Below are 414750 nucleotides of genomic sequence, written 5' to 3'. Positions count from 1 at the left end.
ATTCCTCAGCCTGAGGTAAAATAATACAAAATATAAATATTTTCCAGCTTTTATGTATCCAGTCTATGCCTGTCAGATGTATAAATGGACTGGACCACTAAATGACACTGAGTTCCTGAACAATACGTATTGTTTGTAAACAACTTTGGAAATTCATAAGAACTGTGGTAGTCCTATTAAAAATATGAGACCACAAATTAAATGTTTATTTAACACTATAAACAACTACAATTGAGTTCATTTTCAGAAATGTACAAAGTCTTATGCATTTAGCCTTCATCTTCTCTCTATTATAATAAGTCATCCTCTCCCTCATACCCTCTCTTTCTACTTCTCTCTCCCTCAATCAGGTTTTAGCACTGATCCCTATTTGATGGGCTTAATCCACTTACTGAGGATGCAGTGTTTATATTGAGGCTGATCAGATGTCAGATCACTGTGGAAACATCCACTCTTAGAAAGCCAGTTATCCTTCAGCTTCACACAGAGTAGAAATATAAATGCTGCTGTAAAAAACGTGTTACAGTTTTTCTCCATTTGTTTGGCTCATTTCTTGAAACAGAAATTACATTCTCAAAACAACATGGACAAACCTCCAAACCACTTGGCAATTGTTCACAACAGAATTTAATTTCTCATTCATTTCATCAAATTGCAAATGTCTAAGTACATGTCTCAATGTCTCAGAACATCTTTGCAAATGATTAAGTACAGGTAGCCTACATTTAGCACAATTTCCAAGTGAATAGATCTTGTTGATCTAAACTGATTGTTGATTCTCAGTCTCATGGTTGTTCGCTCCAAAATGTGTCAGCGTCATTTCATTGTATAAGTCATCACATGCACAACAGTCTGTTCAATTGTCAAAATTAGTCAAGAACATAATACCATGAATACCATATATGAATTCCTTGGAACATTTGATACATTTATTACAGCAATTGACAGTCAGGTGAAACTAGAACTTGACTAACAAAGGCAGAGTTTTTATTTATTTCCGTAATTCCATTCTAAAAGTGAAACTTGTATAATGTATACATTAATTCCACACAGACTGATATATTTCAAGTGTTTATTTCTTTTAATTTTGATGATTATTACTGACAACTAATGAAAAACCCAAATTCAGTATCTTAAAATTTGAATATTGTGAAAAGGTTCAATATTGAAGACACCTGGTGCCACACGCTAATCCGCTAATTAACCCAAAACACCTGCAAAGGCCTTTAAATGGTCTCTCAGTCTAGTTCTGTAGGCAACAATATCATGGGGAAGACTGCTGATTTGACAGCTGTCCAAAAGACAACCATTGACACCTTGCACAAGGAGGGCAAGACACAAAAGGTCATAGCTAAAGAGGCTGGCTGTTCACAGAGCTCTGTGTCCAAGCACATTAATAGAGAGGCGAAGGGAAGGAAAAGATGTGGTAGAAAAAGTGTACAAGCAACAGGGATAACTACGGAAGAGGATTAGTGCCAAGCAATAATAAAAAAATATCTTTCCTCAACCCTATTGAGCTGTATTTCTCCGCTTGGAGGTGGAGAGTGTATGAGCATCGGGCCCAAGATCAGAGGTCCCTGCTCCATGCAATGGACGCTGCGTGTGAGGATATTACAGGAGATCAGTGTAGGGGATGGTTGCGTCATGCACGCCGTTTCTTACCTTGTTACATCGCAAGGGAGAATATACGCTGTGATGTGGACGAGAATCTGTGGCCAGACAGACAGCAGCGTGTGGATGGCCAGGAGGGTGAGGACGGTGGCCAGGAGGGTGAGGACGGTGGCCAGGAGAGAGAGGGTGAGGACAGCTTAACTCCATATTTAGCATGCATGTATTTGATTGTAAGTTAATTTACTAACTCACCCTCCCTCACTCCTTAACTCAGACACTTCCTTTTTCCCTTACTCAGCAGGGGTGGAAAAAGTACTAAAATATCAATCTCAAGTATTGATGCTGTAATTACATTTACAGTACATTTAAGTACTGACATACAAGTACTTAGAAATATCACTCAATTACAGTAACAATATTTTTCAATTTTTTAACAATATAAGAATATTATTTGAATCCAGGTTTAACAAATGTAACGGGTCCAGAATTCACATTCAGCAGAGTCATCCGGAGATTCTCAATATGATTTCTCAATGTCCTCTTTCCTCAGGATAAGAGTAGAGAGAGCATGAAGAACTGTCAGGAGGACTTACAGACAGAGCACGAGAAAACTCCTCAGGAGACGAGTAGATAGGACATGAGAAAACCCTCAGGGGAAAAGCAGAGAGAGCATGAGAAAACTCCTCAGGAGACAAGTAAAAAGAGCATGAGGAATCAAAATTAGGATGGTGGTGCTCAGAGAGCAATTTATGACTGTGTGCACAAACTAAATGGACGGCCCATCAACATACATTTGACCATACAGACTGCTAATGACTGCATTCAAAGCAAATTATTGATCGCTTTTGTAAGGAACAAGATGTGTCAGACAGCCACTAATGCATATAGAGGTTTTAGTGCAAGGCCGCAGGGCCCCGACTCACTGCAGTTTGTTTTTAATGAGATAGGAGACTGTGTAACCCAAGTGGTTGCTGGATTTAAAAGGAGAGTGTTTTATAGAAACATTTTAACAACACAATGATGTGACATTGTAACAATGTTTTTTAGTTTTTACTAAAATAGGCTACTTTCATATTTGACATTTGCAACAGAAAGCATTTTGGGGTGGGTTATCGACAGGTTATTATTTAATGAAACAAAACAAATAAAATTGTATCTATTAGGGTTAATTTAAATATGACTAGGTGTCAAGAATAGATAAGAACAGAGAGTGAGGTGTTGATACTCACATTACCCCAATTAGGCTCTAACCCTGATCTCAGATAGCTGAGAATCCTCTATATTACACACACACAAAAAAGAAATCACCTAGTGGACGAAAACAATAATCTTGCAATGGAGAATCAGAATACACAGTACAATTGTTTCATAGAATCACGACTGCACTCTAGTGGAAATGTTATGTTACTACATCAACAAAGTAGTGCTGTTGGGAATTGACTCGTGTGCTATCTGTAAAATTGGAACATTTTGATTGATTGACCTCTTGGATAATTTCAGATATTTCACTATATTCAATTAACACACAGGACTTTTAGATAAGGGTTTTTAAATTACCAATGTGAATGATTTACATGTGCGATCTCCGTGTTAAAATCAACAGACAGAAACAGACAGCTTCCGCTAGCATGGCAGTGTTAGCGTCTCCATAAAAGCTAGGTAAATATTTGTCAGTTTACTCTTTTTACGACCAGTTTAGCTAATGTTACATAGCAGTAAAACAAATTAATATATTTTGCTAACAACTTTAACGTCCTGAGATCCCGGTGTCCACATATGTGGACATTTTAGGCTTCCTGCACCCAAGCTCAGGTCTTAGGAGGTTAAAAAGTATTTCCATAATTTTCCATAATCTTACGTTTTTGCTTCTTGAATTCATATCCATATAAAATGGGTACTTTGGGAAATACTGACAGATCTACACATAATAACTAGCTGACTAGTTAGCAAATTAAACGGGAGTGAAGTTAGCGCCTCTTCTGACTAGCCATTTAATCTGCGTCGGCGCACATGGCAACAAGGTGATGTGTGGATCAGTGGCCAGTCGAAGTCATTTTAATGCCCGCCAGAACTTTAGCCAACTCAAAGAAGGTTTAAGGTTTTGGTACTGTAGTCACGTTTTACGTCTGGTTGACGATACAGTGGCCCCCGGGTCTGGTCTGTTAAATTTGCTTCGCCAGGGTTCGTCAAATTATCGCGTTCGCGTTGTTGCTCCCCTGATTTTTTAAAAAGCTAATCCGCTGATGCCAACACGTGCAAATACTCAAGCTTCGACCAAGGTAACATTAAACAATTTTCAACGATGTAAATTAGGCACATTTTCAAAATGATGTCATGGGAATCTTATGTCCTATTTATATAGTTATATTTATTGACCTAAACGTGGATATAATTTAGCTAAATGATTAAAGGGGAATAACGAGGAACATTTAAGATTTGCCTAAGTTCGCTTGAAGTAATGGTAGGACTCTGCACGCTACTGCACTCAGGCCAGGGAGAACGAGGTAAAGTTGGTTTTATTCAGAGATCAAGTTTCAAATGTATCAGATTAACACAGCATCATCTTGCACAATTAAATTATTGTAAAATGGCACACTACAGTAGTACGTAGTAAGAATGAAGATGTAAATCAAAATGTAGAGGTAATATACATAAGAATGTAAACTAGCAGCAATTTTAAAAGATTAGGATCGGGAATATGAACAGTATGGGTAGTATTGAATATAATAGTTGTAGCAAGTATAGCTATAATATACATAATGTAAGCTAGCAGCAATTTTAAAAAGAGTATTTTGGGCAATATGAACACTATGGGTAGAGGTATTGGAATGTTATAGGTACAATATGAGCAGGATCCGAAATCAACACACGCCAAGGCCCGAATGTTATTGAGATATAATTGAGTTTTTCAAAGTTTGCAGGATTTTGAAGACTCAATCCTTTTTGCATTAAATCAAATTTAGGTCAAATGTTTGCATTAAATCAAAGTTTGTAAAAATTGTCCAGCCTAGTATAAAATATTTTGAATAAAATTTCAATTATATTTTTTTGAAAATGTTACTGTGATTTATTTCCGTTTTTCAGTGTTAGACAATTTGTATAAAATCTAGGTGATTATAATTTTTTTATCAAATCAAAGGTTGTGAACGTTGTCCAGCTTAATGTTGAATATTTTGAAATGTCTGTCATCGTTATCAGTGAAGAATGCAAGTAAAATGTTTTATATTTGAATATGTTTACAGTGAATGTTATTTGAATCTCTGAATATAAAACCAATTTTACCTCAGGGAGAGCAGGGTCAAAGGGATACATTCATACACTGAACAAAATTATAAACGCAACACTGGTTTTTGCCCCCATTTATCATGAGCTGAACTCAAAGATGTGAGACTTTCTCTATGTACACAAAAGGACTATTTCTCTCAAATATTGTTCACAAATCTGTCTAAATCTGTGTTAGTGAGCACTTCTTTGTTGAGATAATCCATCCACCTTACAGGTGTGGCATATCAAGATGCTGATTAGACATGATTATTGTACAGGTGTGCCTTAGGCTGGCCACAATAAAAGGCCACTCTATAGAACTTTGTGAAATAACAATTCATGTTAAACGAATGTTCTGACACAGCAAAAACACAAAATTGGGGTACCCTGATTGATTGTAGTATATACCATATTGTATGTGATGAATATCAGTCGGGTGTTTTCAGTTGACCCTTATTACCATTTCTTCCAAAGACTACTTATTGGGCTCTATAGTAAAGTTATGAGCCATCAATGGAGATGTAAGATGTGTTAACTTGGACAAATCTTAGATTTGTCGTTATTTCCCTTTAAGGCGTATCCACATTCAACCCATATGGTGCGTTGGAGTGCAGTATGCTCAGACTGACAAATCAGTTGAATGTTTTTACAGAACATGTGGTATCCTTTCCCTATGGTCCTTCCGTTGGCTCTGTTGCCAAATCGGGACTCGGATAATTTACAGATGTCCTGTGCATCAGGGATAATTCAGATGAACATGTTGCCTTATCGGTATGACCAACGTTTCTTTCCAAATGCAATGAACCAGTTAGCTGGTAAGTCAACAAGAGGTTCTTACTAAGGGACTGTTCGAAATATACTGGTGGGGTTGGGTAAATAAAAAATGGGGAGGGGCTGGTCAGCTTCTTTTCTTTTTGCTGTGGATCATGGGGACACAGTCACATGATGTTCCCATGTTAAAAGAAATTAATAATGATAATAAATAGTTCCAGATTAATCTCACATTTTTTATTTTGAAAATAAAGTTAAAATGGTATTTACTGCTTGATATAGCAATATTCCTTCACGATCAGCTTGTGAGAAGCTTCATGAATACAGACGTATGTATCTTAAATACATGTAAGTGGTTTGTTGGTAGAATATGCATGGTGACAGAACTATTCTTGAAACCATCAATTGCACCGTTGATACAAATACCATATGGCATTAGTTAGGGCTAAACGATTTGGATAAAATATTGAATCGCAATTTCTTTGAGAAATACTGCAATTATGGTTATGATTTGCAATTTTCAAACATGGGTGTAAACAGCTTAGATTATCTCACTTAAAAATAGAGATCATAGTCTACATAATGTGCTATTAAACTGAGTCAAACTATTTGTTTAACTGTTAATTTAATTCAATGGCGTTTACAGCATTTATGTTTGTGTCGTTGCCAAAGCTGGTTAGGCAAACATTTTCAACCCTTGAGGTATACAGTGAAGTGCCAGAATAGACTGGTGCACTTGTCTAATTCTTGGTAGGCCTCCCACGGGAGCGCAGAACTGCAGAAATACGACGGGGCATGTACTCCACAGGCTTGTTGAAGTATTCTGTAGGCAATGAACAATGGTTACTTTCGTAACTCCAGTTCTATGAGTGGAGCGTCGCCCATAGGGGCTTCTTTCCTATTGGTTTACCCCTCTGCCAATAGGCAGGCACTGAAAATTGAAATATGCAAATTGCACCTCTCATGGCCATCTGCTCCATGGCTATAAAAGAGGTCGTCATACTCTGTTCTGTCTCCCTTCTTTCTTCACAAGAAAGTTTTTAGTATGCAATCTGTGATTTCTACAAAGCCAAGGATGTCTTCAGATACTTCAGTTGCTGGAGCGACTTCTTCTAGCACGGCACCCCGGCTGCCGACTTCACTGTCGGCCTGCCGGTGTAGCGAGCTGGACCCGACGGTGGACGCACACACACTATGCTGTGACACTATGCGTGTCTGGGACCGCTGCATGCTCGCGACGGTGCCATCGAGGAGCCTGTTTGCACTGCCTGCGCCGTCCTCCCTTTGCAGGTGAGGATGGACAGGCTGGCAAAACTTCACGATATAGAACATCATACTTTCTGCAGAGCGGTCCACAATTCTGTGGTATTCCGAGGTGTAGGATTTATGTGTTCCACAGCGTGTTGCATGACATTCCAGATGCGTTCAATAACGTTGCGATCTGGTGACTTAGGTGGCAATGGCAAGACCCCAAACTCAGATGCGTGTTCCTCCAACCATAATTTTGCGTGTCTAGACTTGTGTGGGGGCCCATTGTCCTGTTGGAAGAGCCCAAACCCATCAGAATGAATGCAGGACATGGAACGGGTGTAACTCGTCAGAAAGGATGCACACATAGCTTACTAGGGGTCCCACTGAATTCTCGAGCCCAGGCGAGGCACATAACTGTGTGTCGAGTATACATCAGTACTCGAGTTGGGCGGCGGCTCCTAAAGCCCTTATCTCAGAGGGAAGGTTGCACAGTCCTCACGCTGATGTTTGTCGAGGGTGTAAATACGATGATGTAAATACGATGGGTGTTTGTTGACTCGCGTGAAGCGCCTCCCATTCACCTTTTTTGAAGCTGAAAATCGCTTAAATTGGCAATTTGAATATTGCACATATCAATATTGCAATTTAGATTATAATTTGACTAATCGTGTAGCCCTGGAACTAGTTTATCATATGAGTCAACATGTCACTATAAATTTGACTTTGGTTTCTGTAAACCGCTGTAAAATTATTGACGATACCATTTGTCTCACAAACACTAATATCTCCCAATGCCTCTAACCGAGAAGAAAAGTTAATTTACTCAAGCAAACTGGCCGTAATGACAACCCAAGCATGAAAACGAGCGTAAAAGCCAAAATGGATGGTATGGTAGTAAAAAGTAATACAAAAAATATGAAATATTTGGACTTTATTCTCGAAATACAGTTTTAACTTAATTGTCAAAATGACATTTTGAGTATAATCTGAATATAATGTAGACTTTTTGAAGATCTATCTGTTGAAAAAATGAGTAAAGTAGGGCCTACAAAATCAAGTGGCCTCGTTTTTCATGGCAGCAGTATGTGACTGTCAGGGGATGGGGAACATTGAATGGGATTATTTTTGTTTCCATTTGCCATTTTGCAGGGTTTACTAGATCATTTACTGTCCTTGGTTCAGCTTAAAATAGCAATACAACTCTTTATTTTCAAAATATGTCAAGTTGTGCAGTTGTTTTTTGTTGTTTTTAAATGCAGCTTGTGGCAGAACAATGTTTTTGTTAGTGCACTGTATGCTGGTGGTTAAATGTGAGGAAAATATGTTAACCAGTACTGTGCTTATAGAAAAGGTCACTTGGCACCATCACACACTATAAACTTTAATTTGTTTTTGCTTGAACATCCCTAATTTAATACTCCCTTTCATTGCCTTCATAATGACATGTAATAATGTAACTTTTTTACCTCAAACCAGACCCTTTTACAATAGAAGAAGGCAGAAAATTCATTCTAAACAGGTATTCTTGTAGATCTTGTCAATAAATCACATCTTAAATAATTTATTACGCATTCCACCCATCCTCCCTGTCATGGATTTAATAATGGTGCAAACTCTATCCAGTCAACGCTTTTTTTATCCTAGATCGGGATTGTGCTAGTGCACACATTGGGAGAAGTTTGGAGAATCGGGAAGCAGTTTAGGCCTAACTCTGCATGTTACAGGTCTGTGTTTGACCTGGTGAATGTCACACATTTCCTGGAGCTGACAGACCCCAAGCTGCTGGGTTGGTACCTATCTCTGCCTGTGGGGGACCGGAGGTTAATTCAAGGTACAGTACAAACAGACCATGGTTGTATAATGGAGAAATACTACCACAAGCTCCCAACTGTGTCATTATAGTTTTCATATCCAGGGCCACCAATACTCTATCAAATATTCATACTGGTAAAGCCGGGCATGTAGAGCTATTGTTCCAGGAGGACAAAATATACAGGTGCATCTAAAAAAAAATTGATTATCGTGAAAAAGTTCATTTCTTTCCATAATTCAAATAGTGAGACTTCATAAAAAGTCATACGTTCATATATTCAAGATTAATTACACAAAGTGAAACATTTCAAGTCTTTTTTTTGTTTCAATATTGAAAACGTGCTTATAGCACATGGAAATAAAACATCCAATATCTCAAAATATTAGAATCAAATTTACAGTACAGAAGTGTTGACCTGAGAAGAGCTCTATTCAATTGACACCCTCTACGAGGAGGGTAAGCCACAGAAGGTAATTGCTGAAAGGGCTGGCTGTTTGCAGAGTGCTGTATCAAAGCATATTCATGGAAAGTTGACTGGAAGGGAAAAGTGTGATAGGAAAAAGTGCACAAGATGACCGCAGCCTTGAGAGGATTGTCAAGCAAAGCCGATTCAAGAACTTGGGGGAGCTTCACAAGGCGTGGACTGAGGCTGAAGTCAGTGCATCAAGAGCCTCCACGCACAGACTTGTCCAGGAAATGGTCTACAAAGTGTCACATTTCTATTGTCAAGTCACTCCTGAACCAGAGAGAATGTCAGAAGCATTGTACCTGGAGAAAAGAGAAAAAGAACTGGACTGTTGCTCTGGTCCCAAGTCCTCTCTTCAGATGAAAGTACATTTTACATTTCATTTGGAAATCAAGGTCCCAGAGTCTGGAGGAGTGGAGAGGCACTGAATCCAAGTTGCTTGTGCGTCCAGTGTGAAGTTTCCAAAGTCTGATGATTTGGGGTGCCATGTCATATGCTGGTGTTGGTCCACTGTGTTTTATCAAGTCCAGAGTCAATGCAGCCGTCTAACAGGAGATTTTAGAGCACTTCATGCTTCCATCTGCTGACAAGCTTTATGGAGATGCTGATTTCCTTTTCAAGCAGGACTTGGCACCTGCCCACAGTGCCAAAACAACTGGTAACTGGTTTGCTGCCCATGGTATTACTGTGCTTGATTGGCCAGCCAACTCGCCTGACCTGAACCCCATAGAGAATCTATGTATTGTCAAGAGGACAATGAGATACACCAGACCCAACAACACAAGCTGAAGGCTGCTATCAAAGCAACCTGGGCTTCCATAACACCTCAGCAGTGTCATTTCTGTATTATACATTTTTTATTCTACTATTTTGAGATACAGAATTTTTTATTTCCACGAGCTGTAAGCTGTAATCATCAAGATTGAAACATAAAAGGCTTGAAATGTTTCACTTCATGTGTAATGAATCTAGGATATATAAACTTTTCCACAATATTCACATTTTTTGAGATGCACATGTGTATGTATTTTAATTACATGAAAATCTCTCACAGGTTCAGAGTACTGTACAGACAGATGTAAACTATTGAATAGGCCTATTCCAAGTGCAACGTCTGCCTACACCCTCACATAGCCTGTTTCAAGAACATGAACTAGTTTTAATAACCTCAAACAATAAGTTAGACATCCAAAATAGGCCATTATTGTTTTTATTACTGACAAAACAAATGAATTGCTAGGACATTTATTATTCTTCACATTGAGCAAAATATTCAGTCTACTAAACAAGGACCTTTGTGGGAAGTGATGCTATTCTCTTTAAATTACACCAGTGTATCGAGCACGGTGATGAGAGTAGACTTAAGGGGAGGCAAGAGGTCTTGATCCAGTACTGTGTATTTTAAAATGTGAAAAAAGTAAAAAAGGACAACTAGACTTTAGCTTACGGAGCAACAGATTAATGGTCTTTCGCTTGAATGTTCCACAGAGGAAGGAGGACTCCACCAGTTTCTACGGAGGCATCCTGCTCTGGAAGTTGTCGGACAACTGGTATATGTGAAAAGTGAGTTCTGGCTCTGCTTGAGTTTAAAAAAATATTTTTGGTCCTTACTGAATTATCGTAGTGAAAGAATAGCCTATCATAGTGGCTTTACTCTCTATTTTCCTGTTAAATTCTTAATTTATAGTTTTAACATTTCTAAATTGGTTACAGAACTGGTTGACAGTTGCGTGGAACCTCCTGATATTAGGCAAACAATGTCATCGTCAAACCTAAACAAGTACGTTGTCCAGTCTATTCTGACTGATACGTTTGTTGGTCCCAAGGTGGTATTCTACAACTAGTTGTTAACCACATAAAAAATAACAATGGACAGCATTTCTAGCTGGGTAGCTACCGTTGTCTGCTGTTCTTAACCAACATTTTCTCAGATCCAGAAGGCCTTCATTCTATGGTGTGAGTCAGTGTCCCAATTGTGGAACCAGTTGTTCTTCAGGAGGTAAGAGATGCCCACGCTGTAACACTCCCATCCAGAAGATGATCCCTGCATGCCGCACAGGTCTTGTTTACCATTCCATAACATCTAAATTAAAATAAACATATTTGTGTTTTGTAGGCAGACTGAATTGGTCATTTGGTAATATTAAATGGCTAACAGGTTTTCCTGGCTCAAATATTAGGCAAAGGTGGCACACCAACCCACGCTCTACCGGACACCCCTCTGATATACTTCATATAATATCCAGCTTCACGCTTGGAAAAAGACATATATTAAAGTGTTAAATCTGCCCTGATGTCCATGTCCATTTGAGCATCTAATGCACACTACAATGTCCTCCCTAATACAATAGTAACCAAAATAGAAGCAATATATTCTTAACATATTAACATGTTACTTTTTTTAAAATGAAATCACTCGTCAGTTTTATAATTAATCACAGTCAATATTATTGTTTATTTTTGTTGAAATGCAATGTTCCTTAAAAAACAACAGAACTGTCCATTTTATGTATGAGCGCAAAATCATGTTTTACCATGCCGACACACAGGTTGGGTGAGATTTGGGGAAGGCGGTCACCTTTCTGTTTTGAATGCAGGAAAAACCCTGAGTAATAGTAATACTTAATTGATCCCACAATGGGATATCGATTGTATCGCCACATCATTGTTTTGTTTTTACTCAGTTTTTATCTTTAATTTGACTCAAAGGTATTTCTAAATGTTTTTATTTTCGTAGACAAGTGGAACGAGTTAAGTCTTCTTCCCAACAATGTAAAGCAGGAGCTAAATCTGTTCCACTGTTCACGACATGAAGGAGTCCAGTCAGTCCAGGTCCACCACCATGTTGCGCCTGGAGCATTGCAGCAGTTCAGGGATTGTCAGCTTCAGCCCTTAACCACCACCACCACCACCACCACTACTTCCAGGTCCAATGCGCTTGGCGGTCTGGTGAACCTACAGGAAAGCTTCCACTCAGCCTGCAGTATTACCAGTGAGAGACATTTCGGGGCTGCAGAGGATCTTCTACCTCAAAAGGAGGCACACGTCTCCAAGGTCCAGCTGCTCTCTCAGCTGTGGGAGGAAGGGGGACGGCAGGATGACTGCAACAACAGTAGTGTGGATGGGTGTAGAGATGCTGACACCCAGGCTAGCCACTCTCTGGACATGGAGCTGGAGATGCAAATTCAGAGTGCAGTCAAAAAGGGCCAGTCTGCTATATGCGACCAAGGTGATTCTGTGACCGTGCCCAGCCAGATGACAGATTCCCCCATTTTGGACCAGGTGTCTCCACCAGAGTACTACAGCTTTAACAGCACACAGGACTATTCTGACTGGAATGACACCACCAACACTAGTAATAATATCATCCAAGTAGCAGAGCTGGAATGTGACAAATCGTTATCACTCATGGACACCAGCAGGAGCACTGAGCAGCCCAGCAGAGCAAAGGAGGCAAACCCAGATGATGGCGATATGCTGTCCTACAGTGTCGAAGTCTCTAGTGAGTTCTGTGATTGCACCCTTGATAACTGTCCCGCCCAGCTGGCTGATGCAGAGAAGGTCTTAAAATGCACGCTGCAGAATCAGAACATTATGAATGAGGATGTGAGCAATCTCACGGAGAAAGGAAATAAAAAGGGGACAGCAGATTCAAACTTGACACCTTCACAAACCAACAGCCATCACTCAGGTTGGCCTAGAGAGAGTCTCACTGCACCTCAGAGCCCCCCACAAAATGAGCAATCCATCTACGACGAGTCCTTCACGTCCATAAGCCCAGGTGCGGAAGTTGGGACTCCTACCCATGGTGGTAATGGTGTAGATGTTGCCTCTGCAGTCAACCTGAACCAGACGTTTGTTCTTACGCCCCCTAACGTCTCAAAGCCTGAAGAGATCACAGCCGCCCGGTCAATGAATACATCGCCATTACCCACTAAATACAACATGTCAGTTGGTACTGATCTAAGTCTGTCATGCTGCCACCTGCAGAGTCAGTTGCAGGGCACTGCCTCTGCTGACAAGAATGTCATCACCGAGGTCCACATGGCTGACATGGATTATCTCACTGAGGTAGAGTTACTCTGCTTTTCTCTCAAAACCCAGTTAGAGCTGTCATTCTGAATAAGTTATGGGGGCTCCTGAGTCACTTCCTCACAGTACTGATGTCTTGTCGGGCCCAGTAGTTCAGTGGCTGGTCTTGAAGTGGGTGGTGCACATTGGCTCAGCACCCTTCGATGGTGGACGGGTTGGGTGTAGGATAGGCCCGCCTTGTCATGTCGTGCTCTAGTGACTCCCTGTGGTAGGTTGAGTGCCTGCAAGCTCAATCATGGTTGTTGGCCGGAGAATGCATTCTCCTCCAAAAACCAAGATGTGCTTTGGCGGACACATTTCGAACATTGACTGACCCAAAACTGCTGAGGCAAAGTCATCAACTTGACAGGAAAATGGGGTAAACAATTGGGAGAGAAAGTTTGTCATCAATAGGTAATAATAATGTATTACAATTTGCTAAGCAATTTTCATTATAAAGTATAATCTCAACTTAAATAATAAAAAAATAAATGTTTGTAGGAATTAATCAAGCTGCAGTCTACCAAAGAGGAACTGAACAAGCTGAAAGAGAAAATGGCAAGGTTAGAAAAAAATTATTCAGGCTTTTGAGATCTTTAACTCTCCATTGCCTTTTAAAATTCATCATTGCCTGGTTGGTTATTTCCATAATTTTGCTGTGTTGGCAGTTCGGCAGGTGTGAGAGATGGAGGAGTTGGTGGTGGCGGTGATGGAGGCTGCGGTGGATGTGACTGTGCCAAGCGTGCCATGAAGGCAGAGCTGAGCCTGCTGACTCTGCAGTATGGGATGTGTCAACAGCACTGCTGGAGGCGCTACTACACCTCACCTGAGGGAGACCTCCTGGTCCAGGGGTAAAACAAGAGGAGCAGCCCAATACCCTACAACGGCAGAAAAACAAGTCACACTAAAGTCTATTTCTGCATGTGGAAATTGTTTCTGTTCATCGCAATTGCATAAACAATTTGCAAAGTAACAATGTTTTTGTGTGAATTGTTAAATTGTGTTACCTTCATCAATGAATGAGGTTTGAATTAGCACAAATATCCATGAGTCCAAATGTTAAAAAAAATAACTTTCCAGGGGGTGTTCCAATTTACGTGACTACGTCATTACGGTCCATAAGTGTCTGTTAATGTTGTCTATTTGACAATGCACCTCACCTGCCGATCTCTCAGCCAGTCACCCAGACATAATAACAACCCTTTAAGTTAATGAAGAAGTATAAACAAGTGTTATATTATTCCTGTGTTGACAGTCCATTATTGCCATTCCCTGTTCTTCAGGCCAGAGGCTATTCCTGAGAGCCTGATGAAGGTCCTGCAGGTACTGGAGGTGGACTACAGGGATATGAGAAGATTGGTCCTTTCAGGTGTACCCCTGGACCAGCTCAGACCCCTTTCTGTCAACTCTGAGACCATCTCATCAGAGACCACTTACATCCCTGCACTGGTAGACTTCTGGTACCTGTTTGTTTGAATGCATTTAGGTTTATTCTATCCAGGTTTCACCTCATGTCTTCTCCCCATTTCAGATTATTTACAAGTCTTTGGGAAATGCTATGGCTGGGTATGTATTGTATTCAATGGATGAATAAATTAACTGAATAATTGATGAATGAATAAATGAATGGCGTGGGCTATAGTTTTAATGTTACTATTTTAATTCAGTGCCTCAGATGGGAGCGCTCAGCAGTTTCAGGTAGAGAATGCTCACAGACTTGGTGGTGAAGGTAGTATGGGGATTGTTAATGAAGAGAGCCCTAAGGGAAAAGGGCCAGTGGTCCAACCCAATGCAGAGGATACAGTTGTCCACTGGAAGACTGAGGACTGTTCTTCTGAGAAGGCAGTCAGCCTCGTCCCCCAGAAGCCTGTGGTCGGTCGCTGTTCCAGGCCAGGTAATTTGACTGTTCATCTAGGCCTGTCTCAATAAAAAAAAAAAAGATTTTAGTGTGTTTTTTTTCTCCATATAATATACAATTTATTCTAATAAAATATAGTTAACTGAATGATGGAATATTACAAATGATGCATATTATCATAATAATTACTGTGCAGTTCGTAAGTAGTTGGACTGTGACTCAAGTTTTATTTTGGCTCTGTATTGCAGCACTGGCCTTGAAATGAACCAATGACTAAGTGGTTAAAGTGTGGACTTTCATTATTAATTTGGGGGTATTTGCATGCATTATACGTGAACCAAATACGAATTGCATCCATTTTATACCACTTTCTTAAAACATTCCTTCATTCTGTCGGTGCTTATGGACCTTTTCAATTTAAACCGCAGGTTCTGAATGGGTGCTTGCAGTCATTGTCTCATGTGAAGGTCTACTTGTGACTAAGTTTCAGCCTCCTATCGGTGTTCTGTTCGGTAACTGATGTGCTCTTGCACCAGTGGTCTTGGGACTAGATGTTTGTTCTAGGCTCAGGTTCGCACCCCCCATAGTGTGACCAATGAAATATGGATCTTGTGACGCTCTCCTACAAACCACCCTGTTTCTGGCACCCCCTCGACTTTATTGCAGATTTTCACACGCTGTTGGTTTAGATTTAGTTTTTTTATCGTGTTGCTTTACCTCTTCTCTGCCTCTCTGTGGTCCTCCCATAACACTGGGTAGTCGCGGTCCACCTCCAGTACTGAATATTCCGGTGGTGACTCCAAAAAAGCAGCACCTCTTGTTGACTCTTAAGATCTGTTCGGTGTCCTATGGGACGTTAGCCATCAAGCTGTTTCCCTACTTGGCAAAGATTCTCTTATTCTCAACACTTAAAAGGTGACCACAACCACGCCACTGAGGCTTGGTACGACGCGGAGGAGGACCTTGTGCCAAGCGCTGTAGAAGGCAAAAGTCTGGATGTGGGGGTGGAGGAGGAAGAACATGGCAAGTATTGGGCATATAAAAAAATGTGCAACAGATGTAATTTCTATTAACAGATGTTTTGAGTTTAGTTTCAATGTGCATTGTTTGGGATTGGACTTAATACTTGACTTTAACTAAATGATGCTGTATTTTAATAAAGACTTATGTACACAGAGGGGGCATTTTACCTAAGTATTACCTAAGTATAACCTGTTCATATGCACTGTTTAAAAAAACCTTTTAGGAGATTAACAACAAATATGAAAAGATTGTCATTGTTGGATTGTCTCTGCATGCAACTCACTCGGAACCCAGGGGGACATTCTATATACAAGGGCTTTTCTAACATCTCCATACTCAGCTTGTGGACTTGCTGCATAAGCCAACAACAGTTCTTTGGAGGAGATGTTTGTAAAGGTTAACTTTAAAACCCATGACTATGATTTATCAGCTGAAATTGATAATGTATGTGCCAAAATCAATTAGGGTTCCCCAATTTTGTGTTGCTTGCTTGAAGAGGCAGTCTAACAGTTACTTTAAGCGAGTTATGAACTTAGGTAGATTTTAGATATTTGTCCTGATTTTCCTTTAACTAATATCTCCTTTTAGAAGTTATTGGGTTGAAGGAGGAGGATCAGAGCTCGTTCCTCATGGTCACCGGCCTGCCCACCGAGGTTACCGAGGTAAGCTTCAGCCTGCCACAGTGTCTCTAATGCTTCGTAACCATCACACTGCTGCATGAAGCAGAGACATAACTGGCACGTTGTGGCAGATGTCAATCCTTTCAAAGGGTCCGCCCACAACAGAGTTGAGTCTCCGTTACATTAACATTTTAGCAGCTTAGCAGAAGCTCTTATTCAGTGACTTCTAGGCAGCTTATTCATCTTAAGATGGCATTGTGGGACAACCACACAACTCCATAGGAGTGGCCAAGAGACCAGAGGTAGCAGAACAAAGTGCTTGTTCGGGGATTTAGCTTTTGTCTCAAACCAAGGTGTGACAGTTCCAGTCACTGCTATGTAGGCAAGCACCACAGTCTTCTAGTGGATGCCATCTTCCTTGCTTCCGTGCTCTTAAGTGGATTAAATACAGGCGACTGAACTTGACATTGCAAGTAGGCTCAACCTTTGCAGTTATCCTGCCTCTGTTCTGAACACGGACAAAACAGCAGAGGTGGTGGTCGACTTGAAGACCCCCCCCCACACCCTTGAGATTCAGGGCTCATCTGAGTATAAATTCCTAGGTTCCATCTTTCAGGTCAGGTAAAAAAATGTCCCCCAGTTAACCCAGAACTGGCTCTACAAATCAACGGTATCCCCAACTCCACCACCACTCTCTGGTTCTGGTGACTCTTCCCCCGAAAGGCATTAGAGGGAGGACATCCCTGTGGCGATGAGCAAGACGGCAAGGGTGGACAGTATCTAGCCTACTGGTCACCTTCACGCCCCCAGGCCAGGCTACACTTAATTATAAATGGACAAATCACTGTGTGTTGTCTGTCACTAGCAACAGCTTTGCACCAAGTTAAATGTAGACTGGAAATGTATTTGGTGCAAAAAAGCCAACTGAGGTTCTGAATTGCCTACCCAAGAACCAGCTAACGTTCCCGTGAAGTTAGGACAACAGAGTCCCTGACAGAATGTGCTTTTAGCAGCAGGTCGAAAGTAAAAGGTTGCATGGAGGAAGTGAAAGGATAAAAAGTTACCCAGAAGTTTTGTTTTACTCCATTTTGACTTGGCTCACCTCAAGTCTCGTTGTGTGAGTCCCTTGGATCACGAGGGGAAGGCGACACTGGTCGAGGGGCAAGGGGAAAGTATGTGGAGGGACCCGTAAACATTTAAACCACAGAAGACAGTTTTTTTGGCGATTGCATTATTGTCCATTTCATATCAAAAATGTTTAGCTAGCTCACCATGTACAAGAAAGATGTGTTCATTGACTACTGTATCTTTTTTAGAGCTATGGCAGTAGGTCAAATGGATTTTGACTCATTTGTAATAATTTTTCTTGTGTGGAAAATGTTGATTTATACCCTGGTCTACTTTATTACCTGGTCCTTTCAACCACATTTGCACTACCGATGGTCATATGTCTATCTCTGACTCTCTACCAAATGGGGGAACATTTTGATATCTAGACAGCCACTACAACTTAGCCTACTGTAGCTGCTTTGTGGACCAGCTAGACTTATAAAGTAATAACAACAAGACATTTTATTAGCACCTTTAATATATTCCCCTTGTGTTAAGGAAAAGGTCATCTTTTGTAATCTTCCAAAATCAATGGAATCTCCGACAAGATGTGCCCTTAAAACATGATTTTTCCAAAAGTGATGGAATGTCTTCTTTTAGTGTGAGGAGTGGTTTGGCCACCAGAGTGCAGCAGATCCTAAAAGTTCCCTCTCTGTCTTTACAGGCAGAAATGATGCTTTGGTTTGAGAAATATCAGCCATGTGAAGTGAACATATCCACCTTTAGCAACAACATAAGGTAATTTAAATCCACAGTGTGCCTGCGAATTGAAACTGGAACATTTAAGCGAGACTATAAATAACTGCCATTTCAACATAACTCTGACAGCAGAATGCTTTGTATGATACATGTTTTCATCCCCTCAAATGAAGCAGTAAAGTACATGTCGATGTTTGTACTATAGGGTTGCCATAGTGACTGTGAGCGGTTCAGAAAGGGCTGACAGTGCTGTAAGCGAGATGGACGGGTGCCGTATGAAGGGACACACTGTACATGTACAGCACATCCTCAGACCCAGTATTGGGAGCCAGAGACTGGGTCAGAACCAGCCAGGTCCCTCAACCAGCATAGAGCCGGAGTCCTCTGGAATCATCCCAGGCTCCCAAAACTCCAAGAAAAGCAACATCCATACCACCATCCAACCAATGGTAAAGTGTTTCTCAACAGTTATTGTTCTTGGTTTGTTGTCAAGGACTGAATGGACACTTTGTTTTCCAGCTGTTCATGGATTGCCCCTATGTCGATGTGTCTTATCCATGTCTCTCTACTGTGTCCTTGGTCTCGTTGTCTGTAGGCCCTGCCTCTCCGCCTCCAGAAGCGCACCACTATCTGTGACTCCCCCACGGCCTCAGGGACCTGTGTGCCCCAGCACTACGCCACCATGGGTAGCTTCGATACAGTAATGGCGCGGCTGTCCGAGCGTCACCCGGACGTGGGGAGGCAGAGGATTGTGAACGCCCTGTTAGAGCTAAGGGCCGAACTCCAGGGGTCCCTCTGTGGCCTGCCCCTTAGCACTATTGTAGACATGACTTCTGACCTACTGAAACCATAAGGACTTGCACGTTTTCTCCATTCTGTGTTGTCTGTTAAATTCAAATATTGGTTGACTTTAGTTGTCAATGGTCTGTACCCAGAGCACTGTTTTGATTTAGTTCAGTGGAGTTGAACAACTACTATTACTCCACTCTATCCACTGTTTTGTGTCTCAGAGAGGACGTTTTCATTTATTTGCAATGGTTAATTTTACATTGTTCCTTAGAATTTAAAAAGGTTTAGTTGAAAAGCTCTGAAGGTTCTGTATTACATTAATAACAGTATTCTCACTAAGTGGAATGATAAAAATGTAATATGTTTGTGCCAATGTACGTAGAATTGTTTTAGTTAAATGTCAAATTTGTTAAGGAATATATGAAGCAGTTTTTTTTAAGAAATACAAAAAGGTTTTCTTTACATGCTGCAATGTATTGCCATCTGGGCTATTCGGTTCATTACAAAATCCCTATGTTTTGTAAATAATTTCCCTTTGTTTATTTGTTACCATAAATAAGACTTTCATTTGGTAATTGTGTGGGTTGTTTTGTGAATTTTGAGTAGTTTAATCCACACCATCATCCCAAACTGTCCCTGGTGTTCTCTGTATGAGCGCACCTCATAGTCTTTTACGTTACCACGCGTTTGCTTCTGGCCAACAGTGGTGCATGCGCCCGGATTTTTGTTGACGTGTGTTGCTGAGCTACATTCACTTACCAGCCCTGTAGAGTTAAAAACCATGGTTTTACTGCGCATGCAAAAGCGGCGGTGATTGTACGAACATTCGATCATAAATATTTGCTGTATACACACGATTGTATATTACAAGAGCTAACCGAATGAATGAATGAATGATCACGTGTCTGTTTACTTTGCTCAGTCGGGTTATATTGGCTAAGCTTAGACAATGGTGAAAGGCAGGACTATATTTGATGTCTTACTGATATAATACAAAAGATTGGCTACTTACGGGAATAACACATATTTAGACTTGGCCAAAAGCTTAATAAAATATCCAAAATCTTGACATGACTACAGCTCACATTTTTGGTAATAATTACAATTAGCTGCAAATACTTTATTAACTATTGCTCGTCAATATTATAAATTACAGTGTCTACTGTGTAAGTAGTTTTGAGGCGGTAAACAAACCAAAGGCTTCAAACATAATCCTCAACCCCCATCTCTAGCGAATGGGCGGGACTTCACTTCGGGAATGACGAACACTAACTTAGTCTGGTGAAGCTATTCAAGGGAGTTACAATTCTACATTTGGGACAGGCAACGAACCGCAGCTTCTATATTTATATTATCCAAGGGAATTATGCAAACTGGATAAAGTTTATGGGACAACAAAAGCAACAGTGTCAGCGATGGGGGTGAACTACGGACAGTATGGTAGGCTGGCTCTGCATAAATGTGCAAAAATCACAGTCCTTGACTTTTGAACAGAGTATTTCTAAATATGTTCTTACTGTCTGGCGGAGATGATTCAGTGCAATAGTGAATTCTAAATTTTGTTTGAAGGCGTTTTTATTACGAGTCTGATTCGCTTCGCCGGAGTTCAAATGGACAAAGAGACTGATTTGCTATTCTGCACCTACGGAGCAGACGGAACGTGGATCTAATGAGAGGTTTGATTTCAGTGTCACAAAACGACTTTTAAATAAAGGCACCACTACGACAAAATGATGTGGAGCCCATGGCAGTTGGTTTACCGTACAGCTATTGGCTGCATGGTTCTGGAAATACTTATTCACAATGTTGCTCAAGGTAAGAAAGCGTTTTTGTTCCCACGTTGTTTTTCTTACGAAAGTTCCCCTGCATTGGCATATAATGGCTGACTATTCCATGGATAAGTGTTCTAAGATGATTTTCGGGAGGCAATTCCTCTATAGTGTATTAACAATGGGAAAGTTAAACTGGCCGCGGAATTCTTGCATCAATTGCAGTGTTGCGGTGTAGCCTACTCGATTGCTTCCTTTAAAAAGTATCTGGTGTGGCTTAAGTGTTTTTTGAATTGATGTAATTGAACAATATAATTGAAGTGCAAACTATATTTGAAGACATTTCTGAACAAAGGTTACCAGTCCTTTAATCGATTTAAAAATCGGTTGTTTCACTAACGTCGAAGAAATCGGAATTGCCATATCCCAGTACCGCTTGAGCAAGAATCAGACTGAATACACCGTATCGAAGTTTAAGTCCATAGCCCATATAAACATTGATATATGTTGTAGCCCTGTATATTTGTCAAACAGTTGCTATTTATTATTTATTATACTATTTATTATTGGTACTTTCTCATCAGGCCTGAATGTTTGTATGAGTGGCAGCGCTACATCCTGTGAGGAATGCCTGCTCATTCACCCAAGCTGCGCCTGGTGCGCTCAAGAGGTAGGGCACGTGCCACCTTCATTCTACATGTATTTACTTCCACCACAGTGACATTGTGAGTGATCCTCACACTGCATTTCTAAATGTGACATGGTGAACCCAACTGCTGACTGACTGTGAAAAGGGTTGTGCAATATTCAGAGTTCACAAGCTAAAGAAAAGATGGCAGATGAAGGCATGTTGTCATGAACCAAAAGATGTAGAAGTGCACCTGTGCGTTGGTGTTCTTTGTTGGTATTGAACTGTATACATCGGTTTTCATTTGGGTAGACCTACAATAGCATTATAGAAATGAAAAAGATGGAGAGTTCCCCTGTCTTTAATTTTTTCTTGCCATACTCATCTGAAGCCTAGGGGGAGGATTTTCATCTCCTCCTCCATGTTTAATAATGGGTGCCTTTATCTTTGTTCTTCCTTTAGGAGTTTGGCAGGGTACGCACCCTGATGTCACGGTGCGACCTGAGTCAGAACCTGCAGAAGAGAGGGTGTGAGGCCTATAACATAGAGAATCCCAGAAGCACCACCAGGGTAGTGAAGAGCGAACCACTCAGCTCCAAAGGCTCTGGTCCCACCCAGTATGATGTGATTCAGATCATGCCCCAGAAGATCTCCCTGAGTCTCCGGCCAAGTAAGCCCCCTCTTCTGGCCTAATGGTCAACGTAGGCCTTTTGCATGACATTAAAACTGTCAGTGTTTTGCAAAGTCAACAGCCTTTCAACCATAGCTTGTAGGGAGACATAAGCTGTATCATCCCTGTTGTCATATCTTGTTGAAATCAGAAAACGACGACGTCTTAGAATATATTGAATGTGGTGCAACAGTGTAGGGTAAACGTAGAATACATCGCTAATTAATAAATGTATGTGCCACTAGGTGATCAGACGTCATTCAAGGTGCAGGTGCGTCAGGTGGAGGACTACCCCGTGGACCTCTACTACCTGATGGACCTGTCTTTGTCCATGAAGGACGACCTGGACAGCATCAGGAACCTGGGGACCAAGCTGGCCGATGAGATGAGGAAACTCACCTCAAACTTCAGACTGGGCTTCGGCTCATTCGTAGACAAGAACATGTCCCCGTTCTCCTACACAGCCCCAAAGTACCAGGACAACCCCTGCAATGGGTGAGAACTTAGGAATGGCTGCCAAGAGCAAGCTCATCAGTTAGGGGATCGATTCATGAATCAAATAGGCAGTGTGGCTGAACCGTTTGTGTTCATGTTTGGATTTTGAGTCAGTGTTATGAGAATATTTCATTATAGATTATGTATTTCCATTAAGGTGTGGCCAATGCTCAGAGTGGTTGTGCAAGAAAGAGGGAAATACCTTTATCACTGTGATCACTAGCCAGTTCTATTTTGCACCTTTTATATAATTTATTCAAGAATCATTTTTATCTTTCTAAGTGATCTGTTTCATTAAGACTTCAAGAGATACTGTCCTCCCCATATGCAGAGTCAGTAATGTTAAGGCTTGTTATGAAGATGATGACAGGCTAAAAGGGAACAGAATAGGACATAGAGGCAGAAAAGGGGCTACCCACACATCAAACGCACCACATTTGCCCCAGAGGTGAGATTACACAGCATTAACTCACGCATCACTTCCCAACTAGGTTATGCCCTGCATGTGGTGTGTCACAGTCAAAACAGCCAGTACTGCAGGAGAACACTGAGTTTGAAATAACACTAATTTAACAATGATTATAATGTCCCTTTTTAGAATTAGCTTTTTAGAAAAATCTAAATTTCATCCTGTTTATGGGGAATCATTTTGTATTGTTTTTAAATCTATTTAATCTATTAATCCGGGTAGATCAGTCTGTTCATTGGTGTTAAGGTGTCAATGTGTATATTCTTTCTAGTGAAAGGAATTTCAGGAAAAATAAATCGCTACATTTGTTCCTGTTATTTTTGGTAAATTAACACATTTATTGCATTGAAAAATATTTACTTGAAGAACACTGCAACTTCTTAGTTTGTCAAGGCATGACAGCACAAATGTGACAAATGGTACTTCTGCTGCCAAACTTTTTCAAGAGTTTTTATGGAATTGTCACTGGAAATAATTAAAACGAGTCATTGTGTATAGAGTTGACTGGTCTGTTTTGTTTTTTATATACACAAAAGGGAACAATCTGACTTCACCTGGATGAGATACTCCATCCATGTGCCAGATGGGCAGGGTTTCCACTTTTGGGATGAGTTAATTGGCCAGATTGTTCTAAACACAAAAAGCATTATTATGCAGTATGTGTTTTAATACAAAGTGTCCTCTGGAGTTCACAACATTTATTGGAAACATTCTCTTTCCACAGATACAAGCTGTTCCCCAACTGTGTCCCCTCCTTCGGGTTTCGCCACCTCCTTTCCTTGACTGACAAAGTGGATCGCTTCAACGAGGAGGTGCAGAAACAGATGGTGTCTCGCAACAGGGACGCTCCAGAGGGAGGCTTTGATGCCATCCTGCAGGCTGCTGTCTGTAAGGTGGGTTGAGACCAGGGTGCACCAACTTGATTGGGTGGCATGTCCACCTATAACCCTGATGATCATTTTAAGGCCTAACCAATTAGTACCAGGTTTTCAGTGAGTGGTTAGTGGTCAGTCAGGTATACTGATATAACGGGTGAAGCCCTCCAGCTCAGGACTCAAGCTCAGGCTTCCTCCATAATAATCGAGGATATTGATCACCTGTCTGCCGCCAGCTCTAGTTGGCTTGTATCTTTGGTATTCTAACTAGGTATTGGAGCCAAAGAGTTAAGTGTGGCAACGGGGTGTATCTACTCAGAATGTGGAGCTGCTGTCCAGAGCCGTTGGTAAGATGAGCAATAAAAGCTATACAAAAAAAGCTGTCGGATTCGTCAGAAATGTTTCCTTTAATTGGAGTAAAATCTTAATCAAGAAAACATGGCTTTCTTTAAAATGTCAAGATTTTGGCACTGCTAAAAAGGAGGATTATTTGAGCCAAAGAAATCTCCAAAGTTCAAAGTTGGAGTATTAAAGAAATTATTTTTCCAAGGCTCCAGAACTACAATTGGATGCCACCTCCATGAAATCAAGCTAATGTAATCAAGCTATTTGGATGTCTTGACAGAAGATAAACTACGCTCATCAAAATTTGTGCCTGAAGTTTGCCAAACGTCATTGGAAGTTAGTTTGGAACCGTCTTCTATGGTCATATGGTACTTCTACTAGATTTGATTTCTTAAAATATTCTAGAGGTGCCAATAATTGTGAACATGTTTTTGATGTTGAAAATTCGTCTTGATTTCCATAGTTAATGGTTTGATTTTATAGAAATGTTTTAGTGTATGATCAATCTGATTAATGATAATGACATTTTGTATTGGTGTTTTTTGCTAATCTTAACCTAGGTGTCCAATAATTCAGGAGGGCACTGTATGTCTTAGTCCAGTCACAATGGTTCACACTGTACACTCTGAGTGCATTCTGCCCACTGTTCCACATTGCAAGCACTTGGCTGTAGTACCTGAACCCAGGGTCCTTAACACATTTTGTCTACAGGGCTTATCATGTCACGTAGTGTTCCCCCGTCCAAAAAACATCCTGCGTGCAATACAATGGTTTTCAATAACCTATTTACCTATTAGCTCACTGTATTCAGTAGGTGCTGTTTTGCTAGAATAGCCTCACTGAACAAGTTTGCTATGTTCCACTAATACAGGTTTTCCCTGATACAGGCTACAGCATGACCTAAAACCCTTGTTTTGTCCAACACAACTGCCTCCATATTAGCTTGTAGGTGGAGCTCACAGAGCTGACTAAAGACTTATTACCATCTCTCTACCATGCATACCATCTCTCTACCATGCTGTTAATGTCAGAGTTCACCATTTTCATTGTACTTAACACAACACTTATTGTAGGATACTTTATGTAAATTATTTGAAGCAAAAATTAAAGCTTAGTTACCACTTACACTAAGTATGTTAGAGTTACCTTGGTTAACTTTGATATTTGACATATTTTGACATTGAAAGTTAAATAGCTCACTAGCTGTCAACCTCTGTTTAGGCTCTTTATACAGGATTGAAGTCTAGATTATTGCACAGGTCTTGTTCTCACATCACGTGGCACATGTCTTTACCCACACAGGCTGCATTCTGCATGGTCCATGAGACTGTCAACACTGAATGAACACAATACATTTTTTATTTTAACTGTGTGACCATGTCACCTGGATACCAAGCATTAGCTGTTCAGGATAGGACACCTTCTGCATATGTTCTCCTCAAAAGGATTTTAATGAAAGATCTGGATTCCTCAAATCAGTGTTGATTTTCTATCGGACAGGTGTCAATAACGTTTCTATATAAAACAAAACAAAAGAGCAGTTTATTTAGGTAGCATATAACATAAACAAGCCAGACACAGACTGTGGCAAACACTGTCGCAATCCGCTACGAAAGTTACGGCGTGGCTGCCCATAGATTGGCGTATTTCAATCGCGCTGCCTATGAATGGGTTTGGTAGCCTGTTTGCTTAACAACTGGCGGACAAACGGTCCAATTTGTGTTCTTTCCAGCCACTCCGGCTACAGTATGTCTTCATAATTATAACAACGTGTCACGGATATAGCTAGATAGGTGGTTGACATGCAACTTATTTTGCACAAATCCATTTTGTGTGTGCACCTTATTTTTGCTGATACAATTACCGGAGCTAAAACGTAGACGGAGGTAGCATCAATGCCCACAGGGTTTTTATTTCTGCTGTTCAGCAGTGAGATGACACTATCCTGATCTAACAGTGAGTAAAAAAGAAAGATAAATGTTCAGAAGCAGAAGGGAGGGTGGGGACCGTCAGCAGTTGAATATGTAGCCTGGAGAGAATAAATACATGCCCAGAAACCTCTGGGTCTTAAGCAAGTCAAATAAATATTTTCTAAAGGCCCACGGAAAGTTTATTCCTCGTCCACTGCCTATTTTCTTCCCGGTTTGTGTACCTAATGAACACAAGTCACTAACCTTATTATTAATTAGATGCACAGAGAGGTGGAAGCAGCAGGAGTTTGAGCAGCTGAACAGGAAGTTTGGTCTGGTGCAGCTGGTTAAACAGAGACTACTGACTAACAAAGAACAGGTCCAGTCTTATCCCAGTGTCGGACTGTTAATTGTATTTTACTGGAAGAGATTTCTCTCCCTTCCCAACCATGTAATTTGGTGTAACAGCTTGAAGAGGCCAGAAGTTGTGTGGTTCTTCCAGTACATTTCTTACACTTTTGTTTTACTTTGTTACTTAGCATATTCTAGTACTACTGATTTGTTTGTTTGCATTTCAACCATTTAGAAAACTTAGCCATAACTGTACCTGTGTTCCCATAACAATAGTTTTCCTTAAAGAAAATGTCAACGTGAAATGGGTCAGCTTGCAAGAGTTTAACACGTAGTAAATAACTACAATTTCCGTTAAAACACTGATTTGAGTCATGTCATAGCTGAACACGACAAGAAATATACCTAGAATGCTACAATGTTATTCAACAATGCTTCTGTATACCAATCGCCAACCTACATCTTTCCATTGTGTACTAAAGCACAGTGTTTACAGGCTGAGCATCACAAACAGTTGCCTTTGTATGCCCATGCACTGGTCCGGTTTGTTTAGTGTCATGTCATTACTCCGCCCTGTGTTGACACCTATGCTTAATCTGCTGCTACGCTGGCCTATCCCTTCTCTGTTACTCCCTTTGTTTATTAGAGGTTGTCAAAACACAAAAAAACAGGATTTAATGTCCTGGTTTATTGAAGTGATCGTGTTTTACAGGGGTGGGAACTGTTATGGTTGTACCCTGATCCTCTATCCATTTCTCAAGAGTAATCAGTTACTGTTACAGTTATTCTGTTTTCGATGTCAGCATTCCAACATGTTCTTGTCTTTCGTGCTTATCTCCTGGGCCAACATAGGTAAAGGTGTTGTGGGAGATGTTTGGTTGGGAGACAGAAACTAATTAAGACAATGACTGTTGCACTGGTAATTTCTCACAGCTTTCTTATATGCACATTTTTTTTGCATTTGTGCTCGAGTGTCTGCATATGAAATTAGGTCTCACTTAAAAAGGAGAATGTGGCTAAAAGGGCTAAAAGAAAAGCTGTTATATTATATTTCTATGCTTTTAATCCTATCCAATTGCTGAAATCCAGTTAAATTACTTTTAAAGAAATGGGCCTACAGGGTTTACCAACTTACAGAAATGCACAAGCTACAGCAAAATGGAAGAGTCTAATAAAATTTTGACTCCAACTAGGTATCACATACGGTCAGTTAATTGACCAGTTATCTTCCCTTGTGCAGGAGAGAATAGGTTGGAGAAAGGAGGCTTTCCACCTGCTGGTGTTTGCCACAGACGATGTGCCTCACCTGGCCTTGGATGGCAAGCTGGGAGGCCTGGTCCAGCCACACGATGGAAAGTGCCATATGAATGAAAAGAATGAGTACAGCGGCTCCACCGAGATGGTAAGACAAGGCTTTGTTACAGTTTAGCCATTACAACATTCCTACTAGCATTGTGCTGCTAGGCTAATTATCAGTACATTAAAACTAAGTCCCCATTTAGCAACCTCGAAACTTTGTGCCTCTTTACACTACAGTACTTTCATTGAGATTAACAAGACTTTTCAAGTTTTGATGTAGCTTCCTGACAAATTTTACTGGTTGACTCAAGTAATGTTTATTGTTGCACTATAAACTTCTGAACATTGTGTGCCGCCCCAGTTAGTAGCATCCCTATTCCCTTTAACGTCCTATGAAGTTTGGGTGGCTAATCTACAATAGCTAGCAATGCTAAAATAAACATAACATCATTCATGGTATGGTTTATGTGACTGTAAGACTTCAGAAATGCTGACCTTAGGTCAAGCTTAGATGTAAAATGGTATGATGTAATGTCCTTTTCAAAGAGACATTGAATGTGTGGATGTGTTGCACTTACTGATATGCTCCTGTCGAGTTGTGAGTAGAAGAGTGTATTTAGATATTACTTAAATGTAATATAAATTGAAATGGTGTCCCCTTATCTGTGGTTTATGTGAGTAGGGCTTTTGGGACAGATGATTTGCTTTTGAGGTTAACATCAAAGGCTAATGATAACCCTTGAGACAGCTTTTTTAAACACTGGTCTGATTTTTGATGATGACCAGAACAGGGCAGGTTGTGATAAGGTGGAATTCAACATCAGCTGACTTTTGCCAGTTCTCTCAGTCTGTCTGGTACTGCTTCCAGTAAAGCTGAAACTGACTTTATTGGGAACCCACTTAATGTCTTATTGCTACTGCTTATCTCCTGACGGCCTTAGGATGCTGAAAGGTAAAGCTGTAATTACCTTTGGAAGATTACGGAGACAGCAGTTAAGGGGTGTGTGTTGCAGTCTTGAGCAGAAATACAAATAGTAGTAGGAAGTGGTAAAAGCAGATTTCTGTTCTAAAACATCTGAGGAGGCTGATTCATCCCTGTTTAGTGAACACACAATCCATTCCAATTAATGTTAAAGAGTAATTTAATAGAAAAGAATCGTGACTCAGGTTACCATCATAATAACTCAATGATTGCTCCACAGTCATCCGAAAGTAATCAATTTAGATTTGATTAAATAAACAGTACCAGTCCAAAGTTTGCACACACTTACCCCTTCACTTGATGAAACCTGGACATTTATGTGTATGTATTAGCAGTGCCTTGAGAAAGCGTTCAGACCTGTCCTTAGGTCATGGATGGAATATGCCTCCCAGAGCAGAGCTCAGTGAAAACCACAGAGGGTTCGAAGTTGCATGAAAGTACTTGAGAGAAAAAAATAACAGGACTTACTGGAGCAATTTGAATTGCGTTCCTTGCTTAATTATTTGGGTGGGGAGGCCATTCTTTGCTTCGTTGGACAGGAATGTAAAAAAATAGAGGAGTGTTTGCTGAAAGAGCAGTAGGTCATATTCCAAGCCATGCCAGGACATTGACATTTGAGTGGAGGTAGCGGTGAACACCAATGGACCACTATGGCCCACTATTTCCGATTTCTCAATTACTGACCTTATACTCTGTCCACTATCACCATTCAGTACTCTGCTGAGCTTTACTGTAGAGTTCTAAATGAATGGACCAAAACTACTTCTGGCTCCTTTGTCCTCCTTTCTGCTGGTGAGAATGAAAATATCAAGGGACTAATGTAAACAGGCCACAGGAATCAGAGAAGCATTAACTTCCTGTCACTATCTTCTGGGCGGAGTGATAACGTGGAAGCTAGTCTTGTGAGGACTTGACAAAATCCCTTTAATATTCTCCCATGTGTTTTGTCTGCAGGACTATCCCTCCTTGGCTTTGTTGGGGGAGAAGTTGGCGGAAAACAACATATATCTTATCTTTGCTGTGACAAAAAGGCACTATGTCATTTACAAGGTATTTGTACTTGTGTATTTGCTTTGTTGTGGCCTTCGATTGTGTTAATTACTGCAAGTATTTTTAATTTTTTTCCCTGATGCTTATAAAGAATTTCACAACACTCATCCCTGGAACCACAGTGGAGATTCTCGACGCGGACTCCAAGAACATCATCCAACTCATTGTAAACGCTTACAATGTAAGTAAAAGACCGTCCTCCCATTTAGAGCAGAACAGATTGTGTGTTCTAGAGGAGGGAGAATGAAGCGGCAGGGCCAGTTACCAGACCAGGGATGCAACTCCCACCCCAGAATGTGACGAATAGCTGGAAATGAGCTTTGAAAATGCAAACAGTTTGTTGGAGGCAATGTTTTGAAACATCAAAATGTTTTTGATGTCGTTTGCAAAGATTTGTGCCCTGAAGAACCCTGGTGCGTAACCGATAAGAGGGTGTTTTTAATGATTTGGCATTGTGAAGGGAAACACTCACTCATGTCCTCTGTGCACAGGATAGCCATGGTTCTGCAACTTCATGGTCACTATACAAAGCTGGTTTATGGCACACCCTGTCTGAGACACCTAGTCACCAACGCAAAGAAAATCCATTCCCTAATATCAGTCGTTTGAAGGGAGAGTTGTTGAAAGGCTTGAAAGTCGTTTTTGAAGGGTGGGAAAAGGGATCTGTGTTCTTCTATTTTAAAATGGTAATGCAATTTTCCCTTGGTTATATGAAACTAGAAATGACACATTTATGGGAAAGCGCAGAGATTTAAATCACCACCAGTTTTCAATTTGTGTGTCATGTAAAAGAGTTAAGAACATACTGTACTTACTGTAAGCTCACTCCATAAATGCTTTGAAATATTGCCAGTGGGGCTATCCAATTGATACCTTTTGCCCAGCTGAAACGGTTAGGAGTACAGTCGCATACTTTGGAAAGCTGAGGACCTCCAGTTTGTGGACATTGTGGGGGAAGCAAACTGTCAGTGGAGAAAGAAATACTGTTGTGGCAGGGTTGATATCAATTTTTCTAAGTCTATAATCTTTTCTTCTACCAAAGTTAAGTCATGGCCTCACATGATCTTTAATTATAATGTGAAGGTGGTTTTTATAACCGTCAGAGCAGACACTCTCATAATCCATTCTCAGAGCATCGATCTTCATCTTTTGGACATTTCTGCTGTCAGCTGACCAAAACCTGACCCTAGATCACAGAGAAGCAACTATTCCACTGTGTGTCAGCTTTTAAGTGAAGAAATAAATTATTTCTCGGTCTGTTTAGAATACTAGTTTTACGTATTTGCCTGTTTTGGTCAACCTCCCCCAAAACATTCGTCAGTCAAGCTGCGTGGTTTTTGTCAGTCAGTCAAGCATTTTCTCTTTCTGTGGTTGAGAAACAACAAATTGTTTTTGCATAGTGAAGGACAAGGACACGAGAGTTAAGTCTGGAACTGATAATTATGTCAGGCACAAATTCTGTGATCTAGTCTACTTTCCGTTGACTTCACAAGATTGCATCACATTTGGTTTGTATCATGATACTATCTTTGTTGATGGTTGAGAAATTTGAACGCGTAAGCAGTTTAGCTTTTTAACACATTGCTAACCGAGAAGGAAGATGGTCATTCTCAGTTCACTGTGTTCTTTCTCCAACAGGCCAAATGGGGCAGAGATCAATCTTGGCATCATCTGTCCATCAGTCATGGTTCTGATTAGTCCCTTTACAGTGTTTTACATTTGTAGCTTTGATGCGCTGGCGAGAATACACACTGCTGCATGAAGCAGAGACATAACTGGCACGTTGCAAACAAAGCCAGGCTGCAGTGCGCACGCTCCAAACCCATTGATGTCTACTGAACCGATGTGGGTTTGCGGGGGCATTAGAAAAGACCTAATTAACAGCTATAAATCTTGCTTAACCAATACATTGTATTTCTTCTCCAATTCTGTTTCTATCCTGACTGCTAACATATTGGAAAACAGGATTTTCTAATTAGTTTTATTATAAAAATGCTGAGTGGTGGTAGATTCTGTGCCAGGGTTACTGGAAACATTTAACATTGAAATAGTATGGAAACCTCCAGGGGACCTCTATACCTACTCTGATACACACAGAGGAATTAATAGTTGGTCTATAATTCAGTCTTTCATCCCTGTTGACTAGTGGACAGTCTTGTGTGTTTTGTAAGTTAAGTTGACTACTTTTGTGTCGTTTACACCCCCTGACCCCCCCATGTCCTCTCTCCAGAACATCCGGTCCAAAGTGGAGCTGACTGTTTGGGACCAACCCGAGGACCTCAGTCTGACCTTCACTGCTACCTGTCAGGATGGACAACCTCTGCCAGGCCTCAGGAAATGTGCTGACCTCAAGATCGGAGACACGGTGAGTGTCTCGTCTTCACAGCCTGTTTAAAGCGATTGTCAGTCTGTCAGTATGTCCTGCTGTTCAGTAGTCATTCCAGTAAATCTCGGAATAGTAATATGGGGGCGGACCTTATTGGTTGTTGGAGAATATTTCAGAAGAATTCCTTATCTCCTCACTGCTTTGCTATCTTGGCTTAACATACCGGATGTCTACAGGAAATAACCTAGTTGTAATGTTATGGTCATGGAGTGCATAGTGCAGCCCATTGTAACAGGATGAAATTACAGCCTGTTGAAAGTACCTTCATGGGATATAGTATTCATCTGACCTAGTGGCCGTTCTCTACAAAGCAAGTTGTGATTTGGATGTTCTGGCTATTTCTGTCCTCCTGCTGTGATAGTTCCCATTTTGCTCAATCAAACTGTAGTTGTCCAGAGACAGTCTGTGGCTATTTTAATAAAATCAGGTGATATTAACCTTGTGTTAAACTCTACCGGGCCTATCCTTCTCGTTTCTTCTTACCACAGGTGACATGAGTAGACTGCTAACTGAAAGCATTTGTAACATTGTCCCCAAAAACCAAACAGGTGCCAAAAATACTGAGTTAATTCACTCTCTGGAACTCCATTACCTCTGGACTCCTACCAACACACACACACAATATTGTCTTGGCAGATATTGTCCAGACAAAGGTCATCCTCTTCCTGGGATAGATTAGATTGGATGAGATTCAACTTTGTCACTGAACAAGTACAGTGCAACGAAATGCAGTTAGCATCTAACCAGAAGTGCAAATAGAAGATTGCAGAAAATTTACAAGTATTAAGTGTATGTATATTACAAGTGGAATGTATATATGTGCAATGAAGGCAAATGCAATACTAAATGTAAAATTAAAGCAGATGAGGGCAGAAAATGTACAAATGTATTAAGTATAGTGAATGTTACAAGTGGGATAATAGTTGTGCGGGTACAAATGGCAATTCTGGATGTGCGATGGAGGCAATTTGAAGGAGTAAAGTAGCGTGTGCCACCGGGATTCAGAGATGGCAGCAATGAGGTCCCAGAGGTAGACCTGTATATGTAACAACTGTAAAAATGTGTGCAATGAGGCAAATTGAATGTGCAACTGAAAGGCAGGGATAGCAGAAGTGAGGTTCCTGAGGTAGAACTGTACCTGTAACCACTGAAAACGTCCATTATCAGACTATACGAGGTAGTGTCAGAGCAGTAAAAAGGGAGTAGTGCAACAAGGCCCCTGTGAGGGGAGGTGGGTATGGTTAGTGTTGGGTCACAGAGTTCAGCAGGGTTACAGTAGATGGAAAGTAGCTGTTCCTGAGCCTGCTGGTGTGGGACCGAAGAGACCTGTATCGCCTGCCTGATGGTAGGAGGGCAGTTTGTGGCTTGGATGTGAAGTGTCTCTGATAAAGCCGCTTGCCCTGTGCAGACACAGCTTGCGCTGGAGGTCTATAATGGCTGGGGGCTGGGCACCGTTGATGTGCTGTGTGGTTTTCACCACCCGTTGTAGGACCTTCCGGTCGGCTACGGAGCCACCGCTAAACCACACTGTGGCGCGGTTAGTCAGGATGCTGTCGATTGTGCAGTGGGTGTCGTGACCAACTGAACTCTCATTTGTTATGATTTGTTGTCTGCTTCTGAATGCAGCAATTGGAAATCAGTTCCAATTGTAAGGGTTGTCACTGGGAGATGGGGGTAGCGGGATAACAGGAGGAGACTGTTGTTGCTGGTGGTTTGAGTCGCATTGTGTTGGTGCCATTTAGGTGGAATTCATTTTCCATTTTCCTTTGTTTTCGCGTAACCGAACTCTTCAGAATGTTCAGGTGACCTGGGCTCGACATACGTTGTGATCGCTTGGAATTCCACACGGGTCAGATCCTCAAGCCCCTTTACATTGATCTCGCGTCTGTTGAAACTCTTAGGACGGGGCTCATATGAACACGCCACCAGACAGAGATCCGACCCTGTGGAATTCTCCTCCCAGTACCCCAGTGTCTCCCCCGCCGATTCCTTCATTGTCTTAACTGAATGCGGTGTTGTGGTGCGGGCGACTGGGAACTATTGAATGGGGAAACCCATCTCACCACGGCCAGGGCAAAGGCCCTAGCTCTGTCTTTAGTCTGAAGATTGCGGGGTTTGACGCACAGGCCTCCGAGTGCCAATCGGGGTCCTCCTAAACAGCTCCAGTGCTCTTTCTAAACGCCAATCTCTCCTCGATTCATTGAATCCTTTCGCCTTGACGAGCCGCGTCAGTCCGTTCCCTTCGCTGGTGCCGTTTTAAAGGGAGTTCCAGGACAGGCACTTCAAGGGATTGATTGGAAGGCGCATTGGGAAAAGAGCCCATGTGTCAGTCACAGAAATAAAGGACCCTGTTCCAAAGTAGTGGACTGTGTAGGCGAGCAGCAGGCCATTTGGGATGCAGACTTTGGGGATCTGGCTGCGGGCTCCCTGAGAGGCCTGATGCTGCATGTCAATTATCAAAACGTCCTTAACAAAAAGGTTTGCTGTAACCAGAGACAATGGAAGAACAAAGAGCAAAAGAGTAGAAAAACAAGCCCAGATCCTTTTCACTGCAACTCTCGCTCTCTCTCAACACTAAATATATCTCATGCATACAGATTGGGCTGTTAAGCCTAAAACAACACACTCCCTGTCTTTTCGTTTCTGTCTCAGGCTGTATGTTTTTGAATGCCGCAATCCTACAGGCATTTTAATCAAATACTTGCTCTCTGTTACTGTGCTTTGCAGAGAAAAATGGGTTGTCACAAGAATGCTATTAGACTTTTTTTCTCCATGGTAACAGTGATCAACTGTAAAGACAAGCTTATTCAGGATCATGAGAATCAAATTGAATTCTTTGGCTGGAAATTCACAAAGAAGACAGGCCCTAAACATTCACCCCAGAAAATTTCCATTTGGGGAATACCTATTTAGACCGGATGCAGCTATGATTGCCTAAATTACACAATTAAACTGTTCATATAAAAACATTATTTCCCTTTTGGTAAAAAATAAATAAAAATAGCTATATTATTTCATTAAAAAAATAAAAATTCCCCCCAATATTCTGTGCTTTTTTCTCTCTTGAACAGAAATGTAGGATTTTGCTTGCTGTCATCTGCCATGGGTTTGTTTGAGGGGAGATATTCTCAAGTCTTCTAAGTGAAGCCAGTTGAATAAAGGGTGGGTGCCATTTTTCAATTTGCACTCAGAAGCTTTCTGTTGACCAGTATAAATTCTGCATTTTACAATATGTTTCCGTTTTCACCCACTTAATTTTTGATGAGTAAATGTTGCGAAACTCGATCATTCCAGTTTTAAATAAGATAAATTGACTTTTTTAATGTTAAAATGCAATACATTTACATATAGGCCTTTTAAATGATCGTCCAGTTTACAGAAGCTGATTGCTTGGCCCTTGATTTATTTTGAGGGGACAAGTGACAACTTTGCTTACTTGCTGGGTTAATATCACCCACAATTAAATGCAAACTGCCTAAAAGTGGTGGTCACAAATTGTAAAATGTAGATGTAATTTTAACTTTCAAATCCAAAGTACCACAGATAATCAAATGTTAACAACAACATATTAAGAAAATGCATGCACCTGCATCTCCTCTTACACTCAAACGCCTCAGTTACTACCCAACTACCAATCCAGTCGGTTGCTCCAACCTCCCAGTCGTTTTCAACCTGTGGGCTAATAGGCACAATGCGTTACGATTGAACGTCTTTGCATTCGGCACTGATTGAGGTAAACTGAGGTGAATGGAATTCAATACCGTCTGATCCTCTTCTCTCTCCCAATCACAGCATTCAGGTCCTGTGGTTTGGATCTACTACTTACTGCTAGTTTCCCTAACGAGCCACATGATTTAAGGAGCTGGGTTCCTCGTGATTCACATGTCCCCTAAATCTCATTACCTCGTTAGGAAGAGAACTTCGTAGTAGATGAGGTAGAGACGAGCCAGCCATTGACCCAGAAGAAAGCAAGAAAGCCAGCTGAGAGAGATCCATATACACTAGCGTTCAAAAGTATGGGGTCACTTGGAATTCTTCCTTGCTTTTGAAAGAAAAGCTAATTTTTGGTCCAATAAAATAACATCAAATTAATCAGAAATACAGTGTAGACATTGTTAATGTTGTAAATGACTATTGTAGCGGGAAAGTTCGGACTTCTTATCGAATGTCTACATAGGCATATAGAGGCCCATTATCAACAACCATCATTCCGTTGTTCCAATGGCACAATGTGTTTGCTTATTTAAAAGGCTAATTGACCATTAGAAAACCCTTTTGCAATTCTGTTAGCACATAAAACTGTCCTTCAGAATAGTTGCCTCTTCACTGTTGACATTGAGACTGGTGTTATGCAGGTATTATTTAATGAAGCTGCCAGTCACTCTAATGTATTTGTCCTCTTGCTCAGTTGAGCACCGGGGCCTCCCACTCCTCTTTCTATTCTGAGCCAGTTTGTGCTGTTCTGTAAAGGGAGTATTAGAGCTTCAGTTGTTTGGCAATTTCTCGCATGAATAGCCTTCATTTCTCAGAACAAGAATAGGCTGCTGTTTCTGGACATTTTGAGCCTGTAATCGAAACCCACAAATGCTGATGGCGAAGATACAAAACTAGTCTAAAGAAGGCCAGATTCATTGCTTCTTTAATTTGCACAAAAGTTTTCAGCGGTGCTAAAATCATTGCAAAAGGGATTTCTGATAATCAATTAACCTATTAAAATGATTGACTTTGTGACGGTTCTCCGTTCAGGTCCATCGTGGCCGTCAGCTCCACTGGTTGTAGCAACTCCACCTCCCTCCAGGAACTGGCGTTCCACGTCCCGGAATATTTAACACACGAATCAAACGTGCCGTTCACTTATGTCTCGTTATCCCTCACACCTGTCACTAATCGGGGTTTAATCACGGGCGTATATAGGCTTCCCTTTTCTGTTTGCCTCTTGTTGATTGTGCAACCTGCTACCGTTTGTGTGCGTGAGTGTTACATGTATTGGTTGCCTCATTGAATTATGACTGCCATCGGTACTGTGCACAGACCTGCCGAGGGGCATGTGCTCAATTTGTGGGGAGAGTTGTCGGCTCACACGGACGGACGATGTATTGGAGTGAGTGACGTATGCCCATCGGATTGAGTGACTCCCGTAAAGAAGACGGATGACGCATGCCCGTCAGTGTGCGCGACGCACGTCACCAAGGCGGACCGGCACATGTCAACCGGAAAGGCCACTAGATAGTAAAGGGACGTGCTCAGCACAGGCCTACCTGTGCACGTGCCTGCCTCTAAAAGCCTGTTTACCTTATTTCATTTGAGTTACGTCCTCAACATTCTTTATTAATATCCTATTGCCCGATTTCCATTTGTTTGTTTTTACAAGTGCCAAGATTGCAACCCTTTGTTTTCTAGTCCGGGTTTTACCCGAGTACCGAAGTTCCTTTTTCCGTGTCTGAATAAATTCAATTGATTTCAACTCTTGCAACTGGTTCTGCGCCCAAATCCTGCCACCATTACAGGATTAGCAAACACAATGCACCATTGGAACACAGGACTGGTGGTTGCTGATAACGGGCTCCTGAATGTCTATGTAGATATTACATAAAAAATCTGCCATTTCCAGCTACAATTCTCATTTACAACAACAATGTCTACACTTCATGTCTTTCTGATTAATGACAAAAAAAGGCATTTCTAAGTGACCCCAAACTTTTGAATGGTAGTGTGAATATATATATATTTACTTTCCCCTGGAGGGGCCGTACTGTCTGCATATTTGGGTGAGCAGAAGGGGACTGGTCAGTGTCTTGGGGTTTCTCTGTCAGATGTGTCCTTAAGGTGCTCAATCTGGTCTGAAATGTCTTCATGGATTAGGGTGTAATCACAGTGGCAGCCAGCCCAGGATGACACGTTCCATGAATATTTGAACTCCTGAACGCAGCAACTCCCACAATCATTGTTTATTGTCAGACAGCAGTTTTGCATTAGTCTGGCCTGCAACATGCTGTTCGGTCCTTCAGGACACAGAGGCCCTCCCAGCATGCTCTCTGACCTTTTCAACACTAAGCCTGTCAGTGCTCACTTTCCATTCAATAGTGAACCTTAAAACTGAGCTGTGGCTGCAGGATCTAGTAGCGTCTACTAACTACTGCCAGGTCTCAGGGTTATTGGAGATGGGCTAGGAAACCCCCAGAGAGAGAGGTATTCTAAATGACAGGGCGCCGCTCTCTCCTTTTATTCACGGAAGCTTCAGGTCTGTTGAGTTCAATGTGGAACTTATGCCAACATCAACACTGCCTCTGCGTTGTGTGTTCGGAGAAAGAGACTGTGCGCCCCAGAGTGTCAGAGCTTCCGCTGGGAACTGACCAGTAATGCAACCGGTATCCCACCTCCCTTGACACTCTCACATTCCTTCTCCCATCACACCTCCAGGCTCGGTAATGCCAGAGGCACAGGCCCCCTGCAGCCAGGGGGCGGGGCTTTGGGATGTGGAGGAGGGATTCTTTTCCGGCCCACCCGTCCCACAGCGCTGCCTGTTTTACACCCCAATGTATCTGTAGTCTCCCTGGCTAAACTTGTGTGGTTGAGGGAACCATATATATTGAGAGCTATGTGTGGTTTAACATATTCAAACATCTATTAAGACATTAATTTGACGTACCCTTTATTTGAGGGGGGGGCAGAATGATTTAAATATATAGAATTAGAGACTGATAGATATTGAGACTACTGATTATATACAAACTCTTTAGTGTATGTTATGTTTTAATGATGGAGAACAGAAAGATGGAGGAGTGAGTGTGCTGAAATGGCAGTGAAGAAGAGGCAGCAGCTTGGACCCCTGAACCACTACATCTCTGTTTTTACAGTTGTCTTGCCTCCGGCACATAAGAATACACTCAAAAGTTTCATGGAAGCTGGTGGTATGAAACGCAAATGTACAGTACATTGTACAATGTGGTATTAGAGATTGATGGCGATATCAGTTTTACTGGGTAAAGTAATGCCTGTTGCAGTGTAGTGATGGGTGCTGTGCGGTTTGGCTGTACGTGAACAAATACACACTCACTGGAGTTGTTGTGGCAGATGAACTACAGAGAGTAACATCACCAACAGTGCATAGTTATGGTTCGTGTTGAGGCAGGCTAAATTAAAGAGTAGGTGGAGTTTCTATCTTCTTTTAACTTCCTTCCTCAGAGCAATCAAATGGGTGGAGGTCCCGTCCTGACTCTGTCATCTGCTTCTCTTGGCAGTGATTAATCAACTTTCTGACTCAAAGCAAAAGTAACACTTCTCTGATGTCTGTCTGCCTGTGTATGTCTCTATCGCTCTCTCTCAAATCCCTTTTAATCCCCCCTGTTTCTCTTGAAAGTTTTCTTCCTTTCTCTATCTGAGAGATAAGTCCTCGTGTAGATACACCCTGAAGGTCAGACGCAGTTCACTGCCAAACCTTGACGACAGCAGAACACAATTGAACTAAATCACGGTTGCACTTTCAAAATCACTGTCATTGGTTTGACAGTGATTTTTGGCGGGTACGTCCCATTAGTCCGCTTGACACGCTGACCCAGTCCCGCTGTCTCGCTCTTCTTCATCCCTTCAGGTGTCCTTCAACGTGAGCGTGGAGGCGAGAGGCTGCCCTCCTCCGGGGACCAGGCAGAGTTTCACCGTCAAGCCGGTGGGCTTCAAGGATCGCCTGGAGGTTTCCGTGGACTATCGCTGCGACTGTGGCTGCACGCACCGCGCCCGGGCCAACAGCAGCCGCTGCAGCTCCAGGGGCCAGTACGTCTGCGGCACGTGTCGATGTGACACGGGCCACCTGGGCGCGCGCTGCGAGTGCCACGAGGGCGAGGCCGGAGCCGTGTACCAGGGCGCCTGCAGGGAGGCAGAGGGGAAGCAGATCTGTAGCGGGAGAGGCGAGTGCAGCTGTAACCAGTGCCTCTGTTATGAGTCCGAGTTCGGGAAGATCTACGGCACCTTCTGCGAGTGCGACGACTTCTCCTGTGCCCGACATAAGGGCGTCCTCTGTTCCGGTACGTGGGTGCGTGCGTGCGTGCGCGTGCGTGCGTGTGTGTGTGTACGTGTGTGTGTGTGTGTGTGCGCGTGTGTGTCGTGAAGCTTCAGAGGTCTTCTCAGGTCCTGAGATTTATATCTGACTACTCATTGTAACTTTGAAATTCCCATCAGAGAAACCTGTGTTTCTTTGGGGGGAAATCAGTAACCCCAACTGTGGATTGAAATATGCGATCTGAGGATGTGAATTAGATATGAATTGGATTGGATCAGATCCAAATTGGTCTGAAAAATATAAAGTCTGTGCTTTATTGGCCCGCAGGCCTGCCAAATGGTTTTGACTGGTCTGGTAGGGAAAGTTAACATTTTACATTCATATTCTGTTGTACCTTGATAAAAATGGTATATTAGTCTAAAGCTTAGCATTGTTGTACATCACCTTAAGATATTGAGACAAGAAGGGAATGGCCTTGAGGTGAAGATGTGCTTTGCATCTCTCCGGAATGCACAGTGTCCTCTGCTAATTTGTGCACATTCGCTTCTTAATTTTTATTTAGCCAATTGTTTAAGCATGCGTAGGTAATCTATCTGCAGTTTGAGGGTCTGATAGTTGGCTAGTGATTATATCCAGAGCTGCAGAGCTGTTGGAAGTATTTTTCTTTGACCTCACTCCTGAACGTCAAGTGTTTTTTTATTTATTACACGAGTATAGTGTAATAAATATTTAGTTTGGGATAATTTTTTGACAGTTGAAGACAGGTGAAGTGCTCATCTCTGGTTTAGTGTGCTGTTCATATTTTGTTATTCTGAACTAAAGTGCTCTCCTGCAACTGCCAACGTCACCGCCCTCTACGTGCATTGCTTGTCCTTTATTGATTAATGATGCATGTGCTGATGTCATTCACATATTATGTAAAATGTTCTATATCCAGAGTCTTCCTTAAAGCCTATGTCATAGATTTGTCGCACCAGACTGGAGGCAGGCTGGGTTGCTAGCTGAGAGTAGTATTCGTGACATGCTAAACATGCTGGCCTATTGGATTCCCAGAACAACGGGTCCAGTCCAAGAAGCCTCTATGCATTTTGGGTCAAGACCTGCTGGATGTTGGCCCAGGCTCCCTGGCTTATCCCCAAGCTAACGGCTGTTTCACTGAACCACAGAGAGAGCTTTGTAACAGAGAACCGGCTCAACTCTTTGTGTATTCTGAAATACAATGCATGGGTGTATGGGGCCCTGTTTCGTTTAGTCAGCAGGACCGAACAGCAGACCAATACAAATGGACCATTTGTTTGTCTGTTGGTTGAAACATAAGACGGCCCTTAGGGTAGAGTAATAACCGGAAGGGAAGGGGTTGCAATTAAAACGTAACAGTTCAGTACGTCATACACACACACACACACACACACACAAGCATACTAGTGTATCTGCACGGTTGGCTCGGTAAGTTCCTAATGAATCTCAGTAACATTCCCCTCTCACTCTTTCCCAGCACTTTTACTAGGTTGTGTAATAGCCATTTGGTTCCCTAAACCCACAGATTATCGGAATGCTCTGACAGCTCTGTACCCGATCCATTTGTTAGATACCTTGTATACAGCACTGTGTGCAGTTTGGATTTTGATCATAGCAGCTTATTTACTCTTTGTTGGGTTGAAGGGGATCTGCTTTGGATTGAACCTGAGCAGATTCAGAACAAATCAATTGCTGGAAGGAATTGGGTTTTATTGAAGAGGAAATAAATTGGCATGGTCTCAAGAAATGGTTTCTCTGATCTAGCTAAACGCTGTATAAATCATCCAGCCTTTTAATCAAATTGAGTCTGGAAGTATTTTATTATTTTGTAGGCAGAAGTGTCCCACCATATGAGTAGAAGATGGCTGCATCAGCTTGTAGCTCTGACAAGCTATTAGGCAGAACACTACTGTTGTTTGCTCCTTGGGGTTTTAGGCTGGGTGTTTTATAAAAGCACTTTGTGACAACTGCTGATGTAAAAAGGGCTTTATAAATACATTTGATTGATTGGTTGTGTTGATATGCTTAGATAGGGGCTTGAAATATTATTAATGAATGATTGTGGTTCTTTGGCTCTTTTTCATGTCAGCCCCCTCCAGATGCGTTCTATAAAGGATAGAAGGCTAAGACCTCTGAGGCAGGAAGAATGACCCTGGCACAATTGACCTCCCTCATGGGATATAGGAAACTAGCCTAGGACTAGAAAATAAACTGTAGGACTAGCCTAGAGTCTATTGTAGCAGCCAAGTCTAGTCATGAGGCTAGGAAGCAACTCCTCTTCTGCTGATCCTCTGCTGATCCTCTTCTGATTTGATAACCATGTCACTCGGCCAAAAGCCATGCCAGCACCAGCGGGACTCCATGCTGCAAGTTGATTGGTTCCCACTCACTCAACATAAAACACTGTTGAGTGGCCCCACATGCCCTCTGAGGTTGTTCTATGGTAGTGATATTTCAATGAACCAGGAGACTTTCAATGCAGTTTTACAGACTCAGACAGACACTTGTCTGTGCCAACGTGTAGAAATCTTTATCTTGCTTATTGAAAATAGCCACGTTGAGCTCCGACCTTTGCCGTCCAACTGTCATGCCGTTACTATACCGTGACCGTTCCAGTCTTCCTGGATAGCCTCTTCCTGAATTATTTTCCTCCTACAACTTCGGCAGCTGCGCTATTGTTTGCCATGGCCCCCTCAGAGTTCGAGGTGGTCGGGTGGACGGACGGAGGCCAAGCCAGGCACACTCCACACCCAGCTGTTATCATGTCTGTGGTGCCCGGAGCTGCCACTGTGGTTATGTGAGGAAGCGCCAAGCCAAACCTTTACAGCACCCGGCCGCCTGCACAGTTGCGCTTTCTGGCCAGTGACTGTCAGTGTGGCATTGTCTTCAGCACACAATGCCGAACCAACCGCACCCACATTAAACCCGCGATTCAATCAACCAATGGATATGATGTAGTTGGGAAGGACTCCGTGTGGGACGTCCCTAATGGGGCACCAATCTGAATCCACTGTAAAAGAACAGCACTCCAGCAACTCCTTGCGGTGGTCTGGTGTCTGCAAGCTTAACAGTGGTTGTTAGCATTCTCTTTTAAGTGTGTATGTTGTGATAAGAAGCAGGGTGGCCTGGGGGGCTGTGCTTTCAGGTGGGGAATTACTGCGAAAGACAAGGCCGTAATGATGAATTGGGTTTAGGGAATTGGTAACATTGAAAGGTGAATGTTTAGCCCTCTAACATCTTAAAGGGGAATAACAGCAACATTGTATTATGCTTCAGTAACTAGCTACATTCACTTTTTCTTTTTCAGGACCCAAATTTGACAATGACAATTAAGTTACAGTCCTATATTGCCTTTCTTGTGGTATAGCAATTTACAAGCAAACATTTTGTTTTCATACCCACGTTTGGCCCCACTATCAGGTATCCAGATCAGGCAGCTAGATAGCTACTTAGATGTATAACTAACCAGTCAAGGACAAATATTGCCAAAAGCTAACTTTTCACAACCATATAAGCCTGTGTATTCCTCCATCACTCAATAGTGATACCTACAGTGGGGAGAATAAGTATTTGATACACCGCCAATTTTGCAGGTTTTCCCACTTACAAAGCATGTAGATGTCTATCATTTTTAGCATAGGTACTCTTCAACTGTGAGTGGCTGAAACAAAAATCCAGTAAATCACATTGTATGATTTTTAAGTAATTAATTTGCATTTTACTTGCTTCTTACGGAACCACTCCGTAGTTGCCCTGGCTGTGTGTTTCGGGTCGTTGTCATGCTAGAAGACCCAGCCATGACCCATCTTCAATGCTCTTACTGAGGGAAGGAGGTTGTTGGCCAAGATCTATCGATACATGGCCCCATCCATCCTCCCCTCAATACGGTGCAGTCGTCCTGTCCCCTTTGCAGAAAAGCATCTCCAAAGAAAGATGTTTCCACCTCCATGCTTCATGGTTGGGATGGTGTTCTTGGGGTTGTACTCATCCTTCTTCTTCCTCCAAACACGGCGAGTGGAGTTTAGACCAAAAAGCTCTATTTATGTCTCATCAGACCACATGACCTTCTCCCATTCCTCCTCTGGATCATCCAGATGGTCATTGGCAAACTTCAGACGGGCCTGGACATGCGCTAGCTTGAGCAGGGGGACCTTGCGTGCGCTGCAGGATTTTAATCCATGACGGCGTAGTGTGTTACTAATGGTTTTCTTTGAGACTGTGGTCCCAGCTCTCCAGGTCATTGACCAGGTCCTGCCGTGTAGTTCTGGGCTGATACCTCACCTTCCTCAAGATCATTGATGCCCTACGAGGTGAGCTCTTGCATGGAGCCCCAGACAGATGGAGATTGACCGTCATCTTGAACTTCTTCCATTTTCTAATTATTGCGCCAACAGTTGTTGCCTTCTCACCAAGCTGCTTGCCTATTGTCCTGTAGCCCATCTCAGCCCTGTGCAGGTCTACAATTTTATCCCTGATGATTTTTTTTTAGGTTCCGTCTCTCACAGTTGAAGTGTACCTATAAAAACCTGCAAAATCGGCAGTGTATCAAATTCTTGTTCTCCACACTGTATATATATTCGAGTTGTCCTCAGAGCTTTATCACAATTTATTTGGGACTGGCAACAACACTACACAACAACTGGAAATGATGATGACAATCATCAGGAAATCATTGAATCAACTGAGCATGAGTACACCGACAACAACATACTTTGGGAAGAACTCCATTTTAAATAACACCTTTCATCAGTGGCCTTTTAAATATAATTATCCTTTATCTGCTTTTGTATAGCGGTCTCCTTAAAATTACTCCTCCTAAAGAAAAGAATAAAAGAGGAATGGTGCCGGACAGTATCTGAAGCATCTTGTCTAACACAAATTTTGTCCACAAAATGGTCATCCTGCTTATAATAATACCCCTAATATACAAAGCGTAGTTAGTTTGTCCATTAGTTTGATCGGAAGGTAATCGTGTGATGTATACACACGTAAGGTCTCTGTGCCCAATTAGTTAAGGAATGGAACAGTGGTCTTACCTTGTGCTCTTTCTATTGTCTCTAAATGCCTGGATTCTTTTAGAGTTTAATTGGCAAAGGGTGGTTTGGTTTGCATGTGTTTGTGAGGTGAAATGTTTACAGACAAAGTTCCACTTAACCCTCTGAGGTTATTTCCATGTAATTACTAAGCATAAGTATCTAGGGGTTGCCTCAAGGTAATGGAGCTGTGGTTGGAATAGTTTGACTGTGTCATACTGAGAACACAGTGAAAGAACCTCTTATGACTGCAAGGGCAGCGCTCTTCTTTGATTCTGTATGGCCTGTGGAACGGAGGTCATTAAGTGTGCTCTAAATTTAGCAGGTTTGGACCGGAGCAACGATATTGGAAGGAGTGGTGTCAGCAGCCTGTCTTGGTGTATGCTGGGTGTGCACAGAGATTCAGTGTTTTCTCATGAAATGCTGTGCGTGGAAGCTATATGCTTTCTTTGAGGCCTCAGTAAACTCTGTCTTTGTAGTTCTCTGTTCTGTCACGCATCTACAGCTGGTTCTTAGTAGTAACCTAACCACCTAATAGCGCCAAGCGCCAGTAATAGCTTGACTTTGTTTTCCAGACTTTCCTGCAAACCCCCTACATTTGACAGCTTCAGAGCAAGAGCTGATGGAGGATAGAAAAATTAAAGGGGTGACATGTTTTGTTTATAAATGCGTGTGTGCGTGTATGTGTTTCTGCCTTTCACAAACAAGACTGTGCCATATGGAAAATAGAGCATTTGGAAGACTTCCTCCTACTGACATGATTGGCCTGTTTTAAAAATAGACATGGCTACCCTGTAACTAGTCCAGTGTTTGTGAAACACCCTCAAGCACTTTGGTTCAAGTGTCAAAGTGTTGTAGAGACACCCTTTACAATAGTACAAAACGTATCTTATTCTTCTCCACAGGACTAAGTTATAGTTGTTGGCCATAAACATAGACTGTAAATACCCCAGAGAAAGCAAAGACACTCTGTGGCATGGTGCCGGAACAAGATGACTGAGCCAGTCGACCAAAGGCTTAGGCTGTCATCTACCGACTACATTCACAAAAAATATGAATATTCACATTTCTAGGTTGCGATCTGGCCTACTCTACTCTATGAAAGAATCCTGTGTCGATGGGCAGTGGGGTCTTTGTGCTAATTAACAGGCCTACCGTGGCTGGAACACTGCCTACCTTCGCTGCTTTTTAACACAATGCTTGCTTAACTAAGAATACCTGTGGGTTCAGGAGAGTTGATGATCACCGCAAACCATTCATGGACACTGTTGTTTCAACCAGAAAGTCACATGGATCAAACCATTCATGGACACTGTTGTTTCAACCAGAAAGTCACATGGATCAAACCATTCATGGACACTGTTGTTTCAACCAGAAAGTCACATGGATCAGCACTTGGGAGGGAACGTTCATTTACCTGACAATCACCTACGGCTTTACAGACATCCAAGCTGCCTAAATGAGTCGCTAGAATGCAAGGAGACCAAGAAATCCCTGCTGTTGATGTCTCCTTATCTAGTGGTGCAGTTAAGGTCTCAAATTTAACCTGCGGTGGTCAGCTTGGTGCTACAGAAGAGTGCTGTGGAACATAGGGGAACCCATAGTTCCTACTTCTAGATTACCTATTGTAAAATCTACTACTCACTGTCCTGTTTTTCCATTGGAATACAGTTTCATAAGGATCTCAGGTTATACAAGGCTGAAGAAACAGTTCATTAAACATTTGGAATGGAATGGAGTCGATTAGCGTTTTATTTGTTGTGAGTTTAACACACGGTAATTAGTTGTCAAGCTGTTTTTGGTAAAGTGTTGGCAGACAGCCCAGCGTGTAAATAAACTCTAAAGCTCAGCAGTGGATCACCGAGCAGAATCGTGCCTAACATTGTCGTGCGTGCGTGCTTATTTTTCTGCAGTCCATCGCAAAAAAACTTGGGCTCATAGATAGAGTCCAAAGTTGATAAAGGTCCATACTCATGATTTTTTAATGCATAATTAGTGAAAGAAAATTGGTATTAAAATGTAAATACTTTTTGTATGATAGAATTTGCATTAGCTGAGGTTAGATTCATCATCAGAATCAACATTTCTATTTAATGTACGCCAGGATACACAGGAACTGACATGACAGTACATAGGTATCGGTATCAGTTTTAATATTGGCTGTTGTCGTTGGTTAAGAATGTTCTTATTGGTGCGTCCCTAGTAAATAATACAAGACTCACTCTCCCATTCCAAACCTGCTGTATATGTTCCTGCTTTTGCACTTTTTAAGAAATAATTCACAAGGAATTTCCTCCACTTCCTGGAGGAACGTGTCCCAAACGACGCCCTGTTCAGCACGGCCCATGTCACTCTGCTCTAAAGTGTGGGACGCACTCCAAGACTTCAGTGTAGCTGGGCTTCCAGAGGAGGGACACTGAAATATTTAATGAAATATACAGTGTGCAGTATGAAATATGCAGGGAAACTTGACCCAGGAAGGGGCTCAGAGCTCATCTCAGAGCTTCTCTTTAGTTCCGTTGTACTGATGTGATGGTGAAGGGGATAACCCCTGCAGGTCCTCTGTACTTGACAAACTCTGGGACATACAGTACATTATTTGTTTGACAGAGGTCTGTACAAATTTCCAAGAAACTTAATCAACACTTTGCCCAACTGTTACATTACCTGCCTTAATAAATGTTGTGGTTATGTATAGATAGACAATATACAAAGCAGATATTTGAGAACACAATGAAAAAGACTATACAATCATTTATTGTTTATTGTTGTTAATATTATTGTTTTCACCTGGGGGAAGTGAGTACCTTTGTTCTCCCTGAACATGAGCTGGGAAGAGTTTACAGGATTTGCTTTTCATTTTTCGGGTTCAACGCTTGTTTTGAAGACATTATAAACTCTGCTCACTACGGCACAGCTGCCTCCTGGGAGGTGGAATGGGGCTCCGTGAGTCGCCGCAGATCACCGGTTTAACCCCCAGATTTGGCTTGCGAAGCAGAAAACATTTTTTGGAGGAATTAAAAAAGCCAATGGGGTTCAGGTCTGCACTACTTTACATTGTAGCAAATGAAAAGATATACTCGAATGTTTACAAAAATGTGAGAGGTGGACTCACTTGTGAGAGTGTGTGTGTGTGTGTGTGTGTGTGTGTGTGTGTACTGTGCTAATTTATTTAATTTCTGTGCTTATAATACTGTGGGGAGGTTGAGATTAGGGCAAAAGGAATGAATACTTAGTTCTCAATTTAACACAACCCCAATTTGCGGAGTACTGAGTTCTAACACTGTCTGGTGTGTTTTCTATGATAACCATCATGTTATATCTGATTTCATGCTTTACTTGCATTCTCTTTGTTGCAATTTCATTAGCTTTTGTTCCCAGTGTTGTCTGTCATCTGACCAGCACACAGGACTATTATTTTTATACCATGTAATTGCTATAGTCTGGTGAGATGTTTTAGACATTCAATTGCTTACTCAAGACAAAACAGTCGATACCAGTATTTAAAAATAATGATATCCCACTTTGTTTGTTTACATTTGGTAAGAGGTCTTTGTCATCATACTGGTTGTCTGAATGTTTTGAGAGGTTGTCTGCAGTCTGGTCTGACATTACTGGATCAGATATTGCTTTATTGGCTGTGGATCGCTGACATGTGATCATTCAAAGTAATGTCATGCTAATACAATCTTAATTCCTCTGCACACAATACATTTAGAGTTATCATAGTTTAGAGTTCATTAGTGTTATGTAGCTTTCATGTTTGATTCTACTTATTCTAATATGTCTCCTCCCAACAAATAACAGTAATATTACCTAAAGAATTATTTGTTTCTGGAGAACATAATTTGGCTCAGCATACAGCATTATTTTGGCCCTGAGAGAGTAGAAGAACACCGACAGGCCTGCTGTGATATTGCCTGTAAGGAGAAGAAACGTAACAGCTTTTATACTGTACTGAACAAGCATCACTGGGGATAGTACAATACAAACACATATTACTGCACACACATACAAATATAAATAGAATGCTGCAGCATATGGGAACAGTTTGGGAGGTTGGAGCTAGCAATCCAAACTGTGTGTTAGCTATGCTCACAGCCAGATACTGTTTAATCGTGTCACTCTGTATTCTCCTCTGGTTTGGGGCAGTGAGAGGTTGATGGGGCGCTCTGTATTCTCCTCTGGTTTGGGGCAGTGAGAGGTTGATGGGGCGCTCTGTATTCTCCTCTGGTTTGGGGCAGTGAGAGGTTGATGGGTCGCTCTGTATTCTCCTCTGGTTTGGGACAGTGGGAGGTTGACGTGTTGCTCTGTGTTCTCTGGTTTGGGACAGTGGGAGGTTGACGTGTTGCTCTATGTTCTCTGGTTTGTGACAGTGGGAGGTTGACGTGTTGCTCTGTTCTCTGGTTTGGGGCAGTGGGAGGTTGATGGGTCGCTCTATGTTCTCTGGTTTGGGCCAGTAAGAGGTTGATGGGTCACTCTATGTTCTCTGGTTTGGGCCAGTGGGAGGTTCACGTGTTGCTCTGTTCTCTTCTGATTTGGGACAGTGGGAGGTTGACGTGTTGCTCTATGTTCTCTGGTTTGGGGCAGTGGGAGGTTGATGGGTCGCTCTATGTTCTCTGGTTTGGGGCAGTGGGAGGTTGACGTGTTGCTCTATGTTCTCCTCTGGTTTGGGACAGTGGGAGGTTGACATCTGTTACACTACTGTCTCTGTCTATTCTACTGCTGTCTATCTGGTTGATCTACTGATGTTTATCTGTCTCTTTCTGTTCTACTGCTGCTTGTCTTTCTGTTCTACCGTTGTCTGTTCTACTACTGCTGTCTGATCTACTGCTGCCTGTCTGTCTGTTCTACTGCTGTCTGTTCTACTGCTGTTCTACTGCTGTCTCTTCTTCTTCTGCTGCCTGTCTGTCTGTTCCACTGCTGGCTGTTCTACTGCTGCCTGTCTGTCTCTTCTACTGCTACCTGTCTGTCTTGTCTGTTCCACTGCTGCCTGTCTGTCTGTTCCACTGCTGTCTGTTCCACTGCTGCCTGTCTGTCTGTTCCACTGCTGTCTGTTCCACTGCTGCCTGTCAATGCTGTTGCTGTCTGCCTGTCTGTTCTACCAAGGACATAAGAATTAAGTGCTACTCCTTTTGATTGAAGGCCTGGGGTTGGAGGATAGACTCCATTCTAGGAGACCCACCCCCATGTGGTGTTGTCATGATGTGATGGCGAATTGAGAATGTCTCTCCATCTGATTCTGTTGGCAGCTCTGATTGGACTCAAGTGTGGTGCATTTGTACAGAAGCCAGAAACCTAAAGTCACACAAATATTTTCCTATCTCTTCCAAGACCATTTGCGATTCCCCAAGAGAAAGTAATCATGAAATAGCAGAACCACAAGCCGTAACAACCCTGGACTGAGGTCAGACAGACGCAATGCATGCTGGGATTGTAATTTTTTTTTTTACCTTTGTTTTACTTAGCTATTGGACAACAAAACGAGTCACTTGCATGTTCGCCAGCTCTTTGTAATATAGAGACTAACTGTCTCTGTGAACTGAAACACATATAATCTCATTTGAAGTCATATAATTACATTGTGTGGTTAAGGCGATATTGTTCTGCTGTCAAAGCCTTCATTAGAGGCAGTATTTTGAATATACTAGGAGTGGCCCCATGTAATAATAGACGCATCAAGCCCTTTCAAATAGATTTTTAAAGCATGCTACAACACTAGTTATCATTTTGTATTTTAATGAGTAAGTACACGATTGACTCCAAATCCATTTCAGGTAAAAATGTAAGCTATCACTACTTGGCTTTCTCCCAGCAACAGCCATGACAAAGTATTTCCCATATCTAATAAACCAATCATAAACAACCTTAAAGGCTTGTTTCAAACCGGTGCTCCGGTCTCCAGGATATAGTGTGCCTGTGTTAATAGTATCCTGGGACCAGGAAGTGCAGCAAAGCCCCATTTTAACCTCTCCTCTATCTCAGCTATGTCAGCCCTACCGATGGAGTGCATCTGGTCCCTGCGCCCTCCCTACCAACTAATTTACTCCGATTTAAGAGAGGAGTTATGATATTACTATCTCACACTTGTCAAATCAGCCTGGGCCAGCATTCTGCATCATCCAAAGGTGTTTTCATACCTAGTGTCTACAGGTCCTCATTCCTCACAACCATACTCAACAGAGACCAGGAATTTCACGAAGCGTATTTCCTGCAGTCTTCACATGGGATGGGGGTCACTGTCCCTCGTCTATCAGCATGGGAGGGCTTCTACTATCTAATGTCTCTGTGTGACCATGGTGGTCAGACAGTGCAGTCTTGATTATAATTGGGATTATTGAGTTCAGAGTGTGGGGGGCAGTTGTGAGGCACACGCGTTGTTGGGAAAACTGCCTGCAGCATTAGTAATCTGTGCGGAATGTAAAATATGTGCGGTCATGTTCTGTGTATGCATGCTGTTTGGTCGTTGTCCCCCAGAAATGTACATCATGTGTGACTTCTATTGACCTAGCGCTAGTGCTTTTTACTATCATGTAAGTAAGACCTGGGTGATGTTTTCCATGTACCGCTCTTTTTTGTTTTTTAACAGATGTTTCAGATTAACACTTCAGTGGCCCATTTTGTTGTAAAGCTGTAGTGTTTTCATTACAATACAGTTGTCCAGAAATGAGGATCAGAAATAAAAGCAGCAGAGCAGGCTGAAGTTGACACTTTCTGGGCCTTACGACAGAAAAGACAGCTGAGTGTAATCAATTCATATTGCTTTCCCTTTGTCTGCTCTTGCTCTCATGCTTTCTCTCTCTCTCTCTCTTTCGTGAGAAGAAAAACAGAGAGCAATGAGTCAAGCAGGACTTAGGTCATTCAGGCACTCAAGCAGCAGACAGGAAATATTTGGAAAAAGTCAGTCCAGACATTTTGTTTGTTTTGCAGCTTTTTATGATACATGCTGCATAATATTGACTCTTCTCCCATTTGCTTTAGATTCCCTTTACCTAGGTTACATGTTTATTGGCTTATCATGAATCAACCATTCTCTAACCAACACAGGGGAGTCCAGATCCACCAAGTCACACACAGGGGAGTCCAGATCCACCAAGTCACACACAGGGGAGTCCAGATCCACCAAGTCACACACAGGGGAGTCCAGATCCACCAAGTCACGCACAGGGGAGTCCAGATCCACCAAGTCACACACAGGGGAGTCCAGATCCACCAAGTCAAACACAGGGGAGTCCAGATCCACCAAGTCACACACAGGGGAGTCCAGATCCACCAAGTCACACACAGGGGAGTCCAGATCCGCCAAGTCACACACAGGGGAGTCCAGATCCGCCAAGTCACACACAGGGGAGTCCAGATCCGCCAAGTCACACACAGGGGAGTCCAGATCCGCCAAGTCACACACAGGGGAGTCCAGATCCGCCAAGTCACACACAGGGGAGTCCAGATCCGCCAAGTCAAACACAGGGGAGTCCAGATCCGCCAAGTCAAACACAGGGGAGTCCAGATCCGCCAAGTCAAAACACAGGGGAGTCCAGATCCGCCAAGTCAAAACACAGGGGAGTCCAGATCCGCCAAGTCAAAACACAGGGGAGTCCAGATCCGCCAAGTCAAAACACAGGGGAGTCCAGATCCGCCAAGTCAAAACACAGGGGAGTCCAGATCCGCCAAGTCAAAACACAGGGGAGTCCAGATCCGCCAAGTCAAAACACAGGGGAGTCCAGATCCGCCAAGTCAAAACACAGGGGAGTCCAGATCCGCCAAGTTAAAACACAGGGGAGTCCAGATCCGCCAAGTTAAAACACAGGGGAGTCCAGATCCGCCAAGTTAAAACACAGGGGAGTCCAGATCCGCCAAGTTAAAACACAGGGGAGTCCAGATCCGCCAAGTTAAAACACAGGGGAGTCCAGATCCGCCAAGTTAAAACACAGGGGAGTCCAGATCCGCCAAGTTAAAACACAGGGGAGTCCAGATCCGCCAAGTTAAAACACAGGGGAGTCCAGATCCGCCAAGTTAAAACACAGGGGAGTCCAGATCCGCCAAGTTAAAACACAGGGGAGTCCAGATCCGCCAAGTTAAAACACAGGGGAGTCCAGATCCGCCAAGTTAAAACACAGGGGAGTCCAGATCCGCCAAGTTAAAACACAGGGGAGTCCAGATCCGCCATGTCAAAACACAGGGGAGTCCAGATTCGCCATGTCAAAACACAGGGGAGTCCAGATTCACCATGTCAAACACAGGGGATTCCAGTCTAGGACAGGCATAGGTTTATGTTGTATATTGGGATGGTCAAGGTAAATAGTTCCTGGGGTTTTCCGTATTTTGACCTGTTTGAATATTGGGGGGGTCATGACACCCTCACCCCCATCAAAATCTACACCCGAATCTAAGGTTGGATGTGTTTGCATTCAGATGCGAGAGCAGTTAGGACCTTGTCCCAATTTGTGATTGTCCAATAAACACCAACTACTTCTCAGTAGGGAATGATCATCCACAAGGGAAGAAGGCAAATGGCCTTTTCTCACTCTTGTTGACTTTAACTAGCAATCCCTTCTCATGTTTTCTCATTGGTTCAGAGCTGGCATCTAGTTAGTAGCGATATAACAAGACAAAACATTAGGCGCTAGACACTACCTGTGGGGGGTCATCAAAACACAAGAGGAGATTAGATGAGAGCCATGTGGTCACAAAGTCTACACTCGCTGCAGTGTGCCATGCCCTGGAATAGGGTGTGATTTGGATCATGGTTTTGACTTGCCTTGGGATCGGCTGAGCTGGGCAGGAATGGGCTGGGTTGAGCTGGGCCCAGATGCATTAGATTGAGCTGAGCTGGATTTAACTGAGTTGGTCACAGGTTAATGGGTTATTTCCTGCCTGTCTCTAAACTCTGCTCTACCCTCTGTCAAAGCTGTTTAGCCAACGTGACCGTGATGTGTGATGTGCACTACATTAACTCCCTGACCTGAATCCTGACTGTCAGTGAGACAGAGTGTGTGAAGGGGAGAGAGAGGTAATGGGGGTGTATGAGAGAGAAAGGAGGGAGGGGGGATGAGAGAGCGGACAAAGGGAGGGCAGAGGAGAGTTGGTGTGTAGGGAGAAAGAAAGGGGGAGAGAAAGCACTGTGCCGAGCTTGCCTGACTGAGTTGTAGTGGGTCGGATCTTCTGGTTTGTCTGTGCCCATGTCTGTGTCTGTGCCCGTGTCTGTGCCCGTGCCTGTGCCCGTGTCTGTGCCCGTGCCTGTGCCCATGTCTGTGCCCGTGTCTGTGTCCATGTCTGTGTCTGTGCCCAGCACCTTGTCCTTATTTGAAGGACCACACATCAGTATGGTTTGGTTTCATTCCTCTGCCTGGCATGCTGCACTACATGTCAGAATGAAGTCATAAGTGAGAGAAACATTTGAGCAAAACAACAGCTGAATAACCAACGTAACACATGGCTGTGTTGATAAAGAGCACCAGAACAGTACCTTCATTCAATATCCCAGTGTTTATTTCAAGGTGCGTTTAAACGTCGGATTGATTTGTACTAGTTCTTATGTGCAGTTAGGTATGATTCATTGTGTGTACCCCACATTACCCTTGAATGCTTTCTGTAGCTATATAAAGAGCACGATTATTTGATATACAGTCGATATAAAAAGTCTACACACCCTTCTTAAAATGCCAGGTTCTTGTGATCTAAAAGAATGAGACAAAGATAAATAATGTCAGAACTGTTTCCACCTTTAATGTGACCTATAACGTGAACAATTCAATTGAAAAACAAACTGAAATCTTTGAGGGGGAAAATAATAAACTCACAATAACCTGGTTGCATAAGTGTGCACACCCTTAAACTAATACTTTGTTGAAGCAACTTTAGATTTTATTACAGCACTCAGTCTTTTTGGGTAGCAGTCTATTACCATGGCTCATCTTGACGTGGCAATATTTGCCCACTCTTCTTTGCAAAAGCGCTCCAAATCTGTCAGATTGCGAGGGCATCTCCTGTGCACAGCCCTCTTCAGATCACCCCACAGATGTTCAAATGGATTCAGGTCTGGGCTCTGGCTGGGCCATTCCAAAATGTTAATCTTCTTCTGGTGAAGCCATGTTTTTGTGGATTTGGATGTGAACGTTGGGTTGTTGTCGTGCTGAAAGGTGAACTTCATTTTCAGCTTTCTAACGGACGCTTTCTATCCCCCGCTATTGGGGGACTTGATGTTTGTTTTTTTCAAACTTCAGCCAGACTTGGATGTTTTTTCTTTGTAAGAAAAGGCTTCTGTCTTGCCACCCTACCCCATAGCCCATTCATATGAAGAATAAGGGAGATCTAGCACACAGCCAGTATTGCCAAAAATTCCTGCAGTTCCTTTAATGTTGCTGTAGGCCTCTTGGAAGCATCCCTGACCAGTTTTCTTCTTGTCTTTTCATCAATTTTGGAGGGATGTCCAGTTCTTGGTAATGTCTCTGTTGTGCCATATTTTCTCCATTTGATGATGACTCTCTTCACTGTATTCCATGGTATTTACCCTTCTCCTGGCTGATATCTTTCAACAGTGAGATCCCTCTGTTGCTTTGGAAGCTCTCTGCGGACCATGGCGTTTGCTCTGAGATGCAACCAAGTAAATGTCAGGGAAATCCTACTAGAACATCTTTATTTGTGATTAATCAGAGTCACTTTAAATGATGGCAGGTGTGTAATGACTTCTATTTAACGTGAGTTTGAATGTGATTGGTTAATTCTGAATACAGCCACATCCCCAGTTATAAGAGGGTACACACTTCTGCAACCAGGTTATTGTAAGGTTTTTATTTTTCATTTTCCCCCCTTGAAGATTTCATTTTGTTTTTCAATTGAATTGTTCACATTATAGGTCACATTAAAAGTGGAAAAGGTTCTGACATGATTTATCTTTGTCTCCTTCTTTCACATCACAAAAACCTGCCATTTTACCTGGGGTGTGTAGACTTTTTATATCCACTGTAGGCCTAAGCCCTTCAGATGTTATCCTGTTGGTACCCAAACAAATCCTAAGGGATTAGGGTTGTTAGTTGGGCTTCGTGACCAGTCAACACCAGTGTAGAAATGGTCCCAATGCTATCAGTGGAAATACTGCTCTGAGTAAGTATCCTGAGGGCATTTTACCCAGGATTTAACTTAGTCTGGCCGCCCTCTTTCTCAAACACTCACAACGCTCCTCACAAAATACTGAGAAGTATTTGTTCTGTGGTGGTACCAACATTGAGATTCATTTATTTTGTGCGTGTTTGTCCTTTTACAAGACTGCTGGGTGTAACATAGTGTTTTGTAGCATACCAGAACAAATACATATGCAGAAAATGGACTTATTTTGCTGTGAAACAGGTGTGAGGCAACTCGTCAGGCCTTGCCTCATAGTCCTCTGGCTGGGTCAATTTGTTACTGGTGCTTTCCGAGTTGTTTATATAATCTAGAATTGCAACGGTAATTTCATGACACATGGTTTCCTTTTTAAAGCTATTTATACAACCCGTCTCTGCCCAGCTCAGCTCAACACGGTTGACATGATCATTCTAAAAATGTCTGATGGATGGCTGTGGATCTAAGCTTCCGTTTTTAAAGGGGTTTTATAATGGTGCTGTTAATGGTTATTTAAGCCTTTGTAAATCTGTTATAACATTAGTTACCATTAGTTACATTTTACCTAATCAAAGCGTGTACATTAGCAATATCCTGTATACTGGCATTGTTTATCACAGGTTAAGATCCTCCCTGTGTGATAAACACCCAGACCGCTACCGTAGCTGCCCTGCTGTCCCTCATTTCCCCCACTGTCAAATTCCTTACGAGACATCGTCATCTCAAGTAAACCCGAAGGTCCAAATGTGTCGGTCTGGCTCAAGGGCCATCAATCTAAAAAGAAAAAAATGTAGGAGTCGCGAGATAGTAGTCTGTGTTCCAGGTAGATGGGGACGCGCTGTCAAACACAGCTCCCAGATCAGCCACCAGTCACCTCGCTTTTCACCGAGAACGTTCTGGTAGTGGCCCGTTTCCTGTGGACCCGTTCCCAGGCCTCTCCCACAGTGACTCAGCACCCGTCATTGTTGTGCACACAGTCAGAACGTGGTTGTGCTGTTTGTCATCACCAGTCCGACGGTCGTAGGGTGTGCCGACAGTGTGACCATATTCCACAGGGACAATTAATCTGGCCAGACTCAGCTTTTCCACCTCCTACAAATATGGTCCTTTAAACCAGCCAGAAGCCTTTAAGAGTGGGGTATATGCTGGGGTATTGTCATTCATCCTGAGGTAAATATGAATCAAGAAAACTGGTCAAAAAGTGGTTTAATAACTGTCCTCTTGAATTTTGCCAGGCATATTTTTAGGCTTTATCTTTTTATTACTTCAAGGCCCTTTCCTGTAAGAGGCACAACCTTCAACATATTACCCATGAGTGACATTTAATATGATCGTCCTACGCAGTAGGAGAAATTACATTTGTTAGCTGGCCTTTTCTTCCTGTGTTTCAGGTTGCATACATATCTACTGTCCAACAACACAACGATAACCCGTTGGAGATTCTAGGACAGCTTTAACACACTTGAAAGTTCTTTGTAGAGGAATTCGGACCATTTCATGTTAGCGGCTAAGCGCGGTCATTAGTTTGTAACTTTCAGACTGGTTATTTATCTTCCTGTTGTACCGGCCTCTGAAGTCTACATTTATTACAAATCTAACAAGGTAAGGCTCGACTCATACCTAATCCCAGTGGAACTGCCATTAGTAGAGAAAGACCAGACAGACACCTAGATTATAGTGGGCAATAGCTCTGTCGGAAGATCAGAACAGACGTTGCCTTTTCTCTTTCAGAAAAGCCTGAGAAAGCTCTGTCGTACATGACTTAATTACTAGTATCCAGTTACTTCCCAAAGGCTTGATAGATGAACATTACAGGACTCACTGTTCTATATGTGTCTAGGCCTCCTACTCCATTTCAGTCAAACACAACCGTATTGAAGGCTGCTGGTAGCAGATCCGTTTGTCCTTCTCTCCAGCCGTCACATTGTCACCTCCAGCTGTGTAGTGGTGGGGTTCAGGTCAACAGCTGGGCTCTAGTCTTCAGGCTCAGCCCTGCCCTACAAAATACGAATTAAAAACCATTATTTTATATTATTTTATATTTACAGAGCCTTTTGTAGTTTGAGTTGTGTTCAATCGGCGTCAAAAGTGCAGTAGCCTAATAGTTTTACATCTGTATGTCTTTGCTACTGGCGCCTGTCTTCTCTTTTGCTTTGGGAAGGTTGTGAATGTGTTCATTGTGGGTTCCCATGGGAACAACTGGCGTAAAATCAGGAGAGCGGTTAGGGCTTAATTACAGCTGGTCGCTGTCCCCATTAAGAGCTCTAACAGTATCTCACACACACATTCGGCATATATACATATTATTTGCTTAACGTGTTCTTGTAAAAATAAACAGCCCCATATTGACTACAGGCAACAGCGTCTGTGAACATACTAAAATCATGACTATGTCTGCATTTCAAAATGTAACTTATATTCTGTATTGTTCTGTGTTCCACTAGCTAGCTGCTTTGGTAAAGTAAATGGCATGACGAAATATCCAGTGTCAGCAATAAAATAATGAACTTTTAGTTCCCCATGGCTACTGTTTTGTGTCCTCTGCCATGACGAAAATGAAAATGCTGGTATAAGAATACAGGCAACAAGTTATTGGGATTTTAGTCTGTGTATGAAAGGGCTAATACTCAAGACTGCTACTGAGACAAATCAGTGTTTGAACAGTGATCATCTCTGCTGTGAAATTATAACCCTGAGGCGTGGCATGATCTTGGGCCTGCTTCCGTTGTTCCAATGTCAATAAGCATTGTTCCGTGAAATACTGTTGAGCTTGCGCCATCATGTTGCGTTCAATGCCTAACCTCTCCCCTGACTAAGAATGCCACTGACAGAAAAAAGGTGTTTTCTGGTGACAATTTGAGTTAAGCTGAGTTTGGGTTACATTGTCGGTGGTTTATCACTATATGGATATTCCTTCGTGCTAAATGACCTGAGTATGGTGTTCTTTTCTTTTTCCATCACTGAGCTCCTTGGGCTCGATGACGGAAGGCTGCTGGAGGAGCAGGTCAAAACACTGCGTATACTGTGTCAGGTCCTGACCTTTGCATCCCGCCCTCCCCTAGGTCACGGGGAGTGCCACTGTGGAGAGTGCAAGTGCCACGCCGGCTACATCGGGGACAACTGCAACTGTTCCACGGAAACCCTGTCCTGCGTGTCCGACGACGGCCAGATCTGCAGCGGCCGAGGGAACTGTGCGTGCGGGCGATGCCAGTGCACGGAACCAGGGGCCTTCGGGGACACGTGCGAGAAATGCCCCACCTGCCCAGACGCATGCGGCACCAAGAGGTGAGGTGGGGGGGGGGGAATAAAGGGAAGAGGGGTGAGGTAGGATTAGAGGCGGAGGTGGGGTTGGAAGGGCGAGAGGTGAAGCGGGATTAGGGGGCGAGAGGTGAAGCGGGATTAGGGGGCGAGAGGTGAAGCGGGATTATGGGGCGAGAGGTGAAGCGGGATTAGGGGGCGAGAGGTGAAGCGGGATTAGGGGGCGAGAGGTGAAGCGGGATTAGGGGGCGAGAGGTGAAGCGGGATTATGGGGCGAGAGGTGAAGCGGGATTAGGGGGCGAGAGGTGAAGCGGGATTAGGGGGCGAGAGGTGAAGCGGGATTAGAGATAAAGGGAAGTGAGGTGAGGTGGGGGAAGAGGTCAGGCCGGAGCAGAGACTTTGGTTGTGGGGAGAAGAATAAAGAGAAAGGGGAAGCAAGGAAGAGTGGAAAGAAGTATTGAGTGAGACGTTTCCTGTTCTATGTGGCCAGGTTTTCGTCTAATGTGCGCCGGATGGTCACAGATGACTGGTCATGACAACCAGACCATCCATGACCATGCATGAAGGGATATAGGTTTACTAATCTAAATCACTTCTGTAAAACAAGACCCATACAATAGGAGGACAGCACCCTTGGATAATCCTGAAGAAACAAATGGTTACGACCCACACTCTATGCCAGCTGACTATCCCAGGAGTCAGGACATGTTCTACATTGCCAAATCAAATGGAAATTAATAATAAACTATAATAAATAACAAAAGTCCAAACAAAATACAATAAAATGTCCATTTTTGATAGACATTATACACAGGGCTTGAAAGAATAAAGGCATTTTTTGCGTTATATTAAAGATTCTGTACAGCAATGTAAAAATATGCAAATAGATATGATTGAGAATGACATGGATATGGGTTATATTCAGTGTTGTTTTACGCTCCACTGGTTGTCCTTTCCTTATAGCAATGGGTCACAGACCATGCTGCTGGGATTCTACATAGTATTTCACCTAATAAATTAGAGAGTTTCTCAATCTATCTCAAACTCTTTGTGGGTTTGTACAATCAGAAGGAAAATATGTGGCTCTAACATGGTCCTATAATTGGCAGGAGGTCAGGAAGTGCAGCTTGGTTTCCACCTCATTTTGTGGGCCATGCTGAGTCTGCATGTAGTCAAGGCCATGCTGAGTCTGTACGTAGTCAAGGCCATGCTGAGTCTGTACGTAGTCAAGGCCATGCTGAGTCTGCACGTAGTCAAGGCCATGCTGAGTCTGCACGTAGTCAAGGCCATGCTGAGTGAGTCTGTACGTAGTCAAGGCCATGCTGAGTGAGTCTGTACGTAGTCAAGGCCATGCTGAGTGAGTCTGTACGTAGTCAAGGCCATGCTGAGTGAGTCTGTACGTAGTCAAGGCCATGCTGAGTGAGTCTGTACGTAGTCAAGGCCATGCTGAGTGAGTCTGTACGTAGTCAAGGCCATGCTGAGTGAGTCTGTACGTAGTCAAGGCCATGCTGAGTGAGTCTGTACGTAGTCAAGGCCATGCTGAGTGAGTCTGTACGTAGTCAAGGCCATGCTGAGTGAGTCTGTACGTAGTCAAGGCCATGCTGAGTGAGTCTGTACGTAGTCAAGGCCATGCTGAGTGAGTCTGTACGTAGTCAAGGCCATGCTGAGTGAGTCTGTACGTAGTCAAGGCCATGCTGAGTGAGTCTGTACGTAGTCAAGGCCATGCTGAGTGAGTCTGTACGTAGTCAAGGCCATGCTGAGTGAGTCTGTACGTAGTCAAGGCCATGCTGAGTGAGTCTGTACGTAGTCAAGGCCATGCTGAGTGAGTCTGTACGTAGTCAAGGCCATGCTGAGTGAGTCTGTACGTAGTCAAGGCCATGCTGAGTCTGTGTCGTAGTCAAGGTTTTTCTTAATTTTGGGTCTGTTACAGTAGTCAGGTATTTTGATGTTGTGATCTCTCTGTTTACGGCAAGGTAAATTAGTATTTTGGTCGATTCCTTCCAGTATGTGAAGTAGTTTTTCTTTTTGTCTTTTCATCTCTCTTTATGTCTGTCTCTGTCTTTATGTCTGTCTCTGTCTTTATGTCTGTCTCTGTCTTTATGTCTGTCTCTGTCTTTATGTCTGTCTCTGTCCATCTTGCCATGTCTTTCCTCTGCAGGGAATGCATCGAGTGCCGACTATTCAACTCTGGAAGACTGGCCGACAATCAGACCTGCCAGCGGCTGTGCAAGGACGAGATCATAACCGTGGAAACGCTTAGTGAGTAAACGACTGCTGCGTCTGTGGTTGCCCTTTCTTACATCAGTACACACACACACTCACACACTTTGAAGAATCAGAATTGCCTTTATCCACCACATGTCCTGTTGTGGACTGAGTTGTTCAAATGATGCTGCCCCAGTGGGGACTTCAAAACAAATGTGGCCAACTGTCACCATAATTCCTAATAAATAATGATACCTTCTCCGGTTCAGGTAAAACGTTTATGATCTTGTCTGGCTAGTGACTAAAGTGACAGAGCGGACACATTCTGTATTGTCCTTCGGGGAGCTTAGAATAATGTGCGGTGCCAAGCAGCCAAACCCATCACCTGGTCCACAGACACACAGCCCTATTTAAGTCTGTCGCCTTCAGATGTCCCTACCTGCCCGCTGTCTAATCCAGCCGCACCCACAGAGCCACACTGTCTCAACATGCTGGGTTGGAAGTGGGGCAAGGGTCTGTCCCAGGGTTTAGCTGGCCTGGTTTCCCTGAAAGTGTCATGCACAGGGGGTAGTTCACTAGGACGGTCCTGGAACGCAGTATGGGATTGTTGCTTATGGGGGAATTGTGAAATGCCTGGAGACATGGATCAAGTTAAAGCCACCATAATCCCTGTATAGCTTACGATGAGGACCTTTGGACAAGTGCACTTCTAAAGAATAGGCTGAAGCCCTGTCTGGGTTATATATGTTTCAAATACCTCGGGCTCTTAATTAAAAGTAGCTGAAGTACTGTATTTTGAGAGCTTGCTTTAAAATTACTACAGTATTTTATGGGCTTGAAATAAAGTACTAGAGCATTGTTTGTTCTTGATTAAAAGTAGTACGGTATTTTAAGGGCTTGAGTTAATGTACTGAAGTATTTTAAAGGCCTTGCCTTCATGTTGTCCACCCAGCTCTGCTCGCCCTGTCCCTCACTCTCTGCTATTCCAACCATCTGAGTTACTTTAATTGACTCCACATGTACATTCTGGAAACCTTTTCCGTTTCTAGAGGGGAGAGGAGGCTTGAGGGAAGCACGGGGAGGGGTCTGGAGGTAGTACCATTCTTCAACCTGTAAGATGTTTGCAGTATTTAGAAGATAAAGTGTTTGTAAAGACAAGGACCAGAAAGCCAGCAAATCTGCATGTCCTTGCTGTGGAATACATCCCCTCATGCTACAAATCTCTGAACAAAGCAACGTTGTTTGAGATCTCGTCAATGTTTTCCTCCTCTCTCCTCCTGTTCTCCCTCTCACCCTGACGCAGTATGTTTAGCCAGCTGTTTTTTCACTTACGGCCTTGCTCTTGCTTCTCTCACAGAAACGGAAGACCCCAACGCTGTCCTCTGCCTGTACAAGACGGAAAATGAGTGCGTAATGAAATTCACATACTCTGAACATGCCAGTGGAATGTCAGTCCTCACCGCGCTAAAAGAGCCAGGTCAGTGGTGAAGTGCTGTCCTCTGCTATGTTAAACATGCACATTAGCCGTTAGCAAACTGCTTCTTGTCACGTTTGCAAAGTAGGTGTGGAGAGCAGAATGTGTGGCACATGTATTGAGCTTGTCTGTTTATATTATTATCTGATAAGTGTTAGTCCGGGATCTATTGGACATTCATTCTACCAGACAGGGTTATTATATTAGACTTATATCATCGCCTAAAGGCCTGTTTTTAGGAACCATTGTTTTGCAAACATTTTTTCTTGACGGTCTTATTTATAGCCCAAACTGAATTCCTTTTCGCTTTACATGCAAGAAGGCTTACGTTTTGAGACTAACAGGCCACTGGAGGCAGATTATATGTTACATCAATAAACGATCAGATCTCCACCGAAACAGAGTGCTCGTTTTATTTATTTAAAGCAGTGTTTCCCAATCCTGGTCCGGGGGACCCAAAACAGTGCACGTTTTTGTTTTTGCCCTAGTACTCATACACTTGATTCAAATGTTGCCCTACCGGTTACAGACAAGACTGATTTAATCAAGCTATCATCAAGTCTTTCATTTCAATCAGGAGGGCAAAAACGAAAACATGAACTCATTTGGGTCCTGAGGACCAGGATTGGGAAACACTGATTTAAAGGAACTGCCCCTCGGATTACCCCCATATTTCCTTTGTGTTCACAACGGTGTGAAGCAACTTTCGGTGCGCTTACTCTCTTAAATCCTCTGTTCATTTCCTGAGTTGTGTGTATATCTGCTGTTCAATAACGTCTATTTGTATTGGGGCCTCCCGTCTTGTCTCCAGAGTGCGGTGCAGCGCCTGACGCCATGACCGTCCTCCTGGCCGTGGTGGGCAGTATCCTGCTGGTGGGAATCGTGCTGCTCGCCATCTGGAAGCTGGTCATCACCGTGCACGACCGGCGAGAGTTTGCCCGCTTCCAGAGTGCACGGTCACGTGCGCGTTACGAGATGGTGAGAAGGACAAACTTGACTCCCGCACCTCCAAAAACAATCATAATTATATGTTAAAATTGGGTCGTGAAATGTGATTCATCTCATTTTGGTCCACATCTGATGTCCTTTTGGAGCCATTTCCCCATATGATAACACTGCAGCTAACCCAAGCCATATGTAGGCTCAGGAATGGCAGCGTACGACACCGTCCCTATGATCCCGGTCAGCACGTGATCAGTGTGATCAGCCAAACCTCTAGAGCAAAAAGGGGGAAACGTGTGGATTGAAACCATCAGTTGTCTTCTTGGAACACTGAGTCTGTTCCAAAGTTCTTAAATATCCACCCTGCCTCAACATGTGCATTTTAATAACCACACATTTTTCCTCCTTTCACTCTCTCTCCCATCCCTCCTGCTCCCTCTCTCTCCCCTTTTCTCCTTCTTTCCCGTTCTTTATGATCTCTCTCTCTCCCTCTGCTGCTTTATCTGTGTCCTAGGCCTGCAACCCACTCTACAAGCAGCCCATTACCAGCCACCCAGTAGAGACAGACTTCAGTATGTACAGCAAGTCCTACAACGGAGCAACCCACTGACCTCCCTCCCTCTCCTCCAGGGTGTTTGTGGGGCTGGGGCACGGCAGGACCGGTCCTCAACCATCCATCTGATCCGACAAAAACTTATGAGGGACTGAAGTGAAACTAGTAATCCGGATTGTTTCTGGGAACGTGTGGCCTATCTCTTTTTTTTTCTCTCTCCCTGACTGCGATGGAAAGTGATCAAGTTTCATGATTTGATGTAGCTTGAGGCTTTGGTCTGTGATTGGCCGATATCAGTAGAATGCAGCCCGGTGGACGGTCAACAACCGTCATGGACTCCTGGTTTGGCAGTTGTTGAAAGAGGACAGAGACTGTTATTTGTGCTCCTTCGCGTCTCATCTCCAGCTGTGGAATGAACTATGTAGACAGAACAGAGAAACCCTATTTGAAACTGCCAATTTATCAATAACTCCTTCACATAAGCAGCCATATATGTTGTACAGACAAACCAAGGCGAAACAAGGCATTGACTTATATTTCTATGTGTATATATTTTTTTTTAACTCTGAAAAAGGCCTTTCTGGACAGTCAACTATGCATCGTCTCATAACAAGTGGAAATATTAATCTACACCAGCGGGAGTCTCAGGTTAATGAGATGACAAGAGCACATTATTTGCTGATGATGATTTTGACGTCATGATACTAACATTAATAGAGTGATAGTTTTCTTACCCTTGTTTTGCACAACTGGTGATAGTATTAGCGAAAGTCTCATAAAGTGACTAAGTATCTCTTGCTATTGTATTTGAATTGTGATCGTTGTTAATCACCATTTGCACTTCTCTCTCTAGTCTCGCCCTATTCAGTTAACCTGGACCCAGATTTATTCGGGCTCTATCTGACTTGTGTGTTCTTTGCCAGACGTATATCCACTGCTGGAAGCGGCACAGGCCTGGGGACCGGAATGACTGCAGCTCTCCTGTTCTCTGGCCCTCATGGCTTCATTACAAGCTGAGGGTGGAGGGACTGGGAAGGTCTCTACGCTGACATGGGGCACAGCGCTCCCTCAGGCGTTCCCACAGGAAGAGGCTGGCTAGAATGTCGTGGCACTGGAGTTATGAATAGGCGCATTATAAGACGGGAGGGGATACGCGTTTTCCGTTACCTTCCTTCCTTGTGATAGCAAGCAAGAGCTACGCGCGCGTGGAAAGGGTGAATTGAAAGTGTGTGTGCGTGAAAGTGTGCATGCTAGCGTAGATGGGTGCGTTTCATACAAAGGGAGGTGCGCGCGCGCGCGCGCGCGCGTGTGTGTTCGCGTGCCAATGTGATAAGAATCTGATGACCATGTCATTGTTGGCTTGTGCTACCCTGTGTAGCCCATAACATTGAGTTTGATAGTAATGATATTCTCCAGCATCTTTCCTGTATGGCATCGTTCATCACAGATCAGTAGAGGCCAATAGATTTGCAACACTACTACATATGTGTGTTTATGTCAATGCAAACAGAGCGGGTATTAAAAAACACAATAAATGGGTGATATCAAGCTATCTCCAGCCTACTTCACCTTTTGTTATCAATATTTTGCATTTAAATCCTGATTTACCACAGTGTGTGCATCCATTTCCATCTTTGGTTTTTCTCTGGCTCGGTTCCTAGCCATACTCTACCCACTGAGCTACACAATGCTAGCGAGTTGTACTAATGCATAGATTTTCCTGTGTAGCAATCACGAAAATATCCTCCATAGCAGCAGCACATTTCCAAATGACATAAATAAACAGTGTTGTATGGAAACAAATTAACTGTGAGTTGGGGGGGTGAACTAAATGCTAACATAGGAATGTACCAATAAGCAACATACACCCCCCCCCCCCAACTCACTTGTAGAAATCAATGTCAATCAACAACTGACATGAACATTTTGGAATTCAGTTGTTGGAGAGCTTGACCGTGAGCCTAAAAATGCGTGCTAGTTTCCTACAGCAAACAATGCTTTTTGGTGGCACCAGGTATAAGGGAAACCTACCCTGGGTTATGCAACATCTGTATGGGGCTGGATAGGTTGTTATTTCAGCCTAAGGTGAGTCATAAATCTTTCCCCCTTTGGTGTTTTGGTGGGGCATATTCCCCCGGGCCATTAAATAGGCCTGGAGAGGCTGCCTGCCAGCAGTCAAACACATTAAAACACACATCCAGCCTGCACACTCCGAAATATGTGAAGTAATTCTCCAAAAGCAAGCAGGGCCCATCCTAGTCCAGGTTTCAAGTGGGAGGGAAAGGTAGGTTAGTGGGTTAAGTTTTTGCTTAATGAACAGAGGCATACAGAGCAATGTTAAAACAGATGCGTTACATACTTCCAGAAAGGTCTGTGTTATGCTGAGCAGTAAAGGAAAATGAGCCTTGAGGCCTGTGCAATGTGGCCAGTAGTAAGGAAATAATCCCTAAGGCTTTTTAATGATCACGCCCAATTAGCACAGTAGCCTTGTTAACACAATCGATACTTACAGTCCAATAGACCGGCCTGGAGTGCGACGTAAACTCAAAGGGCCAGTTTCACAGATACAGTATACGCCTAGTCTAAGACAAATAAAAAACAAGCACAATGGAGTTTCTTATTTTTTATTGCTGAACTTGTCCTAGACTAGGCTTTATCCTTGTCTGTGAAACTGGCCCAAACTGTCTGAGAGGCTAGAGGTGAAATGAAAATGTCACTGAAAAGAGGCCTCATTGATAAAAAGCCTAATACATTATAGACTGACAGATGTCATAAAGGTAGGGGAGCTGAATTTGACGTTTTACAGTGTTCATGTAATCAGTACATTATAATAGAGAGGGGTTGTTGGGTTTAACATGGAATTACATCATTAAAGATGCATTTCTTGGGCACCGGTTGTAAAAGTGGCGCTGTCGAACCAAAAAGATCCTGACAAATTGTGTGATATACCGTGTTGATTTGTGCCCTGTATCATTAAACCCACTCTGTTTCAAACACAGGATGGTTATGGCTAACTGAGGTATGATAGTCATTCTACATATACAACATGCGCAAATAACAAATTACACATCCTGCCTAAAATGTGAGGTTTAAAGAAAAGTAAAACCTTACAAATTGGTCACTATTAAGGTTTTTCACAAGTTCTTTGAGGAAAAAAAGATTAGGGAAAAACATACAGTTGGGCATAGTGTTAGAATTGGAGTTACTTTTAAGTTAAGCATTTAGGCTCAAATGTTCAGGCATAAACGTTAGTGTTAAGATTAGGGTTAGGATAGAGAACATGGATTTTGGGGGTTTCCAGTCCCCACAGGGGAAGAAGAACAAATGTGTGTGTTGGAGAAGATATGTGGCGTTCAAGTGTGTCCTCCAGCATACAGGTCATCTTATACATCTGCTCCTGTTGGTCAGCTGACCTAACCTCTTTCTGTTCCTCATTCATGCGTACTTCACCTTTCACTTGACTTTAAGCTCCCTTTCCTCCCTGTAGGCCACAGGGTCCTCTTTCCATCCCTACTCTTCCTCTTCTTCACTTCCTCCCTCTCACCTCAGATGTCAGAGGTCATCCCTGTCCAGTCTAAAGGAGAGCACAGAATGCAAGAAATGCTAGATGCACAAAGAAAAAAAAAAACTCACAGCTTAACCAATCTACCATCTGGACTAATTTACCGTCATTGCTGTTTCTTTGTTTCAAATATTTATATTGAACACAGATGAACTTTACAAGAATTTAGACCAATAATATAGTCATTGCTGTTTCTAACGGCCCTTTCAGCCTGGGACCCAGACCACCTAAAAACATACGTGTTTGGTTGCGGCCTGGCAAACTACACTTACTACTCCAAGAAGAAATGAAATGACGGACACTACTGACTGGTATTGGAGGAAAGTTAGCTGAGCTACTCAAAACAAAACTATTATTTACATTAACTTAGAAGGGAACTTCCACAAAACAGACCTCACTGTTTGCCTGTCCTAGTTTTACCCTCTCCAATAAAACGGATCTCCACATAAAAGGGGAAGGCACCCAGAGTCCACTCCAATTTCAACATGCTCCAGTTTACTCAGTCTGTGCTTCTATTGTTGTTTCAATATCTTAATGCAAACATCCTGACCGTGTTGTAGAGGGTAATGATGACACAGAGTGAAGTGCAGGTCCTTGGGACTCGAAAACTATAGAAACAAAAAAAGATGTCAGCGTTTCACTGCACAGTGTTCTTTCTCTGGACCAGTCACAATGAACAGGGATGTGACCTGTAGATGTATGAAGTCAGAACTCGCAGGAAGTCAAAGTGAGCTTCCCATGCCAGCGGACAACACATGTAGCGGTCACACTAAATCCAGCGTTTCTTTTTCAATGCTTCTAGTGTTCTCTGGGGATTAGCATCTCTTTGTGATGTAAATACTACGTATAAACTATGGCCTGGCTCTCATGTCCGATTCCAAAGACAATAAGAGAATGGGCCATTTTAACACAAACAACAGCCGGTGCCTCGTGTGGGCATTAATGAATCCCTTCGCCTCACCACTGGTATCTACACGCATCCATGCGTGTTGTGCTCTTCCCCCTTGCCCACATTTATCATGGCAACTGTGTCAGTACTCAACAAAGCATGTGTTTCCTAACAAGCCCAACAGTCTAACAGAACGTCGTAATTTAGTACATTTGAAAGGTCCCATGTTTTTAAATGCTTGCGTCATCTACCTGGTTAATTCCATCAATCGCATGAGTTTGCAGTTGTCGACGGGCCTGCAACCGAACCACACATTAATGAATGAACACAGAAACAGCGTCACATCTGAACAGGGTTAGGTAGCATTATCCTGACCATGTGGGTCTTTGTTTATATTACATCAAGAATATAGCTAGAGCTCCAAAACCGATGAGATGGCAAACTGCATTAGCAAAAAAAACGACATGACGTTCTCTCCTTCTAAGCAGGCCAGATTGTCGTGTGGCTCCACATGCTGGATGGACATTACAGTCAGGAAATGAGATCTCCATGCAAATGCCGATGACTGCCGTTAACCATTCTCTCATACCATGCATGGTTTATTATCGCCATCTACTGGATTGAGAGAGTATGAGTATTATGCAATCAGCGCTTGATACTTTGGATTTACATCAAGAACAAGACAAAGCCCCACAACCAGCGGCCCAGCAGTTCAAGCCACTGTCTCCAGTGTACATACATTGATGCAGCATCGGTTAGAATCTGGCCAACTGCTCTCTCAGCAAAACTGTCCACATTGGTGGGGGGGCGTCTTACACCAGGAGGCGACTTGCCCCAAATTACCCTACAGCCTTTGAGGATATTTTTTTTATATTTGTTTTAAAGAACTGCTTTTAATTTTTCTGTTTGTGAGTCTGTGTGTCCAGCTGAGGTGGTCCGACAGGTTAGCTGTCACCATCCAGCCATTGGGAGGGGAACGAGCAGGGTGCGACTGAGGGATGAAGGGTACCGCAGGCTTTCATCAGATATTATTTGGAATAGTTGTCCTGGATGTGTGGGAGCCCAGCCACAGTGAGGCATTAGGCTGTCGTGAGTACCTACTGAGGGGCAGTGTGGGCATGTGCAGAGCAGATCCCTTAAAACACTGTGATGCAGCCGGTCAGGATGCTGTCCCTTCATTGTTATAGACCTCTTGTTGCACCAACGGCCAGAACAAATTCCTTCTTTGTTGTGAAACTTGGCAATAAAACTCTTTCTGATTCTGATCACATCCCAAATCCCTTTCTGGGCTTTCCCAGAAATTTCTGATTTTAGATTTAACACTAAACGGTCACACAATATTTTTTTTACCTTCATTCTTGGAGGGAAATCAACAGAACCAAGCTCTCTTTTACCACTAAACCCTGTATTAGAAAATTAAAACACATACAAAATGGAAATAAGACATACATTAGGGAAAACAATCACAATTAAAATAAAATCTTGTAGGGACTAAAATTAAGTTAATTTTACTCAAATGTAGTTAACTAAATTAAATAAGATTAGTCAAAGCCTTGAGGATTAGTTAGCTTATTAAATCTGCTGGTCCAGTTTAGGGTTAAAACTAAAATGTTAAACGTCTGTGGAAGCTGGAGGGGCAGTTTTCAAAACCCTGATTTGGCCTTCCTTCCCTTGGCTCACTGGAAACGGTGTTTGTAGCGTTGAGATCCAACAGCTTGACAGAGAGAAAGACAGAAAGCAAGAGAGAAAAAGAAAGTGGGAGTAATAGAGAGCGGCCCCTCCAGTTTGCCCTCGCCAATGGAACAATGTAAAGTCATGAAGTGGCAACACCGTAAACCACTCTGGAAACAAAGACTCCATTATTCATCTGTCCTCTGCACCACACCTCCTGGGTTTCATGTTGTTGTACTTCAACTAGGTTACAGAAAACAATGACTTCATTGCCAATGCAACGAAAATGTGGACATTTAAAAGAACCCAAGCTTAGAATGTGTTTGTAGGCAGATGTAATTAGTGTCCATTACTATTAATTTAAACATAGTTGTGGAACTATCACACACAGACAAAGTGTGGGAGAATTTAAGTATAATAAAGTTGTTTTCAATAGACTGCCTCAACTGTCAAACACACCGATGTTTCTTTGATGTAGTCAGGGAATCCCCTACTGATACACCACAATTTGTTGGCTGACATTCTTTTCATTAGGCTTCCCATTGGGCCCGACATTAGCCATATGGTGTATCCTGTGTTTTCTGATTTTGTTGAGTTTAGCTCTATCTGGATGCACCCATACCCTGCTTAAAGTGTGTGGAGGGATGACTGGAACATGGTTACCTTGCTTCTTCCTTGTCGCAGCTTGGGCGATAGTGAGCTCGATCAGCATCCCGAACCAGAACAGGACCAGGTGGACACACATCTCAACGTTGACTGAACTGAGTTGCAGGGAGGTGTTGTGATAGAGTAGAACAATGAAAATGTACTACATCAGATACAAATGTTATGTACAATGATATATGTGATTTGCTTCTGAATAGTCATATCTGATTTATTTGACCCAAAATGTGACGAGTTGTTGTTCGACGTCATCACTTTTCAGTGAACAAGTCAGTTTGTGGAGTCTCGTAACTTCGACAACTACCATGGAACAAAAACTGTGGGAAAATGAAAACTTTGACACACATTGCACAAAATTGACAGGAGTTTTGTTTTGGCAGAGTTTTTCGAGGAAGGTAAGAAAAGAAGATACCCAATCAGTTTTATTGTTCTGTTGTTCTGTGGAAAATAAAACTCAATTTTCCAAATTGGAAAATTTTTCCATTTTGTGCAATGTGTGTCCCCCATTACTGTCCACCTGTCCCCTCATAATTTCTACAGTCACACCAATCCCGTGGCCACAACCTTTCTAATCTTGTATTCCCAGCCCAGACAAGCCATGTGGAATACCTGTTATCTGGCTCTTGACTTACTTACAGAAAAATGGATTTCCCATGAAAATACACTTACTCCAGATGCTCTCTCTTCATCTGATTATGTGTTTTCCCCTAGTCCAAGAGCATCTGGTCGCCGTGGTAACGGCACAGGGTTACTTGTTTCTTAAAATTTGAGATTCTCTCTTTTGTTCTCCTTCCCATGTCCTGTTATGAATTCCATGCTGTCAGTGTGACATTTCCATTCAAGCTTAACATTGTCATCTATCAGGTGATCTTGGTGAGTTCCTCAATGAGCTTGAAATGCTGATTATTTCATTCCCAGATTATTGGGTGACTTCAAACTTCCAACATCTGCCTTTGAGTCAAGTCTATTTTTCCTCTTTTGACCTCACCATTTCCTTGTCAACTCCTACTCACAAAGCAGACAATGTAAGTCAACGTGCTTCACAAATACAGTGCTTCAGTTGTACTTCTTTCTCTTGCTCTCTTTCTCTCTTCCAACACTACACCTTCAGCCACCAACAATGTCTTACGATGCCGCAACTCCCCAAAACTGCTCTCCTCCTCAATCCTATCATCTCTCCCATCTCCTGAATCGATCTCCCTTCTATCTCCAGAATTTGCCTCTTCCACCCTGCCCGGCCAGCACTTGGCTATATGATTCTATATGAGAGTTCCCAGGAGAGAGCTTTGGGCAGCTGAGTGAAAATGGAGGAAAACAAAACTTTGGTATGACATAGCATCCTTCAAATCCCTGCTTGCTACCTTGTCTCCCTATTTGCGATACACAGGAGATACAGGATGTGTCCCAGTGGATTTGAGAGGATGGCTCTTCACACTGCCCAAGATAACTCTCTCTCCTGTGTTCTCATCCTCCTTGATCTATCTGCTGCCTTCAATACTGTGAACCATCCTACTTTGTAACCTCTCTGATTTGGGCATCTCAGGCTCTGCTCACTCTTGGATTGCTTCCTATCGGACAAGCCACTCCTACCAGGTGACATGGAGAAGACTGGCATCTGTCACACAGCTTCCTACTACTGGTGTTCCCCAAGGTTCTGTTCTTGGCCCTGTCCTCTTCGCTCTATACACTAAGTCTCTTGGCTCAGTCATATCCTCACATGGTCTTTGCTTATTACTGTTATGTAGACGTCACTTAGCTCTTTTCTACTTTTCGCTTTTGACACCCAAGAGACAACACGCATCTCTGGGTGCCTGGCTGACATCTCTGAGTGCCTGGCTGACACCTCTGCATATATGTTCGCACACACTTTTCACAGACTACTTAAAATAGTTCCACAGACACCAACTGTCTGTTTTCTTGAAACATTTTTATGTCTTGTGTTTATTCTTAGAGGCTTCTTTCCAGCACTGACCTTTTCCGATGACTAATTAATTGAGTAGATGCAGTTACTACTAAACTGTGCGGTTGTTTCACCTAGCTCTTTTTAAAATGTATGCACTTACTGTATGTCGCTCTGGAGAAGAGCTACTACTAAATGACAAACATTTCATTTTTGGCACAGTCAAAAGCTCTGATCTAATTACATGAATAGGTTGACAATTGATGGCTAATGGCTACCCGTAAGTCACCTAAGCTGCATACCCCTTAGCGAACCTCACGTTTCTGAGGGTTTATTGCTTCGATGTCATTGTGTGTGCTGTCTGCTCCGGTAGGAGTAGGGGAGAGTAGATAGACTGCGTATTTTGCGTTGGTCTAGTGGATTGCTGGTGTATCCAAAACGTCCTTTGGGATGGCTTCCTTATGGCACCAGGTTCCGTTTTTTGCGTGGTCGGATTTGGTGATTACATTTATTAAATCAACAGGAAGGCAAGTTGTCTTAAACTCTTATTGGCGTTGAAAGGAGTAATTTAATTGCATTCAGGTTGTGCACACTATGCGAGGGCGCTCCTAATAGTGTGGTACGGTATCCTCTACCTCAATGAACCGGAGTTATATGGACATCAGCTGTTTCATTCACGCAATGTAGAGCCTTATTGTTGTTAATTTCTATCGTAAACTGCTTTCCATGTTTGTGGTAAGCTATATGGTCTGACAAACCACAACTTTCTGCTAATCCGCATTCAGGGCTTGAATTTTCACTATAAACTGTGCGAATAGCCTAATGACTGATGATTGATTCTTATAAAATTGTTATAGTAATAATTATAGGATTCTTTATTAGCTTTTCTTACAGGACTTTTTTTTCTATAGGAATCAGTCCTTTAAGATTTCCAACAGACATGTCTATTACGAATATCACACACACGTCTTGGAACCCCAGTGGTAAATTCTCAGATTCTCTTGTACGTTGTCATGATTGCGCAACGCATGACCGCGCACTCGGCTGCCGCACTCTTCAATTTAAAAGACCAGTGCCCAATAAGCTGTGAGCACTGCACGGGCGATTGCAGCTTGATAGGGTCCAACGTTGAGAGAGCAGTTCTGTTCAGGAGTAGGATGCGCGTCTTCTTTGTCATTTTGGCCATTGGCTTCTTCTTTAAAGAAGCGCAGGCTTGGGGCTTCAAAAATGGGATATTTCATAACTCCATATGGCTGGGTAAATCACGCTTTCTTTGTTACTTAAATACTATTACTGTTTGAAGTAACTTTTACGCATGCCAACAACTGCGGTTAGAAACAAATGCTGTGGTTCAGGAGGACATTCTGTGTGTTTTACAAGGTGGTTGTGGAATGTTCAGCTGCAATGCTATTCCACTTTGAACCTTAAAAAGTGTAGCTTAGATATAAGCCTACAATATCCCCCTTTGATGTGTCGACAAAAATAAGGAATCCAACACAACATAGACCAATTATCATTCCTATTTGTTCGAAAAATTGACTTCTCTAAAGTTAAACTTCTCTAACAACTCTTTATAGTCTTCAAAATAATCTTAAAAAAAAAACTTAAGCTATTGATATTTGTACTATTTATCCCCGGAAAAAAAAGGTTGTAATTGATGTAGAAGTTATACTTCATACGTTATCGTTTTCATGTATGTAGCATGTTAAATGCCACATCAAATTTAGGTCGTGTGCACAGCCGGAGACAGATAATTATTACGTTACACTGCATGAGGCTGTCTTGCAAACACATTACTTCATTTATGGATAAGAAACACAAACATTAAAAATAAATCTTTCCAAAGTAAATATTTCTTTCAGTGATACCTTAAAGCCTAGGCAGAGAAATTAATTGGGAAGTATGTTTTATCAGTTCAAATAATTGACATTTCTAGTATAAAGGCGAGACAGACCTGGCCTATATGTTTAACATATGGAGACCTACAATTATTTTTCTAATAATATAAGAGTGAAGTACATTTTTAATGGAAGGTTTCTTCTGAGTTAATGAGCACTACTTGTCCACCACACACATCTGGAATACATAAACTAAACTGCTGTTTACAGTAATATGTCCTGTTACCCAAACCCCCTATGTCATTTGGTTCAACTAGAGAAACCAGGAAGTGGGGATTATAATGAGATTGTGGTACCACCTCAGTAGACACCTTGGAGGGAGAGATTGACTAGTAGGTGAAAACATTGCCTGGTAGCTAATCTGTAGAGCACTACTAGTCCTACAAGATCATGCATGCGTGATATCAAAACAGGCTCAAAGGAGGACCCCTGTATGGAGGACTACTGCCAAGAGATTATAAACACTTAGCTTTTGCCCTGGCGCATTCTGTCCAACCGCAACACGATACAGAGTTTCAACATCTTTACCTATCCATCGTGTGTGTGTGTTTGATGTTTTCTTTTAGTCCATTATGGGCCTCTTAGTCTGAATGCCATGTTGCTTTTTCTCTCCCATGAGAAGTATTTGCCCAATATTCTACAACAGAATATTTCCCCCTTTACTTCTGGATACGCATTGCTGTAGTTGTTGCAGTGGGAAACTAGAAAGGCTTTGGCAGAATATCTGTATCGGTACTGCCTTGATGGTGGTAGTAGCGCTGACTGAGACTAACAGTTTTTTTCTTTTCCTGGACAGAGCAAGCTGCCGGTGTCTACCACAGGGAATCGCGTAATGGCCGATACCAGCTGACATACAAGGACGCCAAGGCAGTGTGCAAATATGAAGGAGGAAAGCTGGCCACTTACGATCAGTTGGAGGCTGCTCGCCAAATAGGTTTGGAACCCAACACCCCCATCCTGCCATCTCCTCCCGGCCAGTTCAGACAAACCTCCACGTTTTAGGGAGGACAATGACAGGGGTAATAGGGAGGGATCTGCTTTAAAAGGCCTCCCCAAAGTAGTAAGAATGGGAAAACCCTGCCTTGCTGGGTAATAATGTTACCGTTATTTTCAATACTTGGTAGACTGATTGAAGCCAGACCTGGCACAGGATCTATGAGTCCGGCACTGTGAACCGTCATTTGTCTGTCTATGGTTAGCTAAGAGCTGCCCCTTGGCCAAACATACTCCGATGGCTGATTTTTATCTACACTACCTTTCCTGTGTGACTGTGGCTTACTGATTAGGGGGTGGGAGTTAGTTTATTATGCTTTACCTCACCACCCGTTCCTACTGCTACATAAATGGTCTGCTTGTAACTGCAGATGCAGAGTTACTGGAAGGCAATTTTCTTACAGGAACCATAACATTTCCATAGACAGGGTTTTGTGTAAAGTATATGACAAAGACAAATGCCTGGTGATAATCAGGAATGGCAGTTGGTGTCCTGTGTGACTGCGGTATGAAAAGGGGAAGGCTACCTTCAATAACTAAGCACTGTTTTGATTTTAGCCGATGTGACAATATTTTAGCCTGGAAAATGTGTGAAAGTAAATTTTGGTATTCAGACTGTACCTCTTTCATAGGTTTTCACGTGTGTGCGGCTGGGTGGTTTGATAAAGGACGTGTGGGCTACCCTATTGTCAAAGCTGGTGCCAACTGCGGTTATGGTAAGGTTGGTATCATCGACTATGGGTACAGGCTGAACAAGAGTGAGAAATGGGACGTCTACTGTTACAACCCAAACTGTGAGTAGTGAACCTTCTGTGAGATATCATTTCAAACAATGTACTGTAATGTGTGCCTAGAAACATGGATCAAATCACCTTTTATTATGGCATGTTTGGTTGAAATACCATTTTTAAAAAGCAATTGCTCTTCATGGCTTTCATCAATACTTTATTGAACTTGACTGACCCAAGTTTCAGGTAAAGGAAAGGGAATATATGTCCAACTGAGATTTTAACGAACGCCTCCGCATTGGGCAGGTGCACGCAACTGCCACGATGAGCGCCCAAGGAAAAGTCTTAAAGTGCAAACCCCACTCGTCCGGCACTTAAAGTTGGCTAAAAAAAACATTCAACAAATATATTTCCCGTGGTATTTGAGCAAAGGTTTAGGAAAGTCATGATGAGTCGAGGTTTATGCAGTCTTGGGTGTGTTCATTTAGTGGTTTAATCGACCATGAGTCTGACCATATGAGATGAGTGTTTGGTTAACTAGAGTCAGGCAGACATTGGGTAATGGGCAAGGTTAGGGCACACAGTGTCAGAGTTAGGAAGTTGTGGTCCATGACATGTATGCCGGCGTAGACCCAAGACTAACATCATGAGTAAACCAGGACACTGATGACTACTAAGAGTCAACTGAATTGAGGCTACAGTCTAACCTATGAATTGTAGTGGGTGAACTTCAACACTCCAGATGTTTCCAAATCCCTGCAAATGGAGTGAAACCTGAATGCCTTTGAGCTGCCATTATCCAGGGCAAGAAGGAAAATAATACAAAATACTCTATCACTCTTAGCATATTCAGAATAAATCATGAAACCACTATTTATCTGAACTCCTGGTGTATATTTAGAGGCTTGAAAATGTTACAGGATTGTCTCTAAATTATCAAATCCTTCATAATATGCTACTTAAGTGAGCCACGGTTGTTAATTGGGGTTTAATTCTAATAGAACAGAAAAGCGGATAACTGTAGAGGTCTGTGGGTGAGGAAAAGCAACAGCTCAAGTTATAAAGCCTATTGGGGAAAAACAGCAACTCTAATGGCCATTATTGCTCTTGATTATATAACAATCCAATATATTATTGCAAATAACTTTACATTTAATGTTTTCTCTAGTTTGTAAAGAGTCAATTAAACGAGTCCGCTACACACTGAACTGACTGTGTCTAAAAAGACTGTGTTAAAATGTCCTCATTCTCTCTCTGGGTCAACAGCAAAGGAATGTGGAGGTACTCTGACAGACCAGCAGAAGATCATTCAGTCACCTGGTTACCCAGAGGAGTACCAGGATGAGCAGATCTGCTACTGGCATATCCGTGTACGCTACGGACAGAGGATACGCCTGCACTTCCTGGAGTTTGATGTGGAGGAGGACATGTCTTGTCTAGCAGACTACCTGGAGATCTATGACAGCTATGATGATGTATCTGGCTTTGTTGGGAGGTAATAATCCAACTTTGGATTGAATGAGCCTTTGCATCTAGTATTTCTTTATATATTTCACAGAACAAACAACACATAAGGTCCAAAACAATGGATTTTCTACAATTTAGAATGTGAAAATAACAAAACACTACTTATCTGGCATGAATGACCAATCTGCACAAAACATGATGTACCGTATCTCCAGAGATAGGTTGCTTAATGAAATATGGCCAAAATGTAAGAATAACCGTTCTTTAGTGTGATCTGACACATAAATACATATGTTTGAGGATATTTGTGTTCTAACAAATGTGGTAAATGTTGCAAACTTAGTAACATAGGGAAAAACATTGTAGCGACCCCACTGAGACTTTATAATAGCACCTGTTTATTGTTTTTGATCTGTTTATCTCAATGATGAAATTTGTTTTACCTGCTCAGAGACATGAGTCTCCCTAACTCAGCGGTGTCTCAATCACCACTATGATTCTAACCCATGTATTTTCACTCAATATACTGTGATGGGCTACTGTCTTCTTGGTTTTGTCTGGACATTTTGTTTACATATTGCTCTTCATTAAAATGAATTCTTATTTTCAGATACTGTGGAGATTACTTACCAGATGAAATAATAAGCACAGGTATGAAACATTCTTCTTTCATTAATACACTGCTCAAAACATGTTTGCACTGAAATCACACCAGGTCTCAATGAACAAAATATATGAAAGATCTAAATCTTTACTGTACATTGAGTAATTTGTTGAAAACAAAATGATGTAACAATGGTCACTTGGAACCAAAATCACCAACCGATTGAGGGCTGGATTCAAACTCACACCGAAAATCAAAGTAAACAAAAAAAATTGAAATCACAGGCTGTTTCAATTTGAGTGAATTTCATCACGGCAACTCATGATGTGACTCCGTAGTGTGTACGTCCCCCACGTGCCTGTATGGACTCCCGACAACGTCTGGGCATGCTCCTGATGAGATGACAGATGGTGTCCTGGGGGATCAGTAAGCTACTCGACAGTCTGTGGCGCTACTTGGCAGCGTCGGATGCACCGATGCATCGCTGCCTTTGTCATCCAGGAAGTGCCCACACACAGGCCACATGGGGCCAAGCATTGTCTTACATCAGGAGGAACCCAGGGCCCTCTGCACCAGCGTATGGTCTGACGGTGGGTATGAGGGTTTCATCCCAGTACCTAACAGCATGAGAAGGTCTGTGCGACTCTCCAAGGATATGCCTCCCCAGACCATCACTGACCCACCGCCAAACCGGTCATGCTGGATAATGTTGCAGGCGGCATAATGTTCAACACGGCATCTCCAGTCTCTTTCACTTCTGTCCCTTGTACTCAGTATGAACCTGCTCTCATCTGTGAAGAGAACGGGGCTCCAGTGGCGTACCTGCCTAGTATAGTGATCTCTGGTGAATGCCAGTCGAGCTGCACAGTGCTGGGTTGTGAGCACAGGTCTGACTGGAGGACGTCAGACTCTGATGCCACCCTCATGGAGTCTGTTTCTGACAGTTTGGTAAGAAACATGCGTTCCAGTAGCCCGCTGGAGGTCATTTTGTAGGACTCTGGCAGTGCTCCTCCTGTTCCCCCTTGCACAAAGGAGCAGATACTGGTCCTGCTGCTGGGATGATGCCCTTCTATGGCCCTGTCCAGCTCTCCTTGTGTAACAGCCTGTCTCCTGGTATCTCCTCCATGCTCTTGAGGCTGTACTGGGAGACACAGCAAAGCTTCTTGCAACGCTGGACTACCTGTGTCACCTGAATGGGCTGCAGGTACCAACTCATGATACCAGTAGTGACAAGGACACTAGCAAAACACAAAACTTGAGAAGAATCAGTCAGGAAGGATAAGGAGAGAGCAATTGTCTGAGGCCATCACCTGCAAAACCATTCCCTGTTTGGGAGTTGTCTTGCTGTTGCCTCTCCAGTGCACCTTTTGTCACTTTCATTTGCACCAAAACAGGTGATACTGATTCCCAATCACTTATGCTTCCTAACTGGACAGATTTATATCCATGATGTTTAATTGACTTGTTGTTATGCTGTACTGTGATGATTACATTTTCCCTTCATTCTTTTGAGCAGAGTAAATTATATGGTAGTGGAACAAAACACAAAGTTCATATCTAGCCTTGATCACCCTTTTTAATTCAGTTGTTTATACATTTTTCATTTGAATGATTCAATGATAACGCTTTCCCCTTTTCCTATCCAACAGGAAATGTGATGACACTAAAGTTCCTGTCCGATGCCTCTGTAGTTTCAGGGGGCTTCCAGCTCGAGTACATAGCTGTCAATGCTTCTCTCCTCCACCACGAGGATAAAAAAGCTATATATTGACCAATTATTTTATATATGCCTTTTTAATTTGAATGTATTTTTTATTGTATTTATAATGCTCTAGTTTTACTAATGTAAAGGATTTGTGTATCCACATTGTCATCTACAAAAAGACACAAATCAATAAAATATGTCCTAGTTTTAATGTGTTTGTTGTTGAGTCCTACTAAGGAGTCACATCATTAAGTCAAGTGAAGGATGTTATACAGAAAGTAATGCTGAAGTAAAAATGTGGGGTGTTAAGTAGAAATGTGTTTCATCACCAATTTTTGATATTCCGTTGAACCCATCATTGAATCATATTGCCTTGAAAAGATAATATACAATTCCACAGTCACTTGATTAGGCTAATATAGTAAAGATGCATAAAGAGTATAGTGTTTTGGGATATAAGCTGTATTAGCGTTTTGTTCACAGGCTGTCATTCATTTAAATATGTGTATACAGTATATCACATTTGAAAGGTAGTTGTCTATAGTCATGGCCAAACGAGGCTTCATTAGGGTTATTTTAGAAGCAGGATACTATGCTGGGAGCACTCCGAATTTCTTCATCATTGAACTTAACACGGGAATATAGTTAACTAATAAAGATCAGACAAGAATAACATTGGAACGGACATTAAACATCAAATGTACCGACTAGATAACATATTGCCTTATATAGTTCAATTATGGCTTTTATTTTGAAAAGAAAATCTGAGTTAGCGCTGCTAGCATAATATCCTGCTGCTAGAAGAACGGCAATGAAGCTTCGAATGTCCATCACTGGTTGCCATGTTTCTTAAATTGAAATGTAGAAAACGTCTGAGATTGTAATAAATATTTTTTTTAAACTAGAGAGACAGAAAAATGCATTTTTGTGTTCAGAGAAATTAGATTCCTAACAATATGATTTGCCTTTGTCAATTAGGCCAGACAGTTTTCGACCAATCCGGTTCATGTTTTTATCCTGCGTCACGCGGTTGCCGAATCGTCAAGAATTCAAACGCAGAAAGCAGGGGAGTCGAGAATTATTCTTTATAGAGATTGTTCATCACCACTTAAAATTATTGGAAGATGCCATAAAGAACGAATTAAATGTTCCTAATTACACACGGAACCAATAATTCAAACTAGTGTTCATAATAAAGTACTGTTTCCTATCTGCCACAAATTATCTCTGATTTGGTTTCGCTCAGATCCGGCGTTCCGTGCGTCAGGTCAGAGGTGATTTTCATGCGGCGTGCTATTTTCGCGCCAGCGTTTTCGCGGGGAGACGGCTAGTTAGCGATACTTGGAGTCGGACAGAAATAAAAAAGAATTATTGCTGAAACCACTTAATGTGGGGTATCCTTGCAATATAATATAGACGTTCATTGTACAATTATATTTGGTTATTTGTCGTCGATCCGGAATAGCGATCAAGGTGAGTAAGTGAGTCTTGCTACGTTTTGTTTTTATTTTCGCGCGAGGTGGAGGGAGTGAATACTGTACGGAGAAACTGCAGACTAGGGACTGTAGTTGTCGACAATCCTACTAAATAGTTATGACATGGTTGTCTTTCAGGGTGAATGGGCTACCAGTACCTGGATTACTCAGTATTGTGCGTTTATTTTGTGCTATTGTCATTAAATGTCTGATTACCAACATAGCTGATGTTGTGGCTAGCTAACATGAATAGGCTGCATTTTGCTTGTTAGCCAGCTAACGTTAGCTGGCTTTGAAAGATTAGTTGGTTTACTATCCATGTAACGGGCTAGTTAACGGTAGCTGGTAGTAGAAACTGTTCCCTTAGTTGACCATTGTAATATTAAATAAATATAATTTATTTGATGTTAGAATTGTTTGGAACTCTAGTTAACTAAATTGCTGATGATGAAAAGGCAACTTAAACTAGCTTTATTTTGCTGCGTTGCTTCATGGAATGTTAGTTATTCGCGTAGCAGTAGTTTACCCCTACCTAACGTTATTGTTTGTAAAGATACGGCAAGTTTGAGTACAATTGGTAGTCCTTGTTTGTATGTCAACCAGTTAGGAATATCCTGTACTGCAGTTAGTGATTTCTAAGAAGATTTAAACTAAAGTCGTTTAATTCTAGCTGCAGACACCAATGATTTGAATGGGTGCACACCTCATTCAAATCATCCAGTGCAGTGGCAGCAACCAGCACTCAGTAAAATAGACTATTCAGCCAAGAGTTTGATAGTGATACCTCTTATTTCCAAGGTCCAGATAGAAGGTATAGTTAACATTTAACCCTCTAAAAACAATTTCTACGTTCACTTTCATCTCTTTTTACTGTTGGTATTTTTGAATGTAGTTAGCTACTCTTACAGGCTGGTAGGTGGTTGGCTGATGGTATTGTTTTTCTTTCTTTCTATGGTGCATTCCACTCTTGCTGAAACGGTGCAACGAATCCATTTGGTTTCTCTCTAGGTTTCTTCCTAATTTTGGACCCTACTAGGGAGTTTTTCTTAACCACTTTCAGGCTGTTTAAGAAAAACTCGGTTTTCAGACTGGATGTCTGTAAAAGCACTTTGTGACAATTGCTAATGTAAAAAGGCCTTTTTAAAAATATATTCGAATCATGATCGTTGACTTACTCGTGTTAATAATCCTTTCTGCCTGACTGGTAGATTGAACGAATCGAGAAGAATGATGGCGACGGTGCCACTCAGTAGCTCCAGTCTTCTCCCACTGCTTGACTCTCTGGAAGACAACACCGCTGGACTTCCTGAGCAGACAGATGCCTACCTCACCATTGCCAAGTACGTGGTTGGGCCAGTTGCTGTATATAGGTCAAGTATAATGGTGATTAGGGGTCGGTCCAGGTGTGTGATTCATGGTTCTGTTACGATGGTGATGAGGGGTCGGTCCAGGTGTGATTCATGGTTCTGTTACGATGGTGATGAGGGGTCGGCCCAGGTGTGTGATTCATGGTTCTGTTATGATGGTGATGAGGGGTCGGTCCAGGTGTATGATTCATGGTTCTGTTATGTCCCTTTCAGTCGTCTCAATGGAGAAGGGCGACAGTTCCTCCCTGCAGTTGTAAAGCACTTTTCCCGCCTTGGTAAAACATTCAAAGTAAGTATGTATTTCATAGTGCGGGTGGGAGGGTCATTTCTAAGGGCGCACTGTATTCTTCTTGTTCAGCTCTTTCAATTCTCAGAGGTGATCGGGTGAACATTTAATGTTCTTCCCGTCTTTCTCGTGTTAGACTCATATCTCCAGCCAGAATGCCGAACTGAGCCAGGCTGCTCTACAAGCGCTGGGGTTCTGTGTGTTCCACGCCCATGTAGTTTCTGCTATCCCAGGTACGGACATTTTTTAAATCAAAGTAACTTCTGCAAATCGAAGTTCCTGGTTGCACTGCCAATTATTCAAATGCAGCATGTAACGCTGCTTGCTTTTCTTTTCCCTAGCAAATTTTTCAGATGAGCTTCTTTCATCACTTTGCTCTCTGGTGATAAAATCTAAAGACAAGAACACGTGCACCAGAGCATTATGGGTGATCTCCAAACAGAACTTTTCTACAGAGGTGGTGGCTAAGAATGTTCCAGAGATCCTGAGGACCCTGGAGTGCTTGCAGATAAGGGAAGACATCCAGTCTGTAGTTATAGAGCACGAGTCTCTAAATGTTATTATAAGGTAAACAAACTCACTTAGCAATGCAATCTCTGTCAGTGGCCTTGTTTGGCCATATGAACCTGATTATGAAATGTGCAATACAATGGTTCACTGTAATAGCATTGAAGCCAGTTCCATTCCCATTTTTCCATTGCCACCCCTTAATCAGGGATTTAGCCTTCATTTCTACCTCATCATTAATAGCTCCCACCTGGTGTCCCAGGTCGAAATAAGTCCCTGATTAAAGGGTTGCAATGGGGGGGGGACTGGCTTCTTCTAGGGCCAGGTTTGAATACCACTGGTCTGTCTTGTTCAAAATGTTGTCCTTTAATCATCTATACCCCCCCGGCCCGAAAATACTGTTCTGACCTCTTCTCTGTGATCATCTCCTCTGCCTGTTGTCAGGTTGCTGGAGCAGGCCCCTGTCCAGATGGGCGTGGCCGCGGTGCAGTGGGCCAAGCTGATCACCCCCCTGGTGGTCCACTCGGCCTCTAAAGTGCGCCTGCGGGCCGCTGCGGCCCTGGAGATGGGCCTGCCTCTACTGCTGGAGAAACAGAAGGAGGTGGCTGCCCTTGTAGAACCCATGATGTCTTCGGTGAGTTTGTTCCTCCCGCCTGGTTACTTTAAAAAGACTCTGATCACTCCTCAAAAGTTGCAGATAAACTGGTTCCTACGTTCGATTGAAGTCTTTGTGAATGCGGCGCTTCAACATTTCATCGCATTTGGATGATGTTTCTCTTATTTTCTACAGAAACTGATCCCAGAGCTTCAGAAAATGTTCTCCACAAAGAACGAGACGAATGTGCTGAAACTGTGGCCGTTATTTGTTAGGCTCCTGGGAAAGGTAAGGCGTGGTCATGTTATGGTCTGGTGGCTCCCAATTTATTACTTATTGGCCACTTTATCTACCGCTTAATGGATAGGGAGTGACTTGGTCTTTACCTGTCATTTAGGAGATTAGGCTTATTCATCATTTTAGATCATACAGACCCAGCTTGTTCTCTCAATCATTCTTACTCACTCTGAACTCCCCACAGGGGGATGCATTTTATATGCACCGAGACACAGCATTGTTTAGATAAAGGGCTGACCTTCACCATGAGTGCGACACATCTTCCTTTCAGTCCTCAGGTTTTATGCCCTTTCCATACAATCTAGTTGGAATCCAATATTACGTAGTTGTATTAACTACTGAATTGTTCCTTCTCACAGGTGCTGCATAAAGGTGGTCCGTTCATCAACTCCCTGCTTGGCCTGGAGGAACTGGGCTTCCGCAGCTCCTCCCCAAACATCAAGAAGATTGCCTTCATAGCCTGGAAGAGCCTCATAGACAACTTTGCTCTCAACCCCGGTTTGTGCCACACTTGACACATGGCTTAGTCAAATAAGAAATCTATTCTTGTTAAAATCCACCAAAGACTCCCCGTTCTTTTCCATGGGGGGCTGGTTTCTCCACATGCACTGGCTGTTGACTAAACATATTGTAACAGTCATTTCCTGCCAGTAACAATTCACATTTTTTTTACCTTCTCCTTTTTATTCTGAAAGTTAGAAGCTGTTAATCACATTGAACTGACTGATGTTCTATTGACACAGACCCCTCACCCAGAGGCTTGCAGTAACTAAGCTTTTGTCTTCACCTTGCTGTACACAAGGACATACATAACGTTTACATTAGTAGATCTTTACTAATATAAGCAAGAGGAATGTGCAGTTTAACTTGGTGCCAGCACTTTTATAAACCAAGAAGTGACCTACGCTATATAGACCGTGTCATCTTTTAAACATTATCTGCGGCATGTTACGCTGGTGAGGTGCTGAACTCGCTCCAATGCCGGGCAGGTGTCAAGGATGCCCTGGTACTTCTGTTCCCTTCAGCTGAGTGGTGGAAACTTCCATCAAGCCTGTGGATCCACTTAACTCTCATGTAAAGTAAAAGGATGAAGATATTCTAGTGACAATTTGGGGGGCAGATGAAGTTTCCATAAAAAATCTTGGCCATTTCTATTGGGATCTCCTGAGCACACTTGCTTCATGGGGCTCTTCAGTCAATATTGCCTCTACTGGTGGTAATGCTACAAACTGGCTGAATAATCTTGATCTTTATCCCGTTGCCATTTATAAATCTCTCTGGATCGAAAGGTTTATGTGTCAAGAGATGAGACTGAGGACAAACGTATTACAACTTGTTCCACTGTATTGGAAAGGTCAGTTATTTCTTTATTGAATGTCTGCCTATCTACTCTTTTTACTGTAGAGATCCTGTGTAGTGCGAAGCGTCTGAAACTTCTGATGCAGCCCCTCAGCTCCATCCATGTGAGGACGGAGGCTCTGCTTCTCACCAAGCTGGAGGTCTGGTGGTACCTAGTGGTCAAACTGGGGCCCAACCTGCCCGCGCACTTTGAACAGGTACCACCCATGTTGTAACTGGGTGTTTTTCGGTATGTTCTTGGCAGGAGGTTTCTATTTAATGTCTGTGTCCAGAAACTGCTGTTCAACCAGGAACGCTTTTGTTGCGTTTTTACTACCCAGCCAATCATGCCTAGGTCTGATGACTGTCCGGGTTGACGTGATTCTGCGATTGCAGAGTTCTTTGTCCATTCAGCAGTTGTTTTTTATGGGCGGGCGTGCGTAATTCAACAATCACGCTTTCTGTCTAAAACGTATGAATCAGTGTGAATAACTGACCCATCGCTCCAGTATAAAAAGGGGCTTGCAATTTCAGCAGATCATGCGCTTTTACTGGAAAGTCTGGCTCCAAGCCCTACGCTGACAAACATTTCCAAAATCAGGCCGAATGATTGTGTATGAAGTGTCAAGCTTTTTTGCCTGCAGGAATTCCAAACCATGTCTGGGCTATTCTGAAAGTATTCGGAACAAGCCTGTTAACCTATTTAACACAAAAACATATATATTAGGAGATACATTTTGAGCTTTGCACCTGTGAAAACGTTTGTGGTGTTGTGTGACTAGTGCATGCAGTGTTGTCGGCACCAAATGGGTTGTGAATTTGTTTGGATGTAGCCTTGTGATGTTGACCAGTAGTCTGTCTTGCCAGGTGGGTGTACCTCTCCTCCAGTGCACTCTGGGTCCTGACCTATCCTCCCCAGGTACTCCTGCCAGGAACTCCAGTCAGAACAGTGTTGCGGGAAATAGTACTCCCAAATCTGGTACGGTCCTACTACATCCTTGTTTGTTCTTTTTTTATGCTTGTGCTAATGGTTGCCTACTTAGTGACATAACCCCTTACCAGGAATGTCACCAGAGGTTTCTGACGTCTTTGTCACTCTGTCCCAATCAAGGTGTCCCAGCGTTCTCCAGCTCTACCGCGACCCCCCGTCTAAACCTGAACAGCAGTGTGGTGACGGGCCAGGCCTACCCCTCTATCCAGCTGCTGGGACTGGAGATGCTGCTGCACTACTTCCTGGGGCCAGAGATTACCAGTGCTGCTGCCAAGAACAAACTGACCCTCAGCCTGGGTGAGAGTTGGAGACGGGGGCTGTTATACCCACCTTAGTGGGGGTCACTCTGCTGCATAATCCATATGAAATGCAAAGTGGGAATCCTTGTCTAATATGTGAAGTTCTGTTTTATTGATTTATTTGAGCTTGTATTTGGTAGAGGAAAATACTTGCTCCTGTATTAACTTTTTTTTCTGAAAGTTCATGTTGGCGCTTTGCCCTGGAAATACCCTTATCCTGGATCTTAGTTTTAAAAACGAAACGTATAATCCAAAAAAGATGCTATTTCTTAAAGTGCTGTTTTACTTGATAAAGTATTTATGTGCCAACGTTATTGCTCAGTGTCGGGTGATTTTATGTACTCTGATTCACTTGAGATGAGCAGCTTTAGCAGCCGTTACATATAGTTTCAGAAAACACTCATGGTTTTGAGTAAATCCTCTGCTTTAATTATTTTGAACAAAAACACATTGCCCATGTCCATCTCCCTGGTAGATTAGTGCAATGTTAATTTAAAGATAATGTGTAATTGTATTGGGTTTTATAGTCCTGACTCAACAACAAAAACATTTAAAGGTGTAATCCTTACCCAGACACACATGTAAAATTAGATGTTTCATTAGTGGAAATATTAAAAGGTTTCCCTGGAATTTAAGTCAGTGAAATGAGAAACCCATTTCCCAATATGTTTTGCGTGCCAAACCGTTTGTGGAGCCATACAGTATGATGACATACTCCTGGTGGAGATGAGCTAGCCAACCAGCTGTTTAGGTGGGGTGGTACTAGCCAATCGGTGTACGTGCGTTATAAAAAAATAAAAAAATAAAATAGTATTACTGTTACACATGCACAACACTTCACAAGAATATATTAAGCACGTACATACAGGCTTCTTGTATGCATGTGCACCTGGAACTTTTAAAATTAAAATGTCGTTAACGAGAACTTTTAATAGACCTAGATATTCTTTAGTTACTTTAAGGTGCATTTTCCCACTCCTCTTATACAGCTCCAGAATAAATTAAGAGACCACTGCATGAAAATGAAGTTTTTTTTTGTTGTTGTGAGGAACAGGATGGTTAAAATTAAGAGACCACTGCAAATTGAAAACCTCCTTTTCAACTTTTTTGAAAGGAAAGTAAAAGGTTGCGGTGGTCCCAATGTTTTCCAGAGCTGTGTGTGATTGCAGGATTACGTGCATGTCTTTCACATATGCCAGTACAGTACTTAAGAGAACATTGCTCTAAGTGGAATATGCTTTCCTGTTTTCTTTTTAAATAACTGGTTCCTCGTGTTCTCTTCTCAGAACCACTGGTTCACCCCTTCCTGTCTAGCCCGTCCTCCTTCAACAAGCACGCTGTTCTTCTCATATCTGCCATCCGTGACAGCTTAATATGCATCGGCAAGGACGCACCAGGTAACAACCTAGCCTGAACTGACATCAGCATAGGCCCTGACAGACATAGCAGCTCTTTCTGCCGATATGTCTCCTTTACAATAGAACCGGGCCATGTTGTCCCAATGTGTGAGACAGCCTCTGTATGGCAGCTTGTGTTTCGGCCAGTCAGCTCCCCTGGGAGAGGGTGTAAATTACCATTAAGGAAAGACAACGGACTTCCACCATGCAGGCTATTCTGCTGGTCTCTACAAGTGAAGGGAGAGAGGCTGTTCCATGCTTCTGTCACGTCGAGTACTGTAGTCCTGTCTTTCCTTAGTGCCAGAGGCTGCTTTCACACTGAAGGCCCAGTCAGATCCTCCCCGAAAGTATCTAATGTGACGGGTTTGTTAATGGTTAACATACTAATTAATGGGGGATTCTGAATGGTGTGGCAGTACTGCTGGTTAGTTCAGTTGCCGTTGTCGCAAAGAGGTAAAATTTAGGTCACATCGTATCGCCAATCCTAGACCACTAGATCAGCGAAATGTGTTTCAGAGGACCCCATGTCCTTTTTGCTTAACCCAAGCCTGAAAGAGAAATAATAAAAAAAAAAAAAACAGATTTGGGGTCCCGGTGAAAATGCAGCCTTCCAGTTGGTCACATGGACTGTAGAGATCTGGAACGGCTTCATTCATTTGCTGCTTTGGGGTTGAGGGAGTTAGAAGGAATGATTCTCTTTGGAAGTGCCTGATGGGGGGTGGAATTACTGCCATGTTATATGGGGTGATTCACATGTTCTCTCTCTTCCTGTTCTCTGCAGATTCATTGCTTGCCCTTATATGGAAGAATCTGGTCAGTTTCGTAAGCACAACAATTGATGCTGGTGAGTGCCTGGGTGCCAACGAATCACCCCACTTACAGGACAGATTGCATGCAGAAAGTAGAAGGCCTGTTAGTCATTTCAGTTGTGGGGAGTATATCCTGGAAACTGTACGTACTCCCACATGAGCTAGTTTGATCATTGGCCAGCTCCTCTGTAGCTTTGTGACCTCTCCTACAGTACCCCCAGCTGTTCCACTTAGTGTTGCTACACTACTATTGATGATTCAGCTAACGTAGATTAGTTGACCTGTACCATCAGAAGGTGGACATGTGTGGAACAGCTGGCGCCGTTTGGGAAACTCTGTAGGAGCCTCACTCCACTTAAGTCAGTTGGTCCTGGTAGATGTGCAATCCTGTGGCTGCTGCTCAGTTGGGCTGGCCCTTCCAACCATGGGGCCAGCCCTGCCGCCCCACACAGACTACCACTGCTGGGCGTGACTTCTGTCGTCTGGGGGTGGTGCAGAGACCCGAGCCCCTCCCGAACCCACGCCCAACCCCATGATCATCAGTTTAAGTCTGAGAGGGTTTTGGGCCTTTCGGTCTGGAACCTCTTTGTTGAGAATTTCAATCTGAGGGGCCAGTCCCCGGTGATGACTATTCACAGAAATTAAGATTGTGTTTCAGTTTCTATTCGTTTTCTTATTCGTTTTCTCCTCTTTTCTCTCTCAACTACTGAATCTCTTCCCCTGCCATTTTTCCTCGATTTATGTGATGGGAATTGTGAAAGATAATACTAGGAATATAGAAAAGACTAATGGAGAAATCCCCTTGTCTTTTCCCCACACTCTCTTCTGTATGTGGGATCGTTTCCCAGCTGGCCATAAGAAGGAGAGGCAGGGCTCGGAGGTCCTCACCTTGCTGCTGCAGGCTTTACAGAGCATCATCTCCTCAGAGGCCCTCCCTGCTCATAGGGCCCTGGTAAGACCTGCCTCTCTACCACCACACAACCACCTATGGCCTCTTTATGCTACTGTTGAGTGACACCATATGCCTTATTTTACTTATTATTAATTCATACGTACCGCTAGATAAGCTTAAATAGGGGTTCTGAGCTGGTCTTGAGGATTGTGCTTGCAGCAATTTTACCAGCACCTTAATGGTTTCTACTGTCCAGGTGTCTTTTCAGTCTGCATTAGGTGGCCAATATAAAATATTTGGCTACACAAACCTGAATTTTAACCGTCGGGTGATTGCCATGGTTTTTGTCCATCTCAATCACACTTGATCATGAGCCAAGGTAAAACAGTTCAATGTAATGTTCAATGTTCAGTTGTTAGACAAATACAACTCTTCCCATGGGCAGAACGCGTTGGATTGCATAGCATTAGAGTAGCATTGGCCCAAACCTCAGATCAGTCTGAAATTAGGCATGAACTATGTTATTCATATTAATTAAAAATGGGGGTGTGAGAGGGAACTAAGAAGAACCTGGATTGTTTCTGCTTTCTACGGATGTGGTTATAATGTTGACATTTTGTGCTTCAAAATATCATGTACCATTTCCAGATAAGGCACTCAGGAACTTGTGGTGTATTCTGTTTCCTTTAGAACCAAGTGGACAGGGCCGGGCCAGGCCATAAAACAAACCGGGAGAAATAATTCTATCAATTATGTTTTCTGTACAGAATGTTTTAATTTAAGAGACTCAATTGTTATGGGGTGATGTTTATTTTAAAATGGGCTCAGGGGTCATGAAACGGTCAGGAACCCCAGTCCTGCTCTAAACCTCCAAACTGGACTTGCGTTCTGGTAGTTTGTCCGTGGAAACTAAAACAAAGCTTAGCTACATCTGTAAACGTGACTTTGGGTGCTGTAGCCCAGGAGATTGTCAAATGTCAGTGAGACATCTTGTATTTAGATATGCTGGATTTCCCTCAGAGCCTTTAACTCCCACTTTTGCTTTTAAAATGTGCTTTTATGATGCTGTGACTGTGGCTTATTCTGTCCACACAGAGTCTCCTGGAGATGACTGTCAAGGGCATACCTCAGAGGGTCTTGGGATCTGCCTCTTACCAAGTGGGCAAAATGGATGTACTGAATGTGAGTTTCTGCCTCTTTATGCAGTGTGTCTCATTCTGCTCATGATACATCTCATCTAAGGACCATCAGTGTTTCCATACACTAGTTACAGTTGTTAACTCTGAACATGTTATGTCAGATTAAAAGGCAGGTTTTGATTAAATAAAGATTTCATGGTGAACACCAGAAAACAACTAAAAGGGGTTCACATACTTTCTTGTATGTTCACCCAGTTGCTTCCAACTCTGGCTTATTTGTCCACATGCTACATTAGATCCATAAAAGTTGAAATCTTGAAGGTTCCCTCACCTCCCCTGTGACATCTGTAGACCGATGATCTGCGGGCTTGTCTCCGGACTAACCTCTGACCTGCTCCGGCCAACTTACATTACAGAAAATGAACATCCTTCAGTGTCTTCGATATGGGAGCTAAAGGCCTCTTGGATCTGTTAGTTGGTGTGGTCACATTGGTTTGTTTTCCCTTCTCTTTCCCTGCCCCAGGGAACCCCAGCTCTGTTCCTGATTATCCTTTTCTACAACAGCAGTCTGGTTTCTGGCTTTGTAGAAGATGAGAGGTGGGTTTCCTTCTAACTGTAGTCTCTTATTCCCTTCATCCATAAAATACGTGTCTACCTCCAACTTAAAACTGAAATTGTTTGTCAGGTTGTACAACCAGTGTAAGAGCTCTAGCATTTCCGTGTCACACGTTCCCTACTGGCACATATTTGGCTTAAACATATTTGGGTTTAATTGCATCCATAATGACCCCCCTATAGGTGTAAGCAGAAGGATTGGTGGGGACATTCTTATTGCTGTCTTGTTGAGTCGCCTCCCTGCTCCCACACAGGTTCTTCCTGTGTTTGGAGACCCTGGTGAGGTGCGGTCTGTCGGGTCCCACGTCACCCCTGGCGTTCGGGGAGGCGGTCCTGGGAGCAATGGGAAGCACTGCCGGGGCTCTGGGGAACAAGGAACAGCTTTGGAGGATGTGGAGCGTGGTGGTCAACCCCCTGATTGACACCATCACACATGTAAGACCACTGCCCCATTTTTAATGGACAGCTCTGCAATGGGATGCTTGTATTCATTTGAGATCCATTTAACATTCACCATTCGATGCAATGAAGGACTGTTGGGTAGTAATCAGGTCTCCTCTCCCGTTCTCAGACCAATGAGGTGAACCAAGGGGATGCTCTGGAGCACAACTTCAGTGCTGTTCACACTGCCCTGATGTTCCCCATTACACACCTGTTTCCCGGAATGGTCCTGCCACCGGTCAGTTCCTTACAGATGACACGCGTTCAGATTGATCACGTGAACAGCCATGAATCCACTTAGTCCTATGCCTGGCACATTTGCGACTCTTGACCACTTAATGAAAAGTGACCTGTAGATCACGGATTCTTCAGTGTAATCCATCTCGTGCCTCTTGCCTGCAGATGACTCAGAAGTCCATGTTGACGTCGTGGTCCCGGCTGTATAAGGTGTTCGCCAGGTGCTCTGCGCTGGTGGCTACTGCAGAGGAGAACGTCTGCTGTGAGGAGCTCTGTGGCAAGATGGCCGTCGTAATAGATAAGAACGCCTTGAAGGTGCGTGGAAGAGATTGCTGCACCTCAAAGCCCAACTGTTATTTAACTTACAGGATTTTTATTATCCTCTTAAGATGGTTATACTATGGTAGTGTTGTTGTGATAGAGGAATTCTGACTTTAATTTCTGTACCTATTTTAGTCTCACAATGGTCAACACCAGGACACACAAATTGAATACCAGGACAGAAATCCATAGTGATCTATTCAGTCTGTGGAGTTTATTAGTAGCACATCCAAACATTTATTACATTTCAGACAGCCATGTATGCACTAATGAATGAATTTCACAATCATTCAATCCGCTGGGCATTTTTTAAATTAATTTACCATTCTTTTTGCAATAGGATTTTTTCAGGACAGACAAGTACTTTGCTGGCCACACCTTTCAGAAGCTGCTTTATAGTAAACCTAAAAGTAAATGTTTAGTTATATTCCGACTATTTCTGGTGGATTTTCAAAGTATGCATTCGTTCATGCTTTTGAGGTAATATACAGTAGATCACAACCCCTTGCGCAGTAAGAGAGGGGTTTCAATGATTCTCGTCTTTTCACTTGATGATTAAGTGTGTCATTGTTACCAATATTGATAGTTATTGTATTCATGATTGAAAGAGAAACAAGCTTTGTTGTGCCATGAAGTGAAATGGCTTTGGAAGTTCATATTCAGTCTTGCTAGCAATTACTTAATTCTTATGTCTATTCCAAGTAGTAAGTTAATAGGTACTAGTAAGCCTATTACTGGCTCAGTTGAACACAATGCTTAATGGTGTCTAGCAAAATCTTCAAACTTGGCGTAATGTTAATGTGTGACAAAATTATCTTGGTGTAGCGTTGAGATGCTATACCAACACTCTGCATTCATGTAGCTTAGTGGTTAAAGACAGCCTCTGACAAGGGTGACCCTGGTTATATTCCAGTGAGGGCAACAACATTCATCCATTTTAATCACGGGCCGGCCAAACTAGGCTTGCCTGGTATATATTTTTTTAAACACTTTATCAATCTAACTATACAGTAACTTGAAACTTTCCATAGGATTAAGAAATTATTTAGCAAATTGCGTATCTTGGAAACTGCCTAAATAAGTCGACCAACATAATAGCCGTCAAAACAAATATCAGTAAAATGCCACAAATAGAGGTTTACCATGTGAAGTACAGTAGTTATTCATTTGTCAATTTCATTTTTTTCAGATTCCATCAACATTGGATTTGGTTGCTAATATACTCCTTGTCATCATTGAGAGTGCTGACTTCTCTCCCTATACACCACAATTTCAGCAGAAGATGAAATGTAAGATGCTGTTACCACATTTTATTCACTTTTTTAATTCCTTGGTTGCTTTGTTTGCTTACTCCATGGTCTCTCTAGCTTCAATGTTTTGCTCCTCTCCATGGCCTTTCTAGCTCCACACACCCCTCTGACCTGGGTCCGTAAGAAGAGCAAGGCGCTGGGGAACCTGTCTACCTTCCAGACACTACTGGTCCTGTCTCTGGAGGCCTTCGATGCCTACGAGGCCCCGGATATGGTTCCAGATGGTACTGGTCCAGCACTGGTGTCCATCCTGTCTACTCTGTTCTCTAACCTGGCCGTGGCTACAGCCATCCAGGAGGCCCTGGCCTCTCTCACACTGCCCCTTACAGCACTCTATAAAAAGGCTGGGAGGACGTCGAGTGACCAGCCAAAATTCATCTTGTGTCTTGGAACAAAGGTGCCTTTATTGTTATTTTCAGTTGATTAAGAGCATAATTGTTCTATTAAATGTATTGGTTTAACATTACTTGTCATTAAGTGATACTAAATATGAAATGACTTGACTCTGCTAAATAATAGGCTAGGATACACATGATCCTGTATGCTGTTCAACGATAGTATTTATTAATTTATTTGCTCTGTTTAGCTGGTTTACATAGCTACCTTTCTTATGCATTGAGGGGTCTCTTTGTATCGTTACATTGCCAACGTTTCGCTTACCTGGCCGCACTTCTGAAACTATCAGGCGGCTCTGGATGGTGGTGTCTCACCATGTGCCTGTTCTGTCCCTGTAGTTGGAGAAGCTCCTGGGTGATTTGTTGGGCTGCCTGCAGACCCGTTCAGCCTTGGCCTATGACGACGAGCTGCTGTCCCTGTTGTCCCCCCTGCTCTGTGTCCTGTTCCTCCACCGGCTCAAGCATGTCCGCTCCCTCGTTGCACAGTTTTGGAATGCGACTTTTGCCAACTCCATGGTCCTGGCCTACCCTGAGGAACTGCGGTAAGAATATGTTTGGCCGTTGAAGGGATGTCCCACAGCTGTCTCTGCATGCAAGTTGCTCTCTTAATCCTAATGGATGGGATTTTGTTTAAACATCAGTGGTTCATTGTATTTTATTAGAACCAGGACGTAACTTGTTTGAATGAGAACAATACTACAGCTTTCATAATGCACCCCCCCCCCCATAGATGCAAAGTATTTCTGAACTATTGTTGTGTGAACGCCATCTCCAATTTAAATGATAAGCAGTTAACAGGACCCAGATATTAAAAGAAATGCCATACACATGAACACCGAAATGCCTTGTTTCCACTGTTGCCAAACTGGTGTTTTACCCCTAAAGTCCAGGAATGTTTCTGTTTCCATTGACACGGGCCAGTGGCAGTCGACATCTAGGCTGTGGCCAAGTAGCCCGGTTCTCACTTGATGCCAAACCCCGGACTTTAGGACTTAGGGCGGGATTTGCAGGTTGACGCAGTACGTGCTGTGAAAACGCTGCATGTTGTGCTATTCAAATAGTGATTTGTATCATTTGCTTGGTCTTTAGGTTTCTCGTAATGGGTTTCATCCGATTTAACAAACAGGTCCCTGATAAAATAAAGCAATAGTACAGGGAACCAAAGACACAACGGAAAGAGTTGGGACGACCGAAGGTTGACTCAATAGAAAAATCGAATTCTCCCAAATCCTTCTAATTAAAGGTTTCTATTAAAGGTTTTGACAAAATACTTCACCCAAATAAGGAATACATTGGCATACAGTTGCAGTGGCACTAGTGTAGGTGGAAAAGGAGCCGGTCTCAGGAGTTTGAGGAAGAAATTCGTTTTATTACTCAATTTCTAACACTATTCTAAACAAACCAAGCATGGCATTACTGATTATTTTAATGCTAGAAAAATATTGCCTTGTATTTTTCGTGACAGGAAACCCAAATCGCATGGATAGTTTACTCCTTCACTGTCTGAGCCCCTCCTTGGTACCAAATGTTTAGTGGAAACTGGAAAGTCTAGAGCAGTGTTTCCTAATCCTGGTTCTGGGGACCCAAAGGGGTGCACGTTTTTGTTTTTGCCCAAGCACACACACACACCTGATTCAAATGTTGCCCTACCACTTACGCACGTGATTGGCATAATCTGTCATCAAGTCTTTCATTTGAATCAGGTGTGTGAGCGATAGGGCATTAACAAAAACGTGCAACGCTTTGGGTCCCGAGGACCAGGATTGGGAAACACTGGTCTACAGTCAACATGAGCATAAATCACCAGTGTAGCCCTGGTACTGGGTTAATGCACCAGTGGAAATGTGCCATGAATCTACCACTAGGGGGTAAAATGTACTTGTTGAAACAAATTGCCAGCCAAAAGTCTGGCATGGATCACAGAAACTGCATGACTGTGTGTACGCAAGGAAAATGTTTTTAGGGTAGTTTTGTCATGATAAAGGGTTTACTAATGAACTTGCCAGGTTTCATTATATCTAGTTCTGTTCATCTCGCCATCCTGGATGCCTGTTGAGAGGTTTGATACGTTCTGTGTGCTGCACAAAAACACTCCCGGATACTCCTTCTGCCCCTGTAGCTACTCATTATATAGGGCCCTGTAATTTCCGTGTTGCAGAGATCGCTTATGGAATTCTGACATTAACAAGTAATTCAACAAAAACCGTAATAAAACAGCATTTTGCCTACTCTGAAAGTGTAGTGAATTTGTAAGAACATTTAGCTCTGCGTTTGTCAGTGTTGTTCCTTATTTCGCAGTGTTTTTTTGGTAATGTGGTGATGCCCTGTGACTCAGGTGGGTTATTTAAGTTGTGGGCGTGTCTGTTGTAGGTGTGTTGATTGACGTCTATGACTAACTATTGAACTAGGCAATCCTATGCCTCTCAGTAAATTTCCACTGCTAGCCCACACCTGTCTGTTTTTCAAGCAGCTCGATTTAATCCACACTACGCAAACTGTATCTTACGGTGGCATTTTGTATATTTCCAGGATTTGAGGTCAGGTGTAGACTGGAATTTCCCTAAATCCATATAATCTGGCAGTTGTGGATTACCTATTTAAGTGAGCTGCGCACCATTACAGCACAGGGTGTTTATATGGAGGTGTCATTAAAAACAGAAGGGCAAAATAAAACGGATATCATGGAATTTGGTGAGAAAACAATCTAATGGACTTGAAACTTGAATTAAAGGGCCCTAATTATATTTCATTTAATTTAACTTTGCACACTGTTATACAGAGTAAGCTACCGAAGACATTATTCTTTGCTCGTATCTGAAGCTCATATGCTCATCCTTTGATGTTGTGGTGTATCTTAATGGATTTAATAGGATTGCTTTTTGCAATAAAACCATTTTTCCATACACTCTGGCTACCCTCCAAAATGGCTGGTAAAATTTTATTTTCCCCGATTGCTATATAAAAAACACCAGCGTTAAAACCTCAACCAGCTCTAGCAACTCATGCTTGGTCTGTGACGACTGTCATTTGTTAGTCGATTAAATCCAGTCCCAGTCTAGTTTCTGCAGCCATACTGGTAGTCAGTCAGTGTTGGGGCTAGCCTCTTTACATGTCCCACAGCAAAGAGTTTATATACATAAGCCTCATACAGTATCTCTCAAAAGTGAGTACACCCCTCACTTTTTTGAATATTTGAGTAGATCTGTTCATGTGACAACACTGAAGAAATGACACTTTGTTATACAGGCTGTACACTCACACCTTTGCATTTTAGCAGTGTACATTTGCTGTCCACTCAAAATAACACAACACGCAGCCAATAATGTCTAAACCGCTGGCAACAAAAGTGAGTACACCCTTAAGTGGAAATGTCCAAAGTGTCAATATTTTGTGTGGCCACCATCATTTTCCAGCACTGCCTTAACCCTCTTGGGCATGGAATTCACCAGAGCGTCACATATTACCACTGGAGTCCTCTTCCACTTTTCCATGACGACATCACAGAGCTGGTGGATGTTAGAGACCTTGCGCTCCTCCACCTTCCGTTTGAGGATGCGCCACAGATGCTCAATAGGGTTTAGGTCTTGCTTGGCCAGTCCATCACCTTTACCCTCCGCTTCTTTAGCAAGGCAGTGGTCGTCTTGGAGGTGTGTTTGGGGTCGGTATCATGTTGGAATACTGCCTTGCTGCTCAGTCTCTGACGGGAGGGGATCATGGTCTGCTGTGTGTCACAGTACATGTTGGTATTCATGGTTCCATCAATGAACTGTAGCTCCCCAGTTCAGGCAGGACTCGTGTCATGGTCTGGGGCTGCACTCCCACCACCATGCTTGACTGTAGGTAAGACACACTTGTCTTTGTACTCACCTGGTTGCCGCCACACGCTTGACACCATCTGAACCAAATAAGTTTTCTTGGTCTCATCAGACCACAGGACATGGTTCCAGGAATCCATGTCCTTAGTCTGCTTGTCTTCAGCAAACTGTGGGCTTTCTTGTGCATCATCTTTAGAAGAGGCTTCTTTCTGGGACGATAGCTATGCAGACCAATTTGATGCAGTATGGTCTGAGCACTGACAGGCTGACCCCCCACCCCCTCAACCTTTGCAGCAATGCTGGCAGCACTCATATGTCTATTTTCTTCTAATTTTTATAGGTACATAGGTACTCTTCAACTATGAGTGATGGAATCTAAAACAAAAATCCAGAAGATCACACTGTATGAGTTTTAAGTAATGAATTTGCATTTTATTGCATGACATAAGTATTTGATACATCAGAAAAGCAGAACTTAATATTTGGTACATGAACCTTTGTTTGCAATTACAGAGATCATACGTCTCCTGTAGTTCTTGACCAGGTTTCGCACACTGCAGCAAGAATTTTTGGCCACTCCCCCATACGGACTATATCCATATCCTTAAGTTTTCTGAGCTGTCGCTGGGCAATACGGACTTTCAGCTCCCTCCAAAGATTTTCTATTGGCTAGGCCACTCCAGGACTTTGATGCTTCTTACGGAGCCACTCCTTGCCCTAGCTGTGTGTTTCGGGTCGTTGTCATGCTGGAAGACCCAGCCATTACCCATCGTCAATGCTCTTACTGAGGGAAGGAGGTTGTTGGCTAAGATCTCGTGATACATGGCCCCATCCATCCTCCCCTCAATACGGTGCAGTCGTCCTGTCCCCTTTGCAGAAAAGCATCCCCAATGAATGATCTTTCCACCTCCATGCTTCACGGTTGGGATGGTCTTCTTGGGTTTGTACTCATCCCTTTTCTTCCTCCAAACACGGCGAGTGGCGTTTAGACCAAAAAGCTCTATTTTTGCCTCATTAGACCACATGACCTTCTCCCATTCCTCCTCTGGATGATCCAGATGGTCATTGGCAAACTTCATACGGGCCTGGACAAGCGCTGGCTGGAGCAGGGGGACCTTGCGTGTGCTGCAGGATTTTAATCCATGACTGTGTAGTGTGTTACTAATGGTTTTCTTTGAGACTGTGGTCCCAGCTCTCTTCAGGTCATTGACCAGGTCCTGCTGTGTAGTTCTGGGCTGATCCCTCACCTTCCTTATGATCATTGATGCCCCACGAGGTGAGATCTTGCATGGAGCCCCAGACCGAGGGAGATTGACCGTCATCTTGAACTTCTTCCATTTTCTAATAATTGCGCCAACAGTTGTTGCCTTCTCACCAAGCTGCTTGCCTATTGTCCTGTAGCCCATCCCAGCCTTGTGCAAGTCTACAATTTTATCCCTGATGTCCTTACACAGCTCTTTGGTCTTGGCCATTGTGGAGAGGTTGAAGTCTGTTGTATTGAGTGTGTGGACAGTTGTCTTTTATATAGGTAACAAGTTCAAACCGGTGCAGTTAATACAGGTAATGAATGGAGAACAGGAGGGCTTCTTAAAGAAAAACTAACAGGTCTGTGAGAGCCGGAATTCTTACAGGTTGGTAGGTGATCAAATACTTATGTCATGCAATAAAATGCAAATGAATTACTTAAAAATCCAGAAAATCACATTGTATAAATTTTGTTTTAGATTCCGTCTCTCACAGTTGAAGTGTCCCCATGATAAAAATGTACAGACCTCTACATGCTTTGTAAGTAGGAAAACCAAAGGAGGTATCATTTTTGCATTAATTCTTTCAACTAATATGAATAAAAAAATGAGGAATGGATATAAAATGAATGAGTAACTTTCTGTGGTATGCCAATACTGAGAATACCAGGGTATAAGGCAATTCAGATGCATGTACACACAATTAGCAGTGTTTTGGATAGTTGGATGCATAGTAACCGCAGCAATATGTGTTTTTGTGGTGTGGGTAAATTTGTCATGTATGAACATAGGTAGTGTGCATATTATCATATTATTCTTTGCCAATGGTAACATTTGGTAATTCTTTGGCACTGTCATTTGACATCCTTATAGCTGGGGGGTCTAAAAGTACAAGGTTCGGGTACAGACTTAAATATACTCTGAGATGTCTGGGGTCATTGATGCTTTTATCTGGCTTCCCTCTGACACCATCGGTCAGTCTTGGATGATAGAGTGATTGGCCCCGGTGATGAACTCTGCCTTGAGCATCACCCTATGTAGCACCTTGCTAACAATGGCTGCATCCCAACGGTGCTGCCCATCAAGACAATCATTGAATCAGCTGTCAGGCTTATGGAGGATCTGAGGATCTATGCAAGCTATTGTCAGCTTCTCATTATGAAGTTAAGAGGGCACTGGGACTGACATAGAACTTTTGTTTTGTCAATGCTCAATTCCCAACTTGGTGGGTGATGCATGCTATGGTCAGTGAAGCAATCTCTCTCCAGCTGAAAGAGCTGCTGTAGTTAAAACTTGTAATCATTTCTCATGTCTATGGGAGTCAATTTCGTAATTTAAAAAGATTCTACAGAATGTCCTTGGAAGCTGTCCACAGTCCTATGTGTTCAGAATACCATTTTGACAATGATAGCGAGAGAGATTTCCAGGAATTATTATTTTCGTGGGCTAATTGTGTTTATTAGTCAGTTTCCCAATCCTATTTCAAGTTCTTCAAGAAACTGCTTTGCAGTCCCGCAGTATGTCTGTGGGTCTTAAACATACCCTTTACCCACCCTTGAATGTTTTTATGTTGGCTAATGTTTGTTCTGTTCCAGGCCCGTGTTAAGCCAGGTGAAGCAGAACACCCCTATCCTCCTACCTGGCTTCCAGTCTGTTGAGGTTCCGGATGAGTTCAGTGGACAGTACTCTGTAAGGGCTTTGCCTCTTATCTTCTGTCACTAAAATATGATTAGGTTTCAAGTACTTTCTTAAACGTTAGTTATTTAACGGCTAATGTCAAACGCGAGTAGCCGCTGTGTTTTAACAATGACCCCAGTGATCTCTATTGGCCTGTTACTGTGTAGAAAGTTAGTGGTATACCTGCTCACAATTGGTTAATAATGACAGTAAACATTGATATATATAACTTTACCAGTGCCATTCTAATGTTGTCTCTCTGAAACGGGTGTATGGTTTATTAATCCCTGCATTATGGTGTGTGCGTGTGCAGAGTGAAGGGTCTCAGCTGGACACTGCGCTGAGTGGAGTGCAAGTGACCCCTGGGGTGAAGAGGGACTCTCTACTGGCCAGGGCTGGTGAGATGAAGGACCGTAACTCAAAGACCTCAAACAAGCCCGTCTCTGTAAATAACCCTTTTATTTACGTCTGTTTTCATAACCCATCTCCCTGATCACGTCTATTCAACCCCTTTTTAATACTGCTTATTACATATTAATATGATATCCACATGGCTTATTAACAATCTGTTTTCTCTCATTTTACCTGCTGTTTTCTCTCCAAAAGACGAAGCTTGACTTTGGCTCACCCAAGCCACCTTGTAGAGAGGTACTGGAAGAGCAGGCCTCTATAGACTTTGTGTTTATTCCCCCTGAAACCAAAGAAAGAGTTCTCACCGAGCACCAGAAAGAGGTCAAGAGAACAAAAAGGTAATTTTCCGAAAATTTCAGAATTTGTTCAATTCTTTAAAGCTGATGTACGGTGGTTTTCTAATACACATCGCTATTCTATTAATCTGGACTGTGGATGAATTCCTACCATATCAGTGTCCCTGGCCCGCATCTGAAAAACTTCTGTATACTGCTCCTATGGAACAAAATGGTTGGCTTGCGCAGTGGCGGGAAACATTATCCTGCACCCTGGAAGTGATGCGTTTGACGTATCAAACAAAGAGCTGAGGCTGCACAAAATAAGGAAGTGGCTACGCTTATTTAGTGTATGAAGAGGCAGGAGACGCTAGCCAATTTTATTTAAAAAATGGAAGAAGTTCAGAATGTACCAGTAATGCAAAATGCATTAAACTTTGATGTTAATGTTGCAATTTTTCTGTTAAATAAGTGAAGTTCGCTAAAACGCTAGCTACCTGTCTAACCTCAAACTGATGTTAGTAATTGCCCTATATATTGATGTTAATGTGGCTAGCTATACAGACAGAGCAGACATGGCTATAGTTACTGACTGTACATAAAATAAATAAGGAGAGCTGCCATCGGTGCATGCTGTTTGCTTTAGTACTGTAATCGGAGAATAGCCAGCAAGTAGCCAGCAAGTAGTACTGTAATCGGAAAACATTACCAGGGCGAGTTTAGACTAGTAGCTGGCTATTCTCACATTTCCCATGTACAGTATGCTACACAGATACATTTCGGCAGCTTGCCGTCTTTTCATGCTGTTTGCTTTGTTTACTAGGCAGCTCGCCACCTGTAGCCCAGATATTTTTTTTAAATGAGCTGAATAATGTGCACAAATAATGTGTGGGGCTTTAAGAGTGAACTGATGTCACACCAGCGACAGCCAAGATTTCTGGGAAAATAAGGCAAATATTTCCTGTTTTGAAAGTTACGTCCTTCAGCTTTAATATTTATGGAAACAAATGTAATTTTTATATGGACCCTTTTATAACAAAAACAGTTATAGAAATAAAATGTTTTCTTCATGAATATTGTACTGTATGTTTTATTGAAGGGTTGACATCCCTGCCATGTACAACAACTTGGATGCTTCCCTTGATACCACTGCCTTTACCCAGTACACTCAGAGTCAGGAGGAATCACTGTAAGTAGTTTGTCTGTAATTAGACTGAATTAAAATTAACTTCAAAGACTGTGGGGTGCTAATACTGCCATTTTCTGCTTTTAAGGGAAAATTTGCCAGCAGATGACCAAGCAGAAGATGCTGAAAATGTTGAGGTTACGTCAGAGGTAAAGAGAGAACATAAACGGACAACAGAAGCTATTTATTGATACATTAATCTATACCCCACCCCAGACTCAAATTGAAAATGCAATTGTGTAAAATGTTCTCTACAGATTCTTGAGGTTGAAAACATGGAAGTGGGTGAAGATGCCTGTGACGTTTTGGTAACAAACACCCAGGAATACCATAATCCAGCCACCTTGACATGTAATACTGCAGCGAATAAAAAGGAGGAACCTGCTGAAGTAGTTCCTGACTCAACAGATGTTTCGTTGGAGGATGCTAACGAAGATGGTCAGTTGGAGAACCAAGATGTTGCCATGGAGTCTAGGGAAGACTGCCCTAGCCCAAATGTTTCTGGAGCCTCTGACTTGTTGTCAGGGATTCCTCAAAAACCTGTCGTCAACAACAGTCGTCGCCAGTCCTTCATCACTCTGGAGAAGTATACAGAGGGGAAACCTGCAAGTCCTGCCTTTGTGAAGTTTACAGGCCCCCTCTCTGAGACCTCCCACAGCCAGGTGCTTGAGCCTTCCTCTCATGAACCACCATTAGAGAAAGAGGCTGATACAGACCGACTGGCCCCTCAGAAGACTGAACAAATAAGACCTAATAGCTCAAGGAATGAGTCTTCCCAAAAGGAGGGAGAGGAACCTTCAGAAAACAAGAAGGAATCAGATGTTCAGAAACCAGCTGAGAAAAGACCAAGTGAAACCACTGAGGATGAGGATGATGTCATCCCAGACACCCAGACTGAGGTGGAAGTGCTGAAGGCAGATCCTGCGGAAGTTATGGGAAACAGCAGTCAGGAAGAGGAATCTGAAAGTAATTTAGAAGATTCTCCCAGCTCCCATTCTCAGGCTACACTGAGCCAAGGGGAACCAAGGCGATCCGGACGACGCAGGAGTAGGCCACTGAGACCAGGAGAGGACACGGATGTACAAGATGGTAAAGACACATGTAAGAAAAAGTCTCAACCCGGAAAAGCAACTAGTCCTACTGATTCACCAAAGACTACGTCCTCCCCTACCAGTCAAAATAATAGTCAGTCACAAGGTAGAGCCAGCAGGAGAAATAAGCTGCCTGTTGAAGTGGAGGACAGTGGAAAAGACAAGCTGAGAAAAAGTCACAAGCTGGTTAGTGATTCAAGGCAGTCAAGTTCACAGGTCGCCACGCATTCACCTTCTAGTAATAGTAATAGCCCATCACAGGGTACCAGAGTATCGAGTAGAAGGAGCAACAAATTGGGCAGGGATTCAGAGGAACTGGTGAAAGACATACAGAAGAGGAAAGGCATTGCAGAAGAACTTAGTCAAATTGCCTCAAAAAGATACACCCCCTCTCCCTCTGATAGTGATAGCCAATCACAGGGTAGATATCCTCAGAAAACTAAGCTGGCTGTGAACGTCGATGATGATGGAAGTCTGAAACTAAGGAGTAGGGCGCGTAAGGAGAAGCCAAGCCTACCCGATTCACCTGTAGCCACACCATCTCAACCAGAAAGTCAATCACAGGGCAGAGCAAGTAGAAGGAGTAAGGTCTTCAGTGATTCGGAGGAGTTTGATCTCGTTGGCAATGTTGAAAAACCGTGTAATCCTGTAGAGCAAACCCAAACTGTTTTTTCAATTGAAACTCAGTCTACGGCTTCTCAAAAAATAGATGACCAGTCACTGCGTACATCTATCAGGGATATTGAATCACCTCACTCAAACAATAAAACCAATGACAAAATAGAAGTCAACATGGTAGACCAATTCAGTCAAATGGACTCTGAAACCACCACACCTTCAGCTGCTCCGGCAGACGGCCAGTCACATAGTAGGTCAAGCAGGAAAAGCAAGGTTTCTGTTGAAGTTGGACATTCAGTAGTCCAAAGTCCACATGTGGTGACTGAATCAGCTGCAGCACTGGAGATGAGCCAGACTGATTCTCAGCTCACACCCACTTCTACCAGTCAAGACGACCGCCAGACAAGGTTTCAGGGTAGACTCCGTAAAAGAGGCAAGATGTTAGAGAAGGAGGTGAAGGCCAGCAGCTGTAGCCCGACTCCAGTTATGGAGGTGGCACACCAGTCTGGAACACCGGGAACCTCCCATGGATGCGGAAGGACTACAAGACTGAGAGCTTCTCTGGGCCTTCTGTCTTCCAAAGTGGAGAACTCTGAGTCTGAGGTTTCAGAAATCCCTGACAATGTCCAGAAACCCAAGAGGAAAGAGAGGAAGACAAAATCCCATGAAACCGTTCAAATCTCACATGCTACTGTTTTATCAGGAGAGCCCCGGGCTGACGAAGAGAGAGTAACTGAATCTTCTCTGTCTGACTCACAAAACCGATCAAGTAAGGCATTAGAAGTTGAGATTCCAATGGATATAGAAGATGCCCAAGTCTTAGTTCCAAGTCTTCCTCTTATAGCAAATGCTGAATTGGGGCAGAGGAAGGCTGATGCTCAGATAGTGGATATGGTGGGTGGGATGGTTGAGGCTGCTGACCCTGTTCCCGAAGTGGCTACAAGTGAGAATAGTAAAACCTCTTCTCCACAGATTCACTCGTCAGTAGAACCTGATCTAGAACAACAGAAGAGCCAGCATGGGCACATCTCCCCAGAGAAGAAGGAAAGTGGACATAATTCAAAAAGCATTTCAAACCTCCAAACAATTTCTTCGCAAGAGACTGACAGTGAGTGTGATGGGTTAACACTGCAAAAAAATAACCTGCTGACTGACTGTAAGCAAGCCCTCTCTCTTTCTTCCACTAAAGAAAATGCCGTCTTGGATGAGCAAAGTATTTTCCTTGAATCAAACAAACTATGTACGCCTCCCATCGCCATTGGCGCCCCAACAGGTAGTCAACCCAGCGAAGTAACAGAGAGGCTAAGTCAGAGTCTTCAGGTTTCTGAGTCTTCAGAGGAGAAGGATGTAAAAGCTGTGCCTATGTCCATTGCGGATTTGACCGTAGATCAAGACAAGGAGATGACAGAGGACAAGGAGAACAGGCCTCCAGAGGCTACCAATGTTCTAGAACAGGACCAACCGGAGGTGGTGGTGGATGATCTCAACAATTCTTTTCAGCAAGCCCAACCAGAATGTTCCATTGCTTTTAAGCTAGAGCAGCCACTGGAATTTGTGGTGGACAATGGTGGTCAGTCTCTTTGGAATTCCCAATCGGAGTGTTCAAATACCATAGAGGAGGAGAAGCAGACTGTGGTGGTGGATGATGTTGACAAGCCTCTTGGGCATGCCCAACCAGAGTGTTCCAATGTCTTAGTGGAAGATCAGCAGCAGTTGCTGGTGGATGATGTTGACAAGTCTCTTGGGCCTGCCCAACCAGAGTGTTCCAGTGTCTTAGTGGAAGATGAGCAGCAGTTGCTGGTGGATGATATTGACAAGTCTCTTGGGCATGCCCAACAAGAGTGTTCCAATGTCTTAGTGGAAGATGAGCAGCAGTTGGTGGATGATGTTGACAAGTCTCTTGGGCATGCCCAACCAGAGTGTTCCAATGTCTTAGTGGAAGATGAGCAGCAGTTGGTGGTGGATGATGTTGACAAGTCTCTTGGGCATGCCCAACCAGAGTGTTCCAATGTCTTAGTGGAAGATGAGCAGCAGTTGGTGGTGGATGATATTGACAAGCCTCTTGGGCATGCCCAACCAGAGTGTTCCAATGTCTTAGTGGAAGATGAGCAGCAGTTGGTGGATGATGTTGACAAGTCTCTTGGGCCTGCCCAACCAGAGTGTTCCAATGTCTTAATGGAAGATGAGCAGCAGCAGTTGGTGGTGGATGATGTTGACAAGCCTCTTGGGCAGGCCCAACCAGAGTGTTCCAGTGTCTTAGTGGAAAATGAGCAGCAGTTGATGGTGGATGATGTTACCATGTCTAATGGGCAGGCCCAACCAGAGTGTGCCAAAGCCGTAGAGGAGGAACAGTACACTTTTATTAAAGAAGTCCTCCCGGAACCTAAAATCGTCCCTACTAGTGTCGGACCAGACAACACTCAGCCTCCAGATTATGAGGTTCAAGATAATGCTCCTCTCCAAGAGGGGACAAAAGCTACCAATGACTCTGACCTTGAGTGTGTAGAGCTAGAAGAAACGCAGATCGAGAGTAGCAATTTAGGTCTTTGTCCTGTAGTCTCAATTGTCCCTCTGACTGACTCACACAGAGAACCAGTGTCTGTACATAATCCAAGTACCTCTAAAGACATGTTGTGCCAAGACTCGCCACCCAAGCAGAAGGGTTTGGATGGTGGTGTTGGGTTGGAGGTGGGCCAGAGCCCCAGCAGTGGCAGGACCAGGGGTGTGTGGTCCCCCTCTGCTTCCCCCTCATCCTCTATACTGAAGAAGGGACAGAAAAGACCAATAGAAGAAGAGAGTCCATCACCTTTCACCAAGGTAACGTGATCAAAACTTTCTGTGGCATTCTTAATGATACATGATAATGCCATTTTTAATAAGGTGTATCGGAAAGTCTTGCAGTATATCTATGTCTTGTTTGGCAGTGTCGACGAGTATCATTTGCTGACCCAATCCAACACCAGGAGCTGGCAGATGACATCGATCGTCGCAGCCCTGTCATCCGATCCAACTCCCCAAGAACAAAAACCACCGGCAGTATCCCTCAGCCTAAGGTACATGGTCCACTAGTAATGGGGAATGAATGTCATTTTGAATACTCAAATACTCTAAATCCCTAAATACTCTAAATGCACTAAATCATCCAGGGATGTTCTTGGACTAGAGGAGATTGATCATTACTAGAAGACAAATGCTTTCTTCTTTCCTGCTCATGTGTGAAATGGCAGTTCAGACACATGCTCGAATATTTATATGGTATCATTACATCTAAATAAATGTGACTGTGTTCCTTCCACTACAGTTTGACATAATTATGTTGATATCAAGTGAGAATATTATTCTAGGTGGCAACAAATGAACCTTTACTGTTTAGAAATGATTTGACCTTTTTATTATAATGGCCCAACCTCTGCTTTTTATTGCAGTTCATCACAACCCCGACTAAAGCCTTACTCATCCTCAGTCCACGCAATCTCCGCAGCCCTGGATACAAGAGCTCCAAGAAATGCTTGGTATGTATCCCCAGATAAACAGGAATTATCAAAGTTTTCAGACTCAATCATTCATACAACACTATTTAAATGGTCCGATAATGTTTTCGTCCCTTGATAATCAGTTGGATCACCTTTGAAGAAAGAGGGCTTGTTGAAGATTGTGTGGTGGAAAGATAATCACTTGCATTTTAATTCCACTTTGTAATGCAACAAGTCAAGTCCCAGGGGAGAGAATACTTCTGCAATCTACTTGTAATTCCTCTGAATTTTTAAGTTTCTTTCCAACATAATGATTGATGTTTCAGATCTCTGAAATGGGCCAGGAGCCAAGGCCCATCCCAAAAGACTGTGTCTATCCAGCCCTGGTCAGCTGTTCTACCCCAGTGGAGGCAGTCCTGCCTCAGATCACCTCCAACATGTGGTGAGCACAAAACAAATTAACCAGGTTTCCATCCAACTCTTTTATGCGTGTATAGCAAGGGATTCACAAAATTGCAAATGTCTTTAAAATCTTCTGAATTCCCACCACACACAACACTAGATGTTGTTTTTGTATACTAATGCTCAGGTGCTGTTTTCTCAAATAAAGGTAATTTATGTGGTACATAATCTCTATGTATAGGCTGGCCTGTATCTACGATGGCTAGAGAAGGTGCGCCAAGTGGACTCATACAACACTATTCATAAAGTTGGAAATGCAAAACAATTTATCATGTATATTTGGTTCAGTCTATGAGGATTTATACTACATGGCCAAAAGTATGTGTACCACCCCTCAAATAAGTGTATCAGCATTTTCAATGCCAAGCATCGGGTGATGTTGTCTATCTTGCCGACATTGGGCTCTGGAGCTGTAGAAACGCGTCTTCTGGAGTAATGAATTGCGTGTTACAATCGTCGGGTTATCAACCCCTTTTGGGAGTGGTGGATGCCTATAGAAACGGTGTCTGTCCGAATGGTCTGGGGCTGTTTATCATGGCTTGGTTCTTTTGTTCCAGTGAAGAGATCTCAATGCTATGGCATACAATGACATTTGAGACCAGGGGTCTCAAACCGGTTCTACAGAGGGCTGTGTCTCTGCTGGTTTTTGGTTTTTCCTATAAATTGGTTCCCAGTTCTGACCTAAACAACCAGGTGAGGGTAGAAATGAACCAATTAGTGACCAAATTAGTAATTCAATTACCAGGTGAAAGCGAAAACCTGCAGACATGCAGCCCTCCATGGAAACAGTTTGACATCTGTTTTAGATGATTCTTTGCTCCCATCTTTGTGGCAACAGTTTGTGACCCTCTCAATCAATCAAATTTATAAAGCCCTTTTTACATCAGCAGTTTTACAAAACCTCCTCTGTCAGTCAGCATGAGAATGCCCCCATGCACGAAGCACGGTCCATACAGAAATGGTTTATTAAGATCGGTGTGGAAGAACTTATCTGCCCTACACAGAGCTCCAACAGAAACTCAGTTGAACACCTTTTGAGATGAATTGGAACGCCGACTGTGAGCCTGGCCTAATCACCCAACATTCATGCCCAGCCTAACTAATGCTCTTGTGGCTGAGTAGGAGGAAATCCCATTAGCAATGGGCTGTTCTAGCAGAAAAGACTGCACCAACTCCCTAGTAATGCACATGGTTTTGGAAGATGTTTGAGCACATTTCCATATACTTTCGGCGGTTTAGTGTGAGTTACAACAGTAACCATGCACTGACTTCATTCATTGATTACATTTCTTTTTTCCTGTTTGCTTAAGTCCCTTACCAATAGGTTGTTCATCTGCTATTGTACTGTCAGATAAACCTAATGTAACAGGTTTTAGAAGATTGCTATTTCACCATGTTCTTTCGTGTTTTATTCTGTTCATGTGTTCTTGTAGGCCTCGTGGTTTTGGTCAGCTTGTACGAGCCCGTAATATCAGAACTGTTGGAGACCTCAGTGCTCTCACACCCAGCGAAATCAAGAACCTTCCTATTCGCTCCCCAAAGATCTCCAATGTTAAGAAAGCCCTTCAAACATATCATGAACAACAGGTAATGACTAACTTCTAAACCTCACATTGCCCCCACCTTAAATAGTTGACAAAGATTATAGCTGCAGATAATGGCTGTCTGAACTGTTCACGACTGGTCCGTTTCTGTTCACCTCATCGGTTCAGAGGAAAGGCCGTAGTGATGAGTTGAAGAGTTTCGACGAGATGGAGAAGATGACATCCGAGTTGGAGGAGCCAAACCTTCCTCAGAAGCCACAGCAGGAGGAAGAGGAGGATAAGACTCCGGGGGAGGCGCTCGGTGAGTTCCCACCAAAACCGACCACACTTCAGAACCGTTTAATTGAAGAAACCGTTTCGGTGTACATGCGGCGCTTCTTCATTTGAATGCGGATCAATTCCGTGAATGTGTTTAGCATCTCCTACATGGGCTTTCTTGTCCCTTGTTTAGCCACAGAGTTGTCAGATGAGCCAGTGTCAATGGAGCAGGCACCAGAGGGGGGACCGGACAAGAGTGACCCTGACGACCAGCGTCCAGGCGGGGGTCTGCTGTCAGAGGTGGAGGCCCTGGGGAATCGTCTGACTGGGGAGGAGCTAACCCTCTGCTCTCCAGACCAGCTACTGCAGCTCCACGATCAGCTGGCAGGGATGATGAGAACTGTGATGGTGCAGCTTCAGAGCAGACTGCTGTGTCAGAACCAGGACACTGGACCCTGATCCACACCGTCCCGGGGGTTTGGAGTACATCTTGGGAATGCCCGGCGGGACATCCGTAGAGGGTGCCAATTGGGAGTGCCTTTATTCTGTTGTGGAGGGGGGGGGGGGGGGGGGGGGGGGTGCTGCTATCTGGCTTCTCAGGCCCTGTGGAATTCAAACCTGAACACTAGTCATGGACTGTTCTCACATTCTGATGCTTACAAAGAAAAAAGAAATATTTTTAACGGCTAATCAAGGACTGTGTTAAAAGCTGTTAAGGATTCCGATTCGTTTTAAGCAGTTTTCATTTTTCCTTTTCCTCTCCAATGGGTGAGGGAGGTATTTCATAAAGAATTATTTTTAGCCTGAAATGTTGGATAATGACATTCTGACCAGCGTGAAAGGGATGCGGGCAGGGTGTCTATGTTGGTGCCAAGACTTTGCCAGCATGTTGCTGTAAGCTGCTAGCCAGGAGGAAGGCAGTTTTTAGATTTCTCAAACTTAAATAAAGGATTACAAGACTTAATGCAGCGTCACCATGGTTGCTATTTTAAATGTATAACAGGGATGGAAAGTGTTTTGTAGTGGTCTGTTTTGTACTGTAGGTGGGCATTTGTACTGTTTTGGAACCAGCAGCGGCGGCTGGTGGCCGGTGGCCGGTGTTGTGCTCTTAATCTAGCAAGCTGGCTAACATTTTAGCGTCATCTAACAAGGATAGTGTTGTTTTCTAATGTATTTTAAAGGTTTCTTTTCTGTCTGTATATAAAGTCTTATTCATGCTATTGGTAGTACATTGATTTCCTTTTTGCTTGTCATATGTTTGGGAACCACGCTTGTCTGTCAGGAAATGCCAGTGTTACTATTTCAAGCAGTCATATCAACTGCATTATGTATATTTTGTGTATTACATTTCTTACGATCTATAAATCTTCTGCCAAAGAATGATTCTGGCTCTTCACTTGATTGAATCTTCAGTCATTTTTTTTTTCTAGTCTACTGTTGCCTACTGTGTTGTACTAGTGAATTGTATCCTTGATGCTGTGGTATGGACAGTTTCCCCAGCCAATCAGAATCTGCACTGTGTTCTGCAGTTTGAAGTGTGAGACAAACACTGATTGCCTTCATCTACAGACCTCTGTTCCTACAGCAAAGTGAAGGTAGGGAAATAAGAACACAAGGTTGCAGGAGTGCAGAAGCTTGGTGTGCTTTATTAGCTACTGATAAGGTAACACTTCCTTTTCCCCCAGACTGAGGTAATCAGAAGAAACAAAACACACATGCAACTAGTGGCCTGCCTTCAGCCACTTCAGGAGGGAAGAGGCTCGTCTCTTAAAACTTCACAACTCAACTCGTCAGAAACTCATGAAACAATCGGCGATGTAGAATGGTGAATAAAACAGACATGATTCTATTTTCTGCCATTATCCATTTGAACCAATACATTTCTATCTGAATGTTTGTTTCTTGAACAGACCCCTGATTTAAGGTCCGGTCTGAGGCAATTTATGATGCCTCATTACGGTTTGCAAGGTTACACCTCTTAGTCTTTCTTTGTCTTTTATCAACCCCTTGTGGTCTTAGGTGAAAATCCTACTTTGATTCTCCCATACATTCCTTTCCTATCATCCACACTTCACTTTCTGTTACGGGAAAGTTTGAATTGCATATAAGCCCATCTCATCTTGTGTGAAAGTTAACATTCAGTAAAGCTTTCCAAAAACACATTCAACTGAATTTATTAAATAAGATTCTGTCTGCAAATTACAAAATGACGGGCTTTTATCACATTGTTCCTGCGAGACAACACGGCCTCGGAAAAGGTTTTACGTTCTACAATCCTCTGTTGTACGTATATAATTGTGCATATTTATGTCATTCCAGCTTGTCATGTCATATCCACAGGGGATAGGTTAAATGGACAACACACTACAATAATAATAAAACAAGACAAATACACCGCTACTAAAACCTAATCAGTAGTCTACACATGAAACAGGTTTACAAAGCAACAGGTCCAGCCGCAGGTGGTGGTCAAACAGGCTGCGTGGTGGACGTGTCTCACCCACTGGGGAGGTGGGCGGGCTGGGTCTCTAGATCGCCTCAACGTAATTGGCCGGCAGCATGCCAGTCTTGCCTGAGCGCTGCACGGTGCCGTACATCCACCCCTCGTCGATGGACTGCACGTTCACGATGACATCGCCGTCCTTAAAGGACACTTCGTCGCTATCGGCAGCGGAGTAGTCGTACAGGGCACGCACCGTTTTCTGAACGGGACAAAAAAAAAAAAACAGCCGTTATTTAAAAAACAATTATGTAAAAAATGCACGACATCCCCTAAAAAGGAAATGATCAAAACCACCCCAGCAAAATAACGGCCTCCCCGTTCCTCCGGCTTTGCCCTCCCAATGCCAAGGCAACAACCAGACGACTGGTTGCCACTGTAATGACCTTTGCCCTTTCAGCGCAGGACGCAGTGAAAGTGGGGGGACTCACCCCGGTGGTGGAGGGGTGAGAGGGAACGGAGGACACGGTGGTCTGCTGGGTGGCTACGGAGGAAGACCTCTGCTGCACCTCCACGGTCTTGGCATGTGTGAAGCCTGCCGAAGAAAACGCCTCAGTTAAGTCAGAAGTTAGGATGAGGGTCGTCTACATTCTGATTGTGCCCACACGTGCAGGCGTTTAAAATACTCATTGTAATCTGACCTTGATCAGATATAAAGGGTGCACAGACTGAACTGGGTTGTGAGAGCAGAGCAGTCCCCATGCGTAGGAACCATCTACGTACCCATAGAGGGGGTAGCGAAGCCATTGCTGTACAGGGACATGTGGTGTCCTGGGTCCTCAGACACCTCTGACTTCTCATCACCAACACCGCTCATGGCACTGGTGGAGCGGGAGTGCTCCTTGCTGCGACGCTGGGCTTGGACTGTCGGAAAAGGAAGGTTAGGTAGGTCATGGGTCAGCAAATCAAATGACATCTCATAACGCTGCTGAACTGGCGTCTGGGAAACGGATTAGGCGGCGACAGGTCCGTGAATCGGTTGGACCTGTGAACGTGTGAGTTCCCTGTAATGTAGGTCGTGTAACGCCCCGCTGTTTCTCTGACCTGACATCATGTGCAGACTCCTGGACTGGATGTTGTCCTCAGCTGGGTCGTAGTCGAACACGGATCCAGGGTTGGTGCGCCACACACGCAGATCTGAGGAGAGATGATGCCGTTTTACTGCCCTGCTGAGTCTTCCTGACACCCTTCATGTCTCGTTAAACACTCTGCTTTAAAAGGATTCAATCGAATCCCACTTTAATACAACGTTAGATTTATTTTAAATGCTGCAAGGGCGAAGTAGGTTGGGTATGAGTTTTAAATCATGCTTGTGCGTGTGTGGGTTTTCAAGCAGACCAGTGACAGTTTCTTGTTCGTGCTCCACAACGCGTCTCTTCTCCATCTCGACCACGCGTCTCTGGATGCCGCGGTAGTTGATGTCACTGATCTCCTGCGTGCTCTTCTTCACGCGCTCCATAACAGGGTCAGTGGTCGTGGGAGTGAAACTGCCCTTACTCTTCTCAAAGTCCTGGTGGTATTTCACCTGGCGGACAGAGAGTGGCGGGAATAGTTTTACAGCAGTATGGAACGACACATCAACGCGGTATCCGGTTCATTCGTTACATCACGGTTCTGCGAGCCCAGGAGAAAACGTTCTAACCGACGGGAAGGAGGAACTCACTCCAGAAATGTTGCGCTGAGTCTCTTTGACACGTCTCATCTCAGGTGTGTCCAACACGAAGGCAGCCTTGCCCTGGACCTGCTTCCGGAAGCTGTCAGAGTACAGCACCTGTGGGATGGCAGAGAAGACCCCAGAGGAGAAGGATGAGCCAGAGTAAACACCCCTACCGCCGCCGTAACCCATCAGACATATAGCATCAAAAACAAGACAAGATGGTGGCCAAACAACAACACAGGGCAACAAGGGTTTATTAGGACCTCAGATTATATTAGCAGGGTGGTTCAAACACTCAGAGTAGGGCTGATTAAGAGGGTGGGTCCTAATTCATAAGTTAGGAGGGAGTTTTTCAATCTTTAACAGAGTTGATGGGAGTGGAGGAAGTCAGGGGGCGAAGTCAACTAGTTTCAACATCAATGGGGAGGGTAAGCGAGGATGTACACAACACGTCAGAGCTGGTGGCCGGCGTTAAGACGGATGAGAAGAGCAGAGGGTGACTACTGTAGATTTGATTAATATGATTTACCAAAGCCACAAGAAGAACAGGGAGTTAGAGAGGGTTAACGTGGGTTCTAAAGGGTTCTAGAGAGGCACTTGTCCTGGAGGACGGCTGGTGTACCGAGCTAATGTGTTCTTGGTTCCGTTTCACTCTCTCCATCTCTGGAGTGAACACCTGGGGCGTTCCTTTTGCAGAAATGTCCTTATACAACACCTACAGGACGGAAGCACAGCACCCCCCAGGGGACAGTAAGACACATTGCAACACCACAAAACAACCCAACACACGCTTAACACAGAATGCTCAGGATGTCAGGTGCCTCACTAAAAAGCAAAATACAATTGTAAGACCATGTAAAAGGCAGAAGAACACTGCTGTGGGAGAGGGAAAATGAAAATGTTTTAAGGGTTACACAGACATTTTTAAAAAGCAACAAATAAAGCAAATGCACTCAAATATAAGGAAGACCCATAAACAATGTTTTGCTGATACAGCAGTGAGAAGAGTCATAGAGGATTGACTGATGAGGATGGTAAGATGGAAGAAACGAGGACAGACAAATGTGTTGGATTAGGATTGTTGACAGTTGATGACAAGGAGCTCCAGCTTGAACCAGGGTGCATCACTGATGCAGGAAGACAGAAGATTAGAAAAAGTAAGAGAAAGCAAGACATCCGACTCGTTTTTTTTAATAATTGGGGTGTGGCCGTGCTGGTCTAATATTTTTTTTAAGGCAATTTTTCTGGTCAAGTTGCTGGGAATGGATGGGAGAGGACAGTAAATAGACCAGAGCATGTTGTTCCCTCTCTCGGTTGAGCACGTCAGAGATTCTGAAAAAAAAGTTTGTGTAAGAAAGCACGCTCATGCGAGAGAGGGAACGCTGGCACACAATAGGAACCTTGCAAATATTTTTAATGGCTTGAGTCATTCGTCTTAAATCTGTTCACCATCTTTGAGTGGTTGATGAGGTGTCAGGCGTCAGCAGATAGAGAACAAGGATTAAGGAGATGAGGGGCGGTTAGATGAGAGACCATGCTGTAACTAAACCCAGTGAAAAACATAGAGACACATGTTGGCGGCTTCACGGTTTCCTCTAGTACCGAGCTGATGTTCTTCTGCATCTGACGAACCCTCTTCACCTCCGGTAGGTCTGGGATGGCTGTGCCCTGACCCAACGAGTCCTTGTACTTTATCTAGACATCAGATCAGTAGGATGGGTCCCAGCCAAACAAACAGAGCAGAGACATCAGACAGCGAGTACACACGACATGAGGCACTGTGGCTAAGAATGACACTGAACAAGGACAGCTGCAGAGGAACACACACAAGACAGGGACAGCTGCAGCTAAATCTGTTTGGATCTTACAGTACATCTGTTAAGTCCTTACAGAGATGGACTCCTCTTCCATTAGAATGTTCATACATAGTTACATGTTAGAGAGAACGTGACACGTTTTAATGTACTATTGTACAATCATCATCTACATCATACTTACGTATGCCTTATTTAAATGTTAGGACATTGGGAATGTTTAAATTAACTAGAACAAGTTCCATTAGTATTATTACTAGATGAAAGGGTTGATGTGATGGTAATCGAGAATCATTTTACAGGAGTAAAAAGGGGAATTGTTATTATTTGTAATATTTTTTATTTATTTTTGGGGGTGGATTTGGTCCTGGGGTGATAAGGACAGAGGAATTAAAGATGGGTTTGGGTTGGTACTTCAGGAACAGGCCAGGAGGATATGGATGGTAGATGGTAGGGAAAGGGACACAATCACACTATAAACATAGTGTACCGTGCTAATGTTTAGCTGATTGCGTTTAACTCTGTCCATCTCTGGGGTCTCTGACAGAGCTGTTCCTCCTCCCAAATCCTCTTTGTACTGAATCTTTAAACATTAACACAGGGACAACAAGAGGGTTTAATTCCCACGCAAATACCAGGAGATCGTCAACGCATGAGGGACACCATGAAATACAAGCACAGTTTAGCATTATAGTTAAGCTACAGTTTCAAAAATCTTTAAAAAGACCCCAAAAACTAAGAGGACACATTTACGATGAAGACTGACAGAAAAAAATAAATAATAATATCTATAAATTTCTCATCATCGGGGCAACATTATATATCAAGGGATTCGGGGCCTTATTTAAGCTACGTGAGGGGTCAGAGGGGGATGTTTTTGGGATAACGAAGTGTGGCCTCCATTAGGGGACTACACAGAAACTCCTGTACCGAGCTGATGTTCTTCTGCGTCTGACGAACCCTCTCCACCTCCGGTAGGTCTGGGATGGATGTGCCCTGACCCAACGAGTCCTTGTACTTTATCTACCATAGGGGTTCCATGGTGAACAGAGACAGAGACAAAACAAGACAGACAGCAGATATGAAGGATGCCCAGACACACACTGTACATGCACACATCAGCGTGGACGACGGACTCACGGGAACTGGGAACGCAGCTGGCTTACAGCACAACAAGGCTCACATGTAGATAACGCAGTCATGATATATGCATTCCTTGTCAACTGGGGCTAAGACCTTTTTCATTAAAGGTTTAACAAAAAAATATATACATACAGATTTGAGCCAATGAACTGTAGATATTTGGTTTAGTTCATTACAGATCTTGAATGTAATTAATTATTTTAATTTCTTTTTGATGACTTGGGATGAGTGGTGCTATGGTGAACTCTTGTGATTAGTATAAACTCTGCAGAAGGGGATTGCGAAGGTGTGAATTGAAAATGGTTTCGATTATTATTGTAGGGATGAAATCATTAAATGGTGTAGTTTAACAGGACTCTGGGAACAGGGGTGGGGGTGTCGGCATGGAGTATATAGTCCCGTATCTTAATTAGAACCAGTTTCACACAGCAGGAAAAGAATCCAGCAGGAACAGGAAATGTAGATTTTTATGCGGATTATAATGAATTGGGGTTCTGGTAGGGGTTTATACATTTTGTTGTTACAACAAATTAGGTCTGACATTTTGTACTAATGCTGTGCAGGAACATTCCAGAAACATAAGAATGATCAAATTAAGATACGGCGTCTGTTTGGCGTGTTGACTGAGTGAAGATGGGTTGAGAGGAGAATCGGGGTCACAACATAGTGTACCGTGCTAATGTTTGTCTGATTGCGTTTAACTCTGTCCATCTCTGGGGTGTCTGATATAGCTGTTCCTCCTCCCAAATCCTCTTTGTAGTAAATCTTTAGACGGTAAAAAAGGCAAAAAGTAGGAGCCATTGATTAGTTTCTGTTGAGAGGTTTGGGTATTTGCTTGGCAAGATCTTTTGGAACACAGTAGGAGACCTACAACAGGCAGAAATCATTTCTAGATGGCACAAGGCAACCCAAGTATCTAAGCATTATACAGTAGATTATACAGTAGCAGTTGGTTAAAAGTAAAGGTGTTACCATGTAACATAATGGGCCTTTAGAACTGTAAAATGCAGGAGGTTAACATCTAAAATGTTATTATTCTTTAGATTAAAGCAGTCACTCATAAAAGTAAAACTGCAACACAAACGTATCTAGGATTAATCTGTCACTATCACAGTTAATAGCTAAATTAACATCTACAAAAAAGGGCTGCATATCAAGGTAGGTAAAAAAAATACTAAAAATTCAAGAAAGAAAAAAAAGAAAAGTGAGATGTAAGAAAAGTTGTTATAAGAAAATATTATGTTATTAGAAAAGGTAAAATATACTTGAAAAAGGTACTCATGGAGTAGCAGTTATACCGAGCTGAAATTCTTTGTATTCTCTTTAACACGTAGCATTTCAGGGGTGTCCTTTATTGACGACACTTTGCCCTTTACGTTTTTAAGGTGGTCTGTCTGGTACTGAAGCTACAAGGAAAAGAGCACAAGTGCAGTTAAAATGTCTCACAACAACAAAAATTTCTCAAAAAAATATATAAAAATACACAAAAAAAAAAAAGCGAAAAACATTATAAAACAAATGGTTTCAAAATAAATATGTCAAAACATAAATCTATACCTATGCATAAATGCATTAACAGTGTGGTCTAAACCGCTAAAATAGCCCTTTTACTATTGGCCATCTAATAATTCTGTAATTATATGGAATACATCAGCTCATTAGCTACAAATCAGCTCATTTCTTGCCAGCAACAATAAAAAACCTCATACCTCTCTTCACTGAATCTGTAATTACATAATAGACAATGCGTTAAAACCATATGTTGCTGATTTCTATGAGCTAGGAGAGCGCAACACGACATACATCCATTATGAAACAATGATGTACCGTATTTAAATTATCTGAAAGGAATACTAAGTACAAGACACTGAAAACACGAACAGAGCCACCTTGACCGGACTGGGACATGAAGAACCTGTGACCTGGCTCTTGGTTCCAAACCAAGGCTTCTGAAACAAAAGATTTTAAAACTGGGGGTTTTATGAAAGGGTTCTACTAAGTCCTTACAGTGCTGAAGTTCCTCTGGTTCTCGCGGACCCTCAGCATCTCAGGGGTGTCCAGGATGGGCACGTAATGAGACATTGTCTTCTCAGCTTCCTCCTTGTACTTTTTCTGTGAAAGAGACCCAAGAGTCATTCAACCAGGATGGCAAATCATAAAAAGGAAAGATCCGATAATATCACCAAAATGATTATGAAGCGGTTGTTGGTAGTTGGTAGATCTATAATACAGTTTGTGGAGAATGGCAGTAGTTTGGCGCATTCGTCTTACCTGGCTGACTAGGTTCCTGATGTTCTGCGCGTGGAGGATGTCGGGCGTGTCGATCACAGATGTATAGCTCGCTCTGTCCGCTTCAGCTGTCTGTTTGTACTTTTGCTGAGGAAGGAAAAAAACGTTGATAAGTAAAAGTGTAATGCGTGGATGGGAAAGAGGTTGTCTTGGTACACAGTTACATTATTGAAAAGAATTATTACATATATAAAGAAAAATCATATCAGCACTAGCTGGAGCCCCATAACAGTTGTTTTAGCGTTGATAAATACACTTAATACTCAAAGCCTTTGGAAATGACTGGATAAGTCAGCAAAAAGGAGAGCCAGAGAAGGCGGTCCTACTCACCTGGCTGAGGATGTCAGTAGCATTCCTAGCCCTCATGAAGTCTGGGGTGTCTGTAGCCAAAGCCAACATGCCTTTGCCCTTGATTTCTGTCTCCAATGTCTTCTTGTACTCTCTCTGCAAACAGCCACATTACACACAGTCAAGGGCAACACCAATACTATTTACAGTATTTCAAGAGAACTACTAAAGGTTAGGTTATGAAAGAGTTGTCTACACATAGGTGCTGCAGAATCAGAGACGTCAGAGGTTAAAAAACCCTCAGCGATGGGCGCGATTAAGTAGAGTCCTGGGGAAGCGTGAACAGAAAGGTTAGCATCACCAAACCAACGGACACATCAAGTTACAAGGGAGGGAGACTTTGTGAGAATGGCTCCACTCAGAGCTGAAAGACAGAAGGTTTAGTGTGAAACACACTGACATGATGATATTATCTGGTTAACTTGTGGAACTTCTAGTCTGGTCTCTGATCTGTTTATGCTGTCTCACCAACTCCTGTAGTTACCACTGAAGTTGGCAAGAGAGTACAAACAGTTCTGTCACCAGTCTGGAGGAAAAACACTCCACAACCGGGTAAACACATAAGTGATGTCATTAGCCAGCTCAAATAAGTTGCCTGGTTAGTTAGGTGAATCTGGAAGAGGAAGAAGCAGAGGATGTGAAGTGTTAGCTAGGGACGCGAGAAGAAGACTGGTCCACCTTTGACAGTCCTACCTGACTCAGGATAGCAGTAGCATTCTTTGCTCTCAAAAGCTCCGGAGTTTCCTCAAAAACAGTAAGCCCTTTACCCTTCACCCCCTCCTCAAGATCCCTCCTGTAATCTTTCTACAGGGTGGAAGGAAGAACAGAGAGACTGCAGAGACAGGCAGGGCAACCATTCACAGTACATACTCGCCTGAAGAGCAGTACCGTTCACCCAAACAGCTCAAAGTCACCAAGTCTCCCCTTATTTATCGACAAATGTCTCACATAACCTTATGTTTTATACATGTTCTTTTTTTATTTCAGTTTGTTGGTCAAAATACTTAAAGTAATAGAAAAACATTGGTGAGTTTGATAAGCACATAGTAGACAATAAATGCTTGCAGAGCATTTGACACAAGGCAGTTTGTTCGTAAAGGCTTTTCATCAACAGCACTCATACCTGGATTTCACTATGGCTTCATGCAGAACAAACACTGAAAACATCTTTATCTCAGTTAAATAAGTATTTAACAAGTGGTAGCAGAAAGGGTTATATAAAAAGCCAAACTACAAATGTCAAGACTATGTCAGCATAAACAACTGTAGTGCATACATGACAATGGAACGAAGCCAACAACTAAAACAGTCAATACTATTGTCCAATGAAAACCGAAGGGCGTAGTTCATGCATTAGTAATAGAGTATATTATCTTTGGGGGTTGAACATTGCACGCTAACTATCCTCGGATTGTAAAACAATGAAACTTGTCATCTAGAACCTAAACGTTAGTGTTTATAAATCAAATATAAGGCATATGCATGAGGAAATGCAAAATACTGTATGTAAATACTGTATATTTTTTCATCTTAATCAAAGGTGTTTATTATTCATGATCATTTCCAGTAAATTTATAACTGGGACAACACCCAACCAAACATAAATAAAGGATATAAGATGCGGAAACAGATGAGTCCCAACCAGTGTTTAGAACCGGAACCTGGTGCCAAAGAAATGAGTCTAGTTGTTTGAAATGTTAAAGTTAATAAACCTGTTCTGGTGTTTTCAAACTAAAAACGGTGACACATTTGTGTTAAGTTATGTGTTCAGATCCTTTCTTAAGCAGTTTTAGTTGCACAGTGTAGAAAAACTCACATACTTGTGGATTAAAAGAAGTTTTTTTTTATGCTGGTCTTAGTATGATTAACAGGGATGGGTGAATAGGAGCAGTGGCACAAAAGGGGGTAAAATGTGTTTGTTACCTCACTGACTATTTTGGTGGCATGTCTGACATGCAACATGGCAGGGGTGACCTCCAAGCCTGAGAGGTTCTTTCCCTTTATGGTCTCCTCATATTCCTTCTTATAGTCTTTCTATTGGCCGCAAAGATAAGACAAGTGACAAACACAGCTGAGATACGTACAACATTAAGCCATTCAAGTGCAGCTTCATAATGCAAGCCTAACTCTCAGACCTACTGAGAACATGCCTCTGCTATAGTTGTGGTTTGTACACAGGGCCTGCTCTAGGCTTTTGGGAGCCCTATGCAAAATCTGATTTGGGGCCCCCTCCACTAGTGATCAGGGCCATAAGCGAGTGCTTATTTTGATTTTGCCTAGAACTGGCCCTGTTGGTGCAGATACTGAAAGATTTGAAACTACTGTGGCCATGCATGGAAACAATGGAACGTTTAAGTTCAAGGTTAGGTTTAGCTTTAGCCAATAAAAAATTGTTGACAGAGTGTGAAGTAATATAATGCTACATTGTAGCTGGTTCCATCACATAACCTGGCACACAATAACCATACGTTAACCGCTCCAGATGGCAGTGATTATTTACTGGAATAAACTCCTCGTCAAAGAGAAATGTCTCCACAACCCGTCCAACTGAAGGCTATATGTTAACCTTCAGATTAAAGATTTAAATATATCCATCTGCTGGCTGAGTTTGACAGAATTCAACAAATGCCTTTGGTTTGGGGAGAATGGGCTGTTGAGTAATATGCAACCAAAAATAATCACTGCCATCTGGAGAGGTAGAAAGAATGATACTATATGCAAGGTATTGTGACAGGAACATCTTCATGTCTCATGACATTGGCAATTTTAATAGGATGAAGCTTAAACTAAATCTTGAACTTAAACTTTTTCTAATGTTCACAACCTTTTTATTTACGCATGTACAATATAATACTGCTCTTTTCTGTGTGGATCCAAATAGTCTTTGGAAGTTCACAGCTGAAAATGTTCCCTACATTAAATCAACACATTGTACGATTCCTGTTTCTGTGTACTAATACAGTTCCTCAGCCCAGGATGATCAGAGCAACAGTTAACTTTCTGTACTTACAGACCATCATGAGTCAACCTTTCCATCAAATGACCCTTGGGATAAGTACAGTACATTTCATAGAGTACAATTATTCAAATACAATGACAGACAAATGACTCCATGTCATCTCATGTCTCTTTTAGGAGAATCGTTCGAACTCCAAAACTGCAGAGTAGACCTGTTAGTGCATGAAACCATAAGATATTGGGTTGAAAGTATAAAATCTGTATTTACCGCGCTCTGCATGTGCTGGGCTTCCTTAGCTGTCATATAGACTGGTGTCTCGAAGTCCAGCATGGCCTTTCCTTTACCCTTCTCATACTTCTCCTTGTACTTTACCTGTGGAGAATCACACAAGTAAGACAATTATATTCACAATATGATAGGCTTTAACTTCTGTTTCTTTACTTTTTACCACAAGGGGCTGGAACAATATGTATTAATATAACATCATATTAGTGTAACCATTTAATTTCAACGCATTCAAATCATTTAGATATGTTTTCTGTTGAGCCAGGGGTGTTTTTCTCAACGTAAATTAGAAAAATCCCTCTAACATAACAGGAGTATGAGAAACAGTTTATAATAAATGCAGTATAAACCTCTCAGTTTTGGCACTAGAGTGACATTGTAAGATATTTGTAAGATATTAAGATATTTAAAAAGTATTTACATAGTAAAACAGTTCAATCAGTAAAACACACAAGTTAAATGTGCAAGTTAACCTCGTCGCCAAGCATTCACAACAACATAGAAGAACAAATTCCATTTCATTGTGTTGAATTAGCATAACTATTTCACAGGTTGGGGAAATAAGTCCGGGAGGAGGATTTTCAAACACCAAGTTGTCATGTCAAACAAGGGAAAACCGAGTGATGTCAATGGGACGTGTTGGAAGGGAGTCCCAGGCATCGGCCCACTTACGTGACTCTGTAGTTCTGAAGCCTCCTTGTGATGGAGCTGTTCTGGTGTGTCAGCAATCATGAGGTAGTGACCCTTACTGTTCTCATGCTTCTTCTTGTACTGGTACTAAGGGGGAACCGACGCCCAGCAAAGATGCTCAGTATAACAACGTGCGGGGAAATAAGCCACTGTTGTTAACTCACTGAACGCCGCCCATTTAAAATAATAATCATAATTGATAAACAAGAATGTTTTATAAAACAAAAAGTAAGGAATTTAAAGGTGAGGCGGATGTTTGAGCGGTCACGGTGGTTATAAAAAACGAAGTTATGACACGCTAAGTTAAGTAAAAAAGAAGAATCCATCACATGCTAACATGTTAAAACTACATGTGAAGAAACAAATGATAGGATGTTATAGCGGATGCTAGTACTACAAGGGTCACGGTCACGGTCACTACCAGATGATGTCATTGAGGATTATGGGTAAAAGAGTTTGACCGAAAATAGTGACACAAGCAATCTGTGTTTTATATATACGCAGTAGGATAAAAAAGATTGCAATGACATCATAAAAACCATATTACAACTAATTTTGGTTACAAACAGCTTGTACAAACAGCTTGTAATTATATTATTTTTACCAGAATGGCTGCTGACAGGGGGCTGGAGAGAGGCAGTTATTCCTAATGATTTGGGATGATTTGGTTGGGGGGGGGGGGGGGGGGGGGAGCGGTGTCGAGAAGGCGGTTGTTATACGGGATGGGATGATGGAGATGATACTACTGGGAAGGTGGTAGATAAGGGCTGATTTATGAGGCTCTTACATCACTGGATAGCTTGCTGGTGCTCAGGTTGTGCTGCATGGACAGAGATTCTGCCATGTCGGTCACAGGCTTGTGGAGCTTCTTCAGGTCACCCTTGTACTTCACCTGCCAGATAAGAGACGGACAGAGGAACACATTACTATTTTAGTGGCTTAGATACAGTATGTCTGATAAAACGCCTTTGTGGATTTGTATATTTTTGCCAAAGACCTATGTGTGAAGACCTCCTAGCCCTGATTTGTGTCGATCGTGTTAGGCGTTATTTCTATTTGAGGAAGTGGGACACACCTCACTAGCCAGCCTGTTGGCGTCCTTTTGGGTCTTGTAAATCACACTCTCCTTCATGTCATACTTCGGCCTTAGTCCCTTCTCTTTGTCAAACTTCTCCTTGTACTTCAGCTGGGGGGATTGAATAGGTAAGAGTCTGTGTTAGTATTAGTCTGGATTGTGTCTGAGGTAGGAAAGTCACAAAAAGCAGATGCAGAGAGAGAAGGATTAACAACAAGAAAAACAGTACAACAACAAACAGTATTCTCTGACATAATATAAAAAGGGCTCACCGCTAGTTCCACTACAGTACTGCATCCAAATTCAGAATGTCTAAACCTATTCTTTATTTTGTTAGCAGCCCTTGTTATACATAAACATAAAAATAAATAGGTTGCCTTCTTGGACTAATTTGAAATGATGGGTGGGTATTATGAATGAATACCTAAACATTCATTGTTTCTTTCAATAAGACAACTAACCCCAGAAGGCAATTAAGACATAAAAGGAATAAGACACCTTAACAGAACATTGACTTCATGTATATATCTACAGAGTATATACAATTGGAACAGTAAATATGGTTGTCAGTCAGGAGTAGATAATTAGTGATGCTGGGATCGCACTGCAGAGAGACTGAGGTAGACCGCTAATCTGTAGAGAGACCAGCTGAAGAAACATCAGGCGCAGTGTGAGGAACACAGAGGGGGGAAACGTCAGGCAGACAGAACAAAAGAAAATAATGTGAAACATCAGGCAGAGAGAAAGAAAAAAAGGACCATGAAACATCAGGCAGAGGGAAAGAAAAAAAGGAACGTGAAACATCAGGCAGAGAGAAAGAAAGAAATAGAGGAGAGAAGAGTGTGTAAATCCAAAACAGAAATGAGCAAAGACGATTCTTTCTGATGATAATTATAGTTCAAAAGACACTGTCACTGAAACCACTTTCAAGTATCCCTCTTAGTGTCACAGTGCTGTCTATAGAATGAGTTGCGAATTAGATGCTTAAATAGGAGCTTTGATCCAGGATTTACACAGTCCTCTTAGCACAGTACAGAGATGATTCTGTAGAACAATGCAGCTACAATAACCCAGTGACACAGGTTCACCACAGAGGTCATTCCAGATGACAGAGACATGGACTCAGTACATGGTATCCTGCTATTCTGCCTTTTTAAGGAAACTGTCCTACGAGAATCTCACTTTTAAAAGATGTTCTGTCAACAAATACTCTCATACTTTGTGGCCAAAAAAATTAAACATGAAATCCCCTCCAACTAGTATTTCAAACAGACCATAAGTAGGAGGAGCTGGCCAATCTGACTACATGCATTAAAGTTTATTGACCAGTATATGCCTAAATAAAAAAATGCAATCATATTGTATGTGTTCATTTCAAAGAAACACTGGAAATGTACTTTAAGAAAAAAATTATCTAAAACAAAATCAAAAGAGACAATGCAATAAAGATTTCTAGTGACATTTACATCAGTAGTTATTGCATCACTAAGCTTGTCTATGTTTGGTACCAAGGCAGGAAAGCTTGTCTTGTTTTCCTCAGGAAACTAGGTAGCTACCGTTACAAGGAAACAAAACTCAAGTCATGAAAGACTGGAGGTACAATTTAAACAATGGAGGAAAAACGATTAGAGAAATAATATAGGTAAAATGTAATTCAATATTAAATTCAATATTAATTGAATGAAACCAAACATCTAAAATAAAAACTCTTGAGTTGTGGAAGAAGATGAGCCCTGACAGACACTAACAGAAGTCAAACAATCAATGAGTCATTCCATAGAAGGACAAAGGAAGTTGGCTAGTAAGACAGACAGAAACTTGCAGCCTATTGGTCCCCATTCCGGAGGGTTCAGGTTTAACCGTCTTACATTACTAGTCAGGGCACTCATTTTCTTAAGATGGCGACTCTGGGGAGTGTCAATGGAAGCAGCTCCGTGGAGGGAGGGCCTGGCCTCCGCCTCCGCCTACAAAGCAGCAACAAGATGGCAGCGTGAAAACTCAAAGACACAACAGGGATGGAGGGAACCAGCAAGCAAAATGTGGTTGAAATGAGCTCATTTCAACACTGTAAGAACACTACAACTCAGTTCCAGTATACAGAGTTGCTCCAAGTTCTGGAGGCAGAATATATTTCAATGTCATTTTTTTCTGTAATTCAAATCAAAAGTTACACTTTCATATATACTAGATTCAATACACACTAAGTGAAACATTTCAAGAATTTCTTATTTCAATCTTCATGATTATGGAAATAAAAATTCCAGTATCTCTAAATATTACAATAAAAAAATGTACAATACAGAAATGTCAACCTGAGAAGAGCTCTAACCAGCTAATTAACTCAAAACATCTGCAAAGGTTTCCAAAGTATGTTAATTTATGCACTCAGTACTTCGGTCGGGGCTCCATTTGCATGAATTACTGCATCAGTGCGGCGTGGCATGGAGGCAATCAGCCTGTGGCGCTGCTGAGGTGTTATGGAAGCCCAGGTTGCTTTGATAGCGGCCTTCAGCTTGTTTGTGTTGTTGGGTCTGGTGTATCTCATTATCCTCTTGACAATACATAGATTCTCTATGGGGTTCTGGTCAGGCAAGTTGGCTGGCCAATCAAGCACAGTAATACCATGGGCTGCAAACCAGTTACCAGTCGTTTTGGCTCTGTGGGCAGGTGGAAAAGGAAATCAGCATCTCCATAAAGCTTGTCAGCAGATGGAAGCAGGAAGTGCTCTATAACCTCCTGGTAGACGGCTGCATTGACTCTGGACTTGATAAAACCGTGGACCAACACCAGCAGATGACATGGCACCCCAAATCATCACTGACTGTGGAAACTTCACACTGGATTCTGTTCCTCTCCACTCTTCCTCCAGACGCTGGGACAAAATTTGCTTTCGTCTGAAGAGAGGACTTTGGACCACTGAGCATCAGTCCAGTTCTTTTTCTCCTTCGCCCAGGTAAAATGCTTCTGACGTTGACTCTTGTTCAGGAGTCGCTTGACACTAGGAATGTGACACTTGAAGCCCATTTCCTGGACATTTTTCCTGGTCTGTGTGTGGTGGCACTTGATGCACTAACTCCAGCCTCAATCCACTCCTTGTGAAGCTCATCTCAAGGCTGCGGTCATCTTGTGCACGTTTTCCTACTACACTTTTCCCTTCCAGTCAACATTTCATGAATATGCTTTGATACAGCACTCTGCAAACAGCCAGCCCTTTCAGCAATGACCTTCTGTGTCTTACCCTCCTCGTGGAGGGTGTCAATGAGTGTCTTCTGGACAACTGTCAACTCAGCAGTCTTCCCCATGATTGTTGTTGTGTGTACTGAAGGCTCAGGAAGTTAATTAGCTGATTAGAGCTCTTCTCAGGTCTACATATCTGCATTGTAAATATTTTATTCTAATATTTTGAGATATTTGATTTTCATGAGCTGTAAGCCATAATCGTCAAAATTTAAACAAAAAAGGATTGACATATTTCAGTATAGTATGTATAATGAATCTAGAATATATGAAGGTGTCACATTATTATTTGAATTATGGAAAAATATGAATTCTTCCAAGATTTATTTTAGATGCACCTGTATATAAAGAATGGGAGAGTTAGGGACATGGCTAACTAAGGTAGTTATGCAGGGATGAAGCACACAGGGAAGCAAATACTACAGCAATAACAGATCTGTTGAAAGCAATCCTGGTCTGTAGGAGCCTGAACCAATGCATTTCATCTGGGCTCGTTCAATCACTAAACCGTCACTGCCAGACAAGTTCACAGAAACATTTGTTTAAGATAATCAATGACATGAGAGAAAACTGAACTGAGGGAGGTTCAACGGTAATCAAATAAAGGGGAATGAAAAACAACACTGAAAGCCTGCCCGAGGGCAGGGATAACCAGCGCGTTTAGACTTGGTGTTTGGCGTACCTGGCTGGTCAGCTTGGACACCTCAGTGGCCAACGTGATGTCTGGACGGTAAGTCAGGGAGCCTCCATGGGCGGCCTCCTGGCGGGCTTTGTCACGGTAGCCAATCTAACAGACACAATACACAAACCATGAGCGGACCGGACATTAAACCAACCGCGTGCGACCGATGTACACACTATACAGGTTATGACTGGATGTGCTGCACCGCAGACGCCAAGTGTGTTAACAACCTATATAGGGGCTGAAATGTATTTATGTCTGCTAAGCCATTCAGCATAATAGGCTGACAGGCTTTCCGGCTGTTTAGGATGTTCAGCGGGCGCTTATCTAAAACGCTCACATTGCTGGCAAGCCTGGAGGCCTGGGTGGCCTTCATGATGTCTGGACGCATCGCCACAGAGGTGTAGTTCAGCTTGGCCTTAGCCTCCTTCTTGTAGGCGATCTAGAGGTGGAAAGAAAGCGGATGAGTGAATCCATTCGGAAAAACAGAAAAAAGCACCACCGAAAGACTGAGAAACAGGGGTTTACGTTGCTCTGGTTCTTGGCCACTTCCATGGCATGCTGGACATCTGGAGGCACCGTCATGTTGTTATACTTGGACTGGCCCTTCTCCTTCTCAAACTTCTGCTTGTACTGTTTCTGTGGACAGATTGGAGGACGCAAACGTGTCAAAGGTAACGAATGGCCTCAGTGCTGTATTGTCTAGGGAGGATCTCACCCAATCCGCTTTGACGGGAGAAATCCGGGCGCAGAGAATTTTGAAAGAAGCTGATAGGGACTGACCTGGCTGACCAGTTTGCCCATGTCCTTAGCGTGGTTCGTGTCACGGGTCTGGGACAGGGTGGTGAATTTGCTGTTCTGCTGATCCTTCTTGCTTTCCAGCTTGTATTTACTCTGAGGAAAGGAAGAAAGCACATATCTAGGGGTCAGAGAGGAGGGTCAGAGGGGAGGCTGATCGTCAGAGAGGAGGGTCAGTGAGGAGGCTGAGGGTCAGAGAGGAGGATGATGGTCAGAGAGGAGGGTCAGTGAGGAGGCTGATCGTTAGAGAGGAGGATGATGGTCAGAGAGACAGGGTCAGAGAGGAGGGTCAGAGAGGAGGCTCAAAGAAGAGGCTCAAAGAGGAGGGTCAGAGAGGAGGCTGATGGTCAGAGAGGAGGCTCAAAGAGGAGGGTCAGAGAGGAGGCTCAAAGAGGAGGGTCAGAGAGGAGGCTCAAAGAGGAGGGTCAGAGAGGAGGCTGATGGTCAGTCAGGAGGGTGCACAGCCAGGTAAGGGGGTTCAATTCCTGCGATCACCAATTTGTGAAATAAATGCATGCATTACTGTATGTTGCTTCGTATAAAAGTGTCTGATAAATGCCATATATCACTATTAAAATCATGTGTTTGGGGTTTTCTGCTTCTTACCTCAGATGCAAGAAGACGCACTGCCTTGGCATGAAGGTTAGCAGGAGTGTCCAGAACAGTCAGATACTGACCCTTTTCCTTCTCAAACTTCTCCCTATATTTCACCTGGTATACACAACATAGCGCGACAATTAACATAGGCTTGTATTTTGTAGGATATAACCAAATAAACAGATTTAATGTGGATTGACAGGTGACAGGTATAGGAACGCTCACATTGCTTAATTCAGAATTCTGCTTAGCCAGGACGGCTAACTTGTCATCAACGATGGGCGTCACACAACCTTTCATCAGCTCCTTGTCATATTTGTACTCAACCTGTGGACAGCAACATCCAGAATACAGTAAAACAGGCGTTAGGCCAGAGATGCCATTACAAAGCAACAAGGTAGGGAGAGTGGGGGTAAACAACAGCCATGTCCCAGACATCTGGTGAAGAGGGTATGCGATGCTGAACGATATCTGAAGTTAGGTATGCAACTTGTAACGTCTAAAACAGAACCCAACCCCATTCCATTAATTCAAGTTGGACCCTCTTACCTCAAGGTGGATCAAGTTAACTTGTCCCTTTCACGACTTATTGTACGTTCTAACAAGAGATCTCTTGAGACAAGCCATGTTTAGTCGTAGGATAAATAGAAGAAAATACTCTTTAAGGGATTTATACGGCAGAACCTTAGTTGATATCAATGAACATGTTTTCCAGAAACGTCCTGGAATATATGACGGTAGGTATCTTTGTTACAAGGCATACTATATTTCTACTGATGCAGTGATGCTGGGAAAAAAGGGTTTACCCCACTTTCCCTTGTCAGTATAGAAACCTAGAAATATCTCAAGTGAGCTGCTCTTGTTTTCTATCCCCTCTATACTGATATATACTATTTAAAATTGACTCTAATAGGATTAGCTCTGTTGTGGGCTAATATAAATCCTGACAAACCAACAATAAAATGTCTGTAGTTCACGACTCACATCACTCTGCTGCAAGTTGGCCTTGGAAGCCTGGATGAAGTCTGGTCTGTCTACAGTCCAGATCCACTTGTTCTTTGTGGCCTCGTACTTCTTCCTGTAGTCCAGCTATAAGGAGAACAATCAAACGGTACAGAATGGTGAATCAGGAGCCAGTCTGGATCAAACACTCCGGCCATAACACACATCCATTCATTCCCAAAGGGGCTTTCTAAACAGACATAAAGTAGGCAAGAGCACTAGAAGAGAGACTCACATTGCTGATGTTCCGGTAAGCTTCCTTGGCAGCACGGATTTCAAAGGATTCAGGGTCCATGTTGATCTGGGCCTTGCTTTTCTCATACACCTCCTTGTACCTCAGCTGAGAGGGGGATAAGACAGGAAAAACGCGGTCATGTACAGTACCAGGGCCGGGACGGTACTTGCCTCCGTCTTAGAGGTCCAGTTTTTACTGGGGGTCAGGAGAGTAGATTGTAGAGTACATACCACACTGGTGATCTCTTTGACCTTCTTCATGTGTGTGCTGTGTGGAGTGTCGTGGCCAAGGGTATAGCCTGTGGCCTTGGTCTTGTTATACTCCATCTTATAGAGATTCTGGAGAAAGAAAAGGTAACGGCATACAGTGAAAGTGTCACATTACCATGTTATGCCAATAAATACCCATCAGTCATAAATGCATATTGACGCTTTGGTAAAACTTTGGTAAAAGTGTTTAAGGGGACTCACGTCCGCCAGGGCTTTGACGCGTTTATGGCTCTCGTGCCATGGTGTTTCCAGGATGGAGGTGAACTTGTCCTTAGCACGCTCATACTGCTCCCTGTACTTCCACTGTGTTGACGGGAAGACCAGAGACCAACATTAGAAACATTCACAAGGAAGACAGCAGTGTCAAATCTGTATCAATGTACACACTAAATGGTCCACCTATTTTCTATGTGCCCATTGATTTGTGCAGATTGTTTTTTTTTATCCATTCATTATAAAATGAAATACAATAACAATACAATTACTTAAACAATTATAAATAATAATTTCAATTATTTTGAAATATGGGTAGCATGGAAAGGCGATTGTGTGAAGCTCGACAGCGGCAGTACATCAATGAATGCATTGGGAAAACACCATGCAGAGCTTGCTTTATGGAAACATGCAACAAACGGACGTTTGATCGTCTGTATCAGGAGAACGATCCATCTACACTGACTCCTGGTGATTATTCAATCTGGCATTTAAACATGAGTGATTACGTTATCTACAAAACGTATTACTGGAATGTGGACTTACTAAAATGCATTTCAACAAAATGACAAATCTACTGACTGCGCCAAAGTTGACTGTGTGACTAACCCATCATGTTAAACTTCTTCCTCGACTGCCAAAAGTGTGATCAGTGCTAATCATGCGATGGGTTACAGGCCGAGGGGTTACGATGTGTGACAACACGGGCAGCTTGTTTTCAGAGATGAGCTCACGAAGCAATAAAAAAGTCTAGAATTAGACAAATGATGTGACCGGGAGACTGGGAGTGAAGAGCAGACAGAAGTGAGCTAGTCACTGGCATCCAGGAGTTCAGCGTGGGTTACCACAGCGATAGTTAGCTTAGTGCTGAGGGCGTGAAGATGACTGGAGCAAGAGGGAGTGGCTGAACTGGGTCTGATGGAGGATTACCTTACACTGGACGCTGGACTGATAAATGGCACTGAGGATGTCAGGGCGGAGCAGCTCATTGCAGCCATTCTTTAAGAGCTCCTTTGCCCTGGACCTATACCTTTTCTGTCCATGAGGACACACAAGCACACACACACCAACAGACACACACACACACACACACACACACACACACACAAACACAAACAGACAAGCATGCTGAGGATGAGGACAGATACAGAGGACAACATAACAGAGCGGAGCGGACCGGAGAGGAGCTCCCATGATCCCAGACTTCAGAAGAGCCCTGGTGATCTGTGCAACTCTGAACCAATCTCCCAGCTCAGACCAATGACTTCAATGGGGTCAGACTTACGGGCCAAATTGGCCTCAGTGAGGCTCCTGGAGCCATTATGAATTGCCTTTCCTATGCCTGCAGCGTATTTGTCATAATGATCAATGGATTCAGTCCTGAGCTCACAGATCACCCACAGCCGCACACTCAAACCACCCCACAGGGCGATTTGAGCGGCAGGGCATGACAGCCGCTGCATGATGGGGGGAGAGAAGAAGACGTGAACATGGAACGGGGAAGTCACGTCATAGCCATGCGACCATGACATGTTCCCCCGACACCCCGACACTTTGACGCAGGCTATCCGGAGCCGGAGGCAGGCGGGGCTGGAGACCGGGGCAGGCCGTCGTAGCTTTACCTGGCTATTCTTGGCGTTCTCCTTAGCCAGGAGGTTCCTGGGGTCATCCAGCACACTGGTGTACTTATCCTTGCCCTTCTCATAGGCGGCAGTATATTGCCTCTGCTCAGAAACGTCAGAAAGGAGTTAAGGACAAGAGACAAACGAAACAAGGAGCTGTGAGAGACACCATAAAAGAAGTCTCTGACAGGGAAGAAGGTCTAGGTTACCAACATCTGGGTTGAACATTCACAGAGGGTCGGAACTGCTGAGAAATAAGAGACGGTAATTTGGCAAGGATCAGCTGCATTCATCACAGTATGAAGCAGATCTACTAACATGTATTCATTGTGAACACCATTGTCATCTTTCACCTTCAAAGCTGAGAGTCCAATTGGGACAGCGTAGAAGGAAAACATGTTACACTCGTTACTGAGTTTAGTATCCAATAGATAATAAAAAAAATTAATTAAATACATCAAGTAAATATAAACTGAAAACCGACATGAAATCCTTACGGCTGTGGCTTACATTGTTGATGAGAATGGAGGCGTTCTTAGCAGCCTCGAAGAATGGACTGTCGCACGTGTACTTGAAGTGGTGCTTGTTTTTCTCGTAGTTTGCTTTGTAGAGTCTCTGTTAAGGAAGGAAAAAAGGGACAGAAGGGGAAAGATAAGAGAAAATCACCAGTGGTTATGAGAAGGGAATAATCTAACAAAGGTATTTCATTGTGATCCTGACGGTAGATTGTTTGGTTCACCTCGCTGTACAGGGTCTTGTTCCTCTCAGCCTGTAACATCTCAGGTCTGTCCCATACGTAGCAGCCAACACCCCTCAACCAATCCAGGTCCTCCTTGTACTTGACCTAATGGATAAGGGAATGCATGTTCATGAAACACATGTTAAAATAATCCAATAGGCTGAAATGGGCCAACAAACATTTTCTGGAAACTATGCGTTTGCAGTTTTCACTTTTCAGAGATGAAGTCACTCACGTCGCTGGAGTTATTGCTGATGATTCGGCTGTGGGCTAATTCCGGGCGGTCTGGGATAGACCTCCATGTACCCAGAGAGTTGATGTACTTCTCCCTGTACTTGACCTGGGAGAAGAAAAAGACAATGTATTATACCTGTATTCAACATTTTGTCTAATTTCACATACATAAGAACATAAACCTTCTATGGATCCGAGCTCGCAGGCAAAGCACTGACCTCGCTAATGTCGTCGGTGACCCTGCGATGACACACGATGTCCAGGGCATCCTTGATGGAGTGGTAGTGTCCCTTGGCCAGCTCGAAGCTCTCCTTGTAGCGCAACTGGAGAGAAAGAAAGAAAGAAAGAGAGAGTGGCGGGTTAGTGAGAAGAACGACATCTTTTAGAACCAACAGAGTTTGCAAGGAGGGATCACGGGAGAGCGTACTCACGTCACTGGACTGGAGGTAGGACTTCTTGGCCCGGATCAGGAAGGGCGTGTCGGCGATGCTGGTGTATCTGTGCTTCATCTTTTCGTACTGATCCCTGTATTTGATCTGGGGACCAATCAAAGGAGAAACCGTGATGGACAAATGCTTCTGTGTCATGTCCGGGACAGTGCATGGGCAATATGGTGGCGATAATCTTCGCAGCGGCGAAGGAAAAGTGTACCTCGCTGTAGATGGTCTTCATAGACCTGGTGTGGCTCATGGCAGGGGTGTTCATCTCCTGTGTGAAGTGGGCTCTCTCCTTGGAGGCCAGGTCGGTGTACATATACTGCAATTATCAATGTGGGACATGAACACCAAGATCAGAAATCACTTTCTTTGCAACATTCCGTCATTCAGGCGAGTAACAAAGATAGGTTAACAACAAACTCTCAGAAGAATGAGCCAGATTTTATTGTATGCGTTGAAGGTAAGAGGAAACGGTAAAAACAGACTCCATGTTGTTCAAACTCACCTTGTTGGTGAGCTGTTGGGCCCATTTGACTCTCTTGAGGTCGACAGAGTCCAGGGTGGTGGTGCACTTGGTCTTCTCCTCCCTGCCGTGGGCTCTGTACATCAGCTGAGGATGAGAGGTTAAAGGTCAATGCTGGCAGTTAACCTGGAACGATCAGATCTGTGAGGTTATACCGCAGTATATTACAATACCTCCAAGGTATCATCAAAGTACCTCAAAGATTGCAGACAGTAGAGATTTTACTGTATTCTAGTTTTTTGATGTATCGTACTGTATATGCTAATGTGGTGTTGTCGTCAGTTATTATATATGTGGGAAACAGTGGCTGATGCTGTGTAAGGACAATCACTCACGTCGCTCAGGTGTGTCTTAAGCTCTGTGACACGCTGGTACTCCGGTGTGTCCAGGACCACAGTATAGTTGTTCCGGGCCTTCTTTGCATCAGTCTCATAGTTGGCCTGTTGTAGGGAGAAACTGTGCTCAGATATTCCATAGATGTAGTCACAGTATTTACAATATACATCTGCAGTACAAATACAGATTGAGACCAACTGGCCGTCAAACGACTGACGAGTGCGTCAAACTACTGACGATGGAAGGGCACCTACCCTGAACTTGGTGATGTTGCGGACGTGAACCATCTCAGGCGTGTTATACAGGCAGCAGCCAATGCCTCTCAGCCAATGAAGATCCTCCTTGTATTTCAGCTGTGGATGACAATGTATAACAATTCAGCGTTAAGCTATGGGGCGATTGTGAAAGGAAGCCCCCTTTGCGAAAGTCATCTCAAACCGTCACTGAGGTTTATTCCATGAATGATTAGCGGTAGTATAGCCTAAATAACGCGCTGTTCAGAAGCGTTTTTCACTGAGCGAACGTTAGTGGTTGAGGTACCTCGCTGGTGATCTCGCTGACATGGTGGCAGTGCATCTGCTGTGGAGTGATGCCCATGGCGATCATCATGCCTCTTTCGTTGAAGAACTTCTCCTTGTAGGACAACTGCACAGGACAGAGAGGAAACACACAGGCCTTACTACATCTGGTTCACTTCACAGCTGACAGAAGGGCCATAAAAACATTTGTTAATCCTGCAAACGTCTATGAATACAATGACTGTCGAAAGACATACTCACGTCCACGCCTGTAGCCTGCAACAACGCTAAGCAACGAAATATGAAAATAGTACAGGAGGGACGGTGAAGGAATTAGAAAAAAGGTGACGTACGTCGCTGACCGCCTCCTGGGTCATCTTGACCTGTCTGATTTCTGGTGTGTCATAGGTGCTGTGGTACTTGTCCTTCTGCTTCTCGTAGAGCTCACGGTAGAGACGCTGGGAAAGACAAAAAGAGTATCACTGCCAACCCTACTGCCCGAAAAACAAAATGATTTTAATAACACCACCCATTAGGCCTTTGAAATGGCTAAAGGTATTCATAACAAAAAGACACAGTGGACGGATCATTAATCCAGCAAGAAAATGAATCAGTCGTGTTTGGTATATTACCTGGTTGGTGACCTTGTTGGCATGCCTGATGTTCAGGAAGGTGACACCTTCTGGGTCCAGGGTGTAGTTCGTGGCCTTTGACTTCTCATAATCATTCTTATACTTCACCTACGTGCAAAGAAAACAACAACACCACTCCACGTGACTTAGAGTGCCACAAAAGAGCCGGAATACATGACAACCCACTGTGACTTAGACATGAGTCAACTGATCACACTCCTAGGGTCCAACAGCAAAACACTGGCTTTTCATTAACAGAATAATTTCTTTTAAATGGAACGTGAGGACGGCGTGTCCTAAAAAAAAGGTGTAAGAAAACCAAAATGTGTTGTGTGTCTTTCTTACGTCGCTGACAGAGACACTGTTCAGTTTAGCTTGCTTCATCAGAGGATTGTCGTGGGGCAGAGAGTAGCCGGTGGGCATGGAGTTCTTGTTGGCCACTTTGTAGAGGTGCTGAGAAGAATGGGGAGAAGTAATGCCAGAGAAGATTTTAGACATGAGAATCATACTAAAACTACAAAAAAACAGTACATATTTAGTCAGAACTTATTTTCATAAACAGTTTTTGGGAGTAGTCATCCCTACAAGAAAGGCATTTTTAGAAATGATCAAAGAACTTGAGGGTGAATGGTATCTTACATCGCTCTGGATTGCGTTGACCTGGCGTACCCTCTCCGTATCCACAGTGACGGCAGGGGAAGTGTTCGTTCCCTTGACATTAGTGTTGTAGTCACTACGGTAATGGAGCTGGAGAAGACCACAGAGAGGAAATTATCAGAATATGTTCGTTATTAACTGACTGTCAGGTTAAATAAGAGTTCAATAAACAAGAAACCAGGCAAGCCTGGTTCAGCCGGCCCGCAATAGAAAGTGTTGCCATCTCGAGATTTAAACCTGGGAAACCATGTGAAAGGCTGTGTCATTAACCACTACACCACAGAGCTGTACATTTGCTGGGTGTCAGTATAGCATCCTGTCTCTATTCTGAACAAATCCTCTTTTGGCACTGGCCATTTTAAAAGTTAATTGGCCATTTGTGAATGACATTGATACAGTTAAACTGACTAACGTTTCTTACTAAGTTTACCTCCACCACAAATAGCGTCTATTTATGACGTTTGCCACTGGCCATTTTAACAGCGTATTAGCCAGTAATAAGCTTTACCGGTATCTACTAACTTACTGGAATAGTCATAAGAGTTGAGCAATTGCAAGCGAGTCTGCCAAAGCTATTTCATTTCATGGCATAAGAACTTGTTTTTTTCTTTCATGGCAAAACAACATACTTTTTTTTTCATTCGTGAATTATATTTACACAATAACTATCAATAAAGGCGACAATAACTAACTTTTTCATCAGGTGAAAAGACGAGATAATCGTAGAATCTACCAGAAATAATTAATAAATGTTGTTGCTCTCAATAGATTCAAACTTAGGTCTTCCACATGAGAGGCACTGCTTTGTGGCCGTTTTAACAGCTTATTAGCCAGTAATGGGCTTACTAGTATCTACAAACTTCCTAGGAATAATCATAAGAATTGACCAATTGCTAGCGAGATTGAAGATGAACTTTTCCATGCCAGAAACAGTCGCAATATAACCGTCTTCAGTTTCATTTAAGGCTTACTATAATGTAACTACTGTATTTTAAGCCAAATGTGTTTGTCTTTGCTGACCCAAAAAGCATGCACGGATGTGTACTTCGAAAATCCACCAGAAACAGTCGCAATATAACTGTAAACTGTTTTATTTCAGGCTTACTAGAATGTAGATCCTAACGGTTTTAGCCAGCAAAGTTTTCATCTATACGGAATAATTCATAATGCGTACTTCGCTTCGCCTTCGATAAGATATGAACTCGGGACCTACAGTTCACAAGTCCACTTCTCTAACCACTACGCTATTTAACAAGGGGTAGTCAGTCAGTCACTCACTCAATCAGTAAGAGACATTTGCTCTTCTTGGCCGGCTCCACTTACATGGTCTGGCAAAAAGATAACAATAAAACACTTTGATGACATTACTCACATCGCTCAGGTTCATGGAGCTCCGTATGGCTGTCTCATAAGTTGGAGTGTCGACAACCACAGAGTATTCTTTGAAGGACTCAATGCCCTTGGCTCTGTACTTGTTCTGTAAGACAAGAACGAACGCAGAAATAAGTCCAAAATAATCTAACCATAAGAAAAGGAGAAGTAAAGAGTGGAGAAGGAATGACTATAAGAGGGATCGGGAGATACTATACCTCGCTCAGCTGGTTTCCAGCAGCCTTGACGCGCAAGATCTCAGGTGTGTCCCAGGCATAACAGCCAATTCCCTTCAGGTAGTTTAAGTCATCTTTGTAGAAGATCTGGGAAACCAGACAAAATGACCAATGAATTATGGAAGTCAAAAGGATAAGCAAAAAGATGGAAAGCATTAATATATCTAAACGCTACATAATGAACTACATACAGTAAATGTCTACACTTAATCATCATTAGTAGTTCTTAGTCTTACACATCCTACGAAACTCTGAATGAATGACAGTTAATCAAAATAGAAAAGGACTGGGGTGACTCACGTCGCTGAGCTGCTCGTTGACCTTGCGTGCCTGGACGTACACCTGCATGTCGGGCAGACAGATCCACTGGTGCAGGTACTTCCTGTAACCTATCTCACTGACAGCGTTCTGAGTGGAACGGGCCGACAGGACATCCAGCATGTCCGGGGGGATGTGGTTCTTGGCTTTGGTCTTCTCATAGTTTGCCCTGTACAAGCGCTGGACGTTGGGGAGGTTACATTCGTTAATTGTGTGTGGTTGTATGTTACCATTCATTTAAAACTTCCAAATGAAAGCAAGTTAAATAACACGGTGATAACAAAAAGGCGACTAGGCTTACATCCAGACCCATTTTTCCGGCTTTGATGCAGCGGAGAGTTTGCGGGTCGTCCTCCAGGGATTTGGGCAGGCTATATAGGGACTTGAACTTCTCGTAATCCTCCTTGTATTTCACCTACGAGTAGGAAACATATTAGATAGTCATTGAGCTTTGACAATGTATGTATGTATGTGATGTCTGAAGGACATTGACTCTTGGGGATCAAACGCAACAAGAAAGTGGATTAAGTGGTTTGATGAATGAAACTCACACTGCTGAGGATGACCTTCTGTTGTTTGGCGTGCTTCAAGGCGTGTGTGTCGACCGGCAGTGAGTAAGACTTAGCCTTGATCTTGTCCCAGAGAGATGTATACATTTTCTAGAGAAAACAAAATGAAGCACAAAAAATTGGAAACGCAACATTTAGTATACTGATATGGACACTTAGGTATTTGGAGACACTGTGTACATGTCTGTGTAGCCACACTTACATTGCTGTAGACATTCTTGAGGTTGGAACGGTGCTCATAGCCATACGTGTCCAAAATGGTGGTATACAAATGCTTTTCCTTATGATAAGCCTCCCTATAGTTCAACTGTGGAGACAAATAGCACACGTTTTGGTACAAAGCAGGTTTTGTACTATTATTGTATAGTAAAAATGTAAGATTTAGTTCAGCTTATTTCAGTTGACACTCACATCACTGGCCCAGGTATGACCCAGGAGAGCAGTCACATAGACAGGGGTGTCTGTCACGATGGAGTAGTTGTTGAATTCCTTTTTACCCTCTGCTTTGTATTTTAGCTATAAGAAAACACATGTACATGGTTAATCAACCAATAGGGCTCTGCTGGTGTTAAGCCAGCTAAATGTTCAAACACACAATCATTTGTAGTATAAAGCCAAACGCTATACTATTTTCTACCAGCTGGATGTGGATTGGTAATAAACATGTCTATGAGCTCTCTTGACAAGATGAGTGGCAAAAACAATGTCAGTTTGAGGTGGTGGTCTTATCTTTAATGTGATTTTGACAGCGTATCGAGACACACAACATCCATATGACAGGCAGATGTGCCCTTTTACCCCAGAAACCTAGATTTAAAATCTTCAATTGTATTGAAATGAATAAGAAATCAACCTGTCCCATATCCACACAATCAAGGCCTTTTTTGTATTTTATCAATACAGTGTGGCCTTTACTCCTTTGAAATAAATTGTAATCACCAAAGTTGTATCTACTTTTAAATTAATTATAATCACCAATGTTCTATCAAATTTGAAATGAATGTTAATCACCAAAGTTGCATATATTTTAAAATCAGCCACGTTTTATGTACTTTAGGGATGTCACGATTAATGGAGTAACTCGATTACAAAAAACGATTAGAATTTACTGCCTTGAGGCTTCTATTAATAAAGAGTGGCGAACGTGTAGAGCGGGCTTGCACTATCCCAAAAACAACAAATCAAATCTGGAAAAATGTAATTCTAAAAGAGTAAAGATAACCTAGTTGCATATCGCTACTGCAAGACTGAAGTTGCGTTTCACAACAGAACTTCATCCATACTGCAAAATTTGAAGAGGAATTATTCATTCACGGAGGAATCGGACATCCCGAGGTGAGGTTTAGCTATGATAGCGATTTGTGTTGGCTAGGTAGCTGCAACCTACATGTGCGCCGCCTTGAGTATGCGTTTTCACTCGAGGGGGTTAGAGAATGTACAGGCCAGCTTGTGGAGATGATTCATTTCAGAACTGGTAGAAGTTTTATTTTTACCATTATTATTACCATTATCATTGTTTTAATTGGAAGCGATGGTCGCATCTGCTATGAAACAAGATGCGATTTTATAAAGATTTATAAAAAGGTTTATAAAGTTTTACAACGACGCGCTTCTTCAAGATCGGTGCCTAATCACTTGCTTGAGCAATTAATGTCCATTTTACATGAGTAACTTTGGGGAAAACGCCGCGCTTAAAGGAAATCTGTATTTTCTGACTGAAAAAAAGCTACGTTTGGTCAGATATTTATATGAACATATTGACTATAGTCAGACAAATAGATTTAAAAAAAAGAATATTGGTCAGAATGATTCCATTTTATTGCAACTTAATAAAATGCCAAACTATGTAAATGAGGCGTTTTACTCCACAATCAGGGTAAAACACCCTCCCTGTCGGGTACAATGCCCCCAAAATTAAGATTTATTCCTTATTTATGTGTCAAAATAATTGTATATAAATAAATAATAAAAAAACTTTGTAATCTATGCCACTGAAAATAATTCAATCTTGATAGCAGCATTTAAGTGAGTTAACAAAAACAATTTTAACCGTGATATTGCACATTCCAATATCCTAAGGCAAAAAGCTATGTTTTACATTTATTACAATTTCAAAATCTTTTGAATACTATTTTTAAATATGTTCTGTCAACCGTGGGAAAGTATTAGGTTAAAAACATTAAATAATAATAATATAATATTGAGCAATATCAGTGCCAGTTGATTGGCCTATTATATTAGATGTAAATATATGCAATAAACTAGCTGTTAAACTATAAACTACTTTTATTAGGCTATATCTTGAGCTTTTGTCATATTTCAGCATTTTTTGCTATCATTTTGTTCTATTTTACCAATATATTGTCAGGGAAAAATACCCCCCAGGGCATTTTGCCCCAAAGGTGAGGGGGCGTTTAATCCCAAACATGATCACCACAAATACAGGATTGATATGAAAAGTATTATAATTTTCTTCTCTGAGGAAGTGGATTACTTAGCCTAAGACCTTCCTATTGACATATAAAAAATCTGTTTAGTAGTCTAACTTCATCACATCACATTTTATAAATGACAAAAAATAAGATCAACTTATGTCAAAAGCATTTTTGTGGATTTACTTGCTCAGTTGAGATGATGTAAAAAAAAAAAACCAGGAAGCGCCAAGCCACCATATTTGCTATATGATTGGTTTTAATTAGGAAAATAAAAGAAAATTGTAATTCAGTCATTAAGCATAAAAATAATTAGTTTACACTTAGGTTAAAGGTATTGCAATACCAGGATTTGGAATAATGTCACAACAATCGTGCATAGTTGTATTTTTATCCAACATAATGAACATAGTAATTTTTATCTGAATAACTTGATGAATCTTCAGGATAATCAACTCCATTTCCAAAATATTTATTTATATTTTGAATTGTAATCAGCAGAGTTGCATCGACTTTGAAATGACTTGTGAACACCAATTTGGGGGATGACATCTACTTTGGGAGCTATTTTTTATCTAGCTTGTAAGTCAATGGTAGTCAATAACAATCTAGGGAAAGCATTGGTAGAAATTATAATAATTTATATGAGATATCAGTACTCACGTCGCTCTGCAACTCATAGGATTTCTTGGCACGGACAATCTCAGGAGTGTCCCAGACATAGCAGCCAATACCCTTTATCCAGTTCAGGTCTTCTTTGTAAAAGATCTAGCAAACAGAAAGATAACAGGGATCAGACAGCTAGATTTGATGAGATATTTTAAATTCTGGTGTATTGTTTGATTGTGATAGCATAACTAATACAAAGAACAGATGAACCTCCATCACTATATCTAAAACCAGATAAAAAAAAGTATATTATCCTATATAAGTATGTTGTGACAATGTGCAGAATGCAAAAACAGCACATTCAAATCATGAAATTGAAACCGTACATCACTCAGGATCTCGTTGTTCTTGCGGGCTCTGGTAATGTCCTCCTGCTCAGGGTGGCAGGTCCAGTTGTGCAGGTAGGTGCGGTACAGAACGTCACTGAGCATGTCCTGGCACCTCTTAGCCACCACGTTGGGAATTATGTCTGCAGGGATGTTGTACTTGGTCTTTGTGCTGTTGTACTCCTTCTGGTAAATCCTCTAAAAAAGAGTAGTGCATTGTGTGGATTATTTTCTTGAACAGAAATGTATATATTATCATACGATCTCAAATTTTTTTGTATGCCCAGGATACATGTGGTGTCTATGATGGAAAGACACCACATGTTTTACCTCCCTGCAATCAACCACATCATCTTATAATAAGTATGAGACAAACTCTCCTAGCAGAAGCTGACCAGCTCCATATGTCTCTAACTAAAGGTGGGAAAACAAGGTGGGAAAACACATTTCCCTCAGCACTGGCGCACCGCAAGGGAACATGCTCTCATCCCTCCTACTTCCTGTACACCGCAGACTTTACCTCCAAACAACGCATCTGTCAGACTAATTAAGCATACAGGGGACACCGCTGTGGTCGCATCACTGACGGCGATGAGTCCAAGTACTGAGGAGTGGTTGCCGGGCTGGGTGGTGGGGTGGTTGATTCTATTAACGCCCCCCACCGACTGTTCGTTTGGCTGAATAATTCAAATAAGGACAATCTAGGGATCTTCCACAATCTCAGGTGGCAGAACAACATTACAATCCCCAAGATGGAAAAACTAGCAGATGCACTACCTGTGGCGGCTAAAAACAAACATCTCCCAGTCAAGACTTATTTGGCTTTAAGCATTATTTGTTGAATCCAACACCTCCCAACCCAGTCACATTATCCTCTGGACAGCTCAGGTCAAGCAACCCGAGAACAAAAAATCGTGTCATCTGAACAGTTTATTTTCCCTTGCTGAGGTCCTCCGCAACAGTCCATCTGTTCCACTAAGACAATAGTACTGTGCTTACCACATCAAGACATCTCTAAACTGTCAGCTGAATGCAGACACTGACACTGTAAAATTAAAGATATACGTCATATCCCATTCTTATTCCATCTTATTTGCGTATCACGTATTTGTCTGTAAACTTTGTTTAGAATGTGTATTTTCTCTACTAGTAAATGTTGTTTACTACTACATCATCGTTACAATTTTGTACAAAAGATGTGAAATTCTGAAAATATTTAGATAATAGCAATCCTACATTACTTCAAAAAAATAAGTAAAAACTAAACCAAATAAATACATTAAATGGAATACATTTAAATATTTCAATAACAGTGGAATATTTCAAGTTCAGAGTATTTCAAGTTCAAAGTAGCTAGCTAGGTTAATATTTAAAAAAAAATCTAAATTACCATCTTGTTGTTTCTTTTACAGCATGTAGCAACTGGTCTAACCATTGATGTTTACCAGCATATACTGGGTAAACGATGAGTATTATATCTTAGATTCTGTAGATATAGTCTTACCAGATATACTGTGTTATTGTGCAGTAGTGGCATATCTTACCATGGGCTTTTGTTTCTCCTGTGCTCCACAGCGCACCACCTCTGGGAAGTCCACCAGGGTGTCGGCCATGTAGTGGCCCTTAGCCTTCTCGTGGGCATCATGGTACTTTACCTGAAAGGTAACACTGTAATATAACTCATCATGTGTCAACACATGTTGCTCTTTAATTATTCTTTACATTTAATAACCGCTGTATAACTTAAAGGAAATCAGGATATTTGTATTGAGGTACTCCAAAGACTCACGTCACTGACGATCTCCCTGTTCTTCTTGGCTACGGTCAGAGGGATGTACTGGGCGTCGAGCTGGTAACTAGTGGCTTTGCTGTCATCCCAGGCACTTTTGTAGTATTTCTGCCCAGGATAAAATTCACTTTTGAAAATAATAATAATACAATTTCTAATTTCCAAAATATGTATAAAAAATTTATTATCATGATTACAGTTCAATTATTTTTATATAAAATCTGACATTCACGCAGATAAGGGTTCCTACAAAGGACAAGTCATATGGATTTAGAATACTTTACCTCACTGTTGATCTTGGCGCACTCTCTGCTATGGGCCAGCTGGGGTGTGTCTTCTGAACCTATGTATCTGCCCTTTTCTGCATTGAATGTCTCCTTGTACTTCAGCTACTCACAACAGAAGGAACAGGTTATAATCCAGTGGAAATATCCCCCACAGCCTGACAGGTTTTTATGTGTCTAAGGCCATCAAAATGCTACCAATACTATTATACCACTTTGAACAGCAGAAACGTGCATCTAATACAAGAGACATTCAGATGCTTTTTTCCTTTTTTGTTTAAGAAATAATACACTGATTCACTCACATCACTGAGGTTGAAAGCATTAACAGTGGCCAGTAGAATCTCTGGACGATCCACAACGTGTGTGTATTTGGCAAAGTTGTCTTTGGCATCCTTCTTGTAAAGCCTCTGCAAAAAGACAGAGAGGGACAGAGAGACATGGTAAGAATTCACTGAACGCTAGCTCTCATGACTGAGATTTAAGGAACGGTATGTACCACTTAAACCCATAACCATATCAAAATCAGCTGGGTTACAAATAAAAGAAATGTACCTCGTTCATGATCTTCTGGGCATTCCTAACTTTGACGTGATCGACACAATCGGCTGCCACCCATCCACAGCCACGCATCCATTCCATGTCAGCCTTGTAGACGAACTACAGGGAGACAGGGAGAGTCAGACAAACCTGCATTTTATACTCACAAATTCATTTAGTGTATGTATGAGAGAGAAATAGTGATTTCTGTTCTTTTAAAACGTTTGTGATGGTAATGTTTACAGTTCACTATTTTACTTGCTTTGCCGAGTAGTGGAAGAGACAGAGAGAGTCTGTGTGTGTGTAAGAGAGAGATATTCTGGGAGCCCCTAATGTATATTAAACATACTTGTTGTTTGTTGTTTATGTACTTACGTCACTCTGGAGGTCGTAGGCTTTCCGGGCCTGTGTGACGTCGGTGGAGTCTGGCAGGCAGGTCCAGTTGTGTAGACGGGTCCTGTAGTTGTTGTCATTGACCTGGATCTGGCATTTCTTGGCCAGCTCAAAGGACAACATGTCTACGGGAAGACGGAACTTGGTCTTGGACTTGTTGAAGTCTTTCTTGTAAAGAGCATCGCTGGCAATCTTGGCTGAGTTCAGGGCCAGCATGAGCAGAGGATCGTCCTGGACACTGAGGGCTCCAATGTGGTGACCGACTTGTTTTCGGTAGCTTGCCTTGTATTTGTGCTATAAAAGAGTGTCAGTGTGTGCCAAACAGTGTGCTATTATACTGACTGACAATTTATACATACAGAGATTGTAATATACAATATATAGTATCTAAGCATCAAATATGAATGGATATTTTGAGTTAAGATTTGCATTAAGAGTGTAGTTTGACCTCAGTGACAATCTGTTTAAGTAAAGATTAAACGGTGACACTCACGTCGCTTTGGACTTTATTGTTATGGATGCACTGCTTAATGGGAACAGCATCTCCAGGCATGAAGTAGCCAGTGGCTTTGACTTTGTCCCAGTCCTTGGTGTACAGTTTCTGTGGACAGGGAGATAGACAGAGAATGTCATAGAAATATTTTGTAATTTGCCACATGCATTATGATAATTTCGTTTCTTACTAGATTCACCTTTCTAGGGATTATTTTTCTACCCACTGTACATCTTATTGCTTGCTCTTGGATTGACAACTGTTAGTTTAAAAAGGGATTGATAGAATACTGTCCATTTATTTGGAATGATTTGCGTGATCTTACCGGATGGACATTCTTGGCCACCTCTCTTGCTGTTACTAGTCCTGGGGTGTCCAGGAGACTGTAGTTAGTCTTCTCTGCATGCCAGGCGGCACGGTACTTAGCCTGCATAAAAAATTTAAAAAAAGAGCAATGGACTCCTTCTGGAAATAATAATAATCATGCTCTCTTTTGAAATGTTAAGAATTTGAGACCTCATAAAAACAGATCTGTTCATGTGTTGTAACATCAGTAAGTATTGTTTCTTTTCCCACCCACCTCATTGAGGACATCTGCAGCGTTCTTAGCACAAACCAAGTCCACTCTGTCTACAGGGGCTGTGAACTTCTGCTGATCCAACTTGACGCGGTAACCCCTCTGTAAGACAACATCAACAACAACTGCATCAACCAAAACAGAGAAAACAAAATCAGCTCTACATAAATTATAGCATATTAACACTTTTCAGCAAACTAATACAATAATGAAGGTAAATGAAAGACAGTAATTGGCATATATTACGGTATAACTACATTTATACATATGATAATACAATAAATGATTAAATTAATAATCTAATAACTAATTTAAAAATATTATTCATTAAGTTAGCAGTTCTTATCTAAGTGGACACAGCCACAAGGACAGTTAAGTGTCTTGTTCAAAGAAAAAATACCAAACATATAAATGTTTATTTTCTTGTTTTGGAATTAGACCCATCAAACTTTCATGGCCTAACTCTCTAAACACTATGCTATTTGCTGCCCCATTTTCATGTGTTTGTGTAATATATACATACACACACACACACATATATATAGATACACATATTATTTTTTACATTACATTTATAGAAAAAGTACTTACATCAGCAAGGACTTTCTGGGCGTGTTTCACTTTAAGGACATCTACAGACTCATGGGGATTCCATCCACATCCCCTCAGCCACTCCATATCAGCCTTGTAAACCGCCTAGCAAAAGACGACAGCATGTTTTCAATGCCCCACTGATTTAATGTCCCAGTGTTAAAACAAACAGAAACATGAGGGATAAGGAAACACAGCTAAATATAGCATGTCGAAGTGATAATCATCATCAACCAAGTACAATATCATAGAGGGATGATAAGAGGTGAGATGTGAAGGTGAAACTCACGTCGCTCTGCAGCTCATAGGTTTTCCGGGCCTGGACCACATCAGTTGAGTCTGGCAAACAGGTCCAGTTGTGCAGTTTAGTCCTGTAGTTGAAGTCATTGACCTGGACCTGGCATTTCTTGGCCAGTTCAATGCTCAGCATGTCCGCTGGGAGGTGGAACTTGGTCTTTGATTTGTTGAAGTCCTTCTTGTAAAGAGCGTCACTGGCAATTCTTGCTGAGTTCATTGCCAGCACGATCAGAGGGTCATCATTGACACTGAGGGCTCCAATGTGGTGGCCAACCTGCTTGCGGTAGCCATCGTGGTATTTATACTGTGAAAAAAGGAGAACAGCTAGTTATATCCACTGAATCCATTGTACAAAGCGATCTAAATGGAATGGACGCAGACTTTTCCTCTTACATCGCTGATGATGTCTCTGGATTTTTTGGCTTTCAGCACAGCAATAGCATCCTCCTTGATTTGGTATGCTTTAGCCTTTACGTTATCCCAATTCTTAGTATATAGTTTCTGTGAAATGGAAAGATGATTGATTCAGTGAGTCAAATACAAATATCTGTTCATACTGTTATATGCTTATAATTCAAACTTGTCAACAGGTGTTTTATTTATGTATCTGAATAAATGACATTATATTTATGTTGACCTAATCTGTCCATTAAACTATGAAATACTCTGAATACAACAAAACAACAAATCAATACAGTTTGTGACTTAGCAGTAACCAAAGAGTTCAGTAAACCTAACTTACATTACTAATGGCGATGGCATTCGCCTTGGATAGCAGAATTGAAGGTATGTCATTTGGCAGGTGGATCTGGAGTTTGTCCGCATTCCACTGTTCTTTATATTTACTCTGTGAAAAGCAACAAATAAACACAATCAAAAAGGGAATCATAAAATCAACCATCAATAGCACGAAGAACATCTATATTTCATAAAATCTCTATGCTGTAACAGGAAATGCATTTTATACAAAGATCAAGGTTTGGAAGGACACTTCAAAATTACTCACATCACTGAGGTTTGCAGCATTTTGCTTTGACAGGACAACCTCTGGAGTGTCCACAATATTGGTGAACTTGATAGTGCTGGGAGGCTGGCGATATAGCCTTTCGTTGAGGATGGTTTGTGCATTCTTAGCCTTAATGACATCCACTGAACCCTCAGGCAACCACCCACACCCTCTGAGCCATTCCAAATCAGACCTGTACACCGCCTGGAAGGATGGAACAAAGCATAGAGTAAAGTTAGTCAATAGTCCTTGTAGGACAGTAGTGTAACAGCCGATTATACTTCAATGGTCAATAAGTACCGAGAGTCAATTTGCATTGGACCATGATTCTCTGTGAACTCACGTCGCTATGCAGAGCGTAGACCTTCCTGGCCTGAACGACATCACTGGAGTCTGGCAGGCAGGTCCAGTTGTGCAGTTTAGTTCTGTAGTTGAAGTCGTTGACCTGGACCTGGCATTTCTTGGCCAGTTCAATGCTCAGCATGTCCGCTGGGAGGTGGAACTTGGTCTTTGATTTGTTGAAGTCCTTTTTGTAAATGTTTTCACTGGTAATCCTGGCTGTATTGGCAGCCAGCATCATTAGAGGGTCATCCTCAATGCACAGGGCTCCAATATGGTGGCCACACTGATTGCGGAAACCGGCCTTGTACTTGTACTGGAATGAGAAAAGACCAGCTAAGTATTGTTTTTTCATGGTTGTTGACAATGCTTATTTCAAGCAGATGCAAGGATACTTACGTCACTGATGATCTCTCTGCCCTTCTTGGCGTGTAGAATAGCAATGGCATCCTTATCCAGGTGATAGCCCTGTCTGCTCATCTCTTCAAATCCTTCACGGTAGAGTTTCTAAAATAACACAAAGATGTTGCTCTAATTTATTTCTTAAAATATTATATAAAAACATTACAGTTTGAAGGATGTATAAAACGGAAAACAATAAAAGATCCACCTTAGTGAATATAAACAGCTTGAAGTTAAAAACAGCATACCTTATTCATGGTGATGGCGTTAGCCTTGGCTAGCACAAGCTCTGGAAGCTCATTGCCGACATGGATCTTGACCTTATCAGCCTCCCATTGTTGAACATATGCACGCTGAAATATGAGGAATAGCAAAAGCACATTTTATAAGAAAATTGTGTTTTTGCCATTTTTCTTTTATTAATATTAATAACTGCGTCATGTGGATCTGAACATGCGGTGCATATACATAAGATCTACCTCCACACTAAAAACAAACATTTCCGTTACCTTGTCCATTGTCTGGGCATTGGCAGAAGCTAAGACGTAAGGCATATCATCAGTTTTGGCGGTAAATTTAAAGTTGCTTGGATGCTGTCGATATTTCCTCTCGCTCAGGATTTCGGCAGCCTTCTTGGCTTTCTCAACATCAATCGAGCCAATAGGGACCCAACCAGTGCCTCTGAGCCACTCCAAATCGGCTTTATACACAGCCTGGGTTTATATAGGAACAACAGAAGGAAAACTATTGGTTACGAAAGAGACTTTGTCAGGTAAAATATTTGTCTTGAACTGGTATGATACGTGTAACGTACCTAATTTTAAGTGGTCATACTGTACTCACATCACTATGCAGAGCGTAGACCTTCCTGGCCTGGACGACATCACTGGAGTCTGGCAGGCAGGTCCAGTTATGCAGGCGAGTCCTGTAGTTGAAGTCGTTGACCTGAGTCTGGCATTTCTTGGCCAGTTCAATGGTCAGCATGTCGACTGGCAAGTTGAACTTAGTCTTGGACTTATTGAAGTCTTTCTTGTAAAGAGCATCACTGGCAATTCTTGCTGAGTTCAGAGCCAGCACAAGCAGAGGATCATCCTGGACACTGAGGGCTCCAATGTGATGACCAACCTGCTTGCGGTAGCCTGCCTTGTACTTGTACTATGTGGAGGCAAAAAAGTAGAAAGTAGATACTTGTACTTAAATCAACATCACATACAAAAATACTATGTATCAACCCTTGACCGTTTTCAATTAATTTAGAAAAGGACTTAAGTATACAGTACTCACATCACTGATTATCTCTCTACCATGCTTGGCAGCCTTGATGGCGACACAGTCGCTTTTGAGGTTATAGCCTTTATTGAAGATTTCCAGCACGTTAGCTTTGTAGAGTTTCTGAAAATGTACACAAGACACAGGTTACAACAAAGCTGATGGGCACTTACCCTAGCCTACAACAACGGTACTGGAGCTTGGATTAATGAGTAGATCTTCAGATGAAGTTGCTGAAAGTATATTATAGTAATGTACGTATCAATGTAAAAAAAACACAGAAGACCTACATTGCTCATGGTGAGGGCATTAGCCTTGGCCAGCACGAGCTCTGGAAGCTCATTGCCGACATGGATTTTGATCTTATCAGCATTCCACTGTTCAACATAATGGCGCTGAAATCCAAGAAAAAAATATTAGTATTATACTACAAAATACGGATAATGGTTTTAATACTAAATATCATACCCAAAGATGCTTCAAAAGCTACAGAAATGTAAGATTGACCATACAAACCACTGACCTGTGTACCAGTCAAAGGATAAAGATTTCACCTACCTGGTTATTGATTTCGGCATTGGACTTGGCCAGTACCATGGGCATAGATTGCATGTCAGTGGTATATTTAAAGGACTCTGGTTTCTGCCTGTAGAGGCGTTCGCTCAGAATTTCTGCTGCTTTCTTGGCTTTCAACACATCCAAAGAGCCGATGGGGACCCAGCCAATACCTCTAATGAACTCCAAGTCTTCCTTATAGACAGCCTGAGCAGTGTGGATGCATATTCAATCAATTAAACAATAAAAAAAATCTATAATTAAACTTTTTTTATATAGTATAAATTGAACAGAAACAAATCATTTGATACAGTATATGGAGAGGGAGCTTACGTCACTTTGCAGATCATAGACCTTTCTGGCATGAACGACATCAGTGGAGTCTGGCAGGCAGGTCCAGTTGTGCAGTTTAGTCCTGTAGTTGAAGTCATTGACCTGGACCTGGCATTTCTTGGCCAGTTCAATGCTCAGCATATCCACTGGGAGATGGAACTTGGTCTTTGATTTGTTGAAGTCCTTCTTGTAAAGAGCGTCACTGGCAATCTTAGCTGAGTTCAGAGCCAGCACAATTAATGGGTCATCATGAACACTGAGGGCTCCAATGTGATGACCAACCTGTTTCCGATAGCCTGCCTTGTATTTGTACTATTCAAAACCCCCCAAAAAGAAAGAAAAAGAAACATCAGAAAATTATTCAAGAGCTTGCCTTTGCTTATACATTTTTCAGTGATTTTAAAGGAGACATTCCAATAAAAATGTTGGGATGCTGCATAAATTGCAAATAAAAACAGAATGCAATGATGTGCAAATCATTTATCCATGTATTTAATTGAAAATGTACAAAGACAACATATCAAATGTTGAAACTGAGAAATTTTATTGTTTTTGGAAAATGAATTTGATGCCAGCAACACGTTTGCAAATTGTTGGGACAGGGGCATGTTTTCCATTGTGTTGCATCACCTCTTCTTTTAGTAGTACTCTGTAAGCGAACTGAGGAGCCATTGCTGTAGTTTTGAAAGTGAACTGTATCCCCATACTTGCGTGATATAGGATTTCAGATGCTCTACAGTTCAGGGTCCCCTTTGTCGTATTTTTCATTTCATAATGTTCCACATTTTTGCAATGGGTGACAGGTCTGGGCTGCAGGCAGGCAAGTTTAGACTCTTTTATTACTGAGCCATGCTTTTGTGGTAGGTGCAGAATGTGGTTTGGCACTGTCTTGCTGTAAAAAGCAAGGCCGTCCCTGAAAAAGATGTTGTCTGGATGGCAGCAAGTCATCCATGCCATATGCACTAATGCACCCCCATACCATCACAGATGCTGGCTTTATAACTGTGCGCTGATAAGAAGCTGGATGGCACCTCTCCTCTTTAGTTTGAAGGATGCGGTTACATGATTCTCATGTTTTGATTTGTCAGATCACAGGACAGTTTTCCACTTCCAGTTTGCCTCAGTCCATCTTAAATGGGCTCGGGCCCAGAGAAGGCATCAGCATTTCTGGATCTTGTTTATATACGGTTCCTTTGCATGATAGAGTTTTAACTTGCATTTGTTCACAGACAATGGTTTTTCGGAAGTGTTCCTGAGCCTATGCAGTGATGTCCCTGCTTTTTTGAAAAGTGTTGCTGGCATGAACTTCAAAGTGGGCAGATATTATTCTAGAAACAATAACATTTCTCAGTTTCAACATTTGATATGTTGTCTTTGTACAATTTTCTATTGAATATAGGGTTTATATGATTTACACATCATTGCATTCTGTTTTTATTTACATTTTACACAGCATCCCAACTTTTTTGGAAACGGGGTTGTATAATAATAAATGATTACATTGTTGCTTGACACTATGACAACTGTAAAAATGTAAGAAAAGGGGACAAAAATATACAGTACTCACATCGCTAATAATTTCTCTACCATGTTTGGCAGCCTTGTTGGTGATTGCATCAACAGGAAGGAAATAACCCTTCCTGATGGTCTCCTCCATGCCTTGTTTGTATAGTTTCTGTCGAAAAGAACAAGAGTTTACTTATTTAGTTATTTGGCAGATACCCTCACCCAGAATAACTTAGATTGTATGTAGATATTTCAAAGTAGCTAGGTGGTACAACCACACAACTCAGTAGTAGTAAGTACATCTTCATTAATTTGGTATCAGCAGAGTCAGTGCTTGAAGGAAGAGAAAACTAATAATAATAGATATTGGAAGGGAAAATAGCTAAATATTAGGAAACTATAGCTGGAACACTGTTATAGATTAGATCAAACTAAATCAACTTGAGGTGAAGAGGACAGACCTTGTTCATTGTGATTGCATTGGCTTTGGCTAGCACAAGCTCTGGAAGCTCATTGCCAACATGGATTTTGATCTTTTCAGCATTCCACTGTTCAACGTACTGGCGCTGAAATATAAAAGAAATATCTTTGTTAGAGGAAAATTATTATCATAATAAGAATAACAATAATGCATGGTATTTTATACAGAACTTCTTTCAGACTCACAAACACTTAAAAATAGCAAACAGAAATGCAAGATTGACCATCTAAATCACTGTTCTGAGAGATAGTATTAAAAGAGGGTCAAATATATATAACATTCTATTGCATTGAATTTTGGTGTAACATGAAACTCTCTAAGATGGTTAAAGGAGGTTAGTAGAAGTTTACCTTATTCATGATCTGGGCATTACTTTTGGCCAGAACAATATCCATGCCATCAAGGGGGCTTTTGAAGGCTAGAGTACTAGGGTGCTGGCGGTATTTCCTCTCACTCAAGATCTCTGAGGCCTTCTTGGCTTTTTCCACATCAAGTGAGCCAATGGGGACCCACCCGATTCCTTGGAGCCATTTCAAATCAGCCTTGTACACAGCCTGAGAAATATTATACTCCCATTACATATTGTCATCTCAAACATTGTATCACAGGGATGGACCAGTCCATGACGTTTCATTAACAATGTGAGCAACAATGGAAACAACACGAAACCTTTTATACTTACATCACTCTGTATGTCATAGACATGTCTGGCATGAACAACATCAGTGGAGTCTGGCAGACAGGTCCAGTTGTGCAGTTTAGTTCTGTAGTTGAAGTCGTTTACTTGGATCTGGTTCTTTTTGCATAGCTCAAAGGCCAACATGTCCACTGGGAGGTGGAACCTGGTCTTGGACTTGTGGAAGTCTTTCTTGTAAAGAGCATCACTGGCAATTCTGGCTGAGTTCAGAGCCAGCACAAGCAGAGGATCATCCTGGACACTAAGGGCTCCAATGTGGTGACCAACCTGCTTGCGGTAGCCTGTCTTGTACTTGTACTATACCAAAACAAAATGGTAGAAAGTATGTAATTGGGTAGAAAGGATCTACTGTAATTAGATTTATTTTCTGAAAATGTAAAAACAAAATGATAACTTACATCACTAATAATGTCCCTGCCATGCTTGGCTGCAATGATAGGAATGGCGTCTTGGCGCATATCATAGCCCTTCTTCTTTTGTTCTACATGAGCTTTTCTATATTGGTTCTGTATGGAAAAAATATAAAATAACATCCATTTCTAGGTATCTTCACAAAAAGTATAAATTTTTTAATGTGAACATTCATTAGAAGAGTAGCCGTCCTGCTATCTTTTACTAACCAAACTGTAGTTAGACTTATTTGCATTGGCCAAAACTACATCCATCGCATCTGGCATAATGTGGGTCTTGGTCTTGTCCTTGTCCCACGCCGCAGTGTATGCTTGCTGCAATAAAAAAAAAAATTGTTCAACCTAACAATGTTGAAGTGTCTACGATTCATATTATTGGCTCAAATTGAAATACAGGAAATAGTAAAATCATTAAGCAAAGGAAATAATTTTTCTAATATAATCTAAATAAGGAATTAATTAAGGATGAATTATTGTTAGAGTTATACCAGCTAGTCAAATACCTTGTTGGCAATTTCATTATTTTGTTTAGCCAAAACTAATCCCATGTCTTGAACTGAGCAGGTGAACTTGAAGTTGCTTGGGTGCTGGCGGTACAGCCGCTCACTCAGGACTTCGCCAGCTTTCTTTGCCTTCTCAACATCAAGTGAACCAATGGGAACCCATCCGATACCTTGCAAATCCTTAAGGTCAGCCTTGTACATAGCCTGGACACAAAATGACACAATGGTCAATATGAATGGAATACAGACAAGTACTCTGGAAAAACATGATGTACTTGAAGTTTATTCATACTTACATCACTGGCTATGTCATAGACATGTCTGGCATGGACGACATCAGTGGAGTCTGGCAGACAGGTCCAGTTGTGCAGTTTAGTTCTGTAGTTAAAGTCGTTGACCTGGATCTGGTTCTTCTTGCACAACTCAAAAGCCAACATGTCCACTGGGAGGTGGAACCTGGTCTTGGACTTGTGGAAGTCTTTCTTGTAAAGAGCATCACTGGCAATTCTGGCTGAGTTCAGAGCCAGCACGAGCAGAGGATCATCCTGGACACTAAGGGCTCCAATGTGGTGACCAACCTGCTTGCGGTAGCCTGTCTTGTACTTGTACTGAAAAAATTAATTATATGAATTACAGGATATGAATGTTTCCTTTACATTAATATACTCATTCACTTTGTAAAATTATGTAAATGAATAACTTACATCACTTATAATGTCCCTGCCATGCTTGGCTGCAATGATAGGAATGGCGTCTTGGCGCATATCATAACCCTTCTTCTTATTTTCTTCATGAGATTTTCTGTATTGGTTCTGTATGAAGGAGAAAATAACATCCATATATATTTTGAATGAATACAATCATCAGGACAGTTACCTTCCTGCTGCCTTTTACTTACCAAACTGTAGTTGGACTTATTTGCTTTGGCCAAAACCACATCCATTGCATCTGGCATAATGTGGATCTTGGTCTTGTCCTTCTCCCACGCCGCAGTGTACGCTTGCTGCAATAACGAGTTTCATGTTAAAACCAACAATGGTGAAGTCCTTTTTATTTATATCATTGACTCAAATAGAAGAGACAGAAAATAGCAATGTCTTATAGCAAAGGAAATTATCATTCAAATATAATCTACCTAAGGAATTAATCACGGGTAAATTATTGTTATACCACTTAATGAAATACCTTGTTGGCAATTTCATTATTTTGTTTAGCCAAAACTAATCCCATGTCTTGAACTGAGCAGGTGAACTTGAAGTTGCTTGGGTGCTGGCGGTACAGCTGCTCACTCAGGACTTCGCCAGCTTTCTTTGCTTTCTCAACGTCAAGTGAACCAATGGGAACCCATCCGATACCTTGCAGATCCTTAAGGTCAGCCTTGTACATAGCCTGGACACAAAATGACACAATGGTCATTATGAATGGAATACAGACAATGACTGAAAAACATGATGTACTTGAAGTTTATTCATACTTACATCACTGGCTATGTCATAGACATGTCTGGCATGGACGACATCAGTGGAGTCTGGCAGACAAGTCCAGTTGTGCAGTTTAGTTCTGTAGTTGAAGTCGTTGACCTGGATCTGGTTCTTCTTGCATAGCTCAAAAGCCAACATGTCCACTGGGAGGTGGAACCTGGTCTTGGACTTGTGGAAGTCTTTCTTGTAAAGAGCATCACTGGCAATTCTGGCTGAGTTCAGAGCTAGCATGAGCAGAGGATCATCCTGGACACTAAGGGCTCCAATGTGGTGACCAACCTGCTTGCGGTAGCCTGTCTTGTACTTGTACTGAACATACAAATGATAAGGATTTACAAGGATATTAAAAGCTTTCTTTGCATTCATGTACTTATTCATGTTGTTAAATAATACCAAATAAATAAAAAAACTTACATCACTGATAATGTCCCTGCCATGCTTGGCTGCAATGATAGGAATGGCATCTTGGCGCATATCATAGCCCTTCTTCTTGTTTTGTTCATGAGCTTTTCTGTATTGGTTCTGTATGAAGGAGAAAATAACATCCATATAGATATATATATATATAGGTATCTCAAAAAATAAAATAATTCAAAGGATATTTTCCTCAGAACAGTAATCTTCCTGCTGCCTTTTACTTACCAAACTGTAGTTGGACTTATTTGCATTGGCCAAAACCACATCCATTGCATCTGGCATAATGTGGATCTTGGTCTTGTCCTTCTCCCATGCCGCAGTGTATGCTTGCTGCAATAACAAGTTTCATGTTCAAAGGTACATTTCATATCGTTTCATTGGCTCAAATAGAAAGGGGAGGAATATGAACATCTATAGAGAGAGGTAAAAACTATAACTACAATTTCAATGTATTCTACTTAGGGAGAAAAATCAAGCTTAAATTATTATAAAAGTTATAACAGTAAGTCAAATACCTTGTTGGCAATTTCATTGTTTTGTTTAGCCAAAACTAATCCCATGTCTTGAACTGAGCAGGTGAACTTGAAGTTGCTTGGGTGCTGGCGGTACAGCCGCTCACTCAGGACTTCGCCAGCTTTCTTTGCCTTCTCAACATCAAGTGAACCAATGGGAACCCATCCGATACCTTGCAAATCCTTAAGGTCAGCCTTGTACATAGCCTGGACACAAAATGACACAATGGTCAATATGAATGGAATACAGACAAGTACTCTGGAAAAACATGATGTACTTGAAGTTTATTCATACTTACATCACTGGCTATGTCATAGACATGTCTGGCATGGACGACATCAGTGGAGTCTGGCAGACAAGTCCAGTTGTGCAGTTTAGTTCTGTAGTTAAAGTCGTTGACCTGGATCTGGTTCTTCTTGCACAGCTCAAAAGCCAACATGTCCACTGGGAGGTGGAACCTGGTCTTGGACTTGTGGAAGTCTTTCTTGTAAAGAGCATCACTGGCAATTCTTGCTGAGTTCAGAGCCAGCATGAGCAGGGGATCATCCTGGACACTAAGGGCTCCAATGTGGTGACCAACCTGCTTGCGGTAGCCTGTCTTGTACTTGTACTAAATAAATTACATTTTATTAGGTTTTATTTAAATATCAAAGTTCCCACACCATTTATTCAATAAACAGTGTTGCACTTACATCACTTGCAATGGTTGTGCCCAGTTTGGCTGCCTTGATTGAAATAGCATCGTTGCGCAAGTCATAACCCTTCTTCTTGTCTTGTTCATTGGCAAGCTTATACAATGTCTGTACAGGGGAATATAAAATAAATACATGTCAAAACTATGACAATGTAGCCTAACTGTACAATGCAGTACAATAAGGTGTAAAAGGCATTACTTACATTACTGGTAATTATCTTGTTGGCTCTGGCTAAAACCACCTCCATTGAGTCTGGCATGATGTGAATAGAGGTCTTATCCTTGTTCCAGGCATCAACATATGTTTTCTATGAGACAAATATTTTTTGTTATTGTTTTGATCACCAAGCATTTACATTATACACAATTTACTGTACATTTTATGCATAGACCGAGATACTGTGAATTACCTTGTTCATGATGGCATTGTTGGCACTGGCCAGGACAAGGTCCATGGAGTTCATGTCTTTGGTGAACTTAAAACCACTGGGGTGTTGGCGGTACAGTTTCTCACTTCCAATCCGGCTTGCTGTTTTGGCTTTCTCTACATCCAAAGAACCAATGGGAACCCATCCTGTGCCTTTGATGTAAGTGTCATACTCACTTTTATACAAATTCTGCAGGAAAAGTGGATAATATGACCAAACTTTCCTCACACTTTCGAACGGTCTTAACAATTCAGTATAGCGAAAATGATAAATATTTGTTTTGGAATAAATCTTTTTATTACGAGTAAAGTAATACTCACATCACTGACTATCTCCTGCATCTTCTTGGCCAACTCGACGTTCATGGCATCTGGAAGAACAGTGTAATGGTGTTGGATCTTCCTGTAGCCGGCATAGGTTTGGACTGTGGAGGCGTGTTTGGCCTGAGCAACACTCAGCATGTCTACTGGAGAGTGGTACTTCAGCTTGGACTTGTGGTAGTCCTTCTTGTAGTTCTTGTCACTCTGCAATCTGGCCACCTCCATGTAGTGCACCAGCAAGGGGTCGTCCTGAAGATTGCGACAGCCGACTTGTTTGCCCCTATTCTTCTGGTGATCTAGCTTGTACTTGTACTGGGTAAACAAATGGCACATGTTTATTATTCTGAGGATGAAAGGAAATATTTAGGTTTCATTGAAGAAGATCATTTCTGAATTGTACACATAGCAACAGAAATGTGACTGCACACAAATACACACAGGTTGAAAAGATTGGAGCACACATGCTCAAACAAGGTTTTAGTTTTGCTCTGAGTCACTTACGTCACTGGCAATCCTGGTACCCAGCTTGGCTGCCTGGATGGCAATGGCATCAACCTTCAGGTCGTAACCCTTCTTAAACATTGCCTCGACACCTGCTTTGTAGAGTTTCTGGAATGGAGAAACATTTATTTTTTGAACACATATAACAATAAATAAAATGTGCTTGAAGTAATAGACAGCTTTCAACATATACTAGTGTATTGGTCAGCGTTACTTTCTGATGGTTGGTGGTTGATTGTGTGCGACTTCCTAATCAGCAGGTTTGCATACATTTTCATGGTAACAATGTACTAAAATTACTAAAAGTAATTTAGCAAAAACATGAAACATTACAAAAGACACCTTCACATTGATTTTAGATGGTAAATTAGATGTTCAAAATGGGAAGTCTTACCTGGCTCATGTTGATAGCATTAGCCTTGGCCAGGATAATCTCAGGGGCATCCGGCATCACATGAACTGAAAGCTTGTCCTTGTTCCATTTCTTTGTGTATTCTTGCTGCAATGTAAAGAAAACAAGCATAGATCAATAACACAAGTAGTACAAATGCGAAAACACAGCATTATGGTCTTATGGTTCTAACAATACCTTGTTCATGATCTTGTTGTTGTCAGTTGCTAGGACCATGTCCATGGAGTCCATCAGCTTCTTAAACTGGAATTTGGAAGGGTGTGAACGGTACTTCTTCTCACTTTGGATATCCCCGCCAACCTTTGCAAGCTCCACTGGTAATGAACCAATGGGAACCCATCCAATCCCCCTCACACAGGTGTTCCAGTCAGCTTTGTATTCATACTATGGAAATATATTAGGGTGATTAGCAAAGACATTCACATGAGTGGCAAATACTAGCAATTTATAATTGTGTTGACAGTATTCAGTCTGCAAACTTTATAACTTACGTCACTGGCAATGGTGTTCATGTTGCGAGCCAACCGAATGTTCATAGCATCAGGGAGAAGACTGTAATGGTGTTGGATCTTCCTGTAGCCGGCATAGGTTTGGACTGTGGAGGCGTGTTTGGCCTGAGCAACACTCAGCATGTCAACCGGAGAGTGGTACTTCAGCTTGGACTTGTGGTAGTCCTTCTTGTAGTTTCGTTCACTCTGCAATTTGGCCACCTGCATGTAGTTCACCAGCAAGGGGTCGTCCTGAATACTGCGGCAGCCGATATGTTTGCCTCTTCCCTTCTCGTATGCCAGCTTATACTTGTACTGTAAAAGCACCCAGATGTTTAGTAAATTATAAAGTCAGTATGTGATCAACTTATTAATTCTGCACCACAGTTGAAAGAGGATCAAATGTAAAGAAAATAGGATTGATGCAGCAAGCAAATACATCAATGCCATTATTTTCCACGTACGTCACTGGCAATAGTAGTGCCTTGCTTGGCAGCCAGAATGGAGACGGCATCAGATTTGAGGTTATATCCCTTCTTACACATTTCCACTAGGCCAGCTTTGTAGAGTTTCTGAAAAGTCACACAGATAGCTTAGAAGCAGAACATACAAATGACAATTTAATGCAGTGTCTCAACTTTAAATAACAGAAACAATTTCTGTGACTTTGATACACATATGAAACAGTTTTGATACTACAGACTATCATTAAAATTTCAATAAAGAATAAAAAGTTAGAAAGGGGCAACAAAAATGTGGTCAACTTCAGTGTGTTTGTAGTGATTTGGGAGATGTAACTCAAAAATGCATTCCGGGGTTTTGGCCACAAGTTGTAAAAGTGGTTCTGTCGAGCCAAAATGGGTCCTCAAAAATTGGGTACTATGTCAAGTATGTGCCGATATGTGCCCCATTTCATCAAAAACATTTACTTTCAAACTTGGAATTTCATGGCAAAATTAGGTATGATAGTTATTCTACTTATCGACTATGCATATATAACAAACATAATTCACATCCAGACCAAAAGGGGAGGTTTCTTTTTTCACAACCCCCAGACTGTATCTTTAAGCACCATACCTGGCTCATGTTGATAGCATTAGCCTTGGCCAGGATAATCTCAGGGGCATCCGGCATCACATGGACTGAAAGCTTGTCCTTGTTCCATTTCTTTGTGTATTCTTGCTGCAATGTAAAGAAAACAAGCATAGATCAATAACACAAGTAGTACAAATGCGAAAACACAGCATTATGGTCTTATGGTTCTAACAATACCTTGTTCATGATCTTGTTGTTGTCAGTTGCCAGGACCATGTCCATGGAGTCCATCAGCTTCTTAAACTGGAATTTGGAAGGGTGTGAACGGTACTTCTTCTCACTTTGGATATCCCCGCCAACCTTTGCAAGCTCCACTGGTAATGAACCAATGGGAACCCATCCAATTCCCCTCACACAGGTGTTCCAGTCAGCTTTGTATTCATACTATGGAAATATATTAGGGTGATTAGCAAAGACATTCACATGAGTGGCAAATACTAGCAATTTATAATTGTGTTGACAGTATTCAGTCTGCAAACTGTATAACTTACGTCACTGGCAATGGTGTTCATGTTGCGAGCCAACCGAATGTTCATAGCATCAGGGAGAAGACTGTAATGGTGTTGGATCTTCCTGTAGCCGGCATAGGTTTGGACTGTGGAGGCGTGTTTGGCCTGAGCAACACTCAGCATGTCAACTGGAGAGTGGTACTTCAGCTTGGACTTGTGGTAGTCCTTCTTGTAGTTTCGTTCACTCTGCATTTTGGCCACCTGCATGTAGTTCACCAGCAAGGGGTCATCCTGAATACTGCGGCAGCCGATATGTTTGCCTTTTCCCTTCACATATTCTTTCTTGTATTGGATCTGAAAGAAAGAAGTAAAATAATCAGATACTGTGATAGTATTTAACTTAAGGACATCTTTGTTAACCACATACTGTATTGCTTTTATGTTGTGCTGGTGACATTTTGCAAACTTACATCACTGGCAATATGTCTGCCGTGCTTAGCATGGATGACAGAGATGGCATCAGGCTTCATGTCATATCCTTTGGCAATATCTTTCAGCCACTTGTGTTTGTAGTGAGACTAGGAGAAATAAAAGAAACATACTCAAACTGAGTGCAACAGTGTCTATTGATAGTCAATACATGTACTTATGCATCTAGAAAATAGCCTAAACAAATATTTATGTGTGTGCGCGTGTGTGTGTGTACTGACCTCACTCATGGTCTGGGCATTGTACTTGGCCTGAAGGAACCCAGGGGTGTCCACTGGCAGGTGGTAGGTGTGCATGAATTTCTCTCCTGACGCCCTGTATGCAGTCTACACAGGAACAACATCCATGGCAGGGAATCCATAGAAAATTTAAAAAATGTGGATATCTTGCATGAAAAAGTATTAAATGTGTGACTCTTAAAAGGCTAAGTTACTTTTGCTTACATCGTTAAGCATCTTGGTGTTGGCCTGGGCCAGGGCCATGTTCATCTGGTCCGTCAGACTGGTGAACCTCAGGGTGCTGGGGTGCACACGGTAGCCCTTCTCAGCCATGGCCGCACCAGCTTGCTTAGCCAACTCCACGCCCACAGAGCCAATAGGAACCCAGCCAGAACCCCTGTACACGTTGATGAAGTCAGACTTGTAGGCATTCTGTATAGTCACACAAGGAAAAAGGAAAGGTATCAGGACATGACCAATTTAGGAAAGGTATCAAGAAAGGGGCAGTTATCGGGAAAGGAACATTTTCTAGAGCATTACCAAAACAGGACAGTTATTTACAGAGTTATCAATGCAGGACAGTTATCAGGACAGTTATCCAGCGAGTAATAATGACAGGACAGTTATTAAGGCAGGACAGTTATCTTGAGAGTTATCAGGACAGGACAGTTATCAGAACAGTTATCAGGAAAGTTATCTAGAGTGTTAAAATGATAGGATAGGTATCTGGACAGTTATCTAGAGAATTATCAAGATAGGACAGTTATCAGGAAGTTGTCAGAACAGTTATCAAGACAGGATGGTTATCTGGAGCGTTATCAGCAGAGTTATTTACTGAGGTATTAAGACAGGACAGTTATCTGGAGAGTTATGAAGACAGAACAGTTATCAGTTCAGTTATCTACAGAGTTATCAATACAGGATACGTATCTAGAAAGTTATAAATACAGGACAGGTGTCGGGACAGGAATCTACAGAGTTATTAAGACAGGGCAGATATCTAGAGAGTTATCAAGACAGGAGAGCTATCAGGAAAGTTATCTAGAGAGTTATAAAGACAGGACAGTTATCTAGAGAGTTATCAGGACAGTTATCTAGAGAGTTATAAAGACAAGATAGATATCTAAAGATGTATCAAGACAGGACAGTTATCTATACATTTATCAGGACAGTTATCTATACAGTTATCGGAACAGTTATCTAGAGAGTTATAAAGACAGGACAGTTATCTAGAGAGTTGTAAAGACAGGACAGTTATCTAGAGAGTTATCAGGACAGTTATCTAGAGAGTTATAAAGACAAGATAGATATCTAAAGATTTATCAAGACAGGACAGTTATCTATACATTTATCAGGACAGTTATTGGAACAGTTATCTAGAGAGTTATAAAGACAGGACAGTTATCTAGAGAGTTGTAAAGATAGGACAGTTATCAGGACAGTTATAAAGACAGGACAATTATCCAGAAAGTTATCAGGACAGTTATCTAGAGAGTTATAAAGACAGGACAGTTATCAGGACATGTATTAGGACATGACCTTTTGCTCACAATTTTTTAAATATATTTGTTACAGAATATATTATGACCATTCTTAGGAATAGACTTTGTTGATACTTAGTTGCATAACTAGACAATACACATTGACATTGCAGCCTGGTTTCATACATTAATAATGGTAATGAGTGGAAAATATATTAAAATGAACTCACATCGCTCTGGATATCCATCCTGGTGCGAGCCAGCTGAAGGGGTATAGCATCAGGAAGGAGAGTGTAATGGTGTTGGATCTTCCTGTAGCCGGCATAGGTTTGGACTGTGGAGGCGTGTTTGGCCTGAGCAACACTCAGCATGTCAACTGGAGAGTGATACTTCAGCTTGGACTTGTGGTAGTCCTTCTTGTAGTTCTGATCACTCTGCATCTTGGCCACCTGCATGTAGTTCACCAGCAAGGGGTCGTCCTGAATACTGCGGAAGCCAACATGTTTGCCTCTTCCCTTCTCGTAAGCCAGCTTGTACTTGTACTGTAAAAGCACACAGGTGTTTAATAAATTACAGATTAATCATGGAAGCCAAGATGTTTGCACCTTCCCTTCAACAACCTTGAATGGAAATAACAGGAATAGCATGTAATGAATCTATTATGATAAATAAAACCCGAATAGGTATTTCCAATTCATACATACATTGCTGGCAATGTTAGTGCCGGCCTTGGCAGCGACGATGGGTATGGCGTCAGCCTTCATGTGGTGTCCTTTAAGAATATCTTGACGGTGAGCGTACGTGTAAAAGTTCTGTGGTGACGACAAAGAGAAATAAACACATGAATTAGATAAACAGCTACATTTCAATTAATGCACCATGGTCAGTGACTCCACAACAGCACCGAGCTCTGACCACCATTGTCTCAATTCGAGGCTTTAGTCTGCCACTAGATGACTGGGAAGCCCCAGGGTTGATGCAGATCGGGCCAGCATCATCCACAGTGGCTTCCTGTTCTCATCACGCTCTAGCAACTCGCCGGGTTTACTCAGAAAGCCTGCAGAGGTCGACAGGTGGGTGAGTGTGACCTTGGGGACATCGACCCGCGGGACTTTGCGGTCAAAAGAGCAGCGTGGGTAAAATGTGTGGCTGTGATGTAGGCTCGTCACAATCATCAACTGTCCCAACTTTTTTGGGAGTTGGAAGGATACAACTGTATATGTCTAAAAAGGGGAAGGTAGAAATTTTGGTGAAAAAGGGCAAATACTATAAACAACATGCAACCAACCTGGCTGAGGTTAACAGCATTGTATCTGGCTTGTATAAACCCGGGTGCATCTGCAGGGAGATGGTAAGTGTGCACAAACTTCTCTCCACTGGCCTTATATTCTTTCTGCAAAAAACCCCAAACAAAACACTATTTAACAACAATATGTTCAAATCAGTTGTCATGTCCAGTTAACATGAATTTAAAAAAACTACAGAGGAATTGTATTCCGCCTTTCTAGTAGGTAACTACCACTCACAGTGTCCATAATTTTGTTGTTCTGCTTGCACAGCTCCATATTCATGGCATCCATCTTGCTGGTGAATTTAAATTTGTCAGGGTGTTGTCTGTACTTGCGCTCATCCAGAGCGGCCCCGGCCGTCTTGGCTAGCTCCACAGGGAGGGAGCCGATGGGGATCCAGCCAGTTCCCTTCACAGAGTTCTCCCAGTCCTCTTTGTAGTTCACCTGCATCCAGCAACAACAGTCCATGTAAAAAAAATCACTACTGTAGAAACCAAAGAAGCGCCCTTACGACTTACAAAATGAAGCTGACATTTCTAAATGCCTGAGACTAGGAGAAAATGAGCCAAACTAGCCCAGGTGTCTTTCGAAATATCACACTTGGCTAGTGAAATTTTCCCTGGGCTAGAAGCACTTCTGTTCTACTAGCCCTTTTGGCCATTGTTGATTATACTTTTGTACTATCCCAGGTTAGAACACTTACATCACTGACAATGGTGTTCATGTTGCGAGCCAACCGAATGTTCATAGCATCAGGGAGAAGACTGTAATGGTGTTGGATCTTCCTGTAGCCGGCATAGGTTTGGACTGTGGAGGCGTGTTTGGCCTGAGCAACACTCAGCATGTCAACTGGAGAGTGGTACTTCAGCTTGGACTTGTGGTAGTCCTTCTTGTAGTTTCGTTCACTCTGCATTTTGGCCACCTGCATGTAGTTCACCAGCAAGGGGTCGTCCTGAATACTGCGGCAGCCGATATGTTTGCCTTTTCCCTTCACATATTCTTTCTTGTATTGTATCTGAAAGGAAGAAGTAAAAGTGTGAAATTTTCAACACAGGAACAGTGTTGTTGGCTAGATATGTTTTTTTAATGTTCTGGCCATATGATGCATACTTACATCACTGGCAATATGTCTGCCATGCTTAGCATGAATGACCGAGATGGCATCTGGCCTCAAGTCATATCCCTTTGCAATTATTTCCTCCCAGCTTTTCTTGTAGCAGTTCTGGAATAAACCATTAAATTAATAGACTTTTTCATATGAGGCAAAGTATTCAAAATATTGACACTCAAGAAGGCTCAGTTGTATTTATGCAGTTGGTGTCTAAACAGCACATAGTACTGTGTTCTTTAAATAAAGGGCAAATAATGACAGATGAAGATACAGAATATTTTTTATAAATGACATAAAAAATGAATATGATGGGGACAAAATTTACATTTTGGTCTTGGTCAAGTTCAACAGTACCTTGCTGATGTTGTAGGCATTGCATCTGGCCTGGAGGAACTGGGGATCGTTATGGGGCAGAGAGTATTTCTGGTGGATTTCCTCAAGACCCTTTTTGTAGTGAAGCTAAAGGGGAAGAATACAAATGAAAATGAGTACACAAACACATGTTTCTAAATGTGAAGTAAATGTTCCAATTAAATCAATTGCACTGACAGTTTATTCATTTACATACAAAATAATGTTTGTACACAATTGAACGCGTAACCGCTGTGATGTGACCAGTTATTTTTAAACAATCATAATTAAGAAAGTGTTTTAGTTGTGGACTAAAAGTAATATGTACATGGGAAACCTTCTCTTAGTTTCAGTGTCCTTCAACAGTACTCACATCACTCCTCATAAGCTGGTTGACCTTGGCCTGCATCATGACAGGGTGGTCAGCAATGGAGGTGAAGTGGATGGTGTCCGGGTGCTGACGGTACTTTTTCTGAAGGGGAACAAATGTTATGTCAAAGAAGATTAAACAAATGTATTATCTCTATGGTGAGAGCTCTGGTGAATATTCAGTGTATTATCTCTATGGTGAGAGCTCTGGTGAATATCCAGTGTATTATCTCTATGGTGAGAGCTCTGGTGAATATCCAGTGTATTATCTCTATGGTGAGAGCTCTAGTCAATATCCAGTGTATTATCTCTATGGTGAGAGCTCTGGTGAATATCCAGTGTATTATCTCTATGGTGAGAGCTCTGGTGAATATCCAGTGTATTATCTCTATGGTGAGAGCTCTAGTCAATATCCAGTGTTTAATCTCTATGGTGAGAGCTCCAGTGAATATCCAATGTTTTATCTCTGTGGTGAGAGCTCTGGTAAATATCCAATGTTTTATCTCTTTGGTGAGAGCTCTGTTGAATATCCAATGTTTTATCTCTGTGGTGAGAGCTCTGTTAAATATCCAATGCATTACCTCAATGGTGAGAGCTCTAGTCAATATCCAGTGTATTACCTCAATGGTGAGAGCTCTAGTCAATATCCAGTGTATTATCTCTATGGTGAGAGCTCTGGTGAATATCCAGTGTATTCACTACATGATGGCAAGTAAACTTGAAACTTAAACTAGATCATGTTGTGTTATGGTAGCTACCTCATTGAGGATGTCACCAGCTTTCTTGGCCTTTTCCACATCTATGGAGCCAAATGGGATCCAACCACATCCCTTTGTGAAGCTGTTGTATTCTGAACGGTAGTCATTCTGTAGCAGAAAGAAGTCCAAATGGGATAATTATTAATGTTGATACTGTCCAAACCAATTAAAAACCATTTCTCTAACAAATTGATAAATCAATCAAATGGAATGTAATCAAAGCAAACCATTAGAACCTCAGAATAAACATTTTGGAGTGGATAGTGTTCTCACTTCACTCTGAATGATGTTGGCCTTCTTGGCCAGGTCAATAGGAATGGCGTCATAAGGCATGAAGTAGCGGTTCTGGATGGTTCTGTAGCCAACCATGCTGGCGATTCCCTGGGATTTCTTGGCCAGGGTGTTGGAGATCATGTCCAGGGTGGTAATGTACTTGGTTTTTGTCTTCTCATAGTTCTTCTTGTACTCACGCTATGGAAAGAGTTGAAAAGAATGACAATATGAGCCAGAGCCACGAAAAATCTTTTCTATACAGTATATTGTAAATACATTGACACTACTCACAGTCAATAGTGACAGCTCTTTCACCTACACTTTCCTCATGTTTCTGTTTCATACCAAATCCGAGCGTAACTGACCATATTAGGTTTACTTTACGAACACAATTCAATTACATGTCATGTGAATATGCTGGATTAGGCCAGCCAGTTACTGTAATTGGTAGTATAATCTGTAGTCTGAGTTTAGTTAAATGGCTTACATCGCTCTGCATTTTGGCCACATGGATTGAGTGCAGTAGCTTGGGGTCGTCGTTGATGCTGAGAGCTCCCACCATCTTTCCCTTGTTCTTCTCGAATTCCTTCTTGTACTTGACCTAACGGCCAAAAACAAAGGTCACGTCAAGGTCAACACCACAGAGTACGCAGATGGTAATGGACGGCATTTGCCAAAACGAATGAACATATTACTTTTATGCATATATGTTTATGTTAGTGGGTGGACACTCACGTCACTAGCTATGTTTGTGTGGGCACGGGCTGCGAGGATCGAGATAGCATCACCCTTGACTTCGAACTGCTTCGCTTTTTTCTTCTCCCAATCGTACTTGTAACAATTCTGCCCATGAAGAAAAAAAATCTCTCTTTATCAGTATCACAGTAATTGTCAAATGAGAGCTAATTCAATTCCGTTTTCAAATCTACTGCAGGATTATCAACAGAATATTACTTACGTCACTGAGGTTATATGCGTTAACTCTGGACTGGATAAAGAAGGGGTAGTCTGGGGGCAGGGCACACTTATACTTATCCAACTCATACGCTGCGTGGTAGTTGAGCTGGAACAAAGAGGCAGAACCACATGAATACACAGTGTATGGACATACATGAGAATGGATATATTATGTAGGGATAGCAGGGGTCTTCAACCAGGGGTCCGGGGAAGATCTCTTGGTATAGAGGGAGGGAAAGAAAAGGGGTGTGTTTGTGATACATTTCTATAATAAAGAGCAAAAATATTATAGTACTGGAATGATTGGAGTTATGGAACAAATGTTTGTTTACCAATGTAAATTAATTTAACTGAGTTTGGGTAGGGGGGAAAAGTTTAAAGTTGAAGATACTTGCTTTAATGCTCCATATAGCTATAGTGCCTTCTAGTTGAGTAGACGAGTACTACAGCTGTTATTCAAAACCACTCGAGGGCAGTGCTGCTTCTCTGTGAGTTGTGTGAGGCTTTGGTTTTGGAGCTGTCTCTTCTAACGGTGTAACCCCCCCCCCTATCTGAGACCAGGGGTTATTTTCAGCAGACTGAACGCATGTTGCTATTAATACTACAGTGAGAGAGAGAAAGCTCTCTCTGGTTTCCATGGTGTCTGCAGGAAGACAGCTGGGCTATGCGCTATGTAGTTGAATGAGCACATTTTTAGGCAAGACCCATTAAGAACCTTTAGAGTCATGGCAACAGCTCATCCAAATATATTTTTCTGGAATGTATTTATTAATTGAATTATACTGTGTATATATATTCTTTTCATAAGGTTGTCTAACAGTTTTTAATAAGGTTGTCTTTTCAAGGGACACAGACATGTCACTGTAATTGCATAGTGTATCTAGTTAATAGGGAACATGACACTTATCTTAGGTACACTGTAAAAGTTGAATACATACATCACTCAGCTGTTTGGCGTTAATGGCGGCTTGTACTTGTACAGGTGAGTCCGTTACTTGCGTGAATTTAACCGTGCCCGGGTGTTGCCGGTAAACTTTCTGCAAAATAAAACAAAACATTTTTCAATTCATGTCACATAAAAAAGGAAATAAAGAAAATGCTATTTTCAATTACATTTGTTTAATGCAAACCTTATCAATGCTAATCAAGGTGCTAAATTTTACCACATTTTTCAAAAAAAAAATCAAGAAGCACACATACATCTTTACACTGTGCAAGTTTCTTTGTTGCTTCGTATTCTGGCGTCATGGTTTGAGGGAAGAAACATTTTGTCTTGATGTCCTCATAATCTGCTTTGTAATTTTGCTGAAAAGACAAAAGAAGAGATGATTTCTTGTTAATCATTGAGGGTGAACTGGCCTGGCCTATGGCCTGGTCATACAATAAAAATACAATGTTTACATCCCAAATGGAACTATTTTCCTTATATACTGTATCTTTCAAGGCTTGTGACTAGAGTCCTAGACAAAAATTGTGCGTTGTATAGTTTTTTACTATTAAGCATAAAAGACAAACCTCGTTCTTAATCTCCTCCATTTTCTTGCAGTGAAGCATGTAGATGTCTTCGTAGCTTCCAATATAGTGGCCCTTGACCTCTCGCTCATACTTGTCTTTATAATGTGCCTTTGAGTGGAGACCAAGGGGAAATGGATAAATACTAAGATCTATTTTTAACTACAAACAATAAAGAAGATCCACTTTGATTTATCAATCCAAGCTTGTACTGTACCATTAAAAAGTACAAAATAAAAGCAATCAATCACATCAGTAAAGACTATTAAACGAATACTCACATCACTGAACCGCTTTATAACAGAATCCATCTGGAATTTGGGCGTGTCACAGTAGTTGATACTGGACCCCCTTGATTTCTCATAGCTGGCCTTATACACTTTCTGCAAAGGGAGAGATCAAAGGAGAAATGTTCTACAAACAATTATCATAAAATATGGTTATGTCTCTCCCAGATCAAAGGTATAGATTTGTTTTAAGTATACTGTAGATCAAAGGTATTGTCACACCTCATATACGGATTACTTTTGGCTTTGAATTCATGAAAGTCTTTTAAATCCTCCACCATTTGCATCTTACAGTCATGTGAAATAGTAAGAGCACCCTGTGGAAATTTGTCTACTTTTTCAATTTGGGACACATGATATTTCAGCTAAATTCTGCATTCATTGATAAAGGTAACCTAATTTAACAAATCACACAGGGATACATAAACTTTGAAACCACTTATGCATTAACAGATTTGCAAGTTCCTTCATACAGAAAAATTTTTGGACACCCCATTTTTACCATCACATAAAATAACAGCTATACTAAAACAGGGGCAAATGACTGTAAAATCTTTTGAGATTTAGACATCCAGACTTTCATAAAAATTTGGAACTTAGTCTGGTTTGGTCTTGACCCTCAGAAACATAATTATTAATGCCCATGAGTCTGTGAGTCTCAAAGCAATTTGATGGACATCATTCCTTTGTTTGATGCATCATCAACAAATGAATAAAATTCCAGACCATTGGCAATCTACCAAATTCAGCTCAAGAGCGGACAGAAAATCATAGAAGTAGCTCCAATAAGAGGCGCCATGTTTGGTGAAAACAAAACACTGCCTTTGAACCTAATCCCACCCATAAAGCATGGAGCTGGTGGCATTAGGGTTTGGGTCTGCTTTGCTGCCTCAGTTCATGGCCAACTTGCTATCATTGGGTCAACCAAGGATTCAATATTGTGTTCGAAAAATGATTGCGGAAAATGTGAGGCCTTATAATCTGAAACAAAAATGGATCTTACAACAGGACAATGATCCAAAACATACAAGCAAAGCTACAACAGAGCAGCTAAAAAATAAGAGTGTTTTGGCATCGCCAAGTCAAAGCCCAGATCTTAGTTTTATCAAAATGCTGTGGGGGGCCTAAAACGGGCTGTGCATGAAAGGAGCCCCTTGGACGTGAGACAACTGAAGAAGTACTGTAAAGAAGAGTGGGCAAAAATTCCTGGTCGATGTAAGGGACTGGTACTGTAGGCAGTTACAAGAATCTGTTAAATGAAGTTATTTCAGACAAAGGGGGCAAAACCACCTATTGAAGCTAAGCGGTGCACAGATTGTTTGTGCTGTATTAAATTGTGTTGATTTATGAATTACTGATTGCAAAGTATAATATTTCAATATTTTGTTTTTTATTATTCATCTTTATTAGAACACAATATTGTTGAATGTCAAAAATAAAAGGTCAAATTTCCAGGTGATTTATTTACTTCTTCATATGACTGTATATCCAAAAGTAAGACTGTATGGCTACACTAATTATTTACAAATCGACAGCAAGTCACCAGAAACTAACTACATTCATCCAGCTATGTTGTAATATACATGGTCCCTCATTGTCTTCATTATCCATTATCCATCCATTATCCAATGATTAAGTTAGAGTGGCCCGTTACTCGCTGTCCCTCGTTGTCTTCATTATCACCACTTATCCAATGATTAAGTTAGAGTGGCCCGTTACTCGCTGTCCCTCGTTGTCTTCATTATCACCACTTATCCAATGATTAAGTTAGAGTGGCCTGTTACTCACTGTCCCTCGTTGTATTCATTATCACCACTTATCCAATGATTAAGTTAGAGTGGCTCGTTACTCACTGTCACAACTTAATTATTAACAATCCGCTGTGAAAATGTCTATCCTGTCAGCATCCAAATAGCAAACTGTCAAACTGTCTTTCTAAAAGTGGACTAATAAACACAGCAGAAGCTCAGTAGGAACACAAGCTGCTCAATGGGAAACACTTTAGAGAACCAACATATAACTTGTCCTATCTGCCAAAACATGGGATATTGGGCAACAGATAGCCTGGGCAACAGATTGGAGCATCTGACAGGTATATGAAAGGTTGCTTGATTAAATTCCCCTTCCTTCATTGTGAGAAATCTGTTTTTCTGCAAGACAGCGAATGCCAATATTTTCGAGTAGGTCAACCAAATAAGAACATCTGCTAAATGTAAATGTAATGTGTGCCGCTCTCAGACGACATGCGATGACATTCCTGTAACTTCTGTCTATTTGAGTAGGCTGACACCTGTTTGCACCACTAGTTCAGTGTTCCAGACTTAGACACCTACGTCACTTAAGATGGTGCCAGCGTATCTCATCTGCCTGAGAAGAGGGTTTTCAGTAGCTGGAAGAACATTGTAGTCGGCCACCGCTTTGTTCTTCTCATAGTCTTTCTTGTATCTTAACTGTGGAGAGAAGAATGCACGACAGATTGATGTGATGGAGTTATTCATAATGTGGCTAAATCAATTACTTGTCATTATCATGGCCGATTCTAAACAGAAATGTCAGCCGGCGTCGGTAGGCGGTTAAAGCCACAGATCTGGCGAGTGTTAAATTTCAGTTGAAATGAGAGTGAGGTACAGTTTCATTGCCACTAGCATGAATAAGGCATTCAACTAGTGTAGGATATGAGTGATTCGTGCTTTAAATGGCGTTCTGATTCTGGGTACAGAACACGCGTGGGCTTGTCCTGATGTCGGCGTGACAAAGGAGTCACTGTGTTGACTCACTCTCTGTTTAGAGCCAGAGGTCAACTCTCTGTCATGTGTCTCTCTGCCTGCTGCCTAATAAGATGGGTCTTTAAAAATACACTCAGTCAGATCTCACTGTTCCGGCTTCTTTTCTAGAAAACCAGCGGCAGATGGCTGATCGGTTGATTAGCTGGTTGGTTTTGCGTGTGTGTGTGTGTTTTAGTCCGTGTAACGTTCTTTGAGGGCTCTCAGACTCACCGAGCTACTGGCATGACCAGCCTTCTTGTGCTGTTTATATTCTGGCGTCTCAGTTTGCATATAATAGATTTGGTCTTTGATGTCCTCGTATGCAGCCGTGTACTTTTTCTGAAACGAGAAAAGACCCAAGGATTAAATATACTGGCATGTGTGAGGTGCGTTGTGATATAATGAACACATAATGTCAATGAATGCCGATGCCAATCAACGCGCTTGGCGGTCTTACGTCGCTGAGGTTGTCCATGGCCATCCTGCCAACAGCCACATCAAAGTAGGGTGTCTCGCACCACTTGCCCTTGACATTCTTGTTGTAATGTTCCCGGTACTTGAGCTGTTAAAGGGAAACAAGCAAAAGTCAGACAATGGCAACACTTAAAATGATAAACCCGTGAACTAAAGCCCTAAGATAGCAAATCGAGACGTTCTCCTGACATCATCAGTAGAAACGGGCTTCAATATAGACAACATCGGGGGGGGGGAGATTTCCATAACCTCAGGCTATTGTCATTGCTCCAGTCCTGTTTGCCAGAGCAGTGCTATTTGCTTTCCAGTGATACCATGGAGCAGCTGGCATGATATCCGCCTCTGTCTCCCAGTGACAGGACAACATGGCTAGGGACGGCAGAGCTCGGAGGAGTGTCAGGCGGTGAGGGCCAGCGCTCACTCGTCCCCACTGTCAGGACTCAGTAGCTGAGGGCTATGACAATGGTTCTCTCAAATGTCTCAATTATAACATGGTCAAGGATGATGAGGGACAGCTGGACGGAGTGGCGGAGAAGTAATGATTAATGAATAACTGCGTGTGTCACAGCACTCACGTCACTAAGCTGTTCAAAATTCTTCTTGGCCAGCTCCATATCGGGAGGGACAGCCAGAGAGGTGTACTTCGCCGTACGCTCAACGTGACCCTTCTTATACAGGATCTACACGGTAGGACAGAAAAAGAAGGGTGAGAACAGCTGATTTTAATGGAGACTGGGTTAAGTGAACCACTACGCTCATATACTGCATTCTGTTTTAACCACACTTCTCTTGTGTTTTCATGTTCAGAATAGATTGGATGTTTCAACGATAGGGGCAGGACTCACATCACTCAGCGCCTCCTGTGCCTTGGCCACCCGACGCAGCTCCGGAGAGTCACTGTAGGGGTAGAAAGTGGTCTTGTCCTCATCCCAGTCCTCCGTGTAGTGTTTCTGACCACACGGAAAAAGGAAGGTTAGGTCGGAGAAGGAATGTCTGCTTGAATATAAAGAAGGGCAAACAACCTTTTCCAAGTGAATGCCTTGAAAGAACTGCTTGTGAGATGTTCTTCTAATCTCATACGATGCAATTCATCAGCCTGGGACAACAAGTGTGGTAAGAGCACCGAAGACTGAGTAGTGTTTGGGATTCATTTACCTTGCTGTAGTTGGCAGCATTCTTCACAGCCAGGACAAGCTCAGGGGCGTCAGGGGGGAGCAGGTACCTGTCCTTGGTCTCATCCCACTTGGCCCTGTAGAGAACCTTGCTGATCAGCTCCGAGACGTGCTTGACATGAGCGATCTCTCTGGCCTCCCCGTCGTACAGACTGGTACACCTGACTTTATTACCCTCCATGCGATACTTCACCTAGCAGGGTCAAAGAGTTGTGTCGGTTTCCAAGTAGTTATATATATTTTACGTCCATCAGAAAACGACAGAATAGACTAAAGGCCCCCGTACCTCAGAGAGCTGCTCCTGAGCCTTTTTGATCCTAATCATCTCCGGGGTGTCAGCTGAGATGGCATAGGGTTGACCCTTACTCTCGTCATAGGCTTGTCGGTACTTGTTCTGTTATCGACACACGGGAAAGGAATAGCATTCTAATGAAACTGTGGTGAGCAGGAACACTTCAGGACTAAAAAGGCATTGGTCAGCACTGTCTTTATTTAGCAATCAACTGGAACAAACTAAAAGGAACATAACAAGGATGACCTGGATCAGAAAGACACGTTTTCCATTTCAAAATGGTTCTCTACAATGTGCCCTAATGAACACGACTTAAGGTCCTGTTGAAGTTGTGACAGTATTAAGGTCCTGCTTACGTGGGAGAACAAGTCCATCATCTTCTGGCTGTGGGCCAGGTAAGGAGTCATGAACTTGGAAGTGTCCACCTTAGCCCTCTTCCTGATGACTCTCCTGACAGGCACACCCTGCGTAGCAACAGAACTCTGGTAAATGTCTGGCATACACTATGGCTGCTGTTCCTTTGTGACAGGAGAACAGGCCATGGGTTGGGTTCAACTGATCATTTACAATACATTAGCATCAAGGGGCTCGTGAGACAGTAGTCAAATTATATTAGCTACAGTATAGGCGGAAGAGCCCAAAACTAGGTTGAAGCAGGACTACAGAAATTCTGCTCAAGTAAAATGTAAATGAATGGATACACAAATGAAGCAAAAACAGAAATTACATTTGCACTAGAAAAAGAGACACGTAAAAGCAACACTGGCTTATTTGTGCTACTCTGCGACCAAGTTACTTACCTGTAGGAATGCAACATAACGGCAAGTAAGAAAGGATTACTATAAGCTACTAATAGCATGTTTTAGTACTTTATCAAAGCATTACAGGTAATGATTAGATGATTCTACATTGCGGTAACACAATGGGATGTTACAGAGGAAGGTTTTGGTTAATACAAGATGGGTCAGAATATCGGTCAGATTGCTAGAGCTGCTTAAAATAACAAAGACACTAAACAAAGAACACTGGACATTAAAAAAGACTTAAGCAAAGGGAAGGTCAAACAGGAAAATGATAAGCCAATTGGAAAGAAGCACAGTTAGAGCCAAAAGAGACACACAATTGACCTCATGCATCAATGCATCATTTAGCAACATCTGCCTATATGAGGGCTATAGCATATATTTTGTAGTATCCACTAGCCTTGGGGCCAACGTAGAACAATTTACATGAAGTCGTGATTTGTGAATTACCCAAACAAACATCTTTTTGTTTTGGAACTCACTTTTAGAATGATCAAGAATGTCCTTCTCGACTTGAGTAAATTGTGAATTGTTAAACAAGGGCGTTTGTTTAATAACCCACTGGGTGAACACACACTTATATAGTATCCTTGTCTTTGTTCATTGGAATAACCCCCATACCGTAGCATGCAAGCACAGGCGAAGCTTGGTCAGCTGCTTGTGCGATTTATTTCAGTGCTGTTCTCTGACTGTTGCTTTACCTCTTGTGCCACTTGACTTGAGGCCTGGTGAGAGGTGGTCGAAGACACTGTCTCCTCAAAATACTACGAATATAGGAGCAACTTGCTTATTTCAAGATTGCCATGAAAGGAAGACATCACACATTTATTGGATTGAGTTCCCCCCCAGCTCCGGTGCCATCAGTTTACAGGACAAATATTATATATTTAGATTGGATCTTTTTTGTTATTTTGCAGTCAAATTTTATTATCAGGCCCACTTAGGGCAGATATTTTTCATATTTTATTTTAGTTGTAATAATTATACTCACTTAATACTGATCTTTGCCATCATTACAATAATGCTTATAGTAACAATGCCCAATATTATGTTTTCAGCAAATAATTTCAGATTTCCCCTAAAGTCTTTGGCAATCTCAATAATGATCTCATAATTACATTCACTGTAGCTAATGTAATAAAAGGTTCCAACTATTTCAGATCTCTCCAGTGACTATGAATGTGTCCTTGTGGAGCTGGGAAAATTACTGATGATTACTGAAGAATTTAATGGAGCCTACATTCCAGGGGAAAAGAGGAGCAAGAGCTTATTATAGCCCTGAAGGTCTGACTGACAGAACCCCTTGACTTGCAATAACTAGGAATAATGACTATACACCCTCACATGACCTCCCTGAAATCATTGTTATTTCATATATTAGTCCATTATCCTTGTTGTGAATCGAAATATCTAAGATGGATAAAACTGCTTTGATCCCTAGTGGTTCTACTAATACACTACAGTATCTTACTACAGTATCTTACTGCAGTATCTTACTACAGTATGTACTTCAATCAGAGCGACATGCTGTAAAAAGGCAATACAAACTTGATTAACCTTTCAAAGGATAAATCTCAGATGTTTTAGTTTTTAAATTACTTAGAGGAAGGGCATCCAATAAATTACATTTATATGGCCTAAACTAAAAACCTTCTCTTGTTCCTGAATAGCCTGTGTCTAACTTCAACTATGGTAATGTAGCCGATGACCTCTGTGAATTGAAAATAAGACCACATTCTTCGTACATAGGAAGACAGTTATTGCCATAACATTAATACAAAACTTAAAGCCCTGTGAGTAATTTTTAAAACTGTACCGCTAGACCAGTCTAGAAAACATTTGAATGAACTTTCAGAATGGTTATGTGTCCTGTACTGAGAGACCAGAGCTAGGGAAAACACCTCAAACATCTGAAACACGAGAAAGAGGCTGTTTTCTGACTCTACAAAACCGCAGGAGAATCCTACAGGGATAACCCCCCCACCCACCTTCCAAATGTGTTTCACTAACTGAAGTAAGAATGGAGGACTGAGAAGGGTTTCAATCTGCTAGCCTGATTCCTGATCTGTAAGAGTAAACATGAAATCTGACAGGTTAAGATTCTGCTACAACAGAGTCCAGATCTGCCTCTCACATATATTTAACTGAAAGGTGGATGTTGGTCTCTACATATGTATCCAGATCTTAAGCACATTCTGTGAGAGTGACATTAGCAGACCCTATGCCAGCTGACCCGGGGTTACAGGAGCTACTGCAGCGGTATTTGCAGCATGCAGAACAGCCCTTCTCACTATACTCCTCAGAGGGATCTCTGCCTGCCAGTCTACCTTGGATGCCTGCAGCCAGATGTATATCTCCTGTACTGTCCTGTCATGAGAGTTTTTAACAGCCACAGATCAGTGTTTCCTTTACTGTGGTAAATATAGACCGCAAAGCTTTAGATCAATCTCAGAATTGGTTACCGTTAAATGGAAAAGGTAAAAAAAAAAGATTCTTAAACAATAAATTGTTATGAATCAAATTGTTATGAATCAAATCTTCCTGTTAATATATGTACCATATCTTTTTTTAAGCTCATCTCATGTCATTTGGAACTCTTAAATGGTCATCTCAACTTTCTGTGTCACAAGGGTATAAATATGAGGTGACACTTTACAGGCTAAAACAGCACTGCGTCCCACAGTCTGTCAGCTCATTTCTTTGCACATTGCTCATTGATCACAGCACGAGCGCACATAAACATTTATCCACCAATCACAATCCTGAACATCCTTTCCCGGCCAAGCCACCCGTGAAGTAGCCTAAAGCGGCTGTCAATCTCAAAATGCATAGCAGTGAAATAATCTCCAGAACATCCCCAAGGTTTGCTCTATTATGGTGGTGGTCGTGTTTTAAGAGATCAGTGTTGACCAAACCACTGTCTTGTGCTTAACTATCATGTGACAGCTGATGTGAAAGGAAGTAACGCAACAAACTCCCTGTACAAACACCCTGTACGACCGAAGCAGGAGCTTGGTCCGCATTGCCGGCAGTAAGTCAGACTTGTTCCCATTGCATGTTGGACTCCGGCAGGGCTGCCATTTGTCGCCGGTTCTGTTTGTAATTTTTATGGACAGAATTTCTAGGCGCAGCTAGGGGCCGGAGGGTGTCAGGTTTGGGGACCACACGATTTTGTCACTGCTCTTTGCGGATGATGTTGTCTTCAAACCAGGACCTTCCACATGCACTGGGACGGTTTGCAGCCGGGTGTGAAGCGGTGGGGATGAGAAACAGTACCTCCAAATCCGAGGCCATGGTCCTCAGTCGGAAAAGGGTGGCTTGCCCACTTCAGGTTGGTGGAGAGTGCCTGCCTCAAGTGGAGGAGTTTAAATATCTAGGGGTCTTGTTCACGAGTGAGGGAAGGATGGAACGGGAGATTGACAGACGGATCGGTGCAGCTTCTGCAGTAATGCGGTCGATGTATCGGTCTGTCGTGGTGAAGAAAGAACTGAGCAGCAAGGCAAAGCTCTCGATTTACCGGTCAGTCTACGTTCCCACTCTCACCTATGGTCATGAGCTTTGGGTCATGACCGAAAGGACAAGATCCCGGATACAGGCGGCCGAAATGAGGGTGGCTGGGCGATCCCTTAGAGATAGGGTGAGAAGCTCGGTCACCCGGGAGGAGTAAGAGTAGAGCCACTGCTCCTCCACATCGAGAGGGGTCAGCTGAGGTGGCTTGGGCATCTGTTTCGGATGCCTCCGGAACGCCTTCCCGGGAAGGCCCCCGCGACCCAGCCCCGGATAAGTGGAAGATGATGGATGGATGGATCTTACTTTTGGGTGGTATTGCCTGGCCCTTGTTGGTCCAATTAAAGTTTCTGAGACTTGGTGCAATACTCCAAATGTGATCCTTTGATAATCTTTGTATTTTTCAAACCATCCTCCTCACAGTGCATGTGGGCAACATTTTCCAGGCAGGGTTATTACAACTTCCTAATTATAGACCTAATAGCAAAGATGTGTATTTTCAGGCGTGTGGACAATTTTTTTGTCCATTACCTAATTAATGAAGGTCAACAACCTTTTTGTCTCATTTCATTTGCGTGTTCTCTGACCTTCCCCATGTTGACAGATGACTAAGGGACATTTGCATGTGTCACCTAATACTCCAGTGAAATAGGGAGTAATAGATGAAGATATAAGAGTTCCCTAATTTCTCAGAAAAATTTATGAATGGGAAGATGCATCTTTAAGATTTAGTTCATAGGGAATTTGTAGTGGTAAGATGGATCTGATAAAAAAAATCAATAAAACATTTTCCGAGCCTGTACTTCTCATCTTTACCAATGGAGACGATAATTCTGTACTATTCTGAGAAAGCGCCCTTTGTTCTAATTGTTAATTGCTGAAAATGAAATTATCCACATAAATAAGCCCTTAATAAATAACAATCCTGAGATACAGCGGGGAGAACAAGTATTTGATACACTGCCAATTTTGCAGGGTTTCCTACTTACAAAGCATGTAGAGGTCTGTAATTTTTATCATAGGTACACTTCAACTGTGAGAGATGGGATCTAAAAAGAAAATCCAGAAAATCACATTGTATGTATTAAATAATTATTTTGCATTTTATTGCATGACATAAGTATTTGATCACCTACCAACCAGTAAGAATTCTGGCTCTCACAGACCTGTTAGTTTTCTTTAAGAAGCCCTCCTGTTCTCCACTCATTACCTGTATTAACTGCACCTGTTTGAACTTGTTACCTGTATAAAAGACACCTGTCCACACACTCAATCAAACAGACTCCAACCTCTCCACAATGGCCAAGACCAGATACCTGCACAAGGCTGGGATGGGCTACAGGGCAATAGGCAAGCAGCTTGGTGAGAAGGCAACAACTGTTGGGGCAATTATTAGAAAATGGAAGAAGTTCAAGATGATGGTCAATCTCCCTCGGTCTGGGGCTCCATGCAAGATCTCACCTCGTGGGGTATCAATGATCATGAAAAGGTGAGGGATCAGCCCAGAACTACACGGCAGTACCTGGTCAATGACCTGAAGAGAGCTGGGACCACAGTCTCAAAGAAAACCATTAGAAACACACTATGCCATCATGGATTAAAATCCTGCAATGCACGCAAGGTCCCCCTGCTCAAGCCAGCGCATGTCCAGGCCTGTCTGAAGTTGGCCAATGACCATCTGGATGATCCAGAGGAGGAATGGGAGAAGGTCATCTGGTCTGATGAGACAAAAATAGAGCTTTTTGGTCTAAACTCCACTCACTGTGTTTGGAGGAAGAAGAAGGATGAGTACAACCCCAAGAACACCATCCCAACCATGAAGCGTGGAGGTGGAAACATCATTCTTTGGGGACTCTTTTCTACAAAGGGGACAGGATGACTGCACCGTATTGAGGGGAGGATGGATGGGGCCATGTATCGTGAGATCTTGGCCAACAACCTTCTTCCCTCAGTAAGAGCATTGAAGATGGGTCGTGGCTGGGTCTTCCAGCATGACAACGACCCGAAACACACAGCCAGGGCAACTAAGGAGTAAGACCTCTACATGCTTTGTAAGTCGGAAAACCTGCAAAATCAGCAGTGTATCAAATACTTGTTCTCCCCACTGTATCTGTTCTCCAGAATAACTCAAAAAGCTACCATTTGATGACCCGAAAGGTAACTACCTATAAAAACTGTATGTTTCTCCCCAGTCTGTAGATCAGATGAAAGAAGCCTTCTTACTATGAACATGAAGTAATCCCGTTAAAAATGGCCTCTAATATTTATATGAAAGGGGTAGTGAAATCAGAGTGTATTGTTATTTTTCTTTTTTTCCTTACAAAGGATTTACATCTTTGCATATTAAAGATAGGTAAATCTCTTTGAAACGTTAATATGTTATATGGGAACCAAACAATACATTTCTAAATTCTGTTGTTAGAGGTTTTGCCTTTTATTTTAATTTTTTTAGAAGTTTTGAATATATTTCCAAATGTAACATTCTTTCACATTCTCAATTATTTGGATTCCCCTATAAGTTATCAACAACATGATGTATAGATTAATACAAGGCTAACTTTAATCCTATTTCACCATGAAATAAGAGATTAATTTATTAGCCTTCTGCTTTCACTCTTCCATTGGACATTAACACAGAGAGGACCATCACAAAGAAACACATTGACATAATAGGTAAGACATCCTTACAGCTTGGGGAGCTGTCAGAACTAGGATATTTTGTTTGGGTTATTCTGGTACTAAACCACATCCGGAAAAACCAGTCTGAAGCCAAACACCTCAAAATTTTTATTGTGGTTTTGCAATATTGCATATCGTTGATGAAAGGCAAAATATTAACCTGCTGATACAGTACTATATACCTAAAATTCAACATCGGTCACAAGAAAATGGCAGCTCCCCAAGTTTACAGGTTGTCTATCAATCCATCATTGTTCTGAATCAAACATCATTCCAACTTTACTACACATTTCACACGTAGAGTGTAAGAAATGTAATAGATAACGAATGATGATGGAAGTTTTGATTTAGGCATATTGTAATACAGTGTAACCTAATATGAAGGAATGTCTGCAGTATCTTCAAACTGGCTGCAGTGTACTAATAACTAGATGTATCCCACCAGTGCACTCCTGCCATTAGAACCTATAATGTTCAGCAGCTGATCTGTCTGGTAGGTGTGTGGATATAGGGCTCTGGTCAGGTAATGTGTAATTATAACAAATTAAAAGACTTGCCATGTTGAACTATGCTCTGCTAAAGGATGAAACAACTGGATTTTTAAATTAGTTTTCATTGAAATTACTGGTCCCCAGTCTGACCAGAGCCATGTCTCTAGCTAGCATTTAGGGAGATGGCTGTTCTCCTGAAACAGGATCTAACCCTGGTCACAGCTCAGAGATGCCTGAGCTCCGTAACTGCTGACTGGGGTGGTATCAAAAGTAAGCTGACTATTCATAGGGACTGAATGAAGCTAGGCCACTGAACCTGCAGACCCACCAGTACAGGGGACAGGGAAGTTGCCTGTGGACTGCTGAGCTGAGATCACAGAGGGCTTGGAAAAGGGATGGGGTTCGAAACCACCATTGGTATATGTGTACGGTTCAACTACCCAAGCCAGAAATAGTCGGGAGGCCTAAGACAGCAATGGTGTGTTCTGTTGGTCTTGCAAGAAAGTGTTTACTTACCTCTTCCTCAAAAATCTCCTCTTCCTCATACTCGTCAATTTCTTCATTCTCATCCATGATTATGGTGTTTTTGTCCTAAAACACATCAGGCATTTAACTTCTCATTTTGTACCCCCAAGTAAGCTATGGTTTAAGCTGTACAATCACAACTGACAACCATCTATTCTCTATAATGGGGACAATACTAGTGCCCCCCATAGAGCGAGGAGTCTCTACCAGACGCTTAAGGACCTCATTATATACTTATATAATAATGAATCCACCTTGCTGTGTAGTGAACCCCAAACATCAAAACCAGAGACAAAATATGAACAAAACTCTCCAACAAAATAATTCACACTTAATGATATAATATGCACAATGATGGCAAAATGCTGAACAGTGAAACACACCATACCCGAGAAAGATTCCTGTAGTATTTCCGACAACCTTAGAAAAGAAAGCTCATCACTTGCCGTCCACTAGGGTCCAAAACTGATATTCCACTTTGAGTTTTACGTTTTGCGTTCAAGCCTGGACAAATAAACAGATATGACTCAAAATTCACTCTCACTGTGATTAACTCCACATCAGATCAGATGAAGCTCAGGTACAGTTAGGGTTATGTGAGACTAAGCTGCACTGGAATGCTTTTTTCAGGCCTATAGGCTTTGGTGAGTTTGACACCCAAACCCTCCCTAAAGCGGCACTGCGCCTCCTGGCTGAAGGGCTGGGACAGCTGCCCTCATAGCACTCCAGCTATTTGTCGTGTAAGCTAATGCCACAACCTGATTGGCTGGCTTTGTTTAGCTAACGGAACGCCAATGCCTTCTGAGGCTGCAGGTTAAATATAGGATCGCTGTACTAACTACCTTTTTTTAGTTGTCGGCTACCAAGTTTTTATATATATATTTGGTTTTCCATCAAAAGTGACGTTGGGAAGCAGAAGTTGGGGAAAAATACAACAAACTTCTGGTGCATTCAAAGATGTCCCATTGGCAGCCTCTGGAGATCCACTGCTCCTTTAACAAGCACAACGCCTGTTAAATGGTCTTCCTTGTGTCTTCATTATCTCTAAGCCATCCAATTGTAGAACAAGACAAAATGTAACAAAAAAAAAGTCCCAAACAAAGGCCAAGCTGGAGGAAGAAAGTAAGGAATATATTCAGTTTAATTTTTTCTATTTGCTTACCAGTTAACTTTTGAGTTTAATCGTTTTCCAAGCCGCCAAAGAGCCTCCCCAACTTCCCTCCACAGAAACGATGGGTGACAGCTCACAGTTGCAGAAGCACCCCGATTATCATGTGGTCCAAATAGCCAATCAGAGACTGGCTTTCTCGGGTTTCAAAATCTAAATATACATAAGTGATCCCTTCAGAGAAGAGCACCTGTTGAGTAATGTATGAGGGAGCGATGCATCTGCAAGGAACCGGTAGGAAAGTGGAAATGAGTGAAAAGAAAACAAGAGAAAAGTCCCAATGTCTTCCCACCCAGGGGAGTGATGTGATCACAAATGTCCACCGGTATTGGAGAGGTAGCAGAGGGCTCTGCGGCATCTCAGATTAGGAGTGCTAATATAGGATCAGTTTTACACTTCAAATCATAATTAAAATGGTAAGATGCTTGATACGTGAGGCCTGTGGAGAGACTGGTACTGCAGTTCAGGTGGGGGTTACTGGAGACTAGAGACTGTGGCCAGGGTCGGTCACATTAACCCACCCTGGCCAATAGGCCAGCAGGGCTGTGTGGTGTCTGGAAACAGGTCAAAGCCATAATGGACCACTGAATTTGACTGGAATCATCCTGCTGTTCCACCAGCAATCCTAAATAAAGACACACCATAAATTACTGAATGTCTTGTGACTATGATACCGAGCTCCCGATGTCCCGGAATTACTAATAACTAGCCATATTGAACTTCTAGATTGAGATTTGCCTGTGAATGAAAGGTTTTATCAGACATCACCAGTAACACTGCACTGTAAAAAATAAAAATGATGTGCCCGTTTTGAATGTTTACCTTTCCTGACTGTTTTTATATCAGTTTATCACTCGTCATGGCACAACAAGCTGCGTAAAATCAAAATATATACAATACCAGCCAAAAGTTTGGACACATTTATTGATTCAAGAGTATTGTTTTAGTTTTACCAACTTGTAGAACAATAGTGAAGACATCAAAACTATGAAATAAAACATGGAATCATAATGCAACCAAAGTAGTCACATAGTAGCTTCTACAAAGTAGCCACCCTTTGCCTTAATGGCAGCTTTTCACACTTTGTATTCTCTCAACCAGCTTCATGAGGTAGGCACCTGGAATGCATTTCAATGTGAAAATGTAATTTGTGGAATTGTTTCTATTGTCAGTTGTGTTGTGACAAGGTTGGGTTGCTATACAGAAGACATCATGTCTGTACTGTAGTAGTTCATATTAAGGCAAGAACCATTCAAATAAGGCATTCAAAGATATAAGTAACTCCAGAAACTTGATTCATCAATTTTTGCAGGTAACATTTACAAACCCTGTGAATATTTTCTGGGCTGTGGGGTGATATTATTTTGTTATGGTTAGTAGCATCATTATCATCAGTAATCTACTTTTTCCAGATTTCCTGTTTTTCTACCTTTTAGTTGCATCTCTGAAGTCTTACATGTCAGACCCTCCCATAGACTCCCCTACTTTCCTTCATCTGCACTGGTCTGAAAATACAGTGTAGGTGAAAGCAATATGGTGGATTCTTCTTACGTATCAGTTTTTATGTCCGCTAAGTCGATCATTTACTAGTTCAATGCAGAGTAAGCAGAGGTGAAATGGAAGGCCTTCTATCCAGAGCAACCAGAGCACCAGAGCAAGGGGGTAAAACAGACAGCCTCTGTCTCACTGATCCCCTTGACAGACAGATATAAAAAGTACTCAGGGTTACAAATAAAAAATACAGCAGGGGACTATTTCGAGCTACAGTGTAAGTGCATGTACAGTGGAGGGGGGAAGGGTTGTCGATACAGCATTCCCTAAAACTAGCGATAGCTGAGTAAAAAGGTGTGGTACACATACACTAAGCTCAAACAACACCCAACAAAAAGGAGGTGTAGGGGAGTGTGTCTGCTGATCCTCCTTACAGCCTCTGGTTGAAGTATTGAACATCTCCCAAAAGGGGAAGGGAGCCGCTGGAGCCTGAGTGACAGGCACAGCTGAGTCTTTTTCGCCTCCCACTGCGTCTCCCTCTTTACCCCACCCCCCTCCCTCCCTCCCTCCCAGGGTCACAAAGGTATATATCAGCACTCTGGATGCTGCATATCTAGCCATCGTTAGTAGAAAGGCAAATTGAGGATTAATATGAAATTGGGCTAATGTGGACATGTGGCATGTGGCACACAATCTTTGTTGAAATGGCTTGTTAACTCAATATGATACTTTTGTACACACAGTCTACAGTGTCATTATTTATCTGTTTGGTAGATTGCTGTTGTCGCTGTAAGTACAGTGACTCTCAAAAGCATTCATCCATTTTGGAGTTTTCCCCAAAAAAATTGTGTTACATTACAAATTACAATGGATGAAATTTTAAGGCCAGAACTGAAGATTTTCTGCCTCGTCGTGAAGCGTTATGTTTGACACAAGCCAACACCGCACATCATTATCCAATGGAAGATTATGGGGGTGAATGCTTACGAAGCCGGTTATTTTCAGTGTTGTATTCGTAATTCATTTACAACAATTCTAAATAAGAACACAATTCAAATTTTTGACCTTTTTTGTTATTATTTGATATTGAAACAGTAAAAATGGTTGCGCTCTCCCAAAAAACTGTTGGATTTTTCTAAGCTTACTAGCCATGCTCCACGGTAAAAAAAATTAAGTAGTTAATTTAGCAGTCATCAAATGCTTTTCGAGTGGCTTACAACCGTCAACCAACACAATATACAAAATAATAACAAAACAAAATATTATGGGTAAAAATACTGAATAAACAATGTTTATTTTACCTAATAATTGTATAGTATATGTCATAGTCTCACTGTAGCCTACACTTAGATCAAGAGTGATTGGAGCTGGAGGGTATGTAACACAGTCATGACAAATTCCTTATCATTAGTTTATCAAGGTTAGGAGAACATCATAGCCTGTAAAACATTTTTAACAAATAAACATGCAGTTTTTAACAGAATCTAATGTAGTCACCACAGTATATTTTACTGTAAGATAATAGTGGTAATGAACAGAATAGGGAAGGTATTTTATGCTATCAAATTACTGTTTGACTGTCATTTTTTTAGTTTTGGTTAATGTAGTAAAAATGCTATTACAGTATTGTGAAAAAGTAAGTACACCCCTTGGAATGTTGCCTTTTTGTTTTTCGGTTTGGCCATTACTTTCAACACTATTGACAAAGTAACCTAATGGAAGATTATACTTTGCAATCATTTATTCATAAAAAATCTACAGAAGTGTAAAAGAATAAGGAAACCCCTAGCTTCAGTTGCTGGTGTTGCCCCCTTTGGCTGAAGTAACTTAATGTATCCATTTCTTGGAACTGTCTATCAGTCTCTAATATTGGCTGGGAGAATAGTTTTTCCAATCTTCTTTACAGTACGGTTTCAACTTTGTCGTGTTCGAAGGCCTCCTTGCATGTATGACCTGCTTCATGTCCCACCCCACAGTATTTTGATTAGAATAAAATTTGGGCTTTGACTTTGCCATTCCATAACACTATATATTTTCATTGTGAACCGTTCTGTTGTAGCTTTGCTTGTGTGTTTTGGATCATTGTCCTGTTCCAAGATCCATGTTCAGTTCAGCTTCTAGCCTTCCACACATTCTTCTGGTATGAAATTCATGGTTGACCATAATCTTTTGCCAAACATGATGTCTGGCATTGCAACCAAACAACTCCACTCATCTGTCAAGAGCACATTGTTCCAGTAGTTTAGACATTTACTCAGGTGATGTCCAGCAAAACTCAGTTGTGTCCTGATATTCTTTTTAGGGAACAGAGGATTCATCCTTCTCCCGACCTCCCATGTAGTCTTTGTGCGGTCTCTTTTTAACAGTTGACTCAAACATTATGACATTTATTGAAGTACTGTATGTCCCTTGATTTAACCCTGGGGTTATAGAGACTTATCAGTAACTGTTGAGCTGAATTTGGTTGGACGAACTGCCCTGTGAAGACTGCCAGTAATCTGGAATTTTCTCCATTGGTAAAAGATCAGTCAGAGAGTAAAATTATGTACTTCAAATAGTTTGGACGTGGCTTTGTAACCCCTCCCAGCCCCATGGTCTTCTGAGGGCCTCAGGTGGATCTTTTGATCTTGGCATTAAGTGTTACCACACACCCATGTGGTTAAGACCAAACCAGACCAAACCAGACCAATCAGACGCTTGATTCCAAATAAAGCCCATCTGCACAATTCTGAGATGTTTGACCAAATTTATTTTTATATTGCAACACATGCATATAGTCCCCCTTCCCTAAAGGTCAACACTTAGTTGACCATGAAAATATATCTGGCCTAAATCATTGTCAGCAGACTCATAAGGGACGCATTGAGCTGCTGCTATTCTTGGAAAAGCTGTATTTTACAAAGGAACACTTTCACACAATTTCGAGAGTTAGGTTCATTATACTCATATACTCATTCAACTGGTAATATTGTCATTCATCAGATAATTTTATCTGGTACTCAGTAAACATCTATGATTATATGCAAAATTGTTTTATCTGTTTAGGTGCAGAATAGTAATAGTACCTAATAATTAACATTTAAATGTATCATGCCAGTTATGTTCCAGCCTATTTGGACATAATACAAGTATTGATTCAAATAATACTTACTCAAGATATTTCCAGTCAGAATGAAAAACATAACAATTCTAAGCAGTCCAAAATGTTTTGTGATTCTATAGTTTGTCTGCTTAATTTGAACTATACACCTGAAGGCCACACCATGCTCTCACATTTGCCTTTTTAGCAATTTCTTCCACAGATATATTTTAGAACACATCATGATTTGATAAGTCTTAAAAACCTGATTCGCTACAATACAACCTCCTTCTAATACAACAATATGTATAGCAACATTCATATATTCCTCACCAATCATTAAGCCTAAAATATTGTGTGCCTCAACATTTTCGGCCTCATCCAACTGTCCCATGTCATTAAAAATGTTGGGAATCACAGCGCCAAATGACCGACTGCATAATAACGGTTGGGCTCATTTTGGTTCGGGAGGCGATGGCCATGCTCCCGTCAGTCACTAGAGGGGTTACAGCCATCCGGGAGGGACATCAGGGGAGAAGCCACATGATGCTGCTGCTTAGTCACTGGAAAGAATGACATGGCGGAGGACACAGAGAGGTTAGGAGCAGCTGCGGCCTGGACAACCTCAGTCGTGTACTCAACAACCAGGACAACAATACTTCTCAACACTGAGGTCAGAGGACAGATATGGCCATCACAGTGTCATCGTTCATCATGGCAAGGCTGCGCGAATGATCCAAGTTTGTTTACCTGTTCTGCACAACTGTAATAACTAATAATGAGGGTATGGTTATTTGACGTTTGCATTTTTTATTTGTTATATACGGCGTGTTGAGTATTGCAAGTTTAATGTCAAGGTTTAATTTTGTTTTTAACATTGTAAAAAAGTTTAAGTGAAGAAGTTTGCATTTTTGATAGAGTTTACTTAAGCAATAAAACACAATGGAGTGTGAAACTTTATTAACTGAAAACATGTTTGGCCACTAGATTTCATGAGGATTATGACACACCAACTATTTCAGTCAATACTGACAAACGACAGTTGTTCTCAAAAAAGCATTTAGTTGTGTTGGTCTCATATACCAGTTCTTTTAGCCAATCATGATTCAAACTACCCGATTTATATCATTACAACCTATTTTATAGCACAGGACATCAGTTACGTAAGTGGTACTCACCTTTCAGATGACAGGCCTCATGTACATGTTGTTTTGACACAATCACAACCAGTGAGACTTATCAAGTTAGGTCATCTGCCCTATTCTGGACCAGTGACCGACAGGAAGGTGTTTCACTACTGAGTCATCGAAGGCAATACACTCCCAACTTAATACTCATCAGTCGTTACTATTCTCTTATCTGCTTACTATTAGTCATCTTGTTTGATGACGAAGGAGATTTACAGTGCATCTAGCAGTTCTGAAATAAATCCCTCTCCAACTATATAACAACTGAACCTGTTGTTATATTGTCAAAACTGTGAAAATAAAGTAGTTAACCATACAACATACTACAATATTCAAAGCCACCCCTCACATTAACGTTCTGTAATGGGACGTACTGTTGTTTATACAAATCTTGAAATCGAAATGATAACGAAAAGACGTGAACCTTGATCTGTACTTGGGGCCAACTCACAATGTACAACGTAACTATGGGAGTGCTGGAAGTTTCCTCCTCAACCCTGCCTGCTGCTCACCTAGTCTCTGTGAAGCCAGGTGAGAAAGGATACTTGACTAAGGCCTTTAATCTACCCTCTACTCTTGCTGTCTATGGCTTTCCAACAGACTTTGACATGGGTAGTCCACAGTCACTCCTCACTGTTCCAGTCTGTCCATGAGTGGGTATTCTCTGAAAGAATGTTGAAGTTTACTTTAATGGTCCACATCTGAACATCCCCCCCAGAGGCTTGGTGACAAAGAATAATGCATAAAAAAAAAAGTTTTGTTTGTGTAGAAACAAAAATATTGAGGATTATTTACAAGTTAAATGAACACACATTTATGACAAATGCAATGCACCCAAAACAGATAAAAACCCTTTATTTTTCCCACTGTATTTCATATGAGCTGAGAGAGTTGAGTTCCCCCTCGTGGGGTCTTTGACTCAGTGTCTTCATCAGTCATCGCATGAGGACTCGGACGCAGCAGGCACAGGGTAATGTAAAGAGCATTCCAAATGGCACCAACCTTCCTATAGGGAGTAGCCATTTGGGACACGTGGGTAATGTAAATACTGGACTGTACACACAGGGCAACAGCGCCACCTCAGGCAGTCTGGCGATACTGCAACAAGGCCACTCCGGGCAGGCGGGCTCACGAGACGATTCCTCCTAAGTCTTACCTCCAGTCCTAAGAAGTCCACATTTCCTATTAGTATGAACCGTGCTGATTCAGAAATTAAACACACCAGATATCAGAACAGTCTTGTGGTTGTTCAAAGTTCTCAGTCAGTGCGGAGCAGTGTTCTGTAATAATAAATAAACTTGCAGCAGGTAAACTACATCCTGGAAGGTAGGTTAAGCAGTTAGGTAGGTAGTCTGGCTTGCCGAGTCATGTCAGAGGCTTCACGGAGAAGAGAAGGGCTGCCTGTTAACCACCCACCAACCAACACCACTCAGGACTGAAGGTGTAGAGAAGAGAGAAACAACACACTTATGGTCATCTGACCCGCAGTCGGGACATCATCCACTCCAAACCCTGGCACAGCCTGCAGGAAGGAAGAAAGGATGGAGAAGGGATGTCATTTTCATTTCAGTGGGAAGGTATACTAGTTTTAATATAAGCAACTCTCTGAGCATCCCTTTTTAAAGACCAGCTAACCAAAATGCCCTTTGTTTCTTTCTCATTTGTAAGACACCCAGGCACCAGAAAGTGCTGAGCAGCAGTGCCCTACAGTGTGAATAATATTAAAACAACTATAGCAAAACACCTAGCTTTCACACCAGTAAAAACATTAGGGCAGGCTGGTCATAGTGTTCTACAATAAAACAACTAAAATTGTGTGGGACAGTCTCGTCCTCCTACCCCTCCCCAGTGAGCGCGCAGCAGGCCTGGATGTGCCACTGATGGTCTTTGACTGCAGTGAGCTGCAGGCTCTGGGAGATCTCAGCCACAGACATACAGCCCTTCACATCTTGCTTGTTGGCAAAGATCAGCAGGCCTGCTTTCTTCAGGTCCTGGAGAGGGAGAGAGAGAGAGAGAGAGAGAGGGAGAAGGCGTTTTAATTCAGCAGTACTAAAATGGAGAAGTGAGAAGACCTTGGTGTTTTAAACTAAGGAGTAAATAAACGGAGGGCAAAGGAGGGGAATGAGGAGAAAGATCGTGACAAGCGCCCGATGGGCTGCGGTCCTGTCGTCTAGGATCCCGATTCTATGGAAGTAATTCCATGTTGACATCCTTATGGCAATACAATACAAGGGTGAGACGAACAGAACTCACTTCGTGCGCAAGCATTCTGTAGAGCTCCTCCCTGGTCACAGAGATCCTCTCTCTGTCTGTGCTGTCCACCACGACGATCACAAACTGAAGAAAGGGAGGGACAAGCAAGGATAATTAACAAGACAGGCCGTAACGCTGCTCTTACAACCAAGTAGTTGGGCTCATTCGAATTAGCAACGGTTTAGCCAGCATTTTATTGTTATTAGAACATTATGGTCGCCAAGTGGTTTGTTGGACAGCTAACCTCTGTGTTAGTGTAGTAGGTGTTCCAGGAGGACCGCAGGGACTCCTGCCCTCCAATGTCCCACATCAGGAAGTGAGTGTTGTTCACCACGATCTCCTCCACATTGCTGCCTATTGTAGGAGAGGTGTGCACCACCTCGTTCATAGAACTGCAAACACAAGCACAGAAGGTTTTCAACGTCAAAGCAAAACAACGGCCAGTCTGTATGGATATTGGTCGGCAGGAGAACGATGGGGTTCTCAAGATGTCTACTGTTATTGTACTGCTGTTATCCCTTCAATTGACATTCCTTTTATAGACTTTATTTACTTAAAAATGTACAATACTTACAACTGGTAAAGTATGGTAGTCTTCCCCGCATTGTCCAGGCCCACAATAATAACTTTGTGCTCTGAAAAGAAACAAGAAAGAAATATGCTTTAAAAAACGCAATCATAAGACAACATACGGGGAACAAATAAACCTATGGCTGACCTACTCAGCCACTGTAAGTTATATCCTCCTGCAACACCGCTTTTGTTCAAACCAATCTCTGACCTTCATAGCACGGCCACAAAACACACAATCAATTATTCATGGGAGCGACAAACTGCCCCGTTTCCTGGATATTGACAATGCTCTCTGGCTGCATTCTGAGACGGCAGCGCGCCGGCTAGAAAGGCCGTGTGCACAGGTCCCACCCGTGCCGGCGCCGTAGCGAGTGGCTCTTTTCCCAGGGCAGAAAGCAGCAGCTGTTGGGAATGTATGGCACGCACACTGAACGGATCCTAGGCCACCTGCTCATTGAAGCAAAGCCATCTGCGTTAAGATATACAGCTCCCTGTAAACAGTGTCACTGACAGGAAGACAAAGGCCAACAACACAAAGGGCCCGAAAAGGTAAGACACCTCTCCAGGCACACGCTTTACCGCGGTTGGCAACTGATGTTAGTTTAGTAATGTTCATTGTGAGCATGAATGAAGGAGGTATGTATGCTTATACAAAAAAAGGAATTTGAGAAATGTGAAGTACGGTCATAGAAGATCCAACTAGATAAAAGCCTAGAGACCCAACGAGATATGGGTCTTAATTAGGCAGATTAAATACAAATATGACGAACAGTCTGAAAATCTACTCCCATTTTTGAAAGATACAAGCAGGGTTTTTTCTGCTGGGATTGGACCTAGGGCTTAGACCTACAAAATGATGCCATAACATATCAATAAATGTAGGCTACTCATGTGACTGACAAAACAGCCTTCTGAGCAGCAAAGCAATTGCAGAAGTGAATCTCCCTCCTTCTGAAAAACACCCTAACACAAAATGCAGAAATGAGAAGGATGCTTAAGAAAAACAAGAGAAGTGTTTCAGTTTTTGGGCCAAAGTCCACAAGCCTGTCAGAACCCCCCCCCCAAAAAAAACACTTCTCCTTAAATATACTTCGGTGTCTTTCAAACTTGGGCAATCCTCACCAGGGACAACACTAAATAGTCTCTAGACTGTTCAAGTTAAACTTACTTAAATAACAGAAAACTACTTTTCTGAATATTATTTTAAGGGAAACAGATTTTCTATTTGTAGTTGTAGGAGCAAAGTTTTCACATAAAGATCCTTATCAATAACATTATGTAGACACTTGCCGAATGCTATCTACGACATATCAGGTAACAGCAAAGCCTCTAGTTTTGAAACTGAAACCAACATTTGCTGTGTGAGCTTTTGCTGCTTTTTTGCAGGCACTGCACAATGCTGATTGCATAGACAACACATCTGTCACCTGAATGAGATCAACACCAGTTAGAGCATAACGAAATGCTAAATATCATGCAGGTGCTTCAGGCTGCGTACAGGGCAATTTCAGAATTATGGGTTTTACATGTGTATGCAAAAATCCAGCCTTCATTTTTCATAGAAAGGACAACAACAAAAAATATTCTAAGGCATTGCTATTTAAATAAACAAGCAATTCAGATAGATTAGCAATTTCTCTTCACTTAAGAGAAGTTGACATGACATGTTTTCATTGCAGCCTTTAAGTCACCAACAGTTGCATTTTCTAGAAGGGTCTGCAGACTAGATGTCCACTGTAGATGTAGTTGTTTTTTTATGCACTATTGAAAACCCATCTTTGCTGAATTAAATCACATTGCTGTAAGTTTTGTTCATTATTATTTCTACAGACTGTAGTATTTTATTAAAACAAACATAACACATATCAACAAAAACTCCTGTGACCTAAAACTCCTGCAACCCACCAGACTGCTGGTCTTAAGTATCTCAGAATAAGTGCACAAAACCTGTTGAATTCACAAGCTTCAGAAACAAAGATATCTATTACATCCATACTGGTTATGGACGTTACAGGCAACCAAACGATACGGACAAATAAAAGATAGATTGACTTTACACAAAATGTTTCTGGATAATGTTAAGTCCTGTACAAAAACATTTACATCCACACTACTGCCCCTATTTACTGTAAAGAACTATTTTAACTGGTGACATTATTGTATTATTAGTGTATTAGCCATTTACATCTAAATAAACTGCTTTTGTTTCACTAAAATCCCCACAGCAAAGAGAGAGAAGGGTCTTTGAAATTCCTGTTTGACATACAACTGACAAAATGGCAGAAGCGGAACACCTCTCACTCATAAGGATTATGACATCTGTATGGAACACTTACTGGTAGATAACTAATAATCAATGCTTTCATTAGACAATGGATCAAGTCAAATGCAATAGACACAATCCCAACTGTTGTATAGACATATGCATTGGGAACAGACATGGTCTATAAATGACAATAAAGACCTTCTGAGAGGGGAGACCAATGAACAAAGGTTTCATTCAACAATTTAGAAAGATACAAATGCCGAATCCAAACGTATTCTAATATAGAGCCGCAGATACAAGTGGTGCTGCATAAAGAGGTCGTCTGACTGAAGAAACTAGGTCAAAAGACCTCTTGATAACACTGAGTGCAATTGCAGCAACCATCAAAATCTCGGCATGACTGGACATGCTTCGGATGGGCGGCGTTCCTGCATTTTATCATACATTCATCCATGCAGCCTTAGTTAGTTGACGAGGAACCACCACGGGCTGTACTAAGCATGTGATTACCATCATAAGCTTTCTATGATGTCTTTAGAGTCACCTGCAACCGTTTCGGCCCACAGCATCCATATACACTGGCTGCACGGTAACACAATGGGACAGGGGTCTCTAACATGTCAACAGTTACTACCCGCAGATCATTAGTGAGTAGCTCACAAAATAATTCTCAAGGTACTAACAGTTCATGCGTTCCACCCCCGGATCTTAAGAACAAATCGCACAAGTATCAGACGGTAAACAGGCTCCCGGCAGCTATCTGAACCTGTGGCTAAAACTTTATGAGGCGACCCACTTTTTCAAACTGACAAACCACCGAGACCTAAATAGCTCCAATCAAATGTGATGTTGTAAAAATGTACAGCAGGAGCAGAACAAATTCATATTCTCACCCTGTATTATTTAAAAATATTAAAAGGAAGATACATTTATTATTTAAATAGTATGTTCAATGCACATCCCTAATCCAAAACACACCATATCTGGGCATACATTTCATATATTGCTGTCAAATAACTATTTGAGAAAGCCTAAGCAGTAGATTTAAAACAAAAGCATGTCTTGGGCCAAATGTGAGACAGCCAGTCAGACACTGGGAGACTATGTAGGCAGAGGATTTGGATGTCCATCCCCAGCAAAAAATATTATTAAAAACAAACTTCCCTTCAAGTCTATATATTCTGACATTTCTGTGGTCAAATTATCTAAAAGGTAAGAGAGTGTGATAAATGCCTTAGAAATTCATATGCCATTATGGTCTTCTTGGGAGTTAGTGCCAATGTGCACTATGCGCCGCAAGGTAATGTTAAAAAGCTACAAATAGTGATAGTTGAGGGGAAATTATATTTATTGACTGTGGAGTTGATAGGGGACTTCAGGAGAGCCCCACCCACACCCCCCCCCCCCCCCCCACACACACACACACACACACACACACACACACCGGACAAAATCCTGCACCTTACAAAAGTTGGGACACTGTACAATTGTGAATAAAAACAGAATGCAATGATGTGGACGTTTCAAATTTCAATATTTTATTCAGAATACAACATAGATGACATATCAAATGTTTAAACTGAGAAAATTTATCACTTTAAGGGAAAAATAAGTTGATTTTACATTTCATGGCATCAACACATCTCAAAAAAGTTGGGACAAGGCCATGTTTACCCGTGTGGCATCCCCTCTTTTTTTTTATAACAGACTGCAAACGTCTGGGGACTGGGGAGACAAGTTGCTCAAGTTTATGAATAGGAATGTTGTTCCATTCTTGTCTAATACAGGCTTCAAGTTGCTCAACTGTCTTAGGTCTTCTTTGTCGCACCTTCCTCTTTATGATGCGCCAAATGTTTTCTATGGGTGAAAGATCTGGACTGCAGGCTGGCCATTTCAGTACCCGGATCCTTCGTCTATGCAGCCATGACATTGTAATTGATGCAGTATGTGGTCTGGCATTGTCATGTTGGAAAATGCAAGGTCTTCCCTGAAAGAGACGACGTCTGGTTGGGAGCATATGTTGTTCTAGAACTTGGATATAACGGTCAGCATTGATGGTGCCTTTCCAGATGTGTAGGCTGCCCATGCCACACGCACTCATGCAACCCCATACCATCAGAGATGCAGGCTTCTGAACTGAGCTCTTATAACAACTTGGGTTGTCCTTGTCCTCTTTAGTCCGGATGACATGGCGTCCCAGTTTTCCAAAATGAACTTCACATTTTGATTCGTCTGACCACAGAACACTTTTCCACTTTGCCACAGTCCATTTTAAATGATCCTTGGCCCACAGATAACGCCTGCGCTTCTGGATCCTGTTTAGATACGGCTTCTTTTTTGTCCTATAGAGTTTTAGCCGGCAACGGCGAATGGCACGGTGGATTGTGTTCACCGACCATGTTTTCTGGAAGTATTCCTGAGCCCATGTTGTGATTTCCATTACAGTATCATTCCTGTATGTGATGCATTGCCGTCTGAGGGCCCGAAGATCACGGGCATCCAGTATGGTTTTCCGGCCTTGACCCTTACGCACAGAGATTGTTCCAGATTCTCTGAATCTTTGGATGATATTATGCGCTGTAGATAATGATAACTTCAAACTCTTTGCACTTTTTCTCTGAGAAACTCCTTTCTGATATTGCTCCACTATTTTTCGCCGCAGCATTGGGTGCACAATGTGCTGGGGGAGACAATAAAAGGCAACTCTATAATACAGTAAAATAAATAGTTTGGCAGATGTCTCCAGGTATCTAGGACTGTTTAATTGGCTTGCTTGTTGCAGGAATGTCCACCAGAGAATTCAATGTTTATTTCTCTCCCATAAGCCACATTCAACAGGATTTTAGAGCATTTGGCAGTAGGTCCAAGCTGTCCAGCTGATGAAACAGTGGGTTTGCACAACCAATGAATTGACACAAACATAAACCGTCTCAGTGAAGCTTATCTGTCTGCATGTCTTCCTCACCAAGGTCATCCTGACCTTACTGTGGTTCGCCGTTGTTAAATTAAACCAGTACTCCAGTAGAACAATTGAGAAGTTGACGCTTCAAGGACAAATCCTGGTTTCAAGTGGACCAGGTAGAAGGCAGAGTGCATGGTCTGCTGATGTCAATGTTGTGAACAGCGGGCCTCAAGCTGGTGGTTGGAGTCATCGTTTAAGCAGCAATAAGCTACGGACATATTGATGCCAATTTATATGAGAGTTACTGTTACATACTCCTGAACGCCCACTGTTGTGCCATTCATCTGCTGCCACCATCTTTTGTTTCAGTATTACAATGTCGCAGGGGTCAGTACACATTCCCTGTAAGGGGTCAGTACACATTCCCTGTAAGGGGTCAGTACACAGTTCCAGGAAGCTGGAAATGTTCCAGTTCCTATGTGGCATTTAGCATGTTCGGGGTGTTCAGTAGGTCAACGCATATGGCAGCGCTTCAGATCCCGTCAATAGACAGCAACTGTGCACAGCCAATAAAGTGTGACAACATTCCACAATCAACAGGCTGACCAACATAAATGTGTCATGCTACATTAAGCAACTGGTGGCAATAACAGATTCTAGTTGGTTTTCTGGCCCAAACCCCTGCATTTTTCCCCCTTCAAAAAGCCTATAACCAGCAGATAATTATCAGTATTCCCAGTCATGTCAAATCCATAGATCCATTCCTTATATTAATTGATGCCAGTTTGATTAGTGAGTAATATAGATTAACAGATGCTAGTTGGATTAGTAATACAATAAAAAAAGTATTGAAATTTCAGAAATTGTTAGGCACTGGCAGCAGCAGATTTTTTTGTTTTTACTAAACAGCCTAAATGATATCAAAACAAGCTTCTTTCATATCAGTATAAATCATAGCAATATGCAATTCTCTCTATTGTGGCTCACCACTTGCCATTGATGGCATCTGCCAATTCCATGTCTCCATCACTTTGAAGAGAAGGCCTGGGTCATGAGAAAGGATGTCAGAAGTTAGACCCCTTTAGCTACAATAAAATGGTGGACCCCTTCAAGATCGATGTCGTCACAGACTCACAGAAATATATTGGAATCTTTCTTACCCCCAATATCAGGCTAGTTGAAGAAAGGGTGGTGGCTTTTTCCTCATTAGGGAAGCAGCAACACGGTTTTTAACAGTAGCTAGGACCAGGCGAGTATAATAGAGCAGCAAGAATAATAGGGTAGAATCAGTCATTCTTTAATTTTCATCCCAATGAAAGAAGGTGGCTCGGTCTGATGAAAGAAGGTGACACGGTCTGAAACATTTCCTTTTACATCATGTGGATGGCTAGGTGCATGTGCGTCGCTTACCTGGAAAACACTTGGTACCAGGATGCACTATGGGAAGGAGGCTTTGGGCATTTATTACCATTTAGCCATAAATGTACAGTTCAACACAGAGTTTCACATACCGAGTAGTCATCAATTAAACCCAACATGATAAAAAATAGCACATATAGGCACTTGGTTTACTGTCAGATGCAAGAGCAATTAGCACCTCTCTCAGCAGAGTTCCAATTAGCTATCATCGTGTTCACACTGGGCAGTTTTCTGTAGGGAACACAGTTTTGATGATAAGTTTCTCTGAATCATAAGAAATACAAAGTCCCTTGGAAGAGAAGATGGCATATGTCATTCTTTGTTACTCCCAAGGATGGAAAATTACAAAACCAACTGAAAATTATCCTGGTAACTGATTTTAAGAACTAACTTGGACAAATTGCAATTTAGCATCTTTAACTTGTACCAGGGAAGCATGTTGTTAGCTGTGGTTTATAACGTTAGCTAGCTAGTTATAGTGAGCCTCTTTGCAAGCTATTTAGTTATCTAATAAGCTAGCTAATGTTGATGCCAAATCATCTGTTTTTGTAAAGCAGTTTTATCAGGTTGGCTACAGAAGTAATTTCAACAAATTACTCCATATGTGATGGAGAGCTAGCTACATTATATAACTTTGTAACTTATATGTTGAAAACAGTACAAACATAAGCAAAGAAACCCCCTTTAGTTGCTATGTCCTGTAGTGTACTGTGCAGCAAGCCAGCCTATAAACTGACTGATACCTAACTCATGAGGCTTGCCACCTACCTTCTGACATTATTTAGTATTTTACCTTTGTCTTTATGTTACGTTACTGTGCTTGTGCCGGAGGGAAAGCTACACCAACTCTACAACTGCCTTACGCAACAGCATCAGTGATTTGAAGATTTCTTCACCAGAGCCCCTGTGCAGATCATACCCACAGGTTGCCAATACCTTGTACGTCAACACAGGACTGTAGTGGTTAAATGGTCAACAATCATTACCTATACTCTTGGAATTAAAATAATTAGATTCACGTTTTTGTCCCTGTGTGTGTTCAGGCGATGCAGATCAGTAAGGCACGTATGGACAGTGGAAGCAGACACAAAATCCAAGCTCACAATCTCCACTTAAAAGAAACAAACACACCTGGAGAGACAAACAACTTTTCCAACTCATCTGGCTTATTCTTCATTCTTAAAACATCTCAAATCAACCCTCACATATTCATCTAAATTAATGTGATTAACCAATTTTACATGCGCAATGTAGAACCACAAAGAGCAAACAATGATCCCTAAGATACTGACATCCTCTGGAGGGACGAAAGGTGTTGCCTTCACTATCAAATGCTTGCAAATCTTCACAAGTGCTTGGGACATAGGGGTTGACTTGAAATTGTCCTTTGAATAACACTAAGTGTTTTTCCAGATTCTTTATTTAAAGGTCGGTACCAGTATTCTGTTTATCCCCCATGTCCCAATTCAAATTTGGACCACATGGTCAGCAGAGAAGGATAGAGGACACATGCCTATATGTATCATAATTGCATCTCTGAGTGCAGTGCTACTGCCACTACCATTTTAAAGTAGTCACCTTGGTGCCTGGACTTGCAGCTTCCAGTCAGGCCATCAGTTATGTGATCATTGGTCCAAACCAAATCATCAGCAGGAATCGGTCAATGAACGGCAATGAGGGTGAAAGTTCAACCCAGCTGACCATTTTAAATTAGTGGAAGACTTCAATGGCAATGTCCATGCTAATATTATACCACAGCAATGTGGTATGGTAATACATATTCTTGTTTTGACACTAAAAAACATGTATAATCTAAGCAAGTCTTCAAATAAAAAACCAATACAATAAATTAAAATTAAACATGTAATATCACTTTTTATTGTAAGCACATCATGGGCCAAATGAAAGACACCAGCTGCCCACAGGCCTCGTAATGAAGAACGCTAATTCACTGAGTAATAAACATGGAGAACTATTATATGCAGATTGAGCTATGAGTTTTTCATTGCCACAACGGCCATTTATAATTAGCACAAAATGTTTCTGTCCTTTTCAGTCATGAGTAATTTTGGTAATTATAATAAGCTTAATACATAATATGTAGTGGGTGTGTTGTGCTGGTAAATTTAAGTATTTACTGGGACCTCTCCTTAGACCTACTGTATAGATTGTTTGACTTTTTTTCTGACTTTGAAAACTGTTTCTGTAATGTTTCAGTAAATCGCATAAAATCTGCAGAATAATAACTCTTTATTATGATGTAGATATGTAATCAATCTATTCCCTGCAATCTAATATGGAAAGTCATGAGATCTGAATATTTTCGTTCAAATGTTTGTTTCATGAGAACAACCCAGGCAAACAAGTCTACACCACAGTCAATGGCCCGGAGAGAATAGGCCTACAACATAAAACAGAGTGGCCCAGCAAGGGAACTTTCCACAAGAACACCACAGCATCAGGTTTCATGTTACAGAGGTTTATACAGATCTCTTTACAGATTGAGTTAACTCGGGATTCAGCAGGTGAGGTATTGATTAGATTTTCAGCAGATTCTGTCAAATACACAGTGCACTGAATAGGACAACAGCACAGCTAATAGTCTACCACATGTGGGGAAAATGATGCATGAACATAATGCATAATCAAATAGGCCAGTACAGTCGTTGGACTTATGGTCAATGTTTTAATGTTACATTTTACTATTCAGTGATACTAAACGAACCTTGGTATCTATTAATCTGAATGATAGATGATAAAATGCCAACACACACACACGCCTAAAGTATTTCATGAGATCTACTGCGCTAGTACAGTAGTGTAGCTGTTAACATTTTAGTAAAGCGCTTATCTGTCATAGACAAATTGATCAAGCCATACTTCAAGGAACCATGCACACACTGGTCATTACAGTACGGAGTAGGATACAAATCTATATTGATTGTATTCCTTAGCTCTCTACCTAACGTAAGCGAATACTGTCAGTCTACTCCAACAATGCTGCTTAAAGTATCATGTTAGCTAATTACAATCAGAAAGGGCCGGAGAACAGTACAACTGTCTAAATTATTAATAAATATGCTAACTAGTTAACGTTAACTAGATTAAAAGGCAATTCCTTTAATGGACATAGATAACTAGCAAGTAGATCCACTAAAGCTTTGATGATGGATTAGCAATAGCGCTAACGTTACCTAGATTACTACTAGCTAGCATTTGTAACCACTGCAATGTAATGTCAATGACCCGAACACAGCACAGCCCTGCTGCATCAGGCAAAATACCCGGCACTGTCTGAATATTTGCAATAGTCGTCGTCGATAAACTTGGCAACGGCCGTCAAAAGTGCAACCCAGCGTTTTAGATAACTAACGTTATATAATATAGTACACAATCGAGGTGAACAACGAAGGCACAACTTACCTTGATGGTTGAAAAGCCTCCATAGCTTGGTGAAAAGTATTCCCATGGCTGTTGTTAAGCCAACACTAGCTAATAGCTAGACTAGCTGACTGATCTCGCTAGCTAGCGAATTCCTGTAGATACTGCAATCTGTCTCACACCAGAGAATGTTTGACGGTGAAAATGAGACCAGTAATGTCAACCCCTCTTGATAACGTTGTCATCTTTGCACGAAGGCCTTCCCTTTTGGTAGAAATAGATTCACAGGACAAAGCAAATGTTATTTCATTTCACGGTAGCTGGCTGGGTAACGTTAGCTAGGTAGCTTGGTTAGCTTGCTCGGTCTGCTACAGTGCAATCGTGTCGTCTACACTGACGCATGCGTAACACAAGATGCGCTCTCCAACCTGGATTCTTGCCACCTCTTGCCATAGCCATTTTTTTGATGATGATGAGATATGGGTTGAAGCCATGGTCCTAGATCTAGGCACCATAGGTCATCAGTTGGAGAGAGGGAATTTCCATTAACAAAATGCCCCATATCTGATATATAATAATATAGTAATATTCAATTCATACAGGCTCTGGGATTCCAAAATGTTCTACAGACTACCACAAATTGACAATGGAGAAGGAAGATCACACCACTATATTTGTTGTATTTTAGCTTCTGCAGACTCTCTCAACACATAACATACAAATCTATTGTAATAGTTTAAAAAACCATAGTTGACATTCAAAGAATGTTAAAACCACTGGTATAACCTTAATAAAGGAACAACAGTCCAAAAGACCACAGTAAAGAAATCACAGTTCAGTGTACCACCCACTGCTTTGTGTTGTTTTTGGAAGAATAAAATATTTCTTTCAGACACTTTCACATTCTCCACATTTTGTTGTGTTAATTATTATTTTGCAATTCATCTACACATAATACCACATAATCACAAAGACACAAAACAGATTATTCAAACCCTTTGCCATTACACTTCAATGCATCCTGTTTTTGCTTGGATCATCCTTAAGAACATGGTTGGAGTATACCTGTGGCACATTCAATTGACTGGACAATTTAAGGTGCCACAATTCACAATTTTTCTATTTTTCTGATGAGGCATAGATCTGGCAAAGTTTATATAAAATTTCAGAATAGTAGAGTGAGCTACATTATTGTGAAATGGAAAATGTTTGTAAACACAAAGACTCTTTCTAGAGCTGGTCTGGGAGAAGGGCCTTGGTCAGGGAAGTCACCGAGAACAGAACAACCACCCAATGGCCAATCAGAGTTGGGAGAATGTGCCAGAAGGACAGTGTTGTAAGTGGCTTCGGGACAAGTCTGTTAATGAATTTGAGCGGCCCAGCCAAAGGTTGGACTTGAACCCAAATGAACATCTGTGCAGAGTCCTGTAGATCGCAGTTCAACCATGCCCTCCATCCACTCTGAAAGAGCTTGAGAGGATCAATACGGAAAAATGGAAGAAATTGCCAGAATCCAGGTGTGCAGCTGGGAAAGGTATCCTCAATGAGACTTGATTCTGAGATCAATGCCAAAAGTGCTCCCATAAAGAACTGAATAAACAGACTTAATTCTTATTTACATGAGATTTTTCATTTCGTGTATTCTTTTAAAAGTTTGCTCACTTTGTCATTATGTGATATTAAGTGTAGACTGACAGCAACAAAATAAATGTAAACATGTATTAATAAAGTCTATAACACAACAAAATGTGAAGAAAGTGAAGGGGCCTGAATAGTATCTGGAGGCACTGTATATTAAAGCCCACATCTTCAGAAACATAAATATGTGAAAAGAATAGAGGCAATGGAGAAAACAGGAATCTGGACCATTATTATAACAGAGTTCTGAATTTATTTTACAAAATAAGTTCATATTAATGCAGCTTGTTGGTTCTAATTATACATCCATTTCCCATAAAACCTATTTCTCTTTCTTTTGGTGAACTGAAATGTGGTTTTACTCATGCAGTTCTGCATTTCCCTTTTGAATGTATTCTTTCACAAAAATAACAATAACACAATTTAAAACTCAAATGAAGCCACTAAGTAGCTGAGGAAGGAAAAGAATCTGCATGCAGCAATGTACACATTTGCATAGTAAATGATTCTCTTTTTTTCTAGATTACTTTTTTCTTCACCACATGCCTTCATATAATACAGCATAAACAGAAATCAAGCTTTCAACAAAAAGAATATAAAGGGAAAAATAAATATATGTCTTGATTTGTTGTGTTGGTGGAACTCATATTTCTGCTCCAAACTGCAGAGAATATCCATCCAGTCAGTACTCTTCACACTCTCTACACAAACAAACAACTAAGATGCTACATTTTGAAGATATGTATATGATTAAGAGAGATACCTTTCCATTGCTACAATACTAAATAAAAAGTATGAAAGGAGATGGAAGGCCATGGGTTAAGAATTAAGGCTGTGAATAAGTCATTTGTGATGGTGATATGCAATGCTTTGGAAAGTTTTGTTTTAACGGCAAGTGCATGGAAGACGTGGAATTGACAGAGGTTGGCAGATGGTTGGAAAATAGAGATGACCGAATGTTTGATATCTGACTCACAATTACTTTTGTTTTATAAAATCAAACAGACGTTATATCTTCACAGCAGACTGAAGCCTTCTTAGCCTATGTTATGACTAATTTCACTGTTTAAATATGAGTGCCCTAAACAACAGTCACTACAATGTCCTTAGTCTGGTCTAACAAATAGGCCTACATAACCCTGGAAAAATTTTCCATGACATACTGTATATGGACATAAAGACATGCTGGCATTGATCATTCCAAATAAATTAAACTTTCCTTCAATGACTGACTGAATTTTAGGACTTTCATTTACTATATTATACTTGAATTAACAAGACTGTTCAAAAAGAGAATAAAATATGATGCAAATGATATCCCTATAAGAGGCTGCATGTACAGTCGATGAGATGTGGCACACCTTAATCAGATTATCAATATTTCTCTGATTAGAAGTATACCCGTCTTCACTAAAGCCCATCCTCAGATCATTAGTAAATGATGAAACCATTCAAACAATTAAAACTAAGCAAAATGGGCATACTTTCCCTCTACTGTATGTGTGATCTAGTCTTCTGTTCTAATACAAAAACCTAAATTAGGCTATTTCCTCTTGGATGCAGCATACTAAACTGATAGGCAAAGTCCTCACAAAACTAGAAAGTTAAGGTACTTACTGTACTGCCTATAAAGAAGGGATGCACCTTTTCCTGATAGAGTACAAGATATGAAACTTGCAAGTCTTGCATTTTTAGAAAAGTGATATTTTGTCCTGTATCATTGAGAAGAAAAGGGGGATAGAAGCTTGGTAAACTAGAAGATTCCAAATCAGTACCCCCTATTAAGTCACTCAATATTTTGCCAAAAAGGAACTTTGCCTGCTCTAAGAAAGGGCAGTAGGCTACAGGACTGGAAACACTCACATCCAAGATGACTTTAAACAACTTAGTGACATTAATTTAAGATACAGTGCACTGACTCTGCTGCTATTGGCTCCTAGAAACGTGCAAAGAGGTTATGTGCTGATCAGGGAATGCTTGGTGCTGTCTGGCACTGGTTCACCATCACCAGCACGACAGCTAGCCCAGCTAACACCGAGGCAACAGGGAGTAGAGGGCTGGCAGACCATGTCAAGTCTCTGCCATGATGAAGTGAAGAAGACAAGCCTAGTGTTGGTCTCTCCTTGACCAAAAAAAACATGGAGAAAATCTGTTCCTTATTACATTTTTTGTTTTTTTCCACACGAGGAAAAAACGGAGGCATTGTGATTTCTTTTTTTTTTTTTTTTTGCCAGTCATATTCACGTTTCCAGCGTGAACCAGTGCCAGAGGGAAAGCGAGGTACAAACACTATAAAAAAAGTAGTTATAGTACATTTACACAAGAGAGCTGTCATGTGGTTCGGTTGTACTCGGTGTGAGGAAGAGAGGCTTAAGTGGTATTCGTGGGGTCTTCCGCTCAAAGCCTGTGCCTTGAGTCATGGCTGTAGCCTCCGGGTGATCCGTTGCGGTTGCGGTGGGGCTTGTATGTGTCCTGGTAGGGGTCGTGATAGTCTTCTTCCACTAGGGGGTAGTGGACCTGGTCCCGGCTGTGCTGAGAGCCGGAGGACAGGCGGTTATGGCTCTTCCTCTGCCGCTCGTTATGGTAGTTCTCATCTGATGGCATCAGGCTACGTCGCTCAACGGGGGAGTGGTCTCCCACTGTGTGATTGCTGTTCCTGTTTGAATTTCTCTGGCCCTGTCCAGAAAGAAGAAGACATGTAGTATATATCTGGTGTTTCAGCTTTGGACTTGAGCATTTTTGTATGTATCGCAATATTTGTAGTAGTATTATGAGAAAACCCCCAGTGGCTGAAATAATAGGCATACATTTTATTACTAACTAAGAACATTTTCTATGACTACTTTTAACCATGATAATTCAGCTAAAAACACTGCCATTATAGTCCTTGCCAGCACAGAATCACCTGTGGGTTGACCAGTCCAGTTATGGCTGTGGGATAAGGAGAGAGAGCAGTGGATCCCAGGTTACGGCCTAGCAAAGGGTTGAGAGGGGTGCTGAGAGAGGTGTGTGTGGCCCTCCAGTAGGCCTCCAGGTACTCTGCCAGGTGCTCACACGCATCCTCCAGCTGGTTTTCATCCAGAATGATGTCAAACATTTCCTGAGAGAGAGAAAATGGGAGCGAGGGAGTGGCTGATTCCAGTGCTAATAGGTTCAGTTGACAGTGTGTGTTGTGGGGTTTATAGTTTTTTCCGGAGGGCCAGAAAGTGTAGCGGTTGACAGGTTGGGTTGTGGTTGGGTTGAAAACCTACCGGGGGACATTGTGCTAGTTTGTCTGCTGCCACGAGCTGCACATTCAAGTGTTTGCTCTGGGATTTTCCTCTTGACTTGATCAGCCGCTGTAGAACCTGTGGATAGTGTATATACAAATCAAGCCAGAAGAGGGCAGCATTGGAAATCAGCCCTGGCTATTGCCCTGAGGCCTGAGGTTAAAACGGGAAAACAAGACTCTGTCTGGACTAATGCAGGAACAAGAGTGACAATCTGGAGTTGGGCTCAGAAGAGAATGGAATCAACACCACTGGGTCAGTTATCACAATTCATATTTTTGTGTTAGTAGGTTCTGGTGAACATATAGTTTTGAATGCTCTTTTGTCTCTCCCTCTTAACTGTATAGATTTTTTGAAGTGAGTAAATTTGAGGGCATCCCAAAAAGGGCCATTGCTATAGAAACGTGCACACGCATCAAAGACACAGATAACAGAAATAATTCAAATTTCTGTATGCTAAAATGAGCACAGAGCAGGACACAAGCAATTTCTATCAGGACAGGAAAGTTGACGTTTATAGACGTTTAACTGTAGCAGGATCAGGACAGTACAGAACAGTGATGTTCACGCACGTGCCAAACCTCTATTTCAGTGGTGGAACTGGAAAGAAAGTCAGATGGGAACCAGCCAATGGCATAAAATATTCCAAAGAAACGAATTGCAGTTAAAAGTATTTACCTTCCAGGACTGGGTTTTCTCTCATTTCCAAACCTTGCAGGTAGTAAAACTATAACCTCATTTTGGAATAAATTCTCCCTATTGAATAATGGACCCTGAGTCAGTGTAAAAAAGTAACGGCTGGATCTGTAAAACACGATGCATCATCCACCCATGTGTAGTCCAAAGCATGCCAGCAGCGTCTGAGATATCACAAGTGTAAGGGCAAGACTCATCTCCCTCAGTTTCCCCTTTTTGTCTACTCCATAGAAACATGTCCTTGTTATATCCAATTGTGTTATTATACAATTACATACAAATGACTGAAGACATCTGCGAATATTCATCATCTTTGATGCTTCTATTTTGGGGTGGATGTTGTAATGTGTGAGCAATCTAGAAGTACAATGATCATATGTCAGCTAGAAATAAAATTTCAGGTTTCAAGTAAAAGCAGAAATTCATCATAGCAGACCTTTCAGGCAAATAGGTTCCTTCTGAGCGTTGGGGCCCATGTAGTAGAATTCATGAGTTTGGGTCAAACAGGACCTTGTATTCTCAATTGCTTGTTGTAGTTCCACCATCCATTATGTGACACAGCTGACCTGATGTCGAGATGCCTTACTCCCCAAAGCAGAGTGAGATATCACACAAGATGCGCCAACATACCGTATGTTCCCCTAGTGCCCTCGAGTTCATTTTAGGGGGAAATTACCTTAGGAGAGGACACTTTAACATGGACGATGATGGGGGCTAAGGATGTCTTCATGAGTTGGGCCGGATGATTGATGGTGTCAGCATCCAGAACCACCAGCTGTAAGGATCTGGCCAGCTCAAAGATCCTCTCAATCTCACTCTGGACCTCCGCTGCAAGGTTGAAAACACCACTGATCACAGATGGTGGAGAAACAGCAACAAAACTCCACATTTGATGAAAACATAAAATACGGTAGGTGCTGATACAACATCTGCATTTAGGACGGAATAAGAGCATTCAGTGGCACCCAGACAATACCTAAGTTAGACCTGGTGTTGGATCTTTCAATGATGGCCCTCTTGCTGGGGTTGTTGAGCACTGACCTTTTGGCCAGAGCTATGTCTGCTGTAACCCTTGTAATAGATATCCTAAATGAAACAGATTAAAGGGACACGGAATATTAGAATCCACAGCAAACACACACTGGCCTCATACAGTAATCACCAGGTTTTTAATCCTAGACAAAACGTCCAGTCAAAATAAGTGGTCAAATGCGCTACATCTATTAGTATTTCTAACTCCTTCGCATATTTTCTGCACTAGCTGCAGTAGTTTGCATAGGGGCCGACAGCCGCCGACAGCCTGGGGCTACAGTAAGCATGCAGAGGGTGAGTAAGGTGTTCGGGGATAGGGCCGGCCACACGACTCCTCACCTGCCGTCAAACCTGTGCTTCAGGAAGTCAAAGAGCGCTTTCTGCATCATGTCTGTCACCTGGACACATGGCACACAGAGCCAGAGCAGCGACATGGGAGGGTGGCGAAAAAAGGTAGAAACAGGAGGGAAAAGAGCGGGAGTTAAAGAGAGGGAAAGTGAGGAAGGTTATGATAGACTGAAAGGAAAAAGAAGTAGGAATGTAATCTACCTCACAGCAAGCTAGACCTTGGTGACAAGACCCATTCCTTATGAAGCTTAATACATTGTTGGGGCAATGTTCAAATATAGATTTTTTTTATGGGCAAAGGTGCCCAAGGACATTAAAAGAACAGTCGTCATCCTTTTTGATTTCAGAATTAGTGCTAAATCTGTCTCATCTTTCTCCATTCACCACCATTAGCCATCCAATAAATATTTCTCCAGATTCTTCATTATGACATCCATCCACAAGGTCCAGTCAGGCTCCTCTTGCGGTGCCTATGAATTATCGGACTGGGCCAAGACATCCATCAAAAGACAAGCAGGATCTCTGGTTTCTTTCCACCTCATTTTCTACAGAATGAATCCGAGTTACATTAAATAAGGTAATTAAGGCCTACAATGAAGTGTCACAAAGACCAATGCCCATGTGATGAATTGGGCTCTAGTAGGCCAGACCAGTCTCAATTAATGATATTTTTGTATGGTATTTGAATTACACTCTGGAGATGAGAAAAACTGTAATTGTAAAGACAAGGCTAGCAAGGAACAGTGGGAAGCAATTGTTATATACTATAAATAAAACATATTATAAAGTGTGGTTGGGTCTTGGATGCTGATTTACTGAAATTGCTTCTGTTCTGATTACATTAGTGACCAGTTTATGACAACAAAAAGGCACATCAGGGTTTTGTGGCTTTGCTGTGGTATATTAAAGATGTTCCAAACCACCTTGTGACTTATTGGTAATTGGAGAGTTTGTTTTGGCCTGGTGCCCAGGGAGGGTAGTGATTTCTCTTTAGGGCCATACAAAAATAAATGTGCCTTCAGTTCAGTGTAGTATCATGAATTTCAGCCAAACAGTATCCAGAACCATGGCAGTTAATCATGGCCAATATATAATAGCCAATATGATACATTTCCTCTGGCCATATTTAATAAATATAGCTACCAGTTGGGAATCCATTTTGTGTCCACAATTTTCTTTCCATATATTTTATATATTTCAGCAAATGCTAACTTTTTTATATTTATTATTCAATACTTTTACTAATTCACTAGGAATATATTTTTATGAAAAAGGGTGTAAGCTCCCTTAACAATGAACATGAATGACAACCGCATCATGTTGTTCACAGCCACCAGTAAAAAATTCCAGATTTTGGACCATTATACGTTTGTAAGTTAGCCCAAAAAAATCACCTAAGGAGAAGAACAAATTGGGTCCCCATTCTAGACATCTTGTTTTTGACAAAACCTTTCTTCTTTTACACTGCACAAAGATCGTAACGCAGATGATTCCTTTCTTGTACACAGAGCTTCTTCCCGTGCTGTTTAGCTTTATGTTTCTCATTTCAAGCCATGATCTATTTTTTTAGGCTGACGTGTTTTACCCAGAAGGTTGTTACCACGGCAACACAGTGGAGCAGAGATGAGGACTGTGATTCTGCGTGACGATGATCTTGGCTCCCCACTTCCCCCGTACACGCTGAGAGAAAGATGTTGCCCTCCTTTTTTAGCAAGCTGCCATGGTGGTTATTGGCAATGAATGGGTGAGCCAGATATGTCTGTTATTGTATTTGGACACATAAAGCTGGGATACTTAGTTTTAACATACATGTTTTAAACACATATAAATTCATTATATTTGGTATACCCGTTGATGCTTGTAGAATATAACTTAAAATGCCTTATGACCCTAGCCCAAACGTTGTAGCCTTATTTTACTCCGATGTTCAGAAAACATGTAAATGTTAACAAAATGTATAGTCTCAAAAGATGGATAAAACAAACATTTATTGACATCTACAATATTATATTGGAATGTCAGGCCTTGAGGGTAGTTAATAAGACCTATCCCACAGCTTTTTCCTAAAACACCAGAAGGGTGATTGCTTTTCTCATTGGTAAATGGAAGGATCTCATCTTCAAATATCTAATGCGTCAGTGAATAGGGAGTTACTCCATGCCAGTGTGGGTCAAGGCTTCAAACCATCGGTACCGTCTCTACCGCTACACGCTCACAACCGTCTTCCATGACGGTCACAGAAACACCGGATGGCATTGTGTCACCGTTGCGTACTGTATGGCACCAGGTACAGCAGATTGGAATGACATCATAGACACATGACCATGGCCACGCCTACCTCATATCCCTTCAGGGACGGCCCTACCAGGACCACTGGTCTCATGGAGGGGACCACGTCATAGGCAGGGATGTGTTCAGTCTGCAGGTTAGTGAAGGACATTACTGCACTCAGTAACTAGCAACATGACAATGCCACAATGTTTAACATCATTCAGAGGAGCATCGGTTTGACCTATAATTAACTAATTATAAGTAAAAGGCAGATATAAAGTATATGTTATGGTGAAGTACACTGTATTATAAAGCTTCAGTACAGTTACTAACAATAATGTCAAACGTTAGAACAAAATGTTGTTGCTGGTCTAAATACAGTGTTCCTACACAGGTATGACTCCATGGAAAAAAGGTGGCTACTATGAGGTTTAGGGGATGAACTGTGCTTCCAACAACAGTGTGACTATAGGAGGATGAACTAAAGCAATCCAATACAAGCTTAAGTTCTTGTTAATGTAGTGACAAAGTGATATAATTAAAAATACAGTAAGAGGTACCACACAGTGTTTAAACTTTGACATGGACAGACATGCCAACCAAACGAGTGAGGTACTGCGACATACAGTACGTTATCAGTCCACATTCAAGTGGATCCTGGAGGTTACCTGTTAAGTCTGTATGTGGATTCAGGAACACAAAAGTGTGTACTTACCACCTTCTGCTTCTGCTTGCCTGTAAAAATAGAAAAGACCTGCTAAGTGCCATTGAATGCTAAGCAGAAACCTAATACAAAATATTTCCTTACAGAGGGATACGTTCAGTATTAGCCTAACAAAATGCCAGTCATGGATTTAAATATTTGATGGAAACATTAAATAGTACAATAATGGATGCAGATTACCTATCACACAAATAAATGAAGCATTAGATATACAGTATGTTTACAGTATATTTATGGTCAAAACACTTGATTTATTTGTTGCGTCTATCCCAAACCTTCCTTTGCAGATGACAGCCATTGGTAACTATTAAGTACCTCTGTGATGAAGCCTTTGGTAAGTTCTATTAGAATATAAGTGTTTGTTGAGTTATGAAGAAATTAAGAGAGCGTTATTTAAACGTATGTTTAGGGGCTTTCGTAAAAAGATGGGGCGTGATCCTTATATTCGTATAAAGCATCTCCGATCTTGACTTGTCATCAAACCATAATATATTGCCCAGCCGAGTTTGGGCTATGCGGTTCTGTTTGACATAAAAATTCATGGACTTAATACTGGTCCATAATCCTCTTGGAAGAAGAGGAGGAGGAGCGGCCCCAGAGTGCATGGCTCACCTCATCCCAGTCCAAATGAACATGCATGGCACATTCTGGAAGACACAAAGATCTCAGAATTCCACATTCCATCCACCAATCATCAGCTACTGTTCTCTATTTTTACATAAAAATGTACTCTTGAGATTGAGAGGCTGTAGCATTTCTGATGTAATTCTTAGAAATCGTAGCTACGCTTTTTTTGCAAGAGCAGAACAGAATGAGATTTTGCATCGTATTACTCCGATAGTGAGAACCATTTATTTGGTAGTACACAAATAGGAAGGGACTGATAGCTCTGAATTGGATATGTTAATAAACAACACATTGAGGAACAATGGCATGGTATGTTAGAGACAAGGACAACAGTTCTGTTTGGTTAATGAATAATTCAGAAAAACGACTAACGAGGTGCACCTCCTCGACAGACGCCCCTTCCCCTAATAGGCTTCTGTCCAGGCGCTCACCTGCGGAGGGAGGGTTGGGTTTGAACCCCCCCGAAACCATGTCACCTAGACTGGACGAGGAATTCCCACTGGACTTACTGCAAAGCAAAAGGGATAATAGAGAGAGAGAAAAGAGGAATTAATGTGGAACCCAGACAGTCTCATCAATCACTTGAGTCCCCCAGATCGGCATCCTCCAGAGAAACAGGGTCACTAACCCCTCTCTGCCTTTAATAAGTGTTTTTAATGTCAGACATCCTCCGTGATTCAATGTGTTTTAAATTTTTTTATTATTCTCTGTAATTACCCTGTGCCTGTTTTTATCTTTAGCATTAAAAAAAAAAAAATGTTACTGTAATGTGTGACATTATTTAAAAAGAAATGCTGTTTTGCATTTTAAATGTCTAAAATACATGTTGATTTCTGTCCATGTTGACTATGTAACAGTAGATTATATATACAGTGGGGAGAACAAGTATTTGATACACTGCCGTTTTTGCAGGTTTTCCCACTTATTGTTAAGTAAATAATTTGCATTTTATTGCATGACATAAATATTTGATACATCAGAAAAGCAGAACTTAATATTTGGTACATAAACCTTTGTTTGCAATTACAGAGATCATACGTTTCCTGTAGTTCTTGACCAGATTTGCACTTCTCCATACAGACCTTCTCCAGATCCTTCAGGTTTCGGGGCTGTCGTTGTGCAATACGGACTTCAACTCCCTCCAAAGATATTCTATTGGGTAATGGTCTGGAGACTTGCTAGGCCAATCCAGGACCTTGAGATGCTTCTTACAGAGCCACTCCTTAGTTGCCCTGGCTGTGTGTTTCTTCAATGTTCTTAATGAGGGAAGGAGGTTGTTGGCCAAGATCTCGCGATACATGGCCCCATCCATCCTCCCCTCAATACGGTGCAGTCGTCCTGTCCCGTTTGTAGAAAAGCATCCCCAAAGAATGATGTTTCCACCTCCATGCTTCATGGTTGGGATGGTGTTCTTGGGGTTGTACTCATCCTTTTTCTTCCTCCAAACACGGCGAGTGGAGTTTAGACCAAAAAGCTCTATTTTTGCCACATTAGACCACCAGCTCTCTTCAGGTCATTGACCAGGTCCTGCTGTGTAGTTCTGGGCTGATCCCTCACCTTCCTCATGATCATTGATGCCCCACGAGGTGAGATCTTGCATGGAGCCCCAGACCGAGGGAGATTGACCGTCATCTTGAACTTCTTCCATTTTCTAATAATTGCGCCAACAGTTGTTGCCTTCTCACCAAGCTGCTTGCCTGTTGTCCTGTAGCCCATCCCAGCCTTGTGCAGGTCTACAATTTTATCCCTGAAGTCCTTACACAGCTCTCTGGTCTTGGCCATTGTGGAGAGGTTGGAGTCTGTTTGATTGTGTGGACAGGTGTCTTTTATACAGGTAACGAGTTCAAACAGGTGCAGTTAATACAGGTAATGAGTGGAGAACAGGAGGGCTTCTTAAAGAAAAACTAACAGGTCTGTGAGAGCCGGAATTCTTACTGGTTGGTAGGTGATCAAATACTTTTGTCATGCAATAAAATGCAATTAATTATTTAAAAATCATACAATATGATTTTCGGGATTTTTGTTTTAGATTCCGTCTCTCACAGCTGAAGTGTACCTATGATAACAGACCTCTACATGCTTTGTAAGTAGGAAAACCTGCAAAATTGGCAGTGTATCAAATACTTGTTCTCCCCACTGTATCTAATCATTATATTTGAATGAGCACTGTACCAGTATCAATACAGTATTTAGTCATTTATTGAAGTATTGTTTGTCCATTGTTAGGAACAATTTAATCCACAAATTATTAAAACAAAGAGCTAGAAATGAAGTGGCTAATGAAAAGGATCATTTATAAATTGTGACTGTCTTGGAGATTTTGTGAGACAACATACCCACTGTTTTACCACAACTGTTACATAATGTAACCCTCAGCAACATGAGGCCAACGCTGAAGACAAAATGTCCTTTAAAATAGACAACAAAGAGTTAAAGCAGAGCTGAACGACTTGAAGGTTACAAATCAATCGTGAGAGTGACTGTTTCTCTCTGTCGTAATCGTCAGTGAGGAAAATAATATACAGCGACACGGTGAGTAGTCGCTTATCATGTTAGTCTCAATGTGTTTCAACATCTGTTATTGACATCACTGATCTGTTGTTATAAGTAGAACCCCTTAATCACAGCAGAGGCAGACCAGGAGTTGAGTAGGTGGTCTCCGATCCCACCCTGGATCCCACCCGGGCCTCGTCTTACCCGTATGAACGAGTACCCCTCTTCTGCTCCTGTTGTAGACGAATGTTCTCCAGTTTCAGTGGACTGGGGATGAATCCGATCTCACCATTCTCCTTCACCAGACGGCCGATCCACCATTCGTTACTGTACTTCTGTAGCGGAGGATGACAACATGTAACATTGCCGTGATGTGTGCGTGCGTTGCGAACCCTGATTATAGAGGAGTGTGTAAACTATAGGCATTGTTCGCACACCGACACAAACTGAAGAGAGTGCATAAACTCCACAGACACGCCAGGCTGTATAATGCACCCACTCCATGTGGTCCATTGTTATCGGTTGCAAAGCGGTGACATGCGTTATTGACATGGCTTCATCAAGAAAACACAGGCTGTGGCTAAAATGACACCCTATTCTCTGTACAGCGGCGACTCACCAACCCATCAACACCTGACAACAGGATAAGGGGAATATGCACCAAACCCCCTTTTACCGGCCCGAGTGCCCAGGCGGGAATAAGGCTGCCCAAGCGGGAGCCAGTCACACGTCCCATCTACTTCAAAGTGTCTCCAATGAAATAAGACTCTAAGGTGCATAGGATTCTCCCTAATACAGAGCTAAGGCAGCCAATAACAATACATGGAAGACAATGGACTACTACAAGTGCTTCATACTCTTGTTTCAAGGACATATAACGTAAACAGACTGAAAATAAGATGGTTAGGAGTGTTGAGATGCGTGTGCGATAAGACTTTTTATTCAGGATATACTGTACATGGTACATTTTCCTGAAAAGTAACAGGTATTATACTCATTAAACTCCAAGGAAGAACCATGCAGTGTGGTACCTGGACATCCACAGTCTCCACGCCGTTTAGAAAACACTCTCCTTTCTGTTCAGTCAATTTATCAATTCATAGACTGGGAATGTCACTAATTGCAAGCAATGAATGAGAACCCTTTTCACCTTTTCCTATCCTAAGATAGAACTGCTCGTCTGACCTTATCCAGCCGCTGGACTATAAACCAAATGCACATAAATGACCCCATGCTGTCTTTCATTGAAAAACATGTAGAAGCGTCTAGTATTTTATTGCAGAAATTAGGCTGGGTGTATCAGAATTTCCCATACATCCAACAGGAGTCTTTTACCTTGTTTGATATGAACATGTGACCTGACTCTTATTTTTGTTTATTTTTCCCCTAGAAAGCTTTCTCTCTAATTAATTTGTGTTCTAAGAACCCAGTTCTCTTAATTTATAGGTTATTGATGTTATAGGTTATTGCTGGCTAACAAGCAAGTGATGCCCCGTTAAAAAGTGCACACACAGATATCTGAATAATGTACTGTGCTTGTTTTGGCAACGTCAGAGGAGCACAACATAATCAACACATTTATTTATTCTTGGGGTTATTAACGGATGTGCCAGACTTGTTCTTGGAGCTGCTTCTGTCCTGTCTCGTCACGGCCTAGAGACCGCAATGACAACGGTTGACAAGTGGTGTCCCCCTATATAACCCAGCGTCTTGGGCTCCTGACAATATTTTTCTTCACTACACAGGGAATAGGACGCCATTTCAGAAACAGCTTAATGTCTAGAACAACATGAAGTAAAATGGTCTCAACTTTTGTTTTGTTTTACTTCCTTGGAGGAATGACGTGATTTCCATTGTGTAAGGGAGGCAAGTTTCCTTTGTGGCACTAGGAAACATTCTTCCCAACCCTCCACTAATTATACCTGTATTATATAATGTGTGTTCGGTGTGATTTGATTTGTTACATCTGTTTTGCTTAATAAATGTATCTGGTTGGAATTTAGCTTACAAATCCATGTGTCCAAATACATAAAACAAATACAAATATCCAGGGGGTGTACTTACATTTTCACGTGACTGTTATCAGTATGAAATAAAAACAGGAATTACTGGTTCTTATGATATCACCATTCTAAGCGAGCCGTGACAGATTCTTACCGTTTACACAAATAATCTGGTCACAAGAGCGTTTACATACTGTACCTCTTTAATGTGCAAGAAGTCCTTGGCATCAAAGGAAATGGCCGTTCCTGCCACAGGGACATCTTCATCCAGGGCTCCACAGTAACTGACATTTGTCTTTACAGCAAAAGCCACTGCCTTGGCCTAAAAATATACAGGAAATACCATTAGCTAGATACACTTGTGGGCAAAACCTGCTGTTTGTAATAATTTGTGAGCGTAAATCGTAAGGCTGGATGACATAGGTACCCAGCGGACGTCCTCAGCCAGACCAGTGAGTAAGAGCAGACAGCATATGATTACACCTGCTGCTGTTTGCTGTTGTTTTTCTGCTTATAAAACCATGGCAGGCTGAGAAGCTGAACAAGAAATGATCCCCGAAAGCAAGAGAGTACGAAGACATTTAGGAACGAGGACCAACTGCGCAGCTCTCGTCAGTATTCTAGTGATGGATATTACTCAGCTTGCTCTCTAAATAAAGTGTACAGTTGTTGAGTGCTGTCCTCTTGTCAGTAACGTGAGGACGTATTGTTGTCATTTCCATGCCAGACCAGTCTCAGTCTCTATTGTTGAGATGAAGGAAAAATCGCTTTTTGGAATACATGGGTTTTCTTTTTGATCAGTTACCATTGAGCTACTTTAGACAACCCTATGTTGGTGATTTTTCTTTGTATGAGTTAAGTTCTGTGGTCACAATCTAACAGAAAAGAACAAAAAACCCTCTGCATTCCGACTTGTTCATGTCCACCATTCCGCAATGCAAGAGACTGGCTGAACACTGGCCCTCCTACAGTACAGCATTTCCCTCATCCCCGCCAGGTGGGACCTACTGTACTCCGGTGATGGAACCTACCATGTGTCTGTGATGGTACAGTAGTGAGACAGTAAGGCTTCACATTTGGACACACTGCATGTGGTCTGTCTCACCTTGGCCTTCTCCAGCTGTACAGCAGCCTGCTGCTCCTTTTCCAGCTTGCCTCCTGCCGGTTCCTCCTCCAGAGAGACATCGGAGTCAGATGGTCGGCTAGTGTAGGAATCAGCTGAACCCTGCAGGAGGACAGGATTATAAAGGTGAAACATTCTGGCCGTCGGACCCCCTTGGCAGGCGTCATCGCTGTTACTGGCACATTTCCCCTGGGCTTCCACAGGTCAGTTATTGTATTGAAGCGATACAAATTGCTACAAATTAAGGGAAAAACCAACATAAATAGATATGCGCTAATATTGCCAGAATATGTTGGGCCTAAAAGGCAGGTGTTAGCTGGATGGCATTCGTGAGTTACATGGCTGGGAATATGCCTCTCCGAGCAGGATCAAAGGAACCCTGATTAAACACAGTTTCCAAATACAGGAAGGTTTTGGAAGCCCACAGCTGGAGAGTAGAGAGCCGCCTGGCCACTCAGTTGAAGTGATCAAACTGAAAACCACATTAAGCAGAGAGAGTGGGAATAAAGAGAGAAAGGCGGGGTCAAGACTGGACGAGAAGGAACAGCTTCAGTCCGCCTTGGCAAATATTCTACATGTTGCAGCAGCTCTATTGGAGGGATGTGAAACCATCCTTCCACACTAAATTCCACAATGGATTCTAACTGATTAATACAATACAATACAATCTTCAGAAGCGACTTTGACAAAGCAACAGAAATCACTAAGGCATGGAAAAAGAATGAGGTCCCAACAACAAAAGCATGGCGCAGTGGGAGGAAGGGGAGTCATGTCTGAGTTACTTAAACTCCTGCCAAACGTGCCCCACCAATAACCGCTCTCTCAAAGTCACTGAGATCTCTTCTTCTAGCAACGGCTAACAAAATGAAGTGCAACGGTGCCTGCTTCGGCATGTATTTTCGTATGATGAAGTATGATTGGATGCTGATCTACTTAAAGTATATCTAGTATTCTTCCTATCCTCAAGCGTTTCCGGTTAGGTCATTACGGCTCAGGCTGAATGAAGCGGAGCGGACGAGTGTTACAACTTTGACGCAGTGCCAGTGCAGATTACCAACATGGTGTGGAGTTCAGTGTGGTTCGTCATTAAAACTTACACCAGATTCACTGGAAGACGCAGTGTGATGAATTCATCGAAAAGGTTCAAAGGCCGCTTGCTCCGGGTCTGCTGTCTCGTTTGGCCTTGTGCAACAAGGTTAATTAACCTTCAAGCGGCGTGCTACTTTAGTGCGGGATTGTTTGATTCCTAGATCAAAGAAGCCTATTGCTTATGCATTCAATAGTCCTTTCTCAGAAGAGCACAGGTCTGAATGGAATAAGACAATGAGAGACAGGGAGAAAAGGGGGAGACACGCAGATGAAGAGAGAAACAGGAAGAGAGACAGACAGAGAGGAGAAAAATAGAGAGAGAGACAGAGAGAGGGGGAGGAAAAGATAGTGTGTCCCTTCTGTTTGTGTTACTTCCCAGAGTGGGGGTGGGTTCTGTGGCTCACCCCTCACCCAGCCTCAGGCAGAGCCAGTCTCATGTCATTACGATCAGGAAAGCTGCCCCCCCCCCCCCCCCCCCCCCCCGATACCACACACTCAAACACACACACTCACACACACACACACACACACACTACTATCTCCCTTATTAGCAATGAGTCAGGGGTTGCTGGGAGAGAGCCCTTGTACAACACCCACCCACCCAGTCAAAACAGACAGAGGGAATGAGAGAGTGAGGAAGAGATAGAGGAAGATAGGGGGACAGCTGGTAATGAAAGAGAAGAGTAGGGGATCAGAATAAGGTGGGAGGAACAGAAAGTGAAGGCAGAGGGAGTGAGAAAAGCAGAGACAAAAAAGATATAAGCTGTCAGAGAATCAAATGTAACTGCATTTGTCACATGCTTAGTAAACAATAGGTATAAGTAATTTGAAATGAATACACTTAGGTATGTGCCAATTCAAACAACACCAAGTTCATAAGTAAGAGACAGGAATAGATAAGTACTAGAAGTTGGGGTTTGTGTACATACAGTTATGTCCAGAAATAATGGGACACTGACACATGTTTTGTTATTTTGGCTGTTTACCAAAATATATAAGTTACAGTTAAATAATGAATATGGGCTTTTTTAATCTCATAGGTCAGATTAAAAAAAAAAAATATCTAAAGATTTTTTTTTACGTAAAAAACTGTTTCAGTGCAATTAGCGGTATCATGGGGATTGTGTTGGGTGAAGTCATTTGTGTGACATAAGCATGAAAACCTGTCACGTAGTGATGTCACGTGAATGGCAGCTCCATGGCTGCTTCATCTTGGTGATTACATCGCAGCTACTGCCTCCTCACTGAAACCCAGCCAAACGGTCATCCGTATGAAAAGGAAGACCCTATCTTAGCTTTAATTTGAGGGTATTCACATCCAAATTGCAGGAAGGGTTAAGGAATTACAGCTCTATAATATGTAGCCCCCTCTTTTTGAAGGGACCAAAAGTAATTGGACAATTGACCCAAAAGCTGTTTCATGGACAGGTGTGGGCTATTCCTTCATTATTTCAAAATCCATCAGTGAAATAGCAGGACCATTTGGAAAGGCCAAATCAACAGTTTGGTACATTCTGATAAAAAGAAAACACACTGGTGAGCTCTGCAACACAAAAAGGCCTGGACGTCCACGAAAGACAACAGTGGTGGATGATCATAGGATCCTTTCCAATCCCCTACACAACATCCAGCCAAGTGTAGAACAATCCCTTGAATTAGAGCTAAAAGTCTGCACTTCAATTGCATCTCGGTTTTTTCATTTCAAATCCATTTTGGTAGCGTACAGAGGCAAAATTATGAAAATTGTGTCAGTGTCCAATTGTGTCAGTGTCCAAATAGTATAAACTACCATTCAAATGTTTGGGGTCACTTAGAAATGTCCTTGTTTCTAAAAGACATGCACATTGTTTGACCATTAAAATAACATCAAACTTATCAGAAATACAGTGTAGAAATTGTTACTGTTGTAAATGACTATTGTAGCTGGAAATTGCTTATTTTTAATGGAATATCTACATAGGCATACAGAGGTCCATTATCAACAACCACCAGTTCTGTGTTCCAATGGCACGTTGTGTTTGCTAACCCAAGTTGATCGTTTTTAAAGACTAATTAATCATTAGAAAACCCTTTGGTGATTATGTTAGCAGAGCTGAAAACTGTTATAAAATAAAAACTGGCTTTCTTTAGACTTGTTCAGTTTCTTCAGCATCAGAGTCTGTCGATTGCAAGCTCAAAATGTCCAGAAACAAACAACTTTTTTTTCAGTCTATTCTTTTTCTGAGAAATGAAAACTATTCCATGCCAGAATTTGCCAAGAGACTGAAGATTTTGTTTACAATGTGTACTACTGCCTTCACAGCACAACACAAACTGTCTCTAACCAAAAGAGAAAGAGGAGTGGGAGGCCCCGGTGCACAACTGAGCAAGAGGACAAATACATTAGTGTCTAGTTAGAGAAACAGATAAATCACAGGTCCTCAACCGGCAGCTTCATTAAATAGTACCCACAAAACACCAGTCTCAACCTCAACAGTGAAGACGCAACTCCAGGATGTTGGCCTTCTAGGCAGGGTTCTTCCTCTGTCCAGTGTCTGTGTTCATTTGCCCATCGGGCCAGTCTGAGATATGGCTTTTTCTTTGCAACTCTGCCAAAAACTCTGCCAAAAAGTGCTTTTCTGTAAACAAAATTTAAAAGAGCAGTCGCCATTTTTAAGTGACCCCAAACACCTGAATGGTACTGTATGTGGGTGTAAGGTGACTGGATGGATAACACACAGAAACAGCAGCATGTTTCTAAAAGGGTGTGTGTATTCCTGTCCCGCATCAGTATGCACGCGCGTACAGGTTATGTGTGAATGACTGAGCGTGCGTGCTAGCGTGCGAGCGTGCAAGCGGCTAGTGTCAAGCGTGCACACGCATGAAGAAGGACAAAGAAAGAGACAGAGAGAGAGACACAGCTTCACAAGCCACTCAGACACACCAAGAGCATGCAGCGAAGCCTTAAAATGCCTGCACACACCGCCTGGTGTGAGGGGGCGGAGGACTCAGAAGGGGGGCCGAGGGGACTCTATTTCGGGCCTCCTGACGAAGGTGCTGCGAGACGTTAGCAGCGCCGGTGACGACGATCCCATTAACAGCGCGGCGCACAACTGGCATCAGTCGGCCCTGGGTCTCAAAGCGGGATTTTGCTAAAGAGAGGATGACAAGGCACATTCCCATTCGATTAGAACGAACTCTCCCTGGGAGAGTTCCTTCCAATCCCCGGCCTTGAAACCCGGTCGACACACCGCGTGTGTCCTGGGCTTTATAACGACCGCAACTTCTGCTGTCCGTCCGCTTCCCCCGTCGCACTGTAAACAGGCTCCCCAGCTCCGGCCCTTGACCTCTTTCAAAATGAGTCCGTGTCTTTATCGTTTTCCCATGCCGCGTGAAGAACTCCTGCTACGGCTCTGCACAGTGAGGTGTATGGAGCTTCGCAGGCTTGAGGACCCACAGTAAATACAGTGGATATAAAAAGTCTACACACCCCTGTTAAAATGCCAGGTACTTGTGATGTGAAAGAATGAGACAAAGATAAATCATGTCAGAACTTTTTCCACCTTTAACGTGAACAATTCAATTGAAAAACAAACTGAAATCTTCGACGGGGAAAAATGAAAAATAAAAACCTTGCAATAACCTGGTTGCATAAGTGTGGCTGCTCTTGAAAAAGACAGTGTGGTTGTTGCAAGGAGCCCAACACAACAATACTTGAACAAAAATTAGCTGCATGGTCAAGTTGCCAGAAAGAAGCCTTTAGTGTTCCAGTGCCACAAAAAAACATGGTTACCATATGCTCGACAACAACTGGACACGCCTCACAGCTTCTGGCACACTGTAATTTGAAGTGACAAGACCAAAATAGAGCTTTATGGTCACAACCTTAAGCGCTATGTTTGGAGAGGGGTCAACAAGGCCTACAGTGAACCGAATACCATCCCCACTGTGAAGCATGGTGGTGACTCACTGATGTTTTGATGAATGCAGCATGTTATCAGAAAATACTGGCAGACAATTTGCATTCTTCTGCACGAAAGCTGCACATGGGACGCTCTTGGACTTTCCAGCATGACAATGACCCTAAGCACAAGGGCAAGTTGCCCCTCCAATGGTTACATCAGAAAAAGGTGAAGGTTCTGGAGTGGCCATCACAGTCTCCTGACCTTAATACCATCAAGCCACTCTGGGGAGATCTCAAACATGCGGTTCATGCAAGACAACCAAAGACTCTGCATGACTTGGAGGCATTTTGCCAAGACGATATGGCAGGTATACCACATGCAAGAATTTAGGGCCTCATAGACAACTAATACAAAAGATTGCATGCTGTCATTGATGCTAAAGGAGGCAATACACATTATTAAGAAATAAGGGTATGCAGACTTTTGAACAGGGATCAGTTAATTTTTTTCCATTCTGTTATAACCTGCAGTTGAATATGAATCCCATAAGAAATAAAAGACAGGTATTTTGCCTGCTCATTCATGTTTTCTTTACAAATTGCACATACAGCTCTGGAAAAAATTAAGAGACCACTGCACTTTTTCTTTCCTTTCCAAAAAAGTTGAAAAGGAATGTTTTGAATGAGGAACGAAAGCGTTCAATTTGCAGTGGTCTCTTAATTTTAACCCTTCTGTTCCTCACTCAAAACCTTCATTTCCAACTTTTTGGGAAGAAAAGAAAAAGGTGCAGTGGTCTCTCAGTTTTTCCAGAGCTGTATTTTACCAATTCTCCAAGGGTACCCAAACCTTCTAGCACAACTGTAGTGTTATGTAGATACCATATGAGGTCATGCCTCTGGCCTATTTTCCATAGGGGCTGGTGGCGCAGGGCCTTTCTTCACAGTACTGAGTAAAGCAAGCAGAGGATGTTGTAACGTGGCACAGTATCATGTTTCTCTGTGTATCAGCGGTGAGCATAATACCCAGGAAAAACACTGAAAGCTATTCTTTCATGGAAAAGGGGTTTCTACGATTCTCTCGTCTTTTCACTTGACAAAAAAGTCAGTTATCATCACCTATATTGATAGTCACCTGTATCAATGTCATTCACGAATAAAAGGAAAACAAATGTTGTTGTGCCATGAAATGAAATAGGTTTGGCAGTGTAAAGTTCATCTTCAGTCTCGCTAGCAATTGCTCAATTCTTATGACTATTCCAAGTAGTAAGTTAATAGATACTAGTAAAGCTATTGGCTAATAAGCAGTTACAACGGCCAGTGGAAAAAGCCATACAATTCATAGATGCTATTTTAGGTTGAAGTAAACTTAATAAGAAACGTTAGTCGGTTTAACACAATGCTTAATGGTGAGTAGCGAAATATTCAAACTGTTGAGTAGCGAAATATTCAAATATTCAAAACTATTCAAACTAAGCTAGTTTGAATATATTCAAATATATACTAGCTTATGGGTGTAGTGTTAATTAAAGACACAGCCTGTCACATGGCAGACCCCAGCGAAGGCAACACCAATCCAGCCAGGGCAACAACATCCATTCATTCTAATCGCATGCCACATGAGTGAGAAATGCTGTGGCAGACAATAAACGTATTACTATTAATACTATAACTATTTGGTTCTGTTATAAACCGAAATTATCATCATTGTGATCTTACAGAAACGAACTCAGTTTGAATCTAACTTATAAAACAAGCCACATTCGCCAGAGTAGTCTGTTCTCTATAAGCAGAACATACACAGTAAACATGTGTGCAAAAGCTTCAGGATCTTTAGTGCGATGATCCTGTAAAATATAGATCCACAGTCACTCCTGAAAATAAACAACCCATCAATCTATCCTGTGCTGTGTCCCAATGGGTGTTCTGGTTTTCAGGGGAAATGGAAAGCAAGTCTGTGACGTGGCTTCTGCTTTTGGAAGTGAACAAGGAGACAGTGTCTGAACTTTTCCTTCTCATACAGGACTGGCTGAACAGTGCAGAAGAGGAACACCCGCTATGATTCATTCTGGATGGATAAAATATATTCTAAAATAATTATGAACGGTGGTGTAGATTCTGGGGGAATAGGTAGTTGGGGGCTATTTCTGTTTTGGGTTAGATTAGATTTTCTTTGTTTTTCTGTTTGCATTCTATTTAGTTTTAATTAAGCTGAATAAACAATCTTTTGATATTTCTATTCAACTGATAATATAATTATAATAATACACGCTCAAAATGATTTTCCCTCAGATTCTGTACTGTTGTTTCTTTTGTTGTTCTTGATAACATTATTTGAAATGTTCAAAGCTCCCACTACTCAGTTTCTTCCAATAAAGACCAATAGGTGGGTAAACCAGTTTCAGTGTGTTACTTCAGCCCAACCTCTCCCATCCTCTGCTACAAACCAAATGGACCCAGATTCCTCTCCTCTCCATGGCTGCTGAGGCAAAATATAACAAGCATTTCTGCCCTTCTTCCACACTATCAATAAATTACATTTATTCACTTGTTTCCCTGAGAGAGGTGAAAGAGATAAAAAATCAGCAGCCTTTCCCATGCAGTCATGTTTCATCAAAATGGAACCAGTGGTGAGATATCACAAGTTCTTAACTTACATACATGAGTGCATGTTAACTAATGGGTGGAAACAGATCCATAGTCCATCCTCACTTGCAATGTGGGGAAAAATAATTTGTACACCTTTCACAAAGGACTGTCTCTAAAACTAGACTTTAAAATGAATAGCCTTCCCTTATACATTTAAGCAACAGTGTGTCACTTTACTGGTAGACAACCTGCCCTGTGGTTCAGCAGAAAGTGAAGTTATTTTACAAAGCAACATTCACTGAATTCAGTCAGCCAATCAGTCCACTTTGGAACATTATACAAGCCAGCCAGCCGGTCTGTCTTTCCATTACTTCAGACTCAGCAATACCGGAGAGTATGAGGGAGGCATCACTACTGAGGGAGGATGAGGTAGACTTAGCCCTATTGGGGAAGGATGAGGGAGACAGCCCTACTGAATCGGAAAACTAAGTCCTACTGAGAGCAGATGGGGAGACGTATTCCTACTGAGAGAGGATGGAGTGACTTATTCCAACTGGGAGAAGATTGGGAGACTTATTCCTACTAGGAGAGGATGGGGAGACTTAACCCTATTGAGGAAGGATGACAGAGACTTAACCCTACCGAAGGAAGATGGGGGAGACTTGACCCTACTAAGGGAGGATCGGCAGGCTTAGCCCTACTGAAGGATAATGAGGGGTGCTTATCCCTACTGATAGTGACTAGGGGAAGATTGGTAAGTAACTGGGATGTCACGGTCTTGGAAAGAACCAAAGAATGTAAAGAACTTGTAAACCCACAGGAAGACTATATTTAAATGGCATACTGACCACATGTCTAATATCAGTTAACACTAATATTAAAACTATATTACCAGTCTGTCATAAACTACTTAGAAATATTAAACAAACTGTTTATAAATGGTTTATATATGGTTTATTACAGACTCATTGTCCAATAATATAATTCCACTAAATTAAAAGGTACACAATAACTTGATCACCATTTTTTAGTAAGGATAAAACATTTCAGAACAAATAGTGGCCTGCCATTTGTTTGCCGTTCAGTTGCCTCCTTAATGGAATTAGGCATTACCCACCAGTTAACATCAAACCACATGTTCCCTGTTTTTACATTTATGCTCTCAGTTTGCGAACCACAGCGAGCACTGTGTTCAGAGTGAACTAAGCTAGTTACTCTCAGCAGTAAAACGGTACCGCTTTAGAAAAAGTTACAAAAAATATGCAGATAATAATGACAAATCAAGTCTAGTTACTTTTTTAAACCCACCAAAATCCAATGAGGCAGTTATGTTATCGCCAGGCACCAGCAGTAAAGATCAAATGTATTGCTGTGGGAATCTTTCCATTATTACAAATAACTATTATTTACTACCTTATTGTTGAGACACTAAGAAGTAAGGGACAAGACAGCCAAACGACACCCCACATCATATACAGCACACCACACTGTCCAATGCGCATCAAGTCAGCACAAAAAGATGAACAGTATTTCTGCATGAGAACAATGCAGGCACCAGAACAGCACACTGCGTGCAGCCGCGGCCAACGTCTGAATAAACCCTTTCTGCATGTTGATGCATTTTCAGAAAAGAAAAAACAAACACCAACTCCTACAAGGTAGGCGACATTTTCGGAAAAGCCAATCTCAAATCAGCTGTATGAATACAGGGAAGAAGTGAAGATTAGAACCGAAATGTGATATCTGTCGGTGCCTCTTGACACAGGGCAGGAAGAAGTGCTCGTCTGACGCACGCCAGAGTGACATGCTGGAAAATGTTTTGGTCACAGGCCGCCTTGCGTTGACCCCCATCACCAGGCGAGCCAACACCGAAAAAATACATAGCAGCTAAAAACTATGCACACGCGTCATGTGAATCATCTTTACATTTCAAAACGCATGGCCACTTTCTTATGTTCCACATGGGTCCTAAATGCATCTAAATATACATTTTAAATATATTGCATCAAGATTCACACACTTCTAGGTCACTAGGCTGTTATCTATGAGCGTCAAGGAGGCTTGGCTTGAGTTTATCAGGCAACACTCATGACTTGCTCAGTGCTCCAAGCCCTTGCTGATCCCAGTCAGCCTGAAACTCTCAGAACACCTCCTGTGTCCTCTGACTCTACCAATACAAAGACTTCATTCTGGATCACTTCATATCCCCGATCACCTTAATAGTAAATATGATGTTTGATGTTCTGATACTAGATAAACTACAAACCCGATTCCAAAAAAGTTGGGACACTGTACAAATTGTGAGTAAAAAAGGAATGGAATAATTTACAAATCTCATAAACGTATATTTAATTCACAACAGAATATAGATAACATACCGAATGTTGAAAGTGAGACATTTTGTACTGTCATGCCAAATATTGGCTCATTTTGGATTTCATGAGAGCTACACATTCCAAAAAAGTTGGGACAGGTAGCAATAAGAGGCTGGAAAAGTTAAATGTACAGATAAGGAACAGCTGGAAGACCAATTTGCAATGTATTATGTCAACTGGCAACATGATTGGGTATAAAAAGAGCCTATCAGAGTGGCAGTGTCTCTCAGAAGTCAAGATGGGCAGAGGATCACCAATTCCCCCAATGCTGCGGTGAAAAATAGTGGAGCAATATCAGAAATGAGTTTCTCAGAGAAAAATTGCTAAGAGTTTGAAGTTATCATCATCTACAGTGCATAATATCATCCAAAGATTCAGAGAATCTGGAACAATCTCTGTGCGTAAGGGTCAAGGCCGGAAACCATACTGGATGCCCGTGATCTTCGGGCCCTCAGATGGCACTGCATCACATACAGGAATGATACTGTAATGGAAATCACAACATGGGCTCAGGAATACTTTCAGAAAACATTGTTGGTGAACACAATCCACCGTGCCATTCGCTGTTGCCGGCTAAAACTCTATAGGTAAAAAAATAAGCCGTATCTAAACAAGATCCAGAAGTGCAGGTGTTTTCTCTGGGCCAAGGATCATTTAAAATGGATTGTGGCAAAGTGGAAAAGTGTTCTGTGGTCAGACGAATCAAAATGTGAAGTTCATTTTGGAAAACTGGGACACCATGTCACCCGGACTAAAGAGGACAAGGACAACCCAAGTTGTTATCAGCGCTCAGTTCAGGATCCTGCATCTCTGATGGTATGGGGTTGCATGAGTGCGTGTGGCATGGGCAGCCTACACATCTGGAAAGGCACCATCAATGCTGACAGTTATATCCAAGTTCTAGAACAACATATGCTCTCATCCAGATGTCGTCTCTTTCTGGGAAGACCTTGCATTTTCCAACATGACAATGCTAGACCACATACTGCATCAATTACAATGTCATGGCTGCATAGAAGAAGGATCCGGGTACTGAAATGGCCAGCCTGCAGTCCGGATCTTTCACCCATAGAAAACATTGGGCTCATCATAAAGAGGAAGGTGCGACAAAGAAGACCTAAGACAGTTGAGCAACTAGAAGCCTGTTATAGACAAGAATGGGACAACATTCCTATTCATAAACTTGAGCAACTTGTCTCCTCAGTCCCCAGACGTTTGCAGTCTGTTATAAAACGAAGAGGGGATGCCACACAGTGGTAAACATGGCCTTGTCCCAACTTTTTTGAGATGTGTTGATGCCATGAAATTTAAAATCAACTTATTTTTCCCTTAAAGTGATAAATGTTCTCAGTTTATGTTGTATTCTGAATAAAATATTTAAATTTGAAACTTCCACATCATTGCAATCTGTTTTTATTCACAATTGTACAGTGTCCCAACTTTTTTGGAATCGGGTTTGTATACTAGAATGAGGATCAAAGCCAGACAGACAATTACATTTCTTGCTCTACAAGACACTGTGGCTGATCCCAAAAAAAAGGTCATTTATTTTAATAAAACTGACATTTTGGGAAATGTGTTTTCCCTGTATGATGATCCCTGGTCTTACAGCCTTATTGCTGAGTGGGGGAAAAGTCGAATTCATGTTTCAGCCAGAATGATAGTATGTGTGCTGCATTTCAGAAGAGAGCTATGGCTTATACACACTTATACACACAAAATCCAGAAACCATTTCCTCGCCAAATGAATAATAGTATTGACTGTTGAACTATTGCCGATGCTCACATTACTATATCAATATACTATATTATGTTTCACAAAGGGGTCAGATCCTGACCACCTTGCTCTGGGGAGAAAAAGCAAGCTTGCAGATACTTCAGTGCAATCCACTCTGTATTGTGTATCATCTCACTAATGAAGATGGCAGCCATCCCTAAACCCTCACCCTGCCCTTCCCTAAACCCCCACCCAGCCCCTCCCTAAATCCTCACCCTGCCCTTCCCTAAACCCCCAACCAGCCCCTCCCTAAACCCTCACCCTGCCCTTCCCTAAACCCCCACCCAGCCCCTCCCTAAACCCTCACCCTGCCCTTCCCTAAACCCCCACCCAGCCCCTCCCTAAACCCTCACCCTCACCCTGCCCCTCCCTAAACCCTCACCCTGCCCCTCCCTAAACCCTCACCCTCATCCTGCCCCTCCCTAAACCCTCACCCTGCCCCTCCCTAAACCTACCACCCTGCCCCTCCCTAAATCCACTGCCCTGCCCCTCCCTAAACCCCCACCCTGCCCCTCCCTATACCCCCACCCTGCCCCTCCCTAAACCCCCACCCTGCCCCTCCCTAAATCCACTGCCCAGCCCCTCCCTAAACCCACTACACTGCCCTTCCCTAAACCCTCACCCTGCCCTTCCTAAACCCTCACCCAGCCCCTCCCTAAACCCTCACCCTGCCCTTCCCTAAACCCACTACACTGCCCCTCCCTAAACCCTCACCCTGCCCTTCCCTAAACCCCCACCCAGCCCCTCCCTAAACCCTCACCCTCACCCTGCCCCTCCCTAAACCCTCACCCTGCCCCTCCCTAAACCCCCACCCTGCCCCTCCCTATACCCACCACCCTGCCCTTCCCTAAACCCCACACTACCCCTCCCTAAATCCACTGCCCAGCCCCTCCCTAAACCCCCATCCTGCCCCTCCCTAAATCCACTGCCCAACCCCCAATATTCAAGGCATATTTTTTAAAACAAGAGGTATATTCTAGCTTGTTAAGAAAAACATACTTTATTTTAAGGATGGTAGAGTTTCTAACTGTAAAATAAGATAAATATATTTTTTGCAGTGCACCTATACCCCCAACCCTGCCCCGCCCTGAACCCCTCACCCTGAGCCTCCCTGAACCCCTCACCCTGAGCCTCCCTGAACCCCTCACCCTGAGCCTCCCTGAACCCCTCACCCTGCCCCGCCCTGAACCCCTCACCCTGAGCCTCCCTGAACCCCTCACCCTGCCCCTCCCTGAACCCCTCACCCTGCCCCTCCCTGAACCCCTCACCCTGCCCCTCCCTATACCCCTCACCCTGCCCCTCCCTAAACCCCCCCTCCTGCCCCTGTTACACCTTCACCCAGCCCTCTCCAACCTGATCCAGCCCCTATCAAAACCCCCCACCCTCCCTTACCTCCAGCCACATCCATCCAGCTACTACCTACAACCACCCTGTCCCACCCTAAAGCTCAACCAGACCCTCCCAATTCCCCCCACCCAGCCCCACCCTCCACCAATCCCTTCTGAGCCCCTCCCTACAACCCACCAACCGTGCAGGCTAGGGCTCTGCTGGTGTCAACACACACCTCCAGACGCGTTCACACAAACACACACATAAAACACACTGAGTTACACAAGACCTTGTCCAGGCGTGTTAGACAGTATACAGAGAGCCCGGTAAGTACTGATCTGAGGATGCTCAATGATATGGAATGAAGGGTTCCTCTAGCCTGTTCTCAGTGGCGACCATAACCATATCAACCTTGGATAACCACACAGAGAGCCAGAATCATGCCGGGAACTGACCGTAGTGCAGAGAACCAAGAGGTTAGTGCAGTTTGTAGGTGACGGTGAAACGGAGACACATGAATCCCTCCCCTCCATTTCCTTTCCTTCCCCCATGATCCACCCACCTCCCTCTCCCCACTCCCCGGAGGAACACAGTCCACACTGAGTCTCCAGCCTCCTCTGACCCTGCGTGGTCTGTCTATCAGAACACTATGTTTGTGTGTTTGCATGCTCAGCCAGTGCCAACTGCTTGGTTATTTCTCTCACCTCTCACACACACACTACACACACGCACACACACACACACAATGAGAAAATAACAGCGCAGGCAGTTAATACTGCTTACACCGTCTCCTCCTCCACAACCCCGTACTCACCGCCTCCGAGTCTTCGAATCCATGTAGGTACAAATTATCGTACATGGACGTTAGATATTCCAACAAGCACCTCTTGACGAATTGACGAAAACAGTAGGAATGGATTGAAGCACCAGCACCACAGACTGACTAATGGGGGTTACATTCCTTCTAGGTAGAGAACAACCACATGAAAACAGAAATTAGAAAAGGGTGGAGACCCTGATTCACTGGTGAATGGTGAATGTGATGCTTTTGCCTCAAGCTTCAAATGTTCCTTATTCCGTTATAAGGCTACGCAGAGCTTCGGTTATCCCCAAAGGCTGCTGTCCAGATTCAGACCTGGCATTTTATCTGCCTTCCTAAACAGAGAGCAGGAGACCAGAGTCAACTGTTCCTCAATCACAGGCTGATGACAAAGCAGGGAGGCAGGCTGCTGATTGGCTGCTTCATGCTCCAGTCAGCTTGGTCGGGCATTCTCTCTGATGGTGGAGAAGCAAGAGCAGAGGAGGACAGGAGAGAAGAGTGTGTAGCTTAACAGGAGCAGCCTTTCCTCTACTCTTTTGACATTGGTCTCTTGTATGTCTCTACCAGTGTCTTATACTGTCTGGTGTATCCTATCCATCTCTCTCTCCTACTCTTACCAAATTCAAGGGTGCTTTGTTTTCAAGGGAAATGCATTTAAATCACAAAGCAAGTAAGAAAAACCAAACAAATAATGTTCCTAGGTTGATGTGTTTTTCCCTCTAAATGTGGACAAATACTAAATAATTTCGTAAAATTGAAGAAAGAACTTGGTCTTAGTCAAGGAGATTAACCTTTATAAACAAGCTGAAAATATATGAACTTCTCGCTTATGTAAATGTTGTCGGTGCGTTGCTCACAGCATCATTAGCAGGAAAGATCAATGAAATGTGTCCAATTTTATATTGTTACTAAGTATGTATGTATTTATCTTACAGCAGAAAGGTGACAAAGGAGGTTGTATCATGAAATCCATAGTACAAATAGGCTCCCAGCCGTTTATGATGCATTAACAGGTGTTTGCTGCATTCACTTTGGGGTTGGAGATAGGAGCTATGAACGTTTTATAATGGCTAATGCCATGCCTGCTCTCTGTGGCTTCCCATTTCCCACATGTGACATAATTCCCCCTCCAAGCTCTATTGACTGCTCCTTGCTTATGGACTCTCCTCTTCAGCTCACCCCACAGGTTTTCAATTGTGTTTAGGTCAGGGGACTGTGACAGACATCGCAAAAGCTTGATTCTGTGGTCAATGAGATTTGGATGAGATTTGGATCACTGTCCTGCTGTGATGAGCTTTGGATCACTGTCCTGCTGGAAGATTCCAACAATTACCCCGATTTTGGTATATAATCTCCTGATACTGTACATCCATGATGCCATGCAATATAAACAGGTTTCCGGGTACTTTGAATGCCAAACAGCTCACAAAATCATATATCTACCACGGTTCTTCAGAGTGGGGAGTCGTCTTTGTTCTGCATGAACATCCCTCTTTTTACAGCAAACCCACCACAGGTGTTTCTGGCTAAAAAGCTATTTTTTTGTCTCATCTGACCATATTATCCTTTTCCAATTCAATTCAAAATGAAATGTTGATATATATGTCTTAATGACAGTAGGCTTTCTTCTTGCAATACCTCCATTTAGCTTGTTGGCATCGATATTTTTTTATATTGCCGTGAACTAGCTCAGCAACATTTTGTTACATTTCATTTGAACATTCTCCGAGCTTTCCCGTGTTTATAAATAAATAAGGGAACCATATTCCAAGTGAAACAAGAAGTCTGAGGTGACCACAGTTCTTAAACGGTTCTTAACTAAAATGATGGTATATTTGTTTATAACAAGAGTGGCTAGGAATCGTGACACCAATGTTTATGAGAAAAATGTTTATTTCTTTATTTAGAATTCCTTTTTAAACAATTTTAGCACATTCAAAGGTTTGATTTTGCTTCTATTTTAATTGTAAGTTGATGAAAAACAATGACAACAATACTGAAGGCCACTGTAACTATGGGCATTCTATTGACCTATTGACCTTGCTTGCCATCACTGTCTCTCCAGAGTACTAAGACACCACATGGATGGAGTTCGAACAGACCCATGCCCGTATGGCTATCGAAAAGAAAAGACAGAATAACACATCCACTGGGGGATGATAGGCAGCACAAATATCAGGTTAATTACCTTTTTTCCCCCAATCAGACGCCCCAGAATGGCTGTGGTGAACCTCCAGGCGATTCTTTTTAGACCACCTGAGGCGCATAGTACGTGGATAAATAACGCTATGCAAGACTCCCTAACAACCACAAACAAGAAAATGTAAGTATTTACAATTGTGACTCTGGATAAAAGAGTCTAAATGACTTAAACCAACAAAAGCTGTAACAAAAGCTGTAACAAAAGCTGTAACAAAAGCTGTAACAAAAGCAGTAACAAAAGCTGCAACAAAAGCTGCATTGCAAGTAGAAACAAGCGATGGACAAAGTCTTTGAAAACTTTTTATATGCATCCCCTGACTTGAGCCTTTCCACAAATCTATCTCATAGATCTTCGGAAAGTACCTTTCAGCCCTTAGTGTATTCTTTGCTTTGAGTTTCACTACTAAGCAGTGGAGTCTTCTATGAATAACAGCTTTTATTCTGAACTAATCAAAGTCACCATAATTGATCACAGAGGGAAGACAATTAGCTTGATTTGTGATCTGGAAGTTGGTTGGATATACCTCAGCAAAATTTGAATTGTTATTCTAAACAGGGGGTGTTCACTAATCCAAATAGGGTATTTTACTGTTTTCATTTTAATTAATGTTCTGGGTTAAAAAAAATCCACATGGATATTATTTGGTACTAAGTGGAAATAAAGCCAGAAATAGTTTGAAAGGTTGCATTCCCAAAGAGAACAAAACTGGGAGGTACCTATCCATATAAAAATGTGAGGTTTGGTATTGGTTAACCTATTTATTGGTTAGACAGACATAAAGATCATTGTCATTTCTTACTATAATTACAATTTTCTTTTTGTCACAAATAATGGGTACATTCGGGTGGTAAGCCAAATGTAGCCAACTCTAAACAGATGTTGTGGTTTTCTTCTAGCAAGGTTCAGGTCAACGTGGCAGTGTTGCCATTGTTTGCAAAGGTTTTTCTTTACAATGTTGAAAATAAATATATCATGATTTGACTGCGGGTCAAAACTTCATGTCCTTTGATCATCCTGTATTTCTGAAGTTCATCCAGTCAACATGTTGATGCAGTTTGGATTTGCATTTGAATTTCGGTGCAGATAACGCACTCATACTGTATACAGTACACTGGAAAATGAATTACAATGTCTACAAAAAGCTGCTGAACATCAAAGCCAAATCATACAAGCCTTGACCTCTCTCTCCTAACAAATGGAGGCCTGCTGAAAAGACTACTGAAGAGGCATACGCACACAAAAACACAAACACACACAGAATCATGCCATACGTGAATAATAAAAAATCTATCGTGACCTGTGATAATTGAATGGACTTGACCTGTGGTAATTGAATGGAGTTGATCTGTGGTAATTGAATGGGGTAGATCTGTGGTAATTGAATGGAGTTGATCTGTGGTAATTGAATGGAGTTGATCTGTGGGAATTGAATGGACTTGATCTGTGGGAATTGAATGGACTTGACCTGTGGTAATTGAATGGAGTTGATCTTGTTGTGTTCAGTGTGTTACAAGGTTCTATACAGTTTTGTGGACACTGTGGAACCATAAAACATATACCCCTTAGTCTACATGTTCACTACGTCAAAGGAATTGTAGTGAAGGAAAGGGTCAATAATATATATATATATATATATAAACAAAAGCCAAATTAAATGGAATTAGTGACTAACACATGAGTATTTTATTTATTATATTTATTTTTTATTTATTTTCTATATAGAGACATGTTCATATTACATGTATATTTTGAATAATTTCTGTTTCCATTTCAATAAATGTATAGATTTGCTAACTTTTCCCTTTCTTTTCCCTTTCTATTCAAATGAATACACAACACATTTGTAGGGATTAATAGAGCTCCTTTCTAAAGACATTGCAGAAGACTGAAACAACATCGCCCTCTACTGTTGAAGAGACTAATACCAGGTTAATTTGCTACAAACTGGTAATCTTGTAGTCTGAAAAAAGGATAGATTAAACCCCCAGGCAAAAAACTATGTATTTCTTCATACTGGATATCTTATAAAATGTTTATAGGAACCTATCCTATAGAATAATTTTTAGGCTTTTGTTAAATCATTTTATATAAGATACAATCCTATAAAATATTTACTAGACTTTCCTTACAGGATATTTATCCTACAGAATTTTTATCCTATAGCATGGTTCCAAGTCATGATGGAAAATCCTAGAGGATTTTTTTTTTACTAGGGCACGTCCTACCAAACTGCCTTTTAGGATATTTGGGAAGAAGAGGAGGATCTATCATTTCCACATCCACAAGCCTCTGAGGAAAACCCATGAGACTTCTCTTCAGTGATCCCTTCAGTTATGGTTGCCCATCTGTTTCACTAGCCTCATCTAATACGATGGACATGCAAAGCTTCATGTGTTTATATATGTATACAAACATATAATCCATATAGAATACACAAACAGTATTCTAAGGCGTGAGGTTATACCTACAGTCCTTTGCTGCAGCAAGTAAGCTCTGAAAGTGTTCTGAATGAAAATAGCACTGAGAGTGTTCTGAATGAAGTAGCACTGAGAGTGTTCTGAATGAAAGTAGCACTGAGAGTGTTCTGAATGAAGTAGCACTGAGAGTGTTCTGAATGAAAGTAGCACTGAGAGTGTTCTGAGTGAAAGTAGCACTGAGAGTGTTCTGAATGAAAGTAGAACTGGGAGTGTTCTGTAGCTGTCCTAAATAGACGTCTCATCCATCCCATTGTGTTTGAGCTGCAGACTGTCAGGTGTCAGTCAGGATAGGACCCTTTCGTTCAGGCTCTGAGATTAGGAGTCTTTTATTAGAAGGTGAGCAACAAAGTCATAATTTTTCAGGGTTTTCTGCTGATGCGCTGGTACAGGGAGAGTGAGGACGGGACTTAAAGGTGGGTGAGAAAGGATGAGAAATGGACTGCTCTGTCCAGAGATTCAAGAAGAAATATCTGCTCCACAGTCAGATAGGTGACCTACATAAGAGAAATCCACTGTAGGAATCAGCGCCTTGTAATGGCCTAGCTACAGATGCTGCTGCCAAAGATTTTTTCAAAAGTACCTATTGGGAATAAGCTGCCATTTGGGTCATACCCACTGAGAACTAGAAAGGCAATTAAATCTCAGACAGTATTAAGTGGATTACACAAAAGCGGCACTGCTTCACTTCAACACAAAATTAGATTTCCTTTTTGTTCCTGTGGTGAATGAATTTAAAATCCATTCAATTAAAATGTTTAAACATGAATGCTCCCCTTCCTACTCAGTCAAGGCTTTAACCTTGGAGGATTCTGTGATAAATGATCGAATCCTTGTCTAAAAGAGTTTTAAAAGTGTCAGAGGTGGCTGGCGTCTATGTCAGGTCACTACTGATTTAGGTAAAGGAGCTGCAGAAAACACAGCACAGTATACTGATCCCAACTTGAGAAAGGGTTTAAATTAGTGATTTACAGCATGTGAGTCGGCACTGAACTTAACCAAAGATCTGCTGCTGAACAGGGCTTTCTTAAACACTTTAATACAGTCATATATCTGGCTGGTTGTCAAAAAGGCTCAGCCAGTGATGCGAATTGTGCAAATCCTTTTCATTCAGACTATAAAACAACTTCTCAAATCCACGAAAGCAGCTCTCTGCCAGTCTACCACCCTGGTTTCACTTGGAATAAAATTCTCATACAATACTGGTGCATGGCTTCTTGCAAGGTCACTTTGCAGCTTGTTTTGGACTGTACACAGCGTGCTCAGCTTTCCCCTTTCCTGTATTTCAGTAAAGAGGGACATTTGAGGTAAACATTGAGAAATGGCTAAAGGACAGAACCCAGAGGTCCCGCCAGAGTTAAGGGAAAGACTGGAACACAGAGATATTCCCATAGAACTGGAATTACTAAATCAAATTCTTTAACTATCCGATCCCGAACAGTGAACATCCGTCTACAGAAGACGCACATGCAAACTTCTACCATGTGGAGATTGGGGGAAAACACATAACTATTGCCTTGACAGTCTGAATCATTCCCGTTATTAAATATTTTAATCAAAATGCCCACTACCTCTTCCTCTGCCTTTTGGCTCTGTCTTCACTTTGTCCTTTTCCTCTCTAAACCCTCCATGAAACACATTTCACTTTGATTAGACTGAACCCTATCTTTTTGCGTAGCCCTAACCACCTATCTCTTCTATCAAAAAACACCCAGTACAGTGACAGGAATGACAGAGGAGGCAATCCCTGGCCTGAACAGGTTGGCTGCCAAAGGACTAGTACAGAAACCTTATTGGGGAAATGCGCAAGAGGGTCCAAGATACAGATCTGCATCTCTTGGCTCAGTGCGATGCTCATCCCTTGCTAACCTTAATGCCTTGATCCCTGGTTGTGAGCCCACTCTCACAGAGTGTCTTAGGAGGAGATTGGATGTGGACAAAAAACAGTGTACAGGGATGTCACTTCTAAAGCTGACCCATTTGTACAGGTGCAAAACAGGACAAATGCAAGCAAAATTCATTCAACCTTTTTGAAGGCAATAAAGATTCAAAAAGGGGATTTTCCCCCCATCAGAACAGTAGCATTGAAATGACCACCGAAGAGATCCCAGATCATACCGTAAGTAGATCCCCACTATATCCCTCCACTCTGGAAAGATTCACTAGACACTCAGCACAAATGTTGCCTCTAACATCCATCTACATACTCTCATGAGGGCCAACAGAGGTAGGTCAGACAGGTGCTGGTGTGTGTGGGTGTGTGGGCATCATGGTGTGTATTTTGAATGAATACTGCATGTCTTGTACATGACATTGCTGACTTGTTAGAAAAAGTACATTCCCTCTAATGTTATTAATCTTAAGCTTGTGGTACAAATGTATTCTACCAATTCCTCATACAGATTCCTTCTTGTAATTGGCAAAAAGCCTGAAATGCCCATTTGCCAGAAATAACTGGATAAGATTGACTGTTTGAGATTGAACAAAACTGCAAACTGAATCGACTGTGCTCCACTTTCAAACCAAACATTTAAATTATTAATAATGTTGAATAAGTATGGTAACAACATTAAATGAAGCAAATTGAGACTCTCTGCCTATCCAGACAGCATCAAAAACCTGAAGAACTACAGTATGGGAAGTAACCCGTCAACCATGTGGCACTACGTAGCGCAACCTGTACAACTTTACAACAGCCCTTACCCTTATGTAGGCATTAAGAAGCCTTAATAAAAACTGCATATGATATAATATCCATCACTTTCATTGCTGTCAGCTAATCCCACTGGTCCTGAAAAGCTATCATGTATTTTGTTCATTTAAATGAAACATAAAAACGTCTGACCTGATTTGTTAGGCTTGAGTATGAACACGGACACACCCACACGCAGGCACTCTTTCAGTGACAGGCCAGCCTACTGACAGAGAAAAGCATAACAAAGGTAGCCAATAACATTCAGGCGTCCTTGTGTTGCTGAATGGCCCTGATGAAAAGCAGTTCCCTAGGAAACCCACTAGTTTAGAGTCAAGCAGCAAATTGGTTTCCTCAGGATTATGAAATAATGATTTAAATTAAAATAACTATTTTGCATTTGTCATACAGTTGAATGCAGGCTTTAAGGAACCTATGTCCAGAACAATATGTCACAGTCCTTCATAATAAATAATGCATTTAGTGAATACAGAGAGTGAGTACAGGTACAATGAGAGGCTGTCAGTTCCCAATCACACTTGAATCCAAACCATAGGCTGTCTGTGCAGAGGTGACAGGCCCAGCCTGAAGTTGTCTATTCTCAGAATAATGCAACCATTCTGAACCATTCAGATGATACATTTTGCACAGGATGACCTACATTTGTTAGGGTTGCAGTACAGACACAATATACATACATTATTCATTGAATTTACGTGTACGTAATTTAGCTCAAACTTCGAGAGCGACTTACAAAATGTATCAAAATGTGCATTCGTCTTCAGATAGCAAAGTGGGACAACCACAAAAAACAATAATAGTGACTGCAATTTACACAATGAGGTAGCTATCAGGAAAGGCTTTGCTAGAAGATACAGACATATCTGTACATATATACATATCTACATATATAAATATATATATATATATATATATATATATATATATATACACATAGTACCATTCACTTGAATGGGTAAGTGTGTCCAAACACTGGTACTATATATTATATTATATTATAAACCAAGTGGTTTGAATCCTGAATGCTGATTGGGTGATAGCTGTGGTAAGCCATAAGGAACGAGAGGATGTGGCCAATATACCACAATCCCCTGTGATGCCATATTGCTCTTATAAACCAATTTCAAATGCAATTAGATCAGCAAAAAGTGATGTGATGTCATACCCATGCTATGGTCTCACACCATCCAGCTGTCAATCAATCAGCATTTGGGATTCAAACCAGCCAGTTTATAAGAGACCATATACCACGGGTATGACATCACATCGCTTTTTACTGCTGTAATTGCATTGGTAACCGGTTTATATGAGCAATAACTTATCTCTGGGGTATGTGAGATATTTCCAATATACCATGGCTAAGTGCAGTGTCCATGCACTCCGCAATGCGTTGTCCCTAAGACCAGCTCTTAGCTGTAGTACATTGGCCATATATTAACCCCCATGAGCCTTATTGCTTACATATATTATTATTATAAAATAATAATGAAAACCATTACCAAAGTAGCAGAAAACAGTATCTTATGAGCAATGGGATTGAAATGGGATACTATGATTAAGGGGAACTGTGTAGTAAGTAATGCTATAATATATTTTACAGCAACATAATAATGACCGTTCGTAATGGCTTTGTATTTGTGTACTAATGTCTTTTTCTAGGTTCCCATTGTGTTGTTCTCACCTGTCTGAGAATGAAACTGGTAGAGGTGGTGCTTCCGTCTGACCTCTTTAGCCGGCTACGTCTGGAATATGTCCCTCTGTTCACCTGAGGAAGTACGGTACATTTACACACAGCATTCGCACTGTAAGCAAACGACTACAAGAGACTCTGTCTTCAAATTCACATTTACATTGACACATTTCTGCCTAGCCAAAAAAAACGATGTAGTTCTTGGAATATTTATGTCACAGGTTGACTATGTGCTGAACATAGATGCTTTGATATAGGTCTACATGAGTGAGTCATGTGTTTAGTCAGCCTGTCCTCTGTATGAATGAATTATTAAATACTCTATTTCGAACCACATTAATCCCATTCATTTACATTCTAAAACTTCACAATGCACATTTATTATGATCAATACAGTAGGATGACTATGTTGACCTATGAAGGCAAAATGCAATAACAATGTAAAAGAAATGTAATGCAAAATCTTTCTTAAAAATGCAATTCTTGGTATTTGTATAAAATCTATCTTTATTACATCAAAGCAAGCGGACAGTAGAGGATATTTCACAAAACATTTAACGATTCATGATAGTTAATGATAGTCTGGCTTATATATATTGTGTCGGGAGACAAACTACACCACATTGATGAAACAATATAACAGGCCATTAAAGCAGTTCAGAGATATTTTACCAAATTCACAGTACTGCGTTTAGCCCTTGCATGGCAGAATGAGTGTGCTTTTTTGTTATCAACTTTCTATGGGTAGCTCCAAATAGCATATTTCCCTCATTTTGGTGCAGTGGAGCACTTGTCCCAGCCTAGAACAATTTTAATTTAATATCATTAAAATATGAATTGAATTAAAACTCAGTTTATTTTATTTTTTTCTTATGTTTTTATAGCAGCAGTGAAAGGACAGTGCATAATGCGGTACTTCACCTTCTGAAGTGCGTCGCCAGCACCATGACGAGTATAGATGTGCCGGGACATCTCCGCCAGTTCGTCGGTCCATGGCGGGGGCTGTCTCTCTGTCCCGGTCCATGGCAACTGCTGTTGCGGTTGTTGAATTGGTTCCTCCATGTTTGCACCGTTGTTTACAAACTGCCAACAGAGAAGTGGGAAAGTGCTTCCAGTGCTAAAGCGCTTTCTTGGTAGAGCGTGAATGAAACTGCCTGCCCGTGTGCAGTGTTTTACTGTATATGCTGCTGTTGTAGGATGGAAACTAGCGAAGGGTCGTTTGCGAGCGAACGGCTCTAGTTGAACGGCTCCTTTCAGTGAATGTTGGGAACCGAATCGCATTGGTGAAAGGAGACGTTAATTTTGCTCTTTAATTCCCTATTTTTTATGTTCAAACAACGATTATTTGCCAATTACGTAAAAACGTATTCAATAAAAATTGTAGCCTATAACTGCACTGCACAAATCGTATGAAAATCGCGTCTTTTTTTCCACGCGCATTTTTCATGTAGGACAATGTAAAGTCAGAGAAAAACAGCAGCCGATCTATAGGGACATGTAAGATATAACCTATTTGAAAATGCATTTCACGGTCTGACAAAATTTTAGCCTAACATTCTCGCCATTATATTGGACATTTGTAATTTTTTTGTTGTTTTGTGGATTTTTAAGCATTTGAAACGAAGAGCCGTTCATTAGCCAAAAGAGCCAGCTCTTTCAGGTGAACAGATCCAGAAGAGCCGTCTCACCATGAAGAATCGGAATGCCCATTACTAATGGATAAGCTACAGATGTGCACGCGCAGCGGACACGCTGTTGGATTCTGGTCTATGCCTCTCACCTCATCAATCGTGCGGATCCAACCCGATGGTTATCTATGTCATTCTCATCTTCGTAAGATACAATGCAAAAACAATCGTTAGCTTATGTTAACATTTTTGGTGTTAAATAATTATATTATTTTTAATAGTTCTATCAAATACAGAACATACTCTCTCTTATACACATTTTGACCATGAAATAACCTCTGTGGGTTATTGTATGGTTTATAACCAGGTTATTGTAAGGTTTTTATTTTTCATTTTTCCCCCTTTGTTTTATTTTTCAATTGTTTTGTTCACATTAAGAGTCACATTAAAAGTGGAAAATTTTCTGACATGATTTATCTTTATCTCATTCTTTTACATCACAAAAACCTGGCACTTTAACAGGGGTGTGTATACTTTTTATATCCACTGAAGATATGTTCATGAGGAAATAATAAACAATCAAATATTAATTGAACAAATGGTAAACAGATCATTGGACCATATCTATGGATTAGGAGTAAAACGTGATTAGAAAAAGTACCCAACAATTCCAATCAAGATCCAGTTGAAATGTATTCTGGGAATAGACTCGGGAGAGAATCACATGGGAACCAATATGTAATACATTCATCTTTGACATTGCCTTGCTTGGTAAAAAGATAAAGGAGATAACAAATACATGTAACTTTAAACAAATTTAATGTTCACATTTCAACAGAGCCAGATTAAGATAGACATCTGTGATTCCCCTTTATTAAAGTATATCAAATCCACCGCAAGTCAGGAGGGTGGGATTAGTTGATCAAAGCACTTGTTCTCCTGCTTACGCTCCTTTTCCATTCAGGCTTAGAATGGAGGACTAAACATATTATTCTCTAAGGAGCACTTGAAGTGTGAAAAGAGTACAGAAATTGACCTTAGACATTGAAAAGGCACACAAACCAGACCGCTAAAACCAAGTGGGGATGAGTACAAAGGACACCAAGCCTGTTAAAGCTTCAGCCTGAGCCATCATCTTTTTAGGCCAACTCTCCACAGCTCTTTAGTGGTCAGATGAAGTCACAAATAAAGGCTCACTGAATGAAACATTGACTAGTGGGTAATAATTATGGGTGTCTGCTCATATACTCATCAAGGCTGTCAGAACATAATGGACATAGCCACTTGATGACTCAGAAGTATAGAACACACCATGACTAAGTTAACATGACATCTACCAATAGGAACGTAGCTCCAGGACCTCTAGTTCCAATGCTACAAGATGAAGTGTTGTTTCTCCTTTCCAAATACAGTCATGTCCCCCTGGAAAGTAATCTTTTCTTTTTAATGCAGTGTTTGTTTACCAATATGCTGACAGAGGAGAAAGAAGAGAGGCAAAGGTGCCGGTAACCTATGTAGATCTCGGATGAGATTCTGCAATCCACCATTACTGAGCATTTTACTCACAAATGAACATTTGGAAAGGGGTGAGGTGACTTCCAATAGCCACTGTATATGTACGAATATGTAAAACACAACCACTTTACAGTGTACAGTCATGTAACATGGACACTGTAAAGCCTCAAATATTTAACAAAACATTTAAAATACGGCCATTCTACCTTCCGTGGGAATTCATCTCCGCTACGATCACAGCATTCTACATACCCCCGAAGGAGGATAAAACACGCGCACTGGAGGACCTATACGGAGTAATAAATGGACTGGAGAACATTCACCCTAAGCAGCATTTATTGTTGTTGGCCACTTCAGTAGGGTAAACATGAGGAAGGTTTTGCCGAAATATCACCAGCACATTATCTTTCCTATCCATGGGGATCAGACCCTTGACCATTGCTATTCACAAATTGCAAAGAGCTACATACCACCCCCTCCCCCGAGTTTTTGGCAAGGTGGATCATACATCGATTCTTCTCCCATCCTACAGACAACGCCTAAAACAGGTTAAACTGGTAGTTTTACCTGGTTTTCAGGTAGTTCAACGCTGAAATGAGGGATCCATTACTGCCTTACAGGACTGCTTTGAAACGACAGATTTTCAGATGTTATGTGATACAGCCGATGGGAACATTGATGAATACACAGACTCTGTCTTAGCATATCTCCAAGTGCATTGATGATGTCGTACCGAGGGTAAATGTTCAGACTTTCCCCAAACAAAAGCCCTGGGTTAATGGTAATGTTCGTGCTATGCTCAGAGCACGGTCCTCAGCCTACAGTTCCCGGATCTGGAGGCTCTGAGGATGTCCAGATATGACCTACGGAAGGCCATCAGAGATGCCAAAAGAGAGTACAGGGATAAGGTGGAGTCTAACTATCACAGCTCTGACCCGAGATGCATGTGGTGTGGACTGTGACAAATCACAGACTATAAAGGAAGAAATAGCAATGAAGCCCAGCCTGCCGACCAGCCCAACTCCTTCTATGCACGGTTTGAGGCGACCAACACCATTCCTTCTGGAAGGCTTGCTGAGGACTGGGAAGACTGCACTCTGTCCCTGACCATGGCTGACATGAGGAGAGCTTTTAAAAAAAAGTGAACCCTCAGAGGTTACCAGGGCCAGATAGCATTCCAGGCCATGTCCTCAGGGGGTGCGCCAAACAGCTCACTGAGGTTTTCACCTTCATATTCAACCTCTTCCTGTCTCTGTCTGCAAACAGACCACCATCGTCCTTGTACCAAAGAAACCTTCAGTCAGCAGCCGTAACGACTACCTCCCGGTAGCACAGACATCCATCATCAAGTGATTCGAGTGGCTGGTCAGAACCCACATCTGCTCCACCCTCCCTGACACCTTGGACCCCTTTCAATTTGCACACCAACCCAATGGATCCGCGGACGATTCCATCACACCTCCCTTTGCAATTGGATCCTGGACTCGGGTGGCGAGAATGGGCAAACTCACCTAAATCAGCACTGATTCTGAGCACTGGATGCGTATTCAGTCCCCTACAGTACTCCCTGTTCACACACAACTGCGTGGCCACACACAGCTCCAACACCATCCTTCAATTCGTGGACGACATAACCATCCTGGGTCTCATCTCGAACAATGAGGCCCGCTTACAGAGAGGAGGTAAAGAACCCGGCTACTTGGTGCCAGGACAACAACCTCTTACTCAACACGTGCTAGAGACTAAGGAGATGAACGTAGACTTCAGGAAGTAGCATGAGGGTGTTATGGCCCCATATACATCGATGTAGCTGAAGTGTAGAGTCCCCGACTTCAGGTTTCACGGTGTGTTCATCACAGATTACCTCACTTGGTCAAGACAAGTGAAGTCGGCAGAGAGGAGCCTCAGTAAGTGTGGCATGTCTGTAAAAACTCTCACCAACTTCTACCGGTGCACCATTGACAGCATCCTCTCAGCGTGCATCACTGCCTGGTACGGCAGCAGCTTCGCTGCGGATCACAAGTCCCGCCAGAGGGTGGTGAAGTCTGCAGAGCGCATCGTCGGCTGCCATCTCCCCTCCGTGCAAGGCATCTACTATACACGATGCCTTAGGAAAACATCAACGAAGTCTGTTCACACTGCTGCCGTCTGGTAGACGCTACCGGAGCATTGGTGCACACACTTCCAGACTCACTTTTTCCCCCTCAGGCTATAAGGGTCCTCAAAAAGCAAAACCGATCTACGATCACACTGATCCCACATGAACATTCCAGATGTTGTGACGTGTTTCAATGTACATAGAATATTATTTTGTATGTACCATTCACAGGCATATGACACTCATATTGTATCTATAATATTCAATACTTCTACCCATATTGTTCACATTCCCCACCATACTCTTTTAAAAATAGCTGCTAGTTTACATTGTTATGTATATAATTGCTATATTTATGCTTTACACATTTCTTCATTCTTACTATGTAGGTGTATTGTTGTCAAAATAATTTCATTGTGCAGGATGAAGCTGTGTTATTTAATGCATTTGATAAACTTTGAACTTGGGACACATGAAGATCTGTGCTAAATAACAGCCAGATTCACTGATAAAGGAAAACTCAATTTAACAAATCACTCAGACACTTACAATAATAATAGCCTTCAGTGGAAAAAGTGAGTACACAGCCCTACCCTTAGAATATTATAATATGGCTCAAATAAGAATCAGGTACACCAAAAAAATCATTAGGGGGTAACTTGGGAGGGTCCAGCCTTCCAAAAACATCACACACATGGTCTGGTTTGGTCTTTACCATGTGTCTGTGGTAACATATCATGCCGACATCAATAGTGTTATTCTAGGACCTCAGAAAAAAGATTGCAGTGTGTGAGAGGGTTACCAAGGCATTTCTAAGTGCATCATTCCACAGTCTGACAGACCATTCACAAACAGAGAAAAATTCAAGACCTCTGGCAATCTACATGACAGATCTTCCCACCAATTTCAGGCCAAAAGCACACCGAAAGATGCTTATAGAAGAAACATCAAGGGATCTACAAGCCTCTCAAATATTTAAGTGCACGAGTCAACTCTCAGAAACGACACAAACCTGGCCTAAATTAGGATTTTGATTATGGGGTGCTGACAAAGTTTATGTGGGGTGACATTTGGAAAGCCACTCCTATAGCCACTGTATATGTACAAATATGTAAAACACAAAAACTTTACAGTGTACAGTCATGTAACATGGACACTGTAAAGCCTCAAACATTTTCAACAGAACATTTAAAATACTTGAAGACAACTGCGTAAAACTCAAAAGGAGAATATCATTAAAATCATGTTTTATACATGAAAGACCATACCCTATTCTGCAACCATCCATCTTACAAATGACTGCCTATGGACTGTAAATTACTTACACTCTTTCAACATCAGAATGTGTCATCTATTACCTAACTGTTCTCATAGAACAAAGGATGCCTCTTATGAGCACACAAATATCTTTCAGAACATTCAGAGAACACTAAATTACAACAAGCGTCAACAAGACTTAAACACAGGTACATTTTATTGTAAAGAATATTAGATTTGAACTGTGTTACAAAATGATTTTTACAATGATAATAACACACGAAAAAAAGAAACCTTGATGTTAAAAAACATGGAGTCTGTTATGATGTCGGTAGTATTGAATCGGAACATTCCCTGGAATCTTTAAATATAGAGTTCTAGATATACAGCAGCTTCCGGGTCAATTCCTCTCCAAAGGTGGTTCCATTTTTTTATTTTTATTAAAGAAAACAAGGCATCCAGTGGTAAATAAAATGTTTACAAAGTTAAAGTGCAATACCGACAAAGCCATAAGATATTTTACATCTAATATACAAGTAAAGAAAAATAAAGTGTAGACAGTTCTTATTTGAATTAGCAGACTTATTCTGACTAGAGGAAAAAATTAAGAGAAGAAAAAAAGAAGATTCCTAAGAAATCTGGTCCACTATTTCACCTAACATTATTTCACTTCAGAGAAACATTTCAGGTCTTAGTAAAATTCACACTGCTCAATTAAGACCAAAAAGACCGCTTTAACTTGGTAAATGTAGCCATTTGTCTGCTTGCATTTTGGAAGAGACGTAACTAAAGTGAAAACAATAGTATTGATGCAGAGGCTATATCTTACATGTATAAATCAAATGAAAATGTATCTGATCAGACGCAAACAATCCAGTGAAAGATATACGATACCAAACAGAAATCAAAGTAAAACTGAATTAATTTACAATTTATAAAGGATCAACAAAAGAGAATCCAACCAAACCACTGAAAATATTTGTATAATTTGCATAACAAATTATTTTCTAAATAGACTTTGGAAAATCTGACCACCCGCTGCTCAGAAACATGGAAAGCAGATTAATTAAATAATCATTAATAATCTCTGCGGTGTAAAGCCTTTTCAAGAGAAACATGAAGTTGCTTATTTCCCAATCAACCTCTTCCAACTACTTAAAGTATATAGGGGCCTTTGCCAGGGGCCAGGATACACAACAACCACACACATCATCTAGAGATTACATTCGGCCCGTTTTCCAATCTGTTTGTGCCTTCTGGTCAGCTGCATTGTTTTCATTGTCAAATGAATCATAAAACTCAATGATGGTTTAGCGAGCGCAGAAAGACAGTCACCGAGGGATATACCATTTGCATTAGTAAAAAAGTGATGTGTATAAAAGGTTGGTACAGAACCTATAACAGCAATAATTTAGAAAGGCTGTCTGGTCACAATTAAAAAATATAGGCTATTGAACAATGTTCGTGTTGCTAATTTGATCACCGTGAAGTTGCACGCAAATGGGAAGGAACATTTCTCCTTGCCCCCAGAATGTAGTTGACACAAAGATAATGGCAAGGCAGGCAGTGTATAGAAAACCACTATGTGTGTAATATCTAATAAAACAGGTGGTTGATAATACCAGAGAAAGACATAACTGGAAAAGGGTCAACTAAAGTGGTTGTTCTGTTAGAGCAGAAAAAAGCAGAAAAAAACGAAGCCCTGGCCAGGGTTGGGGTCGGTTCCATACAGAATCAACTGAACTGAAATGAAATTGACTCCAAACCGTGCCTGGACCAGACAAAGACTCCTTCATTTGGACTGACTTCCAGACACACAGACAGAAAGCAAAGCCGAGGGTGACAAGAAAACCAACTTAAGACAATTAAAAGATGTTGATTTAAAAAGGACAAAAAGAGATACCACCATCAACGACACAGTTTCGGAAACGATCAGGCGATCCCGCCCGAAACCAGGGTTTTAGGACGCAAACCAAGACAAGGAAAAAAATCACAGATTTCACCCGCTCCATTCAAACCATTGGTCCTTTGAAAAAGGGGCTGCGGTGGTGAGGAGGCCGGCATGGTGCACCCACACCCCTCAGACACACCCCGGCCTTTACCACAGTCCTCTAGGGGCGTCATCGGAAATGGCAAACTGTTCCTACACAGATCCTATAGGGAAAAGGGGGCCACGCCGCACACCTGGCGCCGTCCTCTGCATCTTTTACATTTTCTCACATGTTTAAATAAAAAGGACAGAAAAGAGGGACGAGGGGAGGACAAACCCACGGCGGCGGTCTGCCCGCAGAGGAAACCTTCACAGGAGAGGCTGCTGGTAGTACGTCTGCTGCTGCGGAGCCTGGTGCGACGAAGCGGCTATCTGATAGGACGCCTGAGGCAGGTTGGCGCTCTGATAGGCCGACATGTCCATCTGCGGGGCCACGCCCATCTGCGGAGGGTAACCGGCAAGTGTGTACGGCGCGCTGCAGTGGGGACAGAAGGGTAGGGCGTTAGCCGAGGACGGACTCACAAAATGGCTGCCGTTCCACGGTGGCTAGTCGCCGAGGCGGGACAGTGAGGTGAAGCCCACCTGTATGGAAGCTGTCCCGGCTGACCATTGGGTGAGGTGACGTTAGGGGGGAGGGAGTGGAGAGGCCCAGGCTGGTCGGAGCCCATATAGGCCTGCTGGGCCGCGGGGCCCTGGGGCATTCCTGGAGGCATGTAGGAGCCGGCTGGCTGTCCGGGGTAACCCTGAGACAGAGAGGGGCAACGGGAAGACGCCGGGTTTAATACGAAAGGACACAAAAACTGACATTAGGAGAGAAGCAGGCGTGCACGACAGGGAGCAGGTTGGTTCTGAAAGGGTCCTGAAGAGCTACAGAGTCCAGACCACTGGGTTCTCCCAGGGACAGGGCCATCCATCACCAAAACAACACACACGGTCATACAAGGTTACAGCCTGAAATGGCATTCTGTTCCCTGTAAATTCCATATGACCGAACCAGAAAGTATGTCACGGTAGTCGGTCCGTTTGTCCTAACTGACCTGCATGGGGACTTGGGAAGCAGCGGCGTAGTGGGTCTGTTGCTGCTGCTGCTGCTGCTTGGAGTAAGCTGTGTAAAACGGTGCCTCATTCATCAGCTTGTTATAGAGCTCCAAGGCCTCCAGGACCTTCACATTCAGCTCTGACAGCTCAGAGTGTTGCCTGGCGGGGAGGGAGAGAGAGGGAGGAGTGACACTAGACCAGACACGTTGGGAGTGTTGAGTCGGAGCACCGTCAACATGCTTTTTGAAGCGTGGCACTGGAAACGTGAGATGAACCGCTACAAACGTCAGTGAAGCAATAGCAGGTATTTTCACTGGTTTCACTTCTCTCAACAACTACACACCGCAGCAATTAATTAGGGCTGTCTGTGCTCTATGCTTTGCAATTTGAAACAATTTAGTAAACGAGCTCATCATGATATTAATCTATTTAAAACAAATACATCCTGAAGCTGCAAACATTATAGCCAATATATCTATTAACTGTCTGACAAACATATAGCCAATATATCTATTAACTGTCTGACAGACAGAATTCCTACACAGCTTTTCTTCACCAGAAGCAGAGACTAAACAAAACAAAGTGGATGCCAACCAGCAACAAGAAGCATTACTTATATCAATACATGACAACATTCAGTCAAGCAATTAAATATTTAGTCTTTCAGTCTCTGCAGCAGTGGGTAGTCATTATGGCAGCGACGGCATCAGCTTACATTTTTCTTGTGCAATTAGACATTTCAGATACAATAACAAACCGTACAGTCTGTGTAGGGTGAATTTTTCAATGCTGTCTAATGATTTTTGGGAATGGTTGTGAATATATATTACATAATTACTTTGGTTCCATGTAGACACATTGCTCTTGCATGGGCTGCTGCACGTCTCAACTTGGGTTTCAGATACGTTGCAGTGACATATCTGTGGGGTAGTTTGACCCTCAGGGGTCCTTCAAATTCAAACTGGGTCCCCTAATAACTTAGAGGTTATCCAACAGTGTCAATTCAAAGGACCCCCAAAGGACCCCCCAGCAACAATTTATTTTTAAAAGTGTATCACACTGGGTTCTGCCCAGGTGATGACTTCCGATATTCATCCAAATAGAGCAAACGAAAATCTATCAAGGTGTAATCCAAACCAGGGCTATAACTCTACAGTGGCCGCCATATTGGCCAACACAAATAACCCGTGACAGGAGGTTCAATTCACTTCACCTGTCAATGTCTTCCAGCTTGTCATCAATCATTGGATTCATCTGCTCACAAGCACCTGTGGTGGGTAAGAAAAGCGGGAATGAGAGTCTGCGCTGCGGTGGGTAGTGTGTGTGTGTGCGTGTACAGTGTCTGTTTAGCAAAGGTGAACATGGCCAACGTCATTTCTCAAGACCATTAGTGTTCTACCCTCTAGTTGGACCAGCTCGGCGCTGTCGGGGGCAGCGTTAGCCGGGTCGGTGTTCTGGAGCAGATACAGCGCCCGGTCCATCTTCTCCTGCAAAGGTGGAGGAGAAGAGGGAGAGGAGGAGAAAACAGAGAGGGAGGGAGACAGTGACTTTTTATGATGACTTCATGATATTTACATTACAATCAGTTGGCTTGCCATTCTTCTAACACAGGTCTGTTTAATAAAAATGCAAAGATCTACATTTGTTCTTCCAGCGGAGGGACTGGACACAGGTGGATAAGCTTAATACCACCGCCCTGCTGGTAGGGAGGGCCATGTCCCTACCTCATCTATGAAGACAGGCTCTGGCTCTAACTTGGCTTCTATACTGGGCTCTTCAGGGGGAGGCGTTTTCTCCACATACGTCACTGGAATAAGAGGGTTTAACATTAAAACATGAAACCAAGCAACTACGACACTCTGCGTTCCTCTGGACATAACCAATGTATGATGGTAAGAGGACTGAGGTACAAGGCAGGACAAAGGGGAAAAGGTACCTAGTTCAGGCTCAGCATTGAGGTTGGTTGTGACAAAGTTGGACGGGAAAAGACCTACTCCTCTATGGTTCTCTCCTTTCCACCAGTTTGGATCACTGTGAGAGCAACATGGTTGTATTGGGTTCAAACATTCATGGAAGTCAAACACGGCCATAGTTTAACTAACTAAATGCTTTTAAAAACACAGTCACTTAAAAGACACTCTTGCCCAGAGACACTAAGTACATTCATCTAAAGATAGGAAGGGATTCAGACGTTTTGGACAGCACAACCAGAGGTGCCACTAAATAATGACTGAAGACCATGTGCTGTTCCCATATTGGCTGATCCACAGTCATCATATAGGTCACACGGCGAGGGGTGGGGGGATGAGTGCCATGTTTCCATGGTAACCTGTAAGCCTACCTGTTGTCCTGGACGAGGATGAGCTCCCCTGCCTTAAAGGTGAGCTCGTTGTCCTCGGCGGCCTCGAAGTCGTAGAGCGCCCGCACCTTCAGGGAGTCCCGGCTGCCCCCGCCCCCGTTGGTGTTGAAGGGGGGGTCGGCGCTGACGGTGAGGGGCCTGGTCTCAGCGTGCTGCTTCTGCTCCTGCAGGGACAGCTCGATGGCTGGTGAGGGGCGGGTACAGACAGAGGGATCGTCAGGTTTACCCTATTCCTGGGTCATCTTCAATAAGGTATCTAATGAATGCATTCATCATTCATCAGCATTACGATCCTTCACTGTTTCATAACACAATAGTGTGGTGCATTGCGTCACATCGGTACCTTTGGCCAGGTCGTCGTCGTCAGAAGGTTTACCGGCAGTGGGGGCGGTGACCTTTAGGCTGGACCCCTGTTGACACAGATGATGAGACGAGGTTGGTTAGAGAGAAAGCCTTCTGAACTAGCGGGGATTTGGATTAGCTGGGACTGGGAGGCCCCAGCCTGGATATGTACTGCAGGCTTTACAGGTCCTATCTTGATAGCCAACGGAAAATAAGCAGTTTCTTCAGGATTACGCTACTGCTAAATTTGGGAAATCAACAATGTCCTACTTAGACCAATGCGTCATATGCAAACCTTGACATATGAAGCACTAATCCCCGTTATTGGTGGAATACCAAATAATACATGAGGAAACTAATCGGGAGCTCACACCTTAAACAGACCAAGAACAACTAGTCCCACCCTAATTGCACATGTAAAGAGCGTTTACCAAATGACTAAAAACTTAGATCTCAGTCTAAAGTAAAACAACAGTCTCCATTAACACCAGCAGGACAAACAATCTTATCGTGGTCTATAGGAAAGGAAGGGGTGAGAACACCCACATAACATTCACAGGCTGGAGTGGGATGGGGAGGGAGCTTAAAGTTCCACAAATAAACAGGATTCACACAACACAAACACACACGTCAGCATCTTCACCCAGAGGAGGTTCGGGCCCGCAGACTATCAAAAATGTATAGCTTACAGCTGCCCAACTGACAGCATCCTGGCACAGCTGAAGAAGAAAGATACTGGTCTAAAACTAGACCGACAGTGGCAATTACTGCTGTAAATCAATTGCCAGATAGTGTTCGGATTTGGCTTTTAGAGACAATGAATGTTGGGGCGATTAGATAGGACCTGGGACCTGCGTCTGACAGTTGAGATTTTTTCGATGAGTTTGCAGTGGAACGAGAGATTAACCTGTAGTTCCAGAGCTAAGTGGGCTGTGAGCTACTAGTGGCCCACAATCAACCAGCTGTAGACCTCCCATACTGCATTTCCTTTTAGCCAGCACACCATCTCTGAGAGTCCCTCGCTTTAGCAATGGGGTGATTTGAAGGGATTCACAGATAAGAATGACTGGCTGATAGCTGACATCACAAATGTCAATGCCAATGTTGTCACGCAAGTACCGGTGTTCCCTGGCATAAAATAAAAATGTTGATTCTGATGATACTTCAAATTACAAGAAATTATATATAAATATATGTATTTTGACAAAAAAAGTAAGAATAACAAAAGTAAGCTAAAAAAGTAAAAAAGGTATTATATAACAATAAATGTAAAAGAGATTATCTTTCGGGTACACATTATACAATGCACAGATATAAATGGAGTAAACAGGAATTAGAATTTATAAACAAAGGTAAAAGAAATCATTTAAAATAGGACGCCCATTCAGGCAAAAGCGCAATCACTAAAAACATCAGCCATTTTAAAGCAATCAGCTGAAACAGAAAATGACTTTCCATCTTCTATTCAACTGATATCAATTGCTGTTTGATATATCAGTGCATACTCAATGATTACAATTAGAATTCTGGTTCAACAGAAATACTAAAGACTGTATTCTTGTATTTCATTAAATTCATGCGCAAATAGCTAAGGATTCTACAGCGCTGTAACAAAAATCAATCTAACCAAGGGCTGTATTCACAAAACATCTCAAGGATGAATGTAGCTCCGAAATGATTTAGCAGTAACAAAAAAATATATGGGCGTGTCAGTTCTATCTTAAGACCCCCTACATTTTAGGTCTAAGAATATTTCACAAAGCGTTTTAGTGCTAAAACCAGCTCCTAAATCTATGAAAAGGAATCTATGTAAGGAATAGTCAAGAGGACTCCTAAATCACTAAGACCAAATCTAAAAGGGCTGATGCCGGGAATCCGCCTTGTAATCAGGTTGACATTTTAGAAATATTTGATGATACTGAGCTTCTAACAAGGTATAGCCTTAATCACTAGGGTGTTATGATCATAGTAGAGCTAGTCAGGGATGCAGTCACTTCCCCACCAAACAGAAACAACCTAATAACATTGGAGATCAAGGTTGTGACAACTCCACGCCAGGGAAAATGCAGCTATGCAGCTACTACGTATCTCAGGCATCTGTCAGTAGAACATTACCTCAAACAATAAATGCCCTCGCCAGACCCCATATTGTGTGACAAATCATTCGGTTTGCTTGTGATGTTGGCCAACTACAAAGAAACAAAGCCAAATTCATGGCCATAGCTGGACCACCCAGCGTAGTTGGTGGTGGGACACATAATTGCACTAATTATTGCACCATCAAAAGATTTACACGCGTTTCTTTGAGCTGCCAGACATGTAAGAGGCTGACAATTAGCTGAGGATATCTTGACTAGTCAGTTTAATCAGTGACACTTGGCCTACATTTTAATTTGAATATCTTTATTTCAATATGGCCACATGACACATACTTCTACAATATTGCTAGGATGACAGAGACCCCTCCCCTATCAGCCAATCACTGTGGGCATAGTAAGTAAGCTTGTTCATGGAACACATCATCCATAGTCACCCTTTCCCTTAGCTTAAGCCTTCACCCCATTCCTTAGTAAAAGTAGGTTTTAGCAGCTTTGTGAATAGGTTTTAAGAGGAAACTCTTAGCAAGGAACTGTTAGTGCTGTTTTGGAGTCCTCCTGGTGGTAAGATAAAATGTTTTGTGAATACGGCCCCTGGTCTTTAACTTAATCTGGGAAGGCGGAGAAGCGTTAACATCATGTTCTTGGTGCAAGTGATGAAAATCGCTTTGTTTGATGCAGCAGAAAACAGTCGTTTTGGTTTCTTGACAGATAAGAGGGTAGAGTACTGATTCAGTCAATCTGTCATTTTCTTCAAACAGACAGAGCAAATACCCACAAAGAACAAAACATCCAAGTCCTCTGACACCAAATGTGTCAAATGCAACACACAAGGGGGAAAAGCAAGCAGAGATGGGAGACGCTTGGTTGGGGTGACGGACAACCTTACCTGTGAGCCAGATGATGAGAAGACAACCCCCTCTTCTTTTAGAGACTTGATGGTGGCGCTGATCAGACTGAGCTGTGGATCTTTCTGGAACTCTTCACACCACTCCACCATCATCCCCTTCAGCTTTTCACAAACCTTTGGGTGGGCCTGCGCCAGGGATGATAGTAAATTAAGTCATTAATTTGATTGACGCAAAACAATCGTAGAATGTATACTAATGAGTTGCAGCCATATGATTGTTATCTTCAGAATCTTAAGACTGTCAATAAATCACAAACATTTTCACAAAAACTTGGGAGAACTTTTGCACCTTGCTCAATACAGTTCGGACTTCAGTGGCGAACTCCCGTGAGCAGATTTCTAAGTGAAAGATTCTTCCACTGTTATTGACACAGGCAGCAAGCAACTGAAAGTGGGAGAAAAGTCAAGTTAGTAGAGTATTCTGCTTGGATTCTCCCTACAGAGATTTTACAGCAGTAACAGGCTGCCCACCGGACAAAAACATCCAATAGCAGACATTATGTGATTATTTTATCAAGGGATAAAACTGTTAGTTGGAAATACAGTCACTTTTGGGCTTTAGTTGTCAATTTGTAGAGTACACATTATTCTTTAATAATCATCTAAAGCCCCCTTGACTAGCCGCAAATGAGACCCATGGCTGAATATAACTGCCCATCCAAGCTTTTCATTTGAACAGGAGCAAAGATTAAACTCCCAGTTGAATACAAGATAAACGATTAGGAAATAGAACAGCCATGTGACAGTCTTCTCTCATGGTGAGTCCGAGAGAAAGGTGGAATTAAATCAACTTTGTCTATGATAAGTCACTTAAGTTCTGCATGCCGAGAGAATAAAACACCGGACCGTCACACACCTTCAGGCAATTAATATATTGACATTGGCCAGGCTTTACAGAAATAAACCTGTTATACAGCAAGGAAGCCAACTGGAGTTTAGTGGAGGGTGGTTTCATGGTGAGTAACACAATAACTATAACAAGAGACTCACAGTGAGGGCCTGCATGGCTACATGTGGAACCTTGTGATTGACTCTCTTCATTACAGACCTCAGGCAGTCCTTAGCTCTGGGAAGACAACATGGGGAGATGATTAGTATGAGGTGAGCATGATTAGTATGTCACAGGTGGTAGTGTTTCAACATGTATACAATCTGCAATGAACACATCTACCAAATGCTGTCTAGATATACAGCACCGGAACAAATTAAGAGACCACTGCACCTTTTCTTTCCTTTTCAAACAAGTCGAAAAGGAAGGTTTTGAGTGAGGAACAGTAGGTTAAAATTAAGAGACCACTGCAAATTGAAAGCTTCTGTTCTTCACTCAAAACTTTCCTTTTCAACTTTTTTGGTCTTAAATTGTACCATTCCTTCCTGGAGTCACACCTTGATGTCTATATCTGCCCTCATACAAGACATGACAAGTTCTAGGAAAGCCCTTTTAGCAGGACAGGAAGTCTCATTCCAGCTTACCCATTGGGTGTATGTCCAACCCTGTCACAAATATCCATGATCAGGCCCCAGTCCTCCACTGTATTGGTTTCACTGGTGGCTTTCTCTAAACATGTGAAAAAGGGAATACATGTGATGGTAATATGATACACAGTTCTTAGAAAGAAGTTTATTTACATGTAACATTTGCATGAAAGTAATAACATTTGAATGACACAGCTGAGCTCCCGGAGTCATTCAAATTCAGAAAGCACACTGTAGAGTACCTACCATCCAAGATAGTTCTGAAATAATTTCTGCTAAGATTTGCTTTGTAAAATTAAGCTAACTGACTGCACCCAAATCGCCCCTTTCAGTCTGGAAGATTCAAAGAGAAAAGTGTCAGCTAATGTGTGGGTCCCATGTTTCATGAACTGAAATAAAATGATCCCAGAAGATCACAAAACACACATCTGTATCCTCTGTCATTTGAAATGTATAATTAATATGTACCGTATGAATTTGGATATGCTTGAAAACATGAATTTGTTTTTTCCATTTCCATAAGCCTGTCTGAAGTTTAGGTTTCCGGACCAATGGAACAGCCTGTATCAACGTAAACACGTTCTTCTCCCATGTGGCACTAATGTTATGCATACCATAGCAAGCTAAGCATTTTTAAAACGCATCCTTTTAAGCATTAAAAAATGTTGGGCAACTACTTCTGAATTAGGTTTGATTACATAAACCATTAGATGTTCGGAAATATCAAGTGGAGCAGTGGTTTGGAGCAGTTAATGGGGCTGCACCAACACAATGAACATTTGAAGCAAAATAATAATTGAGATTATAGTGTAATCATTGCAGTGGGAGATGTAGTGAAGAAATGAAAGAATTAAATGCATAAGCACTAGCCCTCGTTGCTGCTTTGTTTTAAAATGATTGTCTTCGAGATGTAGCCACTTTTCACACAAAAATTATAATCAAACTCTAAAGCGACCTACATATGGGCCACAGTATTGGTGAAGGTCCCATAGACTTTCAATGGGAGTAGGGTGGCAGGCATCAAAACGCTAGCAGTTATATAGCGGCGCGGCACGTAGGCCTCAAGCCCTTGAGTGGCATTGCATCCCATGTACACTGGCTAACGTTGCGCCCTATCTTGCGTTGGGTAACACGCATACTGAATCTTATTTGAAAGGCCCTTGAGGAACCAAAATATTGAATCCGTTTAACGGTTCCGGTCCACGGTTCCGGTCCACGGTTCCGGTCCACGGTTCCGGCATGCCCGCCACCTCAGATGGGTAGAATTCATTTTCTATGAATAGCGTCAAGGCGTCGTTGGCGGTTGAACAAAGCATCTCGGAAAGACAGCGTGGCCGTTTGAGCTGTTCTGGCACCTCAAGTAGGGCCATGGTCAATTTTCTGCAAATTAATCCGGCTAATGCCAGGCATCCATCCAAAGGAGGCAGACTCTTTATTAATAAGGGAGGGCCTTCCATGTGGGTCCTGCGTTGTACTGCAAGAGCACATGTGAAATGTGCTCTACCTGAAACGTTCTGCTACCAAATGGAAGAAAAGCTCATTATAGCGTTTGCAGGGTTTCCCCATTTAATATAACCCTTCCTAGCCATCCTACAGAGACACTGACAGGCTCAATAATGTTTGGAGGATGGTGGCAGAGATTGTGGGGGTCTCAGGTGGGTTTTCTATGTTAGCACAGTGTGAATTGTGTGCTCTGTTTATTTAGCATTAGTTGTTTGTTTTATATGGCAGCACCACAGAAACCTAATGGCTGCTAGCATAATACTCATAATAATGTGTGCTTTTATTTTGACCATGAGTGAGAAAAGAGATTGCTCAGCTAAATTTAGAAAGTTCATGAGATGTCAACACAGCCCTCCCCCGCCATAAAACAAAACCCCATAGCGGATATGCCCATAAGCGTCCATCTGAGGTAAGGCAGGGCGTTTGCAGACAAATTCGTGCTGGAATAGTGGACGTGCGAAAGTCTTGAGCAGCCGCCGCCCATGTCAACTAATGAACAGAGTTGGTCAACAAATCAAACTGATACTTATTGACAACAATACATTTTTCACTGCAGAAATTGGAGCACAAATGAATCTCGTCTGTTTCTGATGAGTTATAAAATGTTACCCTGGAGTAATAATTATTATTATTATGACAATTTATCTTCATACTTATAACAATAATCATAGTCTCCTGTTCATAGGTTAAAAACGGCACAGATTAGAATTACAAATAATATGCTAACCGAGACAAATACATTACGTGAAATTGACAAACACGCACACAAAAATAAAATGTACCATGTCTATACACCCCTCATGCTAAGCAGATTTTTCTCCATGTTCAGTTGCCATTTGCGGCGGCCTGTCTGTTCGTGCCTTAACTCTCTACACTAAAGGAAATTGAAAGGAGGTTAGTCATCACATTTTCCACCTAACAGCAGGGACAGCGGCATCTAGTGGTAATGGATAACAAACACACCCAACTTCAACAACAAGTCTTTCTGAACAAGATCAGCCATTTCTAGCATAACTGTCTGTTATTTTAATGCACTGGTAAACAAAGGCACATTTTGCTATTAAATATAGACTAACAGCTTGCACAGACAATTTTTTATAGAAATGCATGCAGGTAAAAAAAAATGTTTAGATTTGAATATTCATTTTAGACTTGCGGAAGACCCCAGAGGTCATTTTTACCTATGCATTATTTAGAAAACTTTCTTAGTCACATTTCAACCAAACATGCATGATAATCGTATCAGTTTCTACGAAAACGTTATCAGAACGGAGATGGTCAGGCTTGAATAAACGCCATCTTCCACTTAAGGCACAAGCCGTTCCATTAACACAATTAAGCAGTGCCTTGACAACGTTACCTCAAACCAGGCTTAAACAAACTTGCATTGTGCACGCGCATGGAGTGCATAAGCAGTCCAGAACAAGCGCTCATCGAAATGAAGATGCTATGTCACAAAAAACTCAAGTTGTGATCTTCTCAACAGCAGAACAAACCCTGCTGTTGGGACTTCATGAAGAATTTAAAAGGAGTCATCACTAAAAAAAGGCAATACTGCTGCAAATGACAAGGCGAGGGAGATGGCTTTGCAAACAATTGCTGATGTCTTTACAAGGGCCAACTGAATACCCAAAAAAGAATTTGGCAACGGCTATTATATATCAGGCAACTTCCATCGCAGATCATCTGTCAGCATAGAGGGTCATCAGTGATGTGGCACACTTTGCTTGCCAGAGCATTCATTTTAAATTGCTCAGCATGACAAGGAAGAGTTAATGCAGTGGTGTCTTTCAAAATGTAAATTACAGTTCAGAATCATCGCAACATTGCTCACATTCCAGAATGTGTTATTTTTACTTTGGGTCTGACATTGTGCGAGGTTTTAATCTGGTTTTGCATAGGCCTTCTGTAGGTACATGTTAGTGTTATGACAAACTTAGTTACTGTAGGAAAGGAAATAACAGATTTTTTACCGATTGATGATAAAGTGAAACATTCTCTGTTCAGTACAGTTACTACTTTGTGTGAGGCAGACATTGAAATTGACACTTATGTGAACAACTGCCAGGGTAACAGGATTTAAATCCAAAGAAGTGTTGCCATCAAAACATATTTGATCTATTTGTACAGATGTGCACATTTCATCCAAATCCAATTCTGCCTGACGGTGGACAGAAGCCCCCAGTAGATGCTTGTACATTTAGACTATGGAAAGATTTACGATTGACATAGTCTGCATCCACAGGTCCAGATGGGGTCTGGCATGCACAAGGGTACAGTCTATTGTGCCTATAACATTGGGGAAGGCTGAAAAAGAGGATTACGTTAATACAGAGTCTTGTCTACATGTAGGCTACTTTACATTTATTTTAATGGTCACATACCTGCAATTGAATAAAATGTGTTTCAAGATGACCAGGGAAAGTGGTGAAAATATTCAGGTACTGCTTTAGAGGAAGGCATAACCTTATTTCCTGGCATGCAGTTTCCTTTGCAAGACCTTCTGAATTACCAACACTGTACAAAAATGTCCCACATGCAAAGAAACACAGAGCTATGCAGACCGATAGAACAGTGGTCAAGGCTTGGCTACATAGAGTGTGCTTAGATATGTGGTTCCAGCAGACTGCATAGGTAAACTTTGCAGGGCCTACTGAACCTGTACCTCTTCCACAGATACTCATCAGGGAAGCCCAGTGGAGAACTTGTCTCTGAAGACCCATGGGCCTGGTGGTGTAAATGCTTTTTGTAGAATCTGAGCACCTTCATCCACAAGGTTGTTGAGGAATGGACATGCCATATTAAGTTGCAACTGGCTGGTCTTTAGATGCACTGCTTATATAGGCTAAATCTCAAATGGCATACTTGCAAACTATATAGTATGCCACATTAGTATGCGAAAAGATTAGTATGTCTCAAAACAAAGTATGCTGAAAATAGTATACCAATGGTCTATTATTTCTGGTGGATTTTCATTTTGCACAGTGAAAGAGAAGGGGTTGTCACGATTCTCTTGTCTTTTCACTTGATGAAACAGTCAGTTATTGTCACCTATATTGATAGTTACTGCATCAATGTCGAACATTGTTGTGCCCTGAAATGAAATCGTTTTGGCACTGTAAAGTTCGTATTCAGTCTCGCTAGAAATTGCTATTTTCTGCTTGACTATTTCAAGCAGTAAGATACTAGTATAACTGGCTTACAAGCTTTTAAAACAGCCAGTTGCAAAAGCCATACAGTACATAGATTATATTTGTGGTGGAAGTAAACTTCATATAAGAAATGTTAGTCAGATTAACACAATTCTTAATGGTGTCAAGCAAAATACTCAAACTTGACGTGATGTTAATGCGCAACAAAATGTAATGTTGAGACACCATATTATGACAACGTAGGTCCCAATCAGTCCCAATACTGGCATAGCTTACTATATACTAAACAGTATGTACTTTACCATCATTCTCAAAGTATGTACTGTACTTGCAGTACGTAGCATGCGATTTAAGATTCAGCCATAGTCTAGGCCACAGGTGTCAAACCGGTTCCACGGAGGGCCGAGTGTCTGCAGGTTTTTGCTCTCTCCTTGTACTTGATTGGTTAATTAGGTCACTGATTGGTTAGTTTCTGCCCTCACCTGGTTGTGTAGGTATGAACTAGGAACCAATTTATAGGAAAAACCAAAAACCTGCAGACACTCGGCCCTTTGTGGAACCGGTTCGACACCTGTGGTCTAGGCCAATGTTACCCAATCCTGGTCTTCAGGACCCAAAGGGGTGCACGTTTTTGTTTTTGCCCAAGCACTCACACACCTGATTCAAAGGTTGCCCTACCAGTTACGCGCTTGATTGACATATTCAACCTATCACAAAGTCCCCAGGACCAAGATTGGGAAGCACTGGTCTAGGCCTATGTCAATTAACTATTGGCTTTTGAAGACAGTGAAAGTGGTAAGACATGCTTTTATTTTTTACTTGTTTATTTTTATTGATATGTTCTTTGGAACTAAATTTAACAACGTCTTTTCATGCTTGGTCACAATGACAGAAAAAAAGTCTGAATTTGTGTTTCCGAACACGGACAGGTAACGCTAGCGAGAAAATACATTGAACGTTTTTTGGGGATTCTAAGGTAACTTATTCAGATGTATAAGTTATCTTAGTTACTGAGCAGGGACTCCTATAAGCCACAGTAAGGGAACAGAACTCTCACTTAAATTAACCAAACGTATCGAAATAAGCCTGGATTTTCCATTATCTGCCTTGATGGAATACCCCCCAGGTTTAGTTTTTTATCATTACACAACCTTTCCAGTGTTGTATTGCCTCTGTCGCTAATCAAACATTTTACATGTATATGATCTTTGTATGACATTGTCCTCGTCACTAGCTGGGCCTGTATACCGAGCAACAGTGGGGTTTGTTTTTTGTTTTGAATTAGTACGTTCAGAACACGTTCTGAAGACACTCGAGAACAGCTAGGAAGAGCCAGGGTGAAAAACACCTTAAGCCCCCCCCCGTTACATTACTGGGTAAACCCAAAGCTCGCAAAATGCTAGCTGGTTAGCGAGCTAACTGATGACTGCCATACGAATTACATTACCCTGCTAGCTAAATTAGCTAGAGAAAGAGTTTACCAATCCTCATATACCTAGCCATTTTTATAATATCACATTTGATCGTAACTTCAAGGTATCAAGAGAAATATAGCCAGGCTAGCTGTTGATAGCTCGCTGGCAAGTGGTTCTCTAGCTAGCTACTGCTGTAAACTACGAAGATACTGTTAATAACGTAATACCGTGGCTGTTTTAACTTACTACGCTAGTAAGACACTCCAAACCAAAACGCCAAATGAAGCGCTCAACTTACCAACATCTTGCTCAAATGGATTTTGGGAAAATAAAGGCATGTTCCTTTTTTTAAATAAACCGACGTGGTTAAGTATGAAAACTCAAGAATATGTATTTCAAGAATATACAAAAATCCCTTCCTCATCCATCAACTGTTCTTCTTCAGTAGGGTTTTGCATTGGTTGGTTTCCAACAATTGTGGTGTATTACCGCCACCTACTGTGTTGGAGTTTGGGATAGACTTCAGGGAGGAGCTAAATCCTTCCTGCCAACCATATCTCCCCAATGGATACAAACCGTACTCAAAGGTGCCTTTTTCTTTTTTATGCTTTGGTTGGCTTTCGTCTTTCTAGTTAGAAGAAATGATGTAGTTTGTTTTTGCTCTCAACAAGCCAGTTAATCTGAGAAGTTCCAGATGCTTTGTTTTTTATAGTGTTTGCTGTGTTAATTCACTGCCAAGCTAGTAGGGGTGTGGTTTCGTCCTCCCATGGCTGCTTTCTATTGGTATTTAGTCTTCTTCATTGCCTTAACCAGAAGCTTATAGCTCCATCTTTTGCTTATATACAACCCCGTTGGTCGGACGCTGCGTAAAATGCAAATAAAAACAATTCAATGATGTGCAAATCATTTATCTCTATATAATAAATTGAAAATAGTACAAAGACATATCGGGGGTATTTCAGAAAGCAGGTTTAGTAAAAACCTAGAGGTAGTTGACTCAGAGTTGATGGAAACTCTGGGTTTACGGTATTAAAGAGCAAGTTTCAGCGTTTCTCTTGAGTCAGTTACTACGACAACATACTCCGTGAAACTAACCTGCCCGCTAACAGGTTTTATCCAACAAACAGAGTTTGTCCTACTCTTTCACTGAAACCTGCCATCTGAATGTGTCACATAGGGCGTGTCCTTTTCTCGGAGACAGTAGAAGCACAAACACTCCGCAGAAATCTCCGTTGGGAGTGATCAGACACCGTTTGAATGTTTTATCATTCCCTAATGATTATCTGTTTGAGAATTACAGTTTTTCTGCACAAAATATAATCTATCTGAAAAATATTCTCAGCCCACATATGATATATGGTGGACATGGTCTCAGTTCGGAACAAATTTTTTGTGTTGCAGTTTTCTGTATAACATCGGTGACGCTGAGCATATGTCGGGCTGTCAGAGATGTGACTCTCGCTCTGAAACGTTTTCTGTAAACTTTAGTAGCCTAGTGTTCCTAATTCACAGACACACAAAACTAATCAAAAACTTATTCCACAGATTTGCGGGTATCAGTCTATGCAGTAATCCGTTTATTTTGTATGAAGCTTTGAGACTTGAAACTTTTCCTGTTTGAAGTATACCTTTTTATTTCTTTTTCAGTTGCTGCCAAGTACGTTTTGTGCCTGTTGGGTTGCACCTGCATAAACAGATGAACTCACTTGATCTAGGCAAGCGAACTCGGCAGTGAAAACTGACCAAAAGCAACTATACTTCCTGAGGAGACTCAAGAAGTTGGGCATGTTTGTAAAAACTCTCACCAAATTCTACAGGTGCACCATTGAGAGCATCCTCTCAGGCTGCATAATTGCCTGATATGTCAGCCGCTCGGATCGCAAGTCCCTCCAGAGGGTGGTGAGGTCTGTGGAGTGCGTCATCGGCTGCCATCTCCCCTCCATGCAAGGCATCTACCATACACGGAAAGCACGGAACATCAAAGTCTACAGCCACTAAGGCTATGGTCTGTTCACACCGCTACTGCGGTCTTGTTGAAGCATGCACTTCCAGACTCCCCTCAGGCCATAAGGCTCCAAAACCAGCAACAATGATCTATGATCATACTAATAACACATGAACATTCCAAATGCTCTGATGTCTTTCTATGTACGTTTAATGTACATTCGAATATTCTTTTGTATGTAACATTCATAGGCATATCACACTCATATTGTATTTATAATATTCAATACTTCTACCCATATCGTTGATATTTCCCATTCTACTCTACATGTTTAGGTATATTATTGCTATAATTTTGCTTTATATTTTTCTTGGTTCTTACTACTTAGATGTGTGCCACATCAGAATGACGCTGTGTTATTCGGAGCATTTGATAAATAAACTCTGAACTTGATATTACACCCACATGCACACATTATATAAATGTTTAATGAGTGGAAGACTCTAGATGCGACTTTAGTTTTTTTTCAGTTAATACTCATGCATTATCTCGATCAGCAATTTTCTGCCACGCTAACTCACGTTTTTTTGCTGCTGATACTGTATTGCTTTTTTCTTGAATATATACTCATATTCTGCATGTGCATTCATTAATATATCTAACTCCACTGGGAAGAACCTTTTCTCTTGTTGCCGTGATTAATCATGTTATCTGCGTTCCATTGATGAGGCCTTTTTATCTCGTGCACGTGCTTTACTCAGGGTTAACATAACTCATAGTTGACTGATCTAATTGTTACCACCTGTTCTGAAATCGTCAACTCTGAGTTTGACCGCTCAGTCAGTCAACCCAGAGTTGTGGTTTCAACTCAAGAGTATGTTAACCCTGCTTTCTGAAATACCCCCATCAAGTGTTGAAACTGAGAAATGTTATTGCTTTTGGAAAAGTACATGCCCGTTTTGAATTTGTGGCACTATTTGCCCCATGCAGTCTTTCAGAGTGGTGAACAGATCCTCACTTCTGACCGGTTGCCAATCAACCTATTTAGTTGTATGATATTCCACCAGGTTTAGTTTTTTAGCATTACACAACGCTTCCAGTATTTTGTTCCCTCTGGCCCAGCATTTTTTAAACATGTTGCTGGCATCAAATTCAAAGTGAGCATGTAACATTTCTCAGTTTTAACATTTGATATGTTGTTTTGGTACTATTTTCTATTGAATATGGGTTTTAAATGATTTGCAGTAAATAAAAAAAAGAATTGGAAATTATTTTCTAACCACACCTTTGGCCAACATAGGTTATTGATAAACAAATTCATGGTAGCAACATAAAGAATAGATACAACATTGTTTAAAATAAGGTGCATGGAACAGTTATCAGTCAGAGGAAATGTAGGGAACAGGTGAGTCAACTGGACTAATGTAATCAAAGAAAATAATTTCTCATAGCTCATTAACAAACCCTTTCCATTTAAAAGTTACTCCACCAGTAAAATATGTAGAAAAATCAATGTTGAATGTGATATTTGTTTCAGTATAAGATGTCTGTATTGTTTCAAATAAATATCTGTTAATATATCAGTGACTAAGCTAACGGCACTTGTTCATGGAAAGCAGACAATTTCATTGGGATCTTATCAATATTATAGTTAAAAATCATGACAAAATTTAGTCCACCAAAAAGTTAAACTGATTTAGTTCACCAAGCGCTTTTCATATGAACCACATTGTCTGGCTCTGGTTAGATAACCTTGTATGGAGATTAGAATCTTTTCGGATATTGCAATAATCCCCAAGCATTGATAGGTTATCTTTACCATAATTTGCACTAGATAGGATGATGTCACTGAGCCCCTATACATGAGAATGGAACAATTTGGCAGCCATCTTACTTGTGACCTGTTCTTAACCAGCTACAATCGAAATGCATGGTAAACGTGGCATTTTAAATTTTATAATAGTGATATTTCCTTAATATTATATAGATAACCACTGTAATGAATTGCACAATGCACACAATGACTTTACATTTCAAAATATTAACGAATACATCAATTTTAAATAGTTTTCAAATGTTTATTAATGAAAGTGTACAAAATGGGTATATAGTAACTAAAGTAGGAAGACAGAATAGTACTTTAAATACAGTGCAAATGTATATTTCTTTATTTCCTATGATAACAGTTAACTGTGATTTTACATTCTTATATTCATATGTATGGTATACTAGAATACTAGAATTTAATATAATTGTACAAATGACTATTTTAGTTACAGTATGCTAGTGGGATATAGCTAAATTTGGTACGATGCTGTAACATAATAATTGGAGGGCAGAATAGGAGTAGCTAGGCAAAAAATGTTGTGGACAAAGTGGGACAAAAGCAACACGACATCGCCATCTGCTTATTATAAACAGTCTTGTTCATTGGTTAAAAATGCTATATAAAATTATCATATTGCCTTTCTAGAATATTACTTACACATATAAAGTGATTTTAAACTCACTCGTATCGTTTACCTTTTTGTGGAGCAAGATACTTCTGCAAAAAACATTTCTAAGACTAGTCTTAAGAGGCTTGCAGGGTTGCCAGACACAAGCATATTGCCCAATTACAGTATACTGCCCAATCACACCGGGCTCCACAAAAAATGTCTAAATTCTGTTGTTTTCTATACAACCTGTAATGTGCATTTTCAAACCTGCATAATGTCATAAAAAATAGCCCAATTGTCCAGGAAACTTTCCGATCTGTCAACCCTGGTGTCCTGACATCCCAATTAGTTCCAGGGAAGATGGCGGACCTATTTTTTTTAATGTTAGATACGTTCTATATCGGTCTATATCTATGATTATCTATGATAAATTGGCAATGGACCGCGAAGTGCAATATGGGTAATTCTGGGTAAATTAATGTATTTATAACCTCATTGCAACGAATGTGCTCCACCAATTACGTTCTTTTAATACATTTTCTGAGATGTATAACTACCGACCTCGTCTGACACGTTTCAAAAACTCTCGCAGGATTGTGTCGTCATTTTAACGTTTGCTGCATCCATTCTAGCGATGACCGACCAAATCACGTACCCTAAAGTATCGCGCAGGCCCAGTTTACGCCTCTCATTTCCTGATTTAGTGTGCGGATTGCATTTTTTCAGCATCAGGCATCGCCAAGTGGGTTTCAGTCATGTCAGCACCTGCCATGGGGACTACGAAAACGGCTCACAGTGATTTGGCCCCCAAGAAAAAGAAGGGACCGGGTGCTCTAGCTACAGCATATCTGGTTATATATAACGTGGTAATGACAGCGGGGTATGTACACAATACACTTCGGTTGTAGGCTACTTGAGTGGGATGCAAGCGTGCATGATCTTACAAAATGAATGGTTTTAGAAGGCACGCGTATGCTACGGGAATCATAGTCTTTAGTGCTATTTTGTGCAATATTTATTATGTTAGGTTATGATGATTGACTAATCATAAAATCAATCCCATATGAATTACTTTTCCTCTTGGCAAAACGTTAATAACGTTTTACTGTGCTGCCTTCGGCTATGTTGTAGCAAATCAAATCACCCATACACTGAACTATTGTATTGTGACTTTAGTACCCGCCTCCATCGGGAATGTATTAGTTGTCTCTGTCTTTAGTTACATTTTCCCCAACTTGGCGCCTCCAACACCATATTTATTGGACAGAGCTGTAACTAATCGCTTGGGTTAGTTACAATTTGCGTCCACATTGTCGATATGAACATTAATAGCGATTGTTCTTGAGGCCTTCTGTATGTAGCCTCATTGGAATCCAACCATTTGTTAATTACAAGTTTTGAATTTACTATAAATGCGTTTGTTTCTTGTTCTGACAAAAACTATTGGATCAGCATCTTTGATTTCACACAGTTTACAACAATATTGTTGCAAAAGAAATTGCATAAGTGCTGTTAGATTTCTCATTAAAACTAGTTTGGTGACATTACAGGACAGCTCCCCCTCATCTTCCTGTCTGGTGAGGTGAAAATTCATGCTCTTGTCTAGTGACAACCAACCACAGCAGGATATGGAGGCTAGGTAGCCTCTCCAGTTTCTCATACAGTGCAGATGCCTATTCTGTCTGCATTAATGTCTACTTTCTGTGTGGTTGGACTGTTTCAATTAACTCTCTTTGACTACTCTGTCCTCTAAGAGTAAATAGAGGCTATTTATTTGATTGCAGAAATGTATTTTCACTCAAACTCTTAAAAAGAAAAATAGTGACATTTGTTATAGGACTTCCCTGTTTAAATGAATAAGAATATGATGTGTGTGTTCTTTCAGGTGGCTGGTCATTGCCGTGGGTTTGGTGCGGGCCTACTTGGCCAGAGGCAGTTACCACGGCCTTTACTACTCTATAGAGAAACCCCTAAAGTTCTTTCAGACTGGAGCTCTCCTGGAGGTGAGTGGACATAGTCTCTGTTGCAGGGCTTTAAGGTCCTGTGTCATGTTGTTTGTTTCAGCATGCTGACAGTCTCCACTGGGTCCCCACTTTCTTGTGGAAGTCAGGTGTCTGCAACATTATTGGCTGTTGTTGGCCACTTCAGTGCCCATGTACCAGAAAATACTTCCTAGTTGAGCGAGCTATGTGATGAGAAGAATAACCTAGCGAGATGTGCTCCTTAGGACCTGTGTCTCAATTTTTAAATGTTTTACATTTTAGTCATTTAGCATGTGCTCTTATCCAGAGCAGCTTACAGTAGTGAGTACAACCTTTTTTGGCAACATAAAATTGATGATTTTGTGTGAAATAAAATAGGCTAATTAGGGATCGGAACATTTGGAAAAAATATTCGCGTCCAAGTCAATTACTGTATACATTTTCAAAAGTATCTTTTTACCGACCTGTTAATAGACTGTCCATGATCTTTCACACAGCACTGTTGTATATTTTTAAATAGAACCTCCTCCACCATGCCTGGTCTTCCTCTGCTCCCACGTGTGCAGCTCAGAAACATCACAGAGGCCTAGTTGGTGTTGCAGTGTGGCTGGAGAGGATCACACTAACACATACCAGCTCCCTCTATTCATTAAAACACCTTTAAATACCTGGCTTTTTGTGTGACTGTGATGACTTACTAGAGAACAGGCTTTTATATTTTCTAATGGAGAGACCAACGGACCTTTTCTAATAGGAAGGCAAGTTTGTATGATGGAATCTGTAGGTGGAATATATTCCTTAAGTGCAACAAGACAACCAATGTGCAGCACCCAGCACCTCTCTGAGTTAGCTAACAGAAGTCACATTACTGTTGGACTTTGCGTGCTATTGATGATAAAAAATAACATGATCCAGTTGAAACCCTGCTCTGTACTGAAACATTGCTCTGAGTAGATATTAATTTCATAATTTCCACTGACCAAAATATTTTTCTTTTTCTTCAGATTTTGCACTGTGCTGTGGGTAAGTTGAAATTCGGTCCCTATGCTAATGGTCAAAGTAATATACTGTGGTCTCTTCTATTTATGTTGATATACAGTAGGCTCTATCCTACTGGAGCCATTCCCTCATATATGGCTTGGAAGATGGCTGCTAAGTCCAGCCTTTCTGTGCTAATGTGATAACATGCATGGCCCTGTTGCGTTGTGGTCGTGGCACTCCAGGTACACAGTCCACTACCCATTATCTGGGAATTAAAGGTAAACCTGACCTTTACTATTACAGAAGCCTCCTTTTCTTTCCAGTCCTGTGCTGCCCTCTGTTGGACCAACCTAGAAACACCACACATAGCCTGCTTGCTCATATAGCCCACATCTTGGAGTTATACAGGAAATGTTGACACATCAGTGTGTGTGCTTTGTTTTATCCAACAAGTAGCGTATTTTTGTTAGCTGCCTTTTCATTAATAGTTAAACAATGTACTTGTGATCAAGTAAAAAAATAGCATCTCTATGATTTTTTGGCATCATGTTCAGTATCACTGTTGGGGAAGTGGTAACACTTGAATCATACAATATTGCCCTACAGAAGCGAAATGCAGTAAATATGATTTTGCTCGAATTGTTTTGTTGTAACGGTCAGTTGGCCAATAGTATACTAACAGTGTGCAGGCACACAAGCGCACAAACTCACTCACTCACTCACTCACTCACTTTACACTGATGAAATACATTGCCTCTGCTAGTGTTTGTCTATCCTCCCCAAGCCTTAACCTATATGTACATAAACCTAAATGGCCACATACCCCTGAACATTGACTTGGTACTCTCTGTAGTCAGTGTTCAGTAATAATTCCTTGTTATTCATTATTGTCATTTGTGTCACTGATCTTAGTGTATTATTTTCTTTATATTACAATGTTCTATCTTTTACATTTTTATTTACTTTTATTTGCCGTCTTCAGTTTTAGAAAAGGGCCCTTACATAAGCAATTCACTGTTGGTCAACTCCTGATATAAAAAAAATATTTGATGAATAGAAATTAATTGGGTTTTTCATTTACTGACACCCAACAAGATAGTATCAACAATTGCTACCTGTCTAGATAGAAAAATACTTTGGGATTGTTCCTTCCTCTGTGGTTCTTCCTATGGTTCTAACCTGACGCTCTGTGTTTTCCTGCTCCAGGGATTGTTCCTTCCTCTGTGGTTCTAACAGGATTCCAAGTGTTCTCCCGGGTGTTCCTCACCTGGGCCGTGACGCACAGCGTCCGAGAGGTACTACTTTTCTCGATCCTACAATCCATTGTATGACCTCACCCTATTTTCTCCCTAAAAAAAAATATATGTATCTATTTGAAAATATAAAAAAGTGATACTATGAGCAATATTCACATTTTATCATGTGGGAATGGTTTCAGGGGAGCAATACCCCTAGATGTTGTCTTCATCGAAAAGAGCCTTGATGAGGCACTAAGGTCTGTGAGCCTGACATGGTGAACATGCTTGAAACCTACCTTGTGAAAATGAATAACACTAACATCTATGTACGGCCTGAAATGCTCAACTGTGTGTTTGTGAGTTTTTGTAACTATGTTTACTTACCCAGGCTGAGCTTCATTTTTTTAGCTTATGTTGACATTTCTCTCCCCATCTCTTTGCCTGACATGTGCTGTGAGACGCAGCGTTATGGAATAGCGGGTGCTACCAAATGCACGGTTCTGACATAACACCTCCGTCTCTCAGATGAATGTGTGTACTCCGAACTGTTGCATGTCAGCTTTCCATTATCTTCTCAGTCTCACGCCTGTCTGCTTGTCTGTACTGACTCCAGGTGCAGAGTGAAGACAGTGTCCTGCTCTTCGTGTCGGCATGGACCCTCACAGAGATCATCCGCTATTCGTTCTACACTTTCAGCCTGCTCAACCACCTGCCCTACCTTATCAAATGGGCACGGTAAGAATGGCACCCCCTGTTGGAAAGTTTGAGGCACTCACCGTTTTGATTAGAGTGCTATTAAATGGGTTTTGTGTGTTGATTCTTTTGGCTGTACACATCCCTTTGCGGTATTTATTTACGGTCAGTGTGTCAGACATACCACTATGGGGATTGGTCTGAACAGTGGGCGGACACCTCTAGCATTCACACATGGTGGGGGTGTTAGGGGGGTGTTACCGGAGCACCTTTTTTCATGTTCCTGATTGGTTAAAAGAAATTGTGCCTGAAATCTGGACATTGATCTAAAATTGATGATATGTAGCATACTATCCCTGAAAGCAGATTGGCTAAAATCTGTAATATATATGACTTTATACCATGGGTATGATGAAAAAAGTGCTTTTTTTCCCTTCTAAAAGCATTGATAGCAGGTTAAGAAATAGCAATACGGCATCTTGGTTTCTTTTGGTATATTGCCAACATACTATTGCTAAGAGCTGTGTCCAGGCACTTTTTGTGTTGTGCCTAAAATAAGCCCTTGGCCATACACCACACTGCCTTGTTGCTTAAATATAATTTAAACGTCAACATAAATTATTTACTGAACCTAATTTAAGTTTGGAATTTATGTTGTGAAAATGATTTATTTCACAACATAAATGTGTTTAGGTTGTGTGATTAAAAAAATAAGTGCAGAAAATATCTAATAACACAAACTGAAATCATTCTTTTTTTCAGATTTGTATTTCCTTACAGTGGACAAACTGATGTAATTTGGAATTATCGCACTGAAATATTTACAGTGGATATAAAGTTTACTTAAATGCCAGGTTTTTTTAATTTAAAAGAATGAGACAAAGAAATTATGTCAGAACTTTTTCTGACCTATAATGTGAACAATTCAATTGAAAAACAAACTGAAATCTTTGAAGGGGAATAATGAAAAATAAAAACCTTACAATAACCTGGTTGCATAAGTGTGCACATGCTCTTATAACTGGGGATATGGCTGTGTTCAGAATTAATCAATCACATTCAAACTGTTAAATGTTAAATAGAAGTCATTACACACCTGCCATAATTTAAAGTGACTGATTAAAGTTCAGCCGTTCTAGTAGGATTTTACTGACATTTTCTTAGTTGCATCTCAGCAAAATCCATGGTCCGTAGAGAGCTTCTAAAGCATCAGAGGGATCTCATTGTTGAAAGATATCAGTCAGGAGAAGGGTACAAAATAATTTCCAAAGCATTAACTATACCATGGAACATAGTGAAGACAGTCATCATCAAGTGGAGAAAATATGGAACAACAGAGACATTACCAAGAACTGGACGTCCCTCCAAAATGTATGAAAAGACAAGGAGAAAACTGGTCAGGGAGGCTTCCAAGAGGCCTACAGCAACATTAACAGAACTGCAGGAATTTCTGGTAAGTATTGGCTGTGTGCTACATGTGACAACAATCTACTGTATTCTTCATATGAATGGGCTATGGGGTAGGGTGGCAAGACGGAAACCTTTTCTTACGAAGAAAAACATCCTAGCCTGGTTGAAGTTTGCAAAAACAAACATCAAGTCCCCCAAAAGCACATGGGAAAATGTTATGGTCTGATGAAACTAAGGTTGAACTTTTTGGCCATAATTCCAAAAGGTATGTTTGGCGCAAAAACAACACTGCACATCACCCAGCGAACACCATACCCACAGTGAAGCATGTTGGTGGCAGCCTCATGCTTTGTGGCTGTTTTTCTTCAGAACCGGGGCCTTAGTCAGGGTGGAGGGAATTATGAACAGTTCCAAATACCAGGCAGTTTTGGCACAAAACCTTCAAGCATCCGTTAGAAAGCTGAAGAGGAAGTTCACCTTTCAGCATGACAATGACCCAAAGCACACATCCAAATCCACAAAAGCATGGCTGCACCAGAAGAAAATTTACGTTTTGGAATGGCCCAGCCAGAGCCCAGACTTGAATCCATTTGAACATCTGTGGGGTGATCTGAAGAGGGCTGTGCACAGGAGAATCTGACAGATTTGGAGCACTTTTGCAAAGAAGAGTGGGCAAATATTGCCACGTCAAGATGTGCCATGCTAATAGACGAGTGCTGTAATAAAATCAAAAGGTGCTTCCACAAATTATTAGTTTAAGGGTGTGCACACTTATGCAAACAGGTTATTGTGAGTTTTTTATTTTTCCCCCTCAAAGATTTCAGTTGAATTGTTCACATTATAGGTCACATTAAATGTGGGAAAAGTTCTGACATGATTTATCTTTGACTGATTCTTTTACATTCTTTTTTAGAACCTGCCATTTTAACAGGGTTGTGTAGACTTTTTATATCCACTGTAAAATGCTTTAATAGAAATAGCATTTTCAACACAATCAAAAATAACAGAACCTGAGCATGCCAACTAGTTGATGCAATCTTTCTATTCATTTATGATATTAGATTCAGTTTCTTTTGGCAAGTGTTTATAAATTTTTTTTTTTTTGTAATTCACAACCATAGCAACAAAGTCTTGAATAGCTCCTGAATATCTACTTTAATAATGTTATGATTGGCTGTATAATATGAGAAACACTATTGCATTTCAATAAAACACATCTAGAAACTTTTGTGTTACAAATATGATGTAAAAAACCATTTGGCTTTGACGTGGACTTGTCTGTGGAGACTAGATTTCCAGCAGAACATGAATTCCCAGTTCTAATCAGAATGTGGAGTTACATAAACACACAGCACATGATTTAGTGCAACGCCACTGCCACCATTAAAGGAAATTCAGCAGACTGAATAAGCTAGCGATAACGCAGCCTCTTGCAATAAAAACACTGCCCACGCCTGCACTACAATTTCTTACTCCCCATTGTCTCTCCAGGTACACATTCTTCCTAGTACTGTATCCAATGGGGGTGACTGGCGAGCTGTTGACTGTCTATGCTGCGCTGCCCTACGTGCAGAAGACTGGCCTCTATTCTATCACTTTGCCCAACAAGTACAACTTCTCCTTTGACTACCACACCTTCCTAATCCTCATTATGTTATCCTACATTCCACGTAAGTTTCTTTTTCACTCAACTCTTATTTGTCTCTCCAGTTCATCTGCTTTGTACTGTGAGTGGTAGTCCTTCACCCTGCACTTAGTGCTCATCTGTCTGAAGTAGCTGATGGGTGTATTAGGTGTGGTTATGCTTTTATAGTGTAGAGTGTTGCCTCTGTTTTTTTGTTTGTTGTTGATGATCTGAGTTGTCTTCTCGGTATTCCCCCAGTGTTTCCCCAACTTTACTTCCACATGATGCGTCAGAGGAAGAAAGTCTTGGGCCACGCGGAGGAGTACAAAACAGAGTAAACTTGAAACCGATGGTAGACTGATCACATCATGTCACGGGAAGTGGAAAAAGATGAGATACCCCTTTAAAAAACAAAAGAAGATTCACCTCACCTGACCTGTTAAATATTTCTGCTTATTGAAATACCAAGAAACCTACATCTTTTTCAGATCAAGAAAATAACATGGAGAATCGGGATTGTTGATTTAACAATGGTTATTGGTATTGGTCTCTTGCCTGGTTCTTGCCTGGTTTTTTAAATGCTGAAATGTCATTTACAATATGCAGACTGCTTTTTGGTTTTCTTTATAGGTATTTGCAGTTACCATACCATAAAAAGCTAATTACTAAAACAATTGTTTAGTGAACCTGAGGATTCAGTTCAACTGCACTGCACCTGTTTTAGAGGCATCCAGATTGCTGTCCTGTTGGTTGTGACTTGTGGTCATAATTGCATTGGATGCACTAATTCAATCAACCCCCTGTTCTCTCATGGTTCAGTAGGAGACAAACACTAGATCCCAACCGCTTCTTTAATAATGTGTTGCATCCTATATTATAGCCTATTCTTTACAGTGCTCTACTTTTGACAAGAGCCCAATAGGGAATAATGCCATTTGGGATGCAGCCATGTTGTCGCTTAAATTAAAAGTTGTTGTCATTTAAAATAAATAATTGAACTCTAAATAGAGAACAATGCCTAGTAAATTATTCAAGTAATTTATTTAATCAATTAGTAGTTTTTTTTACTTGCAGAACATCTGATTAAATCCCCTGTTTGGTGTAATAAAGCTTTTTTTTCCCCCTTTTATTTGGTCCTTACATACAGTAGTTTTCTTTCAAATACTGAAGTACTATTAGTTATTGAGTGCTTACTGGCATAATATATAATGCATCAGCAAGCAGCTGTTTGTTGACAATGTTTAAATATTTGGACCATTGGTTTTCTTTAATACTAGATTGTGGGTGGTTATTGATTTGTAACAGTTTGCCATAAGGGTAGGCTTTCATGACCTAGAGTGGCTAGTATGTCAATAGATGAAGAGGTTGTACAGTTATGTAGTGTTTTAGTTGTAACCCTCTCACCAGCAGCTCAGAATAATTAAGTTGTCAATTTGTGTGAAAGTATAATAATGGATATGGTATGATCTACCTCACTGGAGGGAAAGGCCAGCGCTATGCTAATGATAGACTGCATTTAAAAACAATGAATTATATACAACACAATAATTAAACCTAATCCTGGATGCTAAAAACTTATTTCGAACTCAGTGAAAAAGTCAAACTCAGTCACTTGTAATTTTTGCTTCTGATTTTTGGTCTTCAACCAGAGGAACCAATCAGAACAGGTGCTATCTAGACTCTTTGGGTGATCTTCAAGTCCAACAAGCTGTTAGCGATGATCGATGGCATGATACCTGCAGCACTAGCATGATATAGCCTGGTTATGATAACAAGCTGCCCACAGACCACTTTCTGACAGTCCCTCAGCAACTGACAAGAGAGTTAACTATTTACCGATCCAACATTACATCATCAAATGCATCCTAACTATTATAGACAACCAGAATTTGTAGATAGGTATGACCAGAAGCCTTCAGACCATAACCAGATCAGCAACAACATCACAATGGGGACTGTGGATAAGGACAGCTTTAGTGGTCAGGCCAGGTAATCGTGAGGCACATAGGGCTCAGTTACTCCTAGATTGAGTGTGAGAGAAACAAACATAAATAAGCTATGTAACAAACCAAGGCATAAATAGAACCAACCCATGTGACAAACCAGGCCAAGCAAAGCCTACACATCACCGAGGGGACATAGCATACCAGTAACTAACTAACCTGAGACAAGGCTGAGTGAACAGGACAGAAAGATCCCATCAAAGACTCAACATGCTAACTGGCCCTGGATTCTCCCAACACAAAGTAGACACTCCCTACATTGTCGGCCCTTGAATTAGGTTTTACATTGTTACATACATGTTCTTGTGAGTGCACTTGCCCAAGCAAGGGAGAGTGATGATGAGGGGTTAATGAAGTCTGCAGAGAACTGACCAATGAGACGGACACAAAAACGTACTTGTGTTGATTAAACGTGACACTTCTCTGTCACTGGCGTTAGACGTGTAACTATAGTGATGGCAGGTGATACCAGTCCTGCAAGTGAGCAACATTTTTCACTTTCCTTGGAGTATGGCGAAGGCATAAAGATACTTAAATTTGGCTGGTGTGATTCAAGTAGCTCCATGACTAGATAATGAATCCTAGAGGAAAAATTATTAATTGAAAAATTTGTTGAATTGTGTAAAAAAAAAAAAAAAATATATATATATAAATGCTGGTAAACCTGGTTTTAAAGGCTTTTAAAAAGATTGAAAGTAAAATGTTTGGCAGGTAACTAAAAACATAGAGTTTACAGTAGCATTTAGCTTCACAAACAGGAAGCACTGTTACAAATGTTAGCCTTGGCTAAAACCATCTACTCTAAAATGTCAACACTGTACATCATTCAAAATTACACAGCATGAGTGCAGAAGATCTAAATATGTTGATTAGGTGTGCAAGGGGAAATTCATTATTTGTGGAGTAGTTATGTCCTAACAGACACTGCTTGGCTCTGTCCACCTCCTTTTCTAGATTCTACCCACTAAGTTTTGCTGATATGAAACAAAAGCTGTCAGGCTATGTTGGTTTACTTACTCAATTATTTGCTAGCTGAAAAAGTTGAAACAACAGCCATGTCCAAAAACAATGCTAAATCTTTTCAAATGTGCAAACAGGCTTGTGCATCAATGCAAAATAAAGTATTACAGTAGATGCAATTGCATAAAAAAATGCAAAACACGCTCAACAGAAAACATCTGGTAAACAGTGTTTCTAGTGTGTGTTTTTTAATATATTAAGTAGACTTTTATTTACTCCATGTTCTTGAACAGGGGTGTCCAAACGGTTCCACGGAGGGCCGAGTGTCTGCGGGTTTGTGGTTTTTCCTCGAAATTGGTTCACAGTTCACACCTAAACCAGCAGGTGAGGGTGGAAACTAACCAATTAGTGACCTAATTAGTCAGTCAAGTACAAGGTGAGAGCGAAAACCTGCAGACACTCGGCCCTCCGTGGAACGGTTTGGACACCCTTGTTCTTGAATATATTTTTTCAGGGAACTGATTCATTAGGTTAAGTATAAACTCAAGTTGTGTCTTGTTGTGGTGTGACAAAGACAATGGTGGACATTGCCTGGAAACCTGTCGTTTAACCACCCACAAGCCATTTCTGATTTATTTTTATTTATGCATAAACACTTGAGCCAATTTGATTAGACAGTCATGCATTTCAAATTAGTTAAATCTAATAACACACAGAGAGCTGGTAGTCACTCAAATGCTTGAGTATGTTGTTCGGTTTCTCTTTCCCCTTTGGCTCAGGAGAAGATAACTGAATGTATATTGCATATGAGTACAATGCAAAACCCACAAAAAGGTGTCAATTTCTATGTGAACAGTAGCTCCACTGCATGAGCCCAGAATGCTAAAACAAGCAGATTTTTTGTTTTGGCTATGGAATTGTGGATTTTAGCCTACTAGAAAGTATTCTGTAGTGTATTAGTGATCCCTTTTCCATTCTATATCTGTGGGACAGCATTTCACTTCATGCAGTTTCTAAACATGGATCAGGAGTTGCCTAGAGGTGGTATTGCCCCGAAGCTAATTGAGATTCTGTTTAATAGTGTGTTTATGATTTCCTGAATGACACTGTGAAAGGCCTACATTTTACAAGCATTTTTCTCCTAAATAATGTATATTTTCCTCCTATTCTCCACATGTCCTATTGTCTTGACATTGTAAAGTGTCTGTTCTTTGTTGGCCTCACATTTAGTCCACACCCTTAAGAAATGAACTGAAGAGGTCTTTAGGAGCATCTACAGTCACATAAAGTACATTGTCTCCTTTAGCACCGGTGTTGGCAACAGTCGGTCCGCGGCCAATGCCAACCTTCAAGCATTTTTTAACCCCTACATTTTATGAACAAATTAAGGATTGGAACACACTAAAATCACTAGGAATTAGTTGAATTTAGGATATCTGTTCCCAAGTATTTCCACAAATGAAATATGAGACATTATGTGGTTGTGTTTATATGTAATGAAATTTTTTTTTATTTATTTGGGCCTTAATTGTGGTCAATTGCAGTGTTAAATGAATGATTATGTTTCGACCATCCATTCAGAAATAAATACAGCCCTGGCTGAATACAGTTGCCTACCCCTGCCTGTAAGCATGGCCAGGAATGCCTGTGAGAAACATGAGTGCAACTCTGTAAAATTGCATGTAGGAGGCCAAGGGATTGTACAGGCCAAGTGATTATACCGTGGTATGTTAAAATGTACAGTAACAGGAACAAGCATGCCACAATACAACTCCACACACTGGTTTGACTGTACAAAACTTTTTTTATCCAAATGTTTTGCATGAGACCAGCAGACTTTGTATAAGTATGATTTGTTAAATAACTATATATTTACAATAAACTGTTAATATGGGAAGCAAAAAGAGATGTATTTGGAATATCACATTGTGTGTTTCATCACTTTGGATTTGAAATGATACGATGGGGTTAAACTCTCGAATGTCCGCTTTAATATGATGGTTAATTAATCCATATCTGATAAACCACAGTTGACATCAGCACTGTTTCTAATTAAGCATGCATGTTTTGTTAGTGCGTGCAAGAGAGCTTTCTTGATTGTAGGCTTTGCATTGGCATTTGTAGCCTGTTGCTGGTGTCTGACAACATGATGACCAAAGAATTGTCACTGCAAGTCAAACTGGCCAGCATAAATCAGACATGAGCGAGCAGAAATTCTCTATTGGTAAAACACCTCTATCCGCGTCATTTCAACTTTTTAATGCACACCTACACCCCACACACCCGCCTCACACAGAATCAGATTTGCAAACCCAAAACTATCACGGACAGACCACAGTACCATGATCGGCAGTAGGCACCAGAATACGGGACACATATATTAGGCAGAGAAGGTCTGCAGACTCAGTGTTCCTCTTTATGAATATATTTCATTATATTCGTTGTCTTGTTTATTTATGTTCTTTATTTTTCACACTGCAATTGTGTGTGTGCGTACCTAAATGTACGTACATATACATGACGTGGCCATGACCACTCTTAGGTAGTTCCAGATTCAAATGTGGGATCTTACCCGTCGTTTGGCTAACCAGCCCTCTTCACTGGCTACATTCCCAGCCCTGTATAATGACTGTAGGTGGAGGTACCGTCTGCACAATTAAAGTTACACAAGCTAATAGCAAACACCATGTTTCGCCCCTTGAATCCTTTGGGATGCCTCTTCCATAATGTTGTGCAGTTTGATGCAAGTTTCTCCTATGCTAGGCTTCCGGTGACCACGACATGCCACAATGATAGGGCCAGCACCATGCATATTAATACAAATTCAGTGGGTACAGAAAGTCACCACTCCCTTTCAAAATGTTCACCTTTAGTTGCTTTACAGCCTGAAATAAAATTGCAGAAAATCAGACTCTCTGGCTTTATTTATACACAGTAACCCAGTGGGGGGAAAAAACTTTTAAAATTAAGATTAAAACAGTAAAATTCCCTATTTCGATAAGTGAGTACATCCCTTGATTTGCAATTGCAAACTTGCTGAGGTGTAACCAACCACCTTCCAGATCACAAATCAAGCTAATTGGCTTCCATCTGTAATCAGTTGTACTGACTTTGATTAGTTCAGAATGAAAGCAGTTCATAGTGGAATCAGCCGCATACTAGTGCAACTCAAAGCAAAGAATACACTATGAGATAGAGTTGTGGAAAGTCAGGGGATGAATATAAAAAGGTTTCAAAGACTTTGTTCATCGCTTGGAACACAGACACGACTGTTATTAAGAAGTGGAAAGTGTTTGGGACTAACAAGACCTTACATAGATCAGGCAGTACCTCCAAATTGGATGGGCAAGGAAGAGACTGATCAGAGAGGCTACCAAGAAGCCAATGGTGTCTTTGAAGGAGCTTCTGGCCTTTATGGTGCAGCCTCCTATCGTGGGGTGTTTCTGTACAGCAGGGACTGGAACACTTGTCAGGATAGAAGGGAAAATGGACAGTGGACAATACTGACAGATTCTTGAGGAGAAGTTGAAAAGGGGAAGATGGTTCATGTTTGAACATGAAAATGACCCAAAGCGCACTGCCAAATCAACCGCAGAGTAGCTGAAGGACAAGAAGGTAAATGTCCTTGAGTGGCCTAGTCAAAGCCCCGACCTAAAGCCCATCGAGAATCTGTGGAATGACTTGAAGAATGCAGTCCATGAGCAGTCACCATACAATTTGACTGAGCTTGAACATTTCCACAAGGAACAATGGGCAAATATTAGAGACATATTCAAAGAGACTTGTGGCTGTAATTCGAGCAAAGGGCGATTCACTTAAGTTTTATAAATTATTTTCTCATTTGGATATTGTGTGTTACTGTGTGTAAATGAAAAAGTGTGATTTTATGTTTTTCCATATTGGGCTGTAAGGCAACAAAGGGGGAACATTTTGAAAGGTGGTGGTGACTTTCTTTACCCACTGTACCTAAGTTCATTAAGGTTTAAACACCCAGATGAAATACAAGTATACCTACATTCACTCCCTCACACACACACCCAAACACAACTCCCCCCCTCTAACTGAGCAGCCTCTTGCCCAAACCAGCCCCATGCAGTAATGCTTAAACCCAAATATGCCCCCAGCACCCAACTTAATTTCCTTTTAACTCCCTCCCAATTTCAGAGATACGACCATTTTTCCCAGTATATTTCAATTTGATCCATTTTCCCCTGCAATATATGTATGTGATATCTCTCTGTATTGCTGTGATGCTATACTAAATATTGATCCTTTCCAGTGGTACCATCTCTTCTGATGTAGCAATAAAGATTAATGTTTTACCCAAGATTATTACCATATTTTCTATTGATTGACCAGGATTTTTGAAAAATCTCCAATCAGCATTGTCTGTATGGTCATCTTGGTAGAGACACCATGACCCAACAACCAATTCTGTACTAGATTCATAGAAATCTGCCACAACTGGAGAGTAAAAGAACAGGTGGTCTGTGATTTTAGACAGTGCTACTAATGCTAAATCGAGGCTGGGACAGAGGTGAATATTTGCTCCATTGGCTTTAAAGAACAACTCAGGGTAAGCACATTTTCACCCAAATATGAATGTAGGTTGAACTATCCCTTTAAGGCGGTTTGCATGAAATCTTCAACCAGAAGTTCCAGATTTTCTGCGTTCTGGTTTTCTGGAATTCCTGAGAAAATGTAATTCTCCCTGTTTCCCTGTGATTTGTAATTCCTTACCCGTGTTAGAGTCCAGGGTTTTGTTTTTGTAGAGGGAGAATTTCTCTGACTAAACTCTAAGCTAGTGTGATATCCACTCATTATTTTGTTTGTGTTTGACTTATAAATTGGTAATATTTTGTACTATAACTGCTTAGCTGGGTGGTTGCCCTCACATATGACTTCTGTGACACTGTGGTTATGAAATTGAGGAAGAAAAAGTAGAATCTGTAAAACCTGGTGGAATATGTCATCAACAGGAAATAGGCCACTGGAATTCACTGATGATGCAACAAGTGTTGTACAGAAACATCTTTGTTCAGATACAACTAAATTATTGGAAATTCAGTACATTATTAGAAATGTAGTACATGCAACCGTGATTCGTCAGGTCAAAGTACTATGACCCTAAACACTGCCATAGCTACCAATAATTTCAGGGACTGAATGTGGAAAGATCTTGACTGGCCAAGTTAATCTCCAAGCTAAATCCAATTTAGCATGCCTTTCACGTGATAAAGAAAGTACTGAATGCATAAAGACCCCAAAACAGTCTTTTAGGATGCTAACGTTTTAGCCTTTCACCATTGATACATTTTATTTAGCTTCCATTTTTGCAGGTACCACTATAACTGCTTATGACTGTTTTTGCTGATTGGGGTCAGTCTAATGTTTTCCAAATTCCCAATGAATACAGGTTAAATTCTCCACGTAAATCCTATAGTAATATAACACAACTGTTGATGAAGGTGAAGCAACAGAAGGAATGAGTAAAGTGTTGGTTGTTTTTGTATGCTTAAAGAATGTACATTATAGTAGGGCTTGTGCATTTACCTAACTTGCTCTAGTTGTAATACTGTATTTATGTATGTATTTACATGCATACAGCAATGGTAATGCCATAATGTCTCATGTTGAACTCAGTGAAATGACCATGTTTCTTCACTTTGGCTTTTTCAGTGATCATAGAATTTGCTTGTTTCCAGAATGTCCTGTCCCTAGTTGCAAGGGAAAGAGATAAACTGTTTCCCTTTCAAAAGGATTGGATTAAATAAGAAGCCATTGGATGCACACCCAGTGTCATTACAAGGCTTTAGAGAAAAGCTACATCTAGAACAAGCTGTTCTCAGGATGCACTGCAACAAGATATCATAGTTGACACAGGAGTAACTTTCTATTTGCAAATTCAAAAATACCAGTGCATGATTTTATAAGACAAATAAAGCAGACTATTTAAAATGGGGTGGTGTGGTTGGTATTAGTTTCCTGGATTTCAATGGCAGTAAATCTGATGCTTTACCATTACATTATTTTTATATTATTTATATTATTTTGCTATGTATTATGACTTGATGTTATTTTTTATAGGCCAGGTTCCAAACTGCAACCGGGAGACTACATGCCTGGATAGTTATTTCCGTATCATAACAAATCCATAGAAAATAGATTACGCCCCAAAATAAACTAAACTTGCCTATCTGACCCAACAAATATCTTGGGAATATACAAGTCACCATCAGGCTCTAGTCTAGACCATAAAAGGGCACTTTCCCCTGCCTGGGTCCCACTAGTGTTATTTAGATTTGCAGCACTCAGGTTACAACAAAAGACATGTTGGTTTTTAGATTTACAAGTCATTATCATACATGGGTCTACATGGGTATCCGTAGAACTGTAGAGGTTAACCGTTTGCGCTGAGGTCCAGCTGTGATCACAGCCCCGCCCATTCATCCAAACGCGGGGGAGGTCGTGCGGTTGTCGCGTTTCCAACTGACACCTTCAAAAGCCAATGAATAGCCTGAAAGTGAAAGTCATATTTTCGCATATCCAATGGGAGCGAGTAAAAGACGGACTTTGGGAATCAGACTTGGTTGAATGGCAACTCAACAGCCACCAGCAGAAGGCTAATAACCCGCTGAAGACTGCCTGATCGATGGCAAGATGCATGATACCATCTCAAGACCCACAGGGATTACGCGCATGAAAAGAAATAATTATCGTCAGTTGTCTAGAATTGTTTGCGTTGAGCGACGTTGCTGGAATCCAAATAAGGGGCTGAACTAGGACCCAGTGCTGCGGAATCGTTGGGTGATGTGTGCTGCATGAATCGTGTATATAAATACTGGATTGAGTCTTCAGAGATTTTGAGTGCAGTCGCTGATGGACAGCTGTTATGTGGCCGTAACTCATGAATACTAGTCAGACTTTGTAATATTTCGCAGTTTTAATATGAAGATAATCAGTATTTTAATGCTCGGGCTTTAAGGTGCGTGGAATCTACGCTGTGATGTGATGATTTTCAACCATGCTCCAGAAGATTGCAATGAGATGGACAGGTGTATGACATCTAGCCCTTGAGGTGACGCTCTATGTAGCCTAGTTGTCAACAATATGGGATTGTCCGCAACATCATTACACGTTTTCATTCATTTTACTAATAAGCAAAATAATGCTTTTTCGAAGGTGTACCTGATTCGTATAGAACATGAAAAACGATTACAGTTGTATAGACCTAATGATTTCATTCTGTTTTCTATAGTTAACCACATTTCTGCATATATAGCTTCATTCTCAATTATAATTAATGAGATACATGAAGTCCTCATGGAAATCGGAGATCTACTAGATACTTTATTGTTACAACATGTCCCAGATTACCTTTCTGATTTGATTTAAAATTGCATTTTATCAGCTGCCGTAAAAGTTAACCACAGTCATGAATAGACTTATAGATCAAGATTTTAAAAGTAGCCTTAATATACATCTGCCCTACCATATATGAGTTTTAACTGGTCAGATTTAATGGACTTCAGCGTCCCTTGGAATTCAGTCCTCGCGGATTTCCCAAGAGTTTCAAAGACCTTCCATTTTAAACATTGTTACAATGTAGCAACATTTTAAAGACAACTGTTAGTCTCCCCAAAAATCTATAGGCAGGCACGTGGTCCTGTGTATTTTTTTATTTGTATTTTATGTCACAGAAGTCATGTCCAACAGAGTGAGCCCGCCCGGAGTCGGTGCGCCAGGGCTGAGGGGAGGGACTGAGCTCAAATCTGCTTGGGGCGAGTCTGAGTATATTGCCAACGGATGCCCATACTCGGCTAGATCTCCGAGCAAAAAGCTCGCCCGGACGAACAGCAGATGGAGGGAAGGAGATGATGATCCTGACCGACAGCCCGGATCGGGACGAGCCACGACAACGGTTAGCAGGGTCAGTTTTAGGTCTAGATCTGCGTGGCAAGAGCATGGGACCTGGGAGGAGAGCCGAAACAACAACAGATTGTCCCCAAAGCACGCAGATGGAGCCGGGGAAGTGAGACCTAAGTCGGTGGAGTTGGATGACCGGAGAGGGAAAGGTTCCAAACCTGAGGAGGAACTAATGCCTGAAGTTCACTTTTCCATGGTCGCGTGCTGCAGCAGCGTGATGCAGATTTTCAGATCCAAAAAATTCCAGTCGGAAAAATTGGAAAAGCTGTACCAGCGTTACTTTTTCCGGCTCAACCAGAGCAGTTTAACCATGCTCATGGCGGTGTTGATTCTCGTTTGCTCGGTCATGCTGGCATTTGAATGCGCAGGGGGAGGATGCCGAATAACTTACGTGGTGGTCTTTTCTTTGGCCATTTTACTTATCCTGATATTGATTGTGTTGTGCAATCGGAACGGGTTCCATCAGGACCACATGTGGATAGTCTGCTATGTGGTTATTCTGGTCGTGTTGGTGGTACAAGTGATAGGGGTACTGCTTGTGAAGCCGCAAAGTGCCTCTGAGGGAATTTGGTGGACGGTGTTCTTTATCCATGTCATCTATACGCTGCTGCCTGTTCGAATGCGGGCTGCAGTTATCACTGGAGTTATACTGTCTACCATCCATGTGGCGGTGTCTTGGAAGTCAAACGAAAAGGATGCATTTATATGGAAGCAGGTAAGTTGATTATCTTTAATTAATGTTGCTAATAGGTTACCAATTTAGGTTATTATGCTTCAAGACAACTTTGACAACTGAAAGTACATTTAGTCATGGATGGATCTATTAAACAAATTAACTTCATGGATAGATTTTGCGAGGATTACATGAAGCAATATTTTATTAAGCATGCAGAATAAACTTTACTGAGTGAAAGCCTATTATTGCGTATCATTCTCATTCTCTACTGCTACCGACTACTTCTTACGGAATTAACACAGAACGTCAGTGTTTCTCATTATTGCATAACAATTTTTTTTTATTGCACTGAAGTCTTACACAATACTTTTACTTCTTTACATTACGGGTAATTGACATTGACTGATAAAGATGCTGAGTTCGTCTTGAGATGCTGTCTTGTTGCTACGGGAACAGTCTCAATTTACCATTGCTTAGTTCCCATCTTTTCCCAGACCAATACACATTCATTTATATAAAAAAGAGAGAGATCCTAAGGCAGTCTGCTCAAACTAGGAAAACCTGAAGTCCCATTCAGTTTTTGTAGTTTCTTGTATGTGTGATACATCACGGTGTGTTTAATAATTATTAAAAAAAACATTTAATAATTTATTTAGACGAGCCTCATTTGGTTCTTCAAAATATGCCAGATCGGGTGGGCTATTATATTAACGGCTGATATCAAGATTTTGTTATTGAACTGCTCGGCATTTGTTCATTTTTGACAGCACTAAGAATATAGGTAAAACAACTGTTCTAGACACAAAATCTAGAAATAAAATTGTTACCACTGGTGCGTCCCGAAGTGGTAATGTTAGGATGCTATATAAGGTATAGACCAAATAAAAAATAGGTAGAAACATGAAGGCGTTTTTTTAATGGACATTGTATAGTATATTCAAAACAGTTCTATTTTTTACTTTTTTATGTATGGGCCCTGAATGTATTATATCAGTTAAGTTGACCACTGGAGCTTAGCCTACTGATCCTGACTTGTAGGCATTACATCTCACATTTTCATATTATTTATCATCTTCTTAGTGATCTTTTTGTAATTTTATCAGTTGTTAGATTCTATTCTCACCAGACACATTTTTGTAAATATAAATTTTCTTTCAAAAAAATCTCTTTTAAACAGTAGGTTTTGTCAGGAGGGGAAATCCTGAGAAGTTTGCAGATGCAGTCTGGGACTTTTACAATTAATAAACAAAAATTGTTTCGCTTCCCATTTTGAGCAGGTTGTGTAATATGTTGTTTATAAGGGACTAATCTATAATCACTATAATAACTCAGTTAGCCATGAAATTCAACATGTTAAAGTGAGTATTATAACACTGAGCACAAAAGTGGCACATGCATGACAGTGAACAACAATTTTGGGAAACCCTTTTTCACAAGACAGCGCCACTTTTATGACCTGTGGCCAAAAATGTTGGACTATATCTTTAACTAAGCTTTTGGCACAGCCATTTTGTGTGTAATGAAGATGTTATGAACAGCCTATAATGGTTTTTATTGTCTTAAAGAGAAGAATAAAGTTTGGAATGACCATTACTCTTCCAGAAAGCACATGTGTTTCAGGACCCCCACCTGAAACATGTAAATATGGCTGATCATGTAAATATGGTTGGTGGACATTCAAACCGGCTCCTGGAGAGCTACTGTTCTGGTTGTTTTCACTCCAACCCTAATTTAGCACACCTGATTCTAATAATTAGACAGTTCATAACTGAATTAGGATGCATATGCATAGAGTTGTAGTGAAAACAACACGGACAGTAGCTCTCCAGGAACAGGGTTGGAGAACCCTGTCTATTGGATCCCAAACACATTTCATAAGGTTATTATAGAAAACTGAAACTAAAACTAAAATCTAAACTTGAAAAACAATTTAGTAAAATTATTTGAAAATTATATAAAGTGAAACATTATAAAAAACGAAACCTGTATTATAAAATTAACTCTGACTTTAAAAGTTAAATAAAATATAAATGATATTCCACAGGCAGGAATAATTGTAGCAGAAAACAGAAAACTGGAAAAGAAAATATTGAGAATAAAGACGTGAAACAGTATCTGAACAGTGCCCATAAAGAATCATATAAAAACTGTCAGCATAAAGACAAGGCAAGACAACCACCAGCTAGTAAACACTCAACGGCACCAAGTAGCTGCACGCCATGACAACTAACTATAGCAGCTTGGATGATAAGTGTGGCAACACGGCAACCTTATTCAAATTTAAAATGTATTACAAATGTATTAATTGAGTCTGTTGAGACCACTAGAGAGGAAATAAGAAAAAACACTGATTGACTTTGTTTATTGGCATATCAGCATGCTTACCCCCCTGGCAAGACGCAGCATGCTTTGTTCAACCTTTATAGGATTTTGCATCTACACAACACAGAGGTAATATTGTAGTATATGTATGCATGGTATACACATGAGAAGATATCAAGCTATTGCAGAACAAGCAACCGGCACTCAATCTTGTTTCCGCACCTGTATCTACAAGTGTTAATGGATAGAACATTAAATGTCTGTCTGTGGATAACTGTATGCAGGCTTGAAAAACCTAACTGCCACTGAAACGTAGTGTTGGATGAAACAACACTAACACACACACATACACACACACACACACACACATACGTACACACACACACATACATACACACACACACAGAAGAGGTTTCGTAATGGTTGTTCTTGCTATTGTTGTGTTTAACCTATATGAATATTAATCCTATTTAAAAAGGTTAGTCAATTGATTTGACAGACTTAAATTGCATTATTTCTATAATATGCATCCCAAACCATCATTCTGACCAACGGAGAATTATTTGTGTGGTGGACTGGTGACCTGTTACATTCCCTCCCAAAATGATTCTCATTTCAATGTAACAATCAAATACACTAAATATTACAATATTAGATAAACATAAGATGCCAATTGGGTATTTACTCTCCGACAGGTAAAGATATTTAACTATTCTTACATGTAATAGTTACAGTATCTCACAAAACTGAGTACACCCCTTAACATTTTTGTAAATATTTGATTATATCTTTTCATGTGACAACACTGAAGAAATGACACTTTGCTACAATGTAAAGTAGTGAGTGTACAGCCTGTATAACAGTGTACATTTGCTGTCCCCTCAAAATAACTCAACACACAGCCTTTAATGTCTAAACCGCTTGCAACAAATGTGAGTACACCCCTAAATGAAAATGTCCAAATTGGGCCCAAAGTGTCTTTATTTTGGGTGGCCACCATCATTTTCTGGAACCATGTCCTGTGGTCTGATGAGACCAAGATAAACTTATTTGGTTCAGAATGTGTCAAGCGTGTGTGGCGGCAACCAGTTGAGGAGTACAAAGACAAGTGTGTCTTGCCTACAGGCAAACATGATGGTGGGAGTGTCATGGTCTGGGGTTGCATGAGTGCTGCCGGCACTGGGGAGCTAAAGTTCATTGAGGGAACAATGAATGCCAACATGTACTGTGACATACTGAAGCAGACCATGATCCCCCCCTTTGGAGACTGGGCCGCAGGGCAGTATTTCCAACATGATTACGACCCCAAATACAACTCCAAGATCACTCCCTTGCCAAAGGAGCTGAGGGTAAAGGTGATGGACTGGCCCAACATGTCTCCAGACCTAAACCCTATTGAGAATCTATGGGGCATCCTCAAACGGAAGGTGGAGGAGCGCAGGGTCTTTAACATCCACCAGCTCCGTGATGTCGTCATGGAGGACTGGAAGAGGACTCCAGTGGCAACCTGTGAAACTCCATGCCCAAGAGGGTTAAGGCAGGGCTGGAAAATGATGGTGGCCACAAAAAATATCGACACTTTGGGCCCAATTTGGATATTTTCACTTAGGGGTGTACTCACTTTTGATGCCAGCAGTTTAGACATTAATGGCTGTGTGTTGTGTTATTTTGAGGGGACAGCAAATTTACACTGTTATACAAGCTGGACACTCACTAGTTTACATTGTAGCAAAGTGTCATTTCCTCAGTGTTGTCACATGAAAAGATATAATTAAATATTTACAAAAATGTGAGGGATGTACTCACTTTTGTGAGATACTGTACATATGATATACTTACGCTATACAGTATACTTCTACCAGGTAACCCTACGTTATATGCAGTTTTGAAAGGTTTTTGGAGAAAGTGTAAAATAACTAGTGTCAAATTTAAATGAAATGTGTAACCTTTCCACCAGAGATATCCCAACGCCAATCAATCTGTGAGAATACACTAATTATCTAAAGGTCCTCTGTAGACCATCATCATCTTTACCTCCAAAAGACAGATGCGGTTAAGAGGTTAATGGAACTCAACTTACTTTCATTGTCAATCATCCCTTACATCATAGCCAAAAACAACTTGGCTGGGGATCTGGCATTCTGCATCATATTGTGTTCTAATGACCTGTTTTAAACGTTCTAAGGTTGTGTCCTTGCTAACCGTTTCTGAAAAGAGTATTTGTCATTGAAATGCATTAGTTTCAGTGCCGGGTTACATGGCTTAATATATAATTTGTCCATATAATTATGTATTCTATGTATACCCAAATTGATCCAATCCAGTTTTAAATAATGAATATCATTAAGCATTTATTTTAAGCTATGAAGCCAAAGTAATGAAACTAAATGCGCGGGAGTGTCCTGTGCGCTACTGCACAAAAAAAGCCAGGACACATTTAACACCTGATGTCCACCAAATGCATCAACATTTAGCATACGTTATTCCTGTCCTTTTTGTACTTTACGCACATATGCTTTCTCAAAGCAATACGGTTGGAAGCATGGAGAAGATTATTTTTGCAATCTCTAGAGAACGTGCTCTATACGACCAAAGTGCATAATTGCTTCCGGGAAGAGGAGCAAGATCGGTCAGTTGACTGTGATACTATAATTAGCTGTGGAAAATAGATGATTCAGCTAAGCTAGAGCGGAATGGTTAGCATTGCACAGTATTTTGATAGAAAGCTAGCTGACCGTTGTTGTTAGCAATCTACATAATTCGTTTATGAGTTGATTAGGTAGCCACTGTAGCCACATTCATAATTTTGTTTAGCATATTGTCAAATTTAGCCTGCCCAAAATCTTGTTGGCTATGGTCATGCAATGTGCCACCCAATTCGTTGGGCTCTTGAACTTCTGTCTTACCGAAAACTACGCACGAGTTGAAAATATTGAACGCATACGTTACATTAAACGCAACGCAATGCAGCATCACACACTAAACGCACTTTTTCGTAGTGCTCCATTGACAATGAATTACTTCCCGCGCACCGGAACGAACGCCTTTGGTGGACATCGGTCATAACACGTGAAGCCATGTGTTGCAGCAAAAGTCTATTAATTCCAATGTGCAATCTGTACCACTTCCATTCATCTACCGAACAAGGTTGCAGAACTCGCCGAAAGTCGCATTTGCATTTTTCAAGTGTGCATTGCTGTGCAGTGCGTCGTCAGAAATGTAAGCAGAACAACCGCACAAGCAGTTGCTGATGTGTAACTTTCAAATAGAGTGTATGGGATAGCAACAAGCACGACAAGGTAATACATCTAGGCCTAATCGAAAATGACAAAAAAGTTGATTGCCAATGCGATTGTTTCAAAGCGGGATACATTTGAAAGTGATGTTTACACATGAAATCAGTTGTAATAGGGCGTATTGGGTTCTGGCACCATGCAAATGAAACGTGACAGATACTCTGACTATACTCTGGTTGTAATTAGTAGCTTACAACCAAAGAACACCACATAAGCATGATCAACGTTGGTGTTTCAAAATGACTAGGCCTATTGTTTTAGAAAGTGTGTATTTGTTTTCAACAGATGTGAAATTCAAATCCGCTCTTTTTAGATTGTAAGATGTTGCATTTTAATCAAACAGCTTAAAACAATATTTTGTTAGTCGGAATAAAATTGGTATTTTGGTAATTGCTTGTGAAAACCCCCTTCAGTGGATGATATTGAATATAGAACAAAACAGCAATGCCTCTCCAATGGGCCATAAACATGCTCTACAGTTTCTGTGTTCATTCTTACCATAAAGATCTTTAGGTACTTTTCTGAAAAATTGGGGAACAAATCATTGCAATAGCGTACATAAACTTACGATATTAATAATCAGTTACCTTTGGCCATACGGTTCTTCATTCAATATCTATGGCACCATTTGTACAAAACTTTGGTTAATGATGCGTCTTGCCATTTTGTTCAAATGGCAGAGGTGGGCGTTAGTGCACTAATAGAGTGCAGAGTGTAATTACGTTCCCTGTACCAAACCCCCAAAACCTGGTGATCTATTGTGTGCTGATGTGCCCGCTTTCTTTCTGCTGTATCCTACCATACTCTTCCCTCTCTCCTACTCTCTTTCTCTCCCGCTATTATAATTTTCTGGCTGTTCCCTCACTCACCGTGTTTACCAGTCCCTATACTACTTATAAACATCTGCCTTAACAATGTGTTCTTCCAAAGAACTGCTGCTTTACAGACCTAGGGAATGGAAATAGTGCATCAGTATAATATAGATGTTTAAAAGCTTGTCAATAAATTATTGGACATTGGAAAATATGAAAAGAACTGATGGTCAAATGCCAAAAACACATAATGACATCTTTCCCATAGGCTAGAAATGATTCGTTTTGGGGGTTGTTTCAACACAACATTGTGGGAATAATTTTAATCCAGATTAATTTTTTTACGTTTATTATATCAGGCAGAGTTTTACTCTTTGGGATACATACACTAGACCATATATCTAATTGAATTTTGTGTGAAAATAGGCTCTTTTTTGAGAGCAGTGTCTGGGAACAGCCGGCTATATTTGTTTCTCTTTCCACACAATCCTGTTGTTTTTAGCATATCTGTTTTCCCCTGATTTTATAGGTCTCAGCAGGTCTCCAGTGTTAAGCTGTGAGATCCCAAGATGATGCTTGAATGAGTGCTCCCATGAATAACTGAAATGTAAATGTACATAAATTCAATATGAGGCAGTTATAGGGGTAGATAAATTAAAGAAATAGACAGATTTTGTCCTGAGAGTGAGTGAACCAAGAGACTCAGGAGAGCTCTGTAGAAAATTTGAACTTTCATGGAGGAATTAAAAATAGCAATGGTGAGGATGAGGTTAGGCTGACTGTATAACAGGTCTGATAATATAATATAAATATTGGGGTAAATGTGGAATTTCTTAATGTAATTACATTTAAACAATTTTTATTTGGAATATACAATGTAAAAGTATTCAGGACCATGACCAATTCTGTCATATTACTAGATTATAAATGTTACTAGGAAATGTCTTTTAGATCGAGATTTTCTTTTAAAACACTGAAATTCAAAATCAGTGTTTGTAAGATGACTTTGATATAGTGTTAGGAAATATTTGTATGAAAGATAAAAACTGATATGTGTTGCTTGCATAAGTATTCAACCTCCACACATTCTTACTTGGTAGAGCTAACTGTCACTGCCATAAAAGCTTTAGGTCTTTTCGAAGGGATTTATGTCACTTTTATGGGCAGATTTACTGCGGGTTGTTCAGATTGGTTTGACGATGATTGTGGACTGATTGTGGACTTTTTTGGAAAGGAAAGAAAAAGTTGCAGTGGTCTCTTAATTTTTTCCGGAGCTGTATATTTACTATGTTTCAGGTTTTGTATTAGCCTTCCAAATATTTCCCATCATGAAACAATGCAATCATTTAGTTTCATTGCATTCAAATAAAATACAAACTTTTCCATTTGTAATATAGTAATATGAAAGTATTGATCAGGGTATAAAATGTCTACACACCCCTGTTAAAATGCCAGGTTCTTGTTGATGTGGCAATATTTGCCCACTCTTCTTTGCAAAAGCGCTCCAAATCTGTCAGATTGTGAGGACATCTCCTGTACACAGCCCTCTTCAGATCACCCAACAGTTGTTCAACTGGATTCAGGCCTGGGCTCTGGCTGGGCCATTCCAAAACATTAATCTTCTGGTGAAGCCATGCTTTTGTGGATTTGGATGTGTGCTTTGGGTTGTTGTCATGCTGAAAGGTGAACTTCCTCTTCATCTTCAGCTTTCTAACTGACGCCTGAAGGTTTTGTGCCAAAATTGCCTGGTATTTGGAACTGTTCATAATTCTCTCCGAACTCACTAAGGCCCCGGTTCCAGCTGAAGAAAAACAGCCCCAAAGGATGATGCTGCCACCACCATGCTTCACTGTGGGTTTAGTGTTCTTTGGGTGATGTGCAGTGTTGTTTTTGCGCCAATCATACCTTTTGGAATTATGGCCAAAAAGTTCAACATTGGTTTTATCAGACCATAACACATTTTCCCACAGGCTTTTGAGGGACTTGATGTTTGTTTTTGCAAACTGCAGCCAGGCTTGGATGTTTTTCTTTGTAAGAAAGGCTTCCGTCTTGCCACCCCACCCCATAGCCCATTCATATGAAGAATACGGGAGATTGTTGTCACATGTAGCACACAGCCAGTACAGCCAGAAATTCCTGCATTTCCTTTAATGTTGCTGTAGGCCTCTTGGAAGCTTCCATGACCAGTTTTCTTCTCGTCTTTTCATCAATTTTGGAGGGATGCCCAGTTCTTGGTTTTGTCTCTGTTATGCCATATTTTCTCCACTTGATGATGACTGTCTTCACTGTGTTCCATGGTATATCTAATGCTTTGGAAATTATTTTGTACCCTTCTCCTGACTGATATCTTTCAACAATGATATCCCTCTGATGCTTTGGAAGCTCTCTGCAGACCATGGCTTTTGCTTTTAGATGCAACTAAGAAAATGTCAGGAAAATCGTACTAGGACAGCTGAACCTTATTTGTGATTAATCAGAGTCTCTTTAAATGATGGCAGGAGTGTATGAATTCTATTTAACATGAGTTTGAATGTGATTGGTTAATTCTGAACACAGCCACACCCCAGTTATAAGAGGGTGTGCACACTTATGCAACCAGGTTATTGTAAGGTTTTTATTTTTCATTTTTCCCCCTCAAATATTTCAGTTTGTTTTTCAATTGAATTGTTCACATTATAGGTCACATTAAAAGTGGAAAAAGTTCTGACATGATTTATCTTTGTCTCATTCTTTCACATCACAAAAACCTGGCATTTTAACAGGGTTGTGTAGACTTTTTATATCCACTGTAGTTCAATTGTCTTAGCGTAGTGTAGTGTTTGGCCATTCTGCTGTCATTTATTTCTAAAGAAAGGAACCATGGAGTGACTGGAGTCATTGTTTTCATTGTAGGTACTGTATAGCTAGACTAAAACTTCACTGGCTACAATCTTCAGTAGCTACATTATAGAAAGCCTAAAGAAAAATGTTATGGTTTGTGTTTATGGTTATATTGTGATGGTCAAATTGCACCGACAATGAACATATTGCTCTCGATTTCGATTGATTTCGATTTACAGTGTAGTTCATATAGGTTAGTGGTTAGCTATTCAACTGTCATTGTTTTCTAAAGAAATAAATAGCGTAGTGGTTAAAGACACAGTCTGACACATAGGAAACTGCGGATCCAATTGAGCCTGGGCAACAACATTAATTCCTTCTAATCGTAGGCTGGAAGAACTAGGCTTGCCTGTTTCCTTTTCTTGTTTAATAATAATTTTCAATATTGTTAGTAATGATTTAGTAATCCATGTGACTAGTAGTCACTTGTTCTATTTAAATCACGTTACCTAATGAGTGACCCCAAATTCAGCACACACATTAGTTTTTTTTCAGATTGTTGTTATTTGACACATAAATATTAAATTCTTATTTGATCAACATTCTGGTAGAGTTCTACGAATCCATTGCATTTGTATATGATTTATATATTTTTACATCTATTGTTGATTAAAAAAGAATTGGTATCGAAACAACAATACTAGTAAATTACTTGCAAAAACTGCTTTTTACATTCAACTGAAGATCAAGATTAGTCAGTTATTGGATTTTCAGATTATCTGGTCCTTAAACTAACAGGAAACCCATTGGGACACTTTCTGTGCCAGTTTCATGGACACATTAAGACTAGTCTAGGACTAAAAAACATTATGCCCAATGGGCCTAGATTTTTCCACTGAACCAGCCATTAGAGTTAATTTAAGTTGATTGCTGCACTACATGGCCTGGCAACCAAATATGTATGGGATATACTTTTAAAGAATGGGCCCCATGGGTCAGTCATTCCAGGTCAGAACCCAAACGTCAGATAGGTAGGGGGCCTATGCAAGTCATGACTCTGAATCCATGGTCGTGGGCCTCAGGGCACTCATACTGCTTGCACTTCCTGACCCTACACCCCCTGAGCATGTGCCACTTGTTCCACTAGTCTGGTTACATCACCAATCTGTAAGGCAAAGTAGCTTTAGTAAAACCCCTTCAGCGGAGTTCTTACACAATTGGCAGTTTATTATATTATAAGCAATAAAGATATTACAAATGCAAAAATATGATATGATTAGCAGATATTAAGTTATCAGCTGGTATTCTATTACCTATTGTTGCACTGTATCAGCTTATCTCCGGTAGACACTGTCCCCGCCTCCTCCTCCCCGGGCTGGAGAAGGGGCCTGCAGGTGATAAACAACCCAGAATGAACCAGCTGGAGCTATGTGGCTGTTGGAAAGCTCACTTTCCCTCTTCCCCTGCTCCCTTTGCTTTAACTTGCTGTTAATCGAAAAACTTGGAGCCGCTGCTAATAGAACATAGGAAGAGTGGTTTGGTTGTCTCTCTCAAGAAAAGAGTGGTAGGGGACAGGCATGGCTGGGATCAGGAATCATGGTCACCCTCAAAAGGCATATGCCTGGGCCCCCTCACTTATAGATGACATTGACATCATTACGATCAGTGGGCCCTGCCAAGCTGTGGGCCCTGTGAATCATACCCACCTTTCCCTGCATCAGCTACAGCCCTGGTAACGGGTAGGCGGACAAATGGGTAGGCAGGCGAACAGGCCCCTTGTATTTGGAGATTTGCAGCCATTATAATTCAATTGCCATGCACCGTAACGTGCAAACCCGCTAGAATTCAAAGCACATGCACTCTGGCCCCCCTACACCCCCAACTCCCTTCTGACAGATGGGCTATTCATTTGCCTTTGAGATTCAACCTCCATGGAAGCATTTGGCATCCCCTGAGGACTGGAATATGTGCACTCCAGAACACTGAAAGTAGCACAGAGATGAAGACCCTGAATCACAACATTTGGACTGAGAGATCCCAGTCTCTCTTTCAGCTAGGACTTTTGTTAGATCTTATTTTAATTTCAAACATACATGAAGTATAATTATACACATCCAAATTCATGCCTGCATCCTGGTGGCCCAAATCCATTTCCTCATTGTATCTGTCCTTGTCTAACACAGATGCCTTTGGTTTTGTGATTCCTGTGATCGTATCTGCAATAAGGACCCATCCTAACGTCATCATTCTCGTCACAGCTCAGAAACCACTTCTTTGGTGTGTCCCCTGTGAGCACACTGCCCAGTAGACCCTGCACTCATTCTGCTTCCACTACCTTAGCAACAGAAGCGCCATTTCATAACACAACACCATCCAAAACCTTTTAAGAGTTATTGTACTTTTTAGAAGATCCCTATTTTCATCTGTTCACCTCACCTTCCCTCTCTACTGAGGGTAAATGTGCACAGACCTGCGCTTGCTAATCTCCTGTTAAAATGTATGACCACATTAAATACATATGTTCAGAAAATTTGGCAAAATACTGCAATGTACAGTCACAGCAACAAGGTTGTGCAGCAAGCAGTGCAGCACGTCCAGCATTGTAAACAACATTGTGACCTTGTAAACAAATATTTATCTTTTCATTTATTTTCCCATGTCATTCACAGAAACTATTTGCACTTTCTTTCCTACAACACTGCACATTGCTAACAATAGTACTTTAGACATTCAAACTTTTTGGTGTGTAATTCACTTTTGTTATTTATTGTTTTTATTTTGTCTTCGTAATTTTGCACTTGCTTTGGCGATGTGAACAAATGTTTCCCATGCCAATAAAGCCAATTATATTGCAATTGAATTTAGGTGGGTGCCATTTATTAAGATATGGAGAACTACAGCCCTTTCTGATTGAGGCTCAAATGAAGATAATTGGAAAGCCACTGGCCTCAGTGTTATCTGATATACTTTCCCCTGACCTTCTCCTCTCCTGTATTGTCTCTCTGTCTTCATAGGGGGACCTATTGCCAAATACAATAAAAATAGTACATCTGATTCTGGTGAAGTAGATAAAGGGCTTCATGGCCAAAATCAGAAACTGTTACTTTTATACTGGAACTCCTGTGCTAGAATGCTCACCAACCCATCCCTGTCAAAGTGAATTAACCTCCACAGTGTCAAGACTGGGATGTGTACTTCCAGCGTTGCTTTTTGTTCGGGCCATTGAGCCTCTTGCTCAAAGAATGTCTCATGTAGCAAAACATGGTTCTAATAATAAAGACACTGTAAACATGCCTCCATATGCGGATGACATTCTCCTGTATGTAGCTGAACAACAATTTTAGTATACCTGTGATGACAGTTTGTTTAGTAAATTCTCCGGGTGTAGAATAAATTGGAATATAAGTAAACTACAGCCCACACGGACGGAAAACCTATCTTGATCTCCATTTATCTTTTTACCTTGGGGATTACATCTTGCAAGCTTTTGATTTTAAACCCTAATCGACCTCTTATCTATCTTTTCAATGGGCCGATAAAGGGATAGTTTCCATGAGATATTCCAAAAGGCACAGAGTAATTTTTTCAAACAATCCATCTCTGTCCCAGGCTGTAATTAGCATTATTAGCATCATCCAAATTCATGAATGGAAAAAGTTAGTACCACTATTGGAAAGCAGCATTGCAAGCAGAAAACTACTCCACAACACTTCAAACTACATTCAGTAATTTATCACGATTAATTTTTTTAACCGTTCACTGACGAAACAGCTGGCAGAATTGGCTGAATTCAAACTGGCACGATCAAATGATTTCCTAAAGACACCATCTACAGCTTCTGTTCTTCGGCAGTGATGTCATTGAGGTGAGTGTTACTTTAACCTCAACAACCTCAACAATGTGAAGATAGATGGCTTCGCCTAGCTGGCCCATTTTCATTGGTGGACATCAGAATAATATTTGTAATTGTGGAAAATGCCGTGGTCATAAGAAAGGTACAAGGGATGTGGGAGAGGAGCACCTCTTCTGTATTGAGTCCATGTGATTATAGTTCCAGTTTTTCTGCTCGTTTTATTCGCTGGGAAAAATAGTATACTTTTGATTGATACTTTACTAAGGTGATTGATGATGTTTTACTAGGGGAGGACTGACAATTGACAAGGGGAGGACTGATGATTGACAAGGGGAGGACTGACGATTGACCAGGGGAGGGCTGATGATTGACAAGGGGGAGGGGTGAAGACTGTGGAGGAGGAAGAACAGAGTTTCTGGGGAGGAATGATAATGTTCCTAATATGGATGCTGTAGTTAACAGTTCCATCTCTCAACCCCATCACCAGGACATCAAGAATTTCATTGTGCAGGATGATGCTGTGCTATTCAGAGCATTTGATAAATAAACTTTGAACTTCTGTATTTCTGTATTTCCTTTTTTTAATAATAATAATAATGCAATATATATTTATATAGTGATTTTCAAGGACCTAAAGACACTTTACAAAATGAACATGGAACAGAAACAAACAAAAAAATACCATGAGAAAACAGAAAATTGAGAAAATGGGATACGGCATGGCTAGGGGTAGGCAATTTTGAACAAATGAGTCTTGAAGCGTTGCTGGAAGATGGGGATAGTCTCAGAGTCACAGATGGTTTTGGGGAGAGAGTGCCAGAGCCTAGGAGCAACACTTGAGAATGCCCTGTCACCAAAGCCTTTGAGCTTGGACTTATGAGGTGGCCTGAGGTGGCCTGCAGTACTGGAAAGTGAGTATGTAGGTTGATATGGAAGAAGAAAGTCGGAGAAGTAGGCAGGGGCGATATTGTTTAGGGCTTTATATGTCAGTAGGAGGATCTTGTAGTCAATGCATTGGGACATAGGAAGCCAAACTCACAGAGGATAGGGGTGATATGCTGCCGGGACTTGGTGTGAGTGAGTAGTCTGGCTGCAGAGTTTTAAACCATTTGGAGCTTATGGAGGGATGTAGATTTGATGCCGGTGAGTAGGGAGTTGCAGTAGTCAAGATGGGAGGTTATGAATACATGTATTAGGGTTTCAGCAGCAGGACGGGAGAGGGAATGGCTGAGTTTGGCGATGTTGCGGAGATGGAAAAATCAAGATTTTACAGTCTGTTTAATGTGCTGATCAGAGGAGAGTGTAGAGTCCAGAATGACGCCAAGGTTACGTGTGCGGGGGGATGGAGAAACACCAGTGTAATCAATGCTGAGAGTGAAGGTGCCAGTTTTGGTAAGGGTGGATTTGGTTCCAATGAGTTTGAGTTCTATTTTGTCACTGTTTAGTTTAAAGATGTTTAATCCATGCTTTTATTGCAGTCAGGCAGGATTCAATAATATGGTCAGAAGTGGATTGGTGAGAGATTTGGTGGCTAGATATATTTATGTATTATCAGCATAGCAGTGGAAATTAAGGTTTAAGTGACAGAGGATTTGACCATGGGGAAGTATGTAGATGATGAAGAGTAGGGGACCAAGTACTGATCCCTGGGGGACACCTTGAGTACCTGTGGCTGAGTCTGAGTTAAGGCCTTTGTTTGGAGTTTGTTTGAATCAACTTCTGCCTGATCACATCTTGACCATGCTGTTTGCCTGCTCCCAAGGTTTTTAGTTTGAAATTCTTCCCGCAACTGGGACAATACCTCTGCCTCTCCCGAGTTGTATTGTGGGAGAATCAAGGGATCAGCTTCGCCAACGAGACATACAAAGTTTGTGAGAAACATTTTACAGAGCATCGTGACCCATGTTCACTTAGAAGAGGACTAAAGGCGACATCAAGTTACCCAGTTCAACCTGTGGAGACAAGACAGATTGTAAGTAATACTTCCGATAGCTATGTTATAACACACAAAGTACACATTGCCTCTGGATATTCTGGGCAAGGGTTGGGGATTAACGGGTTCACCATCACCCCCCTTTTGCTGCTGGCAAGCTTCTATTCTGTTAATTCATCATCTCTGTATTATGGTTAGACAAATATGGCCCAATCCCCCTGAAGAATCTCCTTCCTGCTCGTATTCAGAGTCAGACAAAATATATATGTATTTTCCTTTCTCTCTCAAGCAAATAAAGTTACACTATCCGAGGTGATGTATATACTTACTCTTCCTGAAAGAATGCATGGATTGATATTTGTGAACAAAACTGACCAGTACACACAGGAAGTATCTATTTATTTGAAATGAGAATTATATTGCGGAAATTAAAACTTGATTTTGAGGAGTACAACATTGTCATGTTCTTTGAGGTAAATAACACTGCTTGTCTTTGTTTGGTGTGTTTTAAAGTAGTTTTCTGCTCGCAATGCAGCTTTGTGATAGCAGTACGAACCGTTTCCATTCATGAATGCTAAAAACACTCATTACAGACTGGGACGGAGCTGAGTAATGGATTGTTTGAAAAAATGACTCTATGTGCCTGTACGGATATCTATTGGGAAGTCAACTTTTAGAAACATTTTGGATGAACTATCCCTTTAACACTGTATTGTCAAGCTCCTGTGTCACTCTGGATGTCACGCTGGATTAGAATGGAGCATGAACATTGCTACCTTTTCTCTATTGGCACTGTGATCATGTCTCCTGTCATCCTGGAGAAATTACTTTATAATCCTAATCTGGTTAAACACAATACAGTCCATATCTGGAAACAAATTAAGGGTCAGCAGAATGGGAGGATGTCTTACAGTACATTCATAACTGTTTAATCAACTTCAGACATTTCATTATATAATTCCAGAACACTATTCAAAAACCAACTAAAAAAGTTCAAATGAACAATAACATTGAAAAGAAAAATGCTCAGTTATACATTTTCTAAACATGAGCAGAGGTTTTGTATGTCGGTGTATATCATAAAATGTGGGATTAATCACCACAACCTGTGTCCAATTACCATTCCTTCTTCTGAAATGCTGCCTGCAGCTCGATAAAAGAAACTCATGCACTTGAGACAAACAGTTGTTTTCAATACACTGAACTGGAGGACCATATGTAACGTTGCAGTGGCAATACAGAAGCTCAGAGTTAGATAAACAAAGGATGTTTAATGCAAAGACAAAGGAACAGGGAACTGGGGAGACTAAATAGGGAGGTGATAAAGGGAAGATGAGACTCAGATGAAAACACCAAGAACACAGGTGAAAGCAATGAACATGAGGGATTGAAACAACAGATCATAGAAACAGACTAACTAGGAGTCAAATACACCAAACATAGAAATGCAACAGCTGGCAAGGCGCAAACTGTGTCCAGCTGTTCCACTGTAAATGAATCCTTTAAGTCAGTTTGTTTTAGAATGCTACTGTCAGCCATTAAAATGAGCCATAGAGTCGTTCAAACAAACAATGCAATTGAACGCATGCCTCAAGTGTTCTCTAGTTTTGATTCTTTAAATATGTGCTTATCAATATTTGACTACATTTATGACAGCACCCTGTGTCTATTTATTAGTTATAAACATGTCTTTATAATACTGCCTGCAGCATGACCTATTTCCTCTGCAAAACAGCTGTTGGTGGCAGCACTTAATTGAAGGATTGCATATGAATCGTCCCAGTGATCAGGCTGTAGAAATCCTCAGCTAGCAATTGGAGTGAATTATAAAATGAAATGTCACAAAAAATTTAATGTTACAAAAAAAGTTGGTAAAAAGAGTCATTGAGAAAGACAGAACCGTTCATGAACTGCACATGGTATTGGTTGTAGCGATGCCAATGTAATTGATTGGTCAAGAGTAGAAGGCCCACTCTTCTATTGCTTGCGGAAGGAATTTTCACTTATGAAACTCAAAATACAAAACTTCTCTTCGTAACCCGTCAAAGGTACGAGAGCGCACAAAGAAAAATCTGCACATCCATTTCAGCTAGTATATTATTTTGTTGTATATCTGAAAATAAAATATTCTTACAATTGGAGTTAAATTCATACAAATGTTTGGTTACAGAATTGCGACTTTGTAAAATGTGTTAAATCTTCATTGTACAAGGGTGTCAAATACAGCTTGCAAGCACAAACTAAATGTAAAAACTTGGGAACACAAGCTTGCAAGCATGTACCTAAGTGGACAAGCTTGCAAAATGTTATTACAGATTCGGACATTAGACTTGTGACCACGGCCCTCAATATACGACCACGAAATGTGAGACAGACATTTGGCATGATTAATATTCCATTCACATCACTGCTGTCCTTCATGTGACAAATGTCAAACTGTGGAGGGCACACAATACTACTATACCATATTATGTTTTAACCTGCACGGCTGCTGGTTTGGAATCTTTGGGACCCTCTCAGATGTCACTGAGAATCCATTTGACTTAGACCTACTGTTGATAATCTTCGGCTGCAGTAGCTAGTCCATATTCTTCAAATGCATAAATAGATATGTTTGCAAAAAAATACAAAATATATTTTTGTGTTTTAGAATTTTCTCTGGAGATGTTTTTTTTTAACATGTTTTGGGGTGAGCTCGACCACTGCAATAGTCCCACATGGCTAGACAACCAAATAAATCTCTGACTTTGACCAAAACAACTGTCTGGAAAATGCTTCTACACTAGTGGGAAATGAGGTCTAACATGCTAAAAAACTAATTATCTTTTTAATTATTTGATGTGACTTTAATAATGTGACTGGATGCTGCTGAGTTGACATTGGGTTGACGTTGGGTTTTTATGTTTGCAATTATCAAAAATGTTTGTGGTGATCATTTTTCATTAATCCTCTGGAATCATTTGTGAATTGTGATTGGTCATTTATGGGATTTTATGTGTAGAGTGATGATTCACTCAGTAACACTGAGTGACATAGCCTCTATACTATTGACATTGCATTCTGTTCCTCCACTCAAAATGATTTGTGGTTGAAGCCTGAAAGCAGCATCTCTGTCCAAATGTTGTCCACAGTTTGAAATGTTATTGTAAGTTTTATGTATATATATATATATGTAGCTTAAGAGCACTGTTTTCTCAAATATTCTTTGCGTGGAACATCTACATTTGGTAGAAGAAGAAATAAAATAACAATTGTTGCAAATGGACACATTTCTGTTTACAAAATACCTACTTTGGCATAGCTGGGACCAGACATCCTGTCATGAGATGGAGTGTTAACCCTGGTGTCCTGCCTATTTTCCCAATCTGGGCCATATACATCCCTGTTTCCAAAAAAGGTGGGATGCTGTGTATAATGTAATGCTGCAGAATGCAATGATGTGCAAATAATTTACAAAGACATATCATAAATGGTACAAAGACAACATCAAATGTTGAATCTGAGACATGAAAAATATGTTTCTTGAAAAATATATGCCCACTTTGAATTTGATGCCAGCAACATGTTTCAATAAAGTTAGGATAGAGGCAACAAAAGATTGGAAAAGTTGTTGAAGTGGTTGAATATCAAACAACTAATTAGGTCAGGGCAGCCCAGCCCTCTTGCTGGAGATCTACTGTCCTGTATGTTTTGTCTTCAACCCCATTTGTGACTATCCTGATTGAAGCTTTTCATCCAGCTAATAATTAGAATCAGGTGTGCTAAATTACAGTTTGAGATAAAACCTGCAGGATGTAGATCTTCAGGAACAGAGTTGGAAAGACCTGAATTAGGTCAAATGGCAATAGGTCAGTAACATGATTGGGTATTAAAAGATAATTCCAGAAAGGGTAGGTCTGTCAGAAGTGAGGATGGGGAGGGGTTCACCACTATGTGAAAGACAATTTAAGAATAACGTTTCTCAGATTAAAGTTGCAAAGAGTTTGGTGATCTCATCATCTACAATACATAATAGCATTCAAAGATTCAGAGAATGTCTGAATGCAAGGGACTAGGCCGAAAACCAGTATTGGATGGCTGTGACCTTTGGGCCCTCAGTAGGCACTGCATTAAAAACATGACATGATTCTGTAGTGGAAATCACTGCACTGGCTCAGGAACATATCTGAAAACCACTGTCTGTGAACCCAGTACGTCTCTGCATCCACAAACGCAAGTTAAAACTCTACCATGCAAAGAAGAAACCATATATAAACGAGATTCAGAACCGCCACTGCCTTCTCTGGGCCCAATCCCATTTAAGGTGAACTGAGGTGAAGTGCAAAACTATCCTGTGGTCTGATGAATCAAAATGTGAATTCATTTTTTGGAATCATGGTGCCGCATGCTCCAGACCAAAGTGGAGAAGGACCATCCGGCTTATCAGCGTACAGTTCAAAAGCCAGCATCCGTGATGGCATGAGGGTGCAATAGTGCACATGGCATGGGTGACTTGCACATTTGTGAAGAACCCATTAATGCTGAATAATATATACAGGTTTTGGAGTAACATACAGTATGCTGCCATCCAGACAATGTCTTTTTCAGGGAAGGCCTTGCTTATTTCAGCAAGACAATGCAAAACCACATTCTGCTTGTATTACAACAGCATGGCTCAGTAGTAAAATAGTCTGGGTACTAAACAGACCTGCCTGCAGTCCAGACCTGTCATCCATTTAAAACATTTGGCACATTATGAAATGAAAAATCTGACAAAGGAGAACCTGAACTGTTGAGCTGCTGAAATCCTATATCAAGCAAGAATGTGAAAACATTTCACTTTCAAAACAACAGCAGTTGGTCCCCTCAGTTCCAAAAATGCCTACAGAGTATTGTTAAAAGAAATGATGGAACACAATAAACATGCCCCTGCCCCAAATGTTTGAAATGTGTTGCTGGCATCAAATTCAAAATGTATTTTTCTTAAAACAATAACATTTCTCAGTTTTAACATTTGATATGTTGTTTTTGTACTATTTTCAATTAAATACAGGCATAAATGATTTGCACATCATTGCATTCTGTTTTTATTAGCATTTTACACAGCATCCCAACCTTTTTGGAAACGGTGTTGTATTATGGCTACCTTATCTTCCCCAGCTTCCAATTGGCTCATTCCTCTCCTTTCCCCATAACCAATACAAAACAATTGTAAAGTTCTATAAGTATTACAGTTATGCAATATGTAATTGATGTATGTCATTCTTAACTAGAACATCAGCTAAAATGCAATAAAATATTAATGTTAAGCATGGGTGTCCCGATCTTGTCATACTCATATCCGTAATCGTATCCGTTTGTAACACGTGATACTCAACAGATATACTTTTAAATGATTGTAAAGCCTATAATTCATCTGTGTGTTATTGCTCCATTATTCAAAGCGCTTATTATTGTGATCCTGATGTTCCTTTACTCATTTCAAACATGTTGAAACATTTTAAATGATCCTGACAACTTAAATAAACATGGATTATTTTTATTACCCTCACATTTACAAAACATCCTAATAAATCCATGGATGCTGGCTACCTTTAGTAGCTACAGTGGCTGTTTAACTTTCGAGATGGGCACATTTTTACTTTTCAACCAGCAAGCCTATGCCACATCACTTATATGCTGACTTTTACATTTGTCTTATAATAATCTTTTGTTCAGAAGATATACTGTACAACACTGAGCTATTTTGGTGAACTGCGCATGTTTAAAACAAAGCACTTGTCCACTCTCATTGCACACTATCCCAACTGTGTTAAAGGGATAGTTTGTCCTAGATCAATATTTGGATGAAATAACACTTACCTTGAGTTGTTATTGAAGGTCCATGGAATCACTTTTCACAACAAGCCATTATTCACCTCTGTCCCATGAAAGTGAATTATTCATTTTGGTAGCTAAATTACTTAAATGTCTAAATACTTGCTTCTTATATACTGTACCTAAAATGCCTGTTGATAGGTTTTTGTGGTAATTGTTTATTAGTGCACCTGGTAATTGACCATCAAGCATTGCTAGCCCAGTCATTTTTGTTTTTATAAATTATTTTGGTAATGGCTTTCTTTTGGCAATATGTCCAAATTGCTTGTTGGCGTATTCTCCATCTTTGATCCTTTAGGAATATTTTTAGCTATCAAACCATCCAACCACCTCTATGTGGGAAAAAGGAGAATGTAGTTTTGAAGTAAAGTTTAGATTTCTCTTATTTTCAGTATAAGATCAAGCTCTTAAACAACAATAAAAAGCCTTTTCTGCTCATCTTTACAAAGGGGGCCACTCATTCTGGAGGGATTCATGTATGCATGGACAAGACCATGAAATGTGGTTCATCGGCCCTTGTCCTGATTTCCACATCCAGTGAGGTCAATGATTGGTTTAGATACTACCTAAATTATAATAGACCATTGACTGTTCAACTGGGTAAGTGGATGAAACATTCCATGGTCTGTGCACTGAAACATTTTCAGATTGATTTCCTAACGCCTACAGAATGAGACTGTGCATTTCAAGGGGCCAAACGGTTCAGCAAAAATAAATTATGTGAAAAAGTAGTTACTCAGTGATTTATTTGAAATAAAGTCGGGATTGTAAAATCAAATGTAATTACTGAATAGTGGTGTATACAAAATGATCACATTTGACAGATAATTAAATTGAGTTGGACTGTGTTGTCTTTCTTTACGATTTCTGACCTTTGTCTGTTTTGTTCAAGACTTTCTCCACATTTCTAACTGGCTGTTACTCAGAGCAGACATGGGCTGCATGACTTATCATGCTGAAACTGACTTCATAATGCCCCTCAAAGTTAAAGTTAGAATGTAAATGTTTAATTGGTTTTGTCAGAATGCTTTTGGACAGTAAACAATTCAGTGGATAAAATAAAACAACATAAAACAATAAAAAATGACTGTAATATAAGTAAGCACATTAAATGTTTTCATATGTATGTATACAATTGTAATACTGCGTAAAAAAACTAAAATCTGGTAAATGTGTTTGATTTTTGTAAATAAAATAAAGTGACGTGTTCCGGAAGGCAGGAAGTTGTGCCCCCCATGGAGCACTGGGCGGGACTCATCACCCTACCGCTTTCGTGCTGTCAGCGTACTTGTTAAGTGACCACACAGTCATTGGTGAACAAGGAGTACACCAAGAGGCTGAGCATCCGTATACAGCTGAGTTAACGCAATGCTTACTTAAAAGCCTGACTTGGATTCAAATATTCTCAATTGCTGTAATATGTTTGGAATGCAATACACATCTGGCAATGTCTGAATGTGAATGGCTACAAATCAAAAGTAATAGTTAGAAATCAATTATGTGAAAACATATTTTCCAAAACATATATTATATCCAAAACATAAACATATATTCTGGTCAAATCTTAAAAGATGCTATAAAACCACTTTCCCAGAATAGATGCTGGTGTTCATAGTGTTCGACCTTGGTGTAAGACTCCCAAAGATTATAAATAGGATCCAATCAGATTGACCAAATCACCATTATAGACAGGTGATCGTATCTGCATTCACTGCTTAGAGCAGACATTGGGAGTAAGGATGCTTGTTGAAAACAAGCCATCGTGATGTTCAACGACTCTTTCTCATTGTGTTTGCCATGGCAATGCATGACTAGATTGCTTTCATAATCTTATTTTTAGGTCTGACTAAATTATTCCTATATTCTTGTTATTGTTCTTATTATTTCAGTTTATTTAACCCGATCTACAGCCTATACAATAAAAGATGTTGACACAAAACAAACTTTCAAACATCCAGACTGCAGCAACTGGTTGTTTGAGAATATGGTTTTGATATAATTGTTACTTTTTTAACAATAACAATATTGTAATGAGCTCTCAATGCATTTCAGTGGGAGTAAAGGTACCATTAACTTGAATCAGGTCAAAACCCAAAATTTGAGAGGTATCTCATACACCATTCAAGCTATCATCTCCGAACTAACATCAATATGTTCCGATTGGTGCAACTTGAGTTGTTTATTTTTGTAATTGTAAGTGTGTAAAGAAAGTTGTTCGTATTAGAGCCACAGAGATACAGAGGTTTGTAATTAAAATGGTCACGCTATAGATGGTTTTCTAGTCAACGTCACACTGACATCAGGCAGGGATATAAGTATTACTGTAAAAATGCTTTTTTCTGACCAGTCGTCCCGGGGCTTCAGAGGATCTGCTGTGACATATCCCTTAAGTAGAAGGAACGAAAATGTATGTTAAAAAATTACCTGACAAGAAGTCATATTGTAAGTGATGAGTTCAATAAGCTTATCTTTAATCCAAACGTTGTTCCATAATTCCACTGGGTCATCCACCCATTAACAGGGCGCATACTATACAGTATGGGTGTGTCAAGCTGATTATTGATTGGAAGTTGACTGGAGTAGTAGCGTAGCAGATTTTGTGATAATAATGAACAGTAATTTTCCGAAAACACAGTGAAAAAACTAAAACTTCCACTGTCCAGTAGGTGGGTTTGCACCGGCATGCTTATACAACAATCAGCATATCAGACAGCTGGTGTATCCTGATGATCAAATAGACAGGAATGAAATCAGTTATTGTGATAGGAGCGATCCGATGTCATCTGATGCATCGCTGGCCAATTACCACTCGGTTTCCTGGCTGAGCTGGCTCTGCTAATTTGCCGTGCTAGTTTTATTGTGTTTCTGCAACCATGTACATGCATTGACCTTGTAGCAATGTTTGTAAAGACATTATATGGAAGTTTAGACTATTTCAATCAATGTGATTTGTATAGCATTAATTTAAAAGCTGTATTTTTTTTTAACCTTATCAAGATAGTAAAGCACACCACATTTACTTCTGTAAATGTATTTCTTCTTTTTCTTTATTTTTTTTTTTACATTTTATCGGAGCCGTCAGATTCATCCTCCAGTCAGTGGAATGCCTTGTGTTTGGTTTTGTCATGGCTGTCAAGACTGAGAGTGCAACATTTAGGCAGAACAGAATGAGATTGAGAAAGCAAGAGAAAGCTGAGATTGTCCTCATCTCAAACCCTCATGTGGATTTATGATACTCATTACCTTGAGATCTGCTCCTCTATCGGAATGCTGGTGTGTGCATGCTGCCTATCTTTTCTTAAAGGCTCAGTCTGTGCTGGTGGTCTTTGGCCAATGAGACAGTGTACCGTGGTTTGATTGTGCTGCTTGGACTAGCATCCCAGTTGATTCAATAATTCCTGTCCTTATCAAACACAATTCAAAGGGATTTGTTGTAATAAATTGGACCATATTCGTGACCTAAAATTCAAATCATAGGGCATGAAGTCAGAGTGTGGAAGTAAATGTTGTGCTTATTGTCAGTTAGTGTTTGACCTCACTGTGATATTCAGGGTTTGCACAAAGGCTACCTACTGATTTGTGGAAAATGTGCTTGGGGATAAATTGTACTGAGGTCAATCTGTGAAACAATATGTGTTGTTACTATAGTGATGATCACCTCTTGTCTGATTACGAGATCCGTTCGCTAGTTTTGAACGAACTGCTTGACAACAGAAAAATTAGTCTGAAAATTATTCAGTCAACACAATGGATTAGAGCTGATAATTCATACCGGCTATAATATGCCTCCTAAATGATACCATGTACTCCTGTTTGACCAGGGCCCTACATGGGGAATATGGTGTCACTGGAGACGCCACCATGATATTCTTATTGGAGAAGCATATGGATTGTTCCATAGGGGTTTCTATGAAGGGTTTCTGGTTATTAAACCTCAATCAATTTATCAGTGGTTTAATAGCTATGTCCTCTGTCATCCTAGCTTTGTCCTTTGTCAGATTCTACTATATTTTACAGTCAGTCAGAGCAGAGAGCTGTGTAAACCTTTGGTGGGGGATTTAAGTCCAAAATTCTGCTTCACGGCTCTACTATGATTAAATACAATTTAATTGACATTTGTTTTACACTGAAAACATTCTAATAAAAGTTTCTTAACCACTTATATTCAACACATTGCACAGACAGTCATCAGAAAAGAGAGCAAAGAGAATATTGTCCTTGCACCCACTCTATAATTTTTTGTGTTGTGTTGTAACACGGTTTGTGTATGAACTTGTGGATTACCAAATCTGGTTATTCTGACAGCGTAATGTCTGTTTGACTTGGATCCTGCTTGTCCCCCATATTCGTTATCTCCCCCTCACCTCACTTTCTAGTGACTCCTTCTGGCAGCTTGGGCACCTGCAAAGCTCATTCAAGGTAGAAGACGGGAGAGTGTGTTCCTTCCAATGTGCAAGTATCCTGGTACAGACTTCCTGGTGTTTACTGTCCTGAGACTGCTGAGAGTTCCTACGATGAGGGAGGGCTTAAATCACAGATAATGTAGTGGCAAAAGGCCTACCGGTTTGCTGGTAGGTTCAGTTTACCAAACGGTCGTAAATATACTTTATTCTTTTCAACCAGAAGATAAAACAACATTAGAAATGTGCCATGCTAAGTATATCTGACAAGCTCACTTTCTCAGTAAAGGTAAATTATTGTTTTATATTGAAAGGAAATCACCACTGTATGGTTCTGTATAAGCTGATCTGGTTTCTCTGTGAGCAATCTACGGTAGGTGTGAACTGTGTAAACCCAGTATAAATACAAATTTAACCCAGCCACTCAGCATACATTGAATTCTCTCTAAATGTAAGCCTGTTTGTTAATTTTTTTTATCTGTAATTTAGGGAACCTAATTTCCAACTAAAATATGTTTTTGCCCTAAACAAAACTGTAAGAAAATAGTTGTTATTGGGGCTTGGGTTATCCGTTCAGAGCCTCCTAGGATAACCAACAGCGGGGTCTGGGTGAAACTATGTCCGCAGATCATTAGTTTTCCTTAGCAAATGTGCCAGTCCCTTGTGGTGTGAATCTCCTTGTGTGAGTTATTGTTAGGAATCACTGAAATAGAATAGATCTAATTCTCAGGTTGGTTATGTTAGATTAAAAAGAAAATCTGATTCAGAACATATGTTTGCACAAATAATTTGCTGATCAACAACACCACTGGTAGCCATCTGTAGAGTTGTCTCATTTTCCCTTGGCAGTGCATTTAGCTCAATGGCGTTTGTTACCAGTTATCAGTGTTTTTGGTGGATGTCAGCTAGAAACTGTTTAGAAATGTTGCCTTCACAAAACAAGATGTCGGACCATAGAATCCCGTTCTAATCAAAGTTCCAATTAAATTTAGCAAACCCGAAGCTAGATTTATTTATTGGGGAGAGTAGAGGACTAATTTTGTCAACATGTCCAAATCTCTTGTTGGTATTAATTTAGCTTCTTGAACTATTCCATGCTACGCTAATGTACATTGAACAGATGGGTTTAAAATATGTCGAACACCTGTGTGAATAAGTGACACTTAGCAACATGTCAACCTAATCAGTACCTTGTTTCAGCAGTACTCCGAAAGATGCTCACTTGACTATTGTCATAATTTCAACATTACGTGTTGATGGTCGGGAAACCCCATCAAAATATGTTGATGAATGACATGTTTGTGGTGAACCATATACTTTTACAAGGTAAATTGTGTGTCTGAACCTCTCACTAGCTTTAAGGGGTGTTACAGAACTTGTAACATCGAATGATGGGTTTTCGAAAGCGCTATGTAGGTCTTGTTGCACTATTCTACATAAATATAAAATTTGTGTAAATTACATAAAACAAATACATAAACGGTGCTTTGCAAATCCCAGTAGTACCAATAATTGGGAACTTCCTGTCATATTTTGAGTGTAAGATCAAACTGATAAACAACTATTAAATTTTTTGGCCGATCTTTGCCAAGGTGCCACATAATTCCGGAGGCCGCTGTATAATGTCAGGAAGTGTGATTCTCAGCTGATGTTGCTTTATGTGGAGTGAACAATCACTATCATTGACTGTGTTTATACAAGCAGCCCAATCCTTATCTTTTTTCTTTTCACCAATCAAATAGTCTCTGATAAAGATCTGATGTAATTGGACAAAAGACCAATTTGAAAAAATATCAAAATTAGCCTGCGTGTAAATGCCCCCATTTTCAACTTTGTCTTTGGGTGTGTTCCTCTGCTCATATGACACGTGCATCAACAACACATCATTAAATGTGTCATTGCCTATCAGATTGCTGTAACATAAAATGTGATGTGGTTAGCCAATAAATAAAGTATGTATGTAGGCATTCTACGATCTGTTAGACGTCTAGCAGAGTAACCTGCCCTTCATCTGCACTCTTCTGAACTATATCAGATGAACTCTAAGAAATATCTGATGTTAAAATATCTAATTTGATTGGTCAAACAGAGCTTCATATTCAATATTGAGGGGCAGGACACCCATTTGCATCCCATTCAAAAGACAGCATCCTCTGCATTACTACAGTTATTCGATTTTTAGACCAAAGGGAACAGTGCCCCCTACTGACCCTCAAAAACCTCTTCCAATAGAATCTGGTCTCCAATCCAGGGACCAACCTTGTATTGCTTCAGAGGCAGCATTGGGCCAAAAAAACACTTTGGAATGTCGGTGGTCCTAGCCTATAGAAATGTGTCAGAATGAGACACTGAGTTTTATTCTTCAGTTGCCCAGTCCTGTTAAGCCATAAGCACTCCATATGAAGATGAATAATATGGATCATTTTTAGATGAGGTTTTAGGACCTATTGTATGGCAGAATCTCCCAAAGTGCTCCGGATGGGATGTATGGTTGGGTGCAAAGCCTGTTAATGAGTGGCAGTTTCAACTGCTTCCACCAGAGTCTCGGAGATGATGCTTGCTTTGACTGGAAGCCAGGGTAGTTTGCCAATGGAGCGGGGTGATGTGGGATTTTTTTGAAAGCTATGGGGATGCTTCTCTTTTCTTTATCAATGATAAATGAAAATTGTGACACAATAAAATGTGGAGATAGTAAATGGGTCTGAATGCTCTCCGAAGACACTGTAGAGCATTATTTTTAAGAACTCGGGTCAAAAGATTTTGTTATCATTTTAAACTATTGTAGTCTCTGTCTCTACTGTATCAGGACAGCGGCTGGAACTGGCATCTGATCTCATGGCTTAGAGAATCTCATGAATACAAGATTGCTTGTTTGGGCATTGGCGTGCTTGCATAAAACAAGCCATGGCTATGATTCCTAGGGAAACAATAGATGGGTGTACTGTCTGCCTGCATGTTTGTGTTGGGTTGCCATCCCTTTGTGAGCACATAAGCTTAGTAATGTAACTTCTGACTGACTAACTGACAAAATCTCTGTCCCATATGGCATCCTAATCTCTAAATAGTGCAAAACTTTGGACAAGGACACATATGGGGATAGGGTGCCATTTTGAATGCTGACCAACAAAGACTATTGGTCTCCACATCTCCACTGTTATGGCAATAATTAAGTTTAAATCTTCCAGAGATGCGCTGAGCATGCAGGTGTGAGGAGGATGGTTGGAGATGGTTTCGTTGGAGAATTACTGAAGTTCTGCCCGCAACAAAACTGGGTTTGGTGTAAAAAGAGATGGTCATGCCGAACATAACCTCATCTCCACTGTGAAGTATGGTGGTGGATCTGTGACGTGGGGCTTTCTTTCTTCCAGAAGCCCTGAGAAAATGTTTAGGATACATGGGATCATGTACTAGGATATTTTATACCAAAGTCTGTCAGCTTCTGCCAGGAGGGTAAAACTGGGTTGTTGTTGGATGCAAAAGCATATTTATCCATCACAGTGGTCAATAGGGACCAGATTATCACAGTGGTCAGTAGGGCACCAGACTATCACAGTGGTCAGTAGGGGACCAGAATATCACAGATGTCAGTAGGGCACCAGCCTTTCACAGTGGTCAGTAGGGACCAGACTATCACAGTGGTCAGTAGGGCACCAGACTATCACAGTGGTCAAAGCTGCAGTCTCTTAATACAACTCTGTCACTTTGGCCAGCTGTTCGAATCCGGCTCACGACATACCGACGGTGCTCAGGGGTTCCTGCATACGGAGCCGGGATTGTGCTCAGTGGTGTACACGTGGAAAGTCAGAGAAGGACTGCATTGTCACATTGCACAATTCTGAAAATGTTACCTCGTAGTTTCTAAGAATATTAACTTTTTTAGGTAAAGGAAGCAGCTGAGGCAATACAAAGTGAATCTTCGACAGATTGATGGCTGTGAAATCACAGATGTCTCCTCAGAAAGTGGTGAACCACCAAAATTGCAGAGTTATGTAATCCACTTCAGTTGATTTGCTCTTTAGTGCTATAGAATTGATAACAGGCTAGTATTGTTAAGGTAGGAAGACACCATTATGACCATTATGTGCCATTATGCTAATTATGGAAGGGAAAATAATGTACAGCATGGAGGTGTGTGCCACGCTCGTGGAGTGGCACTAAACTTCCACAGAGCTGTATTATTTCCCAGACTAATAAGGTGAAATGATGCTCTATCTATCATCAGGTTGCTTTGAGGGAAAGGATACACTTTGTTCCTCATGTAGAAGGAATGAAAAGAACTGATATTTCATAATAAGGGTGTTTAAACTAAGATCACAAATTGGTCTTGCAGCACGAGACAAATTTTCATAATGTTCACCAATTTGTTGGTTATTATTATTTGCTATTATTATTTATATGCATATACGTTCACATTTAATATATTTATTTATTTACTATTAAATTGTTATTATTTATATTCAAAAGTAATGCATGGATAGGAAAGCTAATTAAAGGTTAGATATTAGTATTAATGTAGTAAATAGAAATTGCTTATATGATGGCTTCATTTTACCTATGATCTAAGCTACTGTCCCCTTCTCCCTTTGTAAGATTAGATGTTTTCTTTTGTTTATATTATCCTTCATATTTTTTTAACCAACACGTAATGTCCTAATGTTGCAGTTTTGTTATTTATTAAAGTGCAGTATTTGACTAAACTACAGTATGTGGTAGTGAATAAAGTTTTATTGCTTATTACAAATTTGCTGACTGGCTAAAAGCCATGGGTAACACCAAAACCCAGGACCTTTCAGAGACTATTCTGATAGCCTAAACTCTAGGCAACCTTGACACCCCTGAATTGCATTGGTGAACGGTTTGTAACAGCAATAAGGCACCACAGGGCTTTAAGGTATATTTTCAAGACAACACGGCTAAGTGCTGTGTCCAGACAACTCTGGCCACATACCACACCTTCTTGTGCCTTATTGCTAAAGTACACAGGCTAACAAAACCTTCTGTTGATTGTTTTGCATGACATAAATGTTTAAAGGAGAGCACGATGAAGATGGAATTGGGAATAGTAGAACCCAGCTAATGCCAAACATCATCCAGTTATATAGGACTGTCATAGGATAGCCAAACATTACCCAGTCATTTAGGACAGCCATAGGCTAACCAAACACAACCCAGTTATACAGGACAGCCATCAGCTAGCCAACCTTTGCCAAGCTACATAGTAGAATACAAGTGTACTAATGGACCAAGGAGTCTGCAGATGTATTGCCACAGCAAATAATACTGCAGGATTCTTCAGCCCCAGACATTCTGGATATGTTTAACCCTGAAGCAAATATTTAGGACTCTAGTGCCAGGACCTTATATGCTACAGCACTTCACTAGATCAAGAGAGCTATGAGTAAAATTGGATAATCCATTGATGAGCAATCTCATCCTCTGTGGTTGTCTTAAAAAAAAAATCTTCTTCATTTAATGGACATCAAAATACTGACATTGACATGAGCTTACTCAAGCAGTATGTTGACGGAATGTTAAGTATCTTGTTGATTCCTCCATTCAGGAGATCTTCCACTTGGTGACTGTGAGTCCTAACATGGATTTATATAGCAGATTTCCACTGAGACATTTGCCTCTGAGGGAAATAATATACTATTCTGGACTGGCTCAGTTTTCTCTTTCACAGGCTTGTTCAACTACATCTTCATTGGTTTATCCTCAATATATGGCCTACAGTATAGAATAAACACAGTTTGTGATTTAAAGTTAAAATTGGAAATGAAATTATAGATCCTCTGCTTGGGGAAGTGCTCCTTAAAGTAAACCGCAAAGATATGCAAGTGATCGTTACTCTGCTGTTGAACATCTCCCTCAAGTCCAGCTCCAGTGATTCTTTGCACATGTATTTACTGTGAGGTTCGGCATTAAGAAAACACACCAATGCTTGATAAGAGTAAGTGGCACTCAATCCCAATCTTATATGGACCACTTGTTCTACAGAGGAATACATTAACCTTGAAGGGCACTTGTAGACATACTATATTACAGGTCACGGATGAACAACCCTAAGTCCCACAACTCCTCACTCCACCCACACATACAGTAATCCTTGTCCCCCTCAGGCCGTATGTTCATATGAGAACCAGAGTAGAAGTGGAGACCCATGATTCAGCGTTTTGAATGGGAACGAAACGTTGGCTCTGTGGGACTAGTTTGGCAGCCATTCCTTGTACCCCTCTGCCCTCCTCTCCTCCCCTCCTCTTCTCATTCCCTCTTCACCCCACTTTTATTCCCTGCTCCCCACTCCTCCACCCCCCAGGCCCTCGGTGGTTGTCTATTTGCATTGTCGGTCTGCCAGCAGTTAGCAGTTTTACTAAATCTCGTAATCAAAGAGTGCGACCAGTGTGTGAGAGTGTTTGGGCAGTATTGTGTTTACCTTATTATTGCAAGAGCCACATGAGAAGTGTTCAAGTTAGAATATGACTGGAAGGCTTGGGAGGGTATGGGGTGGCAGGGCGTAGTAAACTTGCTTTATTGATATGTTCAGCATATGTTTACGGTTTGCCTCTGCCAAATATCCGATCTGTTGAACTCACAGAACTGGTGCCAATGGCTTTTTTTTTTTCTTCAATGTTTAGAGATGGTAGCAGTAAAAACACTATGAAGGCAGATGTTAGCTTCCCTTGGTTTTTGCATTATTACCTTTGAGAGATTACCTAATTTTTTTTTACATGCCTTTTATGCTATTCTCTCTTTTCCAAGTATACATCATTTTACAAAAAATATGCCTAATGTTCATTGTTCTTTCGGAGAGTAAATATCCTTTTCCAAAATGTCAGCATCATGTTACATCCTCAAAACAGGGGATTTCAACAGATTGACGAGACATCGAAAATATAGCCCTGCCTAATTGATGTGACTCCTTTGCACCAAATAAATTCGACAATCCTATGGATTAATTAAGAACGCCCTTACTGAGTGAGAAATCCCTAGCATTTGAGCTTAGCAGCTAATGCGCTAGGACCTAGTCTGTGTTCCAAATTATACTATTCCCTACAGCCCTACTCAATGCACTACTTTTAAACAGAGCAAGACACAATGCAAGGAACAGGGTGGGTGCCATTTGGAACGCATGCCTTGTTAGCTGAGGGCCACATTAACAGATTTAGCTGCTGGTGCTCACTGGGGGCTCATCGGGGCCTGAAAACAATGCTGCGTGGTGTCCATGAACCTGTTCCGTTGCAGGAGTAATCCATTAGCCATCAAAAGGCGAAACGTGAATTATGGGAACACATTAGGGAATTAATGATTCTAAAAATAGCCCTCCGTCCTCATCCGTCTTCTGCCTGGGCAGAGCTTTTGCCTTGTAAACACTACTCAGTGTGCAATGTGTTCCGTTGTTGTTTTGCATCTAGGCTCGTCTTCTGTTGCCTTTTCCTGCTCTACATTTCACGGTTAATGTGACAAAAATAACACAACACAGCAATTATGGACGGATAAATGTAAAACCTTGGGAGTTTTTCAGTGCCACAAAGGAGCATTGTGTGTAGGTTTAGTTTGAAAGCTTGACTGTATGTAAATAGATTTTTGTATTCCCCAGGTAAAGTGGCCATGTTGTCAATGCTTTGACATTTTTGTTTGTGAATACTTTATTATTTTTGTGAGTAATTCCACTTCAGAAGAGATAAGCGTGCAGGCATGTTGTCTCATCGGTTGAAAAATTCAGGAATTTATTAGGATTCCCATTAACTTCAGCTTCTCAGTTTCTTTTCCTGGGGTACATACAAAACATTGAATATTAATTGAGACTGGCAAATCACCAGTCTCAAAGTCAACAGTGAAGAGGTGTCTCCGGGTTGCCGGTCTTCTAGGCAGAGTTCTTCCTCTGTTCAGTGTCTGTGTTCTTTTGCCCATCTTAATCTTTTCTTTTTATTGGCCAGTCTGAGATATGGCTTTTTATTTACAACTCTGCCTAGAAGGCCAGCATTCTGGAGTCGCCTCTTCACTGTTGATGTTGAGACTGGTGTTCTGTGGGTACTATTTAATTAAACTGCCAGTTGAGGATCTGTGAGGCACCTGTTTCCCAAACTAGACACTCTAATGTATTTGTCCTCAGTTGTGCACCAATGCCTCACACTGTTCTTTCTATTCTGGTCAGAGCCAGTTTGCGCTGTTCTGTGAATGGAATAGTACACATCATTGTACGAGATCTTCATTTGCTTGGCAGTTTCTTGCATGGTATAGAACAAGAATAGACATTTCTCAGAACAAGAATAGACTGACGACTTTCAGACGAAAGTTCTTTGTTTCTGGACATTTTGAGCTTGCACGCACCAGCTCCCATTAATGTCAAATCGATATGAAACGTCGAAAAGTGATTTGTGCAGCGGAGCGGTGGGTGTCTCCTAGGCAATGTAGCTAAGCAAAATTTTCGCCAATTTTCAATTGAGTCACGTGCCTATGTGCTCAGGGCAGCGTGGGATACTGTGGAGCATTAATCTCAGAATAAAGTAATATATTATTTTTTTCACAATTTAAAAAAGAAACATTTAACAACCGGATCTCCCTTCCTCTGAACAAAATACATCAAACCCAAACAAACCCAAACAAAAATGAATCTGTGAAACACGCAGTTTTGCAACTGTGTTCCTGATGATTATTAGTGACATACAAATGTTAGCTAGCATGTCAATAATGGGAAATTCATATCTTCAGTAATTTGTGTTAAAAAAAATGTTTTATAGGTGTTGTCGCAAAGAAATACGACCCCTATTACAGGCCACCGTCCCCTATTATTGGCCACCTTACTATTTTGTTGAATGACATAATACATTTTTATTTGAATTACAAATGACAGATCTTAGTCTTCTCTGAAGTGTCTACTGGAAAGTTGTAGCTAGCTTTCTTGCCTTCTGGTAAAGAGAAAAAAGACTGATATTACATGAAGTGTGGTTTGTCACAAAAGTCGAAAATTCCCGAACTGCGTCTTGTCTAAACAATTTCCATACATTCAAATGTTACGATCGCAAATATTTTTTTTAACCTCCATACATTTCTATAATATTTTTTGGTGGGATAGCTTAAAGGTTGTACTGATTAGCAAAACATACCGTTGCTTTCCAGTGCTATTACATTTTGAACTTGAGGATTTACTTCTCCCACCACTATTTTAGGGGTGCTAAAGGACCCACCGACTACATCATTATTATCCTGGCCTATATCCATTCCAGGGGATTGCTGTTATGTTTTGCTGGAATCTCTTGCGTGTTCAACAACCAAAGTTGAAATGAACATTTAAATACATGTTCTGTTTCTAAATGCAGTTATTCTGAATGATTTCAAAAAATATTTAGTAATTATTCACCTCTGAGTAAAGTCATGAAACATTAATGGATTAAGCACATTATTGCAAAGCCTAACATTTTCTATTTTGAGGTGTGTTTATCACTGTGCAAAACACTGTTCTTTATTGTTCTTTAAAATAAAGAACAGTTTTTTGCTCTTTATTGTTCACTACAATAGATCTATCTAGTATTAAAGTCTGTACATATAAGTTGTTGAATAAGCTAGGCCTGAAAATGTGGAGGCACTTTGAATACAAATTCATTTATGGATTTCAGAGATTCTTGATAAAAAGATCAACTTGATCACTTGAGATAATAGGATTGGTCACACTTGCTGTATAATGATAATGATTGATAATTATATATCATGGTGACTGACACTGACAATGCAATACCTGCCTATGTCAATATACGATAACCCATTAAATGTGTGCATTCTGGGCATAGAGTGGGGAGAACAAGTATTTGATACACTGACGATTTTTCAGGTTTTCCTACTTACAAAGCATGTAGAGGTCTGTAATTTTTATCATAGGTACACTTCAACTGTGAGAGACGGAATATAAAACAAAAATCTTATGTCATGCAATAAAATGCAAATTAATTACTTAAAAATCATACAATGTGATCTTCTGGATTTTTGTTTTAGATTCCATCACCCACAGTTGAAGTGTACCTATGATAAAAATGACAGACTTCTACATGCTTTGTAAGTGGGAAAACCAACAAAATCGGCAGTGTATCAAATACTTGTTTTCCCCACTGTATGCCAATCAATCAATCACATTTATTTATAAAGCCCTTTTTACAACAGCAGTTGTCACAAAGTGCTTTTACAGAGACACCCAGCATTAAACCCCAAGGAGCAAACAACAGTAGTGTTGAATTTCAGTGGCTAGGAAAAACTCCCTAAGAAGGCTGAATTTTAGGAAGAAACCTAGAGAGGACCCAGGTTCAGAGGGGTGACCAGTCCTCTTCTGGCTTTGCCGGGTGAGATATTAAGAGTCCAATTGGAATAATTAATAAATGTATCTGGGCTAAATCCAGTCTATTTAAAATTTGACTAGGTCAGAAGTATGACCAGATGGACAAGGACAGGGATAGCAATGGGCCCCCCAAACCAGGTACTCCACAGGTGTGGACCAGGACCTCATGTCCTCCTAAAGTTTAAAACTGGAGAAGACTGGGAAAATTCAGAAAAAGCATTCATCATATCAACAACGATCTATAGGGGAGAAGGAGAACTTTGTGGAGAAGGAGAACTGACCCAATCCCCCAGCACAATAGTATAGCAGCGTAAGACCTAGGAACATGTGAATATAGGTTAGAATCAAAGGAACTATTGGAAAGTAACTTACCGCCTTACTTTCTACAGCAAGTAACTAAGTACTTTATGGGAACTGTAACACAGTACTAACTGTATTTAGTTCCTTTTAGCGTTAAAACATTTTATTGTTCCTCAACACTGATGATCGCATAGCCTTTTAAAATGATAAACTTGGATTAGCAAACACAATGTCCCTTTGGAACACGAGTGTTTGTTGCTAATAATGAGCCTCTGTATGCCTATGTAGATAATCCATAAAAAATCTGCAATTTCCAGCTACAATAATCATTTAACAATAACAATGTAACAATGTAACAATGTCTACTTTGTATTTCTGATCAATTTGATGTCATTTTAATGAATAAAACATTTGCTGTTCTTTTGAAAACAAGGACATTTCTAAGTGACCCCAAACATTTGAATGGTAGTGTATATATAAACATGATAATGATAATACAACCTTTGCATTGTTATAACAACAATTTTGTCTGAGCAGTGCTGGGGAGAAAGAAAAAGAGCTAGTAAATGTTGTATGCTGCAGAGATACTTATCTATCTGCTGTTTAGTTTAGGTGGGAAGCTAATTGGATGACTAATTGGGTCAGTAGATATATTACCGCAAGAGCAAATGTCATAAGTAAACATTCCAATTAATCTTACATACTTATCTATGACAGTCAGGCATTTGCTGGTCTCTCTTGACAATTCCTTTCAGTATGGAAAATCCCTAAGTAGGGTACATTATATACATAAATGATTCAGTTTAAACACTATATATGTCTATTTATAAATATTTAGGTCTATGTATTATATGTATTAGAGCAAAAAATATATATTCCAATGTCCATGTTCTTATTGTTTCACATATGAGATGAACATTGACCAGAACACAATGACATGAGGATTGGGACCAAGAACAATGCTCTTACATTAACAGATACAATACGGACAGGACTACACTTTGTAGTATATACTTTGGACTACAACTGTATTTTTGCAGGTATGTACACCTAGCACAGATTATCAGAATTGTTTTAAATGTAGAGGAATCAAATAAAGCCAAGTTACCAACTCCCTCCAATCAAAATGTAGCACAGAGGCATATTTATTTCTGGAAAACATTCATATTAAATATTTTCCAGAAATAAATATGCCTCTGTGCTACATTTTATCCCCAGTAGATCCATGTACAGTATGCTTGGTACAGTTGTGCTCATAAGTTTGCATATCCTGGCAGAAATTGTGAAATTCTGGCATTGGTTTTGAAAATATGACTGATCATGCAAAAATATTTAAGGATAGTGATCATATGAAGCCATTTATTATCACATAGTTGTTTGGCCCCTTTTTATATCATTATGATAACAGAAATCACCCAAATGGCCCTGATCAAAAGTTTACATACCCAATGTTTGGCCTTGTTACAGACACAGAAGGTGACACACACACACCGGTGAAAATGGCAATTAAAGGTGAATTTCCCACACCTGTGGCTTTTTAAATTGCAATTAGTTTCTGTCTATAAATAGTCAATATGTTTCTTAGCTCTCACGTGGATGCACTGAGCAGGCTACATACTGAGCCGTGAGGAGCAGAAAATAATTGTCAAAAGACCTGCATAACAAGGTAATGGAACATTATAAATTTGGAAAGTATATAAAAAGATATCAAAAGCCTTGCAAATGCCAGTCAGTATTGTCCAATCACAGAAGTGGAAAATTCAGGGATCTCGTTACCAAGCCAAAGTCCGGTAGACCAAGAAAGATTTCAGCCAAAACTGCCAGAATAGTTTTTCGGGATACAAAGAAAAACCCACAGGCTGCTTTGGAAAAAGACGGTGTGGTTGTTACAAGGAGCACAATACGATGATACTTGAACAAAAATGTAGCTGCATGGTCGAGTTGCCAGAAAGAAGCCTTTACTGCACCAATGCCCCAAAATAGCACACGAACAATATGCCAGAAGCTGTGAGGCATGACACGGCTCACAACTTCTGGCACACTGAAATTTGGATTGACATGGTCACAACCATAAGCGCTATATTTGGAGAAATGTCAACAAGGCCTATAGTGAAGAGAATACCATCCCCACTGTGAAGCATGTTGGTGACTCACTGATGTGTTGGGGGTGTGTGAGCTCTAAAGGCATGGGGAATCTTGTGAAAATTGATGGCAAGATGAATGCAGCATGTAATCAGAAAATATTGGCAGGCATTTTGCATTCTTCTGCATAAAAGCCTAATATCATCGATCCATTCTGGGGAGGTATCAAACGTGTGGTTTATGCAAGACGTCCAAAGACTTTGCATGACCTGGTGGCATTTTTGCCAAAACGAATGGGCAGCTATACCAACTGCAAGAATTTGGGGCCTCATAGACAGCTATTATAAAAGTCTGCATGCTGTCATTGATGCTGAAGGGGGCAGTACACAGTATTAAGAACTAAGGGTATGCAGACTTTTGAAAAGGGATCAGTTCATTTCTTTCTTTGTTGCCATGTTTTGTTTTATGATTGTGCCATTCTATTATGACCTACAGTTGAATGTGAATCCCATAAGAAATAAAATACATGTTTTGCCTGCTCACTCATGTTTTCTTTTACAAAGGGTATGTCAACTGTTATAGAAAGGTGATTTTTCTCTGACTGACCTCTACTATCTTTGCTATGTTCCCTCTCTGTCAGAGGGATGTTACTTGGGGATGTTACTGCAGTGCCTAAACTTAAGCACTACAGTAAAAAATGACATATTGAGTACAACTTTCACGTAAGTCACCATGAAGCCCTTGTAGATCAAGTTTCTCTGGTTACAGTATGCCTGTTCACCATACATGGCAATCCCTCTGGTTTGATGTGACCTGGGTCCAAAGTGATTACATACAGTTAGGTCTTGAAATATTTGGACACTGACCCAATTTTCATAATTTTGCTCTGTACTATGTTACACAGTTTTGCTCTATCACAATGGATTTGAAATTTAACAACCGAGATGCAATTGAAGTGCAGACTTTCAGCTTATTTAGAGGGGTTTAACAAAAATATTTCAAGAAACGTTTAGGAATTGCAACCATTTTCATACACTGTCCCCTTATTTCTGGGGCTCAAATGTAATTGGACAAGTTCTCAACAAAGTATTAAAAATAAACAATATTGTTCATTTTTAATACTTTGTCGAGAATCCTTTGCAGGCAGTAACTGTTTGAAGTCTGGAATGCATGGACATCACCGAACGCTGGGATTCCTCCTTTGTAATGCTTTGCCAGGCCTTTTATTGCAGTTGTCTTCAGTTGTTGTTTGTTCGTGGGTCTTTCTTCCTTAGGTTTTGTCTTCATCAAGTGAAATGCCTGCTTGATCGGGTTGAGATCAGGTGATTGACTCGGCCATTGCAGAATATTCCATGTATTTGCCTTAAATGATGTCCTGGGTTGCTTTCGCAGTGTACAAATGGACAATGACCCAAAGTAAAGTGAAGCAGCGTCCAATCAACCTAGCTGAATTTGGTTGAATCTGAGCAGACAGTATATCCCGGTTTAGGAGCCGTTCCAAGCCTTCATACTTTTTTCTTCTCATTCTGGTACAGTTTGATCTTAGTTTCATCTGTCCTCTATCCAAAGAATGCTGTTCCAGAACTGGGCTGACGTTTTTAATGTTTTTTGGCAAAATCTAATCTGGCCTTTCTTTTCTTGAGGCTTATGAATGGTTTGAACCTTGTGGTGAACCCTCTGTATTTCCTCTTGTGAAGTCTTCTCTTCATGGTAGACTTGGATAATGTTATGCCTACCTCCTGGAGAGTGTTCTTCACTTGGCTGGATGTTGTGAAGGGGTTTTTCTTTAGCATGGAAAGGATCCTACAGTCATCCACCACTGTTGTCTTCCATGGAAGTCAAGGCCTTTTTTGTGTTGCAGAGCTCACCAGAGCGTTCTTTTTTTTTCAGAATCTACCAAACTATGTTCCTAATGTTCCTGCTATCTCTCTGATGGATTTTTTTTGCAGCCTAAGGATGGCCTGTTTCACTTGCTTTGAGGGCTCCTTTGACGGCATGTTGTGGGTTCACAGCAACAGCTTCCAAATGCAAATGTCTCACCTGGAATCAATATTAAAAAGCTGTAATACCTAAACCCTTGCTCCAATTTGGCCTTAATACACATTTTTATAAAGAGTACAAGGATCATCTAATACGTCCAATAACTAATTTTCTTAATATGTCTTTTAACCATTCTATAGACCCTGTAGATTGGAAAGTGGCTGCAGTGACACCAATACTAAAATCAGGTGTTACAACAGACATGTCTAATTATAGACCTATCAGCATACTTCCCGTCATATCAAAAATAGCAGAGAAGTGGGTAGTCAGACAGTTGACGGCTCATCTGGAAAATGTCCAACCTTCACTACATCCATTACAGTTTGGTTTTCGGACCCATCACTCCACCGATAGTGCCCTGTGTGTGTTAACAGAAATCATAAAAGGTTTGTTTGACAAGAGTCCTTGTGTCGGGGCTGTCTTCTTAGATTTGAAGAAAGCCTTTGACTCTGTTAACCATCAGATTTTAATATCCAGGTTGACTCAATTTAACATTTCTGATCAAGCACTTTTATGGTTTAAATCCTACCTGTCCCACAGGAAACAGTACGTGGTAGTAGATGGTGTCAAATCTCCCTGTTTAGATTCTGGAGTTGGTGTCCCACAGGGGTCTGTCCTTGGGCCGGTTCTGTTCTCTCTTTTTATCAATAACCTACCAAATTCATGCCCAAACGTCTTCTCGCAGATGTATGCGGATGACGCAGTAATTTACACTCAAGCAAAAACCATCCAACAAGCAGCTGCTGATCTCACAGCGGCCCTATCCTATGTGCAGGACTGGCTCAAAAATTCATGCCTCATGTTGAACACCAGAAAAACTGTGTGCATGTACTTCTCAAAACGCTTTGTCGAAGTAAGCAGATCAAATGTCTTCTTGAATGGAGAGGAACTTCAGCTGGTCTCAGAATTTAAATACCTTGGGGTAGTCCTTGATTCAACACTCTGCTTCAAAAGTCATGTAAAAAAAGTAGCAAAGGTTGTCAAATTTAATCTTCTCAATTTTTGGCACATTCGAAATAATTTAACTATGGGTGCTGCTAAAACATATTTTTATTCAATGATTATTTCTCATTTTGATTACTGTTTGACTACCTGGTCTCTTGCCTGCCACACAACACTTAAAACCATAGAAAGCCAATATAAAAAGGCATTAAAAACATTAGATAAAAAAACGCTATCCCACCACCACTGTCAAGTTTTAAAAAAACATAGACTATTGGATTTTCAAAATATAATGAATTTAAAAATGGCCTGTTTCATATACAAGGTCCTTCACTCCCTCGCTCCGCCACCTCTGAAGGACTTTATTAAATCTAAAGAAAATTATTTGAGGATCACGCGAGCCTCTACCAGAGGAGACTTGATAATACCTCACAGGCGCACCACCTTCGGTCAGACGGTCCTGTCTGTCCGGGGTGGGAACCTGTGGAATAGTCTTCCTCTAACACTAAGAGAATGTACAACATATAGCTCGTTTAAAGTCCAGTTGAAGAAATGGCTATGGGAAAATCAAAGTTGCACACATTAGTATGTATGTTTTATCCTTTTTTAAATTGTTTTACATTGTAATGTGTATATCGATTAGTGTTTGTGAAGTTGAATGTAGTTTTGTGTGAATATTGTATATAGGATTTAGCAAATTTATGAACTGACTGTAGATGTAAATTTTATTTTGCAATGTTTTTGTGAGCTGTGTGATCTTAGCTCGTGGGACTACGGATAGAAATTAGCCCTTGGCTATAATCCGGCATTTTTACATGCATGTACTCCATGTCTTGTTCATTAACATGCACTGTCCCAATCAAATAAAAGTAAAAAAAATAAAAAAACAATTTGGATGTGAATAACCTCAAATTAAAGCTGAGAAACTGCACTTTAGCCCTTATTCATTATTTAACTGTAAATTGAATTTATTTTGTTAAACAGCCAAAATTTCAAAACTCAATACTTTCCTAACCTAGCTGTGTGTGATCAACTCACTAACGACTCTATTTGAAGCCTGTATTGTTTTGGACCTGCAGACATGAGCAGGACTATTTCGTTTTTCATATTGATATTCACTTTCAGTATAATAAAACATTTCTTGCTGTTTGGTTAAGAATGATGTTTCGCAAACTCTACAGGGTCATCTCAACTCAAATGATTTAAATCTCTTAATTATTGCCCTAATATTGGAGATGGTTAATTGCATGCGTGTAGCAATTATTATTATTTACAGCCATTACCGTTTTGTTTGTTTGTTCACTGAACTTCCGCTTATGGTTTTATAGTTCATAGGAAGTCAATACATTTTAATGAAGTGTAGAGGAATGTTGTCCCACTCCTGTTCAATGTCTCTGCGAAGCTGCTGTAAATTGGAGAGAACTGGAAAATGCACACTTCTCCAACGTACAGTGGCCATCTAAGGTGAGCATTTACCCTCAGAAGTCAGTTAAAATGCAGAACTGCAGCCAGGGCAAGATCCTGGTGAGGATGACTAGCACGCAGATGAGCTTCCCTGAGACCTTTTCTGACAGATTGTGCAGAAATTGTTTATGTCCAAACCCACAGTTTCATCAGCTGACTGTATGACTGGTCTCATATGATTTCACGGATTAAAAGCCGGATATGAATACCCTGGGCTGGTGTGGTCTGCGTGTGGTCTGCGGTTGTGAGGCCAGTTAGACATTTTCTAAAACAATGTTTTAGAGGCGGCTTATGGTGGGGAAATAAACATTCAGTTATCCGGGAAAAAACTGCTCTTGTGGACATTCCTGTCTTCAGCATTCTGAGTGCAAGGTCCCTTAAAATGTGAGACATCGGTGGCTTTGTGTTGTGACAATACTACACGTTGCCCTGATTTGCAGAGTGGCCTATTTTATTTTCTCCGGCACCAGGTACACATGCGTAATGATTAGTTGCATTTAACATAACCCACACCTGTCAAAGGAGAAACGCTCACTAACAGGGATGTACACAAAGGTGTGCACGATATTTGATAGACATAATCTATTTGGGTGTATAGAACATTTCTGGAATCATGGTCAAATGGGTTACTTTGTACTGTCTCATAAGACGTTGTTTTTGAACTTGCGCATTTTCACACACAATACATAGCCATCCCTAATTATGTGACACTTACATTTGCGTATGTCTGATTTCAGACATGGCACGTAAAAAACAATGAAAAAAACGTATACATTTAATATTCAATTGTTACTGAGGTTTATTTCTTATAAAATGATATAAGGGATTTGTTCATTTGAATTTCATACTCAATTACTTAATTAAAAGTTGAACGTAAATTGCATCAGTCATGTTGTGAGTTCTGTATGTTCTGATGACGATGCATTTATTGATGCCCTTGCCACTTCAGCTTTAGTTTTATCAGCAAAACGTAACTACGAATGGGAAAGCCCAGCAACTGTGTGTGGCCGCCTGAGTTTTTGCGTGTCTTTATACTTAACTATAAAAATACAGACGGTTATATAGGCTAAAGGTGGCTTTAAGATGCAGTACTTAACAGAATACTATCTCCAAATCTTGAGTTGTTAGTATATTGCCAGTGGAGGTGGAAAGACATTCTCACCACTGTTGTATCTGGGGAATGTAGCTTCGCTAACGAGCCACCAAGCTCCCCAAACCCATAGGGCAAAAAGCCAGATTCAATTACCCATCTCAAACCAGCAGTACATATATCCCAAGAGGCCTGCATAACAAGCTCTGATGGCTCTAGTAGCTTTTAGGTTATTTTCGAATGAACATGATCATTTTCCTTCTGACAAATCTGTAGATTGCTTAAACTAGCCAAGCTTTAAGCATTTTACAATGTATTTATTTTTGGACCTGCATTGGTTTGAATAATAATACAGATATTTCAGTGCAACCTTTGTTAGTTGAAGTGCTTTATCCAGATGGTGGACAGACGTCCACCTGCTAGGCCAGACCTGCTAGGCTAGAGCACACAGTCTGACAATGCTACAACAGTGTAGTCGTGTGTGAGTTTGTGTCTACGTGCATGTTTGTATGTCCATACTTGACCCAGAACGCTTACTGTAGTGAAGCGATGAAGGTGAATTAACGGAACAGGATGTGTTGCAGTAGTGTATTGCACATAAGCACCCACTTTAACTATGGCTACTTAACCAACACTAGTCTCAAAAGGTAGTTGTTTCTAAAATATTAAACACAAGACATTTAGGCTATAGGTGCATTTAATAATGTATTATGAGTATTTCTATAGCTGTATTTCACTATGTTAGAGTTGGCTCACAGGCTGTATTCCAGCCGTGCCACAGCTGGAAGGCATGTAAGGAGATGGTATGTGATCTCTGTTTATCCTCAGAGGAGGGTAATGTCATGTTGAGAAGACTGCTAGCAAAATAAACCAGTTATGAGCACAATAACTTGCTGAGTCATCACTTATTGATTTTACCACTCTTAATGTACTTGGTCAAAGGACAATGGTCGGAACAGCGAAATTGGGTCATTAATGGACACAAACATTTATACTCCTAAAAAAATATTGATGTTCTTTTGCACTGCAAAAATTTAAAATACTATCCAAAACAGATACCATAACAAATAAACCATGGTTAATACAAAACAACGCGTGCGTTAATTCAGTTATGTCAAATGTTCAATCTATTATAATAATTAATAATTGCATGTGGGCTGTGTCCAGAGTCTGTAAAATATAATTAAAGTCAGCAGCATGACCAGATGGACAAGGACAGGGACAATCAGGGGGGACAAATGGTCAGCGAAGTGGCAGCCGAAATTCAAAGTCTAGTCTGTGAAAGTGCATGAATCACATCCAATGGATATGTTTTCGTAACAACAGGTGTAGACAACAGATGTAAAATGCTCACTTACAGGCCTGTTTGTACATGGGTGGAGGTAAGGTGATTGGGCAACAAGATAGATAGTAAACAGTAGCAGCAGCGTGTGTGTGTGTGTGTGTGTGTGTGTGAAAAACTTGACAATCTGATCCCCACAATATTTTTCCCCAAAAAGGAAAAAGGCTATTTAAGGCATAGGTTAGGTTTAGGGTAGGGTAGTGTTATATTTGGGTTTAGTAATAGGTTTAGACATTATGAGATAGTTTTAGACATTAGGAGTTAGGTTAGGAAATCAAGATTATGCTTAGGGTTTGTTTAGGGTTAGTGTTAAGGTTAAATTCAGGGTTAGGGGCAAGGAAAATAGAAAATATATTTTTCTGGATTTTAGGGTTACAGTTTTATTTTATGTATATACACGGCATCTGTATGCATATGTGTGTGTGTGTGTGTGTGTGTGTGTGTCTGTGTGTGTGTGTGTGTGTTTATGTCTGGGTATAGTCCAGTGTGTTTGCTAAAAGCTTAGTGCAACAAGGGAGCCATGAGCATAGCTCAGGTAGTCATGAATCATTTTGTAGTCACCTTTACAGTCTTCTGGCTTGGGGGTAGAAGCTGTGCAGGGAACCATCAGTTTTGGATGTGATGCACTGATACCTCATAGTGTGCCTGCCATGTGGTAACATAAAGAACAGCCTGTGACGTGAATGGCTGGACTCTGACTATCTTTTGACACCCTGTGGTCTAGAGGTTCTGGATGATAGGGAACTCAGACCTGGTGATGAGCTTCTTATGTCAGGGCCAGTGTCACATCCATTGAGACCCAATGCTCTCTCTCCCCAAACGCCCTCTCTCCCCCAATGCCCTTTTCAAGTTTTGTTACGTTTTAGTTCTTTCATTAAAGTCCTCCCTGCGCCTGTGTCCTGCCTCCATTTTTAACATTACACGGAGGTACTAACACTCCTTCACAACATACTGGATCGTATCACAGTGCCGACAAGGAGACCTACCAATCTGCCCTTGAGCAAGGCACTGCAGTGAAAACACATGTGCAGTGAAAACACACACACACGGTTTCTCTCTCTTGTTAAAGGACAGGAAGATAACTTATTCCTTGGCTGACATCACGCTGCTTCATCCTAACCCCTTCAAAAGGCAACCAAACCAAAAGGTTGGCGAGGTTAATGCAATGGCTTAGTGTTTGTATCCGTCGGGCAGTTTGGATGGCTACCCTGAATTGAAACCCCTTCTTCCCTCCTCGCCCTGTTAGTTGTTCATCCGTAGGGAGGCTGGCTGGAAGCCCTTTGGCCCAGTGTTACATAAGCCTGGTTCCAACTGAGTCCTCACAGGACAGACTGCAGATTCCCAGCGCCAGAGAGCACAGCCGAGCACAACTCAACATAATGATATCAGCCACCCAGTATGACACCCTATTCCCTATATAATGCTCTTTTGACCACAGCCCCCATCACACTATTAGAATGAGTGATGATTTGAGACCAGAGATCCTCAAGGAACCATTTCTAGTAAATAGTTAACATTCGTACCTGCAGTTAGTTGAGGGGTTCTTGGAAGCTTTAGCAGTCTTGACCTTTAATGTCTCAGCTTTGGGGGAAAAGCGTAACAACAAACAACATCTTTAAACTGTTCAAATGATCTGCGCACCATCACACAACGTAATTTAATGCTTAGATAAATGCATGAATAATAACAAAAATCCACTGAATGTTGTCAACAAATTCTGTAGGAGTGAGTAACCACAGACCCTGCTGGATTACATTTAACTAACTCCACCCAGAGCTGTATCTGACGAGTGGGAGTAACTTATCAATGTCTCCTGTTATCGCCAAAGACTCACTCTGTTTCTGTTTTGAAATAGACAACAAGCCAGAATATGATTGTTTTTTTCATACCAAAATCTTTTTTTGGTTGAATGGAGAAACCCCAGGGAGTACTGTACTTTTAACACTGTATTACTCTATGTGAAACACAAATGTTCCTAGGGTCTATTTCAACTGGGACATAATCCCATGTTGGTCTGTCCCCCCAAAGCATTCTTCCATAGGAAGTGAGCTATATGCATCTTACTATGGTTGAGGCCAAGACAGATGATGAATCAGGTTTGTCTAGTCAGGCTTAGAATGGTACTGTGTGGGTTAGTTTTCTGGACACAGACGAATGCCTTTAGTCAGTTAGTTTAGTTTTAGGACTAGGCTTTCTTCTGGCTTTATCCAATACTATTTGTGAGCAGGTGAGAAAAAGTGATCAGCTTGGTAGGTTTTTACAAGCTTTGTATTCATAGTAGCCTGATGGTGTGTCCTCATCTCAACTTTTTAGTTGGCAAAATTTGTGATGAACGGTGTGTATGAAACCTTTTACTGTGACGTGTTACTTCGGTAAAAGGATCCGCATCGAGCAAACAGGAGATACTTTGAAATGACACACCTAAAAACGTTTTTGTATTTTTTATGAATGTGTGTAGACAAGCAGAGACGTGCTTTCTTATGGGCCAGTTCCAAAAATGTTGGTTTAAAAAAGAAATGGAAAGAAATAATAGTTTTTTAGGGTGTTCCTCCGAGTGGTGTAGAGAAGCTGTTCTCAAACCCAGGTCTGCGGACTGGCCGCAGGCTAAGGAAATAGAGTGCCTGTCCCTGGCATGTCCCTCATGAAAAAGGTCAATCTTTTGTAATGACAATTCCTTCATAAAACTCGAGTTATGCAAGTATTCAACGGCAATGTCCTGTTTAGTGATTGGCACAGATAGTGTCATTTCTATTTCAGTGTCACAAATTTGACTCTAGCTTCTAAAAATGTTAAGCTATTAGTTATTGTTAGCTATTACATCATAATTGAATGAATGGTACCTCAAGAACAGCGACGACGTCTGTTTCCCACAATGATATGTTAAAAGGAACAGTGGCGCAAGGCGTAATGAAGTTCATCTGGCGGCCTGTGGTCGCCCAACATCTTACACTTTATGTTGGTTTTTCCTTTAACTTGTCACCCGTCTGTATGTCGAAAGAGGCAACAAAAAACACCTCCAAAAGCGTTAAGTAGCAGAGATGACTGCTCATTTCAATGGACTAATTACTACAAGGCCGGTGACATTCATTAGCAAAACCCTGAATGTTTACTGCCAGTAATTCGGGATCGTGTCTCCTAGCAACACTGTGATTTAATTTCATTCTCATCATAGCCATCTATTATATTGATTTTATTGAACCTTTTATTTAACCAGGCAAGTCAGGTATGACAGCAGCCTTGTTTGAAATGATGGCCTTATTTCCATCGCTCCATCGTTGGATGTTTTGCCTTTGATTCGTTTGGTCTTTTGATTTGTGGATAATGGTTTGTTGCAGTCATTGGCGGCCTGGACAGACTATTGGGGATCATAGGTGAAAAGCAATTTAAAGGGCTTATTTACATGGCAGAAGGATTGTGTGAAGATTGAGCCATTGGCTGATCTGCCTGTTCTCTTCCAGAAGTGTTTTCCTCTTGGTTGCTTGCTGAGCCGGTTGGAGGTCTGTCAGAGGCTGGGGTCAGAGCCACATGTCATCCCTGCCTAATGACTGGATGCCCTGGGGACAAATGCAACCATCCCCCATACCTTGGCCAGTCATCTTGTTCTGTTCCTCTGCTCATACAAAGCTTGGTATTACCAATGATGTTCACCCATCTGTAATACCAGACCAGTAGACAATTAGACACCTCTTTTAAGCTTGACTTAAAAGCCCTCCCATAGTTAAACACTCTCAGTGTGTTAGCCTACACCAATCTTTGCCAAACTGAATTCCTATCATTGTGCTCATCTAAAGACATGTTGATTGCATGATGGATTTACATGATGGACTTTTTTTTGGGTGACAGTATAATTAACGGTTCACAAATCAACCTTCTTTTAACAAAAACGTTTGTTTCTTATTGGGTCTCAGTGCGTGGGAGGAATGACTTCAGTGCTAGCTGATGACATTAAAGTGCTCCACGCCTAGTGTACCCCATATGGCTAGTGTTTGCAAAGGGGGCTATATTTGGAATTACTTTGAGACTCTCTTTTTTGTGAAGTGGGTAGGGAGATGAAACATTTAAAATGCTTTTTCTTCTGTTCAGCGGTTGGTGGTGGTGGTAACACCAACCTTTCTTCTTCAAAGGTGTGAGTCAGAATTCGACATTTATAATTCGACAGGCTCAGTCGGCTTGTCCCATGTTGCGTGGCATGGGCTTTTAAAAGGAGCCTTCGGTACGCATAGAAGAACAGCTGGGTCATTCCGCAACAATTTGTGCAAAACATTGTTCACTCCTGCCCTGTTGCACACAACAAGCTTATTGTCTCTGGGGTCAACCCATTTACAGTCAACCCTGTTAAGATTAACTGTGTTACAGTCAACTCTTTAATTGTTATTTAAAGTGGAACTGACAGCCTTCTTACTACATTGCAGGTTGGAAGCAGACAATTTAAATTCTATGCTAGAAAACCAGCTTCTATGTGATTTTAAAAATAAGTTTTATTTGACTTAAAATTCTAGACAGGGAAGGACTGAATAGATTGATTCATTACAATAAATGAATAATGTAATACACCAACATAGTGTCCATAAGGGTTATCATGTTATAGATTATTTTGGTAATGAGGAGCAAAAAACATCATTTTAGTTATTTCCTCAAAATGCTTATTGGCACACTATGAATTATTATGAACCAAAAATGTATTCTCCCATTGATATATACAGCATGATCAAGTTCATCAAGTGTTCATTAGTGAATTTCTGGTATACTGGGGTGTAAGTATAAGATTACTGTACACACATCCCTTAGTTATCTATGAACACAGAACACACAAATAAAATTAGACAAAAGATTATTCGTTCTTCATAAATTTGCCAGTGGTTGTCAAAATGTAAAATTGCTCCATACTTAAAAATACACGTCTAGAATTACTGAAGTGTATTTTACCCCCACTCATAGTGAAATTGGTTGACTCATAGGGTCACCAAGTCTCCAAATCTACATGAGACCAACTCCATGACAAAAAGCTCTTTGAAGACAAGATATCTTGTGCGAGGAACCCAGTTCTAATCAAAGGTCCAGCGGTCAGGCAGCCAAATTCTCAGTTCGTTGTCATACTTGATTTGGACCAGGTTAGGACAGAATGCGCTGGCTGCAGAAGTTAGAGTACATTTTTTGTCGGCCTAATACAAGCTGAAAAGGTTTTGTCCCTTAATTAGATGTTAGCTTAACTGTAATCTGCCTAGTTCATATTCCTGTCTATTCCTGCTTGTCAGAATCATACAATGTGATTTTCTGGATTTTCATTTTAGATTCTGTCTCTCACAGTTGAAGTGTACCTATGATAAAAATTACAGACCTCATGCTTTGTAAGTAGGAAAACCTACAAAATCGGCAGTGTATCAAATACTTGTTCTCTCCACTGTACCCTGGTCAATTCCCAACTAATTTATTGCAACACTCTACTCACCAGTAAAACTCACCAACAGGCTCAAACTGGTTAAGAACTTCTCACTCATACAAAATCATCTGAACACATTACACCCATTCTTATAAGTCTTCACTGGCTTCCTGTGCTCTACCGAATTGAATTAAAGACCCTCCTCCTCCATGCACAGCCCTCCATAATCTTGCGTCTACTTACCTCTCTGACCTGCCTGGCTATGTCTCCCGCTTTCCGCCCATCAACTATGGGTGCCAGGGCTTTTACCTGCTCAGCACCTAGGATCCGGAACATGCTTCCCCCACACTTTTGACATGCAGACACAGTTCTTTCTTTAAAAAAAATTACCACAGACCCACAGTTTCCAGAAAGCTTTTAAGCTGTAGTTCATTTTTTGTTTGATTATTCTCTGTGCCACCACACTGTACAGCAACCGATACCAGGGTGTCGTTTTTCCTGTCTTTAATTTGTAAGATATCCTCGAGTGTCTAGAAAGGCTCCGCCAAATAAATGTATTATTATTATAATTATTATTATTGTTATTATTAATAAAAATCTAAATGTCTCTTACATTTGACATTTTCAGGTCAGTAATTTACCAGACGATCTGGGGGGAAGACACTGGGTTATGTGGCATGATGTTTTCAATGAGCACAGAAGGCCAGAACACCCATCTAACTTCCCATCTGAAAGATGGCACGCTATGCAGGGACCGACCAGGACCGACCCTGATAGATTCAGAGACAAGCAGGGTGCTATGCAGCTGAATTAGGATATCTGAGCCCTAATCATGTTTGTCCAAATATGAATCTCAGAATATAAGATACTACACTTAAATATAAGTTAATTTCTATTTTCCAGGCTGACACTAGCTAAGTGCATATCCATTAGTAGTGCCAGACATCCAATATACTGTAGTTTGGCACAGCAGACGGTGGGTATTCTCCATGCAGACATTAAAAAAGAAGCCTTTTCCGAAGTTGCAACATGGAGTTTGAACTGTTTTATATTAGCCATCACAGTAGATTCAACAAAAGAGGGTAAAATAATGAGTTTGCGTTGAATCATACATTCCCTTGAATCCATTAGGAAAGCTTAAGACTTACTCAAAATGAGTAAAACAAACAAAACGCATGCAAGCACACACACACACACACACACACACACACACACACATGCATATAACAAACAAACTCCTGTTCCTTGTTATATCAGCATCCTAACTTGAATCTTTCCTCCAGGACCTTCTTACTTAGTCACAACTCTATCTTGTGTTTCCAATTGTACAAACAGTTCTTTATGTGGCATGTTACGAAATCAACGACGTGACAACAGCAATGTGTGCCTGAAGGTCTTCATCCAATCCATAACAGATAGTGGGATTTCCAGAGGGAGCACTTCCTAAAAAAGAATTCGTAGCGGTGTATCACAGAGCGAAGGAGTTGACATTTGATTTTGAAATCTTCCGATCCACTGGGTGACCTTTTCAGTTCTGAAAGGGAAGCAGGTTATTAAATCATGCCATGTGCAAAATGACACTAAGAATTTCTATATTGTCAAATTTCTTAACATGAATCATGATACATCTTGAACATTTCTGAAGGAGCTGCTCTACTGTAAATTAAAATTTGCAATATTTTATATTCTGTATAGAGAATTGAGGGCTAATAGGATCACAATATCAATACTGTAATATTTAAATCTAATGCCAAATAAGCCTTTGTGCTATACATGGTGAACACCCATGGCATATGAAAATACAATTAAAAGATCAATATGAGGCAAAATTACAGAATGTCACCTATTATTCAAAATTATTCAAAATGTCTGTGTCTCAACAACTGAAAACAACAGCACTGTCAGAGTTCTATCCCCCCATTTTATGTGAGCATATTTATTGGAACATTTGGTTCGCAGATGTTTCTAATTGATCGGGTGTTTCCTGTTGCATTGTTCACACATAAATGAGCTGTAAATGTGTAGTTTCATCTTTTGATTTTGGAGTCTGTGTTTGCCTTAGGAGTCTGTGTTTGGTGTCAGTAGGCAAAATCTTACTCAATTAGAAACAATAATAATAAACAACAGGTGTCTTCAGCAATTGGCAACAACCAGGCCGGTCAAGGAAACAACAAAAGTCTATGACAGAAAAACCACCAGAGCTGTGAAAACCAACCTAAAATAGGTGTCAGTGTAATCACCAACAACCCCCAGAATGCTCACAAAGTGAAATGTTACAATCTACTACTGTTCGCGGAAGAATCGGATAGCATAATTACAAAGGCTACACTGAAAGATGTATAGCTCTGAGCAGCACCATAAACAAAAAGGCCAGATCAGAATTAGCTAAAAAGTACAGAGATCAACAAGTATAGTTTTGGTACAGAGTTCTATGGACAGATGTACAAAGGCAAACCTTTATGAAAGGGATGGAAAACTGAAAGTTTTAGCTGGTGTCATGGCATGGGCATGCAAGGCTTCCTCATCTATACTGATGATGTAACAAATGATGAAGTAGAATGAATTCAGAAGTGTAAAAGTATCTTGGGTACTAATTTGGCAGAGCTTCACAATACAACCGGACAGTGACCCAAAACACACTGCCAACGCAACCAAGGACTTCATCAGGGAAAAAAAGTGGAAGGTTTTTGACTGACCAAATCAATCTCCTTATTTAAATCAGATTGAACACACATTTCAATTGCTGAAGAGGAGACTGCAGTCAGAAACTCCCCAAAACTAGCAACATCTCAAAATAGCTGCAGTAATGACTTAGCAAAGCTCCTCAAAGGATGATACCAAGAGTTTGGTGATGTCAGTGAGTCACAGACTCACTGCTGTTAATGTGTGCTAGGGATTTGTGACTAAATACTAGCTTCTATACTTTTCATATTTGATTTGAGTTGAGTTGTCCCAATACTTATCCTTGCATAAAATGGGGAATTGAACTCTGAAAGTACTGACATTCTTAGTAGGTAAAACATAAGTGTTGAAACTGCCAGAAATAAAAGGTGACAGTCTGTCCTTTTGCCTTATATTCATCTTATAATCGTATTTTAATATGCCTTGAGTGTACAGCAAAAATTGCAATATTGACTTTACTGTCCCAGTACATTTGGAGGGCGCTGTACAGCTAAGCATTTAAATTGATTCATCCCAAAAAATGCTTTACAAGTAGTAGAACTTCAAAAAGGACTTTAGTAAGTGCCTATTGAAGTGGAAATGACAGCATTTTGCCAAAATAACATTATATTAAAATATGCTGGAATAGACTTACAGGAAAAATACATGTTTATATACAATGATCAGCCATAACATTATGACCACTGTCAGGTGAAGTGAATAACACTTATTATCTCGTTATCATGGCACCTGTCAGTGGGTGGGATATATTAGGCATCAAGTGAACATTCTGTCCTCAAAGATGATGTGTTAGAAGCAGGAAAAATGGGCAAGAGTAAGGATCTGAGCAACTTTGACAAGTGCCAAATTGTGATGGCTAGATTACTGGGTCAGAACATCTCCAAAACTGTAGCCCTTGAGGGGTGTTCCCGGTCTGCAGTGGTCAGTACCTTTCAAAAGTGGTCCAAGGAAGGACATGCAGTGAACCAGCGACAGGGTCATGGGCGACCAAGGCTCACTGATGCACGTGGGGAGCGAAGGCTGGCCCGTGTGGTTCGATCCAACAGACGAGCTACTATAGCTCAAATTGATGAAAACGTTGATGCAGGTACTGATCGAAAGGTGCCAGAACATTCAGTGCATCAGTTGGTTGTTTACGTGGCTGTGTAGTTGCAGACCAGTCAGAGTGCCCATGCTGACCTGTCCACTGCCGAAAGCACCTACAAGGGGCACGTGAGCATCAGAACTGGACCACAGCACAATGGAAGAAGGTGGCCTGGTCTGATGGCCGTTTCCTTTTACATCATGTGGATGGCTTGGTGCATGTGCATTGTTTACCTGGAGAACACATGGCACCAGGATGCACTATGGGAAGGAGGCAACCCGGTGGAAGCAGTGTGATGCTTTGGGCAATGTTCTGATGGGAAACCTTGGGTGCTGCCATTCATGTGGATGTTATATTGACATGTACCACCTACCTAAGCATTGGTGGATTGTTGTGCACCCTTTCATGGCAATGAATGCTATTCATTTCCCTGATGCCATTGGCCTCTTTCAGCAGGATAATGTACCCTGCCACAAAGCAAAAATGGTTCAGGAATAGTTTGAGGAACAAAAAAACAAGTTCAAGGTGTTGATTTGGCCTCCAGATTCCCCAGATCTCAATCCAATCGAGCATCTGTGGGATGTGCTGGACAAACAAGTCAGAATCATGGAGGCCCCACCTCGCAACTTACAGGACGTAACGGATCTGCTGCTAACGTCTTGGTGCCAGATACCACAGCACACCTTCAGAGGTCTAGTGGAGGCTATGCCTCAACGGGTCAGGGCTGTTTTTGCAAAAGGGGGACCTACACAATATTAGGCAGGTGGTCATAATGTTATGGCTGATCGGTGTGAACACACAGCTCCGGAAAATTTTTTGAGACCATTGCACCTTTTTTTTGAGTGAGGAACAGAACGGTTAAAATTAAGAGACCACTCAAAGATTTATGTTTTTCTAATGAATTGTTCACGTTATAGGTCACATTAAAGGTGGAAAAAGTTCTGACATGATTTATCTTTGTCTCATTCTATCCCCCCATTACATCACAAGAACATGGGGTGTGTAGACTTTTTATATCCACAGAAATCACCCAAATGGCTCTGATCAAAAGTTTACATACCCTTGGGGTGACACACACAGGTGAAAGTGGCAATTAAAGGTGAATTTCCCACACCTGTGGCTTTTAGAATTGCAACTAGTTTCTTTGTATAAATTGTCAATGAATTTGTTAGGTCTCACGTGGATGCACTGAGCAGTCTAGATACTGAAACATGGGGAGCAGAAAAGAGCTGTCCAAAGGCCTGCATAACAAGGTAGTGGAACTTTTTAATGATGGAAAAGGATATAAAAATATGTCCAAAGCCTTGCAAATGCCAATCAGTGCACTTCAATCATTTATTAAGAAGTTCAAAATTCTGGATCTGTTGATACTAAGCCAAGGCCAGGTAGACCAAGAAAGATTTCAGCCAAAACTGCCAGAGGAATTGTTTGAAATACAATGAAAAACCCACAGGTAACCTCAAGAGATATACAGGCTGCTCTGGAGAAAGACGGTGTGGTTGTTTCAAGGAGCTCAATACGACGATACTTAAACAAAAATGAGCTGCATGGTCAAGTTGCCAGAAAGAAGTCTTTACTGTGCCAATGCCACAAAAAAGCCCAGGAACAATATGCCAGAAGCTGTGAGGCATGACACTGTAATTTGGAGTGACGAGACCAAAATAGATCTTTATGGTCAAACCATGTTTGGAGAGGGGTCAACAAGGCCTGTAGTGAACAGAATACCATCCCCACTGTGAAGCATGTTGGTGGCTCACTGATGTTTTGTGGGTGTGTGAGCTCTAAAGGCACAGGGAGTCATGGCAAGATGAATGCCGCATGTTATCAGAAAATACTGGCAGACAATTTGCATTCTTCTGCACGAAAGCTGTGCATGGGACGCTCTTGGGCTTTTCAGCACGACAATGACCCTAAGCACAAGGCCAAGTTGACACTCCAGTGGTTTTCTGGATTTTAATTATTTAAAAATCATTGTATGATAATAATTCATATCACTTCAACTGTGCGAGACGGAATCTAAAACAAAAATCCAGAAAATCCCATTGTATGATTTTGAATATATTAATTAGCATTTTATTGCATGACATAAGTATTTGATCACCTACCAACCAGTAAGAATTCTGGCTCTCACAGACCTGTTTTCTTTAAGAAGCCCTCCTGTTCTTCACTCATTACCTGTATTAACTGCACCTGTTTGAACTCGTTACCTGTATAAAAGACACCTGTCCACACACTTCATCAAACAGACTACAACCTCTCCACAATGGCCAAGACCAGAGAGCTGTGTAAGGACATCAGGGATAAAATTGTAGACCTGAACAAGGCTGGGATGGGCTACAGGACAATAGGCTAGCAGCTTGGTGAGAAGGCAACAACTGTTGGTGCAATTATTAGAAAATGGAAGAAGTTCAAGATGACGGTCAATCTCCATCGGTCTGAGGCTCCATACAAGATCTCACCTCGTGGGGCATCAATGATCATGAGGAAGGTGAGGGATCAGCCCAGAACTACATGGCAGGACCTGGTCAATGACCTGAAGAGAGCTGGGACCACAGTCTCAAAGAAAACCATATGCAACACACTACACCGTCAAGGATTAAAATCCTGCAGCGCATGCAAGGTCCCCCTGCTCAAGCCAGCGCATGTCCAGGCCCATCTGAAGTTTGCCAATGACCATCTGGATGATCCAGAGGAGGAATGGGAGAAGGTCATGTGGTCTGATGAGACAAAAATAGAGCTTTTTGGTCTAAACTCCACTCGCCGTGTTTGGAGGAAGAAGAAGGATGAGTACCATCCCAAGAACACCATTCCAACCGTGAAGCATGGAGGTGGAAAGATCATTCTTTGGGGATGCGTTTCTGCAAAGGGGACAGGACGACTTCACCGTATTGAGGGGAGGATGGATGGGGCCATGTATCGCGAGATCTTGGCCAACAACCTCCTTCCCTCAGTAAGAGCATTAAAGTTGGGTCGTGGCTGGGTCTTCCAGCATGACAATGACCCGAAACACACAACCAGGTCAACTAAGGAGTGGCTCCGTAAGAAGCATCTCAAGGTCCTGGAGTGGCCTAGCCAGTCTCCAGACCTGAACCCAATAGAATATCTTTGGAGGGAGCTGAAAGTCTGTATTGCCCAACGACAGCCCCGAAACCTGAAGGATCTGGAGAAGGTCTGTATGGCCAAAATCCCTGCTGTGGTGTGTTCAAACCTGGTCAAGAACTACAGGAAACGTATGATCTCTGTAATTGCAAACAAAGGATTCTGTACCAAATATTAAGTTCTGCTTTTCTGAAAACAAATGCAAATGAATTACTTAAAAATCATACAATGTGATTTTCTGGATTTTCACTGTCACTCACAGTTGAAGAGTACCTATGATAAAAATTATAGACTTCTACATGCTTTGTAAGTGGGAAAACCTGCAAAATCGGCAGTGTATCAAATACTTGTTCTCCCCACTGTATGTATGAGTTCTTCAGTGCTGGAGAGTGACAGAGCAGGTCTGAGCCTGTAAATGTTACGGAGGTGGAAAAATGAGGTCAGAGTAATTGTTTTTATGTGTGATTCAAATGAAAGGGAACTATCCAGAGTGTCACTGAGGCTTTTGACTTCAGTTGATTGGTATGGGGGAGCTGGTAAAAAATGGGGGAGGGTGTTGGAACTGTTTATTTTTGCTCAGGGAAGGGTTGTGTGTTTTTTCTGCGGGGGCACCAACAAGAACAACACGTCTGCTCTATTCTCAGAATTTCTGTCTGCAACATTCATAAACGTTGTGCTTCTGAACCGGCCTCCCCCAAAAAAATATTTCACTAGATGAGAGCAGGTTCACACTAAGCACATGTGACAGATGTGAAAGAGCTGCCTGCAACATCATATAGCAAGACCGATTTGGTGGTAGGTCAGTGATGGTCTGGGGAGGCATATCCTTGGAGTGTCGCACAGACCTCCATGTGCTAGCCAACTGTACCCTGACTGCTGTTAGGTACCGGGATGAAATCCTCAGACCCCTCATCAGACCTTACACTGGTGCAGTGGGCCCTGGGTTCCTCCTGGTGTAGGACAATGCCCGGCCTCATGTGGCCAGAGTTCCTGGATGACGAATGCATTGAGGCTATTGACTGGCCCTCACGTTCCCCAGACCTGAATCCAATTGAGAACCTCTGGGACATTATGTATCGGTGCATCTTACGCCGCCAAGTAGCGCAACAGGAGCTTGCTTAGCCTATTTATGTGACTACTTGCACCATCTCAACGTCTCTTATGCTTTCTACTTTTGGTTATAAACTAACAGGCTTAAAAGTATATACGTATTTATGCATATTTGGTTTGGTGGGAAAGACATGCTTTTATTATAACTCCAGCTTTTTGGACGTGTAAAGATCTCTACTCCACATAGCTTAGAATGTTGTGCAGGAAGGAGGTTGCCTGTGATGTGAAGCAGAGAATCACTGGTTCGGGCCCTGTGTGTCCAGGCGTACAGTCAGTGGAGGAAGCTATTGTATTAGCAGAAGCAGATTGACATTGGTTTCATGACATAGGCCTACTTAATCATTTCAACTGTGGGGATAATATTTAGAGGTGGAGGGTGATGTAACAGAGGGTCAAGTGGATATACATTATATGTTATTTTTCTATATTGTTACCTAGTTTGGCCAGCCCCCCTTCCCCCAGTCATTTTAAAAATGTCCATAAGCAATAGTCAACGAATGTTCCCATCCCAAAAAGGGAAATTCTTTTGATTTCCAAGGCATCATCACATGCGACGAACCAACACGACATATGATGCGCAAACTTCCTCCTGCTGTTTCTGTTTTCTTCTTCGGGTGACCAAAAAACAGCGGCATACATACGAGAGTTTTTGAAGGACATTATAGGACATTAACATGTGGCGCCTCACAGTGAAGGGTGATTGCGGCTCACTATAAGCAGCGGCCTGGCCTGCGCATGACTTGCATTTATCTCCGCTCACAATGTGCTTCATTGTGTTGACATAGCAGTGCGCCTCTCTGTAGGGATTCACATGTAGGCCGTATCAAATCTCCTGTGGGCAGAGTCATCCGGAAATGTACTGTACATTATATTTCATTTCACCGATTAGACCTTGACGAACACTTCTCTCCTATACATTTTCAACCTTATGACTGAAAGTGCATCACAATTTTAAGCTAGATGTTTTCCCGTATTTTGCCTAGCGTTAGTTGAAGGGGGTGGAGGTCATAATTAAACATGAGTTTGAAGTTTTCCACTTTTCACAGGGTACACTTGACTTCTCTGTGTGCAGTTGGCCAACTGCTCGTAATAACCCATCGACATTCTAATGACCGGCGGAACAATAGGTTTTCAATGCCCCAGGGACAAACCAAAGAAAGGCAATTATTATTCTGAAATTCAACACACTAAATAAAGCTGTCGGCAGCGATATGCCCCAGTGCGTCGTGTCGTCACACTGGACACGGCTGACCAGTGTGACTACAGTACCTCTCAGAGGCCTCTGCTAGATCCAGGTGGGACAAATGGTATTGAGTTGTGAATTCCCCTTACTAGAGAAGTGTCAGTAAGAGATGGTTAGGCAACGAAAGAGAGATGGGCAAGGAACGAAAGAGAGAACAGTAGGGGGAGACTTACGGGAGGGTAGCTCTCTTACTGGAAGCTAGCTATAGGTAAATATTGACGCTGGGGCGTCTTGCTCTGCAGGGTTTTATGGCTCCTAACCGCAGGCTGGTAATTATTAATCAACCTCTAAAATAATGTGCCACCTAGAAAGGTACACAGATGAGCTAGTGCTCGGCTCGTTCCCTGGTTACTAATGATGCAAGAGACCAAAAAAAATGTGCCAGGACTGAATTGGCATGACTTGGTGAACAGAAACATGACCACAGAAAAATGGTCTTTGTGTTTAGGGTTTTTTTTGTAGAAAAAGCCTGAATACCATAGTGATTTGAAGTTAAACTGATACAGGTGGTTACAGAACCAACCTGTGATTCAGACATGGTGTTGGGGAGGACATTCCTTTCTAAACTACTAAGAAATACTTTAGCATTAATTGGAAGGGATTTCATTGTTGTCTTATTAGACTATTAGCATTCATCCTGACCTTATTTGAACAGCAGGAAAACTTGTCACTGAAGAGCTATGAAAAAGTTCTTACTCTGACTATACTCAGCAACTAAAAAACTGTCATGGCAGGTGTGTTAAACATTTTTCTACTTGAGCCTAGGCCTGTTTTCTCCTGGTATGTAGGAATTCTGAGTAATTTGAGATGTGTAGGTAGGGATGCTGTGTGCTGCTGGAGACATCCATTAAGTAGACAGAAACAGTACCATGAAACACAGACCAGTGCTCGACCTCTACTGTGTTTGCTCTGCTCTGCATGTACAACACGCACACATACACACACATAGATACCCACACATACACCAACTACAGGAAAAAAGAATGAAATGCACCGGGGGAAAGCTAGATCCATTTGGCAAACCGGCTTTGTTGTGTAGTGGGGCAGGTGAAGGGCCTCTACAGTGTCCTTGTTTAGATTACCTTCCCCACCTGCAGCATGCTTCAGCACTCACCCTGAAGACTCAAAGCAACAGAGCCAGGACCTTGGCTGTTTTTTCTGTTTTGTTACATGAAATTGAGTCCTTCAAGTGTGAGTGGGTCTTTTACTGGATTGCAAGGTTTGTTGAGGTAGTTGTCCCTAAGGAGGTAGGAAAAATGAGATGTGTTAATTGCTGTAGTTTTCATTGTCATCCCAAACCGTTAATCACCCTTAACACACGTTCCTAAACTTGTTAAGATCCCCTTTCCCTTTTCTTTCATTCATCACTGTCTTGCATTGAAACTATTTAAAAAGTCTGGTTGGTGGAGGGACTTTTAGCTCTCATGTCAGTCTGTATAGTCTGCGACCTTACTGGCTTCCAAATAAGGACAGGTCCAGGGCAGGGAGTATAAATAGAACAGAATTGTTGCTTGGGAATATTTGCATTGACCCGCTGGAAGCTTATCTGATGTTCTGCTGTTTCCATGGTAGCTGCCCTATTGACACTAATGGTCGACTACTACAACTGCTGCTACTACAAATACTACTATTGTTACTACTGCTACTATTACTACTACTACTGTTACTACTAAATGCTTACTGCATTTCATTGTACTATACTTGTACTGTTCTGTGACAATATAGTTGGATCTAATCTAATTTACTATTTCTACTACAGTTGCTGCTGCTACTACTGCTGCTATTACTGCTGCTATTACTAGCACTACTTCAACTACTACTCTATTTGTCTGTATGATGGCTCAGTAGTAGGATTGGCTATCCCAATACCTTTTCAGCTACAGTGGTGCTGCAACATGCAATTGAAAAAGCAAACTTTGTTACTACTATACATTTTACTACTATAAATAAAACTATCAACTACAACTACAGTCACAAAGTGCTTTTACAGAAACACATGGCCTTAAACCCCAAGGAGCAAACAACAGTAGTGTTGAATTTCAGTGGCTAGGAAAAACTCCCAAAGAAGGCCGAAATTTAGGAAGAAACCTAGAGAGGACCCAAGCTCAGAGTGGTGACCAGTCCTCTTCTGGCTGTGCCGGGTGAGATATTAAGACTCCAATTGGAATAATTAATAAATGCATGTGGACTAAATCCAGAGTCTATTTAAATTTAGACTAGGTCAGAAGTATGACCAGATGGACAAGGACAGGGACAGCAACGGGCCCTCCAAACTAGATACTCCGCAGGTGTAGACCAGGACCTCATGTTCTCCTAAAGTTTAAAACGGGAGGAGACTGGGAAAATTCAGAAAATGCAACAACGATTTATAGTGGAGAAGGAGAACTTAGTGTGGAAGGAGAACCCAGCACAATAGTATAGCAGCGTAAGACCTTGGAACTGAGACGGGGGGTCCGGCGACACTGTGGCCCTACCCGGGGTAGGCCCCAGAAAGAAGAGCATTGCAGTAATCTAGTCAAGAAGTAACAAAAGCATGGATTCGTTTTTCTGCATCAGTTTTTGATAGAAAGTTTCGGATTTTTCGAAGATGAAAAATAAAACTCTTGAGACATATTTTATATGTTCATCAAAGGAGAGGTCAGGGTCAAGGGTAACGCCAAGGTTTTTTACAGTTTTTTGGGATACGACCATGCAGCCGTCGAGGTTCACAGTGAGATCTGCTAACAACGCTCTTTGTTTCTTGGGTCCTAAAATGAGCTTTTCTGTTTTTCTTGAGTTTAAGAGCAAGAAGTTCTCTGTCATCCACTTCCTAATATCTGAAACGCATGCTTCCAAAGTAGCAATGGCATGTATATGAGGTCTTTTACTATTGAATGTAGTCTGCGTCACCAGTGTAATTGAACTTACCCATGGCCATGAATGAGCGGGGAAGACATATCCCTCCCAATGTTAGAAGCAGGTAAATTGGTGCCCCCCAATAATGAAGACACTGCAAAATACATTAAATATGTCCTTTTTAATATCTAAGTCTCTCATACACCCCTGCCCATGACTAGCTTGCTTAAGTAGAGTTTTAGCTAATAAGTTCCCAGGCTACCCAAACTTTAACTCTTACCTTGACCTAGCCCAACAGCATTGTATGTGTAACCGTTTCACTGTCACCCATGAAGTATCATTACCATTGGCCCAGAAAAGCTGTGGCCCATGCGGAGCGAAGGAAACAACTACTTCAAGGTCTTCAGAGTAAGTGACGTAACTGATTGCAATACTATCTGTGCCGATCGAGGAGCTTACTGACTAGCCACTTCACACTGTACACACCCTTTGACTTCAACGTTCTCACAAGAAACTGCTCAGGGTTGAGCACAATTGAGTTATCTGGGTCACGGCACCAATGTTACAGTTTCGTTTCGACCACCTCATGAGTGGCTCGAACCAGCGTAACTCTTAACACAGAAGACAGCTGACACCCACGAAGCGTCATTATCATTTTCCCAAAAAGGCATGGCCCTTGCAGAGCAAGGCAAACATCTACGTAAAGATCCTTACAGCGAGTGATGTAACCTATTGAAATGCTATCTGCACCGATCACGGACCTGTTACATCTGCATATAAGTACATACAGTCATGGCTAACAATATTGTCACTCTATTGTCCCAGGACTTGGAGGCGTTTCTGCTCTTTCTGCCGGAATTTTTGTGCACATCTGCGAGTTTAGAATAATTTGATGCTAAAGTGGTCTGGTACATAATGCCTATAGATAAATTTAATATTGGTACCAAACAAGGTCTCAGTATATGCAAGAATATTCATATAAACCACACAATGGTGCTATAACTGTCACATGTTATTTCTTGATCGGTTTGACATTCAGTTGTGTACCTCTTTCTCAAACAGTGCCAACTCTTCTTCTCCATTCAGTCATTTTGTTTCAGTTTAGACTTTCACATCCTTCTGTTCACACCATCTCTCCCCTTCCTTTCATCTTTGGCCTTGAGAGACCTCACTAATAGATTATTGACTCTATAGAGACTTGTTATGTTTGTTCAGTTTCTTTGTTCGTCATTGGACATGCCATCGGTGTGAGTGTGACTCTTCTGCAGATTCTCTGATTAAGTCCATTTGTGGTTTATGTGAAACGGAGTACTCTAGCCTGTGGCTGCCAGTCTCAGGACTAAAGCGTGCTTTTTTTAAATTCAAATTGAATTTGGTGAACATGTATATTTGTGTGTGTTCTTAAATTGTAATTATACACACAAAGTAGCTATTAAATACATAACATATATTTCAAATGAATCCAATTTAGATAATTTTATGTATAATTCTAAAATCTTATTTTTTCTGCTAAGGATCCTCTCATCTCTGTTGACTGATCGGTATTTAGAAACACTGTTCAGTTGAGATCCTCTCATCTCTGCTGACTAATCGGTGTTTAGAGACAGTGTTCAGTTGAGATCCTCTCATCTCTGCTGACTGATCAGTGTTTAGAGACTGTTCAGTTGAGGTCCTCTCATCTCTGCTGACTAATCTGTGTTTAGAGACTGTGTTCAGTTGAGATCCTCTCATCTCTGCTGACTAATCAGTGTTTAGAAACAGTGTTCAGTTGAGATCCTCTCATCTCTGCTGACTAATCAGTGTTTAGAAACAGTGTTCAGTTGAGATCCTCTCATCTCTGCTGACTGATCGGTGTTTAGAGACAGTGTTCAGTTGAGATCCTCTCATCTCTGCTGACTAATCAGTGTTTAGAAACAGGGTTCAGTTGAGATCCTCTCATCTCTGCTGACTAATCAGTGTTTAGAAACAGGCTTCAGTTGAGATCCTCTCATCTCTGCTGACTAATCAGTGTTTAGAAACAGTGTTCAGTTGAGATCCTCTCATCTCTGCTGACCGAGGGTGGTTTAGAGACAGTGTTCAGTTGAGATCCTCTCATCTCTGCTGACCAAGGGGTGTTTAGAGACAGTGTACAGTTGCCTGGTGGTTTTATGTCCCAGATCTCCCATGATTTAAAATAGCTTATTTGTTCTGTTACTTGTGCTTGCCTATAAAACCAATATAACACCGAAAATATGCAAACCCACCTAGCACTCCAGGGATCCTCAATCAAACACTCAGGTTTTGAAAGAAAACTAATTCTGTTAGTGTTTGAACAGATTGCCTATAATCACTGTGAATTGGCCCTGTTAGTATGACAATCAAACTGCTGCTGCTCCCTGTTCTAGGGAAGATCATGCCGTCATACATAGTTGGACAGATAATGCACTCTTAGACACACACGCGCACACACACACACACGCACAGTCCCACGTCTCTGTCTGTTTCAGTGTGCAGCGTGAGTTATTCTGGCCGGCTAAGTTCATGTCAGGGATTACCATACGTCTACAGAACCAGTTCAGCAGAGACAGAGAGGTAGATGTTAAGGACTGTGGCGTGTGTTTGTGTGCATTTAGGAACTTCTGTCCTCCCTCTAATTCTCACTTAGTTTGCCCTCATCAATGTTTTATTTCTCTGTCTGATTTAAGTAATTTGGAATGGAATACTCCCAGTGCGATAACGGCCAATACTGTTTGCTTCTATTTTTAATCTCACAAAAAAGTCTGCATCTTAAAGGAATTAGCCAAAGTGGGCTACTGAAAGCATTCTGTATAACATTTATAAAAAACTAAAACTCTCCCTTCTTCCACCCATTTCTCCCTCTTTATTCTCTCTCTTCTCCTGTCCCCCCTCCAGATTGTGTCCAACGTCCTGATCTTTTCCTGCACTAATGTTGTGGGGGTGTGTACCCACTACCCCGCGGAGGGCTCCCAGAGACAAGCCTTTCGGGAGACCAGGGAGTGCATCCAGGCTCGCCTCCACTCACAGAGGGAGAACCAGCAGCAGGTGAGGGGTCTCTAGGTGACTTTGTGGATGTAGTCAGGGAGATGGGGGGAGAGACCTTCATGGAGATAGTCCTGCCATAGTTGCAGAAGACCTCACTCACCTCCAACACTGTCACATGGCTCTGAATCAGAATCTGAATCACGTGTGTATGTGTGTGTGTGTGTGTGTGTGTGTGTGTGTGTGTGGTGAGCATTGTCCTATTAGTTTGTGTGGGATTGATGGAGACAGGATGGCATAGGGAGCAGGCAGCCCATAGTCCAGGTGACAGGCTTCACTATGGAGGGGGTAGGGTTTACCTCTAGAGTGCAGGTGTCAAACCGTTTCCACCAAGGATTTTGCTCTTACCTTGCACTTGATTCATTAATTAGGACACTAACTATTTAGGATCTCCCATCGCCTGGTTGTATAGGTCTTGGAAAAAAAACTGCAGATACTAGGCCCTCCGTGGAATAGATTTGACACCTTTGCTATAGAGGGAATTGGGTTCACCACAGAGGGAATAGGGTTCACTATCTGTAGAAAGGAATACGGTCCACTTTCAGTAGTAGGAGTAGGGTTTACCATAGAGGATTAGGATTTCCTATCTGTAGTGGGAATAGCATTCACTATCCATAGAGGCACAAGGGCACCATAGAGGGAATAGGGTTCACCATAGAGGGAATAGGGTTCACCATAGAGGGAATAGGGTTCACCTCAGAGGGAATAGGGTTCACCATAGAGGGAATAGGGCTCACCATAGAGGGAATAGGGTTCACCATAGAGGGAATAGGGCTCACCATAGAGGGTATAGGGTTCACCATAGAGGGTATAGGGTTCACCATAGAGGGTATAGGGTTCACCATAGAGGGTATAGGGTTCACCATAGAGGGAATAGGGTTCACCATAGAGGGAATAGGGTTCACCATAGAGGGAATAGGGTTCACCATAGAGGGAATAGGGTTCACCATAGAGGGTATAGGATTCACCATAGAGAGGAATTGGGTTAATTGCTTGCAGTGTCTCAACAAAAGTATTCACCTCTCTTGGATGTTTTCTCATTTTATTGTGTTACAACATGAAATCTAAATGGATTTATGTCACTGAAAAGAAAAAAAAGTCAAATCTAAATTAATTACGAAAGTAAAAGATAAAATAATTGATTGCGTAAGTATTCACCCCATTTTGTCAATATTTTGTAGAGGTATCTTGGGGGCATTTGCAACTATTTGGATATTTCTGGAATTCTGGTCACAGTCATTTGTACTTGTTCTTTTTTGCAAAACTTATCAAGCTGTGTCAAGTTGTATCAAGTTGGATGAACTCTTTCCACATATTCTTAATTGGAATGAGGTCCAGGCTTTGACTGGGCCCCTCCAGTACATTGACCTTTTTGTTTTTAAACCAGTTGATTGTGGCTTAAGCTGTATGTTTGGGGCTGGAAGATGAATCTTCTCCCAAGACACAGGTCTCTTTCTGAAGAACCTCATTCCAGATTTGTGTTGAAAGTTCCTTCATCTTAATGTTAGGAATTGTACTAGATGGACTTCAACTAGTTACATGAACTCTAAAGACGATTGGTGGCACCACAGCTCATTCAGCTGTCATAGCAAAGGGGGTGAATACTTATGGAATCAAATACAATATTTCATAATTGCAATACATTTTAGAGCAATTTTCAGATTTTACATTATGGACTTTTTTTTTTAGATAAACAGGTTCATATTGTAACACATGACATGTGGAAAAGTCCAATGAAGGTGAATACTTTTGAGAGCCACTGTATAGAGTGAATTGGGTTGAATATGTATGTATGTATGTAGAGAGAACAGGGCAACAGTTCTGGTGAGTCAAGGCTGACTTGGACCCTGCACCTGGGATGTCTCCTCTGCATTCCCTGTACAGGCCAGGGTTCCCTGCAGTGTGTCTTCCAATGTGTTGTCTTAATCCGATTCATGAGCCACATGAGTGCTTAATAAGCAGACATCGGATCCCTTGTCACACAGCATAACGGCATCTCCACAGAAACTTTTCACCAATAATGCCACTAAGCAATTGAGATTAGATAGAAAACAAATCTTAGCCAGCAGCTAACAGGCTTGGATTGACAAGAGGCAAGATGAGTGTGTGTGTGTGTGTGTGTGTGTGTATGTGTGTGTGTGTCGCTGGTCTGTCCTAGCCCCTCAGTAACACCCACCCACCCACTGCTTCTGCTCTGGTGTAAACATAACGGGAGATTAGTCTGAAATAAGATGGAGTTAGACAGTTACATCAGAGATAAACACAGCCCAGCAGCTCTTCGGGAAGGGCACTTCTTTTAGGCTGGAGCTGAGGAGATGACATCAAGGGCCGGCCCACGTTCGTCAGCCAGCGACGACATCTCACAGCAGGAGGGGTCACTTGGCCGTGGGCGTCATGGCAACACAAGGATAGACAGATTGACAGATGGGGTGGGCAGCCGTGCATACCACTGCTCAATAACCCAGGTCTTCCCATGTGGGATTGTCCAAAATCAATATGCACTCCTATTAACTAAATATCTGGTTGGGCCTTTCTCTCTACGCTCTCTACCCTGTTTCACTCTTCATACCCTGTCTTTCTTTCTACCCTGTCTCGCTTTCTACCCTGTCTTTCTCTCTACCCTGTCTTTCTCTCTACCCTATCTCTCCACCGTGTCTCTCCCCCTCCTCTCTCTATGTCCATCATTCTTTCATCCCCATCTCTCTATACCTCCATCCCTCTCTTTATATCTCCATCCCTCTCTTTATATCTCCATCCCCCTCTCTCTCTCTTTCTCCATCCCTCTCTCTCTTTCTTCATCCCTCTCTCTCTCTCCATCCCTCTCTCATCCCTCTCTCTGTTTCCTCTGCAGGAGCGCCTTCTGCTCTCCGTGCTTCCCCGTCATGTTGCCATGGAGATGAAAGCTGACATTAATGCCAAGCAGGAAGACATGATGTTTCACAAAATCTACATTCAGAAGCACGACAATGTCAGGTACAAGTCTTCAATGACGTCATGGGGGGGACACATGTCAATCCCTTCGCCAGTTATGGTGCTACTTCTATCAGTCTTGACTGGCCTGTAAGGACAGCTACACTGCATGCGGTCTAGTGTGTGTGTTTGCGCATACAGTGTGTGTGTGTGTGTGTGTGTGTGTGGGAGAGACATATCCCGCAAACTTCCTGTCTGGGGACTTTGTCAAACCATTGTTAACTTTGTGTGGTGAAAACCTTTGGAATGCATACTAATTATGGAATACATGCATAAGCAGAATGTGCCTGATGAGTCATTGTCCTATTGCCTCAAAACCATGTGTGTATTGTATATTGCATGTGTTTAACGTTGTATTAGTGGAAAGTATATTGCTAATTAGCATTCAATAGCAGTTATTAAGTATGTGTGATGTAGATTAAGGTCAGCTGTGAGTCAGACAAGAGTCAGAGTTGGCACCATCTTGTGGATTTCGGAATGACTGCACACGGTTTGCGTGCATACATGAGAGATGTAAAGAAAGAAGTTAAGAGAGATAGAGAATATTTTTGTCTATTTTTGTATCTGGCTTGTGGATATTCTAACATCATGCGTTTGATTGTATTGTGTTCTGTTGTCAAAACCTTGACTGCTAGGAAGCTAGCGCTTCTGCTTTAGACAGAACTCATATACACTAGCCCCAGACATCCGTAAGTGGTGCTACTTTAGCATTCTGCAGTGTCTTTTGAAGTGTCTGTTTGAACCACTTGGGCAGAGACAGAGGTCATGTATTTCTGACTCTTTCTTAAACAAAACGGTCTTTTCATTGCCTGTGTGTTTACGATCATTATCAGTGTTTTGCCTTGTAGAGGAGACAGTTGAGCTTTGAGGGAAGAGAGGTTTTAGCTCACAGGTATGTACGTTCCTGGAATGTATACTGTTACGGTCAGAAGGTGCACGCATCAATCATGTGATGCCAACAGTTTCTGTGAAGCATTAAAGGTTGACAACAGACACACACATGCATGTACTGTACACATGTTAATTCCAAATAAATAATTAGTCAAAAAAAAAAACATTTTTAAATGAGTCACACTAGAGCTAGCCCCAGTAGAAGATAGCCCCAGTAGAAGACTATTGATGATCGGGGATATAATGACGATGGATAAGGTCTAGATGACAATGCTTGAGAAGTGTTTTTGTTTCTGTATGACAGAGTGATTCTGTCTGGCGACTAATCTCCTCTGGCCCTGCACGGGGCTGCTGTAAAACACGTCCTCCCTGTTTTTAGCTGACTCACTGGGGGTCGGGGATTACTGGCCGCTAGGCTAAGCTAAGCTTGGCTGACTGTGCGGCTAATACCCTGCTAATGGGGGGGAGGCCTTGGGTAGCGAGCCGCTAACAGCTCCCAGCCACCCTCTGTAATTGGGGTTCCGCTGAGTAGCAGACAGACAACAGGAAAAGAGGGGGACAGTTCCTGGCAGGGAGTGAGAAAGAGTGGGAGACAAAGAGAGAGAAAAAGGGGGAGAAAATGTGAGAGGGAGAGAAGTAAAGAGAGGGAGGGAGGGAGGGAGTGAGAGGGTAAAGAGAGAGCTCGGTTGGCTGTGCAGATAGAAGAGAGAAGTCTGGGAGTTCTGTGTCTGACAACCATGTATGTTGCTATAGATCCTTACTTCCTTTGACATTGAGCATCAAGGACCATGGATCCTGTAATTCCATGGGCTTTCAGAGGAGTTTAGGAAACAAGGGTGATGGAAGCAGAAATGATTTGACACGTGCCCAGGTTTGTGTTTTCAAACACTGCCCAGGTTTGTTTCTCTCTGTTCCTTCCTGTTTGATGGGGGATAAGGACTAGAGAATGTACTGGCTGTAACCCAGTACGTTATATAGGGCTGCTGAGGGAGCAGATGGCATCGTGTCAGCACGTCATGTCACCTGCTCCTCCAGCCTCTGCTCAGCTCAGCTCTCTGTGCTGTCAGTCAGGAGACCTCCCTCCTGCTTTCTTGTTTTTGTCCGTCTCCAACACCTGCAGTGCCTACTCTTTCTCCACTTCCCCTACTCCCTTGTCCTTGAAAAAAGCCACATGGCTATCTGCAATTAGGCTCAATTGTCCAGACTACAAACACGTTATGCAGGTCAGCTGCACTGGGGTTTAGGGATGTGAAGTTATGCTGTATGTCTACTAGACACTAGAAGAGTGGTGTCTTTTGTTGTGTTACCATGGGCCAAATAGTCAGTCACACATTGCCGTGGACCAAGGATGTGTGGGGTCCTTATAAAAGTATTATTTTAAAACACTTTTTCCTGCAATTCTAAACACATTGACATGCCTGTTTCATTCATTTGATCATAGATAAGACACTGTGGACATTCCCTACAAATAGCAATTCAGCTGTAGTCATGACAAGGTGGTCTCTTATAGAGCTTCACATACAAAGTTCTTTTAAAATATATTACAAAAAACAATTGACTGAATTCAAAATAACTAAATAATATGACAGTAACAAATTGTAGGCTACTATCTCCACAATAGACCAGCTGTAACACAGAGCACCATTATACATATTTAACAAAACACCTTTAGAGGATTATTTTTTTACAGTATTCCTTTTATTAATCACATCGACATCCTCCCTCCTCACATCCCTCTGACAGTCCCCTGCCTCTGGCTGAGACACACTATGCTGAATTAGTCAAATAAGAAAGTCAGAAAAAGACAGAGAACATTCCCTGTGGAGTTCAGTCCTATAGTGCCTTCGGAAAATATTCAGACCGCTTCATTTTGTGTTATAGACTGAACCTATAATTGGTGATTTTTTCTTTCCATCAATCTACACGCAATACAACATAATGACGAAGTGAAAACAAGCTTTTAGAAATTTGTGCCAATTTATTAAAAATGAAAAATAAAAAAGCTCAATCTTTCTGGGTTACTAAGCAAATATCTGAACTTCTGGAAGGAATTTTAAACTTCTGGGACACTATTACACAATCCACTTTAAGTTAAAGTTTCAGATAGTAGCCAATAGGCTGTTGTGGTTATTTGGGTATAATTTAGGCCTATAACTGTATCCTACAAGAGAAAACTAGTGGAGCAAATCCGATATCATTTTCATTTAGAAATTGCTTTTTACATAAGTAATACATCCTGAAGGAGCCATTGAACAGTAAAAGTACAGAACAATGAAATGCAGTAAGCATCTAACTAGAAATGCAAATAGAGGGCAGACAATTGACATGTATTTACAAGTATTAAGTATATGTATATTACAAGTGGAATGTGTAGATGGGCCATGAAGGCAAATGCAGTACAAATGGCAATACTAAATGTACAATTAAGGCAAAGTTTACAAGTATTAGGTATAGTGTTACGAGTGGGATAACAGTTATTCAGGTACACATGGCCATTTCTAAATGGCAAATGAAGGAGTACTGTAGTAGGGTAGCATGAGCAGCCATGATGCAGAGATAGCAGCACCAAGGTCCACGTGGTACACGTGTGTGTACCAACTATAAAAGTACAAGTACAATGGCAATACTAAATGTGCAAAGAGGCAAATTAAATGTACAAGTTGTATGTGCAACTGAAAGGCAGGGATAGCAGTAGAGAGGTTCCTGAGGAAGACATGTACCCGTAACCACTGAAAACGTCCATTATCGGGCTTTGCAAGGCGGTGTCAGAGTAGTACAAGGGAGTCGTGCAACAAGGTCCCTGAGAGGTGGCGGGGGTATGGTAAGAGATGAGTTCTCTGGGTCACAGGGTTCAGCAGGGTTACAGTGGATGGGAAGAAACTGTTCCTGAGCCTGCTGGTGCGAGAATGAAGACCTGTACCACCTGCCTGATGGTAGGAGCACAAACAGTTTGTGGCATGTGTGTGAAGGGTCCCTGATGATCCTGTGCGCCCTGTCCAGGCACCGCTTGCGCTGGAGGTCTGCGATGGCAGGATGCTGGGCACCAGTGATGGGCTGGGCGGTTTTCATCACCCTTTGCAGGGCCTTCCGGTCGGCTGTGGAGCAACTGCTATACGGCACTGTGGCGCGGTCAGAATGCTCTGGATCATGCAGCGGTAAATGTTGGATCTTGGATGACAGGTGGGCTTTCTTCAGCCTCCTCAAAAAGTACAGGTGCTGCTGTGCCTTTTTGACCAGAGCTGAGGTGTCTAGTGTCCAGGAGAGGTCCTCTGAGATGTGGATACCCAGAAATTTGAAGCTGGACACGTTCCACCTCAGTACCCTCGATGAGGACTGAGGCGTGGCTGCAGCTTTTAGACATCCTGTAATCCACAATGAGCTACTTGTTTTTCTTTTTGTTAAGGGCCAGATTTTTGTCAGTGCACCATGCTGCCAGGCACATTACCTCTTCCTGTAGGTCATTGTCACTAATCAGGACTATCACCGTGGTGTCGTCTGTGCACTTGATGATGGAGTTGGAACTGTGTACAGGAACATGGTCTTGGGTGAAGAGGGAGTACAGGAGAGGGCTTAGCATGAACCAGCCTTGACCAGCCTAGTGGGGATGACAATGTTGAACGCTGAGCTCAGGGCAGAGTGTAGAGCCGTGGAGATGATGTCCTCTGTAGACCGGTTCGACCGGTAAGCAAACTGGTAGGGATCCAGTGTTGTGGGGAGGCAGGACTTAACATGAGCCAGAACTTTTCTTTCAAAGCACTTCATTATTGTGGATGGTGAGTGCTACTGGTCGGAAGTCATTCAGGCTAGACGTGGTCGACTGCTTCGGCACTGGCACAATGGCTGTGGACAATTGTTTGGACAACCGCCGGGGCCAGTGACATGTTGAAAATATTGGTGAAGACCTAGCCCAGCTGCTCAGCACGTGCTCTGAGCACACGCCCGGGGACGCCACCAGGACCAGCAGCCTTGCGTGCATTCACCCTGGCTAGTCTGGGGGGGGCGTCTCGTGGGAGTTCAGCTTTAATGGCTGGATGTTTGTTGTCCCTGTCAAAGCATGCATAGAACCTGTTTAACTCGTTGGTGAAGTAGAGTCTGACCCTTCCAGTCCCACTTTGACAGTCCTCACTGATGGTTTCACATGTTTAATGAGGGGTTGGGTAGTTGGAATAGGGAGAGATGGTCAGATTGACACGGGTTGGGGAGGGGAATGGCTTTGTAAGCCTCTGGAATGTTTGTGCACACATGGTCCAGTGTGTTGTCTATTCTGGTGGGGCAGGAGACATTTTGGTGGAATTTGAATGATTGAAGTTCCCTGCAATCACCAACACCATCTGGGTGTTCTGTCTGCTGTTTGCTAATGGCAGCCTGCAGTCCTTTCATTGCTAGTTTAGCATTAGCATCTGGGTATGTAGATTGCCATAACAAAAATAGATGTAAACTCCCGAGGCAAGTAAAAAGGCCTGCATCTAATCATCAGGTATTCCAGATTGGTTGAGCAATGACTCCCGGTTAAGTTAGTTTGTATACCATGTTTTGTTTACATAAATGCACAGTCCACCACATCTTGTTTTACCGCAGTCCATTTCAATCCTATCTGCTCTGAAGATATCACGGCCATCCAGCTCAATTACGTTGTCTGGTATGCTGTTGTTAAGCCACGTTTCTGTGAAAATCATGACGCTTCAATCCATAATTAATTTGTGTGAGATGATGATATGTATCAATCATATGTATAACACAGGAAAAGAAACAACAAAAATGCGCTATAATTAGAATACAGAGAATTAAATAATCTAAGGTACCCTCTGCTTATTGACTCATTTAAAGTATTTAATAAAGCCTGTCTTTAAAATACATCACTGCCTCTAAATTGGAACAGCATTTCAGTACAGAGATCAAACAAAGGCATTAACATAAGTTAAAAATAGCAAAATATAAGTACCAACTTTATATGAGGTTTTAAAAATATGCTATATTTGACTAAATATTCCATGACAGAGTTAGATTTTCTTGGCTGAATAGACTGATGCGGTTCAAGAAAATATTAATATAGTTTGCTCGGGAGCCAAATAAGTACGTATCAGGTTTGTAAATAAAAAACTGTATTTATTGCCTCCAGCTATTGAGGATTTTCCACTATTTCTGTTTAAGTTGGTTAGGTAGCTATCTAGATAGTTGAATAACTTTGACATCGCTCCTTTGTAGTGAACTTATTGAATGTCATCCACAGTGAGCATATCTCGCATGTCAAACAAATAAACAGCCAGAGAGAAAAGTTCCTATTGTTTTATGTGCATTGTGACCAAGTTTGTTGTTACCAAAATTCAATGCCAGATAAAAAAGTTGACAGTGTTTATTTACTTTTCCTTCTTAAATTTTTGGTAATCAATAGTACACAACAGCTCCGCCTACAACGAAATCATAGACCTATTTTGCAAAGATAGATTTGTAATTATGGTATGTTACATTGAAGAGTTCTGGTATGCTGTTTCGATCAATGACGATCAATTTCCTATTGTGCAAACCAACAGGGCAAACTCAGTGAAGTTTAATTTATGGGTCTGAAATGGCAGTTCTTCTGCACGGCCGAACTGGAAGAGCTGCATGGCCGTGGACACGCATAGCTTTGAGGGAACATTGTACATTAGTATTCAGACTCTTTATTCAGTACTTTTTTGCCTGGGCCACTCAAGGACATTCACAGACACAACCACTCCAGCATTGTCTTGAATGTGGGCTTTGGGTCGTTGTCTTGATAAAATATTTATCTTTGTCCCAGTCTTAGGTCTTCTTTGCTCTGGATCAGGTTTCTTTCAAGGGTCTCTGTATTTTACTCCAGTCATCCTTCCCTCAATCCTACCAGTCCCTGCTTTCCTCATGCTCTCAGTCCTTCAGGGGGCATGTCATATGCCTTTTACTCCAGAGGGGCTTCCGTCCAGCCACTCTACCAATAAAGGCAATTTTTATGCCTAGATGCCGCAGAGATGGTTGTCCTTCTGGAACGATCTTCCATTTCTGCAGATATTCTCTAAAGGTCTATTCGAGTAGCCTTTGGTTTACTTGCCCAGACAGCTCTTGGATGTCTTGATGGTTCCTAACTTACATTGTTCTCTACTGTCCGCCTGGGAACAATCAATGCTTAAGCAAATATTTGTATAACCTATCCCAGATCTATCTTTTGTCACTACTATATTTCTAAAATAACATATCTACAAATAAATTCCAGGGGCCATATTCACATAACATTGTATCTTACCACTAGAAGGACTCCTAAATAGCACTAAAGGTTCCTAGCTAAGAGTTCTCTTAAAACCGATTCACAAAGCTGCTAAGACCAACTTTTACTAAGGAATGGGGAGAAGTCTTAAGCTAAGAGAAAGGGCAGGGCTGACCCTGTTGCTATGGATGATTTCATTTTCCACGAACAAGCCTGCTTAGTATGCTCACAGTGATTGGCTGTTAGGGGAGGGCTCTCTCTCATTGAATTCGTTATACGTTAGACTGGTAATATGTCATCTAGATTAGGCTCTCATCTCCACGCCCCGTTGAGGGGGAAAACAAACCTGCATCCCGCGTAAACAACAACAGCGTAAACAAGACAAACCGGCTTAAATGAATAACACTTGTTATGCCAAAGAGTTGCTGTGCAGTTGGTTGTCCCTCTTGCCATTACTTTTGTTGTCAGGCTATACTGTTGTCACAGTCACCTACTCAAGGTTTTAGCAGCAGACTGATCAAGTCATTTATCTATTGCTAGCTAGCATACTATTTGTAGAGCAAGAATGAAAAGTAAACTATTTCACTGGTAATTTGCTTACTGGAGACTCAATAAGGTAGGAATAGATGTCTGGGTAGGACACCTCTGGCCATAGAGACGGGATTATTGCACCAGTTTGATGCTGGGAGACTGAATGGACATGATCCCAACTGTCCCGGAAGTTCTGGGAGTCGCAGCATTTTAATACCCTGACGCCCACAAATTATATACAATATCCCAGAAATCTCTTTATTTTTTTGTGAGCGAGAGAGTTGAATCTCAAGGCTGAATCTCAAATCGCAACCTCCCTGAAATGCAAGATAGTTTTCCACTATGATTTGATCGATTGACCGTCCCTACAATGCAAAGCTTATCCAGAGCATCTTATATTTAATACCTACAGCTAAGTGGGACAACTGCACAACTCAGTAGTCTGTATACCCTACTCTATAAAAGATGTGTCAGTGACTCCGAAGCCTGTATAGAAACATCAAGTTAAAATGAACTGCTTATGGATATTTTCCATTAATTATACAGACCATACAAATGTAGGCACATTTATTATAACATTTGGTAGGTATCTCCATGTGTTGGTAAACAATTCCATTGAAAAATGCAAATGCAATGTATTTCCATGTTGAAGACAATTAAACACATTACTTTATAGTCTATATTTCAATTAATAAACTTCAACGGATGCCCTCACCGGGCCGTAGCTAATGTGGGGAATGGTGGATATGATTCACGGGGACCATGGTGTGGCAGGGCCCACTGATCGTAATCATGTCAATGTGGTCTTTAAATGAGGGGCCCCAGGCATATATCTTTTAAGTTAATGGAAATAATATATAACACTAAATACACAGCATTATGTAGCCATTGAGCATGTTTTGATTGATTGGGCTGGCCTTGAACCTCCAACAACTTTTTTCTCCAAACCTAGTCAAATTTCTAATTAGCGCTTTGAAAATAGCACAAATGTTACCCACTGTGATGTCCAATGGTGTTAGGTTTGTTAAAACGGAGCCCATAAAAATGTCTTCAAAGCATGGTTGGTCAGTATTTGCGTTCATAACTTTGTTGGTCTTTGACTGGCTCTGGCTGGGCTGTACGATGCAGTGCAGCTGTGCTCCAATCCCCAGTGACATCCAGCCTTAGCCAGCCTCTCAGTACCTCACATGACACAATGTACCCTGTAGAAGAGCAACTACGATACTCTGTGTTTGTGCTGTCCACTGAACACTGACACACTTTCCTTGGCGAGGGAAAGCACTGCAGCAAACAGGACAGATGAGCTCTGTTTTAATATCCAAACTGAAGAGAGAACGTCTTGGATGTTATTCATTCTGGTAGCTAGTGGTGGCTACTAAGGTCATTGTTGATATATTTATGTAGAGCTATTGCTTAGTGTAAGGTGGCCTTCAACACTGGGCATGGCTAACTGAGGTCTATCAACGTTTGTCTACCAGTAACCTTCCCCTTGGTGGTTGTTTTTGATTTGGTTATTGCATTCACCTCTGTTTCATTGCTTATTTAGGTTATTGATTTCCTCTGTTCCTCACTGGGCTGCTTAATATTTAAGTTGGTTTAAGATGACAGATCTGTGCTTAGTCTTGAGTTTTCATGCCATTGGTGTCTGCCATGTGTTTGTCTCTTTAAAAATAACGTTTTTTGTTTCTTAATTCGAGAAGTGACTCTGCCCCATTCCTGCTCTTGGCGCTACCTAGACGCTCACTCGCAGTATCTGAAAGGCTCTAAGTCTGTCTTTGGGGCGTGCTGGGTCAGAGCTTTTCCTGGACCACCAACAGCAACAGAGTTGACAGGAAGGAGTGTAGCCTGGGACCGCATGGAGGAAATTCAAACTGACAAGCAGCCAAACGTAATTGCTACACACGAACCGGGTTGGACATGACAGGCTCGTCACAATGACAGAGACGACAAACCACTCACACACACACACACACGCAGGTGGACAAATGGTCACAGAAAATAGGCTGACTGGACCATACCCCAATATGACAGTGTTAATGCAACTGGCCATAATGACAAGAGGAGAGGTAGGAGAACCAAGAGAGAGGTAGGAGAACCAAGAGAAAGGTAGGAGAACCAAGAGAGAGGTAGGAGAACCAAGAGAGAGGTAGGAGAACCAAGTGGGGAGGTAGGGATGAAAGAGGGAGAGGATTCGGAGAGTAAGCTGAGGCGAGCAAAATGGAGTGAGGCAGATCTGGAGTGAGCTGTGGAGCCAGGGACAGGAGAGGGGAATGCCTGCCGTGCGGGTTGAGGGAAGTGGAGGGAAGCGGGGAGACAGTGAGGGCGAAAGGAGGGGCGAGCCCAACTATCAACAGGGGTAAAGGTTCAAGCACTATAGCAGGAAGATGAAAGGCAGATCATTGACGGCAGTGCCAGGCGGTCCCGTGGAAAGATCCCGTCCACGCTTTCCCAGAAGCCCCTTTGATTCGTCAGCGAGATGACCCGTAACGCATTCTGGGGGACTCGCTTTGTGAGCAGGAAGTTCTCTCTCTTTTTTCCTCCCTCTTTTTCTGACTCTCTTTCTCTCTGTCACATTCTTCTTGTGGGGGGGAGGGGGGGTGGTAGTGTATGCAGTCCCTGGCATGGCTGCTGTTTTCATGTAAGCAGAGGCCTAGCTAACAAGCGAGCAATGCTGAGGCACTGTACCAAACAACTTCCAACCCAACAACGTAATGCTGTTTGCTCCCTCACAGCTCTGGTGTCATGTTTCAGTCAGAACTGTGGGTTTCATCCCGAGCTGTTAATAGATTTTTGTTCCATCGTGGGCCTTGTTTTTGTTTTACAGAATGAATGTTTCTGCTGCAGTGCTGATTTTCCACAACTTCAACCGAATTACACTACATTTACAGACAGTTGGGACATTGCCACAGCCCAGCATGTAATTCAGGTTATGTGATTTCAACAGAAGTTTTGTTCCTGTGCACATGAGCACATTAGATAGGACTCACTGATGGAAAAATGTTGTCTCTCTCTGACTAGGAGTGGTTGTCAGACTACTGTCTGACGTCTTTCTCCCTGTTGTGACCTTTCTTTTCAAAATGTGTTTTTAGTATGTATGTATTAAATTGAGTGAATCAGGCACAAAATACATCAACATTTTATTAATTTAGCAGATGCTTTTATCCAGAGTGGCTTACAGATAGGGTATGCATTTTAAGGTAGCTATGTGGAAGAACCATTCAGTAGTAATAAGCACACATCACTAAGAGAAGTAGCAGTCACTCCTAGATGGAATAAAAAAACGAACGGTTTCAGGTTTTCTGAAGATGAGTAGGGTCACTGCTGTCTTCAGAGGGGAGGCTTGTTCCACCATTGGGCTGCAAAGACAGAGTAGAATTTGTACTGGGCCTAGCAGGAGACACCTTGTGTATGGGTGGGATGACCAACAGAACAGAGTAAGTTGAATTGACCATGTTCGCAAACTTACAGCAAATAAAACATCCTCACATATACTGTTGTTTATCATAAATTGGGCAAGCCTATTTAAGGATGTTGGCTTCGTGAGTTATCCACAATTTAAAAAAAAGACATTTGTAATTTTTTTTAACCGGCATATGCTGTATTGACATAGCGTAACACTGAACAGTTGCTTAGGGGACAAAAGACATGATCAAATCATTTTAATTATTTTGGTTGGTCAAATATTGAATGAGGATGGATATTACTCTCTAGTTTACAATTCAAATAAGCCCTAAAGAAATTACAATATGGAAGCTGTGTAATATTTAATTCAATTGCATTAGGTACATTTCATATCCAAAAGTATATGGTCTAAAAGAGTAATTGTTTTATCTTGTGTATGTTCTAAGGGCCAGAAATAATAATTTAATCTATGTTTTTTTTTTATATAAAGTGATACAAAGAATTAATGAACAGCATAATCATGTGTATAATATAGGTTTTGTTGCCTTTATTACTACTTATTACTATTACTACTTTATTAATATTATTACTTGCCCCTGTAAATAAAGTTGTTTTGAGACAGCCCCACATGACAACTGTGAGAGGTGGGATTGTAAATACTCCAAAGACATCAATAAACTGTTAAAAAATTACACAAATAGGCCTAGCCTCAAGAACTTGTCACTATACTTCCACTGTACCATACACTTTACTACCCCTGTACCATATACTTTACTACAACTGTACCATACACTTTACTACCACTGTACTGTACACTTCACTACCACTGTACCGTACACTTTACTACCACTGTACCATATACTTTACTACAACTGTACCGTACACTTTACTACCACTGTACCGTACACTTTACTACCACTGTACCGTACACTTTACTACCACTGTACCGTACACTTTACTAACACTGTATCGTACACTTTACTACCACTGTACCGTACACTTTACTACCACTGTACCGTACACTTTACTAACACTGTATCGTACACTTTACTACCACTGTACCGTACACTTTACTACCACTGTACCGTACACTTTACTACCACTGTACCGTACACTTTACTACCACTGTACCATACACAGAAGGTTGCTTCTACCAAAACCAGATGCTCTGCCACACTACAGAACAAGATCGGATCGGGAGGGGATTCCCTGACTACATTACTATTGCAGAAACACAATCCGCCTCTTGAGTGCAACTGTACACATTTGACAGAGATTGTGCATACAGAGACGGAAATGGGCAGCAGAAGCATAACCGAATCCGAAACAGGGGAATAGTGTATGGAATCGTTGAGAAGCAATTACAGAAATCTCATCTCAAATAACTTTTCATGCAAACCAAGCATGAAAGCCTTCATCTGCCTGTTCTGACAGAAGTTTTCCCTCACTGTCAGTGCTAACAAGAAGTACCAGCAGTAATTAAAGTAACTGCTCCCAGTGACAATCCCCAGTTTAATTAACCCTTCCCTTACTGGATTGTTAAGATAACTCCGAAAAAATTTGGAAAAGCTTTTCGGTGAGATGAAAATTGTGGGATCAGCGCTAATACAGTATCAACTGGAGTGCAAGTAGCATTGAATAATGCCCATTTCTTGAGATTTGTTTAGCAGCATACTGTATATGTTATTGTGCGATCAATGTCCCTTTGGAGAGAAACAATTACACAGCTCTCTCTAGTCCCATTTTCTGCCCTACATCCTCCAAAACAGCCCAAATATAATTCTATGGTGCTGTCCTAGGAGAACCAAACCCACTGCTTCCTGGGAGATAATATTTGTGCTGCTTGTTAATCCACTGGTTGTGGAAGGCACAGGGATTATATCTGTGTCTAAATATAGTCCACACAGTGCCCCTGTTCTTAGCTACAGCAGAAGCTGATAATCTATGTTTAAATGGTGCTGGTGGGGGTCAGGTCTTGGTCTAGTGCTTTGCGGTGCAGGTGTCTTGTGGCAGCTGGGCAATCTGTGATTGCACAGAAAACAGACCCTACTCTGAAACGTGAACCAGACATTGCAATAGAGTTCCCCTGGCAAAACCTAAACAAAGACAGTTCTGCAGCCAAATACTACTGTGGTGCGATTTCCAATTCTCATCGAGGCACTTTTGAATGACTGAGCAGAAAACACGGATGTGAGTGCAGCCTTTTAGTTGTTTGTTATTTGTCTTACTCCCGATCATAGAATGAATGGGAATCCGCATCTCCACAGATTCAAGGTCAGTTAGAAGGCAGCTTCCCCCGTCTTCATCCCTCCCCCTCTCCTCTTCTCAAATGCGTAATGGCTCTCCTCCTAACTACCAATCTGTGGTCATGACAACAGGGCTCTTAGAACCGAAAGACAGGGATGCTAAGACTCGAGTTAAGGGAGAGCACAGTTTCTTGATAGAAAAAAGCAAGTACAGAAGTAACTTCAGAAAGAGCACATTCACTGGATTCTCAGGTGTAAGCAATGTGGCAGTGTGCATCTGGGAGTAGCTCCAGTAACAGGGGAGTAATGGGAGTATGGGTCTCTCTGGGAGCTCTCTTAACATGGCCCCCTTAATTTAGCTCTATTTGCGGCATCATTGATACCCGTCTTCTAGTGGTGCTGGTTGTACCCTGTGAGACCTTTCTTCCCCTTCTCCTCTTTTTTTTTTTATATTTTCTTCCCCTGCAGGGACAGATAAATAGGTCCCGAAATATCAATATTTTATAAAAATTACGACCACGTAAATTTAGTTGTGAGATCAGGTAATTTACAGGAGCCTCTTATTTTCTCATAGCATGTTCTCTTGAAAACCTTCAAGCATTCATATCTAACCTTGTGACTTAATTACGGAACAGAGCATCAAAAGTCCCTGAGAAAAACTCAATTTTAGTGTCACCTGCAGCTCAAGAGATTAGTTACACTATGTCAAGCCAACCTGACTCCAATCTGACAGTCCCACCATGAAATCTACCTGTTGCTTCCTCTTTTCTCTCTTTGTATCCAGATTGAATATAGAAAGGTGAAGCTAATCAAGCAGCTAGATGAGCTCATCGTATCCACACAGTTGTTGTGTTGTGAATGTGTTCTGTCCAAAGCATCCAGGGAAAACATAGACAATATACTAGCAGATCATTTACCTTTTTCTCAGGGAAGAACCTGTCTCCACTCTCGCTCTCTCTCTGTCTCTGTTGTGCAAAGACTAGTCTCTGTTCTTCTACCACATTGGGACATACAGTACAGGAATTGTTTTACTAGCTTAGACTACTAACACTCAGCACAGTTGATAGTAGATAGTTACTTCAACACGGATCATTCTACAGTCAGCCTGTCGAATGACCAGACCCTTGGCATGGTAGTGCATTTGACAGATAGGTAAGACATTGATTTGACAGTCTGCTGTACTGCTATCATTATAGGAAGCCTGAAAGTCATGCACTCGGAATGGTAATAGTGACTTGAGTGGATCTGTGGCAATCAGTAGCAGGAGTTGAAGAGGAGTATACCATAGAATACACTAAATCTGTGTCCGCAAAAACAGCCCCTTCATATTCACCGGTAAACTACAGCCATCAACAACTAACACCCTACAGAGGCTTCTCACCAACAAGGAAGTGCACTTCTCCTGAGTCGAAGTGGCGGATCGATCCGGTTACAGGCGGACCGGCAACCCTCACCTTTATTATTCTAAAAAGATTTGAACACCTAGTCCGGTCCCAATCAAGAAACAATCACTGATGTTACACCTCCATCCATGGTAGATTACCTACAGGGCCAACAGGTCTGTGCACAAAATGGTCTGTATGAGCCCACCATTTCTAGATTTTGTGGCTCAATTAATTGCTCTCAATATTATGCAATTCTCTAGATAGTAAATTGTCTTCCTCCGTCCAGTAACTGTATTTGTCCTTCACGTTCAGCTCTTCTTTTCCAGCCTCATTGTGTGGAAATATACTGTAAATAAAAACCAGCCGAAATAAATGTGTGAATGAACTGGCACTTGAACTAACAAGATTTAATAAAAAATAGAATGACAGTGTGAAAAACATTGGTGTTTAATATGATTCAGAATAAAGCATTACCATGAAGTTAAAGCTATATTTTTTTACATACGTATTTTTTTTTACAGTGCCTTGTTGTAAAAGTAATGGCAGTCATAAAGGTCAGTAGTTGCAAGAGTTGCAGAGTTATTACAAAATGGAGCCAATGCTGATTTGATGCTGGTTTCATTATTTTCTCTTGAACTAGATAGATCATAGATAGAACTATGATCTATCTACTAGAAATTCAGTATGGACACGCTTATAAAACAAATGAATAGTCTATATAAATAAAATAAACTATTTCCAGTATGAATTAATTTACAATATTGTTATGACCACAAATGAAGGTTCTGGTAAATTTGGCAGATTACCAGTATGCTTTGCAACCCTAGCCCTGAGTCAGAGCCACCTCCGTAACCGTGGTAACAGCCAGTGTCATTCAGGAAGAGTGGTGCAGCGTGGGTATTGGAGAAGGATGAAGCAATAATGAGTTTCAGACTATCCTATCATTTCTCTTCTTTGTACCCAAATATATTACAGAAAAGGGACAGGAATTAATTTAGCATATCTATCTGATCCCCGATACAATAACTGGTTGGCTGTAAGATACTGATCACCATGCTGTGTCGAATGACTCTGCCAAGATATATGTGGAGAGGTACTTGGTAATGATCCTAGATCAGAATCAGGAAAGCAAATATCTGGAATGTACCCGCTTGCATGTGCAAAATATTTTAACCCTTCATTTGTCTTTATCCCTGTGTGTCTTGCAGCATCCTGTTTGCAGACATCGAGGGGTTTACCAGTTTGGCGTCCCAGTGTACGGCTCAGGAGCTCGTGATGACACTCAACGAGTTGTTCGCTCGTTTCGACAAGCTGGCTGCGGTGAGAGAGTACACTCACAGACACACACACCCACACACGTGCACGCGTGCTTGAACCCTGCAATCCCTTGGTCTAACGGAAACAACAAGCGGACGTTGCAGAGGTGGGAGTTTACTGATAACGGTGCGGGGTCTTTGAACCTGCCCACATGATTCACTGAGATCGTGTACCAGGAGCTCCTCCAGCAGGGCCTCCAACATCTTATTAGCCCACTGCAGGGGTACGAATTCGCAGCAAACACCTCAGACCCAGACCCAGCAGGAGCCACTGTCACCTCCTTGGCACTGGAACTGAGCTGGTCACTAGCGCGTCTGTAGGCGGGTGGTAACCAGTGCCACTTATCCCTGATTCGACTCACACTCAGACTACAAACCTACACTTCGCAAACGCCGGTCCCCACTACGGATCCCTGCTCCCCCCACCACCTTGACAACGTTCTGTCTGGAGCGTTTCAACCTGACGGTGCAGTGAGTTTATGGCACAATCTTCACGCTATTACAGTTGGTGGTCCCAGTCGCTAGGTAACTGGATTACGTACCGATGCTAAGGGCTTTGTGCTTATTGATTAGACAGTACCGGATATGCAGCTACACTGGCGATTTCACCTGTCAACCGTGATGCTTGACGGAGTCCAGAACGCACACACAATCCATTTCGTAATGTTTAATGAATTGAATAGACTTGTGTTGTACTCAGGCTGTACTTTCAGATGTTCAGAAGCGGTCATGAACAGACACACTTGCAGACCCGCGCGCATTAGCGCGTGCAAACACACACTTCAATTTGCACAACAGAAGTGATTGTTTGGGCCCTGGTCTACACAGAGGCATGCACTGGGGCAGACAGAAGACACTCAGGTGGCTATCATGAGACAGAAGGCTGCTTCAGTCCCGTGGACTGCCCCTAGGACATACACGTTTGTTTCTTTAAACCTTGAAACCTCGACCCAGAAACCCATCAAATGTATTTTATAAAGCCCCTTTCACATCAGCAGTTGTCACAAAATGATTTTACAAAACATTCAGCCTGTCACGGTTGGAAGAATCGAGGCATAGAAAGGTTGTGAGGAAACCTTCCTTTAATGGTTTATCCAAAACAACAGAAAGGAGCAGTCGCAACCGAGAACTGGTGCCTGTATTGGAGGCACAAACAATAATCCACAACTTCGGTCAAAAAATTGCAACTTAAATAGGAGCTCCAATTAGAGCCAATGCCAGACAGTTGCCTTTAATTGGGGACCAACAAAACCAAACACAGAAATGCAGGCATCCCTGCAGTCAGGCCCTGACAGCCTGAAACCCCAAAGAGACAGCAACAACAAAAACTCCCTAAAAGGGTTGAAACTTAGGAAGAAACCTAGAGAGGAACCAGGCTCTGAGGGGTGGCCTGTCCTCTTCTGTCCGTGCCGAGTGAACATTTACAAATTGTAATAATTAATAAAAATGGATCGGGGGTGTGTCTATAAAATATAATCCAAGTCAGCAGCATGACCAGATTGACAAGGACAATCAGGGGGGAGGAATGGTCAGCGGAGTGGCAGCTGAAATCATCAGGTATTTTCAGCTACTTGATCTGCCACTAGAACCAGGAGGACTTTGGACAGAGATAGCTATGAGTCTTTTGGGCCTGGTAGCCCTGAGGTATGGTCCAAGGGTTCATGTCTTCCTAGGTTTAAACAGAGCAGGACACAAGGAAAATATTGAGTGCGCATTCCTTAGATTTACAAAGGAGAAGGAGAACTGACCCTACTCCCCAGGCACAATATTATAGCAGCCTAAAACCTTGGGACTGAGACAGTGGGGTCCAGTGACAGTGTGGTCCTATCCGAGGGTAACCCTGGACAGGGCCCATCAGGCAGGAAGTCACTCCACCCATTTTACCAAGCATCAACTAAAGAGAAAGTCTGTATTGCCCAATGACAGCCCCGAAACCTGAAGGATCTGGAGAAGGTCTGTATGGAGGAGTGGGCCAAAATGTGTGCAAACCTGGTCAAGAACTACAGGAAACGTATGATCTCTGTAATTGCAAACAAAGGTTTCTGTACCAAATATTAAGTATTTTCTGATGTACCAAGTATTTTCTGATGTATCAAATACTTATGTCATGCAATAAAATACAAATTAATTACTTAAAAATCATACAATTTCACTCACAGAATCATGAATACCTATGATAAAAATGATAGACCTCTACATGCTTTGTTAGTAGGAAAACCTGCAAAATAGGCAGTGTATCAAATACTTGTTCTCTCCACTGTAATAACGGTACAAGGCCAGACTATCTCTTCCATGCAACCACTACATTTCATCCACACACCAAGGACTATCTCCGCTTCATGGCTTTGTTCTAACAGGCAGATGCAGAATGATTACTAAGCTTTCCATTCATTCATGCATTTATTTCTATTTCTCTTCAATTGAATTTGTCCTTCCTGAGTTGCTCCATTAAATTTAAAGCCTTTATGAGTTCTGAATAACAAACCATCAAATGCACTAACAACAGCCTATTTTCAGTGTTTTACGGTTCAGAAGTGATAATGTGTGTAATCCTTAGTGCTGTATTACTTCCACTTCACAAAGCCATGTTGTTTACAGTGACAATGAGGGAAATAAGGGGAAATCATTGTTATTACTCTTTTACATCGCAGTGACATTGTATCAAAATATTACTTATACGGTTCTATATCAGGATAGCTTTTAGATTTTTTCAAAATACTTCCGGAGTCCAGACTTTGTCTTTCCCACTGGGAACATTACTGATACCATTCATCAGTGTGAAAGTTTAAAGCCTTAAAATATCAGATATATGAGGGATTTCTAAGCGACAGCGCGGATCTAGTTTTATCCCCACTGTCGGCAAAATGTGAAGGTATGGTGACAAGGTTTTACATTTAATTATTGTGCCTTTACATTTTAATCATGAAGTAGATGTTTTTGTCTTGAGATACATACTATACAAAGTGCATTTCGGTAAGCAGGCAACAAACAACTACTTAAATGGGATTATCGTATATACACAGTAAAACCATCCATAAAGGAAATTCTGTTTTGGTTTTTGTGTGTGTGTGCAAACAGGAGAACCACTGCCTGCGTATTAAGATCCTGGGTGACTGCTACTACTGTGTGTCTGGGCTGCCGGAGGCCCGCGCCGACCATGCGTCCTGCTGTGTGGAGATGGGGGTGGACATGATCGAAGCCATCTCGTGAGTATGACATGGCCAAATACATACAAACCGTGTGTATTACGCATATGCATGTCTAGCGTTTTCACAGAGCTCTTGCTGTCTGGTTCTGTTCAGAGAGGATTGTTCTTTAGCCCTTCTCCTGGAGAGACCCCGGATGTATCGGACTTGGTAGGAGAGGTGATAAGAGGCAGAGTTGTGTGTGTGCATTAGTCCCATTGTACTTTATGTTTCCACTCCGAGGCCCTGAGAAGCCAGACAGGTATAAATCAAGTTCACTCTGTATCTGTTAAGAGGCGGTTAACTGAATTCGTTCGGGCAGAAGTTGACTCATTGGTTCCAGGAGAGGTTAAAGGTGGGTTTCTAATGCGGAATGTCTTGTTGTTCCGTGGACTGCTATGACTGCTCCGCGCTGGTCTTGAGTTAGAACGCTAGCTCTGACATCATAATGAGGTTTGGGGGATTACAGCATCGTCTAATTTATACTGCCGTATCTAATAAAAAGAAATAAACACCACACAAAACTCACCGCCTTACTCTCTCCCACTCTGTCCCTTGGAGTGCTGTGGCAGGAGGTGAGTCATTTAAAGGATGGAAGGAAACCAGACTATCTCTGGAATCCCTGTCCTAAGTCTACTCTGTTGTGTCAGTGGGTCGGTCGCTCCAATGGTCGTTTGTTCGTTCAGTCCGTCTGTCATTTGATTTGTCAGCCAGTCCATTGGTTGACCAACCGGTCCATTGATCGGTCAGTTCGTAGGTTGGTCATTCGGTTGGTCATTCGGTTGATTGGTCATTTGGTCAGTCCTCCAATTGGTCGGTCCATCAGTCTTTCGGTTGGCCAGTCCGTCAGTCGGTCATTTGGTTGGCCAGTCCTTCAGTTGGTCATTCGGTTGGCTGGTCCTTCAGTTGGTCATTGGGTTGGCCAGTCCTTCAGTTGGTCATTGGGTTGGCCAGTCCTTCAGTTGGTCATTGGGTTGGCCGGTCCTTCAGTTCGTCATTCAGTTCGTCAGTCTGTCAGTTGGTCAGTCTATGCATCAGTCATTGGTCACACATACTAAAGCTTCAGTGGTAATAAGACCTTCCTGTGGATTTAATGTGATATTTTACCGTAGTTGTAGTGTTTCTGGTACGCCTGAAGCATGGGTTACTGCATGTGAGACATTTCTCTGTGTGTCCATTGTTGCTTAGGGCTCTATGTTTCTGTCTGTGACTGTGTGTGTGTGTGTCTGCACACTACAGCCTGGTGAGAGAGGTCACAGGGGTCAACGTGAACATGCGTGTGGGCATTCACAGTGGCAGGGTCCACTGTGGGGTGCTGGGACTCAGGAAGTGGCAGTTTGACGTGTGGTCCAATGATGTCACGCTAGCCAATCACATGGAGGCTGGAGGCGCGGCCGGGTATGTCTGACCAATCATGATAAAGCAGTACAGAGTCCCTAATGACACTGTATTCTCTCTCCTAGGCTTTATTCTAATAATCAGTACAGTAATATACTACATAGGGTGCATTTCCACAGGTTGCCCAATGCAGATTCACCTCACAGGTAACTCTGGTTTCACTGAATACACAATTTACGTTTAATTCATAAATATGTTCTACCGCCCAAAATCTACAAATGTTTAATTCTGTACTGTATCAATTATTTTGTCTGTTACTGGAAAACATAATATTTATACTAAGTTATTAAGACAATAATTTTTTTGTTTTGTCATATAGTCACTTAATGAAAGTAATGAGTGAGGGAAAGAGAAATACGATATTATATTATATGCATTCATGAATGAATGAATAAATTCATGAATTCCTGTGTGAATGAATTGTTTCCGGTAACTCTGTGTGTTATTGTGCTAGGCGAATTCATATCACCAAGGCGACTCTGAACTATCTGAATGGAGACTATGACGTGGAGCCAGGATCAGGAGGAGAAAGAAATGCATATCTGAAGAAGAACAACATAGAAACATATCTCATTGTGGGATGCAGCCAGAAGAGGGTGTGTGTCTTGTGTAGAAAAATAATACAATCGTCTCAATCGTCTTTGTTCGGGAAGATTTGTCCTGGAAGAACTGTGGCCAAATTGTGGACTATAATACAACTGTATGATGTGCCATCTGATCAACAGTGCAATAACTGATAGTGAACATCGAATTACCATTGTATTAAGACATTGTGTCAGGGTGAAATGGGAGTGGGGGAACCCATGAGAACTGGGCAGTGTGAAATCATTAAACATAAACACAACTTTCTTGTGGTTAATAAAAGTGTGTCTCTTGTTGCAGAAAGAAGAGAAGGCGATGATAGCCAAAATGAGCCGCCAGCGAGCCAACTCTGTCACCCACAACACGGGTCACTGGACGGACAGGCCGTTCTACAACCATATGGGAGGGAATCAGATCTCCAAGGAGATGAAGAGAATGGTGAGATGTCCTCCTGCCCTCATCCCATCCAGTCATAGCCCGTCTTTGCTCCTTTCGGCTAGGACAGCTGGTTTGTTGTGTGTGCGCGTTTTTTAACCAGGGATTTCAGAAAGCCTAGGACATGTGATGATGTCTTCAGTGATAAAGTAAAATGTAAGCAAAGATGGGCTGTCGCACACCTGTCAGTCGCTGAGATGCTAACGTACAGAAACAGAAGGACATTCAGAATCAATGCAGTTTTAAATTTATTTAATAATTTCTTTGAGCTTTCGGTCAACCGACCTTCATTAGAGCATAAATAAAAGTCAAATAAAATAAAACTCATAAGGCTGTTTTTGTCCTGTATCCCTGTGTCTGCTAGCATTAGTTTGATATTTTGGCTGCAAGTGGATCTCCCAGCAAGTCAGTAACCTCATGAAGATAACAAATCACTAAGAAATCGGCACAAAATCTCTCCATCTCAGTTTTGGGACTTGAAACCCACTGAATATGTGGTTTGAATTAAAGAGGGCAGTCCATAAGAACAGAGGAAGGATATCAAGGACATTTCGGATGGAGGAATAATCTAAGACTAGATTCACAGTGGCAACCCATTTCTGATATATTTTCCCTAACTGGACTTTTGATCAATAAGATCAACTGATGTGAATGGCCAATACACCTTTAATGGTAGCAATGAAATAAATTGTGTTGCCACTGTAAATGAAGCCTAAGAAATTTCACAATGTTTTCTCGTAATGCCTTTTAGAGATGGGCTCTGGGCCATTATGCATGCAAGGTGAGGTAGTAAATGATACTAAAAAGGATGATGTGCATCACTTTTTAAGAAAATAAATTATCACTGAATGTGAATTTGACCAAACAGTACAGCTTAGTAATTCCATAATTTATTTTCTATTTATTTGTGATCCTCTTGATTAGTTATTTCAAACTTTAGAACATCCCTCTTCTCTCTTCTGAGACGATAAAGACGTTTTGATGATGAATACCCAGAAAGCTTCTGTGTCGTCTCCAGGGTAACAGGGGTGGAAGAAGGAAGTGGCCCACCGCTCTATGGTTCACCTCTCCAGGATGTCTCCAGAGGACCCTTATAATATCACAATACCACATGAGGACAACAGGGATGAAGAAATAATCCAAAATATTTAATAAGGTCCCAATAACGTAAAATCTCTTAGAATACCATGGGAAATCTCTTTCACAGAACAATACACTCACACAGGCAGGTAGCCTACAGCTAGATCAAAAAAGTTGCTAGATCAAATCTTAGAGCCAGCGAGGTGAAAATAATAATTAACACCTAAACCTGACCCATAATCCAAAATTTAAACCCAATTGTAATTTTTACCATAAAAGTTACCAGCGAAAGATGTCAGTTTTCCTGATGGGGAACTGTGTGAGGAGGTCGTATCGTGGTTGTTTCCATTATGCCTTCTCATCTCAGCACTACGATTCTAGTGGGTACTCTGTTGGTTGAGCGAGTGGTGTCATAAGGAGAACAGCTTGTTGGGTTGTCCGACTCTCGCAACCCTGTCGGGGAGTTTCTGCAATGAGGCACGGTCTTAAGAGGGACAAATTGGGAGGGTAGAAAAACAACAGTGAAATATCAGCGTATGGGTGACAGAGTTCCTCTTTCGGTTCCCCGAGGCCAACTGCTGGGCTAAGTCAATGCAGCTATGGTGACTGCTATATTTACCTCTGCCCTTCATCCAAGACCTCCTCTTCTCTCCTCCCTCACCCCCTCCACCCCAGCTCTCCTCTTATCCCCTCCCTCTCCTTCCCTCTCCCCAAACACCTGGGTTCTCCTGTCCTCTTTTTTCTTTCCTCTCCTAACATTAACTGAAGGACAATGTGTCAACACAATAATCAAGCCAATATGGTTCCAATCATAACACCTGTGTGCTATTGTTGTTTTGATTTGTAAATTTTACTCCGATAATTATGCCTGGTCCTCTGTACACTGCTGAATTTTAAATCAGTGTCCGAAATCAATGAATATGAAGAGCTCATTGTATGCAGGCGTAATTCTCCCAGATTCAATTATTGGCCAGCTGCTACAGGACAGCTGTATTTTGAGAGACAGTCTCACTTTGGCAGATTAATACTGACTGCGCAGTTGGATGTCTGCTTCTATCTCACTCTCTGTCTGTCTCTTTCTCTCTCTTTTTCTGCCTTTCAGTCTCTCTCTGTCTGCCGTCGTCAACCACGGCCTGTTTTTCTTTCCTTCCATCTCTGTCTGGTAGCCATTCACTCTTCTCTTACATCTTAGTCATTCAGTGTGACAGGGTTTGGCAACTAGATTCAGCCATTTGTAGCAGAGCAGATGGTTCAGAACATGTTTATAATATTTATAAAAAGTACACTGCAAATTCACCACAAGTAAGCCCAAAAACACACTGTAATTTCTGACTCAGTGTGAAATGGGGCCAAAACATATCTTTGGTTGTAGGCCGCCTGTTCCCTAACGCTGCAGAGCACTGAAGGTCATAGCAACTGGCTAGTCATGTTGGTCTGTACTCTCTGGCTGTCTCTTCTCTGTTTTTCTCTCCAACTCGCTTTCCCATGTCTCTGTCTCACTCTTTCAGTTCTATTTTAAATATATAATATTTTCCTTAATGAAAAGATACATGGCATTGGAGAGAAACAAATTGGCACATAGGTCTACTATGTTTAGTTTTCATTCTAACCAGCTGTCCGTCAGCCAAATATTTAACATTCTTAGTTTAAAATACTTGTTAAAGATTAGTCATTTTAGAAAAGTCAAATTATCTTAGGTCAAAAGTAGGCTATTTGTCATGTTGTAACAGGAAATGCAGCTCTGTCTCTTCCTGCCCCAGAGTGAGAACACCCTGTCCTCTCTTTTAAGGCAGGTTTGGCTGTGATGACCGGTCTCTACAGGCAGGTTGTGCTCGCTGTACCTCATCTGTGTTTTCCTCAGTTGGCTTTTAGTCACAGGCATCAGTCTGTATTGTCTGCCTAATGTCAAATATAGGTTTAAACAAGAATGTATGTTTCCTGGAGACATCATTTTCTTTCTGGTTTGTTATAATTTGGTTGGACCAGAAACACAGAGTGCTCTCCTGAGGCTTGCTTGAGTTGATTTGGGTCAGTGGACTGAGCCTCAGAATAAGCTGGCTGAGGGGAGTCTTTTTTATCTCTTGACACTGAAGGGCTGTTGTGTGTGTTGAAATGTTTTGGGGTCACACAGGGCCGTAGCTAAGGCAGGTAAAGGTGGATGTGATTCACGCATCCCACGGCTTGGCAGGGCCCACCGATCGTAATAATGTCAGTGTTGTCTATATATGCCTGAGAGGGCCCAGGCATATATCTTTACCGGGGACCTAAGATTTCTGGCAACAGCCCTGGTAATACATGTTTTTAGAGGTTTGTAAAATATGGCTTGTCTTGTAATAGAGTAAGTGTTTTGGCGCCATTCCATTCTAGTGGGGGTATTACTTGCACTCTTGCAGAACTCTCTAACGCTCTTTCTGTCTTTGTCTATCTCACAAACGCTCTCTCTTTGTCTCACTCCCCTTGTCTCGCTGTACCGCTTAATAATCCCAAAGCAGGGTTTCCAATTCACATTCCTACTATGGCATTAATCACAGTTCATCTATCCCATATAAAAAAGAGGAGAATGCTGGTATTTAGGGATGTTCTTCCTCTGTTTGCTAAATGGCCGTTTTATCAGTGGAATTGTTTATTTTGTAGTCCGGATGATATTCTGAAATTCTGTTGGAAACCACATTCAAAAAGGAAAGGTTCTGGGTACCTTCCGCTTTTGTCAAATATTTAGGTAAATAGAGGTGATTCATAAAATACGACTAAGTCACAAAAGCAAAATGTTTACCGGTCAGACAGAAGAGGGAGTTGCAATTGATATACATATTGATATGGAACTACTGTGTGAGTGTACTCTTTCAGACCTGTACAGCCCATTGCTAACTTCATCCAATAGAGGGCACTGCAGTAACACGATCAATTTAGAAACTCTGGTCCACCTCATGTTGTAAACATACATTATGATTAGGAATTAGGAGTGCAGTAAGCAGCCAGACACCCTGCTGGTAGAAGTATCTGTGTCAGGTATTAATGGAGGCTCGGATACACCCCTAAATGGCCTCCTGACAGGCAGACTGTCTTCTCCATTAGCACTATTGACTCGTCTCCCTAGGATGCTGCCTGGCTAGATGTTGTTCTCAACTTGGTCTGTGTGCCAAATGACACCCTATTCCCTAAACAGGAAAGTGCACTATTTGTGACCACAGCCTAATAGGAATAGGGTGCCATTGGGACCGAGACTGTGTTGTTGTTGTTTTTCAGCATCTTGTAGACTGCTGAGAGTTTTGGTGGGGAGGACGCTGGAAGAGGTGTCAGTCTCTTGTCTTGGTGGTAGACAAGTTCTATTTTTAGCTCACACCTGGTTGTGCGAAGAGATTCTCCGTCTGTCAATTCTGAGCCCAACTCAACTTTCTTTGCTTCTTGCTTTTCCTGAATTTCAATGGTGCTCCTATCAGCTAACAGTGTCTCTATTCCTGCTCTTTTCTGTCTTCCAGGGATTTGAAGACCCAAAGGACAAGTGAGTAGAGACCCTCTCCATCTCACCTCCTGTGAGTCAAGGTGACGGGTGGTCTTCCGTTGCAGGTCATGTTTTCGACAGTGGCTTTATCACAGCCATAGACCATCAAATGATCGGAATGGTTCTGCAGCAGTCACTGAAAGAACAACTGTAGCCATTACAAACAGCATAGCCATTGAAAACATGACCAGAACAACCAACCTTTCACTGGGTGTGGAGGGGAATCTGGGAGAAGTGACCAGTGGGATATCCTGTTTGCCTTATGCTCTGACAAGCCATATCCATGCATACCGTTCAAAAACAGTCCGTTTTCTGCATCGTCTATGTGCTTGTCAGACCAGATACAGTATATTTCCCTTCACCCCATCTACATGCAGTCTTCGGAATCTTCCAAACATTCAGTGTGCTGTCTGTAATTTGAGAATCATTTTAATCTCCTGATTGAACTTGTCTGCTGATCCATTGACAATGGGCCAGATTGCCTCTGTAATCAATTAAATCCGACAATGCCCCGCTGATTTGACAGCTGATTATTCTAATTAAGCTAACACAATAACAGTGGTACGGTGGCCATGCCTGACTGGGGTGATGCTCTTCGGTGGTGAGTTAGGAGTTTGTGGTGGTGGTATTGGGGCCGACCTTGTGGTGGTGGGACTGGGCCTAGCTTGGCAGAGAGCTGAAGGACCTCTTGTGACGGCTTGGAACCGGGAAAAAAGTGTCTCCTCATCTTGTGTTATGTAGACATTTCATTTTCAGAAACACGCAGGAAAACCTGAACCCAGAGGACGAGGTGGATGAGTTTCTAGGGAGGGCCATTGATGCCAGAAGTATTGACCGGCTACGCTCAGAACATGTCAAGAAGTTCCTGCTTACCTTCAGAGAGCCAGACCTGGAGAAGAAGGTACTCCTCTGGGGAAATAATGCCAAATGATCACACTTGGATCCTGAGTTAGATCTCTGGATGGATCCTTAGCAGTAGAAATGCAGCATAGGATTTATGTCACGATAGTTTGTAAGTCAAACTAAGGAACTAAGGTGTCATAGTCAGTAAAAGGGAGAAAATTGGGGGGTCAAGACAAGCTCATTTGCCATGAATAAATACCCCACTCACTGGTTTGAAATATGCAAGAATGTCATTTAAAGTTAGCTGGACGAGAGAATGAAAGAGACTGAGAGAAGTAGAATTGTTGTGGGTAAAATGGAGCATACATACTGTAAGGTGGGGTACATTACTGGCTTCTTCCTCTTTGGAGCACTTGCATGGAAAAGACTAACCACCAAATTTAGAAACAAAAATCTATTCTTACTAACCACCAAATTTAGAAACAAAAATCTATTCTTACTAACCACCAAATTTAGAAACAAAAATCTATTCTTACTACCCCAACAACACAATGTATTGTTTTAAAGTCAAAACCTGGTTCATCAAGCAATGTTATCCTATATTTTAGGACAGATTGCAGCTATTAGAAACATTTATGTGATAAAAAAAAAAAAAGTTTTAGCTACTCCCATAAATTTAAGGAACACACCATAATATCTACAATAATGGAAACCAAATTGGAATCTGAAGGATTTGGGTCTCTGGTTTGTAGCTCCTGTTCCAAGAGAGTCATACATTTAATTTAAGGGCTCATGTTCGCTAATAGCTCAAACAAAAGCTAGGGACTTTTTTATTAGGAATGTTTCAGGTACAGGCAGGCGAGGGAAGGCGAGGGTGAAGGTGAAATAGAATATGCGACAGAAGTGATTGAGTATAGGTAGAGATTATCCATTTATTACCTGCTTTTTACCTTTTTGTCTCACTGATATATGTCACGTACACTATTGTCAGGCTATAGTAAATGGGCTGTACAGTGGCTACTTAGAGCAGATGAAAAGCCTCTGGTTATCTTTCCACTCAAATGTTTTCCCTTTCTACTTCAGTACTCCAAACAAGTGGACTCCAGATTTGGAGCGTATGTGGCCTGCGTCTCTCTCGTCTTCCTCTTCATATGTTTCATCCAGGCCATCATTGTACCTCAGTAAGTATTACATCTATCATGGTTAATATTCATATAGTGCACTGTATCAATTAGGGTTGACTACTCGAACCGTGGATAACCTTAAGGAACTCCTTAAGTTCTTTAAGGAACCATTTCTAATCAATAGTTCATCTTTACACCTTCTGGTAGTTGAGGAGTTCTTAGAGGAACCTTTAATGGTTCCTGAAGAAACGTGTTAAAATAAATGTAATTTCTATTAACCTGTTTGGTTTTACAGGTTTACACTGACAGCCTTGTTATGTCAATAAAGTTATGAGAGGTTTCTAACAATCCTTAATTATTAGTTGAACATTTGGCCATACAGTGGGGGGAACAAGTCAGGTCAACAACCCTAAAGGGGTGCTTTCAGGAAACAGGTCTCAAACGGGTCCGGTACAGGGACTTGAAGGCCTTAATAAATGTCCCCTCACCAACTGTCATGGCTGTTCCTCTCCTCTACCCAGGGACCTGATGATTACCACAGGGACTGCTGGCTGTTTGTTCATTATCACAGACGCCACGTTCTCTGCCTCCTTCAGTCCCTCTGTATTGATCTATTTTCACCGTTCCCTTTTTACTGTCCCCTGTTTCTTTTGCTCTATTATCTCACCTATCTCTTTGCCTCAGATGTACTCTTATTGCTCCTTTCATTTTTTTAACGCCCTCCCTCCCTCCCTCCCTCTCAGCTCCACTCTGATGATTGGCTTCTATATCACCTGTCTGATCATCCTGACGGCTGTCATGTTCGTCTCAGCAGTCTACTCCTGTTTTGGGGTGAGTCCTTCTGTTTTCAAAGCTTCCGTAACACCTCGGAAAATGTGACTTGCATTGGTAAGACCCGGGTAGCTTTGGTCCTTGTTCTGACACACGGGTCCCTATGCGGAATAACACAGGATAACACGACTGGTTCCACAGCAGGATGGAAGCAAAACTCACAGCAGGGAAACCTACCTGTTGGATGGTATTGGCGTTTCATGGCCTGTGAGAGCAGCGGTCTGCTCACTGAGACCATCACGGAGGAATTGTCGTGTAACCGGACAAAAGATGGACTTGGATGAAAACTCACTGAAGGCCCTTCCCGTTTCATCAGTTAAGGACCTTTGAGAAAGATGTCAGCGGGCCGATGTCATATCTCTTGTGTTCTTCCTGGAGGGCCCGTCTGGATCTTTCATTTCCTGCTCTCTGCTCATTGGACTATGGGTCAGCTTAGGGGAAATGAAATAGGCCCTAGAATAATCCTGGAGACAGAAAAAACAACAGATGTGATCTTCTTTAGTTGAGGGATTTGAAATATATTGGAAGTGGTTTTTGATAATATTGTCTGGTAAGAGGTTCAGAATTCGAGAGTATTAGAACTCCTTAGAACGCCATCTCTACAGGAGCGACAGGAGTAGCGATACTGTACTCTGTACACATTGCACTCATTGTAAGGAGTCTGCTTTTGTGGAAGAGGAGTATACAGCTCTTCAAACATACTGAGTCATTAAAATGTCATAGCTGGTATTGTGGCTCGAACAGATACTATCTGGTAACCCACAGACCAAGTAGACTCACCTACTAACCTACAGTGTTCTCCCTCCCTCCTTCCCTTGGCTGGGGACAGCTTTTCCCAGTTCCTCTACAGAACCTGTCCAAGAGGATCGTCCGGTCCAGGCTCAACAGCACCCTGGTGGGAGTCTTCACCATCATCCTGGTCTTTCTCTCTGCCTTTATCAACATTGTAAGTCTCTGAACCTCCACTCCAAATAGCCGCGCAGACAATCGGCAGGGGCCGAGCTTCCTTGTTGTACATTTATATATTGAGGGTGTGTTGATACGTTGTTGCAATGCCTGGAAACGCAGACACAGACAGGTCAGCTGGCTAACTTATTAGGGAACATAAGATCCACAGGAGCCGACAACCTTTAGAAAAACAGAACAGTCTAAACCACTGGTGGAAGGAACACTACTTATGTGGACCATCATAAATGGGCTGATGTGATTATGTCAGCAAAAGGAACATGGTGATTTACAGCCACAATTAGCTGCTGTTCTGGAAGAGAATCCTCTTGTTCTTCACTTAGATGTTTGACATCCATCTGCACCCTACACTGACAATGACACATTGCCTTTTCAATTAGCAGCAAACAAACATACACATGTTCCTATTTAGTCGTTGGAATTGTGCAACTAACCAGCTGTTATTCATGTTAACCTCCTTGTACCTCTGGCCCTAGTTCACCTGCGGTACTGGAGACCTGAGGGCGTGTCTGGGCCAGGAACTGAACATCAGCGTCAGCAGTGTGAACGCCTGCCATGCACACAGCCTCAATTACACCCTCCAATCACTAAATAGCTTCTGTGGCGGACCCTTGCCTAGATGCAACTTCCCCGAGGTGTGTGTGTGCGCGCGCGTGCGTTGGTTTGTGCCTAGTTAGCCTTCAAGAATCACACTTCCTACACTGATTATTGACCTGAAGCAGCCAAATCATCTCCCAGTCGCCTACAAACGCATTTCCAAACATTTTGACGTCTTTTCCGTCCTTCACCATCCCTCCCTCCACCTCCTCCAACGCCCTCCCTCTCTCTCCCACTCCAGTATTTCTCCTCCTGCGTGCTGCTGAGCCTGCTGGCCTGCTCAGTCTTCCTGCAGGTTAGCAGCATAGGCAAACTCTTACTCATGCTCTTCATTGAGATCTTCTACGTCATCATCATGGAGGTGCCAAAGGTCAGCCTGTTCGACAACGTAGACCTCCTGGTCATGGCCAACGCCGTGTGAGTACTTCCAACCGTCAAGCCTGCCACCACCAGAGGGCACAAAAAAGTCAAATGAATTAAAGGGACGTACCGACGCACACATTACGGTTTATAGGACAAACGAGACCGGGGTTGTGTAAACGGCCCAGTAGATTCATGTGAAAGCAATGAATGGGCAGATGGATGTCTTGCTCTAACCTGTGCCATTCATTCACTGAGGGCTAAATGAAAAGCTCTCCTGGGTTAGCGGCGTGTTTACTTAATGTAATGGATGACTGTTGGTTAGACCAGGGCCCTGTCTGGTCATCCGTCTCTCCTAGGCAATGCCTCTCCCTTCTCCCTAAAATGTTCGCTCTTTGTTTTGTCTCCGCAGTGAGTACATAAATGGAACAAATGGAATGAATGGAAGGTGAGATGTATGTGGCTTGACACTTAAACAAAAGGAAACCAGTTGAAATACAAATTGATTTAGATCGATTATATCCAATATACTGATGCTTTAATGCGTCCTATGGATGTTTCTGGCACTTCATACAGCTCGGCTAGTTCAAACTGATGAAGTGTTGTAACACTAGATGTTTTAGCAGGGGTACCCTGTATAGTATCCATTCTGGATATGTTGTTCCGCTGTGGGATCCACTTTCTAGCGATATAACATTGAAGAGTTTGTTTGCCTCAGACATGCGGTTGACCTACGTTATCCGTCTTCTCTGTCTAGCTGTGCGATGGACTCTAAGGTCCCCCTGAAAATCATGACTCCCGTGGTCATCACAGTCTTTGTCCTGGCTCTGTATCTACACGCCCAGCAGGTGGAGTCCACTGCCCGACTCGACTTCCTCTGGAAACTACAGGTGCATGTCACCCGAGACCACTACTATTCTGGGGCCTCTGTTTCACTCTCACTACACCAAATGTTTTCTTTATTCAGGGTTAGGCTAGGCATCTCTCACTACACCAAATGTTTTCTTTATTCAGGGTTAGGCTAGGCATCTCTCACTACACCAAATGTTTTCTTCTTTCAGGGTTAGGCTAGGCATCTCTCACTACACCAAATGTTTTCTTTATTCAGGGTTAGGCTAGGCATCTCTCACTACACCAAATGTTTTCTTTATTCAGGGTTAGGCTAGGCATCTCTCACTACACCAAATGTTTTCTTTATTCAGGGTTAGGCTAGGCATCTCTCACTACACCAAATGTTTTCTTTATTCAGGGTTAGGCTAGGCATCTCTCACTACACCAAATGTTTTCTTCTTTCAGGGTTAGGCTAGGCATCTCTCACTACACCAAATGTTTTCTTCTTTCAGGGTTAGGCTAGGCATCTCTCACTACACCAAATGTTTTCTTTATTCAGGGTTAGGCTAGGCATCTCTCACTACACCAAATGTTTTCTTTATTCAGGGTTAGGCTAGGCATCTCTCACTACACCAAATGTTTTCTTTATTCAGGGTTAGGCTAGGCATCTCTCACTACACCAAATGTTTTCTTTATTCAGGGTTAGGCTAGGCATCTCTCACTACACCAAATGTTTTCTTTATTCAGGGTTAGGCTAGGCATCTCTCACTACACCAAATGTTTTCTTTATTCAGGGTTAGGCTAGGCATCTCTCACTACACCAAATGTTTTCTTCTTTCAGGGTTAGGCTAGGCATCTCTCACTACACCAAATGTTTTCTTTATTCAGGGTTAGGCTAGGACTCAGCTTCAGGTTGAACCAGGATGTGGACCTGAAGCTAGACATAGGTTAGGGGCAGAGTTCAAAAGAGCATTAAAAAACAATGACTACTGAGGATTGGTCTATTCTGTATGGTTGATAGTGTCTTGCTCCCTTCCAGGCCACAGAGGAGAAGGAGGAGATGGAGGAGCTACAGGCCTACAACCGGCGCCTCCTCCACAACATCCTCCCCAAAGATGTGGCCGCACACTTCTTGGCGCGTGAGCGTCGGAACGACGAGCTCTACTACCAGTCGTGTGAGTGCGTGGCGGTGATGTTCGCCTCCATCTCCAACTTCTCTGAGTTCTACGTGGAGCTGGAGGCCAACAACGAAGGGGTGGAGTGTCTCAGGCTGCTCAACGAGATCATCGCCGACTTTGACGAGGTGAGGGGAAGGATATAGCAGTGGATGAAGGAGAGGAGGTATGAGGATGGAGGGAGGAGAGGAGGGGAGGAATGAGGATGGAGGGAGGAGAGGAGGTATGAGGATGGAGGAGAGGAGGGGAGGTATGAGGATGGAGGGAGGAGAGGAGGTATGAGGATGGAGGAGAGGAGGGGAGGTATGAGGATGGAGGGAGGAGAGGAGAGGAGGTATGAGGATGGAGGGAGGAGAGGAGGGGAGGTATGAGGATGGAGGGAGGAGAGGAGGGGAGGTATGAGGATGGAGGGAGGAGAGGAGGGGAGGTATGAGGATGGAGGGAGGAGAGGAGGTATGAGGATGGAGGGAGGAGAGGAGGGGAGGTATGAGGATGGAGGGAGGAGAGGAGGTATAAGGATGGAGGGAGGAGAGGAGAGGAGGGGAGGTATGAGGATGGAGGGAGGAGAGGAGGGGAGGTAGGGTGTGAGGATGGAGGGAGGAGGGGAGGTATGAGGATGGAGGGAGGAGAGGAGAGGAGAGGAGGGGAGGTATGAGGATGGAGGGAGGAGAGGAGGGGAGGTATGAGGATGGAGGGAGGAGAGGAGGTATGAGGATGGAGGGAGGAGGGGAGGGGAGGTATGAGGATGGAGGGAGGAGAGGAGGGGAGGTATGAGGATGGAGGGAGGAGAGGAGGTATGAGGATGGAGGGAGGAGAGGAGGGGAGGTATGAGGATGGAGGGAGGAGAGGGGGGGAGGTATGAGGATGGAGGGAGGAGAGGAGGGGAGGTATGAGGATGGAGGGAGGAGAGGAGGGGAGGTATGAGGATGGAGGGAGGAGAGGAGAGGAGGGGAGGTATGAGGATGGAGGGAGGAGAGGAGGTATGAGGATGGAGGGAGGAGAGGAGGGGTGGTATGAGGATGGAGGGAGGAGAGGAGAGGAGAGGAGGGGAGGTATGAGGATGGAGGGAGGAGAGGAGAGGAGGTATGAGGATGGAGGGAGGAGAGGAGGGGAGGTATGAGGATGGAGGGAGGAGAGGAGGGGAGGTATGAGGATGGAGGGAGGAGAGGAGGGGAGGTATGAGGATGGAGGGAGGAGAGGAGGTATGAGGATGGAGGGAGGAGAGGAGGGGAGGTATGAGGATGGAGGGAGGAGAGGGGGGAGGTATGAGGATGGAGGGAGGAGAGGAGGGGAGGTATGAGGATGGAGGGAGGAGAGGAGGGGAGGTATGAGGATGGAGGGAGGAGAGGAGGGGAGGTATGAGGATGGAGGGAGGAGAGGGGGGGAGGTATGAGGATGGAGGGAGGAGAGGGGATGTATGAGGATGGAGGGAGGAGAGGAGGGGAGGTATGAGGATGGAGGGAGGAGAGGAGGGGAGGTATAAGGATGGAGGGAGGAGAGGAGGTATGAGGATGGAGGGAGGAGAGGAGGGGAGGTATGAGGATGGAGGGAGGGAGGAGAGGAGGGGAGGTATGAGGATGGAGGGAGGAGAGGAGGGGAGGTATGAGGATGGAGGGAGGGGAGGGGGGTGATAATAGAGGATGGCATGAAGGGAAGGGATTTGGGGAGAAAGTGGGGTGTTCAAAACCAGGACACTCCAGCTGCTTATAATGGAATAATTCTGTGCGAGCCTCAACAGGTTGAAGATCATGAAGATCGTGTTTAGGTTTGACCGTCTTTATCTGTCACTTGAACTACAGAAGTGTTGACTTCTGTTACGGCAACTAAACGTCTTTCTCTCACGGCTCACCTCCACTTTCCTTACCCTCTCTCAGATCATCAGTGAGGACCAGTTCCGCCAGTTAGAGAAGATAAAGACTATTGGCAGCACCTATATGGCAGCTTCAGGCCTCAACGACTCTACGTACGACAAGGCGGGCCGTTCTCACATCAGAGCCCTTGCCGACTACGCCATGAGACTCATGGACCAGATGAAGTACATCAACGAACACTCCTTCAATAACTTCAAGATGAAGATAGGTGAGGCTGGCTGATGGGATGTACGATTTTGTTGCCTTGTTCTTCATTTTGAAGTGAGAAGGGTTTTAAGCAGAATTACTAAATATTTAACAAAAGCCCCTGAGGACCACTATCTCAGCAAACCTATGAAACGTACTGTATTAAATGTAAAGGTTAATGAATGTATTGTTAAAAACAGGCTAACCCATCTCCCTGCCAACGCATACAGGTCTCAACATGGGCCCAGTGGTGGCTGGGGTGATTGGGGCCAGGAAACCCCAGTATGATATCTGGGGTAATACAGTCAATGTGGCCAGCCGGATGGACAGTACCGGTGTACCTGACAGGATCCAGGTATATCACACACAGCCCTGTAAAAACTGAAGACACCCAGAGCTCTATTTTAACATTTTATTTTGATATTTTCAGTATTCTTTTAATAAAGAGTACACTGTAGTTGGGCGAAAGTTTGCTAGTCAAACATCAGCCAAATACATGTCTGTGCTAAAGAGTAAGCAGCGTTCTCTCAAACTACATCTTCTTACTTTCTCCCCATTCCCCCACCAGGTGACCTCTGACCTGTACAATGTGCTGAACTCATACAACTACACACTGGAGTGTCGAGGCCTGGTCAAGGTGAAGGGTAAAGGAGAGATGCAAACCTACTTCCTCACGGGAGGACCTCCCAGCAGTTAACGACCAGGGTGTGTCCAAAATGGCACCCTAACCCTCTATAATGCCCTGTTCAGCTACTATTCTAAATAGGGCACTATTAAGGGAACAGGGCACCGTTTCCGATATAGCCTCTTCAGGAGCAGGCCCAGTAACAGATTGACTCTGGCACAGGAGAAGACTAACAGGAGAGGGGGTGGTTGCAGTCAAAGGGGCTTACCCACACTTTGAGTCCTTTAACAAGCAGACATGTGGACCTGTGGTTGCTTAGGGAACTGGCTATCCCCTGCCCATATCAATCTTTTTACATTTAGCACCTCCTACCTGCAGAGATCAGCCTCTGATTGGGCCGCCGACCCCAGTCAGCCTCCTCTCGAATCGATGGTCAAAACAGAGGGAGGCCCTTAGAGGATCTGGATTTGCCGAAGAGACCAAAGACGTCCTGCCAGATTGCCACAGAGAGAGAGACACATTGAGACAGCAGCAGTGTCTCATGGTCTTTCCACCGCCAGACTAATCTGTAAGACTCTGAGTACCTTGTTCCACTACGTGTTTTCACAAACTTTCTGCTGAAGGATCCAAGTTGCTCCCCTCAAAACCTGCATGAAGACACTGAAAACGATGTATACATATGGAACACACTGTTTTATGTGTATATTTATATGTATATATGTGAAGAAGCATTTTTTCTGTCCATACAGTCCATGTACTGTATGCTGTTTTTGTACACTGTCAGGTGGTACGGACATGGCAAACCATGCGTATACTACATGTTAACATAGCCTTCACGAGCCAGCACAGGTACACTATGAAACTGTACGGGATTTGCTCAGAGCAGTGTGTTCATTCCTTTGTAGAGGCTTAAATGGGCCATGCTAACCAGGCTGGGTACTTGAACTACCAGAGTGAGACTGCTCTGAATGTGACTTTACAGAACTCTTCCCCAGTCTATACACACACACACACACACACACACACACGCAAACCCACACACACACACACACACACACACACACACACACACACACACACACACACACACACACACACACACACACACACACACACACACACATACTCACACACACACACACACACAAACACAAATGCTTTAACTGAAGATACTTTCAACCGAGGATGTCAACAAAAAGCTTTTTTGTATTTTTAACATTTTGTATTTTGACTTCCGAAACACCAAACCCTATCAGATATTTTAGATTCTATATTTTGTACATTAATATATTAGAGAGTAATATCTATTAAGAAATACCAACGTGTATTCGGATGTATATAGCTAACAGAGGCCTACAGTTATGTGAAAAAGTAAGTACAACCCCTGGAAAGTTGCCTTTTTTGTTAAATATTTGGAGACAATGATATTTCAGCTAAATTCCAACCTCATTCATTAATAAAGATAACCCAATAACAAATCAAAATGAAACTGTTGAAAACATTCATGCAATTAAAAGGCTGAAAATGTTAGTACACCCCTACCTTTTACAAACATAATAATCAGGTGTAACTAAACAGGTACAATTTATTGGGAAATTATATAAGTAAATTGGGAGAGTCAACCTTCAATAAAGATCTGATTTAGTCTTAATCATATGAGGCTGCTTTGGTGCCTTAGGCCCCAGACAACTTGCCATCTTTGAATACTACAGAATCTAGAGTAGAATGTGAGGCCATCTGTCAAAAAAAGCTGAAGCTGAACCGAATATGAATCATTTTACAGCACTACCACCCAAAACACACATGCAAAGCTAAAACATTCACAGACCAGATCTCAGATCATATCAAAATGCAATGGAGGGACTTGAAGGGGGCAGTCCATGCAAGAAAGCCCTTGAACATGACACAGTTGAAGCGGTACTGTAAAGAAGAGTAGGCCATAATTCCTCCTATGGAAGTAAGAGATAGACAGTTACAAGAAATGGCTACATGAAGTTGTTTCAGCAAAAAGGGAGCAACATCAGCTATTGAAGCTAGGGGTTTACTTACTTTTTCTCCACTACAAATTTGTATTTCAGTAGATTTTTCATGAATAAATGATTGCAAAGTAGAATCTTTCAGTGTCATTTGTCAAATGAGGTTACCTTTATCTGTCAATAGTGTTGAATTGAAGATTACATATCCATACGCCCAAATATTTATAGAAGATTTTCCTAGGGGTGTACTTTTTCACATGACTGTGTGCACATTTCCATCACTCAGAACACTGTATTCTATCTTCATTCTAATTAACCTGCTTTTCCACATATTGCGTTTGAATATCAAGCAGTTGTTGGCATCTTTTGCCATTTCTTAGCTTACTACCACCCTGCACTCAGTCCATGTAGTGGAGGAAGTATTGGTGCTCAAAGAAGCCATTTGGAAAGACACTGGTACTGTGCCCTCTTCCCATCCCACCATCCCTGGCTCAATCAGATGGTTTGACCTAATGAATGTCCAATGATTTCCAATGAGGCCTTTATGCTATAGTCTTTATATTGATGAGACATGATCCTTGTGGTAATATAAGGACCTGCCTTTGGTAGTTTATGTGAAGATGTTTCGTTTTGACTTTTCACATTATTTCTCAATTTTATTTGTATCCCTATGAAGGCTGCGCAATTCCAGTGACTTTTGTCAAATTCCCAGGTTTTAAAAATCACTTGCTGGAAGATTTCCATAATCTGGAAGGAATTTAGAGAAAATAACAGGGATTCTGCAACCCCATCCTATCTGTGTATTTCCTTCATCGGTCCTTTCAGTGTTACTTTTACAGCATACTGTAATCTTGTTTCATCTGACTTGTGGCATTGAGGTTTACTGTACAGCAGGCTTTTCTTTGAATAACAGTACTTTAGACTTATCATGTCTTTTTAAAACATCTACCTAGTACTCAATTTATTTGTTGCTAAAGCTTTACAGTGCGATTGAAATGTGAAGGTGAGTCTCTGAGCTGACATTCAGTTCTTACCACGCTTTAATATTGACCTTCAGCGATACAGACTGAATCCAGCTGTTCAAATATTGGTGATTTGGGTTCTAATTGGGAAAATAAATCTTGAGAAGCATACACTACACCCCCTGAGGTTTGTCAAATTAAAGGGTGACTAACCCTCTAATCTTTACTTGTTACTACAGAAAAACGATCATGAGAGGTCCTACTATTTTTCCAGAACTGATTCAGTTCCACTACACTCCTCAACATGGTGGAATGTTTTGCTCTTGTGGTGAACTTTTTTTCCCCCAAAACTTTTACTGTGTGTCAGTGCATTGTAAGAACACAAGTTTGATAGGAGGTTGACATTGTACTTTAGTTGCGGGGCCTTTACAAATAAGTTTGAAAAATACAGTGCCATTGAGTTCCATTTTGATGGGGGCAAACTGTCTCTGTTTGGGAGCAGTACGTCATTGCTGCCTTTCTCCCTATGCTATGACTGGATGAATTTATCTTCTTCACTATGGGGACCGATTCAGGCATGAGATGAATTTACTTAACTTGGACTTAGGTTTGTAAACCATGAGCCTAAGTCAAACATGGAGTAACCATCAGTGAAAAATACTTTTCAGAAGGGAAACCAGAGGTGTTTGCATTAGTTGTAGTGAAACACATTGATTCTGGTCTTGAAAGTTCAAACGTTTACATATTTGAGTACTAAATCTAGCACTTTTCTGCCCTTAACAGTTACAGTTGATAGACTAAGTGACAAGTGAGGTACTTAGTCTAAGTCAGTTCTATTCCCATTGATTTTAGTTATTTGGTGCAAAAGCAGCCACAGCCTCCATGCTTTACTCAAATCCCTGCCGTTGTTCCTCAAAATCTACAGTAGAGCAGGAGATGTAGCAGTGAGTGTAATATTGTGAGGATGAGCGGGTAAAAAGTAGGCAAGTTTTAGCTGCCAATCCTTCTGTCACTCAGTGTCTAAACACTGTTATCGGCAAAGTTCTCTGTCTGTAGCTGCAGGGCAGGCTGAGATGGGGGCACGGTGACAGGTGCACACACAAGCAGCCACCCAGAGATGAGAACTACACACACAAGTGGGGCAGCCTTAAAAAGTAGCTGAATTTGTCACTAGACTTTCTTTGCAATAAAAGTCTTTGGAAAGTTCAGAAAACTCACAAAATCTTGGTGGCAAAGTCACTTCACTGGCAACACTGAATGTGGCAGTCTAGTTTTTTTTTACTGAGTAAATTGAGCCATAAAAATTAGGTGTAACACTCTCATTATTCTCCACCCACGTTTCCCTTGAATTAATTATTTTTTAGACATGAAGAGGCAATGGTAGTTAACAGTAATGCAAAAGTTACAAAAATGGAACTTAAGTTTGTGTTAAGTTGACATCTCAAACTTGACTGGGACCCAGATGTAGAAGTGGAGAGAGTATAAATGGCATCAAAATGTTTTCATTTGGTTGTCTTTGCTTTTTATCATGTCAAATTATATGCTGATTTTTACATTTAAATAAATCACAAAGATTCCATGCTTGTTGGAAACATACACAACTGTTCAAAAGTTTGGTTTCACTTAGAAATGTCCTTGTTTTCAAGAGAAAAGCAGATATGTTTGTACATAACATTATGTTGTAAATGACTATTGTAGCTGATTTTTAATGGAATATCTACATAGGTGTACAGAGGCCCATTATCAGCAAACATCACTCCTGTGTTACAATGGCACATTGTGTTTGCTTATCCAAGTTATCATTTGAAAAGGCAAATCGATCGTTAGAAAATCCTTTTGCAATTATGTTAGCACAGCTGAAAACTGTTGTGCTGATTAATGAAGCAATAACCCTGGCCTTCTTTAGAATAGTTAAGTATCTGGAGCGTCAGCATTTGTGGGTTCAATTACAGGCTCGAAATGTCCAGAAACAAAGAACTTTCTTCTGAAATGCTTCAGTCTATTCTTGTTCTGAGAAATTAAGGCTATTCCATGCAAGAAATTGCCTTCACAGAACAGTGAAACTGTCTCTAACCAGAATAGAAAGAGGAGTGGGAGGCCTCGGTGCACAACTGAGCAAGAGGACAAATACATTAGTGTCTAGTTTGAGAAACAGATGCCTCACAGGTCCTCAACTGGCAGCTTCATTAAATATTACCTGCAAAACACTAGTCTTAATGTCAACAGTGAAGAGGCGACTCTGGGATGCTGGGCTTCTAGGCAGAGTTGCAAGGAAAAAGCCTTATCTTGATCAGAATGGCCAATAAGAAATAACAATTAAGATGGGCAAAAGAAAACAGATACTGGACAGAGGATGATTGGAAAAAAGTGTAATGGACAGACAAATCTAAGTTTGAGATGTTTAGATCACAAAAAGAAACATCCGTGAGACGCAGACCAAATGAAAAGATGGAGGAGTGCTTGATGCCATCTGTCAAGCATGGTGGAGGCAATGTAATGATCTGAGGGTGCTTCGGTGGTAGTGAAGAGATTTGTACAGGGTAAAGGGGATTTTAAAGAAGGAAGGCTGTCACTCCATTTTTGCAACACCATGCCATATCCTGTAGATGGTGCTTGATTGGTGCCAATTTCCTCCTACAACAGGAGAATGACCCAAAGCGCAGCTCCAAACTATGCAAGAAACAGAGGTTGAAGTACTCAACTGGGTTATGGCTGTATTCACCACTTTAGGGAAGTATCTAATTACGATCGAAGTAACCAGGTAAAGGGAGTTCAAAACTAACCATTGATCAATTAAACAAAAAGGAAGAGTGTAAATGTCCAAAACATTTCTCTAGTCATTTTGCTCTAACTTAGGAACTTCACAAAACTGTTGAACACAGCCGAGTACTTTTACTTTATACTTTTTCCACCTCTGGCAAGAACTATTTATTCTGTCTATAATTGAGTGACCAGCACAGTCACTGGATCCCTTTTGAGCTGTTGTGGGAGCAGCTTGAGAGTATGGTACATAAGAAGTGCCCATCAAGCCAATCCAACTTGTGGGAGGTGTTTCAGGAAGCACATGGTGAAATCTCTTCAGATTACCTCAACATATTGACAACCACAATGCCAAAGAGCTACAAGGCTGTAATTGCTGCAAATGGTGGATTATTTGACAAAATATTTATTTGACAAAATAAAAAGTTTGAAGGACACAATTATATTTCAATTAAAAATCATTATTTTTAACCTTATCAATGCCTCTTTCATATTAATTTTGCTATATTTTCTATTCAAACTAATTTCATGTATGCTTTCATGGAAAACAAGGACATTAAGTGACCACAGACTTTTATATGGTAGGGTATTTTTATCTGATGTAGTAATCCTTTTGTTTTTCTATAACCGTGTGATTTTTTGATTAATGGCTGTTGCAGATGCATAACTTTATATTTATATTGCAGTCTTTGATTTTCCAAATTGTATTCTTTCTATTACCTGCCCCCTGAAGAGGATCCTTTTCTCTAAGATGTCAGGAAGAGACCTTCCCGCCAGCCTAACATTCCTCTCTGTGTCCACAGGGGGGCAGCATTTCACTGTTATATCAAGGACTTCAATTGTGTAGATAATAAGGGTGTGTTAATTAGACATTGAGTGGATATCACAATGCCATTAAAAAAAAAACACTTCAGCGCCTTTCTGATTTTCTCTATTTTGGGATTCACTTATTTATCACACTGAATATAATCACATATTTAATCAAAACCTAATATATTTAGGGAACCTGAGTGAAGAAAAACATGTTGATACTTTTTTTTTATTTACACAGAATCCCCATGTGTGAAAAAGGTATTCCACACTCCACTTACTGCATACCATGTTATCAATTATAAAGCTAACTAAAACATTCAGAACCTCAACAGAACTTGGACCTTGACCACAAAACTTTTCATAATTAATACAATCCATTGTGTTAAAAGGACACTACAATCTTGCCAAATAATATTTGAAACACTCCTTTCAGATGTCTTCTGGTCATTTATGCTTGTACTGCAGTAAAAATCTCACAAATAGCCCTTTTCTTTTAAAAAGGAACATTGATAAATTTTATAGTCGGGTAACTTTTCAAATGATACATAAAAATCACAAACTTTGAAAACATCAATTAACCCCAGAGAATCCTTTTCAACAATGTGATTGCTAAATAACTCAATATGGTCTCATTTGAATTTCTTATAATATCTGCAGTGTAATTTTAGTATTTCCAAAATACCTTAACACATTAATGGTAATGTAGACTAAAAAATCTATGTTTAGTCAGCTGTATCAGATTAAGATGAACTGTGGTATGATCCAGGTGTGGTAAGATCCAAGGTATCTTTAAAGCCATTTTCACAAGTACTGACATTTACCATAAAGCTTGTTGTGAATTTAACTTTCCAATGATATACAATGAAAGGGTAAAAGATAATTAGAAAATCTGCACTGATATAAACTGCTCCGAAAAATTAAGATGCATAAGAGATTGTGAATCAATGTCACCTGTTTTGTTGAAAATGACAACAGGTGCACTGAAGAGGCAACAGCAAGACAACCCCCAAAAAGGGAATGGTTTTGCAGGTATTGGCCACAGACAATTACTCTCTCCTTATCCTCTCTGACTGATTCTTCTCTAGTTTTGTGTATTGCTAGTGTCCTTTTCACTTCTGGTATCATGAGGCACTACCTGCAGCCCATTCAGGTTGCACAGGCTGTCCAGCTCCTCCAGGATGGCACATCCATTTGTTCTGTCACAAGAAGGTTTGCTGCGTCTCCCAGTACAGTCTCAAGAGCATGGAGGAGATACCAGGAGATTGGCCGTTACACAAGGAGAGCTGGACAGGGCTGTAGAAGAGTATCAACCCAGAAGCAGGACCAGTATCTGCTCCTTTGTGTGAGGAGGAGCACTGCCAGAGCCCTACAAAAAGACCTCATGGGCTACTGGTGTGCATGTTTCTGATCAAACTATCAGAAACAGGCTCTATGAGGGTGTCATGAGGGCACAACATCCTCTAGTGGGACCTGTGCTCACAGCCCAGCACCATGCAGCTCAATTGGCATTTGCCATAGAACACCAGAATTGGCTGGTCTGCCATTGGCACCACGTCATCTTCACAGATGACAACAGGTTCACACTGAGCACGAGACAGACATGAAAGAGTGGCCGGTTTGGCGGTGGGTCAGTGATGGTCTGGGGAGGCATATCCTTGCCAACAGTACCCGCACAGACCTCCACATTCTTGCCAACAGTACCCTGACTGCTGTTAGGTACCAGGAAGAAATCCTCAGACACTTCATCAGACCTTATGATGGTGCAGTGGGTCCTGGGTTCCCCCTGGTGCAGGACACAGCCTGGCCTCATGTGACCAGAGTGTGTAGGCACTTCCTGGATGATCTAGGCATTGATGCTTTTGACTGGCCCTCACGTTCCCCAGACCTGGATCCAATTGAGAACTTCTGGGATGTTATGTATCGGTGCATACGACACCGCCAAATAACACCACACACTTCTGGAGATCCTCCAGAACACCACCCGTCGTCTCATCAGGAGCATGCCCAGACATTGTCAGGAGGGCATACAGACAGATGGGAGGACATACACACTACTGATTTTCGGTGTGAGTTTGAATCCAGCACTCAATCTGTCTGTGATTTTGGTTTTCATTGACCGTTGTTACACAATGGACAGTAAAGACTTTGATCTTTAATACATTTCGTTCATCGAGACCCAATGTTCATTGAGCGGTCTAGTTTGTCATGAGGTAAAATCCCTGTGGGAAGAATCCCTGGAGGGATTTGTGATAGCAGATTGCTCTCACACATTTTCCAACGATAGGGACATAATAAAATTGACACATTGTCAGCCAAAGTGAGCTTGACGACCCAGACTGGGACGACTGGCTCTTGGACTACTGTACCTGTTGATTAGTCTCTCACATTACTGTAGAGGAGTAACTGGCAAATGGGGAGAGATCGAGGACTAAGGTTTCACTGAAAAATAAGTACGAAATATTCAAACCCACGCAGCAGCAGTAAATGGAACCAAAGGCACCGGCTTAGACCCACAGATCACACTTGAGTATGCACCATCCGTTTCAGGTTCCCCATCAACATCTCAGTAGGATTAAGCTCTGGACTTAACACCAATCCATAACTTTAAATTGGTTGCTTTTCTTTCATTCTGGTGTAGACTTGTTTTTGTGTTTGGAATTACTGTGGAGCTGCATGTCACAGGTTTTCTTCAGCTACAGCTTGCTGAGAGTTGGCATGATGTTTTCCCAAACAATGATCTTACACAGAGAGAAATTCACGATTTCTTCAATGATGGCAAGTCAACCAGGTCCTGAGGGAGCAAATGATCATACCCGCTCCGCTCACCAAACTGCATTGGATGAAGGGCTTAGGGCTCCACTTAGAACGGCCCGGTGGCCACAATGTTTGATTTTTGCCAGACCTTTTGAGACTTACGTCATCCAAAAAGTGCAAGAACTGCATAGTAAAGAAACTTCCAGAAGCACCTTGTTAAGAAATAAAACAATAAGTAGCATACAGTAGTACAGCTGACCAATTATAAATTGGTCCTCTTCCTGAGTGTTGACAGAGTCCTTGCTCTTAAAAGCAGCACACCTGTGAGCTCACCACAGATTGTGGGAAGCGAGAAAATAACCTTGATTATGTCTGTGGGAGTAGATGAGAATAGTCACCAAAGGACAGGGAGGGCGACCCTGACACCGCTGATTTGCATTAAAATAGAAAAAGCACTCAAAGTGAGCTACAATTTCCTCCTTATAACACCCAAGTGTCTTTATTTACATTCAGCCTCACACTTCCTGATTTTGGAGAGTGAGTTTGAATGAAAACATCAAACACAAAGCTCTTGGCTCATTAATTCTCTATGGAGTAAATGTTTGCTGCTTCAATAATGTGGACTAATAACAATATGAATATTATTATTAATAATAAGAATTCAAAGATAATCACATCTCCCAGAGCACTAGCATTAATCGTTTTGTGCCTAAACTCGGATTCTAAATAATGGATGCTGCCAGGAAACTCTCTGCAATCTCTGCAGTTTATAAATTAGAAGTGAAAGTTTTCAAAAAATAACTAAAAGGAAGCATTTATGAAAGTCAGCAGTTTGAAATAACAATAAAAAATGCCCTACCCATTAGGGTTTCTTTCCTCTCAGGTAGAGATGGGCAAAGATACATCAAGATATATTTTAAAATAAGATATACTTACAATTAAGGTATTTTGGAACTACAAAAATACAGCAGTACACCATGTATAAAAATAAACAAATGTAGTTTTGTATTTTAAAAATACTAAAAATACTTTTACAAGGGAGCATGAAATAATATTGCAAACATTCCATCTATTGGCCTATTTGATCTGTCCCTTCACCAGTACACTGACTCAGTTGATTCCATCTATCAGTCTATTTGATCTATCCCTTCACCAGTACACTGACTCAGTTGATTCCATCTATCAGTCTATTTGATCTATCCCTTCACCAGTACACTGACTCAGTTGATTCCATCTATCAGTCTATTTGATCTATCCCTTCACCAGTACACTGACTCAGTTGATTCCATCTATCAGTTTATTTGATCTATCCCTTCACCAGTACACTGACTCAGTTGATTCCATCTATCAGTCTATTTGATCTATCCCTTCACTCGTACACTGACTCAGTTGATTCCATCTATCAGCCTATTTGATCTGTCCCTTAAACAGTACACTGACTCAGTTGATTCCATCTATCAGTCTATTTGATCTGTCCCTTCACCAGTACACTGACTCAGTTGATTCCATCTATCAGCCTATTTGATCTATCCCTTCACCAGTACACTGACTCAGTTGATTAAGTTGACATGTTTGATGTTTGAAATACTTCTTAACAGAAATAAAATAAAACCACAGATCAGCTTCTTAGTCATGCATACAATATTATGAAAGCCATCACCCCTTCAAACACCATCCAACCACATATTACTCAATCAGATTAAATTTTTTTCAGAATGCTTAAACCCTAATCGTGATTTTCATAGAACAATTTCTAAAACTATTAATACTTATAGCCAAACTAAAAGCACAAACACTGCTTTGCACTCAGTTTGCAATTTTGGAACACACACTTTGCAAAACTGTAGGTACAATCCACTGCACAGCACTCTTTATGCAGAACTGTAAACACAACTCACTGATTTACACTCATTTTCCAAATGATCAACACACTCCTAACAAAACTATACACATGTATGGTTATTATTTACACTATTTTGCCAACTGTCTGGCACACTGTCACATGTGAAAACTGTTTTAGATAATTAGTTCACTTTGCAATCAGCCTAAGCACTATAAATAAGCTACAGGTGAGCTGTCCGTGTGGAGTACAATGGAGGGAGCAGGAAGAGTGAGAATTAGAGGAGGCAGAGGAAGAGGACGTGAAGAAGTAGGAGGAAGAGGAGAAGGAAGAGGACACGGAGGTGAAGAAGTGAGAGGGAGAGGACGACAAGGACAAGGAGGTGAAGTTAGAGGAAGAGGACAAGGAGGAGGACGAGAAGGAGCAAGAGGAGGACGAGGAGGAGCAAGAGGAGGACGAGGAGGGGGAAGAGGAAGGGTAAGAAGAGTAAGAAATAGAATTTCTGATGACATCAGAGCTACAATAGTGGACCATGTAATCAACCATGAAACGACCCTGAGGGAAGCTGGCCAAAGGGTTCAGCCTAACTTGAACTGTAGCAAGCATCATAAAGACATTTCAAAATGAGAATCAGTTAGTACAGTCACTTTGCACTGCCATACTCTAATGAGAAACACAACAATACCATGCATGTAAAAATACTGAAATTGATACTTTACAGAATTACTAGACATCCAGATGCTGGGAGCAGAGGAAGAATGTTCACTGCAGAACAAGAGACCAATATAATCAATATGGTGATATGTGAGCATTTCTGTATTATGTCGTACTTGCCTGCAACAGAATCCGAATGAAACAAATCAATCAGAGTCCCTTTTGAAAGAAACAGTGAACGTGTGAAACAACTGCGATATGACTATGTGCAGGTAAGCTATAGTATCATTGGTACTGAATCTGGAAGTGCATACTGTAGTGCTGTGCATGGGCCTGCTGTGCTGCGTCTGTTTTGTCTTGTCCAGAGAGTGATGGAGCTAGAGGCAGATGCCATGGGTCATGAGCTGCTTTTTGTGGATGAGGCAGGTATTAACCTCACTAAAACAAGGAGACGTGGCAGGAACATTATTGGACACCGTGACATAATCAATGTCCCAGGACAACGTGGTGGTAACATAACTATGTGTACAGCTATAAGTCAAATGGTGTTGTTCACCATCATGCAACCCTAGGCCCATATAACACTGCACACATCATTACATTCCTGGACACCTTACATGACATGCTCACTAATGTTCAGAGACCAGAGCAGACCAGATACATCATCATACGGGACAATGATAGTTTCCATAGGGCTGCTTTGGTCCGCAACTGGTTTACAGATCACCCACTCTTCACTGTACTCAACCTCCCTGCATTCTCTCCGTTCTTGAATCCAATTGAAGAGTTCTTCTCTGCCTGGCGCTGGAAGGTCTATGACCGTCATCCCCATCAATGCATTGCCCTTTTACAGGCAATGGAGGAGGCATGTGGGGATATTGACCAGGCATCATGTCAAGGCTGGATACGGCATTCCAGAAGATATGTTCCCCGGTGCCTTGGACTAGAGGACATTGCATGTGATGTAGACGACATTTTGTGGCCGGACCCAGAGAGACAACATCATGTAGACTGATACATTTTTACTTGGAAAAAAACACTTGTGTTTGTTTTGATGTATGCAAATAAACACCAATACTTGAAGTTGGATCCCTGTATGTTTACAGAACTATGAAAAAAGTATGACCTCAAACTGACATAGCCTACCTTGTGCACAGAGAAAGCAAAAGCCAGATGTGTCTTTTATTCATGCCATCAGTGTGTAGTTGGCGCATTGTGTGCTTATTAACGTGATGTTTGATACCAAAATACCATTGTTACGGAGGTTTGAAGAGTTAAGCAAGGTTTATTAGCTTTTGCAAGAGAACTACAATGTTTTGCTGATTTGGTGAAAGGTTTTCTTATTTGTGTGTAGAGTTTTGCAAAAATAGCCAATAGATAAACAATTTTTGCCTAAACCATCAGAAAAAACTGTAATGTCTGTTTCCCAATAAAGCCTTTACACAAGTTTATGATAAATAATTCTTTTATAATTTATTTGCATTAAAGTAGGATGTCAGATTTAATTCAAATGAATATGGGATATATACAGACGGGTGACAAATTCAAGGAAAAACCTGAATAAAGTGAGGGAAAAAAGTATTTGATCCCCTGCTGATTTTGTACATTTGCTCACTGAAAAATAAATGATTAGTCTATAATTTTAATGGTAGGTTTATTTGAACACTGAGAGACAGAATAACAACAAAAAACTCCATAAAAATTTTAATTTTTTTAATACATTTATTAGCATTTTAATGAGTATTTGATCCCCTCTCAATCAGAAAGATTTGTGGCTCCCAGGTGTCTTTTATACAAGTAACAAGCTGAGTTTAGGAGCACAGTCTTAAAGGGAGTGCTCCTAATCTCAGCTTGTTACCTGTATAAAAACACCTGTCCACACAAGCAATCAATCAATCAGATTCCAAACTCTCCACCATGACCAAGACCAAAGAGCTGTCCAAGGATGTTAGGGACAAGATTGTAGACCTACACAAGGCTGGAATGGGCTACAAGAACATCACCAAGCAGCTTGGTAAAAGGTGACAACAGTTGGTGCGATTATTCGCAAATGGAAGAAACACAAAAGAACTGTCAATCTCCCTCGGTCTGGGGCTCCATGCAAGATCTCACCTTGTGGAGTTGTATGGATCATGAGAACGGTGAGGAATCAGCACAGAACTACATGGGAGGATCTTGTCAATGATCTCAAGACAGCTGGGACAATAGTCACCAAGAAAACAATTGGTAACACTACGCCGTAAAGGACTGAAATCCTGCAGCGCCCGCAAAGTCCCCCTGCTCAAGAAAGCACATGTACAGGCCCGTCTGAAGTCTGCCAATGAGCACCTGAATGATTCAGAGGAGAACTCTCTCAATCTTCATTGTTTTCTCATAGTATTTATTTTGTTTCTGTTTGTTTTCTGTTCCATGTCACTATAGTACAGCGTCTTTGGGTCCCTGAAAAGCACTAAATAAATATAATGTAATATTATTATTAAATGCACATCGAAGAGTTCAGTAGTGGAAAAACCAGAGACCCTGGTCTACAGAGGTGTGAAAACAGCGATACAGTTAGACGAGTCATCCTTCATGTTCTCCACAAGTATGTGAGTGCATGTGTGGTGTACACCAAGAGAACAGTAAAGGCCTAAAAGCTTGACCCCTAAAGTGAATGGGTTCAGAGGGTCTGTTATGCTGTGGGGGACGGATTTCCTGGTTTGGGTTCACTTGTCCCCTTAGAGGGAGAGATCACTGCAAATCATTACAAATGTATTCTGAGTGATCATGTTCATCCTATGGTGAAACATTTCTATCCTGATGGGAGTGGCCTCTTCCAGGATGACAACACCCCCATCCACAGGGCATGAGGGGTCACTGAATGGCTTGATGAGTATGAACATATGAATCATATGCTATGGCCTTCACAGTCACCGGACCACAAACCAATTGAACACCTATGGGAGATTTTGACTGAATGTGTTAAGACAGTGCTTTCCATCATAATCATAATCAAAACACCAAATGAGGGAATATCTTTTGGAAGAATATTCCATCTTTCAATAGTTCAAAACAAATAGAATCTATGCCAAGGCAAATTGAAGCTGTTCTGGCCGCCTGTGATGGCCCAACACCTTACTGAGACACTTTATTTTGGTTTTTCCTTTCATTTGTCACCCGTCAGTATATATGTGTGTGTGTGTGTGTGTGTATACAATGGGGAGAACAAGTATTTGATACACTGCCGATTTTTCAGGTTTTCCTACTTACAAAGCATGTAGAAGTCTGTAATATTTATCATAGGTACACTTCAACTGTGAGAGACGGAATCTAAAACAAAAATCCAGAAAATCACATTGTATGATTTTTAAATAATTAATTTGCATTTTATTGCATGACATAAGTATTTGATCACCTACCAACCAGTAAGAATTCCAGCTCTCACATACCTGTTAGTTTTTCTTTAAGAAGCCCTCCTGTTCTCCACTCATTACCTGTATTAACTACACCTGTTTGAACTTGTTACCTGTATAAAAGACACCTGTCCACACACTCAATCAGACTCCAACCTCTCTACAATGGCCAAGACCAGAGAGCTGTGTAAGGACATCAGGGATAAAATTGTAGACCTGCACAAGGCTGGGATGGGCTACTGGACAATAGGCAAGCAGCTTGGTGAGAAGGCAACAACTGTTGGGGCAATTATTAGAAAATGGAAGAAGTTCAAGATGACGGTCAATCTCCCTTGGTCTGGGGCTCCATGCAAGATCTCACCTCGTGGGGCATCAATGATCATGAGGAAGGTGAGGGATCAGCCCAGAACTACATGGCAGGACCTGGTGAATGACCTGAAGAGAGCTGGGACCACAGTCTCAAAGAAAACCATTAGTAACACACTACGACGTCATGGATTAAAATCCTGCAGCGCACGCAAGGTCCCCCTGCTCAAGTCAGTGCATGTCTAGGCCCGTCTGAAGTTTGCCAATGACCATCTGGATCATCCAGAGGAGGAATGAGAGAAAGTAATGTGGCCTGATGAGACAAAAATAGAGCTTTTTGGTCCAAACTCCACTCGCTGTGTTTGGGGGAAGAAGAAGGATGTGTACAACCCCAAGAACACCATCCCAACCGTGAAGCATGGAGGTCCATCCATCCATCTTCTACCGCTTCATCCGGGGCCAGGTCGCGGGGGCAGCAGTCTAAGCAGAGATGCCCAGACTTCCCTCTCTCAGACACTTCCTCCAGCTCTTCCGGGGGGACACCGAGGCGTTCCCAGGCCAGCCGGGAGACATAGTCCCTCCAGCGTGTCCTAGTTCTACCCCGGGGTCTCCTCCCGGTGGGACGGGACCAGAACACCTTCCCAGGAAGGCGTTCCTGGAGGCATCCGAAACAGATGCCCAAGCCACCTCAGCTGACCCCTCTCGATGTGGAGGAGCAGCGGTTCTACTCTGAGCTCCTCCCGGGTGACCAAGCTTCTCACCCTATCTCTAAGGGATCGCCCAGCCACCCTGCGGAGAAAGCTCATTTCGGCCTCCTGTATCCGGGATCTTGTCCTTTCGGTCATGACCCAAAGCTCATGACCATAGGTGAGAGTAGGAACGTAGATTGACCACGACTTTCTTCACCACGACAGACCGATACATCGACCGCATTACTGCAGCATGGAGGTGGAAACATAATTCTTTGGGGATGCTTTTCTGCAAAGGGGACAGGACGACTGTACCGTATTGAGGGGAGGATGGATGGGGCCATGTATCCTCAGTAAGAGCATTGAAGATGGGTCGTGGCTGGGTCTTCCAGCAGGGCAACGACCCGAAAGACACAACCAGGTCAACTAAGGAGTGGCTCGGTAAGAAGCATCTCAAGGTCCTGGAGTGGCCTTGCAAGTCTCCGGACCTGAACCCAATAGATAATCTTTGGAGGGAGCTGAAAGTCCATATTGCCCAGCGACAGCCCCGAAACCTGAAAGATCTGGATTAGGTCTATATGGAGGAGTGGGACATACAGACCTTTGTTTTGTTCCAATACACACAAAGGGAATAAACATGTGTATAGCAAAACATGTGTTAATGTAATACTTTTCTGTGAGAAATACTTGATTTTCTAGAATAATTTCAGGGGTGCCAACATTTTTTGCCATGACTGTATGTCATGCAATAAAATGCACATTAATTACTTAAAAATCATACAATGTGATTTTCTGGATTTTTGTTTTAGATTCCGTCACTCACAGTTGAACAGTACCTATGATAAAAATTACAGACTTCTACATGCTTTGTAAGTGGGAAAACCTGCTAAATCGGCAGCGTATCAAATACTTGTTCTCCCCACTGTACATACACACATAGTAACCTCCAGAATTATTTGCACTGTAGGTAAACATACAAAAAGGCAGATAAAAAATGTCATGGTTGCTATCAGCTTGATCCTACATGAAAAAATATCATGACTAACCTTGAATTAAGTGTAACATTTTCAAAGAAAAGAATGGTAATCAAAAAATACTTATTGTATTTAAAAACATGCATTTCAACCAGGAAGAGAGCAGCGCTTGCATTCTGAATGGGCTAGCGAGAACATTATACCCAGTTCTTACTTTAAATCCTTTACCCTTACCTAACCTTTCCCACTTTCAAAAATGTATTTAAAAGAATCTTCAGGGCTGAAACAATCACGTTCTAGACATTGGTGTATATCTTCAGCACAGATCTGAACTTTGCATCTATTAGAATATTATTTCTAATATGGAATTTGTGTCTATTTCACAAAAACCTGTCATAAGGTTTTGTGTTTTTCAATTCCCCAGAATCTCCACAACATGCCTAAGAGGAAAGGCTAAAACCAATAACAACAGTTACTGCAAAAAAAGATTTTACCCATCTACACCAGGGCAGTTAATTAAATGCAGGATAGGGTTGTAAAAAAAGAATCAATTGAGTGCCAATAATTATGACAGTCATCTTTTTGATAAAAAGATTAAATATACACTTATATTACAATTTTCTCTGACAGGTTTTATTATTGTAAAAAATGATAAAGGGAACTTTTAAAAGTATTTGGACAGTGACTTATTTTGGCTCTGTAAAAATATCCAAAATGTTGGAAAACAGAGCAAAAACTATTTCTTTCTAGTAGCTGCTTTGCTGATAAAGTGGCTCTCAAAATGATTTACCCCCATTGTCTTATAACATGAAAGCAAAATGTCACAAAAAAAGTCCATAATGTCAAAGTGGAAAATAAACTCCACAAAATATTTGTAATTAAACAAAATGTTTTTATTACAAATACAAAACTTAATTGATTACAAATATTCATCCCCTTGAGTCAATAATTGATAGAGGCTCCTTTTTGCAACTGTTACAGCCCGGAGTTTATTTTGATTGAGACTCTACCAGCTTTGCACACAGCAAATTTTTTCATATGGTGATAAGTAATCTTCAACCACTTCACAATATTCTCCATTGGATTGATGTCTGCACTGAGGGCCATTCCAGGTTATTGACCTTTTTGATTTTAAGCTACTCCAGTGTGACTTTGTTTGTCCTGCTGGACATTGTCCTGCTGGACATCTGAAAAATCCAGGACACTTCCCTTTTCTTCCAGGATTTTCTGTATACATTTTGCCCTCCATCACATTTTCCAGGCACTGATGGAGAAAAGTATCCACATAGCATGATGCTATCACCACCATGGCGCACAGTAGGGATGGTGTTCTCAGCATGTTGTTGCACCAAAACATAGCGCTTCGCTTTGAGGCCAAAACGCTCAATTTTGCAGAATCTACTCCAAAATAGAATTAGAATCTTCTTCCACTTGGTCTATGAGTTTCCCACACACCATCTGACAAACTCTAGCTGAAATGTGATACTAGTTGTTTTTGCCACTATCCAATAAAGGCCGCCACCTCCAAGTACCCGGGCTATTTCTGCAGTGTCTCCCAGCTCAGTGGAAGACAAACTCCTTTACAGTGGTCATAGGACTAGCGCCCTTCTCGTCCAGACAGCTTTTCTAGACATGTGACATACTCATCTTAATAAAGGACTTCACTGTGCATCACGGCATATTCAACACCGGGGAAATGTACTCATATAGTGAACC

The 414750-nt window shown here is 41.5% G+C and overlaps 10 protein-coding genes across 40 annotated transcripts; 6 read left to right on the top strand and 4 right to left on the bottom strand.

The window, feature by feature from the left end:
* The first annotated feature begins 3590 nt into the window (after positions 1-3590).
* On the top strand, positions 3591-20078 carry rbm44 (RNA binding motif protein 44). Of its 4 annotated transcripts, none has more exons than XM_020054586.2 (18): positions 3591-3890; positions 5528-5690; positions 8374-8416; positions 8622-8728; positions 10665-10739; positions 10890-10956; positions 11108-11175; positions 11992-13247; positions 13749-13810; positions 13916-14098; positions 14531-14696; positions 14779-14813; positions 14915-15141; positions 16021-16128; positions 16717-16790; positions 18523-18596; positions 18763-19006; positions 19153-20078. In XM_020054586.2, the coding sequence occupies exons 1-18, from the start codon at positions 3855-3857 to the stop codon at positions 19408-19410; spliced, it is 3246 nt and encodes a 1081-aa protein (XP_019910145.2). In that variant the 5' UTR covers positions 3591-3854; the 3' UTR covers positions 19411-20078. The 4 variants fall into 4 exon arrangements, with proteins under 4 accessions (XP_019910145.2, XP_019910144.2, XP_010878015.2 ...); XM_020054585.2 differs by having other exon boundaries at positions 11108-11235; XM_010879713.3 differs by having other exon boundaries at positions 3593-3890; positions 11914-13247; positions 19153-20077.
* A 482-nt stretch (positions 20079-20560) lies between these two features.
* On the top strand, positions 20561-66706 carry itgb5 (integrin, beta 5). 2 transcript variants are annotated; one of them, XM_034286819.1, is made up of 15 exons: positions 20566-21161; positions 21700-21785; positions 22206-22413; positions 22659-22908; positions 24102-24270; positions 28099-28260; positions 30094-30189; positions 30281-30370; positions 32420-32554; positions 40167-40596; positions 59785-60007; positions 62139-62239; positions 63543-63662; positions 64471-64637; positions 65116-66706. In XM_034286819.1, the coding sequence occupies exons 1-15, from the start codon at positions 21077-21079 to the stop codon at positions 65209-65211; spliced, it is 2418 nt and encodes an 805-aa protein (XP_034142710.1). In that variant the 5' UTR covers positions 20566-21076; the 3' UTR covers positions 65212-66706. The 2 variants fall into 2 exon arrangements, with proteins under 2 accessions (XP_028969318.2, XP_034142710.1); XM_029113485.2 differs by lacking the exons at positions 59785-60007; positions 62139-62239; positions 63543-63662; positions 64471-64637; positions 65116-66706 and adding an exon at positions 52670-54635 and having other exon boundaries at positions 20561-21161.
* Positions 66707-74931: 8225 nt separating this feature from the next.
* tnfaip6 (tumor necrosis factor, alpha-induced protein 6) lies at positions 74932-81443 on the top strand. Its single transcript, NM_001303765.1, is given in 6 exon segments — positions 74932-75096; positions 76534-76671; positions 77363-77524; positions 78725-78953; positions 79536-79576; positions 81179-81443. Coding segments are annotated over 6 exon segments (792 nt in total). The 5' UTR covers positions 74932-74996; the 3' UTR covers positions 81301-81443.
* Positions 81444-82506: 1063 nt separating this feature from the next.
* Positions 82507-112574, top strand: rif1 (replication timing regulatory factor 1). Its single transcript, XM_029113397.2, has 34 exons — positions 82507-82707; positions 83918-84049; positions 84290-84365; positions 84499-84595; positions 84704-84929; positions 85314-85503; positions 85660-85752; positions 86121-86259; positions 87166-87317; positions 87967-88078; positions 88211-88387; positions 89676-89786; positions 90568-90630; positions 91444-91547; positions 92583-92669; positions 93150-93223; positions 93496-93676; positions 93813-93920; positions 94085-94234; positions 95430-95529; positions 95643-95947; positions 96285-96487; positions 102600-102693; positions 102995-103126; positions 103288-103430; positions 104467-104556; positions 104642-104702; positions 104811-109079; positions 109187-109315; positions 109688-109774; positions 110062-110177; positions 111631-111784; positions 111910-112042; positions 112193-112574. Exons 2-34 carry the CDS (start codon positions 83937-83939, stop codon positions 112456-112458), a joined length of 8535 nt encoding a protein of 2844 aa, XP_028969230.2. The 5' UTR covers positions 82507-82707; positions 83918-83936; the 3' UTR covers positions 112459-112574.
* A 1042-nt stretch (positions 112575-113616) lies between these two features.
* neb (nebulin) lies at positions 113617-187724 on the bottom strand. Of its 23 annotated transcripts, XM_029125815.2 has the most exons (138): positions 187640-187716; positions 186866-186981; positions 186469-186543; positions 179977-180039; positions 178829-178936; positions 178467-178574; positions 178164-178373; positions 177854-177958; positions 177584-177688; positions 176992-177096; positions 176766-176873; positions 176103-176219; positions 173764-173865; positions 173486-173593; positions 173171-173275; positions 172909-173007; positions 171972-172076; positions 171749-171856; positions 171501-171614; positions 171014-171211; positions 170741-170848; positions 169987-170085; positions 169617-169721; positions 169266-169373; positions 168855-169166; positions 168389-168595; positions 168151-168255; positions 167567-167674; positions 167093-167404; positions 165607-165813; positions 165385-165489; positions 165145-165252; positions 164717-165028; positions 164403-164609; positions 164208-164312; positions 163595-163702; positions 163134-163445; positions 162820-163026; positions 162625-162729; positions 162231-162338; positions 161730-162041; positions 161392-161598; positions 161185-161289; positions 160980-161087; positions 160586-160897; positions 160290-160493; positions 160000-160104; positions 159772-159879; positions 159355-159666; positions 159062-159265; positions 158775-158879; positions 158581-158688; positions 158173-158484; positions 157877-158080; positions 157584-157688; positions 157362-157469; positions 156949-157260; positions 156617-156820; positions 156247-156351; positions 155847-155954; positions 154280-154591; positions 153950-154153; positions 153682-153786; positions 153407-153514; positions 152966-153277; positions 152632-152835; positions 152371-152475; positions 152120-152227; positions 151725-152036; positions 151382-151585; positions 151118-151222; positions 150769-150876; positions 150368-150679; positions 150079-150183; positions 149491-149589; positions 149236-149337; positions 148911-149018; positions 148400-148711; positions 148040-148144; positions 147790-147894; positions 147485-147589; positions 147201-147308; positions 146956-147066; positions 145412-145609; positions 145080-145184; positions 142396-142500; positions 142187-142291; positions 141967-142074; positions 141717-141830; positions 141398-141595; positions 141080-141184; positions 140863-140967; positions 139473-139580; positions 139179-139286; positions 138834-138941; positions 138555-138659; positions 138224-138328; positions 137938-138036; positions 137683-137787; positions 137330-137434; positions 137039-137143; positions 136819-136923; positions 136606-136710; positions 136389-136493; positions 136154-136258; positions 135925-136029; positions 134723-134827; positions 133781-133882; positions 133541-133648; positions 133311-133415; positions 133058-133162; positions 132299-132400; positions 132083-132187; positions 131462-131572; positions 131207-131317; positions 131019-131120; positions 130679-130783; positions 128628-128723; positions 126760-126870; positions 126472-126576; positions 125667-125771; positions 124977-125081; positions 122444-122554; positions 121733-121846; positions 121385-121489; positions 121121-121225; positions 120412-120519; positions 119786-119878; positions 118901-118993; positions 118461-118553; positions 117759-117851; positions 116779-116871; positions 116163-116270; positions 115838-116024; positions 115544-115636; positions 115223-115363; positions 114931-115034; positions 113617-114701 (listed from the first exon to the last, which is right to left on the bottom strand). In XM_029125815.2, exons 3-138 carry the CDS (start codon positions 186523-186525, stop codon positions 114528-114530), a joined length of 18894 nt encoding a protein of 6297 aa, XP_028981648.2. In that variant the 5' UTR covers positions 186526-186543; positions 186866-186981; positions 187640-187716; the 3' UTR covers positions 113617-114527. The 23 variants fall into 23 exon arrangements, with proteins under 23 accessions (XP_028981648.2, XP_028981649.2, XP_028981647.2 ...); XM_029125816.2 differs by lacking the exons at positions 134723-134827; positions 186866-186981 and adding an exon at positions 135415-135516 and having other exon boundaries at positions 187640-187724; XM_029125814.2 differs by lacking the exon at positions 186866-186981 and having other exon boundaries at positions 187640-187724.
* Positions 187725-193158: 5434 nt separating this feature from the next.
* arl5a (ADP-ribosylation factor-like 5A) lies at positions 193159-206623 on the bottom strand. The gene is made up of 6 exons (XM_010879718.3): positions 206239-206623; positions 196230-196290; positions 195900-196047; positions 195656-195739; positions 195242-195393; positions 193159-194924 (listed from the first exon to the last, which is right to left on the bottom strand). The coding sequence occupies exons 1-6, from the start codon at positions 206282-206284 to the stop codon at positions 194876-194878; spliced, it is 540 nt and encodes a 179-aa protein (XP_010878020.1). The 5' UTR covers positions 206285-206623; the 3' UTR covers positions 193159-194875.
* Positions 206624-208061: 1438 nt separating this feature from the next.
* On the bottom strand, positions 208062-246577 carry cacnb4a (calcium channel, voltage-dependent, beta 4a subunit). 3 transcript variants are annotated; one of them, XM_010879719.5, is made up of 14 exons: positions 246281-246577; positions 245351-245434; positions 222403-222522; positions 221497-221619; positions 219499-219629; positions 217233-217309; positions 216166-216185; positions 215518-215598; positions 213171-213229; positions 212776-212885; positions 212476-212627; positions 211086-211181; positions 210740-210934; positions 208062-210510 (listed from the first exon to the last, which is right to left on the bottom strand). In XM_010879719.5, exons 1-14 carry the CDS (start codon positions 246419-246421, stop codon positions 210232-210234), a joined length of 1668 nt encoding a protein of 555 aa, XP_010878021.3. In that variant the 5' UTR covers positions 246422-246577; the 3' UTR covers positions 208062-210231. The 3 variants fall into 3 exon arrangements, with proteins under 3 accessions (XP_010878021.3, XP_010878022.3, XP_010878023.2); XM_010879720.4 differs by lacking the exon at positions 217233-217309 and having other exon boundaries at positions 216166-216184; positions 246281-246576; XM_010879721.4 differs by lacking the exons at positions 245351-245434; positions 246281-246577 and adding an exon at positions 236274-236641.
* Positions 246578-253172: 6595 nt separating this feature from the next.
* stam2 (signal transducing adaptor molecule (SH3 domain and ITAM motif) 2) lies at positions 253173-268618 on the bottom strand. Of its 2 annotated transcripts, XR_004574575.1 has the most exons (15): positions 268437-268618; positions 262066-262150; positions 261583-261658; positions 260882-260977; positions 260572-260718; positions 257588-257654; positions 257227-257428; positions 256822-256916; positions 256610-256692; positions 256285-256372; positions 256099-256153; positions 254885-255044; positions 254430-254590; positions 254042-254322; positions 253173-254011 (listed from the first exon to the last, which is right to left on the bottom strand). XR_004574575.1 is itself a non-coding variant. In XM_010879723.5 (14 exons), the coding sequence occupies exons 1-14, from the start codon at positions 268474-268476 to the stop codon at positions 254157-254159; spliced, it is 1521 nt and encodes a 506-aa protein (XP_010878025.1). In that variant the 5' UTR covers positions 268477-268618; the 3' UTR covers positions 253173-254156. The 2 variants fall into 2 exon arrangements, 1 of the variants encoding a protein (XP_010878025.1); XM_010879723.5 differs by having other exon boundaries at positions 253173-254322.
* A 4583-nt stretch (positions 268619-273201) lies between these two features.
* On the top strand, positions 273202-281576 carry hacd2 (3-hydroxyacyl-CoA dehydratase 2). Its single transcript, XM_010879724.5, has 7 exons — positions 273202-273401; positions 274407-274524; positions 275508-275526; positions 276691-276779; positions 277336-277457; positions 280317-280495; positions 280708-281576. The coding sequence occupies exons 1-7, from the start codon at positions 273277-273279 to the stop codon at positions 280785-280787; spliced, it is 732 nt and encodes a 243-aa protein (XP_010878026.1). The 5' UTR covers positions 273202-273276; the 3' UTR covers positions 280788-281576.
* An 8415-nt stretch (positions 281577-289991) lies between these two features.
* adcy5 (adenylate cyclase 5) lies at positions 289992-396979 on the top strand. 2 transcript variants are annotated; one of them, XM_020054998.3, is made up of 22 exons: positions 289992-290490; positions 291113-292053; positions 357219-357368; positions 360217-360338; positions 376216-376327; positions 379402-379529; positions 380748-380906; positions 381361-381502; positions 381789-381926; positions 386483-386505; positions 387247-387406; positions 388432-388529; positions 389216-389303; positions 390133-390249; positions 390746-390904; positions 391108-391283; positions 391639-391674; positions 391984-392116; positions 393097-393360; positions 395107-395311; positions 395520-395644; positions 395858-396979. In XM_020054998.3, exons 2-22 carry the CDS (start codon positions 291118-291120, stop codon positions 395984-395986), a joined length of 3600 nt encoding a protein of 1199 aa, XP_019910557.1. In that variant the 5' UTR covers positions 289992-290490; positions 291113-291117; the 3' UTR covers positions 395987-396979. The 2 variants fall into 2 exon arrangements, with proteins under 2 accessions (XP_019910557.1, XP_010878028.1); XM_010879726.4 differs by having other exon boundaries at positions 289992-292053; positions 387262-387406.
* Positions 396980-414750: the final 17771 nt, after the last annotated feature.

This window comes from Esox lucius, chromosome 16, assembly GCF_011004845.1.
Source record: "Esox lucius isolate fEsoLuc1 chromosome 16, fEsoLuc1.pri, whole genome shotgun sequence".
Lineage (NCBI taxonomy): Eukaryota > Metazoa > Chordata > Actinopteri > Esociformes > Esocidae > Esox > Esox lucius.
Note: the sequence above shows the minus strand (reverse complement) of the source record. Positions and strands in the feature narration are given on the sequence as shown.

Coding starts and splice junctions, on each gene's coding strand:
- cacnb4a (XM_010879719.5), bottom strand. CDS start 246,421: ATGGAGGAACCAATTCAACAACCGCAACAGCAGTTGCCATGGACCGGG. Junction 212,628..212,775: donor CAACACCAGGTCTAACTTAG/GTATTGTCTGGG, acceptor TCAACCTTGCAG/CGGAGGTCCAGAGTGAGATT. Junction 210,511..210,739: donor CTGGACTGGTCAACCCACAG/GTGATTCTGTGC, acceptor CTTTCTGGACAG/GGCCAGAGAAATTCAAACAG.
- rbm44 (XM_010879712.3), top strand. CDS start 3,855: ATGCCAACACGTGCAAATACTCAAGCTTCGACCAAG. Junction 13,248..13,748: donor ACATGGATTATCTCACTGAG/GTAGAGTTACTC, acceptor AAATGTTTGTAG/GAATTAATCAAGCTGCAGTC. Junction 18,597..18,762: donor ACCTTTAGCAACAACATAAG/GTAATTTAAATC, acceptor TTTGTACTATAG/GGTTGCCATAGTGACTGTGA.
- stam2 (XM_010879723.5), bottom strand. CDS start 268,476: ATGCCTTTATTTTCCCAAAATCCATTTGAGCAAGATGTTG. Junction 260,978..261,582: donor TAGCCATGCAGGCCCTCACT/GTGAGTCTCTTG, acceptor TCCCACTTTCAG/TTGCTTGCTGCCTGTGTCAA. Junction 255,045..256,098: donor AAGCTGGAAGACATTGACAG/GTGAAGTGAATT, acceptor CCTCCCCGCCAG/GCAACACTCTGAGCTGTCAG.
- itgb5 (XM_029113485.2), top strand. CDS start 21,077: ATGATGTGGAGCCCATGGCAGTTGGTTTACCGTACAGCTATTGGCTGC. Junction 22,414..22,658: donor CTCCCTGAGTCTCCGGCCAA/GTAAGCCCCCTC, acceptor ATGTGCCACTAG/GTGATCAGACGTCATTCAAG. Junction 22,909..24,101: donor CAGGACAACCCCTGCAATGG/GTGAGAACTTAG, acceptor CTCTTTCCACAG/ATACAAGCTGTTCCCCAACT.
- rif1 (XM_029113397.2), top strand. CDS start 83,937: ATGATGGCGACGGTGCCACTCAGTAGCTCCAGTCTTCTCCCACTGCTT. Junction 94,235..95,429: donor TAGATAAGAACGCCTTGAAG/GTGCGTGGAAGA, acceptor CATTTTTTTCAG/ATTCCATCAACATTGGATTT. Junction 95,530..95,642: donor ATTTCAGCAGAAGATGAAAT/GTAAGATGCTGT, acceptor TGGCCTTTCTAG/CTCCACACACCCCTCTGACC.
- adcy5 (XM_020054998.3), top strand. CDS start 291,118: ATGTCCAACAGAGTGAGCCCGCCCGGAGTCGGTGCGCCAGGGCTGAGG. Junction 386,506..387,246: donor TTTGAAGACCCAAAGGACAA/GTGAGTAGAGAC, acceptor TGTGTTATGTAG/ACATTTCATTTTCAGAAACA. Junction 392,117..393,096: donor ACTTCCTCTGGAAACTACAG/GTGCATGTCACC, acceptor GCTCCCTTCCAG/GCCACAGAGGAGAAGGAGGA.
- hacd2 (XM_010879724.5), top strand. CDS start 273,277: ATGTCAGCACCTGCCATGGGGACTACGAAAACGGCTCACAGTGATTTG. Junction 273,402..274,406: donor AACGTGGTAATGACAGCGGG/GTATGTACACAA, acceptor GTGTTCTTTCAG/GTGGCTGGTCATTGCCGTGG. Junction 280,496..280,707: donor TATGTTATCCTACATTCCAC/GTAAGTTTCTTT, acceptor GTATTCCCCCAG/TGTTTCCCCAACTTTACTTC.
- neb (XM_029125814.2), bottom strand. CDS start 186,525: ATGGATGAGAATGAAGAAATTGACGAGTATGAGGAAGAGGAGATTTTT. Junction 170,086..170,740: donor CTGGTGACATCCTCAATGAG/GTAGCTACCATA, acceptor GTTCCCCTTCAG/AAAAAGTACCGTCAGCACCC. Junction 128,724..130,678: donor TGTCCAAGCTGACCAGCCAG/GTACGCCAAACA, acceptor GCTGCTTTGTAG/GCGGAGGCGGAGGCCAGGCC.
- arl5a (XM_010879718.3), bottom strand. CDS start 206,284: ATGGGAATACTTTTCACCAAGCTATGGAGGCTTTTCAACCATCAAG. Junction 196,291..206,238: donor GAGGCTTTTCAACCATCAAG/GTAAGTTGTGCC, acceptor GTTTCTTTTCAG/AGCACAAAGTTATTATTGTG. Junction 195,740..195,899: donor CCTACTACACTAACACAGAG/GTTAGCTGTCCA, acceptor CCCTTTCTTCAG/TTTGTGATCGTCGTGGTGGA.